Source organism: Balaenoptera physalus (assembly GCF_965194825.1).
Source record: "Balaenoptera physalus genome assembly, chromosome: 11".
NCBI classification, from domain to species: domain Eukaryota; kingdom Metazoa; phylum Chordata; class Mammalia; order Artiodactyla; family Balaenopteridae; genus Balaenoptera; species Balaenoptera physalus.
In genome coordinates this window covers 93,159,971-93,736,686 of record NC_138896.1, presented here as the reverse complement: position 1 = coordinate 93,736,686, position 576,716 = coordinate 93,159,971, and the positions used below count along the sequence as shown (strand labels likewise).

The 576,716-nt window shown below is 42.9% G+C and overlaps 1 protein-coding gene and 1 long non-coding RNA gene across 2 annotated transcripts; one reads left to right on the top strand and one right to left on the bottom strand.

The window, feature by feature from the left end:
• Positions 1–112,026: 112,026 nt before the first annotated feature.
• Positions 112,027–362,189, top strand: PDZRN3 (PDZ domain containing ring finger 3). Its single transcript, XM_082412124.1, has 10 exons — positions 112,027–112,852; positions 127,763–127,849; positions 134,072–134,179; positions 334,717–334,964; positions 338,090–338,177; positions 353,843–353,941; positions 355,121–355,183; positions 357,458–357,559; positions 358,871–358,987; positions 359,711–362,189. The coding sequence occupies exons 1-10, from the start codon at positions 112,130–112,132 to the stop codon at positions 361,277–361,279; spliced, it is 3,204 nt and encodes a 1,067-aa protein (XP_082268250.1). The 5' UTR covers positions 112,027–112,129; the 3' UTR covers positions 361,280–362,189.
• A 216-nt stretch (positions 362,190–362,405) lies between these two features.
• LOC309637564 lies at positions 362,406–521,861 on the bottom strand. The gene is made up of 3 exons (XR_014250660.1): positions 507,857–521,861; positions 392,051–392,205; positions 362,406–366,331 (listed from the first exon to the last, which is right to left on the bottom strand). It is a non-coding gene; the product is annotated as an uncharacterized lncRNA (long non-coding RNA).
• Positions 521,862–576,716: the final 54,855 nt, after the last annotated feature.

The window sequence follows — 576,716 nt, the reverse complement described above, 5'->3', positions numbered from 1 at the left end:
AAAATTATATAAAATGATACTCTAGTATATAGTAAAATAAACAGAAAATAGACGTGAGAATAAAAAGGATTTATAATGACCCCTAACGTCTAGCACCTAGTGTTCACCATTGTTAATATTTGCTTGGACGTCATTTGAGGGATTTTTATTTTTCTTTGCAAATGTAACCCCCAAAGCGTATTGTATTGTCCATATTGATCTTAAATATGCCTTGTTCACTCCATTTTTTCATTATGGATAACTGTCCGTATCATCAAATAGATTTATATATGCGATAATTGTTTCATGAAAATTGTTTCATAAATTATATAGATGAATTGTGATATGTTAAACAAGTTCCTAGGTTGAATATTTGGGACATTCAGACTATAATTTTTTGCTACTATAAACGTTGTGGTAGTGAACATTCTTGTAGTAAACCTGTGTTCACTTGTTTTCGTCCACATAAGACATTACTAGAAGTGTAATTTTTAATTAGATGTTATCTTAGAATTTTTTAACTCACAGTGGAGAAGTTAAATCACCCAGGTCATCCACCTGTTGTCATTTTGTTCCCACGTTATCAGAAAGAAGAATTATGAGAGATCTCTGACTTTTCTCTGTCCCCATTGTAGCCATTTTAGTTTCTTTTTTTTTTTTTTTTTTTAGTATTGTGATAGTCTCTTAACTTGTGTTACTTTTTCCACTCTAGCTTTGTCCAAAATATTCTCCACATTACAAAAAAACATTATATTTTAAAACATTGCCTACCTTATGCCATTTTCCTGCTTAAAACCCTTCAACGAGTTCCAGTGAACCTCACATAAAATCTAAGCTCTCTAGCCTGACCCTGCACCATCTAACCTGTGCTTGCCTCTTCCTCCCAATCTCCTGCCCCATCCCCACGGCCCACTACACTCCAGCCCCCGTGGCCACCTTTCAGTTTCTGGAACAAGCCAAACTTTTCTGCTTCTGGGTCTTCACACATCAGTCCTGGAAAGGCTCTTTTCCTTTATAGCTTTGCTCAAATTATAATTATACTGATCTGTTTCTAACCAGCTTATTTTGCAACCTCTTCCAGTAGACTGGGAGCTCCAAGTGGCAGTAATGAAGTTGAGTTTTTCATCGTTGGTTTGACGGTGCCCCATTAAGGTTGACTGACACATAATAGGTGCTCAGTAACTATCAGAGAGGTAGATGGTAAATGAGATTTGTGGCCGTGCACCCAACTAAGCCTGTTTCCTTATTCTTTTAGCATGATATTCGAGAAAATCTAGCTAACCATAGCAGGTATATGAGTATTGTTGGTGTCAGATGACAAATGTCAAGAAAGGAAGTACCTGGAGATAGACCAGTGTTTTCAGTAAGCTCCCTAGAATCAGGCGTCTTAGATCCTCCTTTACCCCATGTATAGGGTTTGTTTGCTGAAGGCCAACCCAACGTCAAAATTAGAGCAACCAGTCACAGCACTATCATCCTGACTTTCTGAAGGAAACCCTCTGGAATTAGGAGCCACACCAGGGGCTGGGATGAGTGACACAACACAGCCGGCGTCAGGATGACCAACAAGATTAGCCAGGTCAAGGCATCGGCCAGCCGAAGCAGCCGCAACAGGCCCAGCAGATGCCGAGGAGTGATCGGGTGTCACTTCTGCTCATCCCCATCTGTTCACTGAGCTGACCCTGGAGCTGGCCTCAGCTTTCTTTCTGGACTCACAGGCAGCTGGGACCCGAGGAAAATGAGTATCATGCAAGGGTGTTTGGCAACTGTATGTCTGATATGTGCTCATAAGTCATGAAAATGACCAGGGCAAGGTGTCAGCTTACAATCTTTGCATGCTTCTCCTTCCGACACAGCCCACCCTCTGCAAACAGAGAAGGGAGATGGTGGATGGCAGAAATCTCTACAGAGGCAATTTAGGGGATAAACGCATCTGAGGGAGCTGGCCAAAAGTCTGTCTTGGGCTGTGCCTTTATAATGTCCCGTGTTCACCCAGACTGAGGGAGATCATCTTGCGCCCAAGGCCTCTGAGCTGAAAGTTGATACTCTGCACTCAAGCTTCTTGGGTCTGAATATCAGCTCAGCCATTCCCTAGCTGTGTGACTTCACCCAAGTTTCTTAACTTCTCTGAGCCTCAGTTCCCTCTACAAAATGAGAATGCCAGCCCCTCGCTGCACTGATGTGAGGATGAAACGACACAAAAATAGTTCAGTGTACGTTGAGAAGGTTTAATAAATAATAGTTGCTTTTATTATCACTGATATAAACTATCCCAGGTTCCCCACAGTCCTTAGAAAGGAATCAAAGTTTTCCCCCAAGATTCATGAGGCTTTGGAACCTTGATATTAGTCTTGTTCGTACATCTTATCTAGTCCGAGATATTCTCTCAGATCTTCCCTGGGGAATATTTAATTATCCTCTATGTCATCTTGAGTGCTAACTCTGATCAACTGCTAATGGCTGCCTAGAGTGAGAAAGCGTGCAGTGATCCACTGGCAGTGTGACATGAGTGCCTGGTATTTTCTATCCTTGAAGAGCTGGAACCATTTCTGTCAGCAAAATGGTCTGTAATTCTTTTTGAGGACACACCTGGCCTTGGCAGGAAGCATTTACCTCTCTGGTTTTCCTAAACACTACTGTTTGTCCTATGTTCCCTGTTCCTGAAGCTCCTGCACCCGTTCCCAGAAAGAAAAAGGCATAACAACCATATGCGATACATTTCTCCTTTCCAGCTTCTCTGATTCTTTTTCATGAATCCAAGTCATCTCTCCACACCCACCAGCAATCCTGGCTGAAATTACTGTCTTCCACAGCACTTCAACTTTTCATCTCCCCGGGGACCTGCTTTCTATCTGGTTCAGAAGCCTTTGGACGGTGGGGGAGGGCACCCAAGCCTTCTCTCCAACAGGGATTCCTTGTTGAAATGTATTTTCTCCTCCACATCAAAGTCCCTTGGAAACACCCAAACCTCAAGCCATCAGGGGTTATATACATACATAAATACATCTATCAGTTCCTCTAACCCTGGTCTTTATCAAGAGTAACTCATTTACAAGGGCATGAGAAGCATATCCTATAAGGCAGCTGACATAATCAGTGGCCCAACCCTTTGAGGGGTGACAATAGGTATTGTCCCCTCAGTGGCCAAATTGTGTGTGACGGCCATACTACAGATCATGTGATCCCAGGGCCCACACGCCCCATTCCTAACCATTGGTCGACTGAGGCCACTTCAAGGAAATCTTCCTGAGTAGCAACAAAATCTGTGCACAGCATGAGGCAAGCCACAGGTTCTGCAGCAAAGGAAATTCCATTGCCGAGGGAATGTCAGCCAGCCCTGGAAGAGCCAACTTCTGTAGCCCTCTGTAAGCAGCCAGAAAGCCAAGCTGACACACGGATATGAGTAAGCTTTCTACAGCAGGGAAAACTCTGGCAGTGTTTTCTTTCTCAACTCTTGCCTCAGTCAGGAACAAAGACCAGAATCATTATGTCTAAAGCAGGATTCTCAGAGCTGGAATCAAAGGGAGTCAAGGGAGGAGCGGACGGGGTGGAGAAGCATCTTGTTTAAGATACAGGTTCCCAAGGACCCACCAGACCTACTGAGATAGTCATCCTTCAGGGCAGAATCTAGGAATCTGAATTTTAACCAAAACAAGCACATGTGGGCGTGCACACCCACGCTGAGAATCTCATGCACACTCAATTTTTTAACTGCAAGGAAAAGGTTGAGTAAACTATAGAGCTACCTCTTTCCTTACAGACCAGCCAAGACATGCATTGCTTGATTGCTGAGTAGAAGAAAGTTTCATAACACCCACTTCCCAGGGGGAGGAAATATTTTCAGCTCTTATTCGTCCCATGACAGATCTTTTGTTGTGGGGTCTCTGCGGTCCACATGCCAGCTTTGCACCCTTCTCAATAGGAAAGTTCCATTTCTCCATCTGTTGTCATCTTCTTAGATGGAGACATTCCACAACAACATCCACTGCTGATAAGAACCACTGGGAAAACCAGGTTCAAGTCATATCAAGGGCAGTCCCTCTTTAAGCTTCTGAGAATGCCATACTGTGTTTTCCCACTTTTGTTTTCCCACCTGCCTTTGTTTTACTTCCAGCCTTTTTTTAGGGTGCAAATAATGGAATCTACTGAAATCAATTTAAGCAAGAAAAGAAAGGGAGGTATAAGGTGATCAGGGTATAAGGTGGTCATTCAAGGTAGGAAATACATTCAGTCTTCCCAGGGATCAAAAACCAGGGTCTTGGCAAACACTGGAAATTGTAGTGCCCACGGCTGACTGTTTTCCTAGAACTTCCTTTCTTCTTCCTCCTAGAGTCCCAGTTCCCCTTGGTGTTCAGCTCTCCCCTCCAGGGCCCAGTGGTTACAGAGGAAGCCCAGCCCAGCTCCCAGTGAGGCCCAAACCACTGACTTCCATTCTAGCAGATTTATGTAATTTGTAGCATCCCTGTATTATCGTGAAATGAAATTCAGAGATACATATTTTGTGAAATCAATATAATTCCGTAACTGCCATACAAAGAATAAATAGAAGTTTCATATAATAAAATTATATGCATTTCAATCAGAAAATGCCCCAGCATGGCTCCACTAGAGCACATAATAAATAGTGGGGTGATAGTGCTTGAGGGAAGGTGCCCTGTGAATTCGAGAACTATGTGTATACACCAGGGTTTCTCAACCTCAGCACTATTGACATTTGAGTCTGGATAATTCGTTGCTGTAGGGGCCACCTTATTAAGCACTGAAGGATGTTTAGCACCATCCCTGGGCTCTGCGTCCTAGATGCCAGTATCATCTCTTACCCACCTCCCAGACAACCAAAAACGTCTCCAGTCATTGCCAGCGAGCCCTGGGGCAGTGGGCAAGATCACCTCTGGTTAAGAACCACTGGTGTAGACTGACAAAAGGTGTGTTTTGTTGGCAACTCAAATATAACAAACAGTGTGATTGTCAGTGATGTGATTTTTCTGAAACGATGACCAACTGGTAGTCAAGTTCCCAACAAACATACTGACGTCTTCCCTCTCTTGAACACAATGGCTGCCTTCTTAGAAAATTCAATGTGCAGAAGTAACTTGCAAAACAATGCTTCATGTTTATGTGTAAATGAGAGTCATATAATGCACTCCAGTAATTAGAAACAGGGGTTATTTCCATCTGCAGATCAAGTAAGAATAGAAAATGTTTTGGATGATCTGGCAGTCTTTCAAAAGTTTAAACATAGAGTTAGCATATGACCCAGCAATTCCATTCCTAGGTAAATACCCAAGAGAAATGTAAACATGTATCCTCACAGAAACTTGTACATGAATGCCCAAAGCAGCATTATCGATGACAGCTCAAAAGTGGAAATGACCCAAATGTCCATCAGCTGACAAATAGATAAATAAAATGTGGTAGATCCATACAATGGAGTATTTTTTGCACTTCAAATAATGAAGTGTTAATGTATGCTATGGCATGGATGAATTTTGAAAACAATATACTAAGTGAGAGAAGCCAGTCACCAAAGGCCGCATATTGTTTTATTCCATTTATATGAAATATCCTGAACAGGCAAATCTTTTGAGACAGAAGATAGATTAGGTTTCTAGGATGTGTGTGTTGGGGAGCTGCAGGTCAGGCTGAGTAATTGCTTTGGGGGCTTATTTGCCATGGAGAGGAATGATGAAAATATTCTAAAATTGGTTGTGATCATAGTTGCACAACTTTGAATAATCTTTAAAAAAAAAAAAGAATCCTATACATTAAATAGGTGAATTCTGTGGTATACGAATTATATCTCAATAAAGCTATTATTTTTTTAATGTCCTGCCGATCAGAGGACAATTCACTATTGTATGAAACTATATTGCAGACCTGTTTTTTTTAACATCTTTATTGGGGTATAATTGCTTTATGATGCTGTGTTAGTTTCTGATGTATAACAAAGTGAATCAGCTATACGTATACATATATCCCCATATCCCCTCCCTCTTTCATCTCCCTCCCACTCTCCCTATCCCACCCCTCTAGGTGGTCACAAAGCACTGAGCGGATCTCCCTGTGCAACGTAGCTGTTTCGCACTAGCTATCTATTTTACATCTGGTAGTGTATATATGTCCATGCCACTCTCTCACTTCGTCCCAGCTTACCCTTCCCCCTCCCCGTGTCCTCAAGTCCATTCTCTAAGTCTGCGTGTTTATTCCTGTCCTGCTCCTAGGTTCTTCAGAACTGTTTTTTTCTTTTTTTTTAGATTCCATATATATGTGTTAGCATATGGTATTTTTCTCTTTCTGACTTACTTCACTCTGTATGACAGTCTCTAAGTCCATCCACCTCACTACCAATAACTCAATTTCATTTCTTATTATGGTTGAGTAATATTCCATTGTATATATGTGCCACATCTTCTTTATCCATTCATCTGTCGATGGACACTTAAGTTGCTTCCATGTCCTGGCTATTGTAAATAGTGCTGCAATGAACATTGTCGTACATGACTATTTTTGAATTATGGTCTTCTCAGGGTATATGCCCAGTAGTGGGACTGCTGGGTCATATGGTAGTTCTATTTTTAGTTTTTTAAGGAACCTCCATACTGTTCTCCATAGTGACTGTATTAACTTACTTTCCCACAAACGGTGCAAGAGGGTTCCCTTTTCTCCACACCCTCTCCAGCATTTATTGTTTGTAGATTATTTGATGATGGCCATTCTGACTGGTATGAGGTGATACCTCATTGTAGTTTCAATTTGCATTTCTCTGATGATTAGTGATGTTGACCATCCTTTCATGTGTTTGTTGGCAATTGGTATATCTTCTTTGGAGAAATGTCTATTTAGGTCTTCTGCCCATTTTTGGATTGGGTTGTTTGTTTTTTTGATATTGAGCTGCATGAGCTGCTTGTAAATTTTGGAGTTTAATCCTTTGTCAGCTGCTTCATTTGCAAATATTTTCTCCCATTCTGAGGGTTGTCTTTTCATCTTGTTTATGGTTTCCTTTGCTAGGCAAAAGCTTTTAAGTTTCATTAGGTCCCCTTTGTTTATTTTTGCTTTTATTTCCATTTCTCTAGGAGGTGGGTCAAAAAGGATCTTGCTGTGATTTATGTCAAAGAGTGTTCTGCCTATGTTTTCCTCTAAGAGTTTTATACTGTCTGGCCTTACATTTAGGTCTTTAGTCCATTTTGAGTTTATTTTTGTGTATGGTGTTACAGAGTGTTCTAATTTCATTCTTTTCCATGTAGCTATCCAGTTCTCCCAGCACCAATTATTGAAGAGGTTGTCTTTTCTCCAGTATATATTCTTGCCTCCTTTGTCAAAGATAAGGTGACCATATATGCGTGGGATTTTCTCTGGGATTTCTATCCTGTTCCATTGATCTATACTTCTGTTTTTGTGCCAGTACCATCCTGTCTTGATTACTGTAGCTTTGTAGTATAATCTGAAGTCAGGGACCCTGATTCCTCCAGCTCCATTTTACTTTCTCAAGATTGCTTTGGTTATTCGGGGTCTTTTGTGTTTCCATACAAATTGTGAAATTTTTTGTTCTAGTTCTGTGAAAACTGCCACTGGTAGTTTGATAAGGATTGCACTGAATCTGTAGATTGCTTTGGGTAGTATATTCATTTTCACAGTGTTGCTTTTCCAGTCCAAGATCATGGTATATCTCTCCATCTATTTGTATCATCTTTAATTTCTTTCATCAGTGTCTTATAGTTTTCTGCATACAGGTCTCTTGTCTCCTTAGGTAGGTTTATTCCTAGCTATTTTACTCTTTTTGTTACAATGGTAAATGGGAGTGTTTCCTTAATCTCTCTTTCAGAATCTTCATCATTAGTGTATAGGAATGCAAGAGTTTGCTGTGCATTAATTTTGTATCCTGCTACTTTACCAAATTCATTGAATAGCTCTAGTAGTTTTCTGGTAGCATCTTTAGGATTCTCTGTATAGTATCATGTCATTTGCAAACCGTGTCAGTTTTACTTCTTCTTTTCCGATTTGTATTTCTTTTTCTTCTCTGATTGCTGTGGCTAAAACTTCCAAAACTAGGTTGAATAATAGCAGTGAGAGTGGGCAACCTTGTCTTGCTTCTGATCTTAGAGGAAATGGTTTCAGTTTTTCACCATTGAGAATGATGTTGGCTGTGGGTTTGTCATATATGGCCTTTATTATGTTGAGGTAGGTTCCCTCTCTGCCTGCTTTCTGGAGGGTTTTTATCATAAATGGGTGTTGAATTTTGTCTAAAGCTTTTTCTGCATCTATTGAGATGATCATATGGTTTTTATCCTTCAATTTGTTAATGTGGTGTATCACTTTGATTGATTTGCATATATTGAAGAATCCTTGCATTCCTGGGATAAACCCCACTTGATCAAGGTGCATGACCCCTTTAATGTGCTGTTAGATTCTGTTTGCTTGTATTTTGTTGAGGATTTTTGCATCTATGTTCATCAGTGATATTGGCCTGTAGTTTTCTTTCTTTGTGACAGCTTTGTCTGGTTTTGGTATCAGGGTGATGGTGGCCTCGTAGAAGGAGTTTGGGAGTGTTCCTCTCTCTGCTATATTTTGGAAGAGTTTGAGAAGGATAGGTGTTAGCTCTTCTCTAAATGTTTGATAGAATTCGCCTGTGAAGCCATCTTGTCCTGGGCTTTTGTTTGTTGGAAGATTTTTTTTTTTTTTTTTTTTTATGTTGGAAGATTTTTAATCACAGTTTCAATTTCAGTGCTTGTGATTGGTCTGTTTATATTTTCTATTTCTTCCTGGTTCAGTCTTGGAAGGTTGTTCTTTTCTAAGAGTCTGTCCATTTCTTCCAGGTTGTCCATTTTATTGGCATATAGTTGCCTATAGTAATCTCTCATGATCCTTTGTATTTCTGCAGTGTCAGTTTTTACTTCTCCTTTTTCATTTCCAATTCTATTGATTTAAGTCTTCTCACTTTTTTCTTGATAAATCTGGCTAATGGTTTATCAATTTTGTTGATCTTCTCAAAGAACAAGCCTTTAGTTTTATTGATCTTTGCTATCATTTCCTTCATTTCTTTTTCATTTATTCTGATCTGATATTTATGATTTCTTTCCTTCTGCTAACTTTGTGGGCTTTTTTATTCTTCTTTCTCTAATTGCTTTAGGTGGAAGGTTAGGTTGTTTATTTGAGATTTTTCTTGCTTCTTGAGGTAGGATTGTATTGCTGTAAACTTCCCTCTTAGAACTGCTTTTGCTGCATCCCATAGGTTTTGGGCCGTCGTGTTTTAATTGTCATTTATTTCTAGGTATTTTTTGATTTCCTCTTTGATTTCTTCAGTGATCTCTTGGTTATGTAGTAGCGTATTGTTTAGCCTCCATGTGTTTGTATTTATTTATTTATTTATTAATTTTTGGCTGTGTTGTGTCTTCGTTTCTGTGCGAGGGCTTTCTTTAGTTGCGGCGAGCGGGGGCCACTCTTCATCACGGTGCGCGGGCCTCTCAAAATCGTGGCCTCTCTTTTTGTGGAGCACAGGCTCCAGATGCACAGGCTCAGTAGTTGTGGCGCACGGGCTTAGTTGCTCCACGGCATGTGGGATCTTCCAGGACCACGGCTTGGACCCGTGTCCCCTGCATTGGCAGGCAGATTCTCAACCACTGCACCACCAGGGAAGCCCCTGTTTGTATTTTTCAAAGTTTTTTTCCTGTAATTGATATCTAGTCTTATAGTGTTGTGGTCAGAAAAGATACTTGATACGATTTCAATTTTCTTAAATTTACCAAGGCTTGATTTGTGACCCAAAATATGATCTATCCTGGAGAATGTTTCATGAGCACTTGAGAAGAAAGTGTATTCTGTTGTTTTTGGTTGGAAGTTCCTATCAATATCAATTAAGTCCATCTAGTCTAATGTGTCATTTAAAGCTTGTGCTCCCTTTTTTATTTTCATTTTGGATGATCTGTCCATTGGTGAAAGTGGGGTGTTAAACTCCCTTACTAGTACTGTGTTACTGTCAATTTCCACTTTTATGGCTGTTAGCATTTGCCTTATGTATTGAGGTGCTCCTATGTTGGGTGCATAAATATTTAAAATTGTTATATCTTCTTCTGGGATTGATCCTTTGATCATTATGTAGTGTCCTTCTTTGTCTTTTGTAATAGTTTTTGTTTTAAAGTCTATTTTGTCTGATATGAGAATTGCTATGCCAGCTTCCTTCAGATTTCCATTTGCATGGAATATTTTTTTCCATCCCCTCACTTTCAGTCTGTATGTGTCCCTAGGTCTGAAGTGGGTCTCATGTAGACAGCATATATACGGTTCTTGTTTTTGTATCCATTCAGCCAATCTATGTCATTTGCTTGGAGCATTTAATCCACTTACTTTTAAGGTAATTATCAATATATATGTTCCTATTACCATTTTCTTAATTGTTTTTGTTTTGTTTTTGTAGGTCTTTTCCTTCTCTTGTGTTTCCTGCCTAGACAAGTTCCTTTAGCATTTGTTGTAAAGCTGGTTTGGTGGTGCTGAATTCTCTTAGCTTTTGCTTGTCTGTAAAGCTTTTAATTTCTCCATCTAATGTGAATGAGATCCTTGCTGGGTAGAGTAATCTTGGTTGTAGGTTTTTCCCTTTCATCACTTGAAATACGTCCTGCCACTGCCTTCTGGCTTGCAGAGTTTCTGCTGAAAGATCAGCTGTTAACCTTATGGGGATTCCCTTGTATGTAATTTGTTGTTTTTCCCTTGCTGCTTTTAATATTTTTTCTTTGTATTTGATTTTTGATAGTTTGATTAATATGTGTCTTGGCATGTTTCTCCTTGGATTTATCCTGTATTGGACTCTCTGCACTTCCTGGACTTGATTGAATATTTCCTTTCCCATGTTAGGGAAGTTTTCAACTATAATCTCTTCAAATATTTTCTCAGTCCCTTTCTTTTTCTCTTCTTCTTCTGGGACCCATATAATTCGAATGTTGGTGCGTTTAATGTTGTCCCAGAGGTCTTTGAGATTGTCCTCGATTCTTTTTATTCTTTTTTTCTTTATTCTGCTCTGTGGTAGTTATTTCCCCTATTTTATCTTCCAGGTCACTTATCCATTCTTCTGCCTCAGTAATTCTGCTATTGATTCCTTCTAGAGAATTTCAAATTTCATTTATTGTGTTGTTCATCATTGTCTGTTTGCGCTTTAGTTCTTCTAGGTCCTTGTTAAACTTTTCTTGTATTTTCTCCATTCTATTTCCAAGATTTTGGATCATCTTTACTATCATTACTCTGATTCTTTTTCAGGTAGACTTCCTTTTTCCTCCTCATTTGTTTGGTCTGGTGGGTTTTTACCTTGCTCCTTCATCTGCTGCATATTTCTCTATCTTCTCATTTTGTTTAACTTTCTGTGTTTGGGGTCTCCTTTTCACAGGCTGCAGGCTCGTAGTTCCCATTGTTTTTAGTGTCTGCCCTCAGTGGGTGAGGTTGCTTCATTGTTTTTGGTGTCTGCCCTCAGTGGGTGAGGTTGGTTCAGTGGCTTGTGTAGGCTTCCTGGTGGAGGGGACTGGTGCCTGTGTTCTGGTAGGAGGGACTGGATCTAGTCTTTCTGGTGGGCAGGACCACATCCAGTGGTGTGTTTTGGGGTGTCTGTGAACTTAGTATGATTTTAGGCAGCCTCTGCTAATGGGTGCAGTTGTGTTCCTGCCTTGCTGGTTGTTTGGCGTGGGTCATCCAGTGCTGGAGTGCTGGCCGTTGGGTGGAGCTGGGTCTTAGTGTTGAGATGGAGATCTCTGGGGGAGCTTTCACTGATTGATATTACATGGGGCTGGGAGGTCTCTGGTGGTCCAGTGTCATGAACTCACCTCTCCCACCTCAGAGGCTCAGGCCTGACACCAGGCTGGAGCACCAAGACCCTGCCAGCCACACGGGTGGAAATACATTTGCTCTTGATTGTTGCACGTTCCTGGCCTATGAACGTAAGAGTCTTGTCTCCTGCAGCTGTTAAAATGAGTAGTTCTCTGCACCTGTCCACCAGAATCTTAAAAGTTTATATAGAGGCTTTAACATGGTTTCAGTCACATATTCAGTGCCAATGGTCTCAACACTGCCTTACTCTCTCCTGCAGTCCTCTGTATGCTTTGTAAGACCTTTAGCTTCTCGTCTACTTGTTACCCCCAAATCATTGTGAGGACAATAACAGCCCCTTAAATTTCCTCACAAGGCTAGTTTCAGCCACTTGGAGAACGATGAGCCACTTGTTTAACAAGTTACATAAATGAATTCTTCCTTGCTGGTGATTGGTTCAGGAATTCAGGCTTAAGCCAATCAGTAAATCTTTTAGACCAAAGTGTGCACGTGACCTGTGTTGGCCCAACCAGATTGTATGAAAGACTTTTACCCACTGGCTTAGGAAAGAGCCTCTTTCACTGTCTCTGACTGGGCTTGAGTAAGGACACACATATGTCTAATTGCCCCTGACAGCCACCTTGAGAAGATGAGTAGAACTAGCTGTAGAGTGAAGCCAGTGGTGTGGATAGACAGGCAGAAAGAAAGAATCTGGGTCTGTTGCTGAACTGCTAATTAACCCACCCTAAATCCCAGCCTAACTTTTAAACATTTCCTTATTTTTTAACTAGCTGGAGGCTTGTTTTCTGTGAAATAGGAACCAACGTGGACTGAAGTCAGGGAATTAGATTTGCTACTACTCTATGACAAGCTGAGATCCCAGAACATCTGTCCCTTCATGGGAAGATTTCCAACTCTGCCCAGGAAGTGCAGGACGTAGAATCAACCCTCCTCCTCAAGGGCAGGGAAATACCAAAGAGCATGTTTTCAGACCCCAGTCCATAAGGATTAGCTTTCAAGGCCAGGCCTAGACCTAAAAGTAGAGCTTGGGAGAACAGGCCAATTAGAGGACCAAGGTGAATAGAGAAGAGAAAGAAAAGATTTTCAGCTACAAGGGTAACTCACCGTTCATCTCTGCCATTTCTGGAGTTGGGTAATAACTTGTAGGTATTCCAGAGCTTGCCTTTTATTTATTTAAACATTCTAAAATTGTCATTTTATAATATTTTATTCATGAGTCCAATATCTGAAGTCTTTATAATTTTGCTTTTGCTCTTTATTCTTTCTGCTGGTTCTCAGTCTTGGTGCCTTGTTTCCTTATGTGCTTGATCATTTTTAATGATATGTTGGTCATCGTCCTTAAAAAGTGTTCATAGGGATTGTATTTGTTTTAAGTTGAAGTTCCTTTCTCCAGAGATAATTTGAGTTGCTTCTACCACATAACTAGATACACTGTCAGTCCAGGGCAACTTTAAATTCCTGGACTGAGAAAATAATGGACTTCACAATTTGGGAGAATATTGTCAACATCAGCATCTTTATTCCTACCATTATTGTGCCCTTATTCTACACATGCATGATTCTAAGTGTGCCGTATAAATTATCACACTTAAACTTCATAGAAGCCTGAGGGTGCTGGTGTTAACAATTATCCCCATAATTCAGAGAAAAGGCTAGGGTACAATACATTAAGAAGTTAATTAACCCTAGGTCATGTAGTCAGCTGGTGGCAGAGATCTTAAAGTCCTATAACCTAAAGACCTAAATTTCAGAACCCACTAAGATAGTTAGTAGTTAATAAATACATGTTGATAATGTTCATCACTGTAATGCTTTTGTTCTTACAAGCTAAAAAAAAGTAGAAATAAAGACACAGGCTCCGTTGATTTAAGTTTTGAGATGAAATCCTCCAATCTCCACTTTCCTCTATACTACATAAGTGGATTGAGTGTGCCCGGAAGTGAAACAACAAGAAAGATTTGACGATGCAGTCAAATGTTATGCACAGAACAGTAGATTTAGGCCAAATTCCAGAGAGCGTAGACCTCAGAGGATCACAAATAGCACTGAACTCACAACTAAAATGTAAAATTATTTTGCAAGAGGAAAGTTTTGCAGAAGTACGGCTAGGAACAGCCTGAATAAGTTATCTGACACAAAAACAAAGAGAAACTTCCTGGAGTTTCCAGCTAACAATTGACCAGAGAGTAAATATGAATTGAGGATTCCCAAATGCAACTTTGTGAGGGGGCCTATTATCCTGCTTAACTACAGAGATTCTCATTGGTCCTGGGACCGTGCCCTCAGCTGCTCTGGAGCTGCCACAGCAGGTGACTAGGCCAGTGAGCTGAGTGAGCAAGTACACTGTTGCAGCCTTCAGTCGGGCCTCTCATTATTCACTTGGACAGTTGAGATTGATTCCAGACTGACCTCCAACCTCTAGTTGACTATGAGCTCCTTGAGGGCAGGGACTGATGATCTTTTCATCATTAATGCTCAGCACAGTGACGGCACCCTTACCCACTGGTTCATGCCACCATTTTTTAGTGAGCATCTACCCTCTGCTAGTCATGAGAACATAATGGTGAACAAAAACCTGCATGGTCCATGCTCTTATGGAGTACATGGTGAAGGTCTAGTGAGGGGCATACAGGAATCAAATAATAAAAGCCAAATGCATATTACAAACTCTGATCAATGCTATGAAGGAAAGGAACTCAGGACATTAAGAATCTGATCTCTTCTGGAGGTTCAGGGAAAATTTTCAATAGAAATTGACATTTGAGCTAAGACCTGAAAGAGAGATATAGTTTAATCAAATATAAAGGAGAAAAACATTCCAGGCAAAGGGAACTATAGTGGCAAAGACCCTGTGGGTCAGAGGAAATGTGGCACAGAGTAGTTGATCAGTAAAAATGGGATGTAGGAATGAATAATTGACTCAGAATAACAGCTAATGTGTCTATGGCACTTACCATATTTTGGGTATTATTCAAAGTGCTTAATTTGTATAATTTCATTTAACCTCCACAAGAACCCTATGAGCTAGGTATTATTATTATCTCCAATTTACAGATGAGGACACTGAATTACTGAGAAAATATTTAACTCTTCCAAAGTTACACAGTTAACAAACTGTGAACCTGGGATTTGAACCCAAGCACCTGGCTGAAGCAAAAACCCAGAGCTTTCTTGGCAATCTGCGAAGGCCTTGGAATCACATATATCATTCAATCGAGCAAATATGGTAGGCTGAAACAGTGAGCATCAGTTCTAAAACTGAGTCTGTGAGATCCAGGAGCCAACTCCTTTGAATGACGTGAAAGTGAGATGGCTTTAAACAAGTATTAAGGTTTTTAAAACTCAGTTAAAAACACCCCTATAAAAAACATGACTGTTAAACTTGGTAAATTGGCAGTGAAAACTACAGAGAACAATAAAACAAAAATACCATTAACTAAATTTTTTTAATAAAAACCTTTAAAATTAAAATGTTAACATAATCAGCATTATTTCCTTTGAATATCTTTTTCTCTTATATGTACACACTCTAAGTATCATGAACACCACCTGTCCTTGCATTTTCCCCGTCTCTCTGCAATCTGTGAATGGACTCCAGTTATTATTTTGTCTCTAAGTGCAGAATTAGAGAATTGGGAAACCCCAGAAAACCCCTCCTTGCTTCACAGTAATGATGTACTGATGAACCCTGCTGAGAAATTCATTCTGGAGGTCAGCGGGGACTGTTTCCTCCGTGATGCTCATATTTGCGTGAATCCAAATCCAAGTGAAGTTCTAAAGTCATGGAACAAGGCAGACAGCCAGCCAGCAGCTCTGCCAATGCCCGTCACCCTCACACAACCAAGGAGTCTTATTATTACCCAAGGAGCCTCCAAGTAAGCCTTGCCCTTGCATTGTCCCACTGAATTTTTTAGGAAGTTGAAAATTCCAGGTTACTTAGGGATGCTGGTTTACTTTGAAATCTCTTTTCTCTCTCTATCTTTGTATCTCTCTCTCTCTGTCTTTTACTCTCTCTCAGTCCTGTGCTCCCTCTGTTCTCTCTCTTGTCTCTCTCTCTCTCTCTGTGTCTCTTTCTCTTTTTACTTTGTTCTTTCCCAGCTTCTCTCCTCCTCTCGGCCACTCTTAGGAGCAAGCGCTGGCAGGCCATGCATCAAAGTGGGCTATTTTTGCTCTCGCTGTGAGAATGTTTACAACATATTGAAAACTCAGCCTGTGGTTTAACGTTGTGTATATTTTCAGAGAAACTGACTGGTTTCCAAAGTCAGTGGATGCCTGTGAAACCCACACAGGGCTTTATGTATACGAGCAATACGTTGAGCGTCTGTCCTGACCCTCACCGCTCCCACTGGGTCAAATACAGCCCCACGTGGGTAGCACAGAAAAGATCAGACTGCGCCCCAGCTTTGTTTCCTAACAATGCTGATCTCATGACCAGTGGCTCAAAGTTGTGAAAGAGGAAATTCAAACCTAGTGCTGTACGACCAGGAATTCTATGAAAACTCTATCTGTGGCCTAATTAAATTATTCCTCCTTCCCACCCAACAAGGCTGCTCCCAGATGTTTTGGATACATGTACCATTCCATTAGAATACAGTTAATCTTGAATATATTTTACCATGAAACATGAACACAGTAATTACAGAATTTTCCATTCAACGTCCCCTATCATATTCCTAGCATATTGGAATCTCTTAGAATAACATTTAACTGTTTTCATATGGGCTTCAGCTGACATCTTAGAAAATTTGAAATGGCCAATCACTTCACTGCTTCAAAACCCAGTCAAAACTCTTTTTCTTTTTTCCTTCTTCTTTTCTTTTTTTTTTTTTTTTTTTTTTTTTTTGGCTACAACTCCAAGTTTTAAAATAAGATTAAGGCCAACCTAATTTTCTAAGTGCCTCCTGCTGATTTATCAGCTGATAGCAAGTCTGAGGTATTCAGGCCAATTAAACTGGCTCACCAAGTTTTGCTCAGTAGGTAGATATGAAGTGCAAATATCCAGGGGGTCTTCTTTTATCTGGAGCTAAAATCAGAGGGAGCTGCAAAGGCCGATTGGTGTTTGTCATCAGGGTGGTAGGGAAACAGCCCACTGGCGTTCACTAAAAACTATGCTGACAACAGCTCGTGGACAGACAGAAACCTTGAGCAGAGACGCTCCAGGTGGACAGTGCAGACAGAGGGGGTCCAAAATCAGGCTGGCCTGCTTTCTTGGACAGAGGCTAACTTTCCCCTGAGGTTTGGATTCCTCAATCTGTATTCGGTCCTCGTTTTGAGAGTGACTCCTATTGTCTAGGTGTGCTGCCAGCTCACACCAGACAACACTGGGCCTCTTGTTCCCATTCGTGTGGAGATTCTGTAGTTTAAACAATGCAGAGCGTGGGCCAGCCTCAAGAGTTATAGCCTAGTTTAACAGGATTTAGAAAACTGGTTAAACAAGGCTACAGCTCCCTGGTCTTGGACCTGCTGTTTGTGTTTTGTTTTTGTTTTTGTTTTCGTTTCCTCTCTGTTTGAAATATCAGTTCACTCCCTTTAGAAAAGTGAAAAGGATAAGAAAATGGAAAATGACAAGTAGATTGGAGGGATTTATTTGTACTGGCACAGCCGTCTGACTTTTAACAAAGAATTTCTTTAAAATGTCAAGCGTTTGCCAATGGCACTGGCCCCCCCTAAACTCTAATTGCTTGTTTAGGTCTGAGTTCCCCACTAGAACCGTGGTTCTCAAAGTCCACAGAGCATAAGAATTGCCAGGAGGGCTTGTTAAAGCACAGACGGCTGTCCCACCCCCAGCGCTGCTAATTCAGTGGCTCCCGGTGGGGCCTGAGAATCTGCCTTTCTCATAAGTTCCCAGGTGGTGTGGATGCTGCCGGTCTAAGGAAGACACGTCAAGAAGTACTCACTGTGCAAGACTGGGAGCTTCTTGAGGGCAGGGACTGGCTTACTCATCCCTTTAGAACACCTTGTCCTGTGTCTGGTAAAAAGACATCTTCCAATAAATGATAAACTCTCTCCATTCATTCGACTACTATTTATTCAGTACCTACTGCATTCAAAACTGTTCTAGACACTAGGGATTCGCAGTGAATAAGACAGGGAACTTTCATGTGCTCAGAGAGTTTCCATTCTAGTTGGGCAGTTGTGGAAGAAGCACATTTGTAAAATGATGGACAGAAGGATGGAGAGTGATGGGGGTAGGAGGTAACTGTAGGTGGAGTGTCAGGGGAGGTGTCTCTGAGAAAGAGTGAATGAAATAAGTGAACAAGTCATGTGAAGATTTTGAGAAGGATTTCATGTAGAGAGAACAGTAAGTACAAAGGTCCTGAGGCAGGAATAGGCTTGGCATTTTCAAGATAGAGCAAGAACTCCTGGGTGGCTAGAAAGAGGTGATTTAAAGGGAGAATGGTAGATGGTAAGAACAGAGAGCTAACCGGAAAGCTCCTGCAGAGCCTTCAGAGGGTGGTAGGAAGTTTGGATTTTATCCCGAGTGTGATGGGAGGACCATGCAAGGTTTTGATTGGGGAAGCGTTATTGTGTGGTTTTGTTTTAAAGATCGTATTGGAGGAAATGATGGAAGTGAGGAGAGCAGGTAGAGGCTACTATTGATACGATAATCCAGACCCATAGTGATGATAATTTAGACTAAGATGTTGATGGTAAGTGAGATAAGAAGTGGTGAGATTTGAGATATATTTTGAAAGTAGATCCAACTGCAATTGCTGTTAAATTGGATATAAGGTGTGAACCGAGCATGATGGAGGGAGAGGGTCAGGCTTGGGATATAACCAGGAATGAGATGTGCCTGGTGAGGGACGAGGAGTTTGAGGATATATGCAAGTGAGTACTGACAGTGACAGACCATGGACGTTCACCAGGGTGAGAAGGAAAGGAGGGCATGAGAGGTTTCTCAGTGGGAGATAGAGTGGCAGAATCAGTGCTTGGAAGTCTGGAAGGGATGGGTGGGTTGTTGCCCTGGGGAAATGGCCTGGAAGAAGTGGAGGAAGTACAGTTCTTGGTGATGATGAGAAAAGTCTAGCGTTGGACTCGGAGTGGGTTGACTGAGGTAAGACAGCAGGAGAGATTTGAGGGAGTGATGAGGTCAGTGAACAGAGAGGCCCGTGTGTTGGCTGCATCGTGGAGCTGACGGATGCAAGCTGAAGAGGACAACATACTCAGGGTAATGAGAGGTTATCAGTCAGTGTATAACTAGTAATCACCTACAGTTTCAAAGCTGTGTGCAAAACAAGTAAACAAATAAGGTTAATCTCCTTGCCTCAAGGAGCATGTAAATGTCAGGGCATAAAAAACAGTTTGTAAGGGTAAACAGAATCTGCTTTGTAAACAGCACACTTTTTGAACAAAACAAAACATACCCATAAAATGAATGAAAATTGGAGGGTTCTTTTCACTTTGGGTCAAAAAATATCCATAAACATTTGTATATGTATAATGTTGACAACCCTAGAAGGGGCCTTGATGACTGATTTGTGTGATTCTGAATAATTATATAGAACCAAGTATTAGATACACCATTACAGATAATTCCCTGTAGCCTCAACAGCAGGAATAGTTGGGCACCTCTGTACAACTTGTGCGCATTCATTTGTTCAATCCTTTTAATAAACTTACAGAATTTCAGAAACAGGTGATAAGTAAGACCAGCCCCTCAACTCTGAAATCTCACAATCTCATGTCTTTTAACTTATGTCCCCCGTGACTGTTATAATCAACTGTATTTTCCTTTATACCTTGGCTCTACAAAGATCAGAGCTAAACGTGTGAACAACTACTAAAAATGTACAGGACTTCCTGGTAGACGTTTGTGGACTAAGCTCTTCCATGTTTCCCTTTTGTTTCCTCTTTTATGGGTTTGTTTGCTTTTTTGTCTTATTTCCTTGAAATAGTTTTAATCGTACAGTTGTTTGTACCTTTGTAAGCCTCTTTAAATCCTCTGTGAAACAAGGTTGAGAATAAGTAAATAGTATAGGGCACTGTACTATTGACTTAAGTAAAGTTGGTTTTAGTAAAAAAAAAAAAAAAAAGGATATTTTGGCCCTTGTAACTGGGAATCTCTAGTGATGGACTTCAGGGACCACTAGATCTAGATGCTTAGGGAATGATGGCACAAATCTATCACTCTCCATCTCTGGGCTCTGCTTTCCTCTGTATAGGCTTTATTTCTAGTCAGGAGTTCAAAAAACAGTGGCAAAGAGAAATACCAGTAGCTTCTGGCCATCTCAACAGAAATAGTACCTGAAATGTTTCCCCAGCAGTACCTGGCTTGACTGAATAGCCATCCTCAAACCAATCTTTGTTACTGGGCAATGCCATGTTTTCTTTAGATGGGTGTGGGTCACACATCCATCCCTGGGGTGTGGAGTCATATTAGCCCAACCAGAACCACATAGATTGAGAGTTGGGGAAAGATAGCTTTCACAAAGGAATATACAGTGCTGAGCCAAAGAAGTTGGACTGGATCCTCAGTGGGACACAGCTACAGATGTCACATCTCCAGACTTAGAATCTAAGTCCTTAGAGTCTAATCCTGTCTGAGGAGACAGGACTTAGGTACAGAAATGAAGTGAGGCAGTGCCTACCTGATATGAGCCAGAAGAATGGTTGGGACATCGTACATGTCATAGGATGACATAGGAGTGGGAGCTCATTGTGAATGAGACACTGCAGTCATTCAAGAAATATTTCCTGAAGCCCTTCTGTCTACAAAGTTCTGTGCTTAGTGCTTAGAATACGTCAGTGAGCAGAACAGACAAAGATACCCATCTCCCTGGCGCTCCCATTCCAGACAGACAATATACCATAGACATAAACACAAGTAAAGCCTAGAGTTTATTAGAGGGTGATGGGTACTGTGGAAATAGGGAAAACAGAGTAAGATAAGGGAGGCTGGAAATTTTCAAGGTAAGATTGGGCTTCATTGAGAAGGTAACATTTGAGTAAACACGTGAAGGGGCTGAACAAATCAACCGTGTGAATATCTGGGGGAAGAGCATTCCTGGCAAAGGATCCAGCCAAGGCTAAGGCCCTGCAGCCTCACTGTACCTGGAATATTCTAGCAACAGCACAGAGGTCAGTGTGGCTGGAATGGAATGAGCAAAGGTGAGAGTAGAAAGAGGTCAGGCTGGAGAGGGGAAGGTGGGGAAGTGGGGATGGGGAGCAGATCCAGTTGGGTGCTTCCCACGCACTTTGATTTATAACCTTCGTGAAACAGAGTCATTGCAGGGACTGGGAGAGGAGTGACCTTCTTCTAATGTACATTTTAAAAGATCATTCTGGCTGCTGTGTGGAGGATAGGCTGTAGCCGGGAGAAGGGTAGAGGGTGACACAGATAGGAGGTTCCTGCAGAACTCCAGCAGTGAGAGGATGGAGGCTTGGAACTGGGGATTAGCAGTGGGAGGGGGATTGAGCCAGATTCTGAATAGGTTTGGAAGACAGAGCCAATGGCATTTCCACTTCCCCTGCGCATGAGCTTTAAGAAATGGGCAGGGTCAGCAGGCAGAGAAAGACGAAGAGCATTCATTGCAAACTAAATGAAACATACAGCAGAGCAGAGAGAGAGAAAGCACAATGAGTGGGCAGGCCACTGTAAGGAGGAAATTTGATTGGAGTGGAGAATGGTTATAAGGAGGGAATAGAGGGTGGGTTTGGGGTCAGATGTTAGAGGCTGCCCACGTGGGTTAGGAATTTCAGATCTCATCTTATCTTGAATGAGAGACATTGAAATATATTGAGGAGAGGAATGCCATGATAGAATTACGGTTTAGGGAAGTGAAGGGGACCTGTTGGCGGGTAAGATTCTTGCTTCAGGGAGTTCTCTTACAGAAGTTCTAATGAAATGAGTGTGTGAACCGAAGTAGTAGCAGCATTATGTAGGGACTCGAATAGATTTTAGCATTACATCAACATAGGTGGATCCTGGTCCCATCCTGTTTGCCATGGTCAAGGTGAAACGTAAAATGGGGATAACTGTACCTAATTCAAGGGGTTACTGTGGCCTTAAACGACACAGTGAATATTAAACGCTTCGACCAATACCTGGCACAAAGTAAATACCCAAAACACTATTAGTGACTATTGTTAATATTTTTAATTTCAAGTGGAATGGAAGGAATGAATAAAGGTCAAAAGAATGAAGAAAGTAGAAAATCATCATTAGAACACTACAGCAATAATTATTGCAGGCAAGACCCAACAATGAATGCTGAAATTACTGGGGAGAAATTGTGTATCTGCATACTCTCGAAGTGGCTCCTCCAAGACATTTATTAATTACAAAGGGTAGTAAGTTTACAGTAGAGAAACCCAGAAGACATCATATTATCCAAGTGATTAAAGATGAACATTGCCCTTGTCACAGATTGGAGGCAACTAACAAAATAGGGTAACAAAGTGCAATATGGGGTCCTGAAAGTTGAATAAAGCCTGTAGTTGAGTGAATGATATTGTACTAATGTTAATTGCCTAGCTTTGATAATTGCACAGTGGTTGCATAAGGTGTTAATATTAAGGGAAGATGGCTGATGGGTGTATGGGGGTGCTGTGTATTATTTTGCAGCTTTTCTATAAGACTAAAAGTACTTTTTTAAATAATTTTTTTAATTGTCTTTGAAAGGCATCACAAAAAAGAGGCACCCACAGGACTTCATGACTGGCTGGCTGGCTTTAAAGGATGAAGGAGTAGGGGGAATCAAAGCTACCTTGAAGCTTGTTCCTTGTCGTTGTGATGCAGGATCCAGAGTTGGGAAGTCCATTAGTGAGGAGCTATTTATGTGAGTGTGAGTGTGGGGTGTGATTAGGGGTGGCTGTGTGAGTGTGTTAGTCATGGTTCCCCAGAGAAACAAAACAAATAGGATACAATAGGATATATAAATCCTATTGATACATGTCAGGATACCTATATCTATATATCTTTATCTATACACAGAGAGAGAGGTTACAAAGAGTTGGTTCAGTTGATTAGGATGCTGAGGAACCCAAATCCAGGAGATCCAGTGATACAGTTTCCAGTCCAAGACTGAAGACCTGAGAGCCAGCAAAGCTGATGGTGTACATCTCTGTCTGAGTTCAAGTCCAAAGGCAGGAGATGACTTAAGTCCCAGCTCAAAGACCATCAGGTAGAGAGAAAGAATTCTTTCTAACTCAACCTTTTATTCTATTTAGGCCTTCAGGGGATTGAATTATACCCAGCCAGACTGTGGAGGGCACTTTGCTTTACACCATCTACTGAGTCATGTTAATCCCAACCAGAAACACCCTCACAAACAACCCCAGAATAATGTTTAACCAGATATCTGGGGACCTCATGCCTCTGTCAAGTTGTCACACAAAATTAACCATCGCAGTGAGTGTATATTTGTGAGTGTGTGTGACAGTGCAGATGTGTGACTGTGTGTGTGTGTGTGTGTGTGTGTGTGTGTGTGTAGGAGATGAGGTAATCACTTCCCCTCTAGACGTGTGCCAAAGCCCTCCAGCAGCTGGATAACGAAAGTGTGAGGTGAGAATACAGAAAAAGCAGGCAGAGAAGTGAGGTTAGGAGTAAACCACAGAGGATATTTGAGGACATATGTAGAGACAAGATCCCCAAGGAGATTTATTTATCTATTTATCTATTTACTTATTTATGTATGTATGTGTGTATGTATGTATGTATTTCTATTTTTAGCCTGTAGACTTTTTGTTTACTGACAAGCTAAAGTGACAGGAAAAAAATGTGTCCAAAATAAGCATCTGGGCCACATTCACATCTCTTGTTACTTCCCACAGAAGTTAGTTCCTTAATGTCCATTAACATTTGTCCTTCAGTATTGGGAGCTGGGGCCTTGTATCTTTTTTTTTTTTAATTGATCTTTATTGGAGTATAGTTGCTTTACAGTGTTGTGTTAGTTCTGCTTTACAGCAAAGTGAATCAGCATATATATCCCCTCTTTCTTGGATTTCCTTCCCATTTAGGTCACCACAGAGCATTGAGTAGAGTTCCCTGTGCTATACAGTACAGGTTCTCATTAGTTATCTCTTTTATACATAATAGTGTATATATGTCAATCCCAATCTCCCAATTCATCCCATCCCCCCCTTCCTGCCCCCAAGGAGTGGATTTAGTAAGGTGGTAGGAGACCTCAGTGGACGACTGAATATCAGTGACTTTCCATATAACAAGGGGAGAAAATTCAGAGAATGACAGAGATAAGGTCCCAGAGAGAGAAGGAGAGTTAAGATCATGTAGCATCACAGAAACTAAGAGAGGAGACCGCTACGAGGTCAAGCCAACCTTGACTAATGCTGCTGTCCGACCAGGTAGAAAAAGGACTGAGAGAAGGTCAGAGGAGTTGGTGAGCAACACAAGGCTGATTTGCAAGACCATTTCATTAGACCAAAGTAGGTGGAGTTCAGATAACAAAGGGGTAAGGAGAAGTGGTGAGGTGGCAGTGGAGGTAACTTCTAGGTATGGAAGCTGCAGGCGTGATGCTAATAAGATCCCCAAACTATAAAAGGAACTAAGAAATCTTACTTTCTTTCACCCACTCATTGAGTAAATTTGTGAGTGCCTACTGTGTGCTTGGTGCGGCAGATACACAGCGAACAAGGAAAACATGATCGCTTTCCTTGGAAAGCTTCAGTCCTAGTATTTTCTGCACACCAGCATTCAGGATCCTCAAAAGATATGCTAACACAGCATGCTTTGAATTTTCTTTCTAGAAGAGCCTATGAAAGACATTGCAGGGATTAGCAATAATACATCTTTTTTAACTCAGCACCGGGAGTGTGGTGGAGACAATGACTTATGTGATCCAAGCTTTCAACATGTGATTCACGGCTCAGCCTCCTAGGTGTGACTTGTTTCCTTCCTGGGTTTGAGAAAATCTCCTCTTTTGTTCTCTATAGAGAACAAAGCCCATGACACCATGCTTAGTCGAGCTAGCCTTCCAAATTTCCCATCATGGATTTTATGAGTTAATAAGCTTCCTTTGAAAAACTCACTCCTAAATCACTGAGCTTAACTTTATGAATAACAATGAACTGCCGTATTAGCGTAACAGAACTATGCTCTGATTTTGACAGTAGGCAATTCACAATTTTGTCCTAGTTTGTAGGACAAAACTCATACCTGGTTTGAGTAGAATAAGTACAACTTACTTCTCATCCTGAGATGACAAAATGCATAAACAAGAGCAAGGAATATTCACCTGGGAGGCAAGTCTTGATGTTCATGAGCAAAGTACACATAGAGGAACACAGCTTCAAGGAAAACACCTTGTCCATTGTAGGGCCTCAATGACTGCTAAGTTAAACCTCTAGCAAAGGAGAAAATCTAATGATCATTTATCATTTTCCTAAAGTTCTCAAAGGCTTTTAACTGCTGTTTTATCATGGCCTTAAACCTCAATAATAAAGATCAGGAGAATTCATGGTAGCAGTTCTTATTGGTCTGCAGGATTTTACCACACTAAGAAAAATGAGAAAGTCTAAGAGTTTACCAAGAAAGGATATCTCATCTCTTATAAATTTCCAAGGTCAAATCAACAGCTTTTGGAAATGCTGACCTACTTACTACGTGACCTTAGGCGAGTTACTTAACCTCTCTGAGCCTCAGTATCCTTATCTATAATACAAAATGACATACTACTTCTTATTCAATATGGTTGTTTGACTATCTAATAAGATTAGCTATGGCATGGGGTCAGCACATATTAAATAATCAGTAAATGATAATTACTTTTCTTAATAGATTTGGCATAGTTTGTTAAATGTATTCATCCTTTGGTCCCTATTACCAGAATCCTAAGCAATGTGTCCAGCTGAACAACTACATTTCCTCCCTCCCTTACACATAGGGATGGCCAGTGTGATATAGACACAAATATTGGGCTTGGGATTTATGGGAGAGCCCTTGTTCTTCTCCTTCCTCCCACTCAGCAAGCTGACATTATGCCTGGAACTCCAGCAGCCATCTTGTGACCTAAGGATGGAAGCCATGCATTGAGGCTGGCAGAGCAAAAAGACAGTGGAAAGCTGGACCTCCAAGGATTCTAGGGAGACTCCGTAACAATCTTGGATAACTACCATCAATGTTCTTTTAAACGAGAGAAAATTATTTCCCAATTGATTTAGCCATTTTGTTGGGTGTCTGTTATTAAGAGCAAAAAAACAGAACCTAACTAATATCTTGAATAAGTAAACTTGAAGATCTTCTGAATTTTCTCTCACTTTCGTGTTGACCTGCCAACAGACACTAGTACAACTGTAACTAGTTTGTCTCCTTTTTCCTCACATACCTCTGTGATGACAAATTGTTTCTTCTCTTCAGCCTAGACTTCACTTTGCCTTTGGGGAGATGAGCATCCTTCAATTACCTACAACTCTGCCCATTGAATAAGGCACCCATTTTTCCATTGCTCCACACATACACACTTAGAAACAGGCTCTGATCTAGACATGCTTGGATGCGTTAAGTAGGAAGATGAGTAGAAATTGGAGAACAGTTTCCAACAGTAGAAGTGAAGCCTTGGCCACATGCATTTCTAGAACAAAACACAATGATTTGTCCACGTGCAAATGTGTTTTTACTGGAAGATGAGGCAGTAGTTTCTTTCTGTGGAGGTTTCTATCTACCATATACTAATAGAAAATTTAGTCTCTCTTGCAGTTGAGCATGGACTTCGCTCTCCATTTCAAATCTGGACTGATAAGAAAGAAAAGATATCAAAGATAAGGATACCGAAGTCCCACTGAAAAACTACAGGATGAGATCACTTTCCTGACCTAGGGAGCAGAGAATACAGGTCATAAACGCTATTCCCTACTTCAGCCAGGCAGATATAAGAAAAAATCACACGACACCTGGGTTATCTTTTGTCTTCCCACTTTGATAGAGATATAAGTTTTAGGGACCTTCCTGTACTCTAAGAAGATAACATTGTAAGCACAGTAATAAATGGCAGGCTGCCAGAGCCTTGGTGTCAGGGAGAGAGAAGAAGGAATGCTGGGGACCATGGTGAATGGAAGGGCACCTGCCATCTCTAAGGGGAGCTCATTTCTTAGCTCCAGTAACCGTTTCCATGCCAGAGCTTCTTATTTTTCAAGAAAAGCAGGAACTTATATTTTGGTGTGAAACCTCCTAACTTTCAAATGCTGGCTCAATTTTTTAGATTGTGTGTGGACCAAATAAAACACATCAGTTGGTCCAAATATGCCCAGATGACAACTGAGCCCTAAGTGAAGAGTAAGCCCTACAGAAGAGCAGCAGGGGAGGGAAATCAAAAGTTCATTCAGCGAGTGTTGTTCATTCATGTAACAAGTGTATGTGAAGCGGCCGCCGTATGTGCCCTGGATTGTGCTAAACACTAGATCTTATATGAATGAAAACCAAGAAAAGAAGTAGGGGATGATAAGGGCTTGTTAAATCCAGCCCCCAAATTTTAAAATATCATAATTAATAATAAAATTCTCCATAAAATCTGTTGGGAAGAAGTCTTCTAAAATCCCAGGCAAGAAGAAGAAAAATTAAAGTACTGAGAGTTAAGAAAGAAGCGAATAGGACTTGAGGATATGGGGAGGGGGAGGGGAGAGATGTGACAGGGTGAGAGAGTGGTGTGGACATATATACACTACCAAATGTAAAATAGATAGCTAGTGGGAAGCAGCCGCATAGCACAGGGAGATCAGCTCGGTGCTTTGTGACCACCTAGAGGGGTGGGACGGGGAGGGTAGGAGGGAGGGAGATGCAAGAGGAAAGAGATATGGGAACATATGTATATGTATAACTGATTCACTTTGTTATAAAGCAGAAACTAACGCACCATTGTAAAGCAATTATACTCCAATAAAGATGTTAAAAAAAAAAAAAAGAAAGAAAGAAAGAAGCGAATAGTAGGTGTGGTAGCCAGCTTCCCCAGTGGTAGGCGGGGTAACCGGGCTCTAAGTATTCTCATCTCCTGGTATGCACACCCTCATGTGGCTCCCTCCCAGGCTGGATGGTGCTGGCCTACGTAACCAACAGGATATTGCTGAAATAATGGGTGTAACTTGGAAGGCTAGGTCATAAGGGCACTCTGGCTTCTGTCTTGCTCTCTGTTAGATCACTCACTCTGGGCAAAACTAGCTGCCCTGACGTGAGGCCACTCAAGAAGCACTATGAGAGGTCCGAGTGGCAAGGGAACTGAGTCCTCCTGGCAAAGTCACACGAGTGAGCCAACTCGAGTGTGGATCCTGCAGCCCCAGGCAAGTCTTTAGACGACTGTAGCCCCAGCTGACACGAGAGACCCTGGAGCAGAATCACCCAGCTAAGCCACTCCTGAATTCCTGACCCAGAGAAGCTGAGAGATAATAAATGTTTGTTGTTTTAACCCAGTAAGCTTTAGGGTAATTTGTTATGCAGCATTCAATAACTTAAACAGCAGGAAAGATAGAGGCATTGAGTATAAACCACCAGTACAAAAAACAGGAGAGAGAGAGAGAGAACAGTATATGTGTGGGTGTTGGAAAAGAATAGCATAATGGTAAAGAGCTTGGACTTTTAAAATAAATCAAAATTGGGGCTTCCCTGGTGGCGCAGTGGTTGAGAATCTGCCTGCCAATGCAGGGGACATGGGTTCGAGCCCTGGTCTGGGAAGATCCCACATGCCGCGGAGCAACTAAGCCCGTGAGCCACAACTACTGAGCCTGCGCGTCTGGAGCCTGTGCTCCGCAACAAGAGAAGCCACGATAGTGAGAGGCCCACGCACCGCAATGAAGAGTGGCCCCCGCTCGCCGCAACTAGAGAAAGCCCTCGCACAGAAACGAAGACGCAACACAGCCATAAATAAATAAATAAATAAATAAATGTAAGGGAGCTGGACAGTTCTTTGTCCGGATCCCAGAACAAATGTAAACTTATATTTAAAATAAATTAATTAATTAATTAAATAAAATAAATCAGACATGAATTTGAAACCCATAACACACACACACACACACACACACACACACACACACACATCAGTGCTATGTGACCTCGGGTAAACACTTAACATCTCTAAGCTTCTGTTCCTTCTTTTTTTTTTCCTGTGTTCTCAAAATAATAGTAACTACTTCTTACAGTTGTTGTGTAGATGAAAAGACAGACTTTTCATGAAATATCTTACTTGGTACATAGTAAACACTCTATGGGTTTAAGTTATTAGAGATCATATCACTGAGGGCAAACCTCATATACTTTTTGGACCCGGCATTGCCAGTCTTTTCAGGGGAAAAAATTCCATTTTGATGCTTTTGTGTGTGTGTGTGATTCTGAAATATATCAGAACCTTAATTAACTTTTAAACCTGGATTATCTTAAACAACTCTGTGTTTCCCAAACATTCCAAGGAAGAAAAGCATAGAATATAAAGCAGAAACAAATAAATCTGGGGAACAAAATGTATTTGAACAGAAATAAAAACTCTGTCAAGAAAACAATACTCCTTTTTTTTTTTTTTTCTTTCCTTTTGAACAGTGTAGACACCGTGTCTGGTGCATATACAAAACCTCCAACATCACAGGAGGGCAGATGCCTAATGTGGGTTCCATGTTTATTACTTTGAAGAGAGTAAATTTCTTCAGCAAGAGCTATTATACACTAAGGCACAATCTCAAAGTCTTCACGGTTTGCTGTTCTCATGTATGGCAGCAATTCAGTTATCAGTTATATTAATGAAATTAGTCAATCAATTAAAGTAAATTAACTTCAGTGGTGTAAATGTTTTCTTTTTCTTTTTCAAATTACTGATATATTTTGTCTCCTTGAAGTATAAACCGTCATCCTTTCACGGTCAGCAACAAGTCACCACCAGCAAGGATTAATTTGTTGTTACCAGAGACTGACAAAGTTTACGCCCTGGTTGTCAGAGGTTGCTGTTTTCTTGGTGTGGATGTGGGTAGCATTTGAAATGTCTCTCCTATGTACTGGCTTCTCTTCGAGCAACCAACTCACTCCACTCTTGTAATAAAATAAAACCACTCCTTTCAGAGTGGTTCAGTGTTGGACCAAACTTACCCAGCTAGTTAATAACAGAGCCTGAACTAGAAATAGTCTATCGTTCCCAAACCTAGTGAAGATTGTTTGTTTGTTTTTACTACAGTGCAAGTATTTTAACAGCTTTCTTAAGTGGTATCACCAAGTCAGTCCCCTTTTCCCTTCCAATCATCCTGGTCATTCGTAATATTACTCCCTCACTCAAGAACCTGCGCTGGCTCCCTATTGCCACCCCTACTAATCCCAGATGCCATTATCCATCTTTGTGCCCCTGTCTTACATAAATATTTTCCAAATGCTCCTAAATATTGCCTTTCTCACTGAGCAAGACTGCTTTCTTTACGCAATTACATCTCCTGAAAGGGACCATGCTAATGTACTCTAGGCCATGTACTTCTTACCACCTGAGTGCTCTCTCTGTCCCTCCTTTTGAAATCTTTATAATCTCTTCAATAAAATTCCACCTCCTCCATGGAACCTTCCTCAATTCCTCCAGCCCTTTTGGACTTCAGCTGTGCTAGGACCCCCATCGTACTTGCAGTCAACACTCTTGAGTTCAGAACTTGTCCCTTTGCCTACTGTGCCAGATATCTTCAGTTTATCCCTCCAAATCCATTCTTCACCCTTCTCCACCATGCTCTGTGCCCCTGCAGGCTGACCTGTTCGGTATCCCCCAGAGGTTCTCAAAGTGTAACCCAGGACCACAACATCAGACTCACCTGGGAACCTGCGGAATCAGAGACACTGGGGAGAGGCCTCAGCAGTCTGTGTTTTAGGAAGCCTTCCAGGTGTTTCTGACGATGCTCAAGTGTGAAAACCGCTAGTCTACATCGAAGGCCCTCCTGTTCTTTGGCTTTGTGGTTGGGTTCAGTCAATGGGTGGCGCTAGCAGGAGATCAAATGGAGGGAAGATTGAAAGATTGGGACTCTTCTGGTGGTTCCCCTGTCCCTGGCACACACCTTTAAGTCCCTTTATTTTTACTTCCTTGACTCATTATAACCCCCTGTTGTGTTATCCATTGTCTTTTGGGACCCTGACGCGAATACCATCCATATTAGTTTAAAGTTAAGTGTAAATAAAATGTCTCAGTTAAATTCTTTTCTTACCCTTCCTGGCCTGCTTCCCATCCCCTAAATTGTTGAACAATGCAGTCCCCTGTCTTTCATAATTATTTCCTCAGGACCCCTAGACCTCTTAGTTCAGGTATGGTAGACAGAATAATGGTCTCACAAAGATGTCCACATCCTAATCCCCAGCACCTGGAAATATGTTACTTTTCACGGCAAACGAGACTTTTTCGACCTCAAAGATCTTGCCGTGGAGAGATCTGGACCCTCCCCCATGGGCTTAATCTAATCACAAGTGTCCTTATTAAAGGAGGGCCAGAGGGTCAAACTCTGAGAAGGAACTATGACAAGGAAAGCAGAGGTGGGAGAGAAGGAGAGAGAGATGTGAAGACGTTATGCTGCTGGCACTGTAGATGGAGAAGGGGACCGGGAGCCGAGGAGTGCAGCAGCATGTAGAAGTTGGAAAGGGAAGATGTTCCCCCAGGGCTGCCAGAAGGAGTGAAACATCACAAACACCTTGATAATGTGACTAGTAAGACTCATCACAGACTCTGACTTCCAGAACTGTAGGAGAAAAAATTTGTGTTGTTTTGAGACACTAAGTTTGTGAGAACTTATTACAGCAGCAACAGAAAACGAATACAACTAGCTTATAGAAAACAGATGTCTTGATTAAATGTTTGGGAAATCCCCCATACTGTACCGTGAGACATATTGCACTAAAGAACCATTTCTAACTCTTTGAAACCCACTGCTTCCCAGACTTTTCTCTAGGAAGACCTATTAACATACTACAGGCTAATAATAATAATAGCAGTTAACATTTGTGGAATGCTAAGTACATTCCAGGCACTGTGCTACAGGCTTTAAACATCGACTAATTCCCCCAGTAGCCATAGGAGGTCGTTATTACTATGCTCATTTCACAGAGTGGTAAACTGAGGTTCAGAAACGTTAAGTAATTTGGTTCATGGCCACACAGCTAGTGGCCGAGCTCAGACTTAAAACATTGCCTGATTCCAACACCCATATTCTCAGCCCTCCACTCTACTCACTATTCGTGAGAAACAGACTTTGATAAACACTGAATAGACTCAGGCTACTTTATGGCTAAAGTCAAAGCACAAATACATGATGTCTAACATCTTTATAAATACCAAATGCATCTCTTCTCATAGTTTCAAATATTCCATGTTAATCCCATGCGAATCTTAGGGCCAAGTACAGGATGGAAACCTGTTTCAGCTTGTTTGAAAGTAATTAAACTTCTGGAATGTGTGCAAGGTAAGGGGAACTTCCTTTCCATGAAGGAGCAGCTTTCATATGTAAAGTAGCTGAAGCGTAGGGAGGTGACGTGACCACATAGGTTTAGTACACTTAAATATAATTCAGTAGAGAGACACCATTCAGACATCACAAATCTGTCAGTATCTCTCTGGTGTGCCCATAAAAATTATTTATTGGCTAAAACTAGCAGAGAAAAATCTCAGACTGTTAGGTGGGAGATGTTTTTACAGGCAATCCTAATTATATATAATGTTGGGGAATTTACAGAACAGAGAGTTTCATGCATCAGAGTTAGAAGAGTTTTTTTCTGAATAAATGTTTATCACTTAACAGTAGTCTCCATAGGGCACTTGTCGTATTTTAGACGCATATTTTAGGAGGCAAACATTACCCTTTGCTGGAATATTTTATTGGCATATGCTTCAACTTCTTTACTGATTATTACCAAAGAAGTTTGTGCTTTTAATTCTTCTAAATAATATGTCTTTGTCAGTCTCTATGTTAAATATGGTGAATTATTTTGACAAGCATGCGTTCAAATTAAGCAAATTTTAAATTAGTGGCTATATCTTACTACTTTTTTATACAAATTTATATAGCAACAAAGCAGTTTCAAAAGGTAACCTCATGTACTTATAGACTTTAAAAGAAAAAAGCACTTCTATCTACAGTTCTTTATCCCCAAAATGAATGACACTAAGTACAATATTTAGTTCTGGAATGGAAAAAAAAGACATTAGTAGGAAAACTGGTGAAATCTGAACACAATCTGAAGTTTAGTTAATAGTAGTGCACTAATGTTAATTTCCTAGTTTTGACAAATGTGTCACATGATAACATTAGAAGAAATTGGGTAAAGGATTACAGAATTCTTTTTACTGTCTTTGCAGCTTTTCTGTGTATCTAACATTATCTCAAGAAGTTGATTTTAAAAATTGAAGAACATCACCCACGTTAAACCACATGAGTTTAATGATGCTGTTACTTGTGTGTACAGACTAGGGCTCAGATAACTCTGAGAGCTAATACTGCACTCTTCCCATCTCCATTGACTATGCTTAGATACCAAGACCTAGCCGGTGTCTAACCAGGAAAACAAAGCCAATTAGCAAAGCATATACAGTGGAGAAAAGACAGCCTCTTCAATAAGTGGTGCTGGGAAAACTGGACAAGTACATGTAAAAGTATGAAATTAGAACACTCCCTAACACCATACACAAAAATAAACTCAAAATGGATTAAAGACCTAAATGTAAGGCCAGACACTATCAAACTCTTAGAGGAAAACATAGGCAGAACACTCTATGACATAAATCACAGCAAGATCCTTTTTGACCCAGCTCCTAGAGAAATGGAAATAAAAACAAAAATAAACAAATGGGACCTAATGAAACTTAAAAGCTTTTGCACAGCAAAGGAAACCATAAACAAGACCAATAGCAAAGCAATAAATTGCCCTGTGGTTGACACTCCTAAGAGGTGATGGTTGGTTTGTTAACCAATTCTTTTATCATAATCAGCTTCTTCAGTAAAGAACTGGCTCCCTGTGGATACCACATCCTTACACACCGTACCATTCAAAAGAAACACACAAACAAAACTCAACCTCAAAATGTCACCTCATAGTCTGTATATGTAGAACCACTTGGTACTTAGTTGCCTGTCACCTGTCCCCCATCTAGGTTGTGCATCTTTCTAGAGCAGGAACCAATGAAACCCAGCACCTTGCCAGATGCAGAGGAGGCTCAAACGTTGCTTGATGATGGGTGAGTTCGTGAATTAACTAGCTGGCATTTATATGAGACGAGTCTTGGAGGATGTAAAGAAAAAATTGGATACCGCTGTATATGCAGTGAGAGCAGAGTTCTTATGCATACATGTATATTTCCCATAAGAATATGGGAAAGTTCCCAGTGACCTCAGTCATGAATGTGAATTCAGAGCTGAATGAGCCCACGAAGTACAATGAATATGAGCAATAATTCTTTCCTTAGGAAAACAAACCAGGTAAACAGAGTTCACACCAGTCCCCGACACAATGAAGACAAAGAGCATGACCTACATGTTAAAACATGACCCCACATTTCCTTTTTTTTTTTTAACATCTTTATTGGAGTAAAATTGCTTTACAATAGTGTGTTAGTTTCTGCTGTAATAACAAAGATAATCAGCTATACATATACATATTTCCCCATATCTCCTCCCTCTGCGTCTCTCTCCCACCCTCCCTATCCCACCCCTCTAGGTGGTCACATAGCACTGAGCTGATCTCCCTGTGCTATGCGGCTGCTTCCCACTAGCTATCTGTTTTACACTAGGTAGTGTATATATGTCCATGCCACTCTCTCACTTTGTCCCAGCTTACTCTTCCCCCTCCCCATGGCCTCAAGTCCATTCTCTACGTCTGTGTCTTTATTCCTGTCCTGCCCCTAGGTTCTTCAGAACCTTTTTTTTTTTTTGATTCCATATATATGTGTTAGCATACGGTATTTGTTTTTCTCTTTCTGATTTACTTCACTCTGTATGACAGTCTCTAGGTCCATCCACCTCACTACAAATAATTTCATTTCTTTTTATAGTTGAGTAGTATTCCATTGTATATATGTGCCACATCTTCTTTATCCATTCATCTGTCGATGGACACTTAGGCTGCTTCCATGTCCTGGCTATTTTAACTAGAACTGCAATGAACATTGTGGTACATGACTCTTTTTTTTTTTTAATGGATATAATTTTATTTTATTTATTTATTTTATACAGCAGGTTCTTATTAGTTATCCATTTTATGCATACTACTGTATATATGTCAATCATGACTCTTTTTGAATAATGATTTTCTCAGGGTATATGTCCAGTAGTGGGATTGCTGGGTTGTATGGTAGTTATATTTTTAGATTTTTAAGGAACCTCCATACTGTTCTCCATAGTGGCTGGATCAATTTACATTCCCACCAACAGTGCACACCCTCTCCACACCCTCTTCAGCATTTATTGTTTGTAGATTTTTTGATGATGGCCATTCTGAATACTGTGAGGTGATACCTCATTGTAGTTTCGATTTGCATTTCTCTAATGATTAGTGATGTTGGCCATCCTTTCATGTGTTTGATGGCAATCTGTATATCGTCTTTGAAGAAATGTCTATTTAGGTCTTCTGCCCAATTTTGGATTAGGTTATTTGTTTTATTGATACTGAGCTGCATGAGCTGCTTATATATTTTGGAGATTAATCCTTTGTCAGTTGTTTCATTTGCAAATATTTTCTCCCATTCTGAGGGCTGTCTTTTCATCTTGTTTATGGTTTCCTTTGCTGTGCAAAAGCTTTTATGTTTCATTAGGTCCTATTTGTTTATTTTTGTTTTTATTTCCATTTCTCTAGCAGGTGGGTCAAAGAGGATCTTGCTGTGATTTATGTCATAGAGTGTTCTGCCTATGTTTTCCTCTAAGAGTTTTATACTGTCTGGCCTTATATTTAGGTCTTTATTCCATTTTGAGGTTACTTTTGTGTATGGTGTTAGGGAGTGTTCTAATTTCATTCTTCTACATGTAGCTGTTCAGTTTTCCTAGCACCACTTACTGAAGATGCAGTCTTTTCTCCATTGTATATTCTTGCCTCCTTTATCAAAGATAAGGTGACCATATGTGCATCGTTTTATCTCTGGGCTTTCTATCCTGTTCCACTGATCTATACTTTTTTTGTGTGCAGTACCATATTGTCTTGATTACTGTAGCTTTGTAGTATAGTCTGAAGTCAGGGAGCCTGTTTCCCCCAGCTCCATTTTTCTTCCTCAAGGTTGCTTTGGCTATTTGGGATCTTTTGTGTTTCCATACAAATTGTGAAATTTTTTGTGCTAGTTCTGTGAAAAATGCCATTGGTAGTTTGATAGGGATTGCACTGAATCTGTAGATTGCTTTGAGTAGTATAGTCATTTTCAACAGTGTTGATTCTTCCCATCCAAGATCATGGTATATCTCTCCATCTGTTTGTATCATCTTTAATTTCTTTCATCAGTGTCTTATAGTTTTCTGCATACAGGTCTTTTTTTCTCCATAGGTAGGTTTATTCCTAGGTATTTTACTCTTTTTTTTTTGCAATGGTAAATGGGAGTGTTGCCTTAATTTCTCTTTCAGATTTTTCATAATTAGTGTATAAGAATACAAGAGATTTCTGTGTGTTAATTTTGTATCCTGCTACTTTACCAAATTCATTGATTAGCTCTAGTAGTTTTCTGGTAGCATCCTTAGGATGCTCTATGTATAATATCACGTCATCTGCAAACAGTGACAGTTTTACTTCTTCTTTTACAATATGAATTCCTTTTATTTATTTTTCTTCTCTGATTGCTGTGGCTAAAACTTCCAAAAATATGTTGAATAATAATGGTGAGACAAATGGACAGGTGGACAACCCTGTCTTGTTCCTGATCTTAGTGGAAATGGTTTCAGTTTTTCACCATTGAGAACGATGTTGGCTGTGGGTTTGTCATATATGGCCTTTATTATGTTGAGGTAGGTTCCCTCTATGCCTACTTTCTGGACAGTTTTTATCATAAATGGGTGTTGAATTTTGTTGAAAGCTTTTTCTGCATCTACTGAGATGATCATATAGTTTTAATCATTCAGTTTGTTAATATGGTGTATCACATTGATTGATTTGCGTATACTGAAGAATACTTGTATTCCTGGGATAAACCCCACTTGTTCATGGTGTATGATCCTTTTAATGTGCTGCTGAATTCTGTTTGCTAGTATTTTGTTGAGGATTTTTGCATCTATGTTCATCAGTGATATTGGCCTGTAGTTTTCTTATTTTGTAACATCTTTGTCTGGTTCTGGTGTCAGGGTGATGGTGGCCTCGTAGAATGAGTTTGGGAGTGTTCCTCCCTCTGCTATATTTTGGAAGAGTTTGAGAAGGATAGGTGTTAGCTCCTCTCTAAATGTTTGATCGAATTTGCCTGTGAAGCCATCTGGTCCTGGACTTTTGTTCGTTGGAAGATTTTTAATCACAGTTTCAATTTCAGTGCTTGTGATTGGTCTGTTCATATTTTCTATTTCTTCCTGGTTCAGTCTCAGAGGGTTGTGCTTTTCTAAGAACTTGTCCATTTCCTCCAGGTTGTCCATTTTATTGGCATATAGTTGCTTGTAGTAATCTCTCATGATCCTTTGTATTTCTGCAGTGTCAGTTGTTACTACTTTTTCATTTCTAATTCTGTTGATTTGAGTCTTCTCCTATATTTTCTTGATGAATCTGGCTAATGGTTTCTCAATTTTGTTTATCTTCCCAAAGAACCAGCTTTTAGTTTTATTGATCTTTGCTATTGTTTCCTTCATTTCTTTTTCATTTATTTCTGATCTGATCTTTATGATTTCTTTCCTTCTGCTAACTTTGGTGTTTTGTTGTTCTTCTTTCTCTAATTGCTTTAGGTGTAATGTTAGGTTGTTTATTTGAGATTTTTCTTGTTTCTTGAGGTAGGATTGTATTGCTATAAACTTCCCTCTTAGAACTGCTTTTGCTGCATCCCATAGGTTTTGGGTCATTGTGTTTTCATTGTCATTTGTTTTTAGGTATTTTTTTATTTCCTCTTTGATTTCTTCAGTGACCTCTTGGTTATTTAGTAGTGTATTGTTTAGCCTTCATGTGTTTGTATTTTTAGAGTTTTTTTCCTGTAATTGGTATCTAGTCTCATAACATTGTCTTCAGAAAAGATATTTGATGCGATTTCAATTTTCTTAAATTTACCAAGGCTTGATTTGTGACCCAAAATATGTTCTATCCTGGAGAATGTTCCATGAGCACTTGAGAAGAAAGTGTATTCTGTTGTTTTTGGATGGAATGTCATATCAATATCAATTAAGTCCATCTTGTTTAATGTATCATTTAAAGCTTGTGTTTCCTTATTTATTTTCATTTTGGTTGATCTGTTCATTGGTGATAGTGGGGTGTTAAACTCCTCCTACTATGATTGTGTTACTGTTGATTTCCCCTTTTATGGCTGTTAGCATTTGCCTTATATATTGAGGTGCTCCTATGTTGGTTGAATAAATATTTACAATTGTTATATCTTCTTCTTGGATTCATCCCTTGATCATTATCTAGTGTCCTTCTTTTCCCTTGTAATAGTCTTTATTTTAAAGTCTATTTTGTCTGATATGAGAGTTGCTACTCCAGCTTTCTTTTGATTTCTATTTGCATGGAATATCTTTTTCCATCCCCTCACTTTCAGTCTGCATGTGTCCCTCGGTCTGAAGTGGGTCTCTTGTAGACAGCATATATATAGGTTTTGTTTTTGTATCCATTCAGCCAGTCTGTGTCTTTTCATTGGAGCATTTAATCCATTTACATTTAAAGTAATTATCGATATGTATGTTCCTATTACCATTTTCTTAATTGTTTTGGGTTTGTTATTGTAGGTCTTTTCCTTCTCTTGTGTTTCCTGCCTAGACAAGTTCCTTTAGCATTTGTTGTAAAGCTAGTTTGGTGGTGCTGAATTCCCTTAGCTTTTGCTTGTCTGTAAAGGTTTTAATTTCTCCGTCGAATCTGAATGAGATCCTTGCTGTTTAGAGTAATCTTGGTTGTAGGTTTTTCCTTTTCATCACTTTAAGTATGTCCTGCCACTCTTTTCTGGCTCGCAGAGTTTCTGCTGAAAGATCAGCTGTTAACTTTATGGGGATTCTCTTGTATGTTATTTGTTGCTTTTCCCTTGCTGTTTTTAATATTTTTTCCTTGTAGTTAATTTTTGATAGTTTGATTAATATGTGTCTTGGCATGTGTCTCCTTGGATTTATCCTGTATGGGACTCTCTGTGCTTCCTGGACTTGATTGACTATTTTGTTTCCCATATTAGGGAACTTTTCAACTATAATCTCTTCAAATATTTTCTCAGTCCCTTTCTTTTTCTCTTCTTCTTCTGGTACCTCTATGATTCGAATATTAGTGTGTTTAATGTTGTCCCAGAAATCTGTAAAATTGCCCTCAATTCTTTTCATTCTTTTTTCTTTATTCTGCTCTGTGGTAGTTATTTCCCCTATTTTATCTTCCAGGTCACTTATCCATTCTTCTGCCTCAGTTATTCTGCTATTGATTTCTTCTAGAGAAATGTTAATTTCATTTGTTTTGTTGTTCATCATTGTCTGTTTGCTCTTTAGTTCTTCTAGGTCCTTGTTGAACGTTTCTTGTATTTTCTCCATTCTACTTCCAAGATTTTGGATCATCTTTACTATCATTACTCTGAATTCTTTTTCAGGTAGACACCCTTTTTCCACTTCATTTGTTTGGTCTGATGGGTTTTTACCTTGCTCCTTCATCTGCTGTGTATTTCTTTGTCTTCTCATTTTCTTTAACTTACTGTGTTTGTGGTCTCCTTTTTGCAGGCTGCAGGTTTGTAGTTCCTGTTGTTTTTGGTGTCTGAACCCGGTGGGTAAGGTTTGTTCTGTGGGTAGTGTAGGCTTCCTGGTGGAGGGGACTGGTGCCTATGTTCTGGTGGATGAAGCTTGATCATGTCTTTCTGGTGGGCAGTACCGCTCTGGTGGTGTGTTTTGGGGCTCTGTGAACTTAGTATGAGTTTAGGCAGCCTCTCTGCTAATGGGTGGGGTTGTGTTCCTGTCTTGCTAGTTGTTTGGCATTGGGTGTCCAGCACTGGAATTGCTGGTCATTGAGTGGAGCTGGGTCTCAGCATTGAGACGGAGATATCTGGGAGAGCTCTCCCTGATTGATGTTACATGGAGCCAGGAGGTTTCTGGTGGTCCAATGTCCTGAACTCAGCTCTCCCATCTCAGAGGTTCAGGCCTGACACCCGGCCGGACCACCAAGACACTGTCAGCCACATGGCTCAGAAGAAAAGGGAGAAAAAAAAGAAAGAAAGAAAAATAAAATAAAATAAAGTTATTAACATAAAAAATTAAAAATATATTATTAAAATTTAAAAAAAATTTTAAAAAGGAGAGCAACCAAACCAATAAACAAATCCACCAATGATAACATGCACTAAGAACTAAACTAAGATAACCATATAAATCAGAAACTAGTCAGTTGCATACAGCAATCCCCAAGTGTACACTTGCTTCCACAGTCTACCGCCTCAATTTTGGGATGATTCGTTGTCTTTTCAGGTATTGCACAGATGCAGAGTACATCACATTGATTGTGGAGATTTAATCCTCTGCTCCTGAGGCTGCTGGGAGAAATTTCCCTTTCTCTTCTTTGTTTGCACAGCTCCTGGGGTTCAGCTTTGGATTTGGCCCTGCCTCTGCATGTAGGTCACCCTCTGGCATCTGTTCTTTGCCCAGACAGAAGGGGGTTAAAGCAGCGGCTGTTTCGGGGGCTCTGGCTCACTCAGGCTGGTGGGAGGGAAGGGTATGGGTACGGGGCGAGCCTGCGGCGGCAGACCCGGCGTGACATTGCACCACCCTGAGGCATGCCATGTGTTTTCCTGGGGAAGTTGTCCCTGGATCACGGGACCCTGGCAGTGGCGGGCTGCACAGGCTCCTGGGAGGGGAGGTGTGGATAGTGACCTGTGCTCTCACACAGGTTTCTTGGTGGCGGCAGCAGCAGCCTTAGCCTTTCATGCCTGTCTTTGGGGTCCACGCTGATAGCCACGGCTCATACGCGTCTCTGGAGCTTGTTTAGCTGGTGCTCTGAATCCCCTCTGCTCACGCACCCCGAAACAATGGTCTCTTGCCTCTTTGGCAGTTCCAGACCTTTTCCCGGACTCCCTCCCGGCTAGCTGTGGTGCGCTAACCCCTTCAGGCTGTGTTCATGCCGCCAACCCCAGTCCTCTCCCTGGGATCCGACCGAAGCCCGAGCCTCAGCTCCCAGCCCCCGCCCGCCCCGGCGGGGGAGCAGACAAGCCTCTCGGGCTGGCGAGTGCTGGTCGGCACTGATCCTCCGTGCGGGAATCTCTCCGCTTTGCCCTCCGCACCCCTGTGGCTGCGCTCTCCTCCGTGGCTCCGAAGCTTCCCCCTCTGCTCCCCGCAGTCTCCACCCGCGAAGGGGCTTCCTAGTGTGTGGAGACCTTTCCTCCTTCACAGCTCCCTCCCACTGGTGCAGGTCCCGTCCCTATTCTTTGGTCTCTGTTTTTTCTTTTTTCTTTTGCCCTACCCAGGTACGTGGGGAGTTTCTTGCATTTTGGGAGGTCTGAGGTCTTCTGCCAGCGTTCAGTAGGTGTTCTGTAGGATCTGTTCCACGTGTAGATGTATTTTTGATATATTTGTGGGAGGAAGGTGATCTCCACGTCTTACTTCTCTGCCATCTTGAAGGTCCCCTGACCCCACATTTTCTAATGTGGGAAGGCTCAAATTCATTTTCTCATTTATTGGGCAAATATTTTTTGAGACCTGGGGATTCAGTAGTCAGTGAACAAGACAGACAGGAGCCCTGCGCTCATAGAGAGTAAACAAGGGAAATAAGTAAGCAAGATATTTCCAGGTTGGATGCCTGCAAGATGCTTGGAGCTGCAATTCCTGGGCAGGCTTCATTAGCTGAAGAAACGTGGGCATCAACAGGCAGCGTTATTACGAAGATTAAGGGAGATTAACTAGAAACTCTTTATTAATCTAAAACACCTTATAGTGTATGGGTGCACAATTTATTCAGTCATTCGTGACACTCTTTCTACATTCATGGATCACACTTTCACTGAGCACCTAGGATGTGCCAGACCCTGTCAGAGAGACCCCAAGATAAAGAGAATGACAGCAGTGCTCTCAGGCTGTCCACAGACCAGAAAGGGTCAATAGCGGTTTTCCATAAAGGGCCAGAAAGTAAATAGTTTTAAGCTTCATGGGTAATTTAGCGTCTTTGTTGCATACGTGTCTTGTCATTTGGTTGCTTGCTTGCTTGTTTTTACAACCCTTTAGAGATGTGAAATTTACCATTCTTAACTCAGTGGCCTTACAAAAACAGCCCAAGGGTCAGATTTGGCCCATGTGACGTAAGTTGCCAGCCCTGATCCAGAAGACTGACAAAATAACAACTTCAGCATCATGCATGCTGAATTTGAGGGCTGTGGTGTCGTTATTGTCTGCTTTCTGACATAATTCTCACAGAAGAAGCCTGTAAATTGAGATGATCATGTGGTTTTTATTCTTCAGTTTGTTAATATGGTGTATCACATTGATTGATTTGCGTATGTTGAAGAATCCTTGCGCCCCTGGGGTAAGTCCCACTTGATCATGGTGTATGATGCTTTTAATGTATTGTTGGATTTGGTTTACTAGTATTTTGTTGAGGATTTTTATGTCTATGTTCATCAGTGTTATTGGTCTGTAACTTTCTTTTTTTTGTAGTATCTTTGTCTGGTTTTGGTATCAGGGTAATGGTGGCCTCATAGAATGAATTTGGGATGTTCCTCCCTCTGCAGTTTTTTGGAAGAGTTTGAGAAGGATGGGTGTTAGCTCTTCTCTAAATGTTTGACAGAATTCACCTGTGAAGCCATCTGGTCCTGGACTTTTGTTTTATGGAAGATTTTTAATCACAGTTTCAATTTCATTACTTGTGATTGGTCTGTTCATATTTTCTATTCCTTCCTGGTTCAGTCGTGGAAGGTTGTACTTTTCTAAGAATTTGTCCATTTCTTCCAGGTTGTCCATTTTATTGGCATAGAGTTGCTTGTAGCAGGCTATTATGATCTTCTGTTTTTCTGCAATGTCAGTTGTAACTTCTCCTTTTTCATTTCTAATTTTATTGATTTGAGTCTTCTCCCTTTTTTCTTGGTGAGTCTGGCTAAAGGTTTAATTTTAAAAGATAAAATAAAATTTAAAAATGAATGAAATTTTTTTTTAAAGCCTGTAAATTAGCATCCAGCATCTCACACCATTTTTAAAGGGAAAACATGAGGGCAAGTGTAAGTGCGGTAGTTAAGGCTGCTTCCTCCTTCTTCCTTGCTGTCATCACCCCAGTTTGTTCACAGCAGCAGTGTGCCCAGGTAAATAGTTGTTTCCTAAGTTTACTTGTTGCAAGAAGTCGCCTTTGGCACAGTTCTGCCCAATAGGCTGTAAGCACAATTCTGCTAGGGTTTCTGGGTAAATGTTGCTTTCCTGATGAGAGAGGACAAACATATCTTGTGCCATCCATCGCCCGTTGTTCTCACTTGCATTCAGACATGGTGTGTGGGGCTACAGCAACCCTCTTTTGACCATGAGGCAACCAGAATGAAAAAGGGCCAAGGAACTCACAGGTAGGTTAGCCCTTAGATCATTGAGGCTCTGAGCCGCTGTGAGCAGTACTCTTCCTTCATAAACCTTTACTTATTTTGTAGGGCACTTTAAGTTTCTCTTACTAGTTGCTAATAGCATTTCTAGTACAGTAAGGTTTAGTGATCTACCCAGCATACCCCAGAGAATTTGTGACAGAACTGGAGTGAGGTGAGAGGTGCCAGGCTCCTTTGGCATCATCACCATCAGCACCATTATCACCACCACTGCCACTAATGTTTATTGAACATTTACATGTATTATCTTATTTCCTTATTATCTAATTTTGTATTTATCAATCCTTATATAATTTATTGTCTAATAATTTTTTAATAATCAAAATTATTATCTAATTATCAATTATCTACTATTATCTAATATCACAGTAATTCTGGGGAAAGAGCTGTTAGTCACTTTTGGGTGAGGAAACTGAGTCTCGGCGACTAATTTGTCCAAGATCTCATGGCTAATCAGTGGCCAAGCCACGATTTGGACCAGACAGTCTCACGCCTCAGGCCTTGCACTTTATCCCTGCCCTCCACTTCCTCACCTCCGTCACAGGGCCGTCCATACACATAACCCATATTCAGGTCCAGTGCCAGAGTCTGCTGTCTCAATCTGTAGCTTTGGTCACAGGGCCCCGGGTTCTCAGATACAACCTAGAAACAAGCCTCAGCCTTGGCATTTAGCAAAGTTGAACAAGCCTGTCAGTTAATTTCCTTTCTCTCCTCAGCATTAGGAATTACTGTCACTGGGAGCACACAGTTTCCCAGAAGTTGACAGTTCAACTAGTTTGGCATTTGAAAATTACCATTATTAGTTTTAGCATGTGAGCAATTTCTTCCAGCCTCATGGTTCGCAGAATTTGTTCTTAATCTTTGAACTAATGATGGGATGACATATTTCATTTGTTTTCAAATTTCCTCCTAGACTCGGTGACTAGTTGGACAACTGAATTTTCAAAAAGTTGTTACTGAAATAAAAGCCGTCAATTTAATCTTCCTACATCCCTATCCTCTTTATATTGATGCTATAAGGTTGGTCGTGAAGATAAGAGAGAGAAATTGAAAGTCATTTATATTCGTTTTTTTCTCATACACTAAAAAAAATCCGTGTTCTGAAGAATCTGTCAGGTAGGTTAGGCTAAGCGCTAATCTTCTGTTTAACTCTTGGCTGATAACCATCCTTGTCATATGGAGACGGAAAGAGAATATTAATTTACACAGCATTACACAAGGCTAGTGCACAAAGATGTAATATAAATAATACTGATAACATCATCATCACAGCAAAGCTTTATACTGAGTGCCCGCTAACACTCTAAACACTTCATGCATATTAACTCTTCTTTATTGTGATAGAAAAGCACATAATATAAAATTCATCATCTTAGCCACTTTTAAGTGTACAGTTCCATGGCACTGAGCATATTCACAATGTTGTGCAACCATCAGCTCCATCAATCTTCAGAACTTTTTCACCTTCTCACACTAAAACCCTGTACCCATTAAACCCTAACTCCCCATCGTCCCTCCCCCTCACCTCCTGGCTACTACCATTCTACTTTCTGACTCCACAAATCTGCCTACACTAGGAACCTCATATAAGAGCAATCATACCATATTTGTCCCTTATGACTGGCTTATTTCATTTAGCATAATGTCCTCAAGGTTCATACATGTTGTAGCATGTGCCAAAATTCACTCGATTTTTAAGGCCAAAGAACATTATACTGTATATATATACGTTTTGTTTAACCATTCATCTATCAGTGGATGCTTGGGTTGCTTTCACTTTTTCCCTATTGTGAATACTGCTGCTACGAACATGGGTTTTTTGTGAAAATATCTTTTCAAGTCCCGGATTTTAATTATTTTGAGCATATACTGAGAAGTAGGACTGATGGATCATATAGTAATTCTGTGTGTAATATTTTAAAGAACCACTATTACGTTTTCCATAGAGGCTGCACCATTTTACATTCCTACCATCAGAGCACAAGATTTCCAATTTCTCCACATCCTTGCCAATACTTATTTTCTGTTTTTTTATAATAGCCATCTTAATGGTTGTGAGGTGGGAGGGGCTATTTTTATTTCTACTTTGTAAGTGAAGAAGCTGAGGCACAGAGAGATAAAATAACCTGCCCAAGTTTACATATTTATTATGTGACAGTAGAATTGGGATTCACACCCAAGTGGTGCAGCTCCAGAAACCATACTGGATTCTGTTCTCTGCAGACCTTTTAAAGCTGAGAGCAGCTATCCTTTAATGAACATTTATTATGTGCCAGGCACTGCACAAGGAATTTTACATGAATTATTTCATCTAATCCTCGCAACTAACCTGCAAGATCATTCTTTTTTTTTTTTTTAATTTATTTATATTATTTATTTATTTTTGGCTGCATTGGGTCTTCGTTGCTGCGCACAGGCTTTTCTCTAGTTGCGGCGAGCGGGGGCTACTCTTCTTCGTGGTGCACGAACTTCTCATTGCAGTGGCTTCTCTTGTTGAGGAGCACGGGCTCTAGGTGCGTGGGCTTCAGTAGTTGTGGCTCGCAGGCTGTAGAGCGCAGGTTCAGTAGTTGTGGCACGTGAGCTCAGTAGTTGTGGCTCACGGGCTCTAGAGTGCAGGCTCAGTAGCTGTGGCGCACGGGCTTAGTTGCTCCGTGGCATGTGAGATCTTCCCGGACCAGGGATTCAACCCGTGTCCCCCTGCATTGGCAGGTGGATTCTTAACCACTGTGCCACCAGGGAAGTCCCAACATCATTCTTATTATTGTCCCTACTTTTCTAACAAGGAATACAGAAAGAAGTTTAGTATATTATCCAGAGTTACTTAGCTAGTAAATAACAGAGCCGGGATTTGAATCAAAGTCTCTGAATTCAGGGCTTGAGCAATTAATCTCTATCCCGTACTTAGTTTTAGACAAGTGATCATTCCATTGAATTCTTTCTCTTTCTGTGTGCCCTCAGCAGAGATAGTTCCCCCTCCCTATAGCTAATCAAACCCTTCAAATTGGATTTCATAATGATATGAATTTCCCCCTGTCTCAGGGAGGATTTTGCTGGCATTTGAATGCAATTCCTCAAGGCTTTCTGACGAGCTAAGTAAGTTGAAACATGCACAGCTAATGTAACATTCCTTCCCAGGTAGAGTAAGTTGGCAGGACTCAAGCTTTCATAGAAGGGCTGTGACTCTCAAAAAAAGCCTGTCATTTACCACTTATCCCTTCCAGTTAACTCGTTGCTGTTTTAAAAATGTTTTCTTCCAATGGGTAATGCTAAAAGCAAAGTTTTCTCACAGTCTCTCTGGCTAACTCCTTCCTCAACCTCCTACCATGTCTTTGGAATAGATGAGCAAATTTTACTACCCTCACTCTTTGGTGTACCCCGAAGACCAATATCTTGCTGTCCTTCAGGAACTCTGCTAAATCTCCCCAACTCTTAATGACTTAACTTTGTCAAACATCAGTCCCCAAACAAGTGGGAAATGCCGTTCAGTATAATGGGGTGTAAGCGTAGTTGAGTGGTTATGAGCACAGGCATTGGCGTTTACTCACCCTAAGTTCAGATCCACCCAACCACCTCAATAGACGTTTTACTTTGGGTGAGCTATTTTAAACTCACTAGACATCAGTTTCTTCATCTGTAAAGCATGGCTTAAGAAGTTGCAGTGTCATAGGGTTTTAAAAGGACACATGAGATTATATTCGTAAGAATATTAGCGTGGTATTTGGCACATTGTAAGCTCTCTATAAATATCAGTTTTTCTATTAAATCTCACCAATGAAAGGATGGCATTCCAAGGGTAGAGATTAATTCTTCTTGACATACCTAGTGTAGAGCCTTATACACAGGAGAGGATTAAGAAATCTTTTTGGATAATGATTGCTCATTATTTGGATGGGATAGCCATGATCTTTCCAACATTGTGTGTTCAAAATCACAAGTTTCAAGAAGAAGGATCAGGAAGGATGAGTGGAAGGAGGCAGAGGGGCTAAAGGAAGTGGCCATGGGAGACAGACGCACACAGGAATTGCAGAAGTCATCCTCCTGTGAGATCCAACCTTGAACAGCGCTCACACTTCACGCCAAAATAAGTTGGCTAGCTTCTCCGTGTGAAGAGATGGATTGTTGAGCAAGGCTCTGCATGTCTAAATGGTTCTAGCATCTTGTCCACCTGAGGAGTTGTCCTGCCTCTTCTCACCAGTGATTACTTTTCCACACCCACACTTTAGGAAGTTTCTCCTCTCTAGGACATCCTAGGCCAAATCATCTCCATTTGTGCCTTTGAATGCAGTCAGGCGTGGAAGCATTTTGCTTGTAATTGGAATGTTGTAGCATTGTACTAGAAAGTCTGCCCAGTACTTACATCATGGCTGGAATTTGAACTCTTATTCCTTTACTTGCTTTTCTAGAACTGAGCTGCCCAACGTAGTAGCTGCTATACACAGGCACCTCTTTACATTTAAATTAATTAAAATTTAGTACAATTTAAAATTTACTCTCATTAGCCATATTACCAGTGCTCAGCAGCCTCACGTGGCTAGTGAACTATTGTACTGGACAGAGCAGATGTAGATCATCTACATCATCACAGAAAGTTCTATTGGACAGTATTGCTGCACAAAATAACCTCAAGCATCATGGAACAAATGAGTCACATGAAAAATAGTGACATAGCTAGATGATTAGTAGGAGAGCTGTTATTCTCATGCACACTATGGTGATTTTTTTTTTTTTTAATTTTTGGCTGCGTTGGTTCTTCTTTGCTGTGTATGGACTTTCCCTAGTTGCGGCGAGCAGGGGCTACTCTTCATTGCGGTGCATGAGCTCTAGGCACACAGACTTCAGTAGGTGTGGCTCGTGGGCTCTAAAGCGCAGGCTCAGTAGTTGTGGCGCACGGGCTTAGTTGCTCCACGGCATGTGGGATCTTCCTGGACCAGGGCTCGAACTCGTGTCCCCTGCGTTGGCAGGCAGATTCCTAACCACTGCGCCACCAGGGAAGTCCTATGGTGATTTTAAAACATGTCATAAACACTTTGACCATCAAAATGTGGAATCTAATTCCCCTTTTCTTGAATATGGGCTATCAGTGACTCGCTTCTATTGAATAAAATGAGATGGAAGTGAGCTGTGAGATTTCTGAAGGCTGTGTTAGAAAAGGTGATAGAGCTTCTGCTTGGCTCTCTCTCTCTCTTGAAATGCTCACCTTTGGAATCCAGCCACCATGCTGTGAGGAAGCTCAAGCCCCATGAAAAAGCCACGTGTAGATGCTCTGACCAACAGCTGTCCCCACAGCCGCAGATGAGCATTAAACTCAAGACACGGGAACCTTCTGAAGACTCCAGCCTTTGGGTCACCACAGCTAATACTAGGTGGAGAAGAGAAAAGATGTTCCCGCCATACCCTGCCTAAGTTGCAGATTTGGGAACCAGATGATTTTGTTGTTTCAAGCCACTATATTTAGGGTGGTTCCTTATAGATAAATAGATAATTGGAACATACACATTCTTAAAAAGCTACAGGTTTTTAATAAAGTATCTCTAGTGAATTATCTTTAATGAAGTTCAGAGCATGGTAAAAAGAGGTCAGAGGAAGCGCAAGGGCCTTTCTCTTCAGTAGCTAATTGCAACATCAGTGGTGAGAACATGAGACAAATAGAGTAGGAAAATGCTAATGCACTTTCAGACATGGCAACCACACGCACCATCCAACGGCACAAACTCCACCTTCCTTCAGCCCCACTCTCAATGGCTAAGAGATGGCAACACTTTTTATTCTTGCTTCCCTCAGTGTCAGAATTTCTGATTCACTGGCAACTCAACAATTCTTTACAGGGGTTATAGACTGGTTGGAAGAGGACTTGTCTCAGTACTATATCTGCATACAACTCTTGATGCTTTTAATAACATTGTATGTGATAGTTAAAATGGCAAAGATTCCTAAAATGCTTTTATTCTTAATTCACATCAAATTGAGAAAGCGTTCACTGTCCATATAAAAATTATTTTTCCTATCATCGGCTTTAGTTTTGATTAGTGTTAGATTTCCCTGAAAGCAGCCCTTAAGAAAAAGACTTAGTGCAAGTAGCTTATTTGGGAGTGTCAGATGGACAGATAAACACAGGGAATGATTGAGACCAAATACACGGATGCAACTTTGAGTTGACAAGTGCTAGGGTAGACTGGATACTTAATGCCATGGGACTTTCAGAGAAGTTACATGAAATGCTTCTCAGGTCCATCCACCCCAGAGGAATGAAGGGAGGAAGCTTTTATCACTGGCTCCCATTTTCTGTGGATCAATTGTTGCTCCATGGACTGCATCTGAACAAGTGCCAAATGGGTTCCCAAGGGCATCCCACACTGTATACCACGAAAGAAATCCTAGGGCAGAAAGCAGGAGACGTGCAGTGGAATCTCAAGGTAAAGCACTGTCAGTTTCACCTGCATGAAGCTGGCTGAAGAATGAGTGGAACGGGTTATCTCACATTGGCTAGAATAAGAGGTGAAGATAAGACAGATAAGAGGCTCTGAGGTGGTACCCAAGGTGTGTCTGATACAGTCTCCCCTCTGATCCACTTGGCTGTGCTTTTGGTCTCTCAGTCCAAACCATTACACAGTATGTTTAAAGTGACAGCCACCACAATGTGTATAAAGACTTGATGCAAGGGGGTTAGTGAACCAGGCTACGTGACTGCAGCCAGCCCTGAGGCTATAACGGATATTCAATAGATGTCTCTACTGCCAGCCATTCTAGATACCTTTCTCTCTTGGTTAGGACTTCAGCTGGGATGCTTGCCTGGTAATGACTCAAATATTCACCTTCAGGAGGTCTGAGTCCTTAGTTTCCTTGCCATTGTGGGACTAGTTGCCCTTCTCCGTATACCATTATCAACAGGCATGGAAACAGAAAGAGACCCCTAATGAATGTCCTGGGTTTCAGGCTTACTTATCACTGCCCCCATCATAATTAGAGTCCGTTACCCTCACTGTCACAGTAATTCTTTCCTTTGCCTTCTGGCCTGTTGTCATAAGAATATGCAAGTACCACACCTCAGTTAGACAACTGAGTTGTTTGGATACACTTTAACTAACAGATCCTTTCAGATAGCTGTACCCCTTTGCCACACTTAATCTGCAGACGAAGCATGAGAAATAAATGCATACAGGATATAATGGGATTTGAGAAGAAGAGGTGTTCAGAGATGACCTGCTAATTTTTCAGTGTTCAAACAAGGAATCAACATCATTCTGTGTGCCTTGCTACCTCTGGAGGTTTCAGGATTTTTATCTAGGAGCAGCCATCTCAGTGGAAGTGAACAGCCAAAGGAATTGTTTTAAAGCTGCAGACCATAGGAAGCATGCTGGTTCTACTTAGTATGTTTACTTGGGGTGGCCTTTAGCATGGTGAGGACACATAAGTAGCACCCCTTGGCATTGTCCAGGTATACTGCTGAGGTAGGAAAGTAGACTGGAGTATTTTAGAACAATTTTCCATGCTGAAGATTGCAATAGGAACCCATCATATCAGATGCCTTTTTTTTTTTTTTTTTTTTTTTTTTTTTTGCTCTGCATGCTTTTAGCTTGGCCTGCTCCCTGTTCTACTCACAGCTGCAGTGGACAGTTCCGTCCACCTTGCACTGGTAAGTGACACTCACCTCAGGGGCATGGCCACACCTTACATCCTGCCTTAGCATTTTCTGTGGCACTGCTGGAGTCTACTGGACTCAGAGCAAGCCCAGCCCCTAAGTGTGAGAAAGTTCATGTCCCCAGGAGCTACCCTCATCCAGAGGGGGTTGGGAGCTAGTAGATAAATGTTCCAGCCTCCCATCTTTGGAATGGACAATTCTGGGAAGCATTCCACATGTTTCTCAGCTGTCCCAGCACAATCAAGTCCCCACTTCCCAGAGTGACAGCCTCAATAACTACTATTTGGGCTTTTGCTCCTTCCCTGTTTTACCCTCCTCACTCCCTCACTCTTGATTCTTGAGATCACCTCCTACATAAAAAATTGGAAGCTCACATTAGAGAAAGAAAATTATCTGGGATAAATAGAGGCATTTCATAATGATAAAGGGGTCAGTTCTCTAAGAAGACAAAACATGTACGTACCTAACAACACTGTCAAGCATGTGAGGCCAAAACTGACTGAACTACAAAGATGAATAGACACACTGACTATTCTAGCTGGATATTCAATATCCCTCTTTCAGTAATTAAATTAAGCAGGCAAAAAAATTTTAAGATACAGTTGACTTGACCAGAGTTATCAGTCAACTTGATCTAATTGACACCTACAGAACACTCCACCAAACAATAGAGGAATACACATTTTTCTCAAGTTCTCATGGAACATTTATCAAGGGAGACCACATTCTGGGCCATGAAAACAAATCTTAACAAATTTAAAAGAATATAAATTATGAAAATTATGTTCTCAGATCACAATGTAATTAAACCAGAAATAAATAACAAAATCCCCCAATACTTGGAAATTTTTTTAAAAACGCACTTCTGAATAACCTCTGGTCAAAGAAGAAGTCTCAGAAAGAAATTTTAAAATGTCTTGACTAAATGAAAATAAAAATATGACTAATCAAAACTTGTGGGATGCAGTGAAAGCAGTGCTTAGAGGGAAATGCATTTAATTATGCACATCATTTCAGTGGAGCCTGTATTACTCTAACTCCAAAAACAGATAAAGTCATCACAACAAAGGAAAATCACAGAGCAATATCCTCAACCAAATATTACAAATAAAATCCAACAACAGTTAGAATTATATACAATAACCAAATGGGATGTATTCCAGGTATGCAAGGTTGGTTCAATTCTAAAAGCAATCAGTATAATCGACTACATCTGTAATTTAAAGAAGAGAAATCATATGATCATACTGATTTATGCAGAAAAAACATTTGACAAAATCCAACACTCATTCATGATGAAAACTCTCAGCAAACTAAGACTAGCGGGAACTTTCCCCATTAAATAAAGAACATCTACCAAAAAACAGTAGAGCTGACATCATTCTTAATGGTGAGAAATAGTTACTTGCTCCCTAAGTTTAGGAACGTGTCGAGGATGTCTCTTTTCACTACCCTTGTTCACATCATTCTAGAAGTCCTAGCTGGTACAATAAGAAAAGGAACAATAAAAGGAAAGTAAAGGGAGGAAAGGGAAGGAAAGAAAGGATACAGTTTTGGAAGGAAGAAATAAAACTGACTTTGTCCACAGCTGATATAAATGTCTATTTAGAAATTCCAAAGAATTGAAGAAAACAAACAAAAGAAACCAAAAAAGCCAACAACAACAAGAAACCCTTGTGGAACACGTAAGTGAGCATAACAAGGTTGCAGGGTACAAGGTTAATATACAACAGTCAGTTGTTGCCTATATAACAGCAATGAACAGTTGAAATTAGAAATTTTTTAAATTACCATTTATAATAGCATCAAAAAATAAAATGGGTATAAATCTAACAAAATATATACAGGATCTATATGTGGAAAACAATAAAACTGATAAAAATCAAAGAAGATATATAAATGACTGAAGAAATATTCTGTGTTCATGGAATGGAAAGACGCATTGTTAAGATGTCTATTCATACCAACTTGATCTAAGATTTCAATAAACCTCAATCAAGAGCCCAGCCCACTACTTCGTATATATTGATAAACTGATACTAGAATATATATATGAAGACAAAGACTTAGAATATCTCCAGCACAATACTGAAGAATAAAACCAAAGCTGTAAGACACACTACCAAATTTCAAGGCTTACTATAAAGCTATAAGTGATCAGAAAGCATGGTCCTGAGGAAACAATAGACATATAAATCAATGGAACAGAACAGAAAGCCCAGAAATAGATTCACACAAATATAGTCAGTTGATCTTTGACAATGAAGCAGAGGCAATTCGAGTGCTGGATTATAACCCAAAGTATAAAATGCATGTCCATGAATCCATATCGATATAAGTAAATGATTAAATAATTTTTTAATGGGAATGAAGTCTCCTGTGCAGAAGAATTTCAAGTATTTCACGTAAATACTCTACTCTCAAGGAGGTGAAGCATAATTCTCCACTTAAGTGTGGGCTGCACATAGTGATTTTCTTCCAAAGAGTTTAATATGGAAAGTGATAAAAAACAGGGAGAAACCTGACAAATACTACTTGTCTAGGAGATCAAGGTCAACATCAACAGTGACGTACCAAGTGGTAATATGTACCCTTGATATAATGTGATGAAAATGACACTTTACCTCTGTGGTCTTCCTTTCAAAAACCTATAACTCCAGTGTAATCTTGAGAAAACATCAAGCAAATCCCAATTGAGGGCCGTTCTACAAAGTACCTAACCAGAACTCTTCAAAACTGTCAAGGTCATCAAAAACAAGGAAAGACGGAAACGCTAACACAGCCCAGAGGAGGCTGAGGAGACAGGATGATTAAATGTAATGTGGTATCCTGGTTGGAATCCTAGAATGGAAAAAAGAACATTAGGTTTAAAAAAAACAAGCTAAGGAAATTTGAATAAAGTATGGACTTTATAGTGTATCAGTATTTGTTCATTAATTATATCAAATGTACCATACTAATGTAAGATGTAATAGGAGAAACTGAGTGTGAGGCATATGAGAATGCTCTGTACGGTCTTCACGATTTTTAATAAATCTAAAACCATGCTTAAAAATAAATTTTGTTTAAAAAAATCCATTTTTAACAAAGAACTTTGCAGGTGACAAACTGAGTAGAAGCAGCACAGTATAGGGCGGGGGTGAAGGAGAAGCATGGGAACCTGAAGACCCTGCTCTGTTTCGAGTCCTTTTACTAATTGGCTGCATAGTTCAACTTCTTAGAATCTCAGTTTTCCTCATTTATTATAATAATAGTAGTTAACATTTTAGTAAACTTTATGAGATTGGGAACCCTGTCCTGTGTATCATTTTATCCCCAGTGCCAAGAACAGAATGAGCACATTATAAATATTCAATAATTGTTTACTGAGTGAATAAATGATCAAAGGAAGGAAGGGAGGAAGGAAAGAAGAAAAAAGAAAGGAAGGGAGGAAAGGAGAAAAGAAGGAAGGAGGAAGGAAGGGCGCTTACTCTGTCAGGCACAGCATGCTATAACTTGCGTCCATTACTTTAGGTAATACACTCAGTAATGCATGATGTACATTCTTTCCCATTTGACAGCTGGGGCACCATGGCTTAGAGAAGTTATATTTCTTGCCCTGCCCATACACAACCGAAAAGTGACACAGGCAAGATTCAAACCAAACTGTCTGACCCTAAACCCCATACACTTAACCTGTACTCTCCTGGGCCCTTAAGCTCCTAATGTAATAACAGTACAGAAGGAATTTGCACTTTCCCACATCTCCCATGCTGCATCTCTTCTGTGCCCTCACGGAGTCACACTAGATTATTTCGAAGGTCCCTTCTGTAATGCCAATTACAGGACTCAATAGAACCGAATCTTCTCCCCCAGGACTCTTCTTGCCCAGTTCTGTTTCTCTTTGCTCACCACCCCAGCGAGTTATCTCCATCTGAACTTGGCTTGGACAAAAGCACCTCATCTATAATTTTTCTTTCTCTGGATCCTGCCGGGGAGACAAAGAGACAAAGATAAACGCGTGACCTCCACATTCATTTTTATGATAACAATATCTCGGCCTGACACACACAGGCCTGGGTCTACTCAGCAGGTTCAGCTGAAAAGAATAATAGCTCGGGGGGCAGGGGTAGAAGGCAATAGAAGAGACCTTTCCCTTTAAACACCAGGGGGATAAAAGGCAGCTCAACCCAGATAACATCAGACACCACAAAACAGCCCAAGTAAGCTCTCTGTTGTGGAAGTTCCTGGTCTGTCTTATTGTTGCTTTACCCCTAAGTTCAGACCTAATTGTAAGATCATGATTTAGAGTAAGATAAAACTCAGGGAGAATGTCAGATTGTGGAGGAGAAAGCTTTTATTCAAATTGAACTTCTTTGATGGTAGAAAAAATAGGGCCGACGTCAATTGCCATTTTACAGCAATCATCTAATTGCAAAATTCCTCCTTAAGCATAGTGCAGTTTTTTCTGTTTTTTCTTTCTTTTTTTTTGAAAGAGAAAAGAGGAAAGATAAGTTCTTTTCAGTAAGGATTCCAAGCCAGTCATCTCGTGTTTTTTGAAACGAGCCGACATTTTAGTAAAAACTTGGGCTTTCCGTATACTACTCAAGATAAAAGCTAGCATCCTGCCCTGTGTCGTCTGTGAGTGCCGTTTGAATTTTTTTTTAATGCTTTTACAGTTTTTAGAGCAATTGTGAGCTCCACACATTTTTGCCTGAGTAATAAAACTGGGGGAGATGTTTGCAAGTCATAATGTTCCATAAATGGTTCCAAATTTATGGTTGCACTATAAACTGTATTAGGCGATCCAAAAGCAAGTTTGTTGCTTTCACCGGTGTTTTCAGAGTCTATAAATTAAAGCATTAAGCCTGTAAACAGCAAATGAACAGTCGTGAAATCACCCTGGGACAAGGTGAACACATTGACTGCTCAGAACGTTCTGTGTCTCTCAGCTCCCAGGCGTGACTAAATAAATCATCCGAGGACTGGAATCAAGGTGCCCCTCCTCAAGGGGCACCCAGCAGGCAAATCAACTCTGATGTCACATTCCTACCAACTAGAACGAGGATGACTAAGGCGAGCCATATGGTGGAGAAGCTTTATCAGGTCACAGAAACATCCCCCTCAAGGGAAACTCCGTCTTTCTTCCAGAACCCTTCTTTTCACAAGGCCCAAGGCAGCCTGGCAGAAATCGCTATAGGATGATAATAGATATTATGACTTATTGTTTTTATTTATTTATTGAAATCTTACAGACCCTATGCTAAGCACAATAGATGAATGATTCCTGCTATTCTCACAGGCCTGTGAGGGTTATCGTGTGGGGAAACTGAGGCTTGGGGGGGTTAACTACTAGGATTGCCTGGTCCCAGATAAAGCATCTTAGTCTTTCTGTATCCAAAGCCAAACTGTTAGCCCCTCAAAAAATTGTTGTTTCTAGACAAAACACAATCTTTTGAGCCTAAGCAGAGAGTAAAATGTCTTGTCGGCCTTATGTGCATTTTATCACTCACTACGAATCCCGTTTAGCCAAAATAAGAGCGATATCGATAAGGATGAAGAAAAGGAGGCATTGTCGCCTTTATTGAGTGATTACCATGTACAGAGTGCTGTGCTAGGCACGATGCATACAGGATTCACTGCGTCCTTATCAGAGCCCTCAGAAGCAGACTCCACTAGCACTCCCATTGGGCAGATGAGAAAACTGAGGCTTAGAGTGGTAAAGAAACGTTTCCTGAGTCACATGAGAAGTGGCCAAACTCTGACTTGAAACCATATCAGACTGACTGTGAGATGCATCCCCTTTCTACAGCACCAAGCTGTCAACACCATCTTTGCAGAAATGATAGGATTGGAAGCCCAAAAATAAATTAGGTGTATTATGAAAACTAAGTCTTCTGTTAACTCTTTAACAGGTTGTGTGTGGTCGAACTGGACTAGAGCCCAAATGGTCTGAGCAAACCCTTCTCCATCCTGATCACCTGTTCCTTCTCCTCCCCTAAGGATGAAGAGAACTTTCTAAGTCCAAGTCTTGGTCATATTTACCCTTTTTACTGCAAGCCCGTCATCCTGGGTTTTGTTTTGTTTCAAATACGAATTAAAAACCACAAATCTCACTTTTCAAATAACCTGTTGAAACCAGGGTCCCTTTTCCCTTCTCCTTTCCTTCCCGTAGTGGATGTGTGTTGCTTTTCTCTCTCTATCATTCCGTCCCCTTCTTTCAGGTAATGGAAACTTGATTCTTGTTTGCAGAGTAACACTGCTCACTTCTCAATCCACATCTCAAAAAGTAGATGTTCCTGACAACTTCATCTTAGCCCTTGGAGTCAGCCCTGTCTGAAGTTGTTTAACTTTTCTGCTCTGTGCGCCAGTTAATTTCCCTTTTTTGCTTTAGTCAGTTTGCACGAGCCATGTCACTTGCAAGCAATGTAGACCTGAGCCTTCCCAAGCCACAATTTCAAGCTCAAGTCACAGTTTCACATGAAAGACTGAAAGTACTCACTATCTCTACCCCACTCTGTCTTCCTGTGTTCCCCTGAGCATTTCCAAGTAAGTTAGCACTAGAGCACATGTATATCACAGAAGGGGGTCGGTAGACTTTTTGCAACGTCTCAGATACAGACAGTACACTCTCCGATTACCCACCTCAGGACAAAAATCACCATCATTGCTCTTCTTGCTAGGGCTGGTGACCAGATCCCTTGCACTCTCTGCACCCCTGAAATTCTCCTTCTTGTTCTGAGAATTAAGGACTGGCCTTTGGCGTGTGCTCAGTATTGATAGCCATGGTTATTACAAGTCCTTTTCTCAAATGTTGGAAGAGCTTCCAAGGAAGAGAATGGAATGGTAGACATATGTGTACCTTTATTATACAAAGCAGCAACTAATGAAGTCATAAGCGCAGGTATAATTTTCTAAGAAATACAGCTTTGAGCAGTTGCATTTTCGATAAACTCTTCTAGATGATTTTGAACTATAGAAAACCACAACAACATTTAAGACCCTATGGCTGAACATGTGAGAGAAGAGACTCACGATGAACCTTCATGTTTGAGTTAATAAATATTAAGATATATTATGGAAACTTGAATACCAACTGTAAGCTAATGACTCCCAAATTCATATGACCAGGTCCAATTCTCTCTGATCTTCAGACTCATGTATCCGACTGCCTACTTGACATCATTTGAATAGGCATCTCAAGCAGAATTCTTGATTTCGTCTCCCAAACCCACTTGTGTTTCAGTCTTTCCCACATTGGTAAAGAACGTTATTATTCACCTATCTGTTCAGGCCAGAAATCTTGAAGTTGTAAATCTTTAACTCTTCTTTTTCCCTCACACCCCATCCAGTCCAACAGCAAGTCCTTCCATGGAACCTTCCAAGAGTATCCTTGATCAATCCACTCCTCGTGCCCTTCATGGCAGCTACTCTATTCCAAACCACTGTCATTTCTTACAACTACAATAGTCTCCTATCTTATTTGCTTCCTCTCTTGCCCCCTAGAGTCAATCCTCCTTCCAGAAATCAAAATGACCTTTGAAAAAGGCACATCAGATGATTTCTCTCTTGCATCTAATCTGTCTGCTTTTCACCATATATCCAGAATAAAATCCAAAGTCATGAACCTGGTCCGTATAGATCTATGTACCCTGTCTGATTCTCTTCTTGACCTCAACCCTACCAGTGCCTACACCCAACACACAACCTCTGCTCTAGACATTCAGAGGTCTTATTGCTCTAACAGGCCAAGTTCATTCCCGCCTCATGGCCTTTGCCCATATTCTTCCCTTTTCCCAGAAATCAACTCCCCGCTCATGCAGCCGAATTCCTCCCTTTCTCCAGGGCTTTGTTCAGATGTCACCTCATCAGAGAGGAGTTCTTTGTCCGCACTATTAAAATAGCACACCCCCCCGAACTTAAACCTAATGTGCACAAACCTAATCATTCCCTATCCCCACCGTTACCTTGATTCACACTTGTTCATAGCATATACTATGTGTTTAAGATCTATTTATCTGTTTTCCTCACTAGATTGCAAGCTCCAGGCAGGCAGACAGTTGTTTTGTTTGCCAGTGTATCTCCCATGCCTTGTATGGGTCTCTTCTTAGCAGAACTTGATAAGCATTTGTTGAATTAATTAGTTAACAACCATAGCATCAGCTTTAGCCCCAGCAGCCTCAGAGCTCCCATTTCCCCCTCCGTCTTCCGTGCCTTTGGGAAAACACGCCGCTCACCTGGAATTGTCCTACAGATAGATGTGTTCATCTTAGTTGAATGAAATCATTAGGTCTCGCATTTAGTGAGCATCTCCATATGGTAGGTGTTATATGCCAAGCCCTTGACCCGCAAGATTCTCTTTAATTCTCAGAACGATGCTATGAGGAAGTTAATTTTAATTGTCCCCATTTTAATGATGAGGAAACTAAGATTTAAAAAGAACTGCCTTGTACAAGGCTTAGATGTGAATAGCCAAACTTGATCCCAAGCGTGCTGACCTCAGAGTTACACTCTTCCCCATCTGCATCCTGTCTTCATCTCTGATGCGCTGAACAAGCTTCTCAGAGCTGGGGGAAAAAAAGGTTATTTCCTATTTTTTAAGCTGTTGATATGGTTTGTCTTGTGTTTAAGGAAGACATGCCAAAATCGGGTGAAAAATTTGTGGAATAGTTTAAGTGTGTTCACTTAGCACAGTTACACTTCTAACCTACAAGACACACCGAAACCACAATGAGCTATGAGTACTATCTACAAGGTGATAATGGGATTTTTTAGAAGACAGTGGTAATTCATAATGAACTCCAGGTGGGGAGATGCAGTTACAAGACACAAAAGAATGACATCTTCTTCTAATTCTGTCACTACCTTTCTGGGACCATAGGCATGGCCTCATCTGGCAGTCGTAATTTGGGGCCCCTGGTCACTGAAAGGATAAACGTCTCTTCTTCACTTGCTTCCCACCTTGTGAGAGGCGTTGACAGCGCTGAGGGAACTTAATAAACCAAGAAATGCATGGCCTGGGGATGTGCCGAGGGCTGGAAAGGCAAAAGCCAAACCTTAACTGTTGAGTTCAGAATCCCCATCCTGTATCAGTGTCACTGAACAATCAGAACATGGCACAGATGCATTGATTGCATTTCCAGATAAAGGGGATTTATTCTTCTGAGTTCCCACTTGCTCAGCCATGTAGCCAAGCCCCAGTGACCAAAGCTGATTCAGACTTTGGTCACGCCCAGTCCTTTTTCTTTGGGGAAATGCTAACAGAATGAATGTTCTAAGCTTTGCCTTCACTGTGACTCATGCCTTGCAGGATTTTCTTTTGCTTTTCTTTTGCATTTTCTTGAAAGCTAAATTAGGGGGTTAAAACTAGGGTGCCAGTATGACTGTGCAGGTTGAACACTGTGCAACTCTGGGGGTCACCTTTCATGGAGACCACAGTGGGACTCAGCAGCTCTGGTTATGATGTGTTGGTGCCCTTTAAACTCTCTGAAGCTTCACCTTTTTCCTTTGTAAATTGAAGGTAAAACCTGCCTGATTGATTTCCTAAAGTTGTTTGAAGGGGTAATGAAATAATAGAGGTAAACACCTCATGAATTGCAAAGTTCTTTAGAGAGTGTATGAAGTGTGTGTTGGGGTGAGAAGTAGAGAATTGACTAGCCGCCTTTATATATAATTGACCTTATACAAGCAGAATCCCATTGTTATAAATGGCGCCATTACTTTATCCATAGATGCAGGTCCTAAGACGACCCTCTGACTCCTTCATGTGAATGTTTACTCAGACCACAAACAAACTGAAAGAAATGAAATTCTTACACCACCCCCTCAAAAAAAAAAAAGACAAACTATATGCTAGATAAAGTAAAATAAAATAGCTTAAGCTTGGTTTTTTAAGTGTAGGCTGTTTAACCATTGTGTTAAAAGGCTAACTGAACTCCAAGTGATCTTTCAGCAGGTAAGTCCATATCCACATAAACTGGATCTCAAACTTTAATCAAGGAGATGACTTTTTCAATCAGATTTTTACAGTACAATAAATGTTGTTTTCAGAATACATTTGATGAAATGGTTATACTAATCAGGAGAAACACAAAATAGCCAAGGAAATCAGACATTCCATCTTAGCGCAAGCACGACGGGCCCAGAAGCAACAATAGAGTCCTGCCAACAAATCTGATGTTATTACTAGAGAAATAGGAATTGCTTGAGCCATGTTTTGACTCTCCTTATGGAAGAAAGAACAGTGTGCTGTACCCAGAAATGATTCTAATCCAGGGCTCTGGCCATCTGCATGGATTTTGAATATCAAACTGCTCTAAAATTACATGGAGACGATCACATTCTGGGTTGCCTCCGTTTAGTATTTTCAGTTACTAAAAGAACAGACAATTACAGCTGCTCAGAGTTCTCTGCTCAATAAAAGCAATTCACAGTTACATTATTTTTTTAATTGATCTTTATTCATTAGTGCCAAATGAGAGAGATAATTGGCCTCTAATTACCCTGGCATCCGAGTAAGTAGTAGTATAATTTTCCATTTGGCTCCAAAGTATTCTCCATAATTAAGTCATGTCTCTCTTGCTGTCTAATTTAAGAACCCGAAAGAAGTGAAATAGTGGGGGGAAAAAAACACTTAATCACAGCTCTTATTGATATGTAACTTCTTTCATATATACAGCTTTATTTTGGTTTTAATCAGAATTGAGGCATCATGCCAAGTTCAGGGGAGATGGGAGCAAGGAGCGAACTCTACGCAGGAAGAAGGTTCCTCCGTTGTTTATTGGGGATGGAAATTCAATGCTCAAAAACGTTTATTGCTAAGATGGACAGAAAAATAGATACCATCCCACGGCATGCCAGGGTGTTTCTGTGTTGATTAACATCAAGTTGATTGCTTCCTAATCCCTTCAGAAACCTAGATAGAGATGTACCACTAATAATTATGATAGCTATTAACTTATATTTATAGAACCCTTTATAGTTCAAAACACTTTAAGGTACATTATCTCATAGAAACCAGAGAGGAGGCATAGTTTCGAGCTTAAGACGCCAGCTCTGGCGTGGGACTGCCTGGGTTCCAATCTCAAGTGCACTATTTCCTAGCTTAGTACAACCTTGGGCAAATTAGTTTGTCTCTCTGTGGCTCCTTTTCTTCATCTGTAAACTTGAGATGATAATAACATCTTCCTCATAGGGTGGCTGTGAGGACCACATTAGTGAATGTTTGTAAAATACCCAGAACCCTGGTGTATAGTAAGCTCACCATAAACGGTTGCTAATGGATTAGGGTTTCAGAAAAATTGTAAATCCAGATAATGGGATATAGAACAGGAGTTGGCAAACTGTGGCTCAGGAGCCTAAAGTGGTCCCCTGCCTAATTTGTATGGCTCGCAAGCTAAGAATAGTTTTACAGTTTTTGAAAAAGAATAATAATTAGTGACGTGAAAATTATATGAAATTCAGACTTCAGTGTCCAAAATAAGGTTTTATTGGCACAGGGCCACACCCATCATTTATGTATTATCTATGGCCACACTCAGTGTGTCGTTGTCTATGTCTTTGTGGCAAAGCTAAGTAGTTGTGACAAAGACCGTATGTCCTGCAGAGCCAATAATATTTACTGCCTGGACCTTTACGGAAAAAGTTTGCTAACACCTGGTATAGATGTTAAAGTAAGTTATAAGATCGGGACCACCAAAGTAGTACAATTAAGGAAGAAGGAAACAGAAATCAATTCCCAGTAATAGGAAGGAAGAATTAGAATAGCATGTACTTTGGAGCTACACAGACATGGTTGGAATCCTAGCTGTAAACACATTCATCTGTGTAACCTTGGACAAGTCACTTAAACCTGTTGGTTTCTTGCCCCCTCATCCGGGAATAGATTTTAATAATAATTCTACCTTTCTCACAAGTTTGTTTTAAGGACTGTATTAGGTAACATATATAACACACTGAATAGCCAATAAGTATCCAAAGTTCGAGGATGATGCAGAATTAGAAAATACAAAATTAAGTTCAAGAGCTCAGAATCCAAGATTCATGTCAAGATTCAGGAGGGACAGAGGTCAGGGTGAGGAGGGACAGGAAAGGCATGTTTGCAAGATGATGAACGGGGCCTGGCTAAGGACAGGGAGTCAGGATCCAGCTGGATGTTCCTACCAGAGTGACCTCCACCGAAGCCTGCATCTCTTTCCCCACTGGGGTGTGACATAGGCTTGCGGCTTCAGCTGTTTCTATGATCCATATTTATCTCCAAGGGTGTAATCAAGACAAGAACCAAGTTGAGATGGATGGAGGAAATTGATGTGTCCTGTTATGTCTGAGGCACCCGCGGGACATTCAAGTCTACTTGAGCAGCAGACACCTGGGAAGGAGGACTTGAGACAGAGCTATGGCCTGGAAGACACTAGGAGAGTAGTGGTAGTTCAAGTCCTCAAGGCTGAGATGAAGGAGAAGAACACATAGGGAAGGAAGATTAGAAAGCCAGGGACAGAACTGGGGCAGACATGGCTATCTACATAAAGGCCATGCCAACGCCATGTTCCATTGCTTCCTGCCACCATCGAGTCCATGAGGCCGAATGCTCACTCAGCTGATTTAGTCTCTAAACCCCACATGCTGGGGGTTCTGGGTAGCAGAAACCCACTCAAACTAGTTTCAATTTAAAAAGAGGATGTGCTATAAGGACACAAGGCCACTTCAGAGAATTCAGGGATGAGAATGAGCCAGATCTTACCATGGACGAGAGGCTGATGGCATCCAACAAATAGACTTCATTTCCTGGGTTCTGAACCAATTGAGAATTAAGGCCAAATGGAAGACCAACTCTCACCTTTTGTTCATTCCAAAATCTAGGTGCCTAAGACAGTGTTCGGTACGTGGTGGGTGCTCAGGGCACATTCATTGAATTTGAATAAATGAATGATATTTTTGCCAGCCCAGGCGAGAAGTACTTTTTAACGTAAAAGAATAAGGCCCAAATGATTGAATATCAAGGACCAATGGCAAGTGATGAGCACAGTAAAACCCACTGCCCGCTCTGCTATACTTTGCTTTCGTAGCACGTATCACAGTTTTTAATAATATAGTGATTATTTGATAAATATCTCGTGAGATTATAGACTTCATAAGGATAGAGGTCGTGTCTGTTTTGATCATTGTCTAGCACAGGGTCAACCAACGTTTTCTGCAAAGGGCAAGATAGTAAATATTCTCATCGTTGCAGGACACGTGGTGTCTGTCGCAACCACTCAGTGTTGTTGTCACACAAAAATAGCCATAGACCGTATGTACTGAATGGGCACGGCTGTGTTCCAGTGAAACTTTGCTTGTGATGTCGGGAAGCAGGACATATATGTTTCATGGGCCACAATTTGCTGACCCCTGCTCTAGCAGATAGAGTTCAATAAATGCTAAGTGAATGAATATTCTGCATCAACTTAAAATCAGCTCAGGATGATCTCAAACTGTCTGTACCATACAGACATCAGTGATGTCATTCTATTTGACTTCTGCTGAAAATTCCATCAGGCTTTGTTCACTTGATTTGATGGTCAGTTAAGAGGCAGCCAGAAGAAAGTAGGACAGACAAGATGAAAAACAATCTTCCTTTTTTAAAGGAAAGGAGGAGAGTTGGGGCTTCGAGTTTTATACCTAGAACTAAAGCAACACCAATCTGTCTGAACTATTGTGGCCCAAATATGAGAAAGTTACATATGTGACTTTGTAAGAAGACCACTTGGGCTTTGAGGTCTAAAAGGCCTGAGTTAAATTCTGTCACTCTTTGGCCGTGTGATGTTGAGCTAGTGACTTCTTATGACTGAGCCTCAGTTTCCTGATCTGTAAAATGGAGATAACAAGAAACACCTCCCTTGCAATGTGGTTATAAGGATTAGTTAGTGTGTGTAAATGCTTAAATTTGTTTTGGATAAAAAATATATATATACATGCTCAGAAAATATTATCTTTGTTGTTTTGACTCAATTCTGAAACCCTTTCAAAAACTAGATTTGTCCTTCTCCCAAAGAGTTGCAAATAGCCATTTGGCCCCCACCAGCTTTCATGAAAAATTCAAGACCTTTTCAAAATATACACATTTCCTTTGACATCACTACACAATGCAGAACATGTGTGTCGTTACAAAGGCGAAAACAAGGCTTTGTGGCATAAATTATTGATATGTTTTGGAGCATATGTAAAATGGGACATGGGGGAGGGAAATAAAGTGAATAAAGAGATGAATGTGAAAGAAACTCGACTTACAGGCACAATTAAATCCCTATGAAATAATCCTGGTCAAATAACAGTAATTTAAACAGGCTGACTATAAATTAGAGTAAACTGAGTTCACTAAAGTTGTTTATTGGCAAGTCTGGGGGTGGTGATTCTAAAGCCCTATACCTCATGTTACCCTCAGCCAACAACTGGGCTTATCTTTAACGTGAAAATAATGTTGACATAACTCAGCATATTTTACTGGAGAGCAGAAAGACTATCTGTCTTTTGGGTGTTTTGTAGATACAAGCCAAATAAATTCTAAGAAAGCATTTGGTTAATCCCCCTTCCCTGCCCAGACACACACACACGCACGCACATTTCACCTATGTAATTAACAAGTTCTTTTGTTTCTCTGGAGCCTCTCAAGCTATAGAGTTTCTCAATTAACATTGGTTCCTGTGAGAAGCATGATAGGTAATCTTACCAGCGTCCTCACGTGTGCTCTCCCCGCCCTTCCAATTATACATGTCATCTCTCCTTAAAAAACAAATATTCTTTAACTTTTAAAAAATCAGCTTTTTATTCTAGGATAATGTTAGTTTTACAGAAAAATTGGGAAGATAGTAGGGAGTTCCTGAATATCCCACACTTAGTTTCCCTTTCTCTTAACATCTTATATTGTATGGTATATTTGCCACAATTCATGACCAGTATTGGCACCTTATTATAACTGAAGTTCATACTTTATGTAGATTTCTTATTTTTTACCCAGTGTCCTTCTTATGGTCTAGAATCCCATCCAGGATAGCACGTAACATTTAGTTGTCATGTCTTCTCAGGCTCCTCTTGGCTGAGACTCTTTCTTAAACCTTCTTTGGTTTGGATGACCTTGACAGATTTATGGAGCTCTGGTTAGGTATTTTGTTAGAATGCCGCTCAGCTGGGATTTCTTTTATGTTTTTCTTATGAATACACTGACCTTATAGGTTTTTGGGAGGAAGGCCATAGGGGTAAAGTCTGGTGCTCATCACTTCCTATAAGGGTATACACTCCCAATATGGCTTACCACTGTAAAAAGCAAATTTTAAACTTGAGCCGTAGAAACTGCTTCTCCCTAAGTAGACATTTCCTCCAACTTGAGCACAGGTGAATTTTACCAAAATAAATGGATTTCCAAATAAACACAGAATGACTAGTCTTGCCACATCTGGAATATCATTCATTTTAGTTTTGTTTTCACCTTTTTTTTTTCCCCCATCATTCTGTGTATCCTGTCTGGATGATGGAAATACTGTATGATGGTGAGCTAATACATGTCTCTTCCCAACTAGGTGTTCAGTGATTTTAGACTGGCAGCTTGAAAATGGCCATAATGGGAATATTTACATTATGGAAATCAGCAGTCACTACAAATCAGTGCTTTCTCTAAGCACACAACCCAGAGTTAGGTGTTAAGTATTTACCAGCATGACATTGCTTTTAGACTTCTTTTGAATGCTTATGATTTTTTTAAAAAATCTATACCTCTCTTAGGACACCATGCTCTCCTTTGCATTGCAGATCATTGGTTATAAGTCCTAAAATTTCTTCTAGATTATACAATCCTTAAGGGCAGGATAGATATCCTGTTCATGATTATATTCCCCAAAACATCTAGCATAGTATATGTTCAATATTTACTTATCAAATGGAATTAATTAGAAGCGACAACTCAGTTCTGGGAAGTGAAAATCAAGCACACATCTAAGTAATATAATATACTCTTCTTGTGCGTAAACCAAATCAAAAGACAGGGAGTTGGCTGTAGGGAGGCCAGCCAGAAGCTTACTAGCAGAGAAGGAATCTGTACAAGGTGAAAGATGGTGCATACAGTAGTGCTATGGATGGAAAATTGCAGAAGGGTAAGATCAAATTTAGACATAATTAGTTTGAGGAGAACTGATAATATTGGTGTCCTAGTTTTCTTCTATTATACTGGGATAAAGAATTTTCTTTCACAAATCTCTCTGCATCTTCAGAAAGTTCTTCTAAATCTTTCCAATGATTTGGTTTACAGTATGTCAGAATAGGAGCTATAGTGTTTTTCTGTGCCAATCCTGAGGATTTCCAGTGTCAGCTAATTCCTGCCTGCCTGCCCACACCTCTTCCTAAGGGCAACCACCCTGTGTAGAGCCACTGCTGCCCACATGGTCCTGTTTTCTTCCAAGTGACCTCGCTTCCATAGCTGATTGGCTCAGGGATCGATATCCGCCTAGTAGGCTGGCCAGTGAAATGTGAAGAAGCTGAGCTGGTGAGTCACATCACTGCTCTTAGCAATTCCACCTGGGAAACATGGAGCACTTAAGCCATGTTTAGAATTGGTAGAAGGAAGTGAAACTGTGCCATGAAGGGGCTACAGAGTAGAACTGGTGCCACAGCAAGCAGAAGCCATGTTATAAAACAGCAGAATTTTTGAAAAAGCAGGAAAGGTTTTTGGTAGATAAAGGAATTTGCAGCAAATAGAGAAAGACAGAGTTTATTAGAGAATGGTCATAGCCGGGTCATGGAGCTATTTTAGTTTCTGGTTTAGTAGTTATATTCCATAGTTTTAAAAACAGAAAATGTAAGTAATTTTTACCCAAGGTCATATATAAACAGCTAGACTTCATAATCCCAGATTTTTCCAAACAGATGGTAGTATATTTGCTACAACTCCCACTCCATGCCCAAGACAGATATGGCTGATTGAACCAGGAACATTTACCATGAACACTGGATTTAGCATCTAAATTCTTCCTGCATTAAGATCGGAAAAGTCACTTTCATCATTATGAGTTAAGAATGATTTAGTCAGGCTTCCCTGGTGGCACAGTGGTTAAGAATCCACCTGCCAACGCAGGGGACACGGCTTCGAGCCCTGGGCCAGGAAGATCCCACATGCCACGGAGCAACTAAGCCTGTGTGCCACAACTACTGAAGCCCACGTGCCACAACTACTGAAGCCCGCACACCTAGAGCCCGTGCTCCGCGACAAGAGAAGCCACCACAATGAGAAGCCTGTGCACCACAGCAAAGAGTAGCCCCGGCTCACCACAACTAGAGAAACCCCACGCACAGCAATGAAGACCCATTACAGCCAAAAATAAACAAACAAATTTTTAAAAAAAAGAATGATTTAGTCGAATATTTCTGTTTTCATTCTGTAAAAGTCTATTTCAAAATATTATTCCATAATATTTCCAATATTACCTATTGGTAATAGGTTTCCTCTCAAAATTCAAAAAGGAATCACTGAAATAGTCATCTGAAATCCAAATTAAATGCCCAAAAATAAACTTAAAGTTTTTTGTTTGTTTGTTTGTTTGTTTTTTACAGAGTCTGGGCTTCTAAATTTGGCCAGGTATAAACAACTTGGATTCTTGCACAGAAAAAAGAAAGCCATTTTAAAGACAGAGATATGGTCAAATAAATTAATCCCATTATGAAAATTGTGCTAGAAAATCATGAGGAAAAGACAAAATAATATATGAAAAATGAAAGATCTTCAACAGAGCCGGAAAACCGTTGACCATAGAATGCAAGACTTTTCTAACAATATCAAAGAACAAATGATGAAACTATGAAAACATTGCAAGTACTTTACTTTAGCTTTCAATGAATTGTATGACATATGATACACAGCCCAGTTAGTACTCTGTGTATGTTTTGTCTTAAAGGGCTTCCAAATTTACTAAGAAATGTCAAATCAAACCAAAAAAAAAAAAAGAAAAAAATCAAAGTTATGTAGATATTTTTCAACTTGTATCTGTCAAAGAAGAATTTCAGTTAGACATGAAAAATTAGTTTCTATCATGATGGACAGTATTCCAGGTATGCTGGATTAAAAATCTAAAGCTAATGGATCTTTAAAACAAAAGACGGGTGATTCCTTTAATGCTTTGCTTCACTGTAAGATTCATATTGAAGCTCTCTGTGCTCAGTTTACTAAAGTGAACTCTATGAAAAGTATCATGGGTGCAATTGTTAAAAATTGTTTAATATGTGTGCAAATGCTAGAAATCATCACCAGTTTATAGAACTCTTGAAGAGACTAGAAGACAGTGATTTTAATGACGTTGTATACTTTGCCAATACACGTCAGTTGAGTCATGCAAGAGTTTTATAAAGATTTAACTCCAGTCCAAGATCTTCTTGAAGAAAATGAATGCTTGTCAAATATTTAATAATCAAAACAAAAAATGGCAGAATGATTTATATTTTGCACCAATATCACACTACATATGAACAAGCTAAATTTGAAGCTTCAAAAGTTTATTTGTATCAACTGTATATAATGGACATTTATAGACATTTTTCTCAAACTTACATGGAACATTCACCAAGATGGATCACATTCTGGGCCATATAGCACACCTTAAAAACCTTTAATGAATAGAAATCATAGCATAGAAGTGGAATTGCTGGATCATATGGTAGTTCTATTTTTAATTTTTTGAGGAGCCTCCATACTGTGTTACATAGTGGCTGTGCCAGTTTATATTCCTAACGGCGCACAAGAGTTCCCCTCTCTTCACATCCTTGCCAACACTGTTATTTCTTGTCTTTTTGATGATAGACATTCTAACAGTTGTGAAGTGATATCTCATTGTGGTTTTGATTTGCATTTCCCTGATAATTAGCAGTGTGAGTGTCTTTTCATGAACCCGTTGGCCATCTGTATGTCTTCTTTGGAAAAATGTTTATTCAGATCCTCTGCCATTTTTTAAAACAGATTGTTTTTGTTGTTGTAGTTGTTACTGAGTTGTATGAGTTCTTTATGTATTTTGGATATTAACCCCTTATCGAATATATGATTTGTAAATATCTTCTCCCCTTCAGTAGTTGCTTTTTTATTTTGTTGCTGGTCCCCTCTGCTGTGCAGAAGCTTTTTAGTTTGGTGTAGTCCCATTTGTTTTTTGTTGCCATTGCTTCTGGAGTCAGATCAAAAAAAAAATATTGCTAAGGCTGACGTCAAGGAGTTTACTACCTATGTTTTTCTCCAGGAGTTTTATGCTTTCAGGTCTTATATGCAAGTCTTCAATCCCATTTTAAGTTAATTTTTGTGCATGGTGTAAGATAGTAGTCTAGTTCATTCTTGTGTATGTGGCTGTCGAATTTTCCCAAGATCATTTATTGAAGAGACTGTCCTTTCCCCAGTGTATATTCTTGCCTCCTTTGACGTAAATTAACTGACTGTATATGCATGGGTTTATTTCTAGGCTCTCTATTCTGTTCTATTGATCTATGTGTCTGCTTTTATGCCAATATCACACTGTTTTGATTACTATACCTTTGTAATATAGTTTGAAATTAGGGAGTGTGATGCCTCCAGCTTTGTGCATCTTTCTCAAGAGTGCTCTGGCTATTAGAGATCTTTTGAGATTTCATAGGAATTTTAGGATTGTGTGTTATATTTCTGCAAAAAATGTCATTGGAACTTCGATAGGGATTGCGTTGAATCTGTAGTTTTCTTGGGGTAGTGTTGACATTTTAACAATATTAATTCTTCCAATTCAGGAGCACAGAATATCTTTTTATTTATCTATTTATTTACTTGTGTCTTTTTCAATTTCTTTCATCAGTGTCTTATAGTTTTCATTGTACAGGTCTTTCACCAACTTGGTTAAATTTATTCCTGGGTATTTCATTCTATTTGGTGCAATTGTTTGTCTTTAAAATTGTTGCAAAATATACATAACATAACATTTTCCATTTTAATCATTTTTAAGGGTACAGTTCTGTAGCATTAAGTACATTCACATTGTTGTACAACCATCACCACCATCCATCTCCAGAACTTTTCATCTTCCCAAACTGCAAGTTTATACCCATTAAACACTAACTCCTAATTTTCCCCTCCTCCATCCTCTGACAATCACCATTCTAATTTCTGTCTCTATGAATTTGACTGATGTAGGTACCTCATATAAGCGGAATCATGCAATATTTGTCGTTTTATGTCTGTCAAAGTTTAAATTGTATGTTCCAGTAATATATTTCAAAGTTTTATCCCATCCTGTTTCCAACAGGACATTCATTATACAGAAGAAAGGGAAAGTTGTACTTTGATAAACATTTGGCAGTGGTCAATTTCTGTGAAGCTTCTTTTTCCTAGGTGAAAAATTAAGTTAAATTCAGAAAAATGCTAGCAGCTCTCAAGGAAATAGAAGGTGACATTAGAATAATTTACGAGGGACTTGAAATCACTCCTGAGCCCTGGGATACTTCTGTCAAATATGTAGCTCGTTGGGCCGTTCATAATTGTGTCTTAATGCTTGGAATATGTGTACTGGCTTGTTATAGGAAAGTAGCATTACTTTATCAAACAATGAAATTATATGGCAACTCTAACATTTATAGTACTGAAGTTCAAATCATTCCCAAGATGAGTGATGTTGCCACTATACAACATACATAAGTGTTTCCTGCTAGGAAGAAAGATGGGTGGATGGATGGATGGACTAGATTAGATCTAAGTTTACATAATATACATGCAGGCCGTGGGCTGTTCACGTTTCTTCATCCCTTTTTTTCTTCCAAGAGAAAAATCAAATATTTTAAAATGTATCAACAACCAACTCATTCTGTGATTATATGTTTTCTTGACTCTCCAAAAATTATTTACGTAATCTCTGCCTGTAAACACCTAAATACAAGTTTGTGTGTTTATAAACAACCAAAGGACTATGGACCAATGTGAAGAAAATCAATAAACTTCTCATCAAATCCCTCTGAACAGACATTTTGGTTTGCCTTGAGGTTCACCAGAGGGTAAAGGGAAAAAAAAAAAATGTTCGTGGGGGAGAAGGTGAGAATATGGAAAAAATACTAAACAGAGTTTCAAGTTTTAAATAGTCCCTGCAATTATTGAAAATGCAGAAATGAAAGAAGAAAAGGAAATGGCTGCTAGTGGTGACAAATTGGAGAACTAAAAGAAAGTTTAGCATTCACATCACTATTTGATTGATATTTTACAGATGTCACTGAGGCTGGGGGAAGGGTGCATGGGACTTACCCAAGTCACAGTTGCTGATAGTGTGGGCCCCAAGCCAGCCCAGTTCTTCTTTGCTCCATCCCACATTGTATCCAGCCCACATCTGGTCATGCAAAACAAACAGAGCTTTCATTTATTTTTCCCTTCATAAATGCAGGAAGTATCTGCACTTGCAAGGAAAATATTTATGTATTTTTAAAGTGGATTCTAAGACCAATTGAATATACAAATTAAAACAAATATATATGTCTGCTGGCCAATGCCTCTCTGAGGCCCTAGTTGTGCTTTACACATGAAAACAGGCTAAACATTTTAAGTCTGAGGAAGTAAGGTTTCATTCGATTCTGTCATCTTGTTTTTGAAGGAATTTATGCTCCTCCCTGCCTTTTCCATTCATTTCGTCAAACGATGATGCTACATCAGCAAAAACCCAACACAACGGAACGAGGTGCAAGGCAGAAGTGATTTGAAAACCTTCAAGTTGTGTTTCAGTTGTTTTTGAAGAAAAAGGGATGGGTGGTCAGTGAGCATTTGTAGGATTCCATCTGCATTTGCACACGGGATTGTAGACCTGTTAACTCACAGTGTCACACAGATTTGGAGCCTCATTTTTCATTTAGGAATGGCCAACCTAGCTTTCTTTTTCCATTTGAAGGGAGCAAGCACAAAAGCCTGCCATGGGCCCACTACAAAAGAAGCTCGTTATCTCAAAACCATATGACATCCTTGGCTCCATGATCAGAATAAGCTAAATAAATTAAAGAAAAATAATGGTAGCTCAACGCACTTTATAAGCATGATTAAAGACACTGGAGGTGGGGAAAAAATAAGCTTGGGTCTCTGAGGTTTCTAAATTTGAATGGACTTTCAGGGCTTCCCTGGTGGCGCAGTGGTTGAGAATCTGCCTGCCAATGCAGGGGACACGGGTTCGAGCCCTGGTCTGGGAAGATCCCACATGCCGTGGAGCAACTAGGCCCGTGAGCCACAACTACCGAGCCTGCGCGTCTGGAGCTTGTGCTCTGCAACAAGAGAGGCCGCGACAGTGAGAGGCCCGCGCACCACGATGAAGAGTGACCCCCACTTGCCGCAACTAGAGAAAGCCCTTGCACAGAAACGAAGACCCAACACAGCCATAAATAAATAAATAAATAAATAATTAAAAAAAAAAAAGTTTGAATGGACCTTCAACCTTATGGCTATGAGAGGTTGCTGCCCTAGTGTCTTCTCCACAGCCATGTTGATTACTTGGTTAATGTAAATTCCAAGGAGTTTCAGTAGTTAGATTAAAGAAGTAGCAGTAGGTCATGTTGAGTTTAAAATTAATTATGGAATTTAATCATCAGTAACAATAATACAATTAACCTTTGTGATATTTTCCAAAGGCCAAATAAAATAAAATGTAATAAACAGAAGTCATGTAAATATTTAAAGACGGGCCCCTCTAGTCTAGACAACATTGGAGCTCTAAAAGGAACCATTTAACTAATGTTTGGGTGGTTTGTCTGCTGTTTTCTCTTAACAAGCTTGTACTCACATAGTCACTCCAACATCAGCCTCTTCATTCTGCTTATGTTCATTGTCGCCTGACTGCCACCAAGTTGGGACAAAGAACAGCCATCAATAATTGCTGTCATAGGTGGCTTTGGGCCACAGCTGCAAGTTGGGATCTTCCTCTGACCCCATCCACAAGGCTGGCTGTGGTTGACCTTGGTCAGCCTGAAACCTGCTCTGTAGAGCTCTCATTCGGCTTGGTCTTTAGACCCCAGGCCTGAAAGCTGTCAGGGTCAGGGCCAAAAATCTCATGTACAACTTACTGTTCCCACCACTGTGGTTCTGTGAGCATTCCCCTGGCTTAACAAGAAGCCATCTTGCTGATGAGAGAAGCTTATAACATCAGTATCTTGTTCTTGTTGTTGTTGTTAAACTTTAGCCTCGTTGGCTTTGCCACAAAAAATATATCTCATCTCTATTCCTTCCGGGGTGTGGGGTATAATACTCCCACAGTCTACCCCAATCCATGATCACTATTATCTCTCACTCAGGTACTAAAATGACCTCCTTTCTTACTGGTCTTTTTGCTTTCATTCTTCTTCCCATTCACCTGTGATCTATTCTTACTCAGCAGAAAAAACAAAAATGATCTCTTTAGAGCATAAATCAGAGCACATTTGTGTTTAAACTTTCTGATATGTCCCTCACAATAAGCTTCAATGCCTTTCCTAATATTTACCTTCATCTAGACCCAGCACCAGCTATAAAATATGGAGCCCAGAGCCAAATGAAAGTATGGGGACTTTGTTCAATATTATTGCAAATTTCAAGATGGCAACAGGAGAGTATTAAAACAAATGTGGGGTCCTTCTAATCATGGGACCCTGTGCCACTTCGAGGGTGACCCAACCGTGAAACCAGCCCAGTCTCCACCAGCACCATCACCACCCTCTGACATATTATATCCATTTTGCAACCAGTACGTTGGAGCACTGAATCCTATTTTGGAAAATGGAGTTGTACACACACACAGTTCCCATCACTGTAGAGCGTAGCTGGGTTTCAGAACATGCCTTCCTAGCAGTTTCCCTTTACCGTAGTCAGTGTGTCTTCAAGTACTTCTTTAGAATAATAGAGCAGTCCCAGTGGTATTGGCTATCGCCTCATACGGGCATGGGGAAATCAAGAAAATTAGGAATACTTCACTCCATACTTTTACTGGTATATCCACAAGAAAATATAATCAATGGTAAGAGAGCAAATTTTGTGATGGTTACCTTTCAATAAGAAAACAGCAAGATGCCACAGAGAATAAAAACAAGGAAACTGCAAATACAGAAGGATGGCCTGGCCAGCGTAAGGAGTCGATAGCAGGGTATCTACCAGCTATCCAAAGCCTTTCCCTTGGCTTGGCCCTACTGCCCCATTCCCTGCTTTGTGGAGTTTGTCTGGTGTTGAAGTCACTTTAGCACTTCCTTGAACATGATTTTTTGAAATAATAGTAGTAATAAGAATAATATTGTGCTTTAGTGAGCTCCTATCATATACCCAGCAGTGTACTAGGTGTTTTACTGACATCAGTACACTTTGGGGGGATACTGTTGTACCGATTTTATAGATGAGCAAAATAAAGTTTAGAGAAGTTAAGAAATCTGACCAGTGAGCAACACTGCGGCCAAACCCATGCCAGCTGGGCTCCTGTGCCTGAGTTCTTCCCTATACCATGCAGCACCTTGCAGATGTGTTTCTGAAAGTGTGGTCAATGGACGACTTGCCTCCAGATCACGTGGAGCTTGTTAAAAATACAGAGAGCCTTGCCTAAAACCTAGAGACTTTGATTCTCCATGGTTGTGGCCTAGAATGTGTGGCAGGGGTGTTGGGGGGGAGCAAGTCCCTGGTAATCTTACGCACAGTGATTTGAGCCTTGCTGCTCCAAGTATTTTCCTCTTTACTGATCTGTTTTCTTAAGGACCCTTCCACGCTGTCTGGAGGTGCCTTCTGAGTGCCCTGGCACTTCTTCCACTTCAGCTAAATGATGCGATAGACCTTGGCATGGCGTAGCGTGTTTTAAATGCCAGTAGGCTCTGCAATTCCACCAGACACACAGTAAACAAAGTTCAATAATCCCATGCAACAAAACCTGAAGCAGATCATTTTCCCACTCATGATATGAAACGAGATATGCAAAGCAGGGTCCCTAATGCTACGATGTGCACTTTGCATCTGCCTCCATGCCTGGCCGGTCATTTGTTATAATACATGTGACATTCCACAGTGCAGCCTAGGGCTCTGACGATCGTCAGCTGCACAGAAGAGTGAAACAGAGAGCATGATACAAAACAGGCCCTGAGATAAGAGCCATCCTCTGACCTAAGGGCCATTCGCAAGACTGCATGATCAGCACGAAATTCCGTAAATTACCCTGAGCTTGAATCCGTTCTGAGATCCTGCCACTAAAGGAGATTGCAGTCTTATTACGTAACCCCTTAGCCTATATTTTCCTCCACCACATTCATACTTTGTCGTTAAATTCCAGCCTATACTTACTTTCCAAATACCAAGTCATGATGTCATGTTACTGAAAGTGCCTTCTGTTTTACTTACTTACACCATTTCACACATATATTCATCCTGTAGGTTCTCTTGGGTCTCATCTTCTAGGAAAACTGACACAGGTTTTGTTTACCTCTTACTAGTTAAAAAAAAAAAAAAAGGAAGGAGGAGGCCAGTTACTGGAATCATCAGCTGCCTTCTCAAGGCAGAAAAGAAAGATGAAATAATGGAATCTGGCCCCCGGGATGTTTAAAAAATAGCATGGAGGAAAAGTAAAAACATTGCCCGGATAAAGAATCTTACACCAGAGATCAGGAGTTTGCCTTGTGAGGTCAGAATTCATCCAAGTACAAATAATAAATAGACAAGAGAGAAGCATTATCAGGTTTACATTTTCCAATTAGCATTCGGAACATCAAAGCTCTGAGAAAGTGTGAAATCCCTTCCAGGCCTGAGGAGGGGGGACTCACGTGGATACAGCATGTCTCTCCGTGGGGGACTCTCACTTTCGGAGGTCTTTGTTTAGAGCCCTTTTGCCACAATTCAGCCTCCCCAGCCACTTACACGCTCTGGCCTGCAAACGCCTCTTATCACAACTGAGCATTTCTTATCTCCAAGAGGATTGAAACCAGAGTGCCCTCGAAAGATCCAGGGACTGTTTAAGAATAGCAGAGATTTAGCCTGACCAGACTTACAGAACGGAGAATCCTCAAAGACAGAAGAAAAGTTATCTGCTAATGGTCAGCATTGGGCCTAAGCCCTCGTTCTTCCTTTCAGCTATTCACTCTGCTTGATTCCATTAAACCTCAATTATGGCTATCATCGTTTTCCTTTGAAGACCAAGGGCTGGTCTGGGGGGGACAAAGGCCTTTAATCACTTTTCAAAGGTCTCGTAGCATGCTTTAAAGATGCCTTATTTGGAAAGCCAAAAAAACTATAATCCAATGAGTTTGGTAACTTGAAAATGTTCATTTTTGCACAGAACAAGAAAGGTGTTTATTTTCCCCAAATATATAAACATAATAAATGTCAATAAGAAAGATTAATGGGAAAGACATGAACATTATAATGGCACAGGAAATAGAAATATAGAATGATAACGCCAGTATCAGACAACACATTAGGCACTTAGGTGTACGGACCATGGCTTAAAACACATGGATATATAATTTCTTTGTACGCTAAGACACCTTTGTTTTAGTATGGTGAAGTGAATTTACTTCCTGTCAAAAGAACAGTAGTGCTAAGGAGTTTTGTTTGGCATCTAAGTAAGTTTGTAAAAAGGTGAAGGACGTGCAGGCAGCAGGCATACGTCATTAATATATTCTTCACAGAGTATCAGTGCTCTGCATTGTTTCCACAGAAGACACTGAAGTTATGTAAATAGCATTACCCTAAATCCCTAACCAGAGCTATTCATATAAAGTCCTTATTGTAGCTATCTCCCTGACCATGACCATGTAGCGTAGAGATATTGCATTGTTGACAATCAGATAATATAAATTACATTTGCTCTGAAATAGCACTGGCTGTTGCTTTTGAAGCCAGCCAAGGTCAGACTTACAAGATGGAGAACATATACCCATATGGCTTAAGAACTAGATTGCTATCTGCTGAAAACCTAAATTCCATGAAGCGCTCTAGAAGGCAGATGCTAATGGAAAAACCCCACATATTCTTGCTTATAAGGTAGTTAAATTTGCTTGCCCTGGGAAGGCGCACGGCAGTTTTTCACCTAGTGGAACTAAAACTAGAAAAAAAAAAGGAATTGGGCATATGCCAGGAAAATGGAGCCTGTACTAAGCAGTTTCCATCCGCCACCACTTGGGAAGACCGAAATGATGACTAAAATAACACCTTTAATTTTTGCTGTGCTGCATATGTGCAAAGAATTTCATATGAACTTTCTCTTATAATTTCAGTTAATCTGGTAATAAATGTGCAGGTGACACAAAACTAAAAGGTTTTGGTAACAGATAGACTCCAGGAGGGTCATTATCTAACAAGATTAAGTGCTGTGGGGTAAGTGTAAGGACCACACAGGCAATTGTGTTCATGTGAAAGGGAGATTCAAGACCTGGCAGAAGCGCTGACGGTAGCAACTCAGGGGTACTGGTTGATAAAAAGCTCAGTTAGAGTCACTCATTACTGTGGCTGGTGAAAGTGTGCCTTCCGCTAAAGTGGAAGCCTCTGTTACTAGGGTCTGAAATGAGAAAAATGTCAGCTCGCTCTACCATCCCCAGAGTATTGAATTCCAATCTGGGTCCCCTACTTGATGTAGGCCTGCTCTGCTTGCTATGTGCCAGGCCCTATGCCGAAGCCTTTATGCATATTATCTTGTTTAAGCCTCAGATAATCAGTAAGGCAGCAAATGGCAGGTTAGAGAGTGCAGTGGGCATCTGCCTGTTGGCCTGCCCAATATTCATTCCATCCTCTTTCTTTGGGTAACTACCTCTCCATCATTATGTACAGGCTGGGTTGAACATCAGTCATATTTCAGACCAAAGGGTGAGATGTGAATCAAACCAAACCCAAAGCATTACCTTTTCCAGGTATTTGAGCCGTGAATGGAGTATAACGAGGACAGAAAAGAATAGAGCTGATAACACCCAACATCAGTGCTCTGAAAGAATGGCCCTACTGCTTTGGTCCCCAACCTTTGCTTGTTACTCAGTTTTCCAGGGCCTGATTTTTTTTTAAGCAGATCTCTGAGCCAGTCCATATACTTCTAATAAGTACACTTTTTTATTGTTTAATTCAGCCAGGTACTATTGTTTATTATAAAGAACATCAAGTGACTTGCATCAAGGTAAACAAGTCATTCAAACCTTTCAGGCTCACTCCAGAACCCACATAGTTAACTGCCGCTCTGGTCCAGCACCAGGCCCTGTGAGAGGAGAGCTGGCAAACTACATGGAGGAGAGAAAAGGGAGAACCAGGAGGGAAGGGGATTGGAAATCATGTGTAGACCAGTGATGGAATGAGATAGTTTTTTTCTGGAGAAAGATTGACACGGAGATAAGTAAACATCTTCAAATGACTGAAGGACAGTTATTTGGAAGAAAGGTGAAAGATGGATGAGCTATAGTCATTTATTCATTCACTCTTTCACAACAAAATTTTATTGAAATGTGTCAGGCGCTGGGGTTACAGAAGTGAATAAACACTATATCTGTGTTCTCATGGAGCTTGCAATCTAGTTAGAGATAATGGACAAGGAACACATTTTAGAAATGAATTTAGCAAATGACAGGAGATGGTAAGTGCTATGAAGAGTGGTGGTGATATTTGATATTTGGTGGTAACACGAGCAAGAACCAGTATGAAGTGAAGGAGCCAACCTCAGGGCTCCCTGAAGGAAGAGCATTCCAGGCAGAGGGAACAGCCAATGCAAAGGCTTTGTTTTTTTCAAGGGATGTCCAGGAGTGGGTAGAGAGTGGTGAGTGGGAAGAGAATAGTTCAGAGAGAAAGAGCCAAGGGTCAGTTCACATCAAGTCTTGTATGGCTACAGTATAGAGGCTTTGTAGAGCTGCCAGAAAGTTTTGACCAAGGGACTAACATGATAAAATGTATTGGGGCGGGGTGGGGGGGAGCAAAATATATTTTTTAAAAATTTTTATTAGATTATAGTTGATTTACAATGTTGTGTTAGTTTCGGGTATACAGCAAAGAGATTCAGTTATACAGATATATATATATATCCACTCTTTTTCAGATTGTTTTCTCATATAGGTTATCACAGAATATTGAGTAGTGTTTCCTGTGCTCTGCAGTAGGTCCTTGTTGGTTATCTGTCTTATACACAGTAATGTGTACATGTTCATCCCAAGCTCCTGATTTATCCCTCCTCCCCGCCACATTTCCCCTTTGGTAACCATAAGTTTGTTTTCTATATCCATAAGTCTGTTTCCGTTTTGTAAATAAATTCATTCGTATCATTTTTTAACTAGATTCTACCTATGAGTTATATCATAAGATATTTGTCTTTCTCTGTCTGACATACTTCACTTAGTATGATAAGCTCTAGGTCCATCCATGTTGCTGCAAATGACATTATTTCATGCTTTTTATGGCTGAGTAATATTCCATTGTGTATATATGTACCACATCTTCTTTATCCATTTATCTGTCAATGGACATTTAGGTTGCTTCCATGTCTTGGCTATTGTGAATAGCAGAATGTAGTTTTGAAAAGCATCCCCCTTGGGTGATATAGAGACAGCAGATGAAGGCAGGCAAATATGAGAGCATAGTAAGCAGTGAGCAAATTATGGTACCAGGCTGGAGAATGATGGGGCTCATACTAGGGTGGTCAGAGTAAAGATGAAAAGTGATGAATCTTGGTACAAATTTGAGGGTGGATCTGATGGTGTTTGCCAATGGATTGAATAACGAGTGTAAGAGACAGAAAAGAGTAAAGAATGACTCTCCAATTTTGGACCTGAGCCATTGGATGAGTGAAGATTCTATCTACTGTGTGACCTTATAGGGTAGAAATAGGACTGATGGTAGACGGACTGGGATGTTATGTAAATTAGGACTTTCCAGCAGTCGTATCTGGCAAAGGAAAGAATGAAGTGATTTAAAGATGATGAGTTTCCCACACAGGAGGCTGGCACAGGTAAGGAGGACAAGTGTTTGGCAGAGGCTTTGTAAAGGGGCTCAAATGCCAATAAGGGGTGGAACTAGGCGACTGCAAGCGTCCTTCCAATCATGAACTTTCGTCAACTATGAGGTCTACAGAATTGATAAGTAACTCATTACCCATTACCGTTCATGCAGGTAGAAGGGAATAAAAATACACAGTCAAATTGTATTTTGCTGGTTTCAAACTTGGGCAAATTAGGGAGGGCGACATTGGTTTCTACAGCCCATGACTCAGTTCATTACTTCAGCGTAAGACAGTCCCTTTGCAAAATCAGAACACCCTGGGAAAACAACAGGGTGTGGTTTGTTATTGTTTCTCTTTCCTTTTCTCTTCTCAGTGTAAAGCTGGAAAAGTCTATGCATCTATGTAGTCTGGTAAGGTAGCAGACTATAAAAGCAGTGGCTGGGATCTAGTTACACTTCATTCCTTGTGTTAGCCATCCTTGGAACTGACACATTATATAGGGGACCCCAGACAAACCAAAGAGAAGAAAGAAGAGCCAGGCTTGCTGACTTTTTATTTTTTAAAAGAGAAATAACTCCTATAAATTCAACTGAAGGGCACCTAGAGTTCCGTAAGGCACATTTAAAGCTGATTCCACAAATCCAAACTCTTGGTTTCCCTAGACTGGTTTTCCCAAGTTTAGCGTTCCCTTTCTAGACACACTACAGTTCCCACTCCCAGCCAAGGAGGCCTGGGACAAATCTCAGAGTGGAAAATACTCCTCCAACCCTTTCCCATTCATATCTAGTGCAGAAGAAATCAAGGGGGAAGCACACCATGATTTATTTAATTTTTTATCCTGCCCCTCCTGTCTTTCTTGGCTCGTTTCTAAGAAAGAACATCCCCCTTTCCTTGCCAGGACTAACCTGAGAGCCTGTATCTATCTGTGCTTGACTCCTATGGGAACTTGCCTCCCCGGCCAGCTGCTCTTTCTGTCTCCCTCCCATTCCATTCATGCTCTTATTAAACACCTTTGAGCCTCTGTCTGACTGTGTGCTAAGCATGTAACAGGAAAAATGCCTCTCCATCCCCACCCAGCACTCTAGTTCCGGTCAGTGGAGAAGGGATTCCGGCCTAACTGTGAGATCTCTAAGTCTGAAGCTCCTTGCAGCTCTCGGTCGTGCTAAGGCTGGATGCCAGCGTTGATGGTCCTTTGAGTAGCAGGGCACCACCAACACGTCTTGGAAAAGCAAGGGCAAGTCCAGACACGAGTAAGAGTAGGTGGAGGAGAGCTTACCTGCTCATCGTGAAACACTCACCAGAATTTATGAGCAGCTGGGTATTTGGTGATGGGGGGAGGTGGGTGTGTAGGCTGCTGGGGGGGGCAGGTGTGTGATTATGACCAGCAAGAAAAGTCGCGGGGATGAGGAGTGGTCAATCAGATTGTCGGACCAGGGATGTCAAACACTGCATCTGGTATCATTATCGGCTATGGTCTGTGATTACCCAAAAAGTCAGTCAAAGTCTACTGCTCCTCATGACATTTCTGTTTAAAGTGCTTTGGGGGGAAGGAAGAAAAAGGAGTCTGGTCCAGGATGGAGGTGGTGAGAGAGGGTAGCAGTGCCGAAAGACAAGACCAGAAGCTACACAGAGATAAAGCTGAGGCTGCACAGAGAGACGGCAGGACTGCCCCAGCAGCCGCTGTGAGCGTCAATATGATCCCCCCTTTTAATTTACTTTAAAAGGGAGACTTGAAAGTGGTAGAATGATCGCATTACATTGGGATGCAAAGGATAATAAGATATTGCATCCTGACCTCCCTAAACAGACTGGTATCTTCCCTCTCTTGGGTACCCACCCCACCCTACTTTATTTTTGTACCTCTATTAATAACACCAATCCCCTCATGCAGCATTTACACCTGTACGTATTTGCCCATGCCACCATATCATGAGTTCTCGGAGAGTGAGATTCATTCATTCAACGAACATTTATTTAGCCCGTGCTATATACCAGGCACAGGGATAGGCTCTAGTCATGCATGGATGAATAAGACATGGGCTATGGATTTGTTTTCAGTGAGCTCTTGATCTGGAAAAACAAAAATAAAAAGGAAAAATATTTTCTCTTCATTCCTTTATGTGCCTAGAAGAAGATGGGTTCATGGTAAATATTTGTTAAGCAAATATCTGTGTTGAAAAGGGACATAAATTAGGCTATAAATACATCCAATAGGAGAAACCACTGGAAAGAAAGAAATCTAAGTTATTGGGTGACATTGGAATGCACTTCTGTCCTTTGGAATTAAACGGATAATAGACACTACTTTGTGTGAGGAAGTTGATCTGTGTATATTGTACATTTTCTTGATGTTGCTCCAGTATTTCATGAGAGAAGAGCTTATCCTCATTTCTTCTTTAAATATCACCCCCAGGAGCCCAAAAGGATGTGCTCTCTGCATGCCATTTAAAAAACCCAAGACAATAGTGGAAATTAAAAGTTAAAAACCCTGTGTGGAATAGATGACACAGTGCTACCAAATCACTGAAAATCCAGTAAAGAAAACGGGAGAGAATTCTTTCCCAGTAATGTTACTTGGCTTCATCTGAAGAAGTTTGACTTACATTTTTAATAAAAATTTTTCCCCTTTATTGCTGGTTTATTCCTAGGCTTCCAACATTTTTAGATTTTTTTAAACCAGATGAATGGTATATGGTCAGAAAGGAACGTGGAAGGCAAGAAAAGCATGGCAGCTAGCAGAAAATGATGAATGTGGCAATAATGATGCTAAAAAAATAACACAGTTAAGGTACAAATGTAGGTCCTTGTCTGTGCTCCTCCGGGAGCTCCCCAGTAGAGATTCTGGCTCAGTGATGGGAGAGCCACCAGGCTGGGCTTAAGTGTAAATATAGATTTTCAACTACAGCCCCGTCCCCCAACCCTGGTGCTCTGGCCAGGGTTTTGGTTACAAACAATGGAAGCATCTCTGGTTGGCTTATTCAGAGATGAAATTTACTGGAAGGATATCAGGTAGCTCATAGCAGGCAGGAACCAGGGCAGGCACTGCAAAGCCAAGTCTAGCCACGGGAATTATCCCCTTAGTGTGCTCGCCCAGGGCCATTGTCACTACCACGGAGCCATTGCCACCGACGCCTCCTCCCGTGGCCTTGGGCTCTCAGTGCTACAGCACATACTTTCTATCTGATCCTGTGCCTTTCCGTCACTCCACTGACATTCAGAGACCTGGGCTTCCGCACCTGATAGACTATGGGGCCAGGAAGCAGGAGAGAGAATACACATCCCACCCTCCTAGCTTTTGTAGTGAGAGGTGGGCTTTGTTTTGCTCTGATCTTGGGATCTCCCCAGATAGAATATTCAGATGTCATACAGCCAGAGTGTCAGAGGTCCATTCCGCCTGGCCAGCAGGCTGGGTGCCGGGCCAGGACTGTGTGTGAGAAAGGGCAGAATGGGAGCCAGAGAAGCTTCCCCAAAATGGTGACTGAGGCGGCATTGACAGTAGCTGAGAGCTGGGAGCAGAAGTGGTTTGCAGTCAGGCCAAACAACCAAGAAAGACATGATCAGGGGACAGTGGGTAGGGGTGTAATGTAGCCCCAAATCTGGAGGCAGGTAACCCACACTCATGTCTCATGCTTCTCCTGTTCGCAGGTATTTTGGGATAGATCCTGACGATTAGAAGGGTAGACACAAGCTACTACCTGCTCCCCTTTGCCTTCCATATATTTCTTCCATCTATCTATCAGCCGGTCCATGTTTCCCAGATCATGGTATATCTACCTGTTAGTGCATGAGAAATGATTTTTAGGTCATCGTTGTGTAATCTTTGTTTTCATCATTATGCATTTATTGCATTTATTATAATGGTGTTCAGAAATATGAAAAGTAAAATTAACTTACTCTGTGGTGGGCACTGTTCTAAGTCCTTTTCACACATTCAACCTCATTTAATCCTCACAGAAATCCAAAGAGGGGATTATTATTATTATTATTACCCATATGTTACAGATGATAAACCCGAGGCTCAAAGAGGTTGAGTCACGTGCTCGAGGTCACATGGCTAGTGAGTGAAGGAGCCTGGGTTTACACTCAGGCAGTCTGGCAGCAGAGTCGTTGCTCTCTGTGCGGCATGGTGAGGGTCTTTGCTGTGAGAGGAGCCCCTGCTGGGCATTTTGAACAAAGAACATGATTTCGGCTTTCCTCTTTTTAATAAACATGAGTGTTTCTCTTCACCGCAACCCTGTAAGTGTAGCAGTAGCTAACATCACTTAGCACTTAATCTGTGCCAGGCACCGTTCCAGATGATGCACGTACAATGAACTCATAATGAGGAGGCAGAGGCTCTCTTATCCTCATTAGAAACAGAAACTGAGGCACTGAGAGATTAAGTTACTTTCCCAAAGTTACGTAGTTAGTAAGCCTTAGAACGTCTGCTCTCGCCTGTGTATTATTTTGCCTCATTAAGCTGCCAGCCTGGGAGGGAGGTGCCATTATTATCCCATTTTACAGGTGAGGAAAGTGAGGGTCAGACAAGGGAGTTGTCCTGGTTCAAGTCAACAGACTTCCTATAAAGGGCTAGATAGTAAGTATCTTTGCCTTTGTGGCCTTAAGTCTTTGTATCACTATGCAACTTTGCTCTTGTAGCACCAAAGCAGTCATAGGAAAACATCAATGAATGGGCATGGCTGTGTTCCAATAAAACCTAATGTATAGACACCAAAGTGTGAATTTCATATAATTTTCATCTGACACAGATTGCAATTCTTTTGACTTCTTGTAAAATGTATTCTTAGCTCACGAGTGAGGCAAAAGCAGGTGGCAGGCAGGATTTATCCACAGGTCACTGTTTGCCAACCCTTGGCCAAGGTCACGTCACCAAATAGTGTCTGATTCCAAACCAGGTCTCTTGCCACTGAGCCATGGAAGCTTCCACACAGAGAGAGGAGAAAGAGAAGGGCTCTCCCACACCAGGGACAAGCCAGAGTCTAATAGGATGATAGCTCCGTCCTGGCCTGTGGTATCCCTAAGGGTCAGCTCTTGACAGCAAGTAAAGGTGGAGCGCTCTGGTGGATGGAAAGAAAGCGTTGATTGTGAAAAGCAACACTTAAAATCTAAACGTAATACTTTTAGAGCATGTTTTAGAAAACTCCCTCTATGTCACAAAAAATGCCACACCTTTTTTTTTTCAAGATCATGATGAAATGAATAGTTTTGAGCCAATGGCTTGCATTTTCCCCTTTACCCCAAAGAAAATCACATTGTAAAATCATGAATTTCCCCGAGAGGGCTCTTTGCCCGTTCAACCGTGTCTTCTAAGGGGTTTGACTTATTGAAAAATACAAACCACTCATGGCTATAAAACCAGTGAACCTCTTTCCTTTATTTAACCTATTGCCCTTGAAAATGTACTTTTTTATGGTTCGCACGTGATCCAACCAAGCCTGCTCTCAGCGATCCTTTCACGTGAGTTATGTGGAGAAGCACTTCAAAGAGAAAAGAGAAACGCTACATAAATACAAGGTAGTAGTGAACTCAAGTCTACTCTTAACTCATAACTTGAACCCTATTGCCAAGTATGATAGTCCCTGATTGAGACAGGAATTTCCTGATGTACGCTCTCTCCTTGCTTCGTGTCCCTTTAATCCCTTTCCCACTTCTGTGCACGCCCTTTCTGGAGTACTGTCATGCCCAACAGCCAGCACACTGGTTCTCTGTTGGAGAGCTGCCCTCAGGCTACTGGAGCCCCCTTGAATAGAAGGAAGTGGTAGTCCAGGCACTCCCACCCTTGGGGGCAGCTCTTGACCAATGACTGATGGGTGTAGGGCTCTGAATATTCTTGCTCCTTCGCTCCCAATTGGGACAACTGAGGCATGAGCCTGGCTGTGTCCAGAACCCCACCCCCACCCCACGGTGGGAATGAGTCACCTTCAGTAAGATGGTTCATCCTTGCTCGATCTCCTTCTATTCCTTGTTCACTGTCCTACTCTTCCGCTCATTTTCCCCAGGATTACTTCTTAGTAAATCGCTCTCACACAAATCTTCATTTTGGGCTCTACTACTGGGGACCCACCTAAGCCATGGGGTTACAACAAGCTTCTTAAAGTTCTGCCTTCTGGTACACAGCATGTTGCAATAGAAACCCATTACTTTGTGCAGCTCTGAAGAGTTTTCCAAAGGCTTCTAGAGCAGCATCTGAATAATCCTTCAAACTGATACAACTACCTCCATCGTACTGGGGAGGAAACTGAGGCTCAGAGAGAGTAAACCACTTGCCCGAGGTCACACAGATGAGAATGGACAGAGCTTGAGCCTCCTGCACCTGTGGGTTGACGGTCATTATTTGAAACTAAATTGTCATAGGATATTTTCTCAAATGAAAGTGTAGTCTCTCTTTTAGGGCAAAGGAAAATTTTCTAAAAAAAGAAAATATGTTGGAATCGTTTATTCATACCACAAATATTTATTGAGCCCCGACTTCGTTTCTGATGCTGGGATAAAGGCTATAGATATGACAGTGAGGTCTATATGGAACTTAACTTTTAACAGGAGGATGAACAAGAGAAAGAAAAAAAACAACAACAACTTTGTAATGGCCATAATTGCTTTGAATAAAATAAGCAAGGAACTAAGAAAGGGAAACTCCGAAGGGGTTCTCTTTAGAGCAGAGAAGATCTGCCGATGGGGAGGGGGAGGACATTTAATGTGAGAACTAAGGATAAGGTTGGGGTGGGGGAGGAAGGAAGCCGAGAGCTCAGAGAATGTGCTCCAAAAATGAGGATCTGAAGCCCACCCTTCACTGAAAAAGGGAGAATTCAGAAATTTGGTTTTCTTGTTGGCTCTAGGATTACACTTATTTGTAAGCAGAGCAGATGGTCATCTTGGAGGTAGAATTTCAGGGCTGTCAACAGGAGGTTGGGCAGAGATATCCACCACCCTGCTGGCCTGGGCTTTTGACTGAAATATCCAGCATGTGTCTTACTCTTGAACCACCCTCTGGAGAAGCTCAGTTGGTTTACTTTGGCTCCACATCTGCTGTTAACTGGAGAGGGGCCAGCCTGTTAGACTAACACTGGCCAAACCACCCTCAACAATGGAAGGCTGTGGTTGGCCCACATCCAGGTATCGGGGAGGCGGCTGTGAGTGTGAGAAGGGCGGAGAGTGGCGACCGCAGGTCTGACTCCCTGTTGTGCCATCGAATCCTCTGTGTCCTGGGGAAAGGAGCTCATCCCTCTGGACCTCTGTTGCCCCTTCTATTAATGGTGAGAAGACCAAGTACCCTAGCAGGCTGCTTGTGAGGATGAGAAAGAACGTATGTAAAAAGGACCTGGCTCAGTACCTGGAACCCTCAAAATGAGAGCTTCGGCTGGAGTAGAAGTAGTAACAGTAGCAAGAACTGTAGAGGGAGAGTAGCAGTCGTCATAGCAACAGTCACACTAGTGAGCATTGATATTATGAGTATCATGGCCTCTGCCTATACCTCAATCATTCTGGTAATAAACCAGGCCCTCAAGGGTGAACCATAATCTCATACCCATCTAACACACCAATGATCACCTATTGCTTTCAGGAAGTGACTTGAGCTTTGGAATGTATCCAGAACAGAACAGCACAGGCCAATAGCCATACAATGCAAGCCACATATGGAAGTTGAAATTTTCTAGTAGTCGTATTTTAAAAAGTAAAACTGGGTGAAATTAATGTACATCATTTTTTCTTTAACCTAATGTATCCCAAATATTATCCTTTTGACATGTAATCAATATAAAGGAAATTATTGCTGAGTTTTTTTATGCCCAGTGTGCATTTTGTATTTATAGCACAACTAATTGCAGACTAGACACATTTCAAGTGCTTCATAGTTGTGTGTGGCTAGTGACCACCATGTTGGACAGCATAGTCCTAGATAATAACAATATATTCTGTGTGACTAAAATTACAGGGTCAGGGTAGTTCATGGGGCAGGGTTTACCCGTTCCCAACTCTATAGAAGAAAAAATTGCAATTATTAGAAACATAACAAAATGATCAAGAGCAGAAAATATCAGTTATGTAAACTGTGAACATAGGAAGCAATTCTGTTCTTTCTCTAATAGTGGAAAAGTTTGTCTTTCTTTCACCCACCAAGATTTACAAACAAACACCCCAACAAATAAAAGCTCTTGAGTCTTTGGTATAACTTGGCTGAAATGGACCCTTAAATTCATCTCTTCCCCTCATTCACATCTCTCCTCCAAGGTCACCTCATCAGAGAGGTGACCACCCCACACTGACACTGCTCTGCGTGGCTTGGAACACAGCTGTCTTCTTCCCTGTCATTTCTAATTTCAGCGGTGTGGTTTTTTTTCTTGCTAACTGTTGCCAGCTCAAGATGCCATCAATACAGAAGCCTCTCTTTTTCTTTCTGGCAATCTCTCAGGAGCTCTGCCTCTCCAAGGCACCAATCATTGGCTAAATCCTGCTCTAGATCCCATCCTTTCCTCCTCACCCCTTTTCCTCACCTGACTCCAAATGCTTAGAAGTTTGCAGGAACCACTTAATCCCAAGAGGCATCTGTAACACCATGGATATTATTGATGGTTCTGGGCCATACCAAGTAGCACAAGGACGCTCCTCAATTTCCCTCCCCTCCATGTTGTATCTAATGGTATGCTCTAGGGCCTCTTTCCTCATCTGTAAGACGAGAGTGTTGGACCAAGCCAATGGTTTTCAATATTTTTAATGATGGGGACCCAACCCACATTTAAAAGAAATAATTTTGAGGACTATAATATAGTTATATAAGTTTTTAAATTTATACCTCAGATCACTCCAAATTCCAAGAAATAACCATCTTAATATTTGGTGATAATTACAGGCAATATTACTTTAAGTGTATAAGAAGGAAAGCAGACAGGAAAGCAGAAAGACAGGAAAAATGGAGAAAATCAAAAATGAAGGTGGGAAGGAGAGATGGAAAATAAGACAAAAGAAGGAAGACACATTATGAATTAAAAGTCAGTCCTGAAGATGGCAAAGCAGAGATGTGGAAAAATCCTGGATCTCTCATGATTCTACTGAACTGTGGAATTAGCCAACCCTAAAATCCCACCTACTTCTAGACTTCTAATACAGTAGTTCTCAACTACAGCTTTACACTGGAATTTCCTCGACTGTTAAAAAATACAATAAGATGTAGTAGCCTGCCTGTATCCACGATTTTTCAGTTGAATTGGTATGGGGTGTAGCCTCTATGGCAAGACTGCTTAAAGCTACTAAGGAGATTCTAATGTGTTACCACATTGAGAACACTGCCGACAGGAAATCTTGTATCATTTAAGCCAGTGTCTCTCACACTGTAATGTACATGTGAATCACTAGGGGATCTTGTTAAAAGGCAGGTTCTGGTTCAATAAATCTGGGATAAGTCCTGAGACTCTGCATGTCTAACAGACTCCCAGGTGAGGCAATCCGGCTGCTAAGGGCTCACATCTGGAGCAGGGAGGTTGTAAGCCAGTTTGACTCAGAGTTTCTTATGAGCAGGAGCAACCCAGCTGAAACCTCTTCCCACTTTATAGGTTATTTGATTATCCACCCCCCCACCACCACCACCCCCCCCCCCGCCCCCGCCGCCTTCCAATGCCCCATTCTTCTCGTTTAAAAAAAGGCAAGAACATTCTTTCTGAAGAACATTCAAAATAATCTTTTGGGGTTTTTTTGTTTGTTTGTTTTTTTAAATAAAATGGCATTAACTTCTTCCAGGATATATCCTTTGCTCATTGTTATATGTTACTTTTTCCAAGAATGTGGTGTGGGCCTCTCTCTTCAAATTAAAGTGTGCATTTCAAGAAACTCTCCTCCATTTTATCTTGGAATATATTCTTCCACTGCATTTGTTGCCACTCTTCTTTAGCAACCCCATTTATACATCAGTTGTATCTCCTTTGTCTACTGTCCATACCTATCATCTTTTCTACAGCCATTTTTATATCTTTAGTATTTTTCATTTTATTTTGCAGGATTTCTTTAAGTCTATCATCAGTTTGGAGTTATGACATTTTTGTTTCATCTGTTAGGAAATTCACTGTGGTTTTTTCTTTTTCTGTTCTTCCCCAAACTTTGCCAACTCACGTTTATCATCTTCTATTGATTTATAGCCTCTTCTTTGAATCTTTACATCTCTTATTTAAAATATTTTCTTAGTGAGATTATATTGCATATAATTCCTTTGAAATGGTTTCCATTATATTTTGTGTATTTCTTCTTGTTATCTTGAGAGAGAGATAATATACAACTTTTCTTCTTTATATTTTTCCAGTTTTTATACATAAGCTTCAGGTTGATCCTTTTCTTATTAACATCTTTGAATAAGTCACACAACTTGCTGAAGGCAGTGGGGAGTGATATAATTGCATTACTGTTGAAACATCCTGTAGCCTCCACTCAGGTTTGTGATCTATTATACTCTCTCATCAAATCTATATTTTTAAAAATTTCCTGAGGATACATCTCCCTCATTTTTGAAAAATCCAAATTAGAGTTTCTCAACATGAAGACCCTAATGAGGACCAATTTTTAAAATTGAAAGAGGGATGGGGGAATGCTAGGGTCGAGGCCTGTACAGGTTACCAGGGCCTGGTGGTCAGGACGTGGAACTGGGGGAAATCTCATGTAAAGAAACCCTGGATTAAGAAAATACCTAAAGACAAAAAGACAGTATGAATTCATTAACATCGTAAATGAACTTGTGTTTTGGTACACACAATAGCATTTGCAAACATTTGACAAAGAGCTTGTGTATGGGCATCATATGTTATTTATTGTGTCTATGGAAAACATCTACACATGGATTCACAGAACTCCTTTTCTTTTTTTTTTTAACTTTTTATTTTATATTGGAGTATAGTTGATTAACAATGTTGTGATAGTTTCAGGTGTACAGCAAAGTGATTCAGTTATACATATACATGTATCTATTCTTTTTCAAATTCTTTTCCCATTTAGATTGTTACATAATATTGAGCAGAGTTCCCTGTGCTTCACAGTAGATCCTTGTTGGTTCTCCATTTTCAATATAACAGTGTGTACATGTCACTCCCACACTCCCTAACCATCCCTTCCCCCCAGGTAACCATAAGTTTGTTCTCTAAGTCTGTGAGTCTGTTTCCATTTTGTAAATAAGTTCATTTGTATCAATTCTTTTTAGATTCCACATATAAGCAATATCATACAATATTTCTTTCTCTGTCTGAGTTTCACAGAACTCATTTTCATTCAGTTGTATTTATCAGGTGCTCACCACGTGCCCACATGCCCTCATGGAGTTTGGTCTAGTGGTGAGACAGATAGTAAATAGGTAAACCGATAAATAAGTGGTTTCAAAATGTGCAAGTATGTGAAGGAAATGAATGGAGTTTGAAATGGAGAATGACCTGCCCATAAAGCTGGCCTCCTGAAGGACAAAAAGGTCAAAGTCATGTGAAGAGCTGGAGGGGATGGGTGAGCATGCCCAGTTGAGGGAACACCACCAGGAGCTTCCCGTAAAGTGGCCTGCGGATGTCCTAGACAGCAAGCAAAGCCTGTGGGGCTGGATACGTGGTCAGTGAGTTGGTACAAAATATCAGAGATACAGATGTAGTCAGAGAAACAGAGCCCCTTTAGACCACGGTGAGAAGTTAATTCTACATCCAACATGAAGCAAAGTGCTTCAGGCAGGGGTATGTCATGATCCAATTAAATCCATTTTTAATGGCTGTGGTGTAGAGAATGTATTCGAAAGTGACTGTAAAAGAATCAGACAATAGACTTAGGCTATAATCCTGGAGGGAACTGGTCATTCTTGGACTAGAGCAGAGACAGTAAAGATGGCGAGAAGTCTGCAGATCTGAGATATATTTAGGAGGTAGAACAGACAGGACATGTTTATGGCTTGAACGTGGGTGGTGAAGGAGAGGGTGGAATGAAAGCTGTGTCTCCAGTTTCTAGCTTGGACAACTGAACAGATGGTGATGGCCCTCACTGACATGAGAGTGACTGAGGAAAGAATGTGTTTGGGAGGAGAAATCAAGAGTTCAGTTCTAGAAAAGTAACATTTGGGGTGTTTCTGAGCATCCTGGCAAACGCACTAGAAAACAATTTATTGAGAGATAACCTGGGCACCAAGGAGAAATCTAGGCAGCACATATAAATGTTGGAGTCAGTGTAATACAAAAGATATTTAAAGTCATACGAATGAATGAGGCAATAGAAAGACTGAAGGAAGGAGGCTTAGCAGTTTTAAGTCTCTCCATGGCCCACATGTTGAAAATCATTGAATATAGTTACATTGGCCTTATTGTAATCAACTCTTTTGGTGACCCATGACAGAAACCCCCATCAAGTTATATTAAGCAAGAAAGGTAATTATTTGTTCAAACACTGGTAAGACCAAGAGTCAATATGCCTTCAGGCACAGATCGATCCAGGAGATCTTATATGTTACCAGGACACAGTCACTCACTATTTCTTGGCTTTCTTTTCCTCTCTGTTAGCTTCATTCCAGGCCAGCTCTCTCTACGTGGTGTGTCACAGGGCCAGATTTACATTCTTTTATGAGCAAATTCAAAATTAAAGAGAGCTTTCCATTCTAGTAGTTCTAGAAAAAAATGTGGATTTCTTCTAATTGTACTACCTTGATGTCTTAGTCTGTTTGGGCTGCTGCAACAAAATACCACAAACTGGGTGGCTTATAACAAAAAACTTATTTCTCACAGGTCTAGAGGCTGGGAAGTCCAAGGTCAGGGCACTAGCAAATTGGGTGTCTGACGAGGGCCTGCTTCCTAGATGGCCGTCTTTTGGCCGTAACCTCATGCGTCAGAAGGGGCAAGGGAGCTCTCTGGGGCCTCTTTGATAAGGAAGGGCACCAATCCCATTCATGAGGCCTCTGCCCTTATGACCTAATCACCTTCTCAAAGATCTACCTCCTAATACTATCACATTGGATATTAGTATAGAACATGAATTTGGTGGGGGACACACACATTCAGTCTATGGCACTTGGGTCATGTATCTAACCTGATGCCAATCACTGTGCCCAGCATATGCTGTTTGGCCAGGCTGGGTCCCATGCCCATTCCTAGATCCAAGAGATACAGACAACGACTTGGCCTGAAAGCAGGGGGTATAAGCAGGGGGTATATTATATTATATGTATAATACCTCAAAAGAAAAAGCAGAATGCCCCTTCTAGAAGAAGAGGATGTTGGTGCTGGACCAGGAAAAGCAAGAGCCATGCTTAGAGGTCACCTGTGTCTCTAAAATACACTGACTACATAGAAGCATCTGAAATTTCCGTTTGTCCCATCAGGCAATGGACATAAAAGTTGCCTTACCTTTAGTGGGTGGGCATTATGTACGGAACACTGGAGGTAGCTGTGGGTGGCTTTGGGGTGGGCTGTTGCAGGATGGCTCCCAAACTAAGAGGTCAAAAAAGAAAGAGGTCAGATTCCTACCCTCAAGAGTAAGAATACAAATGGACAGATATGGGGAAAGTCAGAGAAATGAGAGTGGCTGCTTATGGAAGTGGCCACACTCAGAATTCTAACAGGAGTGGGTGATATTGTGTTGGGTAAAGCAACCTTTACAGTCTTCCCTTGCCCCAAGGCCAATATCTGAGAATTCTATCAGGGTCAGGTGCCTGCGTCCTAATAAGAAAACTCTGAACGCAAATACCCTAAGGGATACGTTTATAAGACAGAGCTTACAGGCCCATTTCTGAACTTGGCGGGAAAGGGTATTGAGCAAGGTGAAATATGTGTAGCTTTTAGAAATGGAGCCTGACCCAAAATTTCTGCGTGGGTGTGACAGCTTAGAAACCGCAGCTGCGGTAATGAGTCTTAGCTGTACTCTCTATGTTGTATTCAAAAACGCTAAATCAAACCAAAGTCCAGACCGCAGCTCTCAAGTTGCGCACACAGAGTAATTAGGTTCATGTACTAACTATTGTCCCTGTTCTGAGCCTGTCATATAGAAGCAAAAAGCCAGAACCACAGGGGGTTGTAACAGGGTGTCACGTCTGTGTTTTAATTCCATGCGCTTTCCCTTTCTCCATGAGAGAAAAGCAGGGTTGGTTTCCAGTTGTCTGGGAATACACATCAGGCATCAGCCTTAGCAAAGGTAGTTCTGAATCTTTATGCTTTCAAGATTTGGCATTTCAAATATGAATTCCCAAACTTAAAATGCAATGGTTTAGAAATGGTAAGTAGGTACGTTTAATTTTAAGGTTAAAAGAGGTTTTATGCTCCTTTCTTAAGAAATATGACTCATTGCTGTCAGGTTTCATGCATGGAGGTGGAGAGGAATATACAGAGGGGGTAGCTGGAGGTGAGGAGAGAAGGATGCAGATCTGACAGCTCTTTGTAACCCTGCAGAAGTCACTTAATTACTCAGGGTTTCAAAGCACCTGGAAAACTCATAAAAGACAAGCTGGCTCAGAAAGCCAGACACTCAACTGGAAAAAGTGTGACTGAAGAAAAAGAGGAAAAATAATTCCAAGCCAAAGGAAAAAGAAGCTAATAATTTTTTTAAAAAGCAAATGCTTCATTCTCTTCTCCTGTTATTAATCTGAAATAATTTAATGGTCAGAACACCTTCCAGTGTTTGAAATATTATTAGCATCGTCTGCTGTCTTCTCACATTTTCTCTATCATACTGCTGCCTTGCTTTATTTGAAGGGAAGAAGATGGGGTATAAACAGTTTTAATAATAGCCATGTCTAATAAGTCATGTTTGAATTAATTTTATTTCCATATTATGGAGATGTTTATGTTATGGAGCTGTAATTCATTTTCCATTTACTTATGCTGTCTGGGGGCTTCTTTTTAGCTGGTTAGACTAGTTGGGGGCCATTTTTGTTCCTTAAAGCAGAGTGAGAAGTTGTATTAGTTAGGATAGTCTGATGGCTGTGACAAAGAAGGCCTAAAAATTATGATGGCAAAAAACCCATTAAAAGTTCATTTCTTCCTCATGGAAGTGTCCCCAGAGAGTGTTGCTAATCAGCCTTACTCACATCCACGCAGTGATTCAGAGACCCAAGTTCCTTCCATCTCCACATTCAGTCATAGTTTGGTTCTTGGTGGTCTTGTGAATCGAGCTAGTGGAAAGGGCAAAACAACATGGAAGAGGCACGCCCGACTCTTAAGAATGTTGGTTCTGCCATGGCACAGATCTCTCCTTGTCACACTCTGTTACTGAATGTGAGTGACAAGTCCCACCTCCGTGCAAGGAGGTGTACAAGTGTCAGGCCTGCCGGGGCAGCCACGTCCAAGCAACAGCCTCATGCCGTAGGTGGGGAGAAGGGATTGGGTGCGGCCGCTAGCATCCTCCGCCACAGAAATCTTCAGCCTTCCCGCTATGTGGAATCCCTGGGACCCCACTCTGTGGCATAGTGAGTTCAGGGTCTGGCATCAAGCACCCAGGAGCCTGACATTCTGCTGGGTCGCTCACAGGTCTGCAGGAAGTCTTGGCAACTATAGGCCTCATTTGCAGGGAAGAGTATCTACTACATTAGGATTGTTGTGAGGGTTAAAGGAAGTAATTTGTATCTTCTTTGCTAAGCTTTTGTCATAGAGTAAGTGCAAAGTAAATGACAGTTACAAGTATTATTACCCAACTCAGGATATAATGTCTGGATGCTAAGCTCTACTCGGCTTGAGAATTACAGCCTGATACGTCTTGACATTTTGTTCTTATTCCTGTCTTCCCAGCCCATCCTCCCCCTGATGGGACTTCATACTGCATCTTGCCCTCTCCTCATTCCAAGGCTTCCCTAAGTTAGGAACACCCTCCAACCACGGATCCATGACTCTACCCAGCTTTAGGGGAGGGGGAGAGGGAGAGAAGGAGAGGTAGAGGAGCCAGGCTGTGAAGCTGGGCAAATGACTGCAGCTTCTTTAAAAACCGACAGAGTTTAGCACAGTGTTTTTCCCGGAAACGTCATAGGATAAAGATTTCTTGAGTAGGTTATGAAGGCTCTGGAGGTGTGTGTGCAGGTGGTATTTTTGTGTGCATGCAACCGCATGCTCACGAATGCAAGTGTGCATACGGTGGAGCTCTGCACACGTGCAAGAGTCAGGCCACGCGGGTCCTGCCCACCATGTGTGTCCTAGAATTAGTGTGAGAAAAATACCTGTCCTTTACAATGTCTGCTGGGAGCTACCTCACACGGTTGGGTGGAGGAGAAGTGGGGAAGTCCCCTATGGTCTGGTTAGCAGAGCACGGCCACTGTCTGTCCCAGGCACCAGCTGGTCACTTCAAGGAGGTCTGTGGCTGTCTCAGGGGCTCTAGGAAGGACTGGGTGAATGGATCACAGAAGCATTCATCAGATGCCTTTTTTATGCAACGTGTTGTATTATTCAATCCACACAGCGTCACCTTGAGGTAAGCATTATTAGTCCCATTAAAAAGATGAACAAACTAAGGCTCAGGGAGATTATGCAGTTGCTCCCAGTCTTCGTAGCATCCTGACTAATGGGTTGAAATAAGTCTTAAGAGCAGATCTGACTGCAAAATGCATGCTTTGGGTCTGTTGGTAACATATCTCTTGCAACCATTAGTAGATCACCTAGTGAGTGTTCTACTAAGGGAAGATGAGAAGGGTGCCTTCATTATAAACATATAGAGGTTCACTTTTAGAATGCTAAGAATCTTGAAAAAAAGAGGTTTGGGCTTTAAAGGCACAGAAATCTAAAGAGAGGGATTGAGAGAGAAGACTGACTCATTGACTAGAGAGAAAAATCTAAAGGCATTCAGGAGACCACACACATCTCCCTTTACGGCCTCGTGCCGAAGAAGCATCTAGACCCCTCTGAATGTTTAGCCTTTTAATTCGGATAATGGTGGGGCTGGGGAATGTAGGGTGCACATATGTATCTATGTGTGAATTTAAAATGTGATTGTGGGGATTATTTTTAACTTTACTTTAAAAAGGGTAGTGCAGGGTTAATAAATCATATCATATATAATTTAGCCTGAAAAGTACAGGGTTAAAATGCAACCAATGTCAAAACCAAAGGCAAAGTAGAAATCCATATGTTGCTCTGAAATACTGAAATGCACCCACTTTAGCAGATGTTTTGGCTGCCAGGGAAGGAAGGCAGGTTTTTTGGTTTATGGGAACTCTGGGGCTGTGGGGTAAGGAGACCCCATTTCTCACGGGCCACTTCTCCCTCCTATAATCAGCAATATGAATCCCTCTCCCTCAGTCAGGACTGTGGCAAGACTCGTGTTCACCTCCTTTACCATTACTAGTCTCTTGCTTTCCCCTCCAAATTGCAATGTCACATCACTAAGCCAGTCGGCAACTGTTTATTGAGTGGCCTTCTGTGCGTCTATGAATGGTGAACAACCTCAATAATCACACTATTGCTCCACAGGGAAACTACAGGTGACTATGAGAGCATTTATTTGGTGGGAGGACCCGTGGAGGTTCCCCCGAGGAGGTGACGTGCAAGCTGACACACGGCAGTTAAATAAGAGATAACTAAGTGAGGGTGGGGTGAGAGCAAGAGAGAACAGCACGGGAGTGTCCCTAGGAGTGAGGGAGAGATTTGGGCACAGTGAAGGGGAGAGAGATACTGAGAACAGCTGATTAAGCTGCTCTAACAGAGCGGTTCTCAACCAGGAGTGATTCTAGCCGCCAAGGGATATTTGGCAGTGTCTGGAGATATTTTAAGTTGTCACACCTTGGGGGATGGACGCTCCTGAACATCTAATGGGTAGACGCTAGGAAAGCTGCTACAATGCACAGCACAGCCCCCTTAAACAAAGAATCATCTCACCCAGAAAAGTCCTCAGTATCAAGGTTGAGGAACTGTTCCACAGGAAGCCCAAACACAGAGGATTAAACAAGGTAGGGTTTTTAAAAATATGTTTAACAGCCCAAATGGACTGATTTGGCTGAGATGACCAGCTCTCTAGTGCCAGGAACCCAGCCTCCTTCTACCTTGTTGCTCTGTGTCCTCTAGGGCACAGGTTGGCAAACTTCTCTGCGAAGGACCAGGTTGGAAATACTTTGGCTTTGTAGGTCATATAGTCTTGATCACAGCTTTTTTCAACTCTGACACTGTCCTGTGAAAGCAGCCACAGATAACGCCTAAGTGAATGGGTGTGGCTCTGTTCGAATCAAACTTTATTGACATAAACATGATAGACCGGGTTTAGCCCACAGGATGTAGTTTGGTCCCCTGCCTGGTCACGTGGGCTTGGTCTGCATGTTGACCAGTGGGAGGGTGAGGCGTATATCCTTTTGATGGACAACATGACTTCTGCTCACATCTTATTGTCTAGAACTCGAAAGGCTGGCGATGTAGTTCTTGGCTGGGCAGTCGTGCGCCCAGGGGAAACTCAGCTTTTTTTGTTTTTTATGCACAAGGGAGAATGGATACCGGGGGACAATTGGCAGTGTCCTCAATCACTGAATTGAAGCTAAGAGAGAAGCACAGAATGAGGCTGGGAAGAGAGGCAGGGTGAGATCATGCCAGCCTTAGAGATGAAATGAAGTGTAGGGTTACAATTTTTCTCTTAAGAGAAATGGGAATCTCTTAAGCAGCAGTGTTTCAGAGCTGTTTTTCCATTTTAAAAAGATCACTCTGGCAGCAGTGTGGAAGGGGCTTGCAGGGATGTGGGCAGACAACTTTGGAAAATATTGCCGCCATCCGGATAAGAGAGACGGTGGCTTGAATGAGGATGGTGTTAAAGACATGAAGTAAATGGATGGGAGAGAGATTTAGAGGGGAGGATCTGTAACATCCTGTAGATTAAACTCCCTTTTGAGGAATTAAGAGAACGCAGCTTCATTATTAATAATTTTTTTAAACAGAAAAGACTTGATCACTGTCGTCCACATTGGGCATCTGATGCAGCCCCAGCTGGTCCTTGTCTGCTACTTTCCTGTTTTTCCTCCAGGACTCAACATGCCTATTGTTCAACATCTTTTCTGGGAAAAAAACCCATCCTGGTTCTCCCAAGCATAAGACTCTGGGCTGAAGTCACCCAGGATGTGGACACAGAGTTCACAAGTCCCACATGTAATGAGTGGGCAACCCCAGCGCTTGACATAAGCAAAGCGTGTGTTTTGAGTCTTACTGGCACCAAAGGAGACAAAAGCCTACAGTATAATTATGCCAAGCATGTAATATGATGCAATCGGTTTCTGTCTCCCATATGCCCTGTGGTGCAGTGCAAGGGCTTTGAATCGTAGAATGTTCCAGACCTGTGTGTCTGTGCCATCGGAAGCCTGAGAAAGCCATGGCACCTTCTCTTATTTCAATCAGTACTGCTGTGGGCATCTACTAAGCACCTAGCGTATAGGTAGGTGCTTAGTAAATGCTCAATATCAGGGACATAGAGGTGAATAAGACATGACCTTGTGACTTCCTCAATGAAATAGCTCTCTGGTTTCTGCCTCCAGTGTCTGTAAATGAAGGATGAATAAATATTTCCCTAATTGGTTTTAAATGGGTTGCCAGGAATGAAGGCGTCTTGGCAATCTGAGTTATGGAACTCCTGAAAAGATCCTTTGGTTTTTATACTTAGCATGGTGGACACATTTGACCTTGAAAGACAATACCACTCAGTAATTCACTTTCAAGGAATTGCCTCAACGACTACTGGCACCATTTTTTCTAAAAAGAGAGGACATCGCATTCTTCCTCTCTTCATTTGTTTTCGGGGTTGTCAACATTGTGACAGTGACTAACCAGCTAATTTGCAGAATAATAAATAACTTCAGAAGAGAGAGATGATTCATACGTGGCTCTGTTAGGGCCTCTTCTTCCTCTAATTCCTTTCTGGTAAAGGGTGCCAGTAAATTGCCTCTGAGTATCACTGTTATCTGTGGCTCCGTATCCACGTGCATTAGGATCCTGGAATTCCAGGGCTGTAGGGCAGAGAATCTGGGCTTCACCTGTAGGCGATAACTTCAGAAAGCATGAGCAACGCCGGTTCACTAGAATCCTCACCCTCTCTACGGCCAATAACTCCGTCTTTATATTATTCAGCTCGGTAGGGCCAAGCACTTCACTTCCCATGGGTTTCCTACTTTAAACGTTATCCTATTGAGTCTACATCAACTCTATGAAGTAAGCGCTAATAACCTGTGCCTTTTGCAAACTGAGGAAATTTGCAAATGTTGCACAGCCAATAAGTGGTAGATCCAGGAATTGAAGGTAGGTTTTTCTGACTCCCAAGTTCATGACACTACACTATCTCCTTTGTTCAAAGTATTATTATTTATTGAGCATGTATTTCTCATAAAGTCCATATCCCTCTATCTCACTGTGATGGTCTTAATGGTCTCAAGGTTAGTTGGTTTTGTCTCATCACAAAGGCAGTGTATTTACAGATGACAAGAGTCGCCAAACTAAAGCCCGTGGGCCAAATCCAGCCCTTTTGAAAGCAAAGCTTCACCCTCTCTCTCTACTGGAACACAGCTGCAGTCATTCGTTTGCATATTGTCTATGGCTGCTTTTGTGCTACACCATTAGACATGAGTAGTCGTGACAGAGAGCCCAGAAAGCTGTCACAAAGATGAAATATTTACTACGTGTTTCTTTGCAAAAAAAGTTTGCCAAACCCTGGTATAGAGCACAATCATATATATTGTTTCTTTGATTAAATTCTTTCTAATGAACAGACTGGTGGTATTCAAGGCTTAGGGTCAGTTTAACTGTTAAATTTATATGTGTACATTATTTGTTCCATTCAATACATTTTTATCAAATGCCACTCCCCCCGCCCCCCCCCCACCAAAGAAAAAGGTCATAAGTCTATCCATGGGGGATTTCTGGATGGAGAAGAAAATGCACCATTCCCAGTTAACGTGTGAAATGTGAAACTTCTTTTGACTTTTTCCAAAAGGCACCCCTAAGTTTTTGCTACTATCTGGAGTCGTGTGCAGTTCTGAGAACATCACCCCTTGATTCCGTTTACAAACTGGGTAGTCTCTAACCCGGCTAGTCAGTTACTGCCCTACTGGAAAACAAAAACAAAAGCAAAGCATATAATACACAAGTTAGAATCACACTTTCACGTATCTCCTACAACTGAAACAACCATCAGAAACTCTGCCTTTCTGGAATAGAAAGAAAAGCAGTATGAGCTCTCTGATTCCAGCTTTATCTTCATCTTGAAGCTTATACAACCCACAGATAAATGATAAGTTATGACAAAGATTTCCACCAACGACAAACTGACTCACTGTTCTCCAAGTCCTTTCGTCTCTCTGGATTCCACGTCTAAGCTTCTTTATATTCTGTCAAGATGGAGCGTGCTATTTGCCAAAATTACAGACAGTACGCCAGCATTGGGACATATTTTCAATCTTTACCTGTATCAAAGAATGTTATCATTGCTGAGGGTTTTTTCCATGATTGCTTTTTGCCCCTGTAAAAAGAATCACAGGGCCAGCTTTGTGTCTGTTCCTGTACAGTGATGAAAAGAGAACGAAAGGTTAAAGTGACTTTTGTTTGTTAAAATATAACAAACGATTATCCTAGAAACCCCATACCATCATAGCACTATTCTCATTCATGTTATGTTTTAGCTTTTTCATTGCCAAGTGCCCGCTTGATTTGGGTACCAAAACCACAGTTTATGGACAAGATTTCAAAGAACGGCGACGTTACATTTCTCTTGGTTGGCTGACATCTCAAAAATGTTTTGCCTGAAGCCCTCCCAGAAGAAAAGAAGTTATTCTTTGATTGTAAAAATTATAAAAAGAAAAGGCAAGGCAAAAAACAAACAAAAAACCCCCACAAACATGGGTAAGCCTCTTTTTAATGCAATGAGATTTAAATGAAAGCAATTGTGTTATACTTTATGGAGGTGGTAGGGAGGTGCTCTGGAAATCTACTAGTTTGAGAGCTGCCGTTCTACATTATTTGAGCTCAGACCTCTGTTGCTGCCAGCGCCAAAGTGGTTTGTATCTTGCTGTAAAGAGGAAACACCAAGCACAGCTCTGGCTATTTGAGGTCCTAGGTGACAAGAGAAAGTGATATCACTCTGCAGGGTTTGGCTTGTCAAATCCATCAGTAATGGAAGATACATGGAAGCAGTGTATGAAATTCCATCCCGGTGGAGGGGACAGCATTCTTGAAAACAGAAAGTGCTATCTTCCCCATCAGCTTAAAATGATTATATTTAGCAACTGTGTATGTACATTCTTCAAGGGTTTCTACTTATAAAAATTAGTTAATTAGTAATTATTACTATAGCTTAGGTAAGCATGGATTATTATTATCATAATTTTACAGACAGAGTAAATGAGAATGATGGAGACGGTACCAGGAGAAAAATTAAAATGAATGAGCTCCTAGATCACAGGCCCGAGCTGCAAGGATTTTAAAGAGCTTGTTTATTTTAAAGAACACGCGTTCTTAAAGTGAAACTTAAATATCGGAAAAGCAGGTTTTCCAAATTTAAAAAAATGTCCTATTTATCAATGAAACCAGTGCTGGGATTCTGTTTTTCATTTATGAGTATTTCTTTGTATGATTTTATATCTTCCCATATATCTGTGAGGGTCTTATTTTTGATGGGGGATTCCATGTGATTATAACTCTCACTCTTCAAATTGCATTCCTTGAATTTTTTCTCTTTCGGAATAATCAAAGATCTGAGAGGTTTTAGAAACTAGAATTTTTTTTTTTTTTTGGACAAGTGAATATTTGAATAAGTTACACATGCAATCTATATGTTTAGTGTCCACTGTAAACCAAACACTGTCCCAGGGCCTAGGAATCCGGCACTGACCGACCAGACAGGTATCTTTTAAACTTTAATAGTTTAAATTTGACTTTAGAAACTGTATCTTCATGTAATTTAGCTGAAGGAAGAGGGTCTATTGCTGCAAAAAAAAAAAAAAAAAAAAAGTCATTTTGAAAGTATTTATTAAAAAGAGAGAGAGATTTGAAGATGTTATACTGCTGGTTTTGAAGATAGAGGAAGGGGCTGTGAGCCAAAGAATGTGAGGTGCTTCTAGAAGCTGAAAAAGGTCGGGAAAAGAATTCTCCCCTACAGCCTCTACAAGGAATGCAGTCCTCCCAAAACCTTGATTTTAGCTGCATAGGATTCTTTTTTGGATTGTTGACCTCTAGAACTGTAAGAGATTAAACTTTGTGTTTTTAAAAGACAAATTTGAAGAAAAGAGCATTACACTGCCTTATTATGTGCATTTATTTTCCCTTCACAGATGATTGCTTCAAATCAGGGTATAGCAGTTAGGGAGGCTGATGGATTTTTACAATTATATTCCTAGACAACGGGTGTACATATATTTTACAGGTGATGCTTCTTCCCCCTTTAGGACTAGTGATGAATTCTGTAATAAGATTGTAGTAGGCACCCATTTTTTGGCTTTTTGGCATCTCTTTGGGAAACCACTCCCTCCCCTACCTTCATTTCTTGTGGTCTGGGTGTGATTGTCCCCCACCCCCTGGTTCAGGAATGGGCACATGACCTGAGGCAGGCCAACAACGCCTAGGACATTTATTCGAACTGTTAGGAAAGAGACGCTCTTTCTGCTGGGGTTGATAAGCTGGTGAGATGCAAACCTGGATTGCAGGGGCTGCGTAACTATGTGGGGAGAGCCTGCCTGAGAAGCAAGCCAACCGAGAGGAAAGCAGGGCAGATTTGTAATGTGTTCTTGTGAACACCTGGATTTAGCCATACCTGAAGCCATTCTTACCTCCTGGGCTTTTCAGTGATGTGGCCTAGTCTTGTTTTTTTTTTTTTTCCAATGCCTGAGTCACTGTGAATTGGATGTTAAAAACTTGTAGGTAAAAAGAGTTCTAATGCAATTCAAATCAGTAATTTTAAAGAAATATAGCCTTTGGTATGAGTAAGAAAATAAACCCTAGTTTAATAGATATAATTTTGAAAAAAAAAGCTTATGCATGAATACGGACACATGCAGAGTACTACCTGCATATCTAATATCCACAATTCCCTTCTTCCTGAATAACAGAACCCTATTAATATTTTTGTGTTTTTATAATAGCTTTATTGAGATATAATTCACAAACCATAAAATTCACCCTTTTAAAGTGTACGATTCAGTAGCTTTTAGTATATTCACAGAGTTATGTAACCATCAGCACGATTAATTTTATAATATTTTCATCACCTCAGAAAGAAATCCCATATCCATTACGGGCAACCCCCCGACTTCTCCCTCCCCCTAGCTTGTGACAAGCACTAATCTAATTTCTGTCTCTATAGGTTTCATATAAATGGAATCATACAATATGTGGCCTTTCCTGTTTGGCTTCTTTCACTTAGAATAATGTTTTCAGTGTCCATCCATGTTATAGCATGAATCAGTACTTCCTTCCTTTTTATGGCAAATGATATTCTGTTGCATAGATACACCAGACTTTGTTTATATGTTTATCAGTTGATGGATATTTGGGTTGTTTAAACTTTTTGGCTCTCACGAATAATGCTGCTGTAAACATTCGTGTATACGTTCTTGTGTTGATATATATTTTCAGTTCTCTTGGGAATATACCTAGGAGTGGAATTGCTGGGTCAGATGGTCACTCAATGTCTAACATTCTCAGGAGCTGCCAAACTGTTTTCCAAAGTGGCTGCACCATTTTACAGTCCTACTAGCACTGCATGAGGGTTCCGATTTCTCCATATCCTTGCCAGCCCTTGTTATTATCTGTCTTTTTGACATTAGCCATCCTAGTGAGTGTGAAGTGATAGCTTGTGGTAAAACCCTCTTAATATTCCATGAAGCAATGTGCCCTCATAAAAGACTACACTTCACAAATTCCCTTCTTTGCATTTAGGGGTTGCTGTTAAGCTGTAAGAGAACATAGTTGGATGGGGCTTCCAGAAAAGCTCTGAAAGAAGGCTGGCTAAGTAAGGGGTCGTCATTTTTGGCCTTTCCTTTCTTCCTCCATTTTTCTGCCCTGGAATTGTTGGCTCTGCAGCAGGCCTCCTGGTCCATGAAGTGAGCGTAGAGACCAGGTCGTATAGGTGTTAGAGCAGGAAGATAAAAGAATCCTGAGTCCTTGTGACTTGGAAGCCACTACATCAGCCTTGGGCTCCAAAGTATGAATCATATGGTTTTACTTGAGAGAGAAATAAAATCCTAGCTTGTTTATTCCCTGGCTATTTGGATGTTCTGTTGCATTAGCTCAACATAATCCTCTTTTTTCCTGCGTTTATGTATGTGTGTGTGTGTGTGTGTGTGTGTGTGTGTGTGTGTGTGTATGTGTATATATACACATAAGTATGTACACACATATACATATACACACATATGGATATATTGGCTGGATGCTCACGAAGCCTAATTCTTCTTTTTCCTGGGAACATAGCTAGAGTACATTTCCCAGATTTCCTTGCTATTATTGTGGCCCTGTGACTGGATTATAGCCAGTAGAATGTGGTGGAAGTAATGTACGCCATTCCCAGGCCTGGTCAATGGAAGTCTTTCATTCTTTCTCCCCATCTGCTGACTCAGTGGAGATGACTTTGAGGAGAGGACTTGAGGAGGGTGGAGCCATGAGATGGAAGGGGCCTGGGGCTCTGAGTGACCACATGGATATCCACACACCAGGGGACAAGAGTGAAAAAAACATTCTTCAGCGTGAGGTGTCTGAGAATTTGGTGTTTGCTTATCCTAATTCAATTGCCTATACATACACATTCATATTTACATAAATTCACATAACTGATCCCAGGCCACGCACTGATCAGTGTCACACACGTCTCCTGACATTTAGTCCAATTCTCTCTCCACTGAACTGGGGTGCAGGGTATCTGCAACGACATTATGTTTCATCATAAATATTTAGAAAGTCATCTAACTTCTTTGAACTTCCGTTTCCTCATCAGATAATGAGTAGTTGGGGCCGGATAAGATACTTAATACATTTGTTTTTGTGTTAGAACTATTTGTACTTTCACTCAGTTGGCAACCTTGGGGGCCTTGTAAGTTCTCTAAAGGTAGGAGTTAGGTCCTGTGTCCTTTTTCATATTCTTTCCTTCTAAGTTCTCTACATGATAGTCGTTCCGTAAGTATTTGTGGAATAAAAGAGAAGGTCTCTTCCAGCTCCAAATGTCTACAGTGCCACGTAGAATCATATTTGTCATACACACACTTTTTCTGTGCAAAGACTGCCAATTCACAACCAGACTATGATCCAGATGTTCCTATGGGATTTGGTTGTTCCCAATATCAGGATAAGTTTTGTTCTGGGAACAATGTTCTGAGTGATGATACGTAACTCCAAGGAGGCCACAGAGGCCTGTTTAACCCATCCTGTGACACAGATGCTCATGCTGTTGGCATCAGCCTGTGCTTAGGATCCTAGGAGTAGGAACTCACATGGAGCAGGGAGTGGGAACACTTATTTGTTCAACATGAATTAAGTCTCTGAATTCAACATGAATTAAGTGTTACATACGTGAGATAGAATGTGGACACGAGGCCCCGACACTCTAATAGAACGTTGCGTGAGAACTAGACTTTGACCAAATGTGCTCCTCCACCACCCAAAACCCTTCAGTGCCGTCTGTCCAGCACTCCTAAAAGCAATTCACACTCCTTACTATGTATGCCCTGCAACCCCCTGGATGTTTGGCTCCTGCCGGCTTTTCTACCCTTATCTGATTTCATTCTCCCCCCTTCTCAGCCTGTTGTAAGTTCCAGGCGTGCTCTGTCCAACTTCAGTAAACCAAGAGCTTGACTCCCTGTGGACCACTGCATTTTCTGTTACTTCTCTGCCTGGAATCTTCTGCTGACTATTGCTGGCCCATCTCATCTTTCAAGCAACATCTCATTTCCTCTCAGCAGACTTTTCTATTGGGAACGGTCTCCTCTAATTTCTCTCCAGCATGTCGGCTTGGTTTATGGTCTTTATAGCAGTGTTTCTCAAATTTCAAGTGCACACCAATCTCTTGGGGATATTGTTACAATGCAGGTCCTGACTCAGTAGGTCCTGGGTGAAGCCTGAGATTGTGCATTTCTAACAAGCTCCCGGGTTATGCCTGTGCCTCTGACTACACTTTGAGCAGCCCTGCTCTAGAGAACGTATCCCATCCCACTGTTGTCTCAGGAAGCTCTTTGTTTCTGGACGCTTGCCTCTCCCCAGCCTGGAACGAGGGCTCAGGAAGGCACCATCGCCCATCGTGTTTACCCCTGTCACCGCTGTGCCAGAACAGCACCTGCCTAGCATATAGTATCTACTAAATAAATAACTACTAGATAAATTCAGAGATTTCAAGTGTGATGAGTGTTACACCAAGGAATGTACATGGTGCTGTAGAAGCTAATCCCATCTGGAGAGACAGCGATGGAGGCCTTGCCAATGTGCAGCATTAGACTTTTGCACAAATTTGTAGGAAGCATTTTCCCAACTCTTCCTGTTCTCTGTCCAATGCGTCCACTGTGATAGGTCATCCTGACTAACCCAAGTCTTCCAAAGTCTCCAGGGTCAAAAATTACCTATTCTTCTCCCTACTCAAGGCTAAATGAATCTCCTGGGCCCCAGAATGGCTGACATTGGCTATGGTAGGAGGCAAGCAATCTGATTGAGACGTTTCACACTTGTTTGTGGATGACAGATATACCTTACTACTCTCTGGTGGTACTTTTATTTGGTTAAAAAAAAGATGCTTATTCATCTAATTGTCTGGTGCTGTTTCAGCTAGTGGAGTACAAATATTTAAGCCTAGGGAAGCCGCCAAAAACAAGAAGAGAAAAACTTGCATTTTTTTTTTTTGCTTTCTCCAGTACTGAACCCACAAATTATCTAAAGCCCAGGGGACACTGAGGGCTGATAGAGGGAAAGTGGAGATGAGTAATGTTGGAGGTGTGGAGTGATTATCTGTACCATTTGTAAGATAATAAGTCCCCAGTTCGGGGTTGTGGAGGAGGAAGCATGTGCTCACAGACATTAAGAGTGAGGGTGCTGGAATCCTTCTGTCTACGTTACTGACTGCCATTCTGATAACTGACATAAGCTCTGTAAACCTCAGTTTCTTCATCTGTAAAATGGGCCAACAAGACATCTGCCTCTTGATGTGCTGTGAGAAGTAATGAAATAATGAAGGTCAACTGGTGACTACAATGCTCGGCACTGAGTAGCAGCTCAAAAATGGTAGACATTATTATCATCATCTTCTGAACAAACAGGTTGATGGAACGGAGAGTTAAGAACAGAATCTAAATCAGAGTGACGGGGAATATTGCATTTTTGTTAGGCTTGGGACCACGCCTTGGTTAGAAAGTGCAGAATCGGACCGTAAAAGGAAGCGGTCATGGCAGAGATGGCGGAAGCCATAAGAATCCTTTGCAAAGGGACCCATGCTCTTGTCCACAAGGAATCATCCCTTCATAAACATTTGGCTGCTTCTGAGACACTTGAGTAAGTATCTAATCCATGTCAGAACAACCAGCTACTTTTCTCAGATGACTCGCCACACCAAACGTTCAGCTTCCTACCATCTGTATTCATGTGTATTAATGTGGTGCCCCAACTTTTCAAGTTAACACCTCTCTCACTACGCTACATTCACGAGGTCATTCCACAGCCAGCAGAGGACACGGGCTGCCAGCACTGTCTAACGCTAGCAGTGAATGAAAGGCTGCCCCAAACCAGTGGTTCTCAGCCTCAACCCAGTGCAGTTTCACCTCCCGAGGACACTGGCAATGTCTGGTTGACACCACTGCAGGGGGTGGGGAAGGTAACCACTGGCATCTAACCAGAGATACTGCTAAACATCCTACAACGCACAGGACAAAAATTACTTGACTGAAAGCAGAAACTGAGAAAACTTGTCCTTAAACTGTTCTTTCTTTTAACCTTTCTGGTTCTCAATTCCCCTGTCTATTAAATTCAGCCACTAAATAGTATGCATGATCTGCCAACTCTGACATTCTAGGAGGTTTTTTTTTTTTTTTTTTTCTGACCTCCAAGAATTTTGCTTCTAAAATTAACCAGCGAGGAGTGGTTTAGACAGACTTTTCTTTTTCTTTTGCCGAAAGAGGCCAATCCACAGTCTGCTATAGCTTTTCTGTGGCCTCAGCTGTAGCATTTCATCAACAGCCTCTCAGTTGGCAACAGGGTGGGGATGGGGGGGGGGACAAGTCTGCAGAGAAGCCTACACCCAAAGTAAGCAGTAATTTCCCATTTATGGTGTATGATGCGCTTTCGTTGTTTCTCAAAACCAGTTTGCTTTGAAGATTATCACCCTGTTGACACTAGCCCACCTTGTGAAACTGACAGGCCCACACGCCTTTGGTGAAATAATGTGTTTCTTACCCATTATCTGAGAACCTGTGAGCAGCTTAATAAATACACTGAAGGAGGATTTCTGGTACATGCTTATCTGAACAAAGGCCAATTATATTCCACCTCAAGAACTTGCAAAGGAATGCATTAATCGATTTAAGCAATTAAAAGAAAGCCCCTACCACAAATAGACAACAAATGCCACCAACACTGATGAAAGAACACTGTCCAGTGACCTCAGCAAGGCACTGAGAAATCTAATCAGTGACAACTTTTTAAAGGTTGGTTCAAAACAAGTAATCCTTGTGGACATCAACACAACCCTTTCACTCTGGTGAAACAGTTAAGTAGTGAAGGTCATGGGGCTTTCGCAGCCACATAAAGGAGAGAAGTAAAAGCAATTAGACAAAATGGGTGCTGTCATCCCACTTTCCAGACCCCAGAGCCACACTAAACACAGAGATGCAACTTTTCCACTTCATTATTCAGGATCTGGCAGCACACTCCAAATGAGAATGCCATAGCTTGATTTTCCTTTCTTACCAATGCTGGCTGGATGTTTGTTAGCCGTCTAGAGCCTGGGGAGAGGAAAAAACCAAAAAACAAAACAGGAAATCCATGGATGATGCTATGAATTGATCACCTGGGTTGGAATCCCAAAGTATTTCTTCAACACTCAGAACTGTTGCTGAAAACTGCTCTGCTTGAAGCTACCCCCCAGCAGAAGAAAAAAGTCCAGATTCGTGGATGGCCGCTTCCCAATCAGGTGGAAATCCATTGAGTAATAGCATCAGCACCACTTGGAGGCCCTTTTGACAAGGAGATTCTCAGACTCCACCCCAGACCTAGGGGATCAGAATCTCCATCCACATTAAAATTTGAAAAAGACTGCTCTACAGGGCCTTCAAGAGTTACTTTATTTTTTACCTTCTCTCAGCCTGAATTTCCTCAACTGGAAAATGGAAATATAACAAAGTGCATACATAGGAAAAAAACAAAACAAAACTGAAGGAACGCAGTTCACACGATTGCGGGGGTGATTATGGGGAACTTCTCCAAGTTCTACACTTGTGCGGTTTTTAACGCTGTAAGACCAGCGTTACTTCTTTTGTAATGGGGGAAAATCATTTTTAAGTACGACGCGCTCTCACAGTATTGTACTGATGATTTTTAAAGGGACCGATTTCTCAGGGCCCAGCACAATGCAAGCCACACTTTAGTGCAGACACTTCAGAGGTGTTAGGTGAAGTGAACGGAGCCAGCCCGGCAGCCTCTCCCACCCTGGCAGCCGGCGAGCAGCTCTCGTCCCCGAAAACTGGCCCTCGTAGATTCGCCCTCCGCTTCTGGAAACCTTGGCCTGGCAAACCTCGGGGTCCGCTGAACCTCTGGTGGGACCTGTAGTTGCAGGAGCGTCCCGCAGGCTCTGTAACTTTCCCCGGAATGAAATAAATAAATAAAGACCGTAAGTGCTGAGATAGCGGGCCCCGCGATATTTTTCGCTCTCTGTAATCAGCCACGAAAAGAGGAGGCAGGGGAGGGGAGTGAAAAGTCGCGATCCGGCCCGGAAGGGGCTCCAGGAAAACTCGTCTGGGCGACAGCAGCACCCTCAGCGCCTAACTTAGTGAGCTTTTCTCGGCTGGCATTTTGTCTCCCATAGCGAAAACTGCAAGAGAGCGGAGTGGAGTTTCCGGAGAGGAGGGCTCAGGCTGGCGTCCTGGGCGGGCCAGTCCCCTTGGCGAGCCTCTGGGTCTTCCTACCCTCCTTCGCCACCCGTCCTCCTCCCTTTTGCAGGGGGCGGGCGGGAGGCAGCCGAGGCAGGATGTGCGTGCGCACGCGCTCCCGCAAATACGGCTGAGGAGTTCTGTTCCTCGGGCATTTTCCGAGGAAGTCTGGAGCAATTAGGCTCAGTCCGGGGAGAGCCAGCGAGAGAGCGGGCGGCGCAGCCGGCGCGTCTGGGCTGCCTCGCAGGGAGGGAGGGGGCGGCCGGCCGCCCGGCGGCGACCCCGGGCCCCGGCCGCCACCATGGGCTTCGAGCTGGACCGCTTCGACGGCGACGTGGACCCGGACCTGAAGTGCGCGCTGTGCCACAAGGTCCTGGAGGACCCGCTGACCACGCCGTGCGGCCACGTCTTCTGCGCCGGCTGCGTGCTGCCCTGGGTGGTGCAGGAGGGCAGCTGCCCGGCGCGCTGCCGCGGTCGCCTCTCGGCCAAGGAGCTCAACCACGTCCTGCCGCTCAAGCGCCTCATCCTCAAGCTCGACATCAAGTGCGCGCACGCGGCGCGCGGCTGCGGCCGGGTGGTCAAGCTGCAACAGCTGCCCGAGCACCTCGAGCGCTGCGACTTCGCGCCCGCTCGCTGCCGCCACGCGGGCTGCGGCCAGGTGCTGCTGCGGCGCGACGTGGAGGCGCACATGCGCGACGCGTGCGACGCGCGGCCGGTGGGCCGCTGCCAGGAGGGCTGCGGGCTGCCCCTGACGCACGGCGAGCAGCGCGCCGGCGGCCACTGCTGCGCGCGGGCCCTGCGGGCGCACAACGGCGCGCTGCAGGCCCGCCTGGGCGCGCTGCACAAGGCGCTCAAGAAGGAGGCGCTGCGCGCGGGCAAGCGCGAGAAGTCGCTGGTGGCGCAGCTGGCCGCCGCACAGCTGGAGCTGCAGATGACCGCTCTGCGCTACCAGAAGAAGTTCACCGAGTACAGCGCGCGCCTCGACTCGCTCAGCCGCTGCGTGGCCACGCCGCCCGGAGGCAAGGTAGGCAGCCGCCGCCCGCCCCGACCCCCTGCCGGGCTCCTGGGTCCCCGGGGCGCCTCCCAGTCCCTTTGGGCACGGGGGTCCCGGGAGCTGCCCGGGAGCATCTCTGCCTCCCTCTTCTGACACTGCTTGCCAGATGGGTCGCCGTGAGCAAGGCCGGGGAATCGGCCTAAACTTGGGAACTGTGGTCCTTTGACAGATTAGACTCAGGGTGAAGTATAGCTCCAGCAGCTTCAGGGGTTCTGGAAAGACTCAAAGGAATCCGCGACCAGCGCAGAGTAAGAATGAGTGTGGCTCCAGAGTCAGAAGTGTGCAAAGGCTTTGCTGCAGACCAGCTGGGTGATCTTGGGGAAGTCGCTTAGCCTCTTTGGAGGTTGGGAAACATGGTTCCTATACACGTGACACGCAGGATAAGATACTGACACACGGCGTGAACTATATCCATGCACCCTCAGGAGTTCCAGAAAGAATAAAAGGAACCCACAGCCCGTGTAGATTAAGTTAAGAAGGCTGCCAGAGGAGAGGCCTCGGGAGTAAAAGCTGGATTCCAACGTGGGCTTTGCTGCCAACTAGCTGGCTGACCTTGAGCAAGCAGCTTAAGCTCTCTTGAGTTGGAAAGTATGGCCCTAGAGATGTGACACAGGGGGTGAAACACACACAGGCCCCTTCTGTAGTATTCCTCCAGGGACTGAAAGAATTCCAGAAAGAAGTAAGGGACCGCCACGAAATACAAAGTAATAATTGACAGTGAGGCCTCTGGAATTAGAACTGTTCTCGAATCTGGGCTCTTGGCTAAACAGCTGAGTGATGTTGTGGCTTAACTTCCAGGTGCCTCCGTTTCCCTAAATGTAAAATAGCTTCTTTACCCCCTTCAGGGAGAGAACATGTGAAAAGGATCTAGCACGGTGCCTGGTGGAAAGTCAACGCTCAGCAAGCGTCGCCTGCAGTTATCTTCAACCTCCTCCCCTTGTAAGCCATCCCCTTGTGCTGGGAGTTGGTGTAATTATAACAGCCACCACTACTGGAGGCTTGCTTTGCTGCAGGCCCCGTGCTAAGCACTTCTGTTTCTCAGCTGTTTCCTTTGTAATCAAGTAAGGGAGGCACGTTGCTTCTCGTTTTGTGGGTGAGGAAAACTCAGGACCAGTGAGAGGCAGTCAGATGTCTGAGTCACAGCTTCTAGGTGCCAGAACTGGGTTCTGAACCCACAGGTGCCCAAGCTCGCGACCACTCTCGTGTTGTCTCCCAGTGTAACCACAAGTGCCATTTACTGAGGGTTTATTATGTACCAGCGACTGTGGCAAAGCACTTCGGAGGCATTCTGTATTTAATCCTCTGAGATGAGAAAGCAGGTTCAGGTCATAGAACTCGTCGAGAGCTGGGATTCAGGTTCTACCTCAGTTGTCCACCTTGGGGTGTTTTGACATTTTGGGCCCCAAAATTCTTTGTTACGGAAGGCCGTCCCGTGCATTGTCAAATATTGAGCGGCATCCGTAGCCTCTACCCACTGGATACCAGTAGCACCGCCCCCCGCCCAGTGGTGACAACCAGAAATGTCTCCATGTGTTGTCACCTGTTCTCTGAGTGGGGCACAGTCACCGGATGAGAACCAAGATCTCCCTGATTGCAAAGGCCACATTTTCACCAACTGGGGAGGGGCATGGGCCACGCCGCTGCCCCTCGGGCTGCCTGTTGCAGCGGAGGGGAATGTATTTGCCTGAGGGGCCCCCAGGGGCCTGTGTCTGCTTGTGTGCTTTGCCTCTCCCTGCCCTCTCCCAGCCCCCTCTTCCACAGCGCACACCCGGCCTGCCAGTTTTCCGACTCCCCCCTCCCCGCCTCCACCCCATCCTGGCCCCCGGCCTGTCTGTCAGCAGCAGCCTCAGCAGCTGGCCGGCTCTGGGCGAAGGGCAAATATTTACAGCTCTGAGGCTCACCCAGGACCGCACAGGCGTACAAAAGACTGGCGTGAGCCTGCGAGTCACCAAAGTAAGGGGCAAAGCTGGGTCTTCAAGCAGGCGCCGGGTTTGGGGTGAAGGAGTTTCCGGAGTTTCTCCTGTTTATGCTGTCATCTGGACTTCCTGCATAGTTTTAAGTGATGCTTATTTATAAATAAGCCATTCACTCCCCCAGAGTTTATACATCATTCATTGTGAAGCTAGTTTATTATTTCTTCTTGCCTTTCTGTTTTCTTTCTGGAGTGTTTGGGTAAACTCCCTCTCGGAATCAAAAATATGATACTTGAATCAAAACTGTGGAAGTTTTTGAAGCTCTGTTGGGTGAGTCAGTAGGCTAATCAGGGGCATTAAGTTTAGGGACAAGATGTTGCTTTTTGAGCTTACAGAGAAAGTTTCCTTCTGGAGTTGGAGTGCTGCTTGGGACTTTTATGGACCTCATTGCTGGGCCTGAAGACAGCCAAGAATGGCCTGGCCTGAAAGCTGCACTAGTTCATTTTTCTGGCTTCAGACCCTGGCTGGTCCCAGCCCAGGCCTTAGGGGGAAGCTCGCTCCTTTTGCCTTGAGGTTAACCCTCAGTGGCCCTTGTGGAAAGCTTTTGCTGTTCCAGCGTCTGCCAGACAGACCCCTCCCACTGCAAGCTGTTTAAGAACTTGTTTATTTCATTGGCCAGACTCTCTGCTCCTGCTGGGTACTGTTTATTCTCTTCTAAAAAGCAGAAGGATTTATATTGCTTGGAAACTCGCATGCACAACACTTTTATTATTATTTTTTTAAAGTCCTATCATTTACCTCTCTGTTACAAGCTGAAGTAGATAAGAAAGACTCAGAAGATTTTTCCATACCCTTTCTTCAAGGCCTAGAACTCGTTCCATAAAATGATCTGGCATTATTTAAATAATATAAGGTTTACGGACTTTTGATACCAGCTGAGCATTTAGGGTTTGGACCTACCTAGGCATTGTTTCTCCTGCCCTACAAGGTGAGCTGGAACAGGTCTTCTCAAACCTTCACATGATTGGAATCACCTGGAAAGCTTGTTAAAGCGCAGATTCTTACCCTGAGAGATTCTGATCCATCAGGGCTGGTATGGGGCGTGAGGTTCTGCGTTTCTAACAAGCTACCAGCTCACGCTGGGCCACCTCTCACATTTTAGGTAGCTACTCAGCTAGACAAAGAGTTTAGGCTCAAGTACAGATGTAGATCAACACATGTTGGTCTTTCCACACAGTTACGATTTTACTGATGATCGTCTGAACATCCCTTCCTGAACGTTTTTTGAAAGACCAGGGTGAAGTTCTAAAACCCAGACTGCCTAGCAGTTATATGATAGGTAACATGGTCCAGAAAGGCTTTTGAACCAATCTGAAGCCTCATCCGGGCTACAGCAGACTTGGTGATGCTATGCTTGAGGACGTTAAAGAGCTGGGCTCCCAGCCTCAGTTTCCTACCCTGACTTGTCCCCCTGATTCTAAGAACAGAGGCGTTCCACAGCAAAAAACTTGTTTGGCTTTCTGGGAAGGAGAAAGTTCTGGGCGTAACTCTGCTTGGAATTGTTGAGAAACTTGAGACCCAGCCTTGATAGCTTCTGCTCTTGTATCCCTACTTCCAGTGTGTCATTAAATCAGGTTGATTTTACTTCCTAAACACTTCTTGAATCTGTTCATTGATCTCCAATCCCATCAGATGATGACCTTGGTCCAAACCAGGGTTTCCTGACCTCAGCACTATTAGAATCTTGGGGTGAATAATTCTTGGTTGTGTGTGTGTTGTGGGGAAGGTGTTGTGTGCATTATGGGACGTGTAGCGGCATCCCTGGCCTCTACATACTAGATGCCAGAAGCATGCCTCACGTCGTGACAGTCACAGATAGCTCCAGACACCACCATTGTTCCCTGTGGGACAAAGATCAGCCTTGGTCTCAACCCCCATAACCTCTTGCCTAGATAACAGCTGCTCCTTCTGTGTATCTTCCTGCTCCCCTCCAGTTACCTCGAGCTGGGAATCATTTCTTAGAAATGTAAATCTGATGTCACTCTTCCTTCAACCCTGCTGTGCCTTGAGTTTCTCTTGGGTGGATATAAGGTCAAGCACACTCTGGGTCCTGCTGGCTTCCACCTGCCTGTACTCTTCTCCCCTTTAGTCTCTCTTCCCAGGTTCACTGTCTTCTGGCAGGTCCGTGAATATGTATGTCCCTGAGCTCCTTCCTGCCCCTGGGCCTTTGCACTTGCTCTGTTTTCTCCTTGGAATAGTCTTTCCAGTTGCTCATTGCTAGGTAACTGGCAAGTTTTCCAACTCTCCCCTTCTAGCCCCTGCCTTTCTGTCAGCACTTAGGGTTTGCTCATGACTAGATAACCTTTCTATCCTTCCCATCCCAGCTCAAGCATCACTGCCTGTGGGAAGCCCTCTCTGACCTCACAGACTAGGTCTGGTGCCCTGAGACTCTCACCTTGGTGCTCCGCCTGCATGGCCTTCATCACAGCTGTAACTGAATAATGGGAAGATCTGTTTATTGTCTGTGAAGGACAATAAAGGAAGGACCACGTGTGTGTTCTTCAGGGCTGCGTATCCCGGCACCAGTTCGATTACCATGTACCCTGTGAACTCTCGATATGTCTTTGTTCCGTGAATAAATTCAAGATCGAAAGGGCTGTCTTGTCAGCCATCGAAACTTTTCAGATTGCTAACCAAGAGTGAGCTTGTTAGCTCACTCTTAAAAAAGAATGAGTTTTTCCGTGACCTGCAAGTTAACAAAATTGTTTCCAGGTTTGTGGGAGGCATGCTTTTGTTTCCCCAGATCCACCCAGATCAATTTGTGTAAACTCCCAAATCCCAGAAACGATTTTGTCCATTTCAGAACTCCTGGAGATAAGTGAATCTAATAGACAATTGTATGAAAAGGTGTTCCAGATGTCCAAACAGTTTGAAATGTATCTGTTAGAATGTTCACAGTTCAGTGTCTTTTCTGTTTCTGAAAAGTGTCAGCAAGTGGCCGTTCCATGGTGTGTCTTACAGAACAGCCCAGTTCCGCTAAAGGAATTGGGGGCTGTTGCATCCATTTCATTTCAGTGATTTATTAAGAAAATTAGGATTTGGCTTACAAATATGTTACCCAGCTACACTGGCTTGAATGATCATAACTGAATAATTTGAATTGGGAATTCTGTTGCCGTTTATCTGTGATTCTTTCTGAGTTCACAAATGATGTTTGCTTCTCTGTAAAACTATTTGATGAGAGAGAGTCTATTTATAAGGTGGTTTTGTGTTGGCTGTAGACTAAGGAGCTTAAAAGGAAAGGAAATAACATTCATTGAGTTTAACCGGGTGCCATACACTTAGGGTACATTGTGTATGTACACACATCTTATTCATTTGGTAGACCCCTTTCTTTTTTGGTAAGAGAGGGGGATTGTAAAACAGATTATAAAACAGCTAGGTTAAGGCCAGAAGTTACACAGATTCTAAGTGTAGAACTGAGATTTGAACTCAGCACCCGACTCCAGGCTGTTACCAAAATAAGAACAGTATTTTCTCCTGAGGCAGTGTCCCCTCCGAAGTCTCATACAGGGTTTCCAAAGGACTGTTACTATACGTGCAAGTGCTGTGCGGGTTAGAGATGTGGGTGTATCTTCAGGAAGACTCTGTGAGGTTAGTACCCACAGCCCATTACCCTTCCTATTGCAGATGGAAAAAGAGAGACTCCAAAGATTAAACAGCTTCCCCAGCGTCGTTTTCTGGCTCCGTTTAGTTGGTGTGATGGCTTCTGGTCCATGGTGATGAGGTGTGTTCACCCCACACTGTGATTCCTGTTTTCAGAGGTCTGGTGGGGAGCACATGCAATAGAAAACAAAACAGGTCCTGCCTGTAAAAGAGAGTTAGAGGGAGAGAGAGAGGAAGGAAGGGAGGAAGGAAGAAAGGGAAAGGAAAGGAAAGGGAAGGAAAGAAAAAGAAGAGAAAAGAGGTGGTGTCCTGGATGGAATCATGCCTCGTCTCCTTAATTTCGAACCTAGTAAGTTAGAGTGGTTGATGGTAGGAAGTAAATGAAATTCTTCCAAATGTGTTCTTTCAGTCCAGCTTCTCACATGCTTACACACTGCGTTTCAGGCGCTGGGATAGGCACCGCCGGGTGCAAAGGGGAACTTGAGCGGCTTTCACCCCTGGATCAATCAGACACCCACTTGTGCCTTTGAAAACAACACGTCTTGCTGTTCTTTGCTCAGCCAAGCCTTTTAGCCGTGGGTCACCTCTGTCCCCCCAGACTAATGGTGTTCTAATAAGCCTGTTCCAATAAGAAAGGGAAGTGGTGTAACATAATGATTACCCTTGTAAAGAAAATAACTAACAGATGGACCCGAGCGTCCATCTTTCTCCCCTATCCCGTATGTCTATTTACAGGGAGCCTAAGGGGCGGAGCCACGTGCAGCCTGTGTGCACGTGGGCCCTGCAGCAGCCCCTTCTCCAGGAGGGGTGGTTGGATGAGCTTTTACCCTGGCAGAGGGCGACGGGTGTGCAGAAATGAGTCCTGGGCAGAGGGGTCAGCCCTAGAATTTTGCTAGGGGCTGTTTTCAGGTGCCCTCTGTCTTTGCTGCACGTGGATCAGGAAGGGGGTGAAGTCGCCTGAAGGTGGTGGGTCAGGGTTGGTTGTGTCACCAGCAGCTCCAGGGTACCCTGAACTGAGCTGTCATGTGATTAGTATCAGACCCTGGAGTTGGTGATATCCGGGCTCCTGTGCTCCTTCTGCCTTGTTGTTGAGGATCTCTGGGAGGATCTTCTAAGCTCCTCTAAGCCTTAATTGCCTCATCTCCAAAATGGGGTAATGCTGATAGGACTGGCATTAGGGTTCAATGAGGTGATGAACATAATGTGCATAGTAAGGCTTACCAAGCATTTGTTGAACATTTATTAAGTGAATGTTTATTAAGTACCTATAGGTTAGGGATGTGCTTCAGTGCTTCTTCACTGAAGAAACATTAGAAATTGGAGATGGTTTAATAGAGAAGAAAGAAAGGGATTTTTACTCAAAGGATTACAGGCTCATTGCAAGCCATGGAATGCCCTTGGGTGACCAGAATCTCTGGCTTTCTCTTCTCTGACTGCTTGTCAGTGCTGGAAACTTTGTGAAAGAGGGATATTCAAGTCAATTTCACTGCATCTGGGTAGCAACTCTGAGCTAAGGTGTAAAGGAGGAGGCTAAAGGCACGAATAAGGTGAGGGTACTGGGTGTTTACTTGTATTTATGTTCATCCAACTGCAGTTAACAAAGCTAAAGAGGGATGGGCCAGGCCAAGCTCCCACCTGCCTGTGAGAAGGTAGGACTTTGCAGCTGGGTAGCCTTTGCTTTGTTGCTGATTTGGACAAGAAAATGCTCCAGGTTGGGTAATTGGATGATCACTTTTCAAAAATTGAAATCACCTTGTAGTCCATCAAGTGGAAATGTGAAAATGCTGCAGCACCTTAATTCGGTTTATTGTTGTCTGTATGTTGGTGAAAGTGTCACTTGTGGGCGTTCACCAGAAAAGCAGATGAGCGGATGATAAACATGAGAGATACAGACTTGAAATCAAACTCATGGAAATAAAGAAGTAGACTTAGGGATTTCTTAGGTTATCTAAATATAACAGCAGATTAAAATATGTGTATATTTTTGGCCTAGGGCAGCACTGACAATCTTTACTTAATGTCTTAGGTTATTTTTCAGAAACATCTTCTTTGGCTGTGGATGAATATATCCTGTTCTGTAGATATTATGGCTCCATAAAAGCTATATCTTTGCTCCTTTCTGCCTGTTTTCCCTTGCCCTTTGTCTCTTTTCATCCTCTCTGCACCTATTCTGGTGACAGATAAATGCTGCTAATACTTAAGTTGACTGTCTCATCCGTTTCCAATTCATTTTCAAGCATCATTCCCACGACTACCTTCAGTCTTAGGCTTGAACAGTTTTCCGCTTCTGTTCTTCCTCCAAGAATCCCTTCTTTTAGAACTGACTTGGAATTACAGGGAGGGCTTGGTCCAAGCTGCTTCCTCATTAAAAACATAGTTTGACCAACGAAGATGACAGAAACATCTTGGTGCAGGGAGAGAAGGCATCCCCATTCTCTTTAGGACAGAATTTCTGGCAGCCATCTCTGCCTCCTGGTCCCCCCCAGCCCCGCCCCTCCACATTTTTGCGCTCTCTTGTCACTAGTCAACAGACAGAGCTGTTTCCCAGCTGTGCGAGTCTCTGGGAGCTTTGCATAATCTGAGGCTGAGAGGTGTTGTGTCACCCCAGATACACAGACTAGCGGTCAGTCAATTACGGTTCTCACAACCCGCCGGGCAGCTTTCCAGTCTAGCCCGTTCTCGGCTACAAGTCCCACAACAGCAATAATCAAGGAAGGAACACTCGTCACTGGGCGGAAAGGAGTTTTTAGAAAGAATCCACATCGACAGCGGCATGATGGACTTCGGGGGCTGCCACACCGCTTAGGAGATGGCTGGCGTCCAAGCTTCTGAGGCTGGATTGTTTGGAGGAGAACGGTGACAGAGTGACGCTGAAAGGAAGAGGGACTCTACCACAGAAGACAGTTTGCATTCTTGGACTTAAAAGAAAAACAGCCACCATAAGGTGTCTTTTTGACAAAGTACATTTGACTTCTGCTTTTTCGCTGTGGCTTTTATTCCTCGCCTCCCCCCCCCAAATTCTTGTTCAGTTAGACCTTGAATGGAGCAGATTACAAATTGGGTGATTTTAACACTGATCGGTAGTTACATGTTTGAATATGATAGCCAAGCTTATTTGAAGCAGAATCTAGTGTATGTTCCTGGACTTGGAGCTTCTATTTCTGCTTGTAACTTACTGGCTGTGGAAGGCTCATGCCACACCCCCTTCTCCAGGGTTACTCTCTCTCTGCCCTTTCTCAATCCTAAAGACCTAAGCATCTCCCAAGGAGACCCTACACTTCACTAGGGGCCTGGCTGTCCACTTGATTTGGATTCTGGGGTGGAGACGGGGTGCTGAGCATCTGTTAGAGCTTCGTGCCCCTTCTCCCAAGGAGGCAGTGCTGGCACTGGACTCCAGAATATGAAGGCATCTTCCTTCTCCATCCCCCACCCCGGGCTCTTGGTGAGAGCGCCTCTCCCTCCTGAGTCCTGGCTCCAGAAGGGAAGAGACCCTGCCATTCAGGAAGAGGGTGGCTCTAGGTAAAGCTGCCAAGGAGGTGCTATCTCATTTCCATCTTTGTTGTTTCTTCCCCCCGCCCCATTCTTCACGTTTTGTTTTCTTCCCAGCCCATCAAGACTCACTCATCCGATAGAACTGGGGGGTGTCCAAGTGTCTCAGCAATACCTGGGTATCCTGTGCCCCCCATTCCTCCCTCCACTGTCCATATCCAAGCCCACACTTTCTGGGACTTGATGTTTCTCCTGTCCTGTTGGGAAACACCATCTGTTCCCCCACCCCCTTTGCTCCCAGGGCCATCTCCCTCCAGGCCTGGGGATGTCCTATGTCCGATTTCCCCTCCTTGTGCCTCACAGCCGTCTGATCAGTACCCTTTGCCCGTCCCATCTCTGTGCCCCTGAAGGTCCAGGCCGAGCTTCTCCCCTTGTCTTCTTTATCATGTCTCTCTCCCACTACCTCCAGGATAAAATCTGTCTCCTGGCACTTGTGCAGTCCTCTAAGAATGTGCCGCTCTTTTTCCAGACTTGGGAAAAGGAGGAACGGGTACGTGGATGTAATAGCTCCCATCAGATGGCCAGATGTTGGGATGAATGTACAACTGTTTTTATTTCCTTAACTTCAGGCCTCAGCTCTCCCAAACTTGCTGTAGACTAAGTTAACTTAGGATTAGACATTCTTCATTTCCAGAATTTTGTAGCAGAGTCATTTATGTGGTTAAACAGCACCGTGGCCTCAGTGCTGAGATGTGCTAGTGTCCGGCCCACGCTGTGCTCTGCTCGTGTTTGGAACCCTTGCTATTGGCCAGGCCCTATACGGGGGCACTAGGCAGTGATAGTCTATCTCATTCATGTTTCAAGAAGAAACCATTATTATCCTCATTCTGAGAGTGAGGAAACTCAACTCAGGTTCTGACTATGTGAAGTCCAAGATCTTAACCATCACCCTGTTCCTGTCAAAGGTATAGTATTCTTATGACACCCTTCAGGGTATAATAGATACTCTCATCTTTGCCACTGTTATTGCATAGTCCAAAGAAGCCTTGCTTAAAACTCTAATTACATAATAGATACTCTAATCTTTGCCACTGTTATTGCGTAGTCCAAAGAAGCCCTGCTTAAAACTCTAATTACAAAGCTAATTAGATGTCTAGTCCTTCATGACATTGTAATGTGAAAGCCGTGTCTTTTGAGGCAAAGGAATTTAGGGTAGGGTGCACACGTTTACCAGCCCAGGAGGAACAGCATGGGTGTTGGAGTCCTGCGGACCTGGGTTCCAACCCTGCCCCTCCCTCTTGGAGCCACGTGATCTTCAGCAAGTGTATGCATTTCTCGAGCCTCAGTTTCTCAGGTGTAGAGCATTGATATAATACGTGCCTCACAAGGCTGATGTTTCGGTTATTCAGTTGTTTTTGTGAAACAGAGCTCTTTTTTTTTTTTTAATTTTTAATTGGTATATATATTTTTAAAAATTTATTTTATTTATTTATTTATATTTGGCCATGTTGGGTCTTCGTTGCTGCACGCGGGCTTTCTCTAGTTGTGGCGAGCAGGGGCTACTCTTCGTTGCGGTGCATGGGCTTCTCATTGCAGTGGCTTCTCTTGTTGCGGAGCACGGGCTCTAGGTGCACGGGCTTCAGTAGTTGTGGCACGCGGGCTTCAGTAGTTGTGGCTCGCGGGCTCTAGAGCGCAGGCTCAGTAGTTGTGGTGCATGGGGTTAGTTGCTCCATGGCATGTGGGATCTTCCCGGACCAGGGCTCGAGCACACTTCCCCTGCATTGGTAGGCGGATTCTCAACCACTGAGCCACCAGGGAAGTCCTCTTTCCCTTCTTTTACTATACCAAGCCACTGAGAAAGTTTCAAAGCATGGGTTCTGATAAACTACCAAAACAGAGCAATATAGGTTAAATTTTCCTTTAGATGAACAGTGTCACTTATTAACATAATGTCTGTGAACAGCCGGGAACACAGTATTGATGAGAGCCTCTGTCCTTATTCCATTTGTACATCTCTTCACTCAGTGGGATATAATTGAATGAGAATCATTTAAATGCCCTGGATCTGATGTATTTTGAACCCAGGAACAGGTTAAATAATTAAGCAGGAAGTAAGGTTAACCTGTTAAACATGGTGTTGTGTGAAGCCTAGTTTTTAAATTCTCTATTATTTCTTCTGAAGAATCAGAAATTAAATGAAAGTATTGATAGTTAAGGTTGCTTGTGGGAAGGGGAGTGGAAAGGAAAAATCAGGATCAAGCTCGGGGTGTCAGAGAAAAGGAAATGACCTTTGGTCATTAGATGGAGAAATGAAAGGAATTCGGCTCAGACAGAGCTTTTCTCTTCTCTGTCATTGCTCCCAGTATCATGTGTTGAATCTTCCGCATGATGGCTCAGTCCTGTTAATTAGTCCTAAAATAGGCAGTGTCACCTAAAACCAGTGTCTGTCCGTCCTGGACAACAGACTAGGTCAAGACACTTCTAGAAAATGAGAACCCCCTTTCTTTCTTCCCTGGGATTGATTGCATCTGGCAAGGAGGTGTAGACAGTTAACTTGATTGTTCTTTGCACATTGCTATTTGACTGAGGAATCTTGTTTCAGGCATCGTCTCAGTTGGTCTCCATTGTCCCTGGAGAGAGATCTTTGAGTTTGGGACCAGACCTAGGTGTCTTTGGGCATCTCAGGTTGGGTCTTCTGGAGATAAATAGTTCACTAAAGAGTTTGGAGTTTTGTTCTGATACTGGTTTCCTGGGTAAGACCTCCTATGATGAGTTCCTTTGTGGAACTTTTTGGAACTCCAACAAGGGAACGATCTTGGGTGGGACCAAATATGTTGCTAGTCTACATGGCACTCTTTTCTATGTTCCACACGAAAAGAGAGTTAGTGTAGACAGTAATGAAGGTCTAGAATGGGAGATCATGGGTTTAAATCCCAGCTTGACCTCTTACTAGCTCTTTGACAAGGGACAGCTTTCTTACTTGTTCTCGCTCAGTCTTCCCACCTGTATCATGAGGGTGGTAATAGTGCCAGTTGATAACATTGGTTGGATTATTAAATAAAATAAAGCACTTAAGTGCTCAATATAATTTCTGGCACATGATAAAGAGCCAGTAAATGTTAGCTGTTATCATTGTTAATGCAATGCAATGAGATTTCTTTATTTTTCTTTCATTTTTTAGAAGAATAAATAGTTGTCACACAGTAGATTTAAAACTGGTCTGTTTTAATCATATGGCTGTGCATTCTCCTTTGTGCATCATTTGAGCTTGTCCAACCAGAGACATCTGCCTTGGATTACTGTGTGACTGTACAGTGTCTATTCTTGATTAGTTATGAAAGCCAGAAATGTAAGATATGTATGATAACTCTCTCAAATTCCCATGTATTTCTAACTTTTTCACCTCTCTAAGATAACAAAGCAAGAAATGGACTTAGCAACATTTTCTGTTTCCAAGGCAGAAGGATATAAACTCTTCCAGTTTGCACATCATTGTATTTACATCTCAAAACTGTTAGGGTGATTCTGAACGTTTATTCTCTTACAGCAGGGAATATTGTTGCCTGTTCTCTTGTTGCAGGTCAGGTGAACAGTAAAGATTGATAGCGTTGATAGATGCTCTGGATGGTGGTGCTATGAATAGGACTTTTTTTTTTTAATAATTTAAATTTATTTATTTATTTATTTTTGGCTGTGTTGGGTCTTTGTTTCCGTGCGAGGGCTTTCTCTCGTTGCGGCGAGCGGGGGCCACTCTTCATCGCGGTGCGCGGGCCTCTCACTATCGCGGCCTCTCTTGTTGCGGAGCACAGGCTCCAGACGCACAGGCTCAGTAGTTGTGGCTCACGGGCCTAGTTGCTCCGCGGCATGTGGGATCCTCCCAGACCAGGGCTCGAACCCGTGTCCCCTGCATTGGCAGGCAGACTCTCAACCACTGCGCCACCAGGGAAGCCCCAGGACTTTTTTTTTTTTAAGTTCATAAATAGGTTGTCATTACTGAGGCGCTGCTGTTTTTTGTTAAAGTACAGTAGCTTGATAGAGACTAGCTTCTCTTTTATATTTACCTACTGTATTTTCTGCATTGAGTAAATGACGCTGCAGAAATGAAGTTTTTGTTGTCTTGTTCTTATAGGACACCTAGTTCTTTCATCAGAAACTGCTTTTTTCTACTAATAAATTATCATTTTTGTTTTTACAGGGTTTTAGTAATTGATGCTAAGGCTTCTATGACATTTTTGAAAATATTTTGAATTCTGCTATACACTAACTAGTCATGAGAAACAGCCGTTGTTGCTAAGAACTTTAAGCGCTTGGAGATACTTTTACACATTAAGACCCGTTAGTTTTTTTTGTTTTAGAAACTTTAATCTTTATTTATTTATTATTTATTTATTTATTTAATGTCTTAGGTCGCGCCCTGAGCAGCATGTGTGATCTTAGTTCCCTGAGCAGGGGTTGAACCTGTGCCCCCTGCACTGGGAGCATGGATTCTTGACCACTGGACCACCAGGGAAGTCCCTGAGACCCATTAGTCTTTAGTGTGTGTGTGGCTGTGTTACATACAGTTTTCCGGGCCAAATATGGAACATGGTTTTACATTGACAACTATAGCAATAAATGAAGCAGTGCTCCAGAAAAACCACTGGGCACTGCACAGTCGGCAAGAGTGGTTTTCGTTGCCACCGTGGAGGTCGAATAAGATATTTGCATTCATGTCATTCAAATGTTGCCACTCATTTCCCCAGCAGAAGTAGAAAGCGCAGATTTCATCAGGAAGCAATAAATATCAGAATAAAACCTCTTTGTGATAAGCTGTCAGTGCTGTTTTTGAGAAGCGTAAAAAAAATTACCGCATTTAAATGATACCCTGTTTAAACAGAAAACATGAGTGAAGCAATTGTAAACTTATAGCCAGTACATGTGGAGTTTTGCATATCATTCAGGTAGTTGGAAATGTTTCAGAGGTGTATCAGCAAGTTTAATATTTATGTCTAAGCCTATTAAGTGCTAGTTTGCGCAGAAGGTTAAATCTATTTTTATTTATCTGTCTGTTACTTGAGAGTGTTAGTTGGGATGCCCTGGCATCTCCATCCTGTTTGACTGTTGAACATTGTGCCTCTGAGACCTGCTGGGGCCATTTCTGCTTGTTTGATTTAAAGGGGCTCAGGTGGACCGCCCCCCTACCTTAAACAGTGTTTTCTGTTGCACACTCTGCATCCCCTCAGGACTGGACAGTCATTACTCTGTGAAAATGCCCCTTCCCCCCTTTTCAGTAAGGTTCAGGATTTTTCTTTTTCCCACCCATGTTTGCATCTGACTTTTCAAGAGCCATTTTCCCCCCAAGTCTCCCAAACACAGATGACTACTGATGGGCCATACGTGCACACAGACTTCCGAGGGGATTGCTATTGGAACCTTTCATGACATAACGTGAATGCTGCTGTTGACAATGGTTGAGAAACAGACAGACAGTAGCCATCTAGACAACCAGCTTGCACTGGGCTGGCCATAGGAAAGATGCGTTTGCAGACCAAGGTGTCACTGAGAGAAAATATTCATTACACGTGTCTGGACATCTCTAAATGTTCTTAAGTGATTGCTCCAGGGTTAGATGGTATCAAGAAATGTTTGTAACCTCTTCAGCACAGGACAGAATTTCATCATGGGCCCCCAAAGTTTTCCGTGGTTAAACTTCTCTAGAGACATAGGATTTTTAATGCTCAGCAGCCCATGATTCCACTTAGATAGAGAGAAAATTCCTCCCATTTTTTTCGCTGTTTGTAAATAAAATTTTGAACTCATTTGTTCCCTGCAGGGCGAAGAAACAAAAAGCCTGACTCTTGTCCTGCATCGGGACTCCGGCTCCCTGGGATTCAATATTATCGGTGGCCGGCCGTGTGTGGTATGTTAATTGCTGAAATGGGTTTTTCTTGTCCCTAATGCAGCTGGAAGAGGGGTCAGGGTTTGGGGGGTGAGGGGTAGGAAACCTTGCTCACTTCATTCCGCTCTAATTAGAGTTCATTGTGTATCTAACATCTTCACCCTCAGGGATTTTTATTATCTTATTTTTTTATTGAAGCATAGTTGATTTACAATATTGTGTTAGTTTCAGCTGTACAGCGAAGTGATTCAGTTTGGGGGATTTTTATTTCATCGTGGTCTCCTAATGTAACATTGTCCTAGTCATACAATAGCTTATCTTAGCTGTTTAGCTTTGGGGATGCGTGTCTGGTTGGGTAGCAGTTGAGCTGAGGCACGTGGCGTGAGACGTGTGTGGTTGGCACGGAGTGACTTTGCTAGACTGGGGGCTCTGAGACTGGCCATGTGGTCGGGGCTTCTGCTCTGTCTGCCCTTCATCACTCAGGGGCAATTCCCCCATTTGTGGGATAGTGCATCCCATGCTCTTTCTTCCCTCTGGAGCTGTTCACCCCATTCATCATGATCCCCTCCTCCAGAAAGGAGAGACTGAATTCAAATCTGTCAATTTAATTGCAAAGAAAATGTCTGCTAAGAGGGCTCTGGGGGGGTGGCAGAGGATGTGTTTTGGGATCTCACCTTTCACGCTGGATTGCCCGAGTATATGTCATCTCTTGCTCTTTTCTTGGGCTGACCCTTTCCTTGTTTGTTAGCTTTGAAGGAAAATAGTCAAGGGAAGGGAAAAGAAAATCAAATTCACTCATTCAACAAATAAGTATTGAACACAGGCTGTTCGCTAGGGGCTTGGAGATACTGGCCAGGGAGACTGAGTCCCTGTGGTCATTGAGTGTATGTCCTGGGTGATATTGGGCAAGAAACAAGCAAATACAGTAATTACAGATGGGAGAAGTACAATGAAGGGTAAAAAGTGGGAGGATGGCATGTGGTAGCCACCAAGGAGCAAGGGCCACCATTGGCTACAGTAATCAGGAAAGACAGAAAGGGATATTAAGGCAAATCCTAAAGGATAAGAAGATGTCAGCCATCCAGCTGTGGTTAATGTTTGCCCCCACCTTCATGGAGCTCAAGTCCAGATGGAGGAACTGATGAGTTAGGAGAGGAAAGCACTGTTCTCATTGATATACGCTGTGCCTGGGTCCAGCTAAAGATGCCTGGGGGTGGTGGAGTTGGGGGGGCCGTTAACCATAGGGAAGGAGGCATCCTGGGGCAGGGTCATTGGAGCTGGGTTCTGAAGGATGAGTAGGAGTTTGCTAGATCAGAGGGTCCATATATAATACATTTAGTTGAGCAGTCTTAACTGTAAAAAAAAAAAAAAAGAGCATATTTAGTTAGCTACAGATTATAAATATATTTACTACTGAACTAATGTTACCTGTCTTATAAAAGTTACATGCAAACGAGTCATTTTAAATTATGAAGTTAAAATACGAATATGATTTTTAAAATGGTTTTTTGTCATTCCAATGTATTGCATTGCAAGTACCCATCTTTGAAGACCACTGAGCTAAAAGAAAGTGGGCGGACCCAGGGAAGCCCAGACAAGGACAGGAACAGAGTTGAGGGGTGGCAGGAAGTGGTCAGAAGGAGGCTGGAGAAGCAGAGGCGGATTATGATTAAATTCCCTTTGCTTTTAGCCAAGGCCGCAGTTTCTTGCAAGAAACTTCCACACCGTTGATTGTAAGAAATGACAGCTTAGTTGTACGTGATACGTAGTCATTAAAATGACTATCTGCCTTATAAAACATACTTAAAAAAGAATACTTCTAGACAATGAGAATGAAGGTGGGCGGGGGTAGGGGCCGGTCCCACCTGGCTGGGCCCCAGCACTGTGCACACACCCTTGTGTTCCTCCCATCGTCTCGGGGTGTTTCTTAAGAAACTAACACTGTGGGCTTCCCTGGTGGCTCAGTGGTTAGGAATCCGCCTGCCAATGCAGGGGACGCGGGTTCGAGCCCTGGTCCAGGAGGATCCCACATGCCGCGGAGCAACTAAGCCTGTGCACCACAACTACTGAGCCTGCGCTCTAGAGCCCGCGAGCCACAACTACTGAGCCCACGAGCCACAACTACTGAGGCCCACGCGCCTAGAGCCCGTGCTCCGAAACACGAGAAGCCACCGCAGTGAGAAGCCCGCGCACCGCAATGAAGAGTAGCCCCCGCTTGCTGCAACTAGAGAAAGCCTGCGCCCAGCAACAAAGACCCAACACAGCCAAAAATAAATAAAATAAACTTATAAAAAACAAACAAACAAAAAAACACAAAAATCCCAGCAGGGTTTTCCTGACACCCATTAAAAAAAAAAAAGGAAACTAACATTGTGTCAGGCTGGGACTTTTCGCTTTCTCCGTTTTCCAGTTGACTGAGAGATCCTAGGCGGCATGTCACGGTGCTGCTCTGATTCAGTTCTTGCTGCCAGGGGTTAGGCTCTCCAGCTCTGGGAGGGGGTGAGGGAGCCAACTGGGGCTTGACTGACTCAGTAATTGTCCCTAGGAAACACCAGGACCGGATGGACCCAAGTTCTCCAACTTACCGTCAAGAACGTGTTTTGCCGTTTGGCACAAATAACAGAGAGTTGGCTGTGCTTGGTTTTTGTTCATAATTTTTATTCCTCCTCTCCATACCCATCATTACCAGTTTTAAGAAACAGCTACCGTAAACGAAGATGCATTTCACTTTTAGATGTTTCAGAAGTTTCTGCAGCCAAAAGCGCCCAAACTAGGAATATCTCTTCTGCACACACCAAAGTGTATATAGAAGAAGGGAGCCTGATGTTTGCAAAATGCCTGAAATGGAGAGGCAAGCCTATGGCTTGACAACTGTTGGGCAGCCCACTATGGGAAAGCCCGAAAAGATGGTGTTTAGTTTTTGCACATCCCCAGGGGTGAAAGGATGCTTCCAGCCTCACTAGAATGCAGTTGTTGTTTTTTTCCTCAGACTTACCAAAGAACATGTTTTAGGTCATTTTCTTTTTCCTTTAAAAAAAGTGATTTAAGCACAAACCAGACTCAATGTTGTAGCGTTCAAAAGTGTTCTCAGTTTATGTGGTCTTTTTGCAAGAACTCCATGCATGGCCCTGGGGAGGAAAATTGAATTCCATATGCATGTGTTTGTCGTTGTGTTTTTAAAAACTTGTGCTGATTAGCAGAAACAGCAAAGGGAAACCTAAATGGATTCTTCACTGTTGCCTGGAAATCTGGCAGGTCATTGAGAACAGGCTAAAAAGCCAGGATGAGCTACAATGCGCACTCATTGTCAGTTACTGGAAGTAGAACGCCGTGCACATGACGTGTGTGTTTCCCAAGGAATTCCTGTGTTGGATGCTTGGTTGGGTTGTGGCATAAGCCCAGCCAGGGGGCTGTGACATAAGGCTTTTCATTGCATGATGCAGTACGTGATGCTCTTAGCAAAATCACATCACCCATTCTTGAGTGCTCGTATCCCTAAAGAAACAGCAGCCAGTGTAGTGTATCAGACCTTTCCCTTCAGCCTTTGGCAAATATACTTCATTGTCAGGCACCCCTGGGATGAAAACAGTCCCTTTCATTTTTCTGTTTCTCAAGCCACCAAAAGCAAACAAATCCTAATTCATCTTGGTTCACCTTGATGCATAGCTCTACCTTAAAATGTGTTAGGAGAGGAGCCAACAAACAAAGACTAAAGAGATGTCTCTTAAGAGAAAAGTCTCGCTATCAGGGATGGGCTTGATTTGTGTTTTTTTTTGATTTTGTGCTTTCTGCATTTTTTGAATTCTGTTCCCATCCCCTACCACTGTCTTTATTTAAGCTCAGTTGTGGTGTTTGCTCTTGCCTGTTCCTCTCTGATTTTTGCTTGGACTTTCTGATGCTCCTTAAGAAAAATTACTTGTGTATGATGTATTTTTCTGCAAAACAAGCCAAAGCCCAAATCCCATCCCCTTTTTCCCCCCTTCCTCCCCAGCCAAGAAATGCAAAACAGTTAAATCAGAGTAAACACAGATCTCTTTTCATTTGATATATTGACATCATCTCTTAGGGAACTCAAGCTTCTCCATAAATCCTTTGTGGTCCATTGAGACTCTTCAGGTTCCTCTAGTGGAATATTCCCATAGCCTGGAATGTTGGAATTCATGTGTATTTTTGAGGTTTTTCTCAATGGGAGACAGCATTGCACTTAGAGCTTGTATAAGAGAATCCACCTATCCTTAGTTTGAAAGTGACCTATGCCACTTCTTAGCTGTGTGACCTTAAGTAGGTTACTTAACCTCTCTGTCTTCAGATTTTTTCCGTCTATGAAATGGATAATAATATTACATACCAGTTGTGGTTATTATGAGGATTAAGTGGTGGACAGAGTACACTCACTATGTACCTGGTACCTAGTGTGTGTCAGTAAATAGGAGCTGTTGCACTGCTCTGTATCTGTATCTGATACAGGCACGTAGGGAGCTCCACAGATGCCTTGGGACGCGTGCATCATTAGTAGTGGCTGTGAGAGAGAAAGGAGGCTCATAGAAATTCAGACAGTGAACGCCTGAGCGGAGTGCTGTGATGCTGGCCAGGGGTGCCTTTGGGGGCCGGTTGATCCAGCACAACACGCACAGACTTGCAGACCCTTCTCTCTTGGAAGAGTGTTGATAGAATCCAGATGGCAGTGAGAGACTTATCTTTGTCTTGTGGGGATAAATGTTGGGAAAAACACTTAATGTTCATTTTTGCTTGTGATTTTGGTGTCTTTTGAATCATATTTATAACATTATATAGTGTGTGTGTCTTTGTGAGAAGTGGGGGAGGGAGGGGACAGAAGAGATGGAGAATGTGCATTTTCCCACCCTTGGTTACTGCTGTTATAATTCAAGGGGTAGATTGAACCACTTCAAAGCCATCTCTCTCTTTCTTTAGAATATAGGTTTGTTTTTGTTGTTGTTGTTTTGCAGTTTAAAGAGGAAAATGTTGTATTTTCATAATTATTTTTTAACAAATGGAATTTTGATGTATTTGCATGTAGAGAAATTAGTACTGAAGTGGATCTTCTTATGGCGTTATGTCAGGGAAATCACCACGATGGTAGATTTTGGAGTTTTTGTGGAACATCCTGAACTTACTTCCCAAATGCTTTTGTTTGGAAACAACACATGCTTTTGCCATTGCATTTATAAATCCATCTGTTAATCACGAGAAATTTAATCCACACACTTGGAGAGCATTCATCCCAGTGCTATTTGGAAAGAAGTTCATGAACAAGCTGTGAGGGTTTTTTTTTTTTATGAGTTTGTTGGAGCTTTTTGATTTTAAATAAAGGGAGGAGTTTGAGCAGCGAGCCGTCTTCTTTCCCAGAAAGTTTCAGTCTGGACTTTGAAAGATATAAAGGGATTCAAGAAGATTGGAGATCAGAATTTATTAGGAAGGGGGAGGGGTCATGGTGGGGTTTTCTGATGCAAATCAGAACAAAGATAAAACGCCTATTTTCACCATCAGATTATTGGATATTTAAAAGTTTTATAATACTCTGTGCTTGTGGGGATATGAGAATACACTGTCTAATGAGCTGTAAGTACAAGCTCTCTGAAGGGTAGTTTGGCAACATCTATCAAATACACATACCCTTTGACCCAGCAGTTCCATTGCTAGGGGTTTGCCCTGATATATACTAGCAAAGATATTTCAAAATACAGATAGAAAGGAATTAGAGGTGACACAGTCTCTAACAGCAACAGCTGTAAACAGTGCTAATTATCCCTTTGTGGGGATACTGTCCAGTCACTTAAGGGAGTGAGGTAGACAGTGGGCCTGATGGTGAAGAATCTCCAACATTTTTAAAGTTAAGTGAAAGAGGCCAGGCACCCAAGAACGTGGGGAGCATAATCCCGTTTCTGTGTGTAAGAAAGAAAGAAATACATGTTTAGGAAGGTGATACATGAAAATGTTTTGGAAAGGATGGATAAAGTGCTACTCGATGCAGTGAAGGGGTAGAAGGACAGTGGGTTAGAGATGGCAGGGGCTTATCATTTTATACCTTTTGGTATGGCTTGACTTATTTTATCACATGTTAATTTTAGTTTAAAACAGATATCAGGGGAAACAGCTGGCTTTTACCCCGTTGCCACTTGTGCCACCAGCAAGAACCCATTACTGTTTTAAGAGTGTAAGCTTGATTTTCATGATCAGCTTAATGCCTAGCGTTCATGTGTGTGTTTTTTTTTTAACCCAAAGGACAACCAAGATGGATCGTCCAGTGAAGGAATCTTTGTATCCAAAATAGTTGACAGTGGACCTGCAGCCAAGGACGGAGGCCTGCAAATTCACGACAGGATTATCGAGGTATGTGGACACTGCCAGGGTCTTCTATAGGCCGAATGGCATCCCGTCTTCATCCGGCTCAAGGCAGGGTGTTCGGTGGGGCAGGGAGGCCTCAGCTGGTGACTCTTGAGGCAGGAGTCAGACCTCTCCGATGGTGTGGGACCAGACTGCGTGCTGATTGCCTTGTTCTTAAGCTTTTGTTCATGTTCGGTGCAGAGAAGCCATATCATGAGTGGCTTGTTGACGATTTGGCTCTCGTCACGCGGCCGCGCATCTGTTTTGCATGCTTCAGTTAGAGCTTCGTGTGAAAACCACTGGGGAGTCGTGTGTTAGTTAGCACCAGGTGAGCAGTCCCTGTGGTGCAAATGGTGACTCTGTTCAGATCGGTGACCAGGGAGGGGGTCATTGTGTCAGCTGTGGAATCACTGTAACGTCCTCAGGGCTCACGGCACACAATCATTTCTACATATCCCTCTTTTATGCGTGTCTTTTTTGCCTGTTGTCACTTGTACTAGTCGACTGTCCGGGGACGTGCAGGCAAAGGCTGATATTCAGGACGGTCACTCGTCTCATCACCCACTTCCTCATTTTCAATTTTCACTCATCATTTTAAACTTTTACTTAGGGGCTTTATAGATTTTCTCCGGGGAAGGTAGGTAGCTCCCTCCGCCCCGCCACAGGACACTTTGGAATAGGGTCACACAGTGTCCTAGCATGCTCCGAGTTGCTGAAAGGGAAAGAGTGATTCAGGGCCTGCTTGTGTGGGCTCCTGTTGCAAAGTTTGATACAAATGACTATATTTTGCTGGTGGTTTTGGCTATTTTGATTGCTCTTTTAATGGGTAAATATATACATATATATATATATATATATATACACATGGGCTCAATTTGTTGGCTGTCCTATGAGGAAAACATTAAATCGGAGAATCCAGGATGAGTTGTTGAAGCCCATAAGAAACTCCCCCATGGGCCGTAGCCATAATACAGCACATTAAACAGGAAACTGGAAAAATGGTACTGTGACCACTGCATGTTTTATGTTCCAAACACACATTTGCATAGCATCTGTATTTCTTGAGTATATTTGTGGTCTGTTTGAAACCTTGTACCGAGTGGGAACTCTGACCGTGGGATGAGCCACGAGGGAGGTTCCTGTAACCCACCGTAATGTGGCCATGTGCTTCCGGGGAAGGGAGCGTTGGGGAGAGGACGACAGAGTCTCGCTTTTCTGGTCTCGTTTGGATGAATTCTGCAATGTGCAAAGCAGTACACTTCAGGTCAATTTATATCCTTAGGGAAACAGACGGTTATATCTCCCCAAGAAAGCGAACTGAACGAGTTAGGGTATAAGAGTTACTTTTCTGAAGGAGTGGATGCAGTGTGACAATTGACGTATTAAAAGGATACTTGATTTTGTTTTAAGTATCATTAATACTGCTACATCCCCCTTGACTTTTTGAAGCGTTCTTAAACTTGGAGATCTTTCTGCTGCATGTTTTAGGGTCAATCTTCATATTTCCCCGGTCAGGGGAGTGGATTTTCCCTACCAGGAATTTGCTTGGGCAAGACGCTTTTTCAAGAGCTCAAATGTGTCCTTACTGTCTTTTTTTAAAAGAAAGAGAGAATACATTTTCTGGACTGTTGTTCCAAAAGATAAGTACAGCTTCCATTGCCAAGGGTTTGGTGGAACAGCCAGTTTCTGTAAGTAATGGAATTTCATTGCTCTTATGTTTTGCAAATGAGAAATGTACAGCTGGGCAGGATTTTCTCTTGGCAAAGGGTGATCTGTGTTTGAAACATTTAGTACTGTTTCTGGTAAGTCACATTCCCCTTTTGGATAGTATGTAAAATATTAATCATGTCCCAGTGTTGAGATGGAAAGAAGGATGATCACAATAGAGAAACAACATATGTGTAATTGCAATTGACACCCCATGCCCTTCTCCGTCAAATCCTAATCTCTTTTGACATGATACAGTGATTCGCATGCCTGAAAACGATGTTCTCCTGTTCACCTTGTCTGTGTCTGAATTTATTACCAGGCATGAATTTGATTATTTTAAGTGTGCCTGTGGGTTCACTAAGAAGAGTCAGGGGCTTTCTAGTTTTTCTCCATATTTCTTCCTTTTCAGAGGAGTGAGCAAACGCCCACTAGATTTTCACCATAAGAACTTTCATCCTGGCAAAAGGACATTTATATTAAATCCATAGAGACTGACTAAATCTCGTCCTCAGTGCAGAGTTGTTAACGGTTACTCTGTTCCTACCACTCTTTGTTCCCTGAGACCAGAGCTGTAGTTCTCACCCACATCAGAACCAAGCACACTCGCCTTGTGTTTTATCAGAAATATTGTGAAATGCCATCAATACTCTCATGAAACGAAATTCATCAATAATATTTATATACGTGCACACCTAATGGTAGAACCTATTACTGTCATTAATAGAAAAATAACAGGAAGATCATTTATAGTAAAATGTATGTATCGGTGTGTAAATGCTCGGGCACGGCCGCATTAGAAGCCACTGTGATGTTTGCTGCCAGACGCTGGCATCTCCTTGTGGGCTCGGCACGGTGCACCGGCGACAGAAGTTGCTGGTCCAGGAAGGCGGTGCTGCGGAGTTTGGCACCACGAGCGGCATCGCCGTCCACGATTGGATTTTCCGCGGTGGTGAACAGATTGTGGTTAAGATACGGCACAATTAAATACAGTCTTCCTTTGATTTACACACGTCTTTGTGTGTGTGTTTTAAAAATTGTGGTAAAATATACATAACATAAAATTTACCATTTTAACCATTTGTAAGTGTACTTTTCTGGGGCATTAAGTACTTGATCGTGCAACCGTCACCACCATCCATCTCCAGAACTTTTTTGTCTTCCCAAACTGAAACTGTAGCCATTAACCCACCCCTCCTCCCCTTCCCCAGCTCCTGGCTGCCATCCTTCTGTTTTCTGTTTCTATGCATTTGACTACTCTAGGTGCCTCACAAAAGTGGAATCCTACAGTATTTATCTTTCTGTGTCTGGCTCATTTCACTTAGCGTGGTGGCCTGCACAATCATCTGTGAACTTGTAGCATGTGTCAGAATTCCATCTTTTTTAAAGCTGAATACTATTCCATTGTATGTATAGAAGTATATACCACATTTTGTTTATCCATTCATCCATCGATGGACATTTGGCTTGCCTCCATCTTTACATTGTGGTGAATAATACTGCTGTGAACATGGGTGTGTAATCTGTATGCATTTAAATTGCAAAAACAAAACAAAACAAAAAAACCCTCAGTGTTTATATGTAAAACAGAGTTAGGGTGGACCCTCAGGTAATTATAAAACGTTTGTTACTTTACCTTTACTAATGTCTGGCAGGATACGGGAAGGTTATTCAGGAAGCCCAATAATTCTTCATTGCCCGAGACTCTGTGCGTTTAGGGCTTCTAGCATCCTTGGTCCCCTCCCCAATCCTTGTGACAATGAAAAATGCTTCCATAGATTTCTAGCACTACCTCGGGTTACGATAGGGACCCCAGGGAGAATGACTGGGGTAGAGATTTGTCTTGTTCCCAAACCTTATGATGCAAGGTGCGTTGCTCAGAAGCTCGTTCTTGCATTCTGCTCATCTCTCATTTGGCGGTAAGTGAATTTCTGTGACAGTTGTCTGGGCTAAATGCAATGTCCTCTTCTGCTTTGAGATAGTAAATGCAATGTCCTCTTCTGCTTTGAGATAGTAAATGCAATTCTCCGAGTGCAGTGAAGGCAGGGAGTGAAGCCCTCTGTTGCCACTAACCTTTATTTTGTACAATCCTCTGTAAATACGTGTTCATCTTGGGAGTGTTATGATTTGAAGACCCAAGCATGTGGTCACAGAATGTGTGTAAGCTCAGTGGCCTTTGTGTAAATCAGTCATTCTCTGTTTTGTTTGCTGTAGGTTTGGTTAGTCTGTCATTGCTCAAAAGGCTGGGTTACAGGGTTGACTAGAACAGATTAACACTGCCTTCCCTTCCCGAGCTAGGCTACTTGGTAAAGCGAGATTTTACTATTTATTAGTGAAGATAATGTTCTCCCACCAACTAAAATTGCAGAGTGGCATGTGAATTCACCTGAAAAAGCATTTAGTTTTAGAAAAAGGAAGATGCTCTTTTTTTTCTGTTAACTTTTTATTTTGACATAATTTCAGACTTGCATTAATGAATTCCTGTACAGTCTTTACCCAGATTCCCCCAGCATTAACATCTACTACGTTTACTTTATCCCTTTCTCTCTCTACCCCTATTCCTAAATACATCAGTGTGTTTTTTTTTTTTTTTTTTAGGAATAAGACCTCTTACATAACTACAATCCATTTATCTAAATCAGGAAATTAATATTGGTAGGGCCCTATTGTCTCATCTACAGAATTTAGTCAGATTTCTAATAATCTGTACAGTGTCCTTGATAGCAAGAGAAAACCGCAGATCATAGGTTTTACTGAGTTGTCATAGTTCTTGATTTCCTTTCCTTTAGAGCAGTGGCTCAAGTTTTTTGTCTTGCATGCTACTGATGTTTTCGAAGAACACAAACTAGGTCTTTTGTATAATGTCTCCCAGTTTGGGTTTGTCTGATGTTTCCTCATGAGTATGAATTCAGGCCATACATTTTGGGCAGGAATACCAAAGAAGTGATAGAGTGTCCTTCTCAGCGCATCCTGTCGGGGGTCACACGATGTCACTTTGTCCCTTTATCAGTGGTGTTAACTTGGACTGCTTGGTTAAAGTCTTATCTGCCAGGTGTGTCTGCTGTAAAGGTACTGTTTTCTCCTTTGTCTTGTATCCTGTCGGGGAGGGTGGAGGATACTTCGAGGCTGTGGAAATATCCTGCTGCGACTCAAACTCTCATACACTGGTTTTCGCACCCACTTCTGGATTTTACTTGACTCGATTATTATTATAATGGTTGACGAATGGTGATTTACTAAGTACATTCCTTCTATGTTTACGAGTTGTAAGAAGAAGTGTTCCTTTCCTCCCTGTTTTTTTCTACCTATCTCCATCTGTCTGTCTGTCTGTCTATTTCAGTATGGACTCAGGGATTCTTATAATTTGGTGGTCACCTTGGCCAGTTTGGGCCAGAAGGAGCTCTTTCAAGCTAGTACCTCTGTCCTTTTGTCATGTTTCCATCAGTTTTTGAGCACTTCCTTACTTTGTGGCACCACGAGATGTCCCAGGCTCATCTTGTACTTTCCTTGCCCCAACCCTAGAATCAGCTCTTTTTCCAAGTAGCTCTGACTCCACTGAGTAGCTGTAACTCCATTGAGTGAAGAGTGAGTGGCGTTTAGAAACCAACATATGGGTGCTAGGGTGATCATATATAATTATATGAGGTTATAATTGAGGTTTCATTGTTTCTAGGCAGTCTCTTCAGAGGTAGAAAATGTAAATATGCACATACACAATATTATCATCATCAACAACAACACACCTCTCTCCTTCTATTCCTCTATTCATCCTTTCATATATTTTGAAAACTATGCCTGTATCAGTACCTCTAATTCCAGTCCAAGTCTGCATGGTTAAGTTTCTCCTCCTCCTTTGAAGATTTGCAACTCCTAGAGGAATCCCTTTAGAAATAGTGATGAATGTACTCTTTTCTTTTGAATCAAATCTCTGATCTTTGCTTAGATGTTATCAGTGAATTAAAAATTGTTGACGAAAATTGTTTAAAGTATTTCCATATTATTTTTGGTTTGATTTTGGGAGGAAAAATATGCTCTAAAGTAGGTGATTTTGTAATTATATTTTTCTTTCGTTATGGGGTAAGAAAGGCTCGGTATTTCTTGTGTAACTGTATGCAGGAAACTTATTATTGCTAAACGGGCAGAGATATGCCCAAGCCATTTGGGGGTAGTATTAAAAAGAAACACGTGGGGCTATGCTGTTGTCCTCTTTAGTGACTGATAGCCATGGACCACACTCAGCAGAGGAGAGGAAAAAATTCTGTGGCAATTATCCTCCTGAGAAGTAAAACCTATTCGTGTCAATTTGAAATCTCTGTTACCTCAGTTACATAAATAATCTGTTTGGATGAAAGAGATGTGGTATAATTCAAGCTATGTTGAGAAGATTCTTTTTAAGCTGCAAAAATAAGCAGGTTTTAGAGACCCCTTATTAGTAATGGACCCCAACTCTCCATTTCCAGAGGCGGAGACTAGAGTTTCATCTTAGTTACCAATTTCGATTGGTTGACAGTGTTGTACCCTGGATTACTATGTGGAAGGATTCTGAGACCATGTCTGGATTGAGTGGGGGTGAGTGTGGTGACCATTTAGTGATGTTTGCCATGGACACAAGAGAGGAGGGGTGACAGTTTGACTCTGGATTTGTTATCTCTGGCTGGACTCATACGGTGTTTTTGGAATGACGACATTATCATTTGGAAGTAATGACTCTCCTTTCATTGGGATGGTGTGTATTTCATAATAATGTATCAGTCATTCTTTTTGGTCTTCAGATGTAAAATAAAGTGGACGCCTTTGTTGCATCTCGGTTTTTATTCCCTCCTCCCCCTGTTTAAACAAGCTTTTCACTTTCATCTTACTCTTATAGCCTATACCATAGCAATAGAAGTTCTGGCAAAATTAAAGCAGCTGATTTCCTTAGTATTAGCAGGCACGTGTGGAAGTGGAAAGAGTCCTGAGATTTAAATGAGGACCCCAGGTTTAGGTTTCTACCAGGTTATTCGCTCTGTGGTCTTAGTATCCTAAATGCTGAGCCTCGAGTTCCTCATCTCTAAAATGGGAAGAGTATTACTCTCTGTCTCACCTACCTGTCATGCTGTCTGGGTAGAGCAAGGAGATAACATAGGTCAAAGGATTTTTGCTCTTAAGTGCCAATATGAAGAATTGTTTGGGTTTTTTTTTCAAATTAAAATTTTAGTATCTGATACAAGAACTTAATACCAAAGCCAGTTATAGAAGTCAGCAAAATACTTCTGAGATCTGTTTTCCTCTTGTGTGTTTTAGCCAGAATGTAGTGCTGCTGCAGGATTATTGAGGAAAACTTGAACTGTTTCAGGCAGACATACTTTTCAGAATTAACATTGTGACCAATTAACACCAAGTATTTCCTCTTTACTCCCAGTTGCCTTTAAAAAAATAACATTTTGTATTAATTTTTTTCTAATGACTATACTGATGTATTGACTTGGTAATATTTATTATTGTTGTTATTTTCTTATTAGTTTTGCTATTAAAACTAACTTTAAAAAAAAAACAAAAACACAACTAGGTTTTCAGTGAACATCTTTGTAACAGACATCACTGCACACCAGCCAGATAAACGTTAGGTGAAGAATAAAACATACGGCGTGATGCAATTTGTTTGTTTTAAAGACATTTACGTGTATTAGTCTTTTCATAGGAAAAAGCACTCTGAGGTAATAAAACATTTTAAAGTTATATATAAAGTTGTAGAGTGGGATTATGGGGGAACTTTTAACATTTTTTAAGTCACCTTTCTATAATGTTGGACTTCTCCAGAGAAGTGAGTATTCTTTTTTATAATCCAGAAAACAGTAAAGAGGAAAAATGGTGAGTTAGAAGTTTCCTTTGAGTTTTAAGTATCACAAAGCTGACTCCTGCTTGTGTGTTTCCTTTTGTACATTACTTGTCGTTCTCTTTTCCAAAAGCTCCTAGCGGGTGGCCTCAGGTATGAGATGGGTGGGCAGCTCATGGTGGGACTCTGGAACCAGGCTGTTGGAAGTCCCTCCCTCCCATTCTCTGCCCAGATTATCAGAGTTCACTTCCTCTTGACAGTGTGTACTTTTGTGGGAGTTGTGGCTCCCCAGAAGTTTTAAATCTATCCCCTCATGGTCAACCCTTAGTACAAAGAGTTATTTAGATCATCCACAAAGCACTTTAAAATCAAGAATAAATCAGAAGTGACTGGCATCCCCATTAAACTTTTTGAATAAAGATTAGGTTAAAAAATTAAATTTTTGGTAATTCCCAGACAACAACAAAACAACAAACCCTTGACAACAGTACAGATAAGGTACAGTTTATATTCAGTTGTCTTCTTTGTATACCATATCTAGACCCTTATCTTTAAGTATGGGGGTTTTGAGAACAAGAACCCACTTCATTTTTTTAAAAAATTAAGTTTTCGTCTTTGTCTGTTGGTGTAAGACACAAAGAGCTAGGTGCGCTTTTATCGGACTTGAAAGGTATGTTTGGAATGGTCTGACTTAAATTATCAACTATGAAGTATATGTAAAATAAGCTGTGTGGGAGAGGCCCTGGGAGAACCTTTGAAAGCAGTAGGTCCACATCATTTTGGAAACAAAAACGAAGCACGGGGCCTATAGATGAGGGAGGGGGCTGGGAACAGGAGCAGGGAGAGTTAGATTAGGAATTGTCACTGGGAAGGACGCGTGGAAGACTCAGCCGCGTGGAATTGGCGGCTGCAAGCGCTGGTTTTGCAGTTATGCCACTTTCACTGAAAACTCCCAGTACCCCAGGGTGGGAAGCTGCAACGGCACGATTTCGTCTAATGATGATGAATGATTCCCATGAGCCTCGGGGGGAGGGCAGCTGGGATGGGGTTCTCGGCCACACAGATGCCACATTGCGCCGAGAAGACCTTTGGCTCTTCTGTTTTGTCTATTTGTCTGTGTCTATGTTGACAGTCATTTGAACTGCAGACAGCCTGGGTCCCATCCCTCTTGTCCTGAGGGTAGCACTCCCCGCTTCCTTTTTGGCTCTTTTGAGTCTCTTGATTTCCATCTTTCATCACTTCCTCTTTTCCTGTTACTCCTCATGAGTCACTTGACAGCTCTCGGGGACCAGGAGAACTGAAAGCCTAAGAATGTTTGCTTGCTTAAGCCACTCGCCCACCTCCCCAAAGAGACGTGCCAGTCTGGTTTTTTTTTTTTTTTTTTTTTTTTAAAGCTTGATGGTATTCACATTGCTTAATTTGTGTCATGCTTTATTTGTTTATTTATTTATTTATTTATGGCTGTGTTGGGTCTTCTTTTCTGTGCGAGGGCTTTCTCTAGTTGTGGCAAGCGGGGGCCACTCTTCATCACGGTGCTGTTTTTTTTAAAATGAGCTAAATATATGTATGTTTTATTTTTCACTCTCTGGAGAAACTCTGGGGTGGGTTAGAAGTTGCTGGCAGTCACTATCCAAAGAAGGCAGTTTTTGTTCTTTTCCTGGAATGATTGTTGCTATAGGACATTCATGTTTCTGCACACGTCGATTTGAGAATTTGTTAGCCAGACACATACAACTCCTACGCGGTGTTTATTTTAAAAACCGGGAGGGGGATGAATTATATAGAGTGATCTCTGGTCGTGGCTTGTTGAAAATCTTCATGTTGTGTGGGTTCTCAGGCTCACGGTGGAAGAGAAACCATCAGGAGGCATGTGTTCTACTTGTTGGAGGCGAGTCGTATTCTCCCTAATACTGAGATAGGTCAAGATGCATAGAGAGCTCATAGGTGGTCCCTGGCTCTGGGGAGTTTCCATGTCAGACCGATGGACAGAGGAAGGTAGCTGATACTCAGGCCCTGAGAAAGGCAGTCAGTTGTATAGAGTGGTTAGGAGTCATGGACTCTGGAATCACACCAGGTTTTGAATTTTAATTCTACCATCGCTAGCCTTGCGACCTTGGACAAGTTTCTCCTCATCTCTGAGCATTGCTTTCTTCTGTAAATTAAGGACACCATTTAGGCACACCTTGGAGATACTGTGGGTCCAGTTTCAGACCACTGCAGTACAGCAAATATCACAATAAAAGGCGTCACATGAATTTTTTTTGGTTTGCCAGTGCATATAAAAGCGATGTTTATACTATACTGTAGTCTATTGTGTACAATAACATTCTGTCTAAAAAAAAATGTAACAGACCTTAATTTAAAAATACTTTATTGTTAAAAAATGCCAAACATCACTGATCACAGATCACCATAAGAAATATAAGCAAGAAAAAGTTTGAAATAATCCAGATTATCAACATGTGACAGACACGAAACAAGCAAATGCTATTGAAAAGGGTGCCAATAGACTTCCCTGACGCAGCGTTGCCACAGATCTTCCATTTGTAAGAAATGCGATAATCTTTGAAGCGCAATAAAGGTGAAGTGCAATAAAACGAGGTCTGCCTGTACGTGTATCATAAAGTTGCTACAATAAAGAATATAATGCATGTGTCTGAAAACTGTAAATTTGGCTCCAGAATAAACACTCCCCAGGTGGTTAGCTTTGCTGGTGTTGTTTCTTGTCATTCTGTAGAGGCTGGGCTGGAAGGACCTTCTAAAAAGCCAGTGCTTTGATGACGGTTTTATGGCACAGTTTCATAAACCCAAAATTACAGTTGTGAATAGATCATTTTAATTTGTTTTAGATTTCTTTTCTTTAATTAGTGACCCTTTGAATCTGGATGGAGAAACAGCTATCACTTCCTAAGGCCATATAAATCATGGTAATTGATCAATCAGGAATAATTCTTAGTTTACATGTTAGTGTGAACCTGGTAATTCATTGCATATGTGCTGACTTCAGTGTTCTAAAAATAAAGTAAAACAATTGCATGTTTAATATCAGCTATTTTTAAAGTGCCTGAACCGATTAAGATTTCCATTTTTATATTGACTCATGAGGAATATTGGGATTTTCTTGAAATTCTGGAGTTTGTATTTCTTTGAACAAAATCTTCCCTTAAGATGGCAACTCACATCAACTTCTTTTTAGGGTAACATTTATGAATTGATGTCAATGCAATACACCAACGTAGAAAAATTGAGAAATACGGTAAAGAGTAAAGACGAAAATAGAAAACCTTACTGATGGTAAGCAGTGTCTTGAAAAAACTTTAATCAGTTTGCTTAATCACAGGGCACAATGGCCTACTTGTCAGAATCTGATGAGACGTGGAAATTGCATATGGAGAGCATAATATTACTTGCTCTAAACTCTAGCTTAAATGAAATGGTAGGAGCACAAGTAAAACAGGATGATGTATGATTTTTTACAGCAATGTTAGTGGATTTCAGATACTTTGTATCATTCTCTGAAATATCTGAAAGAGTCAGTGTGCTTATAGGAACCTTGGGGTGGGGTAATATTAACATATGTTGAGGGCTTGGAATAGAATTGCTGGTGATAAAGGAACTTTAGAAGAGGGAATCAAGCAAGAAAAAAATGTGTCATATTTTTACTGAAAGCTGTAAACTCACTATCAGTGGAGGAACCTCTTAATTTTCTTTGGTGACTAAAAGGTAAGATTGAAAGCTAGCAAAAAGACCTACTTTTCCCTTTCCTTTTAAAGGACTAGTGATGGTGGTAACAAAGTTGGTGAAGTTTATAGTTTCTCTGTTCAGCTGCCCTGATCAGCATCTTGGTATCTGAAGGACTGATTGCTTTGGTATACGGAGCGGCAGAGGGAAACACGATCAGATAGAGGAAGGACATTAAATGCTGCGTTGGGCTGAATCATTTTCAGAGAAACGTTACCTTAACCTTGGTATCTGCGTTTTCATCACGTTCTAAACCACACTTTAACTTTTATTAGCCACAAACCTTTAATAGACCGTGTTTTGACAAATAAGACTTTTTGTAGGACTGCTTCAAGAGCTTGTGAAAACCGTATGTATATATATGACTCCATGTATGAGTATACGTATATATGAATCTGTGAGTAAGTGTATATGCCTGAATACATTGACTTCACATGAGTTACTTGTGAGATTTCGTCTTTATTTTGTATGAGCTGCTCATTGGAAACCCAACACAAATCGGATGAAGTTTTAAGCTGTTTCAAATGTAGTCCCTGTTTAATAACCTCTGTTTACACTTTGTGAGAAATGAAAGGAGAATCCTTTGGGCAGGTGGTATTATGTAAAGTGCAGGCAAGGAAATCTTTGTTTTGACAAGGTTATTTAATTACCTGCAAAGCCTGTTCATAGGTAAGATTAGGTTATTTGCCTGACACGTTAAGTACATCTTACAAGTGAAATTCAGAGTCTCCTCTGCTTAAATTTACTAGATTTAACAGAACGTACAGGGAATTACACTAATTCAGAGAGAAGAGGCCAAGGAAGGAAGTTGCTTTTTCCATTGAAATGATACTTTTCCTTTCTTCTTCAGTTTGTTTGAAAGTTAAGTTCATGTAAGGGTTTGTTATTTTTTGCCATTATTAGAACACTAAAGGCATTCAGTGTGATCTGTTTGTGGCCTTTTGTTATAATTGATCCCAGTTCTAAGTGATCTTTTAAAACTTAAAATAGTAGAGATTTAAGAAAAGAAAAATTGATACGTTTCTTTTCATTCGGAATCAGCTTAGTCCAGTCGGGTTTTTTTTGTTTTTTTTTTTAAGCGTGATGCGTGTGAGAAGTACAAGTCAGAAGGGTTATAAAAATAACATCGTATCATCTGCAGGGAGTGCTGATCTTAAACTGTTTTAAGACTATGTAAGAGAGGAAATTAGTCCTTCTGATAGACCCTGGGACAGGAGAGAGACTCCACCATCCTCCTTGGAAAATCAGGGTACGGTATAGTCAGTTAAGCCAGTTTAGCATTTCACGGTGATCAGCAAAACTGAACCAGCGTTTCGCAAACTTGAGTCGGTTGTATACCACCTGGTCATTTTTTGCCTTTTATACACCACCTGTTTTGTTCAACACTTCACATTGTTCTTAAAGCTTTTGTTTCGCCTAGATTTATTTTAAAAGGAAACTTATGTCATGATTGCAAGTGGAAAGCCATTTCATGTGCTGTAAACAGAAGGTAACAGTAAAAATAAGTACCATAAAAGTGTAGAGTTGGTCAGTTTCATCTAGATACTGTTGCTTGGGGAAGACTCTGAGCCTTGCTTTCTCTTTGATTAAGAGCAAAATTATCCTGTGGGGTTAGAAGTGAGGATGGTGAATGGGAGCAGAGGCCCCAGGAGAGCTTCTGGAGTGCTGGTCCCGTCCTGTTCTTCGTCTGGGTAATGGTCAGTGAATGTGCTCAGCCTGTGAATACGCATCAAGATGTACACTTTGTGTAGGTATGTTACATGTAGATAACACTTATTTTACCAAATGGTGTTGGAAACACTTAGGCCCAGATTGCCTCTGTGCCCTAGAGGCAGTCAGACAGGTTGGAGATTGACAATGGAATGCCTGCCTTGCTCATCCTGTCTTTGGGTCCTTTTATGCCACGTCCAATAAGGTCAAACAGTCCAGACTTCACCTTGCCCACTGCTGCCATGTGCCAGTCTGAGCTACACTTTGTGCAGGCACTTGAGTTTGGTTGGTGGAGGGATGAAGGAGCTCTTGGAAGTTTGAGTCCACCACAGGGAGGAATAATTTCATCACTGGTAAAGAATTTCAGAGGCAGAAAGGTGAATAATAGTGTAATAGGCCAGACATCAGGGAGTCTGTCTTTTTTTTTTTTTTTTTTTTATTGATTTGTATATTCTTTGCCTCTGAGTCCTTGTGGGATTTTTTTTTTTTTTTTAATTCAGACAGAAAGTCACAAAAATTATACTCATCCTCATCAGTTCACTCAGTCCCATGTAATTAATTGTTTTTTTTCATCTTGATCTTTTGTTAGCACTTTTATGAGTTCATCAGTTTTTCATCAGAGTTCTGAAAATGCTTATTCATTCAGTTCAGCAGTACAGTCAGTTACCAGAAACCTGTACTTGTCAGAGTCTTTTCCATGAATTTCTTGAAGATGAAACCCTTTTATAGGAACATATTTGCAAAATCATCAGAGTACACCCAGAACTGTCTGTAAATGACAAAAGACTTAAAAATGACCACGGTAAAAGATTTGATGAAAGTTCATAATAATGCAGTTGACAAGAAAATTAGTTATTTCTGAGATATACATTTTAAAGTAATAACTAGGATTATTACTTATAACATTATACCAGAACATATAAGATTTTTAGAAATTTCATGTAATGTCTGAAACATTTATATTAACATATTTCCATACATATTTCCATACAAATACAAATATAAGATTTTTAGAAATTTCATGTAATGTCTGAAACGTTTATATTAACATATTTCCATACATATTTCCATACAAATACAAATATAAGATTTTTAGGAATTTCATGTAATGTCTGAAACATTTATATTAACATATTTCCATACAAATAACCCAATGAAAGTTTAGTATTAGTTGTTTTGTTTGTTTTTTTATACTGCAGGTTCTTATTAGGCATCAATTTTATACATATCAGTGTATACATGCCAATCCCAATCGCCCAATTCAGCACACCACCATCCCCACCTCACCGCAGTTTTCCCCCCTTGGTGTCCATATGTCCATTCTCTACATCTGTGTCTCAACTTCTGCCCTGCAAACTGGCTCATCTGTACCATTTTTCTAGGTTCCACATACATGCATTAATATATGATATTTGTTTTTCTCTTTCTGACTTACTTCACTCTGTATGACAGTCTCTAGATCCATCCACGTCTCAACAAATGACTCAATTTCGTTCCTTTTTATGGCTGAGTAATATTCCATTGTATATATGTACCACATCTTCTTTATCCATTCGTCTGTTGATGGGCATTTAGGTTGCTTCCATGACCTGGCTATTGTAAATAGTGCTGCAATGAACATTCGGGTGCATGTGTCTTTTTGAATTACGGTTTTCTCTGGGTATATGCCCAGTAGTGGGATTGCTGGGTCATATGGTAATTCTATTTTTAGTTTTTTAAGGAACCTCCATATTGTTCTCCATAGTGGCTGTATCCATTTACATTCCCACCAACAGTGCAAGAGGGTTCCCTTTTCTCCACACCCTCTCCAGCATTTGTTGTTTGTAGATTTTCTGATGATGCCCATTCTAACAGGAGTGAGGTGATACCTCATTGTAGTTTTGATTTGCATTTCTCTAATAATTAGTGATGTTGAGCATCTTTTCATGTGCCTCGTGGCCGTCTGTATGTCTTCTTTGGAGAAATGTCTATTTAGGTCTTCTGCCCATTTTTGGATTGGGGTGTTTGTTTCTTCGATATTGAGCTGAATGAGCTGTTTATATATTTTGGAGATTAATCCTTTGTCCGTTGATTCATTTGCAAATATTTTCTCCCATTCTGAGGGTTGTCTTTTCGTCTTGTTTATGGTTTCCTTTGCTGTGCAAAAGCTTTGAAGTTTCATTAGGTCCCACTTGTTTATTTTTGTTTTTATTTCCATTACTCTAGGAGGTGGATCAAAAAAGATTTTGCTGTGATTTATGTCAAAGAGTGTTCTTCCTATGTTTTCCTTTAAGAGTTTTATAGTGTCCAGTCTTATATTTAGGTCTCTAATCCATTTTGAGTTTTTTTTTGTATATGGTGTTAGGGAGTATTCTAATTTCATTCTTTTACATGTAGCTGTCCAGTTTTCCCAGCACCACTTATTGAAGAGACTGTCTTTTCTCCATTGTATATCTTTGCCTCCTTTGTCATAGATTAGTTGACCATAGGTGCGTGGGTTAATCTCTGGGCTTTCTATCTTGTTCCATTGATCTATGTTTCTGTTTTTGTGCCAGTACCATATTGTCTTGATTACTGTAGCTTTGTAGTATAGTCTGAAGTCAGGGAGTCTGATTCCTCCAGCTCCATTTTTTTGCCTCAAGACTGCTTTGGCTATTCGGGGTCTTTTGTGTCTCCATACAAATTTTAAGATGATTTGTTCTAGCTCCGTAAAAAATGCCATTGGTAATTTGATAGGGATTGCATTGAATCTGTAGATTGCTTTGGGTAGTATACTCATTTTCACAATGTTGATTCTTCCAATCCAAGAACATGGTATATCTCTCCATCTGTTGGTATCATCTTTAATTTCTTTCATCAGTGTCTTATAGTTTTCTGCATACAGGTCTTTTGTCTCCCTAGGTAGGTTTATTCCTAGGTATTTTATTCTTTTTGTTGCAATGGTAAATGGGAGTGTTTCCATAATTTCTCTTTCAGATTTTTCATCATTAGTGTATAGGAATGCAAGAGATTTCTGTGCATTAATTTTGTATCCTGCAACTTTACCATATTCATTAATTAGCTCTAGCAGTTTCCTGGTGGCAGTTTTAGGATTCTCTATGTATAGTATCATGTCATCCGCAAACAGTGACAGTTTTACTTCCTCTTTTCCAATTTGTATTCCTTTTATTTCTTTTTCTTCTCTGATTGCCGTGGCTAGGACTTCCAGAACTATGTTGAATAATAGTGGTGAGAGTGGACATCCTTGCCTCGTTCCTGATCTTAGAGGAAATGCTTTCAGTTTTTCACCATTGAGAATGATGTTTGCTGTGGGTTTGTCATATATGGCCTTTATTATGTTGAGGTAGGTTCCCTCTATGCCCACTTTCTGGAGAGTTTTTATCAGAAATGGGTGTTGAATTTTGTCAAAAGCTTTTTCTGCATCTATTGAGATGATCATATGGTTTTTATTCTTCAATTTGTTAATATGGTGTATCACATTGATTGATTTGCGTATATTGAAGAATCCTTGCATCCCTGGGATAAATCCCACTTGATCGTGGTGTATGATCCTTTTAATGTGTTGTTGGATTCTGTTTGCTAGTATTTTGTTGAGGATTTTTGCATCTATATTCATCAGTGATATTGGTCTGTAATTTTCTTTTTTTGTAGTGTCTTTGTCTGGTTTTGGTATCAGGGTGATGGTGGCCTCATAGAATGAGTTTGGGAGTGTTCCTTCCTCTGCAATTTTTTGGAAGAGTTTGAGAAGGATGGGTGTTAGCTCTTCTCTAAATGTTTGATAGAATTCACCTGTGAAGCCATCTGGTCCTGGACTTTTGTTTGTTGGAAGATTTTTAATCACAGTTTCAATTTCATTACTTGTGATTGGTCTGTTCATATTTTCTGTTTCTTCCTGATTCAGTCTTGGAAGGTTATACCTTTCTAAGAATTTGTCCATTTCTTCCAGGTTGTCCATTTTATTGGCATAGAGCTGTTTGTAGTAGTCTCTTAGGATGTTTTGTATTTCTGCAGTGTCTGTTGTAACTTCTCCTTTTTCGTTTCTGATTTTATTGATTTGAGTCCTCTCCCTCTTTTTCTTGATGAGTCTGGCTAATGGCTTATCAATTTTGTTTATCTTCTCAAAGAACCAACTTTTAGTTTTATTGATCTTTGCTATTGTTTTCTTTGTTTCTATCTCATTTATTTCTGCTCTGATCTTTATGATTTCTTTCCTTCTGCTAACTTTGGGTTTTGTTTGTTCTTCTTTCTCTAGTTTCTTTAGGTGTAAGGTTAGATTGTTTACTTGAGATTTTTCTTGTTTCTTTAGGTAGGCTTGTATAGCTATAAACTTCCCTCTTAGAACCGCTTTTGCTGCATCCCATAGGTTTTGGGTCGTCGTGTTTTCATTGTCATTTGTCTCTAGGTATTTTTTTATTTCCTCTTTGATTTCTTCAGTGATCTTTTGGTTATTTAGTAACGTATTGTTTAGCCTCCATGTGTTTGTCTTTTTTACGTTTTTTTCCCTGTAATTCATTTCTAATCTCATAGCGTTGTGGTCAGAAAAGATGCTTGGTATGATTTCAATTTTCTTAAATTTACTGAGGCTTGATTTGTGACCCAAGATGTGATCTATCCTGGAGAATGTTCCGTGCGCACTTGAGAAGAATGTGTAATCTGCTGTTTTTGGATGGAATGTCCTATATATATCAATTAAATCTATCTGGTCTATTGTGTCATTTAAAGCTTCTGTTTCCTTATTTATTTTCATTTTGGATGATCTGTCCATTGGTGTAAGTGAAGTGTTAAAGTCCCCCACTATTATTGTGTTACTGTCGATTTCCTCTTTTATAGCTGTTAGCAGTTGCCTTATGTATTGAGGTGCTCCTATGTTGGGTGCATATATATTTATAATTGTTATATCTTCTTCTTGGATTGATCCCTGGATCATTATGTAGTGTCCTTCCTTGTCTCTTGTAACATTCTTTATTTTAAAGTCTATTTTATCTGATATGAGTATAGCTACTCCAGCTTTCTTTTGATTTCCATTTGCATGGAATATCTTTTTCCATCCCCTAACTTTCAGTCTGTATGTGTCCCTAGGTCTAAAGTGGGTCTCTTGTAGACAGCATATATATGGGTCCTGTTTTTGTATCCATTCAGCCAGTCTATGTCTTTTGGTTGGGGCGTTTAATCCATTCACGTTTAAGGTAATTATCGATATGTATGTTCCTATGACCATTTTCTTAATTGTTTTGGGTTTGTTTTTGTAGGTCCTTTTCTTCTCTTGTGTTTCCCACTTAGAGAAGTTCCTTTAGCATTTGTTGTAGAGCTGGTTTGGTGGTGCTGAATTCTCTTAGCTTTTGCTTGTCTGTAAAGCTTTTGATTTCTCCATCAAATCTAAATGTGATCCTTGCCGGGTAGAGTAATCTTGGTTGTAGGTTCTTCCCTTTCATCACATTAAGTATATCATGCCACTCCCTTCTGGCTTGCAGAGTTTCTGCTGAGAAATCAGCTGTTAACCTTATGGGAGTTCCGTTGTATGTTATTTGTCGTTTTTCCCTTGCTGCTTTCAATAATTTTTCTTTGTCTTTAATTTTTGCCACTTTGATTACTATGTGTCTCGGCGTGTTTCTCCTTGGGTTTATTCTGTATGGGACTCTCTGCGCTTCCTGGACTTGGGTGGCTATCTCCTTTCCCATGTTAGGGAAGTTTTCGACTATAATCTCTTCAAATATTTTCTCTGGTCCTTTCTCTCTCTCTTCTCCTTCTGGGACTCCTATAATGCAAATGTTGTTGCGTTTAATGTTGTCCCAGAGGTCTCTTAGGCTGTCTTCATTTCTTTTCATTCTTTTTTCTTTAGTCTGTTCCGCAGCAGTGAATTCCACCATTCTGTCTTCCAGGTCACTTATCCGTTCTTCTGCCTCAGTTATTCTGCTATTGATTCCTTCTAGTGTAGTTTTCATTTCAGTTATTGTATTGGTCATCTCTCTTTGTTTGTTCTTTAATTCTTCTAGGTCTTTGTTAATCATTTCTTGCATCTTCTCAATCTTTGCCTCCATTCTTATTCCGAGGTCCTGGATCATCTTCACTATCATTATTCTGAATTCTTTTTCTGGAAGGTTGCCTATCTCCACTTCATTTAGTTGTTTTTCTGGGGTTTTTTCTTGTTCCTTCATCTGGTATATAGCCCTCTGCCTTTTCATCTTCTCTATCTTTCTGTAACTGTGGTTTTTGGTCCGCAGGCTGCAGGATTGTAGTTTTTCTTGCTTCTGCTCCAGGGAGTCTGTCTTTGATACAGTTTTGTTTTTATAAATTTTTGAAAATCTATACTATCTTTATGCATTCCAATTTTAGCGATGTATAGTGTGCCCATTTGTCAATTGATGCAGCCCATAGATACGTAAATCCTGGCCCAGCAGCCTCTCCTGCTACCCTGCTCTTTGAAAGAGCATTTTGCAAACTTTTTTGGTAAGAAATATGCTTTATATACAACCCAGTGCAGCACTCACTAATGTGAGCAGGTCCTGGTATATGTGTCTAAAAATTGAGAAAAAGTTCATGAGAGATATTTATCCTTAGGACATGCAGAGCTGTCTGGTATTTCTATTTTATTCTTTCTCTTTTAATGCTGTCTGCCACCCACTAAGTTGATTTCATGGCTCACTAAAAGGCAGTGGCCAGCAGTTTGGGAACATTCCTGTGGAGGAAAGAACTGTATGTTCCATGTTGGCAGCAGATGTTTTTTTCTGACATTATACCCTGTTGATGGCACATAATCTGTTGATGGCACATGTAAGCCCCAGCCTCTTGCCAAAGAATGGAGTCAGATCTATTAGGATATATGACTATATTGACAAAAACTAAGCTCCACTACCTGTCAACTTTCCACTTATGAACTTCCTGCCTGAGGCAAAGTTCACGGACTCTGCAGGCCACCAACAGATGGAGGGCATTCGTTAGCGGTCACTGGCATCCTAATGGACTAACTACAGAGGGGACCTAGGTCCAGCCTTTGGAAGCCTAACTTGCTTCTCTGTGCAAAGCTTTGGTGTGCAGGGTGATTTCCCCTCAATACACATTGAGGAAATGTGTATCTGCCTGGTGTTTGATGTGGGTGCTTTTTGTGCCACGTGCGGTGACTGACTTCCCGAGTCTGTGGGGCAGTTTGTGAGCTATACCCAGTATGGCTTCTGAATTCAGCCTCTGTTGGGATCTCCTGAGGAGGAGGGGCCCCTGGGAAATTTACTTCCTTATGGAGGGACTAAGGCGGGTCCTGCTTGAGTGTCAGGTCCTGAGAGCAGGGACACATCGGTGGAGCCCTGGATTTGCAGTGTTCTTGGGGCCTGGCCCGATGCCTGGTGACTTGGAAATAGATTTTCAAGTCACATGACCAGCTTCTGAGGGGAAAACTGCAGGAAGTCTAACATTAGAAGCCTTCAAGGCAGGTGGCAGTATGTCATGAGGTCTCGGGGACATTTGAGACTTTGACAACACCTCCTTGGACAAGTGGACCCGGCCAGCTGTCCATACAGGAATAGCATCAGCTTAAAACAGACGTATCTCCTCGTGCCAGGGGGAAGTCAGGAGGAGAGTTCCTTTATTGGGAAGCAATATAAATATAGTGAGATCCTAAGAAAATCAAGAGTTCAATTTTTGATATACCACATTGGGTTTTATAAACTAAACTTAAAAAAAAAATCTCCTACATTTATGAATTCCAGACTTTATATTTTAAGAAAACATTGTTTTTAGTCATGTCTAGCTGTAAGATATAGGAAGTTGTGTCTTCTCTGGTTAACTCAGTTTCTGTGAGATAGAGTATGAGTTTCGTTTAACAGTTGTGGTCTTTGCTTATGAAACTGCAGGCTTTGCCACCGTATTTGGAAGATATTTGACATTGGTCACCTCTGTCCTCTCATTGACTTCGGTCTTCGCACCTGTAGGACCCACGTTTAACAACATAAAATCAAGAGCAACTAAGTTCTGGAAGATGCCTTCACCCCCTTTTATTTTGAGTGTGTCATGTTTTTAGATGAAAGTTTAGCCACTGTTGTTGCCATGGAATTTTTATGCCCGTTCCAGGAAATAATTCTGTTGTTTATCAAACCAAGTAGTCAGTGAAGCCGTAATTCGTGGTAGAACTTTCCGAGGGCTCCTTTGGAGGGAAATGCACATTAGAGCACTAAACAGAGGCCTTGGGAAAGGCCTTCATTGCTTCTTGCCCCCAGATCACACCCAGGATTATGAGTGAGATGATGTTTACAGCCCAGCGTAGTAAACAGATGTATTTTACCCTTTCACTGTTATCTTTCTGCTAAAATGTTTGAGATTTGTGTTCTGTGCTGTATTAGTGAGAAAAGATGACAAGCTGAAAATAGATGAATGAGCTTGGGATGAACATACACACACTACTATACATAAGATATTTAGATAACCAACAAAGGACCTACTGTGTGGCACAGGGAGCTCTGCTCAATATTCTTTGATACCCTATATGAGAAAAGAATCTTAAAAAAAATGAATATATGTGTAACTGAATCACTTTGCTGTACACCTGAAACTGACATAACATTGTAAATCAACTATACTCCAATAAAATTAAAATATTAAAAAAGATGAATGTCCTCATAGAATTAACATTAAGCTAAAAACAATGCGAACGTGAATAAAAATGAAGAAATCAGGTAGAAATGGCTTCATAGACAGTTCCTGCTCTGTTTTCTAATACCGTTTGCTAGCAGGAACTTTAAAACGTGAATTCCTAAGCTCTAAACTGCTAAGACTAATACAGAGCTACTGTCTTAATTTTTCCTTTAAACCCTTGAGCCAAGAAAGGAAACCAGACTGGTTTAGAGTCAGGCATTTGCTTGTGTGTTGCTATGCCAGCCAGCTTAAAAGTGAACTGTTCTCTCTCAAAGGTGGACACAGCCTGGACTCACATTAAAAAGAGTTTATTTTGAAAAAATAATTTTTTGTTAAAGGTTTCAAAAGGAGGAGATGAAACGAAAAATCATGCAGTTTCTCTCACCTTTCAGGATGTGGGATGGCAGAATTCACTCAATGGACGTTTTAAAAAATAAGTGATCTCTCTCTTGCACCAATTGAAAGGATCATGGGCAGCTCTGTGCATAATTAGCCGCTTTTGTTAATATATGTCAGTGATGTTTGAATGCATCTAATGTAACATTTTGCTTAGCTTGGTGCCCAAACAAGAATGCACAATATTAGTGAAAGAATGCAAAACAGTATCTGTATTTGCTTTAGAGGAACTGCCATGAAATGTTCTTTAAGGACATCCTGTAAGTAACACTAGAATCCAAGCCAAAATAACTCTAGAGGTCTCGAAATAGATATTTCAAGGACCTTTAAGAAAAGTTTTTAAAAAGTAGATTGTTTTTATAGCAATAATTTTTTCTTCTTTTCCTATATCAGTTTTTATTTATTTTCTTACACACACACACACACACACACACACCCCCCCCCCACACACACACCCACCCACCCATTCAGTGGAGCATCCAATTAAGAAATAAAAGTTGGTAACTTCTGCTGAAAATGTAGCCATTGTATTAATTGAGGAAAATGTGTTGTTGGCACTCAAGTTCAACTCCTAAGCAAAATGGGTCTATCTGCCATTGTCCTGTCTCCTGGGCAGAAGTGGCTCTTTTTTCCTTCTTTTTTTCCCTCCTTCCTCACTTCACCCCCCCCCCACCCCCCCGAGATACCTGAGGTTCAGTAGTGATCACAGAAGATGCTTCTGTAACAAGGATGCCAGGTTCTGCTCATTAAAAGCATTGAAGCAAGCTCTTGGGTTATAAATGGCCTGCTTTTTCTTCCTTCCTTCCTTCCTTCCTCCCTCCCTCCCTCTCTCTTTTTCTTTCTCCCTCCCTCCCTCCCTCCCTCTCTGTCTCTCTCTCTCTTCCTTCCTTCCTTCCTTCCTTCCTTCCTTCCTTCCTTCCTTCCTTCCTTCCTTCCTTTCTTTCTTTCTTTCTTTCTTTCTTTCTTTCTGTCTCCCTCCCTCCCTTTCTTCCTTCCTTCCTTCCTTCCTTTCTTTCTTTCTTTTTCTTTCTTTTCTTTCCTTTCCTTTCCTTTTCTTTTCTTTTCTTTTCTTTTCTTTTCTTTTCTTTTCTTTTCTTTTCTTTTTTCTTTTCTTTTCTTTTCTTTTCTTTTCTTTTCTTTTCTTTTCTTTTCTTTTCTTTTCTTTCTTTTCTTTTCTTTTCTTTTTGCCACACCAAACAGAGGGAATGTCCTGACCTTGTCAGAGAGAGAAAAGAACTGCTGTGGCCTTGGAAGTGAAAGTATAAAGCTAATTGATGGTTTAATGTTACAGACCACCTACGAGACAGAGCTCGAACTTGAAGTCTTTTTGACCTTTAAGGAGACAGAAATGCCACTTTGATTTTAATTTAGGGGAGTCCTGGAAGAGGTAGACACATGGCTAAATGTGCAGATTAGAAATAAGTTATTTTTGTACGACATTGGGGTCGCCTATATGTTTAATAAGCTGGTCATAGGATTCTCCTGATCAGGGTCCGTGAGACCTTTCATTCCATCATAAGCTAGTGATGGGCTAGCTTGTCTGGGCTAGGGCTGGCCACTGTCAAGGGCTGCCCCCTTGGGGTGCAGACTCCTGTGATCCAGTGAAGGGCTGTGTTTCAGGTGGGTGTGGACTTGAGGCCACCTTGTCCTATTTTACATGGGCCATTTTTTCCCCTCCATTTGGTTCAATTTAGTTTGGGATGCTGGAAGTGCTTATGGGGGAAGGAGAACCCACTGGCTGATGGGTCTCCTTTGCAGAGTGTAATGGGTTGGGCTCACGGGGAGAGATGGGGGGAGAGTGCTGCATGTTCCAGGTGGGCTAGTTTGGGATGTCTGGGTAAGTGCACACCTGTGTACCCAAGTGAAGAGGTCTGGGAACCAGTGCTGAGAAAATCACCCGCTAGCCTGAGGCTGCTTTAGCTAGTGTGGTTCATTTGTTGTGACGGCGGTCCACACAGATGCTCCTGTAGAAGAACTTACTTCCGTAAACTCCTGCCACAATCTCAGCATTGAGCAGCAGTGTGTGGGGTAGACAAGGGTAAGCTAGCTGCTTGAGTTGGCAGCCCAGCTCTGATACAATTAGCTGTGTAGCCTTGGGCTATACAGCTGGACTTTGGTTTTGTGGTCCAAGAAATGAGGACTGTGGTGCCTATCTCATTAATTGTGTGCAGATTAAATGAGTTAATATGTCTCAAGATTTTAGAAGCTCTTAGAAGAGTTTTTAGTACACAGCAAGTATTCAGTGACATTTTTAATACTACATCGTTCTTAGTGGTGGTTGGCATTTGTTGAGTACCTACTATATATCAAGCAGGGAACTTCATTATCCTAATGTGTCATTTCATTTAATTCTCTCCACAGCCCGGCAGTAGCAGGTAGTCTTGTTCCCACTGTAGAATTGACACCACTGAGACTCAGGTTAAGGGCTTTATCTGGGGTCTCACAGCTGGCAGCTGAGGATGACAGGATGCAAATCCCCATCTGACTCTGTGTGCTCACCTTGATGTCACGTTTCTGCCCAGCCAGATCCCACGTCCATGGAAAGTGGGTCGAAACCTCATTAAGTGAACAAGCATACAACAGAACTATATATGTGTATGTTTGTATATATTATAATTTATTTTGTTTTAAAAACTTATTTTAGTTAATGTAGGCATAGAGAATAATGGGAATTTGCACACAGCAAGTTGCCGGCAGTGGCCTCACTTGAAGGGTAGGAGTGGATAGGTTCTGAGACCTTTTTATCAATATTTATTAAAACATACAGTTCTCTTCTTAACTAACATCTTTTATTGAATTACCACTGCCCAGGTCGTAAAGTTATGTGTTGTTGCTACAATCACTGAGACGGTAGAAGTTTTAAAACAAAAAGGCAGATCTCCACCTACCTTCCTCTCCTCTCCCTCCTCCTGTGTTTGAGGTAAGTCGTGTTTCAGCCCGGGACATGTTCTTCTCTGTGAATAGAGAGGAAAAGAAACACACGCACACACATGGGATGTTAGACGTTTCTTTTCTTCTTTAGGTCGTTGTCTTTACACAGTGGAACCCTACTGTACTCATTCTTGGGCTTGCTTTCTTTAAGTGTGTGTCATGCACAGGCCTCCGACAGATGCACAGATAACTCATCAGCTTTAATAATGCATACCGTTTCATCACACGGATGTGACCCCAGCTTATTCGATGCCACATGTATTGATACGTCCTTCAGTTATTTTGCATTTTTTGGACCTGCCAACATTGCCGTCATAACATCCCTGTGGATGTTCCCTTTGGACCTGGTCCTTGGACTTCAAAAAGCTGATTGTGTGCTGTATATATTCATATGACTATTGAGATTTTATTTTCCACAATGAGTAAATGTTTCTTTGTAATCAGAGATAAAATTTCCCATAAAATATATAGAATCAGGTGATCACACGTTCGGACCCCCGCACAGACGCACCACACAAACCCCAAGGCTTGGTATGGAAAGACGTAGCTTCCAAAAGCAGAGTCACATTAATTCAAAGGCTAAAGTAACATAGTTGGGTGTTCATTAGCGATATTGTGGGGTTCTGTAGTAAAAGATAATATTTAAGGACATATGGTCATGGCACAGGGAGTGTTTTTGTTTTAAAAAGGGGAGAAATTAGTAAACGTAGTGAGCAAACCATCAGTTCTCTTTGCCTACTCAGCTGCCTGGGAGAAAGCCGCGCGCACACACGCGCTTGCACTCACACTCACACGCTTGCGCACATACTCATTCACGTACACACACGGTTCTTTGTACGAAGAAGAATCCCGAAGGAATGTTGCTTATGCTTTTGCATAGGCCTGTTCTTCTGTATACGAGAGTATGTATGAACTTTGAAATTTTATACTTGGGTAAACCTCAAACCCCAGAATTCGTACCCCCTCCACAAAAAAACGGCATTTTACTAAAATAAAAACAGTTGCTGGTTGCTTCTGATGTGTTATGTGGAAGCTTTGGGCTGGATACTGCAAAGGTGGATGTATTGTATTTCAGAATTCATTTGAGGTAAATTTTATTGTTACGAAGCAAGATATAATTCAAGCCAGTCTCTGGAAAAATAACAGCAGTAACAAAACGTAGTCATTTATGGAGAATTAACCAAACCACAGAGATGGTATGTGAAGAGGTCCATGTGCATACTTTCTTTCATTTTCTTTCATCATACTGAAGTCAAGATGAAAGAAAAACCCTATTTTGTGTCTTAGGCTGGATGTCAAGAAGTTGCCTTATAGGTGAAACGGCCGCAGAAGAGGCCCCATGTTACTTGAGTAGCTACACCATTTGGATGGAGTCCAGTCCAGCCCTCTCCTCTTTGTGTCGGATTCCACTCTGTGGGGAAGAGTGACATCACAGGGTCATTTTGAGTCACTGATGAATAAGGCATCATTCAAAGAGTGATGAGAAGTGCTGTAGACTTGTTAGGGAGAGGAACGGGCTACAGGGTGACCTGCTGGCCTCTCTACCTGGGCCCACCTGGCTGTGTGAGCCGATGGCATGTAGAGGAGAGAACTCCTCTGGAGGACGCCCTCCCCTGCAAGGATCTGATGAGAGCTCTGGGTCTTCTTGCCAAAAAATGCGTACTCTCGTCTTCTCCCGTTCCCTCTCTCTCCCTCACGCCCACACACACAATTTCATGGGACACACAGACTGTTTGGAACCCATCCTTGAGCCCCCTGTTAAAGATTCTTGTTTGCAGTGTCTAGACAAAGCTCTGAAAATCATTATTCTCCTTCAGCCAAGATCAACTCAGTCCTAAAACAGCCTTTCCGTTTTCCAACTGGATAAAGGAACATCCACAGGAGCGCTGCCCAAAATAAGGACTTGAATGTAGGAGGTCTCAGATACCATGGAAAATGATAGATGGTGACTTGGAGTGCTGGAAAGGACCTTCCTTTCCTGGGATAAGTTTATCTGGAGTTATTGCTTCTCCAGTGAGGTCTGACACATAACTTTTTCTCTACGGGTCTGAAGGAGCTTAGTCTAATATTATGATGTAAACATAACCCCCCCCCCCACACACACACACACACATTCTGTACCTAATAGTAGATCCCACGGAGCAAACATTCCACCTGTCCATTTAGGGGTGGGATCACATTAATAGTTTCCAGCCACCGGGAGCTCCAGGAACGATGGTGCCGTGATTTATGAAGTGACCTCTGAGTTGTACTGTTGTTATAGTCGGAATGTCAGTGGCAGGTTGCTCATTTCTTAGGAGTGACAGCACCTCTCATGCAGGGACAATTTTCGACGTGCCTCATTCAGAAAGGCTAGTTAAAGTTTAGGCTCTGTATAAATTTGGGCCAGTCTTCAATACCTGTTCACCTTTATTTTCTCATCCAAAAAAATAAAAGTCACAGTAGTGTTTTTAAAAATAAGTTTGTTGGGTCAGTAAATGAAAAAAAAAAAAAAAAGAACATGAAGTGTTTGCATAGGCCTTGGCACGTCTAAAGTGCTAAATAACTGGTAACTGGTAAATGGAATCGATGACCATTTATTATTATCTAGTAGCTGTTGATTGGTCTCAGGCCGCACGGAGTGGGGCCTTCCAGAATCAGTGTGCCCTGGAAGATTTGGGTCTTCAGAGATGACTCACATGTTACCGAGGGATGGGGCAAACTACTGAGTTAGTTTGCAAAATCTAGGGAGTAGGGACTGGCCAAGAGGGACCGTGTTTAACCGTGCAGCTCTCTGTTCGCCAAGAACCCATGCAATTGTTTATCCCACCATTCATGAATGAAGAAAATTCTGTAGCAGAATCTTTCTATTTTATGCTCACTGAAGTATGAATGGTTCTCATATCCAACAGGAAAGAGCAAGAAATGGCAAGGGATGCAGGCTTCTCATCAGTCGCCAAAGCAGCTTGGATTCTTGGCTGCTCTTAATTTATCTTTTAAGTAAGGGAGGAAAATCCTCCAGATGCTTAACGTATTGGATTTTTAACACTTCACCAATCGGTCAGTCATTCTCTCCCCCCGCCCCCCTTAAATTTCTTTTTGGCTGGCCATTTTTTTTTTTTTGGTAACTCATTCTCAGTCTCTTTTCCTTTCACCTAAATATTTCCTCCTGAAGGAATCTTAAATTTCCTTGTTCTCTGTGAAATGGGGATCATTATAGTAACTAAAGATACTCCACAGGAGTAGTTGAGTGTCATTCAGAGTTCCAGGAGTAAACAGACGGCACATCTGCAGTGGGGTAAATCAGGAGAGGTTAGTAGGACGAATCTTTTCGAGGGTATGGGAAGAGTGCAGGGCAGGGGTTAGCACACTTTTTCCATAAAGGGCCAGATAGTAAATATTTTCAGCTTTGGGGCCGCATTGCCTCTGTTTGAGCTCCTTAACTCCGCCGTTCTGGTGTGACAGCAGCCATGGACAGCACACACCTGAAGGGATGTAGCTTCCAATGAAACTTTATTAACAAAAACAAGCTTTGGGCTGGGTCTGGCTCATGGGCCATTGCTTGTTGACCCCTAGTGCCAGGGACTCTTAGGTGATGGGGCAGAAACCTGGGCTAGGAGCAGTGCTGTGACCCGCTTTGGCTTGAAGGGCAGGAAGGAGGTAGAGAAGCCAGGAGGAGAGGGCGCCGTGGAGCGGGCTGCACAGACAGGCGCGCTGGTCTCTGGAAAGATGCTACTGCTGAGAAGCCACTCCACAAGGAGGGCAAATACCCAGGTCCTCTTTCCCCTTTGTCTTTTTCGTCTCCTCTGCTGTGACTGAAGCCAGCTAGAAGCCAGCTGAGCAGAGGGGCCCATTAGCCTGTTCTGTAAAGGGGGTCCTCCCTGGGAACAAAGCAGGGTGGGAAAAGGCAGCCTCTCTGGCAGGTGGAGTTAATGGGGTCCGGCACCCAACACACTTAGTATGGATTCCCCCAGCACCAAGGGCTCTGTAAACATCGTTTTCCTGTTTTTGTTTATTAATCCTAGTAGTCGTAAACACCTGCATCTCTGATTACATGTAGGGTTTGCACGCATTCTTTCCATTTACCATCTAAAGAGTCAATGAACAGAATGTTCCCTAGAGACCTACTCAATGCAGAAGTTCATCATGTAACAGTTTCTACCCCCCTGGGCCAGTCACACGCTCCTCCAGATTTTTCAATCTGCAAGGATGCTTTTGGAAAGACGTTACACTAAGCTCTCAATTGGGCTTTGAGAGCAGGGAAACCGTGGTTGCCAGAAGGAATGAATGGAAATTGACCTTCTATCGAATGAGACGTCAGCAATGCATGAGCGAGTGCTTCCGTTTAAGGAAACTATTACTTGAGTTAATGTCCCAAAATATCATATCACATTTCAGATTAAAGTCAGGCCAGCAAAATGAACGTCTTGATAACCTTGCAATCCTCACTCGTAGGCACGTCGAAGATAGGTGTCTTGAAAATGCGTGTTGTGCTTGGTTTATCCTGTTTTTCTCTTTTAAAAAATATATTTTTATTGAAGTATAGTTGTTATACAATATTATATGTTATATAAGGTGTATATTAGGGTGATTCACAAATTTTAAAGGTTATACTCCATTTATAGTTATTATAAAATATTGGCTATATTCCCCGTTCTGTACAATATATCCTTGTAGCTTATTTTATACCTAATAGTTTGTACCTCTTACTCCTCCACTGCTATACTGTCTCTCCCCGCTCCTGACTTTTTTTTTTTTTTTTTTTGCTCATAATTCAGTTTCGTGGTGCTTTCTCTAGAAATTGTGCTTATCTCTAGGACCCTGACTTCTTTATTTGCAGCTCTTCACTACCACTCTAAACGGGGAGTAACCCACACCAACAAGATGTCAATTCTGTAAAGTCCACTTTTGCAGGAACCGGGGTAAACAGGTCTTGATTTCTATCAACAAGTATATCTAGTCAGTGAGCTTAAACACACAAAATAATAAAAGGCTAAAGGTCGATGATCTCAGCAGGCTTTTCAGGGAATTTATGTTTGGTGTTGATGCTTGTATTCTGACAAATTATCTTGAAAAGATAATTTGTTAGTATTTGGGAGCCTTAGAATTCTCCTTGCATCATCCTGAAAACTTGTTTCTCTGCATTTTTGTAGTTTGGATCACTTATTTATTTTTACATTCAGAGAAAGGCGCAAGAAAGTTCCCCCTAAGAGCCAGGGCTGTGGCATCGTTGTTTGGCACACTGCATCCGGAAAAGATATGCAGCAGTCTTGACTTGTAGATTGGTGATGGGGGCAAAATGCAGCTCAGATCTGGAGGATGCAGTTTGGCTCAGCCTGTATCAATTATTTAGGTAGGGGACTGTCCTTTTATATATATATATATATATAATATATATATATGAAATATATATATTTTATATATATATAAAAATAATCAGCTTTATTTTTCAGTGGCTTTGCTAACACCTCTCGTCAGGTATGTCAACTGCATTATTTTAATCAGTCTCAGTTTGGACTTGGTTCATCTGTCCTTAACACCTGATAGAGCTCAATTCCCCAGTTCGGGGTGGGTGGCAGGGTGCGGTAAAGAAATAATTTTGACAGGAAATAGGTGGCTCCCTATCCCAATGTGTGCACCTATGTATGTGCGGGGGTATACACACACGTATAATTTCTTCTAAAGGACATACAGTTATTCCTTGCAGAATGATAGCAAGATACCTAAAGGTGACTTAGTTGGGGTTTTCTCTCCTTTTCTTCCCTCCATTCCTTCTTCATCCTGATGCCCTTCTTCTCTCTCTCTCTAATATTTCACCCTAACTTTCAGATTACATCACTCTTTAAGTGTTCTTGACAGTCAAACATACATTTAAGAGCGTTGCTGCAGAGTTATGATACGGAAACTGATTTTGATCAACATACATAGAGAACTGTAGAAACAGTAGGATGATCCTTAGAGACCAGTTCATTCCGTCTCCTTCTTGTGTAGTGAGAAAATGGAGCCACATCGTGCTGAAGGACCTGCTCCCCGTCCCACCCTCTGATGGGTGGCAGAGCCGGGCTGGAACCAGGCTTTACTGTCAAGGTGCACAAACGCAACACTGTGTGTTTTGTCACATGCTTTTCTGTTTCTTCATTCTGAACTTCTTCTTATAAAGTTCTTGTGCTTCTATAAACACTTTGTCTTTTAAACACACGTCCCAGTTTTGGCCCACCTGTCAACGTGATCAAGTTTGATGGTTAGTTTTCCATTAGACCTGAGTGCCATTTCTCAAGTGTCTCCTTGAGAAAGTCACTGTGTTAGATTTCTGGGAGAAAAAGGTGAGACGAACATTCTAGGAGCAACTTCTTCTTGTGTGGCTCTTCCTTGAGCTTGTCACTGACGTTAGTTGGGAAAGAGGACTTGCCTTAGAAATGGGATCTCCAGGCACTCTTGGCGGTATAAGGTGTCACACTCGAGTTGGTCTTGCAAGGATGGCTTTTCCAGAAGGTTCTAGGCACCTTTGTGATCTGTGAACAGCACACATATTGTATTTGCTCTGTAGTTGTTTGTGAGCCATCTCAAGAATTACGTGTGTAATTATAAACCCCGTTCTTCCTTTAAATACAGTATAATGCTGATTGTGTTCATTGTTTTTATAGGCGATCATGTCGAATTACAGAAGTACTGGTTTTTGCGATAAAGATGAAATCCTTCAGAGCTTGGAGATTTTCTGTGTGTTAACTTATTAACTTTTTTCCCCCTTTCTTTAAAAAACCATCACTTTGCTCTCTTGTCCCACACTTCAAAAGAGTGACAACTTAGCTCTTTGGGAAGCTGAGAGGTAGAAAACTCAGTTGTATTTGACAGCTGTCCCAGTAGGACTTGTGTTGTAAATGAAGCCATTGTTCAGCGAGGACTGAACTGCCAGAGATAGAAACGGGCTAGGTGTGGGAAGGAGAAACAGGAAACCTTGAAAATTTGTTTGCTAAAAATGACATTTTCAACTCTTGGACCCAGTGTGGAGAAAGTCATGCTTGAAGACCATAAAATCAAAGATGTGTGGGAAGAAATGAAAGAGGTTCGTGCCACATAAAATGCAAAGTCAAGGTCCAAAGAAGGCACTTCAGCCATAGAGAAAAAAACATGCTCTGAACTGTATTACTGGACTGTCTCACACACAGAATATCATCGATTAAAGAAAAATACTAAACTGAAAAAAAAAAAAAAAAAAGAAAGAAACCCGAATTCGTTTTAAAAATCACCTTCCTGTCTGTTACGTTGAGTCAATGTTGGTTTCTCCCTTCTGGCTGTTTTGCAGCCATCAATGTGCTTGTTTGACTGAACTCATTGATTTTCTTTCTGTTTTGGAAGAAGCGTCAGGAAGGAGGCTGAGTTGAGAAGGATTTCTCAGCTCCACAACCTCCCGCTGCCTAATTAACATGGTCAAGTGCATACTCTGTTGGGTTTTAGAAGCTTTATCCAGCTTTAGCCAAGAAGGCACTTCTATCCTGGGGCAGGTTTTCTCCATGGGGAGATTAGCAGTGAAGAGGCTCTGAGTATGGGGGTTAGAATGTACTTAGAGGACGGTCTTTAGCCCTAGAAGGTAATTAATGTTGGACATTTTTTTTTCCTTTAGAGGCTGAGTGTCAGATATCAGACAGGGCTAGAACCAGCTCGTTAATCCTGACAACTGTTACTTCTCTTGTGATGGTAGAGTAACGGGTATGTGCCCTTTTAATTCCAGGCCTTCTTGCCTCCTGCAAACTGCTCAGGTCCAGAGGTTGTGCTGAGAGTCTAGCTGCACACTCTTCCTGGCAGCCGGAAGTGTGCATTCATGGCAAGGCAGGAGTGAACAGCTTGTCTTGAGTGGGGTGGAAACACCCTTCACTATTTGCTGTGATTTTTAAAAAGTGTCACAGCACGGGTGAATTTGAGGGCCTAGTGTGGTAACGACCCATGGCTGGGAGGGGTAAACTGTATATTTTTTGGCTTATTAAAAAGCCTTATAAAAGGTAATTTTGGAGGGCTTGTGTAAATTTGGAAGACTGAAGATGGCCCATAACATTGACATTTTCTCATTGAACAGGGGTTTACGCTGTGTGAAGGGCCAGATAGTAAATGTTTTCGGCTTTGGGGGCCATAAAGTCCCTTGAAACTAATCAACACAACAATATCTTAGTGTTTAAACAGCCACAGACAGTGTGTAAACAGATGCATGTGGCTAGGTTCCAGTGAAGCTTTGTTGAAACAAAACCAAACCAGCAGGTGGTGGGCCAGGTTTGGCTTGCAGGCTGTGGTATGCTCACCTCTGGTAGAAAGCACTGCTTCTGATTTGGAGGTCTGGCTTGTGGCCAGATTTCATCTCAGAGACCAGTCTGTCCCTTACGTTCTCTCCTGGTGCTCCGGGGCTCCAGCATTCCAGATTGTCACTTGCTACACCTTGTAATAAAAGCAACCAATCCTGGGGCGCATCGTACACACTCGTGTCCTTCCCTGGCCACTGAAGGCCCTGGAGATCATGCCTAGCTGTCTGCTCTGGGTTCTTGTACTGCAGGAGATGGTCACCTTCGGACCGCAAAGAGACTTTTGGGGTTGAGGAAGACGGCTCCGCATTTGTACAAGCCGCTGCTGGTTTCCAGCCAACGGATCAGCAAGCTCTGTATTTTGCTCTAGACTTTGAGATAAGCCACAGTTCCAGGGACACACTGCGGGGCACCAAAGGAGAGATGAAAACCTCCCTTTTGCTCATGAGCTCGTGGCATTTTTTTGGTTTATCCGAGGTCTCCAGCCTGAAAGCTTTAGTAACTGTCCTTTCAAAACTCCAGAAGTTTTTCCAGGTTTCTCCTTAAACTGTTGAAATCCAAGCAGAATATATGTAGTGTTTTCTCAAATGCGGGAAGGAATCTGCATTTTTATCAGAAAGCTGTGGAGGGGGTTTTGCAAAATCAAGCATCTCCCTCTTTGCCCGACCGCTCTTGGATTGGTGTGATAATTTTTATTAGTTCCTGATGAGTGGCTCCTGTTAATACTTCTGTCCTAGTGTTTGCAGTGACTCCGGTGTGCCTGTAACTGGGGTGCAATAATTCAGCTGTGGCTGAATTATATGCACTATGACAGCCGGAATGTACAGTGTGATTTATGGGGGTTGTTGACATAGAGATCAGCAGATAGCTTGATTCCCTGCCATCCATGTGAGGTCTGGAGACACACTCCAAGGAACAGAGGGAAGTTCATGATATTTCTAAGCGCTGTGGTGAATCGATCCAGGACTTCTTTTCTCTTCTCTAATCAACCAGAGTCTCCTAGAATAAAACGTAGCATTGGATTTCCACCCAGCGGAGTTAAGAGTTAGCAAAACTCGCAGTTTGACCACATGGATTTTGATCCTCGGGAAGAACTGATTAGAATTTTTGAAAGAGGGATAAGAGGTCGAGGAGGACAATCCACGTGGCCGCCCGTGAAATCGGTCAAACGTTAGAAAACACGCAGCTGTGAGCAGACAGATTGGATGTGTTGTCTTTATTGTTGTGATTATCGGGTTTGAAAAGAGAGACTTCCTTTGGAGACCTGACTCCAGCTCGCCTCTCTGTGTAAGGAAGATGCTAAATGAAGCGATTCTTGAGATCTTTCTTTGGTATGAGTCAAAATTCCGTTGACCCAAACCTGCTTAATTTTCCGAAAACCGTCCCATTGTCCCTGGCTCACGTTAGGTACCAAATTGCCTGGGACACTTTCCCCAAACCTAAGCCCCTGTTCCATTTCTCGTCCTGCCCTGTCTCAGTGCAGGATGGGGATGGTACGTCCCTGTCTATTCGGGAAGTGTGTGTGTCCCTATCAGCTTTCACGGTGCTGCCTCAGCTGTCTGGGTTCTGAGCAACTGAGTTGAACTCAGTTGAGATGAACTCTGCGGGCAGTCTGTTGATGAGGTGGGGGACCAACTGCTCTTAGAGATAGAGGTCTCCGGCCCTTCTCCCAGGGCAGGGCTCTCGCTGGGGCAGCTGTGGCTTTGATTGAAAAGGTATGCGGCCCTCTGGAGCTGACTTCAACCCAGTGGCACTGGTCTTTGAAAAATGCACTTCGGCCGAGCCCCTGTGGCACTTGTTTGCTTAGGGATTTTGCCTTTGCTTAGAAGTGAGAACGCAGCTTCAGCTGGATTGCCCCTCACTGAAGGCATTTGCTACGAATGAGTCTTCTACTAATATGTTTAAGGATTTATAAGGAAAACAGAGTCATTCTTAAATAAAAGGGACATTGACATAAAAAGCAGTAATGGTTGATGCTATCTGTTTTTGAAGATAAGTGTTTTGTCACAGAGGACGATTTATGGTGGGAATACTGCGTAGCTACCGTGGCAGGTGATAAATCAGTTTTCTCACCACTCGATATCGCGAAGAAAGGGATACAAAGACCTTTTAGCCGTAGGAAAAGTAAAAGCACTCCAGAGCATTTTGGTTTATATGTGATATAGTGCAGAAATTTTGCTAGAGAACTGGGATTGTGGGTGTGTGTACACTTACGTGAAATATCTTAATTTCATTTTGAGTAAAGTGATAGTTAAGATCTGCTTGGAGAAAATGGAATCTTGAAAAACTCAGTCCATACCTTGGATGGAGTAAGTGATGCTTTGTAATTTAGGGTTTTCGTGCAAGTAGAAGAGGTGACTATGATGATGATAAAAATCAGGACCTGTATCTTGGACTCTGCGTAAGTTTTCTTACTGCCCACAGCCGGGTGGATCTGAGAAAACAGGCACAAATGCACTTAGAAGACGTTAAGGGTGAGAACAAAGCAAGCACCTTAAGAGACTTTTTAGGAATGTCTCGGAAGGTGTGAGTCCAGAGAGGGATTATGAAGCTTGAGGTCTTCTTTCCTGGGACCTTCCTCCCCTCTACTTCCTCTTCCTCTTCACTTCATACCATTGCCGCTTGGATGGGTGGAGCCTCCTGCTGGCCTCCACCAGTGCCTCCTTGTGGATAGAAAGGCTCTGGTCAATCAAAGACTAGCCTTTGAGGAAACCCGAATCTAGGCAGCTGGCCAGCTGGAGTGCAAGATTTCCTTCCAGAGGACTCATCCTTTTCCGGAGGGCTTTGTTAATAAAGCAGAGATCTTTCGGCAGTGAGCGTGTGGGTTCACGCAGCATTCATTACATACTGGAGTCTGGGGACAGGTACGGTACAGATGTGAGTACTCCTGTGCCACCTAGCGTGAAATCAACCATCACTTCTTTACCAAGAATTTAATGCGTGTGCGGCCTTTACTCTGTGACTAGCGTAAAAAAGGAAATATCCCTGTAATTATTGCCGTAAAATATCAAGTCGGAGTCTTCCATTTTGTTAACGTTCCTGGTCTCTTCCAGGTGCTATATGCTCCATGAGTTGGTCAGCCAGTATTTGTTTGTTTAGTTGTTCATTCACTTATTCATTTGCTCGCTCATCCATTCAAGAAATACTTGAGGCCTTCTACCTGCTAGTTACCATCCTCAGTGCCAGCACCCAGCAGCAACGAAAACAAGAGTCCTGTCCTCAGGGGGCTTACATCCTAGTAGGTCAGAGCGTGGCAGTAAGCAAAGTCAGATATAAAGTGTGTCAGCTGGGTCTTAAGTGCCTGGAAGTAAATGAAGTGGCGGTGGTGGGGAACAGAAAGTGATGGGAGGATAAGCTAGCATCCATTGTGTTCTCAGCCTCTCCAGGTGTCAGTGACTCCTGGCCTTCTCTGCCTGTCATCCTGACAGCAGCTCTGGGGGGGCTGACCAGGACTGTTCTCCCCATTTACAGACGAGGAAAGCAGGGCACAATGTTTAAGAGACAGGCAAGGTGACTCAGAGGGTAGATGTCAGGTCACCCAGAAACCCTTCTGTCAACCTCCTGAGAGTCCCTTATCTCCACCACTGCCACCCCCAGCCCAGCACCTGGCATGGGGCTCAATGAGTATCTGTTTAGACTTGATACTTGAAGGCACTGTGCTCCGTACTGGGAAGGGAAAGAAATGTAAACTCAGGTCCTGCCTGGAGAAGTCCCAGTCCAATGAGGAAGGCCCCTGGGACGCTCTGCCGCCGTGCTCGGAGTGTCCCAGCTGAGCCCCGCAGGCCCTGCGGTGCAGGGCCAGGTGGGGTCTTTCCCAAGTGTGGTGGCGTGGGGACTGGGTGGAACTTCTCCGAGGGCTTCACCGAGGAGCAGCCTTGGTAGAGCAGAGAAGAAAAGGGCATTCCCAGCAGTGGGACTTATCAGTGTAGAAGCCTAGAGGCTTGGAAAAACGTGGCACCCAAGAGGCAGGAATATGTCCCATCATGCAAGGATGAGGTGCCCTCCACACCCACCCCCACCACGAAGGATCAGTGACCTGCTTGTGCTGAGGTTCCCCGGAGGCTGTTTGGAGAGAAGCTCAGACTTCATTTCATAAGACAGTCTCCAGGTTCCTCTTGTTCATCTTGAGGGACTGACATTCTTATGAAGGACCTGCAAAAAAAAGTCTTAGGACTCCTGTTGAATCAAGGAATAAAGACCAGAACACAATTCAGCAGGTGAGGCCATGTGATGAAGAAAAAGGGCACGTGATTTGGGATCAGATGAGCTTGATTCAGATTTCAGTGGCAGCACTTACCTTGGACAAGTCTTTTTACTCCTTAGAACCTCAGTTTTTCATCTGGAAGTGGGAGTAATGTTACCTCCATCCTCAGGGATCCGGAGTGGAACAGGAATTTTAGCCGCGCTCTCTTAATTTCTGTGACCTGCCCCCTGTTGCAATGCAAATCTCTTTGAAAAACTGCAGGTCTGGCTTACCCGCAATGAAATAGAAACAGTTTCAGCATAATGCCCTGTGCTTGTTAATAGGTTTGTCACTCGTTTTAATCACAGGATTTTACTTTCTCTTAGCGCTGTGGCTGATTATTTAATTTTGACGTAATTGTGTGGCAAATATCATGCATAAGGAGGTAGGGCTGTAAAAAGAGTATGCCACAAACAGGGTTTGGTCGTGGGCCAGCAAATTCCTAGCTGCCTTTGCTGCCACGTGTTACCATATCAAATGAGTTGCGCCCGGGATACTCCGCCTGCCACTGATGGCTCTTTCTCACTTGGGTGACTGTGTCGAAGGTAGTTTTGCAGTGTCATTGTGTTGGTCGTTATAGTAATGACATGCATTTACCAAAATTCTGTAGGAGAGTCATTTTCAGCTCTGCCTGGAGAGAGCCCTGTGGATCTCCAGGGATCTCAAAGGCTATAAAACTGCTCCAGTCAAAACTGGTTTGAATTTACTGCTTCAGAGATGCAGTATGAAACCCAAGACAGCAATGGGTGTGTATTTTTGGAGCAACTAAAGACTCCTGCGTTTCCAAGGGAAGATTAATAATAAGGACATTTATTGCTTGTAGCACCTTTAACCTTGAATTTTAAAAAAGGCGACTTTTTTTTTTTTCTGTAATTATAGCCAGCTCCTGGGAGATAAACAAGTTAGTGATGTTCTGCACCATTTTACAGATTAGATCACTGAGGTTTGTGGCTTCCAGCATCCATTTCTCCTTGATGCCTGGCTTCACATGGCTGTCCCCTTGGTGGGTTTCTTCCTATCCCTAACATCGCAGCTTGGGTGCTGCCTGTCAAAGGGGCCTTGCTTCATTTTCATTGAAAGTAAAACTGCTTTCCCCACCCGTTGTTTCCTTTTGCCACTTATTCCCTTATTAGCATTAGTCAGGAGCTTTAATTTTCTTTATGATAGCTTGCTGTTAGTGTTTATTATTTAATTTTATTTATGAGTCTGTCTCTACTGTAAGAACATGTACTCCCTAAAGGCCAGGGCTCCTTCTTTGTAGCTGTTGCCCTGGTGCAGTGCCTGACACCTGTGAGGCCCTTTGTTAATATTTAAGCAAGGGGGGTAGCAGTTGAGGTTTTAAAGGCTAAGCTGTTCATTGAATGTTTATGTTCAGAAGGCAGAAAGCAGACTGAAGGAGGGTTGACTGAGGTATAAACATTGTTATGAAAACACATTTCCAACAATGAAATAGGTTTATGCTTTAATATGTATAGTTTTCTGAATAATGTCTGGCAGATAAATAAGACTTGCTTTGGGGGATTTTTTTTTTTAATACAGCTGATTTTGAATTAGAAGACATTTCAGTGCTTGTTGTACTTGAGTAGAATTGATAAAAATCTGTTAATGATCAGTTTTGCTTTAAACACTTGAGGAATTTTTAAACTTTGGAAACCCAGGCCATGATCTTGAACTTCTATTTCTAATAATAGTCATACCTGGCTTTTATTTATTTTTTTTCTTAACAGATTGTGTAGTTACGAATTGTTTTTTGACTCTTAGCATATCTGCATGTAGTTTAGAAGGCTTGCTGTGGAAGTATCCAGGTCAGTTGAAAAAGCTCCCTCCTCAGTGATAGGTGTCCAAGTTGTTCAAACTACACGATTCTTAAAACTTGTTCTTTTTACATCTCACCATTTGGGTGAGGCAGGACAGTCCAGTTCTGAATGACTGTTGGAGAACATGTCTAATGAACAAGTAGATTTTTCTCTTATATTTTTCCACTGGTCCAACTCTATTACTTGAGGTATCTTCAGCTATAGGTGGTAGAACTTTCAAATCAGAACAGCTTAAACATGTTGTCTTAGGGGTAAAGACTAGGTGATTCCCAGGTTCGTGAGTTGAGCTGCTCAGTATTCTCATCAAGGACTCAGGTTCTCCTTGGTCATCCTTAGCATGTTCGCTTGGTCTCTTCGTGGTCCAAAGATGGATGCCAAAGATCCTGGCATCACATCTAGACATGACAGCCTCCAGAGACAGCAGCAAGGCATAATCTCCTTGTCTGTGTATTAGTGTAAAAGACGCTTCCCTAGAAGCCCTAGAAGAGACTGCACCTTAATAGTGTCTTGCTAGGCAGAGGGGGTCACACCCCTCATCGAGTTATGGGACCTGAATTACCATGATTGGCTTGGACCGCTTGGGATCTATTCACTTTCTCTGAGGGTGACTAAAATGTGGATTGTTTTGTCAAAGAAAAGGTGAAAAAGAGATGAGCAGGCAGTAAGTGGTCTCTGCCATTCTAGGTTTTTTTGGGGTTTTTTAACAGGATTTTTTTTTTTTTTTTAATTTGGCTGCATCAGGTCTCAGTTGCAGCACACGGGCTCTTCGTTGTGGTGCGCGGGCTTCTCTCTAGTTGTGGCACGCAGGCTCCAGAGCACACAGCCTCAGTAGTTACAGCGCACGGGCTCTCTAGTTGTGGTGCATGGGCTCTAGAGCGCGCAGGCTCAGTAGTTGCAGCATGCAGGCTTAGTTGCCCACAGCACGTGGGATCTTAGTTCCCCGACCAAGGATTGAACTTGCGTCCCCTGCATTGGAAGGCAGATTCTTAACCACTGGACCACCAGGGAAGTCCCTGCCGTTCCAGGTTTATCCTACTGGAAGTCCTCTTCACGGATGCGTGTCAATCACTGTCTGATAATGAACACTTGACCAAATTGGAACAAAGTGACAGTTCTTTGGGCGGATGGTTCCCACCATCAAGTCAGATTTTCGTCCTGGGAGTTCTGTGATGAAAGCTCCTCCTGCAGTATTTTCTCTTATGAGATGAATGCTGTGCTCACAGGTCATAAGACTCTTTGGATAAGATTTTAAAATAGTGTTTAATCCAGATGTGCTAAGTGAGCACGCCTGTTTACCAGCTGAGGTTTTCTTGTACTAGAAGAGATGTCATTTTGTGCAAACTACGAAAGGAAATTGGTTCAAGTAAGTCTGACTGCAAAGTTGCAAAATCAAACCCACCCTCTGTCTCTCTCGTGATAGAAAATAGAAATATAACTCAAAATTGTCAAACAATCATCATGTGGTCTCTGGAAATTTCAAGCTTGCACTACCTTGCCTTTTCCCCTAATTATGTTAATACTTGGAATGTTTAGGCTTTCCGATGTTTGACTTTTCTGAAGTTGAGAAAAGGTATAGAGTTTATTTTTACTTTTCCCAGATGTCACTCATTTCTTTGACATAAAAATCCTTATCTCACAGGATAAGCTTCAGGAAATGGGTTGAGGAATGAAGACCAACCTGGCTTTTATGAGAACAGGGATGCTTTTCACTAGAAACATAATTTCCAACAAACAGTGCCAGTTTGGAAACCTGTCAGATTGGTCCCGTCTTTACAGGGTATTATGGAGGTTGAAATCAGCATAAAGGTTTATCAGCCTTATTCTTAGAGACAGCATTAAGAAACATTATCTGTCAGTTCATCCAACTTTTCTCCTTTTCAGATGAGGAAACGTAGGCTTAAAGAGACTAACGGACTTGTTCACATCTATTAATTTGGGGGGATATACTATTTCCTTATAGCCCCAGAGAACACACGGCACATACAGTATTGTATAGCGTTGTATATACAGTCACTTTAACAAATTTCTACTTAGGTAACTTTGATATTTATTGTAAAAGTAGCAATTGGGAGTGGTGGTAATAGTGACGATGAGAATAATAAAAGTCAACGGAACAGCAACCTAACATTTATCGAGCACTTACTGTGTGCCAGGCAGCATGCCTAGAGCTTTACTGGCATGCTCTCAATTCAGCCTAGCAATAACTGTATCATTCCCCATTTACAAATGAAAAGAGTGAAGTTTGTAGGTTAAACTAGCCCAGTGTCACACAGCTGGTGAGTGGCAGAGCTGGGATTCCAGCCCATGTTTGGCTGATTTCAGAGCCTGGGTTCTTAATGAAGAGGCTTGCCATTAACTGTGGTGGGCAGGGGGGTGGTTGTGACCCTGAGAAGGAAAGGTCCTGAGTGACATCAGGTATGACCAGCCCTAGGAAGGACTGGATCACCCAGTGGGCATAGGGTACTGTATATATCAGGTGAAAAGTATAACTTCCTTTCACCCCACCAGAGGAAGAGCTGGCGAGAGAGGAAACCTCAACCAGGGGTTCAAGCTTTGAAATGAGAAGTCGGCTACAGGTGCTGGAGGGAGCTGATGGGACTTGGACGGGGCTGGGGTTGAGATCCCAGCTCCCTGTGACACACACCCTGGATTGAAGCCATAGGGCTGCTAGTGAGAGTAGACCAGATGCTTAAGTAAAAGGTGGGCCTGGGACACATGGACAGGTGTCCTAGGGGGAGACACCAGCTAAAGTCTGAAGAGCCCTGCAAGGCAGGCGGTGAGTCCCAGGATTATAAAGAGCTTTTTTAGATGGGCAAACAGAATTTTGGAGACTTTAAGTGACAGCCCCAAGTCTACAGCTCTAAGTCATTCAGCTGGGCTTGTCAGGCCCTGGATTTGAGATCTTGGATGTAGAGTTATATAGGTTTGGTTCTAGAAGGGCTGGCTCAGGAAGCGAAAAGGACAAGAGGCAGGAAGAAGGCAGTACACCAAAGACTGAAGAGGTTCAACCTATAAGGCTGCAACCAGGCTCATGGAAGCCCAGGAGGCCAGGGAAGAACGTGTGTGTCCCCCACAGTGCATGTGGCTGATCAGAATTCCCGTAACACCAGTAACAGGTTGCACCACGGTGATGAGCCTGGGCTCTGGAGGCCGACTGCTTCACGTCCTAGCTTTTGCATCCTCACACTGTGTTACTTCTAACAGATTGCTTTCCCTCTCTGGGCCTCGGGTGCATCTTCTATAAAAATTGGGATAAGAATAATACCTCATGGAGCGCTGGAAGAGTTCAATGAGATTTAGAGCAGGAGTTGGCAAACCTTTCTAAAAGGGACAGTTGGTGGATATTTTTGCCCTTGGGGACCATATGGTCTTTGTCAAGACTGTTCCCCTCTCCTGTAAGTTGGTGGAAAACTCAGGCATTTGAAAATCTATTATCTGTCATAGAAAATTTGCAGAAAATCCCGCAGTAGGCAAGTGGCCCTTGGCTTATGAATGAAATCACATAAAATGGTAGCCGTAAATGTTCAGCTTCAGATTCCAAATTGTTAACACAGTCAAATGTGAAAAACAGATAACTTTTTTTAAATACAGGGTTTCAGTCTGTGTAAATGTGATTGTAAGAGGCATGTCCTCTCTGCAAGTCTGCTCAGCTTTCTCCTCAACCCTGCTTTTGATCTATCCAGCTCATCTACCATTTTTTAAAAATAGAAATATAATTTGACAAGTCGCAGCCCCTGGTTAAGTAAGGATCGCCCTCAAGTCTGAAAATGTGTTTTCTGTTTATAGAAAAAGGGATTAAGCTGATTTGGAAATGCTGAGAAGATGCACTTCATTCTGAAGGTGACAAGTAACTGAGGCGTGTATCTAGGAACCTTTGGTAAAGAATTCTCTTCCCCTCTCCTCAAATTAAAAAGTGAAGAAAAGTAAAGAAAGTGCAAAAAGCTGTTCAATGGTGCTGTCTATTCGAGCTCTGATTTGGGGGAAAAATGGCAATATGTATTCATTATGCCCCCAATTTTGTAAATTTTAGATGCTCTTGCACTAAATGAAGGCAGAAAAAAGTACATGGTGTGCCTCAGATGGGGCCAACCTTGGTAAGTAGGGCTTTGTGGGGCTGGAGGACGGTTTTGTAATATGGCTCTCCAAAAGCAAGTTGAGGTCTGAGTAATGACATATTTTGTCCGTGCTTTACAAGGAATGGGGCCTTTTTGTTTATTTTTTCAAAGAGACTCTGGAAACCATGTCTAATTTCAATCTAATGAAACACCTCCTAACATCAGGGCTTTCTTGGATCAGTGTTTTATAAGAATTGCATCTCATGGTCATCATGTAACAGGGTGTCCTGTATTCACATACACTCTGCATCACATCACCTATTAGACTTCTTTTATTGGCTTAACTCTGATGATTGTAATGACGTTCTCATTGCTTTTTTTTATATGTTGGACATTAATTTATTAAGTGTTAGTCAGCTCCTACTATGTGCAGTATTTAGAGGGAAGAGGGACCATGGGGATGTCGGGCCATTTATGCCTGTGAATGTGTAAGTCACGATGACTCAGGCTTTTCTGTGCTGCTTTGGAGATTAGAAACCGACGCAGATCAGACGATGTTTTTTGACCAAACTTTATAAATCTCCCAGAGGATGTTGGCAGTGGAGTTTGGCAAGCAGAATATATCTTCTTGAAATCCAGCAAGCTCAGATGGATTCCTAATGAAAAAAAAAAAAAGAGCTTTTCCAACAGAAAAGATAATTTGGGTTGCTATGAGATATTACCTGTACCAAGTTGTGATTATTTGTTTAAAATCATACCAAGAAATGAGGAAAAAGAATTTCTTTTTAAAATTTGCTTGTCCAGAAATGGAAACACTGGACTTGAGTTCGGGCTGACATTTCCCATACACGCGCCTCATCCATGGTGGAAAGTGCATGAGGATCTGCGTGTGAAGACTGACCCCACCAGCATCCTTGCCCGCGCCCATCATGTGGACCCAGTAGTATTTTTCAGCACTAGTGCAGTTCAATGTTTCCCCGAGAATACTGGCATCCTGGGCAACTGAGCGGATTAGCCGTGTCAGCTGCTGAGAAAGGAAGCTTGTGCACTTAGCACCCACATGTTTAGAACACACTTGGGGGGTCTCCGTTAGTGAGTAGAAACAGTGTCTGTGGTCGGGGAAGCCCTTTTGCCCTGTGGTGCCCTGTGGTGCAGCAGCCTTTCCTTCTGGGAATACTGAGTAATCGGAGCTGGGACACTCACTCCATCCCAGCCAGTGGACAGACGGGCAGCAGCGTGCTGTGGTCACAGCAATTATGAAGCAGGCAGAGGGTGCAGGAGCTCATCTAAGTGGGGAAGGAGCCCTAATGGTGGAGAGGTTGAAAGCTTTCAGAATGTTTGCTACTTCTCTTAAAACAGCTCCGCAAGAGTAGTTGAGCAGATGTAAGAACTAAACATTACCCTGCTCACAGATCAGTCAAGTCTCAGCAAAACACATATTTTAGTCCAGTATCCAGTTGATCAGTGAGAAGTAAAGAGTTCCTCCCTGAAGGTAGGAAAGTCGTATAAAGTTTACTTCCTGGATCCCTTTATTTGGTTGTCTTCTGCTAATAGACAAATTCGCTTGTTTTTCAAATGGTTTCCCCACATGCGCTGTTTACACGATTGCCTGTCCTCCTCCCCTTACCTTTTCCCTCTGTCTTTCCCGGTTTGTCTCTGACAAGCCTCATTTAGACCTAGCGAAGAGATTTCAGGGTCCAAAAATGCCAAACCCACTTCATGCACATGAACCATGACCCTTGGTGATGGTCTCCAGGAGCCAGGAGGTTTTCTATATTAAAGGATCTTGATCTTCATAATGCAGTTCTCCTGCATTATTAAGTGAGTGAGGCTTAGTCCTGGCGGTATTAACACGGAAATATCCCTATTCCAACACCTCCATCTCTGTTTAATTAATATGATGCTGACGCAAAGAGGTCCATCTGCCAAAGGTCAAGGCACCATCCCAGCATGATGAGAAAAGGAGCAGATAAAATTGGCAGAGTTTACAAAGGTTTGTTTAAGCACCTTTGAATGAGTAGGTTGAGTATTTCCAGATATGGAGCGAAATGTATCTGACATGCCATTGAGTTGATGTGTTTAAATAATTTCCCAATTCTTCTCCCATGTATACAGTAGTGCAGATTTTCTTATGGAAGGTCCTGTTTGTCAGTATGTGTATGTAAATTGGGATCCAGAGATTGTATTCTCAAACACACCCTTGTACGGTAGGGGTGGGGGAAGAATACTCAGCTTCAAGATGATTCCAGTCACTATCTTTCTTAGCCTCCGTTGTTTCATCTGTGAAATGGCTACATTACTACTGCTAAGTGTAGGATCCTCGTGATAATCAAATTAGGAGGAATATGTGTAAATTGCCTAGTGCAGCTCTTGGCACATGAAAGAGGCTCTCTTGAGGCTTTAAGGGAAAGGTTTCCAAGGCTTTGAGGAACAAGATTTTAAGCCTTCTTGGATTAAAGCCACGTTGATATCTACAGAGTGTTGGTTACCTTATTGATTGATTGATTGATTGATTGGCTACATCAGGTCTTAGTTGCAGCACACGGGATCTTTGTTGAGGCGTGCGGGATCTTTTCATTATGGCGTGTGGTCTGTTCAGGTTTCTCTTTAGTTGTGGCGCACAGGCTCCAGGGCGCGTGGGCTCTCTCGTTGAGGTGCGCGAGCTCAGTAGTTGTGGGGCGTGGGGTTAGTTGCCCCGCGGCATGTGGGATCTTAGTTCCCTGACCAGGGATCGAACCCGCGTCCCCTGCATTGGAAGGTGGATTCTTTACCACTGGACTACCAGGGAAGTCCCGAGTGTTGTTTACCTTGAGAGCAGGCAGGGTCTGGTGCAGACTCTGGGGAGATGTCCCATGCAGATAGAAGTTTTGACATTGCCCTTGCTAATTCGATCATGTTAGGGACAGCGGGCAGGTCTGCCGCATCTGCCTTTGACAGAACGTATTATCTGGGATTTGTAAATGAATTGTATTTTCCCATGTCCTCTGTAAGTGTAAATATTGATTCTCAGGAAGAACTGAAATAATATTGTGGTGGGACATTTTCTCCTTGTTTAGGTTTTTGTCTTGCTGTATTTAATTGCATGCGCATTAAAACTGCAACGCAGCCTTGGCCAGACTTCAGTCAACCAGATACCACCGCCAGTTCTTCTGCGATCCATACTGTTACTTATTTAATATTTTTATTTAAATTCACTCTTCTAAAATGTGAACTTATTTTAAAAGGAAACAATGCTCTCCTTACGTGAGTGGAAAACTGCCACATGCAGTAACTAGAATGTGCTTTAATGTGCAGGGAAAACAGTGTCTTCAGGTCAGCTGAAGGCACCAAGTTTAAGGCCTGCAGCCCTTGTGCAAAAGGAAATTATCAAGTGGGTGAGAGAGATGTTTAAGATGTGTTAGCACCCATCAGAGAGTTTCTCCTTAATGCGAACTCCTTAGAGAAGTTCTGAGGGTTTTTTGTTTGGATTCCTGCGTCAACATATTTTATAGATTAGACCCCATTTAATGCCATCACCTAATCTCTTATTAATGCCGGTATCATTAGGGGCTCCCATTTTCTCCTCCCCTGGAAACAAAGTTCAGCGCATTGCCGGGCTGCAACTGTACTTTTAAGAAACACAGATTTGAGTAACTCTTTCTCAGTTAGCCCATCAGGTTGGGAAGGACATTGCCAACCAGGCAAAATGTAATAAATCCAAACCCACTGAAAGACAGCAGCCAGAGAATGGCCTTGTACAGCCCCCGGGAAAGTGAGGCTACCGGGGTGACCTGATTGCTAGGTGTATACCTGGGCATTTCTTGAGGATAGGACCGCTGTTTCAACACTACTGTAGCATTTCACTTGTATTCGAAGCCGGGTGCCATGTGTATAGTAGATTCTGTAATCAGTCGTTGGGCTAACTTGGAGCATCTGGCAGCTTGCCAGGCAGGGCAGTCCCGTGTCCTTGGAAGCTTTTGTACTCCTCTTGCAAACGCTGCCACACAGTACAGCTCTTAGGTGTTCCTGGCTTGTGGGAGCAGTGATGAAAGTCAAAGACTCACGAGAGTGCGTGACGTAAGAGGTTAATGTGAAGCTGACACAGCATATTTAGGTCATTAAAATTTTAGCCCACCCCTCCCTGCCATTTGCATGGACAGAGGTCTTGGAACGGGCTCTCTTCAGGTTTGGAACCACCTACTTCTCACCGCGCCTTATCAGTCCTGGGGTCACAGCCCCTGACCAGGAGGGAGGCTGGACGGATGGGAAGAGGAGTAGGAAGGAGAGTTTGCGTGTTCACACTTCTGGGCCTGGGCGCTGGGTGTGCCTCAGATCGGGCAAAGGCCAGTGAGGGATGAGTCATCTCATTTATATTTGCCTACTTTTCTGTTGTGATGGAGTGGATACTCTAAGCTTATCATCTTTTTTTTTTTTGGCAGGGGGAGGGTTATTATGTTAGAGCAAAAAAATTTAGTTTTCAAAATAATGATACTTTTGAACCATGCGGTGATATTTGTATCTTAACAAAGAACTCTCATACTGTGCAAAAATTAGGCCATTTAAACTAATATTTAGTACTTACTTTTTTTTAAAAAACTTATTTGCCCGCTAGCTTTCCAGATACGCTCCTGGAGGGTTTGGGGGTTGGTTGGCTGTGTTTTCACATGCCCAGGGAACTTTGCTCCTCTGTATACAGCTAGCCATGGATTTTATTTTTATTATTTAAAAATAGCAGTTACATTACAGAGAGCTGTTTTTGAAAACAGAGTTTCTGTGCTTGATTTCATTAGTCCTAAAGACAAAAGACACATACTAAAGATATAAACTTTTTTCAGATTATGAAAGTAATGTATTTTCATCTTATAGAACATAACGGAAAAATATGTGACAGAGTGAGATCCCACCAACTGGAGATAACCGCTGTTAATATTTTGGTGTGTCTTCTACTCTTTGATTTTTATGCATAGGAAAAAAACCACTGAGATTAAACCACTTAACTTCGTGAATTTTCTTGTTTGTACTTCTCTCCTTGTAAGACACAAGTTGAACTAAATGGTATTTATGTTCTAAAACTCACTGCTCATAGTTAGTTAAATGATTTGAAACAGCGTTTTAAAGCCTGATTAAATTGCCTGCCTTTTCGAATCATCATGACAGCATAGTCCCTCGTATCTTTAAATATTCTTCAGAAATGTAATGTTAATCTTTAGACATAAGATATAACATTTAAATATTAAATGGAAGAAAATAGCCAAAGAGATGGATTAAAATGCTGAGATACATTCCACATTTGTAATTACTTTTATTTACTCCCACTAGTTTGCTTGCATAGTTTTTAATATGAAGCCTTAGATTTTAAATGTCATTATTGACCTAAATTAAGAATAAAGAATAACCATACACTCAACTTTTTAACCACCACAAGAACGAAGGACTTAAATCACAAGATGAGCAATCATCACAGAAATCCAGCTTCCTAACTTACAACTAGTGATCAGTTTTCAAGCAAAGAGAATTTAGATTTTATTAACTTGAAGCAGCTGTTGTCTGTAGTACGCTACTTTTTTTTTTTTTTTTTCCGGAAATGGAAAAGGTCGTATAAAATAAAGAGTACTTGTGTTGTTTCTTTTTGAAAGCAGCTGGCTTCCCATCGTTGGGCTGTTTGTGAGCTCAGAAACCCCAGGCCCTGGATGTTTTCCTTGGGAAGGAGCTGGGGGGATGGGTGGAGAGAGGGAGCAGGCTTCCACAGTTCTGTGCAGGGGTCCCGTTATTCTTTCCCCCGTACCAGCCCTGCTGCTCTGTCTCACCATCATAAACCCTGCCCCAGGTACTCAGACTGCCAGGGGCAGGATGAGAGCAACCCCGTCCCCCAGGCGCTTGGAGGAGAGGGAAGGGAGACCGGGAGGCAGAGTCCCGGGGGGAGGGGAGAGGGCGGAGGCAGTGCTCTGTCAGTTACTCATCACTCAGGCTCCCGGTGGAATTCCGCGCATGGCACTTGAATCACTGCCCCCAGCATCCTCCATAGGGACGAGTGGGGAAGACCCTCAGGGCTAGAAGCTTTCCCCAGTTCCTGGGCTGCTTCCGCAAAGCTGCTGTGTGACCTCGGTGTCCTTTGGAGAGCCGGGATCTCATTTCTTCAGGGTTTGCCTTTTGATCCCTGGCACGAAATCATCTCCAAGCACAGTTTGTAGTTATTATGTACTAGGATTATTTGATTCATGTCTTCCTCTCCCTATTTTGTCCACTGTTTTATCCCCCAGCACCAGGCACCATTCCTGGTCCACCGAAAGCCCTGGGTAAATGTTCACTGAAGGAAAAAAAAAAGACTTCTTGACATGTTATTTTACCTCTCTTTGGTTAATTCAGCTATCTAAAAATCTCTTGATGAAAATAGTCATGTAAATTTCAAACGCTCTTTTTTGGTGGCATAGTAGTACATTTGCCAACAGGAAAAAGACAATTACAGTATGCCTTAGATTATTTATTATATCTTAATATAATTTTATATTATTCTAAAATAACGCTATGTTATTTTATGTAAGTTTTATATTATTAATGCCTGAAATTGTTTTTGGCAAGGTCTTACCTTTTAATGCAGATTGTTTTCTTAAGTGAAAAATACCGATTATGAATGATTTTTGCTTGAGATTTCGTTGATGTTTAAGCCATTCTAAAAATTTCCGAGAGTAGAGAGTTTGTAGTAATTACGCTCTTTTTAAGATGAGGATTTTGAAAGTCGAGAGAATTTCTCAAATTAGTGGTGGATTTTGGAAAGAAAACTGGGGGGGGGGGGAGGTGGGCATTTTCGGGAATTTTCCCTTTTGAATCCTTAGCATATTTTGTAATTATTGTCTTCAGAATCGTTTTGCCCTCTTCAGTGATTAGCATAGCACCCTGCTTGTGCTAAGTACTGGTATTCATTTGAATTTACGTATGTATTTAGTTATGGATAAGGACATGGAAGAAAGACGTAGATTCAGCTAGAAACAGTCTTGTGTTTAAGCCTATTCTTTTTAGTTTATACGTTTGACACAATAGTTACTTTAAATTCAGACATAGCGACCCGGGTTACCATTGGCCCCTCCCTGTCACCTCTCCATATCCTGAACTTTGTTCTTTTCATAGAGTTTCCCCTTCTCCTACCCTGTAAATTCACTGTGCATATCTCTGTCAGTTTTATCTTTCCAAAGTTTAGGACTTTGAGACGTGGCATTGATTCAGACTCAAGTCATGTGGAATGGGAGGTCATCATGCTGGAGCGAGTCGGAAGACAACGCTTACTTTTCATAAGGAAAGGGAATGCCAAGGAGAACGATTGTTTCTACAAAAATGTCAGTGGGAAAATTTTAATTACTTAAGAGAATTGAACTGTTTCTAAACATCCTGGACTGTAGGAATCGCTGAAAATTAGGGTTCTCCCTATGGGTTTGTGGATTCAGAGTTTGGCTCTGCGTTTTGATAACCATTGCAGCTGTTTTGTTTTATTGTTTTACTCTGAGAACAAAGGTGCTCCTTCTCAGAGCTTCTCCAAGGCCTCATACTCAAAAATGTGCTTTGTTGTCCCAAGGGACGTGGCTGGGTTTTAGTAACTAGCGCTTGTTCTAGGGGAGTAAAGTAGTGGCTCTAAAATGTTCCTTTAAAATGTCGATGATTATGGCATAATCATCTTCCTTGAGAGAAAAAAATAATTACTGGCTCTGATCCAAAAAATTACAACACTTTGGCCATAAATCCCTAATTGCCTCTAAAAAGTAAAACAGACATGTTTAATTTTTCTATCCCCTGTGCAACTTATCTGCTTTGTCTGGTGATTAAGGCAGGCGGCAGCCAGTCAGGCTTTTTGGAATCTGGTTCTTTCCCTGCCACTGAGGACTTTGGCTCAGTCCTCCCAATGTGCTTGGCCCTGCTAAATACATCAGTACAGAAAACTGCTCTCCCTTGCATGTAGGGGTCTGCAAAGACTCATTCTACTGAGAAATTACCAAGATGTTTGTATGACAGATATCATCGTCACTGCCTTTGTCAGAATTAGTGAATATGGATGAGAATTCTGGAAGCTAGCTTATTTATTTCTGTTACTTTATATCTTGAAGGCCTTTCCAGGTTGGGATATATAGAACTCTACTCAAATTTTTTAAACTACCACACGGCATTCCATGGGGTAGCCGTTGCTCTGTGAAGGTACATTAGGATAGTTTCTAATTGTTCCCTACTACGCACAGCGCTGTAGACCATACTTATATGAACAATGGTGATGATGACGATGACAGCAATAGCAACAGCAAGCAGACACTTAGAAGGTACTTACTGTGCGCCCAGCACTAGTTTTAGCATTGGAGTGTGTGTGTGTGTGTGTGTGTGTGTGTGTGTTTTAATCCTGACAACAATCCTGTGAGAAGAGTATTCTAATTATCACCATTTTATAATTGAGTAAAATGAAACCCAGAGAAGTTTTCTAATTTGACCAAAGTAACAAAGCTAGTAAGTTTCCTAACTGGGATTTGATCCAGATAGAACCTGACAGGTATATAAATACATTAAAATGCATAATCTTCTTCCCTAGTTCTTCCTCTTGCCCTAAATGGTGGCCATTACTCAGACCCAGACTTTGGCCCTCTATTCTTCCATCTCAAAGCCACATAGTAGCTCTGTGCTGGTGCCGCCCAGGTTTCTGGGCTTCATTTGCCTCTGCTTTGCATCTCCAGCTGCCAGTGAGACATTTGCGTACGGTTGTAGGTTTCTTGCTCCCCAAGCCCATTCTTTCTCATTTTTGTTTTCCTTATCCCGCTTGTACGGACACTGGCTGGGATGAGGACCTTTGTCATACTTGTGCCGTGCGTGTTTCAGCATCTCTCCTCGCCTCTGTCCACGCCCTTCTCATGTATCCGTATCCTACCATCGCTTTGCCGGAGCTGAAGACAGTCTTCTCCGTGTCACCTTCGCCGACCAGCCATTCCAGCCTGTATTGACGGTTCTCATTCTGTGTTCTGAAAGCATCTACTGGAAAGCTTCAGGATGGGAACTGTGCAGTCAGAGGGCCTGGGTTCCAATACTGGCTCTGGGATACTTAGCTTTGCTGACCTTTAGCTTCCTCATCTGTAAAATGGGGATAATACTTCTTACTTCAGTCATGAAGAATAAATGAGATAATGTTTTAAAGAATGTTAATTATCTTTATACTACCATTTACATTCTCAAAATGCTTTCCTCTCTTTGTAGCTTCTGCCTTAGCCCTTAATTATTCTACTTTACGTGTTAGGTTTGCCTCTTTAGGTTATTGGAGCTCAGGTCACCTCAGGTCATCTGTCCACCGGAGAACCAGCCCACAGTGGTGAGCAGTTAGTAGACCTTGCTTGTTCCCGAGTGCTGCATTGCTGAGAATGCACGAGTCATCATGCTGGGCAACTCTGCTCTGGACGAATGTGCTCTGTTTATCCAAGAATAGAAACATTTACCTTAATTCTGAAGAGCTGTTTTCCAAATACCACATCTGAGTATCTTCAAATTCCAAACAGTTTATCCGTCATACTTCTCCCAAGCAGTGGCACCTATTTTCTCTGGGCAAATATTCCATAGGCAGACATCTAGATCAGTCCAGTTAGAATTCACTGAATTACACAAATAGTGATGTCTTAGCAGTAATTTTTCATATAGTCTTTCTCTTAGTTTCTGCAGAATCTAGTTGATAAAAAAATGAAATGTCCTTTTGAAAACTATCATGGGCGCACACAAACACACACACACACACAAAACTCATACACACCAGAAATATCTGCTTTTTATAGTTCGTGCTTTTCTTCGGGAAGAAAATACCCTACTTTTCTAGGGTCATGAGGAACAAATGAGATGGTTGTGTGAATTCCTCGGTAAACCTCCTGTCTAGATACGATTACTCTCCAATTAAAGTTAGTCACTGAGACACTTCATGGGGAAAAGCTTTTGAGTGGCCAGCAGTTACTGGGCTAACTAGTACCTAATCACCAGTACAGCAATGATTGTTTATTTAGCACTTCCGATATCCAGGGACTGTGCTAAGGCTTGTAGGCATACATGCACACGTTTATTCCTTTAATTCCCTCAAGAAATCCAAGAGGAAATGTTGAGGAAAGGACACCAAGGTCCAGAGAAGAGGAGTGACTGTGGGAACAGAAGGGGGCTTGAGAAGGAAGTTGGAAGGTGAATGTGCTCCAGGGGGCTGGGGTATTTCCCTTTGCAGACAGAATTTGTCCCTGAACTGAAGTGCAGGGGATGGTCCACAAGGAAGGAGCGACAGTGAAGGGACCTGGACAACCACGGGCATCACAGTGAGACAGGGATGGGGTATTTCAGCTCAGCTGCCTCCCAGCAATGGGCCTTAAGTGAGTTACTAACCCTCTCTGGGCCTCAGGTTCTTCCCTGGTACATAACGGCCGTTGTGATGCTGTGAAAAATAAATAACGTGTAACAAAAGGATTATTAGTCTGCTGCTTCAAGGTTGTAGCGCCCAATGAATATGTTCCTTTACCGCTTTCAGGATTTTATCTGTAGGCTTCTAATATTAGACTTAGGAAAAATAATTATGTGTGTTTCAGGTGTAGCCAGAGGAACGTTGAACAACTGTAACCGTTACTTGCATTCAATACAGATCATGATTTTTGCAACATTTGCTTTTCTTTGCTTCCTTCTTCCCTCCCTCCCTCCTTTCTTCTTTTTTCACTTTCTGTACTGAAGTGTACTTCAGTATCCATCTCTCAAAACACATACACATTTCCTTACGTAGCTACAATATAGAAGTGACAGAATTAAACCTAAACTGAAAATCGGTAATACTGTAACTTTGGAAAATAGGTAAAAACATAATTTCTGTATAGTTTATGAGTTGGTGTTCATTTTTTTCGCAAGTGACCAAATCTAAAGGTTTTGTGCATGCTTTTCTGTTTTTGCTTGCCTTAAATTTATTTTTCATAAGATATTATACTCGAGATTTAAATATACTCAAATTCTGTAAAGAGTGACTAAAACATTGATGTGGGCGTAGTCTAGTAATTGTTGACATTTTACCATAGTCTTGAAAGTTTTTTAAGGGGGAAATACTGTGGTGGAAGATGTCAACCAATTTCCAGCTCTGGCTGATCCCGTCCCCTCCATCCCCAGACATGTAAGGCCTCCGCTAAAGCTGGTGTCTGACTTTGCTGTCTCTATGCATTTTTAATGACTATTTCTGGAATTAAGGCAGGCATTTTCTTAGATTAAGAATCAGGTAGGAAAAACGGATTCCTTCATTCCTTACAGTAGCCCTCAAGTGGGTAATATTACTATCCCCATTTACAGATGCAGAAACTGAGGCTTCAAGTCAAAATGATCCTTACTAAGGTAACACAGCTTGTAAGTGGAGCAGCCAGTGTGGGGCTCTGTTGCTCTGATCTCAGAGTCTGTGTTGCAAGTACAGTGCTTTACTATTTCTATTCCTTGTGCACTATCACATTGAGATGAACATGAACTATACTGGAACCTAAACTGAAGAGCGTCTAGTGGCAAGTTTACAGTCTGCAGTCTAGGAACAAAGAGTATATTTACTGGAGTAGGCTATTCAATATGGGGGGTATTGGTAAAGATCAACAGTGGGAAATAAGGGAAAGGAGCTGCTATGCAGAAGTACACACTTGAACCTATTTCTAAAGAATTTGAAGATAAAAACTTTACTGTGTACAGCAGGGCTTCCCAAGCATGATCTCCTTTGAAGGGAGTGGGAAGTGAGGTAAACATCTCAGTTTACAGGTGAAGAAACTGAGTCAGACCAGAGCACTGCCTTCCTGGGTTGTGATGAGTGTGGGTCGTGTTTCAGATGCTGCAAATGGGCAGTTGCCGCCTGTAAGGAGATGTTGGGGTTGGCGGCAGGTCTGCTCTCAATTGCCTGAGCCTCTGAGCCAGGACCAGTCTCTCCCGAAGCGGCAGCCGGTGGAAACCCTGCGCACACAGTGATGTCGGACTGGCTTCCATCTTCATGTCATCTCCTTTCACTTGAACTTAAGTGAATGACTTTACCGTTTTATCACTTTAAACATTGACTGGGAGGATGACAGAATCAGAAAAATAAACCATGGTTCCTTGAGAGCATCCAGAACTCTTTTCTGTACTGTTCAGCCTTAACTAGTTTTCTTTCTGGTACTCTCATTGTAAACATTAAAAAGAACATCCTGTTTCCGCAGGGCAGGGACACTTTGGAGTATCACTGTCTGTATGACCCTTGTCTCGACAAATCTGCTGATTTCTGATGCAGGCCCAGAGGCTGACATTGTTTATTTATTTTTAAAATCAATTCTTATTGGAGTATAGTTGCTTTACAATGTTGTGTTAGTTTCTGCTGTACAGCAAAGTGAATCAGTTATATGTATACCTATGTCCCCTCTTTTTTGGATTTCCTTCCCATTTAAGTCACCACAGAGCACTGAGTAGAGTTCCCTGTGCTATACAGTAGGTTCTCATTAGTATTTATTTTCTTGAACATTCGTTCATCCATCCTCTCCTTGCCCGGATCCCTGGCACTTGTATTTCTTTCTAATACCCAAACTTGATGTTAGAGAAAGACTTCTTTGGGTCGAAGCCACAGTATATAAATAGCCCTTTATTTTTAGAAAGTAGTACTTAATCTGCAATAATTAAGTTGCTTTGTGGTCACTAAAATGTCTGCTGCAGTGAGATTTACCTTGAAACTGCACAGAGCAGGTCTACTCACCAGCAACAGTGGTTTTTGATTTTGACTGTGCACTAAATCAATTGGGGAGCTTTTCAATAAAGACTGAAGCCCACGTCCCAGCTTCAGAGATTTCTGGTTAATTGATCTGGAGTGGGATCAGCTATTGGTAGTTTTTAAAGCTCTCCAGGCGTTAATAATACGCAGCCAGGATTGAGAACTAGTGCCCTGGAGCAGTGATTCTGAAACTTGAGCATGCCACGGAATCTCCTGAAGGGCTAATGAAAACACAGACCGCCAGGCCGCACCCCCAGAATTCCTAGTGCAGTAGGTCTGAGGTGGGGTCTCAGATTCTGCATTTCTGAGTTCCCAGGTGATGCTAATGCTGCTGGTTCTGGGAACCTGCTTTGACCTCTGGCCTCGAGAGAGCTTTGCAATAGCTTTATATGATTCTATTAAAAAAAAAAAAAAAGCCTATACAAATAGCCAGCATTGCTTTTAGTAGAACAACTACTTTAGGCACAAATATTAAAATACATTTCTGGGCTTCCCTGGTGGCACAGTGGTTAAGAATCCGCCTGCCAGTGCAGGGGGCACGGGTTACATCCCTGGTCTGGGAAGATCCCACGTGCCGCGGAGCAACTAAGCCCGTGTGCCACAACTACTGAGCCTGCGTTCTAGAGCCCGTGAGCCACAACTACTGAGCCCACGAGCCGCAACTACTGAAGGCTGCGTGCCTAGAGCCGGTGCTCCACAACAAGGAAGACACTGCAATGAGAAGCCCTCGCACCGCAACGAAGAGTAGCCCCCTCTCACTGCAACTAGAGAAAGCCCGCATGCAGCAACAAAGACCCAATGCAGCCAAAAATAAATAATTTTAAAAAAAAATCCATTTCTCTTTTCCTAGGCGAGTTGGACCATTAGTTTTTTCTTTAAACCAGTATCCTCACTAGCAGGCAACTCGAGACCTAGAATCTGAAAGGAACTGGATTCAAGGCAGATTAGAAGTTTTTTTGCTTTGTTTTTTAAGTAGAAAATGTTGCAAGGGTCTATAGAATCATTGCTCAGGCTAGCAAATTACCCACAGATTGTGCAGCTTTCCTGAGACATGTAGCTTGGGAAAAGATGAAATGGAAACACTTTTAATGTTCTAGAGAACATGAAACATGGCACAGAAGTGCAAAGATGAATACAAAACATGGTCCTTGGCCCCCAAAAGAGAACATTTTAGCTGCAGAATGTACAGTCTGTGACTAGACGTGTATATTTCTTATTCAAGTGGACTCCGTAAATTTCTCTTTGTCCAACTCTTAGGACTTTTCCTATTTCCTTTTGCAAACACTTCCCTCAGTCCTTAAGTGAAACACCTATGACGAAACATTTGATGTTCGAGGATGCCAGCTCTGCCATGTCCCTAGAGCGTGGCTTCCTGCCTCACCGTCCACTTATCTTCCCGCGACCTTTATGGAAGAGCGAACCTGTAAAAGCGGCTGTTCCGTGTCCATCTTGGGCCTGTGTGCTTGGGCTTTGAACCCAAGCCATGGCACAGCCTGACTCACTCTTCCTTCCTGCCATGCAGCTTCTCTTGGGGAAAGTCCCTATGCTGGCTGATAGAGAAGAAAGGAGCCCATTCTATCCCTTTAACAGACCCTTAATTAATAGTAATCGTGAAAATTGAAGTTGTGCACGGCCATGGCTATTCACCATTGTTGTCGTAGCAATTCCTGGACTGCATGAACAGAGCACCCCTTATTCTGCAATTAAGTGAAAAATAGTGGCATCACTTCAGCTTTAAGGAAGGAAATGTCCAAGTGCAACCTCTGTGTAATTAAGCTGAACATGATTATCATCAGAAAGTGATTGTACTTGTGTTCAGAGGCGAGAAGAGATAAGCCACCAAGCATGTGACCTATCAAAGAAAATGGTTCTGGGGATGTTTGATGTTCTCCCGAGACAGCCAGCTCCGTGCCTGATGGCGGGGCAGGTGCCACTTTACGTACCATTTTCTCTCTTTTCCGGCTGTTTGAACATTCTTTCTCCTCAGTTCTCGGTACTGTTTTTGTACCATCTGCCTGTTTGCCATTTCTCTGTAGGTCTTCTTTCACCTGCAACTGTTTCCCTGCTTTTTGTTTTATTTGTTTGTCTCTTCTTTGGCAAGATCGCTTTTCTCGACTTGGACGTGCCACTAGCTTTCTGACAGGCAAAATTAAAGCAGTCCGTTTAAGTTTTAGCCAAACCAGGTGTTGAGTGAGTGACCCTCACTCCAGAAACCTCATTTACTCCTCGCTTCTTTATTACCCTTTCATAATTCATTAGCTTAATAAAACGCATGTGTGAAAGGCCAAGGCCGAAAGCACTGCTGTACGTAGTGTGCATGCCTGCCTGCCCGCCCGCCCCTCCCCTGCCTGCATCCCGGGGATTTAAGGGGACCGACCAAGCTCTCGGTGGGATAGTCAAGCCTCCAAGAGGTGGTGCTTCGAAGAATCTCCAGTTGGTGAGTGTTCAAAAGTAGGATTCCTTCTTTGCTATGGTACCTCGGTGGGACACCTTTTACGGAAATGCCGCCGCCATTCCCTTTAGTGGAATCCTAGGGACATAAAACCTTCCACTCTTCTGCTTCATAATTCCCAGCAGCCCCCAAAATATCCAGTATTTTTCAGCTGGTTCCAGAGCACTTCCAAGTCACCCAGCCTCATCAGAGAAAGCCTCAGACCCCCGTGCTTGTCACTCTGGGGTATGTAGTCCTGCTTGTCTCTCACTAGCATTTAAAGTTGGCCGGTGGATCCCAAAGGCCCATAGAGGAGGGGGTGGGTGTGGTTGTAGTCTTCATCTTAATCCAGGTTTAGCAAATGTCTGAAGCTCCCCCCGCCCTTTAACATTTTCGCCAGAGCCCGGACTCATCTCGCGAAGTCCTCCCTACCTCTTCGTTCCTAAACCCCTGTGTATTATGGAGGAAATGAGATCCATATGTTTTTGATTCATTTACATGTAGCTCATCAAAATGTAGTTTTGTAAGAGCTCTTCGGTGTCCAAGAAGCATTTGGAGCCTTTTTATGAGACTTTTAACCAGCCCCCCTCCCCGCCACTCCTCCATCCCCTTAGAACCAGGAAGTCGGGACTTGCCAAGAATAAATAAAACCAAGCTTCAGGGTTTTATTCACTACACTTCAGTGGACTCACAACTTCAGCAACAACAGAGAAGGCTCTCTGCCCCCTTTTGAGGGTGCCAGGGAAGCGGCCCTCGTGCCACTTGCACCCCAAATGGCAGTGAGTTCGGTCTCCCCTCTGCTCCCCTTGGAGCAGGCAGCCAGTTGCCTCCACACGGTGGTTTTGCAGCCAAGCCTCTTCCCTCTGGCCGGGGGGCTGAGAGCAGACAGAGGAGCTGCGGGCCTCTGCCGGGTGCAGAGCTCAGAGAGCATTTCTGCAGCCAGCCCCACCTCTGTCCACTCACCGGTCCCTAAGTTCTCTCTCTCAGACTTGCGTGGCCACAGATTCTTACCAAGCTGTTTACTTTGCACCCGTGACTTCTGTGTTTTTGCTGGGGTGATGGCTGAAGCACCTACAACTGTAAACAGGACTTTGGGGTAGCGTGGCCATCATTTTATGACATTTTGGAGTGTTGTGTCTGTCTTCATTTTTCTTCATCAAGAAAGGCTTATGGGCTTCCCTGGTGGCGCAGTGGTTGAGAATCTGCCTGCCAATGCAGGGGACACGGGTTCGAGCCCTGGTCTGGGAAGATCCCACACGCCGCAGAGCAACTAGGCCCGTGAGCCACAACTACTGAGCCTGCACGTCTGGAGCCTGTGCTCCGCAACAAGAGAGGCCGCGATAGTGAGAAGCCCGCGCACCGCGATGAAGAGTGGCCCCCGCTCGCCGCAACTAGAGAAAGCCCTCGCACAGAAATAAAGACCCAACACAGCCATAAATTAATTAATTAATTAATTAAAAAAAAAAAGAAAGCTCTAGGCTTGATCAGACAGTGCAATATACATTAAAAAAAAAAAAAAAGAAAGGCTTATAAGCTTTAAGGAAAAAAACTACCTACTGCCACGAAGACTGCAGAGCTTCTACTCTGTCAAACCACAGACATGAAATGAGTCAACCTGTTTCTAGAGGTGGGTTGGTGAGAGGTGAGGGGGGATTTTCCTCCTCGATCCTAAAGATGATGAATTAATGGAAAGCCGTTCCAGAGCTTAGGATTCCTCGCTTGGGCTGTTGGCATGAGTGGGGTGGAAGGAATTCTGCCCTTGTCTCTGCACGTCTCGGCTTGTTTCTCCTCCTCTGTCAGGATGGTGCTGGGCCTTTCGGGGGCCAGAAGCTGGGCACGTGGAAATGCAGAGGCAGGGAGTGGGGAGCGGAGCTGGGCCTGAATGGTCTTACCGCTCCTCCCAGCTGCAGAACTCAGGCTCTTTCCAGTGCGTTTATTTCTGCCTGTGGGCGCATACACTGTGGTACCAGCCATCCACTTATTCATAAATTACATGGACTCCAAGGATATTTCTGCAGAAGCACTCTTTATCTTCCAGTATGAAGAATTTGATAAAGTCCCTGCTTAGTTTCAACATGAAGACAATATAATTAAATATTATATGTATACATTTTGTGTACGTGTAACTGGGGGAACCATTCTTAGCAGAATTTTAAGAATACTTAACAGCAATTGTAAAATGTTTAGGCGAGTTGGTAAAGAGTCTGAGTTACCGCTTGTGAAACCTTGAAATCTGAGCTTCACCTGAAATCCCATAGCAGGGAAAACCTTTACCAAAGATGCTTGTGTTGAAGCCCTTTCCTCACTGGTGAAAGGACCTGGCCTGAGTGTGCTGGGTTTATTTGGTTAGTTATTTCTCAAAGTGAATAAGCCAGTACTTTTGTGATCTGAGGACAGATCGCTGTCAGTCCATTGCCAAAGTACCTTCAAGTGGCTTGAAATTTGCTACATAGTAAGGACCACTGGCTGCATGAGCACAGGTGAGATTTTCTTCATTCTGTGCTGCTTCCAGCTGATCCTTACTTTCCAGACATAAAAGGTTTGGAAGATAAACAAACACTATACACACAATCTATTTGTTTATCTGAGGTTTACAGATAAACCAACGCTATACACACAGTCTGTTTAATTTCCCTGGGTCTCTCAGTACTGTCATTCCAGGTGGAGAAATCATAGTTGACGTTCATCCAGTGAATTTTGCCCAGTGTGATCCATTCACTGATTTGCTCATTTATTCAACAGGTATGAACTGCCTTCCCTGTGTGTGGTCTTATTCTAAGTGCTGGGGAAGTAGCGTCCAGACAAAAGTGGTCCCTGCCCTCACACAACTTCTGTTCTTGTGGACAGAGCTTCCATCCCAGTGGTCACATGGAGAGTGGCAGAGCCAGGTGGTGAGCCTGGACCTTTGGTTTTGTTCAAAAAGTGATGACTTTCCCTGAACTGAAAGTCATCAAGCAAGTCATGGTCAAGAGTCAGAACTGGTAACCTACCAGCTGGTTAATTTCCAGTTTGAATAGCAGTGGGAAGTTCTCACTCTTCCCAGGCCCATGGAAGTTTTGGTTTTCATTGCACCAGCCTCATCTCATGTAAATAGGACTGATGAATTTGATTCAGAGTGATCAATCCCAATTTGATATACTACTCCTTAATCGTATTAGCCTAAATTGTGTGCAAAGCCCCTGTACCTCAGGCCTCGCTATGGGTGAATTTGAATTCAATATTTGCAAATTGAATTGTGTTTTGAACAGTTTTTGGAAATTAGCATTTAAAATGCACTATTTCTTATATCAGGTATTTCTTAAGTAAGGCGAATAGCTCCCTGCTCACTTGTCTTTTGTTTAAATACAGATTTTAATACATATTTTTAAAAAGTGGTGACTTTCCTCCCGACTCACCCCGTAGCTAACTCCCCTCAGCCTTTCCACTACCATGTGTAAAAAAAACTCTGCCATTGCACGCGGCCAAACCCCGACATTAGAATCTAAGGCTTCGAGGAAAAAGCATTTTTATCAAAATTTTGCTGTCGCCAAGAAGTTTAGAGATCTGGGGTTTTTGCCTGCATGTTTGAGTCATTTCTAGTTGAGAATGTCTCAAGGGCTAGAACTGCTAAGGTGAGCCGTGTGCAATGTCCTTTTGTTGTAGGTCAAAATGGGTGAATATCGGCAATTCCTTCTGGCTTGGTCCACTACACTTCCATCCTCTTTTAAGTACTTAAATGCAAGCAGAATTGCTGTGTATGTCCCAGGCACTCAGGCATTTCTGAGCAGTCTAAACTTTGGTCCGTTTTGTGTTTTTCCTGTAGATAGCTAAAGTGATATAATGTTTTATCAAAACTTGGTATTCGTAACCTTTACAGCAGTAGCTGACAGGATTTTTTCACAGGGCGATCTGCCCTTCTCCAAAGGGTTTCTTAAACTCAGATTCTCAGATTATGACCTTACGGAGGAAGAAGGTGCCCTCCTCACCACCTCTTATGGCATTACTGAAAGGGGTTCCAAAGGCACCGGACATGAAGCATAATAGATAAAGATGCTGTATGTTGAGGACCATCATCCCTGGGCGGGGAAGTGGGCGGGCTCCGGCATACCTGCCCCCACTTATACCCTGGCACGAGACACAGGTGCTAGTTGGGCTCAGTGAAAGTTAGCAGTTGGCTTTTTACTTGTTATTAAACGCCAGTGTGGGAAGGCATGCTGGGAAATGAACAGAATAACCTAAGTGGATGTTTTTTCTTTCATTTTGTTTCCCTTGCAAATTGTTTCTGTTGTTCTGTTGTTGATATTTTGTAGATATGTGTGCAAGTACTTGGAAATGGGGAAGGCAGCTGTGGAGATTTTGATGAAAAGGTTACAGAATCGGGTGCAGTTTTCATATCAGATCTCATGCACATTCTGAAATCTGTAAGGAAACAGACCACAGGTTGATGCCGGCTCATAATAAGCTCCCCAGAAAATGTTACTGACAGTAACTCCAACACACAGTTCCTTCCTTCTCAAGATAAAACCAACTACCTGATGATACAGCATATTTTCTTACACTTTTTCTAAATGCCAAGGCATCTCCTTGACTCGGTTGTTTCAGGAAAAAGTCCAGATGGTGGAGATTCAAGACAGTCAGTGGCAAAATTTCAGTAAAACGGAATATTGTGGCACGATGAAGGAACGGTGCCTTTGAGAGTTTTTCTTTACAGTTTTCTTTACAGTTCGAATATGCATAACAGTTTCAGATGCAGTAAAAAAGGGCAAGTTTTAAAACATAATGTGTCATGCGGTCTCATCTGTGTAAAATAATAACACATATAGGGGTAGAACAGCAGTTTGGACAAGCACACGGTTGACTGCTGGTTGGCGGTCGAGTTGGGTGAGGGTAGGGAACTTTAGCCAGTTCATTATACGTGTTGTAGTCTTTAATTTTTTTATAATGAAAAGGTATTTATTTTGATAATAACAACTGCAAGTCCTGAATCTGAGTTAGGCAGGGAGGTGCTCTTTCCCTGCCGCGTGCGTGTTGGTCTGCAGTCAGTCTTAAGAGTCTGTTTCAGATGTGAAAGTATGAGATACCCTGTGTCATAGCCCCAAGGATTCACTGTGCTGAACCCGTTCCCTACAGTGAACTTCATTTCTCAGTTAAATAGTTGGTCTGCTTTTAGGAAATACGCCTGTGGCGTCCGTCATTGCCAGCTGCCTTGAGAACTTTCCCTGGAAATAACTGTGGAAGAAGTGAAAAGCCTGAAGGAAAGACTGAATCTTTTGTCTGTCAGAAATGCTTCCATTTTTAAGTTTCCGTTAGGACGGAAAATATATGTGTGTGTGTGTGTGTGTGTGTGTGTGTGTGTGTGTGTGTCTATTCTATCTATCTATCGCCAAATAGCATTTGTAAACTTGCAAGAATAAATTTAAAGGCTGGATGAAATGCCCTTTTTCTTTTCAATACAAGATTCAATTTTGCCTGGTTTGTGTGAGAAGGAACTCCCTCCTCTCTCTGTGCTGCCCCATCTCACTGCAGAAATTGCCCTTCCGGTTCTGAGGAGGGCTCCTGGGAGATGCCACGGGCTGAGTGCTGGCCTCCCAGGTGCGGGGTTCTGCACTTGCCTCCCTGCTGAAATCGGATGCCTGGTCCTCTCTGCTCTGGATGTCCTGGCACACCGCTGCTAGAGATGTCTGGAACGAGAAAGCAGGTCTGAGCCCTTGGGGATTCTTTCTGGACAGCATCTTTACCTTCTTAAAGCTGTCCATGAATGTGAACTGGGCATATTTGCATTTGTACAGGTAAAATACGAATCCCAGAATAGAACTCGGTGTGGCCAAAAGTGCCAGACACTTGGAGGACACAGCAGGAAGGCATCATTTTTTTCTGTCCGACTTCAGTTTTGTTTTGAAAGTCACGTGAGTGCTTGGGGTTCATGAAGTACCAATTGTGATGACATTCCGCATGACTGTATGAAGTTAGTGTGTTTGTGTGTTTTCATGCAGTGATCATCAGCAATGAGGTCTTAGAATGCCCTTTATTGTGTTTTGATCTAAGGAAGGATTTGTTTACATTTAACTTATAGATCTGCTAGAAAAATTGGTTGCTGAAGACCCACTGATACGGTGTGGTTGCACTGACATTGAAACCCAGGCGGTGTGATGATATGATGGCAGGGCTTTTGCTCTTAGCAACACAAATCCACCAGCGTGTTCCTGCCCCGACACTACTGACCACCCTGCTGTCTGCTCTTCCAGGGAGACCTGTACGATAATTTTGCTGATTTCTCTTTTGCTTTGCATTTCTCTGTAATTATTTAATAGTGCTATCAAAGCGGGAATTTTATTGTATACTTATTTCCCCAGGTCATTTATAAAACTTTGGACACCTGTTCCAACACTGACCCCATTGTTAATAGTTCCCGATCCGGAGAAACTGCGGATTATTCTTATCTTCTCTTTGTTTTCCCCAGAACATTCGTTTCTGATGACATCTCTTTCATTAGTAGTTTAGGGTCTAGAATAGTTCCAAAGGGTTTTTGAAAATCAGTTACTCAAATACTACTCTTCTCGGATACCTCTCTGCTGGAAAGATGTCAGGCACCCAAATGTTTCCAGCATTTACAAAATTTTAGACAGTACCAGAGAGTTGGCAGATGAGAATAAAATAAGATATGGTTCCTGCACTCCGTGACCTATGGAACACACTGAACTAAACACCACAGTGTAAAATGCTAAACATTTGAAATAGGTGAATTAGCCACTTAGGAGACATTAGTGTGCGTTTGGAGACAGCTGGAAAGATTTTGTGGCAAAGGTAAGATTCTGCTTGATGGTTATTAGGTGTCTCAACAACAACCACAATCTCAATATAAGTCCAGTATGTGTACATCATAGAAGTAATGTAGAAAAAAGACTGAAAGGAAGTAGTAGAATGACAGCCCCGTGGCAGCAGCATATCTGGTGATTCAGAGCCTGAGTCTTGAGCCCAAACATCCAGATCTTCCTTTTACTGGCTGTCAGGCCATGTAACTAAAGTCACTTAACATCTCTCTCTGCCTCAGTTTCCTCATTTGTAAAACGGGGATAATTCTGGTACATAACTGAGAGGCTTAGGTGGATTAAATGAATTAATGTATGTAAAGAATTTAGACCACTGTCTGGCCTGCAGTGAATGTTCAGTAAGTATTAGCTAACTTGCCAGTTTGGAATGGAGAGATGATGAGATATTGTATCTTGCTCTTCTACAGTGAACATGTGTGGCTTTGATAGTTAGAAGAAAAATATTTTTAGAGTTTCTTAGTAGGGTTTTAAATCTGTGTATACCACAGGTGAGTCATATTTAGATGACTGGAAAGCCATTTAGAACATATTTTCATGAGGTTAGGCAATATTTGTTGCTAACATTCAACTCCCATTCCTCATTAACCTCCATAAATGGAGTTAAAAGTTTCCCACAAGCTCCCAGAACCTCTTTGCTTCTCAAGAAGTTTTAGTGTACATTAAGATAAACTATTTCATTCCCTTTATCACTTGTAATGGTAAAGTCTGTTTGAAGAATCGGATACACAGGCATCTCAGTCGGTAATGTAATTGTTTCCAGAAAACAAATATAGCTTTTGTACCTCCTTAGAGTAACTTTTGTCAACTTGTAGTTTCCAATCATTTATTATACTTTTGTGCTTTATCATTTTAAAAAATACCATATTTGCCCAAATACAGGACGATTCCCTCATTTCCCCAATGAGAAAATTCAAGAACGTGTTTTGTTTTGGAAGGGGCCGACATCAATATGTAAACTTTGATAGATGCAGATAAAGTAGTCAAATGTTAACTAATAATATAATTTTTTTCTGCTATACATATTTAGGATTTGAGGTAAATCACATAAAAATAATGTGCTAAATTGGAAACACGGCCTTTTTACTGTCGTATTTCATAAAAACAGTTTTATTAAAACTTCACGTGCTTGTTTAATCCAGCAGTTTTTCAGTGCACACCATGCTTTTATAAGAGGCCCAGCACTTCTTGTGTCATATATGTCACAGGAAGTTTCATCCGAGCTATAAATCCTCATCCATGCAGCCTTTCAACGTATTTTCCCATCATCCCATAAAAGTATATTTGTGCTCTCCACGATTAACCCCTTACTGATCGCTTTCAAATTAATCTTTAAAAGCCTTCTTTCCAGTGGCGTCTCACACTTGGAATTATATAGATATATCCATCAGGAATAAATAATACGTGTCTGTCAATTTTTTCCCTTCGATTTCAGTTATCTTTTGCTGTGTGTCAAACCATCTCCAAGTTTGCTGTTAGAACAGTGATTTATAATTCCTCATGATTCTTGAAATCAAGTGAGCTCTTCTTCCACTGGTCTCACTTGGGTTCACTCATGTGACAGCTGGGTCTAATATGTCTAAGATGGTCCCAACCATGTGTTTAGCTCTTGGTGCTGGATATTGGTTGGGCCCCTCTCTCAAAGTAGGCTTTCCTGCTCCAGGAGGCTAATGTGGGCTCTTGGTATGTTTGACTTGGAGCATCAAGAGGGAAGAGTAGAAGTCAAGAGGTCCTTGAAAGCTCACTCGGAAGTTGCCCAGTGTCATCTCTCCTGCATGCCATTGGTCAGAATTAGTCCGAGGGCCAGCCCAGATTTGAAGTGAGGAAGTAGAGTCCCACCTCTTGGTGAGAGGAGCAGCAGAGAATTTGTGGCCATTTTTAACCCATCACAACCCCATTTTTAACTGATTCCCTCCAGTGACTCCACAGACATCCCAAAGTTTCTTCCATTGAAGATGTTTTGTGCTAACATAACTTCCCTAAACGTTGTTTTGTGGTTCAAAACTAAGTAATTAAGAGAATGACTTGTAATGTGAAAACCGTTTTAAGGACCCAAATGTGAGGGGAATGCCTCCTCTGAGGAATAATCACCTTATGTTTTATTTCAGTAAATATGGTAAAGTTAGTGACCCCGGGACAAACACAAGTCTGTTGTCAGCCTTGAAGAATGGGACAGATTTGGGGGAATGGTGGTGTTCCCATTGGGGCTGGGTAGGGGGGAAAAGCTGTATACGGTTGTTGTCAAAATATGCAGGTATTTTATAAAAACAGCATTTCTTTGGGAGTATGCTTTGTTACAAGGAAGCAGTTTGGCCCTTTTGTGTCTTTGTGGAAGAAACAAGATAAGGAACTTTCGAGAGATTGTAAAACACGGGGAGCCCTTCAGAGGAGTAGAGCCATCATCACTACGGTTAACAAACATCTCATGTGCATCTGTTGGGCTGCCATGAGGGCTTAATTACCAGGTCTTGGAGTTTGCCTTTACCTACATCATTGTATAAGATTAAAACCAGATGAAAAATGAAATGTTCTGTGTGGGAGGAAAATGGATGCAAAACAAGGCTTGCAAAACCCTTAAGTGCTTTATATTGCTGAAGAGTAACTGCATTGTCTCACATAAGGAAAGACCAGGAAGGTACTCTGAATGAGTGGTAGCATCGAGAAACCACAGAAGAAAGGGCTTGACGTCATAAGTACATTTTTAAAATGCATAGTATGCAGTGTGAAGGACAGACTGCAATTTTTGAATTATGTTTCCTATAAAAGTACATCAGGTAAATAAGTGTAATTGGAATCCCTGGAGTTCTAGCTACAGCTCATTTTGAAGACCTTCAGAAAACTAGATTGCCTCTCTTAGGAGGAGTATTTTGATTTGAAAAAGTTCTTCTTTGCCAGTGAGACGAAGCACAGTACTTACAGAGAAGGAGACACCCCACACTGTGCCAGGAGTGTGTGTAATACGTGCATATTCTGTGCAAGGAAATTAAGAGTCTCTGCTTTTCATCCAGAAGCAATTAGAGGATGTCTTTTGTGGCCGCTGGAAAACAGATGCAAGACTCCTGGAAGTCTGAAGTGTTAAATGAAGGTGGAAAATGAAAGTAGGATGCATCTCTGTGAGTCCTAGATCTTCAGGTGACGGCCGAGGCCTGGGACAACTGAACAAAGTTGATGCATTTTCAGTTGTCAACATGCCTCATGGATTCCATGACCACATTCCCTTGAGTTTTTTGGGAGCATCAGGAAGTCATTTTGGTCCAGAAGCCCCTGTTAGAACAGTGAATTGGGTGCTGATGTTGAACACAATTTAAAAGACAAAGTTTCTTTAAACCTATAGCCAGCATTTAGGAATTGGAAGGGGGGTCCCGTGTCTGGAATGCCACATGTGTTCTGCAGCTGCCCCTCTCCTTAAATCCCCCATGGTGGCAGGTCTCTACACAAGGAGAACGTGAAAGAAAGGCCTCCTGTCATCTCTTAGAGAAGGTAATAGTTGGGGCTTACTGGCCATCCTTTGACTCGTACTGTCCAGATTCTGTAGCGCTCTATAAAAGATGGAGAGTCGAGACTATCGCCTAGGGTTTGTTGGTGCCAAGTATCAACACGTTTCCAAGTATTAGACAGTTCAGCATTATAGGTTTAAGCCATCTGGCCAATTAAAGCAAATTTATCACTGTATTAGAGTGGATGACTGTTGGAACAAATGACCCCAAAACTTCAGAGGCTCAGCACAATAAATATTTATTACGTATTCAAATCAAGCGCCAGATGCAGTTTGGCAGGGGCTGGGGCCTCTGTTCTTCGCAGCAGTTTAGGAACCCAGCTTCTCCCATCTTGCAGCCCCACCTTCTGTAGGACTCCTGAATCTCTCCACTTGGAAAGTGAGTGAGGATCCGGCAGGGGCGGTGAATCTGGGTCAAACTCAGAAGTGATGCTCGTGGCTTCTACTGACCTTCTGTGGGCCAGAACATGACCTCAGTTAACTGCAGGAGAGGCTGAAAGGAATAGTGAGCTGTGAGAATGGTCAGCATCAGTGAGCCCTGGCAGCCTGGGCTCTTGCTCTGTGCTTGAGGACTAAAGGGGGGGGGGGTAACTGCACCTTGAATTCTCAGATGTAGTCGCCAGTCTTAGCACCAATAATGGGAGGCTTCTCCAATGGCCCTGGGATGCTGTGCAATGAAGATGACTCTTGTCATATAGGAGAAATTCTCTGTAAGCATAAGATGTTTCCTGGAGCGATCAAGACCCCCATGTCCTCTAACCCCTGCCACCCAGCAGAAGTAGGGCCACATGGCCCTGTTTCCCTCTGGGTGCATCCCCTTTCTGGTGTCTGATGCAGTGGTTCCTGAGTGTGGAAAACATGTTTTCCTTGTGTAGAGACCTGCCATCGCGGGGGATTTAAGGACAGGGACAGCTGAAGAACATGTGTGGCATTCTAGACACAGACCCTCCTTCCAGTCTCTAAATTATGGATATTGGCTTAAAGAAACCTTTGTCTCTTAAAATAAGTGCTCAGTGCTCAGGATTAGAAGCAGCTGGAAATCTTTGCGAAGGCACAGAGGTTTCAGATGTGTCTGAGTATTTTTTCAGTGGGCATGGCAGATGATCCTGAATGACACACATATCTGTCATGCTGGCAAAACACATCCTCGGAGTGTCCCCCGGGCAGAAGTGATGCCTGGATTGTCAGAGCGGCTCTGGACCACCACACAGTTCAGTTCTGGGGTCCCATTGTGGGCACTTCTCCTCCATTGCCATCTGGGCACCCCAGCTTGCAGGCAAGCGGAAAGGACTCTAGGAGAATTTGATAGGGAGTGCTGAATCTTGAGATTTTATTAATCAGTCCGATTTAATGAAACTTTAAACATCTCTGGGGTACACACTTGGTGCCTGCGAGTCATTAAAGATAGTAAATGCCGTGACGTCAGAAATGGCTTACTGTGGAGTGCAGTGCCATAGACATTTGTATTGGTTACCATGAGCAAAAGTGACCCAGAGAAAGAAATTACAGTACTTTCATGGATTTTTTTAAAGTCAAATGAGCATCAAAAAAAACCTGTAGCTTTTATTTCTCAGTCACATTTATCAAATTGTGTGTATTTAAGGGAGTCTGTCTAGATCATATCATTTTTCCTTTTATAGTGATGTTACGTAATATATAATTACGGAGAAACCCCCTCTTCATATCCTTGTAAATTGTCCCTGTCCCCGCAGTTAAGTCCTGAGCTGAGTTACTCCACAGCATAGCTGGAGTCTGCTTTGCTTGTTTGTGCCGTGTCCCACACATGTGGGTGCATCATAAATCCTGTTCTGTAATCACCTTCAAGGTGCACATTAGGTGCGAGGGCTACACCGTAGGTAACAACAGTAGACAGTCGAAGAAATGCAGATTATAAGCATGCAGTCACTCCAGTTATGGACCAGTAGGGAACCATCTGCCCATGTGAATTGTCAGGTGAAACTTTCACGAGATAATTTCTCCCCAGGAAGCCAGTTCTGTGGATGTATGTCTGTTTGCATTTTTTTCCGAGGGCTTTTGCTTTCACTTCAAACGTATTTTAAGCATCAGGAGTAGGGTTGGGGGCATGGATACGTGGACTGTGTTGGCCTTTGCTGTTGCTGGGCGCTTGCGTTACCGATGCTCTGGTTAGTCTCCATTCCACGTAGAAAGAGGAAGCTTTGGTTACTGTTATGGCATGAACGAGACCTTATTCACATGTCTTAAGAAGGGATTGGAGTGTGGGGAAATTAATTACTACCGTGAAGCCATTGTCATTCTGCGCAGATTGAGCTTTGCTACAGTAACAACTTTTGAAAATCTCAGCAATTTACAACAACAGTGGTCTATTTCTTGCTCTCGTGATGTATTCGTCTCCGGCCAGCAGCAGCTCTCTTCCAGGTCATCAGCCTTCCAGGACCCAGGCTGAAGGAGTGCCCCACTACCACCTGGGACGTTGCTGGTCTCAAGGGAGAAGGGAAAGACACGGTGCAGAGCCAGGTGATGGTCCTGAATCTTCTGCTCAGAAGGGGACACTCCCTCCCCGTCCATCTCCCTAGTGAGTGACATGAGTGAGTCTGCCATCACCAGGACAAGGAAGGGCAGCAGATACTCTGAGCAGTAGTAGAGCCTGCTGCACCCGGCGAGGCAAGATTGATTTCCTCAGTGCTGCCCTTTGTCAGCTAGAAGGGTTTCATACTGGCCGATGGAGACTGAAGGACGTGCTAGGGGAGGGACAGACATGGACTCCTCGCTCTGTGCTGATCCTCGTTGCCATAGAGTGACCAGGAATCCTTGGTGTCAAAAGGTGTCATCTACAAGAAGTGAGGAGAAAAATAGGAAATACATGACAAGTGTGGCAAAACGGGAGCTTCCAGGGCTGCCCAGGCAAGGCCTAGGAGTCCCTGCTTTGAGGTTCACAGACTCCTTGTCAGTCTTGACCCATAATTTTCTGAACCACCTGAGACCTGGTCATTGTCTCTCCTGGGTTCCCATAAATATATTCCTCTCCAGCAACATCCAGTCTCACGAGGCCACTGGAATGAGTCTGTTCCCTTCACCAGTGCCCTTTTAAGAGTTAAAATAAAATGAGCACATTAAAGATGAGGTTCACTAGGCGCAGAATCCACCTCCAAGGATCCAAAAGAGGAGAAAGGGATCTTGCAGGTCCACCGAAGACTTGGCTGAACTTGGAAGAACACGGCAGCCTGGCCAGTGGAATTGGCTTAGCTGCCCAGTACACCAGCAAGTGGCCTTCACTGACCCACTGATTCAGGCATTGTTTCCTGTTTGTCAGGCATTGTTGTAGGTACTGAGACACACAGGAGCCCTGCTTTTGAGGCACTCACGTTCTAGTGGGTGTGATTGTTAATGAACTATCACTTGTATATTCATTACTTTATTTAAAAATGTATCTGTTTTGGGCTTCCCTGGTGGCGCAGTGGTTGAGAATCTGCCTGCCAATGCAGGGGACACGGGTTCGAGCCCTGGTCTGGGAAGATCCCACATGCCACGGAGCAACTAGGCCCGTGAGCCACAACTACTGAGCCTGCGCGTCTGGAGCCTGTGCTCCGCCACGGGAGAGGCCGCGATAGTGAGAGGCCCGCGCACCGCGATGAAGAGTGGCCCCCGCTCGCCGCAACTAGAGAAAGCCCTCACACAGAAACGAAGACCCAACGTAGCCATAAATAAATAAATAAATAAATAAATAAAGTTGTCTTTATAAAAAAAGAAAAAGAGAGTTTGAGCACAACTCATGACCAAATTAAGAAAAAAAAAAATCTGTTTTATTAAGTATGATACTGGGGACTCAACAGTGAACAAAAACAGGCCAAGGTCCGGCCCTCATAGACATGCCATTCTCCTGGGGGCATAAATAGGATATAAACTATGAGTTGATAGACAAAATGTGAGGTGGTGCTGAGTGCTGTGGTAAAGTGTGAAGGTAATGGGGTCGGGAGTTTGGGAGTGGAGGGTCTGCATTAAGTGTGCTCTTGGGTCAGGTGAGGCCTGGTGGAAGAGGTGACACGGAAACAGAAACCCGGAGGAGATGGAGGTGATGTTGGAGAAGGACGTTCCAGAGTGAGGGAGTAGAAGGTGCGGGGTGGGGTGCCCAGCAGAACCCTCCGTAGCTGATTTCTTTGGTTGTCTCTCACCTGGGCTTCTCACGTTGTATAAGAAAGTTCTTTGTGAGAACTTCCCTCTTCTCCTACAGAGGTAGCCATGCCTTTCACAGAGAGCGGCGGTTCCTATGGACATTTAGTGGATACTTTGTCTGCTGTGTGGCACGTGTCACCTAGACAGTTCCAGTAAGCCACTCCTGTTACATAAAGCATTCGGGAATGTAGCCGCACGCAATTCCAGGCTATTTTTTTTTTTAAATAAAAAAATTGCCCTTTGAGTTTATAATGTCTCACGGATAGATGTTTTCTCAATTTTTTTTTTTTGCACTTGGAGTTGCAAATAGGTAGTAGATTGATACACGGTTAAACACTCTTGTAGTTGTGCAGCTCTATATAAATAACTGTAAGTTCTCGAAAATGGTTAGAGTGAGAGGGTGGAGGTGGAAGATTTGGGAGGAAGCTTTATCCTTCACAATCGCTCTATTGTCAAGTCAAATTAAGGCAAATACAAGTCGCAGCTGGCTTGTGCACTAATTTTGGATTCAGTTGCTTTTGCTTTAATTTTTGCCAAAAGTAAGCATTAAGGAATATGGAAACTTGATTAAGTTCATGTAATTAGGAAAGAGTGCTGCGTGAGGTTACTGGAATTTTTTTGTAAAATACTTCATTTCTGATCCATTTGATGTTGAACCTTTTTTCTTTCTTTGATGTTGAAATAAGAAGATTAAAATCAACTTGTTAAATGTGAAACCTCGAGCTATAAGGAAGTGTCATTGAGTAAAGGCTTCTAAAAAAATTTTTCTGGTTTGCGTTTTTAAAAATTATTGTTGTTGTTGCTATTGTTATTATTAAGAGGGATTTCGCTTGCAAATCTAGTTAGGGGCCAGATTTCTGACCTCCTCTGGCCAGAAGCACACAAGCCAGCAATCACCACGCTGAAGGGCTGAATCATCAGTTTGAAACGTGGTCAATTACACTGTTACTTGTCCCTATTTAGGTGACCGCGTTAAACCACTGACCCACAACCAGCAGGCTTGGTAGTGTATACCCAACAAATAACATAGACATCCGTATGCCACCTCAGCTGTGTCCCCAGGGCACAGTAAGCCCCTCCTGCAAGGTCTGCTTTATTCTACTATTGTTTCTAGGTGGATCCTGTGGGTCAGTGGGAGGTAGGTAGGGTTTAAAGTCATGCAGACTTAGAGGCCCGCGCATTGCGATGAAGAGTGGCCCCCGCTCGCCGCAACTAGAGAAAGCCCTCGCACAGAAACGAAGACCCAACACAGCCAAAAATAAATAAATTAATTAATTAAATTAAAGTCATGCAGACTCAAGTTCGAACCCTGCCCCGGCCTGGCTATCAAAAGTCAGACAAGGTCTGAACTTTCCTAAGCGTCGTTCTTTGTCTCTTCAACCTGGGTAACGATGTTACAGTCAGTTTGTAATGAGGTTCAGAATGAGATGACTCATGGAAAGCAGTTAGCATGGTGCCTGGCGCATGGCAGGTGCTCATTATTTGTTGGTCCTTTGCAAATACTGTCCAGATGGAAGTGATTACTCAGGTTGCCTGACCTTTTGCGGCACTCATCTCCATAACTGGCAGTCTGTAGGTTGGATGCGGCTAAAAAAAGTGTTTGGCTTATTGACCATTGTGTTTAAAAATGTTTGGAATTTGTTGCCAACATTTAAAAATCAAGAGATTTTTACAGAGAAGTCTGGGTTTCTGGCTTTATTTGAAAATTGAGACTGTCTGGAAACATTGTATCTGCCCCACTCTTCCATGCAAGGCCAACAGCCAGCAGGAGCTGAGGGGTGGTGGATTCACTCAGGGAGAATGTGTGCACTGAGCTCCTTTCTCTCCTCCTTGTTCTTGCCTGCTCCCTGAGGGGACCTCAAGTGTTTCCAACACCCAGTCTAGACATTAGGCTGACTGGATTCACTGAGCCAGCATGTGTATTTTCTCTGTATGGCATTGAGAAGTTTGGAGGCTACATATGGGCCTTGAGATGTGTTTGGCTCTAGCAAGGAAAGGTAACCCCTTGCACACCCCTGACTGAAGAAGAGGGGTGCCTCCTTACAGGGAGGCTATCTGTTTGATTGACAGTGCAGCTTTGTCCTCAACTAATGAAAAACGGCATTCGGGGAGGGGGTTGGGACACTGGGTCAGGCAAGAACCTCAGCCCCTACAGTCATCCACTGAGTGGGTGGGGGGATAGATACACATCCAAGTCATCCTCAGGATAACAAAGGCAGACATGGTAATGACAGAGATTATGAATGGAGGAACATTGTAGTAGTACCATGAATAGAATAGGGCATAAAGCTAACAATGGAGAAATCAAGAGAAAAGGCAGGATTCAGTTGGTCCAAAACAAACAGGATAATTCATTACCAAACATATTTTGGGACAGAATCAGCACTCTTGATCAAGTAAAGACAATTAAAACTTATAGTCCAGTAATAAAATTTTGCATTTCCCTGACTTGTTTCTCTTCAAAGCGATATCCCTTATCTGGTCTTCATCACAACCTGCTAAATTTTTCACAGTACAGTGACAAAAGTGGTGTCAGTCGATACACTGGTCCAGTCAGTGAATTCATGGCATTTCTTCCTTAAAATTCCAAAGTTTTGATTGATTACATTTTGAGGTGTATAAGAAATGATTATAAATCAAAGATATCCATGATTTTCTCCCCAAGAAATAAATTTAAGACTTCTGGCTTAAATTTACTTTAAAAAGTGACATTTAATCTATATTTTTCTCACTACAATTTAAGGGTCTACATGCTGCTGTAAATGACACCTACAATTTTGTAGGCCATTTGGTTCTTGTATTAGACCCAGATTTGGCATAACCTGGTATATCAAGACTTTTTACAAGATCACTTTGATGATTATTTTGATTTCTTCCTTAATTCTCAAGGAACTAAGAATTACCTTGGTTTTCATAAAAACATGACTATGTTGGCATTGATCTTGAGGTTATTGATTTTTAATAACTAGTTCTCAATTATAGCATCCATTTCTCTGAAGGATTTTGTAGTGAACCAATAAATAATCATGTTTTTGTCATTTGGTAGAGGTCTTATGTAACCACTTAATTTTTATTGCACGAGTATTAAGTTGTAAAAAGTGTCTACACTGTGCCCAGTAAAAGAACCAGACCTCTCTAGACATCTCTGTGGTCATTGTTCCAGCATTTCCAAGTTCACTGCAGGCTGGTAGGGAGTATGGTTGAACAGAACCACTGCAGCGAGGCCAAAATTTGACCCCCAGAGTGTAAAGAGATTCTGTGTTCTGTGGCTTTGCATTAGGCTTTCATGGTGGTTATCAGACGTTTAAGGAATTATGCTTAAGTGAAAGGGTGAGAAGTAAAGTCATGCTAATAATGATGATGATGATGTTGACAGCTAACACTTACAGAGCTTATGTGCCAGGCCTTGGTGTAAGGGCTTGCTGTGCTGCATGAATTCATTTCATTTTCACAACAATCCTATGAGGAGGGTATTATTACTCTCCCCTGTTTACACATAAGGAGCCTGAGGCACAGACAGATGAAATGACTTGCCCAATTTAGAGCATCTAGTGAAGTGGCAGGATTTAGACAACCCAGCTTGGTTGATGTTCTGAACTCCTGTGTCTGGAGAAAACAAACACACAAAGAGAAACATTTATTTTCACCTGTTGATTAATTCACTCTGGCCTGAACAGTTCTTGAGGCAGCATGGCAGTTCCAATCTTGTGCTGTCAGGAAATGAATGAAAACTTTCTCCAGGAGTGCACTGAATAGTACCAGTTTGATCAAACTCTTCATAAAGTATATTACTTTACTTTCCTGTTGTCTTAAAGAACAGATAGTGGCTATAATGCAAATCTTTTCCAGTGTCCGTGACTCTCCCAGCAGAACAGAGACGGGTCACTGCATCAGGTGCTTTTCTTTTACTCTTTAGAGCCCAAAACTGTACTTGGGAGTTCACACATCTACAATTTTATGTTTTGTGTTTTTTTCCGGTCTTCTCCGTACCATTGGATTTTGAGTACAAATCTCCCCCTTCCACTTCTTCTCTCTTTCTGCTTCTCATTTTTAATGTGATATAGACAGGAAGGCAGACCAGCTGGCTTGTGAAAAGAGTGATGTGATCACCAGAAAGCAGCCCAGGTTCCCTAAGGAAAGTCAGGACCAGGCCCCATTTATTTCATTTCATTTCTTGCTTTTTTGCTTTTCACTTTTCTCCCTTTTCTTCTTTTCTTCTTTGTTTTTTCCTTTCCTTTTTTTTTTTAATTGAGAATTAATGAGTAAGACCATCAAGATGATATAGTTAGACCTAGGCATCTTTAAAAAAGAAAGATTTCTTATTTTCCCAGCCAACGCCTTGCCATCCCCTTGAGGACAGGCTCTGTCATACCGTTTCTGTATCTTCCTTTTCCACTTCCCATCCCTAAAGCCCCCTTGCTTATTAACAAGGTGCTTTGCAGAGGACCGAGTCAGCATTTGCTGGCTTGAATTGGAAATGGACTGTCTGAGCGGTATTGGGTGAGGTGAGGGGCCACGGGCACCAGAGGCGGCAGTGCAGACGAGCAGGGGTGTGAGATAACAGGGAGGGTGGGGACTCAGTGTAGTGAAGAGCACGCAGCGGAGACCACAGGCCACCTGTCTGCATCCCCGTCTAGGGATGGGTCTGTGCCCTGGCCTCAGTTCAGTTTTGTGTTAATGTCTTGGATGAGCGCTTTGACCTGCCAGTGGCGAGGGCCAGAGGCGACCATCAGAGCCCTTCCAAGGTCTCTGCCTTACAGGTCCTGAACAAGGAATCAGAGCTCCCAGCAGCCCTTCAGGTCACGTGTGTAAGGTTTGTAAGTCCTCGTTTAGTAGGATAATGAATGAGGCCCAGTTTAGGTAGAAAGTCACTGTGTATAATTCATTCCAGCAGAGGTGCTTAGTTTGTATTTGCACTCAGGGACCCCAGGTCCAAATCCTAATTCCGCAGCCCTCATTCTAGCCGTGGGGACATAAAACAAAACAAAAAGCTCTTACATATTTTTAAGTGTGTATTACTCTTGCTAGAGCTCTTTTAGTGAACATAGGTTGGTCAGAAAGTTTTCTCTCCCTTTGGGTTAGCTATTTCTTTCTTACAAGGTTTTAAAGCAATTCCTATCAGCTATTTGTTTCAAAAAGGTTCTTGAGACTAAAAATATCCACTTTTCCTCATGGCCATCCCTCTTCCTCTCTATTCCAAAAGGCATTGATGGCCTCAGCGTCAGATTGTGTGCAGGACGTACAGCCCTTCTACGGTCCCCAGTCCCACGCGAAATCCTCATTCTGTTCCATGCTATTTCACTGGTCTGTGAAAATGGCTTTGTTTTGTTACTTTCTGCTGTTTGTTTTGATCCCCGCTACATGGCCCTCTTATGCTGTGAATAAAATTAGGAGTGCAGCAAGGAATAGAGTGAGGAGTGGCACTGAAGGTTTAAATCAGCAGAATTTGGAATCGTCCACATCACTTCACGATTCTATGTGAAAGGCGGTCAGCTTTCTGACTCATCTGCGTCCTGCCTGCATCTCTGCCCCTCCTTGGAGTAACGTCGGGGCCACGTTATCCTGTCTAACTTTAACAAGAGCTCTCCTGCGTGTTGCATTTATCTAATCCTTATTGATCATTGCTTGCTGCTTGCCCTGTTGGACATTATTCCCACTGAAATGCTTTCCTCTTCAGCAGTAGTCTGCAAACTCCTTAGCAAGCCTCCCTGACCTTCAGAAGGGAGGTCATTCAGTTTCACCTTCTCAACACACTGGCTAGAAAGCAGGACTGGGTGTTTGAAGAATTAACCAGCAGGTTTTTGTTTTTTTTTTTTAATTATTATTTATTATTTATTTATTATTTATTTATGGCAGTGTTGGGTCTTCGTTTCTGTGCGAGGGCTTTCTCCAGTCTCGTCAAGCGGGGGCCACTCCTCATCGCGGCGCGCGGGCCTCTCACCAACGCGGCCCCTCTCGTTGCGGAGCACAGGCTCCAGACGCGCAGGCTCAGTAGTTGTGGCTCACGGGCCCAGTCGCTCCGCGGCACATGGGATCTTCCCAGACCAGGGCTCGAACCCGTGTCCCCTGCATTGGCAGGCAGATTCTCAACCACTGCACCACCAGGGAAGCCCCTAACCAGCAGGTTTTAAAATCTGCTGCTAAAGAATACCTGCTTCTTAGGCAAGTCTAGGCCAGGAGGGATCCAAGGCAACCAACCACAGCAGTAATGAGTGGTCTTGCCCGCGGCCTCTTTAGTCTGTGGTGGGTGGTCCTTGACCCCAGAGCCCGCTGCCCTTTGACCTTGACCTTCATAGCTCTGAGTCAGCATGAGTGATTTGTCCGGGTCAGTTGTGTGCAGACATAAGCCTGTGGACGCTGCCTGCGAGGATGGCTCATGAATGGAGCCTGACCCCTCTGCTCATCATGGGAGGAGAGTCGTCTGTTGTTTGCATTTTGCCCGACCCGGGTAAATGGGGGTTTATTTCCGTCATTGGGTTTCTAGGTCAAGTGGTCTTCTTGTGTGGTCTGGGACATGACATGAACCATGATTGTTTAGGATTCTCCTTGTCTTTCTTGTAGCAGTGCTGAGTCCCCATTAACTAGAGTTCTGGTAAAAAAAAAAAAAATCTTTCTAATATTAGGAGTGGGCAGATTCCTTAAATAGATCAAAGAAAGACAGCCACTTTCCCTGAAACAACTTTATTCATGAGTCAAAGAATTCTAAGGATATCTCAGAATGTATGATTTTTTTTTTTATGCCCCAGATTTAGGATTTTTTTTTAAATTTATTTATTTATTTATTTTTGGCTGCGTTGGGTCTTCGTTTCTGTGCGAGGGCTTTCTCTAGTTGCGGTGAGCGGGGGCCACTCTTCATCACGGTGCGCGGGCCTCTCACTATCGTGGCCTCTCTTGTTGCGGAGCACAGGCTCTAGACGCTCAGGCTCAGTAGTTGTGGCTCACAGGCCTAGTTGCTCTGCGGCATGTGGGATCTTCCCAAACCAGGGCTCGAACCCGTGTCCCCTGCATTGGCAGGCAGACTCTCAACCACTGCGCCACCAGGGAAGCCCCCAGATTTGGGATTTTTGATTCTTCATATTATATGTTAAGAGAGCTTAGAAACTCTTAGGAAGAATAGCCCAACCTCATATAGTATCTATTGCAAATTCAAGGACGTCAGCATTCTAGCCGCCCTGTTCTTTGAAAGCACAATAGCTATTTCTGATGGTTTCTCAACACTGAATTAATGAGATCTAGGATAAAGTGTAACTTATGGCCTTAGAAATCATTTACTCGTTCACATCCTCTGGGAAGGAGAAGGAAGTGAGTAGCAGAAGCTGCCTTTTCTTGAGCACCTGATTAATGCCAGACCCTATGCAGGGGCTTCTCCATATATTATCTCCTTTCACTTTTATTATCCTCATTTCACAGAAGGTAAAAACTGAGGCTCAAAGGATTTGTAGGACCGGACAGGAGAGCATCCACATCACACCATTTTTGTAATCAAATAAACATTGTTTCATGAGTATAGATTGGTTCTTACTAGGCTTATTGTGTATGTACTTTGTTTCTGACCACCCCTGCCCACCTCACGTGGATGTGAAATCCTCTCAGGAGAAACACAGTGGAGATAATGTCCTCAGTTTATGCTGGTGGGGCTGGGGCTCAGGAGATAGAAGTTTCCAGAGTGCTGTGAGACTCTGAGAAAGGCATTGCTAATCTTTCTAGTCCCTTATTTGTGAAGTGGGTGTAGAAATACTTCATGGATTGTTGTGAGAGTACTCTGATATAATTATATTAAAGTGTATCAATTTAGTAGGTATTTATGATGCACCTTTTAGCATGACAGCTGTGCTTGGCACTAGGTATACAGTGGCAAATAATAATAGCGCTCATTTATGAAGTGCTTATTATGTGCCAGGGGTCATTTTAAGTGCTTTACTTGCATCATCACATTGGATTTTAACCATGGAAAACATGCGGTAGGTACTCTTAACCCTATCTCCACGTAAGAGGAAGAAATCATTGCCCAGAGAGGTTAAGTAACTTGCCGAGGTCACACAGCTAGTGCATGGTGGAGTTGGGATTGGAACCCAACGGTCCACATCTAAAACCTGCATTTTTAACCATGACATTATGATGTCTGTGCTCTACTGGCATAGAGGGTCTCTGCCCTCAGGAAGCTCAGAGTCTAGTAGAGAAAGGATGAAAATAAGCAAACATAATGACAGCACGCTGCACTAAGCGCTATGAAGGAAATAAACAGGATGACCCAAGTGAGAGGGGCGAATCTGGGAGGGCCTCTCAGAGGGGGTGATGTTTAAGCTGAGATGTAGAAATAAATTGCAGTTAGCCAAGTGACAAGTGGGGAGCAGAGGGCTTCAGCGGGGGCGCAACATCACGCCTAAGTCTAGAGGTGGGAAAAATCTGGATACGAGGGACTCATGTAGAGTAGCTGCTCAAAATGAGTGACCAAGGTTATTGGTAAAGACTACTTTGAGCTTAAAATCTCTTCACGATCAGTTGAATAAAGATTCTGCAGCTGCCTCTGTGGCTTTAGTGTTTTCTCTATTTTATTACATATGTTCAATTGTATAAACATGAAAGAGATTCAGCCTTTTCATGAATGCCTATAACTGACCACATTGCACCACCCCTCTCCACTCCCAAATGTGGGAAAACAGAAGGAAGGAGAAGTTTTGAAGTTCTGCCTCCAAATATTTCCTTAGTGGTCTTTTATGGGGCTTGGTTCCTTAGAACCTGACATGTGTTCATAAAACATGATGTTCCTCTGCCTTTATATACATTCTTTTTCTTAAAAAAAAGATTTAACAGAGTCATAACTCTGAGCAAGGAAACCCTCAAAAGAGCATCGCAATTGTAAATGCTGAAATATGCTATGCATAAAATTAATGAATGCTAATTTATTTGCTCTGCTTTTAACGGAGCAACCTCATGCAGACCACCAAAAAGGTTTCACGAAGAGACCTTTCGTGCCTACCCATACCTTTCGAATCTGCCACAGGAGGTAACATTTCTTTAAAAAAACATTATTGAAATCACATATCTTTTGTCCCTCTCTGGTACATTTCACCTCCCGAGACACGCTGGCTATTTTCCCAAAATGTAAACTAGGATTATGTTCACTTTGAATTTGCATGCCTGGGTAACAGTGTCACTAACCTTTGCTATTCCTTTATAAATCGAAATTAATTAAACTAGAGCTTGCCAGTGAAAACATACCCTTCTAAATTCAGATTTTGGTTCTGTAGCCCTGTTCAGGAAGAAAAAAATAATCCCTTTTATTAGAAATTGCTGATCTCACATCAAAGCAACAAGAGAAGACCAAGTTCTCTTTCATTTTTAATAAAGAGGTTTTCTGATCCCCAAGGGCACACCTGACCACACTGCAGCCAGCACTGGCCGCCTGTGATGAGTGGCCCATGGAGGTCACAGCCTGCTTTCGGAGGTCAAGGCTTTTTCAGAACTTGGTGTGTTTAGAGGGGCTAATTTGTTAATCAGGGAAAACTTGGAATCTCCATGTGATTTCTTTTAGGCTACTGGCAGTAATACGCATCACTGAAGTTTTTAAGCCTTTTTTTAAAGACTGATTTTGAATATCTGTAGGAGAAAGGAGTTCTGTATTATAAGAAGGAAAAATATGTACATACTTCTACTTTTACTTAAATTTCCATTTTTTTTAGGTCTCCCAGCTTGACTGTTTTCTAGTCGCCAACATTTTTGATACATTTGCATCCTTGACTATAAGAAGGGATGGTGGTATCTAGCCCTGTCTTCTTTTTGCAGTGTTTTATATTAAACTAAAAATCAGCCCTTCTAGTCCAAAAATGTTTCCCAGACTCCCAGAATAAAAGTGTCTGGTAAACAGAAAGGTTCCAGTGAAGGGTAAGCGTGCCCTCTGGTATCTGCCCGGAAGATATAGTTCACAATACTGAAACTATCCCGTCCTGGGTTTTAAGTCCAATGAATCGACTCACAGGCTCCAAACTCCTTTTACAGAACACGTTGGATCCTTTGCCAGGATCTCAGTGAATGTGTTCCTTACTTGTTCATTTCCTGCTGCTTTTTGAAAAGCCTCATACTTCCTTTCTGCCAGTTGCATTTGCTCACTCCTAAATGAAAGCAGCTTCAAGAAAGCACCGGCCAACATCTGAGCAATGGGAGGGCTGTGTTGTTCCCGCTGTGTAATCCTGAGATTGAGGTTTGTTTTAAGCCCTTCCATCCCTGTCGTTATGCCACCAGATTTCTCGTTGGACCTTTAACCAACTGTTCTGTTTCTGTGGTCTTATTTTTCACTGATTTTTTTTTTTTTTAAAGATTGTATCTTTTTTTTTTTTTTCTTTTTATTTATTTTTGGCTGTGTTGGGTCTTCGTTTCTGCGCGAGGGCCCTCTCCAGCTGCGGCGAGCGGGGGCCACTCTTCATCGCAGTGCGCGGGCCTCTCACTGTCACGGCCTCTCTTCTTGCAGAGCACAAGCTCCAGACGCGCAGGCTCAGCATTCGTGGCTCACGGGCCCAGTCGCTCCGCGGCATGTGGGATCCTCCCAGACCAGGGCTCGAACCCGTGTCCACTGCATTAGCAGGCGGACTCTCAACCACTGCGCCACTAGGGAAGCCCTTTTTCACTGATTTGAAGTGTTATAATTCATATTCTTGCATAACATTCTTTTGTACATGTCAGTAAAACATTGTGTTTTTCTGCAGAGAATCACTACACGTTTCATTTGCTGTTTGATATTTTATATTTGTGTATGTGTATATATATATATGTGTATATACGCATATCTTTATGCATGCATATGTGTATGTATCCATATATATGCACACATACATATAGCTTTTGTAATTCATAACTACTTAAACAGTTTTAAGGTTTATTCTAAGGTGTTTTTTTTTTTGAAGTCTATCATGTCATGTCTAAATAATGAGAATTAATTCTCTCTTTCAAATATCTCTTGCCTTTTATTGCTTTTTTCTTGTCGTATTTCATTGGCTAGAACATCTTGCTCTATCACAAGAATTTTAAGTTTTCGTATAGATACCCGTGGTTGAGGTTTGAGTGAATTCATAGTTAGCAGCTAGGTTCTAGAGCAGTAATTCATATTATGATCATTAAACATAAAAACTGCAGTCTGATATGAATAATTCATGTCAGAGACACATATCAAAGAGCACATTTTCCACAAAGTGAAGCATTCCTCCAAAGACAATGAGGAAAAGTATTATAGTTCTTTTTATCACATGTTTAGTAGATGTTAGATACCAGGTTAACAGGTAAAGATACACCGTGTTATTTGATTCTTCGAACAACTACCTGAGAAGAGGTCTTATCTTTGTGTCTGTTTTACTGCTGAGGAGACTGAGGTTTAGAAAGTAAGTAACCAGTTAAACATTACCATAGCACACTGATTAAACTCATGCCCTTCTGAGCCCAGGGCCTGCTGCCCTGCACTACTGAGATGTTTTGATGTTCATGCCTCATGTTCAGATGTCTTTTCTTTTCATGCCAGTGACTGGAAAGTCTCAAAGTGAAAGGAGCTCTACTTGTCAGGAAGTTCATATTCTGATGAATATATTATGTTTATCTCCTCACTTAGTGTTGCTGGATATCAGGGGTCAGCAAATTTTTCCGATAAAGGGCCAGGGAATAAATATTATAGGCTTTTGGGGCCATTTCTGTAGCAACTACCCAACAATACTGAAATAGCCCCAAAGCAGCCATTGACATTCAAATGGGTATGGCTGTGGTTCCAATAAAATTTTATTGATGGACACAGAAATTTCAATTTCATGTAATTTCATACATCACACACAAAATATTTTTTTCCAATCATTTAAAAGCTTGAAAGCTTTATAAAAACTGCACATGGGCCAGAGTTGGCTTACAGGCTGAGTTTGTCGACCCTACTTTACACACTTAAGTCTTAGAACTTCAGATAAATGAAGAGGTATACATTTGACCAACCCTTGTACAAATCATTCTTTCCGTCACGTTTATTTAAGAAATGTTTTTGAGGGTCTACTGCTGCATGGCAGCTGTGCCTTGGGCAGTAAGGATACAGAGATGAGTAAGGTGATCTTTGTTTCCAAGGAGTTTCCAGTCTAGTTGGAGAGAGGGGTGAGGTAGAAGGGTGGAAGTGGTAGAAACTTTTGCATGAACAGTGGCCACGCAATATGAAAAATACTTCAGACCTAAAGCAGATTTGCATGTGATCTTTGATTCCAGCAAGCTCCTAGTGAATGGTAGGCTTTCTAGAGTCCCAGGCCCTCTAGAACTGCCCTACATCCCCCCTCAGTGTCTTGTAGGAGGTGCAAAGTCTTTTCGGAGAGACACGCATGTTTTTAGGTCATGCGATGGAGTTCCTGATTCCACACTGCCGTGCTAGAGACCATTCAGAGACCGCAGAGCAGTGAGCGAACCCAGCGACTTTTTAATCCGGTGCCATCCGCCAGCCCACCTCTCCCAGATGCACATTGTGACGCTCTGAAGCTTGGCAAATCTTCCCTCAGCTGATTCTAGCTCCTCAGAAATGAGAAATATAATGGGGAATGGGGGCGGCTGTGCCTGCGGTCCAGAAGCGTGAAGTCTTCCTTGAGGCTGAGCAGGGGTGAGGGGGCCTGATGGGGTTGCAGGCACACTGACCACAGAAGGATACTCCCGGGGGACAAAGTCCATGGGCAACGCTGCCCCGTGCTCGTCTCCTTCTTTGTCTTCTTGCTGACACGTCTCTCTAGAATTAAGTTCTTGACTCTTCCCTACCAAGGGTTCTTTGGTTGTGTCCCTGCTGGCTTGTTCCGGTCCCCTAGCTTCCAAGCTAGGTGCAGCACACACCTTCACCAGCCCGTTCTGCTTAAAGGTAGGGGTTCTCCAGGGCTCGGTCCCCAGCAGAGATTTTCCAGTGTTTACATACTCCCTCCAAGTCATCTCATCTGTGCTTATAATTTCACTACTATCCAGGTGCTGACGGCTTTCAGATCAGTATCCCCAGCTAGACCTGCACCCTGGCTTCTGGCTTCAGGCTTCTTCAAACTGCCTGCCCAGTAGCTCATGTCATCCTCACCAAGACCTGCTTGCCTCTTCTCTGCCTCCATTTCTTTCTCTCGCTCTCCGTCTCTCTCTCTCTTCCTCCCTCACTCCTCCCTCTCTTTCCCTCTCCCCCCGACTCTCTCCTCCTATCTCTCACCCCTCAGTTTCTCTCTCTCTCCCTCCCTCCCTCTCTCCCAACCCCTCCCTGCTCTCTCTCTTTGTGTTTGTGTCTCTCTCTGTGCTAAATTAACCTGAAGTCTTTCATAGTCTTCCTTTGTCTTTCCCCTGTGCTGCTGCTTATCTAGACCCAAGTGTCTTGTAGTCTGATTTTGAGGTTTGGCTATAAAGACAACTTGAATTCCATTTAAGATGTCTTTACTTTAGTTCACTCTTAAGGCAGCTCATAAACAACCCCAAGGATATACATGGGACAGAGTGGCTGGATGTAGTTCCTCCTTGCCCCTCTCCTAGGTAACCCCAGTGCCAGCAGTACCTTTTCACAGACAAATCTGATCGTGTCTTCCCTCTGTTAAAACCCTTCTGTGAGTTTCCCACCGTTTTAAGGACTGCCAGGTATAGTGTGCAGGTTTTGCACGGCACACCCCTAGGAGGCACCATTCTTCTCATCCTAGCTGCATGAATAGCATCTCCTTCAGTTGTACAGTGTACAGCCTGTACTCCTGTACATGGCAGCTCTGGCTCACAGGCTCCGGCAACATCTGTCCTTGAACTCCAGCCCTACCACATCCCATACAACTCTCTCCCTGCGACCCAGCCCCAGAGTTTCTGATTCCGTAGGCCTGGGGTCAGGCCTGCAAGTCTGTTTCTTTCACGTTCCTAGGTGATGTGATGCTGCTGATCGAGGGACCACCCTTGGGGAACCACTGATACAGATATAGCTTGACGTAATGTGACACTTCTTCTGTTGTAACACTGCTCCCTTAGGGCTCCTAGGACATGCCTGGGCGGGGGCTACCTAATTCAGTTTTGTGAGAGCTAGAGGTCTCTCCATTTTATAAAATCAAATTCAATGATGACGTTTACCTATTTTCATATTAATATTGAACTGTACAAGCAGCACAGGACCACATTCTTCTTGAGAATTCTGGAAACATTACAGATCAGTCTGAAGTCCCCTGGACTGCCCCTCGTCTCTGCCCCGGCTGTCTCTCATCATACCTTCTTTCCGCCCCGCTTCTCTGTGCTCGGGGAACCTTCTCAGCAGTTCCAGAGCTCCCTGGCTCCTAGGTGGCTTTGGCCATGGGGAGGTCTGCAGGATATCAGAGTGAGGAAGGAAAATGGGGTTGGGGACTCATTCCTCACCCTCCCACTGCGAGGCTATGTCAGGCTGGCTGCAGCTGTGGAGGGAAGCGCCCCGCATCTCTCAAGGAACGTTGCGTAGGACGTGCTCTCCTTTGGTCCTACTCACTGCTCTTGGTCCTTGTGGTCCCCCCGATACCTACTTTGCAAGTCAACCTGATTTGTCTTAAGTATGGCATCCTTTTCCTGCTGGGAACCTCACTGCAGAGGTATACCTCACTCTTTTTTTTTTTAATTGTCTTAAAATATACATAGCATAACATGTACCATCTTAACCATTTTTAAGTGTGCAATTCAGTGGCATTAAGTACGTTTCACATTGTTGTACAACTGTCACCGGTGTCCATCTCCAGAACGTTTTCATCATCCCAGATGGAAACTCTACTCATTAAACAACAATTCCCAATCTCCCTGCTCCCCAGCCCCTGGCAACCACCATTCTACTTTCTGTCTCTGTGAATTTGACTACTTTAGGCACCTTACAGAAGTGGAATCATACAGTGTTTGTCCTTTTCTGACTGGCTTATTTCACTTAGCATAATGTCCTCAAGCTTCATCCATGTTGTAGGACAGGTCACAATTTCCTTCTTTTTTAAGGCTGAATAATATTCCATTGTACGTATATACCACATTTTGTTTATCCATTCACCCACCAATGGACACTTGGTTTGCTTCCACCTTTTGGCTATTGTGAATAATGCTCCTATAACATGGATCTACTAACATCTTTTCAAGACTCTGCTTTCAATTCTTTTGGGTATATAGCCGGAAGTGGAATTGCCAGATCATATGGCAATTCTATTTTTAATATTTTGAGGATCCACTATGCTGTTTTCATCTTCTGTTGCTTTGACGTGAAAACCTCACTCTTATAGTTGCTCTATCTATATGATATCCCACATCAAAGAAACTTACTTTAGTCATGTCTGTGAGGTCAACTGCTTTTGTCTTAACCCATTTATCATTTTGATGCTGGCAGATATTTTGGTCCACAGAAAGTTTTAGCAAAGTGCATTGCAGAAACTTTACATCATCTTGCTGGTGGAGTATGAAGCCAGTTTTCAAAGCAGTTGTGTAAATTACAGATACGGATTCAATTATATGGCATACTGAGTATTTTGATTGCCATAGCTACAGATTCTACAAATATTCTGTTTCCTCCCTGTCGTTTCGGAAGTATCCTCTGGTATACACCTCAGTGGTCCAGCCTCCAACCTTTTAAAGAGTCTCTCAGCATCCTTTTGGACCTAAACCTAGCTGTGATATTAAGTTTGGGGGTTTCTGCTTGTTTATCTAATACCTATTTTTCTATAACTAAATTTTAGGTGCTTGTAGGAATAGCATGTTATGCCATGGTCAAGTTGAGAGTTCTTTTCATGTAGGAAGAAGACCTATTTGGAAAAATCCTTGGTATACCAGGATTATACATTTAAAAGAAACTGTCATTTGTTTGGAATTGTATTATACCTTTCCCAAAAGTTAGTCACAGGTGAATTATTTTACATAATAATAGCGAGTAACAGTTATTTAGTACTTACCATAGCCCAAGCACTTAGCAATTAGACCCAGCTATCTGGTCTTATTATTACTTTCATAACCCTGTAAGACAGTAGAATTATCCTCATTTACTAGACAAGGAAATTGAGACTCAGAGAGGTAACCTAAGTTACCCAAAGTCACAGAGCTAGTAAACAGAGGTTACAGAACTTAAACCCTGGTCTATCCACTGCATCCACGATTTCTCTCCTTCTCCGTGTACCACCTGTGATAGGACACACACACACACACACACACACACACACACACACACACACACACACACACACCCACACACACACCCCCCCCCCCCCCCCAGATATCTGGACTGCTTCCACACCTCCTTTGTAGTAGCCAATGAATACTCTCGCCAAATATTAAATACAATAAGTCCTTTGTATTTTTTCCATGGGGGTGGGATTGGAGGAGCCAGGATTAATGGAAGATCCACCTGAACTCCAGCACGGCCGTGGCTACAGCTCCGCTCAGCAACCTGAACTCAGCTTTCTGTTGTTTGCCTTGACCTGAAAGAATCCTCAAAGTCTATAGGCAAACGAACAGAACCAGCAGCAGATCAAGACCATAAATGGATTTTTTAGTGCTGTGCTCCGGAAGGTTTGGGCAGGTGTCCAGAACTCTTTGTACTGTAACAAGTGTAGATCTCTTTCTGGAGTGTTTGTTGTAAATGTCAGAACTCTAGGATAATTTTGGCCAGGCTTGGTTTTACATTTTTCATGGGTACCTATTTATAGGTCTGAATCTAAATCTGGTTTTTTTTTTTTAACCCAGTCTACCCAGAAGCCATAAAGAAGAAGATGGATAATTTGTATAAAACTTAGAACTGACATATGGTGGCAGAAATATAATAAAAAATAATCTGGCAAGAGCAGACAAAGGGCTGATTTCCTGCTTTCCTGATGTGCTCCTACATGTCCATAGGAAAAAGACAAACTATTCAATAGAAAAGTGAGCCAATAGTACCTTCAGTACATGTATGAAAAGGTGCTCAACTTCATTCATAATCAAGAAAATTGGTGCAGCTTTTGTCAATATCTATTAAAATGTGCATTCTGACTGGCTCATAAATTCCATTATAAGGCATCTACACTGTGGATAAAGTCACAAAAGAGTATGCCAGGATTTGTGCATGCGCACGCATACACAAGACACACACACACACACACACACACACACACACACACAGTGATGCTATTTGTAACATTATGCGATGGAAAACCAACACCACAACAAAATAGCTGTTCCTCCCAAATTAGAAACAAGCTGAATGTTAAATTAATGACAATCACTATTAAAAATAGAATGAAATAGATCTGAAAGTGCTCAGTTGGACAGATTTTCGAGCTTCATTATCAATTGAAACAGCAAGTACCTGTGTAAATCATTCCTTAAAATGATACCTATATACTGGTACAGTTATCCCTGGGTATCCCCAGGGGTATTGGTTCCAGGAACACACCCCCGCCACCTTTGGATACCAAAATCCACAGATACTCAAGTCCCTTATGTAGGTGGCCTGGTACAGTAAATCCAGTCGGCCCTTTGTGTCCACAGATAGAAATTTCATTGTAGAAAATCCACGACTGGTAGAATCTGTGGTTGTGAAACCAGTGGATATGGAGGTCCGGCTGTTTGTACGTATATGCTTTTACCTGGAAGGATACCCAGGAAATTGTTGCCAGTGGTTAAAGTTTTGGGACTGCTGTTTTAGGGGTGTGGATAAGCTTTTGTTTTTCCTTTTTACATTTTATACTTTGTGGGGAAAGAAATGTTCCCCAATGCAGTCTACTTATTGAAAAAATTTAAAACTTGATTGAAATGCATTTGAGAATGGTTCTAACAGTTATAGATAACCACATTTAGCTTTAAGTCTTGATCTAATCTATGCAATACAATTGTCCAGAGCTATTCTTTGGGGAGGGAAAAATACAAGGTTATCTATTTGGGGGCTGAGAGCTGTTTTCCAAAGTTGACTATGATCTGGATAGATCCTGGGCTCTGCTTTTCTATGGAAATCCATCTTTTTTAAAAGTCTTGGGTGGAGTTATATTGGAAACAGAATGTGTGGGTGAGGTCATTTCCTTATAGGAACTTTCCTGGGGTGGGAGGAAAGCACATTTGGTTCTAGGCTATATGCAGGGCTGATTTTTGGTGGAAAGGGAAGCTCACTAGATTATCTGGTCAGAAAAGAACACCTAGACTGTTGTATCTTTGGAGCCCTTCTGTGCCAGACTGCTAGTGAGCATGTAAGGGTAAACTCTTTTTTGAGGGGTTGATTTTTCATGTTGGGAAACATATGAGGGGATTTCACTTTACAGTCTGATACACCAGATGTAAATCGGCTTCCACTGCTGTCTCACTTTGTCATCTAGCAGAGCTTGTTTCCTTATCTGTAAAATGGGTTTGTGAAGGATAACTGGCTTACAGAGCTGCTAAGCATTAAATGGGATGATGCAGGTGAAAATCTGCTCGTGGCAGCACATGGCAAGCCATTGTTGGTACCTGTCATCACTGTTGAACCACAGCTCTACAACCTTAACTCACGAGTTTGTGCAGTTCTGCCTAAACTAGGTCAGATAGGTCATCGGCCTGGGATTCGGACAGTTCGTTAATTGGGTTGCAGAACCAGCAGAGGATCAGAACTCAGAATGGTTGGCTAGTTACCTGATGTGAAGTGCAAAATAGGCAAGATCCGAACCTGTTGGTGGAAATTTCTTAGGTCAGAGACTTGCTGAAAGTGGAGGGATGCAAGTGTATTTGTGTATTCATGGCCCTTATAGCCCAAGTCAAGACCAGAGAATTTGCCCAGATAAAAAGACCTAAGTAAACTCCTAGGTACCACCCCACCTTCTCCCCTGCCACTCCAGTCTTCCAGCCTCCCCCCTTTTGTCATCTCTTCTTTCAACCAGAATCTTCAAGCGACCACTATTTCATTGTTACACACATACACAGATACTCATTACAGTCCATTTGCCTAGATCAGCCACTTGGCTAAGGCCTGCCCCGAGGAAGAGTAGTTTAGGGTCATCCCAAACCTTTAAATGCATTAATTCCAACTTGAACTAAGTAGGATAAACAGACCCCAGACCTCCTACCCTGTTGACCCAGCTTTTCAGTCTTTTTAAAATCTGCCTTTCAACATGATCAAAGCAGCATTCCCTACCCCAAAAGACAGCACCGGGGCTTCTAAGAATCCTTTGTCCTGCTTATCCTTAATCAAAGGTGATTTTTCATTTGCATTTCTAATCACCCTCTTCAGATGTCTTGTTCCTAAAATTAGGTTAAATGTCCCTAAACGGTTCCGGTTCCCTCGTGTTTGACAAAGGCCGTCTGACCCTTCATTATGGGTTGGCCTCTCTGTGAAGGTCCCAACAAGAAGGTCACAGAAGGTTTGATACAGAAACTAATGGGATTCGTCTTTTCCATCCTTTATTTTAAGTATAATCTCATCAACATGCCTAAATGTTACTGTTTTCAAGAGTAATTAAAAATTAGTTCATTGAAGAACAGCAGACTAAGCTGTCTTAGCAATTACCATTCAACAGTGGGTCAGAATATTTTCTTTTAGAGGGAGACCCATACTTCTTTGGTGCATTGTTTCAATCAACGTTCGGGGATCCCAGAAGATTACAGGTGCCTCGTTCTTGGGTCTCAGTTCAGGACCTGGATGCTGAATGTTGTGGTCTGATGAGGGAAAGGTGAAAACTTCCTTCCAGTTCAGTTCTGTGCAGATGGAGGGGAAAAACAGTGGCCGTCGTTACGGACACGCGAATGTTAACAGGTTTGCTTCTCAGGGGCGCTGGTTAAACAACTTCTTCACTGGCCAGAGTCGAGCACGTTAATCATTAACCTGGGCCTGAGCGTCTGCTGCCCCGTGTATTCAGAATTAGTTTATCATTACCTCTAACTACTGCCTTTTATGGTTCCGAAGAGCTTCTATGAAATCTCTTATCACCGCCAAGCCTAACCTTCATTAACTCGGGGTTGAGGGGGGAGGAGGCAGCGTGCTGATATTTCTGAGTTGGACCAGAGTAAGCAGTTTATGGCCAGTTGAAGAATTTTTAATCCCAACTGCTTAAAAAGAGAAAGAAAAGGGGGAAAAAAAGAAAGAAAGAATAGCAGCTCACTCATTGCAGTCTTTGGACCATGCTTAAAAGTTCATATTCTCATGACCTACTTTTCCACTTGACTCCTGATAACCCTGGGCCTCTGCATTTTCTTTTTGACTTTGGAGGACTGGGTTAGTGGGAATAGTCAGAGGGCCCTGGCAGGCAGGCTGGGTTCGAGGCTCCGGCTGGCACCACCCCGGAGCCCCGTCTCAGTGCCCCTCTCCTCCCCGTGTCAGCTCAGCTCCTGGCAGGGTCCCTGCCCTGGAACCAGCCCTTGTAATTTTCACAGATGCTCTCAGCGCTCCAGTCTCTCCTGGGGTGGGGGGGTACACACAGCATCTCTAAACTGCTCTGAATAAGGCCCATCTTCTTCCTTTCCTCCCTGCTCCTTCCCTCTTTGTGTGTCTAAATGTGTGTGTGACATTTTCATTTTTCTGATTATCAAAGTATATATTACAACAAATGAAATCAATACATGTCTACGTACAGGGTGAAAAATCTGGAAGAGTCTAAAAATAAAGGAAAATAACTTTCAAAAATCTAATTTTCAAGAAGAAAGCTGAGTTAATTTTCATTTCGGTGTCTAAAAAGAGCTTTTGAAAACATTTTAAAGGGTTCAACATGCAAGTATGAGTGTTTGGCTACAGGGCCTTTGGTATGATTCTACCCTGTGGCTGGAGGTTTAATAATCAATTATACTAAAGCTTTTCTAAGTCTCTAGAAGGGTTTGTCTGGGTCTTATTTATCGTAATAGGCAAGTTAGGGAAATATGGGTGTAATTTATATTTCAATTCAGTATTTTTTTCATCTTTTTCAAGAACAAGCCTGATTTGGGCTTTCTTGATGGGGAGGAGTTGTCCTCCCCCCCAAAAATCTGAAATTCCCTCGTGACGCTATTAAACGCCTTCCTTTGGGTTTTATGCTTCCAGGATATTGCCCACAGAAATATATGCAATGTTAAAAGAATGTGGACGACTAGTAGCGTGTATGTTTTAGCCTCCTGAACCGAGGGTTTATGAAACTGGTTGAAGAGTGTTTTATTGAAACAAGACAAATATTTATGAACAATTCAGAATCCTCTGTTTTGAAATGTAAAGTGTGGGCCCAGTGGCATAGAGAGTTCCAGGTGTTTCCTGTCTGCATTTGGAATGGTTCGCTGCTGCTCTGCTTTCCTAGCTTTTCATAAGAAGCTAAGAATCACGCAGCTTCCCTGCTAATGCCTAGATGGCTGAAAGCGCTCCCAGGAACAGGCTTGATTTAATGAGCGTAAAGCTGTCTTGAGACGCGTATAGATGGGCGTATTCTGATCTATTACATTTGTCACTTGATTTCAAAAAAAACAACAACAAACTTGTTTACGAAAGGAGTGGGTTCACTCCTGTAAGTATGTTAAGGTCTGGTTTTGAAACACGTTCTTACTAATCAGAGGTTTACTTGCTGGTGGCCCCAGCTTCTGTGTTGTTAACCATCCCTGGTTTCTGTGAAATAGAAATATTATGTATTCGCCCAGACAGTTGGAAGCCGTTCGTGTAAATACCGGCCGTTGTGATTTAACTGTCAGCCCAAAAAGCCCCCGCTTCGGAAGGGCTCCTTTTAAAACCAAGCACAATGAGATGTCTGTTTTAGATGAGGCCGCCAAGCCTTGGTCCAAATACTACACAGATTTGTTTTCCGTGTGCCAGCAGAACTGCTTTTGTACAACATGCCCTGCTTTGTGTGCTGAAGCTGTAGACGGGACTTGAGGGTGGTGAGAAACACTGCTGTTTTCTTCCTCCATCCCTGATCTGCCCCAGGCCCGGAATTTCATGATGAGACGTGCAGCAAAGCCATTGCCTTTAGGAGCGCTTGGAACAGGAGAATGGAAAACTTGCCCCACAGAGGCTGTCCAAAGACATAAGAAAGACCAAGCGTGGGATCCAACCAGATTCACGCAACTGTGAAAGCCAGCTCTGGGGGCCCCTGGCTGCCAAAGGGGGATCCAGGGATACCCAGGGCTGGAGTGGGGTGGTTTGGAAAGGAGGACCATTTTTCTGGCATGAACAAGAAGGAAGGAGAGAATAGTACCTGCTTCCTGCTTTGGCTCTTCTTTTTTGCATCGTGGACTTCATTCTCCCAAATGCTGGGCATCCAGGAGCCCACAGAGGAGAAAAGCTTGCTTCTTTTTGTTTTTGTTTTTGTTTTTTATGAGGGCGAGGGATGGGTGAAAAATAGAGAAAAGCATAAAAGGGAAATTGAGTCACCTGTACTCCTGCTGCCTAAAAGTAGCCCCATTTGCCACACCTGCTTTCAGAGTGTTTTTCATCCTCCGTTTATACATTGAGAATATCTGAGTATAGTTTCCTTCATATTCTCACATTAAAGTTGCAGAATGTTATATATACATCTAAAACCCTCCTTGAATCTAACCTCAGCCCTACTCCCAAGCTAGACCCGTCCCCGGTGCAGAGGGCAATCCTTGCTGTGAATGTGATATGTGTTCCTTCCATCTGTATTTTCTACTTCTGGGTCTGTTAGATTGCCCTCTGGTTCAGGTCTCTTCCCCAGGCTAGAGCACATACTTTATCCATCCCCCTGTTATTGGATATCGAGGTTGTTTGCCATTTTGGTTTTGTGTTTTTGCTTTTCCAAGCAATGCTGCTGTGAGCTTCCCCCGCACATTTTTCCTTGTGCATATGTGCTGGCGTTTCTTCTGTGGTGGAGACCTAGGAATGGAGTTGTTGGTTCCTGGGTAAGACCAGACTCTGAACATGGCAGGCAAAAGCACTTAACCTCATGCCCCCGCTGAGTCCATTTATACTAGTTGTGCTTGATTTCCGGGCAATGGATTAACGGACAGGAAAGTGGACGGAGGGGACAGAAAGATTGCAGTAGGGATGGTATGGAATCCTCAGGCTCAGTCATTTACCGCGCTGCTGGCGCATCTGTCTGGTGGTGTCCTGATCGTCACAATACTTGCCTCTGATAGGAAACATTTGGTTGAGGGCCTCTCCTCCGCGCCCCTGCACCCCCAAGTGTACAGCAAATGAATCAGTCCTGGTAGAAGAAACAAGTGGTTTTTTGTTGTTGCTGCCGCTGCTCTAAAGATAATCTGTTGTTTTCAAAACATTTGCAGCTATTGATTTCAAGGAATGGGTGGGGTGGCCGGAGGCCCTGGCCGCTGGTTTCCCCAGGTGGAAACATTTGCAGTGGGTTTTCAGAGACGTCACAGGGAAGAGCCGCCGGCCGGGGCTCAAGGCAGGAAGTTGTCTGTTTGGTATTTACACAGGCATCTTCTGGCGAGAATTTGATGATTCAATCAGAGCCCACAGTGACTGCTTGCAATTGCTGAGGTGGTGGGGGAAGAGGCTCTTTTTCCTCCGAAAAGCCTGAGACCCCAGTTGAAAATCAAGTTTTGTCACGACTCTCCCGACAAGACCCTTCTGCCCTCCAGGGCTCAAAGCCTCGTTCCTCAGTAAGTTAATCGATATCGACAGATGCCCCTTTGAGCCCATAGCACTGGGAGAGCCAGAAGGGACATTAGTCATCATCTCGGTCAACCCCTTGGTTGTGACAGAGGAGGAAACTGAGGCCCGGGGAGTGAGACGGTCACACTAGCTCACACATGTTCGAGAAATTAGGGGACCAGCACTGCAGAGGGCCAGCTCCTCTGCCTTCCGAGGGCAGGGACCACCGCTTGGATCTGTGTCCTCCAGAACCCCACCAGCACCGGCCACGTGGTAGGTCTTCAATGAACGTGTCATCCTCTGAGCCTCCCATCCCGGGGTGGCTGGTTTCCAGCGTGAATGTGAAGGCAAAGTCACTTCCTCGCAGGGGTCTTGGGAAATAAGAAAGGAAAAGTCAAACCCATACAAAATGTAAACAGCAGAGTAAGCCTGCCTGTTTTTTAAATTATTGTTTATATCTTGCCTCCTTCCACAAAGGATTTGAAGCAGCTTATGAGCATTAAACGCCAGTAGCAGGGCCCTCACTAGGCAGTAAGTAACTAATTGCCACGTGAGGCTTACAGATAAATGCTGAGAGGCAGGGGGCAGGTGGAATTATCTTTGTCTCTAAAGAACGTGTGTAGGTCTGTCTGTGTAAACCACAGTCATAATATACAAATAGAACCTCAGAGGGACACTAGAAGCTCTGTTGCCAGGGGTTTACTTATTTATTTTGTCTTTTGGAGGAGGAAAGCTTGGGGATGGCTATGGAAGTACACAGAGGAGGGAAAAAATACTTATTCTCAAACTTATCAATTTTGTGTGTCATACGCTTTCTCAGATCTCTAGCACAAAGCCGTTTATGTCTACATTTCCAGAGATGTTAAAAAGAAAGACCTTGCTTATATTTATAATCAACAATTTAAAACAGACCTTACCTGGGAACTAGTTCCGTTCACATAACTAAAAGTTGGAAATTAGAGGCTTTCTTGCTCCTCTGTCTTAAGGATAGAAAACTGTTCACGCCGAGATTGCCCCCTAGTGGTCCCATGGGTTATTGATGGTCTCGTGCAAAAGGCACTGGGAGATCTGGTCCCTGGTGGAAGCACCACCATCAGCCTCTTGGGTTGCTCAGAGGTGAAACTGGCCGCCACAGTGACATAATTCTGCGTGGAGCAACTGCTTGGCTTTTCTTCTTTCATTCCCATGGTTTTTCTTTTACCTCTGTGCTGCTGTCCCCTGATTTCTAGAGATGATGCAAGACTGATCTTATGCACGAGGCTCTGATGACCAGAGACAGGGAGGCCTTCCTTGGCAAGTACTTCATCCAAGGCCGTGTGATGGGAGGGGTGGTTTGGAGGTGACTGCAGTTCAGCTGGCGTGTCCAGCGCTGTGCAGAAAGAGAGGTGTTTTTCAAGCAAGTTTCTCATCGATAGCCACACCCGTTGTTAAGAATGGAGAACGGGGCTGGCAGTAGCTGTGTTTTAATTACAAAATTTTGTTGAAGTCTGACTTACGATTGCTGATGCCTGAGACCTCCTTGCTATATACAGTTTTAGAGATTGGTTACATCTTCCTTTCAATCCATCTTTCCATTGCCAAGTGTTCACCTGCCGATAGTGATTTCTCATTTGGCTGATTCTAATTAGACCTGATGTAATGAAACTCCATCACTTCTTCCAGTTACTGAAGTAATACAGTCTTGTTGCTAAAAGCACCGGGAAGAACCGAGAGCGAGAAGTCACCTGTCATCTGATGATGCAGGAAAAAAGCTGTTACCCTTTTACTTTCTGCCTTATTTGTAGTTTTTTGTGTAGGTGTGTATGTATGAATAAGTATGTTAGAAAGTGAGAATAAAAATGTATGTTTACACACTCATGCACACATACACAGTTTTAAAAAGAGATCATCTTTTTCCTGGGGTACTATAGCTTTTTTTTTTTTTTTTTTTTTACTTAGCACCATATCATAAACAATATCCTTTGTCGTTACAGCGCTTTTAATGGCTGTGTAGTTGTCAACATGTGGCTGTACTGTGATTTCCTTTACGTATTATCGTTGTCATTTTTACTGTTATAAACAGTGTTGTATTGAAGATCCTTATATATAAAACCTTACATCCATTTATATATTTTTCTTAAAAGTTTCTAGACTTGGAGTGTTTGTGCCATTATGGATATTTCCTTAGGACGGTGAGGGCTACTGGTTTCCCACAGGTAGTATCTGAGCAGCTCTTCTCCTGGCCCTTTCATTAGTACTGGGTCATTTTTAACCTCTGCTAGGGGATAAGTGAAAAACAGCACCTTGTTATTTAAATTAGTACTTGTTTTTATACCTAATTGGGTTGGACCTCGTTTCATTTATTCATTAGCCAGTCGTATTTCCTCTTTGGTGCAAGGCTTGTTGCCTTCCCTCGGTTTTGCTTGGGGTGTTCATCTTTTATCTTACTGATGTAGAAGAGCTTCATTTATATGAGAGATAGCAACAGTTGCATCTTTGTTGCAAACATTCATTCCCCTTCGTTTGGTTTGCCTTTTCCTGAGATTTGAGAGACACAAATAAACAACCTTTAGTTAATTAACAAACTGTTTATTTAATAAATTAGTAAGTAATGCGTAAGGTTTTAGGCTTCAGAGTTGATAAATGTTATGGACTATCTTTCACAAGATGGGCAGTTTGAAAATTGTAATATTTAGGCTGATAGGTCTACAGGTTTATACAGGGGAATATGTTTTTTCTGATCTGGTTAATCGGTGTTCTGCCATCTCGTTTGGGAGGGTTTTGGGTGATATTATTCCTACCCAGTACATCGTAGTCCAGTTCTATTAAAACCACCACCGGGCTTCCCTGGTGGCACAGTGGTTGAGAATCTGCCTGCCAATGCAGGAGACACGGGTTCGAGCCCTGGTCTGGGAAGATCCCACATGCCGCGGAGCAACTGGGCCTGTGAGCCACAACTACTGAGCCTGCGCGTCTGGAGCCTGTGCTCCGCAACAAGAGAGGCCGCGATAGTGAGAGGCCCGCGCACCGCGATGAAGAGTGGCCCCCGCTTGCCACATCTAGAGAAAGCCCTCGCACAGAAACGAAGACCCAACACAGCCAAAAATCAATAAAATAAATAAATTAAAAAAAAAAAAACCACCACCAACATGCCTGACACAGTGAAGAAAGTTGCATGAATTAAATTCTATGACTTTTAATTCTGAGCCAAATTCTGTGCCTTGAATCCTGAAAGTCTAGATGTTTAAGGGACCTGGGTTTATTAGAAGAGTGTGGTCAGAGAAGGACTTCCTACCAATAGTGCCCAAAATGATGATTCATGGGAAACCATGTACCTAAAATGGCATCACGTGTGGAAGAAGTATAGTTTAGCTCTTAAGTAAAAGAGCAAACTCTTGGCCTGCAGTTCTGTGATCTCATAATCTTCTATTCTGAACTACCTCCCTGGGGAGTGGGGCTCTCTTAGAATAGGAATGGGATTTGGCTCTAAATCAAAAACTTGATAGACTATCATTTCCAAAGAGCCAAGAGCACTTGTTGGAGTTGATGCAAAAACTGTCCTTTTCATATCACAAGCACGGTCATATAAGAACATGGTGATTTTGTGTTTTTCCCATGCTTACTTTGAAAGAATTTCTCAGAAATGCTTTGTTTTGTGTATTTCCCCCACATATCAATCAATCATGTTGTTAATTACTTTCTGAACAATTAACCTATATGCATGCACATAAGTGATACTAACTCAGTTACCCTTATATATAACATCTAATGACTTACATGGGTAGAGACCTACTTAATACTAAGTGCTACTCTGTGACATAAATCACAGCATGATCCTTTTTGACCCACCTCCTAGAGAAATGGAAATAAAAACAAAAATAAACAAATGGGACCTAATGAAACTTAAAAGCTTTTGCACAGCAAAGGAAACCATAAACAAGACGAAAAGACAACCCTCAGAATGGAAGAAAATATTTACAGATGAAGCAACTGACAAAGGATTAATCTCCAAAATATACAAGCAGCTCATGCAGCTCAATATCAAAAAAATAAACAACCCAATCCAAAAATGGGCAGAAGACCTAAATAGACATTTCTCCAAAGAAGATATACAGGTTGCCAACAAACACATGAAAGAATGCTCAACATCACTAATCATTAGAGAAATGCAAATCAAAACTACAATGAGATATTACCTCACACCAGTCAGAATGGCCATCATCAAAAAATCTACAAACAATGAATTCTGGAGAAGGTGTGGAGAAAAGGGAACCCTCTCGCACTGTTGGTGGGAATGTAAATTGATACAGCCACTATGGAGAACAGTATGGAGGTTCCTTAAAAAACTAAAAATGGAACTACCATACGACCCAGCAGTCCCACTACTGGCCATATACCCTGAGAAAACCATAATTCAAAAAGAGTCATGTACCACAATGTTCATTGCAGCACTATTTACAATAGCCAGGACATGGAAGCAACCTAAGTGTCCATCGACAGAGGAATGGATAAAGAAGATGTGGCACACATATACGATGGAATATTACTCAACCATAAAAAGAAACGAAATTGAATTATTTGTAGTGAGGTGGATGGATCTAGAGACCGTCATACACAGTGAAGTAAGTCAGAAAGAGAAAAACAAATATCATATGCTAACACATATATATGGAATCTAAAAAAAAAAAAAAAAAGTTCTGACGAACCTAGGGGCAGGACAGGAATAAAGATGCAGATGTAGAGAATGGACTTGACACGGGGAGGGGGAAGGGTAAGCTGGGACGAAGTGAGAGAGTGGCATGGACATATATACACTACCAAATGTAAAATAGATAGCTAGTGGGAAGCAGCCACATAGCACAGGGAGATCAGCTGGGTGCTTTGTGACCACCTAAAGGGGTGGAGTAGGGAGGGTGGGAGGGAGACGCAAGAGGGAGGAGATATGGGGATATGTATAGCTGATTCACTTTGTTATACAGCAGAAACTAACACAGCATTGTAAAGCAATTATACTCCAATAAAGATGTTAAAAATAAAAAAATACTAAGTGCTATTCTTTGGAGGTGGGAAAAAGTGGTTTGTAGTTCCAGTGAGTTATTGAGTCAGAGCATTACTTCATTCCTTGAAAATGAAGCACTCAGAAGATGGAGTCATTATAAAATATGTCAGATCTGTATCTGTAATCACCCATCAGTAATGATTTTGCACAAGCAGCCCTGGTTCATGATGGCTGCCCAAGGAAGAGTGTTCACATGCAAACCGGGCCGGAATTGTGTCTGCTAGTATGGCTGAGATGTTGACTCCAGAAAAATAACGTTCTCTGTTTGGGACCAGGAAAGTTGTCATGGAGATGGAAATCTTCCTGGTACCATAAAAACCCTGCTTGTCATCTGACCTGAGTCCCGTATTTGCACAGGTGGTTCTCCTAGCTGAGAAGGGCTGAACAAAAACAAATCTATTCTTCCTGAATAGCGCCTTTCTGTGTCCAAAAGAATATGTTTCCTTTCTTTAGCCCCTCAATTAATAACCCATTATCAGCTAATTAAATCACAGGTAAATTTTATATGAATTCCTTTGTTACACAACACTTGCTAACTAACCCCATCTTCCTATGTGTTTAACTATATAACTGTTTTAATTAATGGTGAGAATGAGGGGCATTGGGTGGTCATCTGGGAAGAAGAAGAATGTACCCACGAAAGACAGACACACATGCACAGCCAATAGTGGAATATTAATTTCCATTTAATAAAGGAGGCTATTGTAAATAATGCCGCTGTGAACATCGGGGTGCATATATCTTTTTGACGTATGAATAAATGAACACCTGCCGTGTGCACTGCGACTTTGGGAAAACATATTTGCATCTCTGTTCTCCTTGGAAAAGGAATAACATAGCTGGGATTTCTCTTTCACTGAGTTATGTTTCAGATGTAGAGGTCGTCTACGTAATACAAAAACGCATCTGTTCAGGCTCTCTCCCTACCCGCCTTGCTTTCTTGCCTGTGTCTCAGAGAGCACAACTTGATCTATGTATAAATTTTGTGTAAAAGCTTTAATTGTAGGTTTTTTATTCGTCTGCGATGCCTTTCTGCCCCAAAGATGTTCAAAGCTTTTTGACCAAGTTTCTAGAGAAACATTCATGGTTGCACTGAGACAGTTGAGTTCAGACACAGTAAATGCTGTGTTATATTTTTGGAAATGTATTCTCTCATTTAAGACTTTACAAAGTGCTTGGGGAAAAGCATTAGATGATGTCCTCTATAATCAAAAACTACCAAAATAAGCAAAAGAAGGATTTTTCATCGTTCGTTAGCTTGGGCTGAGTTGACAGCAGTGGGAATAATATTTAGAATAAAGCATTATGGATAAAGGATTGATTTAAAATGAAGAAATTGCCTTCTTGTTTTTTTCAATTCTGGTATTTAAACTATGAAATCATCCTTCCTTGAAGTTTAAAAAATAATTATCCATGTGTAATGTTAGAACTTGGTTATGCATTCCCAGATGTTTAACTTGTAAATGGAACTCACATCAGATTTATGACCTCAGGAGAATCTTCTAGATAAATAATGGATCACTTGAACATTTGCTCGTAAAAGTAGCACCTAATTGAAAAAAATTTGAAGGAACCGTTAAAATAAGTCTAGATTTAGCCTATGAAGGAAACACAGCTTGTTTAGTTTCTTTTAATAAGACTGCGTTACCGAAATTTTTCATGATGTTATCTTACATTTATAATAAAATGTCAAAATTTTAAAGTTGAGATCAAGGAAACACTGAGATAAAATTGCCTTATCTAAAATGACAGGACAACTAGCCCTGGTAGTGTAAAGTTCTTGGATCAATGCTATGCATATACCCAGCCCCAATACTGCAAAACCACAGCTGGGTTTTTGTGTGTTGTCTCTTTTGCTCAGAGGAAGAGTTTCATTTTTTCTTTCTTTCTTTATTTCTTTATATAGGATCAAAGTAACTGTCCTTTAGGAAGTGTTGTGTGTAAAACATTGTCATAGCTCTGCCAGAAGGTGGCGCCCTGATACCATACCTCTGCATCCTTCCTTTCCGCAGAAGAGACAGACTACAGGCACACTGCATACCGCGGTCCAGGACTTTCTGTAAGATGCCACATAGCTTATCTTTAGAAATACCTGGATCCCTGAGGGATTTGCCTTCCATCTGACCACTCCTTGACCGAGCTGCTTTCTCCGTAGCTGTACATTGAAAGTTATCATTTCTTACGCTTGCCTGGATTCGTGGTGTCAGGTCCGGAACATAATAACATAATATACCACAAAATAGGCACTCTCATCAAGCAGCCTTACGTATGTTGGCGGGGGGAGAGGGGGTTCAGGGGTTGGGAGAATACTGCAATAAAAGAACATTCAGAAAGATAAATATTAAATGGAATTGATGAATATTGAAGAAAATAATTTTACTTGTTAGGGGCCTAAACTTATCAAGAACTGAGTATCTTCTTTTTCTCTTCTCACATCCATCTGACAATCTCTCTCTTATGGGAAGCCATTTATTTAGACAGTAAAGAACACCATTATGGAAATGGAATCTTCTCTATAAAAACCTATCATTTGGGCTGCAACCAAGTTGTAATTTTGACGGAAAACATAGTAATTACCTCAGACAAAAGGTCTTACACTTGCTTCTGTGTGCTCGTGAGCCAAGTGAATCAAGACGCCTGCACCACTGGTCCCTGATCTTCTCTGGTATTGTCTGCTGTTGTGTTTTCCTCTTTGCTTAATAACACAGCTCTAAGAAAAGGGTCTCATTGAATCTAAAAGCTGGCGACAACTCATGGAGCTTCGTTTTCTGATGGTTTGTTTTACAGTTTAGATGACAGTGTCACCCACCTTGTTCCCACCAAATGTGGATGGAGCCGGAGGGTCAGATTTAACCAGGCTTCCTTTAGACACCCTGTGAGCTTAGGGTGGTAGCTTCCTGTCTTTCCAATGTTGTTGTTTATGCTCTCTGTATAGTAGGCACAAAAGAGATATTCGTTGAGTGAATTATTGATAGATTAGAAGTGGGAGAGACGGGAGGTGGAGGGAAAAGTTAAGAGTCTTTGCAGTCATCAAGGTGGGGGATAATCATGCCCTGTACGGAGAATTGGTGGGGAGGTTGAGACAGGCTGGCTGTGCCCTGTTTGGCAGGCAGGTGGCACAGAACCTAGGAACAAACCAGAGAAACATACTTACTAGGAGTAGATGGGACCTTGAGTGCACCATCTCTGAAAGCCACTTCCCAGTTGAGAGTGGAAAGGACTTGGAAAGATACCCCTCGCTCAGGACAGGAGTGGGCACGATTTTAATCAGAGGTGGAAATCAAGTGGAGAAATTAGTTCAGTTATTAAGAGCCCCACAGGAAACCAAGGCGGCTGTGGTTTCGTGTTTGGATTTTGCAACTCGAATCAGGTTCATGAAGTCATAGCAAAATTTCAGCAAGAGTTTGTAATGGTAACATGTCCAAATAGTTCCGAGGATTACAAGATTTCTGAGTCATCTGACTGGACTTCTGTGGGAAAAGAAAAGGGAAGGTGGGATACAAGAAGAAGGTGTGACAGCACGCTTGCTCTTGAGAAACTGGGAGTCCGTCTTGGGAGACCAGACTTGCATAGAGGAAGCCGAACCCAACCAAGCTGAACAAAAGAAGCAATGACATCACTCAAAAGGAGCAGAGAGTTGATGGAGAGATTCACAAGGGCTACCGTGGATGGATTAGGTGTCAGGAAGATAGGACGAAGGTAGAAATGGCCTGGAATATATATGTAGGTGGTTTGAAGGGGCTGACCCAACTTGCGTGGAGGTGGGAGCTGGCAGGTGGGCTGGGCTGAGTTCATGAGATGCCAAAATAAAAGGAGGCGCTCGCCCTTAATCCAGTCTATAACAAGGAAGCATTGTCGGTGGGAAGAGCGTGTTAAGTGTGTGTTTTAGGGGGATTAGCCCGGCGGTGATGCTGATCGAGGCTGGAGCCATGGCGATTAGCGTTCAGCAGTCCTAGTAATTCAGCTCAGAGACAGTCAGGGACCAAAGTGAAATGTGCCACGCCTCACGTGGAAATGAGGAGGGGAGGGAAAGAAGTCTAAAAGGGCAAGTTCAAGTTCAGTCAGTAGCAGACTTTGAAAACAGCTAGGCCTTCCCCTGGTACTGTTTGTAACCCCCCCCCCGCCCCATCCTACGGGGACTGGGTTTTCCAAGCAATAAATCTCTGACAAGTAATAACAGTAACAACCACAGCATAATTTTAGTTAATATGCATCCAGCTTTCTCTATGGCTGGTTCTTTCCAGGTACTGAATGTGTATTAAGTCATTTAATTGTCACAACACAGAGGTGGGTATTGTCATGATCCTCATCTCACAGGCAAGGGAATTGTGGCGTGGAAGGCTCTGTAATTCACCCAAGAAGATGCAGCTAATAAGTGGCAAACCCAGGTATGAGCCAGGAAGCCTCCCCAGACCCCCTACTCCCTTTTATAATTCAACAGAAGGTCTCTTTGCCCTTCGTCTTCCCCCCTCCCAGGCACGGGCATTTTGGAGCTTGTTAGTTGGATGCCACGATGTTGTAATTTCAGTGGTTTCTTAACATCTGTGGAGTCATTAGAATTAGGATATTTCCAGGAAATCCAGTTCTTGCCGTCATTCTTATCTAGAGCGCCTGACACTAATAGAAATAGACGCCTCTGAAGTGGGGTAGGTGCTGGGTTGGTGTGAGGTCTCAGCAGGGAGGCTGTGACTGCAGATCAGGCCTGAGAACCTGGGAGGATGGCGGCTCGTGGTCAGCCTCCAGGTGTGGAGACTGTAGCTCATGGCTGTGTGCTAACCAGCATCATCTCTGCTTAATCTGGCATGACCAGATCCATGCCTTGGTCATGGTCGTGGGTGATCCTTCTTCACGCTCTGCAGTTTCGAAGGCAGGTGGCACGAGATCAGGGACCGTCGGTCTTTTCCGCAGCTCTGTACCAGTGCCTGGGACCTGGCGTGTGCTGCAGGGGGAAAGGCAGCAGGTATGCTCTCAGCAGGTTGCTAAAGGGGTCCAGGAAACTCAGTCACATTCTTACTGAGCGTAAGAACAAGCCATGTGGCCATTTGTCCCTTTCGTGTGGTGTCACTGGCCACTGGGAGTCACCTCATTGCAGTTCCTCATCCTCAGGCAGGAAAAGGGCAGGGTTTCTAGGACGTCGGGATGCACAGCGTTTACCTCAGAAACAACAGCAAGTCTGAGCAGAGAGTCACACGACCACCATGTGGCCCTATCCGGTATGTGTTATTAAAAAAAAAGTTAGCTTGTTACTGATTCATCACAGCTTTGGAGCATTTTACCTACTCCCTTTCTACTACTGGTATGAAAAGGTAGGGTTAGCTTGCAGCTAATAGCAAGTCGTCCATTGTTTCAGATGTAGCAGTTAGGAAAAACTACTCAAACATTTACTCTCTCTTTTTTCAAGTAGCTAGGTTTTGTTATTGTTGTTTTTTAATTTTGAATGAAAGCAGTGTTAAACTCTTGTATTCTCATTTGATACTTAGATGTCAGCAGTAATTCTGGAACAGCCACCCTTATAAAACTAACCACTGAATGTTATACTTATCCCAGCCACAGAGATGAAGATCTTTGCAAGTTAGGGTACAAATGGAGTCACCCATTGATGGACCCTAAAGAAGGAAAGAGTGGCGTCAGGAGGATGCAGAAAGGGGGACGGGTCTAGGAGGTACGGTTGACCCCTAAACAACACAGGTTTGAACTGTGTGGGTCCACTCATGCTCGGATTCTTTTCAATAAATGCAGTCAGCTCTCCGTATCCACGGTTCCACATGCCTGGATTCAACCAGCCCGGGATCGTGTACTATGTTTACCATCCAGGTTGCTCTCATCTTTGGATTTGGTATCCACAGCGTGTCCTGGAGCCAATTCTCTGCAGATACCGAGGGATGACTGTATTTTCAGTGGAGTGACAGGGCTTGGTGATTTACCACAACTGGAAAATGCAGAGGAGAAAGGCGATTTTACAGGTCTCCCTTCAGAAATCAACAAATCGCACCGAGGTCACTTCTCCCTTGGTGAAGGTTGGGGGGTTCTTGTGGGCTCCTGATGGGTTCAGCAAACGTTTGAGCCCCTCTTATGTGCCCAGCCTTGTGCTGAGCTTAGGCGGGGCTACGCCCCAGCTGTAGGTGACTTTTCTTAACTTCCTTATATTCCTAAGATACTCATGGAGGCAAGTCAATCCCCATGTGATGTCACCACTGTAAAACTATTGATGGTGTAGCTGAAACAAGATTAACAATGAGGTGATAACTGTTTACGCTGGGTGGTGGGTGCATAGGATTTCATTACACCACTTCTCTACCTTTATATATGTTTGAAAATTTCCATAATAAAGAAATATTTTTATAACATCGGTAATCACCCTCTGACTCTTGAGCCTTTTGGATTTTGAGTTTTCTTAACTCGAGATGCACCTATAATATCGGCAATTATCACGAGACTTTTGCTTTCGAAAAGTAGCTGAGCACACAGAATTCTGATCATTCAGCTTAAAGATGAGTTTTCATGTATTTCCTCACTATTCATAAATACGCCAAGAAAGGCGGGACCCAAAACCCTGCAGAAGCAGTTTCATCATTTACCTAACAGTGTTCCTGTCAAATGCATGTGTGTTACTGCTTCCCAAACGTACATTTTTTTTTCCTCTGAGTGTGAAGAGCAAACAGAACAAGGAAGCAAATGTTTCTGAATAGCCATGTTTAAATTAATCATATGCTTCCTTAAAGGAAGCAAAATAAACAAGCTCCTAGCCCAAGTACTCTGTGGTGTCTACCCAATTATTTTTAAGGTTGGAAAATAAGGCCCAGAGTGTATAATAGTCATATTGTAACACTGTAGTCACCGTATAATTTAGTTCTTTAGTTAACCGCATCAATGCACTTGTGAATCTTAAAACTCTTACCAATTGCTTCGCCCATACATTAATGATTCTGTTGTATATTATGGCAGATATGGGAAGGGAGGGGAAGGGAAAATGGTGTCCTCGCTTAGCTTCCTTGAATATACTTGGTAATGCTCACTGAGTTTTTAGTTATATAGTAAAACCTCATTATTGCATGCTAATTTGAGGGAAAGATTGGCCATTTAAGAGCTTGAAGTAAAATATTTTCAAAATAATGTGGGGATTTTTTGTTTGGATCCTAACTGTTCTTTTTTTTACTAACTGTGAAAAGCATCTGTGTGTTGAGAAAATGTGAATATGGGTGGATGTTAGGTGAAATTAAGGAGTTATTATTCATTATATTGGGTGTGATAATGGCATGGTAGGGTTTTTTTGAAGTCCCCTTTATTTAGAGATAACATTATGTAGTATTTATGTATGAAATGACATGTTCTCTGGGATTTGCATTAAAAGACCCCAGGAAATTAAAAAATGGAGGGGTGGGGATAGATGAAACAAGAGTGGCAAAAAGTTGATATTCGTTCAAATTTGTGTTGCATACACGGGGGTTCATTAAGTTAGTCTCTCTGAGTATGGTTGAAGATTTCCACAATAAAATGTCAATAACAAAGCAAAGGAAAAGATCAACAGAAAAATCAGAATAATGTTTACCCTGGGAAGACGTAGAATAGAGAAATTGGGTTGGAACCCTCAAGAAGCATCAGCAGTTTGAAGATTGTTGTTAAGCTGAATGGTGGGGACGTGGGTATTTAATTTACTGTTCTTTGTACTGCAGGCACTGTGTGTGAGCATGTTGTTTTGTATGTACGATACATTGCATTTTAGAAATGAAGCTCATCTGTATGGAACAGTTTTGTTTTTTCAAATACGTATCTTCGCTGTGACTTAGTAAAAGTCTTTAGGACTGTACTTTGATGAATCAACAATCTTTCAAGTCAACATTAAAAACAGATATACAGTGCTGAAATTCTTGGGAGGGGCAGAGCAGAGTAATTGATCAAATAAAAAACTGCTTTCGAGTACCAGCTATGGCTTCTGTCTGAATTAGGCAGCTTTCCTTAAAGCGGCAAGAATTCTTGAAAAGCAAGGAAAGTGATCTGATCCTTAAAAAGTAGACAAAACACCAACTTTGGTTCATGATAGTCTTTCTTTGGATCTGGGTGGTTTTTTTTGGTTACCAATACTGTCCTAAAAGTCCACCTTGTTTTACGTAACAGCTCTCTGCCTGAAGAAGTGAGTGTAAATCACCCCCAGAGAAGCCCTTGCCTATGTGTGTAAAGAGGTTTATACCTGGATGTACATTGCAGTGTTGTATGTAACAATCGGAAACATCCTGAATGCCCATCAACAACAGAATGATTAAAGTATGGAGTTAAAAATAATGAGACAAATATATGTGCACTACAGGGAAAGATCTCTAAGATGTACTACTGAGAGAAAAAATGAAGTTACAAAATACTACACAATGTTTGATAGCATTTATGGAAAGAAACATATCTATGACACAATATAGATCTATAAGTAAAAACATCTGGGAGGGCCTACCCAGACAGGTGACAGGGGTTTCCTCTTGGAAAAGGTGATGATCAGAGGAATTTTAGCTATATAGGGCATGCTTTAATTTTTTTACAGGCATAATATATTTGGGTATTACTTCTGCAATTAAAAATTATGTAAAAGGCAAGCCACTTGCTAAGTGCATCTTGCTATTGGAAAGACTTCTTGAGTAAATAATTTTTATAAAGTGATTGGTTTTCTTTGCTTTGTTTTTTTAAAAATTTTTATTGATTTGCTTTATTTGTTTTATAATACTGGATTTTTGTCTATTTGGTTTTTGAAAAGTAAGCTATATCTTCTATTTTGTGGCATATTAAGAAACCTGAAATCGTGTTCTTCATTTAAAAAAAAAAGGTATACTCCTTAGATGTTGCCTTTTAGATTGAATGGTGCATGGAACTAAGTAAATAAATGAGGTTACATAAGTGTTCCTAAAATAGTGCAGAAGAAAAAGGTCATGGCGAGGCAAAAATTGCTTTATAAATTCAGCTTCTTAAAGAAGCTAAAGAATTATGTCCAAAACCAACAGCTCTTAAATATTACATTTCAATAATACGTTTCTTAAGCAGTTGCCTTGAAATTTTTTTGCAAATGCTATGTCATAGGTTGTAAATATTTCCCTTGGTAAGTGTTTCATGAGTTATTTGAGTTCCTTTATTGGTGTTTCATATGACAGCAAATGACCTTGCATAAGGCAAACATAGATTTTATTCACACATCTTCCCAGGAGTAGCTTTATGTAAATGTGTCAGGACTGTCCTGCTCTGAGCTTCATAGTTAACCAAGGAAAGTGTGTTATTTTAGGGAATGGTATGGTTAAAATTAGTTTTCTCATAAGTAATGTTAGAGAGAATGAAAACAGCCTTTTAGTCTTTAACTCTCTGATTTGATCTTTTGGTTTTATAGTAGGAAAGACTTTGTATGAATTTAAAGTATTAATATAAGTTAAAGTACTGTGGTGGTCAGTGAAGAAAGATTACTTCAGTCAGGATTCTTTGGAATGCATGTGTCAGAACCCCAGCCCAAATTGGCCATAGCAATAAACAAAACAAAGAACAAATGGCAGTTCATTGGCTCAAGCAATGGAAAAATACAGGCATATCTAGCTTTTGGCTCAGCTAGATCCAGCTATTCCAGTCTTGTCATCCGCTTCTTAGCTTTGCCTAACTCTGTTGGCTTCGTTTTGGGCCATGTTTTTCCCCCAGGTGGTAAATGTGGCCCCTAGCATCTCCAAGATTGATTTTATCAGCCCAGCAACCCCAGGGTAAAAGCAAGTTTTTTTTCTTGATAATTTCCATAAAAGTCTTAGAGCAGTTTCTCATTGGCCCAACTTAGGTCATGTGCCATCCCTTAACCAATCACTGATATCAGAGGTTTGTAGCAATCTGATTGGCCAGGCCTGAGGCACATGCTCAGCACTGGAACTAGTGATGGAGTCAACTTCAGGTGAACCATGCTGAGAGAAGAAGAAGGGGTAGTGACCCAAGGGGAAACAAGGAGCTGTTACCAAGTGTGGATACAGGCAGGCAGCAAGAGATGCACCTTTCAGAGATACTGAGTCCTGGGTTTTTTCCCCAGGGGCTCGTATTCTTGTGCGTATGTGCGTGTGTCTGGGTACGAACACAGACACATAAACACATGTGGTCGTTATCTACTAGGGTGCTGTTTTTGAGGGGTGTCATGCTCTATCATGAGTTCCACTCCACCAGGTTTGGAGATGCTGCAGAGATGGTACTTGACCTTCCATGTTACAGGTTCAGGGTCACATGCACCGTGTATATGAGGTCACAAGTGCTGTCACTGTCTCTCCTTCCCAGTTATTTTCTTCCGTCAGGTGCTAGGGAATTCTCCCATGTCACGTCCACCCTCCCTTTTCCATGAAGCTTCTCAGAAAGACAGGTAGAATATAAGAGTATGAAGAGGCTTCAGGCATCATGCGGGCACTGAGGCCCAACGTGGGCTTTAAGGAGCCTTGAATCCCAGTATAGAGATCCCTCTGGGGTCAAGGAAAAAGTTTAAAGTCAGAAATGAAAGCCAAACATGTGGAGGCCCCGGACATACCCTCGCCATCCTCTTCAGATGTCATCCTTTGTAAAATTGTGCATGAGAAGGTTTTTCCAAAGTTTAAGTAAAAAAGAAAAGGAAACGCTTATCTGTCAGGAGGCCCAGAAAAGCCAGGTGGCTTGCCAAGCGCAGGTGTCAGAGCCTCAGTACCGCCCAGCCTCTTGAGTGCTCTGTGAGTTCACCTCATCTTTTCACCTTGCTCTCAGCTCCTTGGGGGGTGGGTTCTTACCTCTAGAGTCCCAGATCACCGAGAACAACTCCCGCCCATGGGCACCCAATGAATATCCTTCACTTGTGCTTTGGACACTTGGTAAATCCCACATTTTCCAGAGCGCGATTAGACAAGGGCCGTACACACATCTGCCTCCTGCGGCCCCGGGGGGCACAGGACTGAGGGCGTGAGGTGGGCCGCTGTGGGCGGCTCGTGGGCACACAGCCTGGCCTCGGCCTTAAGCCACCGTCAGAGCCAGCCGTTCACTGCCACGAGGAGATGCAAGCCTGCCTGCGGCTGCTTGTGCTTCTCGGTTTCTGCAAGAGAAAAGAGAAAACTGGGCTTTTCTGATGAAATATATCCATTATTTAGTAATTGGAAACCAATTAAAAAAATTAGAGCCCCCTTGAAATTGGCGTAGGAGCCTGATAGGGCCTGGGACGGAGATTCAAGGATTTGTGAATATGAGGGACACCAGTTGAAGATTTCGTCACTGCAGTCTTTTCAGATCGCTCTGTTCAGTGGTTTGTGTGTCTTTCTTTTGCGGGGAGGGTGTCTGCACAAGCTCAGAGTGGATGCAGGGGTTCCCAGGTTCATCTGCTGCTGGAGCTGCAGCGCATCTCGGGAGACCTTTGGCATGCTGGACCTCTGGTCCAATCAAGAACCTTCCCTGTGAGGCTCTTCTTTTGTTCTTCCCAGTGACTGGGAAGCCTCCTCATCTGAATTAACAACCCCCTTCTCTCACGACCTCCCCCTCACAGTTTAAAATCTGTTTTGGAGCAAGTGGTGCAAAGCCCAACCGGCAGTATAAATTTGCATCCTCAAGAATAGGCTCCAAGACACAAGTTTAGGGTGGGGAAGAACCAGCTCAGCACCAGGCCTGGGGTGAAATGCAGTCAGACGTCAAGATCCCCCTCCTTGCTGCTTGTTCCATGCGGGAGACTGAAAAAGGAGCCCCTGGTGAACCATTGAGTCATTTATAGGCTAATTTTAGCGCAGCCCCTGAAGTAGAGAATGACTTGGGTTGCAGGAATTCCTCCTCAGCGCCCCAAGAGAGTTTCTGTAACCTGAGCAGGAGCCCGCGTGGTGCAGGGGCTTATGCAGCCTGCCTCCCAGGAGGCCGGAGGGTCAACGTAAGTGAGCCTGAGCCAAACGGGCTGTTGGGAATCGCACCCGCCTTCTTGAGCTTTCCCGGGGCTCGCTGAACTTACCGTGAACTTGGAAAGTTTGCCTGGCCGGTTTTTACTGACTCCTGATATTACAGTTTAAGCCTGAGAGGGGCAGGAAAAGAGGGGTCCAGTGCATTTAAGGACTGCCATACCGCACTCACCTCTGGCCAGGGGGTCCTCAGTCACTGTTTCCTTTGGCAGCCAGCTGGACCAAGTCCCTTGGATTCCTTTCAAGTTCAAGGATCCAGAGACCCGAAGACCTGGCATTCCCTATTCAGGAAGGCAGGCCTGGCTTCTGCAGTGGCTTACCTGCCAAAGAACCAGGCCTTCACGGGAAAGGTCATGTTGGTCTGAATGTACCATATCCTCAGCCTGTTCCCCTTTAAGTGGGCTTTCATGCTGATTCAGCAGTCAAGAAAAGTCACCCCATATCCCCAGTGTTTGCGGACTCTGCTCACATTGGAATTTATAGCTAGAGAACCGGTGAAGAAAAACACCTTCGTTCGGCCGCTGGTGCAAATATGGCAGTGAGGATTTTGCCTGCACCTGCCGCCGGAGGGTACGGGTACCTGTGCAAAAAGAAGCAAGAACTGTTCTTGTAGGGAGTGATGGGAGGGGCTCGGATTCTCTCAGCCGAGCTGAGCGTGGAACTGAAAGCCTTCAGGATGTTCTGGTTCTATATGAACAATAAGAATCCTAACCAGGCTCTGTGTTTTCTCTTCTCTGGGTGGGTAGAAGGGGTCCTAGGATTCTGTGCGCAGCGGTGAGGTGGGCCAGGCAGTGTTATTGCAGCCGTGCAGAGCCTTCTGTGGGGAGTTTGCCCTTTAAACCCGAGGGAGGAAAGCAGGCTTTGCTGCTTATGCATCCTTGGGGAGGGGGTCTGTGCCCCACCAGGGCTGCAGGTGTGCTGGGGCATGAAGATGAAATTAGTTGTTTGCAAAAAAAATAATGTCTTTAAGGTTTCGCAGGGCAGGTAGTGTCAAATTAAAATCAGTTCATCAGAGGATTTTTAGTCAGTCCCTAGGTTCACATACGAAGAGATGTGATTATAAGTAACGTGGCTGATCGTACAAGCTACTCACGAAATCAGGTCATTACCTTGTAATCACATGTGTGGGTTTAGATACCTGGGAAACAGTCTGAAACACCACCGCCTCAGGTGCCTGGAGGAAAATTGGAAACTGCCCCCTGAGCCCAGGTAGGATCACCTCAGATATTGTATTTACAACTTCAGGGATTGTATTTAGTCTTCTGTAGTGCAACTCCACCAAAGCCCTTCTCTCACCCCCGAAACAGAACGGGATAGAGCGTTTTATTCAACAGAAGTTGAGTATCTACTCTGAGCTGGGTGCTGGGGATACCGTGGTAAAAAGGATCAGCCTCATAATTTACGGGGACCAGTGCAGAAGGAAATGTAGGGCCCCATTGTTTGAAAAACCATGGAAAAGTGTCATTAAAACTGAAACGTAAAGCACTTTCTTTTCTTCCATGGTCTCTCTGTCTACCTGTCATGGTGTTTTTATTTGCTGTCGAATGCCATGCACCCTCAGATATGGAGCTGCTCCCAGGGCAAGTGCAGTGCAGACCCTCATAGGCTTATGGGGGCCTCGCCCTGCAACATGGTACACACACAGCCGCCAGCTGCTGGGTCCCCTTCCTGCCAGTCACCTGCCCAATGCACTGTGTCTCACCCGGGGGCGGGGAGTTGAGCCAGGTATCCCCCCGTTGCATGGGCCTGCAGCCCTAATCCACCGCTGATGGATGAACTCCAAGAGTATTACAACCAGTAAGCCAGGATGTGCTTTGGCCCACTACACATACTGTGGAATGGCCAGCCTGGGGCAGGGACCGCCACCGCCCTGCCCTGCCCCAAGATGCCACAGGCGCACACACACACGACTCCACTGCTCCCCTTGCCCAGTCCCTACCAAGGGTGAGGTCAGCAGCAGAGGCAGGGAGGAGGAGGTCACACAGGGCCCCGGCGACTGCTCCTGAGCCGAGTCTCCAAGCTCCCGGCACATGCCTGATGTCCCATCAGATTTCGCTTACACGATGCAGATTCAAAGATAGAAGTATTGAAAGTTTCAAGACAGTGACCACAGGATATTAAGCCGCGGGCATAGGACCGATCTGAGTGCATGAAGCCAGCCCCTACAGGAGTAAAAGAGAAAGATAGTCAAGAAGACACCTACCCCGCCTCCCTTCCAATGAATATATTTTCTACTAAGGTAAGAAAGAAACAAGGAGGCCAGGGCAGAGAAAGACCAAGAAGGTGACAGACTCTTAGAGTTGGTAGGCAGGCGGCACCTTGGATAACAGGTCATTTAAACTAAGACCCAGCTGTGAGAAGGTGGCAGCCAAGGGAAGAGCGGGGAAGAAGGTTGTTCTAGGCAGAGAAAATGGTATGTGCAAAGGCCCTGAGGCCAGAAATTGCTTGGCTTGTTGTTGAAACTGAAAGCAGATGCTGTGGCTGGGGCTTGAGGATTGACAAGGGGAGCAGCATGGGAGAAGGTGGGAAAGATCTAAAGGAGTATTTGGGGACAAGATAAATTTTGTTCCTCATAGCCCCCTTTTCCTTAAATAGTACCTGTGTCTTTGTACACCTCATTCTCTTGGGTTAATTCCTGCCTAAAAGGCTCAGCTTTTTCACCCCAGGGAGGCCTTAAAGAGGAAAGTTTAGATTTTAGTTTGTTTCCTTCAAAGGGGGATTTCATCTAGTAGCTAGAGTACCTGTCAGCACATGTGTTGACAGCTAATCTAAAAATCAAACCACACTTCGTGCTTTTCATTCGCCCCCGTGAAATACAAAAGGCAAGGGCCTCCATCACGACCTTATTGAAAAGAGCTTGTCTAAAATTGGGGAAAATCAGCCTGCAGTAGATATCTGATGTGGGTTTTTGCTGCACATTGCTGTCAGATGAGAAGGTGGTTTCTGGGGTTCTCATTAGGTGAAGTTTCTGGGAGGCCTTGCTTCTGTTGTGAAACGGCCTCAGAGGTGAATGATTTAAGCTGTGAGCAATAAAAGGCCCCACTTCTGGCAGAGAGGGTGACGTTGTTGGGAAAGTCAGATGGGTTCCAACAATTGTGTGCACTTGCCTAAACAGCGACACAAATTACTCAGCTTACACAAAAGCTGCTTTTAGACACTTGCAAAATTCAAGATGGGGAATGTTTTGGCTGCTTAATGGGGCGCATTTGTTCTGGATTTGCAAAAAAAAAAGAAAGAAAGAAAAAGAAAAGTAGAAGAAAGCTTGAGGGTCACAAGAGAGCAGAGCTCTGAAATGGCCTGGACAGTCGCAGCAGTAATTAGCTGGGATCAGGTAATTGTGACATCTTCATCTTGCGGAGTATAATGAAGTGATTAGTCCACCTCTCAGAAAACATAGAAAGGGAAGACAGCCTTCTCCTGGGAGTTGTACAGAGAATGTATGAAATGACAGTTTAGGTTCCTCTGCTACATTTTATTATTTAAGTACTTATTGTATTGGTGTTATTTTCCCAGTGGTTAAAAAAAAAAATCATTTGTTTTCTTTTTAAGGAAGAACATGACCTTCTAATAATAAGACAGAATTAAAATACTGCTTAAATTTGGTTAAAAAAATTTTTTTTTGACAATGTGCCTTGAATTCCAAAATCTGAAACTGTCACTTTAGACACATCTCTATACATTTTGAGACATAGAAGTTACTGGAAAAAAGTAAAGCACAGTGACATGTAGAGCTCTACCTTTTAAAAGTCAATTAATATTGTGGAATTTTTGTATTATATTCACTATGAAAATCCATGTGATTCCCACACAGAGGAAAAATTTTGAATATTTATATGTTTTAACCAGTTTATTGGCGGGGAGGCAGGGGGCAGGGCGGTAGTATAAAAAACAATGACCACCAACTTTGGAGCAAAAGACATGAACCAGACAAGGCACATTTAGTCTATAATAGGTTTGAGGCTATTTCTTAGGGTTGATTTATTCATATCTTTCTTCCAAAATATTTAGCTTGCCTGATGTGAAATAAAACATGTCTGATGATCATGCTTAGATGTTACTTATGCCAATCTGCTTCTGGCAACTTCACAAATAGTCACAAAACAATGTATCTCCCAGCTCTGCCCCCCAGCTGAGCCAGTGCTACATGGAGGAAACTTTCATGGACTGGATAAATTAAATGTGTGGCTTTTTCTTTCTTTCCTTTTTTTACTGTGGCAAAATATAACTTAACAGTGACCATTTTAACGATTTTTAAATGTACAATTCAGTAGCATTAATTACACTCGCAGTATTGTACAACTATCATCACTATTTCCCAAACAGTCTCATTACCCCAAACAGAAACTCTGTAACCACTAAGTAAACGGATGGCTTTTTTGTTGCTTGGTTTAATAGTGTTTTCGGAAAATCATATCAGTCAGCCAAACGATCTTTTGTCTCTCACCTCACGCTCCTCTCCAGTGTGCAAGTGCCTCGCCAACTCTAAAGCCGTGGAAATCCCTATCTGTATACTTGGGCCTGGATTGTAATCCCACCCCTCCCATCCATGGGCTCTTACACAGGCTATAGAATTTGGAGTTATTGCCCATCAGAGTTAGATTCAAGCTGTTGACCCAAAAGCAAGCCATTCGCAGCCACCGGCATCTCCCAGACCCCACTGTCGGGTAATGTGCCTATTATTTTTCCATTTCCCTCACCACGCACCTCTGTCCTTGCAGTGTGCTGTTTCCCAGCTTCCTGTCAGCTTGATCCACTTACCTTCCGCTGATGAAGATAAAGTTTTTTTGCACAAAAGCTGCTCAGCCGCATCCCATGCTGTGTGTTGGCAAGGGCATTGGTAATAGCTTTAAAATTCACTTAAAGAAATTGGAAACAGTGAGTCATGTGCAATCATTGCCAGACATGTTGTTAATTACTTGATAGAGTTGCTACATGGGCTGCCTTTTGGTTGTAATTATAGGTTTTTATCATCCTTGCCTTGCTTGTAAGTTTTTCCAAATTTCTTTCTGAAGATTACAAGTGGAGAGGGATAGGTTAACAGACATCAGATTACGTGCCAGTTTTCCTGAAATTGACTTAACTTATTTAATTGTCATCCTTTGCATGCTGGCTATGTTTCTTTGAGTGCCTGCATTAAAAAAAAAAACAAACCGTTTTTTGTGGTCTTACAGCTTAAAATGAACAAACATTTCCTGCTACCAGTAAGTTTGGACCTGACAAAGCTCTCATTAAGGAAGTTGTTGGAAGATTAAAATACTACCACCTATCCTAACAGTAGAGCTTAATTTTTTGTGATGCCGTCAAACTGTATTTGACTTTGAAGCTGCCAGGCATTTAGTAACCACGTAGTGGTAGGAAAACCACTTCTCCCCTGAAGGATCTGAGTGAAGAGCAGTATTGGAACCTCTGAAAAATCCTTGTGTCATTGGTTTGAATTCCACAGGAGACTCATTCTGCAAAGAGGTCAAGAGAGTTTGAGGAAAGTATTTCTCATTCCATGATGATGAAGTTAAAGTCTTGATTGTTCAGTTAAGTAATTCTTCATTATCCTTGTTTAACAAGTTAGGGAACTGGGACCCCATAAAAAGCTTACTTTCATCACCCATGTATATTTGTTGGAAATTGGGAAAAGGAAGACAGGTTAGACTATATGTCCCATCTGGCTTCATTTTAAGGTTAATTTCACTCTTTCTATTTTAATCTCATCTCACTTCCTCCAGTTGAACGTTTATGCTCCCTCTTTCCAGGGGCCTCCCATTCTGCTTAAAGAGAAAGCCCAAGCCTCCCTTATACCAGCTACTTAGGCTTTGATATGTGAACACACCAGCTGAGGATCTTGCTAAAGTGCAGATTCTGATTCACGTTCTCCTGGACAGGGGCCTGAGATTCTGAGTTTCTAACAAGCTCGTGGGTGATGCTGCTTCATCACCACACTTGACAGGGACCACCCTTGACACGGCAGGGTTCTCTGTCTCCCTCCTTTCCAAGACCACACCTTCCTCCCCTTGGAAGTCCTGCTTCATCTCTCTCTCACATTGAATACCAGTCATCTTGAAAGAACAATCAGTCCCTGCTTTCTTTCCTGACTTTCTGTGTCGCAGCCTGGCTTCTTCCCCCAACTCTCTGCTGAAGCTCTTCTGGCAAAGGACATTGTAGGGCCTTTCTGCCATCATATCCAGCAAGTGCTGTCAGTACTTACCTTGCCCTGGGCCCTCTGGGGCATATGACCAACCACTCCCCTTCGCTGGAAAATGGTCCTCTGACCTCACCTCTCTCGTGCGTGCTCTGGGCAGTCATGACTTAATGCAACTCCCACATCGACCACGCACCCCCCTCCAGAACCAAGATCTGTATTGCTGCCTATCTCTGGGACAGCCCTGCTCCAAAGGCAGTGCATCTCAAACCTACGGTACGTAAATCCATACTCCTCCTGCTCTTTCCTCTTCCCCCTCTTCCTCACCTCCCCAGTCTTACTTAACATCACCGTCATCCACCCAGCTTCTCAAGCTACAAATCTTGGAGGTGTTCTGGGCTTTCCTTGCCCACCTACCTGTCAATTCCTTCCAGTTCTGACTTCATATTGTCTCTCGTGTCCATCCCCTCCTCTGCATATCCAGCCTAAACTCCGCCCCCCGTCACCTTTGCCGTGACTATTATACCTCCTTCCTTATTTCCTCCCTCCCCTCTGTTTTCTCCTTCCAATCCTTTTTTTAATACTACCTGCAAGCACTAAAATTTTTCTAAAACCCTTATCTGACGTGTCTTTACCTTGTGAAGAAAGGCTCTGCTGGTTGCTGTATAGTGCCAGTTACTTAGACTGGCATCTGGGGCTCTTCCCAGCCTCTCCTATAGCCCCCACTTCCCTCTCTAGCCTGCTCTCACCCGAACCTTACACACTAGCCATCCTGTGGCCCAAGTACATCCGGAACATCCTGCCTCCATGCCTTTGCCTCCGCTGTCTTCTCCTTCTGGGATGCCCTTCCTAGCCTTGCCAGTTAAATCCAGCTCATCTTTCAACTGATGGCGTTGCACTTTTCAGTTCTAGAAAAGGGACTAAGAGAATGGACTGTCTGTCCATCCTCCAAAAACAAATCAGGGAAGAGCAAAAGTGGAGAGATTTCACTGATACCTCTGGAGCATACGTGGGTCATAGTTCGCAAATACCATTTGCTAGTACCTTTTCCACCAAATTCTTGACTGGACCATTGTTCCGAGTCAGTAGACGCCCCGATGGTTGGTAGACAAAGTCATGTTTGTAGCTTCATGCTAAATTCTTCCACATGGTTTTTTCCCTAAGGCTCTGTGTTGTGAATAACATGATCAACAAGTTTATCCCCCTCACTTTATAGCATGTGCAATTAACTTATATCACCTCCACATTTGCCTTTTAAAGAAAAGGCAGCACGGTGAAGACACGGTTGTTGGAGCATCCTGCTTGCACAAGTGCATCTAGCAGAAATACTTTATGCCAGCTGCTCTTGTTCGCATCTTCATCACGTTGACTGTACAAGTGGGGAAAAAGTGAGTTCCAGAAAGCACATCTCTGGTTTCTTATGGACTACTTCAAAATGAAGCCCTTCCCTTAATCCTGGTAGATTTTTCTTGGTGACTTTCTCCATTTGGAGTGCTTTGATCAGCCACTGTTCTCTCATGCTGGAGAGCTTAATTTATTCGCAAATATGAAACCATCAATAGCAATTTGCTAAGCCTTGTGGTGTCCAGAGAAAAATCATGCAAATGTACTGAGGAAAGTTGAAGAACGATGCTTATTTTGCACTGATCCAGGGCATGTAGGATAGCTTCTGAATCTGTCCTGCAGAAAAACAGAATATAGTCTATCCTCAGAAACAGTGTAGGCTTAAGACCCCTTAAATGCTGTATTACTATGGAATGGTGCCTGGTGGCAACCCAGGATCCTTTACTCTTACTGTTGAAGAGCTTCCCAGGCTAGCCCTGTGGGTATCCTAGGACACGACCACACTCCCTGGGGTGTCTTTAGGTACTTAATTGAGCTTGCTCAGGGGCAATCCCAAAACTGATGAGCTTTCTCTTAGTACATTCCATGGGTACTTTAGGGCGCACAATGTTTTTGTTTTGTTTTTTTTATACATTGTTTTTTTTTAATTTATTTTTATTTACTTTTGGCTGTGTTGGGTCTTTGTTGCTGTGCGTGGGCTTTCTCTAGTTGCAGCAAGCAGGGGCTACTCTTCATTGCAGTGCGCGGGCTTCTCATTGCGGTGGCTTGTCTTGTTGCGGAGCACGGGCTCTAGGTGTGCGGGCTTCAGTAGTTGTGGCACACAGGCTCAGTAGTTGTGGCGCACAGGCTTAGTTGCTCCGCGGCATGTGGGATCTTCCTGGACCAGGGCTCGAACCCGTGTCCCCTCAGTTGGCAGGTGGATTCTTAACCACTGCGCCACAAGGGAAGCCCGCGCACAATGTTTTGAAAAAAGAAGTTGAAGACTGTCGGAGATGTCATTTAAAAACATCTCGAATGCTTTAAGGAACTAGATGGTAAATGTGTGATTTGGCCATTGTGACACAGCCTAGAAGAGTGATAACCACCACTGAGGCAACCTGGAAAGGGTGTATCCATCTAAAGTTGTCACCTACTTTTTTTAAGAGAATGAAGAGTTGAGACTCTCTAATGGACTAATCTTCAGTGAGTTCCAGCTTCATCTCCCTTTCTGACAGCTTGCCTCTAAGAATGGCTTTAGGGTTCTGGGGTCCTGTGTTGCAACTCAAAATGTGTATTCTCTTAAAAATAGAGTTGTAACAATCTAAGGAACTTGACTTGGGATGGTATTGATACAATAGCTCTTGAGATAAATTATGAATTTACTACAATTAAACCTGGAGACATTTCTGTGAAAAAGGAACTTGAGAAGGGAACAGCTTGCTCCTGTGCACTCTCACTTGACACCTGCACCAGGCGTGACTAATCAATCATTGCCTTCCTCTCCTCAGAGCCCCCTACAGTCACGGCCAATCAGTGAGAGATGCCCTTAACACTGAAAATGTTTTGCTATGTTTGCATGATAGAAAGAACACTGGGCTGGGATTCAGGACACCTGTGTATAGTCCCGAGGTTGCCGCTGGCTAGCTTTGTGGTTTTGGTCTGGCTAGCTTTGTGGTTTTGGTCAAGTCTTTTACACTTATCATGGGCGTTTCTGTTCTCCTCTATAAAGTAAGCGAGGTGGGTTGGATAATCTCTGAGATCCCTTAGTTTTTTAAAATTACACTCTAAATTTTATGAACAACCTGTTCATAAATTTGAATATTTTATTCCATTTTTTTCAAGGGTAAGAAATAAGAACGGGCAGTTTGTGGCTCCTGAGCTCAGTGGGTATCCTTGTGTCCAGTTGTTTGTCTTGTAGAAGATAGACTCCTATCAATCAAAGCTTTTTATTAAGTTGAATTAATTGTCTCTCAGACTCCTATCAGTCAAAGCTTTTTATTAAGTTGAATTAATTGTCTTCTCTTTATTCTTTGTTTTCTTAAGGTAGGAGGAGGAGATTATTCTCCGAAGTGATATACTCCTGGACGGGCATTGTATTCTGTTTAACCTCTGGCACATCTGATCACTACACACAGTCCTGTGTCAGAGGGTTCAGAAGCCCGTTAGAAGCCCTGTAGGAATAAGAACTTTGTGCATAGTGGTGAATAGCACAGGTTTCAGGGTCAAGACAGACAGGGGCCAGATCCCAGCTCTGCCGTTTACTGGACTGTTGTGACCTTGGGCAAGTCACTTACCCAAACCCTATCACCCAGGTGTAAATCAAGAATAATACAAGTCTAGAGATTATCATATTAAGAGAAGTAAGTCAGAGAAAAACAAATACCATACGATATCGCTTATGTGTGGAATCTTAAAAAAAATGATACAGATGAACTTATTTACCAAACAAATAGACTCTCACACGTAGAAAACAAACTTACGGTTACCAAAAGGGGGGAAGGGATAAGTTAGGAATTGGGGATTAACAAATCCACACTACTATATATAAAGTAAACAACAAGGACGTACTGTATAGCACAGAGAACTGTATTCGATATGTTGTAATAACCTATAATGTAAAAGAATCTGAAAAAGAATACATATATTGATATATGTGTGTGTGTGTATATATATATATATATATATACACGCATACATATAACTGAGTCACTTTGCTGTACGCTTGAAACTAACACAACATTGTAAATTAACTATACTTCAATTAAAAAAAAAAGAATAATACAAGTACCTGATTCATAGGAGTGTTAGAGGTGAGATAGCGCATGTAATTAAGCAGTCAGTAACCCCAAGAAAGTGAGATACAGAAGCTGCTTGTCCTCTTTTCATGATGATGGAGAAAATGTGGGGTGTGGGGTTAAGAAAGCAGTACGTGTCCAGGGGCAGCAGCCGCTAGAAACACCCTGAATTAGGAGCAAGGACCTGCTGTAGGACAGCATTTGCTTAGGGTGATCCATTTCCGGTTGTGCTGGATGCCAGGGGTGCAGATGGAGGAAGGAATGCGCCCCACCCCACCTATGAAGGAGCACACAGTGCCGTGGGGAGAGAGGTGGAAGTATCACCGTCCTTCTCGCTGAAGCAAGTGCCTGTACAGAGGCCAGCACCGTGGGTCAGAGGGTAGGGACAAGGTCCGGGGAGAGCTTTCCAATCAGACTTGAGAAGCTGAGTAGAAGCAGGTTCCCGGAAAGAATAGAGAGTATGCCATCAGCATGATTTCGAGGAGAGCTAGACAAAAAGAGATCAGGCAACGCTGGGAAGCCTTTCTGAGCAGAGGGCCCTGTGTGTGCCGAGGACCAGAGGCTTGAGCCTGCTTTGCCTGCAGCTTGAACTGACACGTTTCAACAGAGGCAGGACAGGGAGGGTCGAGTGGGCTGCAGGACAGTAAGAAACACCGGATCACGAAGGGCTTGCCCAGATGCTCAGCTCCGGGAGGCTTGTACCCTTCCAGACTCCAGAGCCTGTTGGCCACAGTTTTGACCACACTGGCTGCAGCCCTGCCAGACCTTAGGCTGGACTTCGTGCCCCGGTGGTTTTGGGATCAGGATGCTCTCTGACGGGCCGTCACCAGGGCCAAGGGTAGACACGTGTTGTCTGGTGAGGAGGAGTATTAATAGAGTTATTAATAGTGCGTCCGTGGCCTCAGGTCTTACCCTGAGGATGGTGGTTTGAACTTCTCCGTAATTGGATTGCCCCCAATAAAATCCCATTACAAACAACAGGGTTTATTGGAACACCTGGTGCCAGCATCTCTGTTGGAAATTGTGTTCCATGCACTACACTCTCCCTTGCACCTAATCTGATTTCCTTCGCTTCCTCCCATCATCTCCCCCTCCCGCTCAGTCTGTCCCTCTCACTTTGCCAAATAACACCCCGCACAGCCAGGTTTGAATCGCAGCTCTTGTTTTTTAGTGAATATGTGAGAGCCCACGACACTTGCGAATACTGAGTTGAGCTTCCCACATAGTGACTCGGGAGCCTGGCCGGGTGCAGGAGGGGAGACAGGGTTGCTTTGGGTCAGTCCATCCATCTGGTGATGCTGGTCGAGGAAGGGGATGGGAAGGGCTGGCCCTGTTGGTCCAAGCTCTCATCACAGAGACCGTTTCGAAGCCCTCGCTGGTGGCCACACAAATGGGGATCCGCCTCTCAGGCTGAGCCCACACACGGATCTCGGGTTTGAGTGATTCCACCAGGTACCTGCCCTGGGCTACGTACAGCAGGCTCGGGGACGACTCCCCCTTGGAGTTCTTGGCGAGTTGTTGGATGTAGCCCAGCAATGGAATAACAGTGGAAAGGGAACTCACTGGGTTGACTGTGGGAAAGTGTATGCTGGTTAAAAGGAGCCCCTCCACGAAAGAGAGGCTCTCGCTCGGGGGCTGGGTTCTGCTAATTGTTCCCTTCCCAAGTCGAAAACACCAGTAAACAGAAGGGATTTAGCTTCTCCTCCTTGGGGGCTGAAAGAGCGTGGATGCTCTGAGTGGCAGTTTTATTTGAAGTTGCTGGGTTACTTTCATTGACGATGATAGTATCATAAAGAAAGGAGATCTGAAAAAGCCAGGGTCTTTTTCAAGCTGCCTGAGCTCAAAGGAGCAGAGAACTCTTGAAGATAGAATAGGATTCAGGCCACATTCCTTCTTTTTCCGTTGCACAAACGCTGATGATAAATGAGTCTCCATGGTGAACCAATGGTCATTCAGTGGTGAATTATATACAGTCTAAGGTTCTGCTCTGGGGATAACAGCTATACATCGATTAATCGATTCTGTAAGACTTGGTCAACATGTGATTTTGAAACAATATCAGTAGGCAGTTTCTGTTAATCCCTATTAATCTTAGATTATAACCCCACCTGGGATGCACTGAAGGAAAAAGCCCACCTGGGTCAGAGGGCTGGACCTCTCTTTGTTTAAAATCCTACCACTACTGGCGAACCCAGGAACAGACACTCTTAGGTTACAGTTTCTCTGTAGGTTCAGGATGCGGCGAGAGTGATGCACATACACCTCTCTCTGCTCTGATTTCATCTTAAAGAGAGCCATGATTTAGTGACTCACCGCAATGCACTCACCGCAATTAGCCAATTCCATGGCTAATTCCAATTAGCCAGTGCTCTAAGTGTCATTGATATTCGATAAATTTTTACACCAGATTAAAACCCTTGATTTGTTATGGGCTTTTGTTGATAAGTCATTTCTTTCATTATTTTTTAATGTTTGAGAATACTTTTAGAGCATTAGGAAATACAATTGGCTCAGTCAGCAGCCCACATGAAGGGGGTTTTAATGTAAAGAATCCAAGATCAGGGTTAATCCAAGATTGTAGACAATCCAGGAATTATTTGCCTTTGTTTTAGCATGTATTTTACTTTATTTTATTTTAAAAGTCAGTACCCTTTTATTTTTTTAATTTTACTGAAGTATAGTTGATTTACAATGTTGTGTTACTTTCTGCTATACAGCAAAATGATCAGTTATACATATATATATTCTTTTTCATATTCTTTTCCATTCTGGTTTCTCACACAATATTGAATGTAGTTCCCTGTGCTCCTACAGTAGGACCTTGTTGTTTATCCATCCTATATATACTAGTTTGCATCTGCTGATCCCAAACTCCCAATCCTTCCCTCCCCCACCTCCCCTCCCCCTTGACAACCACAAGTCTGTTCTCTACGTCTGTGATTTACTCGGCCATAAAAAAGCATTAAATAATGCCATTTGCTACAACATGGATGGACCTAGAGATTATCATACTAAGCAAAGTCAGAAAGACAAATACCATATGATATCACTTATATGTGGAACCTAAAATATGACACAAATAAACATATCTACGAAACAGAAACAGACTCACAGACATGGAGAATAGCGTTTTATTTTGTTTATTGAAGACTGCTCTGTTAGAGTAAGCTTCCTGGGTTAAGAATATGGGCCTTGGAATGAGAGAGACTCATATTTGCTACTTCTCAGCTGTACAGTCTAGAACAAAGCACTTTCTCTTGCTGACCTTGATTTCCTCCTCTGTCTAATGGGAATGATAATGATCTTGATAGCCAACATGTAGTAAGTGCTTACTATGTGCCAGCCACTCTTCTAAGTGCTTTACATGTCACTTAATCCTCATTGCAATCCCATAAGGTGCACCTGGGAATAATAAAATGAGACCTGCATAATAGGGTGTGATGTACTATTGAGATGGTTCATGAAAAGCATCTCACATACTGTCTGGTACATTATAAGAACTCAGTAAATACATGGTGTCAGTGGTGGTTGTAGTAGTTATCTATTGCTGTGTAACAGATTGCCCCCAAATTTAGTGCTTTAACCAAAACCAAAAACTTACTATCTCACACAGTTTCTGAGGGTCAAGAATCTGGGGGAAACTTAGCTGAGTGGTTCGGGTTCAGGATCTCTCGCGAGGTTGCAGTCAGGATGTCGACCTGCATTGTGGTCATCTGAAGGCTCAACGGAGGGTCCATGTCCAGGGTGGTTCACTCACAGGGCTGTTGATGAGGCTTCCTCAGGTCTTCACTGGCTGTGGGCAGGAGGCCTTGGTTCCTCAGCATGTGGGCTTCTCCAGAGTGCTGCTCAGGAGTTGCCAACTGGCTTCCCCCACAGCAAATGATCAGAAAGAGAGAGAAAGAGGGAGAGTGAGCAAAAAGGAAACGGCGGTGTCTTTTATAACTCAGTCTTGGAAGTGACATACCATCACTTCTACCGTGTTCTGTTAGGCGCACAAAACAACTCCATCACAATGTGGGACGGGACTACCCAGGGGCGTGCATACCAGGAGGCAGGGGTCGTTGGGGCCATCTTGGAGGCTGACTACCACCGCGGTATTTGTGCATTTCTAAGTACTACATCGAATCACTTGCCAGACCATAAAGATGGGAAGTTGACCAGAGACCCTAGGAAAACTTCTCCAGAATTAAGGATTTGCCGCCGAAAGAGTACTAGCCTGACCAGTCATTATATGGTTCCATTGTATAAGTCCAGTGCAACCACCATGCATGTGGGGGGAGTATTTTCGGTGACTTTTTATTTGCATACCCATAGATGGTGCCAAACACCTGTGTTGGCCCCTCTGCCGTTTGCTCACCCTGGCTTCTATTTTAATATTCTGGTACATATTTTGTTTTTTTTTTTGATCTCCCTCCACTGCAGGCACAACCCATCTTAACAGTCAGTTCTAAAAGCATATAGCAACCCCTAGCTAAAGGTTCGTGTCACTGCAAACTGGCTGAAGACAGTGAATTTATATTCAGTCACCAGTGTTTCCCCCCAATTTTCTGGGGACAGATTCACTGCAGTATTCCTTTAAATGGATTTTTTGGCCTTCCTCTCAGGCCTGCATTTGACATTTTCTCAAGAAAGTTTATTTTTTAATTAACAACTTTGAGAGGTTTATTTTATGAGATGGGTTTTATGCAACAAAATATAATGGGTTCAGGGGCGGGGAAACCCTGTGAATTTGAAATTGACTGCCAGGAGGAGGAATTATTCATTTCATTTGTAGGAGAAAAGTGACAGCTCACATGAAAGTAGGAAGGTTTCAGGTCTCAATTCACAGATGGAACAAATCGCCTTTCATAAGTCAGCACGCTTGGTGTTTTGTATTTGCCATAAATATCTATTTGTGAGGCTTTGGAAGGATGTGATGAGAGTGTGAGCTCTCGGTAGAGGATTATCACAGGGTCCACTTGGCTAAAGGGGCCTTTCAAATTAAAACAAAAGGCGAGGAAGGCTCCTGCCTCATCAGAACATCAGAGCTTGGAATCAGATGGGCATGTCTTTATTCTCTTTCTTCTTGCTAGGGCTCGAGATCCCTTCTGTGTCTCAAAAAGAAGATGCTTGGATACTTGATGCCTGGACTTGCTCATTCTAATAACATAATGGTGAAATATTAACTTATCAAAGTGCTGGAAGCTTTAATAACCATTCTGCCCTGACTCTGAGCAGAAAGGACTGGAAAAATCGCCGTGCTCCCATCTTCACCCTCACACCCCACATCGCTCCATTAATTTCCAGGCATCGCCCTTCATTAGCGACCCCGTGGCTGAAGGACTGTGTTATGAGGCTGCAGGGTCATGAACCGCACCGTCTACCCCTTGGTTCATTTCACAGCTTGCTCCTTTCTTAATGCCGCACGGCTCATTTTTCCCCCTTCACTTGGCGAGAGGGACCTTTCCCAGGGCTTGAAATGGATGTGTCTCCCGCTGGCCCTCTTTTGTTTAATGCCTCTCTATTCTCTGAGCTTAAAAGTGTACACCGTTGCCACAAATAGTAGCATTTGCTCTGCACCCTCACCACCAATGAAGTTTGGATTGCAAAGAAATTATGGGCCTGCCGTGTTTTAACGTAGGCGATTTTCCAGTGAAGATGGAACACATGAGGATGACCTTATTATTGAGTAAATTTACCTTCATGTGTAAACCCCATCGTGGAAGATGGTATTTGGTGAGTTTAATCTGCTCTGTCTTTCTTCATAAATAAGGTTTAATTATGAGATGTGATTGTGTTTTCCCACTGAATACCCTGGATAGCAGTCTGCCTTAGAAATCCCATGTGTCTAAAATAAACTTCCAAAGCTGATAAAACCAGGGAGAGAGTGCACACCTGCTAAGCGCTGGGATTTCTCCCATCTGTCTGGGTGGTAAGCTGTGTTACCTCTGACCTTTTTCTTGGCTGATCAGCAGGCAGGGGAAGACCGTAGCCATGCCTAAAAGTGCCTAGTAAGGTGGCAGGGGGAGCACAAGTAAAGTTTGTTTTCCCATAAAAGAGGTACTAGGTGCGTAAGGCAGTGCTTCGGAAACGCTGAGGAAACAGGGTAGCATCGTGAAAAAGAACATGAACTCGACAGCCAGGCAGGCTTGGGTTTGAATCCAAGCTCTAGTGCTTAGTAGATGTGTAACTGGCCTATAACAAATTGCCTCAAAACCTAGGAGCTTCAAACAGCAAGCTTTGTTCTGTCACACAGTTTCTGGATGTCAGGAGGCCGGAGCGGCTTAGGTTCTGAGTAGCTCTGGTTCAGGATCTGTCACAAGGCTGTAGGCAGGTTGTTGGGGGCAGCAGACATCTGAGGCTTGGATGGGGCTGGAGGTTCCACCTCTGAGTTCATGGCCATGGCTCTCGGCAGGAAGCCTCAGTTCTTTACCACATGCGTCTGCTTGTGACATTATAGCCGGATTCTCTGAGAGCAGGTAATCCAAGAAAGAGAAAGAGAGAACGCCTAAGACAGAAGCCTTAGTATCTTCTGTGCCCTAATTGTGGGGTGACATCCAGCCACTTCTGTCACATTCTGTTGGTCACACCAGCCATGGTGCAGTGTAGGAGAGAACTGCAAGAGAGTGAGTACCACACAGAGACCATTGGGACCTTGGCTACCACAACCGGGCAAGTTACTTAACTTCTCTGAGCCTCCATTTCTTCTTCTGTAAAATGAAAAATAATACTTACTTCCAAGGGTTATAGTGAATATTGAATTTTAATGAAAATGCTTCGGACGTCATTGGACTCCCGATAAACTCTCAATATTACGTGTCATCTTTATCATCATCATCATTGTCAATATCTACCCTGTACATTTCTGCAGTGTTTAAATGGGCCTGTATATCTCCAATCTCTCCGGGGTTTTTAAATTCTTTGCCATGAATGATCCTCCCACTTCTTTGAATTTCATTGTCTTTTTTGGCTGCGCACAATTAGAACCCACCAGAACGTCAGTACCTAAAGTCAGATGGGTAGCCCTGCTGAGTCTTTGCTGGCTGCCACAACCTCGAGAATATGGATAACGGAAGAATTTGCAGAGAACCTGCACAAAACACTGGTCATTAAAACAACGAGAAAAAAATTTTCTACAAGAGTTTTTGGTCCAAAAACTAATACTGGAGTTTGAGAAAAAGAGGACAAGGGGCATAGAAAGTAATAGTGGAAAGTTGTAGAATATGCCCTTGCGTACTAAATAGAGACCACCTCCATTCACGCACCCCTTTAAGGATCTGATAAGGATCTCTGGACCTTCTTCCTGGAATAAAGCTCATGTGCACACATCCAAGTTTGCATAGGATTTTATGAGTTTCCCAGCTCGCACCCATTCCCTCCAGGTGAATCAACTCAATCTGTATAAAAAGAGCAGTGATGTAGTAAAGGTCTAGTATGTCACGTTTTAATTTTTATCTAAAGCGAATAGCAATTAGGTGTGCCTTAAACACATCAAATCATCACTTATACAGCCACGTGTGTTAGACTTTTGGTGTTTTTGACAATTTACTTGCTACTCCAGCTTTCTGAACGATGCCAGCTCCCCATAATTTGTTTTTCTCCACCATGATGTAATCATTAAGTTGCCGTAATGAAGATTGAAGGTTTAATAATGGAAAGTGTTACAAATTCCAATTTAATCATTCCTAAATTGATTAGTGACTTTCCCCAAATGCCTGGCCGTGGAAAACCAGAGGTCTAAGAGAGACAGAGTGCTGTAGTCCGAGTTTGATAAATGGCTCTTTGGTGCAGCTGTAATTGAGTTATTGAATTTACTCCTCTTCCAAATGATGTTTGCATTGTCTCCGCCATATGTGTTGAGGGCCAGAGAAAGGTCATTCGAAGCTTCAGACTGAGGGCACGCATGGGTTACAGCGGTTTTGAACAGCACCATCGAGGTTAGTCAATTAAAAGAAACACCCAGGGCAGGGCATCCCAGGGCCTCACGCTACTGAGCGGTCAGCGGCAAAATCCCAAAGGCCTATTTAAAAGTCTGAAGATGCTGTAAGTAAATGTCTACTCTTGGCCTCGGGCTGTTTAGCCCCTGACAAATGACGTGGGTGAGCCCCTGCAGGCGGATTTGAAGGAAACGACACCTATAAACAAAGCCTGCGCCTGCGGCTCTGACAAAGGCAGAATTGAAATCATCCAATAGCAGCGCCAGCCTAGCCCACCTCATAGGAGCTATGTTGATTTCTGCATTGCTTCCTATTGCTAGATGGGCACCTTTTAACTTTCCACCTAGATTTTTCTCTACCAGCCGTCTCTTAAAGACAGCAGATCAGCGTTATACTTCAAGAAATTTCGAGAACAGTTTTTTTGTTCTTTTTTCTTCCCTGCAGCCCACTAACTTATCCCCATTTTTTGTCTGCATTCCAGGTGGGTGTACAACATGAATGCCCCTTGTGTTTCTGTGTTTTGTAAATAGTCTTCCTTTTTCTCTGAACCTATTTATATAGCTGTCTTACAATAGAAATTTTACTCTAAGATGTGATTTTTACAGATCCCTTAGAATTCATGTGTATAAACCTTTGAGATCTTTGGGGCGAAAGCCGGGAGGCTGTTTTGCATGGGACTTAGGAGAGACGCACCTCGAATATGTGGATGGAAGAGGTCAGGAAGCGACGAGCAGCCAGTGACAGACAGCAAGGAAGTCCCAGCCTCCTTGAGAGCAAAACCAGAGGAGAAGGCTGACTGGGGCCCAGCTGTCAGCTGGCACAGTGGCCCTGTGACTTCATGGCTGTGGGCCAACATGTGCATATGGCCAGCACAACACAGTGACAAGCCACCCCAGGAAACTCAAGTCTGCTCTACACTCATACGAATACAGTATTCTAGAACCCCCCTGAAAACACACCGTATGCATTTCCCCAAAACTGCCAGTGGATTAATTTGCGAAACATAGATACTCTATTGAGTTTCCAAGGGCTGCCATAACATTTGTTTCCTTTGTCCATTAAATCACAAACTGGGTGACTTAAAAAAGAGAAATTTATTGACTCAAAGTTCTGGAGGCTGTTAGTCAGAAACCAAAGTGTTAGCAGGGCCACGCTCCTTCTGAGACATCTGTAGGGGAATCCTTCCTTGGCTCTTCCTGGTTTCTGATGGTTGGCCCACAGTCTTCGGCGTTCCTTGGCTTGTGAAAGCATCACTCCAATCTTCTGTCTTTGCAAGGCGTTCTCCCTGTGTCTCTCCACGTTATCTTCCCTCTTCGTTCAAATTTCCCCTTTTTATCAGGACACCAGTCGTATTGGATCAGGGCCCACTCCAGTGACCTCATTTTAACTGGATTACCTCTGGGATGACCCTCTTTCCAAATAAGGTCACATTCTTAGGGACTTGGGATTAGGACTTCACCCTAATCTTTTTTAGGGGACACATTTCAACCTATTAGAGTTAAAAAATTACGAATCTAAATTCTTCTTGTTATCTAGGGCAATTTGGAATTTATTTCTCCCAGATATTTCCATCAAAGCTGAATTTTCTGGGTATTTAAGGGAGAAAAAAAGGATGGCAGGTATTAACAATTGATCCTCAGAATGTCAGGTTGTGAGCAGTTGGTTTGGATGATTGGTTCAATGGGTCTTGGGTCCTGAATTTAGGCCCAAGTTAACCAGTTCAGCTGGCTTTAGCTCCAGGTTGTAGATTTCACTCCAACCCTGCTGCCTTTTCTAGATATAGATGCCATTGTTTCTAGAAAAGCATGTCAAAGAGTATATGAGTTATCTGTCTCCCATTTGAGAATGGTATCCACCACACATGGCAGGCAGTGGGTGGAGTAGGAGCGCATGAGTTTAGGGAACTACAGACCTATATTCAGATCCTGCCAACACCTCTTATCAGCTGAGCGACCTTGGTCCTAGTACTGCTGATGACCTCCATCATGTTCCCTCATCCATGAAAATCAGAGGATGAAGTTCAAATAAGATGGTAAGAGCAAAGTACTTAGCACACAGCATGGGCTTAATAAAAAGTTAGTTCCTTGTGGGAATTCCCTGGCGGTCCAGTGGTTAGGAGTCTGCGCTTCCACTTCAGGGGGCACGGGTTCGATCCCTGGTCCAGGAACTAGGATCCCGCAAGCCCCACGGCACGGCCAGGGGGAAAAAAAAAAAGTTCCTTGAGCAACCCATCCTTTGTGTAATCCCAGAGCATGCTGATATAATGTTAATAATCATTAATAGCGTACTTTACAGTTTACAAAGCCATTGCACGTATTATTACATTTAATTTATATTTATTGGATGGATGGACACTGTTAAAAACATAGAAATGCTTCTTTTAAATTATTCACAACTGGTAGCCATAACTGTGAATCTTCCAAAGTTAAACATTTGAATTTTTTTTTTTTTTTTTTTTTTTTTTTTTAGCGAACAGCTGCAGTTAGTAATCTCAGCACTGATATCATCCTCTGATGCAGTGGTTCTCAATGGCGGGTGATTTTTGCCACCAGGGGACATCTGTTAATGTCTGGAGACATTTTTGGTAGTCACAGCTGGGGGTGGTCCTAGTGACATCTAGTAGGTAGAGGCAAAAGGTGCTGCTAAACATCCCATAAAGTGCAGGACAGCCACTACAACAGAGAATTATCCATCCCAAGATGTCAGTAGTGCTACGCTTGAGGAACCCTGCCTTAAGCCTCCAATATATTTCCATGAGTAAGTGCTCACCTTCAATCAATGCATCCAATCAGAAAATGGGTGCCATGTAATAGCACTTTGTTTTTTATTTCCATCCTGCAAAGAAAACTATTTAAATCAGAAGCAGTATTTTCTAATGTTATGAAAGGGAAAAAAAAAAAACCAAAAACCCTGCAGCGTAAGTCGATAAGCATTTGATGAATACATATCCCTGTGGTATTGCGTTGCTGATAAATGACAGCTGTGGAGGAACCTGGCACTCAGGCCAGGCTTTAAACATCAAACGGCTAAAGCTTTTGGACGGCCCCTGCATTCACTGCACTTGCACAGTGAGCGAGCAAACAGCTCTGGCGAATTTTACTCAGAGCAGACCAAACGGTAGAGCCATCCCCAAGAGCACGCCTGCCTCGACATGTTGGAGGAATTCAGGGTCACCGTGACTGCAAATAATGGGACCTTCAAAATATGGAAAGGCTCCAGTTGCTCAGACTTAATTTATATTAAAGTGCTGAATCCTTTTTTTTTTCCGGAAAGAAAATAGATATTTGGTAGGATCATAATGTGTGGTAATCATAATCATAATAGGAATCAGACCTGAGCCAAAAGCTGACAGGCATCCTCTTACTTGATTCTTATAGCTCTTTTGAGGGAAGTGGTGATTATCCCATCTTACTGTTGCACAAACTGAGGCTCTGAGATTAGGTGACCAGTCCAAGTTTACACAGTTGGTATGTTGGCGGAGCTACTTAACTTCATATTTTCATCAGTCAGCACAATGGGAGAGTTTGGGAAGGGGACGCTTGTAATAATTAGAGATTACTGCCTGTTGTTGAGTCGTATGCGAAGCATGTTAGACGCCTGTTTTCAATCCATCCCAATGGTCCTGATGCCTATTTCTTTCTTTCTTTCTCTCTTTCTTTCTTTCTTTCTTTTTCTCTTTCTTTCTTTCTTTCTTTCTTTCTTTCTTTCTTTCTTTCTTTCTTTCTTTCTTTCTTTCTTTCTTTCTTTCTTTCTTTCCTTCCTTCCTTCCTTCCTTCCTTCCCCCTTCCTTCCTTCCTTCCTTCCTTCCTTCCTTCCTTCCTTCCTTCCTTCCTTCCTTCCTTCCTTCCTTCCTTCCTTCCTTTCTTTCTTTCCTTTCTTTTCAGAACATTTATTACTCCAGAAATGATTTCTTTTATGAGTATACACTTAGTGGACTTTTAAAATTAAAATAAAGAAAAAGAAGAAAAAACCTTGATTTGCCATAAATAAATGAGAGGTTATAGGGAATTCTCTGGTGGTCCAGAGATTAGGACCTGGCACTTTCACTGCAGGGCCCAGGTTTTTGTTTTGTTTTGTTTTGTTTTTTTATACTGCAGGTGCTTATTAGTCATCAATTTTATACACATCAGTGTATACATGTCAATCCCAATCGCCCAATTCAGCACACCACCGTCCCCACCCCACCGCAGTTTTCCCCCCTTGGCGTCCATACGTTTGTTCTCTACATCTGTGCTTCAACTTCTGCCCTGCAAACCGGTTCATCTGTACCATTTTTCTAGGTTCCACATACATGCGTTAATATACGATATTTGTTTTTCTCTTTCTGACTTACTTCACTCTGTATGACAGTCTCTAGATACATCCACGTCTCAACAAATGACTCAATTTCGTTCTTTTTTATGGCTGAGTAATATTCCATTGCATATATGTACCACATCTCCTTTATCCATTCGTCTGTCGATGGGCATTTAGGTTGCTTCCATGACCTGGCTATTGTAAGTAGTGCTGCAGTGAACATTGGGGTGCATGTGTCTTTTTGAATTACGGTTTTCTCTGGGTATATGCCCAGTAGTGGGATTGCTGGATCATATGGTAATTCTGTTTTTAGTTTTTTGAGGAACCTCCATACTGTTTTCCATAGTGGCTGTATCAATTTACATTCCCACCAACAGTGCAAGAGGGTTCCCTTTTCTCCACACCCTGTTCAGCATTTGTTGTTTGTAGATTTTCTGATGATGCCCATTTTAACTGCTGTGAGGTGATACCTCATTGTAGTTTTGATTTGCATTTCTCTAATAATTAGTGATGTTGAGCAGCTTTTCATGTGCTTCTTGGCCATCCGTAAGTCTTCTTTGGAGAAATGTCTGTTTAGGTCTTCTGCCCATTTTTGGATTGGGTTGTTTGTTTCTTTAATATTGAGTTGCATGAGCTGTTTATATATTTTGGAGATTAATCCTTTGTCCGTTGATTCATTTGCGAATATTTTCTTCCATTGTGAGGGTTGTCTTTTCGTCTTGTTTATAGTTTCCTTTGCTGTGCAAAAGCTTTGAAGTTTAATTAGGTCCCGTTTGTTTATTTTTGTTTTTATTTCCATTACTCTAGGAGGTGGATCAAAAAAGATCTGCTGTGATTTATGTCAAAGAGTGTTCTTCCTATGTTTTCCTCTAAGAGTTTTATAGTGTCCAGTCTTATATTTAGGTCTCGAATCCATTTTGAGTTTATTTTTGTGTATGGGGTTAGGAGTGTTCTAATTTCATTCCTCTACATGTAGCTGTCCAGTTTTCCCAGCACCACTTATTGAACAGACTGTCTTTTCTCCATTGTATATCCTTGCCTTCTTTGTCATAGATTAGTTGACCATAGGTGCGTGGGTTTATCTCTGGGCTTTCTATCTTGTTCCATTGATCTATGTTTCTGTTTTTGTGCCAGTACCATATTGTCTTGATTACTGTAGCTTTGTAGTATAGTCTGAAGTCAGGGAGTCTGATTCCTCCAGCTCCGTTTTTTTCCCTGTAATTCATTTCTAATCTCATAGCGTTGTGGTCAGAAAAGATGCTTGATATGATTTCAATTTGCTTAAATTTACTGAGGCTTGATTTGTGACCCAAGATGTGATCTATCCTGGAGAATGTTCCGTGCACACTTGAGAAGAAAGTGTAATCTGCTGTTTTTGGATGGAATGTCCTATAAATATCAATTAAATCTATCTGGTCTATTGTGTCATTTAAAGCTTCTGTTTCCTTATTTATTTTCATTTTGGATGATCTGTCCATTGGTATAAGTGAGGTGTTAAAGTCCCCCACTATTATTGTGTTACTGTTGATTTCCTCTTTTATAGCTGTTAGCAGTTGCCTTATGTATTGAGGTGCTCCTATGTTGGGTGCATATATATTTATAATTGTTATATCTTCTTCTTGGATTGCTCCCTTGATCATTATATAGTGTCCTTCCTTGTCTCTTATAACATTCTTTATTTTAACTGACATGAGTATAGCTACTCCAGCTTTCTTTTGATTTCCATTTGCATGGAATATCTTTTTCCATCCCCTCACTTTCAGTCTGTGTGTGTCCCTAGGTCTGAACTGGGTCTCTTGTAGACAGCATATAGATGGGTCTTGTTTTTGTATCCATTCAGCAAGCCTGTTTCTTTTGGTTGGAGCATTTAATCCATTCACGTTTAAGGTAATTATCGATATGTATGTTCCTATGACCATTTTCTTAATTGTTTTGGGGTTTTTTTGTAGATCCTTTTCTTCTCTTGTGTTTCCCACTTAGAGAAGTTCCTTTAGCATTTGTTGTAGAGCTGGTTTGATGGTGCTGAATTCTCTTAGCTTTTGTTTGTCTGTAAAGCTTTTGATTTCTCCATCGAATGTGAATGAGATCCTTGCTGGGTAGAGTAATCTTGGTTGTAGATTCTTCCCTTTCATCACTTTAGGTATATCATGCCACTCCCTTCTGGCTTGTAGAGTTTCTGCTGAGAAATCAGCTGTTAACCTTATGGGAGTTCCCTTGTATGTTACGTTTCGTTTTTCCCTTGTTGCTTTCAATAATTTTTCTTTGTCTTTAATTTTTGCCAATTTGATTACTATGTGTCTCGGCGTGTTTCTCCTTGGGTTTATCCTGTATGGGACTCACTGCACTTCCTGGACTTCGGTGGTTATTTCCTTTCCCATGTTAGGGGAGTTTTCGACTATAATCTCTTCAAATATTTTCTCGGGTCCTTTCTCTCTTCTCCTTCTGGGACCCCTATAATGCGAATGTTGTTGCGTTTAATGTTGTCCCAGAGGTCTCTTATGCTGTCTTCATTTCTTTTCATTCTTTTTTCTTTATTCTGTTCCACAGCAGTGAATTCCACCATTCTGTCTTCCAGGTCACTTATCCGTTCTTCTGCCTCAGTTATTCTGCTATTGATTCCTTCTAGTGTAGTTTTCATTTCAGTTATTGCATTGTTCATCTCTGTTTGTTTGTTCTTTAATTCTTCTAGGTCTTTGTTAAACATTTCTTGCATCTTCTCAATCTTTGCCTCCATTCTTTTTCTGAGGTCCTGGATCATCTTCACTATATTATTCTGAATTCTTTTTCTGGAAGGTTGCCTATCTCCACTTCATTTAGTTGTTTTTCTGGGGTTTTATCTTGTTCCTTCATCTGGTACATAGCCCTCTGCCTTTTCATCTTGTCTGTCTTTCTGTGAATGTGGTTTTTATTCTACAGGCTGCAGGATTGTAGTTCTTCATGCTTCTGCTGTCTGCCCTGTGGTGGATAAGGCTATCTAAGAGGCTTGATGGTAGGGACTGGTGGTGGGCAGAGCTGACTGTTGCTCTGGTGGGCAGAGCTCAGTAAAACTTTAATCTGCTTGTCTGCTGATGGGTGCGCCTGGGTTCCCTCCCTGTTGGTTGTTTGGCCTGAGGCAACCCAACACTGGAGCCTAGCTGAGCTCTTCAGTGGGGCTAATGGCAGACTCTGGGAGGGCTCACACCAAGGAGTACTTCCCAGAACTTCTGCTGCCAGTGTCCCTATCCCCGCAGTGAGCCACAGCCACCCCCGCCTCTGCAGGAGACCCTCCAACGCTAGCTGGTAGGTCTGGTTCAGTCTCCCCTGGGGTCACTGCTCCTTCCCCTGGGTCCCGATGCATACTACTACTTTGTGTGTGCCCTCCAAGAGTGGAGTTTCTGTTTCCCCCAGTCCTGTTGAAGTCCTGCAATCAAATCCCACTAGGCTTCAAAGTCTGATTCTCTAGGAATTCCTCATCCCGTTGCCGGACCCCCAGGTTGGGAAGCCTGACGTGGGGCTCAGAACCTTCACTCCAGCGGGTGGACTTCTGTGGTGTAAGTTTTCTCCAGTCTGTGAATCACCCACCCAGCAGTTATGGGATTTGATTTTACTGTGATTGCGCCCCTCCTACCGTCTCATTGTGGCTTCTCCCTTGTCTTTGGATGTGGGGTATCTTTTTTGGTGAGTTCCAGTGTCTTCCTGTCGATGATTGTCCAGCAGCTAGTTGTGATTCTGGTGTTCTCGTAAGAGGGAGTGAGAGCACGTCCTTCTACTCCGCCATCTTGGTTCCTCTCCTCTGATGCCTCTTATGTATAATAAATCTTGGAAAACTTGGTTTGCCCTTTACAGCCCAGAAGACAGGGTATGTGTTCACCAAACACCACCATTTTCCCCTAGACATGTACCTCATCACCATCATTTCCAAATGCGTTCTAACTGACTCTAAGAAAAAACGTTGAGTAACTATATTTTTCAGGGTGAGGGGAGGAGAAGGGGCACTGAACATAGATTTATTATCTTACAGTTCTGGAAGGCAGAAGTCTAAAATATGTCTTTCTGGAGTATAATCAAGGTGTTGGCAGGGCTGCATTCCTTTCTGGAGGCTCTAGACGAGAATCTATTTCCTTGCCTTTTCCTGCTTCTAGAGGCTGCCTGCTTCCCTTGGCTTGTGGCCCCTTCTTCCATGTTCAGAACCAGCAATGTTACCTCTGTCTTCTGTAGCCACATCTTCCTCTACCTTTGTCTTCCACTTTTTTTTTTCTGTTGCAGTAAAATACACATAACGTGAAATTTACCATCTTAACTATTTTTGAGAGTGCAGTTCAGTAGTGTTAAGTATATTCGCATTGTTCTAAAACCAATCTCCAGAACTTTTTCATCTTGCAAAACTGAAACTCTGTACCCACTAGACCACTCCTCATTCCCTCCTTGCCCCAGCCCTTGGCAACCACCATACTACGTTTTATTTCTATGAATTTGACTACTTTAGTGGCCTCATATAAGTGGAATCATACAGTATTGGTCTTTTTGTGACTGGCTTATTTCACTTTGTTTGAGATATTATATTTTAAATGAAACTTTTCTCTAACATCTAGAAATGGAAAATCAGTCATGGTTGTCATAAGAGAAGGAATAGCCATAAAAATGAATGCAATGAAAACAGCCCATTATTAGATGCTAGCTGGGTTCTGCTGGCTCTTGGACACTCTGATGTTCTTACCTCCCTTTGAGATCGGCAGATATCAGTGAGATGCAAGATGTATCAGGTACCAGACTGAGACTCTCGCTTTTTCACACTCTGGAGGAAAGAAAGATATTGGAGAAAGCAAAACTCTCTTGTTACGTGACTCAGTGTTCATTCAAGGACTGTCCTTGTACCACTTAAAAATAGTTCAGGTGCTACTGGCGATCACCACCAGAGAACATCCAGAAAGGAAAGAGGAAAAGGGCAGGTACAGCGAATGAGCAGATGATCTCAGTGAAGAAACAGATATTGTTCCTGGAGTATTTGGAGTGTCTGTGCCATTGGGTGTACAGAAACCAAAAAGGGGCTCTGCCATGCTTCCTTCCTTCACCTGGGCAGATCCCAGTTGATTGTCAATTATGTGTCACCAGGAGGTGAGAAAAGTCAGTTTAATTCCCCATGCAAATTAGGACTTGACCTGACTCCGTGTCTTTACTCCGAGTACCTGGTGCTTGGAAGTTGCTCATTAATCCCTTCGTGTAACCCCCTTGAGATCACCAACCTTCAAGTGCATCTGCAGTCTGAGCACCATCTCTGCACTGGGGGTCACATGGAACACGAGATGGGGTCTGGCGAGAGTCGGTCCCTGCATTCCGGCCGTAGGCACTAAACTGTGGGTATCTTAGCGAATCCAGGATAACTTCTTGGGGACCCATTTTTTCCCCTCTTTGGAATCTACCCAGCATCCTGGCAAGAACAAATGAAACGATGCGTCCCTTCACATGTGCAAGAGGGAAGGGAGAAATCCTTGTTCCTCTTTTCCTGGAAACTCTCTATATATTTCTGCCTAGTATTTTACCTACTGGAATATTCTTTCTTCCATTCCTTTGTTAGTTAAAGGAGAATGCAGAGATCTCACTGGGGGTTTATGGTTTTAAACAAGAATTGTTGTCATGAAGTTTTTGGAGTCACATCAAAGCAATTTGTCCCTCCCTAAAAATTCGTTCTAGTGTTTCTGTATGTTTAGGGTGGGGATAGAGGTAAGCCCAGGACCGTCTCTAGGTCCAGTGCATCTCTTAGGGTTCCTGCTTTCACTCCCACGGCAGACTCCCCACACCCAGCCCCACCTTAATAGACTCACGAAGGATTCTGTCCTGGGTCAAGATCCTCGCCTTAAATGCCTTAGGGATGATCGAACACCAGGAATGTAGACCAGTGTTCCAGGTGAGGTTTTTACTGTTATTTCATCCACCTCTCAGCGACCCAGCTGCCCTGAGTATCTTACCTTTCGTTATTAATTGGCTTTTTTTTTTTTTTTTATGATCAGAGATTTACCGGCCCCCTAAAAGAACTCCAAGGGCCTTTACCTACTTTTATCACACTGTCTTGTAGTCCTAACCAGAGATAACTGTTTGCTTGGGGAGAGAAGGAACTTTTGTTGGTCATTTCAGATAGGATACCATATGTCAAATTTGTAAAATCTTGTTAACATTGTGTTTTCTTCGCTGGAGAATTACCCTCTAGTCGGGGAAAACAGAGCTGCCAATTACAGCAGCCTCCTGCTGTGAATAAACTGGTGTTATATTCCCAGACATCAGGCTAGGCGAGGAAAGAGCCCCCAATTGCCTTTTCGTTTCTTGCCTGATAGAGCTTTAGAGTAGAGCATAATTAGCTTGACTGACAATCAGGAAAATACAGACTTCAGTATCTGTTTTTATTTTAAGGTCTTCCTGTTTTGGAGACATATTCCAACCCCGTTCTACAATGTATTCCTCGATGTAAAAATTCAGTCAATTTGCAGGGCCAGAATTTGCTTAAAATGTTCAAAAGAAAGATAAATGAATCTACCTTGTGACCCAAGAAACAGGTATATCAGACTGCAACTATTAAAAAAGAAACCATAAATCCCTGTGGCAGTAGGGCTAGTAAATTTTTTTAAGCTGACTCCTTTGGGGGGAATTTGGATCCTGCACTTTCTTAATTTTACTGGGACAGAGATATTGCAAAAGGAAAATTGTTTCTCTGGCACTAAAGACAAATAATGTGTGACAATAATTGTGACTTCCCAATAGCCGTTTTCTGATCCTCAGCAGTTGGCTTCATCCTTGTATAGAAATGGGGTCTTGTTCATCAACTCCGGCCCCTTCAGAGGTTTTCCTTGAAAAATGAGAAAGGGATATTTTGTTTCATTTGGGGTTTTGTTTTCCAAATGTCCTCCTTGCATTTTGCAGCCTGGAAACAAGCAACTTGGTGGATGTTCTGTCCACATCTTCTGCCACCATGCCTAAGGAAGGCGATTTGTTTTAGAAAGGGGATGATTGATCTGAGGTGAAGGAAGGGAAATATACAAAAAAAGGGGAGAGGCTGAGAGTCAAGATGCAAACACTAAAAAACACAAAAGAAAGTACACATCATCCTTCATCAAATACTTAGCGAGTGCCCAGCATATACCAGGCACCAGGCTAGGCTCTGGGGGTTAAAGCAGTGGATAAGGCACCAACTCTTCCAGTGAGCGCTTCTATTCTAGTGGGGGAAAGAGAGGATGCATACTCTCTTCCAGTATAATTAAACTCATTACAGTACAGGTAATCAGCCTGGAAACAACTTAGCCACTGAAAGATGTGATCAGGGGCATCCAAAAACCTAGCAGAGCAGAGTTTGGTTCTAGATTTTTAAAAAGAGACACCTTTTTCTAAGTTATAAATCCTCTTCGAGTAAATGTCTATATATAAAGTTTCCAAGGAATGAGGAACAGCTGGAATAAGTAGTATCACGCAAATGATAAAAGGGCTTCCCATGCTACTAGCATCCTGGGTCGTCTTGACACTGAGCAACCACGTAGCTCCCAAATACTGTCCTAGGATCAGCCTCTTCCATCTGAGGGTCTCAGCTGCCTGCTTCTTGATTTTGCTAGACCTTCCTTCCCGAGTCTGATAGAGTAAGGACGGGCCCTGCTTGAGGTCACAGTGCAGTGAGCCCCAGGAGAGCAGGGATTCTGCCACACCCCGCCTCCCCCCCCGATAAGAGGACCACTTCTTTTTGCAGCTTGCCTTCTCTCCTCGCAATGTCTGCAGACCTTTCTTGCAAGGCTAAAAGTTTATCCTCGCATCTTTCTTTGCCTTTTCCTTTCCATCCTTGGTGGTCTCAACAGTGAGTAGTCACAGAACAAACAGAGCCACTAAAGATGGTGGAATATTTCGGTGGTTAAGCACACAAGCTTGGAAGCAAGACAGACCTGGGTGTGAATCCCGACTTTGGACGTAATACTTAGCCCTCTAAACTTTGTATTCTCATTTGTAAAAGTGTGACCAGTATTGCTTATGGAAAAAGGATGTTGAGAAATGTGATAATGTGAGCAAAGTGCTTAGCGTGGGACCTGGTATCTGGTGGTGGCCCCTTCATACGTACGTGGCAGCCGCCACTGCTGTAGTTAATTGAGAGAATGGGGCCAGCCCCCAACAGCCCACGCAGAGGGATCAAAGGGCTTGGTTTTCCCTTGACATGCCCTTGTACCCAAACTTAAATGCTAGATTTCTTGCTACATTATGCAATAGGAAGAAAACGTCTACAACTTAAATGGAATCAGGTTCCCTTTAAAGGTTCACAAGCCCTAGAACATTTTAGTGATAAAATTGTGATTTTTACACCTCTAGGGCAAATTTACCATTCAGGTTTTTCTGAGCCTTCCAGCTACAGGCCTGCACAATAAAAAAATGGAAGGATAAAGAAAGCATCGTTTCAAATGCGTAATCTATTTGACACCTTGCTTTTTATATAATTGAAAGAACACACATCCCAAATTACGCTGGAGCAAAAGATGATAGATGGTATCGATGTGAAACATGAAAGACAAAGTCTGGTTTTTTTTTTTTCCTCGTTAATGAATATTGAGCAAATAAATAGAGCATTTCAGGACCCCGGAATATATGGGATGCTGGGTATTTATTTTCTTCATTAGTCTGGCCACAATGTCACCCAGGAGTATCTCAGGGATGACAACCAGGCAGTTAAAGACAACTCTGTCCAGGCCCTGGCCCTGCCAGCATGAATCATGGCTCTTTCTCTGGCTGCCCCATGGCTGAACCCCTGTCCTTGGGGAACCTCGGGCTGTGGGTGGCTCGGCAGATGCTGTGGCATGTACTTTTTCACACGTGTGTGATGTGACTGTGGTAGGATACAGCCACTGGCTACAGAACCATCCAGATAACTTAATGCTGTCTCCCACATCTCTCTATGAAAGAGCAAATCCATAGTCTAGGTGAAAAGTTTGGGGTTTCTTTTCCAGATTATCATGAAAACTTGATGCTTGCAGGGTGCTGGTCGGGAGACAGTGTCTCTAAACAGATGAATGAAGAAAACCACCTATTTTTAACAAAAACACATTTGCGGTAATCAACACTTCGTATGTTCGTGAGATGAGTTCCACTAACACAGATCTTACTGGTGTTTATTTGCTTAACCAGGGGGTAGGGAAGGTAGTGTCCAAAGGATTTATTATAATATTTCTGTGGCCTCCAAATGCATACTACTTATCCTAAGTTTATATAGCTTCCTGAATTATCTGCAAAGTTGGCTAAGAATGGGTGTGAGATACTAGACATAAAAACTTACACAGGTAACATAGGCCTGATGGAATGGTTAGCTCTTTTCAAGGCTGGCTATTTTCACTAAAATATTATAGGGTTTAGATTTTCAACCATTTCCTAACATGATTGGATGAGACCCTGTGCTAGTGTATGTTGATTTACTCATTTTGAGACCCATTTGACACAAATTATAATGAGTAATAGTAAATATTAACACGAATCCCTGTATTCATGCCTAATCCATAGGGGAGCTGTGCTAAATTCACTAACTGGATGAAAATAAGCCTTGTTAACTTGTTTCTTTGTTCTTGATTGATTCCAGAAGCTTACTAAGAGTGCACTCACATCACATTCAATGCTAAAACTCTTCATTTAGAAAATGTGGCATCGTTAATAAAGAAAATGATTGTGTTACACTAGCTAAAAATCTAATGTGCTCCCAGAGGAGAATTTAAAAATTTCTTAATTCGTAGGAAACCTGTAGTTTCCAGTGGATTGTCCAGATAAACCAGAAGTTGAGGCTTCAGAATGTTGGTCCCATTTATTTTGGTCTTAATGACACCAACAGATGAGGGGCTAGTTGGCTTGCTGATCAGGTCTGTGGTGATCTTCAGCCATCATGATGGAAAAGAAAGCTCCTTCCTGGGGACTTCCCTGGCAGTCCAGTGGTTAAGACTCCACGCTTCCACTGCAGGGGGCATGGGTTCGATCCCCTGGTTGGGGAACGAAGATCTCGCATGCCGACCAGCCAAAAAAAAAAAGCTCCTTTCCATGGAGGTCACAACTCATAACTCAGGCACTCAGGCTCACCAGAGAGAATGTTAGCGTCGGTCATTACTGTCCCAATCGTCATTCTCTCACCAATTGCTATTTTTTTCAGTCACAGGATTCTTTGGCTGTTAATTCTCAAAACCAGCAAACTTTCTGTTGCATAAAAGCACTACAACAAAAACCCTACGATGTATGTATGAGAATTCTAACAATAAGAGATCTTCCCATCTCCCATCAACCTTGTCATCTACCTTTCTTCACTTGAAATGGGAGGTACAGTGAGCTCCGGTGGAAAAGCCAGGTGTGGACTGCACAGCCAGACATCTGGATGTGACTTTTGATTACCGCATCCCAGCAGGGTGACCTTGGGCAAGTTACCTAACTGCTCTGGGTCCTGGGTTCCTCATCGATGACGCTGGAATAAAAGAGAGTGCTTAACTCATAAAGTTATTTTGAGGGCTAAGTGAGAACACACAGCTAAGGTTCCTAGCACTGTGCTAGTATACAATAGGTGTCCAGTACATCCTAGATTGCCATTAAAACCTCAGATATGCACAAAAGTTGGAGGAAAATTACTTTAAATGGAGACAAGATTCAGAAATATCTGCAGTGAGACAGAGGACAGGGAATTACCTGACCCTGTAAGGTAAACTCATTTGAATTTTTTCAAAGCAGTGAAAGAAGCTAACACTCAGATGTGGCCAGTCTCTGAAGGAGCAGTGTTGGCCTCTGATTTGGGAGCAGTCAGTTGACAGATGTTATGGGCACCTGCTAGACACAGAGGTGAATCCACCCACTAGGACCACCTTGGTGCCTCCTGTTTTCTGATCATGTTGATGAAGAAAGCGAAGCACCCCAAGGTGAACCGCAGCCAGTTGATGAGGGCCACATTTCGAGGGTCCACTGTGTTCAGGGTCCTTCAACCGAGAAAAGGGATGAAAAGCAAGGGCAGGGCGTGGTTTTCCCCATGGGTATCCAAACCCCAGGTCTCTGCACCTGAATGCCTCTCCAGTTTCCACAGCAGAATTGCTGCTGACTCTGCCCTTGCACATCCCTGGGGTGGCAGGCACTGGGTTGGCAGGGTGATGGGAAGCAGTGCCCACAAGACAGGGGCTTGATGTGGAAGAGGAGGTCAGCAGAAGCCCAAGGGGATACGTGGGAACAGCAGGCACCCTAGCAGTGTGACTGCCCCCAGCATCCCTGAATTGTTTCCAGCTAGAGCCAGACGAGCCCACATGGGGGCCATTCTGCACCAATATGGACCATTTTTTCACCAACACCATTTCTCTGTTCCTGAGCCTGGATGGTTCTCTGCATGTGCGCTAAAGCAGCAATTTCTGCTCACCACCCCCCTCCGCAGAGACTTCTTCAAAATAGACATTGTGTTTTAGTGTACTGTTGGGATTTCTATAATTTAAATGTTAATATATCAATATAAGTACCGTTATTTCCTTTTTACTTTTCCCACATCCAGTGTGGGGAGACCATCTTCTCGAAATCAACAAAAGGAATTCATAGCATAGAAAATAAGTCCTTTGTTATATTATTCATGTCTGTGTCTAAATTTTACATCTTGCTAGGTGGTGGTGTAGCGATCATAGCTGTCTTTAAAGCAATGGGCCTAACCTCTCGAAGGATGGATAAGTGGACATCCTTTGTCTTAACTTCCATTATACATGATACTGTTACTTTGGTTCGAGGCCTGTGTCTCTTTTCTATTTATCAGTATTATTCCAGAAGAAAAGATGAAAGTCATTTGCTTCACATTCGAAAATATGATCCTTTATTTAAAATGTTAGCAGTAATTGGGCTTCCCTGGTGGCGCAGTGGTTGAGAGTCCGCCTGGCAGTGCAGGGGACACGGGTTCGAGCCCTGATCCGGGAGGATCCCACATGCCATGGAGCAACTAGGCCTGTGCAGCACAGCTGCTGAGCCTGTGCTCTGGAGCCCACGCGCCACAGCTGCTGAGGCCCGTGCGCCTGGAGCCCACGCTCCGCAACAGGAGAGGCCACCGCGGCGAGGAGTGGCCCCACTTGCCGCAACTGGAGAAAGCCCGCGCACAGCAATGAAGACCCAGCGCAGCCAAGAATGAATGAATGAATGAATAAATAAAATGTTAGCAGCAATTAAGGCAGATATTTCTAGAAATATTATATTTTTTACCAATAGGCATTATTTTGTTTTACTTGAGTCAAAATTTTATTCAACCATAAATGTAAACCTTGATTGTATCTTAGAAGAATAGTACGGGCCTATTCACTGAGGACTTTGTTAGGAGGAACAACACTAAAATGAAAGATGCTCTGATATCAGGGTGAAGGGAATATTTGCCAACTCTAGGCAAGTCTCACCATCTGACCTTAATGAGTCCACCACCAGTGGGGAACGTATCACTGTGATACCAAGGGAAACACACACACACACACACACACACACAGAGCTTTCTTCCTCTTAGATACCCAAGAAACCAACATTTGTACTTAAACTGTATGAATAACACATTGGATTTTTAACCAACTGTATGAATAACACATTGGATTTTTAACCTAACACTGCTCCCATAAAGCAAGGACCATCTTCTGACTGTTGACCACTGAAGTTTAAATGTGTTTCTCACTACTGCCCTTACTGCTGTTTTTTAAGAAGCACAGAAGAAATGGTTATTATTTATGCAGGCTTTGTGCTCCCTCTGCTGGTTCTGTAATTAACTAATAAGTCTAATCCCCATAACTATGCTGACGTCATCAATTATTTTTGAGTATGGACATGGAACTACCCAAATCAGCATGTCTGTTCAGATAGCATCGGGAAAATGAGCAGGAGGTCAGAGGAGGACAGTTGGCCTCATTAAGAAAGTGAAGAAAATGGACTTTTTTTTTTTTAACTTTTGGGTTTATTTATTTATTATTTATGGCTGTGTTGGGTCTTCGTTTCTGTGCGAGGGCTTTCTCTAGTTGCGGCAAGCGGGGGCCACTCTTCATTGCGGTGCGCGGGCCTCTCACTATCGCGGCCTCTCTTGTTGCGGAGCACAGGCTCCAGACGCGCAGGCTCAGTAGTTGTGGCTCACGGGCCCAGTTGCTCCGCGGCATGTGGGATCCTCCCAGACCAGGGCTCGAACCCGTGTCCCCTGCATTGGCAGGCGGATTCTCAACCACTGTGCCACCAGGGAAGCCCGAAAATGGACATTTTGACTAGTCTGAATCTGTGTGAAAAACCTAAACACAGTTTTATGCTTTTATTTGCTCAATACTGGAAAAAAATGATGTGTCGTCGTTTAAACTGACATAATGCATTCCACCCTCTCAGAGGATTTTGGAAACAAATATGACTTTTTCATCTTTAGAACAAAATCTACTGTAATACCTGTTTTGCAGGTGAGAAAAATAGAAGCTCAGAAATTATATATGCCTGACTTCTGGAAGTCTCTACAGGCTAAGAAAATAGATTCCTATAGGTGGCACGTAGTAGCCAGTGTCTTGACTTCGGATCTGAAACGTGTTTTTCTACCAATGTGGGGATTGTAATATAGCCATTTCTTAATGTCAGCACAGCATCATGTGATCAATAAGAGCAAAAGTTCTACAGTTGGATCAACCGAGGTTGAATTGTGGTTCCAGCACTTACTGTGTGATTCTGAGTCGGTTACCTAACCTTCTTGACCTCACCTTTCTTGTCCATAAATTAGAAAGAATATTCTAGGCAAGAGTTTTTACCTCATGGAGTTACTATAAGGACTAAATGACATAACGCCATGGTGCAGAGTAATTCTTAAAGTGTATTGATGATGATGATTTGGGAATAGTCTTTGGTCGTTACTCATGGTGATTCTTTCTCTAATACGAAACAGCTTTTTCTCCCAATTATGAAAACTATAAACTTACTAAAGATAAGGGTTCAGTTCAGTAGGAATATATGTACATACCTAAACCAACAGCTTGGAACAGGAGGTGCAAACTTGGATGCAACTCCAGGAGAAATCAGCCAGTGCACAAGAAAGTATAGAAATTCAGACATATTTCCTAGGGATGATAAGTCAGTCAAACCAAAATGTCAATGCAAAAAAATAAATAAATAACAAATAATAATGATAATGATGTACTGGGTTAACAGCTGATTCAAATCAGCTGTTATCCCAGTACACAGAGATGAGATCTAATAAACATCCTCTGGATGTTATGTATTCATTTATTTATGCATGCATTTTTTTAAAATCCACCTGTTTAGTTCTCTATGTAAAATAATTCCACACTGTTCATGCTTGTTCTAGAACCTCCTATTTCTCAGTCAGCACCATGTTCTAGCAATCTCTCCATAGAAATAAATGTAGATCTTCACCATACTCATGGTCAGTCAGTGTTATCCTTGGCTTGCTTGGTCTTTAGTGTTTATAGATACTACTCCACCCAGCTTAATGACTGTGTTCTTAGGTGATGCACATAATTCCAATAACAACCGAGGTAGAGCAGCCAGAAGAGGTAAATCTGGAGTCAGGATACATGCAGTGCTTCCCAAAGCCAGATATCGGTAATTCTTGAACTATTCACATCGGCCCCTTTCTCTGACCCCTGTCAAGAGAGAGTTTGGTGCCACGTTGATGTTGCAGCACATCACCTTGCTCAGGTGGGGTGGGTGGGAGTCATTGCTAATGGGTCACGCAGGGGCTTGGGGAAGAGGCACCTAGAAACTAAGAGAATCATTGCCTCTGAGTCTGTCTGGGCTCTCTAATTTGCTGGCTCTTGTAGGTTTGGCTGAGACCCCTTGTGTTGATGTACGTGGCGGGCATTTCAGCCACGTGCATGAAAGTCTTCTGAAACATACCTGCCTGTGGTACAGAGCCCAGGCTTACAGTCCTGCCCAAGGGGTGCTGCCATTGCTATTTGTTTTCAAGCTGGTTTAAAAATAGGGAACCGTGTGCTAGGTTAGCTTGCTGCCATCTGATTATTTAGCTGTAATCTGTACCTGTACTTTTCACAGGCCTTGGCTACCCTCTGCCGTGAAAATATTTGGAATTTATTCTTCAAACAGTGTAGGCCACTTTGGTTGTTGATTTAAAGTGTGCTAGAGGTTTTATAATGGTTATTTATATTGGCCAACACTGACCCCTCTGTGAAATGACCTGTTGATGTTGGACGAGGATAAGAAACACTGAATACAATGCAGGAAATGGAAGGAGATCAAAAAGAATGAGTGTTAGCTCAGTCACAGTGCTTCGTGGGCTTACACGGAGATCAATGGTCTGTGCGTGTGAGGTTTTCAGAATCATATTGTTTGGCCCACTTGGAGGCATTAGGTGTTCTCTTCTGAGACGTTTAAGAAAGTCGTTCAAACTGTGTTTTTCATTATAATATCAACACTGTTGACTGTTGATTGTTGTCTACAATATTGATTGTAGACAAAATCATTGTCTAAAAGTAAGATTATAAAAAACTATGTATATGTATTGTATAGATATTGTCTAAAAGTATAAGATTATAAAAAACTATGTATATATAGATTTTCATATACTTCAAGCATGAAGAAAATGACTTTATGTACGTGGAAATTATTGTGCTTTAGAAAAAAAAAAAAAAATGCCAGTGCAAAGTAAGTGTTTCTGTGAAGTAAGTCCATTTCTGTGGACTCTTCCAGAATTACCATGAACACACTCACAGGCCTGCCTGGCTGCAAGGAAGTAGCGTACTTTCTCCCAGCTGTTTTCTCTCATCATTACACTTTTTTTTCTTTCTCATTATTCAGTCTCAGAGTGTCTGTCTGTCCGTGGCACGTTTCCGATGTCATTGCTCTCTGTACAAATGTCAGATACGAGACAAGAGAATATGTATGTTTGACAGCTGCCCAATAAATTAGGCAGAGGAACAAGTTAAGGACAACTGCGGGGGACTTTCAAAAAAACAAACACGTGGCCGGTAAAAAAGAATTTCCTGTGGAAATCTTGTTTTGTCGGCACCAGTTGTTACTTCGTGAATAACTTACAAATTCATTCTACTGTATGCTTTTAGTCAAGTGTCTATAGCATGGTGTTGGGGATAGCACTGGAGGAGCTCAAAACTTGAAACCAAATAAAATTTGTTGCCCCGAAAAGAGAGCATGTACTCTGGAATTCCAAGTATGAGATGAGTGCCTTAATAACGCTACCAGTTGGGGGGGCTCTGGGATGGTCCTAGAAGCCCCGCCCAGGCAGAACTGACTTGATCTTACCTTCGGTTCCCTGTGAGCATGGAGTTTCCAGCACATGGCTCTGCCCTCCGTGAAATTAGAGGAAAGTGAATTTAAAGAGAATTACCCAAAGTGTATATTTCCATATCAGTTCTGGAGCGCTCTGTGTGGCAGACATTTTGTGGTCTCTTGGGGGAAAATAACAAATGATTGTCATCACGTTGCTGGCAAAGAAAAGAAAAGTGTCTGTTGCTTAGGTATCAGTCCACCTCCTACCACGCCTCTGCTTGAGACCCCACTACCAGTCAACCATATTGGCTATGTCTTTGTTTTAGTCCTATGTTCCACCGTCATCCCAAGAGCGTATATATGTCGGATGATGGGTGGAGATTAAGGATTCATTCTGTAGCCCTGAGACCCTTTGTCCTTTTCACATGGGAATCAGACTCACCACAGTGGCCTCAGCTGCAGCCGTGTTCCAACCAGCCAAGCCAGCTGGCCTGTAAACACATGGCAGCTCATTTCTTACATACACCAGTAGAGATCCAATTGTGTTAGGCTCTCACAGTTTTCTCCCTGTGTTCACTGTTTCTTCTAGCAATGGATTCCTGTTACTTATGAGAACTGACTTCCCAATAAACAACGTGAGCAGAGTTACCTTTAAATCTCTGTTTACAGGGCCGTGTGTGTGACGAGAAGCTAGTGGGTCTGGGGGATTCAGTAGCGGGAAAGCGGATGACCTCATGTGATATTAAAAGATGATGGTGTGAGTGAGAGGTACCTGGCGTCAGCAGACGGGTTATTGTTTTAAGAAAGGGGAAGCCCTGCTTTAACACACGTGGGCGGATGTGCCGGGGAGCAAGGCTATTTACCTACCTCGTTAAGTTGCGCATAGACAGGGAGTTGGCAGTTGAGCCCCTTTCTGAAACCAGTTTTGCTTTGGTGTTTTCCTCCTCTTCATTTACTCTTTAGTGACCCCGTTTGGCACATCCGTGCACCATGACCGAAGTGACAGACTTTGGTCCCTGTTGGATTAATCAATGTGCTCTTTGATCCATGGCATGTGTTCCCCGTAGACACTGAAAGTCAGCATATTCAGCATTTGTGATCTGGTGGTTCAGAGTTGTTAACCGGGCTGATGGGCTGGTTTGGGTATTTGTAGCCAAGATGCTTCTCTCCTTCTAGGTCCTTCTCTTTCTCACATAGCTACTCCCCACAACACAAATATGGGCTGTACCAGTCATTCCTTAGCAGTCAAAATTTGAGAGCAATTTTTTTTTCGTTACGGTGCTTGCCCTGAAAGATACCATCAATTACTGCCTATGGAATTGAGCCAGTTTTGGTGTCCCTAGAGCCTGCCCCCCACCAGAAGGAGTATTTGCAGCTCCAGGGAACACAGCTCAGGATGTCGCCTGGCAAACAGTCCACTGACACTGCACTTTGACTTTGGAAGTGAGATGTCAAGACTTTCCCTGACTTGATACTGGATTTCTCCAGTGTGGAGTTCACAGGTCAGGCTTGGCAGTCCTGGTGGGTTTTCCCAATGGTCTCAACTCCACATGGGTGGGAGTGAATCTGGAGTGTGTCAGCATTTTTGTTGTTGTTTTTTCAAGAGCATGAGAAATGTTCCAAGTCGTCTTAGAAATAATTATCAAGGGGGAAGAACATTTCTGACCGTTAATTTTGATGGTCTCATCCAGAGGGGCTGAAAGAACTGAGGGTCCTGATGGGCCAGCCTTTCCTGTTTGGCTTTTTAGTTCTCATCTTTCACAGGTGGGCGTGACCCAGCCGGAACAATCTTGGTGCTGTGGGGTGGTTTTCATCCTTCTCCTACCCTAGTTAGCAGAAGTACCTGAATGCCTCCTGGAATGTGAGCTTATGTCCTAAACCAGCTTGACCATGTGTTTCTTCTCAATCTGGAAAACCCTACAAGTCATTTGGAATGTATACATGTATTTACTAGGAGGAGGCTATTCTTTTATTAAAATGTATTCATTGTATATGTGGCATGTCCTCGTCCCCTCCCCCCGCCCAAGAAGGGAAATGAACTGTGTCTGATTACACGCTAGGCCTCAGTATCTGGTGGTCGAATGGATCAGCTCGAGTCTAGCTGTTCCACGCCAGTTGTGTTCCATATGCGTGTGAATCATGATCCCAGTATGTGCATTCGTTAGCAGTGTCACCCATGGTTAATGGGAGCTGAAATAGCTTAGTGGTAAGTTTAGCAAGGGCTGAAGAATGTTCAGCAAGGTCTAAGGATAAAGAAGAATGCCTACGGAGAAGGCTTACGGGATTCGTGGCGTCTCAATACAGGATAGAGTGATGTAGGATGGATTACACCCTGAGAGGCAAGGCTCTAATTAGAATTTGGGAAATATTTTCTAAAAGCCAATGCTGTTAGAACTCGCTCTGGAAGTGAGTTGAATTATGTTCTTCTTTTGGAGGCCTTTAACAAACTGTGGATTGAGAGTAAAAGAAAAAGCCTGGCCAGTCCAGTGTCTCTGAAGGACCCTTCTTCATGTCACCATCTTCCAAAGAAGCAACCCGCAGGGTGTCCTGCGTGGCTCTTGGTGGCTGGGAGTGTGAACCCAACTCAGACACTGTCTGGGATGCTGGTTTTATTTTTTTAAGCCAACTGCCTTTTCCACAAAAAGCATGTAGGTAGAACATGAACTTCTTACACCCTGGGCTAAAACGTTTTTTATATGTTCTTTTTCATACTCCTTTCTATTATGGGTAGATATAGTAGGATAGAAGATAGAATATAGGATATTGATTATAGAATATAGGATATTGAATACAGGATATAGGATATTGAATATAGTACCCTGTGCTATACAGTAGGACCTTGTTGTTTATCCATCCTATCTATACTAGTTTGCATCTGCTAATCCCAAGCTCCCAATCCTTCCCTCCCCCTTGGCGACCACAAGTCTGTTCTCTATGTCTGTGAGTCTGTTTCTGTTTCGTAGATAGGTTCATTTGTGTCATATTTTAGATTCCACGTATAAGTGATATCATATGATATTTGTCTTTCTCTTTCTGACTTAACTTCGCTTAGTATGATAATCTCTAGGTCCATCCATGTTGCTGCAAATCGCATTATTTCATTCTTTTCTATGGCTGAGTAGTATTCCATGGTATATATGTACCACATCTTCTTTTTCCATTGATCGGTTGATGAGCATTTAGGTTGTCTCCTTGTCTTGGCATCGTGAATAGTGCTGCTATGAACATAGGGGTGCGTGTATCTTTTCGAGTTATAGTTTTGTCTGGGTATATGCCCAGGAGTGGGATTGCTGGATCATATAGCAAATCTATTTTTAGTTTTTTGAGGAGCCTCCATACTGTTCTCCATAGTGGCTGCACCAATTTACATTCCCATCAACAGTATAAGAGGGTTCCCTTTTCTCCACACCCTCTCCAGCATCTGTTATTTGTAGACATTTTAATGATGGCTATTCTGACTGGTGTGAGGTGGTACCTCACTGTAGTTTTGATTTGCATTTCTCTAATAATTAGTGATGATGAGCATATTTTCATGTGCCTCTTGGCCATCTGTATGTCTTCTTTGGAGAAATGTCTATTTAGGTCTTCCACCCATTTTTCAATGGTGTTTCAACCCAGTCGAAACATCTTTTAGTCAAGGGAAGTCAGTAGTAACAAGGGAATGTCTTCTTTTGCAGCCTGTGCCATACAAGTAAAAGTCCAGGTTGCCACTTATTACAGTTTAACGAAATGATCGATTCTAGCTTGCTTTGATTAAATTACATATTCAGTTGTTTTTGTTTGAAATTAAATGCTTGATTATATTACTGAATGCTATGTAATTTTACATGCATCCTTCCCTTATCTAACCATGAGGCATGGAGTGTGATTAACAATGTGGCTGCCAGGAGGAAGAAGCAAAATAATTATTTTTTCAGTACACAAGTCCTCATCATGATTCAGAAATCAATGTGCATCCGTGGAGGGTCGGTGCTCGCCAGGGATTACAGACTCCAGGGTGGCCTTCCCTCATTTCCCTATGAATGTAAGACCTAGGGACTGAGGCTGCCCAGACAGGTTTTTATTTCTCTCTTTTTTAAAGACTCACGTTTAACTACAGCCACTGGGACCTAAATCAGAGCATCCCGTGCCCAAATATGAATATTAATCAGACGCCAAGCCAGGGAGTTCCTCTCGGAGTTTGACAGTTTAAAGGATCAGTTAGTTAATTAGAAGGTGACACGGCATGCCGGGTCCCAAGGCTCTGACCTGCCTTCTGTCTCCTCTTTTTATTTTCCTTTTGACAAGTTGGATTACATCATTACTTGTAGTTTCACTTGTTAACCCCGCCATGAAATGAGAATATTCTCAGCTGTAATTATTCGTGATTTCTTCCCCAGTCTCTCAAAGACCAGGCTTTAAATGAAACTCAAAGAAACATACAAACATTCGAGGTTCAAAGGCCGGTGAAAATCAGCCTTCCGACCAGGCACACCACACAGCACCCACAACGCAGCGAGAAAACCACGGGTCTTCACAGCATTGGAAAGCGGGTCGTGGTCGTCATGGTGATTGTTTTAAAATAGAAAGACCCTGTTCTGACTTTGGTGCTGCAGGTGTGGATGTATCCTTCCAGGTGTTTCCGTGGCTCCTCTGGCTTTGAGGTATTAGCTATTGTGAATGCCTCCGGGGGTGGCCGTGAATTATACCGGCCTGTGTTTCTTGCCTGCCACTGGTGGCTAGAACAAAGCAGAGAATCGTGAACTTGTTTCCTTCTGAAGAAGAGACTGGCAGACAAGCCAAACCATTTCACGGGGTGAACCCTCAAACTAGGTAACTATTTACTAAGCCATGACATTTGCGAAATGCAGCCTTTTCCTTCTGAAACCATAAGCAGGTTTGCTACCCAGGCCACGGAGGTCACTCCTAGAAAGAAATGAGAGCGTGTAATGATCATCAGAAGTGACTTTGCTTTGTCTCTGTCGTTGCATCCGCCCTTCCCCACAATCAGGGTGTTTATCGTAGGATTCAGGGCCCACCTACATGAAATACAAGGGTGCCAAGGTCTACTGAATGGGTAGGGGTTAGGGATCTGCATTTAACAACCACGAACATCTCACTTCCCTAGAGGGGGGGATTCTGATGCACCCCAAAGTCTGAGTAATTCTGTTCTAAATGTTTTGGGAGATTTTCCTTGCCATGATATTGCTCTTTTGCAAAGCTTCCTTTTATGTAAAGTTTGCATGTGGTCCATAGAGGAGCTTAATTCCCAGGAGGGAAAACAAGACTCAGATCAGTGTTCAGCTCTTCAAGGGAAGCTTTTCCTGGTGCCCTAAGCAGAAGGAACTCTTTTCTCCTTTCCCGCACACGCCTCTGCATACATCTGTCAGAGCACATCTAAAGTTGATGACACCATTTAGTGGACACGTCTGTGGGCACAAGACACTGAGCTACTCAAGAGAAGGAACTAGGGTTTAGCATCATCTCTGGAAGACATTAATAATGAAAATTCAAATAAAAAGAAGAAGAAGAAGAAATCTACTGAGAACTTACCACGAATGCTTTGAGGCCGTCACTCTACTGAGTAACTCATAAAAGCTTTCCCTTTAGTCTTCACAACAGTCCTGTGTGCTTAGATGAGGAAACGGAGGCTTAGGAAGAAACTTGCCAAGTCCCAAAGTCGTGTACTAAATTAAAGGCAGAGCTGGGATTTGAAATGTGGTAGTCAGAGCCCTGGGCCCTGTCTCCTCACTCTGCTCTGCTGAACCTCACATGGTAGCTGCGTGTTTATAGGTAATGAAAGGGAAGGATATTTTTAGATGGAAGAGGGCATTTCTGCTGTGTTGAACTGCCATTGACAGGAGTACATAGAGAGGCAGGAGGAAGGAAATTAAGATCTGTGCTAGATGTTCCAGCGTCAAGCTGGAAAGGCTATGGCATTTGAGTGTATCCACCTTTGTTTGTTTGTTTGTTTGTTTTTTAAATTTATTTTTTTATTTTTTGCTGCATTGGGTCTTCGTTGCTGCACGTGGGCTTTCTCTAGTTGTGGCGAGCGGGGCCTACTCTTCATTGCGGTGCGTGGGCTTCTCATTGCGGTGGCTTGTCTTGTTGCAGAGCATGGGCTCTAGGCGTGCGGGCTTCAGTAGTTGTGGCACACAGGCTCGTTAGTTGTGGCGCACGGGCTTAGTTGCTCCGCGGCATGTGGGATCTTCCTGGACCAGGGCTTGAAGCCATGTCCCCTGCATTGGCAGGCAGATTCTTAACCACTGCACCACCAGAGAAGCCCCTATTTGTTTTGTGTGTATGTGTGACATCTTTGTCTGGTTTTGGTATCAGGGTGATGGTGGCCTCTTGGAATGAGTTTGGGAGTGTTCCTCCCTCTGCTATATTTTGGAAGAGTTTGAGAAGGATAGGTGTTAGCTCTTCTCTAAATGTTTGATAGAAGTCTCCTGTGAAGCCATCTGGCCCTGGGCTTTTGTTTGTTGGAAGATTTTTAATCACAGTTTCAATTTCAGTGCTTGTGATTAGTCTGTTCGTGTTTTCTGTTTCTTCCTGGTTCAGTCTTGGAAGGTTGTACTTTCCTCAGAATTTGTCCATTTTTTCCAGGTTGTCCATTTTATTGGCATATAGTTGCTTGTAATAGTCTCTTACGATGCTTTGTATTTTTGCGGTGTCAGTTGTTACTTCTTCTTTTTCATTTCTAATTCTGTTGATTTGAGTCTTCTCCCTTTTTTTCCTGATGAGTCTGGCCAATGGTTTATCAATTTTGTTTATCTTCTCAAAGAACCAGCTTTTAGTTTTATTGATCTTTGCTATTGTTTCCTTCATTTCTTTTTCATTTATTTCTGATCTGATCTTTATGATTTCTTTCCTTCTGCTAACTTTGGGGTTTTTTTTGTTCTTCTTTCTCTAATTGACTTAGGTGTTCCACCTTTATTTGTAAGGTAGGAGGAGGAAGGGAAACCAGCACGAGGGGGATCCATGGAGATGAGGAATATATGCTAACAGGAGGACCAAGGAGGAATGAAGATGGAGTGCATGGTCCACAGGGTCAGACCTTACCGGAGAAGGCAAGGCAGGTGGTGGTGTCTAGGAAAAAGGACCCTAACACAGTGGCCAGAAGGCTGGGGTCACGTCCCAGTTCTGCCACTGAGTAGCCGGGTGACCTTGGCCACCGGCCCCTAATCATTTTGGACAGTAGCTTATCCCTAAAGTGGATGGAGGTGAGTCTTGGACCGTGGATCTCTAGGTCCTCCTGCTTAGATAGTTTGGATCGAGGATTTGCAAAAGGTCCTCAGTTGTGACAATTGAGAGGGCAGTGTGACCCGAGATGCGACAGTTATAGTGGAGCGCGTTTGGCTGTGGGAGGGAGGGGTGGAGTGCCGACCAACCCACGCAGTGCTGAGGTGAGGAAGGAGCGCGGGCGCAGGCGGACGCCACCGTCAGGAAGCGCGCAGCGACCAGGAGGAGGAGGAGGGGGGGGCAGGGCAGAGTCGAGCGTGTTCCCCCCTTTAAAATGGGGACACTTCCCTGGGCCTGGGGAGGGAAGAGACAGGCAGCAGGGGCCAGACTGGACAGACTATACTAGACGGTGGGAGGGGTCACAGTCTGGGAGGCCGCGGCTGCAAGCACGGAGGGCCTGAGTTCAGAAGCAGAGAGGCCTCCATTTCCGGCGTAAGCGGGGGGAGAGGAACGTGGAAGGATACGCGGTTTCTGCGGTAGGTGCAAAAGAATGCTGTTTGATGCCACGTATACGAGGTACCTAGAAGAGTCAAATTCATAGAGTCAGAAAGTACACTGGTAGATGCCAGGGGCCGGGGGGCGGGGCATGGGAGGGATGGGGACTTGGTGTTCAGTGGGGACAGAGTTTCGGTTGAGGAAGGTGAAACATTCGGGAGATGGCTGATGGTGAGAGTTGCGCAGCAGTGCGAAGGTACTTGGTGCCCTGAACTGTACAGTTAAATATGGTTACAATAGCATGTTTTATATTATGTGACTTCTACCACAATAAAAAAATTTTTTTAAAAAAGAAGGTGCGCGGTTTGTTTCTCCACCGGTGCAAATAATTTGGGGAGAGGAGGTAGCAGAGATAAATACATGGATTGCAAAATATGTGGATTTGAAGAGGTTGGAAAGAAGCAGGGAAAGTTCAGCCCATGTCTGTGCGAATCCCTCGGGAATCCTTCTGTGCTGTTTTGTGACTGGGAGCAGAGGTGAACTTAGAGCAGGCTGGGAACCCCTGCAAGGGGGAGAGGCAGGAGCTGGGGCTCAGCCCCACCTGGCACCGTTGACGTGGGAGACACTGAAGGCTGGTCCAGATGGCAGGATACACACACTACCATATACAAAATAGGCAAACAACAAGGACCTATGGGATAGCACAGGGAACTCTACTCAATATCCTATAATAACCTATGATGGGAAAGATCTGGAAAGGAATACATACCTATACATGTATGACTGCTGGACACTTGAAACTAACACAACAGTGTAAATTAGCTATTCCTCAATTTACAAAAAAAAGGCGGTAAGATACAGAAAGCTGATCAGCGTGGTGCATTACAGTTCAGTATTGGAAAGAAGGAAGTGAGCAGAAAACATGCTCAATCGTCTGTTCTTCTGAGCGCCCTGGTTGACCCTCCTTCCTAAAGTCAGGGAAATTACCAGAAGCAGCCTGGCTTTCGTGTTCTTCTGCAGCTTCCCTGGAATGTGGGCTGTCTGTAGCTACAACCACCAAATAACCTATAAAGAGAGTCAAATATGACAGTGTGGTATTTTGGAAATATAAATTCATTCTGTTTTTTAAATTCTTAGATTAAGTCCAATGATTCTTATGTTTGTTTGTTTTTTCAGTTAAGGTACCAACAGATGATTTTTGTTTTTTTAAGGTCCTTGCAAGACGATATGTATCTGGCCATTCTGTTAGTCCTCAGATATCTTTTCGCCTTTAATTTTACCAATCCATGAACTCCAAGTGATGGAGAAGTATCGGTTTGTAGTGTGCATGGCACGATTCAAAGATTGGCTGGTGTGCAAGTGAGTGAGACTGGAGTATGGCTTGGTCAAGCAAAGCTTTGAAAGAACACCCACTGCTAACATAACAGTGTATTTGTTCCTTTTCCTATAATAAAATACCTCACCCCAAGGTAGGTCATGGTAGATGGATGCAAAAACAAGATGGGCAGAACTCAGAATGCTGAGGGGCACACCTCTACAGTGAAAGGTGCAAAGTGAAAGAAGCTGTTGGTGTTCCTCGCTTCATCCCATAAAATAAATTGTGGTTTCAAAGCACCCACTCACTGGCTTTCTCGTTGATATTACCCAGCACAAGTTTGCCCGTCCCATGGGCAGATCTCTGAAAGATGTTGAGGTCCAGCCATCAAAACATTTGGACGCACATTAATGGGTTTTACACCTTTGTATTTCTCCGATATTACTGTTCCGCTTCAGCAAGCCCACTAATATCAGATATATCCTATCAGGGACTATTTTAAATCACTTCAATTTTCTCTACCCTTGGGCTCTGCCCATAAGACCAGAAGCCGAAGCATGAGTACTGCCTGTGATCTAGTGTTTTACTTCACCCCCCGCCCCGCTGTTTATATTAGAGGGAACTTTATTAGCTTTTGGACACACGTATATCAGTTTTAAAGATTAAGTACAACGTCAATAGTTCTTACCCGGTTCTCAAGTATATTGCGTTGTTATATTTTCCCCTAGAATGTTTAAAAAAAAAAAAATTTGTATTGCCATTGGTGAGAGAGCATTTTTCTCTTAAAACCAGCCATTGGTCATAATAGTGTTTACTTATTCTCTGAAGTGCTATTTTATATAGAAAGTAAATCCAGGATAGAAGCCTGATAAGTAATTTCAGACTTGATGGCACATGAACCTTATAGGTACAGGTGAATTATGAAGCCTCACTTTGCAATGCTCTTTTTTCCTCAAGTAAGTCTCTTTGTCACAATGACTTGTTTATCTTCTGAGTAATTTTAAAATATTGAACGAGCTTCTGCTTAGTGCCCAAGTCATCCATCCAGCTCATGCTTCTCCTGTCCTCCAAATTCCTTCAGATGCGAACCGTCCAGTAGCCTGTGGCTCAATTACAGGCTATTGGAAAGGACAGTCTGCTGCAGGGGCATGTCCTGAGTCCTAGAATCTGGCCAGGAATGAAAAAGAGAAGCTGCGTTTCCCAGATCCACTTATGGCTGCAGTTCCACCTGACATCAGCCAAAGAAAAGTACAGAGTAATTTGCCGGTTGGGACACCCAGTTCTGAATTCCAATGTGAGCTCTACCCTGGTGTTACCCTCTTGCCGTTTTATACCTTTCCCCCTTCACATCCCAGGCCACTTTCTCAGACATCACTCTGTCCCAGCACCCCTTTGCTTTCCAGACCACCATTCCCATGGGCTTACCTTTCCTGGCATGCAGCTTCATCTCCAGCAGGAAGTGCATTCAGTCTCCAGCCTAGATCGTTTCTTCCTAGGTCCCAATTCCCTCCATCTTGCAGCAAGCAGCTCACATCACGCCCGCCCCACAGAGGCTGGAGGAATCACAACAAACCCAGAAGCATGGTCCCAAGGAGCTTTGCTGTAGGTGCCCCAATGGGGTTATTAGGAGGATTGTGTCTCAGTCTCCTGTCTGTAGTGCTGACTTCCCCCTTCCCCCCTTCACAGTTCAGTCCTGTCTTCCAGAGGAGGTGCTGAGCTCCCTGAGTACAGAGACAAGGTTTGACCATTTTTCCATGCTCCCTCAGCTGGTGCGGTGTGGAGCACAGATGCTCGCTAAATGCTTGCTTCCTGATTAATCACTATTTATTGGTCATAAAACATGGCAGAGTGTCTGTCTCCAGGACCTTGTAGCTGTCCTCTTAGAAGGTAGAAGCTGGTCACGGTCACCATTCTGTCCCAGACCCTCAGGGTAATGTTCACCAGCTTCGAGCTCAGTGATTGGGAAGACAGACAGACATGCCCCCAAGAAGCTAGCACAGTGCAGATTGTAGCACATGGCTCTGGCAGAGCACCCAGGAACGGGAGAGGAATTTTGATGAGGAAATTGGGGTTGGCCTTAATATGAATGGGATTTGAAGGATGGAGTCCACATTTCGAGAAGCAAAGGTTTGTGCTTGTCGAAGGGTATTCTCGTTAGCGCTAACAGTCTCAATAAAAGCATAAATGGAGTGAAGAGATTGGGGATGTCCATCAGGTAGGGTAGGGGGAGATAGAGAAGGTTGGCAAAACAGACGTGGGCAAGGTCACAGTGAGGCTGAAACTGAGTGCCAAGTGGATGTACATTCCACACAACGTGGTAAACATGGTGGGACATCAGAAGAATTTGTGGTATGAGAACGAACCCCTTTTATATTTTGGAATTCATGTGATAATGTTTACTGTAACTTTTTATATCAATACATAGCCAGTGATAATGGTTTCCCATTTACAGTCAGGATTAGGTTTCACTTTAAGATACATGTGTTTAAATAAAACCAATTGAGTAGCTTTAAAGAAAAGTATCAGGTAGATAGTGTTGAGGCTAATATATCAACAATCAAGGTAGCTCCTTACGGCTGGAAGTTTGGAACATACAGATGTAGACCCAGGAAGACCCTGAGTAGAAAGTTGCTGCAGAAAAGTTACCCAGACCAAGGGCTGAAGGAGTGTTGCAGTTTGACAGTGGAGAAGCCATCGGTGAATTTAGAGCAGCTGTAGTCCTGGGGAGGCCCCAGGTCAAGTCTAGGGTGGCTGTTCCATGAGGGCAGGGCTTTTCTGTTTTGTTTATCCCTCAACCATAGTGCCTGGCTCACAGCAGGCAATTACTAAGGAGGTAATGAGTCAATAGGTGGAAGGTATGAAGTGAGACTTTTATTTCCACGCATGGCAATGAGTCCTGCAGGTGCATTCCTCCCGCCACCCCTGGGCTAGAGCTGCTGAGCTGAGACCAGCCTGATTTCCCCGGGAGAGCCAGCCTGGGGGAATAGCGCTTCCCCAGGTGCAGGAGGGAGGTGGGCCGCCCAGCAGCCCGGCCTGTAGTCTCCGCCTGTGGTCTTATACCCAGACTCTTAAGTTTTATATTTTAAGCCAACAACTGCGGGGACCTGGGCGCCTTGGTGCAACTCCAGCTTAAACTGCCAGCGAGGAGGCCTGGGAGGGAAATGGGGACCACACCCCCATCTCAAGGCGGCAGCCCGGACCCTGCACCTGCCCATGTTTGTCACATGGGGATGCAAGGCCCTCTGTGCCAGACCTAGAAAACGTATCAAAAGATGTAAAAACAACAACAAGAACAACAAACAGGAACTCTACACATCTAGGTGAAAACACCTGACTTACTGAATCAGCACCTGATCCAAACTGTTGAAGATGCCGTGCTGGTCCAGCGTGCAGTCTGTAACCTCGGACTTGGATTTTTAACTTAATGAGGTCACACCTCCTCCTCTGTCCCTCCAGGGTTTTATAATGTTCATTTGTCCCTTTATGTACTTTTCTTCCAGCCTGTTATTCTAGTCTTTCCTCTGAATCCCTGATAACATGCCTGGTGCCGTTTTCTTGTGTCCCTGGGCTCCAATTCTGAGTGTCTCCCCACTTTCCTCTTCCCGTGGTGTCTTCGTCCTGGCTGTCTGTACTGTCACCTGCTTTCCTTCTCTCTCATCCAAGTCTTTCTTCACAGCTCAGCCGCCTGGGACGTTAAAGCGTGTGCGGGGCTCCCACCTTCATTCTCCCACATCCTGTCCCGACACCCTCTATGGTCATTTCTTGTCTCCTCCATCCCCGTGTCCACATGTCTCTTCGTCGCCTCCATCTCTCCCGCCTGGACTCCAGGCCTCGAATCTTCTTTCTGGCTGTCAGGTCTCACATCCAGTGGTTGGAGCAGACCCACCAGGGTCTCCTCAAGGCCAGGGTAACCCCCAGGGACGCTGGGAGCCTGGGCGGAGTCACAGGGCTACGACATACGTCACTTCCACATGCCTTTCAGAGCGAAGCCTCCTTGGGGTCAGATGCTTTACAGGCATTTCTGGGGTCACAGAGATGACTCACTCAGGAATCCACCCTATAGGAATTTCAAATCTCCTCGGGGAAATAGAGGCACTGGCACCCCCCAGAAACACACAACATGCTCTGGGGCTCCAAGGAATATAAGCATCTCCAGGGGCATCCCCGGGGCTTCTGTTGAAGTCACGGCCCAACGGAGCTGTTTCCCACTGGCTGTCTTCATCCTCGACGCCCACGTTCCAGCCTCCCAGGGGCTGATCCCTGTTGCTCTTGCTGCAGTCGTGTCCGGCGGCCTGTTTCGTGGTTCACTGAGCAGCGCTCGGAGACCGATGCTCGTACACCCACATGGGGTTTGAGCAGCGGCCATGGCCAGGCTGCCCTCAGCCCGCCTTCTCTTCCACCCACCCCACCCCTGCGGGGCCCAGCGTGCACCTTCTCTCCAAATGGGTCCCAGTAGAAACAGCGAACTATCCATCTCCAGCACCCAGGATGCTCATCAGGCACCTGGAGCCCAGGACAGCAGCACCTCAATCCATTTGGCAAGGGAAGAATATCCTTTCATTTTTTAAAAATAAGATTTGAGGTCCTGAGCAGATGTTCTGAGTTTAGGTAGCTTTTCAGAAATAAAACGGCACTCGTAGCTGCTCTGATATATTCTTTCGACTCACCTGACATTTTTCTATGTGTTCTGACATCTTTGAAGTTGCTTTTTCTCTTTCCTCTGATGATGTGGTTTCCGTCCACACTTGGCTTTCTAGCAATTCTTACTTTTTGTTCAAGAATCAGTTCAAGAAGTCACTGAATGGGGTTCAGACAAGCTGTAGAAAAGTCACCTTGACAAAGACGAGGGTTAACTAGAATTTACTAACCCGTTTCCTCCACAGGTTGTAATTTTGAATCTCTGGCCATGACTAGTAGGGGGGCTTATAGGAGCAATTTTTGTCCTGAAGGTGCTGTCTTGGTTCGTTCGGGCTGCTGTGACAAAGCAGCATAGCCTCTGTGGCTTATAAATAGCAGACGTTTATTGCTCACGGTTCTGGAGGCTGGAAGCCCAAGATCAGGGTGCCAGCATGATGGGTGAGGGCTTGCTTCTAGGTCACAGACTTTGAGTTGTATCATCACGTGGTGCAAGGGACTGGGAGCTCTGTGGAGTGGCTTTTATCTGAGCACTAATCCCATCCAGGAGGGCTCCGCCCTCATGACCTAAGCCTCTCCCCAAAGCCCCACCTCCCAATGCCGTCACATGGTGGGTGTTAGGATTTCGCTTCTGTGCGAGGGCTTTCTCTAGTTGCGGCAAGTGGGGGCCACTCTTCATTGCGGTGCGCGGGCCTCTCACTATCGCGGCCTCTCCTGTTGCGGAGCACAGGCTCCAGACGCGCAGGCTCAGTAGTTGTGGCTCACGGACCCAGTTGCTCCGTGGCATGTGGGATCTTCCCAGACCAGGACTCGAACCCGTGTCCCCTGCATTGGCAGGCGGATTCTCAACCACTACGCCACCAGGGAAGCCGGGCGTTAGGATTTTAACACACGACTTTTGGGGGCACACAAACATTCAGACCCTAGCAGACATAAAAAGTGCTTTTTCCAGGTTTATGGCCTTGATCTTGAGGGTAAGAACAGGCTTCTTTGTCCATCTGGGTCACTGCTATATTGTCAGAACCCAGGAAAGTGCCAGGTACAGAGTGGGCGCTCCATACATACCCAATGCTGTATTGATTCATTATTGAGCATCTCTGGTTGGGGGAAGGTGGTGGAGACATGTAGCTGGATTAGGCCTGGGCCTTGCACTGGAATAGCCCTCTCCAGGGAGGAAGAGGGGGTTGCAGACACAGAAGGACCACGCAGGGTGAAACGTCCATAAGGAGGCAGCAGAAGTGCAGTGAGCACTGAGGAGGGTCCCTGTCGCTGGTGGGGAGAGGTGGGGAGATGTAAGGGGCACATTGAGGGTGATGGAGTTGGGCGGTCCAGGCCAGGAACCCAGCAGGTGCACAGTCATAGAGGCGTGAAGGAACCTAATGCAGGAAGTGCTGCTGGACAGCCGAGAAGACAGAGGAAGTTGGGGCAGAGCAAGAAGGCCAGAGCCACACGCGCGGGGCTTGGACTGTGTCTTGAGGGCAGTGAGTTTATCAGCTGTGTGTGTGTGCGTGCGCGTGTGTGTGTGTGCGCGCGCGCGCGTTTCCTAGCCACAGTGTATGGTAGGCATTGAAGTGAGAGTGAGGTTCAAACCAGGAGGAAGCCAAGTTAGTGGATCCGTATGATCTGGAAGAAAGCTGGAAAGAGCCCAAGGCAAGGCAGAGCCAGTGGGCAGGTCTCTCAGAGACTGGGGGGAGATGGGATTTATTCCTTCACTAGCTGGGGCTGGCCCCGAAGGGGCTCCATCACTCCATATGGCCTTTTTTCCTCCTTGGCCCCATCGTCGCTCCTCTTTTTTGTCATGGCTCTTCCCAGAAGAACAGAGAGTTCGGCTGAAAGTCTGTACTTTGATGAGACCCGTGCTTATCATACAGTGGGAAAAACAAGAAGGCCATCTTACAGGTGTCAGACGAATAGACGCCCCAGTCTGTGTGCTGAAAATGATATGCTTGAATTAGCTGGATGAGTCCTCAATTAAGTGAACGTGAGTTGATGTCTCCATCTGCTGACTCTTGCAGCATCCCTGATGCCTTACGGAAGTTCAGAGGATGATTGTAAAGGATATTCCCCGGTCCCCGTCAGCCCCCGCTGCTTGCGTCTCTTCTGTCCGTCTGTCTCAGTGTGTTTTCCTCGGTGACCCTGCTTTGCACTGTAGTTTTCCTTTCCATGAAGGCAGGAAGAAGCGGGCGTCAGTTGGTGCAGAGAGGGGAGAGTGCCATGTGCGCTGGTGAGCCTACAAAGCGCTTTCCAATGGTGTGATAACTAACTTGAAAAGGACGTTCGGCATCTTCGGCAAACCGTGTGCGCCTTTGGGCAGCCAGTAGTTTTCATTCTTACTGGGACAGCTGTTCTCTCAAAAACAGTTCTGTTGTAAATGACTTGCTGTCGCTCACAGACTTTCTGCGCCTTTTGGATCCATGGCGTGAAATGCCTTGTGTATGGCACAAGATAGGTGAACCTCCCTTCACACAATTGTATTTCTTACATACTCTGCGAAAGCAACATTTTGAAAGCGAAACCGTATTCTTGATACCCTAGATGATTTTCCAGAGTAAAGGGTAGTTTTAAGGCAGATTATCACAAGATAGTCTTGTTTTGACCGTAATGGGTACATGAGTATTTTGCATTGTTGATTCCAAATAATACCAATTAATTCCAATTAATTAATCCAAATAATTCCAATTAATCACAAGCGGGTGGAAAACCAACCATGAATTGAATCTGCATGAGTAATTTCTCTACTCCTCCTCTTCCCCCCAAGCAAGAGGTCTAAGACACCCAGCTCATGGACGTGTCCTTCTAAAGCGACCTTCTCAGAGTGTGACCCAGGCACCACTGAGGGTCCTTGAGGTCCAAACTATTTTCATAAGAATACCAAGGTATTATTTTCCTCTTTCTTTCACTCTCATTCCTTTATGAGTGTACAGTACTGTGGAGTTTTCTAGAAGCTCCTCTATGACATGGTATCAGAAAGGACTGAATGCAAAAAGCACTGTGAAAGGCCAGCTGTCTTCAATCTAGCGAGACATGAAGAGTTTTGTGAAAATGTAAAACAGTGCCATTCTTCTCAAAAAATGTTTTTGTTTTGGAAAATATGGTAACTTTTCCAAAAATGTTGTTTATATTAATCTGTAATGGATTTGTTATTGCTCTTTTAAATGAATTAGGGAATAAATATTTTAAAATTTCTCATTGCCTCTAACATGCTACACTGCAGTAGACATAACCCACATAAACAATGGCCCTTTGGGGAGGGTGTCAGTGATTTTTTAAGAGTGTGAAGGGTTTGTAAGCCCCCAAAGTTTGAGAAACACCGCTCTGAAGTACAGGGCATTATGCAATAAAACTCTCCTGGCTTGTGGTTGAGATGTGAAAGTTTTCTGAGCAAGAGGAGAAGGATTGGCAGAAGTTCCCCATCCACTTAGCCAGGGCCCATTTCTACACTGATTTGGGGATGTACAGTGAAACGACGAGAAAAGCTAACTGAGAAACACAAAACCTTGCCAAAAAAAAAATAATAATTCGGAGGCCCACAGCATTGGGGGAGGAAAAGTAACCGTGATTCCCTCGTGGGGACCCAAGCATGCCGTTCTCCTCTGCATGTGGCACTTGTGGTTTGCGCTCTAACTGGAAGTTATTGAGACCGCTGGGCCAACCTTATCTATTCATTGAGCCACAGAATATGTGTTCTGCGAGCACCTGCACAGGGCTGGACTGTGGTGGAAGTTCAGACCCCATCCCTGCTCTCAGGATGCTGAAATTCCTAGCCAGGGAGACTCAGTAGGCAAATCAGCATGCGTGGACACGATCATTCATTATTTTGAAGAATGACGCAAAGAAAATGGGTTAAAATGACACAGTAATTTGGAGGAATGAGAAATAAATTCATACAAGGTGCCTGGCAAAAGCTTTTCTAAGGAGGCTTCATTTGAGCTGGGTGGGTAAGGAGAAGGGTAGGAGCCGTTCTGGCAGAGGGAACTGCACTTGCAGAGGCCCCAACAAAGGACATGACTTGGTGGGAGTGAGATGAGCCCTGGCGCGGGGTAGGGGGGGAGTGCAGGGGATGATGGGGACGGAGCAATCGACGGGTAAGGATCTGACTTTATGGGGCATTGGAGGCCCTGGCAGAGAGTTTGATTTTAATCCAAGTGTGACGAAAGGTCATCGGAGGGTCCCGAAGCAAACGAAAGAGGTGGTCTGGTACCTGCTTCATAAAGAACAACCTGGCGTGTGGAGAGTGGATTGGGGGAGGGGTAGTCAGTGGGGAGGCAGGAGAGGATGCAGAGAGCAGGGCAGGAGGCTCCTGATGTCATCCGGGTGAGACTGGATGGCGGGCCCTGGGCAACAGAGAAGTGGGCAGATCTGAGATCTAGTGTGGAGTAGAAGAGAGCAGACTTCCTGACGGAAGGCTCTGGGGAGGAGGCCAGGGGGATGAACAAACATAGCCTCTGGTTTGGGTTTGAACCACCTGTGTTTTCTCACATCCTGGCAACAGTACTCTGCAAGGTCATTCGCATTATACCTACTTGGAGATTAGGAAACTGAGGTCTCACTGACTTACTCATGGATCCATAAGGCCCTTCCTAGCATCAAAGCAAGTCAGAGGTCAGTGCCACTGCCCAACTCTGTCTGTGGCTTCCTTTCCCTGGTGCCACACCTCAGCTCTCTGCTCCAGCCCAGATGGTGACACCAGGTGAGGACCTGAGACAAAGGCTCCCTTCCTCCCCCTCCAGGGAGCTAGGCCATGAGCTGATCCCAGCCCCGTCCCTGTGCCTCATCTTCTGGGCCCGAGAAATGGGACCAACTGTGCCTGCTGGCCACCAGCCCAAGCCGAAGTTTACTGGGACTGGTTTACTCACATTGCAGGTGTGTCTTGGTTCCCAGAGAAAGGGAGCTTTATTCTTCAGGCTCCGCGATGCCTCTTGACAGGAGACGTGGGAGTCCCCCTGAGAAACAGTTCAGCCTTTATAAACTGAAGCGGGTGAAGGCTGTGGAAGCAATTGTGAGAATTTTAAACATCAACCACTCGGGTTGAGAAAAAAGGAACTGTGCATTTCGTTCTGGTAGTGGGACGATTGTTTATAAAATTTTTTTTTAAGTTTTTTTAAAGCCATCCAACTTTTACATAGTACAGAGGCTGAATGAAAGGGGGGCAAGAAGCAATGCAGCAAAGACCAAATTTCTTCAGTCCTGTCTGTGCTCACCTTCCGTGGGCAATGGCAAGTCCCTGCTTCTTTGAGACTCAGGGCAGGGCAAAGCTACAGAAGTCTAGGCAGATACAGAACGTTGGATACAGATGTGCAGTAGCCAGTGATACTTAGCTCACTGCTGCGTGGCTGTGGGGATGGCACGAGACTGGCCGCTTCTCTTCCAGTTAGCCCGGAAGCCCTTTCACAAATAACTTTCTGCTTTGGGAATTGGAAATGCACCTTGGCAATGATTATCTGCTTGCTCACCTTTAGGGCAGCCTGTCTACATACACCCCCCTGGTTACTTTGCATACTCACACATATATCTTGCAATTTAAATTTTTATATTTTATTCATACGTGGAGGATTATTCCTGCAGCTTAGTAAAGCGCTAAATATTATATGAATGTGATTCAAAACATGTCCATTCCATAAAACCCGTTTATGTGCTGTCATTTTCTACAGCATTAAATACATTTTATATCATCAGAAATTTTACGGTATATTTAAAAATGAATTTCTACTTAGCTTAAATGCATTAAGGATTATCCTAAGAGACCCGGCTCAAAATGCAGTCATGTTTATTTGTAACTGCCAGAAAATGGCTTGCAAAACTGTTAGTGTCTTTTATTATTCCCTGCCACCGGAGTACTTGCTTGTTAATTAGAGAAATTTCAACTGTCATGGTTGGCAATTATAGCTTCTGTATCATTGTCTGTTATGAATAGTCAATGAGGGCTGATTAATATGCATGAGCGGCAGTATATATAGCGTGTGCATTGGACCACAATCCAGCTGCCAGAGTCACTCAGAGGAGGGAGCGGTGTGTGTGCGTGTGTGTGTGCGTGCGTGTGTGTCTGTGTGTGCGCGTGCATGCTGCTGCCAGGGAAGGGAGCGTGGAAGGGGAGAGAGTTGTTTGCAGCCTCTGAGGAGAGCATCGCCAGCGTGCAGTGTCGTGTCGCAGCACCTGGCACCTGAGGCTCTCCGAGGACACCTTCATGCCTGCATGCTGAAGGCGCTGCTCCTCCCGGGCGCCGGCGAGTCCTGCAGCCTTCCTCTGCCGGTTCTCTAAACATGGGATGCAGTTTGTGCAGCCTGCAGAAGCCAGAGGAGCAGTACAAATTACTCTACGAAGTTTGTCAGGTAACAACGCGCTGCATCTTTTCCTGTGGGCGTGGCCGGGCACTCACCTGGCTGAGCGTAACTTCTGGGGAAGGAATTGGGGATTTCTGTGCGTGTGTGTGTACTTGGAATGTGACAGCCTCTCTGACGTTTCTGCATATTTTCTATTAAGTCTCTTAGGTGATTTCCTTTACAGTGGCACCTAAGCGCCTGTATTTGAATATTTCAATAGATGCTGAGGACCGTAAGGTGTGGTTCAAGCTATAGTGTCACAAAGCTCCTTTACAATTGCCCGCTGTCCCCGGAGTGGCGGACAGATGTCCTAGGCAGGGTCAACGCGTGGTCACGCACCCTTTGAACAAGTTGCAGAAGACGTGGAGGATGATTAACGCCGGCACGGTTTTGTCTCTGTTTACGAATAGTTGTAAGGCGCTCTTTTCAGGGGAGCGCAGGCCGTCTACTGCACACTTCAGTCTCTCAGCAACTTCTCGTACCAGAACATGTGGTTCAGATTCACGCTTCACACTTGCCATTTCTATACCTCCTCCTGTGAAAACTTTAAGAACTTCCAGAGCAAGTGGCTTGATCTCGGGTGCTTTCGTCCACAGCCGATGAGTCCTCTAAACTTCTGCAGCATCGCTGACAGGAAACTTCAGTGGAGTTGAAATGGGGTATTTACGGTACGGCCCAGAGAACTTATCTTATGTTCATGCTGAGTGTTTTATTTTTTAATATTCCAGTCTTATCCTCACCTAGGAGGTTTTCACACTGCTATACCTGGCAGTTAATGATTTTCCCCTTAAATCATTCTAACTCCTTCAAATTTCTCTCCAGTAATCAGAAAATCATAATTCTGTTACAAAGGAATGTTAACATTAGCACATTAGAAGAAGATTGTTATTCTGAGAAAAAAAGGCGCTTGCTGTTTCATTTATGACAATACATGGTATATTAATACAGTCTTTAAAGGGGCTAGACTCAGCTTAAAAAAGAATTTGATTAGCCGTCAATTGGGTGCCATTTTTGCATGAGCCAGCAGAGGGCGCTTAGCATTAAAAACACAGCGAGACTGGTGCTTGTGAGTTGGCTGCCTCAAAGGACAAATTCTAATGATTGGGTGAATAAAAAGGGTGTGTGTGTGTGTGTGTGTGTGTGTGTGTGTGTGTGTGCGCACGCGCCGGCACTGAGGCATAGAGCAGGTCAAAACAAATCTTATCTTTTGGGGCTTAGGCGCCTCCGCCACCTTCCTGTGTGGAGAGCACATAGCCTACAAAAAACAATCATCTTAAATAAGTTTGGGAAATAATACTTCTGACGTATGACTTCATGCTCAGGGCTTTGTGGGTTCCTGTCCTTTCAGAGCAGTCCGAGGGCACATTGGAGGTCTGGGCAGAAGTGCCATTGCCACTGGAGATCTGGCCCCCACCCCTTATGTGATCATATGGTAACGCTGTAATCCTAAATTTGCCAAGTTACCATGTGCAGTGAGCCCTGGTGTTCAGTGAGTCAGGCATTCAGAAGTGAAACAAGCAGAACGACAAAACCATCACCAAGGTGGTTGTATACAGTCACTCACCGCTGCATATAAAATAAATACTCTGTGTAAAAATGGAGTTATAATAACTTGCTTTTTTTTCTTTTAACCATCAATGCACGAAAGTATTATTTCACATACGTTGCTGTAGATGTAATAATTAAACTGGCACCCTCCAAAAGGTGCCCCTACCGCATTTCCTGCGAATCTGCGTTAACTTGTGCTTTATTCGTCTGTGTTATTTGGGCTCCTCCCCTCTCTGCCTCCAAAAAGAGGGAGCCTGGGTTTTGTTTGTTTGTTTGTTTTTTTACTAGGTGAATTTATATGGAAATATTTCTGGCCAAAGCATCGTGCAGTAAATTGCTGATAAATGACTTCCATCTGGAATACACTTTGTCAGCAATTTGGGAAGCCATGCAGATTTATTTTCAGGAAACTCAAACTACTTTTCAGACCCATTACCCTTGTGCCAACTAAGTGAATTTCCCCTTTCTCCCATTCTTTGGAAGTCCTGAACCATAGCATAAAGGAATTCACAAAACACTTGCAGGAATTAATAATTGCATTCCCACTCTTATTATGCAAAGCCTTATTAGAGCAGAGAAGTTAAGGTTTCCATAAATTACAGTTCCAGAAGGTCCGGTGTGTCTGGCTTCAGTAAGCGCTTGTAACAGCAGCACAAAGAGGATCAAATATTCTGGGGCTCAGACTTGATCCTTTCCTCATCCAGAGATAATTCAAAGAGATGCTCTTCATTAGGGCCTTTGGCAAGCTGCCCACAGTTTCTTTTAGGGGCTGCTGTGAACTTAATGATGCAGAACAATGGCTTTGCCTCTTGTTGCAAACATACCTTATTGTACCTTTAATCACAATAGAAAAACACCAACAACACACGAAGTCGCCTGGTCGTTAAAGGACGTTGCACAGAGTGCACACATCCCAGTGAGCTGCGCCGTGTGTTAAGGGATGCGTTGAGATATTTGGAGCTCTTCGAAGGAGAGTATAAGATGTGCCCGCTGCCCACCCTGGGGTTGTAGGATCAGGTGACTTACAGCAGTTCTTTGTGCTTTTACGGTGACTGTGGCATCCTGTGGAGCGTCAAGACAGGGCCCCTGCCTATGAGAGATTTAAAATTTAACTTAGCAGCTGCTTCATGCTTCGGAAAGCCTTCACTTGCCTAGGGTGACTTAGAATACTCAGCAGCACTGTTAAAGTGAAAGGCTGGGAAAGTGGGAAGGGAAGATGCTTTCAGGTTATCAAGGGGTGCAATCTTCTTCTTGGATAAATTAATTGGCCCGGGAGATCTCATGTTCACAGGGTAATGGGACAGGGAGCCTGGCAGCTCTAGGGCTGTGGCTGGAATCCAGCTAAAGCTGATGACCTGTTGTGCGGGAGGGATGTGTGCAGAGATGGGGAGGTCTGCGGCTCAGCTGGCTTTATGCCGGTGACTCCATCGTAGGCCAGGCACCAGCCCTCCACCCAGCTGTGCCCCTCCAGGACCAGAGAAGGCCACCCAGGGGACGCTTTGAGGAGGCTCTTCCCACGAACGGAGGCCTGGGGGAGGGGAAAGGAGTGACACACTAGGCAGTATCATTCAGTCCTCCCGCCTCCTCTGAGGTCAGCCAGAAACTCAGCATAGTGACCTTTGCTGTTTGATTACACAACCGAGAAATAATTCTGGTGGGGACTTAGGCTTCAAATGAAGAATTATAACAGCTAACACGTTCTCTAAAAATCTGCATGCACATTTTCAAGATGGCAAGTAAAATGTGTTGATAGATGTCAGTGATATTCCTTTCAGCAGCCACAGTATTTTTTTTAATTTTTATTCTTTTATTGAGGTATAGTTGATTTACAGTGTTTTAGGTGTACAGCAAAGTGATTAAGTTATACGTATATATGTACGTATGTATCCTTTTTCACATTCTTTTCCATTGTAGGTTATTATAAGGTGTTGATTACAGTTCCCTGTGCTATATAGTAGGTCCTCGTTGTTTACCTGTTTTATATATAGTACTGTGTATCTGTTAATCCCAAACTCTAACCATAGTAGTGTTTATCGAGCACTTACTACATGCTGGTGCTGTGCTAAGCGCCGACCATGCATTTCCCCGTCAAATCCTCAATGCAGCACCAAGAGATAGGTGGTGTTATTATCCCCATTTCAAAGATGAGGAAACTGAAACACAAAGGAGTTATAAATGGGGCCAGGAGCCACATCTGTGCTGTAATTCTAAAGTTTGTGCGTTCTTCTCTTGTATAAATCATTTTCATCAAAGTCACCAATGTTATATGGAACACTTGGGTTCGTTTTTAAAATTTGCTCTTGCCTTTGTGGGGCTCTCTTGCGGACACCACAGTCTCACTCAAGCCATGTGCTGCTTAACACCTCTGTCAGCGTGCTGGTACGTGGATCTGTTTTCTTACAAATGAGAGGGGTTTCTGTAGAGCCTCTGGTCCCTCACATGGGGCAGGGCATGGGAGGGGGAGTGGAACAGAGAGTTCTCATTAACCCCCCAGGCAGCTTTAAGAATGGATGATTTGAGAAAGCTTATGTTCTTTTGCCTCTCAGTTACAAAAAAATATCGTATAAGAGGATTTGTGCCTCTTTCTGCCATAAATGTTGTTGGTTTTGAAAAGCCAAAACTTCACCCAATAACTGTGACTTGCCAGAAAACTAAAGATGTATGTCTTTGTGACCGTTTCTCCCTCACTCTATTAATAAGCCAGTTGACTAGGAAAACAAAGATTTCTATAGGAAATGCTAACGCAGAGCAACAAGTTTAAGGAATATTCTGGAAACTTGAGTGTACACAGTCCTACTTTCATATTTAATTAGCTACATTCAGTACTCAATTAGATGAATTTACTGCTTTAAAGCAAAGCAACTGTGAGTCCGCTGAGAATCAGCCCAGTCGTGGTACAGAGTTAATGGTGGTTAATTAGATGAACATAAACTTGACCTCTACACAGCAGTGTTGAGCCTGGCATCGTTTTCCTGCAAGTAAGAGTGTGCTCGCTTAAACAACCTATCAGTAGATTCTAAAAGCTTTGTTTCCGAAATGGCTTTCCATTCTGAATTAGTTTAAGCAAAGCAGGTATGGAAAAAGAAAGCCCGTCTCCTCCTGCCTTGACAAACCGGGGGCCCTTTGTTGAGTATGGCACCTGTCTATGGCTGAGAAAGTCGCTGTTTTCAACATGGGCTACTGTCACTAGCTATTGTTTTCTAACAGTGGATCATAAGCCACTTTTATGTTAAGAAATGAAAAGGTACAGCTTAGGGTTAGACCAGGGCTTACTCCCCTCTTTCTCCCTGTCTCTTCTGTAAGGAGAAAGCTGTGGGGGAACCAGAAGGGAGTTGTCCTGCTTTCCCCATAGAACTGAGGCCACTTAGCCGCCACCCAGCTTAGATACCCTTCTAAGTGTTCCCCTGAGGCCGGGCGCACCCCTGGATCCCTGCACTGAGCCTTCCCATGAGGCCCTGCACAACCCTAGATCCCTGCACTGAGCCTTCCCATGATGCCCTGCACAGCCCTGGATCTCTGCACTGAGCCTCCCCAAGTTGCCCTGCACACCCCTGGCTCCCTCCACTGAGCCTTCCCATGATGCCCCGCACAGCCCTGGATCTCTACACTGAGCCTTCCCAAGATGCCCTGCGCACCCCTAGCTCCCTCCACTGAACCTTCCCATGATGCCCTGCACACCCCTGGCTCCCTCCACTGAGCCTTCCCATGATGCCCTGCACAGCCCTGGATCTCTACACTGAGCCTTCCCAAGATGCCCTGCGCACCCCTAGCTCCCTCCACTGAGCCTTCCCATGATGCCCTGCGCTCCCCTGGCTCCCTCCACTGAGCCTTCCCATGTTGCCCCACATAGCCCTGCATCTCTGCACTGAGCCTTCCCAAGATGCCCTGCACACCCCTGGCTCCCTCCACTGAGCCTTCCCATGATGACCTGCACAGCCCTGGATCCCTGCACTGAGCCTTCCCAAGATGCCCTGCGCACCCCTGGCTCCCTCCACTGAGCCTTCCCATGAGGCCCTGCACAACCCTAGATCCCTGCACTGAGCCTTTCCAAGTTGCCCTGCACACCCCTGGCTCCCTCCACTGAGCCTTCCCATGATGCCCCACACAGCCCTGGATCTCGACACTGAGCCTTCCCATGATGCCCCGCACAGCCCTGGATCTCTACACTGAGCCTTCCCAAGATGCTCTGTGCACCCCTAGCTCCCTCCACCGAGCCTTCCCATGATGCCCTGCACTCCCCTGGCTCCCTCCACCGAGCCTTCCCATGAAGCCCTGCACACAGTATTCCCATGATACCCTGCACACCACTCTATCCCTGCACTTCCTTCCACTTGGTTTCCATGTCCTCTGTTCATTGAACCGCCTGGGAGGTCTCATCACCACATGTACCTTCAGCACATGGCTGGTTGACCATGTGGGGTTTTGTATGTGTCTGTGGGGGGTGAGGAGCAAGAACAGAAACAAGGGCTCTAGTTAGGAGCCCGGAAAGAGAGGAGATGACCATGATTTGAACCCAAGAGGCCAGGAGGGAGAGCAGAGGGGATACAAGACTTTTATTTTTCATTCATTCAGCCAACAGGTTCAACCAGCCAGCCACACTCTGAGCTTCTCTGTGCCTTGCTCACTGGCTCCCCCGCGCCCTTAGAATGAAAGGAACCATTTCACTCAGGCTGCAGGGCGCTGTGTGATCTGGTCTCCTCTTACGGCTCCATAAGCCTCATGCCTCACACCTGCCTGCTCCTCATCTGCCCTGGTCCCCGCAGGGCCCATTCAGCACCCAGAACCCACCTTCCTCCTTCCCTCCCAAGGCTTTCCAACGGACTGTTCCCCTCCACCTGCAGCATAGTTCACTGATCCTTGAGGGCTCAGCTTAAACGTCCCTCTCCCTAGAGAGCGCCCCTGATCTGAGAGTCCCCCGACCCGCACCTGCGTTGACCTTTCTCTGCAGAGTTTATTCCCTTTCTGGCACTTATCACAACTCATGCACTTATGAACTTGCTTACCGTTTGTCTCCGACCCCAGCCCCCAGGAAAATGTGAAGGTAGGGACACTGCCTTGTTCTCTGTGGCACCCCCGGGCCTGACACGTAACCAATAACTAATCAGGACATATTTACCAAATTAACTTCTGAATGAGGAATGGCTCAAGTGGTTCCTACTTTGGTCTGGAAAGGTTTACGCAGTGACACGTGAGCCCGGGTCCCAGGCCTCTAATAGCTCCCATCGGTATAGCTTGCACACTGCCATGAGGCAGGCGGTCATGGGGGAGGGGACTGCCCCGCTCGCCACATTCCTGTCACCGGCCTGCCATATGGAGCAGTGAGAAAAAATGCAGTTTTTATACATGACTTCTTACCCGCATCAATAATGCAGGGAGAGGCCATGGCTAAGTTGGGGAGGTACAAAGGAATACCGGCAGCAGCTCTGGGTAAAGGCCCACCAGAGCCAAGATAACCCTCACGCACCCTCTGCCAGTGTGGGATTCAACAGGGAACGTAGCATCCTGTCTCTGAAGCGCACAAAGCCGTGTTCCTGGCAGTGTCATCTTCAGTGGTATGGCAGGGGTCATAATACGAGTGAGATGCCGTCGGGCCATGCGGCGGAGAGGCAAGCCCAAAACTGTCAAGAATGAATTCATCTACTTCGAATGGCCTGCTCTCCTATTTCTTCACCAAGGGCATATTGCATTGTGTGTGTCTGTTGGGGAACTTTGGGGAAGCGGTCTCATTCCCAGTCTACTGGTCGCCTAACTAGCAGGATAGTATTTTTTTCAAATACATTTGATTATACTCATCAGCTTGTAATAAAAAATAATTTGAAATAGTGCAGAAGTGAAAGAAAATTAGTGGCACCAGTGTTCAATTGTGGAGAACACGGGTCTCGAGTGGCAGGAGGGATCAAGGAAAGCTTTTCTGACTTCTGAAGAGTCTCCAGAAATTTCTTCTAAGTTGTTCGTTCTCGAAGTATGGTTGATCCTAGACCAGCAGCCATCACCTGAGAGCTTGTTAGAAACACAGGTTCTCCAGCCCCACTCCAGACCTGCTAAACCAGAATCTCTGTTAAGTGATGCCCGGCAGTCTGTGTTTAACAGGCGCTCTGGATGAGTCTGGTGCTCGTTCAAGTTCAAGAACCTCTGTTCTATGTTAAACCAAAAGTACTGGAAGAGGACTCTTTCGCTACCTAAGTTTTCTGGCAGATTTTCTTAAGTCTTCCTCTAGATAAGTAGGCAGCAAGACAAGCTCTTATCTCAGACATTCAAATGCAGATCGAAAATTTAACCATCTGTTGGTTAATACCAAAAATGTTACTTTATTTTGCTTAAGCAGAGTTTTCAAGGAAACAGTTGTGTACTCTCTAGTTGACAAGCGAAAAACTGTAGGTCAGTGAAGTTTTGTCTATAAAATAAACACACACACACACACGTGTGTGTGTGTGTATGTATATCTTTCACAGATAAAACTACAGTAACCTTCAGTTGTTGTTTTTTTTAACCACTGTCCTTCTCAGAGCCACCCCAGGCTCCGAAGTTATCCTGTGTCCTCCTAGCCACAGACCCTCCTACTTCTACAAACACTTCCCTTCCCAGTAGTAAATGGGAAAGTAATCTAAAGTAATGCCGAATAATGTGAAGATGATGGGCAGCGTCCTCCTGCCAGAAGAAAATGTGTTTTTAGAAAGGACCTTGTTACCCAAATGAATCCTGATTTTCAGCAATCTGGAGGAAGTAGGTTTGATCAGGGACTTCTTTGTGAAGATGAGTCATTTAGCTGTCACCATAATGACAGTTCATGATTTACAGACCCCACTTCCGGGGGACATTCAGGCTGCAGGACTTGATCTAACTGTATCTGTCAATTAAACGACATCATTGGCCAATCGTAAATAATTCTCTTAGGACATATCTCTAGTTCTTTTGTCAGATGATCAGCATTTTTAGAGGTTCTTATTAAGTGTTGCCAAATTACCCCCCAAATAAGCCTCTCTGTGTAACACCCAACACCTCTCCTCACCCCCGCTCCCATACTCACTGGGTATTAAGAAGAGTCTCACTTTTTTTTTCCTCTTTTTTTCTTTTTGCCTATTTGATAGCAGAGAGCAGCGGGAGAGGAGAATGGAATCTCATTTGTAACTTTCATTCTGACACCAGTCTCAAGGTATAAAAATCCCTCTAGGACAGTGGTTCTCAAATGTGAACAGGCATCAGAATCACCTGGAAGGCTTGTCCGAACACTAGGTCCTGTCCATCACCCTCCGGTTTTAGATGCTGCCGGTCTGCGTACCACCCTTTGAGAACCACTGCTCTAGGAGATAACGTAGGTAATGACATGTAGGTGGGTGGGTGAGTGATTGGATGGATGGAAGGAAAGCGGGGAAGGAAGGACAGGATATGAAGGAAAGGGGGGCATTTAGGGGATACACCTTTTCAGTTTCACTAATACCAAATTGTTTTTCATCCTCATGGCGGAGAGATTCTTGTTGCTGCACGTCCCTATTGACACTTGGTACTGTCTGAATTCTTAACTTTTCCAATGTAATTTATATGGAGAGGTAGCTCACTATGGTTTAAATTTGCTTTTCCCTAATCATTAATGAAGTTGAGCGCATATCCTCAGTATCCTCAGGGGACTGGTTTCAGAAGCCCTTGCAGATAACCATAGGGGCAGAAGTCCCTTACATAAAATGGTGTAGTAAAGTGAATATAGTCAGCTGTTCGTACCCCTAGATGTGAATCCCACAAATACAGGGAGATGACTGTATTTTTTTTCATATGTACATTCATCATATTTGAGTTTCTTTTTCTGTGTATGAAGTCCTCGTTCAGGCTTTCCCCAGTTCTCTGTTGGATTTTGCATCTTTTTCACCTGGTTTGTAGGATTTTTTAAAACATAGTCCGGATACGAATCCCTCAGTAGTTATACACGTTTTCCCCCAGTTTGTAACTTATCTTTCCCGTCTCTTTAGGATGTCTTCCAATGAACTGAATCCCTTAATTGAATGTTGTCAAATATATCAGTCTTTTCTTACAGTTTGTGCTTTTAGTCTCTGTTGGGAAACATGATCTCGACCTTGAATCACAGAACTACTCACCTGTTTTCTTCTAAAAATTTAATATAAAGATTGCCTTTCACAGTACCTTTTTCTATGTGGTGGAAGGCTGGAGTCCAACTTCATTTTTTTAACATGGATCTTCCAGTACCACTTGGAGGGAAGCCTATCTCTTCCCCATCAAGGGGCGATACCAGCTTCCCTGTGTGGTCGGGACTGTTTCTGGCCTTTCTGTTCTGCTCCCTTTCTTCCCTCTGCACCAGTATTGCGCTTAGAGCATCTGTTATATCCTGCTGTAGTTATGCAGTAATTCTTGGTCCCTGATAGAGCAGGGCCCTTCCCAGAGCCACCTTGGTGCATTCTTCTTGGCTGCTCATGGCACTCTTATCATTCGTGGACTTGGGATATTCAGCTTGTCAAGGTAACATATGGGTAGCATTCTTTTTCTCAAAGTGGCTGGGAGATTTACAAGGTTTCATTGTAGCAGTGTTTTCAATTACATATATCTTTGATATTTTTAAGTTTATTCAATATTTAATAAAATAAAAATATTCATAAAAGACCCAAGAAGAAATAACTCATTTTAAAACCTCCCCTTTCCCCCAATTCTGAAGGAAAGTAAATCACAAATAGTAAGGGGGGAGGAGGAGTTGATAAGCTATAAGATCTTTAAAAAGTATAGAATACTACTTTATATTTTTCTTCACATATAGCATTCTTCATCCATAAAAGAATCCTCTCAAACCGTAACATTTGTTGTAACAGAAGAGAAGACATCCATAAGACTACAGTCAGCGCTGGCATCTTTATAAACACATTTCCTAAGAGTTTGCATGTTTTTATATAAAAAAGTCTTTGGCAAAAATGTTGTCTTTTTTGTGAACAAACAATGCGTAAACTAAATAATGCAGACACCTACTATTCAGAGCATTAAACCAACGAAAACAGTTAATTTGTCAGACATTTAGGAAGACAACAGTTTCCTCCCTGTGTTAAGCAGTTTACCATAGAATTACCAGACATGTTCCTGTTCTACCCCATGTGACAATTAATTATTCCCCTCCCCTGCCCAAAGTGTCAGTGGTTGTCGCACATAACATTCAAAGTGACGTGCATTTTAATAAAAGAAAACTCCAAAGGATAGGAACCAATTTCCCTCTATCAGGCAGCTGCTCACTATTTGGGGAGTTGGAAAAACCTAGAGAGAAATAAGTATCCCTCATAACAATATTCCTTGTGGCATCAGGAGGTGAAAAGCAGCGGATGTTTCCCCCCCAGAATCATAGTACTCTTTTACATCCGGGATTCCGTACCTTTTTATCTAGTTACAAAATGCCCGGCATGAGTAACTTGTATTGCACAGCCTCTCCATGTTAGATACCAGCGACCCTGTGCTGCACTTACCTGCATATATTGATGTGTTCCCATTTGGAATAATTCCTTAGCAAGGGGTGCCTCTCTTGCCCCCGTACTGGCATTTTCTCCTTTTTAGTTCTCGATCTAGCAACTTTGTAAGCCTAAGATTTGTAGGGTAGGGCTAGGTCTCTGGAAACTTTGCAGGAATTGAAGTTTGAGTTGTTTGGCATGTCTGTCTCATCTCTCCCACCCCGACGAAGTTTCTCTTCAAGGTCTGCCATGGAGTGGAACCTGGGAGCTTGTGGCTGTTCCCCTAAGACTGAAGGAAGGGGGGCAAATCAGTGTGAGAGTTAGGGCATCTCTTTTTTCTCAGTTGGCTCTGAGGTTTCAGAACCAGTTCTGTTCCCTATCCAACCAAAGTTAAGAAATGTCCAGACAAAGGAGGAAGCAATTCCAGCATCGTATTATTTATCCTTGAATGAATAGTGAAGGCCCAAGGACAATATATTCTCATGATTTGGGGGTTTCTGCTTATTAGCATACAATAAATAATAATAATAGCAATGATAAATAACTGAGTGTTATTTGCCGTGCATGTGGTTTATATACATGTGTCATATACGTGTAATTCTCACACAGCCCCTTAAAGTCCAGGTACTATTGTTAGTTCCATTTTACAGATGAGACAACTGAGAGTTATTGAGGGAAGATGACTAACTTGCCTGGGATCACGTGGCTGGTAAGAGGGAGAGCAGTTATCCTAACGCAGGACTGCCTGACTCAAGCAGAGACCTGACTGTGGGCAGATCCCCTCACTCCTTCCTTCCACACACACTCAGAAGTCCCTCCGTGGTCCTGGTAACGTGCTAAGTATCAGGCATTGCAATGGAAAGCGAAGTCCCTGCCCTTTGGGGCTGACATTCGTGGGGAGAAGGGGGGAGGGGGTCCGAAATTAAATCTTACACCAGTGAGCATAAGGTAAGCTGCAAAGGAATGTGGGTCGACTACAAAAGCATCGTAGAAAGACCTAACCAAGAACCTGTGCCTGGTTTTGTCCTCTTTTAAATGGAGGTAGGTCTACAGCTTTAGAGGTTATATGATGTTATCAGTGTGATACCGCCTTCAAGTGGAAGCTCATCTTATTGTTTGATTAAGGCAGGAGAGGGATTCCACCTGTAGCTTACCCCAGTTGAGAGTCACCCTCTGGTGGTCCTACGGACAGCATGTATTGAGTGCCTACTGTGTTCTCTGGGCCACATGCTGAGAGAAAGACTGAAAACAACCCCTGTGCTCACAGTATTCGTGGCCTAGTTGAGAAGACAAACCAGAGACCTCGTTTTACTCAGAGTTGATGTATAAAAGGGGGAAACTCAGGGCCGTGCCGTGGAGTAACTTTGTGCTGTGGAAAGTTCTCTGAGCCTCTCTGAACCTTAGACTCTTCCTCTGAAGCACAGGAATACAAACTCCCCCTCTTCCTAGGGTGTTGGGAGTGTGCAAGTGAGCTCTGATATGTTCGAGTGTATGTACGGCCCAATATTGCACTGAACACTGTTATATATTGTCAAACAAGCCGATCTGTGGGGACCAAGGGAGAAAGCCGGCATTTCTAGAGGAGGTGGGGGCAGCCAGGTCTCCAAAATTGGGTCAAAGAGGATCATCGTTATGGGTCGTAAGTCTCCGGGGGAATGTGTAAAGCGCCGCGCATGGATCCAGAAAGGCCAACTTCTGGACATCACTGGGTACCACTGTAGCTAAGTCATTTCTGTTAAAGCAACAGTGGAGAAGAGGGCTTTCAAGAGATGTCTGTAAGGCCAAGTCTTCCCCAAAATAATATGCAGAGGTGGAATGACGCCGTATGTTTGGAGGAAATGCTCAGATTCGGTCATTTGTTCAATAGGTTATTTTTTGAACACCTGCCGTGTGCCACGTCGGGACAGCCACTGACGATGCTGCAGTGGTTGCAAAGGTAACTAAACAGGTTACGGTCCTCACGTTCTCACCACTCAGAGATGGAGGGAGACGTCGCCAAGTTGCCTCTCAGGTGAAGTCACACCTGTGACCAGCACTGTGGGTGGCCACTACCAAGCACTCGGGGCACTTGTAATGGGGATTAGGACTCAGTCATGGTGGCCAGGCTGGCTTCCTGACCTGTGAATAGTCACGGGTCCCCAGACAGAGGCCCTGGGGCAGAAAGAGTCCTGGATTCTAGGAGAAGCGTATCATTACTTTCATGTGCACATGTCCCATATGTGCTTCGGTATCCAGAGAGGGCTTTGTTTCCAGCATGCTATGCAAACTTTGACACTTACTCGTTGAGCTACAGCTGATGAAAACACTTTTGAACGAATAAAAGGGCTGTGTAGGTGGTGGTGTGACTGTATGACATATATTTAAAAGAAGAAATGTTTTGACATTAACTATCTCCCTGCCAAACTAAAAAAGCTAGCGAAGGGGATGAGGGAACATAAGTTGTCCAACTGTAGATTTTGAAAACAGGGAACTATATTCAATATCCTGTAATAAACCATAATGGAAAAGAGTATGAAAAGGTAAATCACCTATACTTCAATTATAAAAAAATTATTGCCTAAAATTAAAAAAAGAATGTGAAAAAGAATATATATATACACACACATACATCTATAACTGAATCACTTTGCCATACACTTGAAACTAACACATCGTAAATTAACTATACTTCAATTAAAAAAATTTTTTTAAATATGTATTTAGACTTACACATTCATATCAATAAAAATGAGCCTATATTATTCCCAGATAGAGTTTGTATGCAAAGCCTAGGATAGCAGTTAGCACAGGTATTCAGCCAGAAGTTTCCTCTGGACACACACAGCGAATGTTACCACTGCTAAGCTTGTTTTTCAGTGAGCTCACCCGACAGGCACCATGAAATGAGGTCAAAGAGAAGTTTCCAGAGCTTCAGACTCTCGGTTTCTAACTCAACTAAGAAAAGGTTTTAAAAAGGAAAAATCCCTGACCCAAACCAAAGCAGAGGGGGAAAAAACTGCTGTTGCCTAAAGCAACTAAAGAGAAACAGTGTTTCTACGGCTGCCCTCTACCGCTGCGCGTGTTGGGGAATCATATTTTTGCCGCCAGCGGTCTTATTTCTTGTTCTCACACCCACGCACCATTTTGCTGAAACATAGCTGCAAGTGAATTTCCACCCATCTGGGCACACTTGCTAACTATACTGAAGCATCCAAACTGCAAATATCAACCCCAGCCATCTCCCTCTCCCCTGTGATAACTTTGCTCTTCAAAAATATTATTCCATTCTTTTTCTGGCCTTATGTATGACATAATCAAAATCATGTACACACACTTGCCTCTCTCTGTCTCTCTCTCTCTCTCTCTCTGGAAAACCCCTACATTTCCTCATATTCTAATTGCATTGTCAAGTGTTTTGTTTGGTTCATTAATTCCTTCCCAGATGATTTGCTCCTGGTAGGTTTCTAGCAAGTTCTACCCATGTCTAATAAATCATCTTAGAAAACGCTGCAGGTTCTTCTCCGTCCTAGAGACTAGAGTCCTGCACCCCTGCAAGCGGTTTTATTCTCCTTCCTCTCACAAGATTATCCTCTTCAGCTTCATTATTAAAGCTCTCGAACCATCCAGTAGCAGAAGAGAGATTGCAGAATGGCTCGCTTTCCTGCAACATACTCAGGGTTGTTTTGTCATCTAAACAAAGTTTCTCCAGGTGGCTGCAGGCAAGGGGTCCGTCTCCTCTCTGTCCCCTGCTGGACCTGAGAGTCAGGGGGATGACTGAAAGGACCTGCTACCCTGATGGGATGCTTCCATGTAACCAAAATGGAGAGCAAGAAAATGAAATCAAGAGGTTTTAAGTGAGTATCCGGAGGATGTGAAAGGATTTAGGGACACAGGTCTTGCTCCCAGGATGTGACTGAATTGTTGGAGCAGGGGATTATGGGATTGTGTTTAGAAAGGCTGTAAGGCATAGGCCAGGTGTTGGGTAATCAGAATAATCAAGGAGGCCCTCAGGGTCCACTGAGATTCATCCTACATTATAAGTCATCATCATCACCTAGAGTAATGCCCTCATTTACAGGTGAGGAAACTGAGGCCCAGAAAGGACCCGTGGTTTCTTTTGACAAAAAGTATAATATTTTGCTTACTTTATCTTCTTGGTTCCCAGCATTTATCAATGACAAGACTCATGCGTATGTGATTGAGTACTTTTAACCCAGTTCATATTTTCTACAAATATCTTTAATTTTATTTTTTATTTTTGTTCAGTTCAACAAACTTATCATGGGCCTCCTATGTGCTAGGTGTTCTGTGCGGTTGAAATATGCTGTTATTCTGCCATTCTTTCCCAGAGTTTAATCACCAAAAAAGCGAGGATCAATTATTATAATGTGGTCGTAGTTTAAGCCCTTCGGTGCCTGTGAAGTCAAGAGGCAGAGTCATTTTATTTCCTATTTCAGAGGTGATAAATATCCTAGAATGTCATCATCATTCTTTTCGTGCCATTTGTAAATCACATTTATAAATCTTTGAGAAAGAAGTACCAACCTAAGTTTATTCTTGATTCATAAAGGTTCTAAATCTTCCCAGTTTCTGTTTCTTCCACCGTAGATGTCTCCAGAGTTGGTTATTCCCACTCATTTTCATTGGCTCTTCTTTCACAGCCAGTATTTCCAGAAATCTGCATCAATTTCTCACAGCAGCCACGAGGTAATTGCATATCTCAGTGGAGGTAACTTAGGATTTACACAACCTATTGATGTCAAGTTGTTCCTGGGCTCTGGTTGCAAGGGAGGGGTCTCAGCAAAGTATGACTGTTTTGGCAATCCAGGAAAGATGTGTCCGGATTCATGACTGCATGTAAGCACTCCTAAATGGAATAGTCATACATATTACAGATGAAATGTGAGCTGGGTAGGATGAAGTGTTTTTCCTTTCGGAAATGTTATTCAAATTTAGAAATACATCTCAACCCAGCAGAAAAGAGGCAAGTATTTTCTCCTCTAACCTAAATTTCCTTAATAAATTGAACAGTAATTTGCAATTAAAACTATAGAATCTTTCCAAAGTTGAGGACAGACACAAGGTTAGCTTTTGTGCTGTAATTATGTCAACTAGGTAAGCAGTGAAATGGCACCCCTCCCCCGTTACGCAGCATCACTCTGCAAAATGATTCTGTTAGCATAAAATACGGACTCATGTTCCCCACTCTGAGAACACTTGCGCAACAAGGGCTGTCCCAAAAAAACAGAACAAAACCAAACCCAAAGCCAAAACGAGGGCTGTCCTGCCAAACTGCAGGCTTCAATTCTGCAATTTTTCTTTCCCTTCTTAGTTCTCCCTGTGGGAAGGTTAGGAAATTTTTCATAATGAAAATGCCCACAGTTAGCTATCATAATACCACTTTGAACTGCTGATGTCCAGTAAAGGTCAAAACTAAAAATCCAAAAATTCTTGTCAGTGGACACGGTGTGCATTTTTAATACTAAAACACCAATAATGTGGGACAGTTTATGTGAAGGAACAAGAGTTTTAGGAGCAAGTGGGTGGAGCTCCCCTTTTTGAAGCTGGGGAGTATGTGTCCCGTTTGGCAGAGAGAATTGTTGAGATTCGAGATTGAGTAGCTTTTTTAATCAATCAGCAAGATAAACCTTCCTTCCTCTTCTAATCTAACCTCCTTATGGTTTTCCGGCAAAAGGGTGGAGATACAGGATTCCAGAGTCTCAGGGAGCAAAGTCTCCAGCAATAACTAGGAGCTTCGGTCGGGGCAGGACGCTCTCATCGTCCACGTGAACTTGTGAGGAAGGCACCCCAAGAAGGAGCAGGGACTTAGGACCCCGCCCATTACAGAGAGCCTGTAGGCAGGAAGTAACCCAGTAGCACAACCATCCAAATTATCAAGAAACCCAGGACCTGCCTAGGTCCCTATTCAGCTCAAAGGTTTTGAGATTTGGAGCTTGCGTTTGTTTTGGCTTGATGGTCACACCTCAACAGGTAGTTTACTTTTGCAAAGAATGCTATATTTGGAGTTAGTAGTTCGGGGGGAGCTTGAACTTGGTCTCCTGTTTAATAGCTATGGAACCCTTAGGCAAGTCACTTACCCTCTTGAGTCTCAACTTCCTGTGAAAATGGAAAGAACTCCCCTGGTGGTTGGGAGGGCTCCACTTCCCAAATATCTCTTTGGTCTGCTTGCGCCACTCAGTCACCTCGTTCCTAGCCTCTAACAGTCCATTCTTCACACAGCAGCCAGATGCTATGATCATGTTTCTAAGGTGTAAACCTGAACACGTAGCCTTTGAGTCCTGTCACCTCTCCACCGCCCCCCCACCCCCCCCCACCCCCACTTAAATCATCTCAGGACCAAAGTCCTATCTGTAGCCTCTGAGGGTCAACATAGTCTGCCCCCGCCCACCCCTCTAGTCTCATCACATAAGCATCTCTGTTCCACCTATCCTGATCCTCTTGTACCAGGTTTCGTCCAGCCTCAGGGCCTTTGCACATGCTGCTCCCTCTGTCTGCAATAATCTCTCCTCTCTTCCTCTCCACATAAATCCTGGTTATTCTTCTGATTTGTCCTCAACATCTCTTCCTCAGAGGAGCCCCCTCTTCCCAACACCTGCCCCCTTAACCCTGCCAGGTTCTCTTTCCTTCCCTCAGTTATGGGATTATTAGCATCTGTCTCCTTACCCAGACTATGAACTGCCCGGGGCAGCTCCCATTTCTGGTTTTGCCCACTGATGCACTGGGGTTTCAGTAGGGGTATTGGGCACATAGTCATTCTCGGGTTTTATTATTCATGTGCTGATTGCACATGAATAAGTGAATGTACAGTGCCTAAGCCTCGTGTATGGTACATAGAAAATACTCAGAAGCGTTAGACATTATTTGTTCAAAGAATCAAGTAGCTTTGGTCTTTGGAGGACATTTCGAATTCCAGCCCTGCTTTCTAGTTTTCCCCTGATGTGGAACTTTTAAAAATGCTTTTTAGGAAATTGGAGGTATTTGAGAAGATACAGCATAATTTATTTAGAAAGGTGATTATGGACAAGCCAACTAATGATTACTTCTATATGAGGACAGAAGAAAAACTAGCCCTTCTCTAAACATTCAGGGGTAGTTTTATTTTCATACTGACACCAGGCCCTTCTCAACTGATTTTTTTCAACCACTAAGATGACATTTAATTTTTACAGCATTTTCTTCAAGGATCCTCCACAGTCATTTTAACAGACGTTTTACTAATCGGTCTGTAGACCACTAAATGAACTAGTTGGTGATGCAGGAGCCAAAATTAGTTTCCATCTAAGTGATACACATCATAATGTTATTTCTTTGGATAGAAAACCGACAACAAACAAACAAGATTCCAAATCACTGTTGAGGTTACACAAATCCTTGAGAGCCCGGAAATTCTATTTAAAGTGAATCAACTTTAGCTTTGATTTTCTTTCTGGAGTTCATTGGTTTGTTGCCTGACCTTCGTGTTCTTTAGAGATAGTTAGGAAATTTCATAATCTTGTTAAAAGCAGCAAATAAAGTGCAGGTCATTCAGGCCAGTAAGCATTTTTCAAAATTAACTCTCTTGGCCTGACTCCTCTTTAAGATTCAAAGGGTTCAGAAACTCTGAGGCTACTTATTTCATTACTGCTCAAGAATGTTCTTTTTTAACAAAAGACTACGTTTGCCCTAATTGGACTGTTTTAAATGGTGTTCCGTTGCCAGAGCTTCACAACATGCCTTGGGACATGGACGTTCGTAGGACAGACATGCTAAAATCTGATGAGACAACTTAGAAAAGAATTTAGAGAAAAGATAGATGCCCCTCTGCTCTGAGCTTCTCTGCAATTAAGTGGGAAGGGATGGGTTAGTGAATATCATTAAATGAGGTACCATTACCACCATGAGTTCCTGGGAAAGGTGAGGTGGCTGAGCCCACCTGGTTCGGCGTGGAGGAGCCCACCCATCCCCACCAAGGCGTGTCCAGTGAATGTCCTCCTTTGACGAGGATCTTTGTTCTTCCCACTTGAGCGTATGTTCCTTGTCTAGGGCCCATCCCTCTCTCTTTCTGATGACGCTGTTTCATCCCAGTTTCATCCCACCATCCCTTCTTGGGGTCAGTATAATCAGCCGTTAACACTTCCCTTCGCTTCAGGGCTGAGGTTGGGTCATAGCACTCCAGCTGTGCTGCCCAGTGGTTAGAGCATGCACTTGCAGTTGGGCAGGCCTTCTTCAAATCCCATCTCTACTGCTCATGAGAGGCACATCTTTTAGGAAGCTGCCAGCACTCCTCGGCCTTTTATTTCCTGGTCTGTAAAAGCAGAGGTAATACCGCTCACCTCACCATTGACCTTCTCGCTGTGAAATGGGATGAAATTGTCTGCGTAAAGCACTCAGCACAGCGCCTGGCACAGAGCAAACACTGAGTGCTTGGAGTTCAGGGTATCACATCCTTGAGATGGATGCCAGGATCCAGAAAAGGCTTTCTTTCCACATAAATGCGTGAAACGTAAAATCTGTTTTATGGGTATTCTTATGTGATTTATTTGCAGTTAAGTTTTTACTGAAATTTGACAGCTGGAATTTTTAGGAACCACATGTGGGCCAGTATCTCCTGTAAAAGTGGTGACTACGAGCCAGACTCCCTTCTAAGCCCTTTGCAACAAATCTTTACAACTCCATTTATAGATAAGGCACAGGGAGAGGTAGGTAGTTTGTCCAGGTTTGTAGGGTTATAACAACAGCTAACATTGGGCACTGTGCTAAGATCTTTGTCTCAAAACCCTAAGAGGAAAATACTTTAATATCCCCCATTTCCAACTGGGGACACTGAGGCACAGGGGTAGAATGATTTACCCAAAGTCACACGTCTGGTAAACGGAGCAGGGATTCAGACCCCTGTGTGTCTCACCCCAGAGCCCCGACAGTGTTCATTCTTTACCCAGTGTTACTGGGCCTTGGTTACCACTTTATCAGTGCCTGGAACATGATGGGTTCCCCAGTAATTCTGCAAATGAGCGAGGACAACAGATAGCTAACGTTTATTGAGCCCTCACTCTGTGCAGGGCCATGCACCCTAATTACTTTCTCTGCACAGCCTAATTAATTCTAACACCGCCCAATGATATAGGTCCTGCTGTAAACCCATTCTAGTGGTAAGAAAACTGAGGCACCGAGAGGTTAACTTGCCCAAGATGCTACAGCACGTAAGTGACACAGCCTACATTGAAGCCGAGGCAATCAGCCCTAGGGCTGGAGCTTTCAACCTCCACCGTGGACCCTCATCACATGTAAAACTCCTGCCTGTTCTTGCCCGTCTTCATGCAGTATCCGTTAGAAGCCCCGCCTCACTTGAAACTTAAATGACTGTGGTGACATAAAACATCACTAAACATTGATGTAAATCCTGTGTGACAACAGTTCTGTTGATGGAAGAATCTTCCTACACGTCCCTTCCTCTAATGGTCAGAGACCTGAGGGTAGGAATTTTATTCTAGCCAGCCCTCTAGTCTTTGAGGAAATCAACTAACAAATTTAAGTTTGTACAAGAGATTTATGAGACCAGTATGAAGTTTATATACCAAGGAGATGGAAATGACATAAAATGGTTTTCTTAAGGCTTTGCTGTGATGCTTGCAAAAACCTGGCCACGCTTTCTTCCTTCTACGTGCGGCTATATTTGCTGTTACCGTCGGAGATCATGCCAATATGGATGGTTAAATGCAGTAAACTTGACGTGTAGGAAGAAGCGTGAACCCTTCTGAACTAAGCGAGCGTCTCCCAACTCAAGGTGAAAGCCACCAGCATCCTTAGCGGAAGGTCTTCAGGTGCACAAACACTCTCTGTGCCTCTTGATTTCATCCCCGTTAAATGGTGATGATAGTAGCACCTCCCTCGTGGGAAGACTACGTGAGTTAACGTATACAAAGTGCTTAGACCAAGTCTTCGTCTGGCACAGCAGGGTGCCGTCCCCCTGTTGGCTGTATCACGACTGACGTGTCAGAGACTCCAGCATTTGGCCTCACGTATCCTGTTCACCCATTAGGTACCAAGGTGAGCGATGCCGCACAGAGAGCTCTGCACTCAGGCAGGACCCCTGCTGACAGCCCTCCTGGCGAGGAGTGAGGTAGCTGAACACCCAGCAGTCCCCTCCCCGTACCCAGGGCTCCAGGGTAAATGCCCGTGGGCCAGGCCATCGCGTGCTTCCACTACACCCGACTCCAGAGCTGGGCGGCCGAGCGGGCCCAAGGCCAACCCTTCTGGCTTTCACTGTGCCTTAGAGAAGGGCCCCCCTTCCCCTGGGTGGACACACCTGTAGCCCACCCATCCTCCTCGCCTCCCGGCCTGGGCCCGTTGCTCACGGTTGAGTCTGCGCCACTGCTGGCAGGGGGAGGACGGATGGGGAGGAGAGAGCATGGTCCGAGAGAGAGAAAGAAGCAATTTCCCGTTTTCTGATTTTTCGGTGAGGTCTGTCAGTTTGGTGTTTCTTGTTTCTTTCCTCTCCATTGGGGATCGAGGTTCCTTTTTGACTTCCAGTGGCTCCACTTTGTCACCTGCAAGTTCAGAACCCAGGGACTTCAGGAGAGCTTAGCTAGGGCTGCCTTGTTTCTTCACAAACACTCCAAGACCTCTCTGGGCCTCATGTATTTCATTCTCCAAAAGAGCAGAGGGTACTTTCCCTGATACCACTTTGATCGTATCAAGAAATGGAACCGGAGACATCTTAAGATTGAAAGTGCTCCTCACGAAATATGTATGTATGTAACCAAATCCAACACACGTTTTATTCTTGTTTGGAATCTGCCAGTTATAAAAATGGACGCATAATCAGGTTTGTGTTCATCTTAGCTATGAATAGAAGATCAGAGCAGGAAATGCTTTTGTTTCCAGAGTAGGAAAGACCATGAAATGCCAACAAATGTGCACGAGAGGAACATGACAGTCTACAGACGCGTGAATAGGTCACTCAGGTGATAAATTATTTGCGAGGCTGCTACATGCCAGCTGCTGTGCTGAGCTCCGGGTGTCCTATAGTGAACAAAACACACAGTTCTTGCCCTTGTGGAACTTAGGGCCCCATGAGAAAATATCGGCAATCGACCAAAAATCAAATAACTACGTAATTACACATCTCAAAACAGCTGTGAAGGGTGTGATCCCATCTGACTCAGCAACATCTCCTTGTGGGAATGTCCTCCAGCATCACTAGTCCGCAGGTAGAAACGGGGAGGCAGGTGGTTGGCCAGAAAGATAGGCCAGGGCTTTTCAGATGAGTCAGAAGGAATAAGAGAGGGGCAGGGATGGTTGAAGACATTTGCAAGCACATCCCCCAGGGATGAACAGCGCTGAACCCTTGGAATGTGAAGGACCGTATTTAACTGACTTGTAACCTGAAACCAATCCCTCCTCCAGAAGAATTAAATACATACCTGGAAAAGACACTCGCGTTTCAAAGAAGAACGTAAGGGACCTAGACTGTAGAGAGATTCAGCTGTAGAAACACCTTGTTTCCAAGTACTCACCACTGGGCTTTCCTATAATATGTTGAGCTGCTTCTTTAAATTACCACCTTTAAGATGAGGTTAAAGTATGCATGTTCATTTTAAGATGCAAAATGGTTCAAGTACACTGTAGTTTAATGGACCTCTGTAACCTATCGCTCACAATGGGATTTCGGGGTGATGAAATCAAGGCTTCCAAAAGGAGATAAGCAAGATTTTGTTGATGAAGATAGGATTTTGACCTGAGAAGAAAGCATCTTGTAATAGTGTGGGACTAATACTTTTTAATCTGAGTACATCTGTGATTTTTAGCCTCTTTCTTTAAGACGTGTCATCTCTTTTATCACTCGGAGGCTGGTAGCCAGGTATATTCTATATTTAGGGGGAAAAAAAAAACAGTAAAGCATTTTGAAACATGATAGGCTTAAGTTTGACAGAAGGCAGACTCCTCTAATAGGAAAATTACCCAGGCTATACATTCATCCACGCAGGGCGCTCAGAATATAATGAGGGGATCTTCCCGTTGACGAAATACCAAACCTAGGAAAATAACATCAGGACACATTTAGAAATTACCATGGACAAACCTCACTGCAGTCCTTACTGCAAATCAAATGCACCCATACAGATGTAAGTTCTACTACATCGGAACTGAGGTCTCTGTGAGTGTAGTCTCCTCGTTCATACCGTCTTGAAAGTGAGTACTTTGCACAGAAACATATTAATTTGAACACCATTTGTTCACTAAGACCCATATTCCTTCTTAACTGCCATAATACCTCTATTTTAGGTAAGTTGGCCTTCCCTTTATCAAGCCCCAGAGCAGACTATAAATTTGAAATAAAGTAAGGCAGACAGGAGTTTCCTGAATGAAAAAAGTTTTTTTAATCCAACCTAAATCAGGGCTTGAAACCTTTTACTTTTCGGTATGTAGTTTATTATCGTCTATTGCTTCCAGTGGAATCTAAGTTTTAATTAGTTTGACAACATAGGTGTGATATTTTACAGAATGCAATCACTGCCCCTGTATTTAATTAAATGAACCCTATAAAAGTGGGGTTTTAGCCCGGGGCGTAATTTATAGTCGGCTGAATTGAAAACTGCATTAGCACTTTATACTGGGGTCGTTTGCACATGTAATAGAAATCGAGGTGATTGTGATAAGCCGATCCTCAGAAACCAAATGTCTTCCCATAAATAGAAACGTATTGTCTAATTTAGAGAGAATATGCTATGTCTTTTCCAAATATATCTTAAAATACCCCGAAATGCTTACAATTATGTTGTAGGGAACTTTGAAAGCTTTCTGGCTCCTGTTTTGAAAGGTGACTTTAAAAAGCGTATGACAGTAGTTTCACCAATGGAATTTCTAGGTAGACCGTGAAAACCAAGACTCTTTCTAGGTCGTGAGCTTAATTAGCGTTCCAGCGTGTGTAGATTCTGTCTTCCTCGGCCAGATCCACCCCCTCATTAGATGCCACGGTGAAATGCTACCCACAGTGCATTTCATCTGACCATTCTTAAGTGGCTTGCACATCCTGTGGCCTCATTTTTCCCCAAGAAATTCTTCCAAGTGGTATCCCATCAGCCAAGAGGGGAACAAGTCTCCCTGAGTAACCTCAGTAAATACTTGGTGAATGAGTGAAAGATGGACAGCTGGGTTATCAATGAAATGTACCCCCATGTGGAAAAACCTACCAGCTTTGCGTTCGTTCTCAGGACCGTGGAAAACATACTCACGGGCACCTCATGCAAAGAGCCGCAGTCATGCTACCCAGGCTTAAATGCAACCGGGAGGGAATCCTTCCATGCCCTCAGCATCTTGTCCCTGGAGATCGTATACTAAAGGACCTCTTGAAGGTTCCTTAGTGTCCTGTCATATTTGCAGCAGTGATGTTTGCCCTGAGATAAAGCAATTGGATTTTCACCCTAATTGCACCTACATCCCAGGGGACCATCCAGAGCCTTAGGTGAATAACTTAAGCATTTAATTTATAATAAAGTTTGCCATCAGCATTTTTTCTTCCAAAACATTCCATTTACTTGGTTTTAGAGCTGCATAAACTGTTTTAAAAGCAATCTGCTCAATTGGGCGAGTTAATGATATTTAATTTGACTGGGCCAAACGTCACGGGATGAACATTGCGCCTGTAATTGCAGCCATCATCACCGCCGTCTTGTGTAATGTACAAGTAATGCTAATCCCGGGAATAAAGGTTGTCATTCTCGGTTGGCTGACGGCGTGCACCGGGCTCATCACCTCGCTAAGTCTCTCAGTGATGTGATTCCAAGATGACAGGGTAATAAGTGTTATGTGCACAAGGTAATTCCAAACAAATTTGGCCGCAAAAATGGATCGTCTAGGAGAGTAAGTTCCTGCCTTGTCTCATCATCTTTTAAGAGAATGTAATGATGCCTAAAATACCTTGTCAAGAAGCTTGTGTGGCAGGGGTCAAGTCCTGTAAGATTTATCCGTTGCACTGCCCGCTCCAGAGAACCCCAACCTGCGGACTGAAAATATCAATATGTATGTCGGCAGCTCAGGAACGTTTGGGCTGGGAACTTCCCTGAAAAATAAAGAAGCCTCTCAGTATACAAATGTCTCTTAAGACTACCTAACTAGACTGCATTTTGCTTCTTTGATTTGCAGACTCTTTTCTCCTGGGAAAATGTGACTGTTCTGGGGTAGGATCCCCATTAGCACTGGTATCTTAGTAAATTCCTATGATGTGCATGCTAGGCTGTAAAGTAGATTATCTCATTAAACTTTATAATAACCCTAAGAGGCATGACACTATAATTACATTTATTTTGCACATGAGGAAACCGAGACTCAGAGGGAAATAAATTGTCCAAAGCGACAGTCCGGATTCTAACCCCGGTCTGATTCCACAGTTTCAGCCCCTGGGCACTGCAGCCCTGAACCGTAAGAAAGGAGTGGGTCGCCTGGCTTGTGAAGCGGCATATTTGAGCTGTGTTTGATTAACATATACACGGCACTGGGCTCCTGAAATTGTTCCCTCAGGTTCAATGGTCAGAGCTGCCTTTCTGTGGGACCCAGCCGTGAGCAGGTCTGGTGGGGGATGAGAGGGCGCTTCACAGTCGCCGACCAAGTTCCTGGCCTCCCTTGGGATTTGCCACCTCCTCTCTCTCTGCATCTTAGGCCCTAGGGATGTTATGGGTGCTGTTGCATCAATGCCGTTTAATAATACCCAAAGTCAGAGAGATTCGGAAAAGCTTGCCTGCGTTTGTAATCATGTGCGCCCAGACACAGGGCAGCTCTTTGCCCCCGAGAATCTTCTTAGCTTAGACTGATGCAGACAAGTCCGTCCTTTAATTTTTTGAGGTACCATTTAAGCATCTGCTTAGTGGTTCTAGCCTTGGTTTAGAACACCTATACAAGAAAGCAATAGTTGCCATCACTTTTCTGTAATAAAAAAATAAGCTGAGTAAAATATACTCCTAATCAGAAAAGCATTTTCACTCATTGTTTTATACACATCAGAGGAATGTCTATAGGAACAAATAACTACATTCCTGTCTAACTTTACAGTACATCTGTGCAATACCTATACCTATTGGGGTGTTTTGGGCTGCAGGGAGTTAAAATACAAGTGAAAATGGCCTAAAGTATAAGTATTGTGTTATCAGATATGACAAGAAGTTTGGGGTTAAGAGGTTCTAAGCTTGGTCGGTTCATTTGCTCAGTGATAATCATCAAGAGACCCCAATTCTCTATTTCTCTGCTCTGCATCCCTTAGTGTGTTAACCTGGCCTCAGAGACCCGGCTCCATGTCTAAGCAAAAGGAACCAGACCTCCACAATGGGCTAAAGCCAATTAAACCCACATCTCAAGTCTCCCCCAGAGGGAGTGCTCTCTGATCTGGTGGAAAGGAAACAAAGTCCAAGCTCTTTCAGCAGAGAGGAAGCAGGAGGAACAAGGAAGGATGCTTTTTATCAGGCAGCTGACCTTTCCGCTGAGGTATTTGCAAGACCTAATTATGTGGATAAAACGTAAAGACTCCTAGGACGGATTTTTTTTTTTTTTTTTTTTTTTTAAAGACACAATCGGAAGACTCCCTTAGAAGAAAGTCCCATGCTCAGTCCCGTTTGGCAAAAGGCCAACTTGCAGACCCATTCAAAAGTCTTCCTGTGAGTTCACTGTGGGTAGAACTACCTTTAGCACAAGCCATCCCCAGCATGGCGAGCTGGCATTGGCCAAAGCAGTATCTCCTCAGGGTGCTGTCTACGGCATTCATTTAATCCAGGAAGAAATTTACTATTGCATCATAAATTCGTAGATGATTTGACTCCCGGTGTCACGCATTAATGGAAAATACGACTCAGACAGTTCGGCCTTGGAGCGAATTTCACAGCACTCCAACTTGGGCTTCAGTCCCCCGCCCTCACCTCATCCCCAAGCCCTGAGAGTTCTAGGCTCCGAGCAGGGAAGGGGTCGAGGTGCTCAACTGGTTTGCAGAGCTAGAGAGAATTCCTTCACGTCCTTTCATTCTGTCCTCCAAGGAGGAAGAGTGAAGACGGCCGTGGTGTTAAATCCTGGGGTTTCCAGTCGTCCAGGGTGAGGGATGGTAAGAGTTTGACGGGTCAGCCATTCAGTTATTTACTGGTGCACCGGAGTCATTTTGCAGCCCACAGTTCCTGCTCTGCCGAACTCGCTCATGATGATAGTAAATTACTTAAGTGGACTGGATCCAAATCATTAATAATCTCCACTGGCGATTCATTTGGGCTGCATTACAAGGGAAGAATCTGACATCTATCCCTCGACCCAACAGCTGTTTGCAAGGCACTCCAACCTAGAGTTCTTGCCCCTGTAGGGCCAGAGTGAAAGCGCTTAGGGAAAAAACCAGAAAAACTGCTGCATAATCGGTATTCATGTTCTGCTTGGCAAAGAGAAACCGAAGTGCTCTACCTCAGAGGACAGACCTAATCGTCAGTGTGCCGTGAAGTACACGATGCTAAGGTGTGGGGCATGTCGATGCCAGACTAGAAAAGGTTCGGTGTCGGTTTTGGCATTTACAAATAAATGGCATGAGTTTGTCAGTGGTGCTGTCCAGAGAAGATCTGAGAAGCCAAGGAACTTCTGCAAACATATGTTCTGCCGAATATGATTCCTATACCATCATTTTATATTTGCCTTTAAGCAGTATACCAAGCACTTGGGGGACGATATCAAAGTATTTCAGAGCCTGATAACTCTCGTGTGAGTGCAATCATTAGACATCACCTAGCTATCGGAACACAATGTCGTAGTTCTTTGCTGTGGGGAATGGGACGGGGAGGGTAAAGGAAATAGTCGAGCTTCCATGTTGCTTGGAATAACTTCATTTTCTAGACATAAGGTTCTGGCTTCTATTTCCTCTTGTGTAAGCTGTTCTAAAGATAGACGTGTTCAGTTAGTTTGGATTCTGTCGTTGGAAAGAATCCTGGATGCAGCATCCGAAGCTCTGACCCATCAGTAACTAGCAAGGTCATCTCATGCAGTTTATTTGTGGCTATAAGGGGAGGGAGATGAACATACTTTTGGTCTTGCCAGCTTCCCATGACTGTGATGACGGACGTGTTAAGAGGCATCTTCATTTAAGTCATGTGGTAGACAGTGGTAAGTGTAGACATTGAGGATGCAGCAGTAGCAAAGGACTGTGCACAGTGGGAAACGACACAGCAATGAAGCTAGCTGCTGCTTCCCAAACATGGGCCAAAATGTCAGGTCATGTGAGTTCCTCCTTGATACTTGCCATATCTACCTGTGACCTGTATTATCACTTACTCAATATTCTCATTGACTTCTTAAGGAAAAGCAAAGGGATTCATTTAAGAAGGAAATGTCATATCGCTTCCATAAAAGGGAGACTAATCTCACCTGACAGGAACTGGGAAAATACACACCATTAAAACAGAACAATATAATTAATTTCCAGGTAGCTAGTATGGCCCGATAGAGGCTGTGAGCCTGAGACTGCTCATTTCTCTCACAGGCAAGATGAGGAGGGGATGAAATTGTGTTAAAGACACTCCAGTAGGAAGCCAAGCCTTCCCCGCCGTGAGATTTATGATTTCATGCCCGATCTGCACACCTCCAAACCTACCCCCTTCCCAGCAGGCATTCCTGGGGAAACCTGAAACAGAGCAGTGAAGTCCCCGGACACCCGCACGTTTTCCTTTTAGCTGCTTACACACGAAAACCGTCTTTCTGGCTTCTGCTTAATTCTAATCCTCTCCCCCTCTACTGTTTTTCGACAGGTCAACGGCAAAGACTTATCCCGAGCAACTCATGACCAGGCTGTGGAAGCCTTCAAGACAGCTAAGGAGCCCATCGTGGTCCAGGTGTTGAGGCGAACGCCACGGACCAAAATGTTCACGCCTCCGTCAGAGTCACAGATGGTGGACACGGGAACCCAAACGGACATCACCTTTGAGCACATCATGGCTCTCACCAAGATGTCCTCGCCCACCCCACCTGTGCTGGATCCCTATCTGTTGCCCGAGGAGTAAGTCACATGATAATGAATCTTAAATGTGTTAAGTGTGGTACAGAAGTACAGAGAAGTTGGTTTCTTCCCTTCCATGTGGTGAAAACAATGAACACGTCTTAACAGTTTTCCTCCAAGTTGCCCACGTTTCACTTTATTGTTTATAGAGGTAATAAATTGAATCCTGCTCAAAACCGCTCCGACATATTAATTACTTTGTTATAACCCTGGAGCGGAGTTATTCAAATTATATTCGAAGAACAAAATTACTTACAAATGTCATAAAAGTTGTTTCCGAATAAAATTTAATCACCGCAAATGGCAGTGGGAAGGTTTGGTAGTTATCACTAGAGGGAATGCTGATGGTTCTTTTAAAGACACAACAGAGCAAGTTGTGAGGGTAAAGAGAGCCCAGGAGGTTGTGCCTTCTGGTTTCTTGGGTCTCATTTCAAACCTGGATCCATGGAGTAAATTCACACATGCCTCATATAAGCACTGCGGTTACCGATTAAATAACAGCTGTGATCCAACACATCACGTAAATTACTTTACACACGACTCTCCTCTTACCTTACTTACTGCCAGAGATATCAGGTAGTTCAGAGGCTTCGAGTTGGACAAACCTAATCTCTAGCTGTGTAACTTGGGTAGTTTATTTCCCTGGGCCTTATTTTCCCTCTATTAAAATGGGATGATAATAATAGTACCCATCTCGTAGGATTGTTGAAGGATTAAATGAAATAATGCGTGGCAAGTTCTCAGCATGGCATATGGTAAGCACTGGATAAATGATAGTGGCGATCACTGTTAATTTAGTGATTGATGTCAAATATGTAGGGACAAAAATGAAGAGCAAGAAATTTTCTCAGGTGGAAAAGTGGCTTAAAAAGCTGTCCGTTTTAAGGTGGCTTTTCGGATGTGACTTTGCACACCTCTGGACAAGGTGTCCCCTCCCCTTCTTAGCCTCTCTGGCTGACGTTAGAGGCCCTCCTCCCATCTTGCTCCTGGTTCAGATCATTGCCTTGATGCCTTATTTCAAAGGGCATCTGCACCTCTCCTAGGGAAATCCTCTGAGCGATACCTGTTGTATTCCTATTAGTAGCTCAGTAGCTGGAGTGAGCACACGTTTCCTGTTGTTCTACCAGATTCCAGACAGAGGCTGGCCTCTCCTCCCGTGGTTCTGACGGTTAACTGTCATCAGAACCCAGGGCTAATTCCCCGGGCGTGACAAAGTGAATTGGGCGGTGGGCAGCGTGTAAAGGTAGAGGAGGGAGTACCCCCCCCCCCGCCCCCGATCCCGTCTGACACTCAGAGTGCACAAGGCAGTATGCAGAGAACTGTCATCTCACCCATTTCTCACGACTGTCCCTTCTGTGCCACGAGGAACTGCAGACTCAGCAGTGCTACTGCATGCAAGTTGGCAGCTGGATTGAAAGGCAGGTCTGTCCCACCTCAACTTCCAGATCTTAACCACAATACTCCACACATGCCAGTTGCTAGGAAACAACTGGATGATTCACTGACTACGATCATTCAAATCAGTTGTTTGATGTTTTAGATCCAAACTGCCTTTCATATTGATGAGGCCTTTAAGGCTATACTCCTGACTCTCGATGTTGAACCGTCACAGTGACAGGCTTTTTAGAAGCTAAACCCTTAATTTCCTCTTAAGTCTAGTTAACATGACATGACTCTTCCCCCAAGGGGCAATTTGAGAAATGTCAGAGGAGTGCGGAGGTCAGTGCTCTCCTGGTTCTGGCTGCGAGGTCAGAGGACAGCAGGGGTGTGCATCAGGGCTGAATGGGGGGCGCGGGGGGGTGTTACCTTGAGGCTTGAAAGCCCAGGCCCTCCCGCAGCATCCTCAGTACTCACAGCCCCTTAAGTGCAGGCAGCATATTTGCCTGATGGGTGCAGAAAATTGAAAGCCAGCCCTCGTTTGAATGACCGCTCATGTCTGGTCTGTTGTTTCAAAACTAAGTGCCTGGGTGAGAAGACCAGAGCCCACTGATTGCTCTGTTGACCTTTGAGAACGCGGAGGTTTGGGTCCCCAGCCAACTATCAGGCTGAAGCTCTCCATCCGCATCTGACACCTTTCAGAGCCACAGACCTGACTGAGCATGTTATAATTCCCACTGCCTTTGGTCCTAGAGGTTCCATTAGTGGTGTTTCCAAAGAGGTGGTGGGCTCTGTGAATTGTGCTGTACTCATGTTAACCTAGAGAAATGCAAGCTTCCGTTCTCCTAGGCGTGTGTGTGTATGCGGGTCTGCATATTTACACACGTGCATTATATGCGTGCATGTATGCACATGTTGTGCATACGTATACGTGTACACTGGGTGATGTCAAATGTATTTCTCATTGCGAGACAATCAAAAAAGTTTGAAAAGAGACTGTCCTGGATGACAGCATAGCAGTTTCAGTTTCACAGCCCTTTGAACCTATCTCAGAGGCCGGCACATGTCTTTAAGTGTTGCCTGAAGTTAAGCTTTTTTCTCCCCAGAGATAAAATCTAAGAATGAAGCCATGAGCAGTAAATAAGAGTTTGTCTCCCACCTAGAGAGTGAGTTAAAAATTAGTCACATTGACTCAATGACTAGTGGGCCAGGGAATGATCACTGGAAGCCACAAAGCCAGTCCCTCTCTCACCGTGCATCTTTTTTTTTTTTTTAACAAGTTTTTTTATTGCAGTATAGTTGATTTACAATGTTGTGTTAATTTCTGCTGTACAGCAAAGTGATTCATTATGCATATATATACATTCTTTTTTATATTCTTTTCCATTATGGTTTACTCATAGGATATTGAATCTAGTTTCCTGTGCTATAGAGTGGGACCTTGTTGTTTATCCATTCTCTGTATACTAGCTTATATGTGTTTACCCCAATCTCCCACTCCATCCCTCCCCCTCAACCTGCATCTAAACTCCTTCTTGTGGAGGAAATGGGCTTTAGAGAAGATGGTGGAAATATTGTGCGGGAGGTCCTGACTGTGCCGGGAAACACAACCAGAGAGAAGTGAACTAAGTAAGAACCTCAGCCTCTGAGAACAGCCCCTGTGGCACTGATGGGCCTTGTGATGGGGGGATGGGAACAGATACTTAGAACTGGAAGCAGGGCCTTAACGATCTTTCATCTTTTCCCAGGCATCCCTCAGCCCATGAATACTACGATCCAAATGACTACATTGAAGGCATCCATCAGGAGATGGAGAGGGAGGAGCTGGAGCTGGAGGTAAGAACGTCTGCGTCTCGTTTTAATAGCCATTGTTAAGGCTAGTAAGTCTCTGTCAGCATGAACTGAGATTATGGATGCTCATGCAGTGTCCACCTCTCGTGGATTTCTTTTAGAAGAACCACGTTCAGTGGGTCGAGGCCTCTCTGGAACACTGCTTTGCAAGAAGAAGGGCTATTTAATAACCTTCATAGGACAACACTGCTTTTTGATGATCATTGTGACAAAGCAGAGGTCTTTAAAAAGCTATCAAATATCTCAGGAGCTAGATTTTTGGAGTAGGATGTAGACTTTGTAAGTCTTTGATATTTCGTTAACTTTATAGCAGTGGGTTCTTTAGTTCCATCTTACTTTCTAACACCTTTGAGAATCTGATGGAAGCTGTGGTCTCTCCCTGGAAAAGTGCTCCTGTCTCTAAGAGTTTGCATGGGATTTCTGGAGGGTCACTGAGCTCCCACGATATCTGCCGCATGTGGCCCACTCTGCCTTACAGTTGTTTTGTTATATCTGATACACCAGAACCACTGTTTGCTTTCTCTTTCCCTTTAACTTAACCCAACTCCTTTAAACTAAGGTAAATTTTTTTTTCTTTTTTGAATTTTATTTTTTATTTTTTGATACAGCGGGTTCTTATTAGTTCTCTATTTTATACATATTAGTGTATATATGTCAACCCCAATCTCCCAATTCATCCCCCCACCACCACTGTCTCCCCCGCCCCCCCCCCCCCCCCCGCTTTCCCCCACCTTGGTGTCCATACGTTTGTTCTCTTCATCTGTGTCTCTATTTCTGCCCTGCAGACCGGTTCATCTGTACCAATTTTCTAGATTCCACATATACGCGTTAATATACAATATTTGTTTTTCTCTTTCTGACTTACTTCACTCTATATGAGAGTCCCTGGGTCCATCCACATCTCTACAAATGACCCAATTGCGTTTCTTTTTAGGGCTAATATTCCATTGTATATATGTACCACATCTTCTTTATCCATTCATCTGTCGAGCATTTATGTTGCTTCCATGACCTGGCTATTGTAAATAGTGCTGCAGTGAACATTGGGGTGCATGTGTCTTTTGAATTATGCGTTTTTCTGGGTATATGCCCAGTAGTGGGATTGCTGGGTCATATGGTAATTCTATTTTTCGTTTTTTAAGGAACCTCCATACTGTTCTCCATAGTGGCTGTATCAATTTACATTCCCACCAACGGTGCAAGAGGGTTCCCTTTTCTCCACACCCTCTCCAGCATTTGTTGTTTGTAGATTTTCTGATGATGCCCATTCTAACTGGTGTGAGGTGATACCTCATTGTAGTTTTGATGTGCATTTCTCTAATAATTAGTAACACTGAGCATCTTTTCATGTGCCTCTTGGCCATCTGTATGTCTTCTTTGGAGAAATGGCTATTTAGGTCTTCTGCCCATTTTTTGATTGGGTTGTAAACTAAGGAAAATTTTAAAGGAAATGCTGTATCACTAGCTCAGTCAGAAAATCAGCATCCCTTGCCATGAATAGAAGGTGCTGTCCAATAAATACAGCGGACACGAGGCAGTGTTATTAAATCCCGCTGCTTGTCACTGGTACCTGCCCAGGGCTGGGTGCCTGGGGCCCGTTCTCTCCACTACCTCCTGCTCCCTTTCTCTCTGTCTAAGGAGATGGGCTAGTATCACAGAAGTGGTAAGACTAGCCCAAACTGAGGCTTTCTTCCTAAAGGAAGTAACTTTCTCCACATGAACTATCTGAGAGCATCTTGCTTTTGGTGGGAGGAGGCCACTCTGAAATGCCTCCCTGGAGCCTTGTTATTCAAAGTGTGGTGCAAAGACTGGGACAGCAGCACGTGGGGGATTGTGAGAAATACAGAATCTGGGCCCTCAGACATACAGAATCAGAATCTGCGTTTTACCAAGATCCCCAGGTGTTTTGGTGCACAAGTCTCAGGGGCCCCGACCTGGAGGCCACAGGCCCAGGTAAAGAAGCCCAGGCTTCCATTTGCCCTCGTCATGGGTCACACGATGGAGGCTTTGTGCGTTTCCTTCACTATGGTGTGAAGCTGTGCCTCCGAGCCTCGAATACCACCCACACCATCCGGGCAGAGTGCAGTCCCATGGACTAGAGAGGACTAAGCCCCTCATGGACATTCACGACTTGTTCAGACTTCTTCCTTTTGTTAAATAGAAAAAGCACAAAGAGACTCTACATGCACGCTTACGTTCATTTCTGCTCACCTGCTTTTACTGATCATCTGTTACGCCGAGTATCCTTTTTGGTGCTAGAAAGGCAAAATCCGCGAGTCATCACCCTGCCTGCCGTTCAGGAGCTCAAAGTCCCTTTGCTTCATCAGCCATTAGCTTAGACATAAGCTTTTCATCTAGAAAACCAGACTGTGGCCACTCTCCATCTACAGCTCCTTTGAGCAGTTATCACGAAGTACCGTGAGTCCGTATCAGGCAGGAAGGCTGCTTTTACATTTGGACTTTTGTTTAGAGCAGCTTGGATGTCACCAGGTTATTTCTGTTAACTGAGTGAACCTGGTGGGTTTGGATGAGCGGCCCGTCCCAAGTTCTGAGGTCAAGATGCAGGGAGGTTCTCTCCGCGGCTCCTCACCAGGGGGGAATCTCCGGGAGCGAACAGTGTGTATACTTCCAGGAAGGCTCTGTTGCAGAGGCGTGTCTTTGGAAGGTCACCCGGTCAGTTCGAGAAGGTTAATGAACAGCAGCACGGCCAAGAGCTGGGGTTCCTAAAGCAGACCCAGTTTTCTGGGGGAATGGCATGTACCACCATCCCCGCTTCCTCGCGAGATTTCTTAGAGCCGTCAACAGTCTGTCTCTGCTAGGTCCCATCAGCCTGTTGGGTCCCCCCACCCAGGCTTGCTGTGAGTAAGGGGGCCAATCTCAGCCCACTGCTCCTCGTCTTAAGTTGAATTAGATCAACATCCGCCCCTTTCGAAAAAATAACCCGTTCCGTGGATATTATATAGGAGGAAAATATATGAGTGTTTGGGGATATTATGGAAGCAAATGCACAGAGAAAAACAGATGTTCTCTCTTTTAAAGCATACAAAATGATCATATTTAGGTAAGTGTCAAATCCCTGTTATTGTGAAACTGCTTAGCATTAAAAGGATTACACCCCAGTATACTCAAGGGTTGAGCCGCCAAATAATTACCCGTAAATTTTCAGGTACTGAACACCTGCTCTGGATCTTCCTGTAGGTAATGAAGATGGAAAAATAGACGTCTGAAGAAGGCTTTTCTTTTCCCTTAGTCTATTGTTTTAATTTCCCAGTTGATTCATCAGTAGCATCCTAGCCAGGCTGTGAAGCTGCCGTCACCTATGCTGTGTCTTGATGATGTCATTTTGAAACCAGAAAGGAAAAGAAAGCTACGCTCTCACCAGGGAGACTAAAATGATCTCCAAACCTGGTTGCATAGTGTAACGTCATAAGATCTCAAGGGAAGCGAGACCGTCCTGGAGGTAATGCAGGCTGTCCCCGCCAACCTATGCATTTTTCTTTAGCCTTTAAGGCACAGCACCAGGGCTCCTCTGGGGAACCTTCCCTGGTCGGCCCTACCCTCACTGAGTCAGCCTCCTCACCACCCTCCCAATTTCATCAGCACTTGACCATTCTTCTCCTGCCACCTGCAATCAGAACCTGCCCCCTGCTCTTATTTTATCCCCCCAGATCCTGGCCCAGCTCAGCGTGGCTCATCTCCAGAGAAGCTTACGTACCGCTCTGGCTAAAGCACCCCTCCCCCAGTAGGGCCATTTCCTACTTAGACTCTTCGTGCTCAGACAGTGCCTGGCAGAGGGTAGGCACCCAAGAAACATCTGTCGAATAAAGGAATAAATGCCTTATGACCCAATCTCACATTTCAGGACCCTGAAGGAAAGTACAGTCTTTCTAGAGACATCTCTACGTCCCCGACAGTGCCACGCACAGATAGAGAAAGTGTGGAGATGATTTCAAGAAATATGCACAAGCAGTTCTGGATCGATAAGGTCTTAGAGTTATGCTTCAGTAACCAGTCTTCCTAGAGGTGCAGAAGCCATCGAAATTAGTCTCTGGGACGCCCTCTGATTAAAGTGGCTGTCGTTGAAACAGAAAGCTTGAATCAACCAAGGTAGAATGGCCCCTGTACTTTACTCAATTGAGCTATCGTTTCAATTTCATCTAAAATGTCAGGCTTAGCTGTTCATTTTTATCCAGCCGTCCATCTAGACCGGTAAGCAACAGGACACCCGTGGTGGGGGAGGTGTAATCCAGATAATGGTAATACATTATTCACACGAGTTTGATTAATGGTCTTCTTTGCCATCTTATCTCCATCATCACAGACAGATATGTATTGACGCCCTCTGTGCTTTCCATGATGTACTCAATTGTGTAAGGCTCTACCTCTAGCTTGGAGTGAGAAAGAAATGTTGAGAATTTACTAACCACTCAATAAGTTGGAGGAACGGCAGTTTCCACTGAGCCCCAAAATATTGTCTCTGGGGATAAGATGGTAGAAGAGCCGAGAAGTTTCAAAGAAGTGAAGTGACTTTCCGAGGGCAGCCTGGCTTGTTAATGGCAGAGCCAAGTTTATTTTTCATTTGGATCTTTAGTCTGCCTTGGAATCTCAAGCTAATTCAGTTTTATTGAGCACCTACCATGCATGGTATATAAGGCTAGACGCTGCTTTTAGTGCACAATTCAACTACTACTGCGTTACTGTAATCTTCTTTATGAGCAGCCAAGGTAAAACCTAAATCTATACAGATCGCAAGACGGTATCGGCTCTTACAGTGTTGTATTTCCAGAGCTTCTGAAAACCTCTTATGGTTCACTCTTTGCTTAACTATTAGCAACCAGGCTCTTCTCTATGATGTGCAACCATCCCCTGGAAATGCAGTGACTACAGCTAAGTCATAGTGGGGTTTTTTGGTGGTTTTTTGTTTTTTGTTTTGTTTTGTTTTCCTGTCAAGAGGTTAACCGTGTTTAATTCTGGGTGATAAGAATATAAATGATCATTCCCTTCTTTGCACTTTTCTGAATTTAATTTTTTCTACTTTAAATCTTTTTTTAAATTTTTAAAAAATTTTTATTTTACATTAGAGTACAGCTGATTAACAATGTTGTATTAGTTTCAGGTAGACACAGCAAAGGGATTCAGTTATACAGATACATGTGTCTGTTCTTTTTCAAATTCTTTTCCCATTTAGGTAATTACAGAATACTGAGCCAAGTTCTCTGTGCTATACAGTAGCTCCTTGTTGGTTATCTATTTTAAATATAGCAGTGCATAAGTGTCAATCTCAGAGTCCCACTCTATCCCTCCCCCGCCCCTCTCCCCCTGGTACCCGTAAGTTCATTCTCTAAATCTGTGAGGCGGTTTCCGTTTTGTAAATAAGTTCATTTGTATCATTCGTTTTAGATTCCGCATATCAGCAATATCATATGATATTTGTCTTTCTCCGTCTGACTTACATCACTTAGTATGATAATCTCCAGGTCCATCCATGTTGCTGCAAATGGCATTATTTCATTCTTTTTAATGGCTGAGTAATATTCCATTGTATATATGTACTGCACCTTCTTTATCCATTCATCTGTCGATGGACATTTAGGTTGCTTCCATGTCTTAGCTTTTGTAAACAGCCCTGCAGTGAACATTGGGGTGCATGTATCTTTTCAAACCATGTTATTCTCCGGATATATGCCCAGGAGTGGGATTGCTGGATCATACGGTAGCTCTATTTTTAGCTTTTTAAGGAACCTCCATACTGTTCTCCATAGTGGCTGCACCAATTTACATTCCCACCAACAGTGTAGGAGGGTTCCCTTTTCTCCACACCCTCTCCAGCATTTATTGCTCATAGGCTTTTTGATGATGGCCATTCTGACTGGTGTGAGGTAATATCTCATTGTAGTTTTGATTGCACTTCTCTAATTAGTGATGTTGAGCATCTTTTCATGTGCCTCTTGGCCATCTGTATGTCTCCTTTGAAGAAACGTCTATTTAGGTCTTCTGCCCATTTTTTGATTCGGTTGCTTGTTTTTTTTGATATTGAGTCACATGAGCTGTTTGTAAATTTTGGAGATTAATGCCTTGTCAGTCGCATCGTTTGCAAATATTTTTTCCCATTCTGTGGGTTGTCTTTTCGTTTTGTTTATGGTTTCCTTTGGTGTGCAAAAGCTTCTGAGTTTAATTAGGTCCCATTTGTTTATTTTTGTTTTTATTTCCATTACTCTAGGAGACAGATCAAAAAAGATCTTGCTGCGATTTATGGCAAAGAGTGTTCTGCCTATGTTTTCCTCTAAGAGTTTATAGTATCTGGTCTTACATTTAGGTCTTTAATCCATTTTCAGTTTATTTTTGAGTATGGTGTTGGATAATGTTCTAATTTTATTCTTTTACATGTAGCTGTCCAGTTTTACCAGCACCATTTATTGAAGAGATTGTCTTTTCTCCAGTGTATAGTCTTGCCTCCTTTGTCATAGATTTATTGACCATAGGTGCATGGGTTAACCTCTGGGCTTTCTATCCTGTTCCATTGATCTAGATTTCTGTTTTTGTGCCCGCACCATCCTGTTTTGATGACTGTAGCTTTGAAGTATAGTCTGAAGTCAGGGAGCCTGATTCCTCCAGCTCCAGTTTTCTTTCTCAAGATTGCTTTGGCTATTCAGGGTCTTTTGTGTCTCCATACAAATTTTAGGATTTTTTGTTCTAATTCTGTGAAAAATGCCATTGGTAGTTTGATAAGGATTGCATTGAATCTGTAGATTGCCTTGGGTGGTATAGTCATTTTCACAATATTGATTCTTCCAGTCTAAGAACATGCTATATCTTTCCATCTGTGTGTCATCTTCGATTTCTTTCATCAGTGACTTATAGTTTTCAGTGTACAGGTCTTTTGCCTCCTTAGGTAGGTTTCTTCCTAGGTAGATTATTCTTTTTGATATGATGGTAAATGGGATTGTTTCTTTAATTACTCTTTCTGATCTTTCATCGTTAGTGTATAGAAACACAACAGATCTCTGTGTATTAATTTTGTATTCTGCAACTTTACCAAACTCATTAATGAGCTCTAGTGGTTTTCTGGTGGCAACTTTAGGATTTTGTATGTATAGTATCATGTCATCTGCAAACAGTGTCAGTTTTACTTCTTCTTTTCCAGTTTGGATTCCTTTTATTTCTTTTTCTTCTCTGATTGCCGTGGCTAGGACTTCCAAAACTATGCTGAACAAAAGTGGTGAGAGTGGACATCCTTGTCTTGTTCCTGATCTTAGAGGAAATGCTTTCAGTTTTTCACCACTGAGAATGATGTTTGCTGTGGGTTTGTCATATACGGCCTTTAGTATGTTGAGGTATGTTCCCTCTGTGCCCACTTTCTGGAGAGTTTTTATCATGAGTGGGTGTTGAACTTTGTCAAAAGCTTTTTCTGCATTGCTTGAGATGATCATGTGGTTTATATTTTTCAGTTTGTTGATGTGGTGTATCACACTGATTGATTTGTGGATATTGAAGAATGCTTGCATCCCTGGGATAAATCCCACTTGCTCATGGTGTATGATCCTTTTAATGTATTGGTGGATTGGGATTGCTAATATTTTGTTGAGGATTTTTGCGCCTGGGTTCATCTGTGATATTGGCCTGTAATTTTCTTTTTTTGTGGTATCTTTGTCTGGTTTTGGTATCAAGGTGATGGTGGCCTCATAGAGTGGGTTTGAGAGTGTTCCTTCCTCTGCACGTTTTTGGAACAGTTTCAGAAGGGTAGGTGTTAAGTCTTCTCTAAATGTTTGATAGAATTCACCTGTGAAGCCATCTGGTCCTGGACTTTTGTTTGTTGGAAGATTTTTAATCACAGTTTCAATTTCATTGCTTGTGATTAGTCTGTTCATATTTTCTATTTCTTCCTAGTTCAGTCTTAGAAGGTTGTACTTTTCTAAGAATTTGACCGTTTTTTCCAAGTTGTCCATTTTATTGGCATATGGTTGCTTGTAGCAGTCTCTTATGATCATTTGTATTTCTGTGGTGGGTGTCAGTTGTAGCTTCTTTTTCATTTCTAATTTTATCAATCTGAGCCCTCTGTTTTTTTTCTTGATGAGTCTGGCTAGAAGTTTATCAATTTTGTTTGTCTTTTCAAAGAACCAGCTTTTAGTTTCATTTATCTTTGCTATTGTTTTCCTCATCTCTATTTCATTTATTTGTGCTCTGATCTTTATGATATCTTTCCTTCTACAAACTTTGGGTTCTGTTTGTTCTGATTTCTCTAGTTGCTTTAGGTGTAAGGTTAGGTGGTTTATTTGAGATTCTTCTTGTTTGCTGAGGTGAGATTGTATTGCTATAAAGTACACTCTCAGAATTGCTTTTTCTGCATTCCATAGGTTTTGGATCATTGTGCTTTCATTTTCATTTGTCTCCAGGTATTTTTTGATTTCCTCTTTGATCTCTTCAGGGACCCAGTGGTTGTGTAGTAGCATATTGTTGTTTAGCCTCCACATGTTTGAGTGTTTTACAGTTTTTTTTCTTGTAGTTGATTTCTAGTCTCTTAGTGTTGTCATCGGAAAAGATGCTTGATGTGATTTCAGTTTTCTTAAATTTACTGAGGCTCGCTTTGTTGGCCCAGCATGTGATCAGTCCTGGAGAATGTTCCATGGGCACTTGTGGAGAATGTGCATTCTGCTGCTTTTGGATGGAATGCTCTGTAAATATCAATTAAGTCCACCCAGTCTAATGTGTCATGTAAGGCCTGTGTTTCCTTATTGATTTTCTGTCTGGATGATCTGTCCATTGGTGAAAGTGGGGTGTTAAAGTCCCCCACTATGATTGTGTTACTTTCGATTTCTCCTTTTATGGCTGTAAGTATTTCCCTTATATATTGAGGTGCTCCTATGTTGGGTGCATATATATATAGTTACAATTGTTATATCTTCTTTTTGGATTGATCCCTTGATCATTGTGTCGTGTCCTTCTTTGTCTCTTGTTAACGGTCTTTATTTTAAAGTCTATTTTGTCTGATATGAGTATTGCTACTCCAGCTTTCTTTGGATTTCCGTTTGCATGGAATACCTTTTAGCATCCCCACACTTTCAGTCTGTACATGTCCCTAGATCTGAAGTGGGTCTCTTGTAGATAGCATATATACAGGTCTTGTTTTTATATCCATTCAGTGAGCCTGTGTCTTTGGTTGGAGCATTTAATCCATTTACGTTTAAAGTAATTATCAATATGTATGTTCCTATTGCCATTTTGTTAACTGTTTTGGATTTGTTTTTGGGGGTCTCTTTTCTTCCTTTCCTCTTTTTGTTCTCTTGTGATTGGATGACTAACGTTAGTGTTGTGTTTGGATTCCTTTGTCTTTTGTGTGTGTGTATCTATTGTAGATTTTCATTTTGCAGTTTCCATGAGGTTTTGATACAGCAGTCTATATATATACAAGATCGCTTTACATTGCTGGTCTTTTAATTTCAAATGCATTTCCAACCTCCTGCATTTGTGCTCTTCTCTTCTCACCATTGCTGGTTTTGATACCATATTTGTGTGTGGATGATTTCCTACCTTTACTGTATGTTTGCCTTTACTGAAGAGCTTTTCTATTCATAATTTTCTTGTTTCTAGTTGTGGCCTTTACTTTTCTACCAAGGGAAGTTGCTTTAGCATTTGTTGCAAAGCTGGTCTGGTGGTGCTGAATTCTCTTAGCTTTTGCTTGTCCGTAAAGCTTATGATTTCTCCATCAAATCTGAATGAGAGCCTTGATGGGTAGAGGATTCTTGGTTGTCGCGTCTTCCCTTTCGTCACTTTAAATATATTGTGCCACTCCCTTCTGGCCTGCAGAATTTCTGCTGAGAAATCAGCTGATAACCTTATGGGAATTCCCTTGTGTGTTATTTGTTGCTTTTCCCTTGTTGCTTTTAATATCTTTTTCTATGTCCTTAATTTTTGTCAGTTTGATTGCTATGTGTCTTGGTGTGTTCCTCCTTGCGTTTATCCTGACTGGGACTCTCTGTGCTTCCTGGACTTGGGTGACTATTTCCTTTCCCATGTTAGGGAAGTTTTCAGCTATTAATGCTTCCAGTATTTCCTCAGGTCCTTTCTCTCTCTCTCCTCCTTCCGGGACCCCTGTAATGTGAAAGTTGGTGTGTTCAGTGTTGTCCCAGAGGTCTCTAAGACTATCTTCATTTCTTTTCATTCTTTTTTCTTTCTTCTGTTCCGTGGCAGTGATTTCCATCATTCTGTCTTCCAGTTCACTTATCCGTTCTTCTGCATCAGTTATCCTGCTATTTGTTCCTTCTAGTGTATTTTTCATTTCAGTTACTGTATTGTTCATCTCGGTTTGTTTGTTCTTTAGTTCTTCAAGGTCTTTGTTAAACATTTCTTGCATCTTCTTGATCTGTGCCTCCATTCTTTTTCTGAGATCTTCGATCATCTGTACTATCATTACTCTAAATTCTTCTTCGGGTAGATTGCCTATCTCCACTTCACTTAATTGTTCTTCTGGGGTTTTATCTTGTTCCTTCATATGGGACATATTCCTCTGCCATCTCATTTTGTCTAACTTTCTGTGATTGCGGTTTCTGTTCCAGGCTGCAGGGTTGTAGTTTTTCTTGCTTCTGCTGTCTGCCCCCTGGGGGAGGAGGCTGTCTGAGAGGCTTGTGCAGGCTTCCCGGTGGGTTCCTGCCCACTGGTGGGTGGAACTGGGTCTTGTCCTTCTGGCAGGTGGGGCCATGCCAAGGGGCGTGCCTAGAGGGCTGTAGGCTCAGGAAGACTTTATGCAGGCTGTCTGCTGATGGGTGGGGCTGTGTTCCTGCCCTGCTGGTTGTTTAGCCTGAGGCATCCCAGCACTGGAGCCTGCAGGCTGTTGGGTGGGGCCAGGACTTGGTAAGAAAATGGCAGCCTCCAGGAGGGCTCATGCCAATGAGTACTCCTCAGAACTGCCGCCGCCAGTGTCTTTGTACCCTCAGTGAGCCACAGCCAATGCCCATCTCTGCAGGAGACCCTCCAATACTAGCAGGTAGGTCTTGCCCAGAGTCTTATGAAGTCACTGCTTTTTTCCCTGGCTCCTAGTACACACAGGACCCTGTGTGTGCCCTCTAAGAGTGGAGTTTCTGTTTCCTACTGTCCTGTGGAATTCCTGCAATCAAACCCTGCTGGCCTTCAAAGCCAGACTCTCTGAGGGCTCCTTCCTCTTGTAACCAGACCCCCAGGCTGAGGAGCCTGACGTAGGACTCAGAATTTTCACTCCTGTGGGAGAACTTCTGTGGTGTAATTATTTTCCAGCTTGTGAGTTGCTCCCCCGGTGGGTATGGGATTTGACTTTATAGCAGTTGCACCCCCTCCTACCATCTTGTTGTGGCTTCTTTGTCTTTGGATGTATATCTTTTTTTGGCAGCTTCCAGGGGTTTTTGGGTCCATGGTTGTTGAGCAGTTAGTTGTGATTTGGATGTTTTTGGAAGAAGCAGCGAGCTCACATCCTTCTACTCCACTGTCTTGTCTCTGCCCTCGTGTGGCTTGTAAGTGACACTTTTCCAACTTCTGTTTAGAGTTCCCAAGAAGGTCCAGATAACACAAGGAAATATTATAGCCGATGCTATCTTAACATCACTGTCAAGTACATACCTAGAGTAAACCCCAGAGTAATACCCTGTGCTTTGTTTGTTTGCTTGTTTGTTTTATAAATTTATTTATTTATTTACTTTTGGCTGCGTTGGGTCTTTGTTGCTGCACATGGGCTTTCTCTAGTTGCCGCGAGCAGAGGCTACTCTTCATTGCGGTGCGTGGGCTTCTCATTGCTGTGGCTTCTCGTTGCGGAGCACGGGCTTCAGTGGTTGTGGCTCATGGGCTCAGTGGTTGTGGCTTGTGGGCGCTAGAGCACAGGCTCAGTAGTTGTGGCGCACGGGCTTAGTTGCTCCGCGGCATGTGGGATCTTCCCAGACCAGGGCTTGAACCCGTGTCCCCTGCATTGGCAGGCGGATTCTTAACCACTGCGCCACCAGGGAAGTTCCCCTGTGCTTTATTATTACTGAAAATGTGCTTTACCAGCATCTGTTTATCCAGTACCACACATCCTTTTTAGAACCAGACCATTTCCAAGATAGAAAGCGGCTCCTAGAGGACTGCCCTTAAAGTAGAATTGCGCTCCCCTTCTTGAGTCTGGTTTAAAGGATCAAGTCCTAAAGTTGTGCTTCGCAGCCAGCTGGAATTGGGGTGGGGCGTGGGGCTTTGACATCCTCAGGCGAGTGTTTCAGATTGGAGTTGGCTCCTCCCATGCACTGCCCTGACACACAGCATATGCCTCAGGCTGGAGCCAGGCCTGGGCTTCTCCTCCACAGCAAGGACGTAAATTTGCAGTTTTTAAGTCAAGTCCATCCAAAGTGAGAATGTGAGTGTCCCCATGACAGCCTGTCCTGGGAAAATTTGCAGTGGGATTTAAAGGCTCAGTGCAGTGCTGGGCTGTATATCATTCTGCTATAGTGAGGAAGCATTGTTTTCAGAATATCAGTGACTGCAAACAGACCTGGTAATCAGAACCTCTTCTCTACCAGGCAAAAATGTCATGTTTCACCAACATGTGTTGTTTGTAACCTAAGTCCAAACAGCATTTATGAGGAATCTATGACTAATTTTCGAACCACATATGGGGTTAATGGCAGCATATAAAAAGGGTTTAAGTAAGGAAGAATGTAAGATACTATTCTTGATTAATTATCAGTGATTCAGGTGAAAATACTTTAAAGCAACAAATGTTTTAGGATATCTTCCATGCCAGCCTGCCGTTTTGTTCGAAGAAAGTTGTCTCTTGTTATAGTAGTTCTTCAAATTTCTGTCAGTCAAAATATTGACAAAAAATAGAGTAGGAATGCTTTTCAAGTTAGGTTTTGATCAAAATCGTATTGATTGTAGACAGCAGACTGCACACATTTTTGGGACTAGGCCAAATGCATGAAATCTTTTTTTACGTGTCAGACCTTCATCTATCACAATCCTTATGAGTCTTCCTTTTTCCTACTTGAATACTCCTAGTACATCATGCTGTTTTTTCCCCAAGACATCAGTTCCAGACTTTTCACTTTCCCGAGTTCTTAAACGGAGCCCTCAATTCTACATGTGTATTACAGAGTCATGCTTCTCAGACTCTCGGTGGTGAAAGACCGGGGGGACCAGGTTAGCCGGTTGGTTTAATTTTTAACATGTCACTGACCCAATACGTGATTCTACCATGAGTGACTCCATAGTTCGCCCCTTGCCACTTCAGCTCAATAGTACCTGATGCAGTCTTGCACTGTGGTCAGTGAGACAAGTCTGCTAATCCTATCCTTGGCGATCATGACAGTGTCTAAGTGCTATAAAATTTCTAAACACTGCCCTCATTTTCTGCACCTACCTCGCCGTGACCTTGAAGCAAACTTTGAGTCATAGTAGAATGAAGCCCAGTGGAGCTCTGGTATCTTTTGACCTTTCTTAAGAGCTATTCACCTTGGTGGCCAATCATTCAGTGAAAACTATAACCTGTATTATCATTTTTATCCTGGTAAAAGTCATATCACAATGTTTATTATCTTCCTAAGTTTTCTTCTTACAGCCTCTCCAGTTATCCTTCTCTCTGCTTTGGTTGCACGTGAACTTGTTCCAGAACCAGCTGGCTTCCACCTTGAAGCCAGGGCTCTGTGGCAGCAGTGGGGCTGCAGTGGTGCACCTGGAGCCAAACGAGTTATCAGGAAATTGCACGGATTTACACTACCTCTTAGGAAGCGCCGAAACGGAGAAGGTCTTCCCTTTTGCCTGTACCCAGATGAAGTGTAACCTGAGACAGAGACTTGGGCATGCGTTTGAAACATGAGGATGATGTGGGCCTAGTATATTTGTGGTATGCAAATGGGTTATTCCAAAGTACCTGGAAAGAATGCGCCCTCGTGGTTAAACTCGTGCTACCTCTTTGATTGCTTAGTCTTTTTCTCAAAACACAAGAAAAGAAATTTCCATCCAACTCAACTAAATTATCAGAAATTAATGGGATTTCATTTAAGGGAAGCATGCCAGGTTGCTAAAGCTATAATGAGGAAGTCATTGAATTAATTAACATGTCAATATTCAGAAAATAAAATTATCTTATTGGGGGGCATGAGAAAAACACGCACTCAGCTGCAAATAACGGCTGTGACTTCAGGCAAGAAGCTGCCTGCACGTATTGTACTGTGGTTTTCTGTGGACTGTCTCTGGGCCAGTCACTGTGCTGAGAGCTCGGCAGTCTCGTCTCAGTGACTCCTCACCCTGTCCAAGCGGCAGGGTGACATGCGCTATTGAGGAAGCAGGCTTAGATATAGTAACAAGCCCATGAAACCCCGTGATGAAGCTGCTAGAAAGAGCTAGAGTTGGGATCTGCACACAGGTCTGCCTGTCTTCCGAGCCTCAACTCTTCAACACCACTCTATGCTCTACACAACAGCCGGAAAGCCTGCTGAAAATATCGAGCAGATCATGGCAGTCTTCACTTAAAAGTTTTCCAAGGCTTCCCGTGATGTTGAAATCAAATCCGAGCTCCCCGACGCTGGCCCGTTGGCCCCACTGCCTGGCTACGCTCAGCCCGCCTCTCTCTTCCTCGTTCACAGGGCTTCAGCCCTCCTGGCCCCAGGGCCTTTGCACCTCCTGTTCTTCTGTCTCGAAAGTATCTATGGTATTGGGCACCCAGGGGAGGGTTCCGTAAGTATCTGCTGTGTAACTGTGTTGAGCTTTGAACACAAAAACAACTGTGCCCTCACCAAGAAGAGCCAGGAGAGAGAAGATATTTCCAGAGACAGACCCCACCTCAGAGCTCCTGCTGGTTGGCAAGCAGCTAACACTAAACACCAGACCGGGGCCTCTGCCTGAGAAGTTATCATCAGGCAGCCCTTGGCCCTTCGTGCTGCCGCGTCTCGCGTGGGTGGTTGGCAGGATGGGTGGAAAGGGAGACTTGGCCCATGAACGCTTTCAGAGAACCACGCCACTTCCTCCAAGGGTCCAACAATTTTCAAAGTTCTGATTTCATTCCGAAGCGCAGGTTAATTGGCAAATACAGTGGCGTTCCCTGTGCCCTTGTGTCTCGCGTTTGGGCTCGCTTTGCTTTTATCTTACTTAATTTGCTGTAATAGCGGCGGAAACTAATTTCTCGACTGTAAATATCACAGCTGTTGGGGAAAGCATTAATTGCGTGCTATCACGTTACCCTCCTTCCTTGGATCAATTTATCTGTAGTCTGTTTGCAAGTTCTGTTACTGTGCATATTAACGGAACACAACGGGAAATAATCTCACCAAACACATTGGAAACATTTGTACTGAAATGGCTGGATGGTTTGGGGTTTGGAAATATTCTTGTTTGTGGCAGACGTTGAAAGAATGCTTTTTAGAAGCCCGACCCCAGAAGTCTTGACGCTGAGTGAAATATGGGTAATTTTTCTTTGGGGGGATCAATAAAATAACTATTTTCAAAATGACTTTATATTGACTGAAAGGTCAGAAATGCCCTGGGCATTGATCCCATGCCCGTAATCACTTTTTTGTTTAGTAAGTTAACTGCTCTGCCCACGTCGAATGCAAAGAAATCCAGTTCATCATTTAAACAAAATGTTTTTTTAAAGCATTTGACGTCCTCCCAGCCCTCATTGCCTGCTGCGGTCTCACAGGGAATGCCCTTTCTTTGTCTAGGAAGTTGATCTCTACAGAATGAACAGCCAGGATAAGCTGGGCCTCACAGTATGCTACCGGACGGACGATGAAGATGACATTGGGATTTACATAAGCGAGGTATCGAGGCTGATTTTTTATAACTATCATAGCAAGAGCAAGAGAGTTGGTTTTTTTTTTTTTTTTTTTTTTTTTGTCTTTTATGTGTTAACCAACCTTAACTCTGGCTCATTGAGATGTCTTTGGGAAAGACGCAGACAGATTTCTTTCTCCCCTTTATCACACTCCATGGAGTTACATCTTTACATAGGGGTTAAGTTCTAATGTCGGCACATAAGACAAAACTACCCTTCAGAAGCCTGCAAATCGGCCATAAAATGGAGCCGTTTACATGGCTTTGTGTGTTCAACCCCGAGGGAAGAGCAGATTCACATTTCCCTTCTCGTGTTCATTGAATGGGATGGGGGAGGGCATCATTTACACTTTTTAAAGTATTTCTGTGTCTGTTTCTCTTTTTTCTTTTCTTTCGGTGCAGTGTGTATAGTTGAATTCACGTAAGTTCAGTGTAACTTCAAAGTACATAGATGGAAGCTCTCTTGATCTTCCCAGAGAAGACAATGCAAAGCAACTGATTTCAGGATGGATACCTGACCACGCACTGCCCTCTTTGCAAGCACAGAAACCCCATTTTGTCAGGAAATAAAATCCATCCCCATGGGATGAATCAAGGGATGTGTCTTCTAGGCTTAATAATTATCCCTTTGGGTATACTTCACCCACCAAGCTTAAGTTGGCCCATCATTACTGCATTTCAGGGGTGTCTCTCCCAAACTCAGTCCCACTTGTCTCAATTATATTTCATTTTTAAAGTTACTTTCCAAAATTTAATAGACACATTTGGTAAAATAATTAAGCTCTGGTTGCTAGCCCAGCCCACATGATGAAGGGTACCCTTTAACCTGTTCTACAGCACACTTTTGATTTTCATTCCTGTGCATGGAACAGGAGTCAGCTGTGCCTCTTCATCCCCTCAGGTCACCAGGCTCTGTGCACACTGCTGTGTAGCAGGGCTGCCGTGCAAGGATCCAGGAACACAGCCTGGAAAGGGCTTGGAAACAGATCAGTCCCTGTTCGTCTCCCTCTGCATGACCCTAAGTCTTGTTTATTTCGGTGCAAAACGAAAACAGAGGGACGAGCACGATTATGTGTTAGACGCAGACTTTGGAAAGGGCTGTTGTTTATTTTCGTGCGTGTTTCAGTTACCCACTCAGTGCTAAGATGTCTGCTTATGTGTTTCAGATCGACCCTAACAGCATCGCGGCCAAGGATGGGCGCATCCGAGAAGGAGACCGCATCATCCAGGTAGGTCAGCTTCCTCTGTTTATCACTCAAGAGCAAACTGGTTCTCATAATAGCTTTGGGGTGGAAATGCAGAAGTTAACAAACGGGGGGTCGCAAATATCAGGTGTGTGGTAAGGCCAGAGAAGGTAATGGCTGAAGTACAAGCTATGGAAAACACCTGGCAACAGGGTGTGGTGAGGCAAACTGGAGCGAGGACGCATGCCCCACCTGAACAGGAAAGCTGCCCCAGCGCTTTACAGCACATGAGCCAGTTCACCTCCTTTCCTTTCCCTTCTCTTTGGGCCACAGACAACACATGTGGGCCAAATCAGGCCCACAGTTCTTGTGAACCAAAATAATGCTCATTTGAGCTTTCTCTGAAGGATTAATTTTGGACCGATCATTTCAAGTTTGAGCCATCTTTTAAACTCCATGACTCAGCATTTAACTAGTATTATGAGATGGCTTTTAAGAGTAGTTTCCTTATCTGTAAAGGATACCTGTTGCTCTTTCAAGTCAAAATGAGACCAGTCTTTTTTTCCCTTTGTCTTTTAATTTAAGCTTTAATTATTTTTTTTAACAAGTAACATTTTTTATTGAAGTACAGTTGATTTACAATGTTGCATTAATTACAGCTGTAAAGTGACTCAGTTATACATGTGTATACATTTTATTATTTTCCATTACAGTTTAATCACAGGAGATGGGGTATAGTTCCTGCTGCTACACAGAGTAGGACCTTGTTGTTTATCCATTCTCTATATATGCCAGTTTGCCTCTGCTAATCCCAGACTCCCAATCCAACCTTCTCCCACCCTCATCCCCCTTGGCAACCACCAGTCTGTTCTCTGTGTCCGTGAGTCTGTTTCTGCTTCATAAATAGGTTTATTTGTGTCATATTTTAGGTTCCACATGTGAGTGCTATCATAAGATAGTTGTCTGTCTCTTTCTGACTTCCTTCACTTAGTATGATAATCTCTAGTTGCATCCACGTTGCTGGAAAAGGCATTGTCTCATTCTTTCTTTTTGATGGCTGAGTAATATTCCATTGTCTGTATGTACCATGCTTTCTATATCCATTCATCTGTCGATGGACGTTTAGGTTGCTTCCATGTCTTGGCTGTTGTAGCAAACAGTGCTACAGTGAACATTGGGGTGTGTGTGTCTTTTGGAATTAATTATAGTTTTGTCTGGATATATGCCCAGGAGTGGCACTGCTGGATCATATGGTAATTCTATTACAGTCTTTTTAATCTCACAGAAATTGAGAGGCTTTGGTTCATGGGTAGAAGACTTAGCTTCTACCTCTGCTCATTCCTGTCTTCTCATTTCAAATCCACTGTGTTTATACTTATCACTGCCTACCTCACTGCAAGGAATTTTCATTTCCTCTTTCCACTGCTTATTCTTACACTTGCCCTGACTTCAGCCCAGACTGTCATTCCTGACAGGGCTGAACCCTCAGGAGTAAAGGCCTTTTCAGTGGCTCTACTTTTCCACTAGCATCTGCCATTGGCCACGGAAGCACTGAGTTCCTTATCTGGCCCTCCCTGCCTCACGGACAACCCCACATCCCCTCGTTGACCAAGATCCATCACCCCCTTTGCTGCCCGTTCCTTCACTGGCGTAGAGAGTCAGAGGGCAGGCTCCCCTTCCAGCTCAGTGGGACCATTGCTATGTACCCTGGAGCTGAGACCTCCAGACCAGCAGAGCTCGAAGGTGCCAGGACAGGAAGCCAAAATCCTGCCAGAGAGTGATCAGGTGTGATGGTGAGAGACTCCCTCCCGCTTGACCTACTGCCCCAACTTAAGACATTAAAGTGTGAAACTGGGAACAGAGAACACTCTGCATAATTCCAGCACGTTCACGTACAACCCCCATTGCTGCTTTTTTCTCCAATATTATCTGAAAATTAGCTGTAGTCATGCTTTAGTATATCCCATTTAGACTCCTGCCTGAGTATATTTAATTATGTGTCATTAAATTGCTTAGATGTTTTCCCTCTTCACAATGCTGTGATTTTTCTCAGGGCTGCCTTTTGGAGTCCCAGCTACTTCTGTTCACGTAGCCTCCTCCTGTGCACTACCCCCGTGGAGGCCGTCATGTAGACCAGAGACGCTGCGTCAGTTTGAGCAAGGCCTTTCCTTCTGAAAACCAGTGTATTCTTTTCCAGCTGCCTGGAAGTTCTGTGTTCCAGCTGTGAGTGGGTGACAGATGCAGGCCTGCAACAGTGCAGGATGATTCTGCACAACTTAATCACGCTACTTGCCCACCCCTCCACCTTTCTCTTTTTAGATTAACGGGATAGAGGTACAGAACCGCGAAGAGGCCGTGGCTCTTCTAACCAGTGAAGACAACAAGAACTTTTCCTTGCTAATTGCAAGGCCCGAACTCCAGGTGAGTCAGCTTCTGGCACGTGAAGCTGGGTCTGTAGTTCTAAAATCAGTAGCGAAGTCCCTGGCCCTGCAGGACACTGCCCACGTATCGAATCTGAACTTGACGGTACTCCGTACCCTGGAAAGGTAATCTGAGTTGCTCGGACTTCCAATCTGTTTCTCGTTTTGACCTTTTAAGGAGCGTGCCGACATCCACCCTGGCATTTACACAGCGGGCCCCGCGCGTTCGTTAACGCAGGGAGCGTAATGAAGGAAAAGAGGAGGGAACATAACGGCGTGGCAAACACAGCCAGGGTCATGTCCGTCAACATGTTTGACTTCCCAGGACCTGACCAGTATCTGTGTGGGTCTCATTTACAACTGCAGAGTGTTAAGGAACGTACAGCATGATTATTATAGTTAATATCTCATCACCAAAAAAATAGTAATTGTGAGATATGTTAGTTACTTGACTGGTAATTATTTCACTACGTATATGCACATCAAATCATCGTGACGTACATCTGACAGGTAGTACAGTTTTTACTGTAAAGAAAGGAAAGAAACTTTGGTCAGCAGACTCTTCCTTAAAGGGCGAAAGAAGAAGTATGATTGGCTTTGGGAGCTGTATATATGGTCTCTGGTGCAGTTGCTGGCCTCTGCCGTTGCAGTGCAGAAGCAGCCGCAGACAATACGTAAACAAAGGGGCTTGGCTGGGTTCCAATTACACTGTTTTGAAACAAACAAAAATAGGCCGCACGCCAGATTTGGCCCACGGGTGGTAGACGTCAGACCCCTGAGTGGTCTGCTTTTTTACGGGCACGAGAGAGAAGAGCCTGATCAAAGTGCTAGGCCTTGCCCAAGACTAACAAACGGCTAGGTTCGTAGAGCTTTTTTTTTTTTGTCAGAAAAAACTCTTTCTGTACTGCAAGTGACTTCTCTTTGGGGCCTGCTAAACTTGCGCGTGGGCCGTCACGCAGAAGAGCAGGCGGGGCTAGGGCTCCTTGAGGCCGCCCCTGTACCCAGTGGCCTCCTTCGCTGAAAGGGGCTAACCTGGGGGAAAGCGTTTCACCCTCCAGCAGTGAAACAGCAGACCACAGCCCCGTCCCCCAGACGTGTAGGGTGGGAGCTGTCTGCACCGTGAGGGTAGGGGAGTTGTCTGTCGTGTCGTAGAGCAAAACGACAGGCAGCCTGCATTTCGAAGACTCCTGGAGGGGGCCCCAGAGGTATTTCTCCCCAGGGTCACTGTCCTTTCTTAAAAGTAAATAAGTAAATAAAATGAACGCGAAAGGAGCCTCAGCTGAAGCATGTGTGGGCGGCTGCCTCTCCCCAGCTGGACGAGGGCTGGATGGACGACGACAGAAACGACTTTCTGGACGACCTGCACATGGACATGCTGGAGGAGCAGCACCAGCAGGCCATGCGGTTCACGGCCGGCGCGCTGCAGCAGGTACCGCCCCGCCCGCCCCTCCGCCCCGCCCACAGCGGGGAAACCCCGCCCCCGCGTCTCCCTCGGGATGCCGGAGACCCTGAGCAACCCGGCTGCCTGCCGCCGCGAAGACGGCCCGGAAAGTAACTAACTAACTGCTTTTCTGTTCGCCCGAGTGAAAGGCAAGCCCATAGCTTCCCTGACCACGAGAGTGCTGTGTGGCTTACAAAGCAAAAGCAGTCATGCCCGGGTACCCCTGACCTTCTGATACTTGTTTCGAAACCAAACGCCATGTGCCGGCATTAATGTATTGCTAGATCAGAGAAACAAAAAGTCATGTTTTCAAAAGCAAAGCAATTCCCTCTGTTTAACCTGAGCTGCTTGGCACCCTTTCTGTCCCTTCTATGCCACCACCATTGTCAGAGAGAGATACCCTAACTAACTACTAATCGAGGGCCTTAGGAGCTAAAAGGACGTCGTCTGTGCCTCCTGCTTCCCGTGCGTGCACAGGGGTCCTCGAATGTCTGGAATCATTCGGAGAGGTAAGGTGACTATCGTCCTCCTTTCCCAGATGCGGAAACTGAGGCCGAGAAGGAGGTTAAGTGGCTCCCCCCGGTCAGGCTGACCGGGTAGTTAACCCGTAGCTAATTCCCAGGCCCTCCTCCTACAGGAAGAGCCACACCTGGGAACTGCACCTCCGGCGTCCCTCACTGTGCCCGTGTGTTCTTGTTTTCTGTCGTGTAGAAGAAGCAGGAGGAAGACGGGGGAACCACAGACACGGCCACCATCCTGTCCAACCAGCACGAGAAGGACAGCGGCGTGGGCCGGACAGACGAGAGCACGCGCAACGACGAGAGCTCAGAGCAGGAGAACAACGGCGACGACGCCCCCGCGGCCTCCCCGCCGCTGGCCGGGCAGAGGAAGCTCACGTGCAGCCAGGACACGCTGGGCAGCGGCGACCTGCCCTTCAGCAACGAGTCCTTCATCTCGGCCGACTGCGCCGACGCCGACTACCTGGGCATCCCGGTGGACGAGTGCGAGCGCTTCCGCGAGCTGCTGGAGCTCAAGTGCCAGGTGAAGAGCGCCAGCCCCTACGGCCTGTACTACCCGGGCAGCCCCCTGGACGCCAGCAAGAGCGACCCGGAGAGCGTGGACAAGGAGCTGGAGCTGCTCAACGAGGAGCTGCGCAGCATCGAGCTGGAGTGCCTCAGCATCGTGCGCGCGCACAAGATGCAGCAGCTCAAGGAGCAGTACCGCGAGCCCTGGATGCTGCACAACAGCGGCTTCCGCAACTACAACACCAGCGTCGACGTGCGCAGGCGCGAGCTCTCGGACATCACCGAGCTCCCCGAGAAGTCCGACAAAGACAGCTCGAGCGCCTACAACACCGGCGAGAGCTGCCGGAGCACTCCGCTCACCTTGGAGATGTCCCCCGACAACTCCCTGAGGAGAGCGGCCGAGGGCGTCGGCGGTCCCGGCAGCGAAGGCGCCGCGGGGACCGCCGAGGCGTACGGGCCGTCCCCAAAGAATCTGCTCTCCATCACGGAAGATCCCGAAGTGGGCTCCCCGGACTACAGCCCTTCCCCTGAAGAGCTGGACCCCAGCCAGGCCCTGGAGGGCAAGGAGAGGAAACCCAGCGACGGCAGCGGGAGCCCCACCCCCAGCCAGAAGCTGGGCGGCGGCTCGTACCTGTCGCCCTTCCCGCACTCCCCCTACAAGCACGCCCACATCCCGGCGCACGCGCAGCACTACCAGAGCTACATGCAGCTGATCCAGCAGAAGTCGGCCGTGGAGTACGCGCAAAGCCAGATGAGCCTGGTGAGCATGTGCAAGGACCTGAACTCTGCCAACCAGTCGGAGCCGAGAATGGAGTGGAAAGTGAAGATCCGGAGCGACGGGACGCGCTACATCACCAAGCGGCCGGTGCGGGATCGCCTGCTGCGGGAGCGCGCGCTCAAGATCCGCGAGGAGCGCAGCGGCATGACCACGGACGACGATGCGGTGAGCGAGCTGAAGATGGGGCGGTACTGGAGCAAGGAGGAGAGGAAGCAGCACGTGGTGAAGGCCAAGGAGCAGAGGCGGAGGCGCGAGTTCATGATGCAGAGCCGGCTCGACTGCCTGAAGGAGCAGCAAGGGGCCGACGACAGGAAGGAGATGAACATCCTGGAACTCAGCCACAAAAAGATGATGAAGAAGAGGAATAAAAAGATATTTGATAACTGGATGACGATCCAAGAACTCTTAACCCACGGCACGAAATCTCCAGACGGCACTAGAGTATACAATTCGTTCCTATCGGTGACTACTGTATAATTTTCACTTCTGCGTTATGTACATAAGAGAGAACACTACCGTTGAGGTAGCAATTCCTGCCTCGTTCAATGCGGCAAGCTTTTGTATATAAGATAAATAGCGTCATCATGTTTATAGTCGAAATCAGCGAGCCCTACCCACTCCGGGTGTCTTAGCTCTATTTTAAGCAGACAGAAATCCACCCTTTACTGTCTTGGAAGGCAATATTAACAAAACACAGAGCTTTTTTTCAAATAGCAATGGTACTTTTTATACTCGTTACCTTTTACATGAAGTTTTTAAATTTCAAAAAGATCTTTTACTAAGCATACCTTCACAGGATAATTTGTTTACACGCTATATTCATATACGAAAGTTAAACACAACTTTTTTTTTTCCTGCCGAAAACTCAGATACGACTGCCAGTATGTATTTTTAATGGAACCCTACCTTATAATGTTACTTTGCTGAATGTGTTTCATGTGAGTGACCGTTTAACATTATTATTTAGGTCAAAGCTTCAGCTCCAAAAACCACCAAACTCTGTGGTTCACGAAGTATACTACACATAACCAAACCAGCAGTGTTTGTTTAGAATTGGGATGCGCATTTAAACATTCTTCTTCTGGTTAAAGTTCCCAAGAGAGTGTAAAGGTTTTTAACAGAAGGCAAACTATAACGCAGCTTCGTGGAAGTTTAAAGCATGTTTGCAGATACTGCAACCCGTTGGAGGACTTTGCATGTACAGGGAAGTTGTACAGGAAAGTTGTGGATGGAGACAGTTTGTGGAATTTTAAGTGCTCACTGTAGTAAACCTTTGCTTTGTAGCTTCCAAGGGACAGACTTTTACGAGCAAATTCAGAGAACCATGGTTAGTTATAAACAGTAAGTAAAATGAAGTTAAAATAAATTATTATTATTTTCTATTTGATATGTTTTAAAGTGATTCCTCATTTTGCAGTGGTGCCTATAAAATAAAAGCCTTTTGCAGTGTGTATTTTTTTTTCCCTTCATTGTATTACCTGCTGCCTCGGAAGAATTTGAGCATTTCAGATCATCCACTACCTTCATTCTGCCCGGAATCCAAAGACAGGTCTGTTTGTTAGGAAAAAAGAAAAAAAAAAAAAGCAATCAAACTCACCGTTTAATCTAGCATTCGAATGACTGTCTGTCTGTCTGTCTTGCAGAAAGCCTCAACTTGGCCCACTATGCTATAAACTGGAATTAACAGCAAGTTTATCAACCAAGCTCGTGTTCACAACGAAACCCCTTTGGTTTACTGCCGCCATTACTGCCTGTCAGTAATATCTAACATCTCTGAGTGAGTAGCTAGGCCCAACTTGTTCCATTTCTAAGATGCATCTGCAAAACCCACAATATTTTCCTAGAATAGCAAGGGTCACCAAAGTGGGTGGGCTTCAAAACTGGCACCTTTCACACCGCAACAACCCACAGGATCCCAAATACTGAATTTGCTACAAATTGTTCCCCGATTATAGTGTTCACACAAATTTCAGCTATAATGTCTACTAAAAAGACATACGTACATCCATACACAAATGAATGAATGGGATTACAAAGGGTATCATTTTCATTTGCCATGATTCCAGACATCTGGTTTTCTCACTGAAATTTGGATTGAAGTGGCCAGGTGTTTAGGTATCTGAGACTTAGATTCCTCCAACACACCCTGTTTGAACCCATATTCCTCCCTTGCGGCCAAAATCTTAAGACTAGTCATTAGTCATTAGTAGTCACACTTCCATGAGAACAAACTTAATGTAGATACGACACCGATATATTTATTCCTCACTATTAAGATATCTGTTCATTACCTCTTCCAGACCAGGCATCGCGAAGATAATTACACCTGCTACCTTAGTGTTTGCAAAAGGTGGACCGTTAGCACCGTGGTTTTCCAATACTCTCCAAGTTCAACTTCCAACAGCATTGGATCCTTGGCTCCCAGGAGCAGCGCCCCATATCCAGCTCTCTTAACCTCACACCCTTTCTTGCTAGTTAATGTGTCACCGAGAACCAACACCAGTCAGATGAATTACAAATTGCGGCAAGACATACACAGGTTGGGTATAAGACTAAGTGCGTGGGTTTCTTTGGAGAAATAGCCTTCCTGCCTTGTGTGTTCTCATTAAAGGCCAGAGGGGGTGTACATGGCCACAAGAGCAAAGAGCTCCCACCTAAACAGTCATGTGCCATCAGACTGAAGTTGAGGGGTTTCTAATCAGGGCTCCCTGGGTGCCTCTGGATTTAGGGGTCAGCCTGTGCCCTGTGTGAAAAAGTGGAGGGAAATAAAAAGTAACATACATTCTAATCCCAATTCCGGACCCTTCAATTCCAACTTATTTTTTCAATCACTTTTTCATATGGATACACTTGGTCCTAATTTGCAATGTCATACGAGGTCTCCCAAACCGAATTTAGCAAATCAACTCCTAAAAGGAGTCGGAAGAGACCTGAGAAATCATTCGATCAATGAGCAGGAGACTCAAGGAGACAAATGTGGCTGCCTAAGGAACAAACTGGGATTTGAATGCAGAACCCAACACCCGTTCCCATAGCCCTTACGGCCACTCCCACGGGGGAAAGTTCGCTGTCAAGTGCACAGGTAACTTGAACGTATTCAGTCCTGTGCCCTCAACCAAAATATAAACACAGCTCACCAGTGGATGCCCTGGAGTGAACATCAGCCAGGAGATGTGAATCTGCCATTTTTCAGTGAGTCTGAGTCCCCCAAGTGCCTCCGAGCACAGCCATTTCCAAGCTGCTGGGCGAGTTGAGGGATTTTGCTGGTTAACGGTGACAAGAGACGATGTACAACTTCTGTCCTCCCAGATATGAAACCGTAGTTCCCACGTAAACAGAATGTCGCCTATAGCCAACAGGGATTTCTACCACCACAGCTGCTTAACGCTGTTTCATTTCCTTGGCCCATTTAAGAATGTGATGGAAGCTATGGATTCTCCCCACAGAAAAATATACGTATAATACACAACACAAATAAATTTGCATATAATTTTGGAGGCTTTATGTGCCCCCAAAGTCCATTCATGGACCTCTTCTACAGGTACAAAAATCTCAAGTTTAGACCAACTGAATTTGATAGCTCTATATTTTTCACACTATTTTTAGGTGCATTTTATAGCACTCTTTGATTTCAATGACCATTTTAAATATCAAGGAGTACATTTTCCCCCATTAGACCCATATTAAGGCAATTAAAATTCAACAAACCACTGATACCTGTACTCTTCCAGTCGTGCTAATGGTCGTTTCTCCCATGATTAAATAGATTTCCAAACTATGACGACGTAAGAGTCCCGAGGCTCCGTAACAGCCACTCCACTGGATGGATGACAACTTTATTCCTAAAATATAAAGGGAAAGAAATGAAAATTTATTGATCATCCAGTGCTACACTTTCCAGTACAGTAGCCACTGGCCACAGCTGGCTATTAAACACTTAAAGTATGGTTAGTCTAAATTGAACTGTTCTGAGAAAATGGATTTCAAAGACGTAGTGCTCCAAAAAAGAGATGACGTAAAATATTTCAAGAATTCTATGCATGTTGAAATGTTAATACTTTGCATATCTTGGATTAAATAAAATAATTATACTTCATTTCACCTTTTTTACTTTTTAACGTGGCTACTAGAAACATTTAAATCACAGATGTGACTCGCATTTTATTTCTATTGGATAGCACCAATACAGAGATCATCAGGCACGGGTGTGCAAAACACGGGACCTCACGATCTCACCAAATCCATAGGGCAGTTCTGCCAGGCAAATGGCCTTATCACCAGTTCACATTCAGACTAAGAACCTTATCCAGATGAGTGTAGAGATGTGATTTGAATTTGCATCCGCCTGATGCCAAACCCTTTACCTTTCCCAACTCTGCCTCCACGGGCTTCTCAAGCAGTGACTCTTAAGTCCGTTCAGGTTATGCTACTCTTTGTAACCTAGTCATGATTACGATAAAAGAAACCGCTTCAAAGTGACAGGCATTTCACTCAGTTCCCTTTTGAGTTTTAAATGACAAAATATTCTAACACTCCTGGCAAAAGCATACGACAACGTATAAAAATCTAGGAACTGGGGGCACTAATTAAGCTTTTCATCTTTTAAATGAAAACAGGAGACTCCAAAAACAAGAACCACAAATGTGACAAGGTAGGACTATACATTGCCTAGGGAATACGAGTCGGAGAACTCATTAGGACTGTAAACTAAAGTATGAAAATTAACCAAATAATTATCTAGTTGTAGCCTTAGTGGTAGGTTACAGGTTACTTGTTAGCAAGATTGCCCAGAACCAAGGAAGCAAACACAATTCTGCCAGAAGCAACTGCAACTCCCAATTTTAGTTCTGTTTCCCAGTTGTTATAAGCACACTAGGATTTCTGCAGAGCATCAACTAATTAAAAAGAAATCATTAAAACGGAGATGAGATGCAAGAATTCTCATGGCAACCGCTGTACTCTTCAATTTTGATTAAATGTGAATTCCCGAAAGCAGCTGGAAAACAAAGTGTGGTTCTTCGGGTTTCATTCAGATGGGTTTTTCTGCTTACATGATCCATTTTCCTTTAGCTTCCAGTTTCAACTAATCCTAAAAGGGCACGGTCCGTGGGGGCATGTGCTTTGCCTATAACGAACGTGGTTTTGCCTTTCAATGGCGGAACGCTGACCTCATGCACTCAGGATCTTTTTAAAATGAAAAATGAGGAATTAATGATCCTTACTTGAATTGGGGCTATTGCAAACTTAAACTTGCTTACCAATGCAGTGATTCTTGTCAAAAGCCCAATGAAACTCCCTAGACGTCTGGGTCTCTCGAAAACACATTAGGATTACGTTGACTCGTGCGTTCATTCCTCCTCCTCAGCTGCCAGCCCAGACGTTATATGTTTGACTTAGCAGTTTTAGCTCTGAAGAATCATGATCACCTCTGTGCTCTAGGCACTGTGTCAGAAGCCAGCAAGGATTTGTTCAGCCAGGAGTTTTTGTGCCCACTGTGTTCAGGGCCATGAGCTCTCATGGAGCTTAAGTCTAGTGGGAAAGAAAATAAAAATCCAGTCATCACACAAATACTTTTAAAATGTCAACAAGGTTAGAGTGGGAGAGGGGACGGACAGGAGAGCTAGTGCCATGGATTTCAAGGAGGGTCTCTCACAAGAGTTATGGTTGAGCTGAGAGCCAGTGGATGAATGTGAGTTAACTAGGAAAAGACAGAAGTGATATTCCAGGCAACACAAACAGCACGTGCAAAGGCCCTGAGGTGGGAGAGACATGGTTTATTTAAAACAAACCAAAAAGACAGCCAGTGTGGCTTGAGCTCATAAAGCAGTGGAAGAGAGAATGGTATGTAGTAAGAGTGGGGAGACAGGAGAGAACCAAACACTTGACCATAAATCCCTATTCAATATGGCCGACACGGAGCACCTAATATGTGCTAGAAACTACGCTAAATGTTTTACATGTACTAACTTGCTTAACCTTAAATAGCCTGTGAGATGGGTGGGTTTATTATCCTTGTTTTGCAGATAAGAAAACAAAGACTTAGGGAAGCAACTCACTCAAAGTGAAAGAGCTGTACAGGCTAAGGGGCAAAGTGAGACCAGTTCTTTGTACCCACACTTCATCAATGGGCTGGGAAGTAGCATCTCCATGACAGGGGCTCATGGATTTTCACTCTGCGAGAGGTTCATACCTAATTGACTGTGTCTTAGCTCAAGCTACCCTAACAAAATACCACAGGCTGAGTGGCTTAAACAACAGCAATTTATTTCTCACTTCCAGTGTGGAGGCTGGAAGTCTAAGGTCAGGGTGCCGGTATGGCTGGGTTGTGGTGGCCCCTCTCTTTCTGGCTTGTAGATGGCTGTCTTCTTGCTAGGTCATCACACAGCAGAGAGAGAGAAAGCTCTGGTCTCTCTCTCTTCTTTCACAGACACTAATACCATCATGGGGGCCCCACTCTCATGACCTCATCTAAAACTAATTAACTCCCCATGGTCCCACCTCCAAATACCATCACATTTGAGGGTTAGGGCTGCAACACCTGACTTTGGGGGCACACAACATTTCGTCGTTAAGAGTCTGGATAACCTGCCACCCTTTTCATCCTCTGCCTTTTTCCAGCTCAAGGATAAATCTGTTTATAACCACGTTGCTTCCCATTTCTATGCCACGGCAGGTGATAAGCTTAATAAGCTTAGTCAATTCACTTCTACAAAGTGCAAATTGGCTTCTGGCTAGAACATGTTTCTCCATCCAGGGCTCCATTTGCCATCACCCGTCATGCACACACAGATCAGGAGCTTAGACAAAAAGTGAGTTTCCTCCTCCCTTCCTTTCCAGCTAAAGCTTTTCCTACCAGTTTTTACCACCATCCAGAGAAGTACCTGATCTGATGAAATGGTCTCATCACATGCATAATGAAGAAGGAAATTTCGTTTCAGGGCCACACAGCTTCTCTAAGTAGGCAGGCTCCTGAAACACTCTCCTGAATGGTCCCCTGCTGTATAAACTAATGTCGATGACTCCTGTCAAAGAGGGAGGCTTTCCAACCCCTGCTGCCACCCAATCAGCTCTTCCTGCCTTCATAAAAGATCTCCAAAGTGCCGTAAGCAGAGGACGCAAGGTCCCAAAGGCCCATCCACCTCCAGAAAGAAGTTTCTCGGTGCCAGTGAACTGGGAGCATAGAGGGGCTGAATAAATCCTAATCAAATACGATTTAAGCTTTTCCATTTTCTGAGAAGCACGGTGTTTGAGGCAAGGAATGTTGACTTTGCAAATGCCTAACATTTACCCAGAATGAACAAACAAAACCTGCCCACTTGGTTTTCGAGCTGAGTCTTAGGGACAAGGGGTATTGGGGGCTGATGGAAAAATGAGCCTCTAAGCACCCCCTTCAGTCTGACCTGAGCCCTGCTGCCCGTACGTATGGACTTTGTTTCCTTAAGTACATGGGCACGCCCGCTTGCTGGATTCCAAGCCAACATTTTAAGCGGTACTTCCGAGGGGAGACTTATACGTGACCAATTTTTAGCTGAGTTTTCAATCTTCTGGCTCTTGTTGACCCAGCCCTTCCAGGAATGTGACCTGTTTCTATTTTCCACTCCATTAATCCTTTTGCTTTTCCCTCCTCCTTACCAGAATCACATCTTTAATACCTACCTTATGTACCATGATCTCATTTTCCTTATGAGCAACAAGCACAATTTATAAGCCAAGCTTGGAAGTCATTCCTTCATTTAGCATCAAGTGTAATTCCAAAAGAACTATATACTTTGGTGTGTAGTTTTACATTTTGTAACAAGGCCAAATATTAACTGTGTTTCTTAAAACCCGCAAGAGCTCAGTGAATCCTCATCCTATATAAAGAGAAAAGACCTGCAAGTATGATAGATCCACTACCAGACTCAGTGAGCATGTTCAAGGTCCACAGGGTAAGCCAGGACACCTGCCTCTCAAAGTAATGCCTTGGGAGATGTGAGCAATCAAAACTCTATAGCAATCAGCCGGAAACTCATATTACACCAAAATGCTTCAGTGTTATTTATTTTTTAACAAAGAGACACATGTAAAGTGCCAGAGAAAGCAGAAAATTTTGCATATAATTCAGGGGATTCACAAGACCACTGTATCAGTACTATCTTAAGCAAAGACGTGATAAATGTTGACTTGATCTCCTAGTCCAAAAAACCTCAGGTCATCTTCATGAACTTGGACTTGGCAGTGGATTCTCAGATATGATACCAAATGCATGAACAACAAAAGAAAAGTAGACAAGTTGGACTTTATCAAAATTTAAAACTTTGTACACCAAAGGACATTGTTCAGAACGTGAAAAGACAACCTACAGAATGGGAGAAAGGATTTGCAAATCATCTGTGTGATAAATGTTTACTGTCTATAATACATAAAGAACTCCACTTATGTCGGATAGGGGCCCACCTTAACCCAACTCATCAACAAAAAGATAACCCAATTTAAAAACGGGCAAAGGACTTCAAGTGACATTTCTCCACAGAAGATATAGAGCTGACCAGTATGCACATGAAACGATGCTCAACATCAGTAATCATTAGGGAAATGCAAATCAAAACCATAATGAGAAACTACCTCACATCCACTAAGAGGACTGCTATCAGAAAAACAGAAAATAACAAGTGTTGGAAAGGAGGAGAGAAACTGGAACCCTTGTACATTGTTGGTGGAAATGTAAAAATGCTAGAGCGGCTCTGGAAAACAGTTTGGTGGCTTCTCAAAAATTAAATGTAGAATCACCGTATAATCCAGTAATTTCACTTCCTGGCATAAACCCAAAAGAATTGAAAGCAGGGAGTCGAAAAGACATTTGTAAACTAATGTGCATAGTAGCATTATTCCCAACAGCCAAAAGATGGAAACAACATGAGTATCCATCAAGAGCTAAACAAAATGTGGTATAAACATACAGTGGAATATTATTCAGTTATAAAAAAAAAAAAGCAATGAAGTTCTGATACACATCACAACATGGATGAACCCCTAAAACATTAAGTGAAACAAGCCAGACAAAAAGGGACAGATATTGTATCATTCAAGTTATATAAAATATCTAGAATAGGCAAATTCATAGACAGAGACTTAAGTGGTTACCAGGGGCTGGGGGGCAGAGGGATGCAGAATTACTGCTTGATGGGTACAGAGTTTCTGTTTAGAGTGATGAAAAAGTTTTGGAAACAGGTAATGGTGATAGTTGCACAACAGTGTGAATGTACTTAATGCACTGAATTGTGCACCTAAAAATGATTAAAATGGCAAATTTTATGATATATATTCATATATAGGTATATACATACGTATATAAATAATCACAATTAAAAAAATAACTCATGTCTTCTAACATCTCAAACCAAATTCCCTTTGGCTTCTTGGCTGTGTAGATTGTTACCAGCATTGAGGAGAGCTGCACACACACCCCCGCAATCAGAAAATGAAGACAAGTGTCACATTTTATTTGCAGTCCTAGGGGGTCCACAGTTTTTGCAGAAGTCCTCCCATATGCCACGTTGGATCTCATCTGAGGTAGAATGGATCCAAAGCAAAAGGAAGCTGGTGACCCTTCATTTGTGCTGAGAATGCTTTTACAATTTGGGTGCCCAGGAAACAAATTATACCTATGTCTCCTGGGCCTAGGGACTGCTCGGGGCATGGGTCACGCCTACCTTAGTGCTACAGAATTGCATATTTGTGCCCCCCAAAATTCCTATGTTGAGACCTAATTCTCCAAGGTGACGTACTAGGACGTGGGGCCTCTGCAAGTAGTTAGCTCAGGAGGCCGGAGCCCTCGTGAACTGGATTAGTGCCCTTATAAAAGAGGCCCCGCAGAGAGGCCTCCCCACTTCCACCACGTAAGGAGACAACAAGAAGACAGCCATCTGCAGCCCAGAAGAGGGCCTTCCCCCAAACCTGAGCTTGCTAACATCCTGATCTTGGACTTCCAGCCTCCAGAACTGTTAGAAATAAATTTCCGCTGTTTATAACCACCCAGTCAGTAGTATTTCGTTACAGCAGACAGAATGGACTAAGACACTTGGTTTCTCTCGCAGGACTCATCAATTACAAATGGTGCCAAATAATACCAAAATGCTTTTTAGAAAACTCCTTAAGATGCCAGATGGGAGGTACAAAGACACTTAGGGCTCTTCTGTAACTGGCAGGTCTGTGTCCAGACATAAAGAAGGCTGGCCTCTTGTTGCCTCTGTGGGGAGATTTCATAGCACAGACTTCTCTCTAATCTAAAAAATGCAGGCACGAAGATAACTCTCAACAAGAGTTATCTCACTGCCCAAATTGTGGGAGCTCTTTTTAGAACAGTCTGGGTGCTTAAATGTCACGAGGTCTCCGATTGCAATCTCCTCCCTCGCGCCACCCATCCCATACGTGTGGACACCCACCATTCCCTGATCTCTCTCACTTGCCTGCTCTACAACCTTACCCCCTTGAGGCATAAAGAACTGCCTTCACTTCAGTAATCTGACCGAACCCCTGAGGTTTTCACTGGGGATGACAAGCTAACCCAGGTTCTACCTGTCCCACCTGCCAAGATTTCTCATGGATCGTGGAAGTGGCGAAATGAAGAAGGGCAGACACAGGGAGGAACAGCAAAGAGAGCTTTTCCTTGCTGCCTGCCGGCCTCCACTCCTTCTCAGTCCTTCAAGTATCTACGGAGCACCTACTATGTGCTGGTCACTCTGCTGGCACCAGGGCTATCTTGGGGATAAGGCAGAGATGATTCCCCCCTCACAGAGTACCCATTCGGGCAGGGGGAGGCAAAAAAAAAAAAAAAAAAGCACAAGTAAACAAAGAAAGAAAAAGACTTGCAAATCATGTTAAGCAAACAAGCACTGGTCTGAGAGGAGCGTTACCCACTAAACCAGTGGTTCTCAAAGTGGAGTCCCAAGACCAGCAGCAGAAGTAGCACCTGGGATATTGTCGGAAATGCAGATTCTCGAGCGCCACCCCAGACCAACAGATTCAGACACTCAGGGGTCACGCGGTCTGTTTTTTCAAGCCCTTCAGATGACTCGACGCATGCCGAAGTTTGAGAAACACTGCAGATAAACAGAATTTTGACTGTTTTGGTTGTGAAGTTTTTTGTTTGGTTGGTTGTTTTTATCCCGAATTCTTAGAACAGTTCCTGGACGAAGTAGGGGCTTTATAAAATATGTTGAATGGACACTCAGTTGGGTTATTGTACTTTAAGCTGAAAAAGACCACTCTCAACACCTAAGCTGAGATCTGAAGTTTGAGAAAGAGACGGCCATGCAGAGTGTGGGCCAGAATGTTCCTAGCCAACTAGAACTGCAAGTACAAAAGGCCTGGGGTAGGAAAAAACTTCCTATGGAATCAGACTGCCTGACAGGCCACGCTTTGCATCTGACGAGTCCCATCTCTGACTGTGGGATCCAGAGTCTTACCTTCTCCAGGAACACAAAGGTAGGTCTCCTCTTAGCTTAACGAGCAGGTGAAAAACCTACCCTTCTCTGTGAGCACGGCTGCCTTTCTTGTTTGGCGGCACGTGTAAAACCACCAAGGAGGGCCTACTGAAGCCGAGGCCATCATTTGCAGAGCCTGGCTGGGTCTCCCCTCAGGATGAACTCTCAGTGACCTTGGACAAAGGGGCTCCCAGGTGTCGCCCAGTAAGCAAGGCGGGAGACCCTGGGCAGTCTGACTTTCTACACTCTATTCTGAAGCCCTCCGAGTTCTCATCACTTCAAGACAATAAACAAAGAATGCTCCCAGACAAATTCAAGGCGGCTTCATAAAAAGGAGATGAACGGCGCCAAATGAAAGAAAGCAATGACAAACACGACTGCAGTGATTCAAGGTGCCTGGGGCCAGAGGAAGGGGTTGGGGCCAAATCGAGGCTGCTACTCAGGACATTGTAAAGACCCAGCTCCGGTCAGCACAACACACAATGCCAGCCGGCCTGAGAGACTCAGAGGAGGCCGCTCTCCTCCTCCCCTGAATTCACCTTCATCCCGAAAAAAGATGCAATCTTTGCTCTAATTACATCTGTTGGGAAAATTTCCTTTTTTTTTGTTTTTTTAATGTTAAAAAGATACCTGCAGAATATTAACATAGATACTTTTTAAAGTTATAAAGGGGGAAAAATGTGCTGTAGATGTCTTTAAGATACCCACAACATTTTTTCAGTTATAGGACAGTCAGAACTTAGATGATGGAGGATTAACCAAGATGGCGGAGTAGAAGGACGTGCTCTCACTCCCTCTTGCGAGAGCACCAGAATCAAAACTGGCTGCTGGACAATCATTGACAGGAAGACCCTGGACTTCACCAAGGAGGATACCCCACGTCCAAGGACAGAGGAGAAGCCACAGTGAGACGGTAGGAGGGGCGCAATCAGAGTAAAATCAAATCCCATAACTGCTGGGTGGGTGACTCACAGACTGGCGAACACTTATACCACAGAAGTCCACCCACTGGAGTGAAGGTTCTGAGCCCCACGTCAGGCTTCCCAACCTGGGGGTCCGGCTACGGGAGGAGGAATTCCTAGAGAATCAGACTTTGAAGCCTAGTGGGAATTGATTGCAGGACTTTGACAGGACTGGGGAAAACAGAGACCCCACTCTTGGAGGGCACACACAAAGTAATGTGTGCATCGGGACCCAGGGGAAGGAGCAGTGACCCTGGGGGAGACTGAACCAGACCTACCTGCTGGTGTTGGGGGGTCTCCTGCAGAGGCGAGTGGTGGCTCTGTTTCACCGTGGGGATAAGGACACTGGCAGCCGAGGTTCTGGGAAGTTCTCCTTGGCGTGAGCCCTCCCAGAGTCTGCCATTAACCCCACCAAAGAGCACGGGTAGGCTCCAGTGTTGGGTTGCCTCAGGCAAAACAACCAACAGGGAGGGAACCCAGCCCCACCCATCAACAGTCAAGTGGATTAAGGTTTTACTGAGCTCTGATCGCCACAGCAACAGGGAGGGAACCCAGCCCCACCCATCAACAGTCAAGTGGATTAAGGTTTTACTGAGCTCTGACCGCCACAGCAACAGTCAGCTCTACCCACCACCAGAGCCTCCCATCAAGCCTCTTAGATAGCCTCAACCACCAGAGGGCAGACAACAGAAGCAAGAAAAACTACAATCCTGCAGCCGGTGGACCAAAAACTACAGTTACAGAAAGATAGAGAAGATGAAAAGGCAGAGGGCTATGTACCAGATGAAGGAACAAGAAAAAACCCCAGAAAAACAACTAAATGAAGTGGAGATAGGCAACCTTCCAGAAAAAGAATTCAGAATGATGATAGTGAAGATGATCCAGGACCTCGGAATAAGAATGGAGGCAAAGATTGAGAAGATGCAAGAAATGGTTAACAAAGACCTAGAAGAATTAAAGAACAAACAAACAGAGATGACCAATACAATAACTGAAATGAAAACTACACTAGAAGGAATCAATAGCAGAATAACTGAGGCAGAAGAACGGATAAGTGACCTGGAAGACAAAATGGTGGAATTCACTGCTGCGGAACAGACTAAAGAAAAAAGAATGAAAAGAAATGAAGACAGCCTAAGAGACCTCTGGGACAACATTAAACGCAACAACATTCGCATTATAGGGGTCCCAGAAGGAGAAGAGAGAGAGAAAGGACCAGAGAAAATATTTGAAGAGATTATAGTTGAAAACTTCCCTAACATGGGAAAGGAAATAGCCACCCAAGTTCAGGAAGTGCAGAGAGTCCCATACAGAATAAACCCAAGGAGAAACACGCCGAGACACATAGTAATCAAAGTGGCAAAAATTAAAGACAAAGAAAAATTATTGAAAGCAGCAAGGGAAAAACGACAAATAACATACAAGGGAACTCCCATAAGGTTAACAGCTGATTTCTCAGCAGAAACTCTGCAAGCCAGAAGGGAGTGGCATGATATACTTAAAGTGATGAAAGGGAAGAACCTACAACCAAGATTACTCTACCCGGCAAGGATCACATTTAGATTTGATGGAGAAATCAAAAGCTTTACAGACAAGCAAAAGCTAAGAGAATTCAGCACCACCAAACCAGCTCTACAACAAATGCTAAAGGAACTTCTCTAAGTGGGAAACACAAGAGAAGAAAAGGACCTACAAAAACAAAGCCAAAACAATTAAGAAAATGGTCATAGGAACATACATATCGATAATTACCTTAAACGTGAATGGATTAAACACCCCAACCAAAAGACATAGACTGGCTGAATGGATACAAAAACAAGACCCATATATATGCTGTCTACAAGAGACCCACTTTAGACCTAGGGACACATACAGACTGAAAGTGAGGGGATGGAAAAAGATATTCCATGCAAATGGAAATCAAAAGAAAGCTGGAGTAGCTATACTCATGTCAGATAAAATAGACTTTAAAATAAAGAATGTTATAAGAGACAAGGAAGGACACTACATAATGATCAAGGGATCAATCCAAGAAGAAGATATAACAATTATAAATATATATGCACCCAACATAGGAGCACCTCAATACATAAGGCAACTGCTAACAGCTATAAAAGAGGAAATCGACAGTAACACAATAATAGTGGGGGACTTTAACACTTCACTTACACCAATGGACAGATCATCCAAAATGAAAATAAATAAGGAAACAGAAGCTTTAAATGACACAATAGACCAGATAGATTTAATTGATATTTATAGGACATTCCATCCAAAAACAGCAGATTACACGTTCTTCTCAAGTGCGCACGGGACATTCTCCAGGATAGATCACATCTTGGGTCACAAATCAAGCCTCAGTAAATTTAAGAAAATTGACATCATACAAAGTATCTTTTCTGACCACAACGCTATGAGATTAGAAATGAATTACAGGGAAAAAAACGTAAAAAAGACAAACACATGGAGGCTAAACAATACGTTACTAAATAACCAAGAGATCACTGAAGAAATCAAAGAGGAAATAAAAAAATACCTAGAGACAAATGACAATGAAAACACAACGACCCAAAACCTATGGGACGCAGCAAAAGCGGTTCTAAGAGGGAAGTTTATAGCTATACAAGCCTACCTAAAGAAACAAGAAAAATCTCAAGTAAACAATCTAACCTTACACCTAAAGAAACTAGAGAAAGAAGAACAAACAAAACCCAAAGTTAGCAGAAGGAAAGAAATCATAAAGATCAGAGCAGAAATAAATGAAATAGAAACAAAGAAAACAATAGCAAAGATCAATAAAACTAAAAGTTGGTTCTTTGAGAAGATAAACAAAATTGATAAGCCATTAGCCAGACTCATCAAGAAAAAGAGGGAGAGGACTCAAATCAATAAAATCAGAAATGAAAAAGGAGAAGTTACAACAGACACTGCAGAAATACAAAACATCCTAAGAGACTACTATAAGCAACTTTATGCCAATAAAATGGACAACCTGGAAGAAATGGACAAATTCTTAGAAAGGTATAACCTTCCAAGACTGAATCAGGAAGAAACAGAAAATATGAACAGACCAATCACAAGTAATGAAATTGAAACTGTGATTAAAAATCTTCCAACAAACAAAAGTCCAGGACCAGATGGCTTCACAGGTGAATTCTATCAAACATTTAGAGAAGAGCTAACACCCATCCTTCTCAAACTCTTCCAAAAAATTGCAGAGGAAGGAACACTCCCAAACTCATTCTATGAGGCCACCATCACCCTGATACCAAAACCAGACAAAGACACTACAAAAAAAGAAAATTACAGACCAATATCACTCATGAATATAGATGCAAAAATCCTCAACAAAATACTAGCAAACAGAATCCAACAACACATTAAAAGGATCATACACCACGATCAAGTGGGATTTATCCCAGGGATGCAAGGATTCTTCAATATACGCAAATCAATCAATGTGATACACCATATTAACAAATTGAAGAATAAAAACCATATGATCATCTCAATAGATGCAGAAAAAGCTTTTGACAAAATTCAACACCCATTTCTGATAAAAACTCTCCAGAAAGTGGGCATAGAGGGAACCTACCTCAACATAATAAAGGCCATATATGACAAACCCACAGCAAACATCATTCTCAATGGTGAAAAACTGAAAGCATTTCCTCTAAGATCAGGAACGAGACAAGGATGTCCACTCTCACCACTATTATTCAACATAGTTCTGGAAGTCCTAGCCACGGCAATCAGAGAAGAAAAAGAAATAAAAGGAATACAAATTGGAAAAGAGGAAGTAAAACTGTCACTGTTTGCGGATGACATGATACTATACATAGAGAATCCTAAAACTGCCACCAGGAAACTGCTAGAGCTAATTAATGAATATGGTAAAGTTGCAGGATACAAAATTAATGCACAGAAATCTCTTGCATTCCTATACACTAATGATGAAAAATCTGAAAGAGAAATTATGGAAACACTCCCATTTACCATTGCAACAAAAAGAATAAAATACCTAGGAATAAACCTACCTAGGGAGACAAAAGACCTATATGCAGAAAACTATAAGACACTGATGAAAGAAATTAAAGATGATACCAACAGATGGAGAGATATACCATGTTCTTGGATTGGAAGAATCAACATTGTGAAAATGAGTATACTACCCAAAGCAATCTACAGATTCAATGCAATCCCTATCAAATTACCAATGGCATTTTTTACGGAGCTAGAACAAATCATCTTAAAATTTGTATGGAGACACAAAAGACCCCGAATAGCCAAAGCAGTCTTGAGGCAAAAAAATGGAGCTGGAGGAATCAGACTCCCTGACTTCAGACTATACTACAAAGCTACAGTAATCAAGACAATATGGTACTGGCACAAAAACAGAAACATAGATCAATGGAACAAGATAGAAAGCCCAGAGATTAACCCACGCACCTATGGTCAACTAATCTATGACAAAGGAGGCAAAGATATACAATGGAGAAAAGACAGTCTCTTCAATAAGTGGTGCTGGGAAAACTGGACAGCTACATGTAAAAGAATGAAATTAGAATACTCCCTAACACCATACACAAAAATAAACTCAAAATGGATTAGAGACCTAAATATAAGACTGGACACTATAAAACTCTTAGAGGAAAACATAGGAAGAACACTCTTTGACATAAATCACAGCAAGATCTTTTTTGATCCACCTCCTAGAGTAATGGAAATAAAAACAAAAATAAACAAGTGGGACCTAATGAAACTTCAAAGCTTTTGCACAGCAAAGGAAACCATAAACAAGACGAAAAGACAACCCTCAGAATGGGAGAAAGTATTTGCAAATGAATCAACGGACAAAGGATTAATCTCCAAAATATATAAACAGCTCATTCAGCTCAACATCAAAGAAACAAACACCCCAATCCAAAAATGGGCAGAAGACCTAAATAGACATTTCTCCAAAGAAGACATACAGACGGCCACGAAGCACATGAAAAGATGCTCAACATCACTAATTATTAGAGAAATGCAAATCAAAACTACAATGAGGTATCACCTCACTCCTGTTAGAATGGGCATCATCAGAAAATCTACAAACAACAAATGCTGGAGAGGGTGTGGAGAAAAGGGAACCCTCTTGCACTGTTGGTGGGAATGTAAATGGATACAGCCACTATGGAGAACAATATGGAGGTTCCTTAAAAAACTAAAAATAGAATTACCATATGACCCAGCAATCCCACTACTGGGCATATACCCAGAGAAAACCGTAATTCAAAAAGACACATGCACCCGAATGTTCATTGCAGCACTATTTACAATAGCCAGGTCATGGAAGCAACCTAAATGCCCATCAACAGACGAATGGATAAAGAAGATGTGGTACATATATACAATGGAATATTACTCAGCCATAAAAAGGAACGAAATTGAGTCATTTGTTGAGACGTGGATGGATCTAGAGACTGTCATACAGAGTGAAGTAAGTCAGAAAGAGAAAAACAAATATCGTATATTAATGCATGTATGTGGAACCTAGAAAAATGGTACAGATGAGCCAGTTTGCAGGGCAGAAGTTGAGACACAGATGTAGAGAATGGACATATGGACACCAAGGGGGGAAAACTGCGGTGAGGTGGGGATGGTGGTGAGCTGAATTGGGCGATTGGGATTGGCATGTATACACTGATGTCTATAAAATCGATGCCTAATAAGAACCTGCAGTATAAAAAAGCAAACAAAACAACTAATACTAAACTTTCATTGGGTTATTTGTATGGAAATATGTTAATATAAATGTTTCAGACGTTACATGAAATTTCTAAAAATCTTGTATTTGTATGGAAATATGTATGGAAATATGTTAATATAAATGTTTCAGACATTACATGAAATTTCTAAAAATCTTACATGTTCTGGTATAATGTTATAAGTAACAATCCTAGTTATTACTTTAAAATGTATATCTCAGAAATAACTAATTTTCTTGTCAACTGCATTATTATGAACTTTCATCAAATCTTTTACCGTGGTCATTTTTAAGTCTTTTGTCATTTACAGACAGTTCTGGGTGTACTCTGATGATTTTGCAAATATGTTCCTATAAAAGGGTTTCATCTACAAGAAATTCATGGAAAAGACTCTGACAAGTACAGGTTTCTGGTAACTGACTATACTGCTGAACTGAATGAATAAGCATTTTCAGAACTCTGATGAAAAACTGATGAACTCATAAAAGTGCTAACAAAAGATCAAGATGAAAAACAACAATTAATTACATGGGACTGAGTGAACTGATGAGGACGAGTATAATTTTTGTGACTTTCTGTTTGAATTAAAAAAAAAAAAATCCCACAAGGACTCAGAGGCAAAGAATATACAAATCAATTTTCACTGCAAAGTAAAGGAGCTGTTACAGTGGAGGATTACTGGACTGAATGTCAATATTATGACATAGTATGAGTGTGTTTCATGTTTGGTAATTGCAATCATTGTTTCTTTTGTTGTGGTCATCCATGTACAATGCTTGGTGACAGTCTGTTTATCTCTTGTAAAAATAAAATACAGTGTGTGTGTGTGTGGGAAAAAAAAAAAAAGAACTTAGATGATGGGCCAGAGAACTTTTTCAGTAAATATCTTAAGATATGTGGGCCCAGACACAAAATCAAGGACGTTAAGTAGGTACTTATATAAGAAGAGAGAAAACACATTTCCACAACTTTCACTGATGAATTTCAAAGTATATGAGAACAATTTTTAGTAATATAGGTCTACTAATGAGAAGAATGGAATTAGAGTGTGGAGGGGTAACATTTTGCTTACTTGGGGATCAAAGTTATTATAAATGTTCCTATCATCAAATTGATTACAAATGTTTATCAGGGAAAACCATTCTTCACTCGTGGGCTGTACCAAAACAGATGGCAGGTTGGATTTAGCTCATGGGCCCTAGTTTGCTAATTTCTAGCTGAGACCCTGTATTAGTCAAGATTCTCTAGAGAAGCAGAACCACTGTGCACGTGTGTGTGTGTGTGTGTGTGTGTGCGTGTGTTTGTGTGTTGTGTGTGTACACATACGTATGGATGAATGGATGAATGTAGATAGAAAGGTATTTTTTTTAATAAGGAACTGGCTCACACAGTTATGGAGACAGGCAAGTCCCAAGATCTGCAGGGTGAGTTGGCGAGCTGGAACCCACAAGAGTCAATGGTGTAGTAGTTCTAGCCCTAAGGCTGGTCGGCTCGAGACCCAGGAAGTGCTAATGTTTCAGTTTGAGTCCAAAGGCAGGAAAAAGCTGATGTCCCAGTCCAAAGGCCATCAGGCAGGATGAACTCTCTCTTACTTGAGAGGAATAGCAACCTTTTCGTTCTATTCAGGACATCAAGTGATTGGATGAGGCCCACTCACATTAGGCAGAGGAATCTACTTTACTCAGTCTATTGATTTAAATATTCATCTCATCCAAAACCACCTTCACAGGAATACCCAGTATAACGTGTAACCGAATAACTGGGCACCCCATGGCCAAGCAAGTGGACACATAAGGTTGACCATCACAGACCACCACCATCCAGATTTTCGGACTCCTCATGAGACCATGGTTTCAAAAATCAAGCATCCTTCTCTCTTCCCACGGCCCCAGCTGCCAAGAAGCAGCTGGAAGACTGCCATGGATGCAATGTAACCTGCTTTCCTAAAACTGAGAGTTATGTGTGGCTCTAACTACACCTGGACAGGTACAGCTCCACGATGCAGGTGGAGGTTCTGGCTTTGTCCAGCTGGGGACCAACACGTCCCTAGAGATGCCACAACTGCCTGCATCTGCGCCATTCTCAGGCACACATGCGTCTCCTAGACTCCCTGAGGGGCCATTTTCCCTTCCCCAAGCTCCCCTTCCTTCACACCCTGGGTGGAAAACGAATTTCTGAGTGCACTGTATACACAGAAATGTCTTTCGGCTTTATTTCTGACTTTTGTCCAATATAAGCTATTCTGTACTTCCCGCCTGAACTGCTCTGAGAAACTTCCTCAACAATCCATCAGCCCCCAGCACATATGATGGCCTGACTCGAATGTGTAAGAGCCTCTGCCAGAGAGGTCGCAAATGCCTTTGCCCTTGATTTTCCTGTCTGGCCTCTGCCTACCTCCCTGATAATGGATTCCTCTTGAGGAAATGAGTCCTGTATGGCTTGAGCAGGAAAACAAGAGGGAAATGACTGGAAATATGGTTGGAGAGGTCAGGGGAGACACCTGGCAGGATTGTCTCTAGGGAAGTGGGGTGCTTTTCATAAGGATTTGATGAGATGACATAAGCAAACCTGACTGATGCTCTGTAAGCATGAAATGAATGCTACGTCCCAAATATTTGAGGCTTCCGGTGCTGTGTATACCACAGTCTCCCACAGGGCATGGCAAGGCAATGTCAACAGCCCCCCTTCCCCCAGCTTCCATCTGGAGTGAGGGATGCCATAATATCATCACCATGCCGGTGTTCCCTCACATTCAAAGTTATGGTTGAACTATGTACCGCCCTGCTCCCCGTAATAATATGTGGAAGTCCTAATGCCAAGCACCTGAGAATGTGAACTTATTTGGAGAAAGGGTCTTTAAGGAGGTCATCAATTTAAAATGAGATCCTTAGGGTGGGCTCTAATCCACTACGACTGATGTCCTTATAAAAAGGAGAAATCTGGAGACAGACACACCGAGGGAAAAGGCCATACAAAGATGAAGGCAGAGATGGAGCTGATGCTTCTACAAGCCAAGGGATGCCAAAGATTGCCAGCAAACCACCAGGAGCTAGGAGAGAGGCCTGGAACGGATTCTCACCCACGGCGCTTGGAAGGAACCAAATCCGCCAACATCTTGACCTTTAAACGTCTAGCCTAGAACTGTGAGAGAATGAATTTCTGTTCTTCCCGTCACCCAGCTTGTGGTATTTCATTACATCAGCCCTAGCAAACGAGAGCACTGAAGCACAAAACACGGAGGGGAACGGGGCCCTGGCCTCCCTTTATAGTGAAGTTTCCTATTGCTCCGCTTGCTTCCTCTCAAGTAGGATCATTGCATGGTTTTTGAGTGCCTCTGTAAAAGTTAAATAAAATCAGAGCCTGTATCCAAAGAGCCAGGTACAGGCGTCACCCCTGGGTCAACCTGTGAGAGGAAGATGGGGTAGAAACTGGCACCATCAAGTCTCCAGACAAGAAGCATGTGGCCCAGATTTCCAATGTTAGATGAGCAAGAAGATAGAGGAGAATCTGGTCCCTCCCCTAGGATTTCAGGGCCCAGAACAGCTACTGGACCTCTGGCCCGCCCCAGAGCTGCAGGAAGGCGGCTGGAGCAAGAGGAGGTTTCACTTCCCTCACCTCTGACCCTGGCAGCCTGGCCCAGCTACACAAAGGCCTCGGAAGCAGGGGAGAGAAGACGTTTCACGGAGCCCCCAGAAGGGGCACACATCCCGGTGGGGAAGGAGGGAGAGCGAGGGAGCCTCGGCTGAGACGACTCACGCAGTCACCCCCTAGCAAGGCAGCTGGTGGTCAAACCTACAACAGTTCATAAGGGTTCTTCTAAAGAGAAGCCATAATTCGAGTCTAGCTCTGCTCAGAGGGTCAACAGCACAATCCTGAATAGTTTCAAAATATCAGTTTACCAAGATGCTAAGAAGTATTATTCATGAAAACGTTCCACATTCTGAAAGGAATATGGATACGTTGGATTAAACCAAGTGAAACATTATTTCTTGACTGCAGGACTCTCCAGTGACTTTGATATGACATGGCACTTTATCAGTCTCCAAAAAAAAGAAATATAATCACTTATATGTGGAATCTAAAATATGACACAAAAGAACATGTCTACAAAACAGACTCACAGACATAGAGAACAAACTTGTGGTTGCCAGTGGGGAGGAGGGATGGGGGAAGGAAAGATTGGGAGTTTGGGATTAGCAGATGCAATCTATTATATATAGAATGGATAAACAACAAGGTCTTACTGTACAGCACAGGGAACTATATTCAATATCCTGTGATATATCATAATGGCAAAGAATATGAAAAAGAATGTATATATATGTATAGCTGAATCACTTTGCTGTACAGCAGAAATAAACACAACATTGTAAATCAACTACACTTCAATAAAATAAATTTTTTTAAAAAAGAAATATAATCAACAAAGACTCCAATTTTATTTCATTACCAACTTTTTTTTCATCTTGCACTTCTTTTCACAACACCCAATCACATCTCTGAGAACAACTTACTAAGGAAAGTAATTGGAAAATGCTGGTAACGACCTTTGCAGTATGGATAGAGAGACACACGGAAGAGAAAGCAGGAAGTCAGCCAATATAAAGCCAGCCAGACCGAGGCCCATGGCACCCCTGCAGAGAAAGGAAAAGTTAGTCACTGCCATTTTCACTTCATAGGTCCCTAACTGGGGCAGAAAGAGCTGGAGTCTGTAGGAAACATCCTCCAGTTCTCCCACACCAAGGAATCAAACTATCATTTAAAGATTTGTTAGGCAGTAAAAGCAAGCAATTATTCCAAGCAGAAAAACTCAAAAAGCTTAAAATATGATTAGCTTTGCTGATAAGAGCAAGGCATGGAGGTGACCATAAATTGTTGATAACAGCCTTCTGCAGGCCTATCAGCTGGTGCAACAGGATCAGAAAACAAACAGAAACTGAATTCTTTGCTATGCGTCCATTAAAGACGCCTTCTAGCCTAGGGCACACAGATAACCGGCCTCTACCTGGAAGCCTCAACAAGATAGTCAGATAGGTTTTATCAGGTCCTCAGGCCATGCAGTCATAGAATTATAGAGTTGGAAGCTTTCTCAGTCTAACCTTCTCACTTTAAAGTTAAAGAGACTTAGCCCAGGAGGGTGAGTGGTACTGAAGGTCACCTACCAGGTTCATGGAAAACCAAGAGTAGAAAAACCCCAGCTTCTTGTTTACACTCCATGCTTTTATCACTACATGATCCTCCTTTTACTGGGTCCCCAAGGGCTGTAAAAGTCAAGTAAAATCACGAAGAACCTGTCAGGTGTCTGGGAGCAGGTAGGTGCTAAAAGAGCAGCAGTGACAAGTTCTTACTATTTACTGAGCGTCTACCATGTGCCAGGTACTGAGTTAAGCTCTTAAATCTCATCTGGCTCTTAGAAAACCCCCTGAAGTGTGTGCCTTTGCACAGGTGAGGATGGCAGCCTTCTGCAAGTCTAAGTGACCTGTTCAAAGTCACACACAAACACACACACACACAGCAAGCAGCAGGGCTGCCAGGCACCCTCAGTGTTTACTCCAAGGCCAATGCTCTTAACGGCTCCCTGCATGACCGACCCTCTGACCAGTCGTGAAATCAAGAGCACCACTTTAAATAAACAAGAATACGTTTTCAGGATTTCCTTTTGAGTGCAAGGGTAGTCATAAAACCAATGGCATGACTGAGAATGATCCCATGAGGTCACTTTGTCTCTGTCCTTACGTCTCCACAAGCAACCACCTCAACCCTCCCCCAGTCTTTTCTTTTCCTCCTGCCAGAATGAGAGCAAGCCTATAGAGTCTCTTACACAAGAAATTACTCGAAGAATCATTTCTATATTTGCTTGCATGCTGGAGCACAACTGTCTGCTTATTTACAACAATAGAATAATTTCTGTAACTTTCTTTCTCTCCATAAAAAAGACACCGTGGACATTTTCCTGCGTAAATGAATAAAAATCTGCATCATCGCTTTCACAGGCACCTGGTGGACCATCACATAGGTACACACATGTCTTCAATCACGCCACGAGACAGGACTTTTGCACTGTTGCCAATGTCTGACTCTCCTAACCAGCTCTGCAGTAAACGTGCTAGCAGAATCATCTCTGCACCTCTGTTCCACTGTTTCATCATTTAGCAATCCCACGAGGGGAACTGCAATATCCTTTTGCATTTTGAGAGTTACCACTTGCAGGAAAGCTGTGCCAACGCTCCACTGCCCAGCTATGTGGAATGTGTTAGCAGATTCCATCGCTAGACGACCAGAGAAACACCGTCCACACAAATGGCTGTCTGTTAGCAGAGGGGGGACACCCAGCCACCCAGGCATCCCCATCCCCAAGCCACCAGCATTTTTCAGCAGGGCCACCACTATAGTCTTTTAACTGGTCTTCCAAATTCAGTCTTGCCCACCCCACCCATGCTTCCTCCTCGAGGCAGTCAAAACTGATCTCTTTTAAATATATATTTGATCATGTCCCCCCTACGCCTAAATTCTACACTTCTCACTGCTCCTATGAACATTCCCCAGATCCTGAGGATGACTGCTCCAGCCTTACTGGTGCTCTAGCCACATTTGTCTTCTTCCATTTCTTCCAGAGCATTCTTTCCCACTCAGGACCTTAGCACACACAGTTTCATTTTCTAGAATCGCTTCCTCGCCTCTCTCCCCGGTCACTCCTCCTCTCCTTTCAGGTTCCAGGTAAGATGGCATCTCCTCAGAGAAGCTTTGCCATCCACAGTCACCTTGCAGACTAAGAAAGATCCCCCATCGTCAACATGCAGAGCACCTTGGAATACTTCCTAAATGTATTAAATTACTTCCTAAAATGTATGAAAATGCTGACAATCACTTGAATGTCTGTCACCTCTGATTGACTCTAAGTTCCATGAGGACACCTGGAGACCTAGTGCAGTGCCTCTGACATGGGAGATGACTGGTGATACTGTGACGAAGGAAGGAATAAAGGGGGGGGGCGGGGGGGGGTGCGGGGGAACAAAGGAAGGGAGGGGGAGGAAAGGGAAAAAGGGAGGGAAGGAAGGAGGAGGGAGTTAGATTTTCCACTGAGATATTCCAGGGAAGGCAGAAAGGAGCAGGAAGGACTTACAGTAGTGAGTGAAGAACTAGAGATGGGAGCTCTATTTTATCTCAGACTTGCTTTAGACTCAGCCATTGGATAAATATTGATCAGGTGCCCATCATGTCCTATGCCCTGCTGTAGATAGCAGAGGAGGTCCTTAGCCTTCTGGAGCTCATGTCCTAGAAGGATGGGAGAGGAGAGAGCAAATAAACAACGAACAAATACCTGAACAGGACGACTCCAGACTGAAGAAGCCTGTAACACAGGTGGGTCATGAAGAACGAGGGTGGACACCGCTACAGGGGGGTCAGGGAAGGCCTCTCTGAGGAGGTGACATTTGAGGAGATGGCAACAAGAAGCGAGGCCAGGGAAAAGCAAGAGTGGTTTTTAAAAATAAGATGGGGTCAACTTACTCTAAAGCTGAGGTATATCCTTCCAACTAGCAGAAAGAAACTGACATCCTCAGTACATGGGTTCGATTCCTAGGGCTGTTATAATACCGTACCCCAAACTGAGGGGCTTAAAACAACGGTAATTTATTGTCTTATAGTTTTGGAGGGTAGAAGTTTGAAATTGCGGTGATGGCAGGCCACGCTCCCTGTGAAGGCTCCAGAGGAGAATCTGTTCCATGTTTCTCTCCCAGCTTCTAGTAGCCTCAGGTGTTCCTTGACTTGTATATGCCTCACCCCAATCCTGACTCCAGTGTCACGTGACCATCTTCTCTCTGTGTGTCTCTGTCTCTATGTCCAAATTTCCCCATTTATAAGGACACTGGTCATGTAGGATTAGGGCCCACCCCAGTGACCTCAATTTACCTGGACCACCTCTGTAAAGACCCTCTCTCCATATGACTGAATAAACTGAAGTTCTTAAAAAGGAAATTAAATATATCAGCTAATAGATTAAGTTTAAAATGTTTAAAAAGGTTTAATCACCTATGTTTTTAATAGTAAATTATCTCAAATAACAAACAAAATCTCCTCTAATGAGATGGCTAAAATGTGAGATTTATAAACAAGATCATGAGATTGAGAAATTGGAATTAAAAGTTTGCAGAAAAACTAGGGACTTCACTGGTGGCGTAGTGGTTAGGAACCCGCCTGCCAATGCAAGGGCCAAAGGTGCGAGCCCTGGTCCGGGAAGATCCCACATGCCGCGGAGCAGCTAAGCCCGGGCACCACAACTACTGAGCCTGCGCTCTAGAGCCCACGAGTCACAACTACTGAGCCTGCGCGCCAAAACTACTGAAGCCCACGTGCCTAGAGCCCATGCTCTGCAACAAGAGAAGCCCCCACAATGAGAAGCCCGCGCGCCACAACAAAAAGCAGCCCCTGCTCTCTGCAACTAGAGAAAGCCGGTGCGCAGCAACAAAGACCCAACGCAGCCAAAAATAAATAAATACATACATAAATTTATAAAAAAAAATGTTTAAGAAAAAAATTAGAGTATGACTTTAATAAACTGAATTTTTTGAAGAACTACTAAATAATTTGTATACCATCCAGGACGTCACAAAACTCACATTAACACAAAGAAACAACTTCCCTACCTGCACCCAAGCCAAAGAATGGTATTGAAAGGAAAAAAAATTAATCCTTGTTTTGCTGTGTCAGAATTCCCTCATTAGGACAGGATGGTCATTTGGTATTTGTGTGTCTGTGTGTGTGTGTGTGTGTGTGTGTGTGTGTGCACGCATTTTGATTTATCTTGTTTTTCTGTTAAGTGACTTCTAATACACTTTCCTTCACATCAGACTAAATAGTTGAAGGACTCTTTTCATTGCTGGGTTCTCTGCAAAGCTACAAAATCTGACCAGCAGACGGTAAGAAACTCACTCTTCATACCCTCAGCAGTAAAGAATATTATAATTTTAAGATATTAATTATCGGGACTTCCCTGGCGGTCCAGTGGTTAAGACTTCGCCTTCCAGTACAGGGGCCGCGGGTTCGACCCCTGGTTGGGGAGGATCCCACATGTCTCAGGGCCAAAAAACCAAAACATCAAACGGAAGCAATAATGTAACAAACAATAAAGACTTTAAAAATGGTTCACATCAAAAAATCTTGAAAAAAATCATTAATTTTCCAGTTACCTTAATTTCCATTTCTTTGACTACTAATAAAGGAAGTTTAAAAAATAAAAAAAAAAAGCTACAAAATCTGTAATCACAACCCCCATGCTACCGCTTTGGGATGTGGCAGTCACACCAACGCCTCCCAACAGCATTGCGTTACCCCGGGTTGACACTGCACCCCGTCTTCTTCCACCCACAGGGTCCGAGGCCGGGGCCACTTAACTGGCCTGGCTCACATCTCACTGGCTGCTTGCAGCTAAGGCAGCGAGAAAGCTCATTTCCTCCCTGGCTCTCGGGAACGAGTGGCTGTGTTGGCAGCCTTCTGGGTCCAAATGATGCAGAAGTGCCACTGCCCTAGCTGATGGGCCGAAGCAGCAAAAACTCCAAGCTCTGGCTTATTCGCCCTCGAGAAAGGTCAGTTCACAGCCTGCGTTTTATATTCACCCACTGCAATATCTGAGCAACTGTCAGGGGAGAGCTAAACGCTGGTTGACTTTAAGCTTTGAAAAGAGGGGATTAATCCTAACAAATAAGGTGGGTGGAGGGCTTTGAAAATGACCGGGCCGCGTTAACAACGGCGTGTTTCTGCACACGGAGGCACCGTGTTTATGGCTCTGCTAGGGCAGGGATAAACCACAGGCTCATAATATCTCCCTCCGAAGGGCGATGATAATCCTAGCTGTTGTCTGAGCTGAGCAGGTAACAGTGAAAATGGATGAAAAGTATATGTTTATGTCCTTTCTATTAAATTCAAAGCTATAAACGCGGAGGGCACTAAAGCTGATTATAGTGTTGACAAATGCTTCCTTTTTGAAGGGGACCAGGAAGGTTAAAACAACAAAGCGAAAGGCAGCAACTCTTGGTACTGGAATTTGTCATCCAGCCCTCTCCGTGCTTTGGCCCTTCCCTCCCCGCTGCATCTAATTTATTTTCAAAAATACACTTTGTGGGCAGAAGGAGACTATGTGAAATCAGATTTTCTTTTTTCCTTTCTGGGTTGGAAGTTTAGTCTTAAGGTGACCTCAGAGCAGTTCCGACAGCCTCACTCTATCCCAAATTGCCACATGCACGTAATCAATTAATCGTCTGTGTCCTCCAGCTCGGGGGAAATTCCTGTTTGCCCCTAAGAGCTCTGAGGTCAGTGTATGATTTAGAATTTCTCTGATACTCTCAGAGAAAGAAAACATCCAGAGCTGGGATTAGGGTGAGGAACTAACCTTGGGTGTAAAATTTAAGGGGGTGCCAAAACCCTCAATGATAAGGATAAATAATATTTTAATGCAATCCTTTTCAAAGAAATCAAAGCATCAACCTCTGGCCCTTGTGTTGGCCACCTGTTTTTGTAAATAAAGTTTTACTGGAAATCAGGGGCTGGGATTCGAGCAAGGCAAGTGAGGCAGGGTGGGGCAGTTACAGGGTCACATCTTATGTTTATTTTACAATTTTGATATTTTCTTATCATGCATTTTGATGTTCTGAAAATATTACATTAAAGTCCTCTTTATATCTCGATTGCTGAGCTTTCTGGCACCCCTTAAATGTTATACTACAAGTATAACTTACTTGTATAACTTACACCTCTCACCCCAGTCCCAGCCCCCTAGAGCCCACATCCCAACTTTTCCAAAGTTCTGTTATATTATAACTGATATTACCAAGCTGTTACTATGTACAGGCACTGTTTGAAGGCCTTTTTAAATACATCTATTTGCTCATTGAATTCCCCATTGAGTGTGTAAACTAAGACACAGAGAAGTCAAGTAACTTGCCCCTGGTCACACAGCTAGTAGAGGACCTGGGATTTGAACTCAGAGATTCCAGCTCTGCAGCTGGGCTCAGCCACCAGTTCACTCTTCCTCCCTGATTTTTTTTTTTTTTTTCTTGTTCTGTTCCATTTCTAAATTTATTCTGTCCACTTTCTCAGCACACAGTGATTTCTTAATCCAATTTACCCGGCCTTTATGCTGGTAAGTTATTTCTACTGTCAGAAACAACTAAGTGCACTGCCACCTAAGTGCACTGCCTAAGAATGCAATAAAACTTGTTTTTCTAACCAGCTAGAGGTTTACGTGGTGAGATAAATATTGTGCTAAGAGCAACTCCAGCACATCTCAGGGAGAGTTGTGGTACCCGCTCGGGCTGGTGGGGAAGGCACCCAGCGCCCCGTCCTGGGCTGCTCAGGGAGCAATGGCACACAGAGGTGGCCCCTTTCCTTTGTGTAAACCCTGATATTCTTGTTTTTCCTGCAGGCACTGAAGCGCGGGATCTGGCTGCCCAGGGTCACCCAGGTATCTGCTCTCTCCTTGAGTGGTTGCCACAGACACGTCTGTCCTTCCAATCCCTGTTCCCTTTTGGGAGAAGGAAGGTTGTCGGCAATGGGCCTAGCACAGTAATTACTAGTGGCGCCTTAGGAACAATTATGAAAAAAAATCATTATCATCCTCACCACTAACATTACGGAGGCCTTAGTAGCTGGCAAAGCGGGTTCGCCGGGCTCTCCCCGTGCCCAGGGCTCTGCAGGTGCTACATCACTGAATAAGCTTCCAGGGCAGCGCGGCTCAAAGCGCAGCGGACGACGTCCCACACCAGGCTCTCCGGTGATGCTCAAATCAAGAGGCCCCTTTCTCAGATTAAAAATCAAAAAGCACCCAACTTCAGCAAGTCCCCGTCCGCCCTCTCACCTTACCGACTGTCTCCGTGTCCCGGCAGTGGTTCTGCAGGACAGAGTGACACTGCTCCGAGAGGCACAGGGACTCCGGCCCCCCCACCGACAAGCTCTGGTCTCTGGACAGCTCACCCCACGCCCTGGAGGGTTGTTGGAAGACTAAGTGATGGCGCTGATGGCTTTCCACCCCCTGTTCCAGGCTGACGCCCAACATTTGAATGTGGCTGCAGGAAACAAAGTTACCACGGGACTGGCTGACCTCATGTGAAATTCACGCCCACAAATCCCAGGGGCGCACCGAGAATTTCCAGGCCGTTTCCGTACCTCTCTGGTAAGTTTACTTCCCCAGTTTCTCAATGACTCTTTCACATCTTCTGTTTCCTCAAACCCCCTTGCTTCCCTCCTCTGCCCTCTCCCAGCCAATGCCCTAGGTCGATACTTCAGGAACAAAGGGGAAGCAGTGAGACAAGGAACTCCACCGTGACGTCCACAACCTGACCCGCAGGCAGATGCCCCTCTCTGCTTAAAATTTCTGTTCTCATCAGGAAAATGTCATTATTTCTTAAAATTAACTGTCCTCTGGATGTTCTGCTTGCTGAGAGCTTAGATCCACTCTTTCCCGTGTCATCATTATTTCCCTGCCACTGGATCACACACACAAAAAAAAAAAGCATCTCCCTTCTTAAATTAAAAAAAAAAAAATCCTGCGTAATCCCAGGACCCCCTGCAAACATCACAGCATCTCTCCGTTTCCCTTCCCATCAGTGATCCATCTAATTCTATATCCTCCTGCTGTTTCTACTTCCTCAAAGCCTGTCTCCGTCACTGACTCCAGCTGGACGCCCATCCCCACAAGTGTAACTAAGTCCCCAGCGTCACAGGGGACCCTCGTGCTAACCAGGGCAGAGAGCACATTTCTGACCTCATCTTCCTCCAATTTCCCAGCACCGTTCAGCGTATCCAATCACGCGCCCCTTTACACCCTCTCTTGACGTCCAGCCCACCATGATCCTCTGTCTGTCCCACCTGACAGCTGCTGCTCAGTGCCTTAATGTCACCCCGCCCCCTGGGCTGCCAATCTGACTGCCTGCACCACCCACAGTCTGGCAGCAGAAAACCTTCTGGGTTCTACCAAACGCTCCTTCTAGTTCATTTCATCTGGTTCCTTGGCTTTAGATACCATTCATATGCCAATGGCTCCCGAACTTTTACCTGGTCCCTGTTCCAGACACTTACCTCACATCCCTCCTTGTGCACAGAAGACTCCAAATCGCAACACACCTTGGAGTGACGAGGAGGCTAGATGTCTTGCTCTCCACGGCGCTCACGTGCCTGTATTCACTCGGTAAAAATTCATCCTTGACGACGGTTGTGTTTTTCTGTTTTTCTGGCTGAAATAAAAAGCATTTTCCTTTTAACTTAACATTCTGGAACCACGCTCTCAGTTGCTCTTTTCCATAAACTTGCTCCCTAGACGCCCCCCGAAGAAGGCCCAAATCCCGACATTACCCTTGGTGATTCTCTTCCCACATCCAGCTCACCGGCACACCCTGCCTCCTCTGCTGCCAAAACAAAGCCGCTCTCGGCCCCCTCCCCACCACCTGCTCAAGCCATCAGCACCTCTCCCTGAGTTCCTGGAAGTTTCCCACGGGTTCTGTGGATCCCATCTCGGCCTTCTTTCTTCCATTCTGCCCCAGAATGAGCATCCAGAGTGAGCTGACAAAAGCTGCAATCCCATCCTGCTGCTTCCCCTACTCTCCCCTTACAGAAATGAAAACTGGCCAACGGCCTCACGTGGCATTTAGGGTAAGATTCTGATGCCTCACCCAGCCTAGAGGATTGCACGGCCGCATCCCGCTGAGTCTCCCAACCTCTTCTCAACTGCCCTCCCCATCACTCACAGAGCCCCAACCGTCTACCCTTCTTTACGCTTCGTGGTGACATCCGTTTCCACCTGGAGCATTCGCTCCAGCTATTCCCGATGTTCCTGCTGCCCTTTCCCTTGACCTTGGCAAAGCTGGTTCTCTCCGGTCACTCACAGGTCAGTTTAAATGTCCTGATTCCAGGGAGGCCTGCCCTGACCACCCGATCTAAACTAGTTCCCTCGTAACTTTCCAGCACTCACCTCTTTTACTTTCCACACAGTACTGAAGACCACCTGACAACGCTGACTTTGCTTATTTTTTATAGCCTGTTTCCTACCGCCATCAAGAATACCAGTTCCCCCAAACAGAGATGTCTGTTGGCCTGGGCATCCCCACCCACCCCAATTTAAAACACTTCCTGGCCATATGGTAGGTATAAATATATGTGGAAAGAAACAAATGTGTACAGCACGTAATGCATAGAACCTAGCCCAGAAAAAATATATATAACATGTAAATGTGAGTGTGTGTGTGTGTGACTCCCACTTTCCATCACACTGCTTAAAGACGTACGGACCTTATGATAAGGTAGCAAAAAGAACTGAGACTCCTAGAAAGCCTTCACCGATTGAACACATGCAATTGTCCCTGCTTCCTCCCAAAAATCTCAATAAATACTATAAAGGTACAAAAAGGTATAAACTCACAAAGATGAAGAGAATAGGAGATAAGACGCCAAGAGTTGAAAGACATCAGAAAAATTGTTCTGAACACAGAACGCTGGGTCCTAAGTATGCATGGGTTGGGGGTGGGTGCGGAAGGCAACAAGGATGTCACCTTGTAATGCTGAACCGGCCACAGAAAGACTCGGGAATCAGAGGCACCGGGTATCTCTAAAGGAAGGGGCGACCGATAAGGGTAAGACAAAAATTAGCTCAACGTCCAGGAAAGGAATATTTAAACCACCAGGGCATCTCCCCTAACACCACATGGCTAGGTCAGGACCCATCCTGACCCCAAGAGTTGGGGGGATTTTTATATCTGGAGATATCAGACCAGACATGTTTTCCAAACATGAAAACACAAGGCACAGTGAAGATTCAAGTGAGGCATCAAACTGAAAATGGGGATGCGGTAAAAGTCTGCACACCCATAGCGCAAGCCTCGTCCCTTCTGTCCACTGTGACTTCGACAGTCATCCTGGGAGCAGAGCTCAGACAGGAGGAGGCAAGAGATGAGAGAGCCTAGCTTGCAAAACTGACTGATCTGAGAGAAAAATACCTCCAGATACTGACATTTGAGGAGTCTCGTGATAAAATGGCAGGACTGCACCTGCTTACCTCACAGTGAAGCCATCAATCTCCTCGCACCAAACATACCCACTCCAAACAGAAATGCACGCGCACACACACTCCAGATACACGTACGCCACACAAACACAAATACAAACACATACTCCACCCCACACACATATCCCAAAGACGTATATACACATACCCCAAACATACACACACACATATACACCCCAAAGACGTATATACATACATGCCCCAAACACACACAAACCCATATACTAAACACACTTACATGCATATCATATACACACAAACCACAAATACCAAACACTACACAACTATCTCAGACACGTACACATACTTAAAACATATATACACACATACCCTGAACATACACACTTAACTTTCCAGCAACTTTTCCCCTGATTCTTATAATATGACTGGGAAAAGACAACCAGATGCTTAAATCAATCTTCTAAAATGAAAGAGCAAAACCAAAAAAAGCAAAAATTAGACTGGGGTGAGTTTGGGCAGGGAGAAGAATCCAGAATTTTTTTAAAAAGATAGTACAGGGAATAGAATAAAAGTTCCAAATAGCAAAATCACAATACTGAGAGAGACTAAGAGCTATTACATCCATGAAACAAAACCAGATTTCTATAAAAGGAAACATTCTGAAAGTAACAAAGAGGATCTAGAAATTTAAAATATGATACTGGAAAAAATCCGTTCAAGACATGATAGAAATAGTTGGGGGAAAAAATCTCCCGGAAAGTATAACAAAAAGACAAAGTACATGGAAAGGAGAAGAGAACAGATAAAATTAAAGGCTCAATCCAAAGAGTCCAAAATGGAAAGCTCAAAAGTGGTAAACAGGGAAAATAAAGGAAAGTAATCCACCAATGATGTAAAACAAGAAAATGTGCCAGAGCAGCAGGAAATACATGTCTAGGATTAACTGGCCCAGAGGATGCACAGCACAAACCACTGACTACAAGTCCACTGTAATCGTTAGAACATTTCAGAACGCTACGAAAAAAGAGCTAAGAACTTCCTGAGAGGCAAATATATACAGCATATCACCTACCAAAGATCAGGAATGAGCATTCGACTTCTCAACATTAAACCTGAAAACTAGAAGGCAATAGAGCAAGGCCTCAAATACCCTGAGAAACAACTGTATCCAACCCAGAGTTACATACCCAAATAAAGTATTAGTCAAATGTAATAATAAAAGGTCTTTACATTTTTAGACTTGTACTTAATTTTTTTTTCTGGCATTCTATGTATCCTTTCTCAGCAAGTTACTAGGGGATTTGTGCCAGATAAATGAGTGAGTAAACCAAGGATAATTTCCAAGAGATACAGGAAAGAGAATACCTATCGCAAGAGGAAAGAAAACTCCCTGTTGGTAAAAGGAAATCCCTGGAAGATGATGGTACAGCTGGCCTACAGGATAACCAGCTCAGGTTGGTACAGAAGGAGTGCCTCTCAGGAAAGGAAACTATGTCTTATCTGAGGTGCTGGGTCTATACTGAGAAGAGCCTTATAGTTTTATCAGAATATTTGAGGGAGAAAATGAGAGACAAGTACACAGAGAATTAAGCAAATTCAAATAAATAATCAAAGCAATTATTAACTCCAGGAAAAACAAAAGTCTGTACAGGAAAGGAAAAATTAACTATATAGTATACTCCATGGCTCAGCAGTGAACGATATTTATATAATAAAAATAATATGATTACAGAATACTAATTTGACCAAAGCTTATGATATAACAATAATGGAAGAATGTGGAGAGGGGAAAATGTATGTGGGTTTGTGTCTCTGTGGAAGGGTATATAAGAAAGTAAATCTATCACCCTCCATTTTAGGAAGCCTGTAAGTAGTCTAAAATACATAAGTCAAGAAATAGCAATACAACCATACTTCTTAAAAATATAAAAGTAACCAGCACAAGAAAAAGCTGGTGTACATGTATTACACTAAAAATTAAATTTAAAATAGCAGAAAGCAAAATATAAAGGAGTTACTTAACACGTGAGGATATACTATCACAGAGTGGTGCAAAGCTGGACTCCCCATAGATAAGCTTCACTGGAAAGAGGCCAGGCATAAATAACTGTGAAAAGATTAAATGGGTTTAAGAGCGTAACGTGCAAAATGTCCTCACTTTTCATGCTTGCCTTTTGCCATATCATTAGAATAGTAAAAATAGCAGCTAACATTTATCAAGGGCTAACTGTGAACGGAGAATAGTGCTAAGCAGTTTCCTAACATTAGGTAATTCCATTCTCAAACAATCCCTGAGGTAGAACAAGATTCTATCATTTTCCCATTTTCCAGCAAGTAAACCAAGGCTCAGAAAAGATAACTAACTGAACCAAGGTCAGTGCAATTCTCTCTTGGGCCTGAATAGAAGGGAATAAGAAGAAACTATCTGTATCTGGTTTTCTGCCTTTCCAAAAAATAAATGACCAGAGACGGGAAATTTTTAAATGCTGGGAAAACTTGCAGAAAGATAAAGTTGACCTTGACTGAAGCAGACTCATACTGGAAGCAGTAGGTAGAGGGTGATGGGCAGTGGGAGAATACACTAAAACAAACAAACGAAAAAAAAGAAACACCAAGGCTGCTGAAAGTCAGACACAAATCTGTCCAATCATTAAGGAGGAAATTGCCAAGCCTGAAGCATTTATAAATCACCCCAAACTAATCAGCCATTTAAGGACAATCCCATAAAAAAATAAAAGGGACCACAGCAGGCTGCTCTCAAGAGATAAATGGCTTTGCAGCCTCATCTGGGATATGCAAATTTGAGGATATCACCAGGTCTTTTCTGAGTGATAACTTGGTTTACTTTGGAGTGGGCAGACCAAACACAGCGGAAAACCTGGGAGATTTCTCAAGCCATGGGGTGAGCCATGCGTCAAAGCAATTCCAGGGTAGATTTTCTAAGAAAACCTTGTCCCAAGGGCTCAAAAGGCAGGTGGGCCAGCCGGTGACTCAGCCTTGGGACTGGCCCTACAATGCAGTCAGGGAAAGTGGTGACTATAAAAGCCACAACTGAGACAGTTTCTTTCTTCCATCTCAGTGTCTCAGATTTATTTCTCTTTCGCCTTTCTCACTGCCACCATCCTACTGAAGGGCTGAGGGTTGCTGCATTTTAGGACTGGCTAGAATTTTAGTGTTACTGAGTTTCTTCCTTTTCCATTGGGGAAACAGGAGCCCAGCGTAGTGCGCTGAACTGTAGGCCCCCCAAAGATACGCCCGTGTCTGTTAACGTGACCTTATTTGGAAAAAGACTCCTCAAAGTTATAATTAAGGGTCTTGAGATGGAATCATCATGAATTATCCAGGTAAGCCTTAAATCCAATAAGCATCCCTATAAGAGACAGAAAGGAGAAGAACGGACAGAAGAGGAGAAGGCCATGTGAAGATGATGGCAGAGATTGGAGTGATGCTGTCACAAGGCAAGGAGTGACTTGGAGCCGCAAGAAGCTACGAGAAACAAGGCAGGATTCTCCCCTAGAGCCTGTGGAGGGAGGGTAGCCCTGCTGACACCTTCATTTGGAACTTCTAGCCTCCACAACTGTGAAAGAATATATTTCTGCTAGTTTGCGATAGAGCTTTCGAGCTCAAAACAACTAGTCTAATTCCCTAACTTTAGAAATGAGGATAAAGGGGAACAGAAAGTGGCGTGGCCTTCTGAAAGTCACAGAGCTTCTCGGTGATGGAGAAAGGACCTGTTTGACTTTGGATAAGTGAATTAACCTATCTATCCTCAGTATTGCCATCTAGAAAATGCGGATAGTAACACCTGCTTAGTAAGGTTGTCATAATGATCGAATGGAAGAAAAGAAGTAAAACCCTATCATGTTGCCTGGCCCACAGTAGCTGACGATGGTACCGCGTGACTCGCCATCATCTTGTTCTTCATTTACTAGAAGAGCCACTTGTACCATCAACTGACCCTGCACTCCTTTCCGGAACGCCTTCCTTAAACACCACCACTTTTCAAAATACTACTAAAAGTTTAATTTGTTTTTCCAGTTTTAATAAGATATAATTGACAAGTAATATTGTAAGTTTAAGGTGTACAGCATGATTACACACACACACACACACACACACACACACACAGTTACCCTTGTGCGTGCGTGTGTATGTGATGAGAATTTTTAAGATCCACTCTCTTAGCAACTTTCAAATATACAATACAGTATTGTGAACTATAGTCACCATCCTGTACATTAGCTCCCCAGAACTCATTCATCTTAAAAAGGAAATTTGTACCTTTTGGTCACCTTCACCCTTTTCCCCCACCATTCCACCCCTGGCAATCACCGATCTACTGGTTCTATGAGTTTGTTGTTGTTGTTTTTTCTAGATTCCACACATAAGTGAGATCATACAGCATTTGTCTTTCTCAGTTTGACTTATGTTACTAAGCATAATGCCCTCAAGGTTCATCAACATTACTGAAAATGGCAGGATTTCTTTTCTAGATGAATAATATTCCATTATATTTATATACCACACTTTATCCATTCATCCATCAGTGGACACTTAGGTTGTTTCCGTGTCTTGGCCATTGTAAGTAATGCTGCAATGACTACAGGGGAGCAGATATCTCTTCCAGATTGTGATTTCTTTTCCTTTGGCTATATACCCAGAAGTGAGATTACTGGATCATACAGGAGCCTCTGTTTTTCATCTGGCTGCACCAATTTACGTTCTCGCCAACAGCGCACAAGGGCTCCCTTTTCTCTGCATCCTCACCAGCACTCTTGCCTTTTTGTAAATAGCCATTCTAACATTCTAATGAGGTGACATTTCACTGTGATTTTGATTTGCATTTCCCTTTCGTGTAGGGAAATGTTGACCATATGTGTGTTTTCTTTGGAAAAATGTCTACTCGGGTCCTTTGCCCATTTTTCAACTGGATTATTTGTTACTTTGCTACTGAATAGTATAAGTTCCTTATATATTTTGGATATAAACCCCTTATCAGATATATAATTTACAAATATTTTCTCCAATCCCATAGGTTCTCTTTTCATTTTGTTGATAATTCCTTTTGCTCTGCAGAAGCATTTTAGTTTGATGTGATCCTAATTGTTTATTTTTGCTTTTGTTGCTTGTGCTTTTGGTGTCATATACAAAAAACCATTTCTAAGACCAATGTCAAAGAATGTATACTCTGCTGCTGTTGGATGGAATGCTCTGTATATGTCTGCAAGTTCTATTTGGTCTAAAGTGTTCAAATTCACTATTTCCTTACTGATTCTCTGTCTGGATGATCTATCCATTGTTCAGAGTGGGGTATTAAAGTCCTCAACTACTAGGACTTCCCTGGTGGTGCAGTGGTTAACAATCCGCCTGCCAATGCAGGGGACACGGGTTCAGGAACATCCCACATGCCGCGGAGCAACTAAGCCCGTGCGCCACGACTACTGAGCCTGCACTCTAGAGCCCGCGAGCCACAACTACTGAGCCCACGTGCCACAACTACTGAAACCCGCACGCCTAGAGCCCACGCTCCACAATAAGAGAAGCCACCGCAATGAGAAGCCTGCGCACCGCAAAACGAAGAATAGGCCCCAGTCGCTGCAACTAAAGAAAGCCTGTGCGCAGCAGCAAAGACTCAACACAGCCAAAAATAAATTAATTAATTTTTTAAAAAGTCCACAACTATTATTGTGCTGCTATTTATTTCCCCTTTTAGTTCTGTTAGTATGTGCTTATATATTTAGATGCTCTTACGGTGGATGCTTAAATATTTACAAATATTATACTTTCTTGACGAATTGACCTTTATTATTATATGATGATCTCTTTGTCTCTTGTCACCATTTTTGAAGTCCATCTTCTCTGATATAAGTATAGCCACCCCTGCTTCCTTTGGTTACCATCTGCTTGGAATATCTTTTTCCATCCCTTTACTCTAAGCTACGTGTGTCTTTAAAGCTAATGTGAGTCTCCTGTAGGCAATGTAATGTTGGTCTTTAAAACCACAGATGACCTGAGTACCAAAAATGGCTCTTGCAGCCTGTCAGACTCATTCGTCCTACAAGCAGAGTGTTAATATCAGCCATGGGCTGCATCACAGGCTGGAGTTTCAGGGGTAAACAAGACCACACCATGTCTCCTTACCAGCCATCACCCACTCACTCACTGCCCATCCAGTAACTAGGCAGCGTCAGAGGAGGACAGAAAGCATCTGAAGGGGGGAGGACACGAGATGGTGTTGAGCCCCTTGGTGATTGGTCTGTTTACATCCCGAAATGCACCAAGAAATACAATGCCTTTAGGCTAGTGATTCTCAACAGGGATGGGTGGGTGGATTTTGCCCCCTGGGAAACACTCGGCAATGTCTAGAGACATTTTTGCTGTCACACAGTACAGGGCGGGGGGAGGTGCTACTGGCATATAGTGGATAGGGAAACAAGGGTGCCGCTGAACCTCCTACAGTACACAGGACAGTCCTGCACCATCCCCCCTCCTCCCCGCCCCTGCCACAGAAACACCAAAGAAGAATCTTGCCTAACATGTCAATCATTGCGGATGTGGAGAAACCCTGCTGTAAGCCAACAGAAGCCCCTGCTTAAACATAAGAAGGCAGTGGGAAGGGAGCCCAGGACATTGTGGTAAGAAAGCCATGGGAACATGTCCCATAAACAACCAAAACTATGTCATGCTGTTTCCTCATCAAATGACTTGCTCCTAGGAGACCTGGCCACTGACTTACGATACCTGTGGGGCTGATTGTGAGGCTGAGTGCAGCTTGATCCCAGGGATACACGTGGGGACCAGATGAAGGCCAAGGACTACCTTGGTAATGAGCACCTCCACCCCCAACCATGCCAGCTGCCTCTTCAAGACCCACTTGAATCAGGCTCTGGAAATAACAGTTGAATTGAGGGGATGAAACCTGCAAAGTGCTCGTCCACATTTAGTCGGGAATGAGGGGGCTGGCATAAACCATTTCCTCATATCCTGTGAAGTGACGTCCTTCTCTAACTCCACGGAAACACGTGCCTCCTCGCTCCGATTTTCTTTATAGGACAAGGTAGGGTGGAACAGGGTCCCTCTGTATGAAGCTTCAGATAATATTAAATTGAAAAGCAGAAAGAAAGCTATTTCCTCTTCGATTTTCTTTCAGCTCTTCTTAAGAAAAAGCCTCGTATTAGTACAAATGGGTCCTTAAAACTTCTGTAATAGTTATGTCTTCTGCTAATTGATAGGGAATAGGCCTTGAGCTCAGAGCCTTCAAGACAACAGTATTTAACTAGAACTGAATAATAATATTTGTTTTTAATAGCATAGTACTTACTTTCACAATTACTTCCTATTTGTGGCAAGTAATTTCTATTTTCCACTTACAGTTTCAAGTTAAAGTTTTCTTGCAGTGTATGCTAATTTATGTTTCTTTAAGTAAATTTTGTTTTAGAAATATTACGTAAACAAGAGCAGAGGTGGCAAGTGGATATAGGAGAAAAGACACACCCAAACACCCTAGTCAGTAGCCCTGCTGACTGCAATCTGCATTCATTTGCTTGTACAAAAGTATCATGGATGGAGGAAACACAAGACCAAGCAACCTGATTGCTCATGAACTCCACACAGCTGGAGCTGGGTATTCAATTTATAACCTTATGTCATCCTTCTACACGACATTATTTAGGACACTTTTGTGTCGAGGGCTACAATGGCCAGTATGTTTGACCTCAGAATACACATGAAAAGTGGAAGGCTATTTGAAACTCTTCTTAGGATCTGTGGGACCACATCTATGTTTAGGACTCTGATTGATTGGTTATGTCTGCCCTGGGCATGGGATTACGGAGGGGCAGCATCTGGGCTGTGTGCCCTCATGCTGTACTACCTAGGAGTGTTACTGTGCCAGCTCAACACAGGAGGGTAAAGCTACAAGACTGAGAAAGAAGGGATTTTGTTGGAAGAGGATCCCAGACCCACCACGTGTCTCCCTCAATCCCTCCCCACTTCCATTCCCAGGGACCACTATCCTTTAGGCCAGATGTTAGCTCTTCCACAAAGAGTTTCCAGACTCCTTCAGGTAGATCATCTCCCCTCTTCCTGCTTCCATCACCCAGGTCACTATCACTTGAGACTGCCACAGATGAACTTCTATATTTCCCCCCAGTCTCAGCTTTTAACCTGGGTCCTAAGGAGAAAATTCAAGAGTCCCTAAACTTATATATGAAAAAAACCTCCCCCTTCAATGACATCTAGCTGAAATTGTGCTTATCTTTCAATTATAAAGGCAACAAGTACCCCTGACTTTGCCATTCATAGAAAAAGGCAAATATTTTCACATCACGTCATAGTTATTGTAGCTACATCAAAATATTCTTTACACAAATTCCTAACTTGAAACTACTTATTAGACCCACTACAAGCTGTGGCTACATAATGCATTAATAAAAAAACACATTTAGTCCTAGATCACAGATTTCTTTTTAATATTTTGATACTGTCAGTGTCATTGAGGTCCTTATTGTCCTTATGTTACTTATTCACTTAATTTAAAAACAGTATTCTGAGAAGGAAGCCTAAAGTTTCACCAGATGGGTAAAGGGGGTCACAGCATACAGTAGGTTAAGAATCACCTCTTAATGGCCCAGACTCTGAGCTCCTTGACTCAAGGGCAAAGTGCAGCTCTCACTTACCTGTGAGACCCTCTACCACCCAAACACAGCACAGCACACATAACAGGTGCTCAATAAACAGTCCCTGATAAAACGCTCAGAGTCTCCACTAGCCACGTACAAAGAGGTTTTTGCCACTGAGGCAACAGTAAGGCTGTGTTTTAGAGACAGGCAGACCCATCTGGGCTGTTAAACCATTTCCGTGCTTGAGAGAACCAAACGCGTCTACCACCCAAGTTCACCCCTCCCTGCAGATCCATGCCTATGCTGTGCCCGTTTTGACGTGTCAGGCGGCATCTGCTCGCCCTGCAACACCAAGACCTGGTTTGATGTGTCTGCTAGAGATATCCCATGAGATTCCTTTCCACACCTTACACCGAGGACTCCACCCGGGTGTGATTCTGGGGGTGCTGCCTGGACAAGTAACTTGTTCGGTTCCCTCCAGAAAGACGAGAATTGCCACTGCCTCCCCACCCACAGCCCCCCCAAGGTCATGGTGCAAATCATCCCCACACCTATGGTGGTCTTCTGGTGACTCTCTGCTGCCCCCCCTTGCTCAGCTCCAGATCTCTCAGAGATAAAAACGAAGCATACTTCCTGGCTCAGGAAATACTGAGAGGGCCACGGAGGCACCCGAACTTGATTGTGGGCGGGGAGGATTTGGAGGGAGTCATTTTCTCCTGCAATGGGAGCGAGCAGGACCCGGCAGAAGCTTGGCTGCTGTTTGCAGCAGGAAGGGAGGACTGGCCTCATTCTGAACGTGCTCTGCTTCTGGCTACAAATTCCCCTCTTATTTTAGGATTCCTTTGATTAGCTAATGAGATGTCTAAAGCATGAGATTTATCCATTCGAATCATAACCACAGCTGTGCTGACCGCTCAATAGCCTTTCCTGCCAGCACCAAAAAAATCGGCTTTCTCCACAATAAACACTTTTTATAGTACCAATAAGACCACTCCAGGGAGTGTTGTTATCATGGAATAATCATGGCCCCGTGGGACTCGGGAAGCCTGGCCATGTTTCAGGCCTTATGATGCTGGAGGTAGGGGAGGGAAGCAAGGAAGGGCAGAGGTAAGGAGTGATTATATCAAAACAAGGACACCCCCTATTGTGCCTTTGTGCTTAAAGCTTTAAACACCTCGGCTGAGAACATGTGCATGCGGATCGTGCAGGGCTGAACAGCTGTGACTTTCCTGCGTACAGCCATCTGCATTCATGTATCTTTAATGGACTGTTTGGGACTGTCAACCTGCAAACAAAACTTAGCTTAGGTTTTGAATCTTGTTCAACGATGGTGAATTCTAGCCCTTCATCAGTTCTCCTCACCAGCATACTACTCCAGCAAGAATTATTAAAGAAAGTATAAGTTGTAAGAAAAACATTGAATCTTACACCTCAAGTTCACAAAAGCAGCCGTGACCATTGATGAAGGGGGGAGGGCCTCCAGGGTTTTTTGTTTCAGCCCACTGGCCTTGATTTGGGCTGGTTGTGATTACATGTGAATTTCCCTTCCTGACTGCCATGTGTAGTTTTGGATACTGTGGCAAATTAATCAGGTTGACATGGCAGATAGTGACACGGCTAGTTCAAATCTGTCTATAAATATGCAAAATGACAGCTGAAAGCAAAGAGGGATCCTTGGGAAAACTACTGACAGCATGTGTGGTTTTCAAAGGAATACGGCATGGGTGTGTGCTGTCTACATTCTGCTAGTGATGACCGAGTGAATGAAAGGAAGGAATCGTCTACAAAAATGACTTCTGAACTTACATATATTTTACCTATAAATTCTCTCATCAGTGAAGGGAAAAATAACATGTTTCTTTCCAGAGCACTTTAACTGTGGATGTGTAGATTAATAAAGGGAAGTTTAAAAAGTTAAAGTAATTTTATAACTTAAATAGATTGCAGGCCTTGCTTTCTCCTTAAAAACTATCCTGTGATTAAAGAGGTTAGGCTGTTTTTGTGATGGTGCTTAACATTAGTGTGTATATAAAGAAGTCTAAATATGGCTTAGGTGCAGAGATGATCACGTCCATTTATCCTCCAGTCAAAAAGGAAGCACGGGCTTCCCTGGTGGCGCAGTGGTTAAGAATCTGCCTGCCAGTGCAGGGGACACGGGATCTAGCCCTGGTCCGGGAAGATCCCACGTGCCGCGGAGCAACTAAGCCTGTGCACCACAACTACTGAGCCCGCACTCTAGAGCCCACGAGCCACAACTACTGAAGCCTGCATGCCACAACTACTGAGCCTGCACTCTAGAGCCTGCAAGCCACAACTACTGAGCCTGTGCTCTAGAGCCCGTGAGCCACAACTACTGACCCATGCACCACAACGCGTGCAGCAACAAAGCCCCAACGCAGCCAAAAATAAAATAAATAAATTTTTAAAAAAAGGAATCACACACATGCATGCGCACACGCACACTTACACACAATCCAAAGAGATATATGGAAACCAAATTTATTTGAGGAAATTTTGCTCTTTCTCCATTCTTTTCTTTTTTTCTTTTTGGCTGCATTGGGTCTTCGTTGCTGCACACAGGCTCTCTCTAGTTTCGGAGAGCGGGGGCTACTCCTCGTTGTGGTGCGCGGGCTTCTCATTGTGGTGGCGTCTCTTGTTGCAGAGCATGGGCTCTAGAGCACAGGCTCAGTAGTTGTGGCACGTGGGCTCAGTAGTTGTGGCTTGTGGGCTCTAGAGCACAGGCTCAGCAGCTGTGGCGCATGGGCTTAGTTGCTCCGCGGCATGTGGGATCTTCCCAGACCAGGGCTCGAACCCATGTCCCCTGCACTGTCCAGCAGATTCTTAACCACTGAGCCAACAGGGAAGCCCTCCATTCTTTAACATTAGTTTAGAATGGCATTTGTCAATATTATGTATAAAATAGATAGACAACAAGGACTTACTGTTTAGCACAGGGAACTATACTCAATATTATAAAATAACCTATGAGGGAAAAGAATCTGAAAAAGAATATATATACACATATATACATATGTATTACTGAACTGCTGTGCTGTATACCTGAAACTTACATGATATTGTATATCAACTATACTTCAATAAAAATTTTTTTCAAAAATAAAATAAAATGGCATTTATCTATATAGCCAATATTTTATGACTACAAATGAAGGATAACCTTTAAGAACTGTGAATCACTATATTGTACACCTGTAACTTATATAATATTATATATCAACTATACTTCAACCAAATAAAAAAGGAAAAGAAAATGGCATTTGTCATCTTCAGTTCTTACCTATTTTAAGATCAATTTCCCAAGAGTCAAAGTGGACTCCAAGACACCCAGAAAATTATTTTTCAAGAATTGCACATACTCAGTTGACAGGGAAGTAGTAAGACCATCAAGTTCTCCCATCCCAAGCCCCAGGTCTCCTCCTAAAAAATACCACCACTACTTTCGTCTTCCAAGGACAACAATCGTCCTCGCCCAGCAAATCTCCCTGTTCTTTAAAGCTCCACTGGAATAGTTCTGGGTGCTAAGACGAAAGGAGGGGTATTGTTTTGTTCTTTCCGCGAAATTGATTCAAGCAATTCAGCGTTTGTTGGAGACTGAATGTTCCCCATTTTTTAATTTCATCAGACCGAAATTGTTATAAAACGTCCTCCTGTGAAAGGATATTCCATTTTAATCAGGATTTCTCTTAACAGAAAGAAACGTAAACATGTCAACATGACACTCAAGGACCACAATGTGTCTTCCTAATACAATAATAGCCATCGGTTTATGAACCATTCGATGAAACAGCCAAAGGAGAAATTAGATCATTTGGCTCTGGTCGCGGACTGTAATAGATCTCCCCTCGGTTAAGAGAGCTGGGAACAGGCCGCAATGATTAATGGGAAACCTCGATGGTGTAAACACTGCTTAATGTAAGAGCACAATATGGCATGCAAAGCAAACTAAAACAGCCATAAATGTTTTAGGCACCTTACAAAGATTTAAGAATATTTATTCCATATATAAATCCTTCGTGTAGTATCAGCGAAAGCCCAGAGTCCAGAGGTCTGGCAGCCTGAGACACAATGTGGCAGATGAAGGCTGTGTGCCTTCTCTTTTCTGGTTGCATTTTCCTGTGATGATTAAACCAAATTAGTTGGCTAACTGCTTCCAAAATGAGGTGCAACTCCTGAGCGCCGGTCCTTTTATATTATGGCTTTCTCAGCACTTACTGCTCCAAGACATCTGATCTCCAAAGCTTTGTGACAAGGCATGGGGTTGGGGGCAGAGGGTCCCCCTGGTAGTTTTATTTTCCATCTCAAATCTTCTACGCTTGTGCCAACCACAGTGTGGCTTGGGCCCAGCTGCAGCAGCAGGGCCTGGATGCTTCTTAGAAATGCAGATTCCCAGGATCCAGCCCAGACCTACTCAATCAGCAGCTACATTTTACCAAAATCTACATGAGATTTGCCTGCCTGTTAAAGCTTGAGAAACCCTGGATTACATCGTCATCCCTCTCACCTCTCCCATTCCTCCATCCCCAAACCCCAGACAGCTCCTCAGAGTGTAGTTAAAAGCGTAGTTAGTGAGAGAGTACCTTTGTCACTGACTGTGTGATCTTAGTCATCTTACTTAGCCTCTCTGACCCTCAGTTTTCTCGTCTGAAAATAAGGGGAAACAAGAGTACCCATTTCAAGGGGATGATGTAAGGATTAAATAAGACAATGTATGCCAAAGCTCACAGGGAGATGCCTGGCACATAGTAAGAGCTCAATCAATGGTAAAAATGTGGTGTGATAGAAAGGCACCAATGGGACCAATTTCAGGTTTGCTATGGACTCTTTACAAAAGCCTTTTCTCAATTTCTTTATCTATCCAGTGGGGACAGTAATGATACCTAACAAAGAGATGGAGAAAGCAGAAAAAGAACAAGTTTGGAAGTTGGGATAAGAGCTGAGAATAGTGTTCGTTACTGAAGAAGAGAAATAAAAATAAATACTAGGAGTGCCATTCTGGATGAGTTCTCTTTTCCTGTGTATCAAATTACCCTAAAAGTTAGCAGCTTAAAACAAATATTTATTGCCTGGCAGTTCCTGTGGGTCAGGAATTCGAGACCATCTTTGCCAGGTGATTCTGACCTGGGGCTTCTTATGAAGTCTCATTCAATATATTGGCCAGGGCAGCAGGCATCTGAAGACTTAACTGGAACTAAAGAGTATTTTTCAAGGTGGTTCACTCCCATGGTGCTGGATGTTAGCAGGAAACTTCGCTGCCTCCCCTTGTGGGCCTCTCCATGGGCTACTTGAGTATCCTCATGACCTGGAGGGTGGGTTCCCTCACGGTAAGGGAGCTAACAGAGGGGACAAGGGAGAAGCCACCACCCCTTACTCCGCCGAGTCTAGGAAATCATACTCCATCAGGTCTACCAGACAACCTCTCTGAGAAGCATCCATAGTTGTGGCACTAACGTGGCCAAGAGTGGCTCTGGCCCTTAATTAATCCTCCTCAGAACCCTAAGCCCCCACTGAAGATAAAATAAGAACCAAGTGTAAACTTCTTCTTGACCAATACTGCTTCAAAGCAATCCCCCTTTCAACCAAATTGTTGCCCCCAAATCCCTACTATGTAGAGATGCTGGGGCCTCCACAGTGTGTCGACTCTCATTTGTAAAAGATCTCCTGGAGTCTCAGAAACCCACCTTGTCAGGAAAGTCTCCAGTGATTGGTTAAATGTCCAGTTCAGCCTGAAACACTCCTCCCCACCCCAAGATACTCTGTCATTCAGTTGAAGTCTTACTGATCCTCTAGCCATAGGTTAAATATTCCTTCTTCTGTAAGGCCCTAGATTAGATAGGAACCTCTGCAATATCTCTCCAGAGCCCTCTCTAGTTCCTCTGTCATAATTCTCTTCACACATTTGAAAATTTGGGGGCTTATCTGTGTGTCTCCTTTAATCGACCACAAAATCCAAGATGGCAGAGACCGTGTCCAATCTTGTTCAATGTGTATATACTGGAGCCTGACACAGTGCCTGGCACATGGTAGAGCCTCAGTTAAAATCTTTTGAGTGGATTTTATTCAGCCATTCAATCAATCAATATTATTGAGAGCCTACTGTATGCTGGGCAGGGTGCCAGGGACAGCAGATACGGCCGTGAACAAAATCAAGTAAGTCCTTCCACTAAGGGATCTTTCATTTTAAATAGGCAATGACAGTAAAACAACAACAAAAACAAGAACAACAACAACAACAAAAAACCCACCACAACAACAAATTTTTTAAAAACCTAAAAATCAAGCAAAAATACAACATGCTTAGGTATGACAAAATGTTTAGGAAATAAACAGCACAGAGCAACAGGACAAAGAGTGATGGTGGGGTGAGGGGAAAAGGGGATTATAGGAGGCCTCTCTTGAGAAGGCGGTATTTGAGCAACGTTGTGAATGAAGTGAAAACAAAGACATGAACAGCAAGAGAAAAATAAAGAGTCAGTCACAAGGGAACTCCCATAAGGCTACCAGCTGATTTCTCTGCATAAACTTTGCAGGCCAGAAGGGAGTGGCAAGATATACTCAAAGTCCTGGAAGGAAAAAACCTGTAAACTAGGATACTCTACCCAGCAAAATTATCATTTAGAACAGAAGGAGAGAGAAAGAATGTCTCAGATAAGCAAAAACCAGAAGAATTCAGCAATAATAACCCTACCCTAAAAGAAATATTGAAAGGTCTTATCTAAGCAAAAAAGAAGCAAGAATCTACAGGAAAGGAAAAAACATAGCAGAAAGGCAAATAAATAAAAGGATTGAGGCTCACTTAAGTAAGCCAGTACATAGATTAAAAAGCAACCCAAAAAACTTTGCAAAAGTGATTATAACTACAATTAATAATTTCAGAAAGGGAAAGTAAAAAAACCAATGCCTTTTAAAATTGCATCAAAAAAATAATAATATACTTAGGAATAAACTTGACCAAGGAGGTGAAAGACTTACATGACGAGAACTATAAAACAGTGATAAGGGAAACTGAAGATGACTCAAAGAAATGGAAAGGTATCCCAGGGTCTTGGATTGGAAGGATTAATATTGTTAAAATGGCCATACCACCCAAAGCAATCTACAGATTTAATGTGATCCCTATCAAAATACCCATGACATTTTTCACAGAAATAGAAAAAATAATCCTAAGATTTATATGGAACCACAAAAGACCCAGAATTGTCAAAGCAAACCTGAGGAAAAAGAACAAAGCTAGAGGCATAACCTTCCCAGACATCAGACAATACTATAAAGCTACAGGAATCAAAATAGTGTGGAACTGGCACAAAAATAGAAATATAGATGAGTGGAACAGAATAGAGAGCCCAGAAATAAACCCACACATCTACAGTCAATTAATCTATGACAAAGGAGGCAAGAATATATAATGGAGAAAAGACAGTCTCTTCAACGAGTGGTACTGGGAAAGCTGGACAAGTACATGTAAAACAATGAAATTGGAACACACCCTCACACCATACACAAAAATAAACTCAAAATGGTTTAAAGACCAAAATATAAGACATGACACCATAAAACTCCTAGAAGAGAGCATAGGCAAAACATTCTCAGACTTCAATTGTAGCAATATTTTCTTAGATCAGTCTCCCAAGGCAAAAGAAATAAAAGCAAAAATGAACAAATGGGACCTAATCAAACTTAAAACCTTTTGCACAGCAAATGAAACCATCAACAAAACGAAAAGGCAACCTATGGACTGGGAGAAAACGTTTGCCAATGATATGACCAACAAGGGGTTAATATCCAAAATATACAAACAGTTCAGACGATTCAATATCAAAAGGACAAAAAACCCTATCAAAAAATGGGCAGAAGACATTTCTCTAAAGAAGATACATCAACAGCCAACAGGCACGTGAAAAGATGGTCACTATCGCTAATTATTAGAGAAATGCAAATCAAAACCACAATGAGGTATCACCTCACGCCGGTCAGAATGGCCATCACCAAAAAGTCTACAAGTGATAAATGCTGGAGAGGGTGTGGAGAAAAGGGAATCCTCGTACACTGTTGGTAGGAATGTAAATTGGTGCAGCCACTATGGAAAACAGTATGGAGTTTCCTTAAAAAGCTTAAAATACAGCTACCATATGACCCAGCAATCCCACTACTGGGCATATACCCTGAGAAAACCACAATTCAAAAAGACACATGCACCCCAGTGTTCATTGCAGCACTATTTACAACAGCCAAGACATGGAAACAACCCAAGTGCCCATTAACAGACAATTGGCTTAAGAAGATGTGGGGTGTGTGTGTGTGTGTGTGTGTATGTGTGTGTGTATGTGTGTGTGTATATATATATATATATATATATATATATAATGAAATATTACTCAGCCATAAAAAAGACTAAAATATTGCCATTTGCAGCAACATGGATGGACCTAGAGAATATTATTCTTAGTGAAGTAAGTCAGAGAAAGTCAAATGTTATATGATATCAGTTATATGTGGAATCTAAAAAATAATACAAATGAACCTACATATAAAACAGAAATAGACCCACAGACATAGAATACAAACTTATGATTTGTATGACCAAAGGGGAAAGGTGGGGAGGGATAAGTATGGGATTAATGGATACAAACTACTACACATAAATATATAAATATACATATATAAAATAGATGACAAGGATTCACTGTAGAGCACAGGGAACTGTATTTAATATCTTGTAATAACCTACAATGGAAAACAATATGGAAAAAAAATCTATATATATTACTGAATCACTGTGCTTTACACCTGAAACTAACATAATATTTTAAAACAACTACACTTCAATTTTTAAAAAGCGTAGTCAGGAAGATCTCTATGGGAAGAATGTTCTAGAAGGTGGGAATAGCTAGTACAAAGGCTAAGGTGGGCGCCTGTTTGGCATGTTCAGGGAACCACAAGGAGCCTGTGTGCTGTCGTGGAATGAGGTGGGATAGGAGATGAGGTCAGAGGGGTACAGGTGAAGACGGTAGGTCATGAAGGGCCCTGTGGGCCACTGGAACCATCAGAGAGTTTGACCAGGGACAACATGATCAGATGTAGGCGTCCGAAAGATCCATCTGGCCACCGTGGGGAGAGGAGATTCTGGGGAGCCAGAGTGGACACAGAACATGACTGAAAATTCAGCCTACTCTGTTAGATACTAAGAGGGACAGAGGATGAAATCAGCCTTTGGTCTACCCTCTCTGGGGAGAAGAAACATGTAAAGAAATAATTAAAACATGGCTAAGCAATGGTACAAACAAGAGCCACCAATTCTAGCTAAGCAATGATAATAACTACCATTTGTCAGTCACCGACTACGTGCCTCATGCCCCTCACACATTATGTCTTCCACCAAAGACCCTATGAAGCAGGAGGCTTGATCCACAGATCATCAACGGACAAATGTCACCCAGTTTCCCAGCACCTCCAGTTGTTAACAGCATAGAAAGACAAACTGAAGCCCCAAGAAGTCAAGCAACTTGCTGAAATTCAAGCTCGGTATAAGTGGCAGAGCCGGGATTTGAACCCAGACGACCTGACTCCAGAGGAGGGCTTTCAACCAGGTCATGAGGTTGGCTCCAAACGTCTTCCTTGCAGGCATTTAAGCTCCTGACCTCTGGTCTGAAGAAACAGAAAAACAACCAAGAAAAATACAAAGACCTCACAAAGTGATGAAGTGCAGATTTATGAAGCTAAGGATGGTTGTAAAGGCAGCAATAGGCTTTAATGAGCTAAGAATTCTTTCAGCCTAAGAGAGTGATTTGTATTCTTTCCAGTTCTACAGCCCCAAATTACAAAAATTATTTTTTTCTCCAGCCTCCTACAAATCCCTGTATCTTATTTATCTTGTTCTCCATACAAATACAGGGGACCTTTCCCTTCTTAAAATTCAGATCTAGTCCTGCTTAAAGTTCCTTCCCTTTTATTTGGGTTTTGCTTTTCGAGGGATGTTTAGTTTGGTTTTGCTAATTGTAAGGACAGTGTGACAGACATCCACTAACCACAGAGACGGCAAACGCCTGGCTGTTAAGCCATCTCTCTCCCCTCCTATGTCCACAGCAGACATCCCTAATCAATTCAAGTACCCTCTGCCAGTCCTTGGCGAGGTTTCACAGTGCTTTTCACGGTGCTCCACTCTTAGACATTACCAGTAGATCAAAGTTGAACTCATTTGCAATTTTTGAAGTTATAGTCTTTTCCAAAGCCTTGGTTATGAAAACCAGCTAGCAGCTCACTCAGGGTCCCTCTTAGAAATGCCCACCAGGTTTCTTAGCTTGGTAACCATGGGGAATACAGATATCTGGGCAAGAGCAGCACACATGTAGGGAGGATAAAAGTGCTGGTGTTGGTGGGTTCTCCGGAAGGGAGAGAGCTGAGAAGAATAGACAGCACCTGGGAGGCTGTTACTCCTAACAGGCCAGACAAGAGAGGACGGTGACCACACGGAGGTAACAGCGGTGGAAACGGGAGAAGCTTAGGCAGTGGTTTTCAAGCTGTGCATCATGAAATCAATTTGCTGGGTTATGCTCGGCTTCCTTAATAAGTAAAAGAAGTGAATAGGTAAGTATCGTCTGTGAAACTCATTTCAACTCTCTGTTACATACGTGTGCTGGGTTGAAACATAAAAGGTATGTCTCTTTATGGGTCACAGTCTGTGGCTGGCTGAATAATGGTGCCGCCAAAGATTCCATACCCTAGTCCCCTGAATTTGTGACTATATTACATTACATGGCAAAAGGGATTTTGAAGATGGAATTAAGGTTACTAATCAGCTACTCTTAAAATAGGGAGATTTTCCCAGATTATGGGGCCCAGGGATTTCAGACTTGTGGGTCCTGGAACCAAGAAACCAGCCAAGCCCACAGGACCTCTATAGAGCTGTGACAACATAATGCGTACAGTGTCAAGCCCCTAAATTTGTGGCAATTATTATGGTAGCAGTAGAAAAGGAAAAAGGGTCCAAAAAGTTTGAAGTTCTTCCTTTTTCTACAGAGTAGTCTGTGACCTTGGACAAGTTATCCAACATTTCCCCTCCTATGTACGATCAAATTGGGGTATAAAAGAGCCAACTCATTGGATTTTGGAGGGACCAAAATTAATGGCAGTTATGCACATTAAACGTTCACAGCAATAATAATTGCCATTATTATTGTGCCCTTGACTTAGTACAGAGGCACTTTCTGAACTTCAGTTTCTTATCTAAAAAATGAAGATAATACCACTTCCCTCATCTGGCTGGGAGAAAGGACTAATCAGGTATTGTAAAATAAGGTTTACAAAACTCTCTTTTTAAGGATTACTAAATGAAGATGATTAGAGGAGACTACTGGTTCTTAATCTCGATATCCTCTCTCCCCTTCTTCTTATTAATAGAGTCTGTACTTTTCAGCAGGGGCATAGCTGCTCAGAATCAAGGCAGTCTCTCCCAATCTCCCTGGCAGCTTGTTACAGCCAAGTGATGAAGTGTTGGCCAATCTTACGTAAGCAGAAGTGTTATGTGCAACTTCTGGAATATTCACTTAAAAGCCTATGGGCTGACCCTTCTTTCCCTTCTTCTTTTCTGCTGACTGGTAGGTGGACACGATGGCAGCAGCTCAGGCAGCCATTGTGCACTACGAGGTGGAGAATTGCAGGGCAGTAGGATAAAAGGAATTGGGGAGGTCATACTAGCAGCCCTGGATGGCTACCTCCGGTCTTTGTTTACAAAGGAGGGATATTAACTTTAATCTTCTTTAAATCAGTTATTTTGGGTCATCCTTGATTTGTAGCTGAACCTGAAGTTAAATAATAAAGGGGATAAAGGAGACCCAGCATCCCATTATGAAGAAAAGAGTATCCCAAGCAATGTGATGAGCTAACAGGGACCGTGGGAGATCAGAAGCTTGGGGAAGTGCTCACTATATGCCTTGTATATATCAGAGCCCAGCAACACAGGCTGTTGATAGTGGTGATGGTACTGGGAATGACAACCACAGTGCCCCAATCCGGGTTCTTTTACATGCTTCCCAAGAGGCTGGATCCAATCTCCACTCCCTTAACTCAGGCCTTTCTGATGGAAATAAGAAGAAACCTTTTTTGGAAGGTAGCATGAGAGTCACAAAGAAGGGCGATGTCTAACACTTGGGTCATAGAGCATAAAGCTTGCACCTTCATAATTTGCTAACTCACAGCATTAAGCTTCAATAGGTTTACGATACTAATGATGCTTTAAAACTTGACAGATGGCTATTCACATATGCAAAAAATCTCTCAAAAAGGTTCCAGATATTCATAACATAAATACATATAAATGAATTTGAATACCTAACTAAAATAGAAGGAAGTCTCTATATTAAAATGTTTTTAACTAGTAAGACAGATATTTTTCAAATGACTCAATCTGTCTCATGGCTCAGCCATCAGGATAAACAAACTAACCTGGCATCTTTGAGTAGATTCATGAAGGAAATTAATTTGTAGTCCACGGGGAATTTGCTTTTCATGCACCCCAAATGTGTTGTGTCAAAAGAATCAATAAAGATGAAGGATTTCAAGATGAACATCCCAACACAATCCATTAGCGAATGCCCAGGCCATTTGCATTTTCTAAAGAGGCGAATAATGAAATCAGGGTGAACAGTAATCCCAGACAATTCTCTACCCTCCAGGGAAGACAAAGTATACAAACAGAATGAGAAGGCCTCAGTCATGTTATTCAGAGCAAAACTTTGGCCCAACCTGTTCATCTCACTCATGACTCCAAGGTTCTGAATTCTAGAAGCATCTGGAAGTCATGATATTAACTGCCCCACTCTCATCCCCGGCAAAAAACAAATAAAAAAGAGCAAATTACAGTGTAAAAGTAAGCCCCTAAAAAATACATGATTGAGAAAAGCAGGAGAGAGAAGAAGGCCATTTACCACGGGCTGCACGACTTAATGTTCGTTATCTTACTTAGTCCTCATAATATCCCTGGGAGACAGATTTTCTCCCTGCTTACAGGTGAGGAGTGTAAGACATAAGTAACTTCTACAGGGTCTCACTGGAAGACACTGGCAGAGCTGAGACAGAAACCAAGGTCTGTTTGACTCCACAGCCTAGAGCAGGGGTGCCTGATAAAAATCTAACGTGATCCACATACATAACTTAAAACGTTTTAGTAGTCACATTAAAAAAGTACAAATAAAAAATAAATAAAAAAGTAAAAAGGAAGAGGTGAAATCACTGCTACTACTATATTTGATCTTAAACCCAAGAGATTCAGAACATTATCATTTCAACATGTAATCAATATAAAAATTCCTGAGGTATTTCACATTTTTTTTGTGCTGTCTTTGACATCTGTGTGTATTTCAAACTTATACCATACCTTAATTCAGACCAGCCACATTTCAAGCGCTCAAGAGCCACGTGTAGCTAATGGCTACTTTATTAGACAGCATACCCTAGAGTAACAGTCACATTTGCTACCGACCATTTTATTTTGACGTACAGCAAGGAGTCCCAGATGCTTAAAGTTCATAGACATAAAATTTTCAATACCTGATGAGGCCCTGGAGGGTTGGGCATATTTAATTTTGCCAAGTGTATTGGTTGGCTGCAGTAACAAGCAGCCCCAAAGCTCAGTGGCTTGAACAACAAAGTTTCATTTCCTCCTCATGCAACATGCCCAACACGAAATGCCTGCCACTCTGCTCCACATCATTTTCACTCTGAGGCCTAGGCAGATGGAAGAGATCCTACCTTACGGAAGAAGGAAAAGAAAAAACAGAGAAACAATACAAACTACTCATACAACTCAATAACAAAAAAACAAACAACCCAATCCCAAAATGGGCGGAAGACCTAAATAGACATTTCCTGAAAGAAGACATACAGATGGCCAACAGGCACATGAAAAGATGCTCAACATCGCAAAGTATTAGAGAAATGCAACGCAAAACTGCAGTGAGGTGTCACCTCACACCAGTCAGAATGGCCATCATCAAGAAGTCTACAAATAACAAATGCTGGAGAGGGTGTGGAGAAAAGGGAACCCTCCTACACTGTTGGTGGGAATGTAAATTGGTGCAGCCCCTTTGGAGAACAGTATGGAGGTTCCTTAAAAAACAAAAATAGAGTTGCCATATGATGTAGCAATCCCACTCCTGGGCATATATCTGGACAAAACTATTGTATAATTTGAAAAGATACATGCACCCCCTATGCTCATAGCAGCACTATTTATAATAGCCAAGACATGGAAACAACCTAAATAGCCAATCTAAATGTGTGTATACACACACACACACACACACACACACACACACTGGAATACTACTCAGCCATAAAAAAAGAATGAAATAATGCCATTTGCAGCTACATGGATGGACCTAGAGATTATCATACTAAGTGAAATAAGACAGAACGAGAAAGACAAATACTGTACCATATGATATCACTTATATGTGGAATCTAAAATATGACACAAATGAACTTATCTACAAAACAGAAACAAACTCACAAACAGAGAACAGACTTGTGGCTGCCAAGGGCGAGAGGGGTGGGGGAGGGATGAATTGGGAGTTTGGGATTAGCAGATGCAAGCTATTATATAGAGAATGGATAAACAACAAGGTTCTGTATAGCACAGGGAACTATAGTCAATATCCTGTAATAAAGCATAATAGAAAAGAAAAAGAAAGAAAGAATGGAGAAACATACATCATCTCTTAAAGACTCTCATAGGAAATGACACAGTTGACCAGCGAAATAGCCAAAGCAAGTCCGACGGCCAAGACTGATGTCTCAGGGGCAAGAGTGGGAGAGGATATATATATATTTCCCCTCTGTGGAGCGGCAGCAACTATGTACTTTGAATTAACAACCCAATATACAATTTCAAGAAAGGATTTAAGAAAATAACATTAACTAACATCTATTATTATTGTACTAGTGATACTTTAACACCACAAAAATAGGAAGAACAGAACTTATATTATTCCTATTTTCTTATGTTATTCTTATTTTCTCATCTCACCAGAAATTGGTGGAATCTCACCCCCATCCCCTCGAGATGGGCAGCAGGGTATAACTGGGAATCACTGATTTCCGTAATGACCACATCTCTACTTTTCCCCATTTCCTAAATCCTACAGTCCCCATACAGTCTAAATTTTCCATGTCTTTTAGAATCTATGTCATTTGATATGCATCAAGTAATAGGTATTTCTAAAGGTGGTTTACCCAGAGACTTGCACTGTCTACTTTTTATATTTCTGTATTATTTGCTTTTGCATACATATATATTTCTGTACTATTTGGCCACAAGAAAAAATGGACATAAATATTTAGCTAAGTTTGCAGGGGACCACTGATGGGGACCAGGGAATGGGGGCGGCTTTTCTCTCCAAGAGTGGGTGAAGCAGAAAACCTCCCACGTACCATAGGGGTGCTGAGAAACCCACACTCCTATTTCTTTAGGTTTTGCTTTAGAATGTGATTTAGGGCTTAGGGGATTTAATCGATTTAAATTTCTCAAAGGATCCAAATTGACCCAGAGGTATCATTCCAATAGCCCACGGAGGCAAGTGAAAAACCGGCTTTCTCCCTCCAAAGCAAACGTTGGCCACAAATAAAACACCCAGCAGATATACCAGTACTACAGAGATGGCCATTTCTCTTAGATAAATTACAAAGCCTCAAACTTCCACTTACAGTTTAATAAAGCCCGCCTGAAATCATAAGGCATTTTCATCTCTCAAAGGAATTTAAAAAAAAAGAAAGATAAGTATGACCAAAAGCCATAGTACCTTGTATAGCCCCAGGAAACCGGCAGAACTTCATTAATCTTTAGATTAATATTTGGTCACCTTATAAAAAAAGTGGCTACCTCGGTCTCTCAGGCAGACTTATTAGATCTTTAAAGAAAAAAAAAAAATATTTTCAGTAATAAATACATATCTAAACAAATAAATGCCACAGGCCCAAAGCCCCACAATTCACAGGAACAATTTTATTGCCCTTTTTACTGCTCCTGATATCACAAAAGTTTACAATTAATAGCCACCAACAGGAAAGAAGAAAGAGAGTGAAAATGTTTATTGCTTTAGAAACTGTGGCGCTCCCCTCTCAGCTGGGTAACGATCGTCCTTTTTCAGTGTCACTGAGTAAGGGATGCAGAATAAAACATGTTCTTAATGTGGGTGCCATGCATTTCGACAGAGATAAGCTGATGTGTAGCAGGAGATGCAGCCCCAAGCAGGGGGCTGGAGGGAGGCGTGTGTTGATGAGTCTCCCTAAAGCAATTACTGCCCATGACAGACAGCGTAAATTTCATATTGCCTCTGAGCAGGATAAAATATGTGCCGAGGGGCATCTGGGTTTGAATTAAGACAATCAAAATGCCAAAGGGGAAAGAATATCTAAAGTTAAAATCAAAGACCGAGCTGCAGAACTGTGAATTCTTTTTGTTAGTTTTTTTTCCCCCTTAAGCAGTCTTGATCTGGCGTTCATTTATTCATTCATTTATTCATTCGTTCAACAAATACATGCCAGGAACCGAAAACACTAATAGTAGTAAAAAAAAAAAAAAAATAATGATAATACCTTTTTTAAAAAATCCAAATCACTCACTATTCATTGAAATGGTACATATTCTAATCTTACCACATATTAATATTATTATAAACAACTTTTGACTAGGATTCTTGTTCATTTTGTGTTGTTGCTAATTGGACCAGGACAGAATTAAAGTTGATTTTTATGCCATCTCCAAGAAAACATACACATGAACACAGGATACTGCAGTGCTGTTTCTGACTTACCCAGAAAATAAGCAGCTTTTGCATGTGTCCAAGGACATTTTCTAAAGTATTTTTCCTTACAATAAATTTTTTTCTTTTTTTTCCCCTGCAATTCTTTCACCAATAAGGCTTAGCCATGAAGCTTACTGGGAAAGGAAAAGGCAGTTTACCCCAAAACAAGTCCACAGAGCAGGGAGACCTACGGACATAAGAAAAAAGGAAAGCAGGACAAAGACATAAGACCTCAGAGCCCTCAGTTTTCTCTCTAGTCCACCAGCAGGGTTGGACCTTGAGAGAAGGAGATGGTGGAAATTTGGGGGCTGGCACCCCCTGCCCCTAGAAGAGCTGTAGGGGAACCTCACCCCTCTGAGACACTCACCTAAGAGAGGAAGAGGACACTTAACGCAAAAGATATGGGCCTGATGTCCCACCTGTGGGTCCCCTCTACCTGCCTGTGCTAAGGTGGGAAGTTCATGCGTGTTCCAGGGCACAGCTGTGGAGGTTCTGAGAGATCAGGAGAGGCCAGGAGAGACCTCATGAACAGAACGTATAGTCTGTGGTCAGCAGCCACAGGGGCCCAGTGCAACCCCCAGAGACAGAACAACACCAGGCACGGTGCAGCATTTGCCAGTCTCGTGTCCTGGGCCACACACAGCAGGAACCATTCAGGCCCAGAGGGTCAGCACAAACAAGAGGCACCTCCTTCCACCCAGCGGTCCCCCTGTGAGGTTGCTGACCTCCTTAACCAGATGCCACCCAGGGAGAAGAGAAGGAGAAAAAAGGAGAGAATCCATATTGACTCAAGAGAGACAGAGTTAACCTAAAAGCAGCTGTTTTCAACAGGAAAAGTCCTAGTTACCTTTACTTGGCAAGTCTCTCTCCCCTAGTGGAATAAGGGGGTGGCTTGCTGTCCAATGTTCTCAGTAAAAGAATCCTGATTTTCAGCTGTGTATATTGCCAACCAACTAAAGAATTACAATTCCCAGCCCCTGCCCCTTGCAAGCAGATGTGACCATGTAATTAAGTTTTGGCCCATAAGATGTAAATAGACATGTTGTATGAGACTCCCACAAAGTCTCCTTAAAAGAATGTGAGCAGAAAAAAAAAAAAAGAATGTGAGCAGAGACTTCTCTCCTTCCTCTGTCCTGCTGCCTGGAACCTGGATGTGATGCTTGGTACCCCAGCAACTATTTTGGACGATGAGTCAATGGTCATGCTTCAAGGAAGGAGAATAAATGGCCAGGAGCAGTCATCACAAATGTTGTGCTGTCCTGTCGGCCCTCAATCCCCCACCTCCAGACTTTTTTTTTTTATGTGAAAGAAAAGTTAACAATCTTGTTTAAGTTTCTGTCATTTTCCTATTACCTGTTGTAGTAGTGTTTACCTGAAATAGTCTTGATAAAGTGGCTTGTGAACAAGAGCCGATAAATAATGGCCAATAAGGAAAGATACGTTTTTATACACCTAAAATTTAATGTATCTCCTGCTACACACGTATGTATCTTGTTATATTTTATAACATGTTGGTAGCAGTTGGTTAGATGTATACAGAGCAGTGGCCAAAAATCTATTTTTAAAATAACTATTAAGAACTGTTGAAATGGATTAATTTACACGTTTGGGAGAAAAACTGATTTGATCTTATGGTCTTAACAGGATGACAAACTGTTTGACTGATTGTACCAATATAATAGAAATGTAACTTGATTTTCAACAATTCTATAAATTTGTGAGCTATGACAGTCACAAATGGAACCTCAAAACTCTGGCTACTCTGACCACTTTTCTCTTCCCCTCCCCGAAAGTAGTCAAAGATAAAAGTGTGAAAAGTGTTCTGAGGAACTTCAATCATGTAACGATTGTTTCAAAACCACATTTTGACATTTTTGTATACATTAATCAGATTCATAGCACACATTTTAGAATTTGCCCAGGCCTTTCAAAACAAATGTCGGTGGTAGAAAGGGGTTTAACAGTTAGCAAAATAGGAGCTATTTCCCCCAGAGCTACCAAATCAAACTGTGGCTAAGATATTGCTGGTTATTTGGGATTATTTATGTTCCTGGGGGAATAAAGAATCTAAGGTGAGGGTATTTTTTTTATCCTAATGATAAATATGGGTAGACTATAAAACTGCCTGTTATCCAGCAGAGAAAATTGTACTAAAGAGAAACCTTGTAAATTTCAAAACCCTACGAACATGATGCAGAAAATTGCCTGTGTTTATGGTACCATTGATCAAAAGACTTCCATCAGTGTTAGAAACTTACGGTAAGGATTCACACTGAACCTAAAATGAAACAAAATTCCCCCTTTTGGAAAAAAAAATCACAACCTCAACTCTAGACCATTAGGAGGGGGATTGAATGGGCTAGATCCACACCTTTATTATTAAATGACTCGCAAGACCATCAAAACTTCATCGTCTACCCAAGAAGGGAGCGAAACTCAGAAAAAACTGAACCGATTGGGCTTGCAAAAATGTTGAGCAGCTACTTTGCAATACTGCGTTAAAAATACATATGCTTTCTGAGGGGAGGAGCTTCAAGATGGCTGAAGAGTAAGACGTGGAGATCACCTTCCTCCCCACAAATACATCAGAAATACATCTACATGTGGAACAACTCCTACACAACACCTAATGGACGCTGGCGGAAGACCTCAGACCTCCCAAAAGGCAAGGAACTCCCCAGGTACCTGGGTAGGGCAAAAGAAAAAAGAAAAAACAGAGACAAAAGAATAGGGACAGGACCTGCACCTCTGGGAGGGAGCTGGGAAGGAGGAAAGATTTCCACGCACTAGGAAGCCCCTTCGCGGGCAGAGACTGCGGGTGGCGGAGGGGGGAAGCTTCGGAGCCACGGAGGAGAGCGCAGCCACAGGGTTGCAGAGGGCAAAGCGGAGAGATTCCCGCACAGAGGCTCGGAGCCGAGCAGCACTCACCAGCCCGAGAGGCTTGTCTGCTCCCCCGCCGGGGCGGGCGGGGCTGGGAGCTGAGGCTCGGGCTTCGGTCGGATCACAGGGAGAGGACTGGGGTTGGCGGCGTGAACACAGCCTGAAGGGGCTAGTGCACCACAGCTAGCCGGGAGGGAGTCCGGGAAAAAGCCTGCAGCTGCCAAAGAGGCAAGAGACTTTTTCTTGCCTCTTTGTTTCCTGGTGCGCGAGGAGAGGGGATTCAGAGCGCCGCCTAAACGAGCTCCAGAGACGGGCGTGAGCCGCAGCGATCAGCGCGGACCCCAGAGACGGGCGTGAGACACTAAGGCTGCTGCTGCCGCCACCAAGAAGCCTGTGTGCGAGCACAGGTCACTCTCCACACCGCCCCTCCCGGGAGCCTGTGCAGCCCGCCACTGCCAGGCTCCGGTGATCCGGGGACAACTTCCCTGGGAGAACACACGGCGCCTCAGGCTGGTGCAACATCACACCGGCCTCTGCCGCCGCGGGCTCACCCGCACCCCTCCCTCCCCCCGGCCTGAGTGAGCCAGAGCCCCCAAATCAGCTGCTCCTTTAACCCCGTCCTGTGTGAGCGAAGAACAGATGCCCTCAGGCGACCTACACGCAGAGGCGGGGACAAACCCAAAGCTGAACCCCGGGAGCTGTGCGAACAAAGAAGAGAAAGGGAAATCTCTCCCAGCAGCCTCAGGAGCAGCGGATTAAATCTCCACAGTCAACTTGATGTACCCTGCATCTGTGGAACACCTGAATAGACAACGAATCATCCCAAATCGAGGAGGTGGACTTTGGGAGCAACGATATATATATATTTTTCCCTTTTTCTCTTTTTGTGAGTGTGTATGTGTATGCTTCTGTGTGAGATTTTGTCTGTATAGCTTTGCTTTCACCATTTGTCCTAGGGTTCTGTCTCTCCGTTTTTGTTTTTTTATTACTTTTTAAAAAGTTTTTCATAATAATTATTTTTTATTTTTTAGTTTAATAACTCTATTTTATTTTATCTTCTTTCTTTCTTTCTTCTTTTTTTTTCTCCCTTTTATTCTGAGCCGTGTGGACGAAAGGCTCTTGGTGCTCCAGGCAGGCGTCAGTGCTGTGCCTCTGAGGTGGGAGAGCCAAGTTCAGGACACCGGTCCACAAGAGACCTCCCAGCTCCACGTAATATCAAACAGCAAAAATCTCCCAGAGATATCCATCTCAATGCCAAGACCCAGCTCCACTCAACGACGAACAAGCTACACTGCTGGACACCCTATGCCAAACAACTAGCAAGACAGGAACACAACCCCATCCATTAGCAGAGAGGCTGCCTAAAATCATAATAAGGCCACAGACACCCCAAAACACACCACCAGACGTGGACCTGCCCACCAGAAACACAAGATCCAGCCTCATCCACCAGAACACAGGGACTAGTCCCCTCAACCAGGAAGCCTACACAACCCACTGAACCAACCTTAGCCACTGGGGACAGATACCAAAAACAACGGGAACTACGAACCTGCAGCCTACGAAAAGGAGACCCCAAACACAGTAAGCTGACCAAAATGAGAAGACAGAAAAACACACAGCAGATTAAGGAGCAAGGCAAAAACCCACCAGACCTAACAAATGAAGAGGAAATAGGCAGTCTACCTGAAAAAGAATTCAGAATAATGATAGTAAAGATGATCCAAAATCTTGGAAATAGAATAAATACAAGAAACGTTTAACAAGAACCTAGAAGAACTAAACAGCAAACAAACAGTGATGAACAACACAATAAATGAAATTTAAAATTCTCTGGAAGGGATCAATAGCAGAATAACTGAGGCAGAAGAACGGATAAGTGACCTGGAAGATAAAATAGTGGAAATAACTACTGCAGAGCAGAATAAAGAAAAAAGAATGAAAAGAATTGAGGACAGTCTCAGAGACCTCTGGGACAACATTAAATGCACCAACATTCAAATTAAGGGGTCCCAGAAGAAGAAGAGAAAAAGAAAGGGACTGAGAAAATATTTGAAGAGACTATAGTTGAAAACTTCCCTAATATGGGAAAGGAAATAGTTAATCAAGTCCAGGAAGCACAGAGAGTCCCATACAGGATAAACCCAAGGAGAAACACGCCAAGACACATATTAATCAAACTACCAAAAATTAAATACAAAGAAAAAATATTAAAAGCAGCAAGGGAGAAACAACAAATAACACACAAGGGAATCCCCATAAGGTTAACAGCTGATCTTTCAGCAGAAACTCTGCAAGCCAGAAGGGAGTGGCAGGACATATTTAAAGTGATGAAGGAGAAAAACCTACAACCAAGATTACTCTACCCAGCAAGAATCTCATTCAGATTTGATGGAGAAATTAAAACCCTTATGGACAAGCAAAAGCTAAGAGAATTCAGCACCACCATACTAGCTTTACAACAAATGCTAAAGGAACTTCTCTAGGCAGGAAAAACAAGAGAAGGAAAAGACCTACAATAACAAACCCAAAACAATTAAGAAAATGGTAATAGGAACATACATATTGATAATTACCTTAAATGTAAATGGATTAAATGCTCCAACCAAAAGACATAGACTGGCTGAATGGATACAAAAACAAGACCTGTATATATGCTGTCTACAAAAAACCCACTTCAGACCTAGGGACACATACAGACTGAAAGTGAGGGGATGGAAAAAGATATTCCATGCAAATGGAAATCAAAAGAAACCTGGAGTAGCAATTCTCATATCAGACAAAATAGACTTTAAAATAAAGACTATTACAAGAGTCAAAGAAGGACACTACATAAGGATGAAGGGATCGATCCAAGAAGAAGATCTAACAACTGTAAATATTTATGCACCCAACATAGGAGCACCTCAATACATAAGGCAAATGCTAACAGCCATAAAAGAGGAAATCGACAGTAACACCATCATAGTAGGGGACTTTAACACCCCACTTTCACCAATGGACAGATCATCCAAAATGAAAATAAATAAGGAAACACAAGGTTTAAATGATACATTAAACAAGATGGACTTAATTGATATTTATAGGACATTCCATCCAAAAACAACAGAATACATATTCTTCTCAAGTGCTCATGGAACATTCTCCAGGATAGATTATATCTTGGGTCACAAATCAAGCCTTGGTAAATTTAAGAAAATTGAAATCGGATCAAGTATCTTTTCCGACGACAACGCTATGAGACTAGATATCAATTACAGGAAAAAATCTGTAAAAAATACAAACACATGGAGGCTAAACAATACACTACTTAATAACCAACAGATCACTGAAGAAATCAAAGAGGAAATCAAAAAATACCTAGAAACAAATGACAATGAAAACACGACGACCCAAAAACTATGGGATGCAACAAAAGCAGTTCTAAGAGGGAAGTTTATACCAATACAATCCTACCTCAAGAAACAAGAAACATCTCAAATAAACAACCTAAACTTACACCTAAAGCAATTAGAGAAAGAAGAACAAAATACGCCAAAGTTAGCAGAAGGAAAGAAATCATAAAGATCAGATCAGAAATAAATGAAAAAGAAATGAAGGAAATGACAGCAAAGATCAGTACAGACTAAAAGCTGGTTCTTTAAGAAGATAAACAAAATTGATAAACCATCAGCCAGACTCATCAAGAAAAAAAGGGAGAAGACTCAAATCAGTAGAATTAGAAATGAAAAAGGAGAAGTAACAACTGACACTGCAGAAATACAAAGGATCATGAGAGATTGCTACAAGCAACTCTATGCCAATAAAATGGACAACCTGGAAAAAATGGACAAATTCTTAGAAAAGCAAAGCCTTCTGAGACTGAACCAGGAAGAAATAGAAAATATAAACAGGCCAATCACACGCACTGAAATTGAAACTGTGATTAAAAGTCTTCCAACAAACAAAAGCCCAGGACCAGATGGCTTCACAGGCGAATTCTATCAAACATTTAGAGAAGAGCTAACACCTATCCTTCTCAAACTCTTCCAAAATATAGCAGAGAGAGGAACACTCCCAAACCCATTCTATGAGGCCACCATCACCCTGATACCAAAACCAGGCAAAGATGTCACAAAAAAAGAAAACTACAGGCCAATATCACTGATGAACATAGATGCAAAAATACTCAACAAAGTGCTAGCAAACAGAATCCAGCAGCACATTAAAAGGGTCATACACCACGATCAAGTGGGGATTATCCCAGGAATGCAAGGATTCTTCAATACACGCAAATCAATGTGATACACCATATTAACAAATTGAAGGAGAAAAACCATATGATCATCTCAATAGATGCAGAGAAAGCATTCGACAAAATTCAACACCTATTTATGATAGAAACCCTCCAGAAAGGAGACATAGAGGGAACTTTCCTCAGCATAATAAAGGCCATATATGACAAACCCACAACCAACATCGCCCTCAATGGTGAAAAACTGAAACCATTTCCACTAAGATCAAGAACAAGACAAGGTTGTCCACTCTCACCACTATTATTCAACATAGTTTTGGAAGTTTTAGCAACAGCAATCAGGGAAGACAAAGAAATAAAAGGAATCCAAATCAGAAAAGAAGAAGTAAAGCTGTCACTGTTTGCAGATGACATGATACTATACATAGAGAATCCTAAATATGCTACCAGAAAACTACTAGAGCTAATCAATGATTTTGGTAAAGCGGCAGGATACAAAATTAATGCACAGAAATCTCTAGCATTCCTATACACTAATGATGAAAAATCTGAAAGTGAAATTAAGAAAACACTCCCATTTACCATTGCAACAAAAAGAAAAATATCTAGGAATAAACCTACCTAAGGAGACAAAAGACCTGTATGCAGAAAATTATAAGACACTAATGAAAGAAATTAAAGATGATACAAACAGATGGAGAGATATACCATGTTCTTGGATTGGAAGAATCAACATTGTGAAAATGACTCTATTACCCAAAGCAATCTACAGATTCAATGCAATCCCTATCAAACTACCAGTGGCATTTTTCACAGAACTAGAACAAAAAATTTCACAATTTGTATGGAAACACAAAAGACCCGAATAGCCAAAGCAATCTTGAGAAAGAAAAATGGAGCTGGAGGAATCAGGCTCCCTGACTTCAGACTATACTACAAAGCTACAGTAATCAAGACAGTATGGTACTGGCACAAAAACAGAAATATAGATCAATGGAACAGGATAGAAAGCCCAGAGATAAACCCACACACATATGGTCACCTTATCTTTGATAAAGGAGGCAAGAATATACAGTGGAGAAAAGACAGCCTCTTCAATAAGTGGTGCTGGGAAAACGAGACAGTTACATGTAAACGTATGAAATTAGAACACTCCCTAACACCATACACAAAAATAAACTCAAAGTGGATTAAAGACCTAAATGTAAGGCCAGACACTGTAAAACTCTTAGAGGAAAACATAGGCAGAACGCTCTATGACATAAATCACAGCAAGATCCTTTTTGACCCACCTCCTAGAGAAATGGAAATAAAAACAACAGTAAACAAATGGGACCTAATGAAACTTAAAAGCTTTTGCACAGCAAAGGAAACCATAAACAAGACGAAAAGACAACCCTCAGAATGGGAGAAAATATTTGCAAATGAAGCAACTGACAAAGGATTAATCTCCAAAATTTACAAGCAGCTCATGCAGCTCAATATCAAAAAAACAAACAACCCAATCCAAAAATGGGCAGAAGACCTAAATAGATATTTCTCCAAAGAAGTTATACAGATTGCCAACAAACACATGAAAGAATGCTCAACATCGTTAATCATTAGAGAAATGCAAATCAAAACTACAATGAGATATCATCTCACACCGGTCAGAATAGCCATCATCAAAAAATCTACAAACAATAAATGCTGGAGAGGGTGTGGAGAAAAGGGAACCCTCTTGCACTGTTGGTGGGAATGTAAATTGATACAGCCACTATGGAGAACAGTATGGAGGTTCTTTAGAAAACTAAAAATAGAACTACCATACCACCCAGCAATCCCACTACTGGGCATATATCCTGAGAAAACCATAATTCAAAAAGAGTCATGTACCAAAATGTTCATTGCTGCTCTATTTACAATAGCCAGGACATGGAAGCAACCTAAGTGTCCATCGACAGATGAATGGATAAAGAAGATGTGGCACATATATACAACGGAATATTACTCAGCCATAAAAAGAAACGAAATTGAGTTATTTGTAGTGAGGTGGATGGACCTAGAGTCTGTCATACAGAGTGAAGTAAGTCAGAAAGAGAAAAACAAATACCGTATGCTCACACATATATATGGAATCTAAGGAAAAAAAAAAAAAGGTCATGAAGAACCTAGGGACAAGACGGGAATAAAGACACAGACCTACTAGAGAATGGACTTGAGGATACGGGGAGGGGGAAGGGTAAGCTGGGACAAAGTGAGAGAGTGGCATGGACATATATGTACTACCAAACGTAAAATAGATAGCTAGTGGGAAGCAGCCGCATATCACAGGGAGATCAGCTCGGTGCTTTGTGACCACCTAGAGGGGTGGGATAGGGAGGGTGGGAGGGAGGGAGACGCAAGAGGGAAGAGATATGGGAACATATGTATATGTATAACTGATTCACTTTGTTATAAAGCAGAAACTAACACACCATTGTAAAGCAATTATACTCCAATAAAGATGTTAAAAAAAAAAATACAGTTGCTTTCTGATCCTGAGTCTTACTTCAATTTCTACCAAAGCTGTACAGAGTTTGGTTTTCAAAGGTGAATTGCAGTGCTCAGGAATTCACAGCTTTCCTGGAGTAAAGCTCTTCAACTGAGGTCACTATTAGTCAAATGACAACAATCACATGGTAAGAAGAAGAAGAAGAAAAGCAAGACGTGAAGCTATCACCTGTGTGATGCAGCCGTATGATGAGGAGGCTACACTGCCTCTTCACATATCCTGAGGGTTCAGGGAAAGAGATGCTGCGTTTTTGTACATTCTAAACCCCAACAGGCAGAATTTGTATGATTTCATTCACTGCTGTATCCCATCCAGCATCCAGAGCAGTGCTGGCGCATCACAGGTGCTCCAAAAAATATATGCCGAACAAAAGAAGGAACAAATGGGAAGCCTTTTCTTCAACAGAAATTGTTCAGCTCAGGTAGGTAACCTGGGTTTCTAGGTACTGTACTTCTCAGGGCCACCGAGAACACTGCAGCTAAAAACCTCAAAAAATAATACAAATGAATGTATAAGCAAAACAGCAACAGACTCACAGATATAAAAAACAAATTTGTGGTTACCGAAGGGGAGATGGAATGGGGAGGAACAAATCAGAGGTATGGGATTAAGAGATATAAACTACTAAACAGAAAAGAGACAAGCAACAAGGATATACTGTATGGCACAGGGAATTATACCTATTATCTTGTAATAACCTATAATGCAATATAATCTGCAAAAATACTGAATCACTATGCTGGACACCTGTAACTAACACAATACTGTAAATCAACTATACTTCGATAAATCAACCAACCAACCTCAGCTCTGGGGACACATCCCTGCTCTCTAGGGCTCGAACACTGGGTGCAACATTTACCTTCCCTGTGCCTCAGACTCCAACTCTGCAAGAAGGGGAATAATAGCTGGTGGGTTGTGGAGGATTTAGTGTCATAATGGATGTAAATCACTTAACACAGTGGCTCTCACCTGGGGTGATTATGCCTCCCCAGGGATGTTCAGCAATGCCTTGAGCCATTTTCAGTGTCACAAATGAGAAGGGGCTGTGATTGGCCTCCAGTGAGTAGAGACCAAGGATGCTGTTAAACATTCTCTACGGCTCGGGGCAGCCTCCACAATGCAGAATGATCCAGCCATAAATGCCTCGAGCGCCCAGGCTGAGAGACCCTGACTTAGCACCACACCTAAGATGAGAGAAAGAACTCAATGAGTGCTTAATAGATCTGGATAAAAAATGACGAGGGGCTTCCCTGGTGGCGCAGTGGTTGAGAGTCTGCCTGCCAATGCAGGGGACACAGGTTCGAGCCCTGGTCTGGGAGGATCCCACATGCCGCGGAGCAACTAGGCCCGTGAGCCACAACTACTGAGCCTGCATGTCTGGAACTTGTGCTCCGCAGCGAGAGAGGCCACGATGGTGAGAGGCCCGCGCACAGCGATGAAGAGTGGCCCCCGCTTGCCGCAACTGGAGAAAGCCCTCGCACAGAAATGAAGACCCAACACAGCCGAAAATAAATAAATAAATAAATAAATAATAAAAATAAAGGAATTCCTTTAGAAAAAAAAAAAAATGACGAAAACAAACAAGGCCAAAAGAACTTGGTACCTATTTGCAAATGGGCTGTTTCTCATCCGAAGCCCAGATGAGTGCCTTCTTGGCCCATCCTGGCCTAGCCTCAACAGCCCCTGTCCAGAAGCAAGGTAACTGCTCGGGCCTTTAGAGTGGGAATGGGGTCCATGTTGCAGTAACCCAGAAGCTTTTTGTTAAAAATGCCATCCTTGAGGTCTCCCCTACTGGTTTTGGAGAAAGATGTCCCTAGGGCACAGTGTTCCTGCCTGTAGAGCCACGGTCACGATGTTCAATGGTTTTATAGGAAGACCAACTTAAGAGCACCATGCGCCAGGGAAACTAGGGCCCTTCTTGCAAAACGTTTGTGCAGTTTTCATATAGGTACCTTGATGTTTCCCAATTTGGACACAAAAGGATTTTAAAGTGAAGCTTATTCCAACTGCTAGGTTAGGATCCTGACACCTCAACCACAGATGGTCCATGGACCTCATGAGGCCAGCGTGCCCACGGGTGGGTAGCCCTGCTCCCTGGCAGGGGCTCTGGCTAAAAGTTCTTCACAGCTGATATGTACTGCCTACCCAAGGTGGAATGGGTCAGATTTTTACTTTCTAAAAACTTTCCTAGAATTCTGATTCCCCCTAATTATAACCATCCACATTAATCCTCTTGGAGTCGGCAAGTAAAGTTCTTAACTCTCACCTGGAGTAGACAAAGTATCAAAGTGCCCCTGGCCCCCTACTTACTAGCCGGCCCTGAGGCTTGGGTAAGTTACCCAATCTCTCCAGGCTTCACTTATTGCCCCTAGAATACGGATTTGTTCTTGGATTCAGTGATGATTTACTGAATCCTCCATCTTTGCTAGGGTTAGAACCAGCAGAAATGGTCCCTACCCTCATGAAGCTTGGATTCTAATTGCAGAGAGGGGGATCAAAACAAAACAGAAGTAAACAGGCAACATTTTTGGAAATTGTAGGGATCATAATAGGATCTATCACAAGGTTGTAAGAGGATTAAATGCAATAATACATGTCAAGGCCTTTGTGCAAAAGCTGGCCCCCAGTCCATGCTCAGTCAACTCAAATTATTATTATAAATAATTAGGAAAGAAGGAAAGAAGGAATCATCTTTCCAGTGTTGAAAGGAAATGTATAGCTGATGAGATGATGTCTACCTCGATTTCACTTAGCGTCTCGGAAAAGCATTCTCCCCAAAACCAAAACTTGCACATGAACTTGTGGGACCATATAGGGCTGTGGCTGCGGACACAGGGGGCTCTGAAATCTGAGACGAATGGGATGATATCACAGCTGTGTGATCCTGAGCACATGATGTAACTTCTCCCCGACTCAGCTTCCTCATCTGTAAAATGGGAATAATACTGCCACAGAGGGTTTTATCAGTATTTCATAAATTATAAAGCACTTAGCACTGGTACCTGATGCATAGTAAGCTCTGGGTATGTATAATTTATTTTACAAATGATAAAATTAGCATTGTCTCATCTCTCTCCAAACGCACCATCAATGTGCATTTTTAAGAATCTCTCTGGATTCCCTTCATCTATTTCTCCTACTTCACATCCTGTATCACAGGATTTCTTAGAAACAGGCTAGAACTTCCTCCTCCCCTGCAAACCACTGCATTCAGAGCCGGGTGGACCCACCCCTCCTTTGGTCCTTCTCCATCATTTGCTGCTGCACTGTCACTGGGGCCAGTGATGAGCTGATGAATGGTTTTCATAACACAAAGCCTGTCAGTAATCACAATCAACTCAGGATGAACTACAGGGAGTATGACAAGTGAGTGAGGGGGCACTTCTTAAAAATATTTTTTTGTGTGAAGCTTTTAAGAAGTTGTACATCTGTGCCCAGGTGGAACTCCCTTGATGATGCACTAACAGTATGCCTGATGGTTGTTTGTGTATATGGGTATGCATCTCACACACACACACACACACACACACACACACACACACACACACACAGCCTTCACTGCCCTCCCTGCAAAGTTTCTCTGCAGGCTCCATAAACCCAAAGACAAGCCTAGAATGAGAGATCTATAAACACCCCCAGAGACAAAGGCTTACAGGGGACTGTTTCTCAACCCAGATGTCACAACGGCCTGATTTTTATCATCTGTCATGTGCAGGCGATTTAGAAACAGACTGCAGTGACATAATGAGTAATACCAGCTTAAATAAAATGCCACACATCAATCCTCCTTTGTAACGTGGATGCCTCGAAAATCAGAGACACCAAGACATTTTCCTGGAGAGCAAGGGGCCACTTGATTTATCCTTTGTTGCTGTTTTGTAGGTTCATGGGTGGCTTAAAGGAAAAAACCACCTGGCCACACCAGTCAACATAAAACCCATCCTCTCCAGCCTCTGGGGCCACAGCAGGCCCACCACCTGCTCTGCTTGGCATCCAGTGTGGGCTCAGCAGGCATGAGGCCATCTCACAAGCAAGGTTTCAACCCGGACACAGGAAGAGAAGAAATCTACAGCTAGATCATAAATGGAACGGGAAAACCCATCAACACTTACTCTGGTGGGTGGGGACCTGAACGCTGGGTCTGTGCCTGCTGCCCCAGGAGTACAGGGCTTGAGGCTGTAAACTGACATATGAGAGCAAAGGAAATCGTGCCCGATAATATAAGCAGCCTGATGCAAACTCCAGCCAAGAGAGGACACTACCAGGAAAACCACATCCTCTCATCTACCAGATGCTACTCAGAAGCAAATTTTCTCTAAATGCCTGTGTGTGTTCCAGGAGCGGAGGAGAGGGGTGTGATTACCAGGCTACTAGTATTCCTATTCTATTTTTCCATCTAAGGCAGAGCACACCCTTTGACCTGGAAATTCTCCTTCCAGGAATTCATAAAGACACATGGATAAGGATAATCACGAACAAAAATGCGAAAATCACCTAAAATATCCATTAACAGAAGGAGTAAATAGATTTGAAGTGCTATGTAGCTATTTTACAAAGCTGATGTAGATCTATGCAGATTAACATGGAATGACGTCAATAAGATTTTAGTAAAAAAAGCAAATTTATATATGATACAATCCCATGAACACATCAACACAGGGGTGCATGCGTTTGCATGTGTATATATTTATTCATAAATGACAACAGTCTGCAAGGAAGTGCACCAAACTGTTAACAGTGCTCATTTCAGGCAGGGGGGATTAGGAGCGCTTTATACTTTCTGAGTATTTTGTGTTATCCATTTCTCTTAAAAAAACAAAACAAAACAAAAAAATGAACATTTATAACGTGAAAGAAAGTGCATTCCTTTCTTTGGGAAAATAAGAAAGCAAAAGAGCTATTTCACCAAATGAAGCACATTTTTCCAGGTATAACAAAGCTCAGAGAATGTGACCGGGATCCCAGTTTGGGCAGGGCCAGCCTGATATCGGTTACCAGATTAAGCGGGACAGTCTTAACAGCTCTCTGCTAATTCATCACCACAACGCCCACCAATAATGAATGACCACTGAAGGGCATTTGCAGTTTAGAAGCGGATGAGAGAAGTCAAGGTTTAGAGCTAATGGAGGAGACCTCACAGCCCTCAGAAGGAACCAACCCTGTGGACATCTTGATTTAGGACTTCCAGCCTCCAGGACTGTGAGATAATGAATTTCTGTTGTTTAAGCCACGCAGTTTATGGTGCTTCATTATGGCAGTCCTAGCAAACTGATATAATTCGTCTCTGTAGGTGTTCAGAACTATAATGCAGAAGCTCCAGGGATGGGGGTGGGACCATTGGGAGAGTCAGTCAGCTGAGCCTAAGGAGAAAAAAGGTCCAAGGGCAGAAGCAGACAGGAGAGGTGCCGGAGAACTCTTGAATGCTTTCCAGGCCCGCTTCTGGTCGCTTCCTGAGGCTCTGGTTTCCAATGTACCTTAATCGATTCCCACCATTCTCCTTGAGCTAATTCCAGGGGATTTCTATTTCTCCTAATACCTCCAATACTGAGCTTTTATAAAAATCTTGAATCTCCAATTCCACATTAATGGTCACAGAGCAGACCCACCAGCACAAAAGAGAATTCAGTAAAATCTGTTGGATGAAACAATCTGCAAACATGTGAATAAATTTATCTGAGACAAACTGATCAGTGGCCACAAACCAAGAAGAGAATTACTGATGTAAAACTCATGGGAACCGTTAAGTAGAATGAGCCCTTTTCCAGAAATAGGAAGGAGATAAGGAGACAGTATTTAGTGCCAAAATGAGATAGCACCAGGCAAAGTACTTTGCTTTGGCTCTGAACCAAAGGGCAGAATAAAGTGGAGCAAATCTGTTCTCTTTCTCTGCCTGATGGTCTCTGGAAAAAGTCACCCCCTTCCGGCTCCTCTCCATTCCAACCACAAGATTTTATTGGATCTTCCAATGACCCTACCCGCTTACCCTTACCCAGGTGGTGGTCACCTGGCTATCTGGGCCAGTCATATATCCCACGCCTCCCCTCCCTGGCCATAGTGATTGTTTCAGGGAAGATCTGTGCCCCAAGTCCAGCCAATCAGAATCTTTCCCTGAAATTCATGAACTGTAATGTTGTAAGCTCAGGACCTCCTCTTCTGGAATTACGGAGTCACAGAAAGAGAAGGAGGGACAATGGGAGAGAACACAGACAGACAGACACTTGATGGTTTTGATGTTACCGAATCCAGGCATCCTGGGCCAATAAGATCACAGCTTTTTCTGTGGCTTGATTCGAAGAGAAACTTCCCTTTTGCATAAGTTAGTTCAAGTTGGGTTTCTGTCACCTACAACCCAAAGAGTCTCGATCTGTACAGAGGATACAAGACTTCATCCACACGTTGCTCATGCCCGCAGTCAGCTGAGCAGAGCGCCTCACCCTGGAAAGCCTGAGCCTGGAGGACACTCCTCTTCTGCGGTGGCTGATACCGCGTGGTTTGGTTTCTCTACCTGGGCTGTGGCCACCACTGGAGTGGGCAGTGGATCTACACACAGCCAGCTGCTCATGGCACAGGATGCAGTCTTGCCTAAGAGCCCTGCCCAACAAGAGTGCTCCAGCGAAGGGCTGGAGGCTGACGCAATCAGTATTCCCCTTAAAGCATTTGAGCCCAAAAGCTGCACAAAGAGGACTTCAGTACATAGCGGCAGGGACGGCAGGAACAGAGACAGACAAATGCAGAGCCACAGTAACAAGAGGACACTGGGGTCAAGCAGAGGCACAAGCCCCTGACCAAGACACTTCTAGAATTGCTGTTTCGACAAACAATACAGCAGAGCAGCCACTTGGGCTCAGACCCTGGCGACTCCACTTCTAGACGTGTGACTCAAGTAATGCCGCCTCGCTGAGCCTCAGTTTCCTCATCTGTACAATGGAGACCAACACTAACTTCAAAGGATTGTCATGAGAATTAAATGAAATAAAGGCGTATAATAAATGAAGCATCTCAAATCAGTGAGAAAAGATGGGTTTTCAACAAATGGTGCTGGGAAAACAGGGTAGCCATCAGAAATACACAAAGCGATACATGTACCTAGATCTTATACCAGAATAAACAGTAATGGATCAAAGATGGTAATATGAAAATAAAGCCACAGAAGTCCTGGGAAAAAACCATGGGAATATGTTTTTATAACATCACAATGGAGACATCCTTTTGATAAAACATGGAAGATTGATAAATTATGTAGAAAACTTTTTAATCAGCATGGCAAAACCACTTATGTAAAGTGAAAAGAGCAACAAATGGGGAAATATCGACAACTCACATCCCTGACAAAAAGTTAACCTCTCTCATAAATAAGAACGTCTAGAAATTGAAGTCAAAGAGACAACCCAAAACAGAAAAAAAACCATACATACAACCAAATAGCAAATGACGAAACACACAAAAAGATGTTCATTCACAATAAGAAAACTGTCTATTGTAACTATACTAAGATGTCAGTTTTTACCTAGCTTATCAACAACAGTACAAAAGTTGAATAACCCATTGTGCTGTACAGAATAGATATAGGGCTGCAGGCCGTATAAACAGATGTCCAGGCGCGACACTTGGGCATTATCTACCAAAATAACCAAGGCACATACCCCTTGATGTGTCAATTACACTTCTAGGAATTTATCCTACAGATTTATTTGCAACGGAAAATGACTTATATGCAAGGTTTGCAAATATTTGTATTTGCAAACAAATGGAAACAGTTTCAGTGGCTTTTAGTAGAGGACTAAACAAATTATATTATTCCAAACAGTGGGATATAATGCTGTCTTCCCCAAAATAAACAAAAAATAAATGGGTTCTTTTATTTCTGACCTGGAAAGAACCGCGAGTTATACTACATTATTAAGTGAAAATGCTGGGTATGGAACAGGTGTACAGAATGCTTCTGTTTGTGTTTTTAAAAAGAAACAAGATAAGGGTAAAGAATAAATATAGGTATTTGCTTATGCATAAAATATCTCTGCAAGGATATACCAAAATCATTAATAGTATTGTTGTCCAGGAGACAGGGATAGATAGCCATGTATGCTTTTCTGAATTGTGACTCTTATCTATTCAAAAAATGAAACTTTAAAGAGAAACGAAACAAAAAGAGTAATGGATACACAGCTCTTAGCACAGTACCTAGAATGTAATAAGCTCTCAGTAACTATTAGTGGCTTTGGTTATGATTATTTATCATTATTATTATTATTATTTATCATTTATTATTTATCATTATTATTATTATTTGGTTATGATTATTTATCATTATTATTATTATTATTTATCATTTATTATTTATCATTATTATTATTATTATTATTTGGTTATGATTACTTATCATTATTATTATTTATCATTTATTATTTATCATTATTATTATTATTTGGTTATGATTATTTATCATTATTATTATTATTTATCATTTATTATTTATCATTATTATTATTATTATTATTTGGTTATGATTACTTATTATTATTATTTATTATTTATTATTTATCATTATTATTATTATTTGGTTATGATTACTTATCATTATTATTATTTATCATTTATTATTTATCATTATTATTATTATTTGGTTATGATTATTTATCATTATCATTATTATTATTAATCATTTATTATTTATCATTATTATTATTATTATTTGGTTATGATTATTTATCATTATTATTATTTATCATTTATTATTTATCATTATTATTATTATTATTATTTGGTTATGATTACTTATCATTATTATTATTTATCATTATTATTATTATTTGGTTATGATTACTTATCATTATTATTATTAATCATTTATTATTTATCATTATTATTATTATTATTATTTGGTTATGATTACTTATCATTATTATTATTTATCATTTATTATTTATCATTATTATTATTATTTGGTTATGATTATTTATCATTATTATTATTATTTATCATTTATTATTTATCATTATTATTATTATTATTATTTGGTTATGATTACTTATTATTATTATTTATTATTTATTATTTATCATTATTATTATTATTTGGTTATGATTACTTATCATTATTATTATTTATCATTTATTATTTATCATTATTATTATTATTTGGTTATGATTATTTATCATTATCATTATTATTATTAATCATTTATTATTTATCATTATTATTATTATTATTTGGTTATGATTACTTATCATTATTATTATTTATCATTTATTATTTATCATTATTATTATTATTATTATTTGGTTATGATTACTTATCATTATTATTATTTATCATTATTATTATTATTTGGTTATGATTACTTATCATTATTATTATTTATCATTTATTATTTATCATTATTATTGTCCTGGGAGCCCTCATCAGACACAGAACTTACGCTGTGCTCTCCATGATGACCCTGGCCTCCTGGGACCCGGCCAAATGTTTCTATGTTCCTTACACTCTATCCTTACACTAACTTCTCCCCAACCATGCCCTATGCCACTGCCCCCCCCCCCAATCTACCTTAATATCACCTGACGAAGACAGTGCATCACTCTGTTCCACTCTGGGCATCACTATTTCAGGGCAACCTGAAAGAGCCTTCCAGCTATGAAAGGTTGATTTAGGGAGGCTGACTTGCACAAGACGATGAAATGCAAACCCCCAGGTTCTTTGTCACCCAAAGCCACCTCGACCCACCTCTAGGGTCCCGAACGACAAGCTTCTTTGCTCTGATGTGTCCCTCTGCCAGCACACCACTCCTCCTGTGCGTGGGCTGGATGCCCTTAGGAAAGGCCTGGCAAGTCATGGCAGGGAGAAGGGAGGGCTCTGCTTCCCGCCCACTCTCCATCCTCGGGTCCATGTTCTTGGAAAATGCTGGGTACACCTGGATCACTTACTGCTGCTCTGCTCCTGTGGGTACCCAGCACTCCACACTTCAGGTGTGCGGCTATCAGACTCACATTAAGAAAATATATTCAAGAGCACTTTGTCATTTCAAAACGCTGGGCTGTTACCCACTGTTATTGTTGCAGAAATCATATCTTACTTGCCTTCCGTAGCCCTCACAGCACTTAGCATGGTGCTAAGCACATAGTAGGTCCTCAATAAATGCCACTTGGCTTAATGAAAGTACAAAGTGAGTCCGTTACGTACATTATGGACCTGGTGGCAGATGCAAAGACCTTTACGTGGCCCTGTTATATCTACCTAAAACATTAAAATAAGTCTTTCCAACTCTTTTTGAGAAAATGTTACATCCTTTATGCAGACCCACTAATTCACAGGCTGATGTGAGTTAGAAACAGGGAAGAAAAAAATCCCAAGTACAGTTTCCCCTTGAGTCTAATGTCATCTTCCAATTGCCACCAAATCCCTGGCTTTCCCTTTACAACCAGCTTCTTCAAGGAGTCGTCTACACACCCTGTCTTCCCTACCTCGCTCCCACTCACTCTTCAAACCACTCCCAGCTGGTTTCTGTCTCCAGTTCTCCCCTGGAATTTCCCTTGTCAAGGTCATCAACCCATGTGAACACTTTCCAGAGTCCTTCCTCTTCCAGCCTCTCAGCAGCAGGCCGTTTCTAACCTTCTCCTCCTCTCAAAACATCTTCCTATTCCCTCCTTCCCCCCACCTCTCTGACTGCTCTTTCATGGACTCTTCTTTTTCGGAAATATCACACCCTTGAAATTCTGTTCTAGACCTTGTCCCCTTCTCGGGCAATTCCATCAACACCCATGAATTCAATTACCATTTACCTGCTGCTAACTTTCAGATCTTTACCCCAGCTTCAGGCCCCTGTCCGCTAAAACCTACTGGACATCCCCTCTTGGGTGTCACGCTTCAAACTCAGTGTGCCTCTACTTCACTTCTTTTTCTTCTCCTGCAAACCTATCCAAACTCAACAAACGGTACCATCTTCAACCCAAGGGCCTAAGGCGATTTGATCCTTTCTTTCACCCTCACCCCCGAAGTCAGTCATTGATCATGTCCAGTTGCTTCTAGCTCTTAAATATATATCTAGTCCATCCACTTATCTCCTTCTGTCCCATCTATTAACACCCTTGTCCCAGATGTCATTCTCTCTCCCTTGGACCACTGCACTGGCCTCCATGTCCTCAGCTGGTACCATCCTCCAAATCGACTCTCCACCAGAGCAATTTTTCTGAAACACAAATTTACCTGGCAGTCATTCCCTCTGGATTCTTTCCTTGTCCTCACGCTCTATATTTAAATATAAATGTTAGTTACAATAATGGGTCAGCCGCCCTTGATAGACTAAGAACCACTGGCTTAAACAAGAAAACAGTTTCCTTTCTCTCTCAGTAAAAGGCGAAGGTGGTAAGTCGTACAAGAAGGTAGGCAGTTTTGCTCCACGGGGCCATCAGAATCCGGGGTTCTGCAAGCCCTGCCATTCTTAGAGCGCTGGTCTCATCTGCATGGCTGAGCTTGCCGACAAGCCCCGGGTCTGTATTTCAGTCCGTCAGAGGGCAAGGAGGAGGAAGACGAGAACAAGGAGAAGTAGAGGAAAAGCAGCTTCATTTTAAAGACTTGATGGGGGAGGGGGGTATATATCACTTCTGCATACTTCCCACCAGCTACTACTTAGTCACATGACTGTCCGAGCTGCAAGCCAGGCTGTGGAATGTGGCCATTAACGCAGATAAAATTAGCAGGCATAAGCACGGCTGACTTTACGTACTAACCATTTCCCAAATCTGTCCCTTCCACCACTGCTCGCTATGGAAGGCAGCTTGCAAGGTATTTCTGTGGGATGAGTACAGTAGCCTCCAGAATCATCTTCCTGCTTTCAGTCTTAGACCCATTAATTCTGTCTGATCGTATTGATACTTGTCTTAAAACATTTCAATGGTCCCAAATAACCCTCAAGATTCCTTCCACTGAAAGTGACAGCCAAATCACCACTGCTTGAACAGAAGAGGAGAGCTTATTGGCTCAGGTAACTGGGGACGCTGTTAGGCTAGTGACCAGCATGGCCAATGGCTCATGGATGCAAGGAAAATTACTAGCACCCGGTCTTTCTCCATCTCTGGGCTTTGCTCTCCTCTCTATTGATGTCATTCTCAGGCATCCCCCTAGGGAACCTCGGCATCTCCACTTAGCAACCCCAGGAGGGTTTAAATACGCTTATATTTACTAAAAAATGCAGTAAGAGTCTAAGGTCTGATGCATGCTGTCACCGATCGGCTCGGCTCAAATCTCCTATTTGCAGGGCAAGGAATATACCATATCTTCACTGGGCAGGCCTGGGTCCCATGCCTTGCACTGCAGTCAGGGGGTGGGGTCAACCTCACTTTAGCCATGTTGACTGAGACGGGGGAGAAGTTCCCCAGAGGAAATAAGGGATACTCTTAAAGGTACAGGAAACAAATGACAATACATAAAAACAATAAATGTTCATAACACACTCTCCTTTTGCAGAGTAGCCACGTTCCTGGGTACGGGAAACAAGGCCTTCTTTAACTCAGTCCAATTTGCATCTCTTTGCAACACTATCGCCTAGTAAAACCCACTTCACACTGAATGGTTTATCTATCCTGACTTTTCTATGGTTTGTATGTGTGTATGCACAGGCAGACATGCATGTGCGCGTGCACACACACACACACACACACACACACACACACACACACAGCCCTCTACTTTTGCTCATGCTGTCCCCATGGCCGCTTCTCTACCCCTCCACCTGGATTACTCCTACTCACCCTCTGAGATTCAATGCAGATGCATCACCCGCCCAGAAACTTCTCAGACACCCCTCAGGCTTGGATAAGCATGGGTCCCCTCTATTTCTGCAACACTTGATGCAGAAGACAGTGACTATTCTTAACATACTATTTTGAAAGTATGCATGTTTACATCTGTCCCTGCCCCGCTTCCAGTGGGAGATATTACAGACCGACTCTCCCGATCTCCACGCCATCTTTCTAGTGGGAGTGTTTGGAATGACTCTTCCCAGACTCCTTTGCAGCTGGACATAAAGTAGACTCAGCAACTTAACTGCACTCATGAAACCTTTGGAAGGCAGAAGTGAAGCAGAGACCATCTTCCTGCCTTTGTAGGATGTTTCGTATTACCAAGGAAGGGCTCAGAAACACAAGGTTTTTGTACAGCAGCATTCAGCATGCTTTCTCCAGTCTCTGCGTGTCAAGGGGCAGTTGAGGTAATAACGCTGGTGACAGTGGTTCTTGTACCTCCTCCCTGATGACCAGAGGTGCTTATGGAATCAGCCCTGGAGACCAGGGCTAACAGAACTCCTTCAGTGCTTCCCGCAATTTTCTAAGCATCTGCTTTCCAACATTAAACCTCTACCTGCTTAAAATACCTAGGGTGGTATTTTCTTGTGCTGTTCCCTGATGGATCATTTCTCAGTGGAATTGTCTTATTCCTATTTATACATCAGTGCCTAACACAGGAACTGGAAGCAGGTGCTCAATAAATATTTCTTGAAAGCTAATGAAATTGAAATATATGTGTAATTTCTTGGTAGCCAGAGATTTATAAGTACAAAAGACCATCCAAGCATGTCTGCTTCTCCTACATCTAGCTTTCAAACCCAGATCTTGATACCAGATATCCTGCTGTTCAGGAAAACAATGTGAGTACCTTTGACCAAAGAAATCCAAAATCTCTAAGGGACAAAGGGCACCTTTCCTTATACAAACAGCGACCCGTGCTTTATATAAGCACAGGCTCTGATAACAAACAGTGACATTATTCACAAAAGAAACTGCTATGATCCTGACATGGTCTAGTGATTTAGCACTTGCAGGTAACTTTTATTCTGAATCTTAATTTACTACCCACTGGTGACCCTTGTGTAAAAATCAGGACAGGAGAGATTTGATCTTGCATGTAAATTTTATGTTTTGTCTGCTGGCAGATTTATGATTGGGGTTGCACCCAATGCATTCAATGAGGGAGAGCCATATAATGGTCATACGTGTCATCACCCAGCACATTAAGCTTCCTTGCAATATCCCAGATTACAGTAGTACATTGCAGAGCATGGCCATTTGAAGGTAATTCATTCCAAATTCAACTTGGATTGCTTTTCCTGTAAAACTGACAGGGAGCTCTGTTATAAGACCATCGGCGTGTATCTCTAGCCTAAGAATGAATTTTCTGCTTTCAGAATGCTACAACAAGAAGTCAGGATGTTCAGTTCATTAAAAACAAAAAAATGATAACAACATTCCTTTGTAAGATCGCTTGGCTCCAAACAAAAGGAAACAGGGAAATGTCACAGAAGGCAGTTGAACAGAGAGACTAAGAGGATGGATGTTCGGTTCTGAAGGATCTGGGATCCTAGCTCTGTAACTGATACTGTGCCTTGAAGCCTCAGTTGCTTCAAGTGTGCTGTGCACTTACCCCCAGGTGTGTTGTGAACATTCACAATATACATGTGCAATGCTTAGCCCACGGTAAGCACTCAGTGTGATGCTGATTACTTCTCATACCTGCCTAGTCATTTCTCCTGGAACTTTTTCACCAAACAGCAAAGAGGCATCTATTTGTTTCCTTAGAGAAGTGGACACCAGCTCTTCCGAGGACAGAGCCTGGAGTGATCCACGCAGAGCTCTGAAAGTTATTTGAAATCTCATTTTAAAAAAATATCAGGTATATTATTTGACAATATAGCTTCATATAATTTAATATAAAATATGATTAAAATTGATACTCTGGGAGTGTTGGTTATGTGGGTGTGTTCCTATGTTGAAAATCTAAGTTATACCATCAGGACGTATGTACTTTTCTGTGTGTGTGTGTGTGTGTGTGTGTGTGTGTGTGTGTGTATTATACTTCAGTAAAAAGTTATTTTAAAAGACTCTCCAGGAAAATACACCGGGTTTATCCTAGAGCTTTGAGTAAACCCTGCACACTTCCCCAAGCCCCTAGGGTGGCCCTCCCTTGTTTACAAAGCAGGTCACGGAGGACGCAAAATCTGCATTGAGGGGACAGTATTACTGGAAAAATGAGTAAGGCTTCTTCATGTGATCGAGGACACAGTGAAGTCAGGAGTTTGTCACAGCAGATGTGGACTTGTGCCAATTGCCAATTTCCAGATATTCATTTGGAAGCCCACAGTTCAGTCAATTAGGGCTGATTCTGTGCTGTATTTGAAATATGGGATTTTTTTTTAAACCCAAAACTCATCATCCACGACCATTGAGGCAACATGCTGGTTCATTTTTTCCAGTGACTGACCTTTAAGTGTCCAATTACAAAGTTTTATCATTTTCAGCGCCCTTTTTTTTGCCATTACCCCCTCAGGAAGGAGAGAATTCAGGGGTCAAGAGAAAAGTAGAATTTGAGGTTAGAATTGGATTAGAAATCGCAATTACAAAATCTCTAAACCCAAACTTCATAAACAAATTTCCAAGAACATTAAAATCAGTAGTACAGACTCTCAGGCTTAACTTTGATTTTAAAAAGTTCCTGGGAGGAAGGTTCATAACATTGTTATGAAGGCATGGGGCTACATGACCTTTAAGATTCTGTCTGCATATGAACATATTAATCTCAAAATAATGCCTACACCACTGCATCCCAAAATGGGCTTTACTTGAAAAGCCAGATGAAACTCATGTCAAATAAATCTGAGAAGCACCATACCTTTTCTTCTGCTCCCAGAGCTTCGTGAGCCACATTAAAGGCTCTAAGAAGTCCTGCAGCAAGTTTAATTGTATTTAACCCAGCACTTCCCTAACTTCCCTGACCAAGCATGTGATACCACTGAGAATGTTCTAGAAATTGGGGAAATGCTAAATTCACCCTAGTGAGTGGCTCTGGTTCTGAAATTTAGCGTGAAACATCTAAAGCAGAATGGTAATGTTTTTGCCTTCAGGCCTCACACGGCTCTTATCCACACATCATTTAGTTCTCAGGAGCTGTGAATTTTTTCTTTCAGATTTTCTATGACACTGAATTCTTCAGGCCAACCTGTTGTCATAGGGTTCCTTTGGCCAACGGTGATTCTACTGTGATTCCACAGTCCCACAGGGAGTGGCACTGCCAAGTACCGTGAATAACAGTTATGACATATTTGGTTGAAAGAAAGGGTTCACATGCATACAAACAAAACCTAGTAAACTCTTGCCTTCTGCGTCTCTCTGTTTTTCTTTTTTTTTTTCTTACGCTTCTAAACTTTCCTCTTTTTCCCTTTTTTCTCACCTTTTGTTCCATTCTATTTCCCTAGTGCAGCTTTCTTACCAACGTCTAGTGCATCTTCCTAATGTTTTCTATAAAAGGGTCCATAGTAAATATTTTAGGCTTTGCACGGTCGTTCAGTCCCTGTCGTAACTACGCAACTCTGCCATTGCACAGCAAAAGCAACCAGAAATAATACAAAAGCAGACGGGGATGGCTGTGCCCCAATAAAACTGTATTTACAAAAACCAGCAGAGGGCCAGATTTGGCCCCTGAGCTGTACTTCGCCAATCCTTGACCTGTGCTTTACCTGGCTACACTAAGGAATTCAAGCGTGTTTCTTTTCTTTTTACTTCTTGAATGATGTTGCCTATTTCCTGTTGCTAATCCAGCCCCAGTGTTCTCCTGTAAATCTTATTCTCATTTCCAAGCTGACTTCCAATCCTACCTGCATCAGGGAACATCCTAAAACTATCCCCAGCCACGTATAGGAATTAGGCTTCCCCACACACTAGGAGTCAATGTCAAGCAATATACACCGTAGGGCTTCACACGTTGCCTTGCCTTAGAAGGGATTTTTAAATATTTTGTCTTCTGTTTTAAATGCAAGCGTCTCTCCTCCCAGTATACTGCCCACACTTACAAACATAGAACAGAGCTTTCTCACAGTCGATTCACAGATGCCTGTGTAACTCTGTTTTGTCCAATTTTTTACAGGGGATGAATATTTCTAGGAATGAACACAAGTCACAAAAAAACTAAATGAAGTTGCTTTGCTGTGGGGTGCTTAATGAGCATTTGCTTGCAATGGGTGCAAGGTGTGTGTGTGTGTGTGTGTGTGTGTGTGTGTGTGTGTGTGTGTGTGTGTGTGTGTGTGTGTGTGTGTGTGTGTGTGTGTGTGTGAGAGACAGTGGGGGAGGGGAGGGTGGTTGAGCATGAAATGGAGAGAGGTCTGGAAGGGAAGCTCTTCTAAGGCTATAAAGAATACCCTTCTCTTCTCACGCCTCCAAAACAGACATCCTACATAAGCATCCATAGTGTGAGCACGAGAGCTTTCAAGAAATACCACATACATTTATTCTAACAGAGACTCAGCGATAAGGCCTAAAAAGCACTGTCTTCAAAGGAAAAGGCTGCTCTCACCTTGTGAGACCATCAAAACTACTCCCGCAGATGCCGCGTGAGCCTCCACTTATCCGACTTGAAAGGAGAAGGGCCTGCTGCCAGCCTGCTGGGATTTGAATCCTCTGGTTCCCAGGGAGAGAAGGGAAGGAAGGAATTACCGAGACCGGCTTTAGCACGCGGCTGAAAAGCCGCGCGGCTGGAAGACGCCTTTGCCCACGCGGTTTTGAACTGAATCTTCCCTTCCCTCCCAGATGTAAATGAGATCATTACTGAGGCTCGGTTTAGCGGGGATGGATGGACGGGCGTGGGGGGGCACCGGGGGGGGGAGGGGAGCCGGCTCTCAAAGGATGAAAGACGGTGTGCCCAGGCCATCCGGGGCACCGAGGGCACAACCTCACCTGGGGGACGCGTGTCGAGGGCAGCTCGGTAAAAACGCGGCAGCCCTGGCGTGCTCTTGAGAGCGGCGCGGAGGAGCGTGACGGCGGGGGTACGTCCGTCTCCAGCTTCCTGCGCAACCCAGGGAAAGTCACTTGTCCCCTCTGTCTCACATTCCCCTCCTCTGTCAAATGCAGGCGCGATGAGGGCACCTGTGCACGGATCTGTGTTCAGGTGCAAAGTCCCCAGAACGTGCATCTCGATGCCTCAGGTTCCTCATGGGTAAACACGGGGTGATGATGACATCAGATACAAAAGGCTGTTTTTGAGCGGCTAGAACAGTGTCCAGGACACGGCAAGTGTAACAGGAGCGTGACCAGTATTGTTAGTGATGCTCAACAGATAGGTGAATGTGCACCGATTAAGAGCAGGGTGGGCAGGCTTTTTCTGCAAATGGCCACATAGTAAATATCTTGGGCTTTGCAGGCCCCCCGACTTCTGCCTCAGCTACTCAGCCCTGCTGCTATCTAGCAAAAGTTGCCCTCCACAGTACGTAAAGAAAGGAAGGAGGCTTTGTCACTGTAAAAGTTTTCTTAGGGGCACCAGGATTTGAATTTCATAGAACTGTCACCTGTCACTCAATATCACCCTCCTTTTGATTTTTTTCAAACCATTTCAAAAACGTAAAAACTATTCTTGGTTGTGAGCCATCCAAAGCCAGGTGGGGGTTGGATTAGGCCCATGAGCCATAGGTTAGCTCAGCCCTGATTATAAGAGTAACAGCTGTTATGTGAGCTTGGGTAAGTTAAGCCCTCTAAGCCTCAGTTTCCTTGGCTCTAAAATGGGATAATAATACCACCCACATCCTGGGGTTGCTATAAAGATTAATTGACCTAAAGCATGGAAGGAACACATCACAAGGCCTGGCGCGTAGTAAATGCTAAATAAATGCCAAGTCTCATCAGGAGCAAACCCATTAACCAGACTGAACCTGAGCTCCGAGGCCACTTTCTTAATGGCAACACCACCAGGACAAGTCTCCTCACCGGACCTGGACAAAGACTCTGCCAGGTTGTCGCACCGCGGGTGTTGCAGACTTTGACCCAGTTGCCATGGCAACTGATGACTTAACATCCCTGAGTGAAAGGGAGTCTGGGGGCCCGGGATCTGTAACCCCTCCTTTAGGCACTATGGAACCGGTCAGTTACAAAGTGCATAGTGCGTGTCCCCAACAGAGAGCGCAAGTGATCACTGAGGACGTTAATGGCGTGTAGGTGACAAAGGGGACAGGAATCACGTGAGCTCCCGATCCTTCTGTTCCCCCTCACTCTGGGCGACTTGGAATTTCTAATACGCGAAACTGTGCACACTCCACCCAAAATATCACAAGAGCCACATCGGGCTTCCCTGGTAGCGCAGTGGTTGAGAATCTGCCTGCCAATGCAGGGGACATGGGTTCGAGCCCTGGTCTGGGAAGATCCCACATGCCGCGGAGCAACTGGGCCCGTGAGCCACAACTACTGAGCCTGCGCGTCTGGAGCCCGTGCTCCGCAACAGGAGAGGCCACGATAGTGAGAAGCCCGCGCACCGCGATGAAGAGAGGCCCCCGCTCGCCGTAACTAGAGAAAGCCCTCGCACAGAAACGAAGACCCAACACAGCCATAAATAAATAAATAATTAATTTTAAAAAAAAATTCATCAATAATAAATTGCGTATTAAAAAAAAAAAAAGCCACATCAGCCAGATTCCGTATTCTTCTCTTTTTGAGAAGGTCTATTTTGGATTGTTCCTTTGGGTAGGGGCACTTGGGACTGCTTTTTCTTTTTGTTGTCATCATTGGTCTTCTTGTTGCTGTTGTTCTCTTTTTTCTTTGAGAAGATCATAGAAAAATCCAGCCTTTCATAGGATGTAGGAAGCAGTTGAACCTAGCCGCATACATGCCATGACTCCCTCGACTCTTTAAGGTGCCCAGACAGTCCCATTCTTTAATAGACTTGCCAAACCTTAGTGTCAGGCAGAAAAATTCATGTCGTTTTCCAAAAAAAATAAACCTTTCAAGACTAAACTCTACTACTTCAAGCCAAGTCGATATTAAGACAATTACTGATCTGAGGCGGTAGGAAAGAGGGTCTAATTTATGAAAATCTGGTCCATGAGTCCTACTCATTAGAAAATGGTGGCAGAGAGAATTACTTGCAAGCAAATAGGCCAGGGTGAAGACAAGACCAGTGCTATGGAGGAATTATTCTGACTAAGGCTTGCAGCCCATTGAATAATCTCTCTTCTCCCCACAGCTACACTTCAGGAAGTAGAAATAGAGGTAGTAACAACGATAATGATTGTTACAACAATAATAATCTAGAGCAACAATAATAATACTTGATGTGGACAATCGACATCTCTAAATCTTATGCAGAATGTGAATGAAAGCATCTTTTCAAACCCCTACTGTTTTTGTGTGTGTGTGTGTGTAGCCACTATGGAAAACAGTATGGAGGCTCTTCAAAAAATAAAAAATAAAATTACCATACGATCCAGCAATTTCACTTTTGGATATGTATCCAAAGGAAATGGAATCAATATCCTGAAAAGATATCTGCACCCACACATTCATTGCAACTTTATTTACAATAGTCAAGGCATGGAAGCAACATAAGCATTCATCAATGAGTAAATGACTAAAAAAGATGTCATACATACACACACACACGTGCACACACACTGGAATATTATTCAGCCATAAAAAAGAAGGAAATCCTGCCGTTTACAACAACATGGATGAACCCTGAGGGCATTATGCTCAGTGACGTAAATCAGACAGAAGAAGACAAACAGTGCATGATCTCACCTGTATGTGGAATCTCAACACACACACACACAGAACTCATAGATACAGAGGACAGTTTGCTAGGTTCCAGAGTTGGCGATGGTGGGGTGGGAAAAATGGGTAAAGGTTATCAAAAGGTACAAACTTCCAGTTCTAAGATAAAGAAGTCCTAGAGATGTAATGTACAGCACGGTGGCAAAATAAAACCCTTCCCAGTTTAATTCACCCGTTTTCGGCACTTCCTTTGAAACAGTCCTAGCTATACAAATACAGCCCCACAGCTGATCCTTGACGGCAGCACACAGGACACTCTACTCCAAAGACCTGCCGATAGAGAAGTTCTGGAAAACAATTACCAACCCATGCGGGTGCTGGGGGCTTCCAGCCCTGGGACTCAGCAGCCGGCACCTCCTGGAAAGCCGAACCCTCTCATACTCTCTCTCAGCCACTAAAGGGTTGCTCAGCTCAGCGTGGGGCTGCCAGCACCACCACGTGTGTGGCGGGACCCTTGTGACTCGCGACGGTGGTGGGCTGGACAGGTATCTGATGACAAATGACATTGCCATTATTTACCAGGCTCCATCCAAGCACCCCTCAAATCATGAGTGAGGAAAACAAATAGGAGACAAAGCAGGTTGCAGTTCTCTCTGGTGGGGCTTTACTTAAAACATATCTCACCTCCATAATTCGTTAGCTAAAGCTCCGTTTGGACCGGCTTGGAACCTCAGACGATTATGACAGAGCAATTGCCCATCACTTGTTTTCTGACTTCAAGACGTCTTTCTGCCAAACAGGAAGGGGTCATTCTGCTTTATAACCAACAAGGAAATACTGGAAAGTTACACTTATACCCAATGTGCCCCTGGATTGTGTTTTATTATTTAGCAGGAAAGGGAGAAGATATTTGAAAGACTCACTTTCCCTGCAACTGCAAAAACTTGAAAGAAAGCTAACGTCTGCTGATATGGAAAGGATTCAAAGAACTACATATTTAATACATCGTGAAATGCTGAGCGCAGATCAAGAAGAATGAGGAAAAGCTACATAATGCTGAAGTGAAATCAACAACGAATAAGAACAAGATGTTCTAGCCCAACAGTGGGAATGTGCTTAATGCCACTGAACTGTGTGCTTAAAAATGGCGAAGATGGTAAACTTTACGTTACGTGTATTTTGTCACAATTTTTGAAAAAGGTGTTTTTAATATCATCTCTAAAAACAAAACTATGTATTTTAATGTATATGACTTAAGCATATATATGTATAGATAACTGTCAGTCAGAGCCAGATATTGACCTTCAAGGATACTGGCTAGGACTGACGGTGAAAACAGAGCAGAATTTAGCTTTGGCAGCATTCTACGAATGTCTCGTCACAAGGACACAGTCCTGTATACTGTACTTAATAAATAATTTAAATGAAACCTGCAAACAATGCTCAGTTTCTTCTCCAAAGGAAGGGTGCTGACCTAGGTTAGCAATTTTTTTTTTAACCAAGCCATTGTAAGATTTGTGTCTATGGAATTACTGGAATTACTAGGCACCAAAGAAGAGGTTAAGAAACTTACCCAAGGTCACACAGCTAATAAGTGGGGTGAGTGGGATTCCAGTCTAGGCAGAGACAGCTCTGAAGTCCACGCTATTTAAACACAACTCCATACTGCCTCTCCTTCCATCATCTACTCCTCCCTGCTCGCCTCCTTTCTGTTCTTCCAATCTATCACATTCATCTCCACGTCAGGGCCTTTGCACTTGCTTTTCCCTCTTTGTCAGATGCTCTCCCCCAGGTCTTGGCGTGGACTAGTCTTTCTAATGAGTCAGCTCCCGGCTCAAATGTTGACTCCCCAGGAAAACATTCCCTGATCATCTTTCTGCTCCATCTCTGTTCCTCTGCTATCTGTTTCATTTCTTTCGTGACAGTTACTGCTATCTGAATCACTTTTCTATTTTTTTAATTATTTGATTTATTAGTATTTTCTTCACCTTTTTATTTTCCATTTCTCCCAATAGACTGGGAGCTGTATGAGACTGAGAACGCTGTCTGCCTCGTTCAGCACTTGTCCCAGCTCCTGCCACAGTGCCTGGCACAGAACAGTGTTTGGTGAGCATGAGAAGGATGGATGGACTGACGGACAGACAGTTGGAAAGATGGAGGAATACATCTAAGTTTTAATGAATATGACGCTACTCCTTTTTGTCCCACTCAAGAAAACTATCAGGATTCAGGTGAGAGGGGTGCTTTGAGAGAAATGACCTTGAAATCTTTCATTTCCTTTCAAAATAATGCGTAACTGAAGGGCTTTGATATATTACATTAGCATCAGGATCAAAGCACTCACGTCGCAGTTCATAATGGGTGGAGATACACCTATTGATGGGACAAAACAATCTTTATGACAAATATTTAAGTTTATTCATGAAGAGAAACATCTACCTACTTTGAAAAGAAAGAAGACCACTAATGCAGGGCACTAATAACACTGGCAGGGAAGGACTCCTAGACCCTCGTGATAAAACACAACCTTCAGATGCTCAAGTGTCCAGAGGAACCACCAAGCAGTATCCTCGGCCCAACGGCTTTTCCAGTGCTGCCCGGTCCTGGATTTTAAACACTGATCTCCTTTCACCAAGCACTTTTGAATTTTTGCTTTAAGAGAAAATATCCCATAGCGTGCTCCAGATATTAGGAAACTAAACAAGTAATCTCTAAGAGTAAAATATGAGATATTGAACTAGGCCCCCTGGAGCAGCCATCGCCCGCATGCAAGTAATTTTAGGAAGATGGAATTGATTTCTGACCTTATGCCTTAGTGTATTTGTAAGCATTTGTATTTGATGAAAAACAGTCAACATAAAGGGCAGTTTGATTTTTCAAGAGCTATGAAGCATAGACAGGGATAACAGGGGGTAATGTGCATATTACCCAGCAAATGGAAAGTTCTGGCTACAGCAGGCAAAAAATGAAATAAAACTAAGCAAAGTCTCTCATTTCAGTTTTTTTTACCCATTTTATTTCAGCCTTGGTTGGATGAACTCCAGATGGGCAGCTTTGTTCAATAAGCACAGTCTCCTGCGTTTTCTCCTTCCCTTCGACTCAAGCCCTTGGGCAGACTCGAACGTTATCTAACTCAGGAAAAGTTTCTCATCTCATTGAGAGATGGGTCTCAGGGACCTCTGGGAATGAGATTTGAAGGCTCCTGGATCCTACAGCAAGAGAAATCCAGACACGGACGCCCACACCTAACTCACAGGTAGCACTTAAGTGATTCAGGCCACGAAACAAGGCTCATCATTCTGCCAAGCAAGTCTGGTTTGCAAGCCTCACTTTTCCAGGGCTCACCCAGGGAAGACAACATGATTTTCAATGTACAATAGTAATAAGGACATGCATCTAAAAGGATTAAATGAACATGCAGAATACATAACAAGAATCCATTCTCCCTACACGCGCACACACACACACACACACACACACACTTTTCTGTACCATTTGAATAGGCTTTTACTGGATGCAGCCTCTTCCAGATCAATTACCTTACAGAAATTTAGATACCAAACTTAATTTGCTTAAGAGGGACCAAGAGAGGGAGATCACAAGCAATTATATAACTTGAAGACCTATGATTATGTCTTTAATAAGATTTGGCTTCCATTTCAAAGGTCCATCTCAGTGTTTCATAATATATGGAGAGATGAGCCTGATAGACACGGGACACGTCAGACGTAAACAAATTGGGAATTTCATGCTACGTCTACGCACACGGTAAAAAAACTCAAGAGTAGAACAAGGCAGGAGGCGTTACTAATAGGACTGGGGCGGAGATGGGGAAAGCCCAATGCATGTCTAAACTGCCAGGGAAGTTGTTTGAGAACTGCTCAACCTAATGGGAGATCAGCCTTACTGGTTGCCAAGCCTTTAGAGACTTGGGTTTATCAAAGAAGTACCAATCACGCAATTTAGTTGAAACAGCCTAGAGGTAACTTTAGCTCTCACACCTGAGGTGTGGGGAAATTCCGAAGCCCTTGTGCCTTTGTCAAAACAGGAAACTCTCATTACCAGCAGCTTTGTGCTTTGTCTGCGTATACAAAGTTTCTCGTGGCATTCTCCAATCCCCTTCCCTGCAAATAGCCCCACTGCAAGCATCCGACCCCACAGAGTAGGCAACAGAAAAGCCTAAAGCACCATCTCTAACGCTAGCAGCTGATGATCTGGTCTGACATTGCAGCAACAGAATTCTACTGAGAGATGTACTCTGGATGATACCCGTAATGACAGATAACTACCATGTGTAGAGAAATGTTTGCCATTTTGCCCGGGAGAGAGATTCTTTTCCTTCCAAATTGTCCATCGAAGAGCCCTACCATTGATACCCCTCAATTCAACTGTCCACAGCAAACAAGTACAAAGATAACAGCTCATTTAATATGTATTAAAGACCCCAGTGTGCTGGGTGCAAGTTCTCTAGGGGACCTTGGTAAAAGAAGTAGCCCTCATTCTTGGGAATCAGAACTTTGCAAAGGCGTTCTCTTGGTCGCCATTAGAAAAATTAAAATAAATGATTAGAAAAAATCATAATATGCATAATCAGTGAGTAGCATCAAATCACAAAACTAAACACAGAGGGAAAGGGATGAATGGAAGCTGACTCCCAACTAGAATCTAATAAATTATCAAATTCCATTGACACCACCTCAGACGTGGTGGTGCAGTTTTCCTAGCACCAGAGCTCATCAGCACTTCCTGGGCCTGCCTGGACCACCCCCATCTTCCTCCATGCTCCCAGAATTATCTTTCTAAGGCCCAACCCTATTAATATACCTCTAATGACTCCTAACTGGATTACAAAATAAAGTCAAAAACTGGGTTGACATTTAAAAGGTTCCATAACGTAGCCTCTGCTCCCCTTTTAAACCCCACCTCTTACAGAGCTACCTGTACCCTATCCTCCAGCCCCACAAGTGTCCAGGCTCTGGGCTTTCTGCCTGGGAAGCACCATTGCATGCTCACAGCAATGCTTTCAGGCGGGTGTCATGGCCACCATCTCACAGCCGAGGAAGCTGAGTCTGGAGAGGTTTCAGGACTGGCCCAAGGTTGCACAGTCAGGAAGCAGAAGGGCTAGAATTTCAAATCAAGCCTGCCTGATTCCAACACGTATGTTCTTTCTCCTACACTGCTTTAGTCCGATGGAGAACATTATTCGGCCTCTTGAAAAGTGCTTGGGGATATTAGAACTCGGGAACTTCACACAGAACTATTCTACAGGAAACAAGAGAAGAATTTCTTTTGATCCCAGAAAGGCAGACAGGAATAAAGAAAAAAATCACGTGGGCACCAGAGGTGGTCAAAAGAGTCACATGAATCCCATTGTTATTCCTTTCCATGAATTCTCTGAAGTTTTCAGTAAAAGTTATTATGCTTACTAATGTTTGGGGGATGAGGAAGTGTCTTGTGCACACCAAGAAGGGCCTGGGCTTTGTGCAGATATTAACAACTGTGGAGTCGAAACAGCACAGGCAGACGGGGGCGTGTAGAGACAGAAGGACACAGGCAGAAATTGGGGAGGGGGGAGTCCTCTGGACTCCTACAGGTCTTGGTACCTATGGAGCCAAATCCCCAAGAGGCAGGAGAGGTTTTCATCTTTTCTCTAATGAAACACTGGGCTCTGCCTTGTCCCCAGAAGCACCCATGTATTTTGCGTCAACCCTACCCCTCTTTACTTCTCTCCCCCTTACCTGTACAGCCCACCACTCCAAGGAACACTCGCTCCCAGAGTCCAGGATTGCCTCTCATCTCCTATCAAAACCTCTAAGCAGAGGAAGGCTCTAGAAAACTCATTTACCTTAGGGAATAAAAATGATTCATTGCTAAAATCATCACCCCTCTAGGGCTAAGATTTTCATTTTTCAAGCCTAAAGGAAAGCAGCTGCAGAAGTAGATGACCAGGCAGTAAGAAATAAGTGAGGAGCTTCTCTAAAGGCTCAGAACTTTCTCCTTTGTTTCCTGTTGACGAAGGCCAATCCGACACAGAATATGGTGTCTCTCCGTTTTTAAAATCTATTTAATGAAATTAGGAGTTTGGTGATAGCTGTCAGAGACACACAGGAAATACTGGAATATAAATTGTCACGTGCTTTAAGATGGATGTGAAATGATTGCTTTCCATTAAGTGGTTATTCCTTTGGCTTTGGTAAAATAGAATGCATGCCAATTATGAAACTTGTTTAACTTTTCAAAAGAAAACTAGAAGGACACACATACACACACAGAAAGGTATGCACCAAGTGAAAAATAAAGCTGTAGAATACCAAAGATTCTATATTCTTCTTTTTGTTTAAATTAATATGTGCGTGTGTGTGCATGCACATATACGTGTGTTTATTTAATTGTCATGCCATCTCCTTTTTCTGGTATCAGCAACTCCCTCTCCTTTGAGTTCATGTGGTTCTGTCCTTTGCAGTGCCCCATAATAACACCCCACCCCCGACCTGGTCACAAAGAGAGGTGACCCAGGTCTCTCTCCACTGTCCATGGAGATTGGCCCAAGCGGAGCTGCCACCATCCTTCCCTGGGACTGATCTACAGGTCCCTAGATAAAGGAGTTCCTCTTTTCACGGGGGATCACTGAACTGATGTGTTATAAGCCTGGGGATACAGGTAAGCATCTTTCCCCTCAAGGGAAGGAGAACCTTCTGCAGTGGACTGGAATGAAAAGAAAAGAACTAGATGATGGGAAAGGAGAAAGGGAGAGAAAGAAGGAGGGAAGACTTCAAATGAACCCCAGGACTCAATCATGCTGGAATCCAGGTCCACTCCCGGACTTCCCAATAGCACAGCTGTTAATTCTGCTTTTGTCTCAAGACGATTGGGGTTTGGTTTCTATCGTGCGCAAACTAAAGAACTTTCCCAAATACCGTGAATATATACATGTATGCTTTTGTATGCCTCCCTACCCAATTCAAAACACATCCAAGCAGTTTAACAACACTTAGGTCTAAAGATCTATGATTGAAATTTAAGGTAGGGGAAAAAATGTTCCATTTTATTCACTTATTTTAACTTTTCAATAGGTACTTATTATTTTTCATGATTGATTTTTCAGGCAAATCCTAGTTTTTTCAGAAACACTTTTGTCTCTAATTAAGGAGAGGAAGAATCTGTGTTCATCTCCGAGTAACAACCACTAAATACCCCACAGGTAGCAATATCTGAAACCGGCAAATTTACACACGCAGCGCACAATAGGCCTCTAGTTCGTTTGCTGCTTCAGTTCATTGTACAGCAAGCCATTACAAACTGGAGTCTTCCAGAAACATTATTCAGGCCTCCTTCATATGTGCCATTTCTACTAAAATGCTCTCCCTCCAGGTAATTGTTACTCTGGGCCCCCAAAAGGCAGGATTTCCTACAAATTCCAGCTCCCTGCTTCCTCATTGAATAACCCCAAATGACACTCCATTTTCTCTCTTTATGCCAACCAAGAACAACCAAGTCACCTCCAAGGAATACTAGCAACATGGCCAGATTCTGTCAGATTAAAATATGAGACAAATTAACCCTCATTAAGAGAATGCACCTGCAACACTGCCTACCAACTGTGAAATAGCAACTGGCCGCATCCCGGAGTCCATATTGCCTTCACCCCTCATTAAGCAGGGCCCCCAGATTTCACTGGGCAGCCGCTGCCGTGGGGGGCTGTGCAGTTGGCAGCCCCCGCTGGACCACGTGGAGGAGGTCTCACAGGCAAGTTGGGTTCGTTTTGTTTATTCTAAGTACATTTGTACAGGAAACAAAGAGAAACTTGATTTTAGAAACCTACTTGTATTTTCTCTAGGAAAAAAAAAAAACAGTTAACATTTTTAAAAGATGCCAGTAGTGGCCTGGTTTATTCTATGCCTTTCAAAGCAACACATTCTTTACAGGATCAGGTTCCTGTCTGATGCCCTAAGCTACTGGCTGCCTCAAGTGGTCACAAGATCACATTTTGCCTAAGTAAAGAAGGGTCTCATGTTTTGCCTTAGAATGGATTTTTTTCTTCTCCACTAAAGGAACTCTCAGTAAAAAGTAAAATGTTCCTGATTTAATTTCTTGGAGAAAAATAAAACTAACGTGAAGGCCCTGTGCTGAGCAGTTTTCTCGCCAGATCTCCTCTGACAAGGAGACAGAATTTAAGGTAGTTTGCTCTCCTCCCCCAAGCCCCCAAGTCACACAGCCAGAAAGCGGTGGGGTTGGCTTCTGAAACGAGGCACATTTGATTCCAAAATCCATACCTGCAGCCACAGTGCTAAAGCACAGGGGTGCACAAACTACAGCCCATGGGCCAAATCCAGCCCACCTCCTGTTTCTGTAAATAAAGTTTTATTAGAACACGGCCATGCCATTCAGTACTGTCCAGGGCTGCTTTCACACTTCAACGGGAAAGTTGAGTAGTCGTGCAGCCAAGACCACAAGGCCTACAAAACCAAACCTAGCAACCATCTGACCCTTTACCAGAAAAAGTGTGCTGACTCCTAATACAGTATAATGTCCCAGTTGATAAGAACAGTAGAACTCAGATCTGTATCACAAGAGACCAAAATACACAAGGGATAGTTTTCATTTCCAGACAGACTCTCCCCGTGGAGCAGACACCAAACCCCTGGGGCAGCCTTCTATGCCACAATGGCCTAGCCTTATCTGACGAGCCCTGATATTTTGCAGGCTACGTTTTTGCCCCTGACATGAAAGAAAGCTCCCACTTACTGGAAGCAAGAGGATGCATGGAAGTCAAAGGTGAGAAGGTCCAGCAGGTCTTTGTGGACCAGGCACACATCTCCCTCCCTCTTCTGTCACTGAGCCCCTGCCCCCAAAAAACAGGCCCCTGGCAGGGAGGGTTAGCAAGGCCCACGCCTTCTGTGGATGGACTCACAGGTGTTCCAAACACTCTCTGCCAGCTTTCCAGTGAGAGCCTTTTCCTAGGGGTGGAGAAGCTTAACGAAAGGAGATGTCAAAGCTACAGAAGAGCAGGAAGGGACCACTCTGTAGGACATGCTTCCCAAAATCTGATTTGAGAGAATACTACCAGAAATACATGCCAGTGGATTCAAGAAGACCACAAAAAATGATCAAAATTGCACAGCGTAATTGCAGCAAAAGCTAACCAATACATGATTCATATTTGTCCCATTTTTAACTACAGAAGAGAATCATGTATGTTTCCCTCATGGACCAATAAATTTGATTCTAGAAATTCAGAGATTTTTCATAGGATAGTCACCCAGGTATTTGTTTTTCATTTATCAGATATTCATTGAACCCTGACTATGTGCCTGTGTTCTAAGTGTGTGAGATACAATAGTCCCTGCCATCACAGAGTTTCCATTCTAGGTGGGAAGACATAAAAATAAGTAATAAATTACCAAGAATATTTTAGATAGAGGTAGGTGCTATGAAGGTAACAATAGTAGTACAGAATAAGGGACTGGGGAGATAATTTTAGACAAGAAACACAGAGGCATATACCTGCTATATGTCAGGAACTGTGCTCATTGTCAGGGAAAGGGTTGGGAGGTGCTGACCAGAGAGAAAACGGAAAAATCTATCTAAAGGGGTTTCAGGCAATGCAACTAGACTTGTCGCATGAGTCAGACCCATGGGCCATCTCTGACAGTGGAATAACATATCATTGCCTGGGGAGGCATTTTATCCCCTATGACGTTTACAGGTGACCCTTGAACAACACAGGTTTGAAATGTACAGATCCATTTATATGCTGATTTTTTCAATAGTGAATATTACAGTGCTACACAGTTCGATGTTGGTTGAATCTGGAGATGTGGAACTCCAGATTAGGAGGAACCCAGGATACAGAGGGCCGACTATAAGCTATACGTGGATTTTTGAGTGTGCAGAGGGAGATGCCCTTAACCCCCATGGTGTTGAAGGGTTAACTGTATTACTCCTTTTATTTATAGAGTATATTACTTCTTTATTTATACTATTCTTGTTTCAGAAAGGATTTTAGGAAGTGCACCAAAACCTAGGAAGGACAATGTAAATGTACAACAATGGTGAAATGGTTCATTAAAACGTGGTATAATTTAAAAGGTGTTGTGGAAGGTTATGTAATGAAATGGAAAATATTCCCAATATATTATATGGAAAAGGTATATAAATACTAAAGCAACATTTGTGACAGTTAATTTTTATCTGTCGACTGGACTGGGCCATGGGGTGCCCAGACATTTGGTTAAATATTATTCTGAGTGTGTTTCTGGATGAGATTATACGTCAGTCAGTAGACTGAGTAAAGCAGATGGCCCTCCCCGATGTGGGTGACCCCATCCAACGCACTGAAGTCCTGAATAAAACAAAATGGTTGACCTGCCGTAGAATAAGAGGAAGCTCCTGCCTGATTGCCTTGAGCTGGAACATCAGTCTTGTCCTGTTTTCAGGCTAGAATTGAAACATTGGCTCTACTTGGATCTCGAGCCTGCCGGCTTTGGGACTGGAGCTACACCATCAGCCCTCCCGGGTCTCCAGTTTGGTGACCCAGATATTGGGACTTCTCTTGATGTATTTCTGGGGAGAGGTGAGTTCCACATCCTACTACTCCGCCATCTTGATTACCACCCCAGGACTTCTCACCCTCTGTAATTGTGTGAGCCACAGCCAATTCCTTGGGTATTTTCTACTCCCCCCACTCTCCATCACCTCTGTCTCTGGATGGATGGATGGATGGATGGGTGGGTGGGTGGGTGGGTGGATGGATGGATGGATGGATGGTAGGAAGGATCGATCCATTGATCGATCCTTTTGGTTCTCTTTCTCTTGAGAACACTGACCAGTCCACTATTGAATTCTATGACATTCTTGTTTAAAATGTGTATACACATAGAAAAAACTTACCACTACATATTAACTGAGGTTAGAACTGAGCGATGGAATTACAGACAATTTCTATTTGTGTGTGTGTGTCTGCATTTTCCAAAGGCTGTCGGAAATAGGTATATATTTTTACAGAGAGATATAGGAAATTTCAGGCAAAAGACTGAGTTTTCCAGTCTCCTGGGCAAAGCCATACACAGGACCTTGGGAGATGATAGAAACAGGCTACCCCCACCCCGAACCTGTGGAGTCACTTCACTCGCCTCTCTGGTGCCCACACCTCACTCCCCAGGCAACTTTCTGGGTCCGACTGGGCTTCCCACATGGTTCTGCCAAGAGAGAGAGAAGCAGAGGATCACCAGGCATGAGCGCTGTGATCCCTTTGGCACTTGAACTTTTCACTAGAAATGAATCAATTAATAGTCTGGTTCTGGGACATTGGTCACGTGAGTCCTGCCAGCCTGAGTTCTGTCCTGAAAGATGAACACAGTCACGACAGTGTGGACAGTTGGAGGCCACGTGGCTAAGGGCCAGACTCTGGACCAAAGAGAGCTACTCTGTTTGTCCTAATTAAGTCTCTAAATGGACACTTCTCATCCATCAGGCTTTACACAGTTACAGCTTCTCAAGAATTGTCTGCCAAACGGTGACACATTCTCTTCTCATTTCTAAAACTAAACCATTTAAGAGTCTCCAATTCTGGTCTCTCAGGCTATGCTTCCCAGGCCCTTCACATCACACTTCAAACTTACCTTCATTCAATCTTCCATGATCCAAAGTCAAAAATACTAAATACAGGAGAAAAAAAATACTAAATACTATACTTCCCAATACAGCTTCACATAATAAAAGAATATGACCTGAGTCTCACAACAAGCCTATCCAGCCAGAAGGCAGGGGTCGTCATTCCCATTTTATGGATGAAGACACTGAGTCTTGGAGAGCTGGCTGGTCCAAGGTCGCACAGCTTGCAGATGGCAGAGCCAGGCCTGCTTTTGCTCTAATGAATTACTCCAACCAAAGAGAACCACCTACCGGAGCCCCTAGCCCTTGTTCTCTCAGCTCATAACACTACCCCACCCTCAACTGTTCGTCTTCATTCCCCTCATACCCAACATTGACACCAGCTCTTTGAAGACATGACATATAAAGTATCTGAAGGACGATTTTTTTGCTTTAGAGCTCATTCCTTTAGCCCAGGAGTTGCAAACTTAGTTACCTAAACGGGTCAGAGAGGTGATGTAAATAGAGGACGCAGTCAGCTTATGGGAGTAGAGTGATCAGTGGCAAACTGAAGAGGCGATGACTGTCTGTATGCTGAGTTCTCTCTCTAAATCTATAGTATCAGAGGTAAGCCAGCTATAGCCGTGGGCCCAATCCAGGATGCCCCATGAGCTAAGAATGATTTTTACATCTTTTTTTTTTATGTTAAGTTGTATGAGCTGTTCATATATTTTGGATATTAACCCCTAGGGTCTCTTTTATTTTTTTATTTTATTTATTTATTTATGTTTGGCCACACCGTGCGCTATGCGGGATCTTAATTCCCCAACTGGGGATCAAACCCATGCCCCCTGCAGTGGAAGCATGAATTCTTAACCACTGGACCACCAGGGAAGTCCCGACTTTTACATCTTTAAATGGTTATATTATAAATGATTATATAAATACCTGCCTAATGTCCTTGATTTTGCCTCTTGACCCACAAAGCCTAAAATGGTTACTGTCTGGTCCTGTACGGAAAAAATTTGCCAACTTTTGCTTTACAGTGTTACGTTAGCCTCCAGAGCAACCAGACACATATCCACCTGCAGAACCGAAGCAAATAAATCTATTTGTTGATTAAATGTCTCTAAATCAGCCACTGAGAATGTAATTATCCGATCTGAAAAAGCTACGTCCTCTGTGATTCCAGCTATATGACATTCTGGAAAAGGACACAGTACAAAGCACTGAACTAGTGGTTTTATTTTAAATCCCTTTTTCTTCTCCTTGCACTTTCCAAACACTGAAACTGCCTCAAGGAAAGCCATACGAACACCAGGCACCATGATGATCTCCATTCTATAACTACCTCTGGCCTCTCCAAGTCTGAGCAAAATAAAAGAATCCACATGCATTTCCATCATTTGCTAGGTTCCATCCCTCTGATCCTTCCTCTGCCCTTCGATTCCCAGTGACAACCCCCTTCCCTCCAAATCCTTCACAAACCCAATATGCCTTCACAACTCGCTCAACCACACACTTTATTATTATCTTAAGGTCAATACCTTTATAAACGTGCCTTTGACTGGCTTTTCTTAGATAACTTGAGGGCACATCTTCTTTGCAAAGCAATAAAAATATCCTGGCCCAGCATGTTATCAGGATGAAAGTAATTACAAAGTCCTGAGCTGAGCTGCCTGGGAAAGCCAGCATCCCTTCCTATTGTTTCATTCTATGAACAAGAAGGACCTGGCGCATGCCTGCCTCATTTCAAAGAGCCTCTCCCTTAAAACACACAAGGAAGTTATAAGAAAGTATCTGTTTTTGCCAACAATTCTTCATTGCATGTTAATATTTTCCCATAGGTATTTTAGGCGAAATTTTCTACATGTTTAAGTGGGTATGTTACTGCCCTTACCTTTGTAAGTAACCCTGACAATTTAATTTCCTACAGTGTCTTTTTGTGCGTTTTTTTTTTATGTCCCCTGCACCCTACCTCCAACCAGATCTCAAGCTAACTGGCTGCAAAAGGCTATTCCAGCAGTGCTGAGTTCAGTGCCGACCATTCCAAAGGTCATGAAAGAAGCTCAGCATACAAGGGAAGGGAGCCCACTGTGTCCGTTGGGCATTTCCTCTACCCAGGTTTCCCTGAATCACGTGTCCATGGAGAGAAGGCTATCAATGCCACAGCAGCAGAGGCAGTAAGAATGCCGGCGAGTTTGATGTCAAGGTTGGGGTCTGAGGTCCTACTCTTCCAGAAAAATACAACCTCAGAAGGAGTCACCACAGGCAGCAATCACACTTCTCTGTGACCTCATCAGATAAGCTTATTAAATTGTTAAGAACACAGACCTTTGTGTGTGATCCACCACTCTTGATCTTAGCCAAGTCAGTGAAATTCTTTGAGTGTTTCTCCTCAACTTGGGGACACGGAGGAGTGGTTGTGGAACTAAAGAGATAGGACATGTCAAGTACTTGTTAGCATTCCACAGCAACAGAGCACACAGGACTTCCTACCAAGGCCCAGCTCCCTTGGAAAACAAGAGCATTAGACCTGATGATCTTCAAGCTTCACCAGCTCCAACATTCCACTGGTCCAGTTCAGAACAGAGAACCAGAGGGCCCAGTGAAAATAACTTTGAGGGACTTCCCTAGTGGCACAGTGTTTAAGAATCTGCTTGCCAATGCAGGGGACAGGGGTTCGAGCCCTGGTCTGGGAAGATCCCACATACCGCGGAGCAACTAAGTCCGTGCGCCATGACTCCGCTCTACGCTCTAGAGCCCGCGAGCCACAACTACTGAAGCCCGTGCACCTAGAGCCCGTGCTCCGCAACAAGAGAAGCCACCACAATGAGAAGCCCGCGCACCGCCACGAAGAGTAGCCCCCTCTCACCACAACTAGAGAAAAGCCCATGCACAGCAATGAAGACCCAATGCAGCCTAAAATAAAAAATAAATAAATTTTTTTAAATGCTGTGAATTCAGAACGCAATGATAAAAAAAAAAATTATAAAAAAAAGAAAAGAACTTTGAGTCCAGGAGATATGAGTTCCAAACCAGGGCCAGTTCACTCACTGTGACAAGTGACTCCTGCCACAGGACACCTGTCGAGCACTGTGTCATCTCTTAGGCTAACACCTACAAGTGCCAGAGCCTAAGTACTTAACATGGTCACTCAATTCCTCCCCCCAATAAGCTGGTAGCACTGGTACTACGAGCATCCCCATTTTACAGATGAGGAAACTGAAGCTAAGAGAGAATGACTTTGCAGATTTAAAAAGGAGGGCGTGGTATGAATTTTTAAAAGTTGGGGAAATAGGATAGGGGTCATGAGAAATAGAAGAATAGGTGATGGGTCAGACTGGCTAAGAAGTCCCCTTTAGACTGGGTGTCCAAAGAAGGTCTTTCTGAAGGGGGTTGTCTGAGCTGGGGTCTGGAAGACGGCATGAGCCTTGTGGTCTAGGGAGAAGATGTGACTACGGGAAGTCACAGAGCACAGCAGATTCCGGTCTGAGGCAGTATTTCTGGAACTTTCTGTGCATCAGAATCGCCGGCAGGACTTGTTAAAAACACATCACTGCGCCTCACCCCTGGAATCTGATTCAACGAGTCTGGGGTGGGGCCTGAGAATTTTCCCACCTAGAGAGTCCCCAGCCAACACCAACGACGCTGAGCTGGAATCCACACTCTGAGAACCGCGCTCTGGAAGAGAAGTCTGCAAACGTTTTCTGTAAAGGCACAGGCGGTAAACACATTTTCACTTCGCAGGCTGTAAAGTCTCTGTTGCAACTATTCAACTCTGCTGTTTATCAGGAATGTAGCCATAGACAGTATGTAAAGAAATGAACAAGGCTGTGCTCCAATAAAATTCCATTTCCAAAAATAAACAGTGGGCTGGGTTGGGCCCCGTGGGCCACAGATTACACACCACTGGTCTAGGGGAATCGGGAACCTTCCAGGACAGAAAGCAAAGCAAGTCCCTCTCCCCCAACTAGGAGCAACAGCATTTCGCCAGTATTTTTAATCATACTTTTGTGTCTTAGCTTAAAAGCCACAGCCCCAGGAAGCCTTCCCTGACCCCCACGGACTGGGTGAGAATCCCTCCTCTGGATGCGTAAGGACCCATTCATGGGTCCTATCAGAGCACCAAGTTCAGTGTGATGTACATGACCGTGTGGTGTCTCTCTGTGAGGAGGAGACCAGATCTGTCCCCTTTAAATGCCAGGCCAGTGCCCGGTATAAGGCCTGCCATCCAACGGGCCACCGAGAGTGCCACTCACTGAATGACTAAGTCTTCCATTTTCACCTTTTCAAGAGCAATTCCAGTGGCTGCGAGCTGCCCTTCTCATACTTTAATACATAAGGTTCACTTGGGGATCTTGTTAGAAAGCAGATTCTAACTCATTTGGTTTGGGGTAAGACCTGAGATTCTGCATTTCTAACAAGTTCCTAGGAGATTTCGAGGCTGCTGGTCCATAGACCACACTTTAGATGATGGTGAGGATTTAGAAAACACAGAATAAAGGAATCTCACTGAAGCTGCAATATAAGCAGAGGCCCTTGAATCACTTTCTCAAATACTACTGATATAGAAACCCAGGACACCAGCTCCAGTTTCCTGACTGATGTTAAAAGAAACCACACTTAACAACCAACAAGGGAATTGTACTTTACAAACCTCATTATATTTCCTGTTATTTTAACTATCACTGTAATTAAACTCAAAGATTGACCACACAAAACTCACTTGGGCACATTGCACATGCTGTGATGTTCAGCAAATTCAACCTACTCCCATGCCCTTGGAATTCATTTGTCAAACAAATGAGTGTCACAGGCTGTAAATCACAAGAGCCCTTTATAAGGCAAAGCTCCCAAGTCACCTGTGCCAGGCACTGTTAAGAAGCAGACCATTTTCAGCATATTCTAAAAGTGTGCTGCTCTTGCACTTCTGATCGCAGGCATCTCTAGGGCAGAAGACCCTCAAGATCCACATAGAATCTTAGTGCCTTGGAACTGGCGGGGATCTTGTATTTGTCTGCTCCAAACCTATCCGCTGACAGCTGAAGAATCTTAAACTCAGAGAGGTGAAGTGACTTTCCTAGGGCCACACTGCAAGGTAGAGGCAGAGCTAGAATGAGTGTTTCCTGAATTCTGAGCCTGGAATCTCGTGTTTGGAAATGAGTTTCAAATTGTGGTCCATGGCCACATGACCAAAGGGTCCATGAACCCTTTGTTGCCTGTCTGCAATGACGTAAGTACAGAAATTGAGGATAAGCATTGAGAAACCTTTATAGCAAGTTGACAATGTTGACATCTAAGCATACCATATAATTCCATGGTCCAGTGTCTCTGAATTCTGGGTCTTTCCAACTCCCTAGCGAATTGTGTGTGGCCCAAGCACCATCATTATCCACGTATGGTGGGGCTCTCCTGGATTGGAAATTTTTTAAAAATCTGGTCCTTCACCATGACTATTTGTTCAAGAAGCACTGATGTATACCATTAAGTCTCTCTCACCAATCACCACAGATCTAGTTTAATTGAAAAGCATGTAACTATATTATTTATCAGTTGGCAAGCTCTAAGAAATGACACTTTGGCCACCTCCCTATGTAAATCTTCAAACTGGTAGGGTAGAAGTATAACCTGGTAGTTAAGAACTTGGGCTCTGTGAAGAGCCAAACTTTCGCCCACCCAGGTTCCACCACTTTCCTTCCTATGTGACCTGGGACCCCCTCCCTCAAGTTTATAAGCCTCAGTTTATGCGTCTGTAAATTGGGGGCAAGAGTAGTACCCATAGCCTATAAGGTTGTTGGGAGAATTAAAAAATAATTATAGAAGAAGAGTCCTCATAAAATGCCCAGCACAGTGCCTGGCACATTTGTTCACCTTTGTAAGTATGTTAAGTACACAGGGCAGGCATACAGACCCTCGAGTCCATTTGCTTGGAATGCAATCCCAGCTTTATCACCTATTAACTGGGTAACATGAGGCAAGCCACCTACCTTCTCTACCCTTAAAACCACTTCATTTGCAGCTGAAAATAAAAATGTCACTGCCTCTAGGAAAATGTTGTAAGGATTAAACAGAATAATCCATGTGAAGCACGGAGCTCACGCCTGACACTCAGCAAACTCATAGGCACGGTCCAAGAGGGCTGTCTCTTAGTGTCCCAGCTGTTTGGGGAAGAATTTGCCTTAGAGCGAATTCATACGTAATAGTTTACATGGGTAATTTCCTGGACTTTTCTTAAATTAGTGGACTTAAACGTTATGATTAAAAAATAAAAGGCAAAGACAGACCCCAGGGGGACCACGCAAGTGAACTCTTATCTGAACAGAACGGTGGACAAGTGTTACCCAAAAGCAGATTTTAAGCCTTTGTTTTAACCGCTTCTTGCTGCCTGTTTCTTCCAGGGTTTTGAAAATGAGTCCATCTATTTATAAATGAGATTATCTATAGCTTGGGCTTGCCAAGAATGAAACAACAAGAAGATACAGCGTGACATTAATTTCTCTTCTGATGTGGGCAGGAGGAGGCCATAGGGCATCTCCACATCTGCCAAGAGCCATTTGGCAGCTGTTGCCTTGGGCGTTTGGGGCTCGTTCGGCTCTGGCCCCGCTGGTCAGGGCTGAGCAGACAGAGTCACACTTCGCGGCTCGAGGTCCTGAGCTCAGGCCTGCGCTAAACCGCTGTGTGTCACCAGTCACGTGACCGCGACAAACACTACTGGAAGGTGTTACAAGCTAAGCATCTGCGGAGTGAGAAGCGGAAACCCTGGTCTCTGAGCTACGAGAGGCATCATGTGTGGAAAGGGCAGCGGGAAGCAGAGGAGCAACGCATCACTTTCCAAACCAATATGAGCCGGTGTCAGAGCAGCAGAGGGACAACTATTCCGGGGCTTCTACGTCACCTGGGAAATAGGTCTAAAAATAACAGGGTATGAGAGGCAGCAACCCTGGACAAGAGGGAAGAGAAAATGGCCAACAATTTTGTACACAACTGAAATCTCCTTTAATGCAAGAAGCATCCTCAGGTCTCGGGGCTGGTGGCCTTCTGGGAGGCCTGCTGAGTGACACAGGAGGAAGAGGAGATTATTTCCCCAATATCACCAACTGACGGTGGTCTGGCCAGGCACTCTGCTCCCCCGTGTGGACCAGAAGAAAACACAAAACGAGCTCCAGGGTGACCACACACCGTGTTGTTCCGCCGTGGTCATGGTAGAGTTCAGAGCTGCACTGGACAATACCGCAAACACCAGTCACATGTGGCTCTGTAAATTCAAACTGATCCAAATTGAATTAAAAATTCACTTCCTTGGTTGCACTAGCCGCATTTCAAAAGCTCAACAGCCCCATGAGATTAGTGGCTACCATACTGGACAATGCTGATACAGAACATTTCCATCATCCCAGAAAGTTCTATTAAACAGCACTGGTCTAGAGATAACAGAGTAGGTTGTTTACAAAAGCCAGCGAGTGAGAGAAAAAAAAAAAAAGAACACTGGTGAAGGTGTGATAAAATGGCACTGTTACACTCTGCTGCTAAGAACATAAATTCGGTACATTTCTAGAGCTCGACTTGACAATCTATATCAAGAACCTGAAAAACGATCAATAGTCATCGGCCCAGTGTTTCTGCAGGTAGGACTCCGTCCAAAGGAAGTAACCAAAGAAGGGGTCTAGATATTTCTGCATTTTTCATTCAAAATATTTGCTGAACAAAATATTTTGTTCAGCAAATAAGAGAATAAAGAGAATAAAGTTAGAAATCATGTAAATATATAATAGCAGGAGAATAAAAAATAATTTTCATCCTGTGACGGAATATAATGCTGCTAATAAAAATTGAGTTTACGGCTTCCCTGGTGGTGCAGTGGTTGAGAATCTGCCTGTCAATGCAGGGGACACGGGTTCGAGCCCTGGTCTGGGAGGATCCCACATGCCGCGGAGCAACTAGGCGCGTGAGCCACAACTACTGAGCCTGCGCGTCTGGAGCCTGTGCTCTGCAACAAGAGAGGCCGCGATAGTGAGAGGCCTGCGCACCGCGATGAAGAGTGGCCCCCGCTCACCGCAACTAGAGAAAGCCCTCGCACAGAAACGAAGACCCAACACAGCCATAAATAAATAAATAAACAACAACAAAACAAAATAAATAAAATGGAGCCTTTAAAAAAAAAAAAGTGAGTTTAACACCAATGAAATGGGGGAAAAAACTGTGACCTAAGAAAAAGCAGCACCAAGGGTCTGTGGGTCATTACTCTATTTTTAAAATATTAGGTATGAAAATATAAATGAAAGGAAATATACTAAAATTTTAACAGTGGATATCTCTAGATGATGGGATCATGAACTTTTAAAAACATTTCTTCATACTTCCCATGATACTATATTTATCATTCACCACATGCTCACCATTTGCTGGGGAAAGTTCAGAGGCTTACGTGTGATCACACGTTTAATTCTCATAATATCCTATAGGGTAGATTGTATGCCCATTTTGCAGATGGGAAACAGACACAAAGAGGCAAAGGAAGCCCCCCCCAAGGTCACGTGGCAATGGGGTACACGAGCCAGGATTTGAAAGCAGATGCTTGGCTTCAGCTTCCAGAGTCTCAAAGTGTAACAGTCAGTTCAACTTACAGAAGAGGACACTTGAGTGAGGAATTGCAAAACGGCTGTAGGGGGCACAGCTGTTCACCAGCAGGGTCAAAATTTGAGACTCACGGACTGGTGTTACCGGCCTCAAGAAAAAGGAGGGTCTGAACCAGAAATTCAACTGACGTACAGAAAACAAGCTACTTTCCACTGCCGGCACTCCAGAATGTATGAGAGCCACACACACCGCCACATCTAGACTCAGTGTGCACAGTGCTTGTCATGTAGGCCCCTCCTACTAAGCCCTTCACATACACCAGCTCATTTAATCCTCAGAACCGGCCTCAGAAACAGTGGCCATGATTCCTCCCATTTTAGAGGTGAGGCAGGGAAGGCTTAGAAAGCTAAGGTCCAAGGCCACAGAGCTTTGAATAGGAAAAGCCAAGATTCACACTTCAGCTGTGGACTCCAGCGCCCTTGTTCTTTACGAGGTCATAAAGTGACCGTAGAATTTATATTCCAACAGGAACTTTGAAGAGCGAAAGGAGACGCTATTAATAATTATTCTAGAATGATGGGTGTGAACTGTGACTGCCCTGGGCAACCCTCCTCAGCTGGGATAAGGGGCCTCTCTGGAATGTTCTCTAGCAGGAAGGTCCACGGGTGGGCCTTTGGACTTGCTAGGGGCTCAGAGTATGGGCTGGAAGGACAACACTGCCGTAAATTCCCAGGTATATGTTACAGGACAAATTACAGATGCTTTTTTCTCGGTGCTTCCAAGATACATGCCAGCATGTGGCTGCCCAAACTAGCCCTGTGCACTGACCTGCGGACCCCAGAGCGGCGTGAATAAGGCAAACTCAGGCCCTTCTGATCCCATGGGATGGGGTGGAAGGTTCTACCTTCAGCAGTTGGGATTTGTTGTTATTCTTGTCAGTGAGAACAAAGACAAGACTGGGTCGATTTTGCCCATTCCCCAGGCCCAGCGCCAGCTGTAATTCATCATCACGCAGCTCCCTGCACAGTTCCTCACACATTACTTAGATGAGGCAGCCAGCAGTGGGAGGAGAGATCCTGCTAATCTACAGATTGGATTCACTGCACTGCCCCCAGGGCTGCACCCTGCAGAACGCACCTACTGCTGGATGGAGCCCCACACCCATCTACCAATGCATCACTTGGGGTCAGAAAGGATGGGGTGACCCATATGTGAACTGGCCCCATGATCCATTAAACAGCCACCTTGAAACCCACCACTCCGGCCAACTAATCGGGCTTGGGGCCATCATCCGTTCATCAGAAAATGACATCATCCTGGAGGCTGAAATTGGCTTCTCCATCATCCAGAGAACAGAAGGCTTGAAGGAGGGCCAGACACCTGGGCCTGGAGGCACCTGTCTTGCCCCACCAAATCACAGAGCAGTGTTTACAGAGGTGACAAATGAGGACAACAGAGGCAGAATGCCTAGCTCTGCCATCATCTCGCTGTGTGTCCTAGGCCATGTCCCTTAAATTCTGTAAGTCTCGGTTTCCTCAGTTATGAACTGGGTAAAATGATAAAGCTCACCTACAGGGTTTTGTGAGGATTAAATCAGATAATACATGATTAGTGTTTAGCACATCATCTGGCTCACAGTAAGAGCTCAATAAATGTTAGCAGTGACAAAAAAATTATTATTATATCAACAGTAGTAAAAAAGTATACAGCTATAACAATTACTCTGTGTTAATATAACATGTAATATATTACTAAAAGTATAATGATAACTATTACTGTTATTATTATATATTTTTAATTACTATATCACATCTCAGATGAGAGCTACCTACTAAATATGTTACCTAAAATCAGGGAGATAGAATGGAAGAAAACAGAAAAAATTACAGTGAAAATATACCCAGAATGAAGTTGTGGATTTTTAGATCAAAGATCAAGGTCAAGGCATCAATCAAGGTCAAGGCATCACCCAAGGTAAAAAAAAAAAAAAAAACCTTCAGATTTTAAGATTCTCATGAATGTCACCCTTCATCATCAGCGAAGTCTGGGGGCAAGGCGTGGCGGGGAGTTGAATTGAGACTCCAGGGTCGTGTCTGGATGAACACTCAGAGTCAGCAGAGGCCTGCTGCGATCCCAAATCCCAGCTGAGAATAAAGAGGCCGAAAAGCACCTAAGTACTACTGATGCATTAGCTGCAGCTCATTGAGAGCCCTCGCCTACTGGAGAAGGGCTCTGGGAAAATTTGTCAGCAAAAAAAGGAGAGAGTGTCGTGGAAACTGTTAATAAAACACAGAAAGAGAACCAGTCCAAATATTTATCTTCCCCTCTCTTCTTCCCCAGGGATGCCAGAGTTAATGGGTGAGAACTCCAGGCAGAACTGTTCCCTTCCGTCCCTGATAGATTTTTTAAATTAATTAATTAGTTAATTAATTTTTGTCTGTGTTGGGTATTGATTGCTGTGTGGGGGCTTTTTCTAGTTGTGGCGAGCGGGTTACTCTTCGTTGTGGTGTGAGGGCTTCTCATTATTGGGGCTTCTCGCTGTGGAGCACAGGCTCTAGGCGTGTGGGCTTCAGTAGTTGTGGCACGCGGGCTCAGTAGTTGTGGCTCGCGGGCTCTAGAGAGCAGACTCAGTAGTTGTGGTGCACGGGATTAGTTGCTCCGCGGCATGTGGGATCTTCCCGGACCAGGGCTCGAACCCGTGTCCCCTGTATTGGCAGGCGCATTCTTAACCACTGTGCCACCAGGGAAGCCCCCTGTCCCTGACAGATTTTTAAATGTCCCCTTATTCCTGGCCTTAATGATTTCACCTTATATTTGGTGATTCTCTCCCTAATCCTCCTGTCTCCCCCAAATCCCAAGCAGTCATTTGCAAATACGATGAGATTTCCTGCTGGGTTGTCACTAAACTAGTACAATTCACACAAGACTCTTGAAAATCTGGAGCTAGGGGGAAGAAAGGTGGTGGTGGGGAGGGCCCCATGAATCACTGCCTACCCACCCAAAATCAGTACCACGGGGGCAGTAACATAGGCTGGAGAGCCATTCCGAGAGGGATGCAGCCGTTACAGTTGCAGCTAATAGAACATGTGAATGACAACTTAGTAAAATCCAGAGACTTGATGACTTCCAGCCATCATTCAAGGGCTGGGGTATAATTCACCATATTACTGCCCACAGTTCAACACTCAGTTACAATTTCTCATCAATCTTTCCGTATCTGCATCCTCCAGCCCACCCCTGCCCTGCACTCTACAAGTCTCTTATTCTGCTTCTAAATTTCTTTTTTTAATGGAAGGGATGGAGCATGGTAGGCGACTTCTGCCTCAACTCAGACCACAGCAGACAACTCTTCAATTCCAGGGCTCCTTGAGGGCTCCCCTTCTCTTTCCTCTTTGCCTTCAAATCCATCTATTTATAAGCAATGCCTAGGTTTCCCTAAAGGTGGGTCATAAACGTAAATCCCAGCCAGTGCGAGGTGGACGACTTATATGGGTGAAGCGAGCCAGGTGAGGATTCCTGCTTTGAGAAACTCCACCAGAAGCACCGTTTTATCATCCTCTTCTACAGAGTCAGCCTGCAGCCTCAGGAGCAGCTCTGAACACAGGCGCCTCCAGTCTGTGTGTCTGTGTCATTGGCTTCCTCCCCTTGTTTCCCATGTCATTATCACAATAAACAACTCAACTGAGACTCTTTTCAGGTCACCCAAAGAGCGAGTGACTGGTACTTACAGCAAAACCTCTAAACTTCAAAAACCAGGGCTTTTCCAGCCCCTACAATTAGAGGAACTGAGATTTGAATAGCAGCCAGTAAATTTTCCTGCATCATTGATTTTCACTAAGTGTGTGACACGTTGTATTTTCTCGAATCGAGTGGAGATACTTGTTTTCTTAGCAGAGGCTCAATCGATGTCCCTTCTGCATCCCTCAAAGGGCAGTAGGGAGTTTGTGCTGCAAGGGACAAGATTCAGTCAACAAAAACGTCCAGAGTTTCCACAGCCAGTCCTGGCTTTTAGAAAAGCCAATGTCCTGACTCCACCTAGAGAAATTCCAAAATAAATTTCCTCCCACCTCTAGATCACCTCTTCATCTTTTTTGGTAGAGAGTATGTTTAAAAGATAAGTGTTGACCACAGACTATTTTACTACCTTAAGGGGAAGACTTAAGAATGAAGAGAGTGAAAGTCTTAAGAATGGATTTAATTGTGACTTTCCCTTTTTGATTCATTGACTATTAACACTCTCCAGAAATGGCAAGAATTCCTTTGAATTAGAAAAGCCAGAACAGACAACACATTCATGTGGAGAAGCCAGTCAACCTCAGATGGAGTAGGTATGTTGACGAGAGACGTATTCTGGGGTGATGCAAGTACACAAAGAAATGGCTGGGAATTGGAAAATTGAAAAACATCCCTAACTGCTGATTGCTGACACCTCCACCCCAACACACTCTAATCCCCGTGGATGCAATGATCCTCCTTGAAACCAGACTGATTCTGTCCAAAGTTTCAGAAAGGATTCATCCATATAGCACTGTCCAAAGAACTTTCTGTCCTGAATCAATATCCATACTTGTGTTATATAATATGATATCCAGTATTAACAGCCATATGAGGCTATTAAGCGTTTGGAGTGTGGCTGGTGCAAAGGAGAATTTTAAGCTGAACCTTAACTCTTACATTTAATGTGAATTTTAAACTTTATTTAATTTTAATTAAGTTAGATTTAAATGGCCCCAGGGGCTACTGGTTACCATGTTGAATAGTGCAGATCAACAATAACAAAGTGCCTATATATTTAGAAATTCTCCCACCCAAGAATGTAAATTGGTGCAGCCACTATGGAGAACAGTATGGAGATTCATCAGAAAACTAAAAACAGAGTTGCCATATGATCCAGCAATTCTACTTCTGGGCATATACCCAGACAGAACTATAATTCGAAAAGATACATGCACCCCTATGTTCATAGTAGCACTATTCACAATAGCCAAGGCATGGAAGCGACCTAAATGTCCATCGACAGATGAATGGATAAAGAAGATGTGGTATGCATATACGATGGAATACTACTCAGCCATTAAAAAGGATGAAAGAATGCCATTTGCAGCAACATGAACGGACCTAGAAGTTATCATACTAAGTGAAGTAAGTCAGAAAGAGAAAGACAAATACCATATGATATCACTTATACACGGAATCTAAAATATGACACAAATGAAGTTATCTAGGAAGCATAAACAGATCCACAGACATAGAGAACAGACTTGTGGTTGCCAAGGGGGACGGGGTTAGGGGAAGGATGGATTGGGAGTTTGGGATTAGCAGATGAAAACCATTATATATAGAATGGATAAACAGCAAGGTCCTACTGTATAGCACAGGGAACCATATTCAATATCCTGTGATAAACCATAATGGAAAAGAATATGAGAAAGAATATATATATATATATATATATATATATATATATATATATATATATATATGTATAACTGAATAACTTTGCTGTACAGCAGAAACTAACACAACTTTGTAAATCAACTATACTTCAATAAAATAAATTTTTTTAAAAAGAAATTCTCCTACCCAAGTCTCTTTTCAATTAGAGTAAAATCATCAAGAGAAATGGGCTAAGAGAAGTTGTCAGCACCTACTGATGTGTTCAAAACTACTAGCAACGGTTGACAGTGTGAGGCCCACATTTCAACCATCTGAAAATACTACCATGCTAAATTCATTCTGGGGCATTCCCACAAGACAGGCAACTGATGGCACTTTAGTGTGACCAGCAGTGCAAACTGTTCCCTCTCGAGTAATTGAGTTAGGAAGAGATCCAAGTTTGCTAAGCCTTGCCCAACTTTGTCTTCCTGCTGGGGTCAAAGGCTGCTAGGAAAGATTGATGAGTTCTTGTGTCCAGAGCCAGGGCAGGTTTTTTAAGGAAGCTAGCGTCCTGTGACAGCAGCATCTATCTTCCACTGACAAAAAAAAAAAAACAACCAACACTGATTTGGTTACTCCAGCTAATTGCAGTCTCCTTGCTATCTTCTCCTGCTCCATGGGTCCACCATGAGAAAGCTCAGCTCACCCAACGAACTAACAGGTGGTCAAAGGGGCTGGTTAACCTTGCCCTTCTCAAGTGTTTATGCTGAAGATGTTGAGCAAAGCCAATTTTTGTCCCAGTTCCATCCATTAAACAAAGAAAAAATTCGCTTAATCATTTGCTTAGGTCTGGGTATCCTAATCCTGGTTCCCAGGAATTCTCAAACCCCAAATAATTGTTGCTTTATCTCCTTACTTCCTTCTGATAGTTCCTTACTAGTTTTCTTTAAAATCAACCCATCCTTTTTAAAGTAAATTGGTTTGTACAAAACACTTTACACCACAATACAAAGGAAAACACATCGGTATGATGTCCTAGTTATAGATCTTCTCCTATACTATTAAATTTTTTAATGATAAATGCACACACACACACACACACACACACCTAACACCCTCTCACTGATAAACAGCAAGGGTGGCTACATTTTGGACTATCCTGTCAATTATCCTGGAATTCCAGGATAATTATTGGAGAAGCACAATTTTTTTTCCACCTCACTTCAGTTTCACATAGAAATGTGCACGCTGCATCACTTTGTATGACGAGGAGAAAAGATTGCAACTGCAAAGAGATGAGGGAGTTGCACTGATTGTGAAAAACTCTGTGTAGAAGACAAAAAGAAAACGCAGTGTTAGAAGGAGACCTGATTGCTCTGATCACCCGATTTTCCGTCTGACCCTTCTCGACTATACCTCCCTCCTCCAGCACAGACTCTGTCCTCGCAGCCTTTTCTTCTGCAGGAAGCTGAACGTCTTATCTCGTTCTGGAGGCGTTATGCCCTTCACTTAGAGACTGCTGTGACCTCCGCGATGCTAATAGCCTGTCTGTGCTGCTGCACTTCGCAGGCCATCATAGCGGATGGCCTCCCTGCCTAATTTTACTGCTCTTTCAGAAACAATTAATTGAGATTAGCCTATAAACCATCCACATAAAATAGGCAATTATCGATGACTGACACTTGCACAGTTCCACCCCTCTGTAAGGGAACCGTGTTGTAAAGGATTCCATTGCCCCTCCATCACCCCTGTCAAATCTCCCTGCCAAAGGCAAATGCAGTGCTGCCCTGCCCTGGCCTCTCCCCCCACTGTCTGACCTAAGCTGTGATGGGCGGTCAGCGAGCAGTCAAGCCAGCTCAAGAGATGACCTGATGGGCATGTGGCCTCCAGTGTTGGCCAACTGTAGCTCAGTGGTCTGGAAGAGTCTATTGTCACATGTGTCTGGAGTGATGGTGCCTTGCAGTCGCCAAACAGAGTAGGTTCCTGTAGCCCATGATTTGGAGGGTTCATTCATTCATTCATTCATTTGGTAAATATCTCTATGGCCCTTCTACCTGGCAAGCACATGAAACAGCAATGAATAAAGTGGACAAGGTCCCTGCCCTCATGAAAATGATTTCTAGAGACAGATGATACACAAGCAATCACATAAATAAACAAGATACTAAAATTTGATCAGGCAAATATGAGCGCACGAACTGGGGGATGGGGAAGGACTTATTTTAGTGGTGGCATCACCGTTAGCCATTAACAGGCTGGCCAAGGCAGGCCTCTGTGAGGAAGGGACACTGGAGCTGAGGCTGGAGGGACGAAAGGAGACAGCAGTGCTGGGAGCTGGGGTCGAGCAACGCAGCCAGAGGACAAGAGCAAGGCCCTGGTTCGGGGCAGGGCTAGGTCTGTCGGAGGAAAGAAAGAAAGCCCGTGCTCCGGCACATAGGTGAGATGTGCAGATGGCAGAGCGAGGGTGTGGAGTCAGGAGGAAGCAAGTGTGCTACAGTGAGCTGTGGTACAGGGCTAGGACTTTCTCCTAAGGACTTCGGAAAGTAAGTGAGGGGATTTAAGCAGAAATGGCCATCAGATAATCTGATCTGTATTCTTAAAATAGGCTCTGCTGCCGAGTGGAAAATGTGTTATAGGGCATAAGACGGGAAGGGAAATGGGATTTCACCTCTGGCCACACCTGAGAATGACCCACAGAACCTTTTTTAAATAATGATACCGTGGGCCCACTCCCAGAGACCAATGCCATTGCTGTGGGGTGAGGTCCAGAGATCAGTATGTTTAAAAGCTCCCCGGGTAATTCTAATGTGCAGTTAAGGATAAGAATCGCTGCCCTGGAGGAAATGCTGTGACACTGCAGAAACAGTCTGCACAGGGCTTCTCCACGTGTGCTCTCTGAACCAAAAGCATCGGCACCACTGGGCACTTGTTAGAAAGGCAAGTGCTTGGACCCCACCCCAGATCGATTGAATCAGAAACTCTGGGCCTGGGGGTACGGCCCAGCAATCGGTCTTAACAAGCCTTCCAGGTGGTTCTGATGCCTCTAGTGTTTAAGAACCTCTGGTCTAGAAGATACCATTTGAAAAATGTGAAAATATTCCAGGGTCAGAATTCCTAGTACTGGAAAAAAAAATTGGTAACTCTGCCACAGGAGTGGCACTCTTACAGAGGATCGCAGAATTAAACCCTTGTGATGCAGCTGCTCCCCATTCACAGAGATAAAACATCAAGGTTTCACCCCCAGAATGTGTGCTCGGAATGGCCTTGCCAGCAGTGGTAATGAATCCCCTTTGAACCACTCATACCACAAGTAATTCAAGTCCTATATCTGCAAGACAGCTGGTCAATATCACATACCAAGGTGTTGCTTTCCCACAGTGCCTTACTCTTACAAAATGCTTTCACACATGTCACCTAATATGTACATGGTAACGACCCCACCAGGTAAACTCTATACCGATTTTACAGGCGGAGAAACTGAGATTCAGACAGTACGAGTTACTTGTTGAAGATCACACAGCTAGAAATGGGTTCTGTGGCTACTTTAAGTCTCCCACCCCACATTTTTTTCCCGTCTATAAGACACTGAGCTCACGGCTTCCGATCAGATTTATGTGAGTTAAGCCAAAGTAGTATTTGAAATAACTACATTAAAATGTTTAAGAGTGACCTGGAATCCACAGTCTGGCTTCCAGCCAAACTGCTGGCCCATGGCCAGTACCATCCAAGGACAGACATCAATTTGTGCGGAAGGGCAGAAGCCTGCAGGCATCTGAGGCTGGCGATGGGGAGACGAGGGTATGGATAGCAACCCTCTACCCAGCCCACACTGAGGTCAAGTTCTTCCCCGCTTCCTGCAGAGAGGGGGCCCTCAGCCCTGGCAACACATTAGAGTCACCTGGGGAGCTTAAAAACCACAACTCCAGGGCCCAGCCCATGAGATGCTCATTTCAAAGCTCTGGCCTGGGACCTGGACAAGAGTGTCTATTAAAGCCTGCATGTGTGATCCACTGTGAGCCAGAGGTGTGAACCACAGCTGCAGAGAGAGGAGCAGCAGAGAAGAAGTGCAGGGTCTGTTTTCTAGAAGAATATCGTGAAGCTCTGGCCACACACAAGGTGACTTAATGGAGGGAATTGGAGGGGGAGCCCTCGGACACCCACCCCATCCCAGCCTTGGGACCCTGTGGACTTAGGCAGGCAGCAATGGGGCATCAATGTGTAAGGGAAGCAGCAGAAGAGAAACTCCGAGCCGCGGCAGCAGTGCCTGTTGGGCTGGACCAAGCTGGTGCCGCAGATGTGCTCCCGTGCATGAGGGCAGTGGAATGCGGTGAGGAGGCTGGCACAGAAAAACAGAGGAGACGCGCTTTGCGCGCTCACAAGACAGCCCCTGGGTTCTCTCAGAATTAACTGCTGGGGCTTGTGTGGGAGGGAGCCCACAGGCGAGGGTCGTTGACGCTCGGCTAGCAATGGTGTTCTCTTGTGCAAATACTATGAATGCACTCACGGCTGCATTTCTACAAGTCCCGTGCATTTGCTGGGCCGGCTTCCACCTTTAGCATCTCCTCGTCTCCACCTCTAAAGGCATGACAAGAAGAGCATGCAACCCCCCAGCCCCGACGATGGCAAGGTAATCAGTCCCCCAGTGCATGGCCTGTGGGCTGGCAGAGAACCAGACATCCTGGTGAGACCCGCTTCAAAACAGAAATAGTGACAGACACCCTGCTGAAAGTCACAGCCCTCCACAAGTTCCTCCCCTTGGAAACCTGTTTTTCTTCATTGTGGCTGGGGAGCCCATCAGGAGAGGCATTCCTGGTGCTAAATGCCAGACTGAGACCGGCAAGAGCAGCCGCTCTCCACTGAAGGATTAGCTGAAAGCCTGTGGCTCCAGATGAAATCAGAGGTGCTAATGAGAAACCTCCGGATAGTGCAGGTTGCCCTGGCATCAGGTATTAGAAGCCGCCTTTATCGTGGCTACTCGCAGGAAAGGAAGCCCAGGGCACCGGTTTCTACATGTAATTATGCTCTCATCCCAAACCCTGCTGCTAAGGGAACATTAACCTGACTGCCGCGCTCACCACCAGTTTTCATTTTACTGCACCAGCTAACTCATATTCCACCAGGAGGATGAAAGATTTCAGGTTCCGAGGCTGTCAGACATTTCCGCTTATGAATTTAGTGAGGCTCCTAAATCATGACTGAGCTGCAGCTTCCAACATCTCTCCCCTCATTTGCAGGCTTTCTAATATTTCCCCTGCTCTTTGGGTATCTTGGAGCAATCACACTAATAGGAACAATTTAATGCAGTCCTGGGGACGCAGGGGTTTGGAGGATTACATTTCAACACTCAGCTTCATATCATAGAGAAACACCCTTCTTTAATAGATGCCCTGGATTCCAGACTTGCTCATTTCTCTCTCAGCAGAGCCAGCTGCACCTGATCAGGACTGAAGAATTAGAAATTTGGCTACGGCTCTTTCTTTAATCTCAGTTCCAGTCAAGGATGGGCCAAGGGCAGGATAAATGCTAATCAAAACTTAGGAGAGACAACATGCAAAGACCAAAGAATCATTTTTCTCAGCTCTCAGAAGTCCTGTCTCAATCAAAGCACCCATGCACTGACCCTATATAACCATCTACCAAGGTTCCCCAGAAAGAGTCCTTGAGGTTTTACCTCAACTCCTCCATCTTCCACAAGTTCCCCCACCTATCTACCCAATAAGCAAATTCCCTGAAAGCTCTCTCTGAGGTTTCTCTTAAACACACCCTATTTTCTCTACCCTCATTGCCTGTGCCCTGGTTTAGACCCTCAGCATCTCCTGGCTGTATTTGTTTGCTCAACAAATATTTAAAGAGATACTACTATGTACCAGGCCTATGTGCTGGGATCACAGGGTTTCCTGTGCTCTCATGGAAAAGATATGTTAGACAAATAGGTATGCAAATCGTTGTTTAATAACAAGAAGGTAGTCAAAACTTGGAAGAAAGGCCTAAAATGAGTTACCTGTCTCTACAGCTTTAAGCCTGAGCTCCACATGAGGTGGCTAAAACTCTGAAAGAAATATCCCAATTTTTCTGACCTGAGGAACAAGAGGATAGAGTCTGGGTCAACCACTGCCACTAGAAAGTAAGGAGAGAGACGAGAAAGCCACAGTGAAAGAACTCTAATTTCTATACGTAGTTTCTGCCCAAGTGTCTGGCTGACATATTAATTGGGCAGATTTCCAAGCAGTTCAGCTAAAGACAAAAGAACTGAACAGAGATTCGAGCTGCTGCTCAAAAGTCAGAGTTAACCATTTGAGTTCAACCAAGTTAATTGCCTGATAAAACAAAAACATCAGTAGTCTTCAGAGGAGTATAATGGAATCCAGAGCTTCTACAGTATAACATCACAGTATTGGGGATACAATCCAAAATTACTCAATATTCAAAGAACCAAAAACCATGACTTAGTTGCAAGAGTAGAGAAAACAGAGACTAATCCAGAAATGACCCCATGCTGGCATTTGAAACAGCTGTTCTAACTAATGTTTAATGAAGTACATTTTAAAATTTCTCCTGATGAATAAGAAGAGAAATAGAAACTATGAAAAAAGACCCCAGTGGAAATTCTCCAACTGAAAATTAAAATATCTGAAATTTAAGTCAGTGGTCGGGCCTAACAGAAGAAGAGAGATGACAGGGAAAAGAGTTAGTAAAAGTGAAGCTATATCAAAAGAAATTACCAAATCTAAAGCAAACAGAGAAAAAGGATTGAGAAAAATATACAGAGCCTCAGAAAAATTGGGGATAATATCATATGGACTAGCTTTTATACCTGTAAAGTCCTAAAGAAAAACATGTCAAAAAGGAATTCTATGCCCAACTAAAATGTCCTTCAGAAGGAAGGCAAAATAAAAAAACATCTTCAGATGAAAGAAAACTAAAAGAATTTGTTACAATCAGACCTGAACTCTAAGAAATGATAAAAGAATTTTCAGGCTAAAGAGAATAATTTTTCAAAATCAAAATGAATTTTTTATTCCTAAAATTGTCATTGATTTGAAAACTGTCTAAAAATTACATTAAAGGAGGTGTGAGGTATTAATGTTTATCAAAAGGGAACTTTAAATGGTTGAATAACACCACTTTAAATAAAGTCATCACGCTAGAGTGAAAGAGTTAAGTAAGGTATGGTCTAGATATATAACCACATATTATTCAGAGAGTAAAATGGTTCTTATAAATAGTTTATAGTAACTTAGAAAAATGCCTCTTACAAGTTAGCTAAAAGTGTATCTATAAAGCCCTCAAATATTCATAGCCCTTGACTGAATTATTCCTCTCCCAAGAACGTATCTTGAGGGAATATAAAATCATACCAAGAATAATGTATGAAGATGTTCATCAATGTAATATTTTTTTCCTGCAAAAACCAAAAATTCAATGTAATCTGTTTCATTAAAAGACTTGTTAAATATATTATACTGCATTTTTACAATTCACTGTGACACAAACAATAAAAACTACTTTTTTAATAACTATTAGTATCAAAAATCATTTTCATTGCAAGAAGGATAGCAATTTTATTTTTAATGTGTGTATACTTCTACTTCCATTTTTAAAAAGTACTGTATAGCCTACAGGACGTCAGTAATTATCTCTGCATGATTTGTCATTGGCAAATTTAATATTTTATTTTTTGTTTTCTAAGTTACTTTTAATAAAAAAATTAATTACAAATAAATTTATATATAGGGTATGATATAAATTCTATTTTGATGTGCATTTGAAAAGATGGCTAGAACAAAATTCGCTAATATGGAAATCATCCATTGGGATATTCTCTATTAAGTGTAATCTGGTAGTTGTATAACCAGTTTAAGGCCCATGATACTTCCTTACTTCCTGAAGAGAGGAAGAATGCTACATAACTTGATGATTAAGGAACAGGACCTAGAGTCAGACTGCCTGGGTGGGAATCCCAGCTCTGGCACTTACTTTAGTTAATCTCTCTCTGCCTCATCTAATATGAAGTTTATAATAAATACTGACTCCTAGGGTTGGTAGGAGAATCAAGTGAATTAATTTTGGTAAAATGTTTATAACAGTGTCGGGCATTTCGTGTTATTTAAACAAAAACTAAGTAGAAAATGATCCTAAGGAAATAATTAGATAAAAATGTTCACTGCAACACTGTTTTAATAGGAAAAAAAAAAAAGAAGAAGAAGAAGAAATAGCCAACAAGAGATGAATTAGAAGGGCAGAGCAGTTAAGAGCAGAGTTCAAATCCCAGCCCTGTCACTCACTAGCCGGATGACTTTGGACAAGCGATTTAATTTCTTTGTGCCTCAGTTTTCTCATAAACGAAATGGGGAAAATAATAGTACCCACTGCATCACTGTTAAAGGGTTAAATAGGGTGATATCTGTAAAACTCTCAGCACAGCACTGGAACGCAGCAGGCAGCAAACTCCGCGTTCTCTCTTAGAGAGGGGCTGTTGATGTGGAGACGGTGGTACATCTCTAGGTGATAGTATGTCTCTTCCACATATCGCTGCGTGAAAGAACCGAGGTTTGCTCCTTATGTTTGTGCCCTCTGAGCTCTCCCTGTGTTCGATGGGACAAGCAGGAGCTGTATCCATCGGGAAGGGAGTACCTCCTATAGTTTGCACAAAAGCACTTTGTAGATGAAAGCTGGCTTTCTACAATACCATGTAAAATTGAATTAATGGATGTACATGTGTTTTTAAATGTCCATCTGTGTTAGCATAGGTTATATCAGCATGGGGCACTTGGGGTATTATTACTCTCTTTTGCAAATCTTTCTCTACATCCCTTCTCCTCCTATCCCCTAGAACATATCTTTTTGTATAAAAACAATAAAGTTTTGTGTCCTACACAGGTCTGACTATTGCCTTGGAAAGATACCCATGACAGAATGGGTACCCATGGGTGGGTAACATCCCATCTACAAATGTCTGTGGGTGCAAAAGTGTTTGGGGGGGAAAAGTGGAACATTAACATACAAAAATGAACAACTGGGGAATTCCCTGGTGGTCCAGTGGTTAGGACTCCACGCTTTCACTGCCGTGGGCCCAGGTTCGATCCCTGGTAGGAAAACTAAGATCCAGCAGGCCGCTCAGCACAGCCAAAAAAACAAAACAAAACAAAAATGAAAAACTGCTATTTGCGGGCCCAAGTATTACAGGCTATTTCCCCAGCTTTGTGTATTAATGAGACTATTTCTTTAAAAAAAGAAACTTTTTAGATTTCAATACATATGAATAGGAAATATACTACTGGGCAGTTGTCTTTTGGTGGTGATATGGAAGTTCTCATTTTCTTTTCTATCTTTTTCTCTAATGAATGCGTATAATTTTTATACACAGAATATATAATTAAATTATACATGGGTCATCTACATACTTGGTTACAGTCAAGAATAAGCTGGATGATTAAAAGCTAAATTTGTAAAAACACTTTACAGGTGGAAAGGGAAGTTGTGTACAGTCTCTCCACTCCCGATCCCCAAAAACCATGCAAGCAAGTGAAACAGTTGTTTCCATCACACAGCTCTATTTTATCAGTTAGCAAGGAACGTGCCCCCGGCACATTCACCGTAATAAGCTTCTGCTGCGGTATGAAGTTTAGGAAGCCTCATTTCCAAGTTCCTGGTATGTCACGTTCCCAGCTTCCCCTAGGAGTACTGCAGGAGGTGACTGTCTTATGTACGGATTCTTTTTATTCCTTATATTCTCGGCTGTGCCGTGCTCAAACATTTTCAGAGCTAGAGCAGAGCAATGAATCCACACGTACACACACACACACACACACACACACACACACACACACAGAGGTCAGAGCGAAGAAATACAAACCAGATATTAAACAGGGATCATACTCTCCAGACTGTCAGGCTGAGGAAAGACTAGGACACATGCATCAGCCCACAATCTCTAACGTGTTAAAATAATTTAATTGGGTATTTCATGGCACGTTCTGCATTATTATGGCTCCCTTTGGATGCAACAAATGATTTGCTTCAGTAAGAGTCCCAAGTAGTGGCATTATGTGATTAAGTAAGTGAGAACATCAACCATTAAATTCAGTTCAGTCATGCTTACATCCATCTTATTTCTTTTTTATAATTTAAATTTTCCTGCCAGTATATATTCACCTGAGACCATTTTTAAGTAATCTGTTTATGAGAGTTTCTCTTCTTACTTTCCATCCAATTACTGCTGCATTTAGAGTTGCCGAACTGCAATTTGATTCTCCTTTGTTAAGTGGATTGACCATTATGTTACGAGGCACAAGAATACTGTCCTTGATTTCCATATTTATAACAGCTCTCCAAAATATTTCAAATGGCTTGTTTTGTGGACCTCAAAGCAATTCCAGTTTATTAGACTTTAACACTTGATTAGAACTTACCCAGTCATTAAGCAGTGGTCTTAACCTCTCTAACTATTAAGTTCAACAGTGTATAGGAGGTTAAAAGAACATGGTGAAAAGTTTAGAAGCAGCTTGACAATTCTAGAGCAATGGTTCTGAACTTTGCTGGAACCATTAGCCCTCGAGGATATATAAGAGATACAGATCTTCCACACAAAACAACGCATGCACACACGTAACAAATTTTGGGTGTTATTTACAGGCTTCACACACACACGCACACATACTAGCCAGTAGTTCATAGAACTCAAGTTCAGAATCCCTTCTCCATACCAGTGGTTCCCAACCAGCGGCAATTTTGCCCTCTTGGGGACACTGGGCCATGTCTGGAGACACCGCTGTTTGTCACAGCTGGAGGGAGTTGGGTGTTCCTGCGATCCACCGGGCAGAGACCAGGGATGCTGTCAAACATCCTACAATGCCCAGAACAGTTTCCCCACAATGAACAATTATCTGGCCCAAAATGTTGATTGTGTCGAGGTTGAGAAACCCTGCTCTACAAAGTATGCCGAAAAGTCTTATTGAGTATCAAGACCCAGCTCCCTATGAGAAAATACCCAAAGAGAGTAAATACAAGTCATGGGGAAATCCATACATTTTCACCTTGACTCATTCACTCAACCAATTATCTATTCAACAGACTTTTACTAAACATCTACTCTGTGCCAACTATCATTACCAAGTCACGAAGAATACAGAAGTGAACAAGACAGGGTTCCTGCCTTCTGTGGAAGTTACTCCTTAGAAATAAAGCCAGTTAGGGTTTCCCTGGTGGCGCAGTGGTTGAGAATCTGCCTGCCAATGCAGGGAACACGGGTTCGAGCCCTGGTCTGGGAAGATCCCACATGCCACGGAGCAACTAGGCCTGTGAGCCACAATTACTGAGCCTGCGCGTCTGGAGCCTGTGCTCCGCAACAAGAGAGGCCGCGATAATGAGAGGCCCGCGCACCGCGATGAAGAGTGGCCCCCGCTCGCCGCAACTAGAGAAAGCCCTCACACAGAAACAAAGACCCAACACAGCCATAAATAATAATAAATAATAAATCCAAAAGTTAAAAAAAATAAATAAATAAAGCCAGTTAAGTAAATAGCCCATTAGAAGATTGTATTATCATTTAGGAATGTGTTCAGCTGCATGTAATACTTTAATCAAACATGGATTTGACTTAACCAGATACGTTTCCATGTGAAAAGAAATCCAAAGGCGGGTAGTCCCAGACATCTAAGGCAGTCCCTGCAGTGAGAAAGGCCACAGATACCGTTCATTTTCCTGCTCTGCCATCCTGAACATTTTGCTTCATTTCTGTTCTCACAAGAAGCCTGCTGCTCCTCAAGGCTCAAAGGTGAATTCCAAATGGACAGAGGAGACAAAGCGAAGGACATGGGCAAAACAATGTACAGACTAGTTGACTTCTCTCTTAAATGGAAATGACTGCCTGGAAATTTTACCCCGTAGACTTGCCCTTCCATCTCATTGGCTGCTACTGGGTCACATGACCACACACATCTGCAAGGGAGTCTGGGAAGGTAAGAATTTTTAACTGGGCACACAGTTACTCTGAGAAAAATCAGGGTTCTGGTAATAAGAAAGATAGAATGGCTATTGGGGTGGTAATCAGCAGTGCCTGACATAAGTGTGGTTAAGTGCAAGAAAGCAAGATTTAGGAAATACTAAGGGAACAGTTAGGAGAGGCACATAGGCCACCCTTGAGCAATAAGGGGGTAGGGGAGCAGGCCAGATATATCAACAGAGACTTGAAAACAAAATTGATGGAAAGTTACCACGTGTGTATATTTAAGAGCAGTGGGGTGGGTGTGTGATAGCACACAACAACAGAAGGAGATGATGCAGAACACGTTACAGAACACACTCAAAATAACATGGGAAGACACTAACTGGCCAAAAGCTTTCACTGTATGAAACACCTTGTGACACTCAGCAGCAAAAATCACACACTGCTGCCTGCCAAACCCTATTGAATGAGAGCATATAATGTAGCATGCAGATTATAGGGGAACGTATTTATATCCTATAATATACTATGAAGGAGGGCTATATATGAATATACTTTTGAAAATGTGTCCCAAAATTAGCATCATAAAAAAAATCTGTACTAATTGATGTTTAATGAGTCCTGTCCTTAAAGGAAGGTTCTTATTCATCAAGAGATTGTTTGCCAATGACACCCCACACAGGTGAATAGTTGGGAAACCAGCAGCTTCAGAGTATAGTTCTGGGTATGGTAAAGCATAGGTACAAAGTAAAATTAAGTAATGTACTACAAATATTCATTTGAAACAACTTTTCTCAGATGTGACCATAGAGTAGACCATTTGTTCAGAAATCCACACACTGGAAGAATTTATCTGAATGGCTTAATAAAATTTTCCAAAGATAATATTTAGTATTAACGATTTAGTGTTGTTTTAAAAACAGCCTTATTGAGGTATAATTTACACACCATACAACTTAGCCATTAGCCCCAAAAGTTCTCTCATGTCCATTTTGATTTAATCCCTACTTTCTTACCCAGCCCAAGGCAACCACTGCTCTGCTTTCTATCTCTATTAGATTTTCCTCTTCTGGGTACTTCATATAAATGGAATCATACAACATGTGGTCATTTACTTCTGGCTTCTTCCATTCGTCACCATGTTTTTGAGGATCAACCATGTTGCAGCAGGTATGGGTACCACATTTTTTTTTACCCAGTCACAACTGATGGACCTTCACATTGTTTCCAGTTTGAGGCTGTTATAAATAATGCTGTTATGTGTACATGTCTTTATATGGACTCATGTTTTCATTTCTTTTGGAAAGAGTCCTAGAAGCAGAATTGTTGGGTCATATGGTGAGTTATTTTTAATTTTTTAAGAATCTGTTCAACTGTTTTCCTAAGAGGCTATACCATTTTATATTCCCATCTGTACTTTATAATAAAATTTCTCTACATATTGTCAGCATTTAGTACTGTCCACCTTTTTGATTATAGCCATTCTAATGGATGTGCAGTGGTAGCTCATGTCAGTTTTAATTTGAATTTCTGTAATGATTTATGATGTTGAGCATCTTTTTATACATTTATTAGCCATCTATTCAATGTATCTTCTTTGGTGAAATGTCTCTTCAAATCTTTTGACCATTTTTAAAAACTGGGTTGTCTTCCTGCTATTGAATTGTAAGAGTTTTTAAAATATATTTTGGCTACAGTCCTTCACTAGATATATGAATTTTGAATATTTTCTCCCAGTGCGTGTCCTGTCTTTTCATTTTCTTAATGGTGTTCTCTAAAGCACAAAATTTGTTCATGTATTATACAAATGCATATTTCTTTTTTCTTTGTTAGATTGTGCTCTTTGTGTTGTCTCTCAGGGGCTGTCTTGCTTCTTAGTAAATCTAATTTGACATTCTCTGCTCCTTGACTAGAATATTTAGATCATTCTCAGTTATTGCAATTATTGATATGGTTTGATTTATATTTTCCACTTTGTTTTCTGTATCTTTTTCTTCCTTGTCGTTCCTTTTTTCCTCCTTGATTGCCTTCTCCTGTATTAAATAAATTTTAGTGTATCATTTTAATTCCTCTGTTATTTTGTTGTTGTTGTTATCTTCTTAGTGGTCACTCTAGGAATTACAATATGTGTCAATTTATTGCAACCTACTTCAGATTGATACTAACAGGATCCTAATAAAGTATAGAAACTTTGCCCCAGCAAGGCTCCATTCCCCTCCCTTTTGTTTTTATGTATGTGTGTATATAATATATATACATATACCCATACATGTTTTATCTTATTGGTCCTGTTTCTCAGGAGAACTGTGATTAACACACTTTCCTTTAGTTGTTTAAACATGGTTTCCTTTAGTTCTTTGAACATATTTTTAATAGCTGCTTTGAAAGCTTTGTCTGCTAAATCCAATATCTGGGCACATTCAGAAACCGTTCTATTAACTGCAGTTTCTTCCAATTACAGGTCACACCTGTTTTTCTGTATGTCTCATATGCTTCGTTGAACGCCGAACATTTTGGATAATGTATTGTAGCAACTCTGGATTCTGATTTTTTCCCTGTGATGGTAATTGTTGCTATTTCGTTGATTCTATTTATTTAGAAACTTTCCTTGGCTAAACTTTGAAACCCATCACCTCCATAGTGTGTACCTGCTATTGTTTCTGTTCAGGCTTTTTTAAGTTCTTGATTTTACTTCTAAACCTGGCGTCATATGGGTTGTATCAGCATAGCTCAGTAGTCAGCTATTAGAAAGAGGTTGTACTCAAACACTGGAACCAATAAGTCTATTACCTTCTGCTGATGGTAGAGGATAGAAGCGGACATTAAAAGGTCAGGTTATTCTTAAGTCTGTCCCAGCTTTTGCTTCCTGCTAGGCCCTTTCATGTATTCTGTGGATATGTGCAAAGGTTTAGGGTTGGCCAGGAGTATAGGAATAGCTTGGGCTCTCTCTGGTCTCAGTTGTACATGTACACAACCTCAGAACATGTCCCAAACATGACTGAAAACTCAGGCTAGTAGAGCTACTGACCCTCTCCACTTGCTGGTCACCAAGATCATAAGTACTATGCTGGTCACCAATAATCAGTATGTCACCCACTGCTCCAAATCACAAAAGCGCCATTCTACTGCAACAGCACCAACTGAGCCGGGAAGGGGAGAAGCTCCAGACCAGCACACCACAGACTTCCCCAGTGTTCTTGAATTTCAGCAGATTTTCAAGCATAAATTCTTCTTAAATTGCTGTATGCTGTTGGTTAATTTCCAGAATGCTGCAATGGTTGCTGTGTCAATTTCATCCAGCTTTACAGATGTTTTGGGGGGAAAGGATTTACTGACTTCCTTATTCAGCCATACCTGGAAGTCCTGCCAATAATTCGATTTTAAAGTCACACCACTGTAAATAATACACAAAGTGTAGTGATAGCAAGGCTATGAATGTCTCATGGGGGATGTCATGATAGACTGATCCATCAATTGGGGGAGAATGGGACGGGTAAAAACAGCTGATCACATTCACATTACTATCAGTCCCAAGCATAATTTACAAGTTGAAAGGGTTGTTCTATGTCATTTATATATATTGGCAAGTGACAACTGTTTTAAAGCACTGAACTGCAATTCTACCTGTGGATGTACACATGTGTATGTGTATATACGTACACATATTATATATCTCAGAATATATACATGTTCATATACAGATGCACACACACAAACATGCATACTAAAACAGCTGTATTCTCCCTTTCATGCCCATCATTATAATCATTATAATTAAACTATGTGAACTCCAGATTTATTATTAATCCAATTCTGGTCAAATTCCAGAAATTCTAGGTATACTCTCATCTACAGAGGTAGAAAAGACATTCCAGGTATACTGTCTTCTACTTCCAGGAAGAAGAGCAAAATGGACAGAAGAATCAAATGCTAATGGGAGCCCAGTTCCATGAAAACTAAACCATATTATTAAGTCTGAAGGTGATTTCCAAAAAGATGTCAACAGTATTTCATTAACCAAAACAGTCTGATTGGCTGTGAATACTGCTTTGTAGGGTGAAAGAGGCTAGCCTCGCCTTTCAAAACTTCCCTAAAGTGGTCAGTATCTTAAATCCACGGAAGCAAATAAAAAGCTCAAATTACCTTCAAAGCTCAAAGTGGCTTCAGCACCAGTTTTTCACACTACATCATGAATAATGCCAGGTGGCTGAAACTCTCTGATGAGCGCCTCTAGGGAAATTTGCAAAGCACGCGTTAATCTTCAACCTCTACCCAAGAGTTTTCCTTCACAGTCATTTGCCCCTTGTCACAATCATCCCTGTTACAGGGTGAGTTTAGTCACTGGGGTCACCAGCAGCAAGAGCCAAAGAGATGGTGGTGACGGGAAGGTTGATCTGAGAGATGCTTGAAATACCTTTTGACAAGGACTTCTCAAGATGGCAGAGGTGAGGGTTCATTTGCTTTCCTTCTCACAAGTTTGGAACATGCTTTCATTTTCCAGGGTTCTCCAGATTGAGGCAAGCACTGATGTGTATTCATAAGCTAATATGAATGAGCATTACCATAACGGCTACTATTTACTGAGTACTTGTCCCGTGCCTGACATCGTATCCTAGCTGTTTAAAATTAACGTGAAAAAAAAATTAAATTAACGTGAGCTTTTAAATTACATTACAACACGTGTTGGTGAGAAAGGCCATTGCTCTAAGGAATATTTTACAGTCACCTTTCAGTTATACTTCATTCAAATAGGTGGCATTTACTCTTCACACCAATTCTATGAAGTAGGTACTATGAATATCCTGATTTTACAGATGAGGAACCAAAAACTCAAGAGATAATTCAGTTGGCCAGTGCCAAGTCAGGCTTGGACTAATTTTATTCTACCCTCAACAATCCTGCTTCAGCCACTGAGTTCATTGCTGGGAGTCTATTAGAAAAGCACTCCTGTAGTACTACTTTGAATTAGGCAAGTTGTAATGTAAAACAGGAAGAAAGATACTACCCTATAAGGACTGCCTTGAGCAATGGAGATGATGAAACCCAAGGCAGTATTTTGTCTTTAACACATTTTTAAGAGGGATATGCCTTGGGTGAAAATAAAGGAATATATCAAGAGACTGGGAAAAATACTCACTTTTAATGATTTTGAAGGCAAATCCAAGCCCATATGAAAACACCCACATTACTCCCTCATTAGTTTATTCATTCATTCATTTAAATATATATTGAACACCACGTATAGGGATTTTGGTAGACTCAGGAGATACAGGTGCAAACATGGTGGCTTGCCCCAGCCTCAGCAGAGAGTGGAGGCCAAACTAACAAGTAATCAGGCTAATATAATCAGCTGTGATAAGTGCTCTGGTAGGAGAATTATAGAGCCTCATCTGAGCATGTGTGGAGGAAAGGGGCTCCAACCTCGTCTTGCCCTTTTCAGAGAGAGCGTCCCAGGGGTTATGTATCAGCTGAAACCGGAAGGAGCCATGCAGGTGAATGGGGTGGTGGACGGTGTTCCAGGCAGAGGAGCATTTCAGGAAACGGGAACTTCATGAGCAGATCCAAGAGGTGAGTGGGGACGAGTATTATTCAAGAAACTAAAACGTTTGATATGGCTCAGGCTTAGCATACCCACAAGCAGCAAGAGATGAGATTAGCAAAACTGGAGCTATTTTTACAGCAATGAAAGTAGAAATGCAAACTTGCCTAACCAGAAAGAGTCCCTGGCTTGGAATAATAAGCAAGAAGCAGAAAGCTAGTGAAACCACCCACTTCTGGTCAAGTTGCCTTTATGGGAATAGGGATTTTTTTTAAGCCAATGAATAGGAAAAGTTTAATATGCTCCATCCTAATTCAGGCCTGGCTTCTGACATGCCCCTCTCTTTACAGAGCATATCATGGTGAACAGTGATACAGACGCTGTTTTCAAAATGAGCCAAAAATATAAAGGGAGATGCCTTCTAATACAGGATTTAATCTGGTCTTTTGTCCTCATCAAATATGACTCTCAGGAAAACTTAAAATCAGCCACCACAGAATGAGACTCTCATTTTAAGGACGATGGAGTGCCTGGAGGAGAAGAGTGTACCAGGGCAGCAGAGATGGAGAAATCGAGGCCTTGGAACCACGGCTTGTTCCTAGAGACCCAGCTATGCATAAAACTCCCCTGGCTGCCAGGCAGTTTGGAAAAGGAACAGCTTTGGTTGTAATATAAAGCAGGAAGAAAGATCACCACTATAAACGGACGGCCTTGAGAATAGAGGATGGATGAAACCCTTTTATGGATGTCATAAACTGAGCTTGCTCTGAGTTTATCTGTTCTGGGCACGATGGCCAGCGGGAAGTTCTCAGGTAGAAGTGGGAGCGGGCTCACCGTCTAAATGTTACTCTCTCATCCTCCGCTTTGTCTGGCTGATACCTACACATTTGCGGCGTGGAGGGTCTCAGTTTCAGCATTTTCTTGTCATCATTGTTGTCTTGGTACACCTCTTTCATTCCCCAGGAAATGTGAAGCCTGCTTGTCAAATATTCCCATAGCACCAACCTCTCCCTTCTTCCTCAAGATGATCACAACTCTCATTCCAGGATTCACTGTGAAATGTGTCTTGTCTGTCCCGTGGCACTGAAGTTCCTGGAGCATGGGACCCAGTCCTTCATCTCCATCATGGACAAGCCAGGGTCTGGAACCCAGCAGCTTTCCATAATGATGCCTTTTCAGTTTTTAAATAATTAATTCTTAATTCAATAAAATGTTGCAATTCCCACTTAAAAACAAACATTTGTTCTACATAAACTACTTGCCGGACACCATGCCAAGAATTTCCTCAAGCTTTTTCTCATTTAATCTTTACAGCAGCCCGGTATCCATCATCATTTGGAAGGAGAAGAAATCAAGGCTGAGAGAGAAGAGTGACTTACCCAAGGCCACATAGACAAGATGGGGCAAAACCTGGATTCACACCAGGTCTTCTGACGCTAACCCAATATCCTTTTCCATCCTCATTACACAACATGAGCCTGCCCACTGCATTCTCTGCTGAAACACACGGTACTAAGGACTTCCAAGCTTTAGACAGTCTAGTTAGCTCCATGATTTTGCTATATCCGGGCACTACCCACCCTAATGTATTTATCCATCATGTTATATGTAACATTAACAATAAACTTATTTTTAAAAGAAACTTTTAGTCGATTTCTATAAGTAGAAGATAATCTTTAAAATAAGAGAGTAAAATGAAACAAAACCAAACAGAGTTCTATAACTCTAGCTAGATGTCAGAGCTTCTGAGCCCAGAGCCGGTCATTATGGACTCAGAGGGGGAAATAACCAAATCATAACAGCACCAAGCTGAGATTTTCTCTTGGACCCAATCGACAGTATCAATTTGGAATGAGTGCTCAGAACAGTACCTGGAACATAAAAGTACTATAAAAATGATTACTAACACATAAATGGGCAACTGATAAGTGTCAGGTTTTACCCTCCAGTGAATATGAAAGAAAGAAGGGAGAGAAGAGAGGGAGGGGAGGAGTAATAATGAAATAAGAAAAAAAACATAGATTTTTAATATATATATATATATACACATACATACACACACACACACACGCACATATGTGTGTAAATTGTAACTTTGTGGAATGGATGTTAATTTATTGTGGTAATCAATTCACAGTACAGGCATATATCAAATCATGATGTTATACACCTAAAACTAATGCAATGTTACATGTCAATTATATCTCAATAAAAATAAAAGGAGGTGGAGAAAATGTCTGTATCACTATGAAATATGTTGTTGGTTAATACTCTCCCAGAAACCGTCTAAAACAACTTTCACACCCTCATTTTGGACATCTCACATTTTAAAACAAAACATTAAGACAGTGTTTCAGGAAGCAAATAATTGCAATTTAAAATAAAGCCAGGGCTTCCCTGGTGGCGCAGTGGTTGAGAATCTGCCTGCCAATGCAGGGGACACAGGTTCGAGCCCTGGTCTGGGAAGATCCCACATGCCACAGAGCAACTAGGCCCGTGAGCCACAATTGCTGAGCCTGTGCGTCTGGAGCCTGTGCTCCGCAACAAGAGAGGCCGCAATAGTGAGAGGCCCGCGCATCGCGATGAAGAGTGGCCCCCACTTGCCGCAACTAGAGAAAGCCCTCGCACAGAAACGAAGACCCAACACAGCCATAAATAAATAAATAGTAAATAAATAATAAATACATTTTAAAAAAATAAAAAATAAAACCATATCCCTGATGTCTTCCCATAGGAGAGTAGTAGCATATTTCTTATGGAGGGAGGTGGCCCTTTCTTTAAGGAAGTATTTTGATGGTCTCTTTGGGTAGGAAAGGGGAGGATCCTCAACCTGGGACAGATCTGGAATGAGGCCATCAAAACAAAAAGAGGTGAAAGAGAGAGGGAAGGAAGGAAGGAAGGAAGGAAGGAAGGAAGGGAGGGAGTGAAGGAAGGAAGAAAGAGAGAAAGAAAGAAAGATGAGGAGAGAGAGATCTGGAGTTTCACAGGTTCAGAGGTGACCTGTAAAAGTGGGGAGATGCACAGAGCTAGGAAACAGGGAAGATGTAATGCTAATCTTGCTCACAGAACCCAGTTTTCCTTCTTTTAGTCCTCATCACAGTTTATCGCAGCTAGAATTCATTTGTGTGTCGTGCAGCTAACCTCTCCTCCCCTCTCTAACCCTCCATTGTAAACCAAAAGCCGCCTCACGTCAAGGCTGGAGTCTATTTTGCATTTACTGGCCTGTATCTAAGCATCTGGTCTAGCGCCTGATGCACAGTAGATCCTCAACATTTGTCCACTGAATAAGCAAAGAGGAGAGCGGGGGCAGTAGCATGGCAGGAGTCCAGAACATAAGTCGTCAAGACCACCCGTGAGGGTGCCCCTAGAGAGGGAAACCAAGGCACTGGTTTAGAAAAAAAAAAAAGTGATGTCTAATTCTCAGATTTAACAAGTTCCCTGTGCTCTCCTCCTCCTCCATCACCCTTTAAATTCTGTAAACCGCTGTTATACACCACATCCATGTAGCACTGGGACTGCGGGGGGAGGAAGGGGGTAGAAGAGGTGGAATGAATCAATTCCTGTAGAAATGGCAAGAAGATAGCAGTCACCAGAATTCTGCCCGCTTTGGAGAAGCTAGGTGAAGTGTGGAACGGCCAACTCTGACTTCTTGGAAATCCAGGGGGGAGGCTGAGGGGTGGGTTCGAAGCCATTTAGAAGGCTGGCAGGGTTGCAGAAACACCCTCACCGCCCAGTCAGGTGCTCCTGGGACAAATTAAAAGTAGAGCAAATCGGGTGGAAGAGGAACTGTAGTGCTGGCTCCCCAGCAAATGACAGACAGAAACGGCATCACCTGGGTAACCGTCATGACCAGCGCAGGTTCAACAAAGGCAACAGAGTGTCAGCCCTTAGCATCTTTTTTAGAATAAATCACAAGCTATCGACACATCTCTCCCCATGGAGCCATCTGGGAAGCAGATGGGTCTACATTCCAGTATCAGCAAAAGCTATTGATTGGTACTTATTAAGTGCCCACATGCTCCTGGTGCTGGACAAACGATTCAGTTCCATTTGTCAAAGCTCTCAGTTAAAAAAGAGTAGCAACATTAATATAAATACCAAGTGACAGTCCCAAAATGACCCTTAGAGGCTACATGGGAGAAGCACTCTGATAATTCAAAAAACAAGCCATTTGCAGCCACAATCCCTTCCCAAAGTGACAGTCCAGTGGCTCAATATCCTGATTTACAAAGGACACTAAAAGCAAAAATGCTAAGATATCTATTGAACAAAACACTTTAACTCTTTAAAATACAGTAACAAGCAGTAGTTTAGCTTCTGTGCTACCAGGTAAGGGTTACATCTCCCCAAGAGTCACAAGGAGATTTGTACTTTTTAAATTCCCCTATAAAGGAGTTTCAAAAGGAAGAAGATTTCCTCCAAAAAGAAGGTATAATTTAACTTTTCTTAAGCTATAAATGTTTAGTAACAGAAGTGGGGAAACGGTGGGTAGAGGAAAGGGGTAAATGGAAAAACTTTGCCATTTGTATTCAGCTGCTTTGAGGGGCATCATGACATGTAGAGGAAAAACAAAAACCAAAAACAATACCTCAAAATTCAAAGATTGGTTCCTAAACGGTAAGTCATTTCTAGGAATAACTTCCCATTAATCCCAGGAAACATTTATATCTATGAAGCTTGAACGGCTCTTCCATCAATTTATTGGGGCTTTATAATAAGGGAGCTGTCATCTTCCAACAAGGAGATGATATGCCCGTTGATTCCATTTCTCTTTCTGGCACATGAGGAAATGGTGAGTAATGCTTCTTGCCCTGTGCGGAATGAATCACTAGTGACATAAACACTCCTCGAGCCTCACAATGGAGAACGCTGGTGTTCTTCTTGCCATTCCCTTCTCTGGCAGCTGATCAATGACAACATGTAAACGTGCATCCAGGAAAACCCGCCCTGTCTGCCAGCCCTACAGGAGCCCCTCCCTCCAGGATCCCTTTGTGCACTGGTGACAGAGCAGCTTGATGTACGGTCTCCATGACGTGTTCCAGCTCATTAGAGGACAATCCTTTGCTCAATTCTTAATGGACTTTACAAATTGGTCGTCCTCCCTCTGGTGCGAGATTATTATAATTTTATTATTCATTCCAGGAATTAGTTGCCAAGAATGACAACATGATCAGTACCACTGACAGATATGAGGAACATCTCCCGTGACAGCTTAGGAAGGGGACCATCTGAAATCATGTTTGATCTTTAATTAGGAAGCAATGATTGGCCACTTTTCAGCAGGAGACGCGAGACGCCGCAGCATCCGTGCCCTCTGATCTGAGAAGCCTGCGGGCCCCTCAATGCTAAAGGCAGAAATTAAGCAAGCTGATGCATGCTAAACAAAGCCCTCACTGTGCCAGCTGGAATACGCAGGTCAGATGTTAGTCATCGTCAACCTCAGTGACGCTGTGAGCCAGAAGATCTAGACTCAAATTTTGGACCTGACACCAAGCTGTGTGGGCAGGTCATCTATTCTATTCTGGTGTCAGTTTCCTCATAAGTCAGACTAGAGGGGCAAAGCAATGCCATGAAGTTTTTTCAGTTCCCAGACTCCATCTATGGCTGACATTTTTGGTTGTCAACACTCAACCCCAACCATTTACTTCTCCCTTCTACTCTGTAGGCAGATTCCACCTCCCACAACAGAGACTAAAAATGCCAGATACTCAATTTCCCACCCTTCCTGGCACCAGGGGTTGTCGTGTGATGCAATCCTACCAGTGAACATAAGTGGATATCTGCAGGACCAGAGAGATATCTCAGATTAAAAAAGAAAGTGCGTGAGAAAGAGAAAAAGAGACAGATGGAAGAGCAAGCGGGGCGTGCTCGTCTTCTCCCTCCTTCAACAATGGATGATGACAACTTAGGATGTGAACCTGAAGTGGCAGCAGGAGGGGAAGAGTAAGAAAATTGCAGAGACAATGACCAAGATCTACGGCATTATGCGTTGGCTGAACCAACCTTGGAAATCTATACCTCCTGACTTCTTGTTATAAGAAGAAAAATAAGCCCAAACCAATTAAGCCACTTTTAGGTGCTATTTTCTTTCTTGCAGCCAAAAGCATCCCTGATGATGTATTATCCCAGGTCATCTTTGCCTTTTTTTTTTTTTTTTCGTATTTTGTGCCACTGCTGACAGCTGCATGTCCTACTCTGATGGACGTTAGACTGGCCACAGCAAGAGGCCCACATGACCACCAGGAAAGGCTTGAGGGAAATGACCAGTCCTTCTCGGACCTTCAACCTAAACTAAGACCAGGAAGTTACTTTTCCATCCCCTCCCCCATAAATTAGTTCCACCTCAGCGCTCTTCCCAGTCTGCTCAATACCTTAGAACCTTCAACTGCTGAATTTAACCTGAAGACTTTGCCTCTAGATTAGAGTTAAATCTTTCAATGAAAAAAAAAAAATCCTTAAGGAAATATCTTTAGAGATGATGATTGATCTGAATAGATAGAAAGTTTTACAAAATAACATTAGTAAATATTACAAAAGAGGAGAATTTGAAGTCTGCTGGAAGAAATTTTGAAAAATTATTTTTTGACCTATCTCACCACTTTTAAGGGTCGACTCCAGACCCAAGATATGCAGAGATTATTAGAAGGATTTAAACGTCCTACTTTACTGCTGGATCACAGAAATCATGACTTTTGCCGGCTAAATGTTCTTTGAAATGCTGAGCTTGCAAACTTTGCCCTAAAAATGAATAACACCATTCTGAGTAACTCAGACAAAGGGTCCGTTGTAGCCTAATTTCAACATAATTTTCACTTGTTCTGTGATAGCAAGAGAGGCTCCACGACAGCCCTTGTTTCTGATTAGTTTCAGAGAGCTAAGGAGACAGTTAGAGCTGAATTTATGGTCACTGGATGCTGTCTGAGCTTTCTGCTCCGTACCAAAGCTATGGAGGCTGGAAGCAAATGTCACTATGACAACCATTTATGTGGCTAAAATGGAAAAGCAAGATTTGATGGAAGGGGGGAAAAAAATGCATGCACCTATAACTCTAAAATATATGGCGAGTTTTATGTTTAGTTTTTTTATTTTTTTAAGGCTAACCACAGCACCTGCCCCCTCCCCTCCCCTGCTCCTAGATGTGTCTGTGAATAAAAGGGGCCATAATGAAACCATGAATAATAAGTAAAGGGCTTCAGAAATAATACCACGGGGTCTCCAAGTATTCTAATTTACATCCTCAAGCAACATACACATGTGTCCTAACTAGCCTTCCTTCAGAGGACGTTCATTTGCTCTTTCCCACTGTTTGTTCTGCCCGGCCCCTGCATTTGAAATATGTTTTGCCAAAACCCCTACAGCAAAATATTCAAAGTGTCTCAAAGCTCCCTTTTTAAAACAACAGGTAAAACAAGTAATGAGCTATTTCCATGCGTGCTTGGCCAGGTCTGCTAATGACAAACCCCAAACTGCCTTTGAGGAATTGACAGTCTCAGAAGCCCCTTGCCAGTCAGCTTTATTCTCCTGGAAACCCTGAGAAGATGCCAGTGAAAAAGACATGCAAGTGAAAACCAGGGGATTAATGTCCACGGCCTTCTTTGCCATTCTCTTGGTCTGGGTTTCAAACACTTAAGTCTTCAGGATAAGGAGAGCCTGCCATAGGCTAATGGTACAGAATAACAATACTATGTTTAAAAAAAAAAAGTTGTTTAGGCAGGTTTTAATGTAACCTGAGCAATCCCAAGCCTCTCCAGCATGAGAGCATAAATGAAACTACACTTATATCTGAATTACACTGGCTCTTCAGACCCCACTTCAGAATCTCTCACTATTTAGGGAAGTCCTTTTGATGGTGTCTCTCTCTCTGGCATCCCGGTTGGCATCTGCTGGGTGAAGGAGCCCCACCCTGCCCACCCCTTCTCCCCTTCAAGAAGGCTGTTTCCCTGCCTGGGTTGCAGTCTCCTTAAGGCTCCCAGAGATGAAACACGCACGGTTTTCAAGGGGCACACGGCACCAAGCAACCCTCGGTCTTTGCTGTTCTAAAGCCATACTGAGTTCCATGAAGAAAAGGAAACGATGTCCCTTTCCCTCACTTGGAGTCCTGCTCTGTTACCAAGGGGCAGCGCAGCCAAGCTTTGGCCCTGAATCTCAAAGTCCTTCTCGAAAACAATTTCTTCAGATATCTGCCGCAGGCCGTTTCGGTTTAAAGGTTAGACTCTGTGTTTGAGATTGAGCTGGAAAACAATTCTCCCCACCCTCAAGGTGACCAGGCACTAGATTTCCTCCCCTGGGCCATGGTCTGCACCCCCATACCTATTCTAAAGGCAGCAGTTGGTGGCGGTGGTGATGTAAACTGGTGCAGCCACGATGGAGAACAGAGTGGAGGCTCCTCAAAAAACTAAAAATACGACTACCATACAATTCAACAATTCTACTTCTGGGTATATATCCCAGGGAAACGAGAAGAGGTTATCAAATATAAGCACTCTCATGTTTACTGAAACATCATTTACAATAGCCAAGATAGAAAAACAACCTAAGTGCCCATCAACAGATGAATGGATAAGGAAGATGTGAGATATATATATATATATATATATATATATATATATATATACCTACATATACAATGGAATATTACTCAGCCATGAGAAAGAAGGAAATCCCACCATTTGCAACAACATAGGTGGACCTTAAGTACATTATGCTAAGTGAGATAAGTCAAAGAGAGAAAGACAAATACTGTATGACACCTCGTATATGTGTAATCTTGAACAAAAGAAAGTAGAATGGGTTACCAGGGGCTGGGGGCAGGAGAATTGGGTAGATGTTGTTTAAGGGCTTATACTTGCAGCTGGTGGATAAGTAAGTCCTGGAGACCTAATACATAGTACACTGATTAGAGACAACAAAACATTAAACTTCCTAAGAGACTAGATCTGAATTGTTCCCATCACTAGAACAAATGATAATTACGTGACATGACAGAGCTGTTAGCTATTGCTACGATGGCAATCATACTGCAATATAAATGTATCAAGTATGTTGTACCCCTTAAATTTACACAATGTTATATGTAAATTATATCTCAATTTTTTAAAAAGACAACTATTGGTGTATTGCCTCCACCCTCTGCTGTGGGAAACAGCTGCCCACAGCTGGCAGCCCTGTTCCCACTGTGTGGCGTTTCCTGCCTGGCCAGAGCTTCATTGTACAGGGGAAGACTTCTTAACTAAGCTGGGTTTATTCATATTCTCTCTCTTTCTCTCAAACCAGGGAAACATGATGACAAAGAGAGTCACCTTCATCTCCAACTATGATGTAAGTAAGCAAGATTTTTTTTAAGATTGCCAGGGAAGCTCTCTGGTTCTGTATCCATGACATGAGCTGAGAGCTTAAATATCTGAGCGTGTCATCCTAATCGTCATCACGATTGCCATTACAGTCAAGGACAGAAGTCACTTGGACCCCTGATCCTTGCTTCAGAAGGTACCACAAATTACGACGTGACTGGTTGCATTTCCAGCAGTGCCCAAGCCTTAGGGCCCCATGAAACAAATCCCCAAACCCATCTTGGAGCATCAGTTTCTTAGGACTGCTCCTGGTACCAATGTCCATATCATTCAGGGTCCAATCAGGAGACAGAAACTATACCAGGGTTTTTTGTTTGGTTGCTTGGTTTTGTAAGAGAGAATTTAATAAAAACAGGCGTTACCTAAGGATCAGATTGTTAACTTTAGAAAGAGCAAAAAGGGAACATTAAGCTACCACTTAGGGAGAAAGTTACCACTCCCAGGACTGCAGGAACCAAGGGAAGAGGTTGGAGTTATTAGAACTTCAGAGCTTAGAGAAGGTTCTCCGCAGAGCTGAAAATGCAGATCTTTGAGGATGAGGTACTGCCAGGCCGGTGCTGTTAACTCTGAGCTTAAAGGAGGGGTTCCCACGGGGCTGGGACTCAGATATCCAAGGAGAGGGCACTGGCGGCTAGGACCAGTGTCTGAGAAGGTACAACGTGGCTGATTCTGACAGCGCTGGGAAAACTGCAGATGGATTCCAGTGCTGCTACGAGAAGGAAATGCCGCTGCTGGCATGAAGAAGAATGACTGCGTGATGCTCACAGGAGTAAAATAGCTTCCAGTACCCTCTAATTCCCCACACTGGCAGAGCCTTCTAGGAAGCAGTTGACCAAAGCAGAGATGTGGTTTGTAATGTCCCAAGCCTCACAAAGCAGAATAGAGAAAGGTGGGTTTGGAGCTGAGAGACAATAGCTTAATTACTAATGATGTAATTAACTAATGACGTAATCCACACAAAACAAGAATTTTAAGAGGCAGAGGTGAGAAAAGAAGAGACGTCTGGGCTGAGAGAACAGCATAAGCCAAAACAGAGACCCAAGGGCAGCTGTTGGTTGAACATGGCTGACATATGGGATTTGTGGGCGTGGAGGGCAGAGGAGAGAGAAGGTAAGAAAGAAAATGGAAAAGTAGATTGCAGTCCTACTGTGGAGGGTCCTCGGTGGCACGTGGAGTAGTTAAAGCATCTTCCTACAGTCTTTTGGAACCCAAACATTTTTAATCAGGAAGATAAAATGATCAGAGATAGGTTCTACACTGATGGCGGTAGGGAGAAAGGAATTATCACTTTTTCCATCTTTTAAAATTGCCACCGAAGCAGCCAAAAGATAGTTTTATTTGAGCTGTATCAACCATTCTGCATGGGCTTTCCAGGACGAGCCACAGTGTTCAAATGAATGCTTTTTAAAGGAAGGTTGGGAGGAGGGGGACAATTTCTCCTGTCCAAAATTTCAGTACCCTCATTGGCATGCTACCAGGTTTAAAATCACAGATGTGCTTATCAACTACAAGAGGACAGATAGTAACTTTACACGGGAGAAACTTGGCAAACACCAACGTGCCAAGCTGCGATCAAGGAAAACCTCACCTGTAATGAGACATATCAATATCATGAACCCCTTCATATAATTCACGGAGAAGGATACAATATTTTTGTTAAATTCATGCCCAAAATGCATAACCTCCGTTCAATCATGAGAAAGCATCGAACAAACCCAAATTGAGGTTTATTTATAAAATAAGTGACCAGTACTCTTCAAAAGTATCAAGGTCACAAAGACAAGGAAAGATCAAGGAATTGTCCCAGACTGGAGGAAACTAAGGAGAAATAACAACCAAAGGCAACATGTGAGACTAGATGGGATCTTGAAACAGAATGAGAGCATTAGAGGAAAAATTGGTGAATTTCAAATAAGGTCTGTAGTTCAGTTAATAATATCATACCAATATCAAATTCTTATTCTTGATAGTAACACTGTGGTTATATAAGATGTTATGCTAAGGGCAAGTAGAGTGAGCGGTATCAGAGAGTTCTCTACAGTATTTTAGCAACTTTTCAGTAAATCTAAAATGAGTTGACTATGAAAGATTTTTTTTGAAACCACAATTTACATGGGCTGGAGTCCCATGGGATTTCCAGCCATAATCATCACAACAAAGGTTGGGTAAAGAGATGACTCTGAAGCGACTTTTCTGGAAAACAAAGCCTGGGAGCCTGCTGTCACACACAGCACACCAGACAGGTAGGATGTTATTTAAGACGGAGCACTGGGGGAAGAAATATCTCACAATGGGCCACAGTGAAAGAGAAGTGAGAGGTTACCAAAAACCAACGCTGCCTGCTTCCTAAAAGAGTCAGGGACCAGCCCAGTTTACAAGATGGAATAATAAGCCTCCTTCAACCAACCCACACCTCAAAACCTGCTCCCAGGACCAGTCATCATTGCCGCCCCCCACCCCCCGCACATCCACGTAAATCAATCATCAAGATCCTTCGACTCCGTCTTGACATCCTTCAACCCACCACCGCCTCTCCCATTCAGGTCTTCCTTCAACAACGGTCTATGGCTCTCCTGTTGTAAGATGACCAAGCCAACTGGCCATTAATGGTTGCCGAGCTCTCTTAGTGACTATGGGTAACGTCCAATGTTTAGAGATGGCTGAGAACCACAGGTCTCCTCAAACCCCTGTTCCTAGCCAGGTGGTAGGTCACAATTAAAGCAAGTCTCACGCTGAATTCCACCACCCCTACAAACGTTTACGAGCAAGCAGGTCCCCAGAGAATCAAACCACCTGGGCCTACGCAGAGGGAAATTAAGTCCCTGTTCTCAGGTTTTTTAGGTGCTTTATAAAGCACTTTGCATAGATGCACCCTGAGGCAAATACAACAGTGTTCTAAAGGCAGGTTCAACTCTGTGTAATTAATTCAGGCAACAGAATTCTCCCTTGAACAGAAGACTAGAACCCTTCGGATTTCTAGACCTTTATTAACCTTATTTTTAAACGCCGACAAAGACATTTTATTGACCACACTTTAGTCAGGCTCCTGAACCTTTTCCTAGACCCCTTGTAAAATCCAGTTTGAGCAAGAACCCTGCTGAATTAGTTGAATCAATATTCCCCACACCTTCGATAACCAATCACCCTCAATATCTGACCAGTTTCCTCATCCGCCACCATTCCCCAGGTGATGTCTGATTACCTTGGCCCGTCCTCGGCAAGAATCCCCTTAGTTGGTTTAGCCAGGATCCTCTGGACCCCATATGTTTCCCTCTTAGTAATTTCCCATCCACTGACCCCCATCCTCTCCTTTGGTATAAATCCCCGCTTTCTCATGTTGTATTCGGAGTTGGGCCCAATCTCTCTCCCACACTGTAAAATCCCATTGCAGTGGACACTACCCACCTGTCATGATGGTCCTGAAGAAAGCCTGCCTCACCATCTGTAACAAGTGTCATAAGTAATCAAACTTATTTCTAATGTCCCTTATGTAAATTAACAGACCCAATGGTGCATATTCAGATAGCGATACCTGTTGGCTGCCCTGGAGTGTTGGGTCCATGATTACATTAAGCCGAACATTAACTATTCCTAAAGCAGAATATAAAGTTGACTTACACCCACATGGTAAGATATATGAAATTGTCAATACTGATGTATTGATATTTACAGTAAACTACCAAAGATATAACTTCTACATTCTAGTAGGTTCTGGGGATAATGGATGAGCTAAAATAGACATGCACCCTGTCCACATATAGCCTAGAGTTCAACAGCACAGGCAGACACCACGAACACATTTGCCAAGAAATATACAATTAGCCAGATGTGTGCTCTGGCTGTGTGTGCTCACAAGAGATGTGTGCTCACGAGGACTGAACACCAGTCTAGGAGAACCAGGAACAAAGAATATGGCCTTGAATGCGGAATCAAGGAAGGCTTTTTTGAGAATGCGATAAAGGAGCAGAAATCTGAAACATTAAAAATACTAGGTGAAGGGGAGTGGCAAGGCGGCAGAAGGGACAATCTGGTAAAAGCCCTACAAACAGCTGGTGGCAGGACAGAGGGAAGCCCAGTTTGGCTTGAGCAGAGAGAACCATATTCAGACTTAATCCCAACTGGTTGCCCATCTCTGCTGTCCTTCTCCATCTATCCCACTGCACACACCAGAGTGTTCGTCATGTGCATGCCACACCTCAGTCATGATTATATCCCATTCCACTATGCATTTGGGATTTTTTCTTTAAAGAGACTGACTTTTTCTCTTTGCACAAAAACGTGAACAGAAATTTTGTATCCTCTCTCTCAGCATAAAACTAGTATTGCTTGCCATGAAGAAAGGTAACTCCAAAATGCAATATGATACAAATTACATTAATTTCAGGCTAGAGATGGTCCCAACAGAAAGCTCTGAGCCTCAGGTCTGTTCTTTAGCTAATAAGGTAGATGTGCAAGTGTTAGAAAAAGTGTTAGAGAACAGCACTCTACACTGAGACTTTATCCTTGATTTCACAGAAGGATTCAAAGAGAAGCCAAAGAAGACTCGCATCTCACTCTGTAAGACAGTATTATTTAACACCTTGTCTGCCAAACACCAAAAATTGTCTCAGACTTACTGCCAATTTGGGTGTATGTGTCACATATTGAGAAGCAGTCCTTCTAAGTAATATTACAAGAGACCAAAAATGAGAGGCATGAGGAAGCAGGCATTGTTCTCCCAGACTGCAGACAAGGGAGCTGAAGTGCCTTGCACAAGGTCACATGAGTAGAAGGTGATAGAACCAGACTTGGTAGTCAAGGAACCCAACTCTAGAACTTCTGACCTTCATAACAATAGACTGTCATATTGTACTACTTGGCTGAGAAGGAGGAAGAGGAAGGGAGAGAGGAAGGAAGTCAGCCTTAATTAACATCCACCTGCTATACTTCCTCACTGTGTTGCTTGACTTCAATCAGGCCAGAGAAGTCAGAGTATAATGGTTTCCACAACCTGGTTCCAACGCCGCTCTGTAGACACAGAACCACACCTCCTACCTGGGCTCCCAGCAGAAAACACTACTGGCTACAGCATTCTTACCACCAAGCCCAACTGCAACCTCAGAATCCTTCTCAACACTGCACTCCGTGAAGCCTCTAAAAAGTATCAGAGCAGGCACTTGAGATGCAGTCTATTGCTCATTCCTCTTCTGGTTTATCCCCATCCTAGCTCACCAATAGTCCTTGATGTTAATCTATCAGTACTTGGTTAGATGAAGAAAGGAAGTAATAAGCAGATGATTAAGAGCTGTTTTTATCTCATAGTTTTCAACACATAGTCTGATATTGGTTTCTAACTATCACTCTGCAATGTTTTTAAATCCCCCACACCATCTAATCTTCTTCAACGGCAGCAGGTTCCGTCCATGGTGATCTGCCCCACTAGGTCTGTAATACAGAGGAACTGTTTCAGTTGTAGTGCCTTCCCAATTAAGGAGAAAACAGTTGATTTGCTGCTTCTTTCAGCCTGGATTTTCAAAGGGAAGATACCAGGGGTTGGGGAGGGGAATAGGGCAAAACAAGTAAGTCCCAAGTTTGTTCTGAGATCATTCAAAATGCAGCCTACAGGCTTTTATACTTTCTACGTCTGTGGTCCAATGTGGTAAAAGATTCACAAAGAGTTTCCCAGACATCCCAGATCACAACCTTAGTTACACTGGGAGAGTGTGCTTGCTCACTTTGCAAGTCGATGAATTTTTCAACATCTTGAATCCCTTGTTGGAAATCTCTCAAACATCAGCATCTCTATGACAGCATCTCTCCTCCCAGCGTTTCTAGCCCGACACGGCTTTATGTTTATAACACTTTGCACAACCTGAAATTGCATTATGTTTTTGTTCGCTTACTTGTTTATTGTCTGTTTGCCCCAGGAGACTATCAACTCCTTGAAGACAGGCATCGTTTCTGTTGTAAATACATCTCATCCCCAGTGTCTAGAACAGAGCACAGCACATATAGTGTCTATATATATATACGCAAGGGAATGAGGGAGAGACTGCACGAAGGACGGCAAGAGAGTGTGAAGACAAGCACAGCGATTAAGACTGTGGACGCTCCAGGTTGGCTGCCAAGGTTTCATGTGCAGCTCCACCACGTGGCCTGCTGCCCAGCCTCCTCAGGCTTCAGTTCTGTCTTCTGAAAATGGGAATAATATGACCTACCCCAAAAGGCTTTGGGGAGGACACCCCCAGCCCTGCCTGTCCCAGTGAGTCCGTTACATGAGGATTTCCCAGGAGAATTTCACTGAATTCTAGATACAGGAAGATGTGTAGTGGAGAAACCTGGGCATCAAAGATCTCCCTCAAAGGGAAGGGTTAGTTAGGAAGTCTGGGATTGACATGTACACATTGCTATATTTAAAAAGGATAACCAACAAGGACCTACTGTACAGCACAGGGAACTCTGCTCAATGTTACGTGGCAGCCTGGATGGGACAGGAGTCTGGGGGAGAATGGGTACATGTACATGTATGGCTGAGTCACTTTGCTGTGTACCTGAAACTATCACAACATTGTTAATTGGCTATACTCCAAAATAAAATAAAAAGTTAAAAAAAAAACCTCCCTCAAAGAAGATTCAGGAGGAAAATGGGGAGATTTTCAAGCTCAAGAAATCTGTATCCTCTCATTTTATTTAAGCTTTACTGAGATGTAACTGATATATTTTAAAACTACACATATTTAATGCATACAATTTGATGAATTTGGACATATGCCTACACCCATGAAACCATCACTGTAATCAAGGTAATAAACCTATCCATCACCTCCAAAAAAAAAAAAAGACTTTGGGGAGGAATAAGATGAACTGATATAAGTAAGACCCTCAATGCCTGGTACAAACTAAGCACTCAGTAAAATGTAAGTTATTTTTAAACAAGGCTTTAACTAGCTCTTCAAAAAATCCAATTCATGGAGAATCATGACAAGATCTCAGCACACAATGTTTTTGTTCTTCCTCCTACAGACATCTAGAATAACAATGTCTAATGAAGCTGATGCCACTGACGTTGGTTTACAAGCTTGGAAACCTTCTTGTGATTCTAATACCTCCTTAAAAGAATTCCTTAGAATATGAGGTAGTGTGGTAGGTGAAATCCACTTGGATGCCTGGGAATTTTTTTTCTCTGAGCCTCTATTAAAGATATTTGTTTTGGGCTTCCCTGGTGGCGCAGTGGTTGGGAATCCGCCTGCCAATGCAGGGGACATGGGTTCGGGCCCTGGTCCAGGAAGATCCCACAGGCCACGGAGCAACTAAGCCCGTGCGCCACAACTACTGAGGCTGCGCTCTAGAGCCCACGAGCCACAACTACTGAGCCTACGCGCCACAACTACTGAAGCCCACGCACCACAACTACCAAAGCCCACACACCTAGAGCTCGTGCTCTGCAACAAGAGAAGCCACCGCAACGAGAAGCCCGCCCACTGCAACGAAGAATAGCCCCTGCTCACCGCAACTGGAGAAGGTCCACGCACAGCAGCGAAGACCAAACGCAGCCAAAAACAATTAATTAATTACAAAAAAAAAAGATACTTGTTTTCCCAGCTCGAGAGATTTACTCTTGATCATCTTCAACTTGCACCAATTCCACTAAATCTTATCATCTGGATGTCTGTAAATCACACCTCAATTTGCTGATTAGGAATCCGTTTGATTTCATCACCTTTCCTATAATTATATACTCCCTATCTTATAGGTAGATCTCATTCAACATGAAATAACAAGTTCAAGGGCATGCATTATATTTTAAACTCTCTTTAACAAAACTTCAATGGCAATGAACGTCTCAGAAGTCCGTTTCTAATTTTTAACATTATAGCAACTGGCATAAATTATGAGCGTCAGAAGCAATAATAATCACCCAAGATGAAAAATGAAACATTTGTACACAGCCTAAAATACTTAGATTTACAAAAAGGAAAGCAAAAAAGTACTTTGATGTACAAAATATTTGATAATAACATATTTAAAAGAAAAGATCTGGTATAAAATTTGATTCCAATAGCCTTCTTGGCAAAGAGATTTCCTGTTACTATTTAAATGTAAATGAGTCATGAAGGTTGTGTCAGAAATATTTAACTCAAAACCAGACCCAATACGGCAAGAAATACAGAGAACAAAGCCCAACCAAGCAAGCTGAAAAAAAAATGTTTGAGTGTCCAGATTTTGATAACTTTATGCAGTTAGAAGCAGAGGGAAGAGATAAATGGGTACAATTAAGATACTCTACATGCCATCTATTAAATATTGTGTGACATGCAACTGTATGGATTTCTAGCTTAACCAATCACAAATTTAATCAGAACATTTAACACTTTTGTCTCGATGGTGCTTTGGAGAATTCAACTATCGATTTAGACATATTTATGTGTCCTTTCACAACAATCCATTTTAAGAGACTTTGATTTTTTTCAAAGAAGAAGAAGAAAAAGGACATTTAATTGTGGCCTCTATGTCCTAACGAGAAACATAAGCTTGAAGTCATATCTCTGTTCCAATCCACTGAAGCAGACATGCAATTTAAAAGAATTTAAAAGAATTAATCACAGATGCGAGAATGCAGTCTACAGAGACTTTTACTTAACCAAATATTAATGCAATTTATTCAGCTAATTCTACTTGTTTGAAAGGAAAATGTCCATGAAGACTTGCAATTGAAGATGAACACTAGAATTTGTTCAAGAATAAGAACAAAAACCACAACAATAGCAATGACCGTTTATGGAACAGCTACTAGGTGCCAGGCACTGCGCAAAGAGTTTTACCTGCAAAATCTTATCTATCGAAGACAACCCTGTGATGTGTAGGTATTGGGGTCAATTGGATTATTTCACTGCCTTTTCCATGTGGCTTTCAATGCCTCCCCCTACAGGAGACAGAGTGTATCTATTTCAGCCTATTGGAAGTAGGTTTGGCCAGGTGATTTGCTTTAGCCAAAGCAGTGCTACCAGGCATGATTATGGTGCCATGAAAGACTTTCAGTGGGTCTGCATCATTTGCGTTGGGCATTTCTCTTACCTTCTTCCGTGAGAGAACATGCCCTAGGCAGCTGCCAGTGCCAGAGTGAGAAATGCACAAGGATCAGAACCCAACTGGTCTAGAGTCTGGGTGAACTTCAACCAACCCACAGGCCCACAAGCAAGAAAAATGCATGTTTTCTGCTGTAAGTCACTGAGATTTTTGGATTGTTCAACACAAAGCATTACTGTATATTAAACTGATTCAGCATATTAGTTTGCTAAAGCTGTTGAAACAAAGTACCACAAATTAGGTGGCTTAAACAACAAAAATTTAACACCTCAGTTCTGGCGGCTAGAAGTCCAAAATCAAGGGGTTGACAGTTTTGGTTCCTTCTGAGGGCTCTGGGGCCTGTCTCCAAGCCTCTCTCCTTAACTTGTAGATGGCCATCTTCTCTCTATATATCTCTTTAATCATGTTCCCTCTATCTGTGTTTCTATGTCCAAATTTCCCCTTCTATAAGGACACCAGTCATATTGGACTAGGGTCCAACCTAACGTCCTTGTTTTAATTTGATGACCTCTGTAAAGACCCTTCCTCCAAATAAGGTCACTTTCTGAGGTAGCTGGAGGTTAGGACTTCAACATATGAATTTTGGAGGGACATAATTCAACCTGCAACATATAGGTACTATTTTTAATATTCAGTTTACAGATAAAGATATTGAGTTTCAGAAAAAGTATCTTTTCCAAGATCACAGAGCACACAAGTGATGAGCTAAGCTTGAACCTCAACTTCTGCAAAGACTTTGCTCTTAAACCTTGCACTTCACTGCCCACCCAGTACTTTGTACAAAATGCCGAGAGTGACTTTCTGAAAGCTGATGGGTTGATCAATTATTCTTATGCAAACACATATACATGTGCTTAAGTACATGGTTTCCTATTTCGTTATTTTACAAGAAATATCAGAAAGTCTTAAATCATAAGAATGGCTAGAACGTAAGCCCCTTCATTCATTAAATATTTCTGGAACCCCAACTATGAGCCAGATCCCCCAGAGAACAACGATGAAACATCTCATTTCCTGCCCATATGGAGCTCACAGTCAAATGAGGGTGACAGATGGATCAAACCATCACATGTCTTACTCTGAAATCACAGATGTCATCAGTGTCACAAAGGAGAGTTACAGGGTTCCATTAGAGTTTAAGTCAACAATCATGACCCAGCTAGAGATGTCAAGGACAGCTAAGAAAACAAGAAGGGAGCTGAGATCCCAAGCAGGAGGGGGAATCATGTAGGCAAAGGAATGGGAGAAGAACATTCTGGAGAGTGGAAAAAGAGCACATGCAGAGACTCAGTGGCAGAAGGGAAGACCCAGAAGACTCAAGGGAAAAGAAGTCCAGAGCATCTAGGGCATCAAATGTGAAAGGAATGTGGTGGGAGATGTATCTGGCAAGATAGCTACAGCTGACCCTTGAACAATGCAAGGATTAGAGGCACCGACACTCTGTGCAGTAGAAAATCCGAGTATAACTTTACAGTCAACTCATGCATCCGTGGTTTAAACCAGCTGGGGATTCAACCAATCACAGATCATGTAGTGCTGTAGTATGTATTTATATTGAAAACAATCTGAACATAAGTGGACCCATACAGTTCAAACTCACATTGTCCAAGGATCGACTCTATTATTTAATATGATCTGCTTAGCAATCCTAGAAAGTAGGTACTACTACCAGCCTTATTTTCAGATGCGAAAACTGGGGCCCTGAGCTTTCCCCAAGGCCAACCAGCTGGTAGATGGTAGAGCAGAGGATCAAACCCAAGTATGTCTGGCTGTGGAGGCACCACACTGCACTGTCTCTCAGAGCAAAAGAAAATAGGACCATTATTTAATGGAATAGCCTCTATAATTACCACCAACACTTAGATTATAGAAAATGCCTCTTTTTTTGCCCTACGTACATCTCATGACTACTGATCAAATACTGATGTATTTGCACTCCATTACTTTATGATTTCCTTGCAAAATATATGTTTAACCTTATAAAATTAGCATTTTTATAGGCTGAAAAATGCTCAACTACTAGCAATTTTGTATCTTAATTCACACCCTAATGTAAGTAAAACACGTAAACAGATAAGTAATCATAAATCGCGTGGGTACGGCACCACCATCCAGATGAAGAAAGAGAATGTTCACAGTGCCCCCAGAAGACCTGTGAGTATCCCTTCCCAGTGATGTGTGTGCAGGGCTGTGCCATGGCTGGGGGAGATGGGAGTGGTCCACCCCAGGCGCAGACAAGAAGGAAAGGGCGCATTTCCTCTAAAAACATGGCCCACGACATGTGTCTGCTCTGGTATAGTGAGTTTCAGTTCAAGGGCAGGAAGAAAGCCAGATGAAATACTTCTTCAACAATTCCAACAGCGATTAGTTTCCTGATCATTTAGAGCAATTCATCAGAGCTTTCCCACAAGACACTTCTGGGTCTTAACGAACTATATGTTGAAACTGCTGCCCAGGAGCCCTTTTTTCAAAGAGAAAACCCCAACTTCCAGCCCCCCCCAGCAGAATGAATCACCTCCACGGTGCATTGTTCCAGAGCCCATGACAGCTAAAAGGTGAGGCTGCGGACAGGCCTTTTCCACGATCACGAGCCTCTGTGCTGCTAAACTCTGTGTCAGACAACTCTTGGCCCTGGATCCAGCCAGACAGCCAGGGCACCTGCATGTTGAACTTGGCTCTCAGCTGAAGTGCACAGGAGGCTGGTTTCCAACACAGCTTAAACACAATTAACTTTTCATCAGATGCAGCCTGCCTCTCTCTGTTCCTAATGTTCCCTTAGGACCTGGGATCCAATCTAGTCCAGCCTGTGACTAAGAAAGAGAGGCAGAGAAACTGACCAAATATTGTCCAATGCTATATTACAAACCTATGCGAAAGGAGTTTAATTAAACACCACAACAATTCTTTGGGGAAATGTTTCTTTTATTAACCATTCCTGCCGAACAAAGCAGCTTTAAACAAACCCTGACTGCTTGGAGATTGTGTATGCCTGCGATTTCTTTTTTTCTTCTTAATCGGTTCTGCTTTTTTGCTTATTTGGTCATTAGGAAAATCAGAAGTGCCTTGGACCCAAGAAATCCAATTTAAGTAAGCTCATTCCACGTTGATAAATATGAGCAGATGACATTTAAAACAGACACACCAACAGGGACAGTTCTAAGTGTGAAATTGTTGTTCAGCATAAAGTATTAGCATAAACAGAGAGAGGAGCTATTTGCGGAACAACTAACGAGTTCAGGTTATTTCAGCGAAATCTATGCACAGCCCGAATGTGGGTACGACATCTATAAAAGTGGAGGAAAGGCAATTCTTTTGCGCTCTTGTGTAATAAAACCACTAGTCAGTGTCACTGATGTGATAGCACCAATTGCAAAAGAGTGAAAAAGCAGACATCGAAATAGAAGAACCACATCTAATGGGACAATGAAATTGGATTTTAAAGCATGATTGGAAAAGAGGAAATACCACTAAGGAGCAAAGACATGAGGTTATGAATTTTTTTAACTAGAAAAAAAAAGTCAGAGGATATGTAAATTGAAAAGTGACCCATGAGTACAGGTGAACATTCCAAGGCCATCCAGGAAATGGGAGGCACGTGTTATGCGGAGTCTCACTCTTCACGAAGGTACACAGGACAAAGAGAACACGTGTGAAAATGTGTGTGTGATGCAAGTTTGCGTTTCTCAAAAATGCCAAGAAAATATGCAAAGTAACAGAGTAAACATTCTGTAAACATGGAGATTATTAAGCATGTGCTGTAACAGTCTACCCCCCCACATTTTCATTACCAATATATGCACTTGTTCCTAAAGGATACATGCAACGGGACCCCCTCCCTAGGCCTGCATCCTCCAGGAGACCTCTTCTTTGCCTAATCCCGGGCAAGGTACACATGGCAGACTGTATTTTCCAAGGATGGCTTCAACAACATCCTCCAACCCACAGGCTCTTTTTGCAGTGAGACCTCCCGACACCCTATCCGGTGGTGGAGTATATTCCTTTATCCCCTTAAACCTGGGCAGCCTTCACCAGTGCGACGCCCCAGAAGCAACACTGCGCCAGTTATACACGTAGCCCTTCACTGGCCTGCTGCTTTCCTGTTCCTGCTCCTCCAAAGTCAGCCACTGTGAAAAAGTACAGTTTCGCTGAAACCACCATGCTCGGAAAGGTCGAGCCACACAGAGAGGCCTTGCAGGATGTGGACAGAGAGAAACCAAGAAGCACTGCTGGCACCGGGCATGTGACTGTAAAGGCCGTCGTGGAAGTGGATCTCCCGGCTCTGTGGGCCCAGCTGATGGCCTGTGAGTCAGACTCCAACCGCCCTGCCAAGCCCTTCGCCAATTCCTGACCCCCCAGAATTCGAAAACAAAATAAAATGGTTATTTTAACCTACAAATTAGATAGTTGTCTATGCAGCAGTAGATAACCAGAACATCAATCTTGCGCATTTGAACTTCACCTTGCAAATGCGTATTTTGCCCACGTTGCATTCTAAGGATTTCATCCTTCTCCGAAATTTTGAGTCATGCAACTTTTCACTTGAGAAATGGAATATTTCATGCCATATCAGTAAACAAAGGATGTCACAGTCAGCAGCAATTGCAGCCCTCTGCTGTGTGCCGGTGAGCCCTGAGGGAACTCAGGAAGGAAAGAATACCTGCCACCTAGCAGCCATCAGACTGCAGCCACTCCCTATGGTGAGCCCTGAGGAAACTCCAAGATACTGGCCCCAGATAGCTGAGGTGCATATCAAGGGAATGATTTCAGTGAGCCCAGACTCTTGCATCTTCCCATACATAAAAAAGCGCTAAATTCCTTAACTTGGGATATCTGGTTTTCTTTAATTAACGATAATCTTTTGACATTCAGACTACCCGCCCTTTGTTGCAAAACTCCTTTACATCCTAGCTCCCCTCTCGCCTCCTCGGAGCAGTTCTCTAAAGCTGACTTGAGATGCCGCCTCCCGGGCTTGAAGTTCTAAAAATTCCCACCAAATAACATATAACTCTCAACTTGTAGGTTGTGAATAATTTTTTTTAGTCAACACAATACTTCGGAAATCTCAACGTTGCCAATCACTCTGATGTTCAGTTTTCTTTTTGTTCAGGAATTGGGAGAAAATATCGGTGTTTCTCAAACCGTGTTCTGAGGACCACCTTCATCTGAACATCTGGGGCTGTTAAATATGTACATTCCTGGGTCCCATCTCAAACCCACTGAACATTCATCTCTGACAGTAAAGCCTAAAACATGTATTTTTAAACACTTCCCTCACACCTAACATATATGCATTCTGGTCTCATGACCTTCTGAAATTCTGAGCCTGCTTATTTTCAAGGCAAATTCCAAAGTAATTCTAGAGGCATTTTGGCAGCTGCAGCAGAAAGACATCAGGCCTGCCAACGCCATGATTTCTCCTACTTCAACATACTATCTGGTGCAATCATACATGGCACAAAATGAGTCTCTCTACTCACCCTCTGCAGTTAAACAAGCAATTTATCTGTAAAATAAACTTGCTAGGTTAATACCAACAGCTCATAAGTCCACCAGCCATTCTGTTTGGAGAAGGCAACTCAGGAGTAAACTTCAGCTCAAAACAAGCTTTATCCACCAAATACAATATGCAAAATATCTGGCTACATGGTGTCGGAGATACTAGAAAGAATAGAGGAGCCCTGACCCCTGGTAACTCAATCTGGTCAGGAAAGAAGTCGTTAAGTAAACAAGAGTTCCATTATGTTGATGGTAACAAAGACCTACAAAAGAAGCATTCTGCTTTACTTGGCACCTAAGACCTACAGGTCTTGAGCAAGGGAAGGGGCTGTATTGGCAAAGCAGATGTGAGAAGAACCTTTTATTTTCAATAAGGAGAACGTCTTCCTCCAGGATAGAGCTGCCCTAGACACAGTCAACCCCTTTCACAATAGACCAGGGAGGAACAATGGTTCATGGAGATGCCCAGGGCCACACATCACCAAAGCATAGAAGTTGGTAACAAACTATCAAGGACACAGGTTAATTGTTCAGTGACTTCTGTCAACAGGATGACATCCCAAACTACTTCTGTGTAGGAGGAGTCAAACCCCAAGGAGGCAAGAGATAGTCGCAGGTCGTAAAAACGATAATAAGCAAATAAATGTCTCTAATGCCCACATTGTGACGTCAAGACTCTGTGGAGATTTTTAAGACTAGAAGAGGTGAAGAAAACGATCCCTTGAAGTCTGAAGCAAGCAAAGGCAGATCATAGCAATTCTGATCGCTTACACCCCACCCTTGGGGGGCTTACAACGCACTGAAGACTTCCAGAATTTTCCTCTAATCCTCACCATCTCTTGAGGTTGATCTAGGAAGTGTTTTCGATTTTAAAAATTGGAGATCAAGAGAGGGCTGGTGAATTGTCCAAAATCACACAACTATGGCGGCTTGAAAGCTGGAATTCCAAGGTGCTCTGACAGTCCCCCTATCTGTCCAGAGGACAGAAGTCGTAGCCGTGCCAAGAGTAAGCACTCAGAAGTGCATCACCCATTTGACGAGCAGAGTCGGTTCCAACTGATGGAGACGTACTCAGACATACTGGGCTTTGACTGGCAGAACCTCGGCCTAGAGCAGCCTCTAATAACGTCACTGTGTCCAAATCCCTTCGTCTCCCCAGGCCTTGATTTCCTCATCTGCAGAAGAGCACGCCATGCCAGAATCGGTGATAGAGAAGGCTATGTTTCTGAGAAGTTGCTTTATATGTTTTTCTCTCTGTTTTCCCCTCCTGGAAGGTAGACAGTCCCTTCTAGACTGTTTCATGGATTTTTGTTTGTTTGTTTAATAGGAAAGAAAGCCGGAGCAGACTGATGTTGCCACCTTCTCGGTGTTTTATGAAAGCCCAACTCCAGGAAAGCCATAATGCTAGATGAGCCAAGAAACAAGAGGCTTGGAAAGGAAGGAGAACGAGGAGGAAGAGGAATCCCCCCAGACTGGGAAGAAGACAGGGGTCTCTGGGTCCTGAGAATAGTCACAATCTACATTGCCAGGAGAAGTCCCTGCTCCCTGCCTGCGCCCTGGGAGGTGGCCAGATCTCAGGAGGGATGGCTGTGTACAGCACAGGAGGACAAGGGCCCACAGGCCACAGGTCACCTACTTGGCCAAAGAGGCCACCCCCTTCAATGTCAGGAAAGCAAGGGTGCCACCGGAATCAAAGTTCCTGGCAGTGGACACTGGAAAACAGGAAGTAATTACTGTGGACCAAGACAATGTCCTGTCACCCCAGATGTTTTGTGGTCAGTGCAGGTGAGGTAAGAAGGGGACACAACCTAAGAATGACCATGTTGCAACTAAAGTACCTTATTCACTAATTCCTCCGAAACCAGTTTTTCCTCCAGCATGGAACAGATCATTCTCCTCTGCTGAGCCCTAGAAGAAGTAGCTCACTTGCCTCAAGGTACCATCTTTGATGATAGAAAAAAGCAACACATTAGACTCATGGAGGGAAGAGCAGATCCTGTCCCCCTCACCTCCCGCTGGCTCTAAAGCATCTGCTCTTTGGCTACAATGACAAAGCGAGCCCCTCAGTGGCAAAGTCCACCATTCAAACAATTCACCACCAAGTCATCACCAATTCCAAAAGACAACTGAGTTGGGTGTCACTGGTCTCCTTGCCTTAGACTACAGTGTTAGCCACCGAACATTCTAGTGCCTCTTTTCTGCTCACCTAACAAGGAAGGAGATGGGGCATACAAAGCTGTTTCATTAGGACCACCAAAGAATTTTTATGAGCAGCTCCATCACATTGAACTAGCTCCTTTAGTAACAGAAAGGAAATCTATGTCAGAGGTTTGTCAGCCTTTGATGGATGTTTTCATTCTCTGAGTGTTTCTGTCGCTCTCCTTATGTGGCCGGGCCGTGATGGGGAGTTTGAGCTTATTAGACGCCGTACTCCACGTGCTGCCACGTCCTGCAGCTGTGATATTGTTGTCGGAGCCCAACCCCAGTCTCCGCAATTGCACAGTTCCACTGAACAGAAAGGACTGCCAAGTGTTTCGGGGCAGGAGTTCTCTAATTTGACTTAGAAAATCGTCAGCTTTTCACTTGCTGCTGGTCTGAAATATCAAGAAGTACTGAGAAGAAATCAATTTGTTTGTGATTTGGCCAGCCAGGTTACCAATGGCTTGTTCTGTGCTGAGCAGGCTTGATTCAGTCATAATCAGTGATCAGAGGGGCTACGAGATTAGGGCCAAGAAACACACTAGATATTAGCCAAGTCTTTGGTTCTAAGATCCTATACAAAGTCCTTTTTATCAAAGTTGCTTTACTGTAATATTTTCTGGTTATTAAAACAATATGTCCTCCTTGAAAAAATCAAAAAGGTACATATTTTTTAACGGCTATAATGTCACTCATAGCCTCTGCGGCAGTTTTTATTTTCTAAAGATGGCTATAAACACACACATACACACACACAGCACCCCTCGAGCTCTTCTTACACAGTGATATGGATACTTCACATTGAGAATCCATGTTTCCTCCCCTTGAAGCTACGTGGGTCTTTGAAACTGCACTGATCACTTAAAATTCAGTGCAAGTGCTGCTGTATAGTTTCCAAGGATTGGTCATAAAAGGTGATGGGGATGCAGCTGCATTCTCCACTCTTCCCCCTTTCTCTCTCTCCCTCTGTCTCTCTCTCTCTCTCTGTCTCTCTCTCTCTCTCTGTGTCTCTCTCTCTCTGTCTCTCTCTCTCTCTCTCTCTCTCTCTCTCAACATGGGCTTTGGGAGCCCTGGATGGACATGAAAGAAGTCTCCATGCTGAAGAGACCACAAGGAGAAACTAAATAGAAGATAACCGCTAAGCTCCAGCTGTCCATCCCCGGCTGTTTGAGTCTGCAAAAGACACACCAGTGACCCGCCAGGTGACTCCAGCCTCCTATTCCCTCACCCGCCCCCCACCAACTGATGCCAAGCAGAGCACAGACGAGCTATCCTCGCCAAACCCTGCCCAGATGGCAGACTCCCAAGTCAAATGAATGGTTGTTGTTTTAAGCCACTAAATTTTTGGAATGTTTTGTTACAGAGCATTAGCTAACTAAGGAACAAGCCCATCAACTTCAGATAAACCACTGTTACCACATTGGCATATACTACTCTCAAATGATATATAGATTTCTTGCTTATTCCCAAGCAATGGAAGAAACTTGCTCAACCAAGTATTTTTTGTTCCAGAAGACTGTTTTTTATAAATTATTGGTTTGGAATGTAGAACCAATTTTCTCCAGCAAAGCAAGTTATCTATCCTGTGGCCACAGAAGCCTCTCAGTCCCAATCTACCTGTAGAATGGATGGACTTATAGTAAAAGCTCTACAGAATAGTCCTCCAATGTGGGAAACAATGTTTCTTCTGCTCTTTTAGTTTTTAAGGATGTATTTCTCCTCAAGGAGTTTTTTTCACATCTGTATGTCTTACCACCATAAACAATTGGATTAATAAAAACAAAAATAAACAAATGGGACCTAATGAAACTTAAAAGCTCTTGCACAGCAAAGGAAACTATAAACAAGACGAAAAGACAACCCTCAGAATGGGAGAAAATATTTGCAAACGAATCAACAGACAAAGGATTAATCTCCAAAATATATAAAGAGCTCGTGCAGCTCAATATTAAAAAAACAAACAACCCAATCAAAAAATGGGCAGAAGACCTAAATAGACTTTTCTCCAAAGAAGACATACAGATGGCCAAGAAGCACATGAAAGCTGCTCAACATCACTAATTATTAGAGAAATGCAAATCAAAACTACAATGAGGTATCACCTCACACCAGTTAGAATGGCCATCATAAAAAATCTACAAACAACAAACGCTGGAGAGGGTGTGGAGAAAAGGGAACCCTCTTGCACTGCTGGTGGGAATGTAAATTGATGCAGCCGCTATGGAGAAGAGTAGGGAGATTCCTTAAAAAACTAAAAATAGAACTACCATATGACCCAGCAATCCCACTACTGGGCATATACCCTGAGAAAACCATAATTCAAAAAGAGACATGTACCACAATGTTCACCGCAGCACCATTTACAATAGCCAGGACATGGAAGCAACCTAAGTGTCCATCGACAGATGAATGGATAAAGAAGATGTGGCACATATATACAATGGAATATTACTCAACCATAACAAGAAACGAAATTGAGTTATTTGTAGTGAGGTGGATGGACCTAGAGTCTGTCATACAGAGTGAAGTAAGTCAGAAAGAGAAAAACAAATACCGTATGGTAACGCATATAGATGGAACCAAAAAAAAAAAAGGTTCTGATAAACCTAGGGGCAGGACAGGAATAAAGAGGCAGATGCAGAGAATGGACTTGAGGACATGGGGAGGGGGAAGGGTAAGCTGGGACAAAGTGAGAGAGTAGCATTGACATATGTACACTACCAAACATAAAATAAATAGCTAGTGGGAAGCAGGTGCATAGCACAGGGAGATCAGCTCGGTGCTTTGTGACTACCTAGAGGGGTGGGATGGGGAGGGTGGGAGGGAGATGCAAGAGGGAGGGGATATGGGGATATATGTATACATAGTGCTGATTCACTTTGTTATACAGCAGAAATTAACACAACATTGTAAAGCAATTATACTCTAATAAAGATATAAATAAATAAATAAATACCCCAAAAAAAAAAATGACACATGCACCCCAGTGTTCACTGCAGCACTATTTACAATAGCCAGGTCATGGAAGCAACCTAAATGCCCATCGACAGACGAATGGATAAAGAAGATGTGGTACATGTATACAATGGAGTATTACTCCACCATAAAAAGGAACATTTGTAGGTCATTTGTGGGTCATTTGTAGAGACGTGGATGGACCTAGAGACTGTCATACAGAGTGAAGTAAGTCAGAAAGAGAAAAACAAATATCGTGTATTAACACATGTATGTGAATCTAGAAACATGGTACACATGAACCTGTTTGTAAGGCAGAAATAGAGACACAGATGTAGAGAACAAACGTATGGACCCCAAGGGGGGAATGTGGGAGGGCGGGGTGGTGGTGGGATGAACTGGGAGATTGGGATTGACATATATACACTAATATGTATAAAATAGATAACTAATAAGAAGCTGCTGTATAAAATAAATAAATAAATAAGTAAAAATGTTTTTAAAAATTGGATTAATTTCATACAGTAACCATTAGAGAGATCACTGAGGAACAGATCCCTGTGGATTGCAGTTGTTGAGGAAAGTTTCATGGGAAATTTGGGACTCATGTTCACTGAGCAGAAGAGGTGGGCAATAGGAAGCGTGATGAGCATCTGTGGTTTTCTTCCCCTGCCCACCGTCTTTACCCCTATGGTAGCCACACTAAAATGTTCCTTAAAACCTTGTTACGCAAAGGATGGTCCGTGCGCCAGCAGCATCAGCACCACCTGGGAGCTTGTCAGAAACGCAGAATCTCAGGCCCCACCCGAGGAGCCTACTGAATCAGAGCCTGCATTTTAAAAAGGTACCCAGGTAATTCGTTTGTACGTTACAGTTTGGAAAGCACTGTCTTAAGACACCCACCCTTTCTCTGCTCACTGTGTCTGTGACCCCAGTGGGGCTGACCCTCAGACGTGGCTGATCTGTAAGACTGGTTCAAGGATACACATGTGACTCAGGCCTAGCCAAGGAGGGTCAGATGGACACTTCTGCTAACACGATACAGAGAAAGGAACCTTTTCTTTCCAGGTTGCTAAACTGGTGAAATGAAACCATGAATTGTGGTCATACATGGGGTTTGGAAGTTGGTGGTTAAATACCACTCTTTCTCCACTCCTGTATACAAATCTAGTTAAGAGAGACTGACATAGGAGTCAATGATACAGATAAACAATATCAGCTTTATTACTGGAGAATGAAGCTTCTTAAAGTCTCAATTGAACTCTCTAATTTTAGACTTAAAAACCGCAGGCATCTCTCTTACGGGCAGGCCCCACCCTAGTAAGCTTATCACATGAACAGCCAATAATACGATCTTGAAGACAGATCATCCCAAAAAAGAGAAGGCCACTGAGTTGCACATGCCCAGTTCCTTCTTGCAAATATCGTCAGACGTCACTCCTTCTCCTTTGGGGAGAGAGAGGGTAATAGGAGTTCCTGCTTCTCTGGAGGCAGGAGGAATGAGGAGATATGCGTTTCCTCCTCACCCAAAGCTAGCGTTGCTCCCAGGTGGGAAGGGCCAGCTAGAGAATGAAGGTCACCTTGAGCCAAGAGATGGCGAGGTCGTGGATAACATCATCATCTACTGTTCGGAAAGAAAGTAGAAAATATCCTACCAGCTGACAAGTTGCTTAAATCAATACCTTGTCCTGACTCTAACATAAAGGAGAAATAAAAAAGAAAATAATTAGAATGAACTATGTATTGTGATATATAGGTGCTTGAACATTATTATGGTGGACCAGGGGTCAGCAAACCTTTCTGGTAAAGGATCATTTAGTAAACACTGCAGGCTTTGCGGGCCACGGAGAGTCTCTGTTGCATACTCCTTTTTTTTTTTTTTTTTTTTATATACACAACCCTTTAGAAATGTAAGAATCAATCTTAGCTCATGGGCTGTACAGAAACAGACCATGGGATGGATTTCGCCCAGAAGCTCTAGTTTGCTGGAACAACAACAGTAACTAGACCTATAACAAGATGTCAGGGGCTTCCCTGGTGGCGCAGTGGTTAAGAATCTGCCTGCCAATGCAGGGGACACGGCTTCGAGCCCTGGTCCAGGAAGATCCCACATGCCGCGGAGCAACTAAGCCCATGCGCCACAACTACTGAGCCTGCGCTCTAGAGCCCACGAGCCACAACTACTGAGCCCACTTGCCACAACTATTGAAGCCCGCACGCCTAGAGCCCGTGCTCCGTAACAAGAGAAGCCACTGCAATGAGAAGCCCACGCACCGCAACAAAGAGTAGACCCCTCTCGCTGCAACTAGAAAAGCCCACACACAACAATGAAGACCCAATGCAGCCATAAATAAATAAATAAATAAATTTATTTTTAAAAAAAAAACAAGATGTCAGATGCTTGGACCTCCTCATCATCACTAGGTCTGGACTGGACATGTCTAAATAAAGCCTATGTAAGTATACCTGTGTATATATGTGCATCAGAGCACCTTGAAAGCCTCAGCCAGTGTAGACTCAGACAAGAGTGCCATATCAGGGGTTAAGAACCACTAGCACTGTTGCCCCCAGTCCCCTCAAAAATAGAGGATAATTCTTAGTAAAGTTCCAGATGAAGCACACTATAATATGCCCTCTATTTTTACTTTACTGCAGTTGCATTCCTGGATGATTCAGTGTATATTAAAACCATGCAAAAATGTATTGTACTTACGTGGAAAATGGCACTAAGATCCTGAACAGAAACAGAAACCAGTGTTCACTTACAAGAATGTCTGGTTAAGTCATTTGAACATCACGTGGGATATCACACGGGAAGGAAGGAAATTCTCTAACATGTGGGACTGCGTGTGCATGTCAGGCAGTCTAGCAACCCTTAACCCTGCCCACCAAGGGCCAGCATGGCCCCCCTCCAATTACTATGACAACCAGAAACACTCCCATAAATCTCAAAATAGTGCTCCCTGACAGCAGAGGTGGATGCAGAGATGGAGCCGAAGGTTGTACGATTTTGCATAAATATACTTTCAAAATCTCTAAAGGTCGTCCCAAAGCCTTGGAGGGGGCCATGCAACGGAGGGACCCAGAGGCTTCAGTGGCACCAGCTTCCCAGTCAATCTGCCGCTGCCCTTTTGTGAGGATGGAAACATACGCGGGACTAAGAATCACATCTGCCCAGAGCAGGGCCCAGTAACACCTGTTAGGTGGACAAATCCATCTGTGCAAACCAAATGTGGGCTCACAATCAGGACTGGCTACATAACTGGGGACCCAGTGCAAGATCAAAGTGCGGGGCTGTGGAGCCTTGTATTCAAAAAGTATGAAGAATTTCAAGATGGCAACAGGAGAGCATTCAACCAAGCTCAGGGCCCTTCTGAGCATGAGCCTGGTGTGACTGAATTGCTCATCTCCCATGACACTGGTCCTGCCACAAATCAATCCAAATAACAATCCTTAAGAAATGTATGTTATTAATAAGTGTTTCCACATCTGTTACTTTGTTTGCTTTCATATCCCTGGCCTTATCCTGACTCCCGAGATGAGAAAGTGAACCTTAGGGGGGGTGTCAGGTCACATCTAGGAAGGAAGGAGAGATGGGAGGAATTAAGACCAGGTCTCCTGACTTGTTCCCTACCCCGCCTGCCCCTCTGCAACCACAAAGTCTTTTGTTCTTCGTCCTGCTTGCCAGCCCGGGAAGTCACAGGTGGGAACTTCCACGGACACAGTCTGGGGCCTCAGCCACACTAGAGACATTATGAGCTGAAAATGAACATGAACATTCACCCACTTAGATATGGCGTTTGTTTGTTTACTTGCTTGTGGGTTAGTTGTTTTCTTGGAAGCCCCTTTGCATTAGAAGACTTGGGATTAAGTTCAGGAAACCTCCAGTCATAAAATGGTACCAATGATTTGCAATGAATTTTAAAGAATGGCCAGTTGAAGAGAGAGACTTAGCTAATTCTTGCCCAAAGCATTTTGGATGTTGCTGGGTATATGTTAGGAACAAGGCTAATAAAACGGCTGACTGGCAGAAAAATTCAGACCTCCCAGGGATTCTATTACTCCTACAAAACACTTTGCCAAACTCCACTCCTATTGTTTCCTTTAAAGACAGAGCACAGCCATATTCAGAACCTACTGCAAAGCAGCCAAGAGAAAATGAGAAGGAAAAGCTTTTGTGCTCTGCCCCCTCGGAATGGAAAACTGTTGACTATGTCTTCTTAGGATTCATGGAGCTTTCGAGAAACTAAATTTTTAGACCTTGGTCAGTTTGATGGTGGAGTAACTGGATACTTCTCTATTCCTGATGATCTAGGTCAATTCATTTAAGTTTTCCCAAATATGACGCAGTCTAGTCTATACTTATCAGTGAATTACAGTATTTGCAAGAAACACTCACAGAAATCTAAAAGTAACGCTTGCTATGATAGCCTGTTCCTACCACCCTCCATAGCAACAAACTTTTATTTCAAGTTTCTATACCTTAGGCTATATCCACACATACCTGCACACATGCAGCTAAAAAGAAAATAATGAACAAACAAGTTGATTCCAAGATGAAAACAAGAGCATAAAGCAAACAAAGCAAAAAACCATAAGTGAGCAAAGGTTGCTGACGGGCGTGGGAAGGGACCTGGAGAGGAGAGTTACCCGAATGTCAGCAAAAGCGCGGTATGAATTACAGCTTATGGAACAAAGAGAATAAGATGGAAGCACCAGAGATATTTCATCATAATATACATAGACCACTGAGTTTATTTGGTAGTTAAGGAGGTAATGGCTTTCTTTCAAACTCATTTTAAAAGTTCTTTTTTTAATGGTGGTGATAAATGTTTTTTAGTGCGGGGACTATATTCACGAGAGTGGCCACAAGGCCATATTCAATCCTTGCTAAGGATGCTTAATGAGGTGATGCTTTCACTAAAATATTCTGTGCTGTTTCCACAACCTCAACCTTAGCAGAACTAACTCTCAAGGTACGAAGACAATATGTGGGAGAAAAGAGGTATTTTACCCTGTATGTGAGGAACTCCAGGGTTTTTCTTAGGTATGTTGCCAACTGTTTCTTCCCCATGAGGTACTGAGTGGCAGGGAAATTTAACTGGGGCATAAAAACAAATTAACAGAAGTAATGTATGAAATAAGCTTTTGCCAGTATCCAATTATAGCATCAAGTTATGCTAAAAGGTTGATGGATGTATTTTAACATCAGATAGCAGAAAATTGAGGGGCTAGATACATTATGGTCTTGTCTATCCATCAACCCTAAAATTTAAAACCAACCACTAAGATAAAAAGGAATTTGCGTGCTGTCTCTCTAGGTTCAAAAGTGTGTGTGCCTCCCCCCTGCACCTCATCCCCGGGTTTGCAAAACCAACTCGAGTTTTCTCTTACTATTAATCAATTATCTTATAAAGAAACACTATTTTAAAAAATTCCTTCTCATCAAATGCCTATACCATCGAGCAGTATTTTAGAAGTCATTATAACTGCGGGAGAAACATCTCATGTGTTTGAGCCCCCACGGCTCCCGTGAGCATTTAGATGTTTGAGTTTTGAAGAAAAATAGAAAAAGATGTACCCAGTGAAGAAAATGCCTCAGAATTCTATTTAAAAATCTATGATTTCCATTGCAGTTGATCCCATGTATATACAGATGTGTTTTAGGTTTTTATTACTTCAGCTAAGTCTTCACAGTGATGTTATTAAAATGCAATAGATTAAAAACAAAACGATACACTGAGATGGAAAAACAAAGGCAAACCTCAAAAACCAAATGGTATCCAAAATTAAACAAATATACCTAATATCGAAGAAGTGAAAGTACTGCAGATTGATGAATAATTAAACACCTCAAAATCAAACCAATGGGGGGAAGAGGCTACTTAAAAAAAAAAAAAAAAAAAAAAAACAGAGATTTAAAGGCATAAATCATGATTTATAACCTATCCCAACTTTGACCTCATAGAAAGCAAGAAAGATCAAAGGTGATGCTTCATTATGTATTTATTGCTTAGCCAAAGCATTATTCATCGATCTTCATTTTGAAAGATATATATGGAGTACAAATTCTCATAGATAGAACCATTGCAGGGAAATTTTTATGTGCAGAATTTATCATGAAATCTGCAGCTAATAGCACAAGATGCCTAATTTGTAATTTGCCTGTCTCTTTCCAGATTTATAGTATTGCAGCTTTACAGCCAAAAGATGCAAGCTGCAATGTGTCATGGGAAGATGGCTGACAGTTCAAATACAGTCACTGTCATTCTTCAGAGACCTTATTCTTTAATTCTCTAATGAAGATACCAGGAAATGACCACCACTGCTGCCACCATTAACACCCGCACCCATACACATGCATGCTAGAAAACTCCATCTGGAAAGATTACTGTGTTGATTTCTAAAACAAAGTCAGATGTAAAAGATTTGAGGCAGGATTGCTTTTTTAATTAAAAATGCATGAATGAAATTATAGAATCCTCTTTTCTATTCATCTTGGTTGGGGAAAGACAAGATGGTATCAGGAGCGTGCCTCTAATCCCAGAATACAATAATCTAGTAACAAAACATTGAAACCAATGTTGGCCCCAAATGTAATTTTGAAACACCTGGGAGACTTCTGGTTACCTTAAGTGATGTCATAACAGTCCCAAAAATCTATTTAAATCCATTTCAATCATTTTATGAGGTGACGTAGCAAGGTGGCATGCCTATTTATTTGAGAATGAGAAGAAAAAGTCCAGAATTTCTGGCCTGGCACCAAAACTGCATGGCATAGTCCACACCAGTGTGGCACAGCACGCTGAGTTACCAGAATATCTCCCGCCATCCCTTACAGCAGTCAAAGCCCCTGCGCTGGTCATCTGCAGCCGGGAGCATCCTCACCTATTCACCGAGAAGGGTGAGCGGCGGTGCAGTGAAATTTTCCAATATGGTGTTCATCAGAGGACATACTGTGATGGTTAATTTCATGCATCGCCTTGACTAGCCATGGCGTGCCCAGATTAGACATTATCTCTTGGTGTGTCTGCGAGTGTCTTTCTGGATGAGATTAGCATTTGACTTGGGGAACTCAAAGTCCAGTTTGGATTAGGCTCAATCCATTGAGGGTCTGAATAGAACAAAAGGTGAGGAAGGAGGAAATGGCCCCTTGTCCTTCCTACCTGCTGGAGCTGGGACATCTCAGCTCATCTCCTCCCACCCTGGGACTGGGACTTACACCATTGGCTCCCCTGGTTCTCAGGCCTCAGACTCAGCCTGGAATTACACCACCAACTTCCCTGCCTCTCCAGCTTCGAATATGTATCCTGTTGGTTCTGTTTCTCTGGAGAATCCTACCTAACACAGATGTTAATAAGTATAATGGGTTCCAAGGTCAAATTCGGCTAGTAAATGGTAAGTTCAACAAAGCTCTACAGGGTCTATCATTTTAGGACTTTTCAGAGCCTCTAGTATGGTACACACCATGAGTCCCTGAAGGGAGATAATCCTACAGAGCTCCTTCTAGGTGGATGCAACCACAAAAGTGAGCGTAACTAGCTTCTCTAGAAGGAGGCTTCCTGGTTGCCATCCAAAGCCTTGGGGTCAGACACACCTGAACCAAAACCTAGCTGTGCTACTTTTCCAGTTGTGTGAGCTTTGGCATTTATTTCAGCATCTTGGGCCACTGTCTTCTCATCTATAAACTGACAAAAGAAATGATGCTCTTAGCTGAATGTCAAAAAACAAAAAAACCAGTAGTGACTATCAGACCCTTCCCAGAGAAGCTGGAATAAGAATAGTAACCAACAAGAACTATCCTTCATCAAGCATGTGGTGAATATTTGTCCCACTATGGCTGCCCAGCTGCCATACCCCCTTCCCAACAGTGGCCCAGTTCCCACTGGGGAATCGTCTATTCTCCTTTGTGTGTGGTCTTTGTGGGATGGTAATTACAGAGACTCACAGTCATTGTGGAAGTCAAAGCATGGGGCTCCTTCCTCCCCAACTCCCATGTCCTCTGGTACAGATGGAGGGGGCCTCATGACTTAAGCTCAGCCAACAGCATTCTATCCATCAGGACTCTGAGTCTCGGGGATCATCAGGATGGAAAGTCAGGTTAGAGGTCAGCCATGGAAGTAGTAGCAGGAGCGCTTCTATGACCAGGGCGGTGCTGGGCTTCCTATCTATTCCCAACTCTGGGGCTGCAGCATTCAGTGTGTTTACTGAACCCCCAAAATCCATCCAGTCAATTAACCTTATCAATATGAGACCAACAATTCTTTTCCAATGGTGCTCTGATCAGCAGAGATACAAGTCTAGAACAGGTCCTTGATGGAATCCAAGGAGGAAGACAAGAAAGACAAGAACGACTGTAAGTGAAGAGTAAACCAAACATGTATCTGCCTCATGTATGGTTCATGTATGGTTCATGTATGGTTCTCATGGGGCCACTTCTAAAAACAAAACAATTCAGGTTGTAGCCTTCAGGATCCTGCCAGAAAAATGGAAACTTCTCTGCATTTGAAGCAGAGGGAATTTAAAGCAGGGAATTGATTACCCAAAGGAGGAAAGAGCTGAGAAGCCAATAAGGGACAGTGAGGTGGCCCCAGAAAAAAGCAACAGCAGAAAGTCCTTACAGCCCTGAAGCAACAGGGTCGAGGCCACAGAGGAATCACAGCTACTGCCAGAGACACTGCCCAAGACAGAAGGGTGGGGATGGGAGGAAATAGACCCTGGCTTACCCCTACCTCTGCTTCCAACCTCCCACCCATGCATCCCATTGGCCCAACCAAGCCAGGCGTTGTAGGAGCCTGCAGGGGCCACCCCTCCTCCCTCAGATTGGATTCCAGGCAAACAGTCCCAAGACTGGCAAACCAACTCTCACACATAAAGTGTGTTATGCCTACAGTAAGCTTGGTTCACGTGATTCCCAACTCCTTGGGGACCTCCTGGCCTAACCCTGTTCCGTCTTTTCAAATGAGACAAAGCACTTTCAGCCGCCCACCTCTTACAGCCCAAGTCCCACTTGCCTCCCCACAACAAAAACCTGCAAAAGCATTTTCTTGGTCTCTCCTCCAGATGTTCTATGGACTTACTAGTCTCAGAGGCTTCCAACACTCCTCATTTCAATAAGTATTTTATCTCACATGGAAAGCCAAATGGAATACACTTGCTGTATTTATCATTTCTACAGTAAAAATAAAATCTCTACGAAGCAAGTACCAGCAAGATAAGGATGAATCCACAGGCCTTTCTGGTCTCATCACAAGAAAGATATATTTTAGAGACGCTGTATTGGACGGAATTAGGATTCCCTCAACCAAATTTAATATAATTTTTTCTCCAGGGGAATTTCTGATGAGATTGTCCTGCAAAGGGACCATCTCCTAATGGGATTTGCTGATCAAGATTACATTGAGCTGTTAAGCAGTCATTTTAGAAGAAAATGCAACCAGAGGAGGGGGGGCGGTAAACACAGCTGGTGAACGCCACTTGCTGGCATAGCCTGGAGAGCTAGGTTGGTACTCTTTCTGCATCTGGTGGAAATGGGGGGACTGGTATATCTGAGTACCCTCCTGAAGAACGCAAATTAGAAAGAGATTCGATCTTAATGCAGACCACTGACTTTCGCTCTGCACCAGGGTCATGGGGCATTTCAACTGTGGTGAGACACCTGGCCAGTGGTGTCCCTGGGGACTGGGATGAGACTGGCAATGACCGAGGCAAAGCCAGCCCTCCAGGGGGCATCACCACGCTCCTCTTTTCCTGGCAGTGGGGTAGTGGGCCCATGTGCTCAGACCAATGAGGTCCTCCATCAAACAGTGCGAACCCTGGCCCAGACTGTCCTCCAGGAGCCTTCATCTGAGAAAAATGGTGGGAAAACGAAATCAAGAAATGGATTAGAAAAAGCTCAAAACACACCTGAAGCCAAAGCGATCTTTTAAGCAAGAATGTACCAAGGGCCAAGGGGTGGGAGGTGTGATCCTCCCCAAGTACAGGAAATAAGGAAGAGCACTGACTGTAGACAATTTTAAAACAAACAATAATACTGCCTAGTCATCAGTCTCCATTCATCGTCACCACGAGCTGGCAATGCAAGAAACCAGGGCTGGAACCTGCCACGTCAAAGAAAATGTCTCAACCCTCCGAACCTACTGCCTCGCCTGTCAGAACATGATGCCATCACTGGCCTCAGAGAAGGGTGCAAGGATTCTGAGTAAATATATGTTAAGCACTCATGCCAGCACGCGGCACACTGTAAATGGTCAATAACTGATGCATACATGCTACTGTTATTATCTGAACAAAGATTGTCACCAAAAGACTGGAAGGAGATAAATGGGCAGCACAGGATAAAGATTACTCATGTGACAAAGGATGTCAAATAAATGTCATTTAACTACGAGACAGCACGTGGTGGCTATTGGCATGGCAAATATCAAACTACAGCAGTCACAACAGAGAGAGAAATCTACCTCTCTAGTGCGTCATGTGGGTATCGATTAATAAGATCCCCACAGGAAGGTTTGTGTTTTCACCCAGACAAGGGCCAGCTGAGGAAAGAAATGAGGGGGGGAGGAGGAAGGAAGAAGAGGAAGAGAGAAGTTTCTTTCACTGGTCCCCAAATTGGATCCCATAACCTCCAAGAGGATTAGGAGAAAGAGCTAGTTGAAAAGAGCCCATAACAGAATTGGTGCAAAGCCTCTGAAATATCTCCAGCAATCCCACAGTGACAGAACTGTGGTTGCCAAGGGGCAGGGGGTGGGGGAGGGATGGATTGGGAGCTTGGGATTAGCAGATGTAAACTATTACATATAGAATAGATAAACAGCAAGGTCCTACTGTATAGCACAGGGAACTATATTCAATATCCTGGGATAGGGACTTCCCTGGTGGTCCAGCGGTTAAGACTCCACACTCCCAATGCAGGGGGCCCAGGTTCAATCCCTGGTCAGGGAACTAGATCCCGCATGCTGCAACTAAGGATCCCACATGCGGCAGTGAAGATCCCACATGCCGCAACTAAGACCTGGCGCAGCCAAATAAATAAATAAATTTTTTTTTTTTTAATCCTGGGATAAACCATAATGGAAAAGAATATGAAAAAGAATATATATATATATATATATAACTGAATCATTTTGCTGTACAGCAGAAATTAACACAACATTGTAAATCAACTATACTTCAATAAAATAAAATTTTTTTAAAAATAACCCCACAGTGTAGTCTCTCTCCTCTTAGGAGAAGCTCCAAAAGACAAGACAAAACGTGGCCATGTAGGTCAGAGGTTTTTAATAAATTTCTAAGAGCAAGTACTGTAAAATGTAAACTCCTTTTAACAAAATCTAGACTTAGAAGACGGAAAGTCAACTATGCCAAAATATTAACTGAGTTACATCAGGGTAGTACAATGGGCGATTTTTATTTTCTCCTTTGTACTTTTTAAATCCTTTAAGAATTGAAACTACGTTACTTTTTGAATCAAAACTTAAACCTCAGTTTTTGTACTAATAAGTGATATATAAGAATTACCTAGGACCCCAGTGGTCCTCTTAGGTTAGATATGGTGGATACTTTTTTTTTTTTTTTTTTTTGAGGAAGATGGGTCAGTTTCTTAAGATCTTAAATTGAAGTAGATGAAGAAAATATTTTGGTTTCGTGACTAGTTCATTTGAAAATAAACGACATATTATGGAGCACTGAGGGTTTAAAAATGGAGGTGGGGATGAAAAGGAGCAAAATATAGGACAAAGGAAATGCTTTATACTATCAGAAATAAAAGCTAAACCCCAATTAAAGTCATAAATCTTTAATCAAATAACACTGTAGACATAGGTCTAACCAAAATCTTGTTATAAGAAGCTTATAAATTAAGTTTTTGGAGCTGGGGGCACAATCTTTCTTCAGACCTGGGCTGCAGATTCCCTATCTTAATTCAAACCAGAGCTATGAAAAAAGGTAGAGATATAGTTACGTACTCAATTTATAAGCTGTTTCAAATAACTGCCATTTTCTAGAATGATCTCTGGGCTGCTATAATCCAAAGACCGTAAACACATTGGATGGCCAAGAAGGTGGGGAAAATACCTTCTGTATATCAACAGGTTTTAAGATTTTTAACTTGAAATTTGGGCCCATCTGATGAGGGACTGAGTAAAATCAAATACTTTTATGTAATGGGGAAAAAAAATAAAAGGAATAACTTCAAGGGGAATGTTTAACCTACCAAAAGAAACCAATGTGCTCAAAATATGGTCCATTCCTGTGATTCTTATCAATAAAGGATTCCTAGACTCCACCCAAACCTGATGAATCAATTCTTGGAGAAGAGCTCCCAAATCTTCATTTTACCTCGTTTTCCAAGCAGTTCTTAGACACACTCTAGCTTGAAAACCTCTGATTTGTAAATATTAAGAGTGCAATAATTCAACAGTTCATTCAAGATCTACTAAATAACTCTTCATTCACTTATTTGAAGTACTGACCCTACTACCTCTCTGAGATTATTTTCTGATTGGCCTTTTGCTACCCAGGCAAAGGCCACTCTGCATCGGCAGTAACTGACAGTTTCTAAAATCAAGTGAATTTCTTAAAGCCACACACACAATAAGAACCCACGATACTCTTCCTGGTACACTGCAACTACTCGCCTGGGGTCATACATTCCTCTCCGGGTGTCCTCCTAAATTCAAGGACCTCTTATGATGAGGAATTAAATGTCTCTGACATACAGGGAGAAATTAATTAGCACGTACCAAATGAACAACTATGTCACTCCCTGCATGAATTTATATTTTGCTTTTGTCACAGCCCAAAAAACACGGAGAAAATCTCTGTAAAAATTAGTTATGCTCTATGGTTTCTGGTGGAGCTGCAGAGACTACCCCTTAGGCTGTTATTTGCAGTATTTACATTTTCTTTTTTTTTTTTCTTTTACTGAATTATCAAGTGAAAATCCAATTGTTCCTAATGGCACTCACTCTGTGTGTTTCCCATTCCCGCATATGAGAAAGGGTTTATTATCCATTTGTAGTAATTAAGACACTGATGTTATATAGACCCATAAAATTTATTAAGCCAGTAAAGAGCTTTTCATCAAAATCACTGTAGCTAAATATTTATTTAAAAATAAAAACTAAATTAAAATTAAGAACTCCCATGACCAAAAAAAAAATGCTTTCAGACAGTTTGGAAAGCAGTGGTGGGCATCCCTAACAGTTTCAAAGTACATAACTATATTTTCTTACAGAGTAGAAACAGCCCTAACCAGCAATCAATCATGGCTAGCTATAAAGAAATGAAGTAATTAACCATAAGGAAATAATTCAGCAAGATGCTAACAGTTTAATAACATTTAAGTATTTGCACTTAAGCATTACTGTTTCTAAATGGCTTCATAATTGTTTAGATTTGCAAAAGGTGCTAACACGTGAACAAAAGAAAGCGCAAGATAAGATGGATCTGGTAGGCCGGATGTGTTATTAAATACAAGAATAAGGTCTGCATGTCCTGGGTGGAATTGAGAACACAGGCCCTTTACAGAGCTGGTCTGTACAGTGCAAACTCAACAGCCCTCAGAAGCTTACACACTTCCCCAGCCAGGGGAAAAAGGAGGAAATCCAACAAATATCTTTTATGAAGAGAAAAATCTCATGTTGCCATCCTCCTGTCACGGGGGAAGTTCATTAAGAAAGCCAGAGCTGAGGAAGCAAAACATGTTGACTGGAATGTGTAAGAACTTCCCGCTGTGTGGCTAGGGGATAAAGCTTTTATTAGAAAGTCCTTTCTTTATATTTGAGGCACTACAAAAAGAGCCAAGAAGAAAGCTGTGGTTGCCCATTAGCAAAGGCTTCTGCCCACAGTGGAGGCTTTCTGTATTTCCATCCTCAACCACGAGAAGGAACAGGGTCTGTTTCCATTTTCCATCGAATACCAGAAGAGTGGTTCTCTCCCAGGACTCCAAGCATAGCTTCTCAGCGTGCCATGAGCTCTCTGTAAACATTCTATTTTAGTCTCCTACCTTCATATCGACGAAATCTTAAAGAATATCTGAAGGACAGAGAACTGCCATAGGGTTCTCCTTGGCAGTCATGTGTATATTGGTACCAATTAGCATAACTTCCATGGACACGAGTTGATGAGAGAAACGACAGTGGTAGACTTCAGATGAAAATTATATTGATGCCAAGTAAAAGCCAACAAGACCCCGCTGTGTGCCCTCGGAGGAGAGGCGTCCTGGGAGCTTGAGCAGAGAGGCGTCTGGAGAGAAGGGAGTTGGCTGCTTTAGGGATGGACATCACCAAATTCACACGCAGCCAGCACCGAGCAGTCAGGACCACCTCGTACTGCGAGCAGCAGTTTAATTTCAGCAAAATAACAGCATCCTTCACTTTCAGTTAACATTGTTAATTTAAATGTCGTTGGTTATATAGTTTTATTCCTATGTGATTTGTAAATCTGTGTTGATTTTATACCTGTATAGCAGACGGGAGAGTTAACACCTAGAGTGTGGTTTCTCAGACTGGGCGCTACTGACATTCGGGGTGGATAAGTCTCTGCTGTGGGCCGTCCTGTGCGTTGCAGGATGTTTAGCAGCAACCCTGGCCTCTACTCACTAGATGCCAGTAGGATCCTCCCTTAATTGCAGCCAAAAATCTGTCCAGACATTCCTGAAGGACAAAATGGTCCCTAGTTGAGAAACCAGCTGACCTAGAGTCTGAGTCAGGGTTCAAGCAGGAGAGAGAGGACACACTCAGATTGGGTAATGCAAGGAGAGTTGAATATGGAAACTGTTAATAAAAGTGTGGGGAGGGAGTAGGGAAAGACTTTTACCAATGGACTAAAGGGGCAAAATAAGACAGCAGCACATTGTAGGGGTGAGAGGGGAGGGGCTGGGGTTGAGGGGAAAGAGATGCTCAGCTAGGCCCCAGCTGTTCCAGCCATCCCAGCCCAGGTGCCAGCCAGGAGGAGAGAATCCATGTTGACATCCAGCCCAGATAAGGCCCCAGGTGCCTCCAGCCCCAGCTGTCATCAGGCTGCAACCACACAAAAAACTCCAAGTGAGAATTGCCCACCTGAGTCAGTCCAACCACAGACCCATGAGAAATATCGATAGTAATATGCTGCTTTCTAACCCAGTAAATTTTAGGGTGGGTTATGCAGCAATAGGTAACCAGACTACAAATAATCGAAATGTTAATCAACAGTTCCTAGGGTATATATTGAAGTTAATAAACACACACACACAGAGCACACACCACCATCCACAATGAAATATTTTAAGAAAATTGCAGACAATATAACCACCCTGCCATATTGTCAATTTCTGAGTTTGAACCCATTTGGCTCCTTATGTCTGCTACACTTTCAGGACCTGGAAAGGTGTGACGCTGATTAGTTAGGACCCCAAACCATCCACAGGGGCCACATGTCTTCTCCCACGGGGCACTGGAGTGTCTGCCAGGTGTACAGGTGTGTTCCAAGTGTTGAAAGTGCCCATGGGGAATTGATGGGAGAATGTCTCTTTATCTCCTTTATGTTCAACTCTGTTTAAGGGATATCCAAGAGCTTGTAGAGAAATTGTTCCTTTTTTACTTGTCGCTCTACTCTCCGAGAATACAGAGAGAATCCAGTGAGGGCTGGATGCAGAGAGAAATCCAGATGGCGGACTTCACACCGTTATCTGACCGTGGAGCTTCCTCTAACAGGGTCAGGCTGTCCAGAGCTGGCTCCTTGTTTCATCAGGACGAATCATCCCCCAGGAAGGGCCTCAGTCCTCATGCAGATTGGCTTCCCAGGGTGCCCACTCCATCAGCATAGACATGGCCAGAGTTTGTGAATTCCTGAGACTCATCTAGAAGCCCCGCTCCGGATAAACGAAATGGTGAACAATCCCGACAATCTAACAGATTAATCATTGTAACAGAATGACCCAGGAGTCTGAATTTAGTTTTTTAGCAAGAAGCTGACAGCTGCTTCTCTGCAGAACAAGGTTAACAGCTCAAATGGCTCCAGGAGGGGGTGATATTCAAAATATTGAATATTTAACAACTGGCACTACCTGGGCACCCATGGGTTCAGAACAGACCCCGTCAGCATCTATCAGCCCTGCCCGCATGGTCCAGCAGGTGAAAGGAAGGAGCCCCCCACAGGGGGCTGTGGAAGAGGAAAGCTCGTGCTCGCCGTGCAGGGGAAGCTGCGATCAGCTCCACATAACGGCAGATGTGGGAATATAAGCCATCTGTTTTCACATACACAGATTTTTCCCAGAGAGGCTACAATCGATTTCTTTATGAAATTTAAATATTGACAACTTGTTTGAAATTTTACAAAAAAAAAAAAAACCTCTTTACAGGCGAAACCAAATAAAGAAATGAATGTGTATGAGCTCTGTGTGTCAGTTCTTCGCTGCTCCAAAGGCAGAGCCAGACAGCACCTTGAAGCACACTGGCGTTATTTTCTATGTAGGGTAATGTAAGTAGCCTCTTCATATGCGGCCAAACTCCTAGGCTTTCACACTTTGAGGGGATGAAACTATTGGTCCCTTTTTTTTTTTTTTTAATTTTTATTTATTTATTTTTTTGGCTGCATTGGGTCTTCATTGTTGTGTGCGGGCTTTCTCCAGTTGTGGAGAGCGGGGGCTACTCCTCCCTGCGGTGTGGGGGCTTTTCCTTGCGGTGGCCTCTCCTATTGCTGAGCACAGGCTCCAGGCACACGGGCTTCAGTAGTGGTGGCACGTGGGCTCAGTAGTTGTGGCTCCCGGGCTCTAGAGCGCAGGCTCAGTAGTTGTGGCTCACGGGCCCAGCTGTTCCGCGGCATGTGGTTTCTTCCCGGACCAGGGCTTGAACCCATGTCCCCTGCATTGGCAGGCGGATTGTTAACCACTGCGCCACCAGGGAAGCACCCGGTCCCTTTTTTTTTAAGTAATTAAAAAATAAATTTTATTCCAAGCAGAGTCGTACAACAAAGGAAGTAATACGTGATAAGATGCATGACATAATAAATAGAAAAATTGTGAATCACCTTTAAATTTCACAGTAATAAAACAAAGATATTGATATAACCAAAAGGTATAATTTAACTGAATTGCCAGGCTAGGGAGACTGGAAGTGTGTACATGAGCATGTGTACGTTTGTGGAAGGAGAGAGGAAGGAGAGAGTTAAAAAGTTAAATCCGAGGCAGACGTCGTGCCTCTCTGCAGCGTTGGCCTTGTTCTTCGCTTTTCTGTTTTTCTTTTTGCAGACGCCGCCCTGCTCTCATCAGCCCCTGGCCCGTCATCTCTTTGAGTCCTAACACCATGCCTTCAATTGAGTTGCAGAGTTCTGATGGAGAGATATTTGAAGTTGATGTTGAAACTGCAAAACAATCTGTGACTATTTTTTTTTTTAATTTATTTTATTTTATTTTATTTTTTTATTTTATTTTAGTTTTGGCTGTGTTGGGTCTTCATTGCTGCGCACTGGCTTTCTCTAGTTGCGGTGAGCGGGGGCTACTCTTTGTTACAGTGTGCAGGCCTCTCATTGTGGTGGCTTCTCTTATTGTGGAGCACGGGCTCTAGGGTGCACAGGCTTCAGTAGTTGTGGCACGCGGGCTCAGTAGTTGTGGCTCGCGGGCTCTAGAGCGCAGTCTCAGTAGTTGTGGCGCACGGGCTTAGTTGCTCCGCGGCATGTGGGATCTTCCTGGCCCAGGGCTCGAACCCGTGTCCCCTGCGTTGGCAGGCGGATTCGTAACCACTGAGCCACCAGGGAAGGCCAATCTGTGACTATTAAGAGCATGTTGGAATATCTGGGAGTGGGTGATGAAGGAGATGTTGATCCGTCCCCTTGCCAAACGTTAAGGCAGCAATATTAAAAGAGGTCGTTCAGGGGTGCACCCACCCCAAGGATGATCCTCGTCCTCCAGAGGATGATGAGAGCAAAGGAAAGCGGACAGATGACATCCCTGTTTGGGATCAAGAATCCCTGAAAGCTGACCAAGGAACACTTTTTGAGCTTATACTGGCAGCAAACTACTTAGACATCAAAGGTTTGCTTGATGTGACCTGCAAGACTGTTGCCAATATGATCAAGGGGAAAACTCCTGAGGAGATTAGAAAGACATTCAATATCAAAAATGATTTTATTGAAGAAGAGGAAGCCCAGGTATGCAAAGAGAACCAGTGGTGTGAGGAGAAGTGAAAGTTTGTGTCTGATGCTGTAACACTGTAAGGACTGTTTCAAATACTAGTCGCACTGCTTTGTTTATAATTGTTAATATTAGAAAAACGGTCCACAAATGCAGCAGCAAATCAGTTGTATTAGCAGAATGTTGTCCTCATTGCATGTGTAGTTTCAGTACAGATTCCAAACTTATGGCTCAGTTTCTTCTAGTATGATCAAAAGTTCTTTCTTCTTTGCTCTGAATACAATTGAACTGTGGGTTCTCTATAGAAAGTGGCATTTTGGGCTTTCCCTCTCTTTGTAAAGCAATTTCTGCCTAGTTTATTGTCCAGTTAACTTTACTTTAGCGACTTTTAAAAGTTGGCATTGTAAACAAAACAACTTGCAAAAAAAAAAAGTTAAATCCTCTTCTCTCTCTTTTTTTTTTTTTAATTGGTCCTTTAAGTTAGCAAGGCTGTTCCCTCCCCCTTGCTGTGAAGACCTCTAGAATAAGAAAAGTCAAATTAGCATCAAGTTCCAGGACCTTCCTGGGTAAAAATATTAAGGACATCTGCTTCCCCCAAATCAAACGTTTTAGAAAACCATTGGGGGGACTGAGATGAGATGCCAAATAAGTCCTCCAAAGAGAGCTTCAAAAAGGTGGGAGAGGGCTTCCCTGGTGGCGCAGTGATTGAGAGTCTGCCTGCCAATGCAGGCGACACGGGTTCGAGCCCTGGTCTGGGAGGATCCCACATGCCGCGGAGCGAATGGGCCTGTGAGCCACAGTTACTGAGCCTGCGCGTCTGGAGCCTGTGCTCCGCAACAAGAGAGGCCGCGATAGTGAGAGGCCCGCGCACCGCGATGAAGAGTGGCCCCCGCTTGCCACAACTGGAGAAAGCCCTCACACAGAAACCAAGACCCAACACAGCCATAAATAAATAAATAAATAAAATATTAAAAAAAAAAAAAAAAAAAAGGTGGGAGAGGGCTTCCCTGGTGGTGCAGTGGTTGAGAATCTGCCTGCCAATGCAGGGGACACGGGTTCGAGCCCTGGTCTGGGAAGATCCCACATGCCGCGGAGCAACTAGGCCCGTGAGCCACAATTACTGAGCCTGTGCGTCTGGAGCCTGTGCTCCGCAACAGGAGAGGCCGCGATAGTGAGAGGCCCGCGCACCGCGATGAAGAATGGCCCCCGCTTGCCATAGCTGGAGAGAGCCCTCGCACAGAAACGAAGACCCAACACAGCCATAAATAAATAAATAAACAAATACTTTAAAAAAGAAAAAGGTGGGAGAAGTCTGGGCTGCACTCCACACTCTACCAAGAGCTGGCTACCCTCCCATGGTGTTTGTGCTTTGGGGATGGGTAACTGATCATGTGATGGGAACTCTAGAAATAGGAACATGACAGCCTGGGCAGGGCCTGGACCAGCAAGGACAGTATACACTAGTGGACAAGCTATGTCCATTGAACTGTGAGCCTTCACTTTCAACTGTGACACCTTCCACACTGGCCACCAAAAGCAATAGCCATTGTGGGCTCATCACATTCTCCCCCTTCTCTCCCAGCCTGCTGTTTAGAGGTACAGTCTTTCAGATTGAGTAAACCCATGAGCTGGACCAGCTTTGTGGGCCTGTGACACTTGCACTCAAAGAGGACCCCATATGCTCAGCTTACCTGGTTCAATGCTCATCTTGAACTGCTTAACTTTTGAACATGAGGTCTTGCATTTTTATTCTGCGTGAGCCCTACAAATTTTGTAACTGGTCCTGCCCCTGAGATTCTTGAATAATTTCAGAGGAACGTTTTTGAAAAGGCGGCCTCAAGAAAGTGATACAGTCACATTACTCATGGTAGCTATGTTCTATAAAGTTGCCACGAACACTGACTTAATGAGTATTGAACGATGCTCCTAGGAGAAATACAGGGTTAGGTTCCTGCGAGCTTCTGATCACAACATTTTCATCAACCGATCAATGTGTTACGTGCGTTTCTGCTTAAGGACACATTAGTTAGAATATGCCGCTGATTCATTAGCATTGAACTTCTGCCAAAAGCACTATAACTCATGCCTGAATGAAGCTTATCTAACACATGCTTCCTCATAAGGCACCTCACAGCCTTCTTGCACTTAGGAAGACTAGACAACACTTTAGCACTAAGCAAGGGTGTTGTTTAAACAGTGAAATCACCCACCAACAATAACAAAGGCAAAAATGCAAAAACTTGTCTCTGAATGACCCACGAGAAGGACACTTGTTTACAGTGTGAGAGCTGCAACGAGGAGACACAGCACCACCTTGTTCCACCTCATTTTGGTGGACCCCAGACCCTCATTTTTCACCACTCTGTGCATACTCACAAATGACCAAAAGTGCTGTATTCATTTGGGGGTTACCAGTAAATTTTAGCACGTAGGTAAATTTGCAAGCACCCAATCCATGAATAATGTGGAGGGACTGCACTATGCTTTTTTTTTCAGTTTGCTGTATGAGAACCCAGCCAATTCGTGGGAAAATAAGACCATGTTAGGATACCAAACTGACAACATACGTCAAAGCACTCAGACTACTAATAACAATAATAACAATACTGCATATACAGTTGACCCTTGAACAACGTGAGGGTTAGGGGCTCAAACCCTCCACCAGTTGAAAATCCACATATAATTTAGGGTGGGTCCTCCATGTCTGCGAATTCAACCAACCGCAGATCATATAGTACTGTAGTATATTTACCATTGAAAAAAATCCACATGTCAGTGGACCCATAGAGTTCAAACCCATGTTGTTCAACAGTCAACTGTACTTATACAACACATACAATGTCGCTTGAACTGCTCTAAGCACTTCACATATAGTAACTCATTTAAGCAGCACAACAGCCCGAAGAGGTGGTACAAGGTCTGTAATTTACTCTAAAATGCTCCCACATAAGTATGTTCTAGCTAGTCGAAGCTCTAACACGAAAGGCCAATGCATTGCTCTAATAAAAAAAATCTGTACTTCAGAATGATTAACTGATGTCATATCAGAAGGACCACACTCCAGAGGCAGCTACTACAAAGTTTCTGTTATCTGTATTTCCATCAGCATTCAAGGTTGGGTTAATTAGCGTGATGAATGTCAGAAACAGACTCTTACTGGTGAAATTAATGGCTTGCTAAACAGCATAATAAATGTTCAAGGAAGACTCTTGACAGGCAACATTAAGGTACTCTGGCTAACATATTTTTAGGATATCTTCCCCCTTCAACAAGGTATTAAGAATCCACCAAGATCTGTGACCTGCATCCTTGGGAACGGTACCCAAATCTCAATCCCTAAATGGTCCTCTATTTGTCCACTGTTACGGGATTTGCCCGATGTTACCTGTCAGAGCACCTCAAGTCAACCTTGCATGAAAGGTGCCGGCCAGAACAGCTAAAAATGACAGAGCATGTCTCACACTCACAAAAAAAGAGGATATGCATGTTTTCTGTTCACTTGTTACTGTTTGACTAACAAATGCCTGTGTATGTGGTGAAATTTTGTCTGCGTTCATTTTGTTATACAGTAAACCCTGATAAAGATATTATGGGAGAGTAGCTAGCCCTCACCCCCTCCAGTTTCTTCAGTGGGTCTCGTTCTTTGTAGATGAGGATGCTGTGTCCCCAGGTTTACTAAAAGTTAGAGCCAGGACCTGCTCCGAGGCAGAGCTGGGCAAAATCTGTACTCGTAATCATTACACTGTACAGCCACTCCACCTAAAAGCAATAGGTAACCTAAATCCATTGCTGCTTAGGTTAATTTGGCATAAACATGTAAGATACAGAGCCCCAAAAGTAGGTACATTTGCAGAAAAGGGAGAAAAAGGAGTCTTAGAGAAGAAAGACAAAGGCACCTACATGTAGAATCACAAAAACACTGCCATTAAAAGGACAGATGGGAGGAGTGTATACTATTGACAATCTGAATACAAGTGCCTCCCAGGAGTGAGGGAATTTTCTAAGATGCTAAACTCTTCGTAGTAGCATTATTGGAAAAGTCAGCATATACTCAAACTGTTTAAAAAATGTTTTATTATATAAAAAGTAGTTGGTGTCTGTACAATCAAACAGGTTTGCTCTCATATAAGTAACCAGCAGGGCATTTAACAGTTATACAGGTTTAAAGCAATTCATTACTGTGTAGAATGAATCCATACATGTGGAGTATCCCGCATCCCTGGTTTCCACCTGCTACATTCCATTAGAGGCCCCTGATCATTATGAGGCCCCCACCAATTCCCGAAATGTTTCCTGGAGACATCAATGCACTGGAATACAAGACAGGCAATATTGCAAGTGCAGGAGGATAAAAAGGGACTTCACTGTGAAGAAATGAATGCAGAACAGTTAGCCATCCTGGTAAAGCTTGGCTACAAAATGTACAAGAAGACAGTAGGGTACAGTGAAATTTCCTCCCAAAATAAAGACGATTAGCATACATAGAAGTGGAGACGTCGGTGAAGGAGAGAAACAGACGAGGTTGAACAGCCTGGGCTCTGGGGGGCTTCCTCTGCAGAGGATGAGACGTGGGCTCTACATGGTGCCATAGATGGAGCACAGATGATGGGGTGGCTTACGAACGCTGGAGAACCTCTCCCTCCATACTTCCCACAGAGTGTGTACACAATGAAGGGCCAAGGATGGGCTCCAGCTATGGCCTTCCCTCACCAACATGGGAGTCGTCACCTGGGTTGGTGCACCAGCCCTGACCCCACAGGTGTCCCATTCCCACTCTGAGAAGCTGGGAGAAATCACCACTAACCAAGAGGAATCTATGCCATGGCTCAGCAAGGGTCTCCCCATGAGAAGACAGTGCCTGGAAGAGCTTTAGTCAACAAGAAGCTCCATTCCTTCCTAAGAAAACTGGAGGTAAATGATATTTCTTGAAATGAAGACGTGAACATTTAACAAAATCCACTTTAACAAAGCTAGAAGTTCAGGCATTTTGGAAAGGAATATTTTTAGCACTGTAGGCCATGCTGAGGCAATACAGTTGACAGAAACACTACCCAGAATCTTATATCAGCTTAAAGCCGACAAAATGACCAGACTAATGAGACCAACCAGGGTTTTGTCCAGAAAACCATGAGTGAGGAAAATGATCCTCTTTGTAGTTACAAATGGTGATGATGAAATCCCACATCCCACCGGCCATTTGGAAAAACCTCTAATAACAAGGTAAAGATGATTTTCTCACCCTTTGGAAAGGATAAAATTTTCTATTTCCTGTGATGATTTGGGGGGTCTAATTTACAGGGCAGATGAGACTTAGCTCTCCTACTGTTTTAAGCTCCTCAGGCACACTCAAAAAACTTGTCTGCTACTGGTTACACATAATTCATTCTCTGGAGCATAAATAATCTAAAGAAATGAAGACATGAAGTTTGAAATAAAGGTTAATTGAAGAGAGGGAAAAAACAACTTGGATATGTTGAAGTAAAAGAGAAAACCGGCTGAGGCACTTTCTACCATATTGAATAAAAAAGCTGATCATTCCTTCAGGAAGTATTTACTGAGGACCCATTATGTGCTAGTGTGATCGTTTTAAGGCGTGGTCACAATTTTTTTTTTTTTTGATACTCGTCTTAGTCCATTCAGGCTGTGATAACAAAATACCACAGACTGGGTAGCTTATAAGCAACTGAAACTTATTTCTCACTGTTCTGTTGGCTGGAAAGTCCAACATCAAAACACCAGCATGGCCACCTTATGGTGAGAACCTTCTTCCCAGTTCATAGCTGAAGTCTTCTCACTCTTTCCTTACGTGGTGAAAGGGTCAAGGGATCCCTGAGGGGGTCTCTTTTATAAGAGCACTAATTCTATTCCTGAGGGCGCCTCTCTTACGACCTACTCACTTCCCAAATGCCCCATGCCCTAATCCCATAATCTTCAGGGGTCAGAATTTCACATATGAATTTGGGGAGGCACAAATGTTCAGACCACAGTCACGCCCCTCCCTCCAAAAGGTAGAACCTAATTCTCTTTCTTTTGAATGTGGGCCCGACTTAGTGAATCACTTCTAACCAATAGAATGTGGCAGATGTGACCGTGTGTGACTTCTGAGGCTAAGTCATAAAAGACACTATCACTCCCATCTCACTCGCCCTTGGATGACACTAAGTCCCCTACATACGAACCTTCAATTTGCGAACTTGCAAAGATGCGAACTTGCATTCTGTCAACGTGAGGCGTGAGTGAAATTGCAGCTTACCCTCCGTCTCCTATTGCTGACGATCCTTCAGCTCTACCATTTCCCACCTCCTCTCCCTCCTCCAGTCAGTAACTCTTCTTGCCTGTTCACTCAATGCCAGCCCTGTATGCCAGATGTTGTACTGTACTACTGTACTTTTCAAGGTATTGTACTATAAGATTAAAAATATTTTCTTTATTTTTTGTGTTTGATTTTTATATATTATTTGTGTGAAAAGTATTATAAACCTATTACACTTCAGTACTATATAGCTGATTTTGTTAGTTGGGTACCTAAACTAACTTGGTTGGACTTCCGAACAAATTGGACTTAAAACACCCTCTCGGAACGGAACTCGTTCGTGCGTAGGGGACTTACTGTATTGCTCTGAGGGAAGCCAGCTGCCATGTTGTGAGGACATTCGAACGGCCTGTGGAGAGGCCCCTGTGGGCAAGAACTGAGGCCTCTCAACAACAGGCACCAACTTGCCAGCCACGTGAGAGAGCAACCTTGAACTTGGATCCTTCAGGCCCTGCCCAGCTTTCGGAGGACTGGCACCCCAACTGACATCTTGACTGCAACCTCACAAGTGACACGGAGCCAGAAGCACCCACGGGAACCATGAGGAGAATAATGTTTACGATCGCTCTAAACGACTAGTGTCGGGGTTATTTGTTATGTGGCAATAAATAACTAATACAGCTTGTTACTTTGCAAAATCCTGGCAACATCGGAGTGAAAACAACACAGTCTCTACCAAAACAAATCTCCAGTGTTCACTGTGAAGATTCAACTATGGAAAACCAACAGTAACACCACCATGTGATAAGAGCTGTAACAGGGGTATCCATCAATATGAGCATGGTTATGCTGTAGTAACAAGCAACCTAAACATTTCAGTGGCTTAACAGAGCATAGCTTATTTCTTTTTTTTTTAATTTTTAAATTTTATTTTATTTATTTTTTATACCTCAGGTTCTTATTAGTCATCAATTTTATACACATCAGTGTATACATGTCAATCCCAATCGCCCAATTCATCACACCACCACCACCACCACCCCCCCCCCCGTGGCTTTCCCCCCTTGGTGTCCATACGTTTGTTCTCTACATCTGTGTCTCAACTTCTGCCCTGTAAACTGGTTCATCTGTACCATTTTTCTAGGTTCCACATACATGCATTAACATATGATATTTTTCTCTTTCTGACACTTCACTCTGCATGACAGTCTCTAGATCCATCCACATCTCTACAAATGACCCAATTTCGTTCTTTTTATGGCTGAGTAATATTCCATTGTATATATGTACCCCATCTTCTTTATCCATTTGTCTGTCAATGGGCATTTAGGTTGCTTCCATGACCTGGCTATTGTAAACAGTGCTGCAATAAACATTGGGGTGCATGTGTCTCTTTGAATTGTGGTTTTCTCTTGGTATCTGTCCAGTAGTGGGATTGCTGGATCATATGGTAATTCTATTTTTAGTCTTTTAAGGAACCTCCATACTGTTCTCCATAGTGGCTGTATCAATTTACATTCCCACCAACAGTGCAAGAGGGTTCCCTTTTCTCCACACCCTCTCCAGCATTTGTTGTTTGTAGATTTTCTGATGATGCCCATTCTAACTGGTGTGAGGTGATACCTCACTGTAGTTTTGATTTGCATTTCTCTAATAATTAGTGATGTTGAGCAGCTTTTCATGGGCTTCCTGGCCATCTGTATGTCTTCTTGGGAGAAACGTCTATTTATTAGGTTTTCTGCCCATTTTTAGATTGGGTTGTTTGTTTTTTAAATATTGAGCTGCATGAACTGTTTATATATTTTGGAGATTAATCCTTTGCCCATTGATTCGTTTACAAATATTTTCTCCCATTGCAAGGGTTGTCTTTTCGTCTTGTTTATGGTTTCCTTTGCTGTGCAAAAGCTTTGAAGTTTCATTAGGTCCCATTTGTTAAATTTTTGTTTTTATTTCCATTACTCTAGGAGGTGGATCAAAAAAGATCTTGCTGTGATTTATGTCAAAGAGTGTTCTTCCTATGTTTTCCTCTAAGAATTTTAGAGTGTCCGGTCTCTAGTCCACTTTGAGTTTATTTTTGTGTATGGTGTTAGGGAGTGTTCTAATTTCATTCTTTTACATGTAGCTGTCCAGTTTTCCCAGCACCACTTATTGAACAGACTGTCTTTTCTCCACTGTATATCCTTGCCTCCTTTGTCACAGATTAGTTGACCATAGGTGCATGGGTTTATCTCTGGGCTTTCTAACTTGTTCCATTGATCTATGTTTCTGTTTTTGTGCCAGCACCATATTGTCTTGATTACTGTAGCTTTGTAGTATACTCTAAAGTCAGGGAGTCTGATTCCTCCAGCTCCGTTTTTTTCCCCTCAAGACTGCTTTGGCTATTCGGGGTCTTTTGTGTCTCCATACAAATTTTAAGATTTTTTGTTCTAGTTCTGTAAATAATGCCGTTGGTAATTTGATAGGGATTGCATTGAATCTGTAGATTGCTTTGGGTAGTATAGTCATTTTCACAATGTTGATTCTTCCAATCCAAGAACATGGTATATCTCTCCATCTGTTGGTATCATCTTTAATTTCTTTCAACAGTGTCTTATAGTTTTCTGCATATAGGTCTTTTGTCTCCTTAGGTAGGTTTATTCCTTGGTATTTTATTCTTTTTGTTGCAATGGTAAATGGGAGTGTTTCCATAATTTCTCTTTCAGATTTTTCAACATTAGTGTATAGGAATGCAAGAGATTTCTGTGCATTAATTTTGTATCCTGCAACTTTACCAAATTCATTGATTAGCTCTAGTAGTTTTGTGGTGGCATCTTTAGGATTCTCTATGTATAGTATCATGTCATCTGCAAACAGTGAGAGTTTTACTTCTTCTTTTCCAATTTGTATTCCTTTTAATTATTTTTCTTCTCTGATTGCCGTGGCTAGGACTTCCAAAACTATGTTGAATAATAGTAGTGAGAGTGGACATCCTTGTCCTGTTCCTGAACTTAGAGGAAATGCTTTCAGTTTTTCTCCATTGAGAATGATGTTTGCTGTGGGTTTGTGGTATATGACCTTTATTATGTTGAGGTAGGTTCCCTCTATGCCCACTTTCTGGACAGTTTTTATCATAAATGGGTGTTGAATTTTGTCAAAAGCTTTTTCTGCATCTATTGAGATGATCATATGGTTGTTATTCTTCCATTTGTTAATATGGTGTATCACATTGATTGATTTGCATATATTGAAGAATCCTTGCATCCCTGGGATAAATCCAGCTTGATCATGGTGTATGATCCTTTTAAGGTGTTGTTGGATTCTGTTTGCTAGTATTTTGTTGAGGATTTTTGCATCTATATTCATCAGTAATATTGGTCTGTAATTTTCTTTTTTGGTGGTATCATTGTCTGGTTTTGGTATCAGGGTGATGCTGGCCTCATAGAATGAGTTTGGGAGTGTTCCGTCCTCTGCAATTTTTTGGAAGAGTTTGAGAAGGATGGGTGTTAGCTCTTCTCTAAATGTTTGATAGAATTCACCTATGAAGCCATCTGGCCCTGGACTTTTGTTTGCTGGAAGATTTTTAATCACAGTTTCAATTTCATTACTTGTGATTGGTTTGTTCATATTTTCTATTTCTTCCTGGTTCAGTCTTGGAAGGTTATACCTTTCTAAGAATTTGTCCATTTCTTCCAGGTTGTCCATTTTATTGGCATAGAGTTGCTTGTAGTTGTCTCTTAGGATGCTTTGTATTTCTGGGGTGTCTGTTGTAACTTCTCCTTTTTCATTTCTAATTTTATTGATTTGAGTCCTCTCCCTCTTTTTCTTGATGAGTCTGGCTAATGGTTTATCAATTTTGTTTATCTTCTCAAAGAATGAGCTTTTAGTTTTATTGATCTTTGTTATCGTTTTCTTTGTTTCTATTTCACTTATTTCTGCTCTGATCTTTATGATTTCTTTCCTTCTGCTAATTTTGGGTTTTGATTGTTCTTCTTTCTCTAGTTCCTTTAGGTGTAAGGTTAAATTGTTTATTTGAGATTTTTCTTGTTTCTTGAGGTAGGCTTGTATAGCTATAAACTTCCCTCTTAGAACTGTTTTGCTGCATCCCATAGGTTTTGGATCATCGTGTTTTCATTGTCGTTTGTCTCTAGGTATTTTCTGATTTCCTCTTTGATTTCTTCAGTGATCTCTTGGTTATTTAGTAACGTATTGTTTAGCTTCCATGTGTTTGTGTTTTTTACGTTTTTTTCCCTGTAACTGACTTCTTTTTTTTTTTTTTTAAACACTATTTTATTTATTTTATTTATTTATGGCTGTGTTGGGTCTTCGTTTCTGTGCAAGGGCTCTCTCCAGCTGTGGCAAGCGGGGGCCACTCTTCATCGTGGTGCGCGGGGCCTCTCACTATCGCGGCCTCTCCCGTTGCGGAGCACAGGCTCCAGACGTGCAGGCTCAGTAATTGTGGCTCATGGGCCTAGTTGCTCCATGGCATGTGGGATCTTCCCAGACCAGGGTTCGAACCCGTGTCCCCTGCATTGGCAGGCAGACTCTCAACCACTGTGCCACCAGGGAAGCCCCCCTGTAATTGACTTCTAATCTCATAGCACTGTGGTCAGAAAAGATGCTTGATATGATTTCAATTTTCTTAAATTTACTGAGGCTTGATTTGTGACCCAAGATGTGATCTATCCTGGAGAATGTTCCGTGCACAGTTGAGAAGAAAGTGTAATCTGCTGTTTTTGGATGGACTGTCCTATAAATATCAATTAAATCTATCTGGTCGACTGTGTCCTTTAAAGCTTGTGTTTCCTTATTAATTTTCTGTCTGGATGATCTGTCCATTGGTGTAAGTAAGGTGTTAAAGTCCCCCACTATTATTGTGTTACTGTCAATTTCCTCTTTTATAGCTCTTAGCAGTCGCCTTATGTATTGAGGTGCTCCTATGTTGGGTGCATATAGATTTATAATTGTTATATCTTCTTCTTGGATTGATCCCTTGATCATTACATAGTGTCCTTCCTTGTCTCTTGTAACATTCTTTATTTTAAAGTCTATTTTATCTGATGTGAGTATTGCTACTCCAGCTTTCTTTTGGTTTCCATTTGCATGGAATATCTTTTCCCATCCCCTCACTTTCAGTCTGTATATGTCCCTAGGTCTGAAGTGGGTCTCTTGTAGAAAGCATATATATGGGTCCTGTTTTTGTATCCATTCAGCAAGCCTGTGTCTTTTGGTTGGAGCATTTAATCCATTCGCATTGAAGGTAATTATCGATATGTATGTTCCTATTACCATTTTCTTAATTGTTTTGGGTTTGTTTTTGTAGGTCCTTTTCTTCTCTTGTGTTTCCCACTTAGAGAAGTTCCTTTAGCATTTGTTGTAGAGCTGGTTTGGTGGTGCTGAATTCTCTTAGCTTTTGCTTGTCTGTAAAGCTTTTGATTTCTCCATCGAATCTGAATGACATCCTTGCCAGGTAGAGTAATCTTGGTTGTAGGTTCTTCCCTTTCATCACTTTAAATATATCATGCCACTCCCTTCTGGCTTGTAGAGTTTCTGCTGAGAAATCAGCTGTTAACCTTATGGGAGTTCCCTTGTATGTTATTTGTCGTTTTTCCCTTGCTGCTTTCAATAATTTTTCTTTGTCTTTAATTTTTGCCAATTTGATCACTATGTGTCTCGGCATGTTTCTCCTTGCGTTTATCCTGTATGGGACTCGCTGCGTTTCCTGGACTTGGGTGGCTATTTCCTTTCCCATGTTAGGGAAGTTTTCGACTATAATCTCTTCAAATATTTTCTCGGGTCCTCTCTCTCTCTCTTCTCCTTCTGGGACCCCTATAATGCGAATGTTGTTGCGTTTAATATTGGCCCAGAGGTCTCTTAGGCTGTCTTCATTTCTTTTCATTCTTTTTTCTTTATTCTGTTCCACAGCAGTGAATTCCACCATTCTGTCTTCCAGGTCACTTACCTGTTCTTCTGCCTCAGTTATTCTGCTATTGATTCCTTCTAGTGTAGTTTTCATTTTAGTTATTGTATTGTTCATTCCTGTTTGCTTGTTCTTTATTTCTTCTAGGTCTTTGTTATACATTTCTTGCGTCTTCTCGATCTTTGCCTCCATTCTTTTTCTGAGGTTCTGGATCATCTTCACTATCATTATTCTGAATTCTTTTTCTGGAAGGTTGCCTATCTCCACTTCATTTAGTTGTTTTTCTGGGGTTTTATCTTGTTCCTTCATCTGGTACATAGTCCTCTGCCTTTTCATCTTGTCTATCTTTCTGTGAATGTGGTTTTTGTTCCACAGGCTGCAGGACTGTAATTCTTCTTGCTTCTGCTGTCTGGCCTCTGGTGGATGAGGCTATCTAAGAGGCTTGTGCAAGTTTCCTGATAGGAGGGACTGGTGGTGGGTAGAGCTGCCATAGTTTCTTATTCTTGACATGTTTCATGTCAGTTGTGCTTGAGCTCCCTGCCATCTTAACTCTAGGACCGAGGGTCAGAGCAGCCCCCATATGGCTTACTTCGAGTTACCAGAGCAGAATGGAAGAGAAAATGGCCAACTGTGACTGCCTCTTAAAGCTTCCATTGGGAAGTTACACAGTCATTTGATTGTGCTGAAGTTTAAGGAGGGACAGGGGAATATAATCCTACCATGTTCCCAGACTAGGGGATATAAGATATTTAGACCATCCCCAGTGACTACCAGACATATGCTGGCTCCTATGAGAACACAGAGAAAAGAGCAACTAACCTCCCCTTGGAGTAGAAAGGGTCAGAGCTGGTTTTGCAGAGGAATAAATGCTAAGTATGAAGAGTTTTTTTTTTTTTTTTTTTAGTTAATTTATCTATTTAATTTTGGCTGTGTTGGGTCTTCGTTTCTGTGCCAGGGCTTTCTCTAGTTGCGGCAAGCGGGGGCCACTCTTCATCGCAGTGCGCGGGCCTCTCATTGTCGCAGCCTCTCTTGTTGCGGAGCACAAGCTCCAGACGCGCAGGCTCAGTAGTTGTGGCTCACGGGCCTAGTTGCTCCGCGGCATGTGGGATCTTCCCAGACCAGGGCTTGAACCCGTGTCCCCTGCATTAGCAGGCAGATTCTCAACCACTGCGCCACCAGGGAAGCCCATGAAGAGTTTTTTAACTAGTCAAGAAAAGAACAGCATTCCAGGTAGAAAAACACATAAACAGTTCATTTGCCCAATAAATTTGCATGTGTTGGAGAATAATAGGGAGCAGAAGGAAAGGGTATGTGTGTTAGGCTGAAAACACAGTCAGGGGTTAGGTCTGATGAGGGACCACAGGCAGGGTTAAGTTTACGCTGTGATGACCAACACTATCGTTATCGAAAATTTGGTCCTTGTCCCTGATGCCAAACGAAAATAACAAGGACGAGGTTTTGAGGATAAAGGAAAGAGAACTTTATTGATCTGCCAGCAAATGAGGAGAGTAGCAGACTAGCGTCTTGAAAACTACCGTCTTGCCTTGTGGGGAGAAAGCAGGCGTATTTAAAGGAAAGTCTGGGGCTGGGGTTAAGATCAGAGGAACAAGCAAAAACAGCAAGAATGCCCACCCACATTAATCAGTAACAAAGACTGCACAGTAACAAAGGATGTAAGTTTTAGTTCCCAGCAACAGAGAGAGAGGATGGGAAAAGCAGTTTCGCTTAGAAATTATCCATCACACGGTTTTAGACTTGTGGCCTTGTTACAGTATTTCATGATGAGGACGTTTGGGGGTGGGGCAATTCTTTATGTCTGGAACTGTTCGATCCATTGCAGGATATTTAACATCCTGGGCAGCAGACACTCCATGCCTGTAGCACCCCCAATAATTATGACATTCCCAACTCCCATACCTATTCCAAACAACCCCAGACTGGAAGGAATACCACACCCTGTTGAGAACCACTGGTAAGTGAGATTTACTTACATTTTCTTCTAAGATGCAGGAAGTATAACCACGTTTTGACAAAACTCAAGAAAAGCCAAGAAGAAACAAGTTATCGCTATAAACAATTGCCACAAAATATAAACTGTAAAACAGTAGCAGTTGGTTATTACGGTATAAACACATTAGGCAGTAGATAATATGCAATTTACATCATACTCCTCTAACTCTGCCCCTCAAGAAAGGATTGTTTTCTCGAAGAACACAAGTGATTGAGAGTAAAGGATGGGAGAGAACTGAATCTGCTCTAATTTATTTTTTTTAAATAGACATCACCAAGTTTGCTGCTTGAATAACATTTTCCAACACAGCCCAAAATGATTGTGACACACCACTGCTAAGTGCTATTACAGAATTTAAGTTGGGGAATGACTTTGTCTAACTTATATTTTTAACAGATCATTCTGGTAGCCTGATGTAAAGTAAGAGCGGTTTGGACTTTTGCAGAAGTCCAGCAACCAGTACTGAGGAATAGGAAACAGAGTGAACTGGTTGGATTCAAAACACCTTTAGGGAGGAAGGATCAACAAGATTTGTTGCCCACTGACTAGAAAGAGTGAGCAAAAGGGAAGAGAGGAGGCTGAGGAGAAGCCAGAAGCCATTAAGGAAACAGACGATGAGAGAGAGCATAATATAGGCATACGGTTAAAGAAGGAAATTTACAGAAACTGACATAGTGAATCAGCCAGGCCAACAGTCTCGAGACCCTATTCTGCAAAACTCTAGTCCTGCAAAATGTCCTACATAAAAAGCATTCTGTGGTCAATTAAGTTTGGGAAATACTGTATACTCTCCCCACATGGAGATTTACTATGTGTATTAGTAAGAAACCAATTTAAACTTTAACCCAGAGCATACTCTGAGTATTTGGTCTCAGAACCCTTTTTACTCAAAAAGCCCATTAAGATTCTGCAGGGGACTTCCCTGGTGACACAGTGGTTAAGAATCCGCCTGCCAATGCAGGGGACACAGGTTCGAGCCCTGGTCTGGGAAGATCCCACATGCTGCGGAGCAGCTAAGCCCGCCTGCCACAACTACTCAGCCTGCGCGCCTAGAGCCTGTGCTCCACAAGAGACGTCATCGCAATGAGAAGCTCGCACACCGCAACCGAGAGTAGCCCCCTCTCACCACAACTGGAGAAAGCCCGCACGCAGCAACAAAGACCCAACACAGCCAAAAAATAAATAAAATAAGTAAATAAAAATAAATAAATAAGATTCTGCAGAACCAGTGTTCCAAGGAACACACTTTGGGAAACAGTTCAAAATCCATGTAGGAGAACTCCTCCAACTTAACAACAAAATAACTCAACTCAATTAAAAAATAGGCAAAGCACTTAAATAGACAGTTCTTCAAAGAAGATATACAGATGGCCAATAAGCATATGAAAAGATGCCCAACTCATTAGTCATTAGGGAAAAAGTAAGAGCATATCAAAACCACATGTGATACCACTTCTCACAGTTCTGAAGGCTGGAAATCCAGGATCAAAGTGTCCGCAGGGTTGATTTCTTCTGAGGCCTCTCCCCTTGGCTTGTAAACTTTGCCTTCTCACTGCGTCCTCATACTATCACCCCTCAGTCTATGTTGTCTGTGCCCTAATCTCTTCTTCTTGTAAGGACACCAGTCACAGCAGATTAGGGCCCACCCTAGTGACCTAATTTTACCATAATTACCTATCTAAAGCCCTATCTCCAAAAACAGTCACATTTTGAGGTCCTGAGGGTTAAACCTTCAACACAGGAATTTGAGGGGCCCACAATTTACCCCCTAACAGAGGATAAGGTGGAGAAGCAATTAGACAAATGGACAATGCCAATTTACGAAGGAGCAAAGTTGTACTCTGATATATATACTAAAACTGCCGGTAGAAAATGAAAAGGCTTCAGTAGGATAAGAAACTAGAAAAACCAGAACTAAGATTAAAAGGCAAAAAAATACCTTGAAGAGAAATGCTGGCAAGCTTTGTTAACAACAAAGACTTCACTCTTTGATGTGAAGAGAGTCTTTTAAATCAATTTTTTTAAAAAATCCAGATGGCCCTGTAGAAACATACTAAAAGATATGAAGAGGAAAATCCAGAGGAATACAAAAGGCAATTAAATACAATCATGTGTAATCACTAGTTATCAAAGAAAAACAAATTAACACAAACTATTTCACTTATCACACTGACACGTATTAAAAACACTGATCTGGTAAGAAGTGACTGTGGGCAATGTGCAGAAAACACAAATCATCACGTAAGTTAGTTCCAACAGATAAATTAGCATTGCCCATTCAAAGTGTATAATCTATAAGCCAGCAATTCCACATCCACTGCACATGTAAATTCATTGCAGACTTGCTGATAGTAGCCCACAAATTTGAGACAACTTAAATGTCTATTGTTGTGGACTGAACGGTCTCCCCCCACAAATACATATGTCGGAGCCCTGACCCTAAAGTCACTGTATTTGGCAACAGGTCCTATAAGGAAGTAATGAAGGTTACATGAGGTTATAAGGGTAGGACCTCAGTCCTACAGGGCTGGTGTCCTTATAAGAAGAGGAAGAGATACCAGAGATCTCTTCCTCCACACAAGCCCAGAGGAAAGGCCATCTGAGGACACAGCAAGAAGGCAGCTGCTCACAAGGCGGGAAGAGCGTCCTCACCAGTAACTGAATCTGCCAGCACCTTGATCTTGGACTTCCAGCCTCCAGAACTGTGAGAAAATAAACGTCTGTTGTTTAAGCCACCCCGTCTGTGGTAGTTTGTTATGGCAAATGCAAAATATCGGTCAAAAGTTGGTTACATCAATTACAGCATATTCATACAACTGGAGTACCATGGACGCTTTCAGAAGAAACGCAGATTGATTCACATGTAACGCCATGGAAAGATGTTCCACCTTTATTATGTGATAAAATACAAGTTATCAATACATGTATATCATGGTCCCATTGAAAAACAAAGTGCTATATAGGCTCATGCAGATTTTTCCAATCTGGAGAGATTGTGGAAACAAGGAGGGAAAAAGGGGTAAGAAAAAAAAAGAAATACTCGCAGAAGTTTCACTTTTTTAAGTCATACACATCTGTAACTCTTATATTTTAAGAAAAAGCAAGGTTTTATAGTTAATTTGTAAATATATATATTAAAAAATAACAAATTCATGTTGACAGAATTTTCCAAACTCCAGAGGTAATTAACACCCCTTGAGTTTGCCTGTAGCATTAAGAGTTAATTCATTCCATAGCCTGCGTTTTATCTGAGTGATAATCCTACGTGATAGAAACCTGCCCTTTTTCCCCCCCAATATTTTATTACAAAAATGTTCATACACACGTAAAAGTTGAATTTTACAGTGAATCTCTATATGCCCACTATGTAATTCTACAATTCACATTTTACTATTGTTTTATCTCATATCTATCCACTGCTCTATTCCTTCACCCATCCATCTTATTTTTTATATAAGAAATATACATATATTTCAAAGTAAGTTGCAGACACAAGTATACTTCCCCCTAAATATTTCCATATGTGTAGCATGCTAACTGCTTTTAAACACATAATGAAAACCCTTTCACACACCAGAAGAGACCACACACTTAACCTGAGACTATCCAAGGGAGAGGCTTAGAAAGAAATGGGGTTTGGAGGGGACTTCAAAAGGACTAATTAGATTTTGTGTGCCACCTTAGTCTAACCTTCACTGAGAAAGTGCAGAGAAGCATGCACACCTCATAGCCAAACATCAATATGTTTGTAATTAATCAAAACTGCAAGTTAAGAAAAAATCAGAGGGAAAATAAGGATCTGGACAAATATACTGCTGTGAACCTTTTCCAAGAGGAGTTGGTGGCTCAGACTGGGAGGTTCTGCCCTGGTTGGCTGTAAGCCTCTAGCTTCTGGGAAGATAACACCAGCCAAGCATCCTTTCAAGTCCTTGAAGATATGGTCTGCTTCTGTTTGCCTATAAATATTTGCATGTTGGTATCATTGAAAGTTCTCAGTTTTTTTCAAGCACTGTTTTAACTACAGAAACTAACCCCAAACAGCTTAAGACTGTTATGTAACACGCAGTGTAACAACTTATCCACCCTAACCTGAGAGATTTATTTATTCATTTTCAAGGTAGACCCAGGTTTTAAATTTTCCAATTAGCAAGTAACCTAATAGAATTAAAAAGCCATGCAAATCACCTTCCCTTTGATAGACGGGCCTGCCTGCCAACCTGGTTTACGAGAAAGCAAAGCAAAGCATTTTTCTTCCTAAACCAGAGATAACACTGGCTCCTGCTTTGACGAAGGTGTCCAGCATGGTCCGTGAACATAACTGAAGAACGTAAACGCTCGGATTCTTTGCTATGACCGTGCCTTTCCACGGGTCCTCCCAGAATTAGAACTGTGAATACCTCAGCCCCCTCTCGGGAATGTGACACCTCTGGGAACCTCCCCAGAACTTTTGTTTCCTTGAGAGTAGGTGCCTTCTGTGATCATGGAAACACCTACAGTTCCGAAGCTTAAGACTGCCAGAACTTTCTGCAATGAGGCACTATTCAGTAGAATAAAAACACCAATAGAACATCTGCCACAAAGATTAGAAAATCATGAGATTTAATTATTTCACTACCTGGCCAGGATGTTCCCTCCGCCCCCATCCCCCAGTGACAAACTACAGATGGTACATGTAAGTACAATCATGTGGGATTCGTGGGTGCTTGGACGGCATGCTTGCTTAAGGAAGAGGAGAATCCAAGGGGGGAAAGCAACTTACATGTCCATTTAAACGTATCTGTTCTAACTTACATTCCCATTTCTTTTTCCTACTTAAAATTCAACAATCCATTAAAAGCTAAATCCACTAAGACTTTAAATGGCCTTCATGGAGAGGAATAAATGACATTGCATTTATCTGTTGAGAACATCAATGGAAAATTAACTGGAGAAAGGAAAGACTAATTAATAAGAGCAGAAATGACTACTTTACTTCCTTTGATGTTAGAAATTATGAAAGAGTAAAATAACCACTCTATTTTATCAGGCACAATAAAACAGAGGAGACAAAGCAAGAGGAAGCAAATGAAGTATTGACCTAAAAAGACAGGGGCAAACGTTCTGCCCCACAGCCCAGACTGCTTGGGTTTTTGAACAGAACTCAGGACCCCTTATTACTGACCTTGGGGCCGCCCACTTCTGTCTCTACACCAGAGATGGAAGTCAAGTGCTCTGAGAATCTAGCCGTCCCCATGCATCAGCCCAGCTTTGGAGGCAGGACCCATCAAACCCCAGCCTGAGAACTTCAAGCAACTCCCTAGGAGCAGCCATACTTCCTGATCTCAAATTCCTGACAATCTAGTTGGAAAGACTAAATAAACTCACATATAAACCCAAGCAGTACGCTTGGAAAACAGGCATGGAAGACAGAGGGAAGCAACAAGAAAGGAAGGTCCAGGAAGCTTTAGATCTCTAGGGAAGAGGGAGCAGCTCTCTGGAACCTTGGAATACTGAGAAATTAAACATCCATGTCAAGCTTAATCAGATCTCCAAGGAGCAGGCAACTGACATCTGGGCTGCCTAGCCAATGCCTGTGCTAACATGGAATCAGTTTAATTATATTTACACAAACATGATGGAACAATATAATCACAGCATCAGACTCTCCCAACTTCCATCCTCCCAAAGCATTATTTGAATATCACAAAATTGCTTTGTAAACAGAAAGGCACACATACAATTTCTATAACTCTTGTAACGGCGCAATTATAGCTTGACCATTCTTTTGTTGTTGTCGTTCACAGGACTTAGCAAAATGCCTGGTCCTTGGTAGGTGCCCAACTAAGAAAAGCTAAATAAATCATCAAGATGATAAAAGCAAACTCTTTATAACTGAACTTAAAAACCACACAAAGGAACTAACAATTTTATATGTATTAACTGGGTATCTTTTAAGGTTATTTGATTTTGTTGATTTCTAAAAAGAAAAGAAAAAAAACAGCACAAGAGATGTTTTCCTGAACTGAAATCACTTTGTACAGGAATCTGACTTAAGGCTTCTAAATCTTCACACTTAACAGAACTTCCAAGTCCGTTCCCCTCACACAGGCCTTTGAAATAACTGATAGCCCCTCCACTCCCCAGGCTGAGGAGACAAAGCAGGAGTTCCATATTCGGACGCCAATGCACAGCCAACGACACACATCCAGCTTAGGATGGACCAGGCCTGCCGTCCCCATTAAGCTTATTGCCCGGAGAGCTCAGCGAATTTGCATACAGCCATTGAGAAAGAGAACTGATACCAGAAGTGACAGCTCCACACTGAGTGCCTTGATTCATAGAGTGTTCAGTGACATAAATTTAAAGGCCAGGGCCCTCAAGCAACGTTTTAGGTTGGGCTCTTTTCCCCTTAATTACAAAATAAACGAAAGCAAGGAAGGTCTCTGCTCTCCAGAGGCCCCCTTTGAACCACTGGAGCGGGCTGTTTCCAATTCAATCCTATGCCCACCGCCCCGGACCAATAGACCCTTTGGTTCACGATGTCATCGTCTGCCTTCCTCCACCGCAGGTGCAGGTGGGTGGCGACAGAGCCCAGCTTCCCTCCCAGAGGTTCCTTCATCTACAAAAGGAATAAAACCAGAGGAATTGAGAGGTGGTACCAGGACACTCATGTGACCAGGCAGCTGCACGTGACAGGCCTGAGAGCTATTAAATTAACACACCCTCAGCCAGGAGGGAGGGCACCCCAATCAGAGGTGGGAGACATCTGCCCGCTAACAGAGCGACTCCATGTGTGATCCACAGACGAGCAGTGTCAGCATCATGTGGACACTTCTTAGAAATGCAGAGTCCCGGGCCCCACCCCAGACCCACGGAGTCAGAATCCGTATTTTTACAAAATCCCCAAGGGATTCACAAGCGAACTGAAGTTTATGGGATACTGTGCTAGAAGATCGACAAAAGAAAAAAGTTTCAGCAGCAACACTCCCATAATTAGAAATGCCTGTTGATCTGGTTTGGAAAGAGCCCTTGATTTAAATGATCAGAAAGCTAAGCTTTAACGTAGCCTCCGTTCACAGGGCTGTCACAGTAAAATAGGACCAAACCTGTGTGAAGGCCATCAGTGAAATGCTGGCCCTGGTGCTGCGATTATCACCCCTGGAACATGTAAAAATTCTGATTCCATGGCCCTGCCACCAGACACCCATTCAAAGGACTTTGCTAAGACCTAGAAACCTGCCTGTGGTAACAGGCTTCCCAGATGATTCTGACGCAGATGGTCCCGAAACACACTATAATAAACACCTCAGGGCTTAACCATTACGCCATGAACTCAAAAGAAAGTGATGTTGGTGTTAGACGTTCTTGTCCCCATCAGCCGGAGGGGGAGACATCAGGACTATGGCATGCAGCTGGACAAGAAGTGAACCTTGTCTACTCCTAAATACATCTCTCTCCCACACACACGCACCCCTCCACATCTATGCATGTGCTAAGCTGTAGAGCAAGGTGCTGCTGGGAACATGGGATTCCCGGGAATGATGGGGGCCGTGGGGATTGTTTATAAGGCGGCTGGTTGGTAATAAACTTGTTCCTAATGAGGACAGAAGGGGGTGTCTGAACCACAGCTGGTGCAGTTAATTGGTGGGAAAGTTTGGGGCTCTGTGGTTCACAGTTTAGGGAGTTCTGTTTAGTCTAAGACAGATGACAACACGGTATCTCTTGCAGATTCAGCCTGAAGGTGGGCAGTCAAACCTACACTAACTCTTAGTGGTCCAGGTAAGATGAGTTCTTATATACGATAGATACTGACGAAATGATTTCCGTTGAGAGTTGACAAGACTTTAGAAAGCCTCTGGCCCGTGGACCACCTACATCAGAATCACCTGGTGGGCGTGTGGGGGGCGCTAGTTAATCATGCATTAGACCCACACACCAGGACTACTGCAGAACTGCCAGAGGGAGACGCCAGGATTCATGTTGTTTTAGAAGCTCCCATGGGGTTCTGGTGATCATCGGGTTTAAGAACCACAAAGACGTCACCTTCTAGGTGAGAAAAACAAAGTGACATGCCACAGTCCCCAGCCCTGATTCCCCCATTGAGCGCTCTACTAGGGGAGCTACCTAGACACCCTCCTCTGCCCCTGGGGCCGTCCTGGGAACCAGGAAAGCAGAAGCACCACTTTGAGGGGACTTTGTGCCAATTGTGGCCAGATCTTTCTCCCTATTTTTATTTGTTACAACCCCCAGTGGAATCCTTAGTGGATACTTAAAATGCAGCATCTTATACAATCCAGTGTCTCTGGCCTTACCCCAGAGCATGGCGCCAAGCTGGAAGAATCCGCCCTCGAGAAAAGAGCTGATGTTTATACCCACTCTACATCTGTTTGGGATTATACACAGTGTTTAGTATGAAAAAAAAGGAGCAATAAAATTTACACAGGCATTATCACAGTCTCTTTCTGAATTTTGCTCCGGAAAAGAATACAAACCTAGATTTTAAAACAAAAAGCAATGTTTCATATGCTACCATTTGTGTTAAAACAAAAAGGAAGATAATTGCATATACATGTTACCTGCTTTCATTTGCATAAAATTTCCCCTAAGTTACACAACAAACCAGAGGCCTGTGATGGGAGAGGGCTTTCCATTGTGCAACTTTTATACTTTTAAAGTTGTGAACCTTGGAATTGTACTGCCTACCTAAATTATTAAATTCAGTTTTACTTTCTTTTTTAATTGACGTGTAATTGATTCACAATGTTGTGTTACTTTCAGGTGTACAGCAAACTGATTCAGTTTTTTTTTTTTTCAGATTTTCCATTATAGGTTATTACAAGATATTGAATATAATTTCCTGTGCTATATAGTAAGTCCCTGTCACTTATCTATTTTATGTATAGCAGTTTGTATCTATTAATCCCATACTCCTAATTTATTCCTGTCCCCTTTGGTAATCATAAGTTTGTTTTCTACATCTGTGAATCTGTTTGTTTTGTAAATAGATTCATTTGTATTATTTTTTAGATTCCACACATAAGTGATATCATATATTTGTCTTTGTCTTACTTCACTTAGTATATTCTCTAGGTCCATTCATGTTGCTGTAAATGGCAAAGTTTCCTTCTTCCTTACGGCTAATATTCCATTGTGTGTATGTATATGTATGTGTGTGTGTGTGTGTGTGTCTGTGTGTGTGTGTGTGTATATATATATATATATATATCTCACATCTTCTTAAGCCAATCATCTGCTGATGGGCACTTGGGTTGTTTCCATGTCTTGGCTATTGTAAATAGTGTTGCTATGAACATTGGGGTGCATGTATCTTTTTGAATTAGAGTTTTCTTTTTTTCTGGATATATCCCCAGGAGTGGGATTGCTGGGTCATATGGTAGCTCTATTTTTAGTCTTATAAGGAACGTCCATACTTTTCTCCATAGTGACTGTACCAATTTACACTCCCGCCAACAGTGTGGGAGGGTTCCCTTTTCTCCACGCCCTCTCCAGCATTTACTGTTTGTAGACTTTTTGATAATGGTCATTCTGACTGGTGGGAGGTGATACCTCATAGTGGTTTCGATTTGCATTTCTCTAATAATTAGCGATGTTGAGCATCTTTTCATGTGCCTGTTGGCCATCTGTATGTCTTCTTTGGAAAAACGTCTATTTAGGTCTTCTTCCCATTTTTTGATTGAGTTGTTTGTTTTTTGGATACTGAGTTGTATGAGCTATTTGTATATTTTGAATATTAATCCCTTGTCAGTTGCATCATTCACAAATATCTTCTCCCATTCCATAGGTTGTCTTTTCATTTTGCTGATGGTTTCCTTTGCTGTGTAAAAGTTAAGTTTGATTAGGTCCCATTTATTTATTTTTGCTTTTGTTTCTTTTGCCTTGGGAGACTGATCTAAGAAAATATTGCTACAATTAAAGTCTGAGAATGTTTTGCCTATGTTCTCTTCTAGGAGTTTTATTATGTCATGTCTTATATTTAGGTCTTTAAACCATTTTGAGTTTATTTTTGTATATGGTGTGAGGGAGTGTTCTAATTTCACTGATTTACATGTAGCTGTCCAGCTTTCCCAACACCACTTTTTGAAGAGACTGTCCTTTCTGCATTGTATGTTCTTGCCTCTTTTGTTGTAGATTAATTGACCGTAGGTGTGTGGGTTTATTTATGGGTTCTCTATTCTGTTCCATTGATCCATATGTCTGTTTATGTGCTAATACCACACTGTTCTGATTACTATAGATTTGTAGTAAAGTCTGAAATCTGAATGGGTTATGCCCCCAGATTTGTTCTTTTTCCTCAGGACTGCTTTGGCAATTCTGGGTCTTTTGTGGCTCTCTATAAATTTTAGGATTATTAGTTCTGTGAAAAATGTCATGGGTATTTTGATAGGAACCACATTAATCTTTAGATTGCTTTGGGTAGTATGGCCATTTTTTTTAATTGGGGTATAGCTGTCTTACAATGTTGTGTTAGTTTCTGCTATACGACAAAGTGAATCAGCTATATGCATACATACATCCCCTCCCCCTTGGACCTCCCTCCTCCCCCCCGTCCCACCCATCTAGGTCACCACAGAGTACCAAGCTGAGCTCCCTGAGCTATACAGGAGGTTCCCACTAGCTATCTGTTTTACACATGGTAGTGTATATATGTCAATCCCAATCTCTCAGTTCATCCCATCCCACCCCACCTTCCCCCCAACCCCGGGGTCCACACATCCATTCTCTACGTCTGCGTCTCTATTCCTGCCCTGCAAATAGGTTCATCTGCATCATTTTTCTAAATTCCACATAAGGGGGAACCCTCGTGCAATGTTGGTGGGAATGTGGATTGGTGCAGCCACTATGGAGAACGGTATGGAGGTTCCTTAAAAAACTAGAAATAGTACTACCATATGACCCAGCAATCCCACTACTGGGTATATACCCTGAGAAAACCATAATTCAAAAACAGACATGCACCCCAGTGTTCATTGCAGCACTGTTTGCGATGGCCAGGACGTGGTAGCAACCTGGATGTCCATCGACAGATGAATGGATAAAGAAGATGTGGTGCATGTATGCAATGGAATACTACTCAGCCATAAAAAGGAACAAAATTGGGTCATTTGTAGAGACGTGGATGGACCTAGAGTCTGTCATGCAGAGCAAAGTAAGTCAGAAAGAGTATGGCCATTTTAACAGTATTAATTCTTCCAATCCAAGAGCATGGGATGTCTTCCCCTTTCTTTGAATCATCTTCAGTTTCCTTTATCAATGTTTCATAATTTTCAGCATATAAGTCTTTCACCTCCTTGGTTAAGTTTATTCCTAGACATTTTTTATGCAATTTTAAACAGATTGGGGTTATTTTTACTTTCTCCTTCTGATATTTCATTATTAGTGTAAAGAAGAGCAACAGACTTATGTACATTAATCTTGTATCCTGCTACCTTGCTGAAGTCATTTATTAGTTGTAACAGTTTTTGTATGGAGACTTTGAGGCTCTCTATATAGAGTATCATGGCATCTGCAAATAGTGACAGTTTTACCCCTTCCCTTCCAATTTGGATACTTTTTTTTCTTGTCTGATTGCTGTGGCTAGAAATTCCAATACTATGTTGAATAGAAGTGGTAAGAGTAGGCATTCTTGCCTTATTCCTAAATTTAGCAGGAAGGCTTTCAGCTTTTGTTTTTAAGAAAAGATGACAATGAATGCTGCAAAGTTGATAACCTACAGCACAAGCTATTCTTAGTCCAGCAGGACCCTGTGACTCACCCAACTCTCCTGTTTGTCCCCCTTGCTGGCACCAAAAAAGAGCTGGGATGACGTTTCCCCACTGGGCATGGGATATACCCCTCCATCCCAAGCATGCTCCAACCCCTACTCACCATTCACTAACTTAATCTGCACAGGATTTCGTTTTCCTAAATAACTTCAGAATTATGGCCACAGAACTAACCTGCATAGTGAGGAGAGGGACTGATCAGAACACCACAGGCTGCATACCTGGCACCACTTACCTGGCATCTCTGGCATCCAGACACCAGCCAGAAGCCACCAAATAACAAAAATCCTCAGCTCACAGACAAGCAAATATTTGAGGACCACGAGGAGTCCTCAAATAGAAACCAACGAAACCTGGGTGTTTCCCTGCTTAATGCTCCCAGGTGAAACTACTTACCCATCCCTATAAAAAAAATTGTAGCAGGAGTTCTTAATATAAGATCATAAAACTCAGACATTTTCAGGAAAGAAAAAACATGTACATTGTTCTAAGAAGATTCTCAAGGATTTCTGACCCCAAAAGGTTTAAGCATCATTGTTCTAGAACATGCATCTCCATGTGTGGTCCCAAGACTTCCCATATCAGGGCCACCCAGACGAGAACACTTTTTTTTTTTTTTTAATCCAGTCTTTTGCATAGTTTTTTTTTTTTTAATTTATTTTATTTATTTATTTATGGCTGTGTTGGGTCTTCGTTTCTGTGCGAGGGCTTTCTCTAGTTGTGGCAAGTGGGGCCACTCTTCATCGCGGTGCGCGGGCCTCTCACTATTGCGGCCTCTCTTGTTGCAGAGCACAGGCTCCAGACGCGCAGGCTCAGCAGCTGTGGCTCACGGGTCCAGTTGCTCCGCGGCATGTGGGATCCTCCCAGACCAGGGCTCGAACCCGTGTCCCCTGCATTGGCAGGCAGACTCCCAACCACTGCGCCACCAGGGAAGCCCCAAGAACACTTTTTAAAATGCATATTCCTACATGGAACAGTATTCGATTCCAACTTCCTTGAGGACACGATGCTAAGTGAAATAAGCCAGACACAGAAAGATAAACTCTGTAGGATCTTTGTTTATATGTGGAATCTGGGGGGAAAAAGACTCCAACTCATAGAAGCAGAGAGTAGAATGGTGGCTACCAGGACCTGGGGAGGGGGGGAGCTGTTGGTCAAGGGGCACAAAGGTTCTGTCATGCAAGATGAATAAGTTCTGGAGATTTAATATGCAGCACGGTGACTATAGTTAATAATACTGTATTGCATGCTTAAAATCTGCTAAGACAGTAGATCTGAAGTGTTATCACTGCACAAAAAAATAGTAACTCTGTGAGGTGATGGATGTGTTAATTAGCTTGATCATGGCAATCATTTCACAACGTAAACGGATATCAAATCATCACTTTTTACACCTTAAATATATACATTTTTTATTTATCAAGTATATCACAATAATGCTGGAAAAAAATAAAATTTAGAGGAAAAAAAATGAATTGTGCAGAAGGCACAGCATTTCCTGTAGGTGAAGAATTTATTTTCTCCTTAGAAAACTCTTCAGGGTGGGATGGGGGTGGAGAATGAAACAAAAACTCCACTTTTTTTTTTTTTCTTGGCTGTACCGGGCACGTGGATCTTAGTTCCCCAACCAGGGATTGAACCCGTTCCCCCTGCATTGGGAGAACAGAGTTTTAACCACTGGACTACCAAGGAAGTCCCTGTAACAGCTTTTTTTTTTTTTTTTTTAAAGTATTTATTTATTTATTTATGGCTGTGTTGGTTGGGTCTTCGTTTCTGTGCGAGGGCTTTCTCTAGTTGTGGCAAGTGGGGGCCACTCTTCATCGCAGTGCGCGGGCCTCTCACTATCGCGGCCTCTCTTGTTGCGGAGCACAGGCTCCAGACGCGCAGGCTCAGTAATTGTGGCTCACGGGTCTACCTGCTCGCGGCATGTGGGATCTTCCCAGACCAGGGCTCGAACCCGTGTCCCCTGCACCAGCAGGCAGACTCTCAACCACTGCGCCACCAGGGAAGCCCAATGTAACAGCTTTTTAAATGCCATATTCAAAGGGCCAAATCTCCATCCTTATAAACCCTTCTTTAAAAAACATGCCTGACTTATATTTAAAGATTAAAAGAGGGCTTCCCTGGTGGCGCAGTGGTTGAGAACCTGCCTGCCAATGCAGGGAACACGGGTTCGAGCCCTGGTCTGGGAAGATCCCACATGCCACGGAGCAACTAGGCCCGTGAGCCACAACTACTGAGCCTGCGCGTCTGGAGCCTGTGCTCCGCAACAAGAGAGGCCACGACAGTGAGAGGCCCCCGCACCGCGATAAAGAGTGGCCCCCGCTTGCCACAACTAGAGAAAGCCCTCGCACAGAAACGAAGACCCAACACAGCCAAAATAAATAAATAAATAAATAGCGTTCCATTAAAAAAAAAAAAAAGGGTGTGGTTCATCTTGGTTGGTCTGTTACTCTATTAAAAAAAAAAAAGATTAAAAGAAAGTCTGACTTGTTTACTGATCATTAACTTAATTACCAAATATAACAGTTTGCATTCTCAACGTCTGATTTATTAAGAATGCAAACCTGTTATTAACTCATGCCCAACTTGGTACAATGAGAGATAGCCTAATACGTGGAACTCCAAACATGTTGCACTGTTTTTACACCCTTCCAAGGTTTAATCCCATCATATCTGTCAACTGAAAAACCTCCTCATCTGATCCAGAGGGTTTTTTCTCCCAAGTTTTCTTCTTATGAGTCAAGATTTGTCCATGTAAAATTCCTTTTATGTTGGTATTTTAATTGAACACTAAAAAATAATAGTTCATGGAATACAAGATTTAGTGTAGCACATAAAAAAATAAAATGACAATAATAAAAAAAAATCCATCTCGCTCACATAAATTAAGGCAAAGCCCTAAAAATTCAACCTATGACTATCATATATTCTGCAGTTGATTTTCCATTTTCACCCCCAAAACGCCATAAATTACAAAGTATTAGCATGCAGCAGTGCAACTTGGTACCGATCAGACACATAATTCTTCTCTAAAACATCTCAGCCATTTCTTATCCTATCTGCCTTTCCAAATCTTTATTAACTCCACCAAAAGACCTTATTGAAAGCCCACCTGCATTTTGACCTCAGGGGCTTTCAGCCAGTAAAAACAAAACAAATTAGAACTCTGATATTCACATACATACAGGGGGAAATCAATAGTTTTAATTTTCACATGGAGGCCCACAATTTTCAACTGACGGCCTCAGCAGGTTTTAATGGACACAAACAATTTACTTTTACTGTTTTAATTGTTTTTAGTCAATCACTTTTTATTGCCCCTCTCCATCTGACTAAACAAATTAATCGAGCTATATTCATAAATGATGACTGGGTAAAACGGCCAGTTATGTATATTTTACTATTTGAGTCTCAATTACAGGCAGCATTAGGAAGTAGCTGGCCCAAAAGGTAGCCTGGGTCATTAAAGCAGAAAAGAGAACAAGTCAGAAGGAAAATGACAGAACAGTGGCCCTCTGTTGGCTTAGGGCATCCGAGGGCAGCTGTTGGCAGTTCCCGATCTCCGCTCTGAGCGCAAAGCGGCCATCCGCTGTCCCCCAGGGAGGAGAAGGGGCAGAGTTTCAGGTTACTGGGGTGGCAAAGGCCTTGAGAGCCTGCAGGCAGGTGAGGGCTGTTTTGTGTCGAGTTAATTAGGAGACTCGGCTACAGCTCAGGCAAGCCTGAGGTCACATATGCAGACGATGGTGCACGCCACCCACTTTCTTTGGAAGCAAACCCTCTCCTCTCTCCAAAAACCTGTGAAATCCTGGAGCTGCAAGCTCTTGCCTCTGAACAGTTCATCTGGGGTAGTTCTATGCCTCGCAGGCAAGCATGAGAAACCCCCCTGCTCACTGAAAAAGCTTCAACACAACCCACATTTTCCTGCTTAAAAAAAAATCCCTAAAAGTTGATCTGTAAGAGCCTTATCAAAGACAAAAGTCTTTGCCACCAAGACATTGTTACATTTTAATTCCTACATCTGCTTTGATCACATGGTCCAGCCCTGGGCTTGACTGGAATCACTAGTGAAAGTTAATCAATCCCAGCTGTCATCATGGCTTATAGGATGGAATTTTCCAGAACTGTCACGAAAGTGCTTTCTAACTTTGAAGAGTCATGGCTTCTTGGTATCTCACTAGGGGATGGCTGTATCCTAGTGGGTTTGGCATTTGCAGATTCAATTACATGCACTGGCCAAAAAGAAAAAAAGAGGGAGAAGTGGAAAGGGAAATAATTGAAATAGTGCAAATGACTTTGCCCTCCATCCACTTGATGAGCGTATGTCCCAGAGAGAACATGAGATTGGAAATAAGACTCAGCTGTCCCCACAGTCACTCTAAGCCTGAGCCAACTCTTAATCACATCTGGTCTCAACTGAAGAAACCACAGAGAGTTCCAGTTCGGGGGGGAGAAGGTCCCTGTGTTGGATTTACTGTGAGAAGGAACCGCGGTTCTGGGGCTGCCGTCCACGTGCTCCTGACGTACTGCCTTTAGAACCTTCCCCGGTGCAGGAATTAACTTCCCTGAGCACCCGTGGGCATCGCAGTTAGAAAGTTCTGCTGTGCCTAACAAATCCAGAAGACTCTTCTACAGTAGTGTGATTTATTTACACGTCACAGCAGTCAAACCCTCAGAATCTCTGATTGACCAAAGGGCAAATAATTACTCCTTTTAATTGTGATAAATCACCCTGGAGCAGGCAAATATTTGATTCTCAATTAATTTCCTCGGCACTCCCGACAGTGACAGCACAGCTGCTCTGTCACTCCTTTCCCTTCCCTATTAGGAATGGGTGCAGATCTGAGTGAAGGGACAGGTGGCTGACAGTGACTTATAGGGGACAGGCTATGCTCTGAGAGCATGTGATAAAAGCCCTGTGATAAAAGCCAAAATTACGAGGAAATTAAAATGCAGCTCAGAATTGGCATTTAGATATACCAGATAAATCAGAGGCCATCCTCTGATATTGCAAAACTGCTAGAGAAGAAAAGATGCTGAGTGTGGGAACAGCATGTGCCTCCAGTGTCAAAACAAGCAATCGTTTGAGAATTCAGTTGCCTGCTTTCCTCCTCTCCAAAGACTGGGGTTATATGGAGGAGCAGGGGACTAGGAGAGCGTCTTTCAGGCTCCACTCCTCACTAGCTGTGAGGTGGTATTCAAATTACATAAATTCCCTGTGCCTCAGTTTTCTCACCTGCAAAATGGGAAGAGTCACAGTGCATACTTCTTAGGGAGGTTATTAGGACCTAGTAAGTTTATATAAATATTTGTTGCATAAATGAATAAAGAAATGTTAGTTGCTCTTATTACTACTCACAGCAATATCATCTTCATTACTTTGGAAGTTTTAAATGCAGAGAATAAAGCAATAACAAAAGGAGCTAATACATACAGCACTTCTATGTACCTGACTTAGCAACATGGCAAAACGTCCTCCAACTATATACCCTTTCCACAGGTACAACCCCTTTCAGGAGGGTCAATGTATCCTAGTGGGTCTAGCATTTGCAAATTCAATGTGTGTGAGGAAGTTGTGACACAGTTCTCTCTTCTGTCTTCTTTCTATACAGTTGCATGGAGAGCTGTGAAATCCAAGTCTAGGGTACTGGGGAGATCAAATAAAGTCTCATAATCTTCTTTGGTCTGGATCCAAATGACTTAAGAGGAATAGGGAACTCTACATGTGCCAGCCCAGATTATCAGACTTCTCAGCACTGAGATATGGGGTCTGTGGTAGCCATTTTCACAGAAAGTTCAAGGGCAGCACACTCAACCATATTACATAGTAAAGATGCACACATAAATTTGGATCAATATTACTGCCTGGACTCTGAAATATGGCTGCATGGGATATCTGGGTCCGAATCTGCGCTTGGAGACCTACAGGGAAGAAGAACAAAGTGGCATCACGTTGACCGTGCATCCTGACAGAGACGGAAGACGCCACACCCCAGTGCTGTCGAATTCAACATATTTTGCTGAATTGCCTCCTCTAGACACTTAGGATATAGTAACTGACTTAAGTACATTGTCCCAACCCCTGTGAGGCTTCACAGCCCACACAGGCATCAACTCTTAACCTAAGGATGGGATAGAAGATTGCATCATCTATGTTCCTTGTTTATAAGCAGGACTGACTCCAAACAAAAGAGGAGTTAACTAGAAGGACAACTGTGGTCGCTTGCAAAGATGGCCCTAAATTCTCACCCCTCCCAATCTCCATGCACTTTGCATGTAACGTTGCAGCACCCACCCACCATAGCTGGGCTGACCTGCTCCTCCCTTTGACAGTAAGCTCAACTGTGACTTGCTTTGGCCAAAGGGATGTTAGCATATGTGATATAAGCAGAGGCTAAAAATGGACTCTTTGGGTAACAAGATGGTGTCATTCTCTTTTCTCGCACCTGCCCTCTAAGTACAACCAAGTACCATAGCAGTAATTGAACAGATGACCATAAGAGGAGGACAGAGGAAGGTGGGCTGGCTAGGGACCTCAGGACTTCAGGAACAAAGCACAGTAAGTTCCCTGGGTTTTCTTCTCCCACATGTCCCAGACCGGGTACCAGATAGTGCATAACCCAGAAACATCAACAGGCATTAAAAAACAAAATAAAACAAAAACCACAAGAAAGTCTGCTATATCCTGGGCCAAGTCCTCATCAGGGAATTAGATAGGAGACCCATATCCAGTGACGGTGATAGCCTGATCTACCTGCAACATCAGCACCAGCAGAGCTCCAGGGAACAAGCCATTTTAATCTTCCCACAGCATCAATAAGAGAGAAACGTGGGCAGGTGGGATCAACCCACATCTCACACCAGGTTACACGGGCAGAACTAGCATCTCTGGCACTCCACACAAAAGGCAACCCAGATCTGGCATTTCCAGCCCTTCACTCAGCAGCAGAAGGTGAACGAGGCCTGGACCCTCCTGGTTCCCCACCCAGTGGCAGAGAACCACCAGAGCTTGTGACTCTTGGCCATCCACCCAGCTACAGGCACTTTCCTTCCTGAGGCACTGCCAGAGACAGAGTGAGAAGCCCACTTACACCAGGTGGGCAAAGAACAGATTAGGAGAAACCCTCTCTGTCCTGTAGGTCCAGAAACCTTCAAGTCCCACCTAACAACACCAGGTGGCACAGGAAAGTGCCCACTCTCCACCCCCCAACCCTGGGCAGCACCAGGAGGGTCCAGCAGCTGGGATCAGGAGGGAGCCAGAGAACAAAGCAGAACAAAGTAAAACTAAACTGTCACTGAAACTACAGCCCACAAAAGTAGCCGCAACCTACACGCTAAACCAAACGAAGTGACTTTCTGCTAAAATTAAAAAGAGTTAAATAGGATTAAAAATGAGGAAAACCTCAACTTGAATGAGAAAAAACAATCAACTGACACCAGGACTGAGATGAATAAGACGTTTGAACTTGATGAAGATTTTAAAGTAGCTGTCCTAAAACTGCTTCAACAAGTAATTATTAATTCTCTTAAACACAGTAAAATTTTCTTAAATTAAAACTTCAACAAATAAATAAAACATTTTAAAATGGAAATTACAGAACTGGAAAAAAACAAAAACTGAAATTAAGAATTCAATGCATGGGCTCAAGAATAGTGTGGAGATGACAAAATGTAGAGTCAGTGTGAGGACAGATAAATAGAATTTGTTCAATCTGAGCAAAAGAGAGAAAATAGAAAAAAATGAACAGCATCTCAGGGACCTATGGGACACTAAGAGAAAGACATTTTTATCTTTGGAATCCTCAAAGGAAAAGAGAAAGCATGGAGCAAAAAAAAACAAAGAAAAGAAAAAGAAAGTTCAAAGAAACAATGGCTAACTTCCCAAATTTGACAAAAAATATAAACCTATGTATTCAAGAAGCTGTGTGAACACCAAATATGATAAACCCAAAGTAATCAATACAAAGACACGTTATAAACTCTTGAAAACTAAAAACAAAGAAAAACCTTAAAAGCAACCAGAGAGGAACTGGTTACTTAACATTACTTACAAAGGAATGCCAATTTAAACAATTTATTTCTCATCTGAAACCATAGGGACCAGAAAGGAGAGGCACATTTTTCAACGGATAAAAGAAAATAACTGTCAACCATGAGTTCTGGAACTGGCGAAACTGTTGTTCAAGAAAAAAGGGGAAATAAAGACATTTCCAAATGAGAAAAAAAATGAAACTCTGTCACTAGCAGACCTACCCTTAAAGAATAGCTAAAGGAAACTCTCAGACCAGAATGAGAACGATAACAGAAGGATAAGAAATTCAGTTTAGGGCTTCCCTGGTGGCACAGTGGTTAAGAATCTGCCTGCCAATGCAGGGAACACGGGTTCGAGCCCTGGTCTGGGAAGATCCCACATGCCATGTAGCAACTAAGCCCGTGAGCCACAACTACTGAGCCTGCGCGTCTGGAGCCTGTGCTCCGTAACGGGAGAGGCCACAACAGTGAGAGGCCCGCGCACCGCGATGAAGAGTGGCCCCCGCTCGCCACAGCTGGAGAAAGCCCTCGCACAGAAACAAAGACCCAACACAACCAAAAATAAATAAATAAATAAATAAATAAATTTATTTTTTAAAAAAAAAGAAATTCATTTTAAAAAAAGGAAGAACAATGGAATTGGTTTAAAGGGGGTTAAAATAATAGACTATCCTCATACTCGTGAATTGTTTAAATCATATTTTATGGGTGAAGCAAACACTGCAACATCATTTGCTGTGGTGCTTAAGGCATGTAGAGGAAATACTTGAAACAACTGTATTTAAAAAGTAGGGGTAGGACTTCCCTGGCGGCACAGTGGATAAGCATCTGCCTGCCAATGCAGGGGACACAGGTTCGAGCCCTGGTCCTGGAAGATCCCACATGCTTCAGAGCAACTAAGCCCGTGTGCCATAGCTACAGAGCCTGCGCTCTAGAGCCTGAGAGCCACAACTACTGAGCCCGCAAGCCACAACTACTGAAGCTCATGTGCCTAGAGCCCGTGCTCCTCAACAAGAGAAGCCACCGCAATGAGAAGGCTGTGCACCGCAACAAAGAGTAGCCTCCGCTCACAGCAACTAGAAACAGCCCACATGCAGCAGCGAAGACCCAATGCAGCTAAAAATAAATAAAATTAAATCTTTTTTTTAAATTAATTAATTAATTAAAGGTAGGGGTGGTACAGAGACCTAAATAGAACTAAGGTTTCAATACTTCGTTCAATGTGACAGACATCAATACCAGCAAGAGTTATGGGCTGTGATAAACTCCGTACATATATTGTACAACCTAGGGAAGCCATTAAAATATATATATAAATTACAATATAAAAGATAATACAAACAATAAAATAGATACTAAAAAAATATAAAAGAATTCTTTAAAATATTCAAGTAATCATAGGAAGGCAAGAAAAGAGGAGCAGAGAAATGAGAAGCAGAGGAAAGAAACAGAAAATAATAAAACGGCAGAGTTAAGCTCTAACATATCAACAGTTATTATAAATGTAGGTAGTCTAAATATACTACCTATTATACTACCTATTAAATACTAAATATTAAAAGGGATTCACAGAATCCACAGAATTCACAGAATTCACAGAATCAATAAAGATACATGACCTACCAATAGACTGTCTACAGGAAACTCACTTCAAACACAATGACAGTGTTTGAAAGTAAAAGAATGGAAAAGGATATATCATGCTAACATAAGTAATAATTTTAAAAAGCAGAAGTGGCTACATTAATTTCAAGTAAAGTAGACTTCAGAACAAAGAAAATTACAGGGGACAAAGAAGAACATTACATAATGACAGAACAATCCATTCATCAAGAAGTCATAGTGATCCTAAATGTGGATGCACTAAAAAACAGAGTTTCAAAACACATGAAGCAAAAACTAAAAAGAGAAATAGGTAACTTTACAATTATCACTGGGGATGTCAACACCCTACTTTCAGTAACTGACACATCTATTAGATAGAAAATAGGCAAAAATATAGAATAATTGAACACTACCATCAACCAACAGGAACTAACTGGCATTTATACAACACCCAACAACAACAGAATACATTTTTCAAGTGCCCATGGAACATTTACCAAGATAAACCATATCCAGGAACATAAAACAAACCCCAACAAATTTAAAAGAATTAAACTCATACATTTTGTTTTTCAATTAAAATGGAATCAAACTATAAATCAATAACAGAAAGACAAAAGGAAAGTCTTCAAACACTTGGAGATTAAATAACATGCTTCCAAACAACCCATGAGTCAACGGGAAAGCCTCAAGGGAAATATTTTAAAGTACGCAAAAACCAGATGAAAATTAAAATATAACATTTTAAAATATGTGGGGTGTATTTAAAGCAATGCTGAGAAAAAAATTTATAACACCAACTGCTTAGATTAGAAAAGAGAAAAGGTCTCAAATTAATAATCTAAGTTACTACATCAAAAAAATTAGGAAAAGGAAAGAAAAATAAACCCAAGGCAAACAGAAAGAAGGAAATAAAAATAGTAAGTGCAGAACTCAATGAAATTGAAAATGAAGAAAATAGAGAAAACCAATGAAACCAAAACTGGTTATCAGGAGGGAAAAAAAACCAACAAAATTTTAAAACTTCTAATAAGACTGACAAAAAGAAAAAGAAAAAAGACACAAATCACCAATATCAGGAATGAAACAGGCAGATCAGTACAGATCCTGAAGCCATAAAAAGGAAGATAATAAGGGCACACTAAAAACAACTTTACACATAAATGCAACAATTTAGAAGAAAAACATCAATTTCTTGTAAACCACCAACTATTAAAATTAACCAAGATGATAGGTAACTTGAATACTCCTATAATCATTTAAAAAACTGAATATACAATGTTAAAGCTACCTATAAAAGAAATGCTCTGGACTAGACAGCTTCCCTGCAGAATGTAAAGAAGAAACAACACCAAC

Bases quoted from the DNA above. Each gene is read 5' to 3' on its own strand.
- PDZRN3 (XM_082412124.1), top strand. From the start codon at position 112,130: ATGGGCTTCGAGCTGGACCGCTTCGACGGCGACGTGGACCCGGACCTG. The intron at 334,965-338,089 runs GTAAGTCACATG...ATCTTTTCCCAG, and splicing joins CCCTATCTGTTGCCCGAGGA to GCATCCCTCAGCCCATGAAT. The intron at 358,988-359,710 runs GTACCGCCCCGC...TCTGTCGTGTAG, and splicing joins CGGCCGGCGCGCTGCAGCAG to AAGAAGCAGGAGGAAGACGG.